Source organism: Jaculus jaculus, chromosome 7, assembly GCF_020740685.1.
Source record: "Jaculus jaculus isolate mJacJac1 chromosome 7, mJacJac1.mat.Y.cur, whole genome shotgun sequence".
Lineage (NCBI taxonomy): Eukaryota > Metazoa > Chordata > Mammalia > Rodentia > Dipodidae > Jaculus > Jaculus jaculus.
The window spans coordinates 118482145-119058860 of NC_059108.1; the positions used below are offsets into that span (position 1 = coordinate 118482145).

Below are 576716 nucleotides of genomic sequence, written 5' to 3' on the forward strand. Positions count from 1 at the left end.
TACTTGAATAACAGGCAAACTCAACAGCTAGGGTCACTTCTGCTGTTTCTCTTGGAGTGTAAGAGGTACACTTGGCACCTTAAACTCCCACCCTGAAGATATATATATATATAAAGTTGGATTTACATGGCTAAGAACACTACAGTTAATGAGAAATCCCAAGTACCAATTAACTCAAGATGCAAAAATCTCTACATTATAAAACAAGAAACACAAAAAATCAAGACAACAAAATTCCACCATAAATTACAAATCCATCAGAAATGATCTGAAGTGAGACTTTTTAGATGAAATGCCTAACAATGATTTTCAAATAATAATAATAATAATAAAATAAAAGGTTAGCTCTATACTGTAAGAAATAATAGAAGAAATCAAAGGAATCAAAGAAGAAAGCAAACTCCTAAAGGAATCCCAAGAGAACAAAGGATACCAAATTAATGAAATAAGGAGGTCAATACAAGACATGAATAAGAAAATGGAAATAATGAAAAAATACCAGTCAGAAATACTAGAAACATAAAACAGAGTAAGTCAAATAGAAAACTCTACAGAAAGTCTTACCAGTAGAATGGATCAACGAGAGGACAGAATATCTAAACTAGAAGACCAGGTGGCAGGTCTAATACAGTCCAAAAAAGAGAAAGACAAATTAATAAGAAAGCATGGAATGGGAATTTCAAGACATTGGGGACACTATGAAGAGATCAATCATAAGAATTCAGGGTATACTAGAAGGAGAAGAATTTCACTCCAAAGGCATAGTAGGTATTTTCAACAAAATCATAGAAGAAAATTTCCTCTAATAGGGGAAAGTGATGCCAATACAGATATAGGAAGACTTCAGAATGCCAAGCAGACAAAATCATCAGGAAAGAACCTCTCACCCCCATATTATAATTAAACCACAAAACACACAAACCAAAGAAAATATGTTGAAAGCAGTTAGAGAGAAAAATCAAGTCACATACAAAGGCAATCCTATCAGGATAACAACAGATTACTCAACACAAACTTTTTTTGTTGTTTGTTTTTTTGTTTTTCAAGGTAGAGTCTCACTCTAGCTCAGGCTGACCTGGAATTAACTATGTAGTCTCAGGGTGGCCTCGAACTCACGGCGATCCTCCTACCTCTGCCTCCCGAGTGCTGGGATTAAAGGCGTGCGCCACCACGCCCAGCACAACACAAACTTTAATAGCCAGAAGGGCTGTATTTCAAGTTCTGAGAGAAAACAACTGTCAACCAAGACTACTTTATCTATCAAAGCTATCCATCCAAATAGAGGGAGAAATGAGGACATTCCACAACAAAAACAAGCTAAAGGAATATATGAGCACTAAACTAGCTCTACTGAAAATACATGAAAGGATCCTCCATGTTAAAGAGAAAGAAAAGCACACAATATGGAAACAGAACAACAACAACAACAAAAATCCTCAAATAATGGTTAATACAAGAGAGTAAAGGAAAACCTGGAAGAACTACAAAACAAGACATTTTCCCAGCACCATTTGTTGAAGAGACTGTCTTTTCTCCACTGAGTAGTTTTGCAATTTTTCTCAAAGATCAGGTGGCTGTAGCTGCCTGGACTTACATCTGGGCCCTATATTCTACTTCATTGATCTACATGTCTGTTTTTGTGCCAATATCCTTCTGTTTTTGTTACTATGGGCCTGTAATATAGGTTAAAATCAGGTATGGTGATACCACAAGCCTTATTTTTATTGCTTAAAATTATTTTGGATATTTGAGTTTTTTTGTGGTCCCAAATGAATTTTAGGATTTTTTTTTTTCTATTTCAGTGAAGAATGCTATTGGAATTTTAATGGAGTTTGTATTAAATGTGTAGATTACTTTTGGTAAGAGTAACATTTTCACAATATTAATTCTTCCAATCCAAGAATATGGAATGCCTTTCCATTTCCTAGTGTCGTCTGTAATTTCTGTCTTGAGTGTTTTAAAGTTTTCATTGTAGAGGTTTATTCCAAGGTACCTTATTATTATTTTTTTGAGGCAATTATCAATGGAAGTAATTCTCTGATTTCATCCTCCACATGTTTGTTGTTAGTATCCAGGAAGGATACTGATTTCTGTGTGTTTTTTTTTGTATCCTGCTATGTTGATAAAAGTGTTTATCAGTTCTATCAGTTTGCTGGTAGAGTCTTTAGGGTCCTTTATGTATAGAATCATATCATCTACAAATAATGATAATTTGATGTCTTCCTTTTTAATTTATCTTTTTATGTATGTCTCTTGCCTTATTGCTATAGCTAAGCCTTCCAGTACTATATTAAATAAAAGTGAGGCCAGGCATGGTGGTGCCCACCTTTAATACCAGCACACGGGAGGAATAGGAGGATCACCATGAGTTCAAGGCCACCCTGAGACTCCATAGTGAATTCCAAGTCAGCCTGGGCTAGAGTGAGACCCTGCCTCAAAAAAAAAAAAAAAGTGGCGACAGTGGACACCCTTGTCTTTTTCTTGATTTTAGTGGAAAAGTTTCAAGATTTTTCCCATTTAGTATTATGTTGGCTGTAGGAATGTTTGTCCTAAATAGCCTTTATTATGTTGAGATATGTTCCTTCTACCCCCAGTCTCTGTAGGACTTTTACCATGAAGGGATGTTGGGTTTTGTCAAATCCCTTTTCTGCGTCTATTGAGAAGATCATGTGATTTTTGTCCTGTAGTCCATGTATATAGTGCATTATATGTATCAATTTGCATATGTTGAACCATCCTTGCATCTTTGGGATACTTTGTTGGGGTGAATGATCTTTTTGATATATGCTTGGGTTTTCTGGTTAGCTTCAGTATTCTTAGATGTGTAAATGTGACATTATATATCTTTCAGGTAGGACCTTAAGGTGCCAGGTGTGGCTCTTAAATGACTCTCAAGATAACAGCAAAAGTGACCCTAGGTGTTGGGTATTCTTGTAGGCTGGGTGAAATAAAAGATAGGCAAATTCTAAAATTCAACTGGACAACAAATACATTCAATCAAATCCAGCAAGGAGTATTTATACAAGAGTGGGTATTAAAACAAACAGACTCTCTGACAAAGTCAAGTTCCAAAGGCTGTGTACTGCCCCACACCCTTAATCATTGTCAACTGGGAGGCTGAGGTTTCTGGTCTATAAAGGGTTCCAGGTCAACATGTGGCAGAGTTAGACTCTGCCCCTCCACGAATGACAGAGGAAGTGACAAAGGCACTATAAATCAGGAAGCAACAAATGACAACCCCAAGATATAGCTTATTTAAGAATGGCAAATCCAACCATCCATCAGATTTAACACATAATTTGCCCTGACATGGAAGGTGCACATAGTACTTCCAATGCAGGCCTATATACTGGGCTTTTTTGGTGGGCAATGACCTAGTGTAAGCCCTGTTATCTTTTGGGATGGCTTTGGTCTCAGCTATGCTCTGTGCCTGCTTGCTGTGCTGTGTGCTCCAGGGGGCTGGCTGGGTCAGTGGGTGGCAGCTCTGATCACTGGTGCTATGTTCTATGTAGCTGAGTTTCCTTCCCCAGGTCTCTGGTGGTTGCCAGTTCTGGTGGTTGGAGGAGGGGAGGCCGTGGAGGGTGTCTGAAGTTGTGCCAGAGCCACATGGCTGGTCCCCACATTCCTTTTCCTCAGGAGCTACTCAGCTGGTCCCTGCCATCTTCCCCTTCAGGTTTCTTGAATTTGAGAGGAGGTTGTGAGAGTGGAAAATCCCTCCACCTGGTTTCTCCTGCAGCTCAGGCAGAGCCTGGCATCTACACAGACCCATACCACTACCAGAGCCCTTTCGTTTTATTTTAATATTCATTTGAGAAAGAAAAAGGGAGAGGGAGAAAGAGAATGGGCATGCCAGGGCCTTCAGCTGCTGCAAAGGAACTCCAGATACATGTGTCACTTTGTGCATCTGGCTTATGTGGGTATTGGGGAATTGAACCTGGGTCCTTTGGCTTTGCAGGCAAGTGCCCTAACTGCTAAGCCATCTCTCCAGCTTTAATTTTCTTTTCTTTTCTTTTAAATTGATTTATTTATTTGAGAGCAACAGAGAGAGAGAGAATGGGCATGCCAGGGCCTCCAGCCACTGCAGATGAACTCCAGATGCATGCGCCCCCTTGTCCATCTGGTTGATGTGGGTCCTGGGTAATTGAGCCTCGAACTGGGGTCCTCAGGCTTCACAGGCAAGTGCTTAACCGCTAAGCCATCTCTCCAGCCCACTAATTTTCTTTTTGTAAAAAAGTATTTAATTAATTTATTTGTTTGAGAGGGAGAGAAGAAAGAGGGAGAGAGAAGGAGAGAGAGAGAGAGAGAGAGAGAGAGAGAGAGAGAGAGAATGGGCACAGCAAGGTGTCTAGCTACTGCAACTGAACTCCAGATGTCTGCATCACCTTGTGCATCAGGCTTTACGTGGATACTGGAGACTTTAACTTGGGTCCTTTGGCTTTCCAGGGAAGCACCTTGTTCCAGTCAGGTTCACACTGCTGGCAGAAAACACCTGACCAAGAGCAGCTTGGTGGGGGGGGGGAGTTTATTTTGTCTTACAGACTCGAGGGGAAGCTCCATGATGGCAGGGGAAAATGACAGCATGAGCAGAGGGTGGACATCACCTCCTGGCCAACATCAGGCAGACAACATCAGCAGGAGAGTGTGCCAAACACTGGCAAGGGGACACTAGCTATAATACCCATAAGCCCACCCCCAACAATACACTGCCTCTAGGATGTATTAACTCCCAAATCTCCATCAGCTTGGAACCTAGCATTCAGAACACCTAAGTTTATGGGGGACACCTGAATCAAACCACCACATTCTGCCCCTGGCTGCTATAAACTGATAACCAAACACGATATAAAATGCAATGCATTCATTCAACTTTATTTTATTTTTTGGTTTTTTGAGGTAGGGTCTCACTCTGGTCCAGGCTGACCTGGAATTAACTATGTAATCTCAGGGTGGCCTCTCACTCATGGCAGTCCTCCTACCTCTGCCTCCCGAGTGCTGGGATTCCAGGCGTGTGCCACCATGTCTGGCTTCGTTCAACTTCAAATTCCCCATAGTTTAAAAAATATATTTTATTTTTACTTATTTATAGACAGAGAGGGAGGGAGGGAAGGAGGGGGAGAAAAGTAAAGAAAGCAAGAGAGGGAGAGACAATGGGCATACCAGGCCCTCTAGCCACTGCAAATGAACTCCAGATGCATGTGCCACCATCTGCATCTGGTTTACATGGGACCTGGAGAATAGAAGCTGGGTCCTTAGGCTTCACAGGCAAGCACCTTGAGCACTAAGTCATCTCTCCAGCCCCATCCACCTAGTTTTTAATCAATCCCAATGATGTTCAAACATTCCCATAGTCCAAAATCTTTTAATTGAGCCATAATACCAACCCCCTCCCAAAAAATACTCATAATGGTATAGAATAAACACTCACACTGCAAAAGATGGCATTGGGCATAGCAAAGAAATATTCAACCAATACAAGATTTAAACAGGGCAAACATCAAACTCTTTAGCTCCAAGTCTAACAACTCTAGTCAGTGACAAATCTCTAAGTCTGATAATTCTAACCAGCAACAAGACTTTGGAATTCCAATTCTGCCTTTCTAGCTAGGCAACTCACAGACCTGGAAAACTTCATCTGGGGCTTCTAGCTCTCCTTAGCAGTCGGTTTATGGTCCCAGCATCACCTCTGGGTCTCCACTGCAACCCACAGTCCATCTTCACAGCTCCATCGGATCTCCATGCAGGTAATCCTGCTTCACCCTGCCCATGGCCATTTCCAAAACACAAGACCATGCTGCAAATTCAAATTCTCTCTTTCCTGCACTTCTTATACCCCATAATACCAGGTGGGTTGCCAATTTGTTAATCCAGGGAGGAATAAAGCAGACTTTGAAGAACAGGACATTTCTTGAGTGCTCAGACCCCTTCAAAAGACTGCATTCTTTCTGTTGCTTCAATGCAGGTCAGCTGGCCCAAACTCAATGCTTGTAATCTCTCATACTATTGCTGATGAACAGGTAGCAGTTTTGGCCCAAAGATTTCATATTTTTTCTGTGCAATATCCCTCTGCTCACATAAGTCTGTTTCTATGCAAAGCAACCCTGCAGAAGTTCTCTGGACATGGGCATAACAGCAAGTTTTTCATATAAACTGCTTCTAGCCCAGTCCAGGCAAAGCTTTTTCTCACCCTTATAAGCCAAACCTCACAGTCCTTACTTTTTACTGCATTCAGGTCTTTCAACTCTGACCAGAATAGTCTATCAAGCTGTGCTTAAAGTACTGCAAGGCATCTCTTAGGCCAATTCTTCCACATTCTTCTTGAAAATCATCTCCAAAAGGCCAAAGCCACAAGCAATAATGACACCACTCTTTGGTACTAACTTTACTGTTGCAGTCAGGTTCACATTGCTGGAAGAAAACACCTGACCAAGAGCAGCTTGTGTGTGTGTGTGGTGGGGGGGAGAGGTTTATTTTGGCTTACAGACTCGAGGGGAAGCTCCATGATGGTAGGAGCAAACGATGGCATGAGCAGAGGGTGGCCATCACCTCCTGGCCAACATCAGGCAGACAACATCAGCAGGAGTGTGTGCCCAACACTGGCAAGGGGACACTAGCCATAATACCCATAAGCCCGTCCCCACCAACACACTGCCTCCAGGATGCATTCATTCCCAAATCTCCATCAGCTGGGAACCTAGCATTCAGAACACTTAAGTTTATGGGGGACACCTGAATCAAACCACCACACACCTTAACCGCTGAGCCATCTCTCCAGCTGTATTTTTTTTTTTTTTCATTTTCTTATTTTGGCTCTTGTTGTGTGGCCCAAGCTGATATCAAAATGATGGACTTGAGCAATCCTCCCACTTTAGCCTTAAATTGTTAGGACTACCCACATGTGCTAGCACACTCATTTCTGGCATTTTGTCTTCTTGATGATAGCCAGCTAGAAAACCAGAGCAATGTGCTATTTCAATGTCATTCTGTTTTGAACTTCCCTGATGACTAATGTGGTGGTTTGAATGTAAATTGTCCCCCATAGACTCTCTGTGTTTAAATGCTTAATCTTAAATTGATGGTGCTGTTGGGGAATCGTGGAACCTTTAGGAGGTGAAGCCTTGCTGGAGGAAGTGTGCCACTGAGGATAGACCTTGAGGTGTTAGATCCCAGGTCTGGTGGCTCTCTTGCTACTGCCTCCATGCTGATGTGAAGATGTGATGCTGGCTGTCTGCTCCTGCCATGCATTCCCCTCCATGAGGAACACTTCCCTCTGGAAATTTCAAGCTTAGATAAACTGTCTTATTCCATATGCATTTTCTGGTTTGCTATCTTGTTCCAGTTGTCAAATAGCAACTTAGGCGGGGGGCTGAAGAGATGGCTTAGTGGTTAAGGTGCTTGCCTGTAAAGCCAAATGACCCAGGTTCAACTCCCCAGGACCCACATAAGCCAGATGCACAATGTGGTGCATGCATCCGGAGTTAATTTGCAATGCCTATAGGCCCTGATGCACCCATTCTTTATCTGCCTCTCTCTCCCTCTCTCTCACTTTCTCTCTCAAATAAAATAAATAGATAATAAAATTAAAAAAAACATAACTGAGGGCTGGAGTGATGGCTCAATGATTAACTGGGTTTGATTCCCTAGTACCCATATAAAGCAAGATGCATCAAATCCTCTCTCTCTCTTCTTGCAAATAAATAAATGTTAGGGGGTGGAAAGAATGTCAGAGCCACATGTTGGGTCATGATATACAGAGACATTTATCATACCAATAACTGTGGGCTAACCCCACAATGCACGACCCATATACCTCAACAAGGAGGGGCCAATGGGGAGGGGGTAGGTCATGGATGAGCCTAGTAATGGTACCAAACTGCCTGTACTTGCAGAATAGAAAACTAATTTTAAAAAAAATTAAAAAATAATGTTAAAAATAGGGCTGGAGAAATAGCTTAGTGGTTAAAATGTTCACCTGCAAAGCGAATATAATTCAGACACATGTGTCACTCTGCATCTGGCTTTACCTGGGCAATGGAACCCAGGCCATCAGGCTTTATAGGCAAGCACCTTAACCTCTGAGCCATCTCTCTAGCCCATCTTAGAGTGATTTCATTAGATTATAGATAAAACTTAAAACACTTAAGAGAAGGAGAGAGGAGTGCAGAGAGCTCAAGGAACAGGGTAAAGCCCACCTAGAGACCCAGATTGGGGTCTTTTCTTGGGTCTGAATAGTGGCTGAGCTAACCAGCAACAATACCAGGCTCTGATATAATTCTTCCAGGAGTGTTAATTCTAGGAAAGATGAACCCTTTCTAGGGAGGGAACAGATCTAGAGAGAACTCTTTTAGGCAAGAAGAGAGGAGAAGCCAGACCCTTCTCTGACCTCTAGCAAGTGGATAGTACGAGGGCAGGAGCAGGAACATTCTTTTTCTTTTTCTTTTTTGGAGGGCCTGTTACCCCTAAACTGGCTCAATCCCCCTTCTGAAGAAGTAACCCTAACTGTCATTAGAGAAGTGGGGCAATGACTGGTCTGGCTTCTGTGAGCTGAGTGGGGTTACTGGGTGTGGCAGTTGAGGTCCCTCTCCAATGGGGCTATCTAAGGGACCCAAAAATCTCAGCACCGTTTATTGAAGATGCCTTTTCCCTAATACATACAGTTGGTTGTGCATGTAAGGGTCTACTGTTAGGTTCTCCATTCTGTTCATTGGTTTTCTTTTCTCTCTCTCTCTCTCTCTTTCTGTCTTTCTGTCTTTCTCTCGCTCTGTGTGTGTGTGTGTGTGTGTGTGTAGTACAACAAGTACAAGATTGTGACATTGTGTCCAATTTCAATTTGTCTAATCTTTTGTACTTTTCATTGTAGAGGTATTTTATTTTTTGGTTACATTTATTCTTAGATTTTTGTTGTTTAACTGTTGTAAAATTGCTTTCCTATCTTCTTCAGAAAATTCACTGCTGACAGATGGAAATGTTGCGGATACTCATCTGTTTATTTTGGGTTCTTCCATGTTGCCGGGGTCATGATCATTTCTTGGTAGAGTCTTGGAGCTTTCTGTATATAAGATCTTGTCATCTATAAAAAGTGTCAATTTATCTGGGCATGGTGGCGCACGCCTTTAATCCCAGCACTTAGGAGGCAGAGGTAGGAGGATCGCCGTGAGTTCGAGGCCACCCTGAGACTCCATAGTGAATTCCAGGTCAACCTGAGCTAGAGCGAGATCCTACCTAGAAAAACAACAAAAAAAAGTGTCAATTTATGCACAAAGGTGCGGCAAGCGCAAGGTCGCACATGCCCACTAGGTGGTGCAAGCGTCTGTAGTTCAATTGCAGTGGCTGAGGCCGGGCACACCACTTCTCTCTCTCTCCTCCCTGTCTCTCTCTCTCAAATGAATAAAAATAAAAAAGTGTCAATTTGGGGCTGGAGAGATGGCTTAGTGGTTAAACGCTTGCCTGTGAAGCCTAAGGACCCCGGTTCGAGGCTTGGTTCCCCAGGTCCCACGTTAGCCAGATGCACAAGGGGGCGCACGCGTCTGGAGCTCATTTGCAGAGGCTGGAAGCCCTGGCGCGCCCATTCTCTCTCTCTCCCTCTATCTGTCCTTCTCTCTGTGTCTGTCACTCTCAAATAAATAAATAAAAATTAAAAAAAGAAAAAAAATGTCAATTTTATCTCCTCCTTCCCAATTTATAGGGCCACTGCTACTTTCTCTTTCCTGACTGCTCTGACTGGGACTTCTGGGATAAAACTGATGAAAGTGGATATCATTGCATTGCTCCAGATCCTGAAGAGAACGCTTTCAGCTTTTTCCTGTACTGCGTCACTTAGCTGTGGACTTACCAGCGGCCTTTATTAGGCCGAAGTACATTTCCTTTATATCTAATTTGCTCCGTTTGCATCATAGTGGGATATTAAGGAGCAGGGAATGTAGCTCAGTGATGAAGCACTTGCCTAAAGTGCTTGAGGCTCTGAGTTAAATCCCCAACACATACACACACACACACACACATGAACACGCACACACGCACGCACACGTTTGTGTGTGCATTTTATCTTGAGAGAAGAGTCTCATTATGTAGCCCTAGCTGGTATGGAACTCAGTGTGCAGATCTGGCCAGAGCTGGAAGGATGGTTCAGAAGCGATGCGTTTCTCTGTGCAAGCATGAGGGCCCATGAGGCCTGAGACTGTTCAAATCTCTAGAACCCATGTTAAACAGCTGGGTGTGGCCATGGGCACCAGTAACCCCAGCCCTGTAGGGAAGCAGAGACACGGGAATCAATGGAACACACACACACACACACACACACACACACACGTGTGTGTATGTATGTGCACACAAAGTAGGATCCCAGATCAGTAAGAGAACAGGGCAGATAAGAATGAAATAGGCCGGGTGTGGTGGTACACGCCTTTAGTTCCAGTACTCAGGAGGCAGAGATAGGAGGAGTGCTGTGAGTTCAAGGCCACCTTGAGACTACATAGTGAGTTTCAGGTCAGCTTGGGTTAGAGCGAGACCCTACCTTGAAGAGACAAAAAAAGAATGAGACAGAAAGCCAGGTGTGGTAGCACACGCCTCTAATCCTACACTTGGGAGGCAGAGGCAGGACAATCCCTGAGTCTGAGGCCACCCTGAGACTCCATAGTGAATTCCAGGTCAGCCTGGGCTAGAGTGAGACCCAACCTTAGGGCAGAAAATAAACTAAGAGAGAAAGACAGAAAGAGAAAAGAAAAGAGAGAGAGAGAGAGAGAGAGAGAAAGAAAGAAAAGAGGGAAAGGAAGGAACTAAAAAAGAAAGGACGGAAGGAAGGGAGAAAGAAAGAACAAAAGAATGAGGCCGAAGAGTGATGGAACAGGACACCCAATGTTCTGCTTAGGCCACCACAGCCAACCATACCTCACTGCTGGCCAACACTAAGGGTGCCTAAAAGAAAGAAAGAAACTATATAGAAAGAACAAGAATTGAATAGAATGTGGGGAGCCAACACTCCTGGCAATTTATTTATTTATTTATTTATTTATTTATAGGTAGGGTCTCACTCTAGCCCAGGCTGACCTGGAATTCACTATGTAGTCTCAGGCTGGCTTCGAACTCACAATGATCCTCCTACCTTTGCCTCCTGAGTGCCGGGATCAAAGGCATGCACCACCATGCCCAGCAATGCACCACCTTGTGTGTCTGGCTTTTTGTGGGTACTGGGGAACCTAGCTGGGGTCATTAGGCTTTGCATACAGGCACCTAAACTGCTGAGCCATCATCTCTCCAGCTCCTGCATGCTTTTATTTTTCCTTGTATGCATTTTAAATTATTTTTATTTTATTTATTTGAGAGAAAAAGAGGGAGGGAAGGAGGGAGAGAGAGAGAGAATGGGTGCACCAGAGCCTCCAACTGTTGCATATGAGCCATCTTGTGCATCTGGCTTACATGGGTCCTGGGGAATCAAACCTGGGTCCTTTGGCTTTGCAGGCAAACACCTTAACCACTAAGCCATCTCTTTAGCCCCCTTGTATGCTTTATTTTATTTTATTTTGGATAGTCTTTAGTTTATTTTTTATTTTTTTATTTTTTGCCATTTTTTTAATTAGTTTTCTATTTTGCAAGTACAGGCAGTTTGGTACCATTATTAGGCTCATCCATGACCTACCCCCTCCCCATTGGCCCCTCCTTGTTGAGGTATATGGGTCGTGCATTGTGGGGTTAGCCCACAGTTATTGATACGATAAATGTCTCTGTATATCATGACCATGTGGCTCTGACATTCTTTCCACTCCCTCTTCCACAAAATTTCCCTGAGCCATGTTGGGTTCATTTTTGGTCTGCTTCAGTGATGAGGTGTTGGGGGCCTCTGAGGCTCTGGCTCTCTGATTTGGCAGGAGTTGATTTTTCTCTGTGTTGGTCTCCTTCCCCCTTGTGCTGGTATCCGGTTCATCAAGAAAACAGCACCCTTGCTTGTTTCGCCAATTTTGCTTAGTTTCAGCTGGAGCCCTTTTGAGGTATGATGGGGATCTGCATCTATCTGAAAAAGAGAAGCAGATTCTCCAATGGAGAGTAAGTTAGCACCAGGACAAATGAGATAGCCCTTACTTTTTTTTATAGAGAGTTTAATAGGTGTAGGTTCTCTTGTATCCCATGATTGATGGTAGCTTGATATTGGAGAGTGGGCTTATGTTTGGATATGGTTCTGACTTGTTTCCCAGATCCAGCTATGGGTCTTGTACCACTGAGGGGATCAATTAGCCAAATCAAGAGCAGTTGGATCCCCACCTTGGCTGTGTGCCTCTATTGCACTTGTGTGGGCATCACACCAGGTTATTTGCTGCTAAGTAGGTTGGACCATGAATTGCTTGGACAGATATTGGTCATTTTCCCCAGTCGCCCATGTAGCACCTTCTGGCACTAGACGCACTGACTGTCTGGGGACTGACTCTCTCCTGGCTTCCAGCCATGCCATTCCATTTTACGTGTCAGCTGTGTATGGTGTCTTCAGCAATAAGGTCTTACCACTAACCTTTGGTGGTTCATCAAGTACTCTGACAGAAGTCTGTCATTCTTTTAGAAAACCTTGTAGGTTTCTCTGATCAAAAGCTCATTGTGGGTGACAGCCTCATGCTGATACTGGGAGTTACAGGTCAGTGTCCCCTAAGAAAATGAGGAAAAAAGGTAACTAATATATAGGAGTTAGAAGGAGAGAGAGAGAGAGAGAGAGAGAGAGAGAGAGAGAGAGAGAGAGAGAGAGAGAGATGGAGAGGGAGGGAGGGAAGATGTAGAGGATTTAGGTTAGACTTGATCCTATCCTCTCCAGTGTCTTGTGCTTCAGGTGTTTCCTGTAAGGGCCTGGTGAAGGTTCAGCCATTTGGTCTGCCTTTTAGGAAGTAGAATTTTATGGTACCATTGCTGTTTGGGTCTAGATTAGTGTTTCCCACCCCTTCGATGCCCTCCCTTCCCTCCCCATCCATCCTAGTGTCTAGTCCATGAGATGCTTGCTGGGTATGTAAGGTATCTTGGGTAGATTCAGGTTAGGTGCTGTAGATGAGTGAGACTATGGTGATTTTTTTTCTGTGATTGGGTAAGTTCACTGAGAATGATCTCTTCCAGGTTCACCCATTTTTCCTCAAATTTCTTTGTGTCATTTTTTCTTACTGCTGTAAAGAATTCCATTGTGTAGGTATACCACATCTTAGTTATCCATTCTTCTAGTGATAGACATCTGGGTTGATTACAGCTCTTAGCTATTATGAATTGAGCCGCTACAAACATGGTTGAGCAAATCTCTCTGGCCTGTGGTTTGAAGGTTTTAGGGTAGATGCCCAGTAAGGGAATAACTGGGTCTGTTGGTATCTCAATAGTCAGCTTTTTCAGGAGTCTCCATATTGCTATTCAAAGTGGTTGTACCATCCTACATTCCCACCAACAGTGAATGAGTGTTCCTACTTCTCTACATCCTCGCCAGCATTTATTGTCATTTGATTTTTTGATGTTTGTTATCCTTATTGGGGTAAGGTGGAATCTCATAGTTGTTTTACTTTGCATTTCTCTGATGATTAGGGATGATGAACATTTTCTTAAGTGTGTGTTTGCCCTTTGTATTTCTTCCTCTGTGAACTGCCTGTTCATCTCTTTGCTTCATTTTGTGAGTGGGGTGTTTGACTTCTTACTGTTTAGAGTTTTGAGTTCTTTGTCGATTCTAGAGATTAGGCCTCTATCAGTTGGATAACCCGCAAATATTTTCTCCCATTCTGTGGGTAATCTATTGGCTTTGCTTGTTGTATGCTTGTCTATAAAGAAACTCTTCAGCTTCATGTGGTCCCATTGGTTGAGTGACTGTTTAAGATCGTGAGCTAGTGGGGTTTTTGTTCAGGAAGACTTTTTCCATTCCTATATCATGGAAAGTACTTCCTAAATTTTCTTCCAGTAGTATTCAAGTTTCTGGTCTTATATTGAAGTCTTTGATCCATTTGGATTTGAGTGTAGTGCATGGTGAAATGTGTGGATCAAGTTTCAGTTTCTTTTCTTTTCTTTTCTTTTTTTGTTTATTTTTATTTATTTATTTGATAGTGACAGAGAGAGAAAGAGGCAGATAGGGAGAGAAGAGAGAGAATGGGCGTGCCCAAGTTTCAGTTTCTTGCATGTGGTTATCCAGTTTGTCCAGCACCATTTGTTGAAGATGCTGTCTTTTTTCCAGCCTATATTGTTCGGGCCTTTGTCGAATATCAAGTAGCTATAGTTACTTGACCCAAAGTCTGGGTCCTCAAGTCTATTTCATTGGTCTATACTCCTGTTTTTATGCCAGTACCATGCTGTTTTTATTACTATGGCTTTGTAATATAGCTTTAGATCAGGTATAGTGATGCCATCAGAGGTATTTCTTTTGCTGAGGATATGTTTGGATATGTGAGGTCTTCTGCCTTTCCATATGAAATTTGCTTTATTTTATTTTAAATATTTTTTTGTTGATTTGAGAGAGAGAGAAGGGGTACACCAAGGCCTCCATCTGCTGCAAATGAGCTCCAGACACATATGTCACCTTGTGCATTTGGTTTACATGGGTCCTGGGGAATCAAACCTGGGTCCTTTGGCTTTGCAGGCAAGCGCCTTCACCACTAAGCCATCTCTCCAGCCCTGTATGCTTATTTTTAATGGTCAGAAATAGAAAGCGTTTGCTCATCTGCTTGGTAACATACCGGAGAACCCTCTGCACTAGATGTTACTCACAGTTGTCTTTTGAAAGTGAAAAGGTTCTCCTACTTCCGCGCGATGGTAACATTCTTCAACATCGGGAGAGCACCTTGTTTTTCTTTTTCTGATAGGAAACGTCACCATTGGTGCCAGTAGCCTCAGCACTCTTAAGGTGAAGGTGAAGGCAGGAGGACTGCAAGTTTGATGCCAGCCAGGGCTGCACAGTAAGACTCTGTGAAGAAGGAAACAATGAGGCCTGGTGTCTCATGCCTGTAGGCTGTTGTCTATACAATATTGGCTCATTGTAGAGTTCAAATGAATGGATGGACTCTTTAGTCATCAGATTACTGTCAGATATTAGAACCAATCATATCTGCTAAGAAGGGCAGGGTGATGTCTTAGCAAGACTCAACTTGACAGAGAACAAAGAACCATTCAAAACTTGCTCAATGGCTTTATTTATTTGTTTATTTCGTTCACTCTCAATTGCATATTAAACTCTGCTTCATGAACCTATTTTGTTGAGAGATCTTGCTTAAATGCTTTCTCTCATTCGGAGCTCAACCCTAGCTTCTAACAGGTATTATCTTAATATTTACTTAGTTTTCTTTTTCTTTTTTTTTTTTTTTTTTTTTTTTTTGCTTTTTCGAGGTAGGGTCTCACTGTGGCCCAGGCTGACCTGGAATTCACTATGGAGTCTCAGGGTGGCCTCAAACTCACAGTGATCTTCCTACCTCTGCCTCCCGAGTGTTGGGATTCAAGGCGTGCGCTACCACACCCGGCTAGTTTGCTTTTTCAAGGTAGGGTCTCACTCTAGCCCAGGCTGACCTGGAATTCACTATGTAGTCTCAGGGTGACCTTGAACTCATGGCAATCCTCCTACCACAGGCTCTCGAATGCTGGGATTTAAGGCATGTGCTGCCATACCCAGCTTAATATTTATTTTTATTATTATTATTATTTTCCTTTGAGACAGAATCTCACTCTAACCCAGGCTGACCTGGAACTTACCGTAGCCCAGGCTGAGCCTGAATACACCTCAGCCTCCTGAGTGCCTGGATTAAAGGCACAAGCCACCATACCCAGCTCTAGATATTATTTTATATTATCTCCAAGCACTTTTAATAAGTCTGATTGGGCCAGTTGTGGTGGCACACGCCATTAATCCCAGCACTCGGGAGGCAGAGGTAGGAGGATTGCTGTGAGTTCAAGGCCACCCTGAGACTCCATAGTGAATTCCAGGTCAGCCTGGGCTAGGGTGAGACCCTACCTCGAAAAACAATGACAACAAAAAGTCTGATTGGAGCCCATCTATTATTTCTATGGATACTGTCAAAATGCTTTAACAAAAACACATTATTTATTTACTTACTTACGTGTGTGTGTGTACACACTGGGGTCTCTTGCAGCTACAGAGGAATTCCTATCTGGCTTTATGTGGGTGGCTGGGGAATTGAACTTGGGCCAGCAGGTTTTGCAAGCAAGTCCCAGGGTCTCATGTTGCTCAAGCCTTGAACTAGCTATGTAGCTGAGATGACCTTGAACTCCTGAGACTCCTGTTTCCACCTCCTGAGTACTGGGTTGCAGATCCATGTCACTATATGAGTTTTAAAACATGTTTTTCCCCTGACAAATAGAAACATATTCACTTGTTCAATCATTTACTGAAGTATCCTTTCCACTAGATGTCACTATTGCACTTAAAAAATAAATATGATCCAAAATGCTATTTAGCCTTCTTTCTTTTTCTGCCAAAGAACCACCAGCCAGCCACGGTGGCACATGCCTGTAAGCCCAGTCTGCCAGAGGTGAAGGCAGGAGGACAGAGTTCAGGGGCAACCTTGACCACATGAGACATTCTCAAAAAAAAAAAAAAAGGAAAGAGAAGAAGAGAAAATACCATGACAATCAAGAATGATGGAACATGCCTATAACCACGTACACGGGCAGCAGAAGCAGGAGGATCCTGAGCTCAAGACCATAGTGACTTCTGGCACCAAGTCTGCCCCAAATAAGAATGTTAAATTAGGTGTTTGCCTGTGGAGCCTAAGGACCCTAGTTCAATTCCCCAGGACCCATGCAAGCCAGATGCACAAAGGGGAGCATGTGTTGGAGTTTCTGTGCAGTGGCTGAAGGCCCCGGCATACCCACTCTCTCTATCTACCTCTCTCGCTCTCTCAAATAAATAAATGAAAAAAAATTTTTTTTAAAAGAATGTTAACAGCACCTGGGAGGCAGAAGTAGGAGGATCACCATGAACTTGAGGCCACCCTAAGATTACATAGTTAATTTCAGGTCAGCCTGGGCCAGAGTGAAACACTACCTCAGAAAACAAAACAAACAAACAAAAAAAGAATGTTAAAATAACACTATCTAGGTTTAAGTCCTGAATGTCTATGATCCCTCATTTTCTGGGAATCTCACAAGCAAGACTTTTTTTTTGTTTTTTTTGTTTTTTTGAGGTAGGGTTTCACTTTAGTCCAGGCTGACCTGGAATTCTCTATGTAGTCTCAGGCTGGCCTTGAACTCATGGTGATCATCCTACCTCTGCCTCCCAAGTGCTGGGTTTAAAGGCGTGCGCCACCACGCCTGGTGAAGACTCTAAACTGATTACACTGCTTTGCTGTCTCAGCTCTCACCTCCACTGACCAATTTGACTCTGATCTGACCTGTTTCAATCCCAGAACCAGCTTTTTTTTTATTATTAAAGAAATTTTATTGATAACTTCCATAATTACAGACAAACCATGACAGTTCCCTGCTCCCTCACTTCCCCTTCACAACTATGCTGCCCACTATATCCAAGAACCAACTTGTTGATGATGGAAAGCAGTTAGCACACCTTTCCATAATTTTCTTTCTCTCACATTTGATGTGAGAATTTGAGATCTTTGAGATGATGGGGCCTTTTTTGGTTCTTGGTTGAGCTTTTTTTTTTTTTAAAGTTTTTATTTATTTATTAGAGACAGAAAGAGGGAGGAGAGAGAGAGAAATTGAGAGAAAGAATGGGCTCTCCAAGGTCTCTAGCTACTGCAAATGAAATCCAGACGCACACACCACCTTGTGCATCTGGCTTACATGGGCCCTGGAGAATCAAACCTGGGTCCTTAGGCTTTACAGGTAAGTGCCTTAACCACTAAGCCATCTCTCCAGCTCCTTGGTTGGGCTTAAAAATATATTTTATTTTTTCTGGGCATGGTAGCACACGCCTTTAATCCCAGCACTCGGGAGGCAGAAGTAGGAGGATCACCGTGAGTTTGAGGCCAGCCTGAGACTACATAGTGAATTCCATGTCATCTTAAGCTAGAGTGAGACCCTACCTCGAAAAACCAAAAAAAAAAAAAAAAAAAAAAATTTATATATTTATTTAGAGAGAAAAATAAGTAGGTGGGCAGGGAAGGGAGAGAGACGATGGGTGTGCCAGGGCCTTCGCTGCTGGAAACAAACTCCAGATAGTGCACCCCCTTTGTGCATCTGGCTTACATGGGTCCTGGGGAATAGAACCTGGGTCCTCTGGCTTTGCAGGCAAGTGCCTTAACCACTAAGCCATCCCTCCAGCACTTGGTTGGGCTTTTAACTCAGGAGTTAGGGTGTCAGATGCTCACAGCAGCACAAAACTTGCACTGAGCCAGAGGCCTCCCAGTTCTTGCCTTATAAATTAGACAAATAAAATCCACAGACTATATGGGATGAGGTTTAGAAAGATTTTATTGATTTAACTGATGTTTCTACATTTTCAATACCTGTAGACAACTACAGACCAAATATATATATATTTGGTTTTTCTTTTTTCTTCTTCTTTTTTTTTTAAGGTAGGGTCTCACTCTATCTAGCTCTGGCTGACCTGGACTTCACTATGCCATCTCAGGGTGGCCTTGATTTCACGGTGATCCTCCTACTTTTGCTTCCCGAGAGCTGGGATTAAAGGCATGGGCTACCACGCCCGGCTATTTTGGTTTTTCAAGGTAGGGTCTCACTGTAGCCCAGGCTGACCTGGGATTCACTATGGAGTCTCAGGGTGGCCTTGAACTCGTGGCAATCCTCCTACCTCTGCTTCCCAAGTGCTGGGATTAATGGCGTGCACCACCACACCTGGCCAGACCAAAAATAGTAAATGGGAAATTATAGGAAGAATGAGAATTCGTAAGTTGTTTTTTTTTTTTTTTTTTGCTTTGTTTTGTTTTTCGAGGTAAGGTCTCACTCTAGTCCAGGCTGACCTGGAATTAACTCTGTCATCTCGGGGTGGCCTCAAACTCATGGCAATCCTCCTACCTCTGCCTCCTGAGTGAAATTCGTAAGTTTTAAATGGCTTGCTAAAATATATTGTTATGGTTGTTCTATTTATTATTAGTTGTTAATCTCTTAGTGCACCTAATTTGTAAATGAAACTTTATAATAAATATGTCTGTACAGGTAAAAACAGAGAATTCACGCTGGGTGTGTGGTGGCACACGTTTTTAATCCCAGCACTCAGGAGGCAGAGGTAGGAGGATCACCATGAGTTCAAGGCCACCTTGAGACTACATAGTAAATTCCAGGTCAGCCTGGGCTAGAGTGAGACCCTATGTCAAAAAACAAAAACAAAGAGCTGGGCGTGGTGGCGCAGGACTTTAATCCCAGCACTCGGGAGGCAGAGGTAGGAGGATTGCCTTGAGTTCGAGGCCACCTGAGACTACATTAGTGAATTCCAGGTCAGCCTGAGCTAGACTGAGACCTTGCCTCGAAAAACAAAACAAAACAAACCCCAAAAAGCTCATGTTAAAATTATTACATGACAACCCTTCTTTACTCCAGAATTTATAAATAATAATTTAGTTTTTCTTTTCTTATTGTATTTATTAACACAATAGGGATGGGAACTTGTACTAGAATTGTGAGCTGCTAAATGATTCCCTATGCCTGAAATTATGTTGAAAAATAACAGACGGAGCACTGTAGGATTCCAGCAGAATTCCTGCCGGATATGACACGTGTGCCACAGAGAACAGTTTCTTATCTCAGTCAGAAGCCTACTAAAGGTTACCAAAAACAAACACATTAAAAAAAAAAAAAAACAAGAGAAAGACAAAAGGACAAACTGCCTTCAGCTATGTGCATAAACAAACTCTGAAGAAAAAAGATGCTTTAAAAAATCACCAAACATGGGCTGGAAAGATGGCTTAGTGGTTGAGCACTTGACTGTTAAAGCCTAAGGACCCCGGTTCAAGGCTCAATTCCCCAGTACCCAAATAAGCCAGGTGTACAAGGTGGTGCATGCAATCTGGAGTTCGTTTACAGTGGCTGGAGGCCCTGGTGTGCTCATCCTCTCTTTACCTGCCTCTTTCTCTCTCAAATAAATAAATAAAAAGAAATTTTTGTTGTTGTTGTTTTGTTTTGTTTTGCAAGGTAGGGTCTCACTCTAGCCCAGGCTCAATTAGAATTCACTCTGTCTTCTCAGGGTGACCTCGAACTCAACTACATTCCTCCTCCCTCTGCCTCCTGAGTGCTGGGATGGAAAGTGTGTGCCACCACGCCCAGCAGAAATATATGTATTTTTAAAATCACCAAACAGAGAGTGGGGTGAAGCCTAATTTGGATCTGGCCTGTAACCACCAGTAACAGAATTCAATTGCTACCCACATTAAGCTTTTTGTTTGTTTTGTTTTTTGTTTTTGAAGTACTATCTTGAGCTAGTTCAGGCTGACCTGGAATTCACTGTGTAGTCTCAGGCTGGCCTTGAACTCTCAGTGATCCTCCTACCTCTGCCTCCCAAGTGCTGGGTTTAAAGGCATGCACCACCTGGCCTGGCTCCCATTGAGCTGTTGATCAGAGAGACCTATGAGGTCCCCAAAACAAGACAGGCTTCTGTCAAAGCTCTTGATTACCTACCTGAACTAAAAGGTAAAACCCTGTTTCTAAAGACATTATATGCTGCTGACATAGAACACCGAGAGGCCTCACTGGAATCTGGAAGGCAGCCAGACCCCATATGGTCGCCTGTTGATTGCTGGAAAGCATTTAATGAGCTATAGGGGGAAAGTGGCCAACAATGATGTCACAAGCAGGGGTCAAAGCTATTCAGAAGCAACAGCCTGACAAGAAGTACACACCACTGCAATGGTTGCACACAGCCTTGGTGGGTAACCGGTCACTTTCTGATTGGCTAAGAGAGCCACTTAGTGGAAAGGAACCTATAGCTGGAACTGGGAACCAGGTCAGAATCCTATGAAGACCAAGATTATGGTTTCCAACAAGCTCCCACTAGTCTTTGGCTAAAAGAGGCGCTACCTCCATCAAAATCTCCCTAAAGTAACAATGTTTATCCCATTTAACCTATGCTGACTTCATTCCTCTTGGGAGAATCTGTGTTTCTTTCTCAGAAGGTAGGTAGTAAGACCCAAGGGGACAAACCACCCCTCGCACGTGAGCCAAGGCCCTGGTGAAACCACAGGAGAGCTGGGGAGATGAGCAAGAGAGCTGTTTCCGTGGTGAGCCTGACAGTCAGCACCAGCGTGAAGGAGACACACTCTGAGGACACTCAACACCTACCAAAGCAGAGATCCAGAGGTTCCTAAGAGCTCATCACTAAAATAGACTTAAAACTCACCCACCGCTGGCCAGGCGTGGTGGCGCGCACCTTTAATCCCAGCACTCGGAGACAGAGGTAGGAGGATCGCTGTGAGTTTGAGGCCACCCTGAGACCCCATAGTGAATTCTAGGTCAGCCTGGGCTAGAATGAAACCCTACCTTGAAAAACAAACAAACCAATAAATAAATAAACAAACCTCACCTACTACAACTCAGGGAATTTTGCTGAAGAAGGGGCAGAAAGATGGTAAGAGCCACAGGTTGAAACATCATGCTCAGAAGCATTGCCTCCCCCCAATAACTGACGACTGCTCCCACAACGCATAACCCACAACCCCGTGGGGAATACCAGAAACCCCACAAAAGAGGGCCCTCAGCGGAATTGGGGCAGGGAGAAGGAAAGTAACGGTACCAACACACGATGTGCCCATACAAAAAGTATACTCATAATAAAAAATTAAAAATTACAAACATGGGCTGGAGAGATGGCTTAGCGGTTATGCGCTTGCCTGTGAAGCCTAAGGACCCCGGTTCGAGGCTCAGTTCCCCAGGTCCCACGTTAGCCAGATGCACAAGGGGGCGCACGCGTCTGGAGTTCGTTTGTTTGCAGAGGCTGGAAGCCCTGGCGCGCCCATTCTCTCTCTCTCCCTCTATCTGTCTTTCTCTCTGTGTCTGTCACTCTCAAATAAATAAATAAATAAAAATTTAAAAAAAAATTACAAACATGTTAAAATTGAGCTAAATGTTATAGATAGAAGAAAATACAATGGAAGTATTAAACTATTATGAATAGAATATGTCAATACATGTATTTTTATTTATTTATTTGTTAGACAGAGAAATAGAGAGAGGGGGGGGAGAAAGGGGGCACCAGGGCCTCTAGCCACTGCAAACGAACTCCAGATGTGTTGTCCCCTTGTGCATCTGGCTAACGTGGGTTCTGGGGAATTGAACCTGGGTCCTTTGGCTTTGCAGGAAAATGCCTTAACTGCTAAGGAATCCCTCTAGCCCCCCCCCATATATATATATATATGATTTATTTTTGAAAAGGCTGGAGAGATGGCTTAGCAGCTAAGGTGTTTGCAAAGCCAAAGGACCCAGGTTCAACTCCCCAGGCCTACACAAGGTGGCGCATGTGTCTAGAATTCATTTGCAGCGACTGGAGATGTTCTCAATTGGTATTGTGTAGCATGCATTAAGCCCTGGGTTCCAATTGCAGTACTGCATAAAACAGAGTACAATGGTGTATGCCTATGACCCCAGCACTTGGGAGGTAGAAACTGGAAGATTAGAAGTCTAATGTCATTCTCATCTACATAAGGAGTTCAAGGATGGCCTCAGCTGATATTATTATTTTATTATTATTATTTTTTTAAAATATGGAACGCTTCACGAATTTGCGTGTCATCCTTGCGCAGGGGCCATGCTAATCTTCTCTGTATCGTTCCAATTTTAGTATATGTGCTGCCGAAGCGAGCACTTATTATTTTGTTGAAAAACAAAAATAAATCATCAATAGTTATGAAATGCTAAAATATTTTGTTTATTTATTGATTGAGAGAAGGAGAATAGACGCACCAGGGCCTCTAGCCATTGCAAATGAAGACTAGATGTATATACCACCTTGTGCATCTGGCTTTATGTGGGTACTGGGTAATGAAACCTGGGTCCTTTGGCTTTGCTGACAAGTGTCTTAACCACTAAGCCATCTCTCCAGCGCCTTCCACAAAAGTTTGATGAGCAGTCAAATGGTGTGTTTCATTCAGTAAAAGGGAAAAATAAGTTTATGCCATACACACTGTTTGGTGGTTTTTTTTTTTTCTTATTTCTTATTTATTTGTTTATTTCAGAGAGAAAAAAAGACAGAGGCCTTAAACTCACAGTGATCCTTCTACCTCTCAAGTGTCTGGGATCAAAGGCATGTGCCACCATGCCCTGTATTTTTTGCTTTTGTAATTTTTTTTTGTCTCGAACCCTTTGTGTTGCTAATATCTATGACTGACTTTGGTTTAGGTTTGTGCATTGAAAATCCAGATCATCTTTGGCTATTCTTTCATTGAAAATTTTTCAATAGACACATAATGTACATATCCCTGGAGTGCAGTGTGATCATTCGACATGCATACAAATATGCATTTCCCTGTTTTGTACTTTCGTCAGTGTGCACGCACGCTCACAGCCCACACCCAGTCCATCCGTGTGGGAGGTCAGCACTGAGCTCCTTTTTTATTGACAAATTTAAAGCTATATATATTTTTTGTAATCTCTGATGTGTTTTTTACTTACTCTGATACGTAATATTTCTTCTATTTTTTGAGGGTCTCACTCTAGCCCAGGCTGATGTGGAATTCACTATGTAGTCTCAGGCTGGCCTAAAACTCAGAGTGATCCTTCTACCTCTGCCTCCTGAGTACTGGGATTAATGGTATTATTTTTTTAAGTATTTATTTTAAAAATTTTTATTAGCATTGTCCATGATTATAAAAAAATATCCCATGGTAATTTCCTCCCTCCCCCCCACACTTTCCCCTTTGAAAAATATGGAACACTTCATGAATTTGTGTGTCATCCTTGCTCAGGGGCCATGCTAATCTTCTCTTTATCGTTCAAATTTTAGTATATGTGCTGCCGAAGCGAGTATGGATTAATGGTATTATATGTAACATTTCTATTGTCATTATTTAAGCTATCTTCTTTGTATTATATTTTCCATTTCATCCAGCAGTTATTTTCTATTTTTATTTTGTCATTATTATTATTATTATTATTATTATTATTATTGAAGTAGGGTCTTTCTCTAGTCCAGTCTGACCTGAAATTCACTATGTAGGTAGTCTCAGGCTAAAGCAATCCTCCTCTCTGCCTCCTGAGTGCTAGGATTAAAGGTTTGTATTACCACGCCTGGCTGTTTTTGTTTGTATGTTTGTTTGTTTGTTTGTTTTTTAAGGTAGGATTTCATTCTAGCTCAGGCTGACCTGGAATTCACTATGCAGTCTCAGGGTGGCCTCAAACTCACGGTGATCCTCCTACCTCTGCCTCCCAAGTGCTGGGGTTAAAGGCATGCGCCACAATGCCTGGCTTTTTAATTTATTTTTTATTTTTTATTTTTTGAGGTAGGGTTTCACTCTAGCCCATGCCTTCCAAGTGCTGAAATTAAAGGCCTGCACCACCATGCCTGGCACACTTCTTTGTTTTTATTAAGTTTTACTCATTTATTTGCATATGTAAGTGCATATTTGTATGCACATGTGCCAGGGCCAAGTCTTGCTGCTACAAATGAACACCAGATACTTGCATGGTGGCTTGGGAATTAAACCTCAGGCTATTGGGCTTTGCAATCAAGAGCCTTTAAATGCTGAACTCCCCGCCCCCACAGCAGTTCCTTCATAGAGCACTTTTTATGAGAGAGAGAGAATGAATTGATTCACCGGGGTCTCCATCCACTGCCATTAAACTCCACACATGTGCCACCGTGTGCACATGCGTGATTTTGCACTTGTTTCACCTTGTGCATCTGGTTTACGTGGGACCTGAGGAGTCCTTAGGATTCACTGGAAAGCACCTTCACTGTTAAGCCATCTCTCCAGCCTCATAGAGCACTTTTAAAGTTTTAGGAGGAGAGCATTATTTTATTTTTCTTTTTTGTGGGTAGGGAGAGTAGTTAAGACGTGTTCTTTTTTTTGGCGGCGGGGGAATTTTGAGGTAGGGCCTCACTCTAGCCTAGGCTGACCTGGAATTCGCTATGTACTCTCAGGCTAGTCTTGAACCCACAACAATCATCCCATCTCTACCTCCCGGGTGCTGGGATTAAAGGCGTGCACCACCACTCCAGTTTTAAGGCATGGTCTTTTTATGTGGCACTGGCATGCTGCTGTGTAGTGGTGGATGGCTTTGAACTTGTGATCCTCCTGCCTCTGTCTCTCACATGCTGGGATTACAGATGTGTCACCACGCATGGCTACTTTTTGTTTTATTTTAGAGAGAGAGAGAGGGAATTGGTGCTCCAGAGCCTCAGTCACGGCAATTGAACTCCAGACATCTGTGCCACCTAGTATGCATGCGTGACCTTGCCCTTGCTTCACTTTGTGCATCTGGCTTACATGGGAACTCGAGAGAGATCAAACATGGGTCCTTAGGCTTCATAGGCAAGTGTCTTAACTGTTAAGCCATCTCTCCAGCTCAGCTATTTTTTTATTGAATATTTTTGTTTATTTATTTGAGATATAGAGGGAAAGAATGGGCATGTTAGGGTCTCCAACTGCTGCAAATGAACTCCAGATGCTTGTGCCACCTTGTGTATCTGGCTTGATGTGGGTACTGGGATATCGAATTCATGTCATTAAGCTTTGTAGGCAAGGGCCTTAACCTCTCAGCCAACTCTCCAGTCCCTTAGCTTTTATTTTTTCACTTTTGCAAGGTAGAGTCTTACTCTAGCTCAGGCTGACCTGGAATTCACTGTGTAGTCTCTGGGTGGCCTCAAACTCACGGTGATCCTCCTACCTCTGCCTCCCGAGTGCTGGGATTGAAGGCGTCCTCCACCATGCCTAGCTAAGGTTTTGTTTTGTTTTGAGTTAGGGTCTCGCGCTAGCCCAGGCTGACCTGGAATTCACTATGTAGTCTTAGGGTAGTCTTGAACTCACACTGATGCTTCTACCTGTGCCTCTGGGGTGCTGTTATTAACGGTGTGCGCCACCGTGCCTGGCTCCCCCTGCCTATTTTTTATTACTATATTTTAAAACATTTATCTGCAAGAAGAGAGAGAGAATTGGCATAAGAGGACCTCTTGCCACCTGCAAATGAATACCAGATTCACGTGCCACTTTGTTCATTTGACTTATATGGGTGCTGGGGAATCAAACACAGCCTTTGTAAGCAAGCACCTTTAATTGCTGAGCCATCTCTCTAGCTCTTTATGACTTGTTTTTCTTTTCTTTACTTTTTCCTTTTTTTTTTTTTGAAGCAGGGTCTCCCTCTAGCTCAGGCTGACCTGGAATTTACTGTATAGTCTCAGGGTGGCCACAAACTCTTGGCAATCCTCCTACCTCTGCCTCCCAAGATTAAAGGCGTGTGCCACCATGCCTGGCTATTTTTATTTATTTTTTTAGACAGAGGGTGTATGCGCAGTGAGAGACAGAGAGAGAGAGAGAATTGGTATACCAGGGCCTCAACTATTACATTCAAACTCCAGATGCTTGTGTTGCCTAGTGGGCATGTGCAACCTTGCACTTGCCTCACCTCTGTGTGTCTGGCTAACGTGGGATCTAGAGAGTTGAACATGGATACTTAGGCTTCGCAGGCAAGCGCCTTGACTACTAAGCTATCTCTCCAGTCCTTCTTTACTTTTTTATTTTTATTTATTTTTTATTTGAGAGAGAGAGAGAGAGGTGACTGGTGCACCAGGACCTTAGCCACTGCAATTGAACTCCAGATGTTTTCACTACCTAGTGGGCATGTGCGACCTTGTGTTTGTGTCACCTTTGTGCATCTGGCTTATGTGGGATCTGGAGAGAGATTGAACATGGGTCCTTAGGCTTCACAGGCAAGTGTATTAACCACTAAGCCATCTTTCCACTCTAGTTTTTATTTTTTGAGGTGGGGTCTCAGGTTAGACCAGGTTGACTTGGAACTCACTATAGTCCCAGGTTGGTCTCGAGTTTATAGTGATCCTCCTACTTCTGTCTCCCAAGTGTTGGGGATTCAAGGTGTGTGCCAACACATCTGGCCCCTTATTGTTTGTTTGTTTTGTTTGTTGAGGTAGGGTCTTTCTCTAACCCAGGCTGACCTGGAATTCGCTATGTAGTCTTAGGGTGGCCTCGAACTCACAATGATCCTCCTACCTCTGCCTCCTGAGTGCTGGGATTAAAGGTGTGTGTCACTGTGTCCTGCCTTTTATTAATTTTTTTGCTTTTTTTGAGGTAGGGTCTTACTCTAGCTCAAGCTGACTTAGAATTCACTCTGTAGTGTAAGGGTAGCCTTAAATTCATGATGATTCTCCTGCCCCTGCTTTATTACTTAAAAAAATATTTATTTGGAAGAGAAAGAGAGAGAGGCAGATAGAGAGAATGGGCACACCGGGGCGCCTCTAGCCACTGCAAATGAACTCCAGACGCATGTGCTACCTTGTGTAACTGGCTTATGTGGGTACTGGGGAATTGAACCTGGGTCCTTTAGGCTTGACCAGTCTGTACTACAGAGTGAGTTTCAGGCCAGCCTGGTCTAGAGTGAGACCCTGCCTCAAAACAAACAACCAATAACAAAAAAGAAAGAGCCAGGCATGGTAGCACATGACTTTAATTCCAGCACTTGGGAGGCAGAGGTAGGAGGATTGCCATGAGTTTGAGGCCACCCTGAGACTACATAGTGGATTACCCGTCAGCCTGGGCTAGAGTGAGACCCTACCTAGAACAAAACAAAACAAAACAAGCCTGGGCTGGAATGAGACCCTACCTAAAAAAAACCCACAAAACTTGTTTAGCATTTTTAAGTGATTTTTTTTGAGGTAGAGTTTCGTTCTAGCCCAGGCTGACCTGGAATTCACTATGTAGTCTCAGTGCTGAGATTAAAGGCGTGCGCCACCACACCCGGCTCAGATGAATTTTTAAAATGGGACCCTATTATGTACCCCACATTGGCCTCAACTCTCAATCCTCCTGCCTCACCTCCTGAGAGCTGTGATTACACGGTTCGGTCAACACACGCAGCTTGCCTAGGCTCTAATTCAGGCACTGTAGCTACTAATTTTATGCCATTAGTAAACACGTTACTTGGAGGCCTCAACCTGACCCTGGTTATACAACTGAGGCTAGTTGTGGAGTTTAAAAGTATACGGTATTCTAATTTATCAATTCAGTAAAAGTGCTCTTTGAAATGAAACCTTTGAAAACCCCACAGCTACAGACTAAAATAATTGCAGTAAAGGCAGTTATTACTCGCATGCTCCTCTGCCTGTTAGCTCCGCACTTTTGGCACACTCCCTCTTTGTACCGTAGCATATTCTTGCTAACTTTTCTTCAGATTGCACAACGCTGGACTCTGATTCATTGTTTTGGCCATGCCTACTTGCACTTTGCTGTACACAGCTTTCTGCTTTTGTCCGAACAATGGATGGCACTGGTCGAGGGAGCAATTAACCACTGTTTATTTCTGTTCCTTTCTCGGGTGGCAGGAAGCAAGACCAGGAGGAGATAAGGAGTTCGGACCTTTACAGGGTGTGATCGGACTTTTTGACAAAGAATAACAGAGCTGTTTTTCTGGCCAACTATTTTTATTCCTGGTTTGTATATGTGCTCCCAAAGGGTTGAAAAATACCGTGGCAAAAGATTGTTCCTTGAGGTGAGCAGAGATGAGATACTGACAAGGGAGACTTAAGCGCTAAGCCAATTTCCTTTATCTTCTCCTTCTACGTCTCCCTCTCCCTCCTCTTCTCCTTCTTCTTTTTAGTTTTTCAAGGTTGGGTCTCGCTGTAGCCCAGGCTGACCTGGAAATCACTATGTAGTCTCAGGCAGGCCTTGGACTCCCGGGGATCCTCCTACCTCTGTCTCCTGAATGCTGAGATTAAAGGCCAGTGCCACCACACCCGGTTTCTTTTTGTTCTTACTGGTAACATAGAGGGACAGACAAGAAAATGTTTCATCTGCTGGGAAGCATGGATACTTGCCTCCAGAAAACAATTCTTTGTGTCGCTATTCAATACACTGTCCCTGTATCCAGTTCCATTGTTACCACTTAATAATGTTGGGGTTGATAGAGAGCTGACTCTACTGGTTACATTACTCCGTTAGGTGCCCACCACGGAGAATCACTTGCTCATTACTTTGTACTCATTCTTGCTAAATGTAGATGCAGTTCCACAGTAGTCTACATGGAACCCACATACAAGACTGGAATGAAATTCCTAGGAGAAAATCAATTGCTTTTCTTTTTTTTTTATTTCTATTTTTTTGAGGGTCTCATTCTAGCATAGGCTGGCCTTGAACTCACAGCCTCCCAAGTGCTGGGATTAAAGGAGGTGTGGACCATCATGCCCAGTCCAAATGCATTTTTGACTAATTAATTTATTTATTTGGTTTTTCCAGGTAAGGTCTCACACTAGCCCAGGCTGATCTGGAATTCACTATGTAGTCTCAGGGTGGCCTTGAACTCATGGTGATCCTCCTGCCTCTGCCTCCTGAGTGCTGGGATTAAAGGCGTGTGCGACCACACCTGGCTTTTTTTTTTTTTTTAACTTTTTATTTATTTATTTGAGAGAGACAAACACAGAGAGAAAGACAGATGGAGGGAGAGAGAGAGAATGGGCGCGCCAGGGCTTCCAGCCTCTGCAAACGAGCTCCAGATGCGTGCGCCCCCTTGTGCATCTGGCTAATGTGGGTCCTGGGGAACCGAGCCTCGAACCGGGGTGCTTAGGCTTCACAGGCAAGCGCTTAACCGCTAAGCCATCTCTCCAGCCCCACACCTGGCTTTATTATTATTATTTATTTATTTGACAGAAAGAGGGAGAGAGAGAGAATGGGCGTGCCAGGTCCTCTGGCCATTGCAGACAGACACCAGACTTGTGCGCCCCCTTGTGCATCTGGCTAATGTGGGTCCTGGGGAATCAAACTTGAATCCTTTGGCTTTGCAGGCAAACACCTTAACTGGTAAGCCATCCCTCCAGCCCTGAATTCTTTTTAAATTTTATTTATTTATTTATTTATTTGAAAGTGACAGAGAGAGAAAGGCAGAGAGAGAGAGAGAGAGAGAGAGAGAGAGAGAGAGAGAATGGGCGTGCCATGGCCTCAGCAGCTGCAAACGAACTCCAGACGCGTGTGCCCCCTTGTGCATCTGGCTATCGTGGGTCCTGGGGAATTGAGCCTCAAACGGGGGTCCTTAGGCTTCACAGGCAAGTGCTTAACTGCTAAGCCATCTCTCCAGCCCCCTGCATTTTTTAAAAAAAATATTTTGTTTTTAGCTGGGTGTGGTGGCACATGCCTGTAATCCTAGCACTTGGGAGGCAGAGGTAGGAGGATCACATAGAGTTCGCGGTCACCCTGAGACTACATAGTGAATTTCAGGTCAGCCTGAGCTAGAGTGAGACCCTACCTTGAAAAAAATTTTTTTATTTATTTATAGGGGGTGCAAGATGGGTGCTCCAAGGCCTCTGCCACTGCAAAGGAACTCCAGACACATGCACCTTGTGCATCTGGCTTATGTAGATTCCGAGGAGCCGAACCTGGGTCCTTAGGTTTTGCAGGCAAGTGAGTTAACCACTAAGCAGTCTCTTCAGACCCTGTATTCTTAAAAAAATTATTTATGAGGGCGGTGCTGGAGAGATGGCTTAGTGACTAAGGCACTTGTCTGCAAAGCCAAAGGATACAGGTTTGATTCCCCAGGACCACATAAGCCAGATGCATAAGGTGGCCATGCATCGGGAATTTGTCTGAGAGGCTGGAGGCCTTGGCATGACCATTCGCTCTGTCTCCCTCTCTGAAATAAATAAAAATTAAAAAATTTACAAAATTTATTGATGGAGCTGGAGAGATGGCCCAGTGGTTAAAAGTGCTTGCTTGCAAAGTCTGATGACCTGAGTTCAATTCCTCAGTAGTCATGTAAAGCCAGATGCACAAAGTGACACATGTATCCTGAGTTTGTTTGTAGTTGTAGTGGCAGAAGGCCCTGGCGTGCCCATGCTCACTCTGCCTTCCTCTTTCTCTCTTTCTCCAATAACTAACTAACTAACTAGATTTTGTATGTGTGTGTTCGTGTGTGCACATAGTCGTGTGCGCGCGCGCACATACAGCAGACGTGGAGGTCAGAAGACAACTTTTCGGTGGGCCTTCGCCCGTCCGCCTCAGGGGAAGCAGGGCTTCTCACGCCTGCTTTTGCTCTGCTCTTCCTTGCTGCACCCGCCAGGGGCTTCCCAGGAACTCTTCCATCTCTCCCTCCCATCTTGTCGTCCGCGTGGTGGAATTACAGAAGCCTGCCATGGCTTTTCCCAAAGGGGGTCCATGAGATGGCAGGATTGAACTCAGGTACTCCAGCTGGAACAGTGAGTGCTGGATCCACGGAGCCATCGCCTCAGCCCCCAGCGCCGTACTTAGGAACTTGCGACGCAGAGATGAGGATGTGCACGTTCTCAAGTAGCGTGAGACGCAGGGATGCAAACGGCTCTAGTTGAGCGTCACCTGTGCCCGGATCATAGCAGTTGCCGCTGAGTTTTTTTTAAGTTTATATTTTATTAATTTAATTTAATTATTTGAGAATGCCAGACAGACAGAAAGAGCAAGAGGCAGAGAGAGAGAGAGAGAGAGAGAGAGAGAGAGAGAGAGAGAGAGAGAGAATATGGGCACGCCAGGGCATCCAGCCACGGCAAACGAACTCCAAATGCATGCGCCCCTTGTGCATCTGGCTAACGTGGGTCCTGGGGAATCGAGCCTAGAACTGAGGTCCTTAGGCTTCACAGGCAAGTGCTTAACCTTAGCCACTAAGCGGTCTCTCCAGCCCCGCTACTGAGTTTTAACAGTGGTGAGTTGAGATCCTTTAATGGCATGAAGATCCCCAGCTCACTCAGGCTTTGTCACCTGCTAAGCCCACCAGCTGCTTGGTACAGTGTGCAAACATGAATGGAGCATCTACATCAGGGGTTCTCGCCTTCGAAGAACATGCATGTGTACCCAACCACAGACACATATTTTAGCTTTCCCCCAGTGGGCACTGAACCCAGGGCTTTGTGCATGCTAGGCAAGTTCTCTACCACTGAGCTATATCCCCCAGCCCCAGGTACAATTTCTCAGGTGGGCTGTTGCAACCCATGGGTCATTTTCTATAAACACAAAGGTTTTATTTTATTAAATAAAACATTTAAGGGCTAGAGAGATGGCTTAGTGGTTAAGGTGCTTGCCTGCAGAAGCCTAAGGACCCAGGTTCAATTCCCCAGGACACATGGGAGAAGGAAGGCCTGGCGAGGTTCATGGACCAGTTTTCCAGAGATGCAAGCATGTGAGCCATCTGTTTACAGGCTCCGTGTTGTGCATCACAAGATCTAGGTGTGTCTGTGTTTGGCTTAGCATCACATTTTTAATGTTCACTTCAAAGAGTCAAGGATCTGTTTCAATACTCCTGTCATTAGTTTTATGTGCTGATTTAAAAGTAGGTATTAATTTAACACCCAAACTGGCATGCCTAGGAGAAACCACAGGTAATTAGAAGGCTTTAATTGTAGACATCTGAGAACACTTTGAGACCCTGTATTCTGGACTCTTTTTAACTGCAGTAGACACAATGCACGGCAACAATCCTTCCACGTTGAGGGTGTGTAGCATAGATGCCTAGAAGGGAACAATAATTAGGAAATTAGTTCTAACATTTTCTCCAGAGAGTGCCGTCACAATGATCTGTAGTACGTATTGTAAAGAAAACAAGACACAGGAGGAAAATGAACAAAATGACTGGTGAAGACAAGGGTGGTCGAGAATGCTTTGTAGATGGCTCTACAAACCCCTGGAGTCTCACTTCTTGAAACCAACCCTGTGACTCACATGAATCCTATAAGCAAAACAGTTCTACTTACACACCCAGGGAACAAGAGAATCTTCTTGCTTTATAGACCTTTGATGTACACCAAGCATATATCTACCTATTCAAAAAAATTAAAGATAATTTACTTATTTATTTGAGCAAGAGAGAGAGGCAGATATATAGAGAGAGACAGAATGGGCACACCAGGGCCTCCAGCCACTGCAAACTCCAGACGCATGTGCCACCTTGTGCAGCTGTCTTACATGGTACTGGGGAAATTGAACTGGTGTCCTTAGGCTTTGCAGGCAAGCGCCTTAACTGCTAAGCCATCTCTCCAGCTCTAAGATTTTATTTATTTATTTGTGCACGCACACATGCATGCATGTATTTGCATAGCCGGTCTTCTACTACTGCAAATGGATACCAGATGCATATGCCACTTTGGGTCCAGTTTTATGTGAGTGTTGGAAAATTGAACCCCAGTTGGCAGGTTTTGCAAACAAGTGCCTTTAATCACTGATCCATCTTTCCAGCCCCTATTTATTTATTTTAAATAATATTTTTATGTGTGAGAGACAGAGAGAAAAAGAAAGAGAAAGAGAGAGAGGGGATGAACATATCATGACCTCTTACTGCTGCAAACAAATTCAGATGCATGTGCCACTTGATATACTTGGTTTTATGTGGTAACTGGGAATCACACCTGGGTGGAAGGCTTTGCAAGCAAGTGACTTTAACTGCTGAGCCATCTTCCCAGCTCCCTATTTATTTTTGAAACAGTCTTACATGTCACAGGCTGACTTTGAACTCAATATGTAATCAATGACCTTGGATTTCTGAGCCTCCCATCTCTACTTCTTGATTGTTGAGATTACAAATGTGTATCACTACAAATAAATTTATGGAGTGTTGGGCTGGAGCAATGGTTTATTGGGTAAGGTGCTTGCCTGGGAGGCCCAAGGACCCAGGTTCGATTCCCCAGTACTCATGTAAGCCAGATGCACAAGGTGCTACATGCATCTGGAGTTCGTTTGCAGTGGCTGGAGGCCCTGATGTGCCCATTCTCTATCTGCCACTCTGGTTCCTCCAATAAATAAATAAAATAATTTTTAACAAATGTATGGGGGGGCTGAGGACTGAACCTAGGGTTTCGTGCATGCCAATCAACTACTCTACCAACTGAGCCTGAGCCACATCCCCAGTCCCCCAAACCATTACTAGTACATGATGTAGGCACAGGTAGTGCAAGAAGTGAGGCCCTCAGAATGAACCCAGAGAGCCAGGAATGGCGTGGAGATGCTGCTGGGTGAAGACAGACAGACGAAACAGAGGTTTATTTAAGTCACCTCAGTACTCACAGAGGTAATTATTATTATTTTTTGTTTTGTTTTGTTTTTCGAGGTAGGGTCTCACTCTAGCTCAGGCTGACCTGGAATTCACTAAATTCACTATGTAGTCTCAGGGTGGCCTCAAACTTTCAGCGATCCTCCTACCTCTGCCTCCCAAGTGCTGGAACTAAAGGCCTGCGCCACCATGCTTGGCACGGTAAAAATTTTTTTTAAAAAAATAATTGTCCCAAATTGTTGGTACAATTCACCAATAATTTCCCCAGTAACACGTTAACTGAACACATTGTCAAATTTCTAATGTCTCTTCCTTACCATTTACTTTGGGCAGTAAGCACTGCACTTAACTAAGCACTCCAAGCAGCATTTTGCACCCACACCAGGTAATGAAGCTGGAAGTTTAAGTTAAACTGAGGCTGGGGTTTAAGAAGCTCAGTCGGTAGACTGCTTGTTTGCACAAAGCCCAATCCCCAGCCCCACCTAAACCAGGACTTGCCACACACGTGTGTAACCCTGGCATACAAGAGATAAAGGCAAGGAAGACCAAGATCATTCTAGTCTACATTGCAAGTTCGAGGCTAACCTGGGATACTTAAAAACCTGTGGTACAAACCCAGCAGCGAAGTCTTTTAAAAACACTGCTTCTTTGTGTAATAATAGCGAGGCGGTATCTTTTATGTAGAACTTTTAGCGCCTCAATAGTACTGTAATAACAGCGCAAGAGGTGAGTGAGAGTCGGTGACATCATCTTGAATCTTAGGGGTTGAGAATTTGCTGAAAAAAAAATCTGACACTTGCAAGATGGATTCTCAAGGATCCACTCCCCCCCCCCCCACCGTGAGTGTCAGTCGTAGAGACAGACCCTCGTCCCCCGATCTGGGGACCCGAGGAGGGAGGGGACACACTAATCCGCATTGTTAGCAAGCCCCTCCCCATCTCCCCAGGTGGTCCTAAGGTCTAGACCACTGCCCAGGTAACCTAAGGAGAGTCCTGCTTGCGCAAAGTGTCCACTAGGGCTCCATCGGGGTGTGGCAGCTGGTTTGCAGGGGATCACCAGACCTCCACTTCTGAGACCTAGAATCCACGCTCGGTGGACAAGTGAACTCGCTCTGAAAAGTGTGTATTCTTTTTTTTTTTTTTTTGGTGTGTGTGGGGGGGTCGGAGTTCCCTTTGTCCCCAGCCGTCCCCTACCTACGCCAAGGATGGTTAGCCTTCCGATCGGTGCTGGCACGTCCCTCAGCCCACCTGCGAGGCTCCCTAGGGCCGAGCGCGTCGCGGCGGGGCAGCGGGCTGGGCGGTGGACGGCGCTGCTCCGCCTCCGGCGCGGGCGGGCGCGCAGCACACTGGCCGCCGAGCGGCGAGCGCGGGACGGGCGGGCGGGCGCGGGGCGTGGTTTACCGCTGGCGAGCGCCGAGGAGCGGAGCGCGCGGTGCTGCGCCCGGAGCCTGCGGCCGGCCGGCCCGGGAAGCGAGCGCGATCGGGGACGAGCGAGCGGGTGGGACGAGCGACCCGGAGAGCCAGGCCGGCGGGACACGGGTGCCCGGAGCCTGCGATCCATGCGGACGGTGGGTGGTGCGTCCGGGCGCCCCGCTGTGGGTCCCGGGAGCCCGCGGGGGAAGAGGCTCCGGGAGCCGTGGTGGTGGTGGTGGTGGTGTTGAACCGGGGCGGTGGGGCGCGGGAACCGCCCCGTGCGCAGCTCCGAGCCGGGCGGCGGGAAACTTCGCCCCCACGGGCGCGCGGGGCGCTGCAAACTTGTCCACGGGCGCGCGGGCGGGCGGGCGGGGCGCCCCGGGGATGCGCGCGGGCGCCGGCGGGCGGCGTCGCTCTCCGAGGCTTCTTTGTGTCACCTCCGGGGCCCCGGCGCCCGGCTCCGAAAGGGGACTCGGCTCGGGGGCGGGGGGGGTGGAGGGCTGGAGCTGGGCCCGGGTCCTCGAGGACGTCCGCACCCACCCACCCACCCCCTCCGTCGCCACCCCCTCGGCGTCCCCACCGCCGCCCGCTCCAGGCCCCGGCGCTCGGGCTCCGCTGATTGTTTTCATCCCCCGCGTCACGCCTGGGCGGGAAAGATTTTTGAACGCCGCGTGACACGAGCGCTGGAGATGGCCAAGCTCCGGCGAGCCACCCCCTCCCCAACATCCTCCCGATCGCTGGGACCCGGGAATCTGCGGCCGGGGCGTACCCGGGATGGAGACCCCCCCCCATCCCGGGGCCATCCGGACGCGGAAGGGGGCGCTGGGAGCGCCGGGATTCTATAATTGCATCTTGATGGTTTGGGGACGGGGGTCTTTGTTGTCTGCAGTGGCCTTTAGGGTCTGACGGTCGCACCTTGTCCTCCCGCGGATGATGTTCCTGGTGGGCAGAACGGGGCGCGCCCAGAGGGGGCCCGTGCGCCACCAGCTGTAGCGGCCCCGATTGGAGGCTGCGAAGTGCCCGGGCACGTTTGCTTTTATGGACACACTTGCTATTTCCAAAAGTTGCTTTTTGTCCCTGTCCCCTAGTGGAAGGGAGCGTGGGAGCCGGACGCCAGCAGGCCAGGGGGCGTGCAAGCACCGGCAAGTTCCAGCCAAACCAGGAAGGGTCTCTGAGGTTGCTCAACACTTAAAAAAAAAAAGATTTTTTTAAAAAAAAGTTTACGTTGTGTGCTTTTCTAAGTTTCCATAGCGCCAAAGGCCTCGTGGCAGATGCGTGCTTCACTAGGATGGGTTCCACTGCTTTTCTGGGCTGGGATTACAGTCCAGCACATCCGACCATCCCACCACTTAGGTACCTGCCACCGAGACACTTCACGGGAGAGGGCAAATTCGGTTTTTATAGCATGGAAATGTTTGTTGTGTTTAAATGCGTGACTGCGTCCCTGGTTTTATTTCTGGAAAATGGTTGAGATTCCCAAGGGCTTTTTATTTTTTTGAGATAATTACAGTGTGCCCTCTCCAACAGCCCCCTGGGCGTGGGAACAGGTGCCGTCCTCCTGCAGCTTTCTTGGTGGAGATTTGAGATGTCAAAAGGAGTGAGAAGTGGAAGATATAGGTCTTTGTCCATATGTTTTGAGTTCAAAAGCTTCTGTTTTATTATTTTATTTATTTGAGAGGGGGAGGGAGAGAGAGAGAAAATGGGTGTGCCAGGGCCTCCAGCCACTGCAGACCAACTCCAGAGGCAGGTGCCACCTTGTGCATCTGGATTTTATGTGGATCTTGGGGGCTCGAACTTGGGCCCTTTGGCTTTGTAGGCCAAGTGCCTTAGCTGCTAAACCATCTTTCCAGCCCTGCTATATTACTTTTGAGACAGGGTTATATGTTGGCCTTGAACATGCTGTGTAACTGAGGCTAGCCTTGAACTCCAAGGTATTAAAAAAAGACCTTCATTTGAATAAAATATTCAAAAACAAACCAGTATGGAATAGTGTATTAGTTATTTTCTCACTGTTGGGCAAAATCCTGACCAAAATTATTTTAAGGGGGAGGGTTTATTTTAGATGACAATTCCAGGTTACAGTCCCTCATGGTGGCAGGTGCTTGAGGCAGCAGCTAGTTGCAGTTTTTTTTTTTTTTTTTGAGGCAGGGTCTCACTGTAGCCCAGGCTAACCTTGAACTCACTCTGGAGTCCCAGGTTGGCCTCAAACCTTGCAGTGATTAAAGGTGAGCGACGCTGCACCCAGTCTTCTTTCTCCTTTATATGCAGCCCAGGACCCCAGCTCCATAGGCCCACAAGAGTTCAGGTGGGTCTTCTCATTTCAATAAATTAGCCCAAATTATCCCACATAGGCATACCCAGAAGCTCACTTAATCTAGATAATTCCTCACTGGTGATTACAGGGCCTGTCAAGTTGACAGTCAATATAAATTATCACAGTCAGCTAGTCTTGTACATTTAGATTGTTTAAAAAGAAACATTCAAGTACCCAATTAGAAATTTTACTAGCGTTTTGGTGGGCTGGTGCTGATTGTGTTTCTGGGCACTGCAATACATTTAAAGAACTGAGTCATAAGGACTTTATTCTGGGTGGTACCCTCAGGAGCAGGAGGTGAGAGTTCAGTGGAAGGTTCAGAAATGAGATCACAGGAAGCCTGAAGTGGGAAGATCACCGTGAGTTCAAGGCCAGCCTGAGACTACATAGTGAATTCCAGGTCAGCCTGGGCTAGAATGAGACTCTACTTTGAAAAACAACAACAACAAATGAAATCAGTCCCATTTTAACAAATGAAGCAAATTTCAAGAGCAGTCTATTCATTTGTATCACCCTTCATCTATTTTAAATGTTGGTTTTCAGTAATTTCACAAAATCCGTTCATTTATTCAAATAAGCCCCTGTCATGTCCCCTGAGCTGACCTCTGAGGGATCCAAATAATACTAGTGTCATTTACCAAGTGCTTATTTTTCAAAAAAATTATTTATGTTGTTTTTCGACCCAGTGCTTACTTTGCCCCACAGATACTTTATGCAGATTGCCTTGTTTGTCTGTATTTACTGAGTACCCACAATGTCTTGTGCTAGGTACTAGAATTATAGAGGTGGGCAAGGCCCCTGTGATTATTCACATTAACTGAGAAAGATGAGTGGAAAATGAAGTTACTGTTAATCACAGGTTTTATATTTAATTACTTTTTTTTTTTTTTTTTTTGCAGTGTTGGGGATTAAACCTAGGGCCTCGTGCATCTATCCCAGAGCTAGAAACTCAACCCTATTTTAAAAAATATTTTATGTTTACTTGTGTGTGCGTGTGTGAGAGAGAGAGAGAGAGAATGGGCTTGCCAGGGTCTCCAGCCACTGCAAACAAACTCCAGATGCATGTGCCACTATGTGCATCTGGCTCTACGTGGGTTCTGGGGAATTGAACCTGGGTCTTTAAGCTTCACTGCTAAGCCATCTCTCTAGCCCAACTCAACCCCCTTTTTTTTGTATTAAAATATTTTTATTTATTTATTTGAGAAAGAGGGAGGGAGAGAGAGAGAGGAAGAAAGAGAGAGAAAGAATGAATATGAATGGGCGTGCCAGGGCCTCCAGCCACTGCAAACAAACTCCAGACGCATGTGTCACCTTGTGCATCTGGCTTACGTGGGCACTGGGGAATCGAACCTGGGTCCTTAGGTTTTACAGGCAAGCACCTTAACTGCTAAGCCATCTCTCTAGCCCTGGAAGACATGTTTTTAAAACCATTATAATAATAACATTTTTGAGGGAGATTCTGAGGCTGTGCAGCTATTTTGTTTCTCCTTAAAGTTCAACCCCTTTTAATTTTATTTGGAGACACAGTCTTGCTAAGAGGTCCAGGCTGGCTTTGAACTTAGGATCCACCTGCCTCAAATTCCCAAGTAGCTGGGGTTGCAGGAATGCTCCATGTGCCCAATTTAATCACAGGCACTGATGTAATGAGACCACATCACTCCCCTGTTCCAAACTGTCCAAATGGCCTCCCAGCTCCATCTCACATCTCCACACTGCCCAGTGGCTCCCAGAGCTGCAGCTTCTGGGTCCCTGCTCCTTTGTGCCATCACCTTCCTGGGTTCATCTGCTGCCCTCCTTGCTGAGGCATCTCAGTGAAGCCAGCTTTCTCGTTGCCTGAGGGCCTATGGGCTTTCAGGCTTTGTCTGAAATGACTTCCTCCCTGGCTGTCCTGTTCATTACTGTCTCTATCTTCCCGTCTTTGCTCCATGTCTTTGAGGCTTTTTTTTTTTTTAAAGATATTTTTATTTATTTATTTGAGAGAGAGAAATTGGCAGTGGGGGGGAGGGAGAGAGAGAGAGAGAGAATGAATGGGCACGCCAGGGCCTCCAGCCACTGCAAACGAACTCCAGATGCATGTATCCCTTGTGCATCTGGCTTATGTAGGTCCTGGGGAATAGAACCTGGGTCCTTTGGCTTTGCAGGCAAGCACTTTAACTGCCAGGCCATCTCTCTCCAGCCCTTGTTTTGTTTTTCAAAGCAGGGGTTCACTCTAGCCCAGGCAGACATGGAACTCACTCTGTAGCTCAGGGAGCGTAGGAAGACATGATATCAAGTATGGTGGTGCACATGTCATTCTAGCACTAGGGAGGTGGAGACAGGAGGATCACCTCAAGTTCAAGGCCATCCTGGGCATCGGGGAGATTGAATATCTTCTGAGGTTACGTAGTAGGGCAGATGGCAGAGCCTAGGATAGGCTCTTACGTTTGACCACTCTGCCCTGTCCTGATAGAGCTGCTGGTGTGGCGGAAAGACAGGCTGTGGTAGTGCCAGGAAAGATGAGCTTCCTGGGGGCTGTGCAAGGAGGGAAGCACCTAATTCTGCCCCTGAGTGGGGCACACCAAGTGGGGGGGGGGACCCAAACCCAGTTTTCCTATATTTACTATTATAGAATGTTTCAGTGTTGGGATGGGGGAGGTGGCTCAGAGGTTAAAGGCACTTGCTCACAGACTGCTGATGCTGGTTCAATTCCCCGTTACCCGTGTAAAGCCAGATACAAAGTGGCATGTGCATCTGTGAGCCCAGCATACTTCAGCAAGAGGAGGTAGAGCCAGGAGAATCCAAAGCTTGTGGACCAACTATTCCTTTGCCGCCTGGCAGTTGGTTTGTGGCAGCAAGAGAGCCTGTCTCAGAGAAGGTGGGGCACAGACACCTCAGAGTTTTCTTCTGACCTCCACATTCATGATATGGCATGTGTGCATGCACACACACACACACACACACACACACACACACACACTCACTCTAAAAAAGATTCTGGCTGGGCATGGTGGCACATGCCTTTAGTCCCAGCACTTGGGAGGCAGAGGTGGGAGGATCGCTGTGAGTTAGGGGCCAGTGTGACTGAGGCTACAGAGTGAGTTTTAGGTCAGCCTGGGCTAGAGCTAGATCCTACCTTAAAAGCAATCACTCCTCCCCTCGCAAAATAGAAAGATTCTGTTTTTGGTTACATATTTAAAAAATAAGAAGTATCTCAGTTCTTTCATATCTCACGTAAGAAACTGAGTTAATATTAAATAGAACAGCTGATTCTCCAAGATTTTGCTTGTTTGGTTAAAAATCAAACCAACAGCTGGGAGTGATGGTGCATGCTTGTAACCCCAGTTCCAAGGAGGCGCAGGCAGGAGGGTCAGGAGTTAAAGGTTAACCTTGACTGCTTAGTGAAGCCAGTCTGGGCTACAGAAGACCAAAGACCAAGCAAACAAAACAAAATAAAAACCAAAACAAAACAAAACCTCCCAAAACAGAAACAAAAAACCCAAGCAGGCTAGGAGGTGTGGCCCAGTAATAGAGCTCATGGGACCTAGTGTGGCTCAGTGGTAAGGCATGGTTTCGTATGTATGAGAGCTCCCCACTTCCAGTCAACCCCAAGCACCATAGCGTAGGGGTCCGGGGATTTGTTTCTCTGTGTACTGATGGCCTGTGTCAAGACCCTTTTCTACTTTTATCAAATCAAGGATTGTATCTGGAATACTGTGAGGTCACTTATGCTTAAAACCTGTAATTCTCCATGAGATTGCATGGTATGCTGTTGGTGGTGGTTATGTTAAATTGTCTTAAAAAAAAAAACAATTTATTTATTTATTAGAAAGACAGAGAGAGGTAGATAGAGAGAACGGGCGCACCAGGGCTTCTGCTATTGCAGACAGACTCCAGACGCATATGCCATCTTGCGCATCTGGCAGACATGGGTCCTGAGGAATTGAACCCATGTCCTTTGGCTTTCGCAGGCAAGCACCTTAACTGCTAAGCCATTTTTGTTGTTGAGATGGAGTTCTCACTGTGCTGCCCCAGCTGGTCTCAAATTCTGGGAGCGAGGGCTCCTCCTGGCTCAGCTTCCCGAGTCGCCGGGGCTCCGGGCCTGCTCCGCCATGCTGTCTTAGGAAGTTTTGAATGAGATATACAGCTGTGAAACCATCAACCAGTGATACCTTCCTGACCTAGAGGTTTGTTTGCAGTTTTCGAATGGACTTGCATGTGATGCTCTTCCTTGCCTGGCTTCTTTCTCTTAGCATCATTTTGAGACTTAGCTGTGTTACGGTGTCAGTAGTCCATTCCTTTTAACCGCCGAGCGATATTGCATTGTAACTCACATGCCCGAGTTCATTTATCTGTTCGCCCATTGGTAGGCATCTTGGGTTGTTTGGCTATGAACACTAAAGCTCCTAGGAACGTTGTGTGTAGTCTTTGTTTGAATATCTGCTTGCATTTCCCTGGGGTAGCTGCTGGCAGTAGAATGGCTGGATCCAAGGGTGGGTACGTATCTAACTTGTAAAGAAACAGCTGCACTTTTCCAGTGTGGTTGTGCTGTTGTGCATTCCCAGAGGCAAACGCGAGAGTGCCCGCTGCTCCCCTTCCTGGCCGTGCTTTGGTAGGGTCAGGCTTTTCCCGGTGTTCTGCAGGTTGGATCTCATTGGAGTTTAATTCAGGTTTCTGTTTCTCTGGTGACTCATGTCACTATATGGTTTTTCATAGACTTATTCACCAGCTATATATACATCTTTTTGCAGGTGACCAGATGTTTTGCAAGTCTTTTTTTTCCCCCTGTTGTGTTGTTTTCAGGATTCTTTGGGTATTCTTGCTACAAATCCTTCATCAGAGACACATTTTGCAACTATTTGCTTTCAGTCTTGTCTTAGTTCATTTTGTGCTGATGTAACAAAGTACCACAGACTGGGAATTAAAAAAAAAGATTAGAAAGATTATAGATAGATAGATAGATATAGAGAGAATGGGCACACCAGGGCCTCTAGCCACTGCATATGAACTCCATATACCTGCACCACCTTGTGCATTTGGCTTATGTGGGTACCAGGGAATTGAACCCTTGGCTTTGCTGGCAAGTGCCTTGACTCCTAAGCCACATCTCCAGCCCCAGACAGGGAAACTTTTGAAGGAGAAAATGTTTTAGAAGGCCAAGTCTTATGGTGGCCTTTGCTGTATCCCCCGCGATGGAAGAGGAATGGCAGCCAGGCCAGGCGCCCCTACGGCAGCAGTAATCCACGCACAGAGACCCAGCCTGCAAGGCGTCACGACCACTTAAAGGTCCTACGTCTTTTTTTAAAAAGTATTGATTTCTGGGCTGGAGAGATGGCTTAGCGATTTAGGTGCTTGCCTGCGGAGCCTAAGGACCAGGTCTGTTCCCCAGTACCCATGTAAAGCCAGATGTGTGCATCTGGAGTTGGTTTACAGTGGCTGGAGGCCCTGACACGCCAGTTCTCTCTCTCTCTCTCTCTCTCTCTCTCTGTGTGTGTGTCTTGTTCTCTCTCAAATAAATAAATAAAAATAAAAAACAGGTGTGTGTGTGTGTGTGTGTGTGTGTGTGTGCGCATAGGGTGGGTACATGTAGAAGTCAGAGATTAATGCTGGGCTGTATCTGGCTTTTATGTTGGACTCAGTGTATAGACCAGGATACTTTGAACTTATTATCCTCTAGCCTCTTCTCCTTCCCAGTCTGTGGTATTTTGTGGGTTGGTGTTGATATGATAAGCCTACTGCTACCATACTTGGATAAAAGTTCACTTTTTCTTAAACTTTTTAAACTTTAATTCATTTATGTGTGTGTACGCACATGTGTGTTTACACATGTGTGGGCATGCAAGGTCTCTTGCTGCTGCAAATGAAACTTTTTTATTTGGCTATACATGGGTGGCTGAGCTTTGTAAGCAAGTACCTTTAACCACTGAGTGATCTCCCCAGCCTCTTAGTTTATTTTCTTTCCTTTAAAAAAAATTATTTTAAGAGAGAGAGAAAGAGGTACAGAGAGAGAGAGAGAGGAAGAGAATGGGTGTTCCAGGGCCTTCAGCCACTGCAAATGAACTCCAAACACATGCGCTACCTTGTGCATCTGGCTTATATGAGTCCTGGGGAATTGAACCTGGGTCCTTTGCCTTTACAGGCAAGTACCTTAACCGCTAAGCCATCTCTCCAACTCGAAGTTCACTTTCTTAAACCAAGGTGACAGAATAATATTAGACAAACAAAACACCTGGACTGGGCTGCCGCAGACAGGAACTCCCCATGTGCTGGCTTCGTCTCTCCCTTAGGCAGCGATGGGAGGAGGGAGGTGGGTGGAGAGAAGGAATTCATGTGTGCTGACATTTTCCAGACCCTGAGAAGATTGGCTGTGTTTGAAAGCGTTTCTCTCTGTGGATGGTATGTGAGTTGACAGGCTCCTCAGGTGAGAGAAACACATTTTGCAGAAGTGAGACTCAAGTGTGTGCTTCTTGTGTCCACACTTAACTAGTTGTATTTATTTGCAAGCAGAGGAAGATAGAGATAGAGATAGATAGAGAGAGAGAGAGAGAGACAGAGGGAATGAATGGTCACACGAGGGCCTCTAGCCACTGTAAATGAACTCCAGATGCATGTGTCAACTAGTGCATGTGGCTTTACATGGGTCCTGAGTAATCGAACCTGGGTTAGGCTTTGTAGGCCAGTGTCTAACTCTGAGCAATCCTCCCTCCCAGTCCTCCTGTGTCCATGTTTGATGGGAAACTGCAATGCAACCTGGGATACCTCTGGAGTCCTCCATCTCTTCGCGGTTCTGTTCACGTCTGACTTTGCGTCGTCCTGTAGATATCGCCAGCATTCTCACTTTGTGCCTGCACGGAGCTCCCTTCGGTCTGAATATGTGATGGATGTGCCCCCACTCAGTGCAGCCAGTAGATGAAGTTCTTTGGTGTTGACTGATCTGGGCGCTGGCACCTGGATGAAAAGCAATGTCCTGTTTCCCCTAGCCTAGCTGTCTAGGAGGAGACAGTGCCCCAAGCAGAGGACCTTGCCTTTGCAGTGAGGTGAGCAGGCGCACCGCAGTGAGGCACGCTCACGGCAGAGCGGGGTCGCGTGGAGTCGTGGTCCTCGCAGTGCGGTGGGGCGAGCTGCGTGTGATGGCTCATGCCTCTGACCCCGGAGCTGAGGCAGGGGCCAGTGTGGTCTAGGTCTAGGTATCTCATTTATGCCAGCCAGGACACAGTAAGACCCTGTCTCAAAACCAACCAACCAACCAACCAACCAACCTATCAATCACACAGTGGTTTTGGAAATTAGTCTATACCTTCAAAACTGATGATGGAGCAGGGCTTGGTAAGAGTGTTGTGTGTTTCAGGCTGCCCTGGGCTAGAGAGAGACCCTATCTTGAAGAACAAAACAACAACAACAAACAAACAAAAAAACCCCTGATGAGCCGCCAGCAGTCTGCCTTTTTTTTTTTTTTTTTGGTTTTCAAGGTAGGGTCTCACTCTAGCCCAGGCTGACCTGGAATTCACTGTGTAGTCTCAGGATGGCCTTGAACTCACGGCGATCCTCCTACCTCTGCCTCCCTAGTGCTGGGATTAAAGATGTGTGCCGATACGCCCGGCCAACAGTCTGTCTTTAATAGCGTTGAGAGGGAGTTTTTTTTTTTTTTTTTTAAATGAGCAAGTAAGTGAGAGAGAGGGAGAATTGGTGAGCCAGGGCCTCTAGCCACTGTAATTGTACTCCAGATGTGTGCTCCACCTAGTGCACATGCACGGCCTTGCAGACTTTTGTCACCTTGCGTCTGGCTTATGTGGGATCTGGAGAGCTGAACATGGGTCCTTAGGCTTCACAGGCAAGTTCCTTAACCGCTCAGCCATCTCTCCAGCCCACAAAAAAGTTCTGATGCATGCTCCAGACTGAGTCACTGGCATGGGGGATTAGAGAATATCTACAATTGTCACAGCTCTTAAAAATCTGAGCATGGTCTAGAAATATGGTGTCTCCCCTTTTATTGTACATGGGGAACACTAGTTGGAACTGACAAAATATCGTCTAAAACATTAATTGTAAACCAGGTATGGTGGCTCATATCGATAATCTCAGCACTCAGGAAACTGAGGCAGAGAGCTTGCCATGAGATTAAGGCAATGTAGTGAGTTTCAGGTCAGCCTGGGCTACAGAGTGAGACTGTGTCAAAAAGAGAAGAAAAGACAAGCCAGCAAGTAAATGAACAGAGAAAACAATCCCCAAAGCAAAAACAAAAAAGGTAATTGCAATGTGGGTGAAATGGAAACTCAAAATGATAAAATTATGTTTGGTGCTGGGACAGTTGTAAATTGGGTTTTAAAATGCTTTTGTATTGAAGATTTTCAAATATATTCAGGAGCAGAGTTAACAGTAAAAGAAACCCCGAGCGACCATCACCCGGTGCTGGCAACAATCAGATCTTGCCAATCTTTTCCCTCACTTGTCCCCACCCTGTGCTGGATGATTTTGAGATACATTCCATGCATCATATCATTTCATTCACAAATGATTAGATTTTAAATTACTTGAGTTTATTAAGGTGCCAGAGACGAATTTGAAACTGGATCCCACAGGACTCATAAATGAAATATCTAGAGGTCATTTGTATAAAAGATGAGTCAAAGAAAACCAGTGTGGACAGGTATATACATATCTTCCTATTAGCATAAAATTCAAATGGGTGTGCTTGTTATTTACCACTGTGAATATGTTATTACAATACTTCATGTGCACTCACCAGTCTGTTAGCAATGTGAGTGTTGTATTTTCAGATCAGTTTTCAGAAAGAAATGCATGCTTCTGTCCTGCTGAAATTGAATTATTATGCTTGCAGGGGAAATTTTTAATTTGAAAGGAAAGATTTTGGGACTGATTTTTAAAAATTTTTTGTCCATTTTTATTTATTTATTAGAGAGTGACATAGAGAGGGAAAGAGGGGGAGAGAGAGAGAAAGAGAGAGAGAATGGGCATGCCAGGGCTTCCAGCCACTGCAAACGAACTCCAGATGTGTGCATCCTCTTGTATATCTGGCTAACGTGGGTCCTGGGGAACCGAGCCTCGAACCGGGGTCCTTAGGCTTCACAGGCAAGCGCTTAACCGCTAAGCCATCTCTCCAGCCCAGATTTTTTCTTTTTTACATGTAAGTTAAGAATTCTCATTCCTTATTTCAGCAGTTACGTTGCGTCATCTGGAAAGAAAAGGTATACCCTACCCCCCCCCCCCAACAGAATTCTTGGTGTGAAGTGGTAGCTCGGTGGTACAGCATGTACTGGTGGTGTGAGAGGCTGCGGGTCCCACCCCCAACACCGAGAGAAAAAAAATCCACTCATCGTCACCCTGCACTATGCAATGTGTCCTTCAAGGCTGGAGATGGTGGGTTCGCTGGGAGATCCGGCTGTGAGGTGTTGGGGTTGGAGGGAGAGGGTAGAACTGATGCGCACAGACACGCTACCTGTTTTTCTCACGCTTTGGAGCGAGAGTTGTGGTACCCGGAGGAGAAGTCGATTGTATCGCTCCTGACTAACATCTTTGTGCTCAGCCGCGTCGGGGTGATTCATTCATTAATGGATCATACCATAGGAGTTAGCTCATTTTCATTTAAAAATGCTAATCACTCAGCGGAAATTTTATCCGCAATTCCTGTGATTCACTTTCAGATTTCTCTGTAGTGCCTTAATTAACTTCAAATCATTTAAAATCCAATTGTTTGTGGTTGACATATGATGCTCGGAATTTATCTCAAAAATGGTTCTGGGTCATCCTCCAAGTCCTCCAAACACATACAACTCAACAGTCTGAGAGTTGTAGTCACCTGGGCAGGATTGTTGGATAGATGAATGCGTGCTGGGCTTTTAGTTCAAAAATTCAGAAAGGAAAGAGTGGAAAGGAAGGACTACTGTCAACTCCATCCATTAAAAACTTACACATGTGGAGCGTGGCAGCGCGCCTTTAATGCCAGCACTTGGGAGGCAGAGGTGAGAGGATCACCGAGAGGTTGAGGCCACTCTAGGACTACATAGTGAATTCCAGGCCCGCCTGGGCTAGTGCAAGACCCTACCTTGAAAAAACAAAACAAAACAAAAACAACATTAGAAAAAAAGTTAAACATGTGCTTTATTATTTGCACTTTCATGTTGGCAATGGAAATAAGTTACTAGCAAGCTCTTGTGCCAATACCTCTTCTAGTCACTCATTTGGTGACATTGAACAGTGATGTTTCCCCCGTTAATAGATCTTTGTTTAAAGGAAAGTGTGTTACCTTTGTAGTCTGGGCTTTTTCTTTCTTTCTTTTTTTCTTCATTGTAGGAAACTTCAACTCTAGGTAATAATTAATTTTATAAGAATGTGCTATCCAGCACTGATGCGATTCCCTTCTGGCCCAGATGAAAAGAGATTCCTGGATGTTTATAACCCTGAGTTGATGGTTTAGTTATGGAGGTTCTCTGTGGGATGGTGTTCCCGAGACTTGGAGGGTGAGCCTGCTGTTTGTGAGTCATCATGTTGTCTGGCAGTTGGCCATGTGTTTTCTTAGCAACTGCTGTGGATTTCAGGTCTGAGCAGGGAAAGCATGTTTTGCAATGACCCAGTGTATGGGTTACACATACCTGTTAAGCCTCATAAAACTTACTGGTAACATACATACCACAAAGAATGAAGGAGTGAATACTTTTCCTGACCCTGTCTTTTACATCAGTTTTCTTTGGGTTTGTTTTTTGGGGAAGTGGCTGGTGGGAAGTTAAGGTGGGAGAGGAGGGAAATAAATGTATCTGGGACACTGGAAATCTGCTTGTTGGTATTGCTGGATGAAATGTCATCTCTTGGGGTCTTCAGAGGGAGTGATGCTCCTCTGTCTTGCCATTGGTAAAGGAAGGGTGATTTCAGAAATGTCTGGTGTACTGAAGTGGTTGAGAACATTGCTTCTGAAGTCGCTTTGACCTTGGTTCAAATCCTGGCTTGAGCTTATACTAAGTGTATTGCTTGGAACACTCAGATAAACTCTGAGCTGTGAAACTATGGAAGCACCAGCTTTACGAATATTAATGAGGTCATGCAGGTTGTGGGCAGTGCAGTGTCTGTAGAGCACATGGTAATAGATATTACTCTGTGGACTAGTTACTTTGCCCATTGCTGTGACAAACTATCTGACTAAAGGAACTTGAAGGCTGGGGAGTTGGCTGGGCACGTAAAGATGTTTGTTTGCAAAGTCTGTTGGTCCCAGTTCAATTCCCCAGTACTCATGTGGTGCATGCACCTGGAGTTCCTTTGTCATGGCAAGAGGCCCTAGCCCACCCCTCTTTTCTCTCTCTCTCAAATAAATAAATTAAAGTTCAAAAAAAATTTTTTTTTGTTTGGTTTTCCAAGGGAGGGTCTCACTCTAGCCCAGGCTGACCTGGAATTCACTATGTTGTCTCAGGGTGGCCTTGAACTCACGGTGATCCTCCTACCTCTGCCTCCCGAGTGCTGGGATTAAAGGCGTGTGCTACCATGCCTGGCTAAGTTTAATTTTTAAAAATTGTTTATTTTTATTAATTTGAGAACAACAGACACACAGAGAGAAATAGGGAGACAGACAGAGAGAGAGAGAGAGAGAGAGAGAGGGAGAGAGAGAGAGAATGGGCGTGCTCTAGGGCCTCCAGCCACTACAAATGAACTCCAGACGCCTGCGTCCCCTTGTGCATCTGGCTAACATGGGTCCTGGGGATTCGAGCCTTGAACTGGGTTCATTATGCTTCACAGGCAAGTGCTTAGCTGCTAAGCCATCTCTCCAGCCCCCACCAAATGATTTTTATAGTTTAAAAAAAAAATAGAAACTCAGGCCTAATGTTTAGCCATTGACCTTTGTTTGCTTGTTTTTAGTTTTGAGACCAAGTCTCCCAGTGTTGCCCTGGCTGGCCTTGAATTCCTAGACTCAAGCCGTCCGCCCGCATCAGCCTCCCTGGTAGCTGGGACAAGTGTGCACCACCACAGCCCACTAAAACAGTGGCGGGTCTTGGAGCCCTCGTTTTTAGCTTTGTTCCAGTTGGGAAGAGTGGCAGGCGAGGGAATGCCAGCTGTGCCCTGGGCCCATTCACCAGCTGACCTGTTGGGCTCCCACTGCAGACTCTTGGCTGTGAGAAGCCCCTTCACAGGGGTGGTTATTCCTTTGTTATCTGAATGGTGTCCAGGGAATCCCATTCTCCATTTGACTTCTCACATTCCAGTGCTTTTCCTTTTAAAGCTTCCTGATGGTTGAAATGATCTGAGTCCCCCCCCCCCCGCCCTTCATTCTGATGAAATGAAAGCATTTGGGTAACAGGCTGATTTAATGAATGAGCTCTGTTCATACTTAAATTGGAGAGGCAAATGTGGCAGAGAGAATGTTACTTTTGTACTGGTGTCCCCTTAATTTTACTTATTTATTTAGCAGTACTGGGGAATTGAACCCAGGGCATCTGCATGCTAGGCAACTTCTTACTCAGCAACTGAGCTACACCCTTAGCCCTTTATTATTATTTGTTATTGTTATTTGTTTACTGGCTACTTTATTGTAGTAGGTCAAAGAGATACAAAATGTTTATTTATTTATTTATTTTTTATTTTATTATTTGAGAGCAACAGACACAGAGAGAAAGACAGATAGAGGGAGAGAGAGAGAATGGGCGCGCCAGGGCTTCCAGCCACTGCAAATGAACTCCAGATGCGTGCGCCCCCTTGTGCATCTGGCTAACGTGGGACCTGGGGAACCGAGCCTCGAACCGGGGTCCTTAGGCTTCACAGGCAAGCGCTTAACTGCTAAGCCATCTCTCCAGCCCCAAAATGTTTATTTTTAAAAATAGTTTTCAGGGCTATTTATATATTTTATTATTATTATTTTTGTTTTTTTCAAGGTAGGGTTTCACTCTAGCCCAGGCTGACCTGGAATTCACTATGGAGTCTCAGGGTGGCCTCGAACTCATGGCAAGCCTCCTACCTCTGCCTCCCAAGTGCTGGGGTATTTTATTTTTTTTAATTAAAATTTTATCAGTTTATAAAAAAGTGGGGGGCTTGGGGATGGCTCAGTGGTTAAGGCGCTTGCCTGCAAAGCCCGACAACCCGGGTTTGATTCCCCAGTACCACATAAAGCCAGGTGCACAAGTAACGCATCCATCTGGAGTTCATTTGCAGTGGCTAGATGCCCTGGTGCGCCCTTTCTCTCTCTCTCTGTCTTCCTCTGCTTGCAAATAATATAAACAAATAAACCACTGGAGAGGAGAAGGATGGGAGTCGGGGAGGGAATTATCATGGTTTATTGTCTGTACTTTTAAAAAATTTGTTTGAGAGTGAGAGGAAGGTGCAGAGAGGCAGAGAGAGAGAGAATGGGAGCACCAGGGCCTCCAGCCACTGCAAACGAACTCCAGACACATGCACCACCTTGTACATCTGACTTAAGTGGGTCCTGGGGAATCAAACCTGGGTCCTTTGGCTTTGTAGGCAAAAGCCTTAACCACTAAGCCATCTCCCCAGTCCTGTTGTCTATACTTATGGAAGCTGTCAATAAAAAGCTTTAAACATTTAAAAAATAAATAAAATTAAGAAATAAATTTTAAAAATAGGTTTTGCCAGGCATAGTGGTACACACCTTTCATCCCAGTACTTGGCAGGCAGCAAAATACATACGTACATAAATAAATATTGGGTTTCATTATGGTGTTTTCATACCTTTTTTGCTGCCTTCTCCTGCTCAGCTTCCCACTTACTGTTTTTATTTTAAGTTGGGGTTTTGTTAAGTGGCCCAGGTGAGCTTAAACTTGCCATCCTCAGCCTCAAGGATTATAGACATATGCCAACACACCTGGCTTGTTATCCCCATATTAGATGATGGGATGTGTGATCTTGTGGTACGATTCATGATTGCAGATAAAAACTAAGTCTAGCAAGGCTTTTTAAAAGTACCTTTTATTTTATGTATTTATTTACATTTATTTATGTAAGGGAGTGTACGGGTGCACCGGGGTCTCTTGCCACTGCAAACTCCAGACATGTACCACTTATTGTGTATCTGGCTTCACGCGCCTATTGAGGAATTGAACCCAGGCCAGCAGGCTTTGCAAGCAAGTACTTGTAACTGCCAAGCCAGCTCTCCAGTCCTAAAATTATATTTAAAATTTAATTTTGGTCAGACATGGTGGCACATGCCTTTAATCCAGACACTCAGGAGGCAGAGATAGGAGGATCACTGTGAGTTCAAGGCCAGCCTGAGACTGCATAATGAATTTCAGGTCAGCCTGGGCTAGATTGGGACCCTACCTCAGGAAAAAAAAATTAATTTGAGAGCTGGAGAAATGGCTCAGTGGTTCAAGGTACTTGCTTGTAAAGCGTGACATCTTGGGTTTGATTCCTCATTACCCACATAAAGCCAGATGCACAAAGTGGAACAGGCGTCTGGAGTTTGTTTGTGGTGTGAGGAGGCCCTGGCATGCCCTCTCTCTCAAATAAACACTGGAAAATATTTTTTAAAAATTTAATTTCCCTTACACAAATCCAACACCCACAATGAAGATGCATTTGCACACACGCAAAAACCCTTCCTCAAGTTACTTTCACTTTGCTGTCCCTAGAGATAATCTCCATGGACAGCGGTCAGGTTGCTCTCATTTGAATGTTTCCAAATACTTGGGGCCTTCGCAGTAGCTCATCCTAGTCTCTAGAATTTAAGCTTTCCCCTTTTCACCTAAATATTTGGTATCAGGGTTTGCGGTTGAAGTTTCATAAACGTTGGTTCTTGTTTTAGACTGTGCTTCCTGAGAGCCCGGCACACGGGGCTTAGCTTACATTCAATACTCTTGCCTCGCCATTGCAGTCAGTGACATACCCAGGGTTAGAATTTAGAGACCTTGAGCTTTTCATTTGTTGCTAAACCAGTTTTGTTAGTTAATTTATCACACAGATTTGCCAGTTAACTGCAACAGTGGGGCAGAAAACAAAACAAAACAATACCCACAAAAACCAAAAAAAACACAAAACAAACAAATAAAATGTTTCTTTTTCTTTCCCTCTCTTCCCTCCTCCCTTCCTCCCTCCCTCTTGTCTGAGGTATAGTGGAGGAGATATTATATTAGCGCAAGTCCAGAGTTGTTGGGATGGAGCTCAGCCACGCTGCCTGGCGGGCAGGAAGCCCTGGGTTGGATCCCCAGCGCTGCATAAAGCCAGCTGTGGCAGCAGACGCACGCTGTAACCTTGGGAAGTGGGAACGGGAGGCTGGAGGATCAGAAAGTCTGCTCTAATGCAAGTTCTAAGCCATCTTGAGCTATTCGAGACCATGGGTGGGAGGGAGAGGAGGAGAAAGAAAAGAAAAAGAAATTGACACAGACCCCATTTTAGTTTGGTTTCACTATTAGTCTGTAGATTTTTCTTTCTTTTTTTCTCTTTTGTCTTTCTCTCCCTCACACTTCCTTTCTTTCAACACTGTTTTGCTTTATAGCCCAGGCCAGCCTCAAGATTGCAATGCCCCTGCCTCAGCTTCTCTGAGTGCCCGGATCATAGGCATGCGCCACCACAGCTGGCTTTGCTTTATCTGTTTGTGTCATATGCTGAAAGCTCAGGTAATTAATATATGCTACAGTGAATTTCTCTACACAATCATGCATGACGCAAGTAAATTAGACACATGTTGCCCACTAGTAGGGCTGTTATTGGAGCGTTTAAGGACTTGGGCTTTGAAGCCTCAACTATCTGGGTTCAAGTTAATCTTGTTAGGGACTTGCCGTGTGGTTTTGAACAGGTTAGTTAACATCCCAGTTTCCCTCAGTGAGGCAGATGGCATCTATTTTATAGACTGGTAAGTGCCTGGCACAAATGAAGTAGTAAATAAATAGTAGCCATTCCATTGCTGTGTTATGATTGTTATCAGGCAGAGAAAGGTCATCACTGGTGGTTCTCTCCTGCAGGGTGGGTGGTTGTGCTGGTAGTGAGGAGCTTTTCTGACTAAGGTCAGTACTTCTCTTAGTCCTTGTTTTCTATAGAGCCGCATGCAGAGTCTCAGCGAGTTTCTTGCGTCTTAATGGTTCTGCCACTGCTCAGTAGTCTTCAGTGCTGTGGCCTGCACAAGACGTGTTTGGAGGCTTGATCAGATGTCTTAGTGATGGGGAGAAAACAACCTTGGTGTCTTCTGTTCCCCCTCTCCTTCCTCTCTTCTCTCTCTCTCTCTCTCTCTTTTTTCTCTCTCCCTTTCTTTCCTTCCTTTTTCTTCTTCTTCCCTTCCCTTCCCTTCCTTTTTTTTTTCTTTCTTTCTTTTTGTTTTTTGAGTCAGGGTCTCGCTCTAGCCCAGGCTGACCTGGAATTCACTATGTAGTCTCAGGGTGGCCTCGAACTCACAACGATCCTCCTACTTCTGCCTCCCAAGTGCTGGGATTAAAGGCGTGCACCACCACCATGCCCAGCTTCCCTCTCTTCCCTCCCTTCCTCACTCCCTTCCTTCCTTTGTTCCTTCCTTTCCTCCTCCCTCTTCTTCCTTCCTTCTCTCCCTCCCTCCCTCCCTCCCTGTCTGTCTTTCCTTTCCTTTCCTTTCCTTTCCTTTCCTTTCCTTTCCTTTCCTTTCCTTTCCTTTCCTTTCCTTTCCTTTCCTTTCCTTTCCTTTCCTTTCCTTTCCTTTCCTTTCCTTTCCTTTCCTTTCCTTTCCTTTCCTTTCCTTTCCTTTCCTTTCCTTTCCTTTCCTTTCCTTTCCTTTCCTTTCCTCCCTCCCTCCCTCCTTCTTTCCTTCCTTCCTTCCTTCCTTCCTTCCTTCCTTCCTTCCTTCCTTCCTTCTTTCTTTCTTTCTTTCTTTCTTTCTCCCTTTCCTTTCTCTTCTGTGCTGAGGATTAAACCTAGGACTCATACACACTCTGAGCTATTTCCCCAGCACCCCCACTACCAGGGTCTTTCTGTCTTAAAGTCTTTGCTGTGTGTTTTGGGAGTTGGAGATGGCATCACCTCTTTTGTGGGGAAGGTTTTGAGAGTGAGGAAAAAAAATCCTCAGAAACTTTAAGCTCAGTTTGAAATTCCATCAAAATAAAAATCTCACAATCATAGTCATTGGAGTTAAAAAATCAGGAGGAATATATGCATTATAGGAATATTCACAGGAAAGTGTGTAAGTTCTAAATATTTTAAGGCATTAGAAAATTTCCTGAAGATTTTTTTTCCCCCTGAGGTACAGTGTTACTCTAGCCCAGGCTAACCTGGCGCTATAGTCCCAGGCTGGCCTTGAACTCACAGGGATCTTCCTACCTTTGCTTCCCAAGTGCTGGAATTATAGGCATGCACCACTACACCCAGTTTTCCTGAAAGATTTTTTAACCTCATAAATAGAAACATTAAAAAACTATATAGGCCAGATAAATTTCTGATGGCGTCACTGTGCGTGCCTCAAGTAACCAAAAAAGATAACTTGGTACAGGCAGGCGCACCCTGTGCTCTTTTGTGAGCTCAAAGGACCAAGAATCAGATCTGAAAAGAGAGAAAGCCGGCAGAACTGGCAAACATGTATCTTTAGGGAACACTCAGACAAGTCTGGGTGTTTCTCTTTAGGTGAGAACATTCTGCCGTGTTTGAAGTTGAATGGGAACCAGTCTGTAAATGCTGGAGCCTCAGAAGTCCCACGGGAAGCAGGGCGGAAGGGGTCTCACAGTGGGAGCTTCTGCGAGTTCAGAACCGAATCTGTTTTTGAGATACCCTTGATTCCCACAGTTGCTTGATCCAGCTCCTCTTCAACAATCTGTCACAGAGCTGCCTTGCTGTCTGGCCCAGGGGAATAACAGCTTCTCACTCATACCATAGTCAGGTTTCTAGTGGTTTGTCCTGCTGACCAGCCGGGGTGCTGGGATCTGAGGCGTAGGTAAGGGTGGTGTCAAACGTTGAGTTAGAATTCCCATTGCTCATGCCCTTGCACAGAAATGGATGAGTCTTGAGAGACCAGATGCTAAGAGAAATACTAACTGAAAAGGAGAGAAGGGAGTTCTAGTTTGGAGGGATTTTCTTTCTCTTTTTTTCTTTTTTTTCTGAGTTAAGGTCTCACTCTAGCCCAGGCTGACCTGGAACTCACAGCAATCCTGCTATCTCTGCTTCCTGAGTGCTAGAATTAAAGGCATGAACTGGGCTGGAGAGATGGCTTAGCAGTTAAGGCACTTGCCTGCAAAGCCTAAGGACCCGGGTTTGAGTCCCCAATACCCACGTAAGCCAGATGCACAAGGTGCCTCATGCGTTTGGAGTTCCTTTGCAGTTGCTAGAGGCTCTAGCATGCCCATTCTCTGTCTACCTCTTTCTCTCTCTCAAATAAATAAACTATTAACAATAATAATAAAAAGGCATGTATCACCATGCCCTGCTAAAATATTTTACTTATTATTTGCAAGCAGAGAGAGAGAAAAAAAAAAAATGGGTGTGCCAGGGTCTCTTGCCTCTGCAAATAAACTCCAAATTTATGTACCACTTTGTATGTCTGGCTTTGCCTGGGTACTGGGGAATCGAACCCAAGCTGTCAGACTTGGAAGCAAGCGCCTCAACTGCTGAGCCATCTCTCCAGCCTTGGGGGAGGAATGTGATTTAAATTATTAAAAATCCCTCTGCAAGTATTTCTTTTGGGGGGGGGGCGGGATTGGCTTTCCAAGGTAGGGGTCTCATTCTAGCTCAGGCTGATCTGAATCTCATTCTGTAGTCTCGGGGTGACCTTGAACTCACGGTAATCCTCCTACCTCTCCTTCCTGAGTGCGGGGATTAAAGGTGTGTGCCACCATGCCCAGCCTGCAAGTATTTCTTTAAAATACTGGTATGAAAATCACTACCTAAAATAGTTTAATAGATGCCATTTATTTATTTATTTGTTTGGTTGCTTATTTTTATTTTTTTTTAAAGGATTTCCTTTTATTTTTTTATTTTTATTTATTTTTTGACAGAGAAAGAGGGAGAGAGAGAGAGAGAATAGGCACACCAGGACCTCCAGCCACTGCAAACAAATTCCAGACTCATGTGCCCCCTTGTGCATCTTGCTAATGTGGGTCCTTGGGAATTGAACCTGGGTCCTTTGGTTTTTTCAGGCAATGCCTTAACCGATAAGCCATCCCTCCAGCCCTGCTTATTTTTAATTTTTTAAAAATATTTTATTTTTCTTTATTTGAGAGGGAGAGAGAGAATGGGCACATCAGGGCATCCGGCCACTGCGGACTCCAAATGTGTTTGTCCCTTGTGCATCTGGCTTACGTGAGTCCTGGGGAATTGAACCTGGATCCTTTGGCTTTGCAGGCAAGCACCTTAACCACTAAGGCATTTCTCTAGCCATTATTATTATTATTATTATATTATTTTATTTTATGTTTTTGATTTTTCAAGGTATGGTCTCACTCTTGTTCAGTCTGACCTGGAATTCACTATGTAGTCTCAGGGTAGCCTCGAACTCAAGGTGATCCTCCTACCTCTGCCTCCCGAGTGCTGGGATTAAAGGTGTGCGCCACCACGTCCAGCCAGCACTTATTTTTTTTTTTTTTTAGGTTAGGGTTTCATCCTTCTAGTTCAGGCTTCCCCTGACACTCATGGTGATCCTCCTACTTTAGCCTCTTGAGTATAGAGATTAAAGGCATGTGCCACCATGCCCGTCTTGTTTCTTTATTTTTGGAGTTAGGGTCTCATGTATTTCAGGCTGGCTTCTAACTCATCTCCCAATTGCTGTGATTACAGGCATGCACCATCACACATGGTACATTTATTTATTTTTTTAAATCATAGCATCTTATTAAACTAAAACACAAGATTCACTTTATTGTTTATGGGGATTGATTGCATAATCAATGGAGTTGTAAGTTTGTTTTGGCAGATTGTTAAAAGTTGGAATACAGGGGCTGGAGAGATGGTTTTGTGGTTAAGGTGCTTGCCTGCAAAGCTGAAGGGCCCAGGTTCTATTCCCCAGTACCCACATAAGTCAGATGTACAAAGCCGTGCATGTGTCTGGAGTTCATTTGCAATGGCTCGAGGCCTTGGTGTGCCCTTTCTTACTTTCTCTCTGCCTCTTTTTTTTTTCATCTCTCTCAAGTAAATGAAAATAATTTTTTTTAAAGTTGGACTGGAGAGAGACTCTGTCTCTAAGAAGGGTCTGAGGATGTGAGAAGCAATAGTTTATAAGGGATTGAGCAGAAGCTGAGTCTGAAAAGTGTCTTTTCTGAGTTACCGGTTCTGAATTATAATCCTGGGTTTGTCGCAGACAGTTTTATGCTCTTGACTAAATGACTAGGATTAACAATTGCAGTTTCTCCTCGGGAATATCTTGGTACATAACATACTTCGTAAGTACAACTAAGAAAAAGCGATTTTGTCCTTGGCTCAGTGATAGTTACTCCTTTTTTTTTTTCCCTGACACTCATTACCCAGCCGGTCGCTCCCCTGGTGCTCCAGGGCTCCCCAAGGCTGGCGGAATGAAGAGAGAAAGGAAGTGGAAGGCCATTCCGTGGTGGGTGTGTGTGGGGGGCAGTGTGTGGGTTCAGAAGCCTTGTCCTGTGCCTCATTTATACCACGTGCGCTGCGGTGGGTTACAGTTAAGAGTAGAGGGTTGTTACCATCCACAGTGTACAATCTGACTCTGCTTAAGGTAAAGAAAGAGGTGCACATGTTAGTGTCTCGTGCAGTTATCTTTAATGTTCCGCCCTTGAAGTGCCTTGGCTTTTATGCATTAGTTGGGATTTCTGTTTCATGCTCTTGTCCATTCCATACAGTCCCTTGTTCCCACCCACCTCACTGGAAAAAGGGGCTCCTTCCTCCATGAGATTTTGTTGTTTTGTTGACGTCCATTATGCTTCACTATTAGCTTTCCAGCAGTTGTAGGGGGGTGATTTGTGTGAATTATTAAGACGTCTAGGACAAAACTTGTAAGATTAAAAATGAATCAAAAGTTTAAAACCCAACTGAGGAAATCAATTTGATAAGTAGTAAACAAACATCGATGATTTTTTTTCATGAACAATAAATTGCCTATTAATTAGTAAAAAAAAAAAAAAAAGAGTAGAGTGTTTACAACCCGCCACGTTGAGTTCAGTTCAGATGTCTAGAACTGAATGACACCTGAGGCCTCTTATCTCACAGTGAAGCATTCAAGGTCCTGAGGGTGACTGGTAGAACCAGAAGCAAAAACACCGACTCTAGGCGCACACAGACGCACCAACATAATGTACTTGTATATTCACACATATGAAGAATTAAGTAACACTTAAGACCTATAGGGTGCAGACGTGGCTTAGCTGTAACAGGCACTTGCTTGTAAAGCCTGATTTGATTCCCCACATACACAAAGTGGCGCATGTGTCTGGAGTTCCTTTGCAGCGGCAGGAGGTCTTCTTGTGCCCATACGCTTTCTCTCTTTGTCAAATAAATAAATAGAAATATTAAGAAAGACTTACAAGGATGGAGAGATAGCTTATCAGGTAAGGCACTTGCCTGTGAAGCTTAAGGACCCAGGTTTAATTTCCCAGAATCCACGTAAGCCTGGCTCACTTGGTGGTAAACATGCTTTCGGAGTTTGTTTGCAGTGGCTTAGAGGCCCTGGTTTACCTGTTTGCCCTTTCTTTCTGTATTTCAAATAAATAAATAAAATAAAGTAAAATGTTAAAAAAAGAAAAGACCTAGGAATAGGTATAACTAATCAGATTTAATAGTGTTTAATTGCTTTGTCATCATAGTTAAGAAATAAAACATTGCTTACATAGCTGTGATACATGCATTTCTTTATTGTACCTAAGAATGCTTTTTTTCTTTTTCTCCCTCTCGAGGTAGGGTCTCACTGTAGCCCAGGCTGACGTGGAATTCACTATGGAGTCTCAGGCTGGCCTTGAACTCATGGCGATCCTCCTACCTCTGCCTCCCAAGTGCTACGATTAAAGGCGTGTGCTACCACGGCCAGCTTTGTTTGCTTTTCTTCTGTTGAGTTGTTTGTCTTTGTGCTGTATAAGTGAACTGTTCTCATATTTTTAGAACTGTTGTTTCATAAACTATTAACATCCGCAGATGCTGTGTAAGGCCCATTTCTGTTTTGCCCTTCTGGTATTATGGGAGCTGCATATATTTACCTGCACTCAACAAGGCGTGTGTAGGTACCTGAGTTGGGCCGATGTGAGGTTCAGCAGTGGAACTGTCTGAGTGCTGATACACCTGTGACTGGAGATGGAAACATCGTACTTCTGCTTGGGACAGGGTCTTGCTTTGTGTTACCTCAGGCTGCCTGGAACTCACCGAACCTCCCGCCCCAGCTTCCTGAGTAATTGGGATTACGGGCATGCATGCCTGGCTTTTCAGGTTCCTGATTATAGGGCTGGGAAGATGGCTCAACTGTTAAAGACGCTTGCTTGCTTGCAAAGCTTGTTGCCTGGAGTTCAATTCCCCAGAACACTGGAAAGCCCGAAGCAAGGTGGTGCATGCATCTATGATCCCAACAATGTACCTGCAAGAATGGGAGGTGATATCAGGAGAACTGGAAGCAGGACACAACATACACACACACAAACAGACACACACACATGCACACATACACACACAGAGGAAATATATAAAAATTTTTAAATTATTGATTATAAAGGTTGGTTTAACTTCCCATTTTTATTTTATTTTTTTTGTTTTTAGCTTTAATATACTAACCTTAACATATGAGCATACTTCACATTGTTCATATTCCCATCTGGTCATCATCTTCTGTTGCCTCTATTCCCCCATTTAAATTTTTTTAAACATCTAATTTATTTATTTATGAGAGAGGAAGAGATAGAGAGAAAGAGAGAATGGGCACATGCCAGGGCCTGTAGCCACTACATATGAACTCCAGACACATGTGGCCTCTTATGCATCTGGCTTACATGGGTCCTGGGGAATCGAACCCAGGTCCTTAGGCTTCGTAGGCCAATGCCATAACTGCTAAGCCATTTCCCCAGTCTTATTCTCCCATTTTTACATGGTTGTGAAAATGAAGATGTTGTCTTAAAAGTATTTAAAAGCGAGAGCTGGGCTGGAGTGATGGCTTAGCGTTTAAAGCGTTTGTCTGCAAAGCTGAAGGACTGAGGTTCGATTCCCCAGGACCCATGTTAGCCAGATGCACAAGGGGGCACATGCATCTGGAGTTTGTTTGCAGTTGCTGGAGGCCCTGGTATGCCCATTCTCTCTCTCTCCCTGCTTGCAAATAAATAAATAAATAAATAAGTAAATAAATAAATATTTTTGTGCACCCATTCTTCCTCCTTCCCCTTCCCCCTCTCTATTTCTTCTTGTTTTTTCTTTTCACAATTTTTATTAACATTTTCCATGATTATAAAAAATATTCCCCCCCCCCAAAAAAATCCCATGGTAGTACCCTCCCTCCCCCCCAAAACTTCCCCTTTGAAATTCCATTCTCCATCATATTACCTCCCCATTTCAATCATTGTACTTCCATATATACAATACCAACTTATTAAGTACCAGACTGACCTGGAATTCACTATGTACTCTCAGATTGGCCTTGAACTCACAGCAAATATCCTATCTCAGGCTGGGATGAAAGGTGTGTGCCTCTATGCCCAGCTGGGAAATTATTAAAATCTCATTTTTCTCCTCTGCTGACTAATTCAGGATGATGGTTGGTGCCATCACTTCCTCACTGAGCCATGGAGGGCCTCAGACTATAAAGGAAGGTCGAAAGCGAACAGGAGGCTGGCCACTGCCCGGTTTCTTCCGAAGCTGCATTTGTTTACATCGTTGGAGTCCGTGGCCTTGGTTCTGTCTTTTCTCCAGTCAGTGTTGACTTGCTTTAAAAGGTGCACATGGGCTGGACAGATGGCGCAGTGGTTAAGCTGCTTGCTTTCAAAGCTAACGACCCAGGTTCAAGTCCCCGGTGTCCACTAGTAAGGCCAGATGCACAAAGTGGTACATGCATCTGGTGTTTGTTTGCAGTGGCTGGAGGCCCTGGTGCTCCCTTTCTCTCCCTCAATCTCTCTCTCTGCTTGCAAATAAATAAATAAAAATATTGAAATATGAAAAAGGTGCACGTGAGGTTGTTAGTTCTCTTGTTGGTTACTTGCATCTGCTTTCTGGAAGGACGTTCTTTTCCAGGATCTTAAGCTCCAGGATTAGGACGATTAAACCTATTGGCTTGGAACACGTAATCCTCCTGTTCACTCCCCCAGTTCTGTGCCTCCCTCTCACCCTGTGTCTCTTACTGCGCACACTCAGTATCTCAGAGGCAGCTTTCCTTTCATTTTAATTTTTTAGGCCTCCTTGTAGGTGCACAAGAGACATACACATTGCAAAATGCTTTCAGCGCTTGAGGTTGCCTTTTCCTAGCCGACAAAGTGCTCAAGTGCTGGGTGCTATGTGCAGAAGACAGGTCAGGAGACTGTCGTCTGTCACCTGCCTGAGCCCTCTTATCTTAAAAAAAAAAAGTGTCATTTAAATAGTCTCTTCTGTTTTGGGACTCGCAAGAACTGCAGTGTTAAGAATGTTTAAAAGAGATTGATTTATTTAGAGATAGAAAAGATTTGAAGCCTATTTGCTACAACTGCTCTTTTAAGAAGCAAAATCAGTGGTCTTTGTAAGTCGGCTCTCTCAAAGGGAAAACAAAAATCTTGCTAAAAGACTGCAGTATATGGACATTTTGAAAACAAGCTGAATTATTTTAGCCTTTTGTATTTGCTTAGTCAAAATTAGTATTACCTCAGTGGTTCTAAAACTCTTTTTTCCCCCCTTGCATTTCTTAGCATGTAACTTGATTCAATGACATAGATATTAGAAACCACTGAAAGGGAAAAGTACTTAAAAGTTTTTGTTAAACTGGGTGGTAGCACATGCCTATAATCTCAGCATTTGGGAGGTGGAGGCAGGAGGATCAAGAATTCAAGGTCAGGGCTGGAGAGATGGCTGTCTGAGAAGCCTTAATGATTCAGTATCCGTATAAGCCAGATGCACAAGGTGGTGCACGTGTCTGAAGTTTGTTTGCAGAGGCTGGAGGCCCTGGTGCATTCATTCTCTCTCTCTCTCTGCCTCTTTCTCTCCCTCTCATAGATAGACAAATAAATAAATAAATATTAAAAAAAAAAAAGAATTCAAAGTCAGGGCTGGAGAGATGGCTTTGTAGTTAAGGCACTTGTCTATGAAGCCTAGGGACCCAGGTTTAATTTTCCAGAACCCATGTAAGCCCCATGCACATGGTGGTACATGTGTCTGAAGTTCATTTGCAAGTGGCTGGAGGCCACAGCGTGCCCATTCTTTCTCTTTCTCTCTCAAATAAAATATATAAAAAGAAAAAAAAGAAATCAAGGTCATCTTATGCTACAAATCAAGTTTCAGACCAGCCTGGATGACATGAGATCTTGTCTCAAAAACCAAACCAAACCAAACCAAACCAAGCCAAACCAAACCAAACCAAACCAAACCAAACCAAACCAAACCAAACCAAACCAAACCAAACCAAACCAAACCAAACCAAACCAAACCAAACCTAAACAAACCAAAACAACACAACACCAAAAAACCGGTCCTGAGCTCTGCTTCCTTGGGCACAGCCAGTAGTGTGCAGCACCTCGGGGCTTACTCTTAGAGGCCAAGCAGACTGAACTCAGATCTTGACAGAAGCAGATGTTTCCCACCTTGGGAGATTCCTGCTGCTGTAAAGGAGATGTAGGAAGCCCAGGGTCAGTTACTGAAGAACGAGGAAGGCCAAGTGCCTTTGGCTAGACAAGAAAGATCTAGTCCACTCCCAAACAAGGATGCCTTGGAGGAAGAGCCGCCGCCTCATATCTAGAGGACACTTCTACTCACTACAGATGGTGACCATGTGGGCCATCCTGGGCCATGGAATAGCCATTGTGAACTCTCATTAGCTACCTCACTGGACTCAATGGGGCACCCACCTTGGACGGAAGAAACAGCCAAATTGACTCGAAGGCTAAACCCAAACTGCCTTGGTTTGGTCCAGAGCTACCATGGGTGATGAAAATTGTCTTCTCAGATTTTTTTTTTTTTTTTTTTGGTTTTACGAGGTAGGGTCTCTCTCTAGCCCAGGCTGACCTGGAATTCACTATGTAGTCTCAGGGTGGCCTCGAACTCAACAGTGATACTTCTAAGACCTCTGCCTCCCAAGTGCTGGGATTAAAGGCGTACGCCACCATGCCTGGCTGATTCGAGGATTTTTTGATACTGATGACATAGATTATGAGACGGGCCAACCACAGCCTAGCTGTTGTAGTTCCCTTTGTTTTATCCCACATCAACACTTTCTTCCACCCTCTTCCATTACATATGTCCTCCAATGCTCAAAAAGTTACAAAGTTTAAACATTTTTTGTTGTTATTTATTTTTATTTATTTATTTGAGAGCAACAGAGAGAGAGAGAGAGAGAGAGAGAGAGAGAGAGAGAGAGAGAGAGAATGGGCACACCAGGGCCTCCAGTCACTGCAAACAAACTCCATACACATGTGTCCCCTTGTGCATCTGGCTAACGTGGGTCCTGGGGAATCGAGCCTTGAACTGGGGTCCTTCAGCTTCACAGGCAAACGCTTAAGCGCTAAGCCATCTCTCCAGTCCAAAAAGTTAGAAAGTTGGGCTGGAGAGATGGCTTAGCGGTTAAGCGCTTGCCTGTGAAGCCTAAGGACCCTGGTTCGAGGCTCGGTTCCCCAGGTCCCACGTTAGCCAGATGCACAAGGGGGCGCAACGCGTCTGGAGTTCGTTTGCAGAGGCTGGAGGCCCTGGTGCGCCCATTCTCTCTCTCTCCCTCTATCTGTCTTTCTCTCTGTGTCTGTCACTCTCAAATAAATAAATAATTTAAAAAAAAATTAGAAAGTTTATATGCATAAACATATGAAGACACAAACAACAAAAACAAAAAGAAAAATTTGACAGTACAGGTCATGATGTTAACATCAGGAAGGACTGGAGAGGTGGATAAGTGCTGGGGTACCTGAGTTTGGAACCCCAGGTGCTGTGTAAAAGCCCGAGGCTGTGCTGGGCTTCTCTATTCCTGGCATGATGACGTTTAGGAGGAAGGCAGGCGGGTGGATTTCCCATAAGCTCATGGACCCGCTGACCAGGTGAACCCAGCAGTGAACAGTGAGCAACTCAAACAAGGCGGAAGGTGAGGACTAACCTCGGAAAGATGTCCTCTGACTGCCACACCAGTGCGGTGGCACACGCCCACCCAGTCCCCCCCCACGACACACAGACCAGTACACATAGACACACCGAACATCAAATAGAAAATAACACAAGAGATAGTAGGAAACAAGCATAGCTTCTTTTTTCTTTCGGTCTTTTTGAGGTAGGGTCTCACTCTAGCCCAGTCTGACCTAGAATTCACTATATGGTCTCAGGCTGTCCTTGAACTCACAGTGATTCTCCTACCTCTGCCTCCCAAGTGCTGGGACTAAAGGTGTGCACTACCATACCCAGCAGGGAAGTCTTTGGCTTTTAAATTAATTAATTATGTTGTTACTTTGTTTTTTTGTTGTTTTGAGGTAGGCTCTCACTCTAGCCCAGGACCTGGAATCCACTATGTAGTCTAAGGGTGGCCTTGAACTCATGGCAGTCCTCCTACCTCTGCCTCCCAAGTGCTGGGATTAAAGATGTGGGCCACCATGTCTGGTGGCTTTTTTATTTTTTAAAGTTATTTATTTATTTGATTTATTATTATTATTTTTTTGAGATAGGGTCTTACTCTAGCCCAGGCTGACCTGGAATCCACTTTGTAGTCTCAGGGTGGCCTCAAACTCACGGCGATCCTCCTACCTCTGCCTCCCGAGTGCTGGGATTAAAGGCGTGCGCCACCATGCCTGGCTTGAAATCACAGACTTTTATGAGACATTGAACATCGACATTGGTGAAGAATCAGTACTTAAGTTGAGACTAAGAGAGCGAAAGAGAGAGAAAGAGCAAATTAAGAAACATTGATTGGGGTGAGGGGATATCTTAGTGGGTAAAGTACTAGCATGAAGACCAGAGCTCGATCCCCAGAAGCCATGCAAAAATGCTGGGCATGATAATTTTAGCACTGGGCAGGTGGATTCAGGAGGGTCCCTGGAGCTCACTGGCCAGACAGTCTAGCTTAATTGGTGAGCCTCAGGCCAGTGAAAGACCCTGTCTCAAAAGTGGTAGATGGTGTTCCTCTGGCCACCACAAGTGCATTTGTACTCATATATACACAAGAATGTGCTTGCACACATTAAAAAAACAACACTTGGAGCTGAGGAGGTAGTGCTAATTAAAAGTGCTTGCTTTGCCAGGCGTGGTGGCGCATGCCTTTAATCCCAGCACTTGGGAGGCAGAGGTGGGAGGATCATCGAGAGTTCGAGGCCACCCTGAGACTACATAGTTAATTCCAGGTCAGCCTGGACCAAAGGGAGACCCTACCTCGAAAAAACAAAAACAAAAAAACAAAAAAAAAAACAACAAAAAACAAACAAAAAGTGCTTGCTTTGCAAGCCTGCCAACCATAATGTGGATCCTCGGAACCTACATGAAGTTGGACACAGAGTGGCGCGTCCGTAATCTCAGGGTGTTTTAGGCAGTGGGAGCCTGGGCCAGGAGAACCTTCGAGCTGGAAAACAGTAGCAGCAAGAGAGAGCCGGACAAGAGATTCAAATCTCTGGACTGGCTCCTGGGGCCCTGGAGTCCTGTGGACCTTGATGGCACCCTGATAAGAGAATCCCCAAAGCTCCATGTTATCGGCATCCAAGGGAGTGTAGCCTTGCTTGCATACTACTTTCAGGACCTGAGAAATGCACCTCATTTTCGTTTCTGCCACGACCTGTCGTTTTTTGCTGTCCCTCACTCCAGTATGTGGTAGGGCTGTGTCTTAAGCAGCCACAGGCATGGGTCTGGTGACCGTGGATAAAGTTGCTTAAAAACATATTTGATAATTTTAATGGTGGCTACCACTGGATTCCCTGATTAAAAAAAAAAAAAGCCAAGATACTTTTTTTAAAATTAAATTTAAAAAGTTTTTTTGGAAAGGGGGTTCTCATGGATCCTAGACTTGCTTGGTACTGGTTATGTAGGCAAGGATGACCTTGAATTTCTGATCCTCCTGCCGCCGTTTCCCAAGTGCTGGGATTACAGATTTCTGCCTGATTTTATTTATTTATTTTTATTTTTTTTGAGGTAGGGTCTCACTCTAGCTTAGGCTGAACTGACCTGGGATTCACTATGTAGTCTCAGGGTGACCTCAAACTCACGGCGATCCTACTACCTCTGTCTCCCAAGTGCTGGGATTAAAGGCACGCGCCACCATGCCCGGCTACATCACGCCTGATTTTATGCGGTGCTGGGTTTCAAACCTAGGGTTTTGTGAACACTAGGCAGACACTCTGCCCTTTGAGCTATGTTGCCAGCTCCCAAGATATATTCCTTTTTTTTTTTTTTTGACCTGTGTTGTCCACTGTATTTTCTGGTCAGAGAAATGAAACTACGATACAATGACTTGTTCAGAGCCTCCCAGTGAGTGGGTGACAAAATAACACTGCTCAGAAGGCGCTGTCCTTGGGTCCAGCAGGCCTGTTACATGGCATCCACTCTGAGCCAGAAATAGACCAATTGAGACCTAAATCAGTTTTGATCATTGGTCTCTAAGGATGAAAGGACGAGAGATCCATTAATTTGCTAGGCAATTGATTTTCCCTGAGGATAAGAGAAAAACAAAACCAAAGTTGTCAGTTATCAAAAATTGCATGGCCACATAGGCTGATAAATGACATTTGGGCTTGGAAAGCTTCCAGCTCTATAAATAGGTTATGGGAACCTTCAGGGAGGGACAGGGAAAGGTGCACATGATTGTTTTCATACAGGCCCATAGAAATTGGAGAGAAAAGTGAGGTCTCCAATCTAGTTCTGTAGTCAAAAGAGGAACCATGATTCATAGCTGAAACTTCACTTTGTCAGTTTAGTATTGCTCACTGCCACAAGTCGGTAAATTTAGAAAGAATGGGTTAAAAGTTTGGCAAGAGAATGTTTTGGGAATGATTTTCACAAACAAGGTTTCAGGGTATCTACATTTTTCCTGCTGTGACTGATTAGCTTGTTTCCCTACATTTGTATTCTGCTGTAGTGTGGATTAAGAACCATGTCCGCTGGGCGTGGTGACACACACTGTTAATCCCAGCACTTGGGAGGCAGAGGTGGGAGAATTGCCACAAGTTCGAGGCTACCCTGAGACTACATAGTGAATTCCAGGTCAGCCTGGGCTAGGGCTAGACCCTACCTTGGAACAAAAAACAAACAAACAACTCCAAAATCCTCCAAAAATCTCCACCTTTTACTCTTCCAATTAAAATAGAATCATTGAGCGCTTCTGAAGATAAACCTGGGGTTTATCCTAGTATTGTTAAAAGTCAATAAGCCTCCAGACATGGTGGATCACATCTGTAATCCTGGCGGTCAGGAGGTAAGCTACGAATTTAAGGCCAGCCTGGTTTGCAGTGTTCCAGGAGAAATCAGTAAATGAAACTAGGTGTGTGTGTGGAGGAAGGTAAAAAATTCCAAGGCTAGCCTGGACTATGTGAGACTCAGTCTCCCCCAAACAAAGTCATTACGTGAAAAGCTGGTTGTAATCATACATTTGTAATGTCTTCTCTCAGGAGGCTGAGGCAGGAGGATCACAAACTCCAGGTCAGCCTAGGCTACATTTTGAGAGCCTGTCTCATAAGCAAACAAAGAAAAGGGCTGGAGAGACGGCTGTGAGGCGTGGATGCTGTGGGTGGATGTTCGCTGAGATCTTGCCCTTTGAACCGTGCTCAGTTCTCCAGCACTGGGGCCTTTGGACTTATCTGCATTCCATGAGTTCCACTGTGTGTGAATCTTCCTGAGCAGGTTTTGGTAGTTGGAATGAGGATTATTATTTTGGGGGGGGGGGTATCCTATTACATTTCATAACAAAATCAAAATCAATCTTTCCTTTGCTTGTCTATGACATGCATGTATGTGTGTGTGTGAACATGCATGTAACATGTATGTAGTCCAGAATGTCTTCCTCAGTCACTGCCTACCTTAATTTTTAAAACTTAAATTTTCATATGTACAGTTTGTATTTTTTTTGTATATTTATTTATTTTGGACACAGTGAGAGAGAGAGAGAGAGAGAGAGAATGAGAATGGGCATGACAGGGCCTCCAGTCACTGCAAACTCCAAACTCATTTGCCACTTTGTGCATCTGGCTTTATGTGGGCACTGGGGAATTGAACCCGGGCCATCAGGCTTTGCAAGCAAGCACCTTTAACCACTGAGCTATCACTCCAGCCCTAGACTGCATTTTGCTCTTTTGTACCCTACATTGCCGTCTCTTGTCCCCCTCAGTCCCACAGTTAACCTTTTCAGTGCTTAGACAAAACACCTGAGCAGCAGCAGCTTATGGAAGGAAAGAGTTTCCCTCTGGCCAACAGTTTCCAGGGAAAAGTTCGATTGTGGTGGGGAAAGCATTGCATCAGGAGGGGGGGCTTAGAAAAGCAGTCTAGTGTCACAAGCAGAGCCCGTCTATAATGCCCTCAAGACCTAACTCCAGCGACACACCTCCTCCTGCAAGGCTCCAGCAGCTGGGGATTAAGTATGAAGCTTAACCACAAACTCACGAGGCTGTGGGGGACCACAGTACACCTCATTTCATGTATTAGCTCGTCAGGGAGGCGCGTCCTCTTAGCCTCCTCCCCTCATACCAAAATATTGACTGACTCCGTCATATGTAGGTCTTGTACACTTAATCACAAGTACCGTGAGTTCACGAGCGCAGTGGCCTTGTCATGTCCTGGTGACAGAGTTCCACGGTGCTCCTCCCCAGCCTCCAGCTCTTACGTTCTTTCCACCCCATCTTCTGTGACACTTCCCTGAGGCCTGGAGGGAATGATCTGTATGTCCTGTGTAGGGCCAGGCACTCAGCAGTCACTTTAATTTATTTTAATGATTTTGGTTTTTTGAGGTAGGGTCTCACTCTAGCTCAGGCTGACCTGGAATTCACTATGGAGTCTCAGGGTGGCCTCGAACTCACGGTGATCCTCCCACCTCTGCCTCCCGAGTGCTGGGATTAAAGGCGTGCGCCACCACGCCCGGCATCAGTCACTTCTTTTCAGCACTTAATTAGTTATGATTCTTTGCATTAACTTGCATCTCACTGCCCAAAAGAGAAAAAGCTTTTCTGACCAGGGCCGAGCCTACTTTGGTTTACGAGAAAGCGTATCTCACTGAACCCAGGGCTCATTGATTTCACGAGGCAGCAAGTTCTGGGGATCTTCTTGTGTCTGTTTCCCCAGTGCTGGGATCTGACTCCTCATGGTTTCGTGGTATAGTGGTTGATATTAACTTGGCAATACCTAGAATCACCTAGGCTAATTGAGGAGGGAAGACCCACCTTAACTGTGGGCAGCACCTTCCATAGGCTGGGGTCCTGGGCTGTGTGAAGAGGAGGGAGCTGGCTGAGGGCCTCCATTCACAGCACTCTGCCTCCTCCCTGTGAACTAAACGTGACCAGCTGCCTCACGCTCCGGCCGCCGTGCCTTGCTTGTCATTATGGATGGTAACCCAGAGCTATAAACTGAAATAAATCCTCCCTTTTCGTCAGGTATTTTGTCCCTGCAACAAGGAAGGTAACTAATACATATACATGGCAATTGCTTTACAGACTGAGCCATCTCTCCAACCTTGCCCCCACCCCTTGTTTGTGCAAAGGGTCTCACACAGCCCATAGTAGCTTTGGATTTAGGTAGCTGAGGCTGGTCTTGATCTCATGCCTCAGGCTCTTCCCTGTGCTGGGATTACAGGTTTGCACTGCCATACTAGGCTAGAACATATTTCTGAAACTGAAATGTTTGGCAGTAAATGACAGCCAAAAAAAAAAAAAAAAAAAAAATACATTGGCTGTTACAATGACAAGTTTGTTTCAGAAATGTACACTCCCAGGACCATCAGTATCTGGGCGTTCTAAAAGTTAAAACTGATGCGAGATTAACAAGAGAAAAAAGTTTTAATTGCCTGGATATGCACAGATGGGCTGGAGGAGGTCAGAAACTGGATGTCTGGCTCCTATCATAAAAGATGAAGTGTGGGCAGAGCCTGGAAAGGGGAAAGGGAGGATGTTGCAGAACACGAGAAGAAAATATGTCCTATACCAGGCAGGGAGGTAGTTAAAGTTCAGCCTTCTCCATTGTCAAGAGGCCACTTTCTGGTATAGGGAAGGCAGACATCTTTAGACCAAACGGTAATTTCCTTGTAAATGTGAATTTCCTTTTCTGAAGGGAAACTTACTGGTGTGTTTCCAGAGCTTTCCTTGCCATTTCTTAGCTGCTTTCTGCTCACTGTGTTATGTCACAGAGGATGGTTTTGTGGTGTCATGTTCTGGACCCTCTCACAATCATTTGCTGATAATTTTGGGCCACAGTGGGATGTGGTCATTATAAGACTAAATGAGCTCTTATCTGGAAAAGGTTGATTTTGCCTATTTCCTCTGCTAGGGAGCACAGTGAGAGAGAAAGAACGGGTCACGGGTTAGCAGCAGCTGGTGCTCATCAAAGCCCCGCCGTGTGAGGCCTTAATAGTAGTGCTGGCCAAAAGGAAAAACAACTCATTACTCTGCTTTTGCCTGTGTTTAATAGCAAGTTAATTTCTGAGTGTGAAGGCATCTCTGCGGCTGTCACTGAAATGGGCAAATATGCTTTCTAGAGAAATAGTACATTTCTGAAACAAACGTCTCCTTGTAACAGCCAACATATTTTTATTTTTTGGCTGTCATTTTCTGCCAAACATTTCAGTTTTAGAAATATTTATTTTAAATATCTTGGAGAGACTACTGCTTGGAATTTTAAAGATAACCAATTCTTCATCAGGAAGAAAGGTGTAAAACTGCTTGTGAATTTGTTTTACTTGGGGGGGGGGAAATTATGTTATAATCCCAGTGAGATTCTGTACATACTTATCCAAATATTTCTCCCATTTCTCCAGAATATTTCCAGTTGCACATGTTAGTTTCAGGGCTCTCTACCATCCCCCCTCTCATTCTCTCCTGCCAACCTGGGCCATGTTAACATTGGGACTCTGGGGTTATCTCCTGGTTTGGCAGTTGAGTAGACATCTGGGCTAAGAGAAGGGAAGGTGACCTTCCCCCACCCCTACCTCCGCACACCACCCGAGGCGATCCCTTCCTCCTGGGACAGTTTCTTGCTACTTCCCATGAAACCAGCCTCCTGGCCCGCCCTCACTCCATTTCGCTCTCCTTCTATAAGAGCATACCTCCCCCGCTTCTTTCTCCTTCTCTGGGGCGCACACCTCTTTCTCTCCCTTCCCTTCTTTCTCCCCCTCTCTCTTCCTGTCTCCTGTTATGATAAAGTATTGGATCCAAGAAATTGTCTGTCTTGGTCGTCTGTTGTGAACACCAAAAATCTGCTAATGCACACAGCTGTTTTGATCACAGCTCAGTAAGAGTAGCTTACCTTAGTCCCCCACCCCTCGCCCTGTAGCAGTGTGGGACCAGAGCTCTTGAGACTAAAACCCCAAGGGGGGGTTATTATAAGTAGCAATTGACATTTTATCTTAAAGTACATCCAGGAAGACATTTGAGGACAGAGCCACCCTCTCTCCCTCCTTCCCTCTCTTCCTCCCTTCTTCCCTTCTTTCCTATATGGGAATGTGGGGTGCCTTGAAGAATGATAGAGCTTTTCTCAGCTCTTGGTTGGGCTGTCATTAAGGAGTTAGGGTGCCAGATGTTCACACCACTCAACTTGTACTGAGTCAGTGGCCTCAAGGATCTTGTCTTAGGAATTTGGAAAAATGCAACCTTCTTTAGACCATATGGTGAAGTTTTTAAAGATTCTATTATAGAGTTTAAGAGCAGGAAAGAAACCAGAGCTCAGAAGGTGGTTCCCAGAGATGGGGATGCCCACTTGATGACCCTGATTGGGGTCCTTTATTTACTGGATGGGCAGGGGTCCACCGAGCTGGCCAGTCTAGACTCCATCCAAGGTGTTGAGGAGTCAGCAAGCTTCCAGGAAGAGAACAAACCCCTTTACATTCCTAGAAAAGGGGATAATCCAGCAAGAGACAGCTGTGAGGACTCCTTTAGGGTAAAAGAGATAAGGAAGGACGAGATTCCCCCTACAGACTCAAGGTTACTTCTTCCGTTATAGACTCAAGGTTATTTCTTCCCCTACAGACTCAAGGTCATTTGTTGCTTTTACTTTTGAGGCCCTGTTGCCCTTGAGCTTCGTTGCTTTCCTTCATTCCTTTTAATGCAAAACCCAGCTCTCATCTCAAAGGGAGCGAGAGATAATTTACTCTAAACCAAATATGAGTGACTATGGCCCAGAAACACAGGTTCAGGTTGTCCTGAATAGCATGTTCCTACATGGAAGTGCTTCTGCATACTGTCATAGTTGGAGAACAAAAGATGGTTATAAATCAAGACGTTTACTAGATACACTCGTGGACCCTCAGGTAGGAGGGATGTAGCAAAACGGGGAAAGCTGCTGTGAGATGCTATCCGATGACAGCTTTTGGCTTAGGGGAAGCTGAGGGTACATTCCAAAGGTTTTACTTGATAGTTAGAAGGGTGGTAAGTCAGATGCAGGAGTGGACACGGAATGGCTGTTGAGACTAAGAATAGTCCCAAGATAATTTTGACCCTGGGTCTGCAACACCTCAACTTCTCACAGTCACAGAGTTCAGAATCAGTCAATCAGCCTCATAGGATCTTCAACAGAGCTGTGGCTCCCCCCCTCCACCTGGGAATTTCAGTTTACACTCCTTTAATTTCCTTCATGCTTGGGCCCAGTGCCTCCAAGTAGCGCAGTGGTGGGCTGTATGCATGCTTTGCGCTGAGATCCCCTCTCAGACTTCAGTGCTCCCCTCCCCTCCCTTCCCCTCCCCTCCCCTCCCCTCCCCTCCCCTCCCCTCCCCTCCCCTCCCCTCCCCTCCCCTCCCCTCCTCTTCGCCTTCCCTTTTCCTTTCTCTCTCTCTCTCTCTCTTTCTTTCTTGGAGCAAATACTTTTAAATTATTTTTATTTAATTTGCACACATGTGGGTGTGTGCGCACGTGGATGTGCATATGCACCAGGTCCTCTTGCTACTGCAAGATGCTTGTATCACTTTTTTTGTTTTTTTTTTTCAATCTGGCTTTGTGTGGATGCCAAGGAGGAGCTGAACCTGGAATGGCAGGCTTTGCACGAAAATGTCTTTAAACAGATACTTCTTTCTTTCTTCCTTCCTCCCTCCCTCCCTCCCTCCCTCCCTCCCTCCCTCCCTCCCTCCCTCCCTCCCTTCCTTCCTTCCTTCCTTCCTTTCTTTTTTTTTTTGAGGTAGGGTCTCAGCCTAGCCCAGGCTGACCTGGAATTCACTCTGTAGTCTCAGGGTGGCCTCAAACTCTCAGTGACCCTCCTACCTCTGCCTCCTGAGTGCTGGGATTGAAGGTGTGTGCCACCACGCCTGGCTGGAACAAATACTTTTTAGTGAGTATAAAAGTTTACAAATACTAGAGAATCACACAGTGCTGCTTGCACTGGACACAGTCCTGAGCCACAAGTCTGCACACTCCTTTGTAACCTGTCCTGTTGTGGTGGAACCTTTCATCTTGTCCTAACTGTTCACTAAGACCCCTGCATTATCTTCACAATACAGAACCACCCATCCTTGTTATCAAATTACCTGCTGGATGAACCTCTTTCTTCTTCTCCTTTCCTTTCTTTTCTTTTCCTTTCTCTTCTCTTTTCTTCTTCTTCTCCTCCCTTCCCTGTTTTTTGAGGTAGGGTCTTGCCCTAGCTCAGGCTGACCTGGAATTCACTGTGTAGTCTCAGGGTGGCCTCGAACTCGTGGAGATCCTCTACCTCTGCCTCCTGAGTGCTGGGATTAAAGGCATGCACCACCTGCCTGTCTGGACCTTCTGTATTAGCTCTTTTTTGCCTGTCTTTATTAAATATTTTTATTTATTGATTCGTGTTTGTGTGTGTGTCTGTGTGTACATGAATGGATGTGCCAGAGCCTCTTACTGCTGCAAACCAATGCCAGATGTTTGTGCTACTTTTTACATCCAGCTTACCCACATATGTGCACAAAGTGGCACATGCATCTGGCCTTTGTTTGGCCACCGCCTTTTGCCACATTCATATTCTCTCTTGTTCACATAACTAATAAAAGTATTTTTAAAAAGTGGATAGGGAACAACAAGAAGAAAAACTCTATTGTGTTTCTCCAAGAAAATGAAGTATTTCCTAGCACTGAGTTACTATTATTTTTTTTCTTACTCTAGCCCAGGCTGACAAGGAATTCACAATATAATCTCAGGCTGGACTCGAGCTCACAGCCCCTCAAGAGCTGGAATTAAAGGCGTGTGCCCCCCCCCCACCTGGCTTAAATTCTTTTAAAAAAGAGAAAATTTCATTGAGACGAAGAGGGCTTCCTGCAAAGATGAATTAAAAATTGTAGAAATAATTTTTTTTTTTTTGGATAGTCTCAAGTATCCCAGGGTAGCTGAGAATGACAAATTTCTGATCTTTCTGCCTGCACTTTCCAAATGCTGAGATTTTAGGCCTACACTTCCACACTTGTCTTACCATGCTGGCCTTACAAAATCGCCTTAAACGTTTATTTATTTATGATTATTTGCATGTACGTGTGAAGCATGTGTGATGTGTGTGCCTCATGCAGAGGCCAGAGAGTGATGGGTATCTTCCCCTATCGCTCATCTGTGGGCCTGGAGTGGCTGTGGTCTCCTGCAAAGGCTGGGATCGGCGTAGTACTGAACCCACAGGACACGAGAGTGCCATGTAGGGCATGTCGAGCTCACACTTGGGTCCTTCAGTCTTGTTGTAGTTACCTTCTCTTGCTGGGATAAAGCACCCGACCAAAAGCAGCTGATGGGAGGAAAGGGTTGATTTTGGCTTACAGTCTCGAGGGAAAACTTCACGATGGCAGGGAAAGCAAGAGAGTGCGTCCAACTCTAGCAAAGGGGAGCTGGGTGTAACACCCCTTAACCCACCCTCAAGAACACACCTCCTCTAGCAAAGCTCCACCTCCCAAATTGCCACCAGCTGGGGACCAAGCATTCAGAATAAATGAGTTTATGGGGGAACATCTGATTCAAACTGCCATGAGTCTCAAAGTGCTCCAAGGGTGCCTGCAATATACCATACCTTCCAGTGACAACAAGGACCTGGCAAGTGTGCAGTGGGAGTCAGGGACCCAGCTAGCGTGGCTGAGACGCTCAGTTGTTACCCTTGGAGAGAGGTCATAGATCAGTCATCTGTTATTTACATGGTTACTTCACTGGGGAAGAAAACCAACTTACCTAGCAGGTGTGCCCAACCCTGATCCTAACCCTAATCCTAACCCTGTATGTATTTGTGTGTGGTGTGGGTGCATGCATATGTGTTCATACATGTGCTCATGTGAAGGCCAGAGGTTGACCTGGGGTGTCCTTCTGAGTTCCTGTCTTAACTTATTCATTGAGACAGGAGTTCTTATTGAATGTACAACTACCCTTTCAGTTCATCTGGCTGACAGGTGAGACCCAAGCATCACTTGCCTCCCATCTCCCTGGTGCTGGGATTTTAGGCCTGCACCACCATACCTTGCCTTTTACATAGGTGCTGGGCATTGAACTCAGGCCCTCACGTTTGCATGGCAAGCCCTTTACCTACTGAGCTATCTCCCCAGCCGCGTCCAACCTTTTGGCATTGAGACACAACACTGTCATTATTTCTCTACCAAGATCAGGCTTGAGAACTGTGGTGGTTTGATTCAGGTGTCCCCCATAAACTTAGGTGTTCTGAATACTAGGTTCCCAGCTGATGGAGCTTTGGGAACTAATACCTCCTGGAGGCGGTGTCTTGTTGGGGGTGGGCTTATGGGTGTTACAGCCAGCTCCCCCTTGCTTGTGTTTGGCACACTGTCCTGTTGCTGTTGTCCACCTTATGCTGGCCAGGAGTTGATGTCCACCCTCTGCTCATGCCATCATTTTCCCCTGCCATCATGGAGCTTCCCCTGGAGTCTGCAAGCCAAAATAAACCTCTTTTTTTCCCACAAGCTACTCTTGGTTGGGTGATTTCTACCAGCAATGTGAACCTGACTGCAACAGTAAAGTGATACCGGGAGTGGGGTTGCTGCTAGACAGCTGACTCTGGATTTGGCCTTTTGGAGCTGACTTTCAAGAGGAATGTGTGAGGATTTGAAACCTTGGCCTAAGAGATGCCTTGCAGTGCTGTAAGTACAGCTTGATGGACTATTCTGGTCTGAGTTAAAAGACCTGAATGCAGTAAGAACTACAGACTGTGAGGCTTGGCTTATGAGGATGAGAAAGAGCTTTGCTTGGACTGGGCTTGCAGTTTGTGTGAAAAGCTTGCTGTTATGCCCATGTCCTGAGAAGTTGTGCAAGTTTGCTTTGCACAGAAATGAACTGATGTGAGCAGAGGGATATGGCACAAAAAGAAAAATCTTTGGGTGAACTGCTGCCCATTCAGCTGCAATTGAGAGATAATAAACTTTGAGATTAGGCCAGCTGACCTGCACTGGGGCAACAGGAAGAATGTAGACTCTTTTGAAGGGCCTGAGTGCGCAAGGAGTGTCCTGTTCTTCAAAGTTTGCTTTATTCTCCTGGATTAATAAATTGGCACTCTACCTGGTGTTATGGGGTATAAGAAGTTCAGGAAAGAGGTCATTGAGTTTGCAGCACAGTCTTGTGTTTTGGAAATGGCCATGGGCAGTGTGAAGCAGGTTTGCTGGATGCCTGCATGGAGACCCCATGGGACCATGAGGATGAACCATGGGTTGCAGTAGAGACCCAGTGGAGATGTCAGGACCACGAGATGGCTTCCAAGGAGAGCTGCTGGCCCCAGATGATGTTTTCCAGGACTGTGAGTAGCTTAGCTGGAGGGGTGGAATTGAAATGCCAGAGACTTGTGGCTGGTTTGAATGATCAGACTTGGAGATTTGTCACTGGCTAGAGTTGTTGGACTTGGAGCTACAGAGTTTGATGCTTGCCTTGTTTAAATTTTATATTTATTGAATATTTCTTTGCTATGCCCAGTGCCATCTTTTGCAGTGTGAATGTTTATTCTGTGCCATTATGTTTTTTTTTTTGGGGGGGATTTTTTTTTTTGTTATTATGGCTCAGTTAAAAGACCTTGGATTATGGGGATGTATGAATATCATTGGAATTGATAAAAACTATGGGGACTTTTAAAGTTGGATGAATGTACTGCATTCTACATCATGTATGGTTATCAGTTATGGGGGCCAGGGGTATAATGTAGTGGTTTCATCGAGGTGTCCCCCATACACTTAGGTGTTCTGAATGCTAGGTTCCCAGCTGATGGATATTTGGGAATTAACGCCTCCTGAAGGCAGTGTATTGTTGGGGGCAGACTTATAGGTGTTATAGCCAGTTCCCCCTTACTGGCGTTTTGCACACTATGCTGTTGCTGTTGTCCACGTTATTTTGATCGGGGGGTGATGCCCACTCTGCTCATGCCATCATTTTCCCTGGCATCATGGAGCTTCCCCTTGAGTCTGTAAGCCAAAATAAACCTTTTTTCCCACATGCTGCTCTTGGTCAGGTGATTTATACCAGCAATACAAACCTGACTGCAACAAGAACCATGCAATCAATTAAGTTAGAAAAAAAGAAAAAGAAATCACAACAAGAAATCTCATAATGCTTATGATTTTTGTGTTCAAAAGTTTGGTATTCTGGGCCAAATGTGCCCTGTGGGGTTATAAGTTACACACACCTGACAAGAGTCAATTTCCTGAGTAAGAAGCTGACATACTTCTTTCTTTCTTTTTCTTTTCTTTTCTTTTCTTTTTTGTTTTTTTTGGTTTTTCGAGGTAGGGTCTCACTCTGGTCCAGGCTGACCTGGAATTAACTCTGTCATCTCAGGGTGGCCTTGAACTCATGGCAATCCTCCTAACTCTGCCTCTCGAGTGCTGGGATTAAAGGCGTGCGCCACCACACCCGGCTTCTTTCTACCATTTGGAAAGCATAAACTATTTATAAAAGACAAGATGATTTAACGCATTCTGAACACGGGTGAAGTAAGGTGGTTGTGCTTTAATGTGCTGACCTCTAATGTGAGGCAGTCCTGCCTCAGCCTCCTGAATGTGGGATTACAGGTGTGAGCCACCATGACCCATTCATTTTGTAATTTCAACATACTGCTTATATTACCTGATACTCACAAATAGTCTGGGAGGTAATTTGTTTATATCTCTTTTTAAAAAAATATTTTATTTAGTCATTTATTTGTGGGGGGGGGGGAGAGAAAGAGAGAGTAGTGAATGGGAGTGCCAGGGCCTCTAGCCACTGCATATGAACTTTAATTGCATGCGCCATCGTATGGATATGGCTTTGCTTTGGTCCTGGGGAATCAAACCTGGGTCATCTGGCTTTGCAGGCAAGCACCTTAACCAGTAAGCAATCTCTTTAGCCCTGTTAATGGCCTTTCTTATTCCAGAGAAAGTTTGAAGCCATTTATAGGGAAAAACATCAATATAATAAAAAAAAAAATAAAGACATTGGAATAGGGCTGGAGAGATGGCTTAGCAGTTAAGGCGTTTACCTGCAAAGCCAAAGGATCCCAGTTCGATTCTCCAGGACCCACATAAGCCAGATGCACAAGGGGTCGCGTCATTTGGATTTCATTTGCAGTGGCTGGAGGCCCTGGTGCATCCATTCTCTCTCTCTCTCTCTCTTTACTTTTCCTCTCAAATAAATAAACAAATAAATAAAATACTTAAAAAATTATGGAATAAATGAAAAATAAAGATAGAAGGATAGTAGTGGCATAGCCCCCGACTTTCCCCCGTCATTTGAAGTTTCTGGAAATGGGCAGTCACAGCCAAAAAGACAGGGGAACCTTATTTATAACAATAACATGGCTACGAGAGTAAAGGAATAGATGCCGAGGCTCGTGGTTTGCTTTGGAACCAGGACCCGAAAGTTTTCCACGGAGTGTTCTCATCAAAGGCCCGCAGTGTGGTTTCTGGGCTGTGTACACAGCGCAGGCTCCCGACCGTGGCCTGCAGTCCCCTGCAGGCAAGGCTTAGCCGGATCTCACTGAAACACACTTCTGTAGTCAGTTCTGAGAGGTCAACACTGCCCAGCGCAGGTCCAGCTCTGTGACGGCCGGGCAGGATGCACACAGCATCCAGGAGTGACCAACTTGAGTGCTCCAGGCATCCAAATCTCTTGTAATTCAGTGTCTTCAAATGTGCAGCAGCGAACTTTGGCTTAGACTCTTTGGCAGGGATCTGAAAGTTTATGAGTTAGCCAAGACAAACCATTATCCTCATTTTACAGATGAAAAAATGCAACCTCAAAGGCTGAGGATGGCCAAGGCCATGTGGTCAGGCGGCGGTAGAGGGGAACTAAAGTCCACAGGTTCCTGGTCTAGTCATGCTCCTTCAACCGTGCCATCGCCTCAAACTTATATGACAGGGGAAAAATAGAGAGGATGATAGATTCTGTTTTAATTCTAAAGTTAAAAAAATTTAAAAGTGTTACTAATGTCCATCAGGTACTCCCTGCGTAGACAGTAGGGAAATTAACTGCATATCTGAAGTTAAACCCTTCCGTTCCTTTGCCCTCAGCTCTCTGCAGCTGGGTATCATTTCCTCGTGTTGCTGTTCTGTTTATGAAGATGAGTGTTTACAATTTACATACAGTGTGTCATTGACCTAGTATATTTATGCTTTTGCCCTCAATTCGTCTCTAAGACTTTTTATTTTCAAGGTAGGGTCTTACTGTGGCCCAGGCTGACCTGGGATTCACTGTGTAGTCTCAGGGTGGTATAATTATGCTTTTGCCCTCAATTCGTCTCTAAGACTTTTTTTTTTTTTTTCAAGGTAGGGTCTTACTGTGGCCCAGGCTGACCTGGGATTCACTGTGTAGTCTCAGGGTGGCCTTGAACTCAGGGCGATCCTCTTACCTCTGCCTACTGAGTGCTGGGATTAAAGGCATGCACCACCACACCCGGCTTTACCCACTTTGGTTTTAAAAAAGATTTCATTTCTATATATTTATTAGAGACAGAGATAAAGAGACAGAGAGAGAGAGTGCATCAGGGCTTCTAGCCACTGCAAACAAACTCCAGATGCATGCACCACCATGTGTGTCTGGCTTACGTGGGACCTAGAAAATTGAACCTGGGTCCTTGGGCTTTGCAGGCAACCACCTTAACTACCAAGCCATCCGTCCAACCTTTCTGTCTATGATTTTGTACAAATATTTTATTTATTTATTTGAGAGAAAGGCAGATAGAGAAAATGGGCATTACAGAGCCTCTAGCAACTCACTGCAAATGAACTCCAGACTCATGTACCACTTTGTGCATCTGGCTTATGTGGGTCCTGGGAAATTGAACCTGGGTCTTAGGCTTCGCAGACAAGTATCTTAACCGCTAAGCCATCTCTCCAGCCCCCTCTATGACTTTAACATATTGCATATCCCTGTTGATGTGGAATAGTCTTCCCCAGTATTCATCCAGTTTATCCATTTATCACCATCAGGACTGCATTATGTCCACAGTCCTTCCATGACCTTCCCGAACCTTGAACACATGGATTTTAGAGCATCCTCCTCCGAAGCTGACAGAACATTACTGCAGACTGGGTGGATGTGAGTCTCCGTTCCCAGGGCGCCAGGACGAGTCTCGGGCTGAGGACGCGGACGGCCTCTTGGCGTCATGCTGCTCTGGCCGCGGCGGGCCTGCAGCTGTCTTCCAGTCCTGTTCGCAGCTCTGATTGTACCCCACTGTGGCCTGCTCTGAGTTCTGGATTCACCCCCACTCCCCCTTTCTCCCCAGCGGTGACTTTGGTTTTGATTTTTCTAAGAAAAATGAGGTTATTTGAAGACAAGCCCCTTGGCTCTTATCTCCTGCAAAAACTTCTCAGCATTTCCTCAAAGATCAGTGAACATACTTTTCAAGCTATAAATTCTTCTTGGAATGGAGGAATAAATATTGTAGGAATTTCTGAGAGGGGGTATAGCTCAGCTGGTCAAGTGTGTGCCTAGCATGCAGGAAGCCCTGGCTGCCATCCCCGGCACCCTGAGGTGTGGTGGTGCATTCCTGTGTTCCCAGAACTTGGAGGTGGAGGCAGGAGGCTTGGAAGGTCAAAGTCATCCTCAGTTATACAGAGAGTTTAAGGCCAGCCTGGGCTATGTGGAACTTTGTCTCAAAAAAAAGGTAGGGGGGGGGCTGGAGAGATGGCTTAGCGGTTAAGCGCTTGCCTGTGAAGCCTAAGGACCCCGGTTCGAGGCTCGGTTCCCCAGGTCCCACGTTAGCCAGATGCACAAGGGGGCGCACGCGTCTGGAGTTCGTTTGCAGAGGCTGGAAGCCCTGGCGTGCCCATTCTCTCTCTCCCTCTATCTGTCTTTCTCTCTGTGTCTGTCGCTCTCAAATAAATAAATTTAAAAAATTAAAAATATAAAAAAAGGTAGGGAGCTAGAGAGTTGGCTTAGTGGTTAAGATGTTTGCCTATGGAGCCTAAGGATCCAGGATTGATTCCCTAGTACCCACGTAAATCAGGTGCACACGAGGCCACATGCATTGTTTGCAGCGGCTGGAGGCCCTGGCATGCCCATTCAATCTCTCTCTCTCTCTCTCTCTCTATATATATGTGTGTGTGTGTGTGTGTGTGTGTGTGTGTGTGTGTGTGTGTGTGTGTACATATATATATGGTGTAATACGGTTTTCCAGACACAACACAAAGTGTGCATGGTATTCATGGCTTCACAGTAGCTGATGCTTCCAATACAAGACGTGCATAATAGGAGGGAAAAAATGGTAACATAAAAACACAAGAGAGACTATATAGTCTCATGTTGGCCTTGAATCCTCCATGATTCTCCTATCTCTGCCTCCCAGGTGCTGCTTTTTTTTTTTTTTAAATTTTTGTTTATTTATTTGAGAGCGACAGATACAGAGAGAGAAAGAGACAGATAGAGAGAGAGAGAATGGGCGTGGCAGGGCCTCCAGCCACTGCAAATGAACTCCAGACACGTGCGCCCCCTTGTGCATCTGGCTAATGTGGGTCCTGGGGAATCGAGCCTTGAACCGGGGTCCTTAGGCTTCACAGGCAAGCGCTTAACTGCTAAGCCATCTCTCCAGCCCTTTTTCTTTTTAGGAAAGATTTCCAAGAGTCTAAATTGGAACCTTGTCTTTGAACCGCACTGTCTTCCAAATCCGAGTCTCTGGCTGCGGCCCCTTCACGGGCTCCACCTCCATCCTGGCTGTTTCTTCCTCTCCCCAGCACCTTCCCCATCCTTCCCTGGGCTTCGTCAACTCATCTTGTCTTCCTTTCTCCTGAGCTTGAGGCCCAGTCCCTGTTTTTCTCATTCTTAGTGTTCTGTGTTGTTGGGTGGCTTCATTTCTCTCTCTCTCTCTTAAAATATATATATAATTTATTTATTTATTTGAGAGAGAGAAAGGGGCAGAGAGAAAAAGAGAGAGAATGGGTGCACCACGGCCTCCAGCTACTGCAGGCGGACTCCAGATGCATGTACCCCCTTGTGCATCTGGCTTATGTGAGTCCTGGGGAGTCAAACTTGGATCCTTTGGCTTTGCAGGCAAACGCCTTAACCGCTAAGCCATCTCTCCAGCCCCCCCTTTTCTCTTTGCTTTACTTTATTTTGTTGGAGTAACCCCCTCCAGTAGCTCTCTCACATTTTTGGAATCGAATCTGTCAAAATGGCTTTTTTCCCCATATTAATACTTGCTTCATAGTTTAGTTATAGATTGAAAAGCTTCACTTAGAACTTTAACATAAAATTTACCATCTTTTCTAAAAAAGATAGTCATTCATTGTTTATAAAAAAAAAATTGCACCAAAATACACAAAAATTTCCTGACCAAGTCACTTACAACCACTACTGCTACCCCCTCATGTCCACAGCAATATTCAGTGTAGATTGGTTTAATCTTGAAGTGTAATCCAATGAGACTGAACACTTCAGATCCTAGGTAATGTAATAAAATATTTGTAAACCTTCTGGGTCCTTGGATTGATTAACATCAATAAGGGAACCAATTTGTGATGTGGTGAAAGCAATGTGTTCGTCTCCAATGACGATTTCAAGCGCCTGTTGACTTACTCGGTCTGGAGGAGGCCATGAAGCATCAAGCATTGTCTTCTTTGGTAGTTTCACTGCCATCAAGTATTCTTGTTAGTTCTTCCATCACACTTTTGTATTTCTAAGCCTCTTTTCTGATCATGACACCATTTTTGTAATTGCTCTTTTTGGCACATCTCAATTTCCTGTCAGGTCGGAACTCAAACCCCAGGAGCTCCTGGCCACATTCACCCTGGTGAGCCTTGCAGTTACACAGATAAAAGTCACTCTCCAGGGCCTGCAAAATGCAATCAAGTCCTAACTTTTCCCATCAGGCCACGTTATCCGCTGGGTGCCCCATGCTCAGTTCACCATTTTAATTGTTTTAGTGTCTTGTTCAATGATAAACATGTTTACATTTGTGTGTAACTGTCACCTCCCAACATCTTTCAAACCTTTTTGTCTTATGAAACTGAATCTTATGCCTATTGAAGCAATAAAAAGTTTTTGAAATCGTTCATGCCCACTTCCCACTTCCACCAGCCACTGGAAGGCATTGTTTTGCTTTCTGATATGAATTTTGACTGTTTTTCTTTTATTTATTTGAGAGAGTGAGAGAAAGAGGGCTCTGGGGAGTCAAACCTGGGTTCTTAGGCTTTGCAGGCAAGCACCTTAACCACTAAGCCATCTCTCCACGACACACTTTTTTTTTTTTGACAAAGTCTTTCTTTGTAGGCTTGAACCCATGATCTTCCTGCCTTAGCCTCTTGAGTGCTGGGATTATATGTGTATACAACCACACCTAGATGCATAAACTGTATTCTATTTTCTAATATTTTATTTTATTTTTACTTATTTATTTGACAGAGAGAGAGAGAGAGAGAGGGAGGGAGGGAGGGGGAGAGAGAGAGAGAATGGCCGCGCCAGGGTCTCCAGCCACTGCACATGAATTCCAGATGCATGCGCCCCCTTGTGCATCTGTCTTACGTGGGTCCTGGGGAGTTGAACCTGGGTCCTTTGGCTTTGCAGGCAAGTGCCTGCATTCACTGCTAAGCCATCTCTCCAGCCCAAATTTTGACTATTTTTCATTACCTGGAATTATAGCATTTGGGAGGGCTTCTGGGATTGGTGTTGAAACCCATAAGTCCTTTCCCCCTTTATCCTTTGGTATTATGACTTTGAATCATCATTGCTGGTTTAAGAAATATTGCATGGGAGGCCCTGGGTTTAATCCCCAGCATCCAAAAAGAGGAAAGTAAATAAACCTTGTTTCATAGGTTATAGTAACAATCATTTGTGTACTGTACTATGCCCTGTGGTGAGCACTCCATAAATGCTGGTTGTTGTGTAGCTTTTGGTTTTATGTGATTTTTCACTGGATTTCAATAATCACTCTATAGGAAAAGTGTTATGTCCCTCCTCAGCAGTATTTACTGCAGTTCAGACTGTTTGGGCCTCAAGTCAAGGCAGTTAGGGAAGTGTCTGTACCCCCTCAGGATGCTCTAATCCTGGTCCTGTGGGTGGTGCCCTGGCACCGTTGGCATTGGCTGGTGAGTGTTGCTGCCTCATGGGCAACATCTCAACCTGAGAATTGGTACCTGTTTCTTTTCCAAGAATGCAGTGAATTGCTAGAGTTGACCACGTGGACTTTTGTGGTGGTCACCATAGAATAAAGGATCTTGCTGGGTGTGGTGGCACACGCCTTTAATCCCAGGACTTGGGAGGCAGAGGTAGGAGGATTGCCATGAGTTCGAGGCCACCCTGAGACTACAGAGTGATTTCCAGCCTGAGCTAGAGTGAGACCCTACCTTGAAAAAGCAAAAACATAAGTAAATAAATAAATAAATAGAGGATCTTACAAATCACCTGCTCTAGAAACTTGCTGCCAGCCGTTCCTGGTTAAATGATGACTACAGGGTAAATGACAGGAAATGCTAATGGGAACAAGATGAAGAGCGTTATTGCCAGTGTGTCACCAGCATTGTACTATGGGCTTGGAGGAGGGTCTAAGTTACTGTCAGTGGCTGGGAACAGCTTTGGCGCTTGACTGACAAAGGGAGATCCTTCAGAGTTGCTAGGGGACCAGAAACAAGGAGCTGCAGCCGGGGCATAGGAAAAAGAGTAAGGGACATGCCCCAGGGAAATGCTGACCTCCCAGCCACTGTTTAAAAGTGGGGGCGCCAGGCATGGTGGCGCACGCCTCGAATTCCAGCACCTGGAGGCGCAGGTAGGAGGATCACTGTGAGTTTGAGACCACCCTGAGACTAAAGGGTGAATTCCAGGTCAGCCTAGAATGAGACCCTACCTTAAAGAACAATACAATACAAAACAAAACAAAAAGTAGGGACTGTGCAGATGGCTCAGTGGCTAAAGATGTTTGCTTGCAGAGCCTACCAACCCAGGTTCAAGTTCCCATCACCCACATCAACCTGGATGCAAAGTTGTGCATGCATCCGCTATCCATTCACAGTGACAGGAGACCTTGACATCCACACGCACATACACACTATGAACAAATAAAGTTAAAAAAAAAACAAGTGGGGGCTCTTATCACCTACGTAAAGAAACAAAACATGGGCTGGGGAGATTGCCTAGTGGCTAAAGCACTTGCTGCGTATGTGTGAAGACCTGAACTTGGATCCCCAGCACCTGCATAAAATGCCACTCTGGCACGGCAGCCTGCTTGGAAGCCCAGCGCTCAGAGGCTGGGACAGGGGATCGCCTGGGTCAGGCTGGCTTAGGTGGCCTTGCCACACTGGTAATCTCTGGGCTCAAGTGAGCAAGTGTTTCATTCAGTGAGGTGGAGAGTGATGGAAGAAGAAAAACACCAGGGTCAACCTCTGGGCTGTACATGCTTGCACACACATGCGGGGCAGCACACAGAACACACCCCCAAAACAAAACAAAACAAAAAATCAAAGTGAATATGCCTCTTCATCCTGCTGTGATATTCCTTCTGACTTCCCTTGAAGACAGACCAGCTTCCTGCCAGTCGTGGACCCAGTGACTTTTCCACTGGGTTAGTCTGGCAGGGCTATTAGCCATCTAATATAGCAGCAGAAAAGAAAGTCGTGTCAGTTAACAGCAGTTCCTAGAAAGTTTTGACCAATTCTGACTTTTTTTTTCAAATACGTTGTCTATAACATGTGGATGGAAGAATGAATACTGAACTACAGAATTCACCCTCACTTGTTTCATTAAACAATTTTTTTTTTTTTTTTTTTGTCTTGGTGTTTCAAGGTAGGGTCTTTTTCTAGCCCATGGTTATCTGGAATTTACTATGTAGTCTCAGAGTGGCCTCAAAATCACAAAATCCTACCTCTGCCTGTGGCATACACCACCACACCTGACACATTATACAGTTAGAAAGATATTTTAGGGCTAGAGAGATGGCTTAGCAGTTAAGGCATTTGCCTGCGAAACCAAAGGTCTCAGGTTTGATTCCCCAGGACCCACAAGGTGGCACATGCATCTGGAGTTCGTTTGTAGTGGCTGAAGGCCCTGGTGAATCCATTCTCTCGCTCTTTCTCTCTCTCTGCGTCTTTCTCTCTCTCAAATAAATACAGCTGGGCGTGGTGGCACATGCCTTTAATCGCAGCACTTGGGAGGCAGAGGTATGAGGGTTGCCATGAGTTCAAGGCCACCCTGAGACTACATAGTAGTGAATTCCAGGTCAGCCTGGGCTAGAGTGAAACCCTTCCTTGAAAAACAAAACAAAACAAAAAAATATTTTAGAGACAGAGAAGAAAGAGAGAGAGATCACATTTTTTTTTTTTTTTAGTTGAAAACATTCTAGTCATAGTAACCCAGAGTCAAGGCCAACATTTCCTTTAAAAAGGGAAATTCTCTAGTGTTTTGAGGTTTTAGATACCACAGGCATGTTAAGATGTATTGCATAAGCAGAGCACAGTTGTTTCAAAATAGCTTCTGCCATTTATAAAGGCATGGATATTAATGTACAGGCATCTTCAAAACAGTTTCACATTATTTTATAAGTCTTAGAAGTTTTAATGCCACTTAACATAAAATTTTTCTCCAAACGTCTGTTGTTTCTGAAGAAGGTCTGTGATCCATTGTCACCCCCCACCTTCGTGTGTGCGCGCCCCCAAGGGCTCTCCCTGCTGCATGTGAGCGTCGGATGCTTGTCCTTCTTTCTGCATCTGGCTTATGGTGGCTGGGGAATTGAACCTGGGCCAACAGACTTTGCAAACAAGTGCCTTTAGTTGCCGAGCCATTGTTTTACACAATGAATGTCCAAACAAGGCACAGTGTAGGAAAGGAAGGGGTTTACCTCAAGCTTACAGATCTGGGGGACGTTCCAATCAGTGACAGAAGCTGCTTCGACACGTGCAGGCAGAGACCCTCACCAGCCGGCAGACACCAAAAGCAACGAGCACAAACCAGCAGCAAAAGGAGCCCAGAGCTCTGACCTCTCTGCTCGCCTTTGGGCTGGAATTCAGATGTGCCTCCAACACCGCCTAGGGCTGGACTCCAGGACCTGCTCCCAGTGACACCTCTTCCAGCCAGATGGCTGGAGATCCAGTTACGAGCGTTGATAAAACTCCTGAGCCAGGAGTGGTGGCGCACACCTTTAATCCCAGCACCCGTGAGGAGAGGGTAGGAGGATCGTTATGAGTTCGAGGCCAGCCTGAGACTACTTAGTGAATTCCAGGTCAACCTGGGCTAGAGTGAGACCCTACCTTAAAAAGCCATCAAATCCCTGAGTGTATGTGGGGTATACGTTCAAGCTACCAAAGCCATATTCCCAGGTCCTCTGTTATCACTTAAAAAAATTTTTTTTTTAAAAATTTTGTTTATTTATTTGAGAGTGACAGAGAGAGAGAGAGAGAGAGAATGGGCGGGCCAAGGCCTCCAGCCACTGCAAAGGAACTCCAGATGCGTGTGCCCCCTTGTGCATCTGGCTAACGTGGGACCCTGGGGAATGGAGTCTTGAACTGGGGTCCTTAGGCTTCACAGGCAAGTGCTTAACCGCTACGCTGTCTCTCCAGCCCCTCCGTTGTCCCTTTTAAGAAGTCTCATCTATTTTCAATCGAAACCCTGGATTTGTTACACAGCTGTGGTAACTTTCACTGGAGAAGGGAAACTGCAGCAGTGTGTGACGGCAGCTGAGGAGGCGGAACACAGCCCAGGGCTGGCGATGTGGGGGCCAGACTCCCTGCCCAGCCTTGGCAAACCCTCCCCTCTCCGTCTGCTCTCTCTGTCATAGCCTGTCTGGTTTCTCAACTCAGATCCCGAGGAACCTCCCAAGCTCTGCTTTTCTCCTCTGCCCCAGTTTTCCACGGGCCTTAGTTGACAGTAAATTTCCCTCTGGAAATGTTAAGTTTCTCACTGTTTGTCCAAACACAGTTAGTTGTTTTGAATGTCATCAGAAATGACCGTCATTCATTTCTTATGACCTCCATAGTGCGTCTTCATAAACAATTGTAGTGAAACAGTATTGGGATGGTAACCTACTACTTGCATTTGATTCAGTCATTTAAAAATATTAATTTATTTTAAAAATGCTCAGTTCTGTGGTATGTGTGTGCATGACGTGTTCATTAAAAATAGACCACTGGACCAGAGTGAGACCCTACCTTGAAAAACCAAAAAAAAAAAAAAAAAAAAAAAAAAAAAATAGACCTAAAGGCTGGAGATATGGCTTAGCAGCAAACGTGCTTGCTGGCAAAGCCAAAGGATCCAGGTTCTATTCTCCAGGACCCACATAAGCCAGAACCACAAGGTGTTATCAGGAGTTTGTTTGCAGTGGCTGGAAGCCCTGGCACACTCATTCTCTCCCTCACTTTCTCTCCATGCAAATAAAAAAATACATAATATTTAAAAAAATGGACATAAGGCCCTCTGGAGTTAAGTTGCAAGCCAGAGTCTATGAGGCCATACATTCTATTTCTTTTTGTTTCCTTTTTTTTTAGGCCATACATTCTAACCATTACACACTCTGAAACTTTCCGGTTGAAAAATGCACTTGGAAAATGGGTCAACATCCAAACAATGAAACAAAAAACCTACCTAAAAAAAAAAAAAATACTACTAGCTAATTGAAAGCAAAACGAAGGTCAAAGATATATCAGAGAATGCCACAGCTCAGCAGCAGGCAGATTTCACTATCAGAGAGAGAGAGAGCAATGATTCCAGGGTTTGAAGCACGCAGGAAAGACGGCTGCCCACGGACGTTTTTGCTTCCAACATCATCACACTCTTCTCTCTCACTCTTCTTGTCTCTTCTCTAAGCCTTTCCTAGCCATGTAGTCTCCTTATCATCTCTTCTGGGCTCAACTGTCTGAGGGGAGTGTCCTCTTTAGATCCCTGGCCCTGTCGAGCGGCATCATCCTCTGAGGCTTCCTGCTGCGTCCTTTGGTGTGTCTCCTCTCAGGACAGCTTGGTGCCATCTGTGTTGTGTGTATATATATTTGGTGGGTGTTGTGTGTGTGTGTGACGTGTGTGCAGGTGTGCATCTACAGAGGTCAGAGGACACCTTTGGGTGTTTGTTCTCGTCTTCCGTCTCCTTTGAAGTGGGCGTTCACATTGTTCACTGCTGCTTGTACACCCGGCTTGCTGGTCCCCAAGTTTCTGATGGATTCTCCTGCCTCTGTCTCCCTTCTTGCCCATTGGCACGACTGGGATTACAGAACTCTTTTGGGGTTCCAAATTAGGGTACCACGCTTGAATGGCAAGCCCTTCATCCAGCCCTAACCCTCCTTCAGTTTCTTCAGAAAACATTTTTCCATGTTGAAGAGTTTCATTTCCTTTCTGAATTTCTAAATTAGTGCTATCGGGCTCTAGGGATTTTCTCTTTCTTCTCTCATCTCAATTTCCGTCATGTCCAGAAGACCAAGAGGCCCGCCAGGACCCATGCTCCTGTTCTCCTGCACTAGAATGAAGCGGTCACAACGTGGCTTTCCTTTGATATATGCTGTGGAGGCACTAAGGTTCTCCAGGAAATAAAATATTTTCTTGATGTGTTTGCTAATAAATTTCTCAGACATCTGGGCTATATTAAAGACAGTCTTTTTATGTTTTGCCATTTTCACTATTTATTTTTTGACAACTTTAATGGATAATATAATGAATCCTACCTATCAGCCTAGGTCAGGAATATTTCTTGATTCACTGGTCGATAACTTGCCATTTTAAAGAATATAGTAAGAAAACATGGATTCTTTCTCCTACTTTTAATTGATTAATATTGAATGGCAGTGAGTGGCTCTCAGAGATATTCTTAGCAACTTCAAGCAATCATCGACGTAAGGCAAATGCTAATAAGGTTTTGGAGCGACATTCTGCCATCGTTCATTGAGGCTGCTGTGATGAGATACCATAAACCGTTCGGCTTACAAACAGAAATTGGTTTCATGGTTCTAGAGGCCTGGTGTCCAAGATCGGGCACGTGCTGGGTTGCTGTGGGGACACTCTCACGGAAGCTGTCTTCTTACTCTAATGTCACCTGATGGAAAAGACGAGAGTTCACCAGCTGACCCCATTCTTACCCCAGTGCTCAGTCACCACCTCCAACCCCACCTCCTCATGCCATCTTTTTCAGACTGATGATTTCAACCTATGAACTTTGAGGGACACATGAATTCAGGGCAATGACCTGACCGTTACATCTGCCTCAACCCTCACGTGACAGGGTGTACTTTCTTTGTCACCAGAGGACCCTCTGCACTCACCTTTTACAGGACTTTGCTTAATAGTGTGCTTATTTGCCACTCTCATACTGAATTTCCTTAAGATCACAGCCTCGTACGTAAAATTGTTGATGAATAAATGAATGCAAGAAAGGTCACGTGTGGTAGACGTTTAGCATGTTGTTGGAGGCACCTTCATATGTCAGCTTGAAGCATAGACTCATCGAGGTGGTGTATGCCTCTGAGTTCGTTTGCAGTGGCTAAAAGCCCTGGCGTGCCCATTCTTTCTCTCTCTCTATGTGCCTCTCTCTCAAAAAAAAAAAAATTAAAAAAAATAGTTGTGGGCTGGAGAGATTGCAAAGCCAAAGGACCTAGGGTCAATTCCCTAGGACCCATCTAAGCCAGATGCACAAGGTGGTGGATGCATTTGGAGTTTGTTTGCAGTGGCTGAAGGCCCTGGTGTGTCCATTCTGTCTCTCTCTAGATATCTGCCCCCCACCTCTCAAATAAATAAATAAATTAAAAAATAGTCCTGGCCTGGAACAGTGGGTAGCCTTAGGAAATTCATTCTGGAATTACACTTTTTTTCCTGTCAAAATGAAGTATCACTTTGTTTATGGACAGGGAGCCTGGGGGGGGGGTAGGAAAGAGGGAGTGGAGGTCTTCAGTATATGACAAGGCCCAGGACATCTGTGTCCTTCCTTCTCAGGGTCAAGGTTGTGGCTCTGTGAATAACCTTTCCTTTTTCATGGTATGATCAGCTCTGTAGAACAGCATTGTTACCTCAGGCTGGTTCTGATTGATCTAAACTGAGAGGGTAGAAACAAATGAATTATTACTAGGGTTTATTTGGTAGGTGAAATCTTTTAATACAGTAATCCATGAAAGAGGTAATGAGAGGCCAGGTTTGGATAATAACTACTGGGGAAGAAAGAATGGGAAGAGTTTTGAGCTAGTTAACGATTTTTACCCTTTGCATATTTTAGTCTGTTTAATATTTAATGTGATAGATTATATCTAGCTGTTAGCCTGGAGTTATTTTTTTAGCTTTTCCTCCATTATTTCCTTTTGAAAATTTTCTATATAAGTAGCAAAGTTAGAGGATTTTGCAGGGCACACCCATATGTTCAAGATCACTTCTTTCTTCCTTTCTTTTAAAAATATCTTTATTTATTTATGTGTGTGTGAGTGCATATGTGTGTGTATGTGTGTGTGTGTGTGTGTGTGAGAGAGAGAGAGAGAGAGAGAGAGAGATTGAGATAGATAAAGAGAAAGAGGAAGTATGGGCCTGTCAGGACCTCTTGCCACTGCATACTAGCTTTAGACATATGTGCCACTTTGTGTGTCTGGTTTTTCATGGGAACTGGGGAGTTGAACCTAGACCAGCAGGCTTTGCAGGTAAGCACCTTTGTTTACTGAGGATTGAACCCAGGGCCTCTTGCATGCTGAACAATTGCTCTGCCCCTGAGTTGCTTCCTCAGTCCCAACACATAGCCCCAGCGTTAACTTTTGCAATACTCAGCTTCAATTTTTGGTTTTATCTTATTATTTGATTACCCATACGAGACGGTTCGCTTTTTCATTCTCTGCTCCCAGAAGTGAGCCGTGGTATACACCCACAGGAAGTGATACTTTTAAAGAGTTGTGGACTAAGAATTGCTTTTATTGGAAGAATGGAAGAGTTCTTCCAATAAGTGATGAGGGTAGGGAATTAAGGACAGTGAAAGAAGACATGCTTAGCAAGCATGAGGCCCTGTGTTCAATCCTGAGCACTAAAAGAGGAGAAATATTCTGGCAGAGCGAGGGAGAGAAACCTGCGGATGGAAAAGTCCTTGGGAAAATAATACCACAGGTCATCAAAATATTCCCACTGATAATATTTGGTTATTTATTTATTATTTTGTTAGTTTCACTTTGCAGGTTGTGCTGGCTCAGCCCTTATTGTTTCCAGTAAGTGATAACATTTATGGAGCAGAAAAGGAATTGAGTTAAATAGAAACGTTAAAGAAAGCCCTTGCAAGTTGCAGGCCTCACTTGCCAGTTTGTGTTGGCTCCGCTTGCTCTAGCTGTGTTTCTGAATTTGAAGTGCGTGACTTTCCTTTTGGCACTTAGTATAGACTCCACAGGGCTAGTTCTTCTGGACTTGTGCCAGGACTTCCAAAGAGCATGAATAGGTCACAGGGCAAGATCTTGATTATGATTCAAAACGGAGGCGTGGTTTGTCTGCTGTGCATGAACTAAGGCAGCCCTCCGCGGAGGGCCATCGTTCTTCACAGGACAGTGTCTGGTGGCGGTAATGGTTGTTGACTGGACTCGCTGAGTTGCAGAGTCACTGAGGAAAGTTATCTTTTCACTTTCAGTTCACGTTCACTGAGATGGCATGATCGAATTGCCATAGAGAATGGCCGCGAGCCCCGTGCTTGGCCCGGAAGATGAGCAGGCTCCCTGGGACATTGACGATCTCCAAATCTCACTGCAAGGTAATGAAGACTGGACAGGTTGGGAGAAAACATAACCCTCTTCTAGTCCCAGGTCCTTTCGGTTTCTGGGTCTCCTATGGCTTTTAAAATATGTCTTTATTTTTCCAACTGCAGAAACTTCCAGCATGCCGTATTTGAATGATATTATTTCTCAGCTCTGGGCTCCTGGGGAATGTGAGGAATACCTGGAGGGAATTTGATATCTATGTTTTTTTGTTTTTCCTTTTTTTTTTTTTGGTTTCTTGAGGTAGGGTCTCACTCTGGTCCAGGCTGACATGGAATTAACTATGTAGTCTCAGGGTGGCCTTGAACTTATGGTGATCCTCCTACCTCTGCCTGCAGAGTGCTGGGATTAAAGATGTGCCACCATACCCTGCCCTGATATCTGTGGTTTGTTATTGTACATATGTGTATTTTAAAAAAATTTTTTGTTTATTTTTATTTATTTGAGAAAGACAGAGAGAGAAAGGGGGAGAGGGAGAGAGAGAGAGAGAGAGAGAGAGAGAGAGAGAGAGAGAGGGAGAGAATGGGTGCGCCAGGGCTTCCAGCCACTGCGAACGAACTCCAGACGCGTGCGCCCCCTTGTGCATCTGGCTAACGTGGGACCTGGGGAACCGAGCCTCGAACCGGGGTCCTTAGGCTTCACAGGCAAGCACTTAACCGCTAAGCCATCTCTCCAGCCCACATATGTGTATTTTTTTATAGCTTCTCTTTAAAAATTATTTATTTATTTATTTGAGAGCGGCAGACAGAGAAGAGACAGAGAGCATAGGCACGCCAGGGCCTCCAGCCACTGCAGATGAATTCCAGATGCGTGCGCCACCTTGTGCATATGGCTAACGTGGGTCCTGGAGATTTGAGCCTCAGACCGGGGTCCTTAGGCTTCACAGGCAAGTGCTTAACCACTAAGCCATCTCTCCAGCCCATGTGTATTTTTATTTGCAATGAAATTAAACAGTTAAACCAGTTTGCTTAGCATTAATTCCACTTATTTCATATCTTTTTGCACAGCAGCTTTTAAAAAATGTATATTTTATTTTATTTAGTTCTTTTAGAGAGAGAGAGAATATGGGCATGCCAAGACCTCCAGCCACTGGAAACGAACTCCAGACATATGTGCTATCATGTGCATCTGGCTTATGTGGGTTCTGTGGAATCGAACCTGGGTCCTTGGCCTTCATAGTCAAGCGCCTCAACTAAGCCATCTCTCCATCCTGTGTAGTGGCTTTTAAATGCGCATCCTTAGTTTGCATTGATAGATGGGAATTGTAGGAAATGATGAGTGATCTTTCAAGGATGTGAATCAAGTGTGTGCATGGCTTAAAGATGCTTGCTTGCAAAGCCTGCCAGCTTGGTTTCAATTCCCAGCCACCTAGGTAAAGACAGAGGAACATTTGTGTACAGCAGTGAGAGACCCTGGCACATGCACATCCTTACATGTGCATATGTGTGCACACTCATACACGTGTGTGCACACATGTAAAGAAACAAAATGTTTTTAAAAAGAAGGAAAAGTGCTTTTTATGAAGTTTAGCAGTATTTGTGTTACAATTTTTTTTGAGGTAAGCCCAACAAATTGACCTTTTTTTTAATGAGAGAGTGAGAGAGAGAACGAGCAAGACAGAGAGAGAGCATTGGTGTGCCAGGGGCTCTAGCCACTGTAATTGAACTCCAGACATGTACACCACCTCGTATGCATGGGAAGCCTGCGCGTGTGTCACCCTGTGCATCTGGCTTGTGTGGGATCTGGGGAGTCAAATGTGGATCTTTAGGTTTCGCAGGCAAGCGCCTTAACAGCTAAGCCTTCTCCCTAGCCCTGTGTTGCTTTTTGAACATTGACTTAGTCACTAGATTTTTACATCTTTAAAAATATATATTTACAGTAGAGAGAGAAAGAGAGAGGGGAGGGGGAGGGAAACAGGTTGAGAAAATGTGTGTGTGAGAGAGAGAGAGAGAGAGAGAGAGAGAGCAAATGGATGCACCAGGGCCTCTAGACCCTGCAGACGAAATTCAGACACATGTGTCACCTTGTGCATCTGACTTACGTGGGTAGCTGGAAATCAAACCTGGGTACTTAGGCTTCATAGGCAAGTACCTTAACCACTAAGCCATCTCTCCAGCCCCAGGTTTTACATCTTTGTTGATAAATCTTAGTGTTGCAGCTAAGTAGTGTAGAAGAAATTAGGCCATGGAAAGTCTTTAAAAATACTTACGAAATTTATTTAAAGTAATCTTAAAATTATGGGCAATATAATTCAACATTTAGGACATTTTATAAGAGTTATGTGTTTCTGAGTCACCTTGTGATAATTATTTTAAAATGACTTTCTAAAAAGATGAAGTAGCATTTGAGGTAAGAATTTAAAATTTTCAGTAACTACTTTTAAAGAAATATATTTATCTATGTGTTTATTCATTTATTTATTCATTTGAGAGAGAGAGTGAGAGAGAGAGAGAATAGGCGTGCCAGGGCCTCCAGCCACTGAAATTGAACTGCAGATGCATATGCCATCTTGCGCACATGTGTTTGGCTTATGTAAGACCTAGAGAGTCAAACAGACTTTGCAGGCAAGCACCTTAACCACTAAGCCATCATTCCAGCCCGACTGTTAGATTATTTAAAAAGTAGTTACTGGGGCTGGAGTTAAGGTATTTGCCTGCAAAGCCAAAGCGCCCACATTCAATTCCCCAGGACCCATGTAAGCCAGATACACAAGGGGGTGCATGCGGCTAGAGTTTGTTTGCAGTGGCTGGAGGCCCTGGCGTGCCCATTCTCTCCCTCTCTCTGATAAAAACAACAATTAAAAAAATGTAATAGTCAAGTAGTTGAAATAAAATTTAAAAAAAAAAACTTATTTTTTTCAAGGTAGGGTCTGTGTCTAGCTGAAGCTGATTTGGAATTTGCTAGGTAGTCTCAGGGTGGCCTTGAACTCACGGTGATCCTCCTACCTCTGCCTCTCAAGTGCCACTATGCCCAGCTAAAAAATATTTCTATTTATTTGAGAGGGGGGAGAGAGAGAGAACAAAGTAGGCATACTGGGGCCTCCTGCTACTGCAAGTGAACTCCAGATGCATATACCACTTTGCGCTGCTATTCTAGCTTTACATGGGTCCTGGAGAATCAGGCCATCAGGCAAGCAAGCTCCTTTCACCACTGAGCCATCTCTTAAGCCCTACATGTTTTTCTGTGGCATCTGGACTGCAGTAACTATTCTGCTGACTTTAATGTCTGATACTGGCTCTGCTGCTTAGTCCTGGATTTTAATTTCCTCATTTGTGTACTACAGATTTCCATTGCAGCCGTGTGGAGATGGATAGTAATGTAACACCAAGGGCTTGGGCGCAGTGCCTGCCACAGGGTACCAGCTCAATGATTATACCTTCTTTCTGTGTAGTTACAGTCAAATTCTTTTGTCTAGGAGCCCAGCTAGATTAGAAACTTCCTGGTATATAGGGGGAAGAAATAAACCAAGTCTCGGTTGTGCTATTTTATTTATTTGATTTTATTTTTTGTTACCACGTTTCTCTTCAGTGGCTTCCCATTGGCATAAATTCTCGGTGAGGCCCCCAGGTTCTCTTTGATCTGGTGCTCCTGTCCACCTCCCTGGGTTCCCTGTGCCCCACCTCATGTTTCCCCAAGGGGTGGTGATCCTCCCCACATTTTTTTTTTTTTTTTTTTTTTTTTATGAGGTAGTTTCTTGCTGCAGCTTGAGCTGACCTGGAATTCACTATGCAGTCTCAGGGTAGCCTCAGACTCAGCAATCCTCCTTACCTCTGTCTCCCAAGTGCTGGATTAAAGGCATGCACCACACCTCTGTACTTGGCCCTCCCCACTTTTGTGTGGGTTGTTCCCCGGGAGAAGAACACTTCCACCCTCCCAAGGCCAACCAGCCTCATCCTCCTCCATCAGTCAGCTCTATTGTTAGGCTGAAATAAGCATCCCTCACTCCCTCGCCCCCCCATTTTCCTCTGTATCCATTTGAGCACTTGGAGTCTTATATTTTACTACACTTACTATTTCTTCCCACCACAGAATGAGCTTACTGACTTTTATGTAGAACACTAGTTTGTTGCACTTTCCATACATTATGTCATTTGGTCCTCACAATGTTATTGCAAGGCAGATCTTTGTTTATTTATATATTTTTGAGGTAGGGTTGCACTCTAGCCCAGGCTGACCTGGATCTCACTCTGTGGTCCCAAATGGGCCCTCTAACTTAACTCAGATCCTCCTACCACTCCCTCCAGAGTGCGGGGATTAAAGGTGTGTGCCACCACACCCAGATAAGGTGGATCTTTCTATCTTTGATGAACCGAGAGTCTGTGGCCCAGAAAGACTGCACTTCCTCCCTGCATTCACACAGCTGGTGAGCAGCTGGCTTGGCTTGGAGTAAGGTTCTTTTTCTTCCCTGGACTGTACTCCTCTCGTATACTTAGTGGGGTTTCCCTACCAGCTTTCTCTGGAGTCTGTGCAATCTGAGCCATATTCTCTTATGTCTGTAGCAAACTTCCACATCTAGAATATGGGTGGGTGATCTCAGGCTCATAAGTTGCTCAAAATAATTAGTAATTTACCGAGGAATGTATAGTTTCTGTGCTGTGCATTTTGCGTTATAACTGTGCTATCTATTCTGCATGAGGTGAACTTTGCTACAGACATAAGAGAATATGGCTGAATGATTCACCTGCAGGGCATCCAGAGAGAGTGGGGGTGCTGGACGCATTGTCTGTGGGGGGAAGGGCTTTCCGTAATATCAGTTCGACACTGATTCAGACCTCTTCTCATGAATCAGTTATAGTCAAGATGTATCCATGATGCCAAGAAATTCCCCTGCAGAAGCACACCTGAGAGATGAATAGATTTCCCAAAGTTAAGTAGCATGGTTTTTGCAGACTTACAATGGTTCTTCTATCCCAAATCAAGGAAGATAAGGGGCTGGAGAGATGGCTTAGCAGTTAAGCGCTTGCCTGTGAAGCCTAAGGACCCCGGTTCAAGGCTCGATTCCCCAGCACCCACCTTAGACGCACAAGGGGGCGCACGTGTCTGGAGTTTGTCTGCAGTGGCTGGAGGCCCTGGCGCGCCCACTCTCCTCTCTCTCTGCCTCTTTCTCTCTCTGTTGCTCTCAAATAAATAAATAAAAATAAACAAACAAACAAAAAAGGAGGTAGGAGGGAAGGAAGGAACTTATGCATGTCTCAAGGTAACTTTGGTTTCACGGTAGGATTATTAATTATTTGGGCAAAAAAAATTATAGACACTCTCCTATATGAATCTGTGAAGTGAAGGTGGTTGCCAGTAGTGATTAAAAGCATTGTGTTTCATTTACTAGGCAACCAGACTACTATTTAGAATTTATTTTTTTTTAATTTTTATTTATTTATGAGAGAGAGAGAGAGGGAGAGAGAGAAAGGCATGCCAGGGCCTCCAGCCACTGCAAACAACCTCCAGAAGCATGTACCACCATGTGCATCTGGCTTATGTGGGTTCTACTTAGTCGAACCAGGGTTCTTAGGCATATTAGGCAAGCACTTTAGCCACTAAGCCATCTCTCCAGCTCAGTGTAAAAAGTCTAAATGTAAGTAGTGATCTTTGGGGTAACAAGAGGAAAGAGATTTGTTTGTAATGTCAGAGGCTCAGGGGTGCTACCTATAAGAAGTTGTTTATTTCCATTTCATTTCAGAATATCTTTTAGCTGTAGAGTGGAGTCAGTGGGATGGCCTAATTAAATTATAAAGCTGACTGCATTTGAGCAAAACCCTCCCTGAAGGTGAGGAAATTGTGGTCACACCCTGACTCAGAATAATTCACTTAAGAAGTAAACTAAAATAGCTGAACAGAAATGTGGTGACTCACCACTGATAAGCTGTGAACATAGGTACCCCACGTGTGCAGGGTCCCATAGGGATTCAGACCCCACGCTCAGAGGGAGCTCTCTTCCTTCCCTCTCTCTCTCTCTCTCTCTCTCTCTCTCTCTCTCTCTCTCTCTCTCTCTCTCTTTTCAAAAGGCCTTACTTTGTAGCTCTGGCTGGCCTGAACACACTATGTATACTCAGCTGGCCTTGCTTGAACTTGCAGCAGTCCTCCTGACTGCCTTCTGAGTGCTGGGACGGCAGGTGGGCATCCCTGCATCTGGCTTGACTTCTTTCTTTCTTGGTATTAATCTTTCATGTCATCTTTGAGAAAATATCTTTATGAAGGGTCTCTGAGATACTTTAAAAATTTTTTATTATTTATTTATTTATTTGACACAGAGAGAAATAGGGGCGCTCGCCAGGGCACTTGTACCCACTTGTGCATCTGGCTAACGTGGGACCTGGGGAATCGAACCTGGGTCCTTTGGCTTTGCAGGCAAATGCCTTACCTGCTAAGCCATCCCTCTAGCCCTCTGAGATACTTAAAAAAAAGTTTTTTTTTTCTTTTCTGTTTTTTTAGGTTTTTCGAGATATGGTCTCACTTTAGCCCAGACTGACCTGGAATTCACTATGTAGTCTCAGGGTGGGCACCACACCTGGCTTTGAGATATTTTTTTTTTTTGAGGTAGGGTCTCACTCTAGTCCAGCCTGATCTGGAATTTACTATGGAGTCTCAGGGTGGCCTTGAACTCATGGTGATCCTCCTACCTCTGCCTCCTGAGTACTGGGATTAAAGGTGTGTACCACCATGCCCAGCTCCAAGATGCTTTTTTATATGTAGATTTTAGGCTGTTCCTGACTAGTCAGGGGAATGACTTTGGACTGTTTAGATGGTTAGAAAAAGAAAGGAATGTTATGTACGAATTTTAGTAAATTGATAGAAAAGGGGACTCTTCGTTTAGGCATATATATTACTATGCACATTTTAAATAAATTTAAGATGTAGAAAGGCTATTAAACAAGTCCATTATAGAATCCTTGGATCTTTCCATTTGGGTTTCTTGGCAAAGTAACCAACACTTCTTTCCCATCTATCCTAAGATTGTAGCAGCTGTACATTGGGTCTGAAAACATTCACTACCAAGCCCTGCCAGTGGAAGAGGAATGTCCAGTGAGCACTGTGGCCAATTACATTGATCTATTATAAAAGTAGTGAGAGGTAGAGTTGGTTAAGCACCCCTGAATTTTAGCCTGGTGTGGCATGGAGGCACACGCCTTTAATCCCAATTCTTGGGAGGCAGAGGGAGGACGATTGCTGTGAGTTCGAGGCCAGCCTGAGCCTGCGTAGTGAATTCCAGGTCAGCCTGAGATTGAGCGAGACCCTACCTCGAAAACCAAACAAACAAAAAACAAACAAACAAAATCCCCGAATTTTTAAGTTGAAAGGGAGTTTCTTTGTCATTCAATAGAATTTAAGGCCAAAGTAGGAATTTAGTCTGAAGCACTCCAGAGATTATTAAGATCCTTCAGTGAGTTGGATGCAAACCCAGAAGTTTGCATTGTTGGCTTTCAGGAGGTGTAGAGTTAGATGTTGGGAATGATGTTCTCAAGGAAGAATTGTGTCCAAGGGAACAGTCTCACTTTGTTGGACAGGAAGGCCGGGAGTTTGCAACAAGGTAGAGTTTGAGATACTGTTTTTAGGCACGTGTAGATATCTATCTGGGTGCTGGGGAATGTTCTCTTGGACTAGGGTTTTCATGGTGAGTATGGAGGTCCAAGACAGATATGCAAACCGTTCACATGGAAGACTCGGTAGGACTTTGCAGCCGTGGGAGATGAAAACTGCGTTTTTGAAGACGAGCTGCTTGGCATAAAGCATTAGCCCATGATTTCTAAATTATTGACTTGACTGTGTCTTTATTTTTTTTTTATGGTGTCAACTACTACTATTGAATATTATTTTTATCAATGTGCTTCAGATAAATTATTATATATAAAAAGTAATGTCCAAAGAAACACTTGAGGCCAGGCGTGATCATACGTACTTGTAATCCCAGAATTTGGGAGGTTGAGTTTGAGGTGAGCCATGTGGTGGTGCGCGCCTACAAAGCACTTGGGAGGCTGAAGTCGGAGGATCACCATGAGTTTGAGGCCAGCTGGGCTTCACAGTGAGTTCTAGGTCAGTCCAAGTTAGAGTGAGATCCTGCTTCAAAAAACAAAACAAAACATAGACAAAAGAGGTTCGAGGCCAGTCTCAGCTACATAGCGATTTTGAGACCAGCCTGGGCTAAATGAGGCTCTCAAAACAACAGCCACTACCACCATCACAAAACACATTCACACAGAGAGCGTGCGTGTACACACACACACACACACACACACACACACACACACACACACACAGAGAGAGAGAGAGAGAGAAATAAAATAATAAAAAGAAACTCATGAACTGTCTTTGCAGTGGAAAAATTAAAAACATGGTCCAGATGAAGAACTGATTTATAAATGATAGTATGAGTAAAATTGGCTGCTAGGACTGACTCATCATGAGGACTCTTTTTTTTTTAATGAGAGAGAGAGAGAGGGAGAGGGAGAGGAAGGGAGGGAGAAAGAATGAGAATGAATTGGTATACCAGAGCCTCCAGCCGCTGCATTCGAACTCCAGATGTGTGTACCCCTTTGTGCGCATGTGCAGCCTTGTACACTTGGGTCACTGGGTGTCTGGCTTACGTGGGACCTGGAGAGTTGAATATAAGTCCTTAGGCTTTGCGGGCAAGTGTCTTACCCGCTTATGCTGTCTCTCTAGCCCCATCTTTTGCTTTAGGTAAGGGGGATAGACCGTAGGCCTTTGCATATGTTAAGCACATGTTCTACCATTGAGCTATAGGCAGCCCCTCATCTGGAGAAATTTCAAATGGAATGATAGGCAAGTTTGAACTTCTTTGAACATTTCCCTTACATATCTCAGATTTCAGTCCCTTTGCTGGTCACAGAGGGGCACGCTGTGTGCAGATCATGCCATTTTCACAAGTGATGCGGGCCAAAGCTTTCAAGAAAACATCCCGCTACAGGATGTTCGCCTTGGTTCGGCTGAGCAGTAGCGAGGTGGGGGTATTCTGTTACGCTTGCCACCACCTGAGGAGTTAGCTTTCATGCAGCCCTGCCAAGGTGGTGGGGACTGGTTAATGATCCACGTGGACCTGTATGAAAACACGTTCAGCCTGCTTACTAACTGTGGCATTTCAAACAATGCTCGCATGTTTTATTTAGAGCTAGTATCATCTAGACGGTATATTGTAAAAGATTAAAATACGCTCCTGCCTTCTGTGTAGTTAGGGCTCAGTTGTGAAATACGGCTTCTGTAGCAAGGTTATTACTTCATTTAATGCATTCATTATTTATCTATCCGAAGGGAGGCTTTCTGTTTATTTGGTACTTTCAATAACATGAAAACTTACATGTTAAGGATACATCATTATAGTTAGCTAAGAATAAATGTTGAGATTGTACATTGAATGGCTACAATTAAAGAGCATCTAGTCTTTCTTATTTATTTAATTAATTAATTAATTTTGAGACAGGGTGTCTCTGTAACCTAGGCTGGCCCTGAACTCTATGTAATCCAGGTTGGTCTTGAATTTACAATCCTCTTGCCTCAGCATCCTGAGTACTGGGATTTCCAGTGTGCATTACTCTGTCCATCTTACATATTGTATTCTTTTTAAAAAATATTTTAAGCTGGGCATGGTGGTGCATGCCTTTAATCCCAGCACTTGGGAGGCAGAGATAGGAGGATGGCTGTGAGTTCAAGGCCACCCTGAGGCTACATAGTGAATTCCAGGTCAGCCTGGGCTAGAATGAGACCCTACCTTGAAACCACCCCCCTAAAATTAATCTCTTTATTATTTATTTTAGACAGAGAAAGAGACAGAGCGTGCACTTGGGTGTACCGGGACCTCCTGGCACTGTAGTGAACCTCAGTCTCATGCACCACTTTGTGCATCTGGCTTGGCGTTAGGTATTCGTCAGTCAAACTCCAGGCTGTTAGGCTTTGCAAGCAAGTGCTTTTAACTGCTGAGCCACCTCTCTAGCAACTGTATTGTATTCTTGAAACATGTTAAGAAAGTGGATGTGGGCTGGAGGGAGCGCTTGTCTGCAATGCCTTAAAGGACCCAGGTTCCGTTCCCCAGTACCCACATAAAGCCAGATGCACAAAGTGGTGCACACGTCTGGAGTTTGTTTACAGCAGATAGAGGTCCTGGTGCACCCATTCTCTCTCTCTCTCTCTCTCTCTCTCTCTCCTTCTGGCTGTTTAATAAATATATAAAATATTTTTAAGAAAGTGTATGTTATGTGCTCTCACTACAAGATGATAACTGTGAGATATTGCATTTGTTCATTAGCTAAGTCTGGTGAGTCCATAGTGCATATGTATTTCAAACTGTCATGTACATGATATAAATCTATGCTGTTATCTTTTCTTGTCTTTTTAAAACTCTGATGTGGTGGCACATGCCTGTTGATTCTAGCACTTTGGAAGCTGAGACAAATGGATCAAGAGTTCAAGGCCAGCCTCAGCTCCATAGCAATACTATCTCAAAGCCAAAACAGTTTTGTTCCTTTGTGAGAAAAAAAAAAAAATCACTACTCATGTAGTGGTATAGGTTACAAGTAAGATAATGATATAGAGTGTTTATTTTTTAGAAAAAATTTTAATATTTTTATTTATTTATTTGAGAGAGGGAAAGAAAGAGAGAGAGAGAGAAAGAGAGAGAGAATGGCCACGCCAAGGGCTTCCAGCCACTGCAAACAAACTCCAGACTCATGCCCCCTTTGTGCATCTGGCTTATGTGGGTCCTGGGGAATTGAACCTAGGTCCTTTGGCTTCACAGGCAAGTGCCTTAACCGCTAAGCCATCTCTCCAGCCCAGAAAAATATTTTATTTGGGCTGGAGAGATGGCTTAGTGGTTAAGGTGCTTGTCTATGAAGCCTCAAAACTATAAATTAAAAAAAAATATGAATGTATGTATGTATATGTATGTATATATATATATTTCTAGGTAGGGTCTCACTCTAGCATAGGCTGACCTGGAATTCACTCTGTATTCTCAGGGTGGACTCGAACTCATGGTGATCCTCTTACCTCTGCCTCCCAAGTGCTGGGATTAAAGGCATGCATTACCACGTCTGGCAAATAAAATATTTTTATTATCTTATTTATTTATTTGAGAGAGAGAAAGAGGAAGGAGGGAGAGAATGGGCGAACCTGGGCCTCCAGCCACTGTACCTGAACTCCAGACGCATGCGCTACCTTGTGCATCTGGCTTACGTGGGTTCTGGGGAATTGAACTGGGGTCCTTAAGCTTCACAGGTGAGCAGCTTAACCACTAAGCCATCTCTCCAGCCCAGGGACTGTTTAATTTGAGGTAATTATTTGGCAGAATCCCAGAGCAGCCATGTGCAGAGGCTGGGTGACGAGCACATAGGGAGAACTAGACTAATCTTGTTCAGGGAACATGGCGTTTGGCATGCTTCTGCCAGTAGAGTGGAAGTGCCAGGGATGCAGATCTGATTATCCTCAGGAAACAAGATGAGGTCCTTAACCTGACACCGTCACAGTCCTCGTTTTGCTTACTGTCCTACGAGTTCAAAGGAAAGTAAGACTGGAAATATTGTCTGGTTATCTTTTGATGCTTCAGTTTTAGGGAGGTGAAGAATAAAAAAATCTAACTTATATAGTATTTGCAAGGTAAGTTATATATTCCTTTCACTGTGAAAAACATCAGTTTGGGCCAAGTGCAGTGGCACACATCTTTAGTCCCAGCACTCCGGAAGCAGAGGTAGGAGGAGCACTGTGAGTTCAAGGCCGGCCTGAGACTACTTGGCGAATTCCAGGTCAGCCTGGGCTGGAGTGAGACCCTACCTCGAAAAAGAAAAAAAAAAAAAAAATCAGTTTTGTCAGAGCTTCCTTGGGTGGTTGTCTTTTTTTTTTTTTTTTTTTTTTTATTTGAGAGTGACAGAGACAGAGAGAAAGACAGATAGAGGGAGAGAGAGAGAATGGGCGCGCCAGGGCTTCCAGCCTCTGCAAACGAACTCCAGACGCGTGTGCCCCCTTGTGCATCTGGCTAACGTGGGACCTGGGGAACCGAGCCTCGAACCAGGGTCCTTAGGCGTCACAGGCAAGCGCTTAACCACTAAGCCATCTCTCCAGCCCGGTGGTTGTCTTTTGACTGGGCCAACGTAACTACGCCTTTTGTGGGCTTCCCACTCGGCTTCCTTCAGTGACCTCTCCTAGTTCCTGCAGGTGGGTCTTAGCACCCTAGTACGCATATGATGTGTCACATCTTCATTCACCCAGTGAAGCTCCTGACTGGGTTAGGCCATCTCCAAACAAGTAACAGATAACTGAGAGGTCATTCCACTATCCAAACAAACACGCTTGCTTGCGAGACGTGAAGGCTCAGGTTTGATTCCCCGGTACCCATGAAAAGCCAGATGCACAAAGTCGTGTATGTGTCTGGTGTTCATTTGTCGCAGCAGGAGGCTCTGGCACGCCAGTACTCACTCTCTGCCCCCCCCACCCCCGCCCATGAACGCCACACACATGACTGCAGATGATCCTGAATTGGAAGAACCATCCTGTGTTTGTGAAAATGGTGAGGTAGGTTGGAAACATGGAGTGCCACTGGTGTTTACTGTCCTGATTCTGAGAGAGAATTTGTTCCACATTAGACTAAGTGAATGAATCCCTGTGGTGTCTTAGAAAGAGAAATGGGATTAATAAAAGGCTTGTGGGTAGAATTTATACTCCTTTGCAACAAAGTCCTTGGTGAGGAGTTTTAGTGGGAATGATAAATGAAGAGGAAGAAGACAAAACCTTGTATTAGCGGGTAATAACTTGACTGCCTAACCAGTTCATACTGTTTACTTACTACGTGTAAACGCAAGTCACCTCTGGGTCTGTTTTTGTTAACTGGATGCTTATTACAGCCAGAGAAAACATCAAGTTATAGTTCTCAACTGACTATCAATGTTGTACTGTAACAGCACAAAAGCTTCCAGAAAGATCCTGATAATCATAATCATAATGTTATTTGTCTTCTGTGTTTTCTTGGAATGTTTGCTTTGGCATTACAAAGCTTTGTAATATTAAAAATAGTTCAACTAAATGAAAAATAATAATAAAGGCTCTTTTACTGCTGGTGTTATACAGTGGTTTTCAGGGAAAAACATATTCCTTCCCCTTAGGTTGCATATGTAGCTTTTTGCTTCTGGGAACTTTGGTTCTGTTTCTATGAGGTGCTTGGAGATAAGCTTACATTATTCTGGGTCAGTTACATTTTGAAAACTAGGGCAAGATAAATCCAGGGTCATTTAGAATCCTGTTAAAGTGGGTTAACAAAGATCTCATTCATTACTTATAGAAATAAAAATCGTTTTTAATTAGTCCCACGAGAGATACAAAGTTCTCTGAGCTTTTGTATATGTGAGTGTGTTGGGCCAGGGTATAATATTCAGAGCTTGAAGTAGTGTGTCAGTGAAAAACAAAATTCAAAGTTTTACCTTGAAAATGGGAAGCTAAGAGCTCATTCAGTTAGTATATTTAGTTATATACAGTCAGTATGTGATTGAATACTCTGAAATGTCTGAAATGCTAAGGTCTCCTGTTTTTGAGACAGGATCTCACTCCAGCCCAGGTTAACCTAGAACTCACTCTGTAGCCCAGTGTGGCCTAGAACTCGTGGCCATTCTCCTACCTTAGCTTCCTGAGTGCTAGGATTATAGGCATGAGCCACCATGCCTGGCAAACATGTCTTTTCAATATTTTATTTTCCTCATCTGATTTCAACCCTAGTAATTACAATTCTAATGACTCCATTTTTCTTTTCTTTTCTTTTTTTTTTTTTTTGGTTTTTCGAGGTAGGGTTCCACTCTAGCCCAGGTTGACCTGGAATTCACTATGGAGTCTCAGGGTAGCCTCGATCTCATGGCAGTCCTCCTACTTCTGCCTCCGGAGTGCTGGGTGCGCCACTACGCCTGGCTGACTCTGTTTCTCTTTCTTTTTTTTGGTTTTGTTTGTTTTTTGTTTTTCGATGTAGGGTCTTACTCTAGCTCTGGCTGACCTGGAATTCACTATGGAGTCTCAGGCTGGCCTCGAACTCACGATGATCCTTCTACCTCCGCCTCCCGGAGTGCTGGGATTAAAGGCATGCGCCACCACGCCCGGCTCTGACTCGTTTTTCTAAGCCATCTAGGGGCAATTTGGTAAAGAGTAATCACATCTTTGGTTCCCAAGTGTGCATGAGAGCTGAAGTTTAACGCCACCTGATATTTTTATGGTCATTTGAATGTGTGGTAGGTGATAACAGCATGAGTGACTTATCAGAGTATTTTTTTTCCAAGTTCTGCCTTTGGAGGATTTAGATGAACAATCTCAGCTGGTTTTGAGGATCTGGGATTCATGTAGAATGAGCTCTGCAGAGGAACACTTCAGACACAATACCCACTTGTTCCTCTGCTTGCCTCACTGCTCACACACGGGTGTCCTCTGCCTGCAACGCATGGGGCGCTGGGGATGAACAGTGGCGTCATGGTGTCCTGTTACAAGTTGAAAGGCACCTGGCTCAAACGTGGAGCCCCACCCGCCCTTCTCAAATTTGAGAAGCATCTAACATCTTTCCAAAACACTGGGATGATTATCCTTTTCCTTAGTTCAGTAGAATCTCTAACAGTGGGAACTAGTTTTGCTCTTGGCCTCTGTCTGTGTGTTTCCGTGGCAGCATTTCTAGGGAGTTCAAGGTCTTCAAAACAAGATGTTTCAAAAGCAGAAGCGAAGGCGCCTTTACCACCAAAGCCAACAGCGCTAATAAACTTCATGAGCCTGTGGTGCTAGTTACCTGAAAACGAGACTCTGATAAGAAAAATATCAGCATATGGTTAAGAGCTGAGCAGATCGCCTGGGTGACTTCTTTGGTTCAGAGTAGGCCTCTCTGAGAGGGGTAGTTTAGGGCAGATCCAATAACACAGAGAGCTGCTATGCAAAGAGTGGGTCAGAGCTTTCTAGTCAGAGCAGTAGGTTAAGGGAAACTCTGAGGTCGAGCTTGATGAATTCATGCAGGGAAGGAAGCCTGGTGGGGCTGGATTGTGGTGGGTTCGTGTTGTCTGAGCTGGTATTAGAGAGATAGGTAAGGCGGAGATAGGTCAGACAGAGATTCCACAGCTCTCAGGTACAGTTATGCAGATAGAAACCACTGGTAGGGCTGGAGAGATGGCTGAGCGGTTAAGACTCTTGCCTGCAAAGCCTAAGGATCCAGGCTAGATTCTCCACGTCCCAGGTAAGCCAGATGCACATGGTGGTGCATGTGTCTGGCGTTTGCTTGCAGTGGCTAGAGGTCTTGGTGCGCCCATCCTTTCTCACTTTCTCTTACTCTCTCTCTGTCTCTAATCAATAAAATTTAAAAACACACTACTGGTAGGTCTGGTTTGAATTTTTTTTTAAAGTATTTTATTATTTTTTTATTTGCGAGAGAGAATGGGCTCACCAGGGCCTCCAGCCACTGCAACTGAACCCCAGACATATGCGTCCCCTTGTGCATCTGGCTTACATGGGTCCTGGGAAATCAAACCTGAGTCCTTTGGCTTTGCCGGCAAGCACCTTAACCAGTAAGTCATTTCTCCAGCCCTGGTTTGAATTTTTTTTTTAAATTTATTTGTTTGAGAGCGACAGACACAGAGAGAAAGACAGATAGAGGGAGAGAGAGAGAATGGGCGCGCCAGGGCTTCCAGCCTCTGCAAACGAACTCCAGACGCGTGCGCCCCCTTGTGCATCTGGCTAACGTGGGACCTGGGGAGCCGAGCCTCGAACCGGGGTCCTTAGGCTTCACAGGCGGGCGCTTAACTGCTAAGCCATCTCTCCAGCCCTGGTTTGAATTTTGAGATGGGTCTGGAGAGATGGCTCAGTGGTTAAAGGCACTCGCTTAATTTTTGAGATAGGCTCTTAGTGTATTGCCCAGGTTTTCCTGAAACATCTGGGCTGCAGTGGTCCTCTGGCTTTAGATTCCTGAGTGTTGGATTAAAGGTGGTCTATACCATCATTCCTCACTGGAAAGGACTAGTTAAAGGGGTAACATCATCTGGTTTTACATTAAAAAAATTTTTTTTTGTTTATTTTTATTTATTTAGTTGAGAGCAACAGACAGAGAGAGAAAGAGGCAGAGAGAGAGAGAGAGAGAGAGAGAGAGAGAGAGAGACAGAGAGGAGAGAATGGGCGCACCAGGGCCTCCAGCCACTGCAAACGAACTCCAGATGCGTGCGCCCTCTTGTTCATCTGGCTAACGTGGGTCCTGGGGAACTGAGCCTCGAACTGGGGTCCTTAGGCTTCACAGGCAAGCGCTTAACCGCTAAGCCATCTCTCCAGCCCTGGTTTTACATTTTGCAAAGGATCCTCTGGCTGCTGCAAGGGGAGAGACCTGGGAGTACACGGAGAGCCAGGTCGCATGCTTTTGTGGTGCTTTGGTGAGGTGTGATTTGGGGCGGGGTTGTGTGGAATGAGTGAAGAAGAGACCTCACAGTCAGGCGTGGTGGTGTACTCCGGTAATCCCAGCACTTGGGAGGCAGAGGTAGGAGGATTGCTGGGAATGTGAGGCCACCCTGAGACAACAATTTTCAAGACATTTGACGACACAGGGGAAGAGAGGGCTCAGGTACATAATGAAGGATTATGTAGGATTTTTTTTTTTTTTCTTCGAGGTAGGGTTTCTCTCTAGTCCAGGCTAACCTGGAATTCACTATGTAGTCTCAGGGTGGTCTCGAACTCATAGTGATCCTCCTACCTCTGCCTCCTGAGGGCTGGGACTAAAGGCATGTGCCCCCATGCCCGGCTAGGATTTGTTTTTTTTAATGGTAAGAAATACTACTCCTAGTTGGGTGTAGTGCTGGGATGAAAGGCTTGTGCCACCATGTCTAGCCCCAGACCTGATTTTATAATCCACCCCCTGAGCTGCAGTACGGGGTGTTGTCTTTATGGAAACGAGTGTGAAGGAAGAGACAAAGATCAGTTTAAGTCTGTCATGATGGTCCCATTGAGAGATAATGGTGTCCTGATCTGTAGGTGACAGTGGCAATGGAGAGGCAGTATTTGGGAGTTCTCATAGGCATGGGGGGATTTTGATTGATTGGCTAGGAAGGAGTCAGGGAGAAGGGACTATCAAAGATGGCTGAGATTTATTCTTGGGCGAATGAGTGGATGAGGGAACCATTCACTGAACAAAAATGCAGGAGAACAACTATGGGGAGGGAGGGAGATGATGACTCAGTTATGGAAATGTTGACTTATAATCAAGTAGAGATACCCTGATAACGGTGGGAAGACATGCACGAGGCGCAGGAGAGAGACACTTGTCTGGAGGTAAAGATTTGGTCACATACCATTGTAGTAGATGAACTATCTGGAAAGAGAAGGATGTACATAGAACATAACAGATATAGCAAAAGCAAAACAGCCCCACAGCAGACCCAGAGAAGACACCCAGGTGCATGTGGTGTCACAGAATGAAGAAGTATATATTTAAATTTTTTTTTCTTTATTTATTTGAGAGAGAGAAATAGGCAAGGGGAGGGAGGCAGAGAGAGAGAGAAGAAAGAAAATGGGTGCGCCAGGGCCTCCAGCCTCTGCAAACGTACTCCAGATGCGTGAGCTCCCTTGTGCACCTGGCTTGCTTGGGTCCTGGGGAATTGAACCTGTGTCCTTTGGCTTTGTAGGCAAGCGTCTTAACCACTAAGCCATTTCTCCAGCCCCAAAGAAGTGTGCTTTAAGAAGGGAGAATGTAGGTAACAGGGTCTGTTGGTACTCACTCAGTACTGAGAGATGTCCATTGATTCAGCTGTGAGGGTGCGACAGGTAACCTACTCTGTAATTAAATGGAGGGATGGAGGCAGCCCAGCTTACGGAGTTGAGAAGTGAGGCAAGGAAGTGAAGACAGGAAAACTTATCAAAGAGGTTTGGCTTGGAGCTGAGGATGTAGCTGAGTGAGTGGAGTGCTTGCTTAGAGTGCCTGAAGCCTTCGGTTTGATCCCTGGTCCTGCATAAACCCCGTGTGGTGACGTGTACCTGTGATCCTAGCATTTGGGAGATGGAGGCAGAAGGATCAAAGGTTCATGATCAACCCTGGCTATGAGTTCAAGGCCAGGAAAGAAAGAGAGAGAGGAGGCAGAGAGGAAGGTAGGTAGGTAGGTTGGATTTTTAGGGGAGAAGAGCTGGAATGTCCATGGATTTGAAATGAACATAAATTTTGAATCAGACACAGTTGGCTTTGAATCTTCCATGAAATGTGAAATCCAGGGCACGTCGTTGAAAACAATCATAAGCTTTCACCGAATGTCCTGTTGAATGAGTGAATAAAAGACCTTCATCTCGGAGAGCCACAGCGGACTTTCGTGGAATGTCGTCAGGGTTCCTCCGTTGAGTTCCTATGTACTCCTGTGGGTGGGGCTCCCGAAGACTTCTGAGCCCCTCCAGGTGTGTGTTAAGCCATCCGTATGCCTATACATATACATTAGATTAATAACCCAGTGCTAATTACTAACAGATCTTTCCTGTTCCTTTCTGTTTGTTGTCTCAATAATGTCACATACAAATCTATCAAAATTAAGTGAGGTGTTCCTCACAGTGAAACATGTGAACCCCTGAATCAGTCCCTGGAAGCCAGAACCCCAAAACCTTAAGCCCTAGTGCCTCGCTGTCTTTCCAGGGTGACAGTCTCGACCCAGCCCTCAGCACGGTCTGGTTCTTTTGCACTGAGAATCCTGGTGCCCCTGGACTCTGCCCTGAGAGAAGGCATTCACATGCCTTGGTTTTCTCAAGAGCAGTCACAGCCTTACGTGGTGATAAGAGATGTCTGTATGGAGTCTTGCATATGTCCCAAAAGGAACTAGTAATTTCTTGGTTTATTCATTCCACAGATATTTAATTGAGGTAAATCAGAGGAGGGTGAGAAAGGGGGGGCGGGTGAGACAAATAGCCCCAGATTCTAGGCCCTTAACCTGTGCTTTGGGCTCATTTTCAAGTACTAGAAATACAAGATTTGCTGACTCAGACTGCCAGGAGCTCTTTTCCAGTGAGGCTTTAAACAAAAGCCTCAGTGTACAAATCTCAGGTGTTTACACAGGGGTGTGGTTTACTCGTGTGGCAACATGAATGTGCTGGATTCCCAAAGCAGAACTCACTGGCAGTACCTCTTCCGAGCAAACCCAGTCCTTACAGCTCTGCAGCAGCTGGGGAGCGAGAAAGACCAACAGAGTTCCCCAGCCACTTAACCATGTGTCCAGAAATATTTCCTGAATCCACATTGGTGTGAAAAATCACTGTGGGAGGAGTCCAGGCAAAACCGGAAGCAAATTCAGACTAACACCTCTGTAGCTGAGGTGTTAGTCTGATAACCTCAGATCTTAGCTAATTTGGGGAGAACAGCTTTGTTAGATCTGACATAAAATTCATGGGCTAGAGGACCGCTCATCTAGCATGAGTGAGGACCCAAGTTCAATCCCCGCCACTGCAGAAAATTAAAATAATAAAAATTCGTGTAGCATATAATATACCTGTTTCAAGCATTCAACTAAATAGTTAAGGTATATCCCTAGAGTTGTGCAAATGATTACATTTGACTTTAGACCTTTTTGGGGGTGGGGGTCACCTCGAAAAGCACCATACACTTTTCCTACCCTCTCCTTCATTCCATTACTGCTCCCTGCCCCCCCCCCCCCCAGCCCTAGCCAATCACAAATCTACTTTCTATCTCTGTAGATTTCCCTATTCTGGGCACTTCATATAAATTGAATCATATAATTTCTGGTATTTTGTGACTGGCTTCTTTCACTTAGCATCAGGTTTTCAAGACTTATCCATATTTAACTAATAATCGCTTGTGTCAACTAGGCGTAGTTTAAACCAGGAATTTGCAAACACTTCTGTAAAGGAGCAGGAAGTAAATATGTTAATCTCTGAGCTCTCTCCATTGCCTGTCAACTACTGCTGTGTGTCATTTCAGCCTGAAAATAACCACAGGCAGTGTGTAAAAAAAATGTGACTATGTCTGTGTTCCAATAAGACTTTATTTACAAAAAACAGCAAGTCAAATTTGGCCAGTTTGCTGACCCTCTAACGTAGGTCAGTAGAGTACTTAGTTCACCTATCAACTCTGTGAAGTAGGCGTCACTGTGCCCATCTTACAGGTGAGGTGATGGGGGGCAGAGAAAAGTAGACTGGCTCCAGAACTGGTGTTTTAACCTTGATAATGATTCCAAATTAAGATCAGAGCTAACTCGTTGGGGAGTATGAAATCTCCCGTGATTCTATGACAGCAAATAAAAACTTGGCCTTGGGATTCCTTCAGGGCGGAGCTGTTTCCTGGCTGGAGTAGAGAGCAGCCTGGGCGGATGCCAAGCAGGACTGGCTGGGCGTGGAGAATTCCCACCCCAGCTGCTGAGAGATGGAGCAGGGATCCGGGGGAGCCATGTAGAGGAGATGGATGCCAGATCGGAGAAGAGGCACATTTGGCCGGACTTGGGGCCGACGAAGGATGAAGGAGCGATCGGATCCCCAGATTTTAGTCTTGGAATGCTGGGACTGACAGGCCCCGGGTGCTCTTTCCTCAGGGACAGCTTGCACTCTGCCCTGGGCGAGGGAGGGGGATGTGTGAGGTGGGCTGAGAAGTTCTTGCCCGTTAGTGCCCGTAAGTGCCCTCCTACACTCATTGCAAAGGCGTAGCAAGGCAGAGCTCAGCCTCAGAGCCGTTTGCTCTCCTTTCTTCTGTGTGTGCGTGCTCATGGTTGATTGCAAGAAAAGGTGTTGTAATTCTTCCCATCTTCCTTATCCATTTGCTAACATGCTGACCTTCTGTGGCTAAGTAGTAGGCTTTCCTCTGCTGATCCATCAGTTATGTTACTGTTTTCATGTTTTGGTTGCAAGTGCCACAGTGTTTTCATTCCTGCAGTTGGCTTCCTTATTTCTGTTTGTGGTCGTCTCCATGAGAAACAATAGAGGAGACAGACATATTTTTTAATTCCCTCTCTTTGTTTTGAGGCAGCGGCTCACTATGTAGCCCAGGCTGGCCTGGAGCTCAGGGCAATCTTTCTGTCTCAGCCTCTCAACTGCTGATGGCTGTTGGCACATGTGGCTATAACGTGCTGTGGTATTGTCCAAACATAATTGTCCTTACCGTGAGTGCCCCAGCTAACGGTGAGCTGGCAATATTGTTTTAGAGAATGGCAGCTGGGTCCCATTTGCTCATGCCCTGCGGCATCATAAGAAATACATACTTGGCTGGAGCTGGGGAGATGGCTCAGAAAAAGCACTCATTGGCAAAGACTCCTCAGCAACTACATAAAGCCAGACAGGTATTTATTTGGAGGGACACACCCATACACACACACAAAAAAAAAAAAAAAAAAAAAATAAGGCTGGAGAGATGGCTTAGTGGTTAAGGTATTTGCCTGCAAAGCCAAAGGACCCAGGTTCAGTTCCTCAGGACCCATGTAAGCCAGGCTGCACAAGGAGACACATGGGTGTGGAGTTTGTTTGCAGTGGTTGGAGGCCCTGGTGTGCCCATTCTCTATCTGTCTCCCTTCTCTCTCTGCCTGCAAATAAGTAAATAAAATTAAAGCTGGGCATGGTGGTGCACGCCTTTAATCCCAGCACTCGGGAGGCAGAGGTAGGAGGATCACTGTGAGTTTGAGGCCACCCTGAGACTCCATAGTGAATTGTAGGTCAGCCTGAGCTAGAGTGAGACCCTACCTCGAAAAACAAAACAAAACAAAACAAACCAAACAATTAAATTAAATTAAAATTTTTAAAAAGCCAGAAGCTGCCTGGCATGGTGTGGTGATCCTACATTGAAAAACAAAAAACAAAACAAACAAACAGAAAATACTTGGCTTCTGCCATGGTTCTGGGTACAGAGCTTCTCAACCTCTTGCAAGTTCCTAGGGATGCTAGGAGCAGTTTTTTTTTATTATTAATATTTGACCTTTGGTTCAGTCTTGACATGGAGCTCCCAAAGCTGTAGTCATTTCCTTGATGAAGGCGGCATCTTTTGTTCTGATGAGGTGACTTTTGATGAACTTCCAGTATCCTCAGGATGGGGCTGGTTATCAGAAATACCACCATGTGTATTAGGGCTCTGTTGAGGAACAGATCCGATTAGAAGGAATATATATTATGAAGGAGTTTATTCAGTTGGCTCACGCTGTACAGGTTGGACAATCCAGCAATGCTGTCTTTAGGTTAGAGAGCCAGAGAATCCCGTAGCTGCTCAGTCCATAAGGCTGGATGCCTCAAGGTCTGGAGAGTGGCTGGTCTCGAGTCTGCCTTGGGAGACTGAAGAGCAAGGGCAGCCAGACAAAAGCACTGCTTTTTCCTGGAATCTCTTGATAGATGGGCTGCCACCTAAAGGGCTGCCCATTCTGGGTGAAAGTAATCCTTCCCTGAAATGCCCTTCCAGACCAGAGGCATGTCTCTTCCTTAATTCCTGATCCAGACAGGTTGACAATCAAGATTAACCATCACAGCTTGATTAGAAATGTGCATCTCTCACCCCTCCCCCGTATTCAGTAGTGATTAGGAGCAGAAGACTGAATCATCATTTTATCTTTTTATTTTATTAAATTTCCATTTTTTTCCTAAAATTTTTTACTGACAATTTTGATACATCTACATAGTACGTTTTGATCATAATCCCCTCTGAACGATCAAATCATTTGCATTTGATGAGGTCTCCATCCAAATCTACAGAGTAGGGTTTGGAGATCTCTGCGTGCTAGGAAGGTGACCCACCCCAGCCTCACAGGGACAGAAGTTTCAGTCTTTGGACTTCTCTGGACTCTGTCTCTTCATCTGGCTATTAAGCTGTATTTTTTTTTTTTTTTGGTTTTTTTGAGGTAGGGTCTCACTCTGGTCCAGGCTGACCTGGAATTAACTCTGTAGTCTCAGGGTGGCCTCGAACTCATGGCGACCCTCCTACCTCTGCCTCCCAAGTGCTGGGATTAAAGGCGTGCGCCACCACGCCCGGCTAAACTGTGTTTTTTAAAGAATCACATCCTTTACTCTGGTAAATTAAAGTGTTTACAAGTTCTATGAGTTGTCATAGCAAGTTACTGAGCTGAGGAAGGCTCTTGTGACCCCCTGGCTTGTAGCCAGGAAGTGTGGGTGGGTAAGGGGAGCCCTGCTGCTGAGCTTGGTTGAAGTGGACAGTCTTGTAGTACCAAGCCCTTAACTTTTGGGATCTGTACTAAATCCAGATAGTTTGTGTCATAATAGAATTGGGGGACAGCCCGTTGGTGTCCACAGGGTTGGGACATTGCTTAATATGAGGGGAAAACCCAGATATTTGGTATCATGAGGGAGGTCTGGAGAGAAGTACAGAGAGTCTTGCTATGCTGGCCTCAAACTTTCAGTAATCTTGCCTCAGTCTCCAGAGAGTGCTGGGATTATAGGCACTGTGCCACCGTGTCCAAGAGTCATGACATTTTGCTTAAGGTATTTTATTAGTAGAAGAAATTGTCCAGGGTTATTAAAAACAAGATTAGAAAAAGCCATAGACTTGGTATAACTTGACAATAAATTCTTTCTCTTGTATACTGAGAGAAGTCAGTTTGATCCTTGATACTTTTGATAATTACCATGCCTTTGATTCAGCAAATGTTTGTCAAGGTTTAGTTAATGTTTACGTGGAGTAAGACAGAAACCACAAGTCTCAGGTACGTAATCACAGCACCTGAGCTGGAAGTGGTCAATTAACATAGCTAGTCACATGGTGTTTTGCCATATCCTTTAACATAAATAACATTGCAATATATATTATTTTACAGCTTGTTTTGTTTTCACTGAAGAAAATATACACACTTGCACGTACATATCTTTTTGTTCTCTTTTAAAAAAATATTTATTTACTAGAGAGAGAGGGAGAGAAGGAGGAAGAGGCAGATAGAAATTGGGCATTCCAGAGCCTCCACTCACTGCAAATGAACTCCAGACACATGTGCCACCTTGTGCATCTGGCTTACATGGGTACTGGTGACTTGAGTCTGGGTCCTTAGGTTTCGCAGACAAGTGCTTAAGGCACTAAGCCATTCACCAGCCCCATTTTTTTTTTTTTTATTGGCTAGATATATTTCTCTTTCTTTTATATTTCTGTATTTGGAAGAGTTAGGATTTGATTTTCCTCTCCTTTTTTTTTTCCTTTTGTTTTTTTCAAGGTAAGGTCTCACTCAAGTCCAGACTGACCTGGAATTCACTCTGTAGTCTCAGGCTGGCCTCGAACTCACAGTCATTCTCCTACCTCTGCCTCCTTCTGTTAGGATTAAAGGCGTGTACCACCATGCCCGACAAATTTCCCTCTTTTTTACAAATTTTTATTTCTTTTTTTAAAATATTTTATCTTTATTTATTTAAGAGAGAGAGATATACAGAAATAGGCAGGTACAGAGAGAGAGAGAGAGAAGGAGAGAGAGAGAGAATGGGCACGCCGGGGCCTCCAGCCACTGCAACCAAACTCCAGACACATGTGTCCCTTGTGCATCTGGCTTATGTGGGTCCTGGGGAGTCAAACCTGAGTTCTTTGGCTTTGAAAGCAAGCGCCTTAACCGCTAAGCCATCTCTCCAGCCCTAAAATTTTTATTTCTTTGAAAGCGAGAAAGTATGGGTATGTTGGGGCTTCTTGCTACTGCAAACAAATTCCAGATGCATGTGCCACTTTATGCATCTGGCTTACATGGGTCCTGGGGAATTGAACCCCTGCTGTCAAGCTTTGCAAGCAAGTGCCTGCAGCCACCAATCCACCGCTCCATCCCCTGATTTCTCTTTTGAAATGTTCTTTAGCAACTGCCTTTTTATTTTATTGTTGAGGTATGCTACACCTCAGTCTCTGCTTTTTGAATAATCACCCTAAAAAGTGAAGCTGCAGTACTATCCATTCATTTAATGTGCATTTGTGTATTCATTGAGTCCATAGGCACTGACTGATACTTACGTGGGTACTGGGGATTCAAATTTGGGCTGGCAGGCTTTGCAAGCAAGCACCTTTAACTACCGAGCCATCTCACCAGCTAGAATTTTGAAGTTTTGATTAAGAATTTGTAATTTGTAATAAGAAAAGATGTCCATTCTAGTTAATTTTGGTATAAAATTAACTAGAATGAAATTCACTGACCACATTCTCCTCACATACTGCCCCCCACCAAATAAAAGCCAAATGTGGTGGTAGGTTTGTAATCCCAGCACTCTACAGGCCAAGGCAGGAAGAATTACTTGAGTTCAGAGATGGAGACTAACCTGGACAACATAATGAGAGCCTGGTTCAGCAAAAGGGCAGGGATGCCCCCAAATCAGACAAGCCAGCAAAGACTCAGTGAAGTATTGTCAGGGGCTAAAGCCAGGAGAGATGATTTCTCTCTTATTTTAGGAAAGGGGACTTTTTTTAAAAAATAATATTTTTTAAGTTTTATTTATTTGCGAGAGTTAGAGAGAGAGGGCGAGCGAGCACGCCAGGGTCTCCAGCCATTGCAAATGAACTCCAGACTCATGCGCCACCTTGTGCTTCTGCCTTACATGGATCCCGGGGAATCGAACCAGGGTCCTTTGGCTTTGCAGGCAAGTGCCTTAACTGCTAAGCCATCCCTTCATTCCAGCAAAGAGTACTTTTGAACAGGGCACATCCTATTTTAACTGAGACCATCAAATGTCCACCTGTCCCAGGCATCCTGCCAAGTGAGTGCTGAGGTCTCTGGAGGGAGAAGGAAGTGGGGCGAATAGGCCGCGCCAGGGCAGCAGTGCAGAAGTTGGGGAACGTAAGTCAGGAATTGTCTGGCTGGAGAAGCTGTGGGGGATGAGTCAAGAGAAAGAAGACTGGAGACACACATCCCTAGTGGTGGAGAAGTCAGGCTGGGGATTTAGTTTATTCAGCCAGGGGTTGGGGAACAGTGAGTAGATGTGAATGAGGAGAATGGAGATGAAGTGATGAACCTGGGGTGGGTACAGTCAGCCTGGTGTCCCCAAGCCAGTCCCAGGTGGGGCGCCATATTTCAGTCTGCGCTTGCCTTTGCTGAGGTGTAAAGGTGTGCGGTGGTCCTCAGCCTTGGGGACCTGCTCTGGAGACTTAGTAAGGGGAGGGCTCCTGAAGTCAGCCTCAGAGGGACTTCTGGGAAACTTTGGGACCTTTCTGAGATTTGGTAGCCATGGTGATTCTATAATGAGCTACTTTTTAATGAACTTCAAATCCACATGCTTCAGTTTAACCCAATTTGCTATCAGTCCGGTTCCCTTCGAAGTTAAGGATGTGCGTGGCCAGCTCACGAAAGCCAGATCGAGTGAGAACGACTGAGGGATCAACTGGGTTTTCACAGTAATGACACCAAGAGAGAAATCGTTGCCTTCCTCCCATTCAGTCATGGTTTTCACGAATGATAATCTAGGATACCAAAATTAACTAGAATGAAATTCACTGACCACATTCTCCTCACATACAGTCAACATATATAGCACGCATATATTTATTTGCCCCCAAAACTAGGTTAAGTTCTTATTCTTCTATTTTTTAGCCTCTTTTTACAGAAATCCAGCATTATAATACACCATTCAATTATTCTCTTTATTTCTTGCTTCTTTTCCCTCACTCCTACCATCTGCTGATTAAAAGGTCCTATTGTCTACAAGCCATTCTAAGAAGAGTTTTATTAAGTTGCCTGGAGCACGTGGCTCTCAGTTATTTTATCCCCAGTGGGTCAGCCTGCAAAAGAACAAAAGGTTACTTATGCTGCCGTAGGGTGAGCTGTTTGGCTCTGGTCCCCGATGAATTAATTCCGCTCTTCAGAGACAGAACTGGGGGAAAATGTGCGAAAGCGTGTTAAGAAAGAAACGGCACCGCCCAGGAGACGATTTAATTGAGCTTGTACAGGGGTGTTTAATTGTCCAGGGATGTCTTTGTTTGTCAGGGAGTATGAGGGTCCTTTGTTACATGTCAAGGGTTCCAATTTCCAGGATGAAGAGAGATGCTTTCTTAAGTTTGGACTGGGTGTTTTACAAAGCCCCAGAGAGTCCTTCCCGACCCCTTCCCTGAAGGCTTCTTTGGCATGGAGCACCCCTGTGGGGGTTGCTGCTGCTTTTTTTCTTATTTCTGTTGGAGTTTCATCAAATCAGGGCAGGGGCAACTTCAGGTTTCCTTTCAAAGACTCTCGATGGTCTTCAGTTGAAGTTGGTGCATTGGTCAGGAGTTATTCCTCAGTGCAAATTCAGATTAGAGGGACTCCAGTTTCCAGCACCTAGTACGAGCCCTGTTTTTTGCTGCCTGTTTTCTCAGCCGGGGAAAACTCAGAAACCTCAATGTGCCCCCCATGCTGCGGTTAGTAATGTACTCACCTTCCTCTCCATCACTCAAGTCAGTGCACACTGTCCTCTGACTGTGGTAAATATGCCTGCTTACTTTCTTGCTTATGCTCTGTCACCAGAAAGAAAGTCTCCCCTGGTCCATTCAGGATAAAGAAGAGTTATTTTTATTTTTTTTTCATGTGTGTGTGTGTGAGAGACACACACACACACACACTCACATGGGGAGAGAGAGAGAGAAAGAGAGAGAGAAGGAGAAAATTGGCACACCAGTGTCTCCAGCCACTGCAGTCGAACTCCAGATGCGTGCGTTCCCTTGTGCGCATTTGTGACCTTACATGCTTGTGTCACTGTGCGTCTGGCTTACGTGGGACCGGGAGAATTGAACATGAGTCGTTAGGCTTTGCAGGCAAGTGCCTTAACTGCTGAGCCAGCTCTCCAGCCTGGAAGAGGGTTTTGTTATGATGATGTGCTTTATTTCAGCTTCTCCTTTGCACATAGCTCTTTCCCTGCATGGTTAATGCACAATATATGCATACAAGTTGATCTTGGAATCATAAAAACTTGTTCTCTAGTTTTTTTTTTTTTTCCTGTTGAGAAACAGATTACTTTCAATACATTTTTTTTGCAAGTGTTAGTGCAAGTTGTTTTATATCTATTGGTATGAGAGGAAAAACAATCAAAGCATATCTCAGAAATTCCAGGAGACTTAGTAACATTTTGACTTATAGGATGAAATTGTTTTATAATATGAAATTAATATAAAATGGCAAGCAAGAACTTGGGGTTAGAAAGATGGCTTAGAGATTCAAGGTGCATTCTTGCAAAGCCTACAAACCCTGCTTTGATTCCTCACGATTTACAAAATGCCAGATGCACAAAGTGGTACATCTGTCTAGAGTTTGTTTACAGTGGCAGCAGGCCGTGGCATGTTTACAAACAAAAATATGTAAACAAGCAAAAAAAAAACCCAATTCTTAAAAACCAACCATATCCAGTTGACTTGATGGAACCCATTTCGTTTTAGCTAATAATTATTGACCACTCTGTAAAGTTATTGAACTATACCTAACTTATACTGGTAGTCTATAAAAATGGAAATGAAAAAAAAAAAAAAAAAGGAAATAAAAGGAGAAAAGGGAGAAAAGAAAAAGAAGAGTAGAGGGCTGGAGAGATGGCTCAGTGGTTACGGTGCTTGTCTGTGAAGCCTAAGGACCCAGGTTCAAGTCTCCAGCACCCACATATGCCAGATACCACAATGTAGCACATGCATCTCGAATTCATTTGCAGTGGCTAGAGGCCCTAGTGTGCCCATTCTCTCTTTTTCTCTCTCTCTGTGTGTCTCTTGAATAGATAAATAATTAAAAATGAAAAAATAGCCAAAAAGGGGAAAAAAGAGAAATGGATTTAAAAAGGGTAAACATTGGACTGGGGAGGGGACTCAGTGGATAAATCACTTGCTGTGCAAGCCTGAGCACCTGGGATGCAGGATCTCCAGAACTTGTGTAAAGCAGGATGCTATGGTGCAAGCATCCGTAATGTCAGAGTGTCTGCATCAAGAAGGGAGGTCGAGACAGGAGTCTCTCCGAGAAGCTTGAAGGCCAGTTACCCTGGTGACCACAGTGGTGAACAATGAGAGACAAGGTGGAAGGTGGGGCCAATGTCCAGAGCTATCCTCCAGTGTCCACATGTGGGCCGTAGCTCTTGCATGCCCACACTCACTCGCAAGAACGTGCACAGCACACTAAGAGCATCACAGTGAGGCTAGGTGCATCCTTAATCAACGACAGTACTTACTGTCCAGTTATAACACTGTGTAGTTCCATTCCCTGGCTTCCCTTTGCTCTGTTTCACAACCGGAACACTCATCAAATTAAACACTTCTAGGCCCCCAATTTTTTAAAATTTTTTGTTCATTTTTATTTATTTATTTGAGAGTGACAGAGAGAGAGAAAGGGGCAGATAGAGAAAGAGAGAGAGAGATGAGCGTGCCAGGGCTTCCAGCCACTGCAAACGAACTCCAGATGTGTGCGCCCTCTTGTGCATCTGGCTAATGTGGGTCCTGGGGAATCGAGCCTTGAACTGGGGTCCTTAGGCTTCACAGGCAAGCGCTTAACCACTAAGCCATCTCTCCAGCTTAGGCCCCAAATTTGATGGTCTGCACCTACTCATACTGTAGGCCAAATACCAATCATTTTAACCCAGTGTGATTATTAATTAAAGATCAGTAGAGGACAGTGTGTCCAGTGAAAGAAGCCCAGAGTGTGAGAAGTTAGAACACAGATGACTAAAAGAAAGGAACATGAATTCATAAAGGCAGATTTGACCTCAGTACAGCAAACAAAATAGAACAATAGCTGTCATTGATAACATTGTTACTTCTTTTGGGCCAAGGTCTTATAGGTACAGGAGACACATTACAAAGAAAATGTCTGCCTTTGTGAGTCTTGGCATTTTATTGGGAGGAGGGTGAGTGGTTCCATAATACATTAAAAACTTGTATGGAAAGCTAGAGGGTGACAGTGCTATAGAAAAAGAAATAGAGCTGGCTGAGAGGGAGCAGGAACTGGGGGGTGTTCCAGTTTTAAATAGGACCGACAAGGTAGACCTGGTAGATGAGGCATCATCTAAACCAGGGTGTGGAGCAGCTGAGAGTCACTCCTGTGGAAGTCTTCAGGAAGAGCATTTCTGGACGACAGTGTAGTTACTGCAGAAGCCCTGAGCAGGGAATGGCCTTAGTGGAGGGGACAGGGCCTAACGTGCTGGAGTGGAGTGAGCAAGGGTGCACAAGTGGGGATGGGGGTGGGGCAGTGAAGTGAGGAGCTCCCACAGAGGTTTTATTTTGCTGGGAGGGGGGCTCGAGGTAGGGTCTTGACTCTAGCCCAGGCTGACCTGGAATTCACTATGGAGTCTCAGGGTGGCCTTGAACTCATGGTGATCCTCCCACCTCTGCCTCCCGAGTGCTGGGATTAAAGGTGTGCGCCACCATACCCGGTGGCTTTTTATATTACTTTAATTTATTTATTTGATAGAGAGAGAGAGAGAGAGAGAGAGAGACACTGAGAGAGAGAGAGACTCCAGCCACTGCAAACTAATTCCAGATGCTTTCGTGGGTCCTGGGGAATCGAACCAGGATCCTTTGGCTTTGCAGGCAAATGCCTTAACCACTAAGCAATCTCTCCAGCCTGGCTTTTTTATTTGTGATGGGAAAGGTAAAGCATACATTTCTCCTGATGGGACTCGATCAAGAGTGAGAGAAAAAAGATACATGGAAGAGAAAGGTACAAAATGTCCTTGATACCTAAAGGGATGGGATCTAGTGGATGAGAGGAAAGGTGACTTTGGATCTGAGCAAGGCTAGTTCATCTGTGCCAACTAAGTGGAGGAGAGCTCTTTGGAGGTGGGTAGAGGGTGGCCTGCTCACTGAGTGTCTTGGAAGGAAAGGTTTCATGGGCTGGGGATGCTGATCAGATGGTTGATTGTTTGGCTAGCATACATATAGCCCTGGGTTCAATGCCGAGTGCTCTATAAACCTGGGCCTGGGGGTGCACATCTGTAATCACGGTACTTGGGAGGTAGAGGCAAGGGCATGAAAAGTTGAAAGAGACCATCCTTAGCTACAGAGATACATGAAGTTGCCAAAAACCAACCAATGACAACAAAAAGTAAGAAAGGAAGGAAGGGAAAGAGACGTGAACTTGCCCTCTGTTGGTATCTATCAAGTATGACTGAGGCAGATGAAGGTCCTCTGGGAGTCCTGGTGAGACAGCTCCTGATTGATGAAGATTGTCCTAGCCTCACTCAGCAGCATCCCTGCAGGGTGAAAGGCACAGGGAATTGTCACAGGGTGCCAGGTGAATACAAGCCCACAGTGAGGCTCATAGGAGTGTTGAGCATCCGGTGTGGGGTGGGGGTAAGGTGGATTAGGATAAAGAAAGGCTATTAGAGGGCTGGAGAGATGGCTTAGCAGTTAAGCGCTTGCCTATGAAGCCTAAGACACTGGTTCGAGGCTTGATTCCCCAGAATCCAAGTCAGCCAGATGAACAAGGGGGCACACACATCTGGAATTCGTTTGCGGTGGCTGGAAGCCCTGGAGCACCCATTCTCTCTCTCTTTCTCTGCCTGTCACTCTCAAATAAATAAATAAAAATAAACAAAAAATAATTTTAAAAAAGAAAGGCTATTGAGAAGGTGAGGGACAATAAAAAGGTGGCAGAGTTGCTGGAGAGATGGCTTAGCAGTTAAGGCGCTTGCCTGCGAAGCCTAAGGGTCCAGGTTCGACTCCCCACAACCCACGTAAGCCAGATGCACAAGGTGACGCATATGCACATGGTCACGCATGAGCACAAGGTGGCACATGCGTCTGGAGTTCGATTGCTGTGGCTAGAGGCCCTGCATGTCAATTCTCTCTTTCTCATAAAAAAAAAAATTAAAAAAATAATCTGGCCATCAGTGGCTTGGCATTGTCAGTGGGTTTAAAGGCTTGTTGGAGTTGGGCACTAGAAGATGTGAACTCAGAGCTTAGGGAATGATGTCAGGAGAGGAGATGCCTCTAATGGACTCTACAGGAGTTGAACTCACTAGCAACAGTGTGCTGTGGTGTGACCATGACATTGAGTGAGGAGGCAGGGCAGAGGAGGAAGCCAAGAAGCTGAGTGCTCAGGAGGCTGTATGGGTTCTCAGTGTGTGTATTGACATTGCCACGGAGTAGACAGGAAATGTATCAGAAGGGACTAAAGTCCTGGAGAAGTGGTGGGAAATGACAGAGAGGTAGGTGACTTTAAAAGTGAGGGTAGATTCCAAGCTGGCCACGTCAGGGGCAGAGAGAGCATGGAGGACAATCTTTAGTGGGGAGCAAAGAGCCTGTGGGGCGCCATCTGCTGAGAGAGTGAGAAGGCAGCCGGGAAGCCGTGTTTCTGTTGGCGCAGGAAGACGAGGCCTCAGTGCCAGAGAAGGATCAGACGTGAAGGGGATCTTGCTGGGGGCTCACCACCCGTTTCCTAGTCATTGAACGGGTTTCAGGAGTTAAGGAGAGGTGGGAAATGAGGAAAAATTGGGGGCGCACAAGGCCTTAGAGGAATTAGAGTGAGAAAAATGAGAGTGACCTAAGGGTCTGGTATACATGTTTCTCTCTGTGTGTGTACATGTGTGCATTTTTTATTTATTTTTAAATATTTTTATTTATTTATGTATGAGAGAGAAAGAGGCAGAGAGAGAGAGAGGGAGGGAGCGAGATTGGGTGCACCAGGGCCTACGGCCACTGCAAACGAACTCCAGACTCATGCGCCACCTTGTGTATCTGGCTTATATGGGTCCTAGGGAATTGAACCAAGGTCCTCTGGCTTTGAAGGCAGGTACCTTAACCACTAAGCCATCTTTATAGCCCTATTTTTATTTATTTTTAAAATATAATTTATTTACTTATTTATCTGAGAGAGAGAGAGAGCGAGCAAGTGAGAATGGGTGCATTAGGGCTTCTAGCTACTGCAAATGAACTCCAGACACATGCGCCACCTTGTGTATCTGGCTAACGTGGGTCCTGGAGAATCGAACCTGGATCCTTTGGCTTTGCAGGCAAACACTGTAACTGCTAAGCCATCTCTCCAGCCCCTTCATTTTTTTTAGTGGGGGTGGAGAGAGAGAATTGGCATGCCAGGGCCTCAGCCTCTGCAATCGAATGCCAGATATTTGCGCCACCTAGTGGGCATGTGCAACCTTGCACTTGCCTCACCTTTGTACATCTGGCTTATGTGAGATCTAGAGAGTTGAACATGGATCCTTAGGCTTTGCAGGCAAGCGCCTTAACTGCTAAGCCACCTCTCCAGCCCACATGTATGCATTTGTATGTTCATGCATATGCATGTGTGCATCTGTACGTTGACTGGTACCAACAGGGATAAAGGACAGAGGGAGGAGAGATGCGATGGGCTGATAGTTCTCGGTGGCCGCAAGGTTGTGAACATCATTGGCATAGGCAGGAGTGCCATGTCTTTTCTTACCCCCTGTCCATCAGGTGAGGAAGGAGGTCTGAGGAAATGAGGCTCAGGGTCCTCGTGAAGGATCACAGAGTTGAGGAGGAGGATGTCAGCCAATGCTGATGGGGTGGAAGCTTGGTGGTCACGTGGGGCTATGCTTGCCCAGGGCAGAACTCCTGTCTGGTTAGTGAGAGTGTGTCTTATTTGCTGTGTGCTGGTCTGTGCATGCTAGGTGAGTCATTCCACTGAGCATCTAGAAGTGAGTGCTTGTCAACTCCCTATTATATGAAGACAGTGCTTGGGGCTGGAGAGGGGGCTCCGTGCTTGCCTGATGTCGCTGGTCAAGGTCGCACAGCCATTCAGTCACAGAAACGGGATTCAAACTCAGTTCTCTACAGTTAATCCAGTGGCAGTGCACTTTGTGTAATAAATTTTCTTGATAACTTGTCAAGGCTAAAGTGTTAGGGCTTTGTGAACCTTCTAGAACATCTTCAGATGTCCCAGATTATCTTCAGACCTTGGGTTAAGAGCTCTTCTCGTATTTCATACTTCATAGTGCCTTGAACAGTATTGTTAAGGCCGTAAAAGGACTTAATTAAAAATTATTTATTTATATGAGAGAGAGCGCACGCAATGAGTACACCAGGGCTTCTTGCCGCTCCAAAAAAACCAAAACCAAAAAACAAACAAACAAAAAACACCATCAGCAAAAAAACCTCCAGATGCATGTGCCACTTGGTGCATCTGGTTTTACATGGGTACTGGGGAATTCAACCCAGGCCAGCAAGCTTTTCAAGCAAGCACCTTTAACCCCTGAGCCATCTCCCCAGCCCGTCTTATTTCTTTTGTTAGTAAAAAGTGTTCAGAACCATCCTCTCCTGTCAGCTAACCTATGGCTTTCCAAAGCTCTAATATCATCAGCTATTTCTTAAAACCATCTGGATGAACATCTGAAATTTAGTCCAGGTCCGAGAAAGTCTGTGGGTCTGTGGCACATTTGCAGAGTGACAGACTTGAACCTTTGATAGCTTCAAAAGAAGTCTGGGGCTGGAGAGATGGCTTAGTGGTTAAGGTGCTTGCCTGTGAAGCCTAAGGATCCAGGTTCGAGTCCCCAGTACCCATGTAAGCCAGATGCATGTGTCTGAAGTTCATTTGCAGTTGCTTAGAGGTCCTGGTACACCCATTCTCTCCATCTGTCTCTCTCTGGCAAATAAATAAAAAATAATTAAAAAAAAAAAGAGTTTTGTCACTTCTCATTTGCAGCTGCTGTTGTTCTTTTCTTTTGTAGCGGAGCAGGAAGACACTCAGAAGAAAACCTTCACTTGCTGGGTGAACTCACAGTTGGCAAAGGTGAGGAAGAGACCAAAGTGAGCTCTAGACATTTGTGACCTCCCCGTTTTGCCACTTTGGGCTCTAAGGAGGCCATTGGAAAGAAGGTTTCACCTGGGCATGGTGGTCCAGCCCTGTGATCCCAGTAGAGGTGGAAGAAGGCCCAGGAGTTCAAAGTTGTCTTTGTCCACATAGCAAGTTCAAGGCTGGCCTGGGATACGTGAGACCCTGTTAAAAACAAACAGAAGTCTCCAAAAACCAACAGAAAACAAGATGTCGTTGAAGACACCTTGCCCTATAAAGGAATATGTTGAAAAGCACCTTGATCTCCTGGCATATTTGTTCTTTCCCAGCATATAGAAAAGGGGACTTTTAGTAAGCATTTGGAACAGTACAATAAAAATATTTAAGGTGATAACATTTCTTTCGTCAAATGACATAATAATAATGTGATTTGTCTGTATTAAGTGGTACATGCTAGATATGATCCCCAACTCTTTAATGTAATGATGAGAGTACTCATAACAAGCTGTCGTTAAACCACAGCTTAGCAGGGCATTGTACTACAGAGTACTGGTTCTTTCAGTTTCATTTCACTTGTTTTTATTTTTTGAGATGCAGTCTCACTATGTCACCCAGGCTAGCTTTAAAAAATATATTATTTTTTAAAAAAATATTTATTTATTATTTTCCTTTACTTCTCTTTTTTCAAATTTTTTTTTATTAACAACTTCCATGATTATAAAAAATATCCCATGGTAATACCCTCCTTCCCCCCACTTTCCCCTTTGAAACTCCATTCTCCCCATCTCAATCAGTTTCTCTTTTATTTTGATGTCATGATCTTTTCCTCCTATTATGATGGTCTTGTGTAGGTAGTGTCAGGCACTATGAGGTCATGGATATCCAGGCCATAAAAATTTACTTATTTTTAAACACGCACACACACACACACACACACACACACACACACACACACACACACGGTGGGGGGGAGAAAACACACACACATGGGGGTGGGGAGGAAGAATGGACATGCCAGGGCCTCTAGCTGCTGTAAACAAACTCCAGATGCATGTACCATTGTGTATCTGGCTTTATGTGGATTCTGAGGAATTAAACTTGGGTTATTAGGCTTTGCGGGCAAGTGTCTTAACCACTGAGCCATCTCTCTCCTACCCCAGGCTAGTTTTGAATTCCTAGATTGAAATCAAGGCTTCCAGCCCCTTAGCGTCTGGGACTATAGGAGGGCTACTGTATCCAGCCCACTTTTTTTTTCCCCACGTGGTGCTGAGCATGGAGCCTGGGTCCAAGGCATCCACCACAAATCATTGAGCTTTCCTCCAGCCCCTTATGATTTTTTTCCTTCCTTTTACAACTTCCATTCTTTTCACTTACTTTTTGACATAGTATCTAGCTTTGAAACCCTAGCTAGTCTAAAACTTGCTATGTGGGCCAGTCTGGCCTTGAACTTGCAACCATCCCTTGCCTCTGCCTCTCGAGTGCTGGGGTTGTGGTCATGTACCACAATGCCAGCCTGCTTCATGACTTCAGTGACTTCACCACAGTCCTGTGTGAGAGACAGTATGATTTCTATTAGACGTCGACAAAACTAGGGCATAGAGAAGTTGTGTGACGAGCCCATGGCCACACAGTTTGTTCGAGATAGTGTTGGGATACAAACCTAAGCAGGCTGACCCACAGGCCTGGGTCTTAGTTGCTGAGCCACCTTCATCTCAGTGATGCCAAGGGCTTCGAATGACCTGCGTGCACAGTGAATTAGTGCTGTGCACAATGTTCTCTATCTGTCCATCCTCACACAGTGCCTGTCATTCTAACACAGGGCAAACACATACCTGGTTACCTCAGAAATGCTGAATTCTGAGTGCCTTCAACATCACTTTCTGGGCCTAGGTTTTAAGCTCCCAAAAAGTTTCGCATAGAAAGAATGTTGTGTTGCTGGAATTTGCCAAGCAGATAAACTAAGCTCACGACCTTTCTTACCCTACTTTGAAACAGAACTTTGCATGTTCTATATCAAAAGAAAATTGTGGACTTATTTTTTTAAAAAAATTATTTATTTGAGAGAGAGAGAGAGAGAAAGAGAGCTAGAAGGAGAATGGGCATGTCAGGGCCTCCAGTCACTGCAAATGAACTCCAGATACATGTACCACCTTGTGCATCTGGCTTATGTGGGTCCTGGGGAATTGAACTGAGGCCCTTTGGCTTTGCAGGCAAGTGCCTTAATCGCTAAGCCATCTCTCCAGCCCCTTCTTTTTAAAAATATTTTATTTATTTATTTGCAAGCCAAGAGATATATAGAGAGAATGGGTGCACTGGGGCCTCTTGCCACTGCAGACAAACTCCAGACACATGTGCCACTTTGTGCATCTGGCTTTATGTGGGCACTGGAGAGTTGAACCCAGGTCGTTAGGTTTTGCAGGCAAACACCTTAACCACTGAGCAATCTCTCCAATCCTGAAAACTGTAGAATTCTTAAAGGTGTGATTTCTTTGGAGTGAAGTTTACATGATCATTTTTCTTGTGTCCCTTTGCAGCACACGCCCCCGTCAGTGATATCTGACTTATTCACAGACGTCAAAAAGGGCCACGTCCTCCTAGACCTGTTAGAAGTACTCTCGGGACAGCAGTTGGTAAGATTTCTAACTGGAACCAAGACACTTGGTTGATTTTTTTTTTTTTCAATGTACTTCCTGTTTCTGAGTAATGTTATTTGCTTGAATTCCATAGCCTCGGGATAAAGGCTCTAACACATTCCAGTGTAGAATTAACATAGAACATGCCCTGACATTCCTAAAACAACGATCAGTGAGTATAAATTACACCCCTAAAATTCTAAAAAATAGCCAAGTCAATGGAAAGTTTTCTCCTGTTAACCCATGTTTCTTCATTTCCAGATCAAGTTAATAAATATCCACGTTACTGATATTGTAGAGGGAAACCCTTCCATTATTCTTGGCCTGATTTGGACAATTATCCTGCACTTTCATGTAAGTAGTGTGGTGATAAGAAAATGACTTCTTCCCTCGTTCCCACTGTAGGAAGGTGATGCAGTAAGCGTGACACGCTGTCACGTCCACCCTGAGCTGCTTCTGTAAAATAGGGTGCTTTGGAAATCTTCAACATGTAGTAAGTGAGTACGGAGGCCAGTTTTGAAATCTACATCAGTGGTACCTCACATGTTGGTATCTGGTCACTCATCAGGAGTGACTTTATTTTTTTTAAATTATGAACTTTATTGTATGAGAAAAGTGTGTGTTGGTCTCATTGCCCTCATGCTATCCCTCTCCCCTGCTCCCATTCCATTGAGGGGCCCTTCTCAATGGACTTGTTCATATTCACCATGGGGTTATAAATGCATCTGTCAGTTGGAGGGGGGATAGTACCTCAGGAACTCCTTCCCCCACTGTGACTCTTACAGTCTTCCCACCCCCTCTTCCTCAATGTTCCCTAAACCTTGGCTTGTGTGTTACAAGTCTGCTTTAGTGTTGACTTCTCTGTATCCTCTGGATTTCTGCTTTGATGAGTTCTGAGTGTCCTCAGTGTTTGTTGCCATCTCCCTGGAGCAGGTTGTCAGGATAGTACTGAGAGCAGCATTCATGTTTAAAATGGCCACTTCCTCTGTGTTGTCTCCTGGGCTCTGGCAGATGTGCTAGATAGATGTGGCTCATGTCACTCTATCTTTTCTTGATATATTGATGGAACTGGTTTTCCCTGTCATCAGTTAAAAAAAAAAAAAAAAAAAAAAGCATGAAGAGCTGCACCTGTCCAGGATGCCTCCAGGCCTTCAGTGCTAGACTGGGACTGCTGAGGCCTCCAGCCTCGTGGTCTGAGCAGCTGCCAGGTTCCTTGACTCTCAGGCCTGCAACCTGCTATTGTTGGACTGCCTTAAGCTAATCAAATAAATTCCCTTTTAATCCAAAAAAAAAAAAAAAGCATGATTTGGGGGCTCCCACCTTTAATCCCAGCACTTAGGTGGCAGAAGTAGGAGAGCCTGAGACTACAGAGTTCCAGATCAGTCTGGGCTACAGTGAGGTTCTACCTTTGATCCATTTGGACTTGATTCTTATACATGGAGAGAGATAAGGATCTATCCTGTTTTGATTTTAATTAAACTCCAAATTTCATTTTTTTAGATTTTCCATTTTATTTATTTGAGAGAGAGAAAGAGAGAGAGAGAGAAAATGGATGCACCAGGGCCTCTAGCCACTGCAAAAGAACTTCAGACTCATGTGCCACCGTGTGCATCTGACTGATGTAAAATGAAGGTGCAGGTGGGCTGGAAAGATGGTTCAGTAGTCAAGGTGCTTGCCTGAAGGCCTGACAGCTCAAGTTCCAGTCTCCAGTGCCAACACAGAGCTGGATGTACAAAGTGGCGAACGCATCGGGAGTTTGTTTGCAGTGGCTAGAGGCCCTGATGCACTCATTCTCTCTGTCTCACTCTCTCTCTGCTTGCAAACAAATAAATTTAAAAAAAAAGTTAAAAACAAAGAAAAGAAAGGGAAGGAGGAAGGGAGGGAAGAGTAAGGTAGGCTGTTTGTCATCTTTTTATTTTATTTTATTTTTGAGGCAAGCCCATCAACTGATCCTTTTTTTTAAATGCAAGACAGTGAGAGCGAGAGAGAGAATGGGCACCTCAGGATCTCCAGCCATTGAAGTTGAACCCCATGTGTGCGTGCGCCCCCTTGGGCACACATGCAACCCTGTGGTTGCTTGTGTGTCACTGTGCACCTGGCTTATGTGGGACCTGGAGAGTTGAACATAAGTCCTTAGGCTTAGCAGACAAGCACCTTAACTAAGCTAAGCCATCTCTCCAGCCTTTTTGTTTTTTCGAGATAAGGTCTCACTCTAGCTCAGGCTGACCTGGGATTCACTATGTAGTCTCAGGGTGGCCTCGGATTCACGGCGATCCTCCTACCCCTGCCTCCAACCATGCCCGGCTCCTTTTTTGTTGTTGACTGGGAAGTTGAATGTCAGATACATGCTATCCTGAATCACCACAGAGCACCAGGCTGAACTGACCCCAGAATGTGTTTGCTATGATTGTTGGCAGAGAAGAGAGAAGGAAGCACCTAGAAAAACAAATGTTGAGATTGTACCCTTGAGGCTTTTCACACTCCCCAGTTTTAAGGGTTCTCATTCAATCAATGCTAAGTGACCCCAGCAATATCTGGCTCTGTCAGGACGTGGAAGTTCGTGCCATGTTTGAACACTTACTGTGTGCCTCCTGTCACTCCAGGACACGTAATGCAGTGACAGTCACGGTTCTGATTTTATGAAACAATGTTTTTTCAGGCCCAGAATGCTTACTTAACATAGGTTTTTCTGCATTATCTAAAAAAAGTACGTTTTTATAATTATTTTAAAAACAACTATAGCCAGGCATGGTAGCGCACACCTTCAATCCCAGCACTCGGGAGACAGAGGTAGGGAGATTGCCATGAGTTCGAGGCCACCCTGAGACTACATAGTGAATTCCAGGTCAGCCTGGGCTAGAGTGAGATCCTACCTCAAAAACCCAAAATCAGGGCTGGAGAGATGGCTTAGCAGTTAAGCTCTTGCCTGTGAAGCCTAAGGACCCTGGTTCGAGGCTTGATTCCCCAGGACCCACGTTAGCCAGATGCACAAGGGGGCGCATGCATCTGGAGTTCGTTTGCAGTGGCTGGAGGCCCTGATGCGCCCATTCTTGCTCTCTCTATATCTATCTGCCTCGTTCTCTGTCTGCCGCTCTCAAAAAAATAAATAAAAATAAACAAAAAAAATGAAAAAAAAAAAAACCAAAATCAACAACAACAACAAAACAACTATAAAATTTATGTGGGAAAGTGCTTATTTTAGAAAAGAACTATAATATAGCATTACTGATTGATAAAAACTATATATAATATTCTGGAGGCATGCCTTTGTAGCTAAAACAAAATAACATACATGGGTGATGAAATCTAAATTTAGGATTGTTTTCCTCTGGGAAAGGAGAGAAGGAACTGGAGAGAGAAGGGAACAGAGCCAAATATGGTAAAATGTTAAAATTTGGTAATTTGTTTATAGGCATGTATTAACCCTCCCCATACTTTTCTGGGCATTCTAAATATAATTGAACATTTCAATATAAGCAATAAAAATACATTTATGGTCCGCTACTCACAGATAACTACTGAAAATAATTTAGTATTCAATCTTTTGGTTTTTCGAGGGAGGGTCTCACCCTAGCCCAGGTTGACCTGGAATTCACTATGTAGTCTCAGGTTGTCCTTGAACTCATAGCGATCCTCCTACCTCTGCCTCCTGAGTGCTGGGATTAAAGGTGTGCGCCACCACGCCCAGCTCAGTATTCAGTCTTCTGTAGCAGGACTTAATGTGTGTTCATATGTGGGTATTGTGTCAGTGGAGTCAACCAACCAAGGAGTGGAAATACTTCTGAAAAAGTTGCCATTTGTACTAAACATGTATAGGCCCCCTTTTTTTTTTGTCACTTTCCTTTAAATAATGTAGTATGTGGACTATTTACATAGTACTTATATTAAGTATTTTAAGTAACCTAGAGGTGACTTTATGCAGAGGATATGCATAGGCTATATGCAAACAGTATGCCATGATATTAAGGTACTTTAGTATCCACTGTTGATAGTTTCTGAAGGTGGTCTTGGGACCAGTTCCCATGGGTACCCAGGGACAACTATATATCTTAGCCAAAAATGGGGTCATGTTACCCACTCCCACTGTTTTCAAGCTGTTCTGAGTATCCTAAATTCATTTATATGTTAACAGAAGCATGGTATTTGTGGCAAAGATAAAGTATTACATTAATAGACAGTCAATATGCTAACAGTTATTTCTGATTATAAGTAATTTAAATAATATCCTTAAAATGAAACCTTTGTGTTCAATCTTTATCATTTTCATGGGCCAAATCATAAGAAATGGAATTGTGCCATATGATTTGCAAACCTATGGATTTTTCATATGTTAATTTTTTTGTTTGTTTGGTTTTTCCTGGTAGGGTCTTGCACTAGCTCAGGTTGACCTGGAATTCACTATGTAGTTTCAGGATGACCTTAATCTCACAGCGATCCTCCTACCTCTGTCTCCTGAGCGTGGGATTAAAGGTGTGCGCCACCATGCCCAGCTTAGCCTAGCATATTTGCCTCTCTATGCGCTGCATGCACTGGTGTCTATTTCACCTGTCACGAGGTTCATGGTGTAGCACGTATGAAGCTGCCTTTCATTTTCTCTGAATGACTGCACCATTGTACGAGTATACCAAACTTACTTTTCCTTCCGTTGTTGATGCACATTTTGCTTGCTGCCAGGCTTTAGCTGTTATGATTCAAATTGCTGGGGACGTTTTTATATGATGTAGACCTTCCATTCCATGGGCGTACGTCTGGAAATGGAATTGCTGGTCTCAAGATGTTTCATCTTCAGTGTGAGTAGCGTCTTAGTCTATCTTGTGCTACTCTTGTAACAAAATGCCACCGATTGGGTCATTTAAAATAAACAGAATGGGGGCTGGAGAGATGGCTTAGCGGTTAAGCACTTGCCTGTGAAGCCTAAGGACCCCGCTTCGAGGCTCGGTTCCCCAGGTCCCACGTTAGCCAGATGCACAAGGGGGTGCATGCGTCTGGAGTTCGTTTGCAGTGGCTAGAGGCCCTGGCATGCCCACTCTCCTCTCTCTCTTTCTCTCTCTCTCTGCCTCTTTCTCTGTCACTGTCAAATAAATAAATAAAAATAAACAAAAAAATTTAAAATAAACAGAATGGCATTGGCTCATGGTTGTGAAGGTTGAGAAGTCTTAGATCAAGGGGCTTGGGGCTAGGGTTGGGGATGTAGTTCAGCGGTGGAGCATTTGAGTGAGGCATGAGTTCATTCCCTAGCATCACAAAAAGGAATGAATGAATGAATGATGCATGATGAATGAATGAGAATAGATAAAATCGAGAAGACAACTGCTGCTGGTCTTTTGCTGTGTCACATGGCAAAAGGATGACGTGAGGGAGAAGGAAAAGGAGAGTGGAGGAAAAGGGTCTAGACTCATCTTTTTATAACAGATCTTGCTCGAGAGCGGCATTAATCCAGTCATGATGGTTGTGTTTTCTAACAGTATACAACTATCTGGCTTCATAATTTCACCATTACTGGGAGACAATTTTTCACTATGTTGCATAGAAAATTCTTTCCTTTTGCTCTACACATTTAGATTTTTTGTATGTTTTTTTGAAGCAAGATCTCACTCTAGGCCAGGCTGACTTAGAACTTACTCTTATAGGTCAGGATGGCCTCAAATTTCTGGTGATCCTATCTAGCCTCCCAAGTGCTGGGTTTATAGGTGTGAGCCACCATGCCCAGCTTGGTTTTTTTTTTTTTTTTTAAATTGGTCATGGAATTATTTTATTTTATTTTTTGAGGCAAGCCCAATAAACTGGCCTATTTTATGAGAAAAAGAGAAAGGGAGAGGGAGAGAGAGAGAGAAAATTGGCACACCAGGGCCTCCAGCCACTATAATCAAACTCCAGACCTAGTGGGCATGTGTGATCTTGTGTGCTTGCCTCACCTTTGTGTGTCTGCCTTACGTGAGATCTGGAGAGTCAAACATGGGTCCTGAGGCTTCACAGGAAAGTGCCATAACCACTAAGTTATCTCTCCAGCTCTGGAATTATTATTATTATTTTTTTATGAACTTCATGGTGATTTTATTTTCACTCATGGAGTTTGTGTCACCTGTGCTTTCTATTCTTTTTCTTTTTTTTTTTTTTTCTGTATGCGCCTTTATTCTTAATGGTTTTTAGTCAGGCGTGCATTCCAGTTGACCCTGTCTCTAAACGCACTGTTCTTGGAGGTCAGCTTGGTTCAGCTCTGTTTCATCTGGCAGGTGGTAACCTCCATAAAAGTGCTCTGGAGGCAGAGGACACAGGCACGTTCATTCTCGTGTGATGCCACTTTAGTCCAAGCTGAAAGCCAAACTATAAACCCTAATGACAAGGAATTGTCCCAGAGTCCATTTCACCCAGCATCAGAAGGCTCTGTTATGGGATTGCTTTCAGGTCTTTCTTTTTGGCTGAGTTACCTCATTCTACATACGCTAACTATTGTTCTTTCCTTAGATTGAGGAGCTTGCCCGGACTCTTTCTTGCAATTACAATCAACCTTCCCTGGAGGGTGTGGGTGTGACTGAATCGACTCCTACCTCAAGTCTCCCAGCTAAGAAGTGCTCCAAAGCCCAAGCAAGATGGCAGTTGTCTGCAAAGAAGGCTCTTCTTCTGTGGGCTCAGGAGCAGTGTGCCACGTAAGTAGTTTGTTGGGATCCAAAAGTACCAACACAGGGCTGGAGAAGTGGCTCAGTGGTTAAGGTGCTTCCTCATAAAGCCTGACTGGGGTTTAACTCCCCAGTATCCATGTAAAGCCAGATGCACAAAATGGTGCATACATCTGGAATTTGTTTGTAGTGGCAGGAGGCCCTGGTGTGCCCATTCCCCCTCCACCTTGAAAATAATATAGCTATAGCTATAGCTATAGATATAGATATAGATATACACACACACATAAACATATACATATATGTGTGTGTGTGTGTGTGTGTGTGTGTGTGTGTGTGTGTGTGTGTATTTGAAAGAGGGGCTGGAGAGATGGCTTAGTGGTTAAGTGCTTACCTGTGAAACCTAATGACCCTGGTTCGGGGCTCAGTTCCCCAATATACACATAAGCCATATGTACAAAGTGGTGCGTGCATCTGGAATTTGTTTGCAATGGCTGTTGGCCCTGGTGCCCCCCATTCTCTCTGCCTCTTTCTCTCTCTGTCTATAGCTCTAAAAAAAAAAAAAAAAAAAAAAAAAGACCAGCGGGGCAGGTGAAGCCATCCACCCAACCTTGTGGGCTTCCAACTCTGAAAATTAGGCTGTCCAATGTTATACCCGCCTTGTTCCATAGTGAATTTCTCAAGCTCGCTGTGTGTGTGTGTGGTGGCTCACACCTTTAACCAGCACTAGTGGGGGTGAAGTAGGAGGATCACTGTGAATTTTGAGGCCAGCCTGTGCTACAGAGTGAGGTCCAAATCAGCCTGGGCTAGAGTGAGACTCTATCTCAAAAAACAAAACAAACAAACAAACCAAAAAGAACTTCACAGTGAGTCTCCCAGTGTGGACGCTTGTGAGCTGTCTGCTTGATGTTGCTTTGTTTACATGTCTTATTGGTGAGAGGAAATAACTGGAACTTAAATATCTTTAATACCTAACATCTTTAGGTATAGTTCTCCTGTAACTCTGGAAGGTAGCTTTGGATCTAAAGTTTTACTCACTTTGAGCTCTTTAAAAAAACAGTCAAGGCCATGTCTTAACTGCTGGTATGTCTCCAGGACCCAGCATCATGAAAGTTCATGTACTCGTGTGCTGAATGAAGATGTGAAGCAACAATGAATAACACTAAGTCCTCTCTTGGTGCTGTGACCACAGTCAGAGACCACAGTCCACTTATTGGGAAACAAAAAACCCAGAAAGGATGTATTTTTAAAGAAAACCCTTTTCTGGCTGGGTGTGGTGGCGCACGCCTTTAATCCCAGCACTCAGGAGGCAGAGGTAGGAGGATCACTGAGTTTGAGGCCACCCTGAGGCTACGTAGAGAATTCCAGGTCAGCCTGAGCTAAAGTGAGACCCTACCTTGAAAAACAAAACAACCAACCAAACAAACAAAAAACCGAAAGAAAACCCTTTTCTGTTTTAAGCCGTGCTTGGGATAGAGTGTAGGAAGAATAAGGGATTAAGCTTCAGATTTCCCCATTAGAAGAATTGATGAGTACAAAAGGCATTCATTCCTGGGCTGGTGAGATGGCTTAGTAATCAAAGCGCTTGCCTGCACTGCCTGAGGTTCCTCGTTTGATTTCTCAGTACCCACGTGCGCATGCTCCTGGAGTTTGCAGTGGCTGGAGGCCCAGGCATGCCCATTCTCTCTCTATCTGCCTCGCTCTCTCCTCCTTTCTCTAAAATAAATAAATGAATGAATACATACAGTCAGGCCTCCAGGAAATTCTGAATGGGAAGCTAAGAGAGAGAGGTTAATTTCTGCGTTCGGTGCCACTTTCTTTTTTTTTTTGCTCTGTGTGTGTGTGGTATGTGTGGTGTGTGATATGACATGTGGCACATGTATGCAGGTTTGTGTGCCCACATGTCTGTGTGAGGAGGCCAGAGGAAATCACTGGATGTCACCCTCTATTGCTCATCCACGTATTTTCTTGAGACAGAGTCTGTCAAGCAACCTGGAGCCGACGTTCAGCCAGCAAGCCCCAGGCATGCTCTGGTCACCCTCCACCGCGGGCCTGAGGTTACTCTTTATGCGGGTGCTGGGGAATTGACCGCCGGGGCATTCATGCTTGTGTGGCCAGGGCTCTTCCTCCCTGAGTCATCTCTGTAGCCCCAGTTTATCTTTTCTTTCTTTCTCTCTCTCTCTCTCTTTTTAATTTGTCTCCTTATTTTTGTACTGTACAACTGATGCTAAGATCAGCACCTCTAAAATAATTACCATAAATTTACCCCAGCTTTAGTCATCATTGTAGGTGCTATTAATTAACTTCTATTTCACTATTTTGTGATTATCTGGGATTTAGACCTAAGACTATGCTATGTAATATGTTATCTTTTTTTGTTGTTGTTGCTTTGTTTTGTTTTTTGAGATAGGGTTTCACTCTAGCCCAGACAGACCTGGAATTCACTATGTAGTCTCAGGGTGGCCTTGAACTCACAGTGATCCTCCTACCTCTGCCTCCCAAGTGCTGAGAATAAAGGTGTGCACCACCATGCTCAGTTTATGTTTTTTTTTTTTTAATTTTATAAACAGATGAATCAGGCTGCAATCTTCACTTCTTTTTTTTTTTAAATACTTTATTTATTTGTTAGAGAGAGAGAATGGGTGCACCAGGGCCTCTAGCCACTGCAAATGAACTCCAGATGAATGCACTACCATGTGTGTCTGGCTTATGTTCGATTCCTGGGGAATTGAACCTGGGACTTTAGGCTTCACAAGCAAGTGTCTTCACCGCTAAGCCATCTCTCCAGCCTTGCCATCTTCATTTTTAAGTGAGTCTAGAGCCTATCAGTCATTCCAGAGCCCAACTCCATCCTCTCTAAGGTCTAGCAGCCACACCTTGGTGGTAGGGAGGGGGCCCTGGAAATCCACACTGCAGACGCCTACTGCTCAGGAGGGGTGCTGCAGCTGGCCCAGGGACCACGTCTTGACGAGTAGTGTTCTGTGGTATTCCCAGCATCCTCAAGCTTCTCTTTATACTTTACTTTGACAAAAAGATTAGAATGACTTTTTTTTTCTTTCCTAGAATGACTTATGTCATGTGATTCTCAGGATTTTGTTCTAGTGACCATTGAATATAATAGAAGTATCCAGGGACAAGCTCAGTGGTTAAAGGTGCTCACTTGAATATAGCAGAAGTGTTTGAATGTGTTGTCTGAAATAGTGTGTTCTTTTGTGATAGGTACGAGTCAGTCAACGTGACAGATTTTAAGTCAAGCTGGAGAAATGGCATGGCGTTTTTGGCTGTCATTCACGCCTTGCGACCAGACCTCATCGACATGAAGAGTGTGAAGCACAGGTCCAACAAAGACAACCTGAAGGAGGCCTTCCGGATCGCGGAGCGGGAACTGAAAATCCCCAGACTGCTGGAACCGGAAGGTACAGAGTCTGCTTTCCTTTGAAGACCATTCTTCTTTTTGTTTTTTCAAGCTCAGGCTGACCTGGAATTCACTATGTAGCCTCAGGATGGCCTCGAACTCGTGATCCTCCTTCCCCTACCTCCCAAGTGCTGGAATTAAAGGCGTGCGCCACCACACCCTGCTGAAGACCATTCTTATGTTAGCATCCAGCATGATGAAATCGATGTGAAAAATAGCATGTCTTTATAAACAGACGTAGCAGCGTGGGTTAGCTCCAGAGGGTTTAGCCTGAACTTAGGGGTTCACGGCTCACTTCAGTAAGGGAGGGAGCAAAGCCTCAGCCGAGTGCAAGCTATGCTTTCACTGGGAGTAACCGGAGCCTTTGCCTTGGCTTTCTTTGCGTGCATTCTGTGTTGTGGTTTTGATTTTGTTCTTCCTGCCCTCCATCCTCAGAGCCTTGAATTCTGGTTGTTTCTCTAACTCTCTAGTGCTGTGCTTTCTCCCTAGTGAAAGTTGAAGGCCCAGGAGACTCAGAGCTGTTGCTTCCCTTCTCACCTTACAGAGTTAGCCACAGGGCCACGTGTTCTTGCTCAAGTCCCCGTGCTGCGTGTTAACCAAGTGGAAACATTTACTGCTGCACTCAGTATATTTGCCGAGATCATCACTGAACTCTAATTCGTTTTAGCCATGTAGGATTAAGATTAAAATAATCTGGGCTGGAGAAATGGCTTTAGTGGTTAAAGCTCTTGCCTGCAAAAGCCAAAGGACCCAGGTTCAACTCCCCAGGACCCGCATAAGCCAGCTGCACAAGGGCACGCATGCATCTGGAGTTCATTTGTGGTGGCTGGAGGCCCTGGTGCGCCCGTTCTCTCTTTCTCTGTCCCTGCCTATTTCTCTCTCTCAAATAAATAAAGATTAAAATAATTTATTTCTGAAAAAACACCTTACTTTGGATAGTGTTGTTTCACATTTTATTTATTCACAATGTAAATATGGGCTGGAGAGATGGCTTAGCAGTTAAGGCGCTTGCTTGAAAAGCCTAAGAACCTAGGTTTGATTCCCCAGGACCCACGTAAGCCAGATGTACAAGATGGTGCATGTATCTGGAGTTCATTTGCAGTGGCCAAAGGCCCTGGTGGATCTATTCTGTCTTTGCCTCTCTTTCTAATAAATTTTTAAAAAATACAAAAATTAACTCATGTGTGGTGGCGCATGTTCATAGTCCTAGCGCTGAGGAGGCTGAGGTGGGAGGATGGCTATGAATTTGAGGCCAGCTGAGGGCTGACTACAGAGCAAGCTTCAGGTCAGCCCGGGCTATAGTGAGATCCTGCCCCCTCAAAACAAACAAAAAAAGGAGGTATGTGAAATTAGTAAAAAAATAAAATAATCAAAAAAACCCCCCAAAAAATATATATTAAGCTAACAGATCAAGCAGTAAATTCTAGTTAAAATTGTCTAAACAGGAATATAGAAGAGCCAGGTGTGTGGCACATGCCTTTAGTCTCAGCACTTGGGAGGCAGAGGCAGGAAGATCACTGTGAGTTTGAGGCCCGCCTGAGACTACATAATAAATTCCAGGTCAGCCTGAGTTAGAGCGATACCCTACATTGAAAACAAATGAACAACAACAACAAAAATAAATAAAATAAAAAATAAACAGGAGTCTAGATTATAAATGTTGAGAGATGAGCTCTTAAAACAGTGTAAAACACATATCAACGTGTTTATCTTGAATTTGATCCTCCTGCCCTCCTATAAGGCATGTGTAGCATATAATTCATAACAAAGTGTGTGATAAAATTTATTATAAAATTCACATAGATGAAGGCTGGGCATGGTGGTGCACGTCTTTAATCCCAGCACATGGGAGGCAGAGCGGGGAGGATCACCATGAGCTTGTGGCTGCCCTGAGCCTCCATAATGAATTCCAGGTCAGCCTGGGCTAGAGCAAGATCCTACCTCAAAAAAAAAAAAAAAAAAAAAAAAAAATTCACATAGATCAAGAACATTCTTGCTGAAATTGAGCAAGCTCTTGTATTCATCTATGGGCTACAGTTACAGATGGTGAATGAATATAATGTACCATGAATGTTGGAGGGTGTGATAGACATGTCTCACTTGGTTCTGAGCACTCCATGGTCACTTCAGCATATTGATGCGTTCTGAGATGAGTGATTTCTTTGTGGAATCAAATATTGGAAGCATTTTTATGCTGATTGCAACTGAACAGTGCTAGGCGAGGCATATTTTAGTATGTATCTATGTTATTAACAGTTGCTCCACCAGCTTTTAGCACTTAGCAAAAGAACAAATCAAGCTGTCATTTGCATGGTTTTTGTGGTGTAAATATTACTAATGTGTCTGATTTCAGGCTGTGAATGCCAAATCACTGAGAACAGAATTGGGAGAAGAGGTAGTGTAGCATACCATTACATTTTACCTCCTTCCTGTCCATGTGTGGAAAGGCCTGATGTAAGACACCTGAAATACACCCCAGGTGGAGACAGGAGGATCAAAAGTTTGAGATCAGTGATGAGCAGACAGTTCAGTGAGTAAAGTGCTTGTCATACAACATGACAATGTGAGTTCAGATCCCCAAAGCCTATATAAAATGCTGGCATGGTGACGTGTGCTTAGAATCCCAGCACTAGGAAGGCAGAGACAGGAAACGGGGCTCACTGGCTAGCTAATCTAGCCGAAGCTGTGAGCTCCAGGTTCAGGGAGATATCCTGGCCCAACAAATAAGATGGTAAGCCGGAAGCCAAGAGAGGCTTCTGTCATCCCAGTCGGCCGAAGCTGATGTTGGTTGCGAGACGGGCGGCAGAGACGGGAGAGTTTCTCAGAGTCGCGTGGTGAGTGAGCCAGTGAGAGCAGGGCCAGCATCCAGACTCGAACTTGATTCTCCAGCACCCAAGTAAAAGCCAGATGCCCAAGTTGCACATGCGTCTAGAATTTATTTGCAGTCCTATACTCCCTGGCCCAGCCTTTCTCTCTGTTTGCAAATAAATAAAATAAAATAAAACAGAGAAACCCTGCCTCAAATAAAGGTGGACAGGTAAGGACCAACCTGAAAGTTGTCCCCCCCACCACCACATTGCATGCCCCATGGCATGTGTGCACCTGCCTTCCTCTCTGCCCCCTACACACATAAGTAAAAATAAGGTGGAGAGATTTTAAGGAAGATACCTGATGTTGGGCCTCCTTCATGACAAGGTATCTAGAGATCACTTGACATCCTTCCAGGCCAGAGATTTGCCTATTCCTCATTCATTCATTCATTCATTCATTCACTCATTCATTTGTTTATGTTAGTATGTGCTTCTCAATAATTTGCGCCTGCAGTTTTATTTTAGTGCTACTGGATTTAGCTCAAAGCACTGAGAGTGCTTTCCACTGGGCTAGTGTTCCTTTGACACATGCCTGTCCACGTGGAATTAACCCATCTGTCTTCTAGAACTTCTCGACCCTCTGTTCCCCCCGGGCTCATCTGTATGTCCCTGGCCACAGTCTCAGAATCCTAACATCTGCCAGCTCTCTGAGGAGCCTGCTGGCTTTCTAAACGAATGCCAGGGATGCGTTTTGCGTCTTTGCTACTAGTACTTAGCTTTCTTCCCCCTTTCTACTTTTTTTTGGCTTCCCCCCTTTTTTTGTTCCCATTTCTTCCCTTTTTTGCTTTTTATAGTATTTGCTCCTATTTTCTAATGCCTTGTTCTGCAGTACCTTCTTCTCCTTGTCTTAGTAGTTATCTTATATATCTTATATTGTGATCTTCCAAATATTCATGGTTAGTAAAAAAATTCATCCACCCTCCACCCAGGCAATCCTTGACTGTCTGATACAAAAGCCTGGACTTAGGCAGCCCTCCTGTCTCAGCCCATGAGTAGGTCATGTTTTCTGTTTTAGTATCTGCGAATAATTAGGCAGCTGATGAAACAGACAATATAACAAAATAAAACTACTATCATAATTCTTTTCTTTTCTTTTTTTGTTTTTTTGAGGTAGGGTCTCACTGTAGCCCAGGCTGACCTGGAATTCACTATGGAGTCTCAGGGTGGCCTCGAACTCACAATCCTCCCACCTCTGCCTCCCGAGTGCTGGGATGAAAGGCGTGCGCCACCACACCCGGCGATAATTCTTTATAAATAACTTAAAAGCTTAAAAGTTAAAATCCATCATGATTACTTATATGAATGAAATACTAGTAATATTGATATAGGGATCTGTCTTTTGACATAATTATGTTTAATTAATCATCATGTGTGGCTTCAGATAACAGAAGTTTTGAAGAGAACTATACGGTCAAGCCAGTATAGCTGTTTTGGGCATCTCTTGATATTTCCTCCTTTTCCCACTGAAGCTAGAATGAATCAACTCTTAAAAATATATTGACCTCCCAGCTTTTGATTGGTAGACTTTTTTTAAAAAAAGTTATTTTTATTTTATTTATTTATTTGAAAGAGGGAGAAGGAGAGGGAAAGAATGGGCATGCCAGGGTCTCCAGCCAGTGCAAATGAACTCCAGATGCGTGTTCCCCCTTGTGCATCTGGCTAATGAAAGTCCTGGGGAATCACACCTGGGTCCTTTGGCTTTGCAGGCAAATGCCTTAAAGGCTAAGCCATCCCTCCAGCCCTGATTGGTAGATTTTATATGCTTGCTGTCCTGAGTGATATTATTTGTATAGAGATTAAATTCACTTTGGACATTAGCTGACTTATTGTACTCTTTGAGCCCAGTGAATATAATGAATGTAATGTGTTAAATTGTTTATTTTTCTCATCACTGAGCACTCTGTTAGAGTCAAATAATGTCTTTGGACCTCTAGTGTCTACATGGTCATTGCATAAGGAGATGAAGCAGCAGGTTCCCAGCATATATTCTTTTTTTAAAAAAAATTTTTATTTATTTGAGAGCAACAGACAGAGAAAGAGGCAGAGAGAGAGAGGGAGAGAGGGAGGATGAAAATGGGCACACCAGGGCCTCTAGCCACTGCAAATGAACTCCAGATGCATGCGCCCACTTGTGTATCTGGCTAACGTGGGTCCTGGGGAATTGAACCTTGAACTGGGGTCCTTAGGCTTCGCAGGCAAGCGCTTAACCACCAAGCCATCTCTGCAGCCCTCCCAGCGTGTATTTTATAGTGCTTGCCTCTTCCTCACATTTGTGAGCTCTCTATAAATATTTATTGCATAGAGTTTATGTGCATTAATAAATGGAGGGTTTTCAACAACTTATATTAGTTGTTTTGGCACCATACAAAGACACATCCTTCAATTATTTTGTCTGTAACATATTGCATCTCCTTTGTGACTTTATGATCAACGTAATTTGTTATATGCCTGGAGAAAGTCTGCACTTAAAGAATTCAAAATATTTTAAACTTTGTGCAATTCTGCATTTTCCACATTACTTCACCACAGATTCTTTTAATGCAACACAAATACCAACCCACGAGTAAATAGACAAACTCTGAACGTCTTGAACAAATTTCTGTGCAATATGTGCTTCTGGGAATGACTTCCTGCTCCATTGTCTAGACCAGTGCCAGGAATCGACTCCAGTTGCTGTGTGCTCCTGCAGCCTGCAGAGATTGCTGTGCCCTGTCTTCAGAAAGAGGAACACTTGGAGTTTTTCTACTTACCTCTCTGACTTGTGTCCTCACATGCCCCCACAAAGACACCTTATTATCAGAACACGGAGGTTGTGCATGTACCAAGGCCAGGATCCCACCCAGATCTTTCTTTAAGCCTTTACAGCCTCCACAGTGTCTGAACCAGGGTGAGTGAGCGGAGCTTGCGCGGCGGGCCCACTACTTTGGTTAATTTCGAGAGCCTGTGAACCCAGTGGCGATGGCAGAGTTCCTTCTTGAATGTCAGTTGTAGGAGTTTATAGCTGATGGACAGTGTGCCATGTCTTCCAGATGTAGATGTCGTGAACCCTGATGAAAAGTCCATCATGACCTATGTCGCACAGTTCCTGCAGTATTCAAAGGATATGCCTGGACCTGGCGATGTGGCTCAGGTATGTCCTCACACATACAAATTCAGGTCATTTTCCTTGTAGATGACTAATGGTTCTTGGAACTTTGTAGTATGTAAACCATATGAAGAAATAAATCATGACATTATGATGTCAAAGTTTTGTTATATATAATGTTCTTTCCTGCTTCTTCTTATTCTGCTGTGAATCCCAGGTAATCAGTGTTCTTTTTCACTATAATTCATTTTGTCTAATTTTGTTAAGGTAAAAGCATTAGTTTATCAAGTTTTATTAATTATCTAAAACAACTTTTTGTTTTGTTTTTTTTTTAAGTTTTTTTTAAAATTTTTATTTATTTATTTGAGAGCGACAGACACAGAGAGAAAGACAGATAGAGGGAGAGAGAGAGAATGGGCGCGCCAGGGCTTCCAGCCTCTGCAAACGAACTCCAGACGCGAGCGCCCCCTTGTGCATCTGGCTAACGTGGGACCTGGGGAACCGAGCCTCGAACTGGGGTCCTTAGGCTTCACAGGCAAGCGCTTAACCGCTAAGCTATCTCTCCAGCCCTTTGCTTTTGCTTTTGATGTTGTTTTTGTTGTTGTTTTTTGAGGCAGGGTCTCAGTCTAGCTCAGGCTGACCTGGAATTCACTATGTAGTCTCAGGGTGGCCTCGAACTCATGGCAATCCTCCTACCTCTGCCTCCCGAGTGCTGGGATTAAAGGTGTGTGACACCACGCCCGGCTCTAAAACAACTTTTAGATAGGTTCTGTGTTAATTTTTTTTTTTAATATTTTTTGTACATTTTTTATTTATTTGAGAGCAACAGACACAGAGAGAAAGACAGATAGAGGGAGAGAGAGAGAATGGGCGCACCAGGGCTTCTAGCCACTGCAAACGAACTCCAGACGCGTGCGCCCCCTTGTGCATCTGGCTAACGTGGGACCTGGGGAACCGAGCCTCGAACCGGGGTCCATAGGCTTCACAGGCGAGCGCTTAACCGCTAAGCCATCTCTCCAGCCCCCTGTGTTAGTTTTGTGTGATGGTAATAACATGTAATAAGCAAATTATACAGAGAACAGATGCGTTTTAGCTCACAATTTCAGTGATTTTATTTATTTATAGCCCAGGCTGTCCTTGAACTCATGGCAATCTTCCTACCTCAGCCTCTTGGGTACTAAGGTTAAAAGTGTGTGCCCCCACGCCTGGCCAATTGCAGAGGTTTTAGTGCATGGCCTATGGTGAGGCAGCACATCATGGTGGGCAGCATGTCGGGGGAGCAGCCTGTTCACCCCATGGCTGGGAAGCAGACATGAGAGAGAGAAGGATCCTAGCTTCTGCACACTTCTTTGATGGTCTACCTCCAGTGACCCAATACGCCCTATTGGGCTCCACCTCTTGGTTTCTGCCACTGCCTCACAGAGCTGGGTTTAGGTGTTTAAGCCTGTCTTATATTGGTCTTAGTGACATTTAAGAGCCAAACTATAGCAGGTATTGTTTAAGACCAACTAAGTTAAGCTGGCTTTTAAACAATTTTAGAGATTTGATAATTTATTAGTTATTATCTGTTATGACTTTTACTTGGGGCTGGAGAGATGGCTCAGAGGCTAAGGGCACTTGCTTGCCCAGCCTGCCAGCCTAGGTTTGAGTCCCTGGTACCCACATAAAGCTGGATGTACAGTGGCACATGCATCTGGAGTTCATTTGTAGTGTCAAGAAGCCCTGGGGTGCCCATTCTCTCTCTCTCTTTCTCTTTTTCTCTGCTTCCAAATAAATAAATAAAAATATTATAAAAAGAAATGCAATTCATATACCATAAAATTCAACTGTTCAGGGGCTGGAAGGATTGCTTAGTGGTTGAGGTGCTTGACTGCAAAGCTAAAGGACCCAGGTTCGATTCCCTAGTACCCATGTAAGCCAGTTGCACAAGGGGCGCATGCGTCTGGAGTTTGTTTGCAGTAGCTGGAAGCCCTGGCATGCCCATTCTTTCTAAACTCTCTCTCTCTCTCTTTCTCTCTGCCTCTTTCCCTCCCTCAAATAAATAAATACATTTAAAAAAATTCAACTGTTGAAAGCACGCAGTTTGCTGGTTTTTCGTGTGGGTACACTATGCAACTGTTGCTGTCCTCTGATTTAGCACGTTTTCACTCTGCCTCACACTGGCAGACTCGAGCTCCTTTGGCTGGTAGCTTCAGGTAAATGGAATTGTTTAATTCATCCAGATGGAAGCATTGTGCTGTACTGTTGATCCTTACCTGTTGAGATACTCATGAATTCCTATCCAGTTGACATTTGATTACTAATTTTTTGCCCCTCACTTATAAAGTACACACAATGTGGATAGAGAAACTAGTCTGCTTCCATGAAGATGAATGGAGTATTGCAGATTTCGTAAAGTCAGTATGGTTTAAACATTTATCTAAACTACTTTCTGAGATATCTTTTTGTACATTCTGTTTGATGATGAGCTGGGCTGTTGGTCCAGCTGTTATGTTTGAGTTTGAAGCAATAAATTGCTGATTGTGGAAGCGACTCCCAAGCTGAGGCTAAGGTTATGACACCTCTTACTTACTCATGACCTGCTGAGGAACTTTTGATCCTCAAGTTAATGTTCATATAAAAATTAAATTAAGAGATGTTAGAATGGCTGAGTGGTGTAAGGTGCTAGACTTAAAAAGTCAAAATAAAAATTTGGGCTGGAGAGATGGCTTAGCAGTTAAGCTCTTGCCTGTGAAGCCTAAGGACCCCGGTTTGAGGCTTGATTCCTCAGGACCCACGTTAGCCAGATGCATAAGGGGGTGCACGCGTCTGGAGTTCGTTTGCAGTGGCTGGAAGCCCTGGCATGCCCATTCTCTCTCTTGCTCTCTGCCTCTTTCTGTCTGTCACTCTCAAATAAATAAATAAATAAATATTTAAAAAAGAACACTGTCTCTTTAAAAAAAAGTAAAAAATAAAAATTCAACTGTCCATGAAATTGGGTACAAAAATATTAGAAACACCCTTGCTTACTAGAAAAATAAATTTCCCAAAGGTTAAGGCATAGAAATATGATGCACCTTCCAGCTTTACCCTTCAACAGCACAGTCTGCTTCCAAATATAAGCAAGCTTGCCTCTGACACAAGAATCTAAGAGAAAAAGAATTGTCACTCATTTCTTGTTGCAGTCACCTTCTCCATGCTGGCACAAAGCACCCGACCAAAAGCAGCTGACAGGAGGAAAGGTTAATGTTGGCTTACTGTCTCAAGGGGAGCTTCATGAGGGCAGGGGAAAGCATGGCATGAGCAGAGGCTGGGCATCACCTCTGTCACAGAGGTGGAAACAGCAGCAGGAGAATGAGCCAAGTTCTGGCAAGGAGGATCTGGCTATAACACCCCCAATAACACACCTTCTCCAGCAAGGCCCCACCTCCCAAACTGCCACCAGCTGGGGACAAAATACACGATTTTATGGGCGATATCTCTCATTCAACCACCACGCTTCCATATAATAGTATAGCCAAGATCTTTAGTAGTGTTCTTTTAGGAGGATCTTTAAAGGATTTGGGATTTTTTTTTAAAGACAAATTCTTGCTATGTAGCCCGGGTTGGCTTAGCTTTGTTATGTACATCAGGTTGACCCCAAACTTGTGGACCATCCTCTCTCAAGTACTGGGATCACAGGCCTGCACCTCCATGTCTAACTTGAAGATTTTTTTTAACATTGTAAAATTATTTACTTAGTTGTTTGAGAGAGAGAGAGATAAAGAGAGAAAGAAGCAGATGAAAGAGAGAGAGAGAGAGAATGGGTACACCAGGGCTTCTAGCCACTGCAAACGAACTCCAGATGCATGTGTCACCTTGTGTATCTGGCTTACGTGGGTCCTGCAGGAATTGAACCTGGGTTCTTAGGCTTCACAGGCAAGTGCCTTAACCACTAGGCAATCTCTCCAGCCCCTTGGGGAATATATATATGTATATATATATCAGACAGAGTAGGCTTGTTTTAACCCGGGGTCCTGCCTGTATCTGACAGCATATTTGGTTTTTTTGAGGTACAGTTTCACTGTAGCCCAGGCCGACCTGTAATTCATTGTAGTCTCAGGGTGGCCTTGAACTCAGGGATCCTCCTTCCTCTACCTCCTGAGTACTGGGATTAAAGGCGTGAGTCACCACACCCAGCTTGAAAATATTTTTGATGCTAATGCTTTTGGGGAGGAGTGAACATGTTCTAAATTACTTGCTATTTTCATTTACTAGCAAGTGCTTTTATAAAATGCCTGCTATAAAATGATTTGGAATAATGTTCCTCAAAATTGAAGAACAATGAAAATGGGTAGGCAAAAATATAAAACAGTGGGGGCTGCTTGCTTTTTTGTTTTTTTTGGTTTTTTGAGGTAGGGTCTCACTCTAGCCCAGGCTGACCTGGAATTCACTATGGAGTGTCAGGGTGGCCTCGAACTCAGGGCAATTCTCCAACCTCTGCCTCCCGAGTTCTCGAATTAAAGGCGTGCGCCACCATGCCTGGCTTGCCTTTCTTTTTAAAAGCACGTTATATTCAGATTCTAGTGTCACTGTGTTTGAAGTTCAAGGTGGCATATAAACAAGCACAATTGCTCTTTGGCACAGTGAGTCATTGGTGTGAAAGGATGACATGATTTCTTTTTAAACATTTTTATTTATTTGTATGTGTGTGTAAGCGAGAGAGTGAGAGAGAGGACATGAGCACATGGCTGCGAAAGGACCTCTTGACACTGCAGACCAACTCCAACATGTGTGCTTGCCGTTCTGTGCATGTGGGTGCTGGGGAATTGAACCTGGGATGATGGGCATTGCAAGCAAGCTCCTTCAATCACTGAACCGCCACCTCTTTAGTCTGATGGTATTTCACCGTTATTTTAAGTGGTTAATTTTATATTGTTAAAAGTTACCAGATCTGTTTGGGAGATAATGTAAGTGTGTGTGCGTGCTCACACGTATGTGCGCGTGCTCACACGTATGTGCATGTGTGTGAATTACAGAGCAAGGTGAAGGATGCTGCGGCCTGGCTGACTCGGCAAGAGCAGCAGCTACGGCGGACGCGGCGGGGTTCGGAAAGCGAGACCCCGGGTCAGAAGTACCACGTGAGTACGCCCTCCCCGCCCAAGTAAAGTGCGCTCCTCCTCCTGAGCCTCAGCGCTCACTGGAAATCCTCCTTACACACAATATGCCCAGTGCGCAGTACCTTGCCCACACTTAAGTCTTTGATTTAGTAATGTGTTCTAAATTCGTGTTTCTTTTTTTTAAATTTAATTTTTATTAGCATTTTCCATGATTATAAAAAAATATGAAAATATCCCATGGTAATTCCCTCCCTCTAAATTTGTGTTTCTTAATGGTGTTTATGAAGTTATCAGAAAAATAAACTGTTTTTCTTCCTCCTCCCCCATACTATTCTCTTTTGAGCCCAGGTTCTTTCTGTAGTGTCTGGATGGGCTTTGAACTTCTGGATTCAAATGATGTTTTCAACTTCAGCCCCCTGAGTACCTGTGACTATGTATGTCTGTGGCACCACGTTCACCTCACATAAAGTTTTTTGTTGTTGTTGTTGTTTTTGTTTTTCTGAGGTAGAATCTCACTCTAGCCCAAGCTGACCTGGAACTTACTATGTAGTCTCAGGGTGGCCTTGAACTCATGGTGATCCTCCTGCCTCTGCCTCCTGAGTGCTGGGATTAAAGGCATGCGCCACCATGCCTGGCTTCACATAAAGTTTAATAAGGAATATTGTTGATAATGACACAGTGTTTTAAATAATGTTTATAGAGTCAGTCACTCTTAAACGCTAATACTGAATGTAAACTAAGAAAAACTTTGGTTGTGAAATGTTGAGGGCAAAGGGAGAGTGACTTCATTGTGTGCAGAAGGTACCTGGAAGAGTTGGAAGAATTCCAGTTCATCTTAAGTGCTTCCAAAATCAACTCTGGCAGCTGACGTCTGTAAGCCCAGTACTAGAAGTAGGAGGATCACTATGAGTTTGAGGCCATCCTTAGCTACTCAGTGAGTTCTAGGATAGCCTGGGCTACAGAGTGAGTGTGTGTGTGGGGGGGATGTAGCTCAGTTGATGGAGTGATTGCCTGACATGCATGAGGCCCTGAATTTATTCCCAGCACCCCAGAAGCCAGGCATGGCGGTGCCTAGCTGCAGTTCCAGTACTTAGCCGGTGGTGGCAGGAGGTCCAGAAGTTCAAGGCTAGCTTGGGCCACACTGTCTTAAGCAATAACAATAACCCCCCAAATATCATTTATGCCTAACATATGCTGTGATGTAGTAAATCCCTTGACTACTCTGCGCTGGACACGTGGAATCATGATCTGCCCTCCTCTTGGCCTCCCCGTGGCCTTGCCTCTCCATTCTAGAAAAACCCAGCGTTGCCGACACGAGTTACACGCCGAGACCTGTGTCGGTGTGCAGTTACTCAAGTCATCAGAGTTCACTGGAGAACAGAGCAGGGCCGGGGAGACGGTTCAACAGCTAAAGGCACTTGCCTGTAAACCTGCGGGCTGGTTCAGTTCCCCAGTACCCACGTAAAGCCAGATGCACAAAGTGGCTCATGTGTCTAGAGTTCGTTTGCAGGGGCAAGAGGCCCTGGCACACCCATTCTCACTCTCTCTTTGCAAATAAATTTAAAACAAACCAAACCAAAAGCAGGTCAGATGGAGGGTGGATTTGTGAGGGGGAAGAATGGGAGTAGAGGGAGAGAATTATCATGGTTTATTGTTTATACTTACGGAAACTGCCAGTAAAAAGTTGAAAAAATCAAAACAGCAAAATACCGTATTCAGGAATTTAAAAAAATAAATTGTTTAATTATTTATTTGTTAGAGAGAGAGAGAATGAGAATGGGTATGCTCGGGCCTTCAGCCACTGAAAACAAACTCCAGACACATATACCACCTTGTGCATCTGGCTTACATGGGTTCTGGGGAATCAAACCTGGGTCCTTTGGCTTTGTAGGCAAGTGCCTTAACTGCTAAGCCATCCCTCTAGTCCTCTTTTTTTTCTTTTATCAAGTCAAAATTTAAGCATAATCTTTAACCATAGACTGTAAAATAGCTGATTATACTTTATAAGTGGCATGAAAGTTTTCCGTCTTTACACTGCTCTTCTGGATTGGGGAGCTGGCTCAGCAGTGAAAGGCTCTTACTTGCAAAGCCTGCAGGGTTCAATTCCCCGGCACCCATGTAAAGCCAGATGCAAAAAGTGGTGTGTTGAATCAGTAAATAAGATGCTCTTCTGATCACAGAACCTGCTGTCCTTCATGGACTCACTCAGTGAACAAAAGGAGTGCTTCGCGGATGTGCTGTCTCTCAAAGGGCCTCAGCTGAGCGAAGACCAGGCACAACTGAGAGACGCCTGGACCCGCCTCACCCACCAGGTAACCGTGCTGTGTAGTTTCTCATAAGAGCGTTTCCACAGGGCCATTTTGTTTGGTTGGATGTGGACATTAGATGTTCCATAAGACAGAATAGAGGCTTCAGCGGAAACTAGATAGTGTTTTTATTTTTCCCCATGATGTCATTTTGATAGTAGTTGGAGTTAAAAAAAACAATAACATGGGCTGGAGAGATGGCTTAGTGGTTAAGGCATTTACCTGCAAAGCCAAAGGATCCCGGTTCAATTCTCCAGGACCCACGTAAGCCAGATGCACTAGGGGGCACATGCATCTGGAGTTGTTTGCAGTGTTTGGAGGCCCTGGCGTGCCCATTCTCTCTCTCTCTCTCAAATAAATAATATTTGTAAAAATAAATAAATAAATAGTCAATTTGCCAACTTACTAGTGAGGTTAAAAAAAAAAAACAAAAAACTTCTATAGCATTTTGCTTAAGCAAGATTTTCCAGAGTACAACTTGCCATCAAGTCTTGCTTTGTTCCTGTGGGTTGTGCCTTGTAGACGATCCGTATTTTGGGTGAGCTGCATGCACCCTCTTTCCTGCGGTGTGTCAGTGCCGTAGTTTAGAGGACCGGGGACAGTCCGGAAGCCAGGGTAAGGGTGAATATGTTCACATGTGTCATATGCCCTTTTAAGTTCATGAAGACTTGGTTTGGGCTGGGCTTATGCTCAGTGGTTGAACGCTCTTGTTTACAAAGCCTGGCAGCCTTCGTTCAGTTCCCCAAGACCGCTATGAAGTCAGATGTCCAGAGCGCTGCATGTGTCTGGAGTGCATTTGCAGTGGAAAGAGGCCCTGGAACACCTTTTCTCAACCAAGCAAACAAACAAAGTATTATGAGACTGGGTTTATGGCCCAGCATATGGTATGAATGTATAACCACATTTTATTTTTTTGTTTGTTTTGTTTTTGCATGGTAGGGTTTCACTCTAGTCCAAGTTGACCTGGAATTCACTGTGTAGTCTCAGGGTGGCCTTGAACTCATGGTGATCTTCCAACCTTGCCTCCTGAGTGCTGGGATTAAAGGCCTGTGCCACCACACCCAGCCCCACATTCTTTTGAAAGGAACTTGTACTCTACAATTATTGGATATAATATGTCAATATCAGTGTTATAGTGTATATAGTGTTGTTCAGAGTATCTATGTCTTTTTGGTTTTTTTAAAATTTTTTTATTTTTCGTTCTCAGAGTATCTATGACTTGATTGGCATTTTGTCTAGTTGTTCCATCAGCTGCTGAGAGGGGTTTAAAATGAGTGGAAATCTCTTTAAATTTTGTCAAAATTTGCTTATGTATTTTGAAACTTCATTTTAGATGTATACACTTAGATCTGTAATTGTTATGCCTTCCTGATGAATGAACACTTATGAGGTATCCCCGTTGTCTTTAGTAATATTATTTTGCTGGCTGTTTGCTTATCTGATATAAACATAGAAGGTCTTCTGATGCTGTTTGAATGGCACATGTTTTTCCTTCATCTACTTTTAGCCTCTTTGAGACTTTAGATTAATAGAGCATCTCTTAAAGACAGCACAGTATTGGCTCTTGCTTTCTTATTTACTGACAGTCTTTGCCATTTCTTTCTTTCTTTCTTTCTTTCTTTCTTTCTTTCTTTCTTTCTTTCTTTCTTTCTTTCTTTCTTTCTTTCTTCCTTCCTTCCTTCCTTCCTTCCTTCCTTCCTTCCTTCCTTCCTTCCTTCCTTCCTTTCTTTCTTTCTTTCTTTCTTTCTTTCTTTCTTTCTTTCTTTCTTTGAGAGCAACAGAGAGAGAGAGAGAGAGAGAGAGAGAGAGAGAGAGAGAGAGAGAGAATGGGCACGCCAGGGCTTCCAGCCACTGCAAATGAACTCCAGACGTGTGTGCCCCTTGTTCATCTGGCTAATGTGGGTCCTGGGGAATCGAACCTTGAACCAGGGTCCTTAGGCTTCACAGGCAAGCACTTAAACACTAAGCCATCTCTCCAGCCCAATCTTTGCCTTTTAATTGGAGTGTTCAGCCCATTTCTACTTAATACATTTGTGGCAGAGTTCAACTTAGGCATAATCTTTTACTTTTAATTTCATTCTGTTTTTATATCTCCGTCCTTGCTTCATTATTATTATATTTTTTGGTTTTAGAATTCAGTTTGTCAGTTAGCTTTTTGGTTGTGCCTCATTACGTTGTGTTTGTAATAGTAGCTTTAGGAATTATAATGTAAATTCTAAATATTTCATAGTTTATTCAGAGTTGCACAATTTCATATTTTTCAATTTCTGTTACCATGTAAAATTCTTATTTATTTATTTATTTAGGAGAAAGGAGAGAGAGAGAGAGAGAGAGAATGGGTGCACCAGGGCTTCCAGCCACTACAAATAAACTCCAGACACATGCACCATCTAATGCATCTGGCTTACATGGGTACTGGGGAATCAAACCTGGTTCTTAGGCTTTGCAGGCAAGTGCCTTAATTGCTAAGCCATCTCTCCAGCCCCTCTTTTTTTTGTTTTTAATTTTTACTAATTTTTTTTTGTGGTTTTTCAAGGTAGAGTTTCATTCTAGCCCAGGCTGACCTGGAATTCACCATGTAGTCTCAGGGTGGCTTGAACTCATGGCGATCCTCCTACCTCTGCCTCCTGAGTGCTGGGCTTAAAGGCGTGCGCCATTATACTCGGTTTATTTTTAGTATTTTTATTTGTTGATTTGTGAGGAGAGAGAGAAAGAGAATGAGCGCACCTGGGCCTCTTGCTGTGCCAGGTGCATGTGCTGCCTTGCACTTCTGTTTCTACAAGGGCACTAGGGGTTCAAACCTGGGCCAATAGGCTTTGCAAGCAAGTACCTTTAACTGCTCAGCCTTCTATCCAGCCCTTTTATTATTTTTAGTTGTTTTCTGTTTGCGTGTGTTTATGCATGTTGTGTGTGCCTGTGTGTATGCCCAGGTGGCACCTCATGCTCTTGCCCGCGTGGAGTAGGCTTGCCTATAGCGGCCGTGTGCATCTGGCTAATCTGGGTCCTGGGGAATCGAGCCTCGAACCAGGGTTGCCTCGTGGCCGGAGAGGACCGTCAGGAGTCCTGCTCCTTCCCTCTGCCGTCCCTCTCGGTGGAGCTGGAGCGTCTTACCGGTCTCGGTGTTCGCCATGTTGTTCATGGCTCCATTGATTCTCGGTTCTCTGCACCCCCATAGGACGGGGGTTACAGGTGCATGGCCACATGCAGCTGTCCTGAGCGTCAAACATCAGCCGTCTCTCATGCTTCTTAGGTTCTTGCTTAAGAAGCACTCTTAACACTGAGCCATCTCTCTAGATGAAAGTCTGGCAATCAGATTGTCTCATTTACCCCCATTCCTTTTTTTTTTTTAAGTAGGGTCTCATTCTAATCTAGGCTGATCCGGAATTCACTGTTATCTCAAGGTGGGCTTGAACTCATGACAGTCTTCCTACCGATGCCTCCTGGCTATACATATATGTTTTTATAAAACAAACATAGCATAAAGAATGGGAGGTTGCCAGGCATGGTGGCACATGCCTTTAATCCCCATTATAGGAAGGTCAGCCTGAGAATACATAGTGAATTCAAGGGCCAACCTGAGCTAGAGCAACACCCTACCTTAAAAACAAACAAACTTAGCTGGGCGTGGTGGCGCACGCCTTTAATCCCAGCACTTGGGAGGCAGAGGTAGGAGGATCGCTGTGAATTTGAGGCCACCCTGAGACTACATAGTGAATTGCAGGTCAGCCTGGGCTAGAGTGAGACCCTACCTCAAAAAACCAAAAAAAAAAAAAAAAAACCCAAAAAACAAACAAACAGCCTGGCACATTAGCTGTGAGTTCAAGGTCACCCTGAGACTACCTAGTGAATTCCAGGTCAGCCTGGACTAAAGTGAGATCCTACCTCGAAAAACCAAACCAAACAAACAAAATAAATATGTATGACATATGAACATTGTCTGAGATACTATATTTAAAGTCCTCACACCTATGCTCGCTTTGCTAGCATGTATACTAAACCTGGGATAATGTAGAGAAGATTAACATGGCCTCTGTGCAAGGTTGACACCCACATTTGTGAAATGTTCCATATTTAAAAATAAAGTCCCAGGTCTGGAGGGATGGCTTAGCGGTTAAGGCATTTGCCTGCAAATCCAAAGGATCCTGGTTCGATTCTCTAGGACTCACGTAAGCCAGATGCACAAGGGGGTGCATGCATCTGGAGTTCATTTGCAGTGTCTAGAGGCCCTGGTGTGACCATTCTCTCCCTCCCTCCCCTGCCTCTCGCTCTCTTTCTCAAATAAATAAATAGAAATAAAATATATTAAAAAAATAAAGTCCCAAAGCCATGTTATACTTTTTTGTTTGCTCTAAACAGCTTTCAAAAAGAAAAAGAAAAATTTAGTGTTTCATATTTATCTAGATTATTTACCATTTCTAATTCTTTATTTCATTTAAAAAATTTTTGTATTTTATTCATTTGAGAGTGAGAGAGAAGGAGACAGAGAGGAAGAGGAAGATAGATAGATAGATAGAGAGAGAGAGAGAGAGAGAGAGAGAGAGAGGCGGGGGAGAATGGCATGCCATGGCCACTGAAAATGAACTCCAGATGCATGTGCCACTTTGTGCATCTGGCTTACATGGGTTCTGGGGAATCAAACCTAGGTCCTCAGGCTTTGCAGGCAAGCACCTTAACTGCTAAGCCATCTCCCCAGCCCACCATTTGTAATTCTTTCTATAGATTTTAGTTTCCATTGAGCTAATTTCCTTTATGCTGAGAACTGCCTTTACTCAGTCTTATACCACAGTGACAGATTTGATTAGTTTCAAATATGTTTGTTTTGTCTTTTTGTTTGGTGCTTTTAATTTTTTTTCCCCCGAGGTAGGGTCTCACTCTAGCTCAGGCTGACCTGGAATTCAATATGTAGTCTCAGGGTGGCCTTGAACTCAGAGGAGTTCTCTTACTTCTGCCTCCCAAGTGCAGGGATTAAAGGCATGTGCCACCACGCCTGGCTTGTTTGGTGTTGTCTTTTTTTATTTCTTTTGGCAAGGTCTCACTCTAGCCCAGGCTGATGTGGAACTCACTCTGTAGGGAGGATGGTTTTGAACTTTGGTTCTCCTTCATCCACTTCCTGAGTGCTAGAATTATAGGCATGTGCCACCGCCTGCAATTTTGCTATGCTTGAGGTATAAGGTTCAACGCAGGACTTTATGCATGCTAGACAGGCATACTACCAACTAAACTTCATCCCCTATCCTTATTTTGTCTTTTTACTTTATTTATTTATTTATTTATTTTTGGTTTTTCAAGGTAGGGTCTTACTCTACCCCAGGCTGACCTGGAACTCACTATATAGTCTCAGGGTGGCCTCGAACTCACGGCGATCCTCCTACTTCTGCCTCCCTTGGGCTGGGATTAAAGGTGTGCGCCACCATGCCTGGCTTTGCCTTTATTTTTAAAATTTATTTATTTGATAGAGAGTGAGCGAGCTTAGGCATGCCAGAGTCTCTCGCCTACAAATGAACCCTGGATGCATGCCCTACTTTGTGTACCTGGGGAATTGAACCAGGACAGGCAGGCATGGTAAGCAAGTGCCTTTAACAACTGAGCAATATTCCCAGCCCTGCCTTTATAGGTTTCTTTTTTATTTGTGTGTGTGTGTGTGTGAGAGAGAGAGAATTGGCACACTGGGGCCTTAGCCACTGTAAACGAACTCCAGACTGTGTCATCTTATGTGCGTATGCATCACTTTGTACCTCTCCTGCCTTTATCTTTTAAACAATAATTTTATTGAGGTTCAATTTCCATATTGTAAAATTCATTCATTTAAAATAGATAAATAGAGAGAGAGAGAGGGAGATAATGGGCACTCCAGGGCCTCTGACCACTGCAAACGAACTCCAGATGCATGTGCCATTTTGTGCATCTGGCTTTATGTGGGTACTGGGGAATTGAACCTGGGTCCTTGGGCTTTGTAGGCAAGCACCTTACCTGGTAAGCTATCTCTCCAGCTCTGAGACAACTTGTTAAAACATTTTATTTATTTATTTGGAGAGAGAGAAAAAATAGGTACAGCACTACAAATGAATGCCTGATGCATGTGCCACTTTGTGCATCTGGTTTTACATGGGTACTGGAGAATCAAACCTGGGTCATTAGGTTTTGCAGGCAGGCGCCTTAACTGCTGAGCCATTTCTCCAGCCCTCAATGAAACGATTTTAAAAAATATTTCATTTATTAATTTAAAAGAGAGAGAAAGAGGTAGATAGAGAGAGAATGGGTCTGCCAGGACCTCTATCTATTGCAAATGAACTCCAGATGCATGAGCTACCTTGTGCATTTGGTTTACGTGAGTACTGGGGAATTGAACCTGGGTCCTTAGGCTTGGCAGACAAACGCTTTAACTGCTAAGCCATCTCTCCAGCCCAGTGAAATGATTTTTAATGAGTTAATAGAGTTTGCTAAAGGTGAAATCATTACAGAATCCATTTATTTTAATGAATTTAGAGCAAGACTGGATCGCCACAAAGTCCAAGTTTCTTACCGGGTCCTGCACAGGAAGCCTGTGGATCTCTGCTTGGCTGCCGTGGAGTGACAACCTGAGATTCTCAGATGGTTTATTAACTATGTGAAGTAGTTGTGCGGTGGCTTTCGGCAGCCAGCCACTCGTTCAAAGGACTAATTTTGAGGAACCAGCAAAGCTCAGGGCACCTTTCTGTTGAGTGACTGGTGCTTATGGCATAATCAACGCCTGCTGATTATCGCTTTGAACCCGGCTACGTTCTAAATAATGTAAAAAATCAATGAGGATGACATTGTCTGTGTAGCTCAGACTGTTCCAGGCCACCCAGATCTGGCCTGATTTTCCAGAATACAACTTAGAAAAATTGCCCAAAATAATAAGAAAAGCCACATTTTGCAAGATTAAAGTGTCACAAATTGATAGTGTCTTGGAAATCTGTTCTTTAGTAAGGTAGGTTGTAGTCCATTTCCTTGGTGTGTCAAAATGAGACATGCTGATTTTCAACTCACTGGGTACAACACAGTTAGTGCAATTTTTACTTTTTTTTTTTTTTTTTTTTTCAAGGTAGGGTATCACTCTGGCTCAGGCTGACCTGGAATTCACTATGTAGTCTCAGGGTGGCCTTGAACTCACGGCGATCCTCCTACCTCTGCCTCCCGAGTGCTGGGATTAAAGGTGTGTGCCACCACGCCCAGCAAGTTTTACACTGTTTGATACTGTAAGGATAGGACATCTTTTTATTTCATTTTTTGTTTATTATTATTATTTGTTTTAGCTTTTTGAGATAGGGTTTCACTCTAGCCTAGGCAGACGTTGGTCTCACTCTGTAGCTCAGGCTGGCCTTGAGCTCACAGTGATACTTCTGCCTTAGCCTTCTGAAGGGCTTGGATTGAAAACATGAGCCCCCTTGGCTAGCAGGTATCTTTGCAGAGATCTTCAAGTATCTTGCTGAATGGCTTCATTGTCAGCTTGCTGTACAAAATAATGACATTATCTGATTTTGACCTGACAAGCCTCTATATAAAATTTCAGCCAAAATAAAAACTTAATGGGAGCCTTTAGAGAAACAGTTTTCTGTATTCAGCAAGAAAGGAAAGGAATGAAGGTAAACATTGCCTCTATTTTTCTTCTGACCACTGCATAAATATTTTGAGTATGATCCTGAGTCAGAAAGCACAGGTTTGGCTTCATTCAAAATATAGCTTTCATGTCCTCAGAATTATAGGTGAATTAAGGCTCCTTAAACTTTTTCCCACTTGTTTTATATAACCCCAGATCGATAGGTATATCAAAGAGAAATACAAACCAAACACTTACTGATCATAAATTGTAAAGAAATTTATTTTAAAACAGGTTTTGGGTATACATATAGTTTTACTATTGAAGATGAAAACATATTTGCATACTAATGGTAGCTGGCTGTGCTTATCTTTACATGAAAACTTAAATCCTGGTGAGTGTTTAGTACAATTGTAGGATGTGAAGCATCTTCAACATCCAGACCGATTGACAGTTGATTTCATAGTCATCAGTGCTGAGAACTCTGCTTTTCCTCAATATGTAGTAAAAAATGGGAAAAAATGTTGAGAATCATTTCAGAAATGGTTGGGAATTCTCTCCTAATCCCAAACCAAGGGTTATTTAATGATTTTTTTCTATTTTCTTAAAAATATTTTTATTTATTTGCAATCAGAATGTGTGTGTGTGTGTGTGTGAGAGAGAGAGAGAGAGAGAGAGAGAGAGAGAGAGAGGGAGAGAATGGGCATGTTAGGATCTCCAGCCACTGCAAATAGACTCCAGATGCATGCACTGCTTTGTACATCTGGCTTTGCATGGATACTGTGGAATTGAACTTGGGTCATGAGGCTTTTTAAGCATGCTTCTAAACCACTAAGCCATCTCTCTCTAGCCTTTATTAATGAATTTAAAACAATATTTTTATTTATTTGACAGAGAAAGAGGGAGAAAGAGAATGGGTGTGTGAGGGTCTTCAGCCACTGCAAACAAACTCCAGATGTGTGCACCCCCTTGTGCATCTGGCTAATATGGGTCCTAGGGAATTGAACCTGGGTCCTTTGGCTTTGTAGGCAAATGCCTTTACTGCTAAGCCATCCCTCCAGTCCTGTTAATGATTTTTTTTTTCCTGGTATGTAAATTCTTTTTGAGGTTAGAGATCTCCTTTTACAGAATTTAGTATATAACATAATCAAAAACCAAACTTCTTGACCTCCCAATATTAAACAACTAAATGTGCAAAAGAATCACCATTAAACAGGACGTCAAAAGTTACACATTTTCTATGAAACAATATGTGCACAGATTTTCAAAGCTGTGAAAATGCAATAAAGAGCACAACACATTTTGGTCACTTTATTAAATGACATTAAATAGTTTAAATTTCAACTACTAAACAGCACTTTGAATGGTGAAAACACAGATAGTATATTGTCATACTTGAATGCTTTTCTTTAAAAACACAATTCCAGTCCTTATATATATTACAAACAGCCTTAAAGGAAGAAGTGACATGTTTTCTACAGTACTTAAGATACTCAATACAGAACTGAAAAGCAGTCTAACAGAAACAAAAGCAAGTCTTCACAGCTGTATGATTTCAGCAGCCAAAGCTGGATGACGGACTGAAACATTACTATAAACTGGGACAAAACATATACATTATCACAATACTAAGCAAAAACGCTTTACACCCAAAGAAATAAAACAGGTTACAAAATGTGGAGAATTTAGCAGGCAAAACTGTATTACAGGCAACAATTTAAATTGTCATTTTTAAGCCATTGCAACTATTTAAAACATCTAAAACAAATATAAAAACGAGCCTTTTAGTATCTTATTGATGTGACTTTTGTCTTTAAATATTTGTTAAAACATGATGTTATACTCAAAGTACATATTATGTAGCTAAAATATTAAGTGAGAAGAGTGTATGCAAAGTGGTCCAAGTTTTATTTCAAACTCTGATTTCCAATTACAAGTACTATTCTTTTTTTTTTTTTTAAATTTTATTTATTTATTTATTTGAGAGCGACAGACACAGAGAAAGACAGATAGAGGGAGAGAGAGAGAGAATGGGTGCGCCAGGGCTTCCAGCCTCTGCAAACGAACTCCAGACGCGTGCGCCCCCTTGTGCATCTGGCTAACGTGGGACCTGGGGAACCGAGCCTCGAACTGGGGTCCTTAGGCTTCACAGGCAAGCGCTTAACCGCTAAGCCATCTCTCCAGCCCCTACAAGTACTATTCTTAAATCAGTTTCATCCATGATGAAAAGGGATTAGAAGGTTGCCTAATTTTTTTTTTTTTTGCATCTATGTCTTTGAGTAAATAATTAGACCATGTTAAAAATTCCCAGGTCTAGTAAATCAGGTTTAAAGTATTCTGGACTTGCAGAAATACCAACTGATAACAGTTGGTCAGAGTGTACTGCCTTCAAATATTTCACATAAATCTTGTCTTTTTCATTTCTTCTAAAGTAAACACACATCTGCCCCCCTTAAACAAATTTGACTATATGGCTGGCACGATATCCAAATACATGGAATTCATTAGCAGTATGCTGCCACGGGAAGGTGGGGGTGGATCCACGAAACCTTACAAATTCTCTGTCATAAACCTAGTGTGCTTGGATATTTTGTCACTAGTTCTTTCAAGATAAAAATGGAAACCTTTGATTATCTAAACAACTCAAAACAGTTTAGCTCAAGTTAAAGTCAGTCGAATCCAGTGATACCTAAAGCAAATCCTTCACCCAGCTTTCTTTTCTTTCTTTCAGGAATTCAACAACTCAAACAGAATTTTTTTTTGTTTGTTTGTTTTTGTTTTTATTTTTCAAAGTGGATCTCACTCTAGTCTAGGCTGATCTGGAATTCACTATGTCATCTTAGGGTGGCCTCGAACTCATGGCGATTCTTCTACCTCTGCCTCTTGAGTGCTAGGACTAAAGGCGTGTACCACCATACCTGGCTTCATTCTTTTTTTAAAAAAATATTTCTATCTGGGCTGAGGAAATGGCTTAGCAATCAAGGTGCATGCCTGTGAAGGCTAAGGACCCCGGTTCTATTCCCCAGGACCCACATAAGCCAGATTGTTGCAGTCCGGGTTGCATTGCTGGTAGAAATCACCCAACAAAGAGCAGCTTCTGGGAAAAAGATTTATTTTGGCTCACAGGCTCAAGGGGAAGCTCCACAATGGCAGGGGGAAATGGTGGCATGAGCAGAGGGTGGACATCACCCCCTGGCCAACATAAGGTGGACCACAGCAACAGGAGGGTGTGCCAAACACTGGCATGGGGAAACTGGCTATAAATCCCATAAGCCTGCCCCCAACAATACACCCCCTCCAGGAGGCATTAATTCCCAAATATCCATCAGCTGGGAACCTAGCAATCAGAACACTTGAGTTTATGGGGGACAACTGTATCAAACCACCACACAGAGGCTTGGGGGGGTGCATGTGTATAGAGTTCATTTGCCGTGAGTGGCTGGAGGCCCTGGCATGCCCATTCTCTCTTTCTCTCTATCTGCCTCTTCCTCTCTCTCTCAAATAAATAAATAAAACACTTAAAAATATTTCTATTTATTTGCAAGCAGAGAGAGACAGAGAGAGAATGGGTATGCCAGGTCCTCTAGCCACTGCCAGTGAACTCCAGATGCATGTACCACTTTGTGCATCTGGCTTTACCTGGATACTGGGGCTTTGAGCTAAGGTCTTAAGGTCTTGCAAGCAAGCATCTTAACTGCAGAGCCATCTCTCTAGACCCACATTTGTTCTTACTGTGTTAGTGTGATTGTCAGGAAAGGAGCCTTGTACAAGAATTCTGATCATCAGTCTATAGTTCTTCCAAACCTTCTGCCCGGCTGTTACATCACTTACCACACGTTGATGTAACTGAAGCCTTCCCGCCTCTTGCAGTGGATGGTTCGGTCAAGGCTGCGGCTTCTGCTTATCTGCTTGACTTCCTGATGTATGAGCTTGTGATGAGTTTAACCCTTCCGTGCACACATGGGTCTGGGCTCTTGCTTGTATTCATCTGCTCATAATGGCTTTATTTCCTTTCATACCCATGCTTTCCATTCCCATTTTCTGTTTGAAGGTGTGGCTTTTTGTTTTATATGGCTTTGTAAATTTCATCTATCTATCTATCTATCTATCTCTATCTATCTATCTATCTATCTATCTCTATCTATCTATCTATCTATCTATCTATCTATCTATCTATCTATCTATCTATCTATCTATCTGTATTTAAATTATGAAGTTGAGATTATGCTTCTTTTATTTCTGAGCACAGTGTATTTTAGGCACCTCTATACTCTTTGGTGGTAGACCACAATGTGTCCCCTCTGCCCTAGAAGCAAGCTTTATCCCCAACCATAGGTTGTTTACAAATGTTTGCTCATGAGTGAATGAATGATTGTGTGACAGCTTTTTAAAAAATATTTTGCTAATTTATTCATTTATTTATTTATTTTAAATTTTTTATTTATTTATTTGAGAGCGACAGACACAGGGAGAAAGACAGATAGAGGGAGAGAGAGAGAATGGGCGCGCCAGGGCTTCCAGCCTCTGCAAACGAACTCCAGACGCGTGCGCCCCCTTGTGCATCTGGCTAACGTGGGACCTGGGGAACCGAGCCTCGAACCGGGGTCCTTAGGCTTCACAGGCAAGCGCTTAACCGCTAAGCCATCTCTCCAGCCCTTATTCATTTATTTATTTGAGAGAGAGAGAGAGAGCTAGAAAGGCAGAGAGAGGCAGATAGAGAATGGGCACATTAGGGCCTCTAGTCACTGTAATGAATGAACTCCAGACACGTGCGCCACTTAGTGAATCTGGCTTTACATGGGTACTGGGGAATTGAACCAGGGTCCTAAGGCTTTGCAGGCAAGCACCCTAACTGCTGAGTCATCTCTCTAGCCCACTTTTAAAAATTTTATTAAATCTAATATGATGGGGAATGGAAATTCAAAGGGGAAAGTGTGGGGGGAGGGAGGTAATTAACATGGGATAATTTTTTTTATAATCATGGAAAATGCTAATAAAAATTTAAAAAAAAATCAAAAATAAATAAAAATAAAATTTTTATTAAATCTGTGTGTGTGTGTGTGTTTGTGTGTGTGTGTGCACACGTGGCAATCTTGCTGTTATAATTGCTTTACATGGGTAGCTGGAGGATAGAACTTGGGCCAGTAAGCTTTTCAAGTGAGGACCGTCAGCTGACATCTTCCCAGCCCGATTGTGTGAGTTTTTTTTTTTTTTTTTTTTTCTTTTGAGTAAGTGAGGACACCATACTTTAATGAAGAGAAGCACTTTGACAATCTAGGTCTGATTCATTTAGGACATCTATTAAGCCATGAACTCATAGGGAATAGGCTCCAGCAGCTCTGGCTCTTTTCCATTAGTCCTCACAAAGTGCGTCTCTCTGGGCGGAGCGGGCTGCCGCTTCAGCTGCACCCAGGTCCCTTCTCTTTGGCCTTCTTCTTCTTCTGGTCATTTTCCTTCACCCGTTTCAGGAAGCTGTCTCGGCTCTTAGAGTGCGTAATATGCTCGATACGCACATTAATTCTCTTGGCAAGAATCTTGCCCTTGACTTGCTTGTTCACAACAATGCCAACAGCGTGCTGAGTGACGTTGTAGACTCTTCCAGTCTTCCCATGGTAGCGTTTATGAGGCATTCCTGTTTGGACAGTACCCATTCCCTTTATGTCTACAATGTCACCCTTCTTGTAGATTCGCATAGACGTGGCCAATGGGACAACTCCATGTTTTCTGAAAGGCCTAGAGAACATGTACCGGGTGCCTCTCCTCTTCCCCTTTGTGTTTGTCATCTTGGCAAATTACTGGAAGATGGCGGCTCCGGCCGAAAAGCCGATTGTGTGACTTTTGACAGTGCTTAGAACTAGGGAGGGCAATCCAGGAGAAGAGGCAATGGGAACAAAGGCTGAGAGGACAATGAACACTTAGGGAAAAAGCCATCGGGCAGAAGGCTGAGGAAAGAGGGGCGCGCCTGGATCATGACAGGCAGGGTTTGCTGAAGGATGGTCATCAGGCGATAAGGGAAGCTACCGAGTATTGACGTATGGGTAGGCTGGGGAGACAGCAGCCACGAGTCTGTGTGGACAGTGTAGTTACCGTGTCAAAGAACACAAGCAAATGACATTTCAGTCATTTCTTTTATGACTACCCGTGCTTAGAAGAAGGCTTCAAAATCTGTTCCCCATGTAACTAGTTATGAACTTTTAAAAGTATTTTATTTTTATTATTAGAGAGAGGGGGATATGTGGGTGCACCAGGGCCTCTAGCCACTGCACACGAACTCCAGATGCGTGCACCACCTTGTGCATCTGGCTCACTTAGGTTCTGGAGTGTCAAACCTAGGACCTTAGGCTCTGCAGGCAAGTGGCTTTCACCACTAAGCCATCCCTCCAGCCTGATTAGTTATGGGTTCATCCAAACTTTTCTTTGTCTTGTGCCTTCTTTTCCTATAGCTTTTAAAGAAATTGCCTTTCCCCTCTACAGATAGTAAAATGTTACTCAGAACTAAGATGCTTGTGATTCGATGAAGATTTCATGGATTGACAGATCACGTGGGTCGGTCCTGGCTCTCAGAGGCACCATGAAGCATTAGGCATGGCATAGGTGAAGGAGGGTGTGGCTGATGCCTCTTCCCTGGTTTCAGATTGCAGCGTGGAAAGCTGAGCTGGACAGCGCCCTGCCCTCCCCGCTCAAGGAAACTGAGGCGTGGCTCCAGGACGTGGAGGCGCTTATGGAGGAAGACCTGCCCACCTGCCAGGATTACGCCCAAGCCATGGCTCTGACCCGAGAGAAAGAAACGCTATTCAAGGTGGGAAAAGAGACATGGAGAAACCAACCCTGTGTTAGAGTCTGTTCTTCGGGAAGATTTTATCCTAGGAAGAAGAGGTTCAAATTGAGGGTGGTGCAGTGTGATGTCCCTGGAATTTGGGGGTTCAGAGATACTTTTGTTAAAGGCTAGGCATGGTGGTGTACCTCTGGTACTCCTCTACTTGGGAGATAGAGGGAGGAGGATCAGAAGTTCAAAGTCATCCTTGCTACATAGCAAATTCAGGGACAACCTGGGCTACATGAGACTGTGTCAAGACAAAACAAGGAACACAAAACGAACCTCAGGGCTGGGGAACTGGCTTAGCGGTTAAGGTGTTTGCCTGCAAAGCCAAAGAAGCCTGGTTTGATTCCCCAGGATCCATGTAAGCCTGATGCACAGGGGGCGCATGCGTCTGGAGTTCATTTGCAGTGGCTGGAGGCCCTGGAGCACCCATTCTTTCTTTCTGTCTACCTGCCCCTTCCTCTCTCTCTATCTCATAAATAAATAAATAAATAAGTAAAGAAAATAGCAAAGAAAAACAAACCTCAAATCAAAACAAGACAGCAGAGACGCTGCCACACCCATCACTGTGTGGGCATGTATGGTTGAAACAATAAGGAGAGAGACCAGTAAGTCCTCCCGCTATCATGAAGTCTGACCAAAACACCGACCAAAAGAAACCAAACGAGAGATGCTGGGGGAGGGTTTTCATAACACTGGTGTACGAGAACTTACTGTGTGAAACTGAAAAACACCCGAGCCCCCTCCAGAAGAATGGAGACACATAAGAAAATGAAAGATCTTGATAAAGACTTGACCACAGACACTCGTGTTCTCTGCTTTTCTTGGAAAATGTTCCAGTTTAAAATCGTTATGTTGAAATAGTTCTTCATAAAGACTTTAGTTAAAGAGGAAGAAATGCTCAGGTCTGTAGCACCAGTACTTGGGAGGTTAAGACAGAAGGATAGCTATGAATTTGAGGCCAGCCTGAGGCAAATGTGAGACCCTGTCTAGGAGCAAGAGAAGGGGAGGGGAGAGGAAGAAGCCCCTTCTCCATGACTCTTGAAAAAAGACCAATATGAGTGACATTTTAGCAAGAAACCTGACCTTTGTCTTGCTAAATTTCTTGCAGAGTCTGATGGATAGTTTTGACTATCATTTGAATATTCTCTTGACCTTTGAAAATCGAGATGAAAAACACCTGCCATTGGTGCCACCTAAGAAACTGGAGGAAATGAAAAGACGGTTTGTAATATTCCTATTTCACAACCACTGGGGCTCAGGTTTGAGCAATGATGCCACACCACAAAACTACATTTTGATCATTTTGACTTTGGTAATTTCTGACAAGTATTTGCTTGTAAGTCTTGATAGCAATTACTTCATGCTTTCTGTGATAATCACATATCATGCAAGCATCTTGTTTCATTGCCTGTGAGAAATCCTATGATGTGAGCTTTGCGTTTTTAAGATGGTTTTCTTCTTTTTAAGCATAGGATAGTGAGAGTTCCCATGTCCCTTTCTCACAAGAATACGAGATCAAGTGTGATGGAGTCTATGAATGTATGTTATCAACTGAAAAATATCATCAATATGGAGATTATTTAACCAATCGTTGTCCACACCACTTTTTTCTCCTTTACTCATAAGAAATTTAATACTAAGATATTAGGCATAATAATGAAAACTGTTTTAATATGCAAGTGTTTGCATTGTAGTATATAGAACTTTTCAAAGTTCATAAGCTATTTTGTAGGTTGGTGTTTTTTTGTAGCATTTCTTAATAAGGGAATAATTTAAAAATGTTCTGCTAGATGTTTGTTTTACATCAAGAGAGAAAGAGAGAATGAGGACTCTTGAAAATACAACTAAGTTCCGTGTGTTTGAATGAAAAAGTTAAAGCTCCCCCAGTTTTCTTAAAAATTCCAAACGGCTCTCTGACATTTGGTCAATTATACTAAGTTAAGTTCTAAAACCTACTTATTTTCTAGATTCAACAGCATTTTGGGGAGAAAATTCATCCCACTTCTAGAATTTCATTACTATAAGTGTTCAGTTCTTGGCTTGCTGGGAGAAGTGAAGTCAAAATTAAATGTCTGGAACATCAGATACGGGAACAAAGGATCCGTGGAGGCCTTACTGCAAGACTGGCATGTAAGCCTTTCTCATTGGTATCCTGGGCAGCTGGTCTCCATGGGTGCTGGACTGGCCTGTGTCCTGGGCACCATTTCCTGCGAACTTTTCAGATTTGGGGATGGGTTTTGTTGGTAGTGCTTGTTAGTGTTGGTATTGCCTGGGAAAAAAGAATTACCAATGAACACCTAGCAGGCATAGGGAAGGGGCAAAAGGAGAAAACAGCAAGGATGAGTTAGCCAGACCCATTAACACAGAAAAGATTACAGTGGGATTTTTTTCATTAAAATGTTCTTCTTTTGCCGGGCATGGTGGCGCACGCCTTTAGTCCCAGCACTCAGGAGGCAGAGGTAGGAGGATCTCTGTGAGTTTGAGCCCACTCTGAGACTACATAGTCAATCCCAGGTCAGCCTGGGCTAGAGCGAGATCCTACCTTAAAGAAAAAATTCTTTTTTCAACTTACTTGAAATTTTATTTAATAATTTTTTCTAGTTCATGCTTTCAATTCAACAATTATATTTTTTCTTTGTAAACTTTAGTCTTAGCCTCTCAAGTTTTAACAAGAAAAATACATTTTTAGTTTTGTCTTGAGATACTCTCTTTTTGAGCCTGAACTTGTCACATATCTAGGGAAAAAGTTTTTCAAGTGATTTAAATATAGGCATGATTTTGCAATAGTTAAAACTGAAGCCTCAGCCAGGTGTGGTGGCACACACCTTTAATCCCAGTACTTAGGAGGCAGGCATAGGAGGATTGCTGTGAGTTCAAGGCCAGCCTGAGACTACATAGTGAATTCCAGGTCAGCCTGGACTAGAGTGAGACCCTATCCTGAAAAACCAAAACAACAGCAACAAAAACAAAAAGCAAAAATCCCTACAAAATCTGAAGCCTCATAGCAATGTCACCTCCACTATTGGGTCTTATCTTTCTGTGTCTTTGTGTGTTTTAAAAAAATCTTTTATTTTTATTTATTCATTTGAGAGAGAGAGAGAGAGAGAGAGAGAGAGAGAGAATGGGCTCTCCAGCTGCTGCAAATGAATTCCAGATGCACGTGCCACCTTGTATATCTGGTCCTGGGGAGTCAAACCTGCGTCCTTTGGTTTTGTAGGCAAGGGTCTTAACCACTAAGCCACCTCCAGCCCTGTTTCTTTGTTTTTGAAAAGGGGGATGCGGGTGGGTGGTGGTGGTGGTGGTAAATTCAAATTCAAGATTGTAAAGTTCAGTGAAAAAAAATGAAAAACACAGTGAAGACGTATTTATTAAGATTTTAACCCTCTAGGTTCCCAAATAGAAAGTGTTATTCTAAACTAGACTTGATTTTGAATATATATGCATGGCCAGGCATGGTGATACATGCCTTTAATCCCAGAATTTGGGAAGCAGAGGTAAGAGGATTATTGTGAGTTTGGGGCCACCTTGAGACAACATAGTGAATTCTAGGTCAACCTGGGGTAGAGTGAGACTTTACCTCAAAAAGCCAAAAAAAAGGTAAATATAAATGTAGGTATGTATATATTATGTGTGTGTATGTATATTTGTGTATATTGGCTTTCTTTTAATTTCTAGTTTTCTGTTTTGGTTTTCTTTTTTCCTTTTGGTTGAGATAGGGGCCCATGTAGCCCAGGCTAACCTCCAGCTCTTTATGCTTTCACCTCCACCTCTCAAGTGCTGGAATTACGGGCATGTGCCACTATACCTGATTTTTTTCAAATTTGCCTTTTTCTTTTCTCTTATTTTTTTCAAGGCAGGGTCTCACTCTAGCTCAGGCTGACCTGGAATTCACTATGTATTCTCAGGGTAACCTCAAACTCACAGCCATCCTCCTATCTCTGCCTCCCAAGTGCTGGGATTAAAGGCATGTGCCACCACACCTGGCTAAATTTGCCTTTTTCTATTTAAGTAATCATAATCCTTCAATGGCATAAAATAAATGTACAATAAATAAGGAGTTTTGTATTAATTCCATATTTTTTCATAGCAAGTGTAGTTAATGGTAGTTTCCTAAATGTTTTTTTATTGTGCAGCTGATGATAGATATTGGCAAACTAATATAGCTAAAAAAGTTTTACCAATATTAATTGAACATGTGAAATATGAGCAGCTGATACAATTATGTAATATTAATAAAGCATGTGAAGTAGGAGATTTTCAAATTGCTATGAGTAGTTAACTTGCTTTTTCCCAACAAGAGCAAAAACATTGTAGAAGCCTATCACACACATGAAGATAAATTTTGCAGATTTAATTGTCATATATTATCTTACTTATCCTTATGTCTCTTGCATCTTAATTATCCTGCATGGACTGCCTTTCCTTTTTTCTACTCAAATGTGTAGTATTAAAGAGAGCTTGGTGCTGGTTGTCATGGCTCATGCCTATAATTCCAGCATTTAGGAGGTTGATATAGGAGGATTGGCAAGGCCAGCTTAGGCTAGAGTGAGACCCTGTCTTTAAAAAAAAAAAAAAAAGGAGGGAGGGCTGGAGAGATGTCTTAGGGGCTAAGGCACTTGCCTGAAAAACCTAATGACCCGAGTTTGATTCCTCAGTACCCACATGTAGCTAGATGCACAAAGTGGTGTATGCATCTGGAGTCCATTTTTAGCAGCTGGAGGCCCTGGCATGCCCATTCTCTCTGTCTGTTTCTCTTCTACCTCTGTTCACAAATAACAAATAAATATTTTTTAAAAGTTAAAAAATGAAAGAAAGAAAAGGGGGAAAAAAGGAAAATTTAGGAATTACATGCTTTGCCAATATCTACATATCAATATTTGGGTTTCTTGGTACATTTTTGGAAAATAAAACTAACAATATTTTTTTTCTTTACTTCACAGAAATTTATTGAAGAAAGAGACTTTCTAGCTCAGCTTGATACCTCTTTTCAAAAATGTGGTGAAATTTATAAGAATTTGGGTAAAGTAATCCTTTTAGATGAAATATTTTGCTTTCTTGTTACCTTAATGCTTTGGAAATTACTATACATGTCTACCTTGCACTACTTTTAATATTGTTAGGGAACATGTTTATTATGTTGGTGTCAATTAATGTGCAAATAACAATATTACTCATTAACAAAAGCTGTTTTCTAACATTAGTGGTTTTCTTTTGCCAATATTCCAGCTGGAGAACGTGAGCCTATTCATGAGCAGTACACGGCAATGGAACAAAGTGTTTTTGTGTACCGAGAATCCATAGACAATGCGAAGTCCACTCTGCAAAAAGCGCTGGCATGTTGGGGTACTTACGAGGAAAACCTCCCCCTACTGAAGGCTTCTTTTGAGGAGACAAAGAAGGAGAAAGTTAAAGAGGTATTTGCACTTCCATGACACCTTGTCCCTTTTGCTTTATTTCCTAGCTGCGATGGCATCTGCAGAAGAGTGAACATGTCCTTTAGAAAACTCAAGATCTTGAGCTAGGGCGGTTGCTCAGTGGTTAAATGTCCTTGCTTGCAAACCCTTCTGCCCTGGGTTCGTTTCCCCTGTACCCAAGTAAAGGCAGATCGCACAAAGTGCTGCATGCATCTGGAGTGCATTTGCCATGGCTAGGGGTCCTGGCGTGCCTACTCATTCCCTCTGTCTTTCTCTCTTTTCTAGCAAATAGAAAAAGAAAATATTTAAAATTAAAACAAATACGGAAAAGTCAAAACTTTCAAAAAAAACTAGTTTCTTCCTAATATAATTGCCAGAAAAAGTTTTCTGTGTATTGTACAGACACACACACACACGTTTCATTAGGGTTACTGTACATAAGTGGTACCGCTTTTAGAAGACATGTCAATGAGCTCTTCAGAGAGGAAATAGTAGACTTGAACTGGATAGCTAATAGACATATACATTTGTAATCAATTAGTAGGTGTCCTGGGTTCAATTCCCGTGCATCCATGTGTCATGGTTCCCTTTTCATTGCTGGGACAAGCACCTGACCAGAAGCAGCTTGTGGGAGGAAAGGGCTTATCTCAGCTTACAGATTCCAGGGGAAGACTCATCATGGTGGAAGAAGCTGGCCGACTTCATCTTACATGCATAGCAGGGAGACAGTAGCCTGCACAGGAAGCACAGGCTGAGTTTGAACACACAGAGCTGGACTCCACCTCAAGGTCCACCCGTGACACCTTCTCCAGCAGGGCGCCACCCCCCAAATGCCCCAAGCCGAGGACAAGGTGGAAACCTTAATCACAAACACATGAGACTGTGGGAACATTTTTATCCAAACCACCATACCATGGGAAATCCAGAGACATAATAAAATGGCACATGCATCTGGAGTTCCTTTATAGTGGCTAGTGGCCCTGGTGCCCCCATTCTCTCTGTCTCTATCTCTCTGTCTCTCTCTGTGTATGTGTGTCTCTCTTGCTCTGTCTCTCACAAATAAAATACACATATACGCATGTACATATACATCATACACGCACACACATCGCACGACTGGAAACAGCTGTCATTTCAAACCTGTACTTCTCAAACTTTGTTGAGATGCCTAGGGCTGCCAAAGACATCTTGCAGGATACTTGTGACTTGGCCACATTTGTCTCTTTGACAACATGAAGTTGTTGGCTGGATGGCTTAGAAAATGGGGAGTGCTAAATCATTCTGGGTGTGAGGAAGACATGAAGCAGTTACTGAGGCATTATGGCCTCTGTTGATGGAATGCATTTGGGTTCCTCTGCTCTGAGTTTATCAGGCACTTAGAAAGATAGAGAAGGCACTTTGAAGAGTCCAGGACCTGGTAAGAGAAGGAGGCTGGCACCTGCCAGACAGCAGTGGAGACAGCAAGCTTGATCACCAGGGATGTGAGCTCCCTGAGCGGAGGACACATCTCTACGCAGGCTTCACACTCGCTGTTGCCAAGACTTGCTAAAACTGTCTTACAGATAACAGACAGGTGCTGTACCATGACACATCTCTGTGGCTTATGTGTTATGCAGCTTCCCTTCGAGACAGCCTCCCAGCTGGATGCGCTCCATACGACTGTAAATGAGGTGGGAAGTTTCTTAATTGAAGTCAGCAATGATGAAGTTGGGGCGTCTATATCTAGAGAACTGAGAAGGCTGAATAAAAGATGGAGAAAGTTCATCACAAAGACTCCACGTGTAAGTTCCTGTTTTGGTTGACAGAGTTTTTGAGATGTCGTTCACTCATGTGTAGCTTGGTGGCTTTTATCCTAGTTACAGAATTGTGAAGCTACCTATCTGGTTAGAACAGGCCCTGTGCCTACCACTTCTGTTTCCCTTTCTTCTCAAACTGCTTAGTCCTAGGCAACTCCCAGTCAGCATTGTTTGTCTTTAGATTTGCATATTCTAGACTTTTCATATAAGCAGAATAATAATACGTAATCCCTGTGACTAGCCTATTTCTATTTCACTTGGCATAATGTTTTTAACGTTCATCCTGGTATAGCATGTAACGGTTTACATTTCATTCTTTTTTTTTTTTTTTTTCAGGGTAGGGTCTTGCCCTAGCCCAGGCTGAACTAGATCTCATTCTGTAGTTTCAGACTGACCTCAAACTCACAGTGATCCTCCTATCTCGGCCTTCCTAGTGCTGGAATTAAAGACTGGCATTTCATTCCTTTTTATTGGTTCATAACCGTCTATTTATGAACAGACTAAATTTAAATTTTTATTTGTGTATTCATCAGTTGATGGACCTTTCGGTTCTCTCCACTTTGGGGACTATTGTAAGCAGTGTGAACATGAACATATGCGCATGAGTATTTGTGTGAGTGTCTATGGTAATTTGTCTTGAGTACTTATCTAAGAGAGATTTTAGGTTTTGAAGCTTTTCTAACAATTAATCTTTCTAGTTGAAATTCAGTTACCATTAAAAAATAACATAACAGGCCAATGGGGTGGTGCATGCCTATAAGTGAGCACTTGGGAGGCTGAGGCAGGAGGATCTCTGTGAGTTTGAGGTCATGATAGGCTACAGAATAAATTCCAGGTCAGCCTGGGCTACAGTGTGACCCTGCCTCAAAAACCCAAACAAGCAAACAAACCAAAAACCCCCCAAAAGAATGTTATTGTAAGCAATGTTTTGCCTATTCAAGTGTAGAGACTATATTTGGTCTTATTTATCATAAAAGGTGACTTATCATTTTAATTTAATTAGCATTTTAATTTAAATTACTCTTGAGATTTAGATGTTTTCTATAAGTATATTTTAAAAACTTTTTATTGACAACCTTTGTACATACAGATAACGTATCATGATTATAATCTCCTCTTGCAACCCTCTATTTTCCTCCCCAAGTCCTCCCTCCACTGAATCCCTTCTTCTTTACAACTAGTTTTTCTTCTCTTTTGATGTCATCATTTCCCCCCCCCTCCTATAATGCAGGTTTTGTGTAGCCACTGTGAGGTCTTGAATATCACAGGTACTTTGGGTCTGGAAGACGGTACTACAAAGCACTCCTCCCCATCCTTTGGCTCTTACATTCTTTTTGGTTTTTAAATTTTTATTTATTTAAGTGAGCAAGAGAGAAAGAAGCAGAGAGAGAGAGGGAGAGAGGGAGAGAGTAAGCGAGGAATAGAATGGACACGGCAGGGCCTCTAGCTACTGTAAATGAGCTCTAGACGCATGCACCACCATATGCATCTACCTAGCTTATGTGGGTCCTGGGGAATTGAACTGAGGCCCTTTGGCTTTGTAGGCAAATGCCTTAACAACTAAGCCATCTCTCCAGCCCCCTTTTTGACATCTCTTCCACAATAGTACTTGAGCCTTGGAGGTGATAACTTTATTTTTTTTTTGAGAGAGTATCTCATGTAGAACAGGCTGTTCTTGAACTCCATATGCACCTGAGGATGACCTTGAACATCAGATCCTTCTGCCTTCACTTTCTGAGTCCTGGGATTACAGTCATGCTTAGCAAGAAACACACATGCATTGTAACATTGTGGATGAGCAATAAATACTAAAATCATACTTGACTATCTCATGCCCACTTATTATTTATAATATTATCAAAGAAGTAGAAATATGAGCATTAAACTTCATGAAATTAATTTTTATAGGAAATGAAACTACCTCTTACAAATCAAGAACAGCCCATTCTTGATAATGAAGCAAAAAGAACGGTTGATAATCAGACTACAAAGGTAAAGAAGGTGGTTTTACTTTTTACATTTTGTTTGTAGATGACAATTATAATTTAACTTTGTAGTTTTTTCTTTTAAAAAATACTGTTGGAGGCAGAGGTAGGAGGATTGTTGTGAGTTCGAGGCCAGCCTGGAACTACAAAGTGAGTTCCAGGTCAGCCTGGGCTGGAATGAAAAACAAAACAAAATATGGTTGGAACACTGTTAAACATATGCATTGCCAGATAACAGTTCATAATATGATCAGTAAACAAGGCAGTGCTGCTTAGGGATGGAGCTCAGTTGGTTGAGTGCTTGCCTAGCAGGTTCAAAGCTCTGAGTTCAATCCCCAGCACCACATAAAGTGGTGGCACACACCTGTAAGCCTAGCTAGGGAGGTGGAGGCAGGACGATCCGAAATTCACGATCATTCCCACTTACATGCTAAGTCTGATGCTAGCCCATATTTGGATCATTTCTGACTAGTGCTGAGAAATGATCAAGCTCAGACTGGGGAGATGGCTCACTGGTGAAAGGCACTTGCTTGCAAAGCCTACTGGCCTGGGTTCAGTTCTCCAGTACCCATGGAAAGCCAGAGCCTGTCTCAAAGAAGGTAGAGTAGAGTCACCTCAGAGTTGTCCTCTGACCTCCACACGTTAGCCGTGATGATGCGCACACATGCACGCACGCACATCAGTCGATAAAAGGCTCACCCGACCTCTTTATATGGTGCTTCTTTTCTGTGAAATAGTAGAAAGTATAACTGATCTTTTTTTTTTTTCTGTTGGTTAATTTGGATAATATTAAATTCAAGTAAGACAATGAAAAAGGAACAAAAATTAGTTAAGAATCATTAACACACAAGGTATAATAATACCCAGGGCTTCAGAAATGTCCCCTCCTATAGAAAACAGCTATTGTAGTAAGCTCTTCCTGAGTAGCTGCAGTGTGACGAGCTGTTATGATGGATGGAGTGGTCTTGTTTCCCGTCGTGGGAATTCCTAAGTGGCAGGGGAAGTGGGGGCAGGCAGCCCAGTGATGGAGTGGCTTCCTCGCATGGGGAAAGCCCTGGGTTCTATTCCCTAGCACCACAGAAGAAATAACAGTGCTGAGGAGATAGCTTAGTGGTTAAGGCATTTTGCCTGCAAAGCCTAAGGACACCAGTTCGATTCCCCACAGCCACCACAAACTCCACATGCATGTGCCACCTTTGGTCCTTTGGCTTTGTAGGCAAGTGCCTTAACTATAAGCCATCCCTCCAGACCTGTTTTTATTCTTTTGAGACAGGGTCTCACTCCATAACCCAGACTGGCCTGGAACTCACAATGCTCCTGTCTCGCCTGCTGAGGGCTAGGATAAGAGATGTGCGTCACCATTCCTGGCTCTGAATCTCTCCTTGATGGCATTTTGTCATTACTATTACGGATACCTGTAGTTGTATATGGGCTTAAGATGTGTTCATAAAGCCCGATTTTTAAAAGTTTTAGTGGTATGTACTAAATCGAGATAGCATTATATAACTGATTGGAACAATATTACTGTTAAAATCACATACATAAACCATCCTTTTATTTGTACAGTGATATATGCTGTCATTGTCATAGTGAAACTATTTCTTTTTTAAAAAATATTTTATTTATATATTTGAGAGAGAGAGAAAAAAAAAATGGGTGCACCAGGGCCTCTTGCCACTGCAGACAAACTCTAGACGCAATCTCCACTCTGTGTAGCTGGCTTTACGTGGGTACTGGGGAATTGAACCCGGCCCATCAGGTTTTGCAAGCAAGTGCCTTTCAACTGTTGAGCCATCTCTCCAGCCCCAAACCGTTTCTTATGTCATTAAAATACAGCCATGTACTGCCTAGATGTTTCAGTCAGCGACAGACCAAGTGTTACAGTGACTGTACCACGTAGCCTTCGCCTGTGTAAGAGCATTGTGTAAGAGCATTCTCTCAGCGATGCTCACACGGAGACAAGATCGACTAACGGGTGTGTCTTTGTACATATCCCTGTTGTTAAGCAAGAGACTTGACTGCGCCTTGAATTCACGCTTTCAGGAAGGCAATATAACTTTCTAACACTTTCACATCACATTGGCATGTTCTTAATTATACTTTTTTTATTTTATTAATTTTTTTTTAAATTTATTTATTTGAGAGCGACAGACACAGAGAGAAAGACAGATAGAGGGAGAGAGAGAGAATGGGCGCGCCAGGGCTTCCAGCCTCTGCAAACGAACTCCAGACGCGTGCGCCCCCTTGTGCATCTGGCTAACGTGGGACCTGGGGAACCGAGCCTCGAACCGGGGTCCTTAGGCTTCACAGGCAAGCACTTAACCGCTAGGTCATCTCTCCAGCCCTTAATTATACTTTTGAATGTTGTAGCCTGTGGGAGAGTATGAGAAAGACGATGGAGAGCCCACAGGAAAATTAAAAATGACGGAAGAAGTTGAAAACCTGATTGGTGAAGTGGAAACCTGGGATTCAGAAACCAAGTCCACCTTGGATCTTCTGGGACATCAAGACGATGTGGCCGGCTCTGTCGAGGGAAGCTTGCAGGTATGAATTTAAATGAGTTAAGAGGAGACAGGGCTGGGATGTAGCTCAGTTGGTAGACTGTTTGCCTAGCATGCATCACAAGATGTAGGTCCTATCTATCCTCAGCACCTTGTAGCACTGGCCCATCACATGATTGTTGGATTAGCACTGCTGAGGTAAAGGCAGGAAGATCAGGAGTTCAAGGCCATCTTTGGCTATGTAACAAGTTTGAAGCCTCCCTGCGCTACGTGAGGCTGTCTCAGAAAAAGGGAGGGGACAGTAATAAATCTGTGCTTTTAATTTTCTACTGGAAGTTTAAAAAACTGACATGGATTCTGATCCCTGAATCATCTGTAGTGATCTTGCTTGAAATAACTTTTAGATAAATTTTATTTATTGATTGATTTTTTAAAAATAAATTTCACTTGTGTGTGCACGCGTGCATACACACATGCGTGTAACCAGGGCTTCTTGCCAGTGCAAATGAATTCTCAACCTGGTGTTACGTGAGTGGGAGGGGAATTGAACCCCAGGCTGGCTGGCTTTGCAAGCAAGTGCTTTTAACTGCTGAGCCGTCTTCCCAGCCCCTGAAATCACTTTTGAGTGTAAGTTCTTGGCCTCATTCTTCTGGCTGTTGAATGGGTTGTAATATCCTGTTGCGCGAGTTCGGTTCTCCTGTGGCTTAGTGCGGCAGGACACGTGCCGTGGCGCAGTCCGCCTCTTCAGAGCTCTCTTCCCGAGCCGCTCACGTCCCCTCCTCATTGGTGCAGAGGGTGGTGGACGTGTCAGATCGTGTTCTGTCTGCAGTCTCAGGAAGTTGACTCAGTGACAAGCAATGAGGTGAGAGTGTGTTTCAGTCTTGGTTAGAATAACTGAGAATTTGACTGAGTTACAGCTCAGCCATAAGCCCTGTGTAGTGTTTTAAGTTACAAAATGGGAGGTTTGTAGAGTAAAGGAACACACACACATGCACACACGTATAAAATGCACACACACACACACATACACACAAACACACACACACATATATATGTATGTATACACATATATATTAAAATCTACAGTTCTGAAAAGTTGTATATTTCAGCCTTTGGTATTTTCATTATTTATGAGAGTGATAGCTTTGATTGTTTTGAAAATACTATAGTCATAAAAATAAGATTGAAAAGAACTTATTTTACTTACCATTTTTTTCTAATTTTGTTTTTAGTTTTTATTGAGACTATGTAGAATTTAGTTATTTGTTTTACAAAATATTTTATTTCTATTTACTTGAGAGAGAGAAAGAATGGGCACACCAGGGACTCCAGCAACTGCAAACTCCAGACACATGCATCACCTTGTGCATCTGGTTTATGTGGGTCCTGGGTAATCAAACCTGGGTCCTTTAGATTTGTAGGCAAGTGCCTTAACCACTAAGCAGTCTCTCTAGCCCTTATTTATTTTATTTATTTATTTTTAAAATATATTTTGTTTTATTTATTTGAGAGAGAGAGAGAATGGGTGCACTGGGTCATCCAGCCACTGCAAACGAACTCCAGACGCATGTGCCCCCCTGTGCATCTGGCTAACGTGGGTCCTGGATAATTGAACCGGGATCCTTTGGCTTTATAGGCAAACGCCTTAACCACTAAGCCATCTCTCCAGCCCTCATTTTTTTTTTTTTTTTGAGGTAAGGTTGTATTCTAGCCCAGGCTGACCTGTAACTTACTCTGTAGCCCAGGCTGGCCTTGAACTCTCAGAGGTACTCCTGCCTTAGCCTTGTGTGTGCTATGATTAGAGGTGTGAGTTACCCTACTACCCCTGGCTGAGTGTGTGGAGTTCATTTCAGTGAAAGAAATGAGGTAGATGTTTGCGTGTGTGTGGGTGTGTGTGTGTGCCAGGCCTCTTGCAGCTTGCAGACGAGCACCAGACATGTGCTATTTTTTTTTTTTTTTTGACATCTGGATTATGTGGCTGGCTTGGGAATTGAAACCAGGTTGGCAGGCTTTGTAATCAAGCACCTTTAACCTCTGAGCCCCCTTTCTAGTCCTCTTGAAAGTATAATTTTGATTTTTAAAAACATTTTAAAAACAACAGTCTTCATAAATACTGAAACTATAATCATGCTGAAATATACTTTGGTTAATAAAAGCTTAAATTGTCTCTATTGGATCAAAATAGTAGATCCAGATATATGTATACATATGAATATTTGTATGATTTAAAAAAATTGTTTTTATTTATTTGTTTATTTTATTTATGTTTTGAGACATGGCCTCATGTTGCCCAGGCTGGCCTCAAACTCCTGATCTTCCTGCCTCTGCCTCTTCAGTGTTGGGATTCCGGGCCTGCATCACCATGCCTGGCCTTAAGATCTATTTGAAGTAAGAAATGTGAATATTATGGACAATATATTTCTGGTTTGAGAGTTGTATTTTCATCGTTCATGCTTCAGTACCCCTGAAGTGATATTTGTAAGGTACAATAGAAAAGCACTGTACCTTTCTGTTTTGGTTCTGCGTTGTGCCCGCCGCCTGTCTCTCATGCCGTTTCTGGCACACAGTAGACATAAAATCACTATTTTAAAAATCAGTTCATGAATGACTATTTAAATGACTGCTGAGTGGGTGAAAGGAATTTTTTATTTATACATTATACCTTGGTTTTACATGAGCTTCTTTGTTACTTTTAAAATTAAATATAGGAAAAAATTAAAATGACAACAGATGGTCTAATGTCACAGAATTCAAGTGACCACCATTGCTACTCAAAGGTCAAGAAGGGCAACATGCACCTCACAGATGTTTTAGAATGTAACTTCTGCTTACTGTGGTACACAGCTCCACAACGCTGGGATGAACATCCAAACCAGATACAGTTTATGGAAGGAAAGGAAGGGGTTTGTTTCAGCTCACATATCCAGGGGAAGTTCCATCAATGGCAGAAGAAGCTGGCCCCCTTTCCCAAGTTGTGAGAAAAACTCACTGGTGTTTGCAGCAAGTAAACATCAAAAAGCAGAAGCCCCCAGAGCTCAGACTGTCTCTACACCTTTGGACTGGAATCGGTGATATCTCCAACTAGAGAGGCCCTGGTATACACATTCTCTGCCCCCCTCAAATAAATAAAAATAAATAAAAAATGTTTTTATTTTATATGTTTGTAAGCTGTGTGTGTGTGTGTGTGTGTGTGTGTGAGAGAGAGAGAGAAAGAGAGAGAGGGGGGTGGTGGGGGGAGAATGGTCATGCTAGAACCTCTTGCCACTGCAAACAAACGACAGATACATGCTACTTCTTTGGATGTGGGCATTGGGGAATCGAACCCAGCCTGTCAGGCTTTGTAAGCAAGTGCCTTTCATCACTGAGCCGTCTCTCCAGCCCCTTAATTGTTTGTTTCACTAACTTGAAAACCAGAAGGTGGCACCTCATTATTATCTTATTGTGTAGATTGAATTATCTGTCATATGCTATAGACATACTCTTTTGTGATTTGGAATTTCAGAATTTTCTTTGGGTTCTTGTTTTATTTGATGGTGGTAGTGAATACTGAACCTGGTCTCGCCTGTACTCTACCACTGAGCTATGTCCTCAGCCCTTTTTGTATTTTTAAATTTATTTGAAAATGGAGAAATGGGAGAGAGAGAGAAATGGGCATGCAAGGGCCTTAGCTGCTACAAATGAACTCCAGAAGCATGGGCCACTTTGTGCATCTGACTTTATGAGGGTACTGGGGAATTGAACCTAGGTTGTTAGGCTTTGCAGGCAAGGGCCATAACTACTTAACCATCTCTCCAGCCCCATTTTTGTATTTTTAGTGTTGAGACACCCTCACTAAGTTGCCTAAACTGATCTTGAGCTCACTCTGTATCCTAGGCAGGCCTCAGACTTGTCTTTCTTCTGCCTCAGGCTCCTGAGTAACTGGGACTGTAGGTGCCCCGAGGCTCAGGCTCTTAAAGTTCTGCTTGTTGAATTACACAAGTTCTTTAAATTGTGATCTACTTTTTTTTTTAAATATATTTTTATTTATTTATTTGAGAGCGACAGACACAGAGAGAAAGACAGGTAGAGGGAGAGAGAGAGAATGGGCGCGCCAGGGCTTCCAGCCTCTGCAAACGAACTCCAGATGCGTGCGCCCCCTTGTGCATCTGGCTAACGTGGGACCTGGGGAACCAAGCCTCGAACCGGGGTCCTTAGGCTTCACAGGCAAGCGCTTAACCGCTACGCCATCTCTCCAGCCCTTGTGATCTACTTTTATTTCTAGGCCACACATTGCTACTAAGTTGTTGAGCCTTCAATGGCTTGTTTTATTTTTCAGAGAAAGTTTCTACATTTATGTAGTCATGTCTTTCTCTACTCTTACACCTAAATCAAACTCTGCACCCAGGTAACACATTGGTTTTCGTGGAAGATTTATTCTTTATCCGTCTCCATATTTATACCTCACGTTCTGACATTTACTTTTGGTATGTTATGTAAAGCATTGTCTTAAAATGATTATTTTCTGGTTGCCATTTTCTCACATGTTTGACTTAGACTAGCTGGCCCGTCAGCTTCTGGGCTCTCCTGGCTCTGTCTCCCATGGCTGGAGATGTGTTGGGGTCACAGACACATGTGCCACTTCGTAGCCAGCTTTGCTTTGGTCATCAGGTTTGCAGGCGAGTGCCTTTAACTGCTGAGCCATCTTCCTTTCCCACCAAATGTGGTTTCTTAAACAATATTTTATTTATGAGAAAGAGAGAAATGGGCACATCAGGGCTTGTAGTCACTGCAAACAAACTTCTGATGCATGTGCCACCTGTATGTCTGGCTTACATGGGTACTGGGGAATCAAATATGGGTCCTTAGGCTTCTCAGGCAAGTGCCTTAACCACTGAGTGATCTCTCCATTCCCTCAAATGTATTTTTTTTTTAAAGAAAGATTTTTTTTGTTGAGTTTTGTTAGGTTGGTTTTTATCTTATTTTTATTTATTTATTTGACAGAGAAAGAGGGGGAGGGAGAGAGAGAGAGAGAGAATGGACATGCTAGGGTCTCCAGCCACTGCAAACAAACTTGAGATGTATGAGCGCCCTTGTGCATCTGGCTGACATGGGTCCTGGGGAATTGAACCTGGGTCTTTTGGCTTTGCAGGCAAATGCCTTACCCATTAAGCCATCTCTCTAGCCCCTTCAAATGTATTTTTAAAATACAAGTTTGGTTCCTTTTGGATTAATAATTAACATTTTGTAGTTTCCTGGTGCATTGTGAAGGTTAATGTGCAACATATAATCGGAGTGCTTACTGTGATCTCTTTCTAACTTGTTCTGACAGCATCTGACAGCTAAAGGCTCTGTGTATGAGGAGCTCCTGGCCAGAGCTGAAGAGACTCTACAGGTGGATGTTCAAAGTGTTTCAAGCCAGGAGTCCCTCCAGCACATTCTCAGAGCTGGGCTGCAGGCAAGGATTCAAGACGCTAAGGAGAAAGTTCAGGTCTCTAGTTAATATTTCCTGTTCAATGAATTTATTTTTCAGAACTGAGTGATGGATGGGTAGGTGAGGAGGAGAGCCTGGCCCCATAGGTTGGGAGTATTTTATAAGATATTAGCCTTATATATTATCTCTTGAGAAACAGAAACATTTTAAATCATATATTCTGATGCTTAGTTGGAAAACATAAATTGCTACTTAGAGAAAATATTTCCCAAGCATTTAGGTAGATGCTGGCCTCACTGTTGGCTTGGGCATTGTTTTGCTCTCATAGATCACCATGATAGAACTGGTCACAGCATTGAAGAACTCGGCTGACGAATCTCCAGGATTAGACGCAAGGCTGAAGGTGGAAGAGGCGCAGAAAAACCTGGAATCATGGTTCATGAGAGCCGAGCAGTTACTCGGGCAAAGAGAGCTCCCCAGTGGACTGTTCTCAGAATACAAGGTGAGCAGCTTTCAGCCGTTGCGTGGGGAGCGTTTATCATTAGCTTCTGAGCCTGCCTGACATCACTGTCATTGCATACAAGGTTGTGGAAGTGTCCAGAATTTCCCGATATTGGACATTGTTATCCCTGACACGATTTAAGATACACATTCAAGCGAAGAATATTTTAATTCAAGTTTCACTGTGGAGCTGCTGAATGCACTTAGTTGTACAGTGTAAAGAACACAGCCGATTCTAAGATTGAGCAAGAATTTTGTTTCTCTGGCTGTTTTGTATCTGAAACGAGCATGAAGAGCAGTCCTGCCCAGCTGCCAGACTGGTGGTGAGGCCTTAAATGGAAGTAAAGCTTGCGGAAGTCACTTCACGCACTTGAGTCTCTATGAATGTAGGAGAATGCATTTATTTGGTGTTATTTGTAGACCACATATTTATGTGTAACCCAAAGGCCAGGAGTGTTGCTTTGTGTGGAGATAGTATCTAGGAGTCCCCTTGTTCTCTAGACTTCACAACGTGGCGTGAACTGTAGTGAATCCAGAGACTCATGTTGTCTTGTTTTGTTTTTGAGACATGGTTTCTCTATGTAGCCCAAAGCTGGTCTGAAACTTTCAATATAGCCCAGGATAGCTTTGAACTTTTCATTTTTCTCTTTATGTTTTTTATCTCTTGTTTTATCCACCACCGCTCACCATCCCTATAGTTTTAGAAGGTGTCCATACCTCCTGTCTCCCTAGAAATTCAGAACCCGTCTGGCACAGGTTTTTGCATCTCATCCATGCATGCAGAATCAAGAAGCAGAGTTAGGTAAGGGGCTTGCCTAAGTTGAGAAAGGAGACAGGTGCCTGGACCATGTGGCTCCTTTAAAAAATATTTATTTATTTGTTTACTTATTATTTGAGAGTGAGAGAGAGAGGGGAAAAGGTAGATATATATATATGTATAGAGAAAGACAGAGAGAGAGCGCGCACACCAGGGCCTCTAGCCGTTGCAAATGAACGCCAGACACATGTGCTACCTTGTGCATGCAGCTTACATGGGCACTGGGAAATCGAACCTAGGTTCTTGGGCTTTGCAGGTAGGCACCTTAGCTGCTAAGCTATCTTTCCAGCTCTTACATAGCTTCTCTTAAATGTTCAATAAGAATCTTAAACGATGCTGGCATACTAGTGCACGTCTTTGATCTCAGCACTCAGCAGGTAGAAGTAGGAGGATCAACGTGAGTTTGAGGCCAACGTGGGACTACAGAATGAGTTCCAGGTTAGCCTGGGCTAGAGTGAGATCCTACCTCGAAACCAACCACAACCAACCAACAAAAACACAAACAAAAGCCAGGCATTCTGAGGGAGATGATGATGCCGCCAGGCGGCCCCCAGTCTTCGTAGGCAAGGCACTCCTCGTGGCTCCTGACTCCTCTGAGCCCGCCCTTGCTTTGGCTTCCTAGATTGTCAACCACACTTCGCCCTGCATCAGCCCCTCTAGCATTGCTTTCCCCACCAGGAGCCCTTGCCTGCCTGATCTTGCTGTGTGTGTGCACTTTGCCAGACACTGTTTTCACTACAAAGTCACTCAGCACTGAACTGACCCCAGGAGTCAATGTCATATATATATATACATATACACACATACATCGTTTCTTATTTACTTATTTATTTGACAGAGAAAGAGGGAGGGAGGGAGAAAGAGAGAGAGAGAGAGGGAGAAAATGGGCACACCAAGGCCTTCAGCCACTGCAAATGAACTCCAGACACGTGTGCCCCTTGTGCATCTGGCTAACATGGGTCCTGGGGAATTGAACCTGGGTCCTTTGGCTTTGCAGGCAAATGCCTTAACTGCTAAGCCATCCCTCCAGCCCCAGGAGTCAATGTTTTTAAAATAATTGTTACAGGCTGAGCATCGTGGCACATTCCTGTAAGCCTAGCACTTGGGAGGTGGAGGCAGGAGGATTAAGAGTTCAAGGTCTCCCACCCTTCACCACCACCTCCCACCACCATCGCCAGTTCATGCAAAGGTCTAGAGCCCGCAAGGACTGAAGACTCTGGCCATTTTGTGGGTAAGACTGAGGAGGAAGGAAGAGACGTTCCTAAGATCGCTTATGGTTACCAGCTTAGCCAGTGGGAGCTCAGGTAGCCACATGGTCCAGGTACCTACCTGTCTCCTTTCTCAACTTAGGCAAGCCCCTTACCTAACTCTGCTTCTTGATTCTTCATGCATGGATGAAATGCAAAGTCCCGTGCCAGATAGGTTCTGAGTTTCTAGGGAGACAGGAGGTGTAGACACCTTCTAAAACTATAGGGATGCAGGCTAGAGAGATGGCTTAGCAGTTAAGCGCTTGCCTTTGAAGCCTAAGGACCCTGGTTCGAGGCTCGATTCCCCAGGACCCACGTTAGCCAGATGCACAAGGGGGCGCATGCGTCTGGAGTTCATTTGCAGTGGCTGGAGGCCCTGGTGTGCCCATTCATGCTCTCTCTCCCCCCCCCCCTCTCTCTCTCTCTCTGCCTCTTTCTCTCTCTGTCTTTCGCTCGCAAATAAATAAATAAAAATAACAACAACAACAAAATTTAAAACTATAGGGATGGTGAGCGGTGGCCCACTGAAGCTCTGGCCTTTCTTTTGGAAATTTGCGGTGCCTTACTCCTGTAATTCTATGCAAGAAGACCAAGCTTGAGTCCATTATAGATTACATAATAAGACCCCATTTTCAGAAATCAAAACAAAACACTAAAAAGAAAGTTCAGCTTCAGATTCTGTTAGGAACATACATTGCAACTGTTTTTTCATATGTCTTGTTTATAAAATTGTTTATTATAGACAAGTTTGCAAGCAAAGGCAATTAAATGTATCCATCTTATCCTCTTTAAACATACAAGATAAAAAAGTACATGGTCATCCTTGGTTATATAGCAAACTAAAGGCCAGCTTGGGTTACATGAGATCCTGTCTCAAAAATAAATGAATTGCTGTGCATGGTGGCGCATGCCTCTAATCCTGGCACTTAGAGGCAGAGGTAAGGATCTCTGTGAGTTCAAGGCCAGCCTGGGACTACAGGGTAAGTTTCAGGTCATGCTGAGCTAGAGTGAGACCATACCTAAAAAAAAAAAAAAAAAAAAAAAAAGTAAAAAGATAAATAATTGCAAGGCTAGATTTCAGGAAAGTTAGTAAGTCATCTTGGAAAATCAAAAGATATCAAGGTCCCTAGGTCAGAGAAGAGTGTCAGATTTTGTCCCATTTTCCTTTCTCTGATGCTGTTCCTGTTGGGATCTGAGGCCAGAGGTTCTCTGTCTTTGACTGGGGCATTTTCATCTTAGAAGTTCGATCACATCCTGTGATCTTACACCAGCGTTTAGGGCTTAGTCGTGTTTCTAGCTTACACATCTATGAAAGAAGCCATGGCGCAGGGTTCTGGAGCGCCACATTGTGTTACATCTGCAGTAGGCGATTAATGGTGTAATGCAAGGGCAGAAAGTTCCGTCCTACTTAATGGCTTTCTCCAGAATTTTACTCTTCTGTGAGTTTTTGGCCCTTTCTGTAGATTTCCCAACCTGCTCATTGTTCTGTCATTCACTTGTTATGTGAGCCAGAATTTGCTCTCAGAGATGTCATGTGAGGAGCAGATAGATACACCTGTTAGGCTGTTTCCCCACCCTGTTCACTGTAGCTCTTTGCCTGGGCACATCTTGGAATTAATGACAGATGCCTCCTTGAAGCATAAGTGTTTATGCACAATGTTAAATATCTGCCATGTAAATCCTATACATTTTCCCCTTATTGCAATGATAGATTTATCATTTTCAATATCATATATCTGGTAGGTAAATAAAGGTTTTTTAATCTTTTCAAAAGAATTCAAGATACATAAGAGGGATCTCAGCCTCCACAGAGAAAGGAATGCCTCCTGCAAATCATCCAGCTGCCTTAGAGAGTTTCCCCTTTGTTTCTCTCTGTTAAAGACCTACCAAATTAGCTTCAAGGATATGGAAAGATAGTCAGATTCTCATGTCTTTTTTTAAATGTCTTTCAGGAGGCATTGGAACTTGCTAATACCAATAGCCTGGCCAAGTATTTGAAAGCCGTTGAAGAACTGAGGCATCGCGTACCAGAGGCCGTGACAGCAGCTCTGGAAGAGCAGAGTGGTACTGCCTGTGCCAAATGGGAGGTAAGAACTGCATGTGCCTCTGGGCCTCAACCCAATGGATCTGGTCCCATCTGGGCCTGTTTATCATCGGTCTTCCCCAGTGCTGTCCTGCCTGCTCCTTACTACAGATGGATGAGAGACGGACTGGCCCTTGGCAGGCCCCGGTCCCCGGCTCTCTGCCTCCGTTGCCGTCTGCCTTCAGCCAGTGATGACGCAGTTAGAAGTCCGAGGGCAAGTAGCGGGGCGGGACAGGGGGAACGTGGAGTATTTCTTCCTTTTTTTTTTTTTTTTTAATTTTTATTAGCATTTTCCATGATTATAAAAAAATATCCCATGGTATTTCCCTCCCTCCCCGCCCCCCACTTTCCCCTTTGAAATTCCATTCTCCATCATATTACCTCCCCATTACAATCATTGTACTTACATATATACAATATCAACCTATTAAGTACCCTCCTCTCTTCCTTTCTCTTTCCTTTATGTCTCCTTTTTACCTTACTGGCCTCTGCTACTAAGTGTTTTCACTCTCACGCAGAAGCCCAGTCATCTGTAGCTAGGATCCACATATGAGAGAGAACATGCGGCGCTTGGCTGAGTATTTCTTTCCCTCCCTCTCCCCAGCGATTCTGCAGCAACAGCTCCGAACACCATGGCTCCTCCTTCCCGGCTCCCACTGAAGTTCCTCCTCAGGGTGCACGAGCTCTCTGCTTGTGCCCGTCTCTGAATCCCCTTATCGTTCCCTCTTTGACGTCTCTGCTTCATCCCAGGTGTCATTGATTCCCTGCATTTAATCTTTCCAGAATTCAACATGTAGTGTTTTCTGCTTGGACCCCAACTGGGGCAATTGAATGACACATGTGCCTAAATAGGGATATAGGTAGAGGCTTTGGTGGCAGGTGAAGCTATGACCTTGGGCAGGTTATTAAACTTCTAGGAAACCCCTGATAAAAAAGGCAAATACATAATTCATTTTTTTTTTTGTTTTTATTTATTTATTTGAGAGTGACAGACAGAGGAAGAGGCAGATAGAGGGAGAGAGAGAGAATGGGTGCGCCAGGGCTTCCAGCCACTGCAAACAAACTCCAGGCGTGTGCGCCCCCTTGTGCATCTGGCTAACGTGGGTCCTGGGGAATCGAGCCTCGAACTGGGGTCCTTAGGCTTCACAGGCAAGCGCTTAACCGCTAAGCCATCTCTCCAGCCCATGCAAATACATAATTTAGTTGGAAGGCTTGGTACAGAGATTTATACAAGTCACACAGACTATGTTCAGTAAACGCTAATTTATTATGAATACACACATAGGTCAATCCACTCTACACGGTCAGCCCTCCATATCTTTGGGTTCAACCAAGAATGGATGAAAAATATCTGAGGAAAATAAATAATGCCTGTTCTGAACATGAGCAGCCTTTTTTCTTTTCATGACTCACTAGAGAGTATTATAAAACAACTGTTTTGATAGCATTAACATTTTATTGGGTATTAGGGAAGTGATTTAAAGTGTATTATGAGATATGGGTAGGTAATATGCCAATGCTTTGCCATTTTTCATAAGGAGACTTGAACATCCAGGGGAGAAGGGGTTTTGGATCCAATCTCCGAATGATACCAAGGAATGGCTGTATTTATATCTATGGAATTGAATTGAATTCTATTAAGATTTGAATTTTCCAAAGTTCATTTTAATATTTATTTATTTGAGTGAGAGACAGAGAGATTGAGAGCAAGTGCCAGAGAAGGAGAGAAAAAGAGGCAGATAGACAGAGAGAGAGAATGAGTACACACTCACACACAAACATACAAACTGTAAAAAGAACTTTTTGGGGGTGGGTGGGCTGGGAGATGGCATAGTGGTTAAAGGCACTTACTGACAATGTTACTGGCCCGGATTCAATTCTCTAGCCACTCACATAAAGCTGGGTGTAAAACGTGGAACACATACCTGGTGTTCGTTTGCAGTGGTAAGAGACTCTGGAGTGCTATTCCCACAGAAATAAAAAATATGTATATTTTTTAAAGTGGAATTGCCAAAACACGGTATTTAAGATATATTTATTTATCTATTTATTTGAGGGAAAGAGAGAAAAAAGTGAGAATTGGCATGTCAGGGCATCCAGCCACTGTGAATGAACTCCAGATGCCTGGGCCAGCACATGCACCTGGATTACATGGGTTCTAGGGAATGGGACCTGGGTTCTTAGGTTTCTCAGGCAAGTGCCTTAACTGCTAAGCCATCTCTCTAGCTCTAATATATCTTAAAAGGAATTATTGCAGGATGGATTTCTAATATAGAACTTTGTGGCAATTAATGGACCAATATGGGTACATTCATATTAACCACCAATATGGATACATTGATATTAACCAAAATTGGCCCTTTCTTCCCATGCAGTTTCCTTGCACCGCTCTTTTTGTCTACTGTAGGATCCCCTCCAGAACACATCACCCGTATTCGTTATCTGTCCTTGCCCTTTCCTCTCAGTCTGTGGCATGACTTTCATTTTCTCAACATTATTCATCACAGCCCAAACACACACTTTCAGTTGTTAGAAAGAAAAACATACATGTCTGTGGAGCTGGGATATTTTAAAACATTCTCCTCAACAAACGTGGATGAATCAGAACATTGCTTAAGCTCTATTCCTTTCTCTTTTTCAAAAAAATTTATTTATTTGAGAGGGAGAAAGAAGTAGAAAGAGAGTGTGTGTGAGAGAGAGAGCACGCCAGGGCCTCCAGCCACTGAAAATGAACTCTAGATGCATGTGCCCCTTTGTGCATCTGGCTTATGTGGGTCCTGGAGAGTTGAACCAGGATCCTCTGGCTTTGCAGGCAAGTGCCTTAACCACTAAGCCAACTCTCCAGCACCTGTTCCTTTCTTTTTGTCACTGCAAATATTTTTCTTGTAACTACAAAGTGTTTTTCAGTACATTTTATTCTCAGGGTTAATATGTTCGTTTGTTTCTTGCAGTCTCTTCATCATGAAATTTCTCTGTTTATCCAACAACTAAAAATAGACATTGAAAAAGGAAAGCTTAGTGACAATATTGCGAAACTTGAAAAGCAAATAAATAAAGAAAAGAAACTTATCCGTAGAGGAAGGACCAAGGGTCTCCTCAAGGAACACGAGGTAAGACCTACCCGTACCCTCTGCCATTGGCATCATTTCTGGGTGTGAGCATTGTGCAGGTTCTTGGCTGAGATGAAATCTGCTTTGAAGATTGCCTCAGTCCTCCTTCACCTGGGGATTGTCATGTCTGCGGTCCAGGCTCTGGCCGGGTCCTCTGTTTCTTTCTTTCTTTTTTTTTTTTGAGATAGGGTCTCACTCTAGCGCAGGCTGATTTGGAATTCATTCTGTAGTCTCAGAGTGGCCTAGAACTCACAGCAATCCTCCTACCTCTGTCCCCCGAGTGCTGGGATTAAAGGCGTGCCCCACCATGCCTGGCAAAAATATTTTATTTTTATTTATTGGTGAGAGAGAGAGGGAGAAAGAGGCAGATACAGAGAGGGGGAGGATGGGTGTGCCAGGGCCTCCAGCAGCTGTAAATGAACTTCAGACACACGTGCCACCTTGTGTGTCTGGCTTGCATGGGTCATGGGAATCGAACCTGGGTCCTTTGGCTTTGCAGGCAAGTGCTTTAACCGCTAAGCCATCTCTCAGCTGCTTCTTACTCTTTAGAAGAGAGCAGATTCAGCATTGAGTTACCATTTCATAGTCTCCCTTGCTGAGGCCCAGTGTGCCCCTTGTTCTGAGGCTGGTCATAACCATGTCAAGCACTGAAGTATGGACGTTTTGTCAGGACACAGTGTCCTCGGAAAGTCAGCTCTTTTGAAAACGAGTGAATAAGGACATAAAGGGTCTTGAGGACAGATCACACCATCTCTTTTTGGTCTCCAATTTACATGATTGCTTTTATGTATTTGATAGTACCATTGCCTTCTAATTATCACTACCATGACTGTCCCAATGTCAGTCTCTTGTGCAGCTAAACATACACACACAGAGAGAGAGAGAGAGAGAAAAGATATATATATATATATATATATTTTAATTTTTAATTTTTAATTTTTTTTTTTTTTGAGGTAGGGTCTCACTCTAGCCCAGGCTGACCTGGAATTCACTCTGTAGTCTCAGAGTGGCCTTGAACTCACAGCAGTCCTCCTACCTCTGCCTCCCGAGTGCTGGGATTAAAGGCGTGCACCACCATGCCCAGCTGAGAAGGTGTATTTTATACATACATTTAAAGCACAGGTCTTACGTGACCGGCTCCCAGTGACCCTCCCCTCACCTGCATGACCCCAGTCTCTTTCGAAGGTCACTGAAGTCCGGCCCCAGGACGCCTTCTCGTGTTCCTCTCCTGCGCTGGGCATTCCAGCAGTACCAGAAGGCCAGTGCTGTTCAGAAAGTTTGCTGCTTGTCATCCTGTTGTCCCTCCTGCTTCTGCTGGATGTGGCTCCTCCCATGCGTGGACAGAACTCTTCCTGATTCCTTCCACGCCCAGCTCCAGTGGCTCTCTCATACCCTGACACTGTGTGACACTATTTCTAAGTCTGTCGCCGACCTGGGCACCCTTTAGCGCTGACTTTTCCTCATCTTTTAAAAAAAAGTTTATTTATTTATTTGACAGCAACAGACAGAGAGAGAGAGAGAGGCAGCTAGAGAGAGAGAATGGGTGCGCCAGGGCTTCCAGCCACTGCAAACGAGCTCCAGACGCGTGCGCGCACTTGTGCATCTGGCTAACGTGGGTCCTGGGGAATCGAGCCTCGAACCGGGGTCCTTAGGCTTCACTGGCAATCGCTTAACCGCTAAGCCATCTCTCCAGCCCATCCTCACCTTTTCTTTTTTTTTTTTCTCACAAGAGCCTGTGCCGTACTCAGTCCATGGAAGACGGGCTGTAAAGAACGGGTTGTACGGGTCGCACAAATCTGTGCGTTTCTCATTGTTGCAGAACAGCCATGCACACTCAGCCCTTGCTGTATTCCATCCTGCAGGTGTGCTTTTCTCAGGAGAGCGTCAAGGGCTACCTCCTTCGCCACGTGGGTGTCCTGAGGGCGCTGTGCGAAGAGCTGACTTCTCCGGAGGGCCAGCAGCAATTGATGACTGCAATCCGAGATTATGAACAGAAGATAGAAAGGATTCTGACATGTGCTTCCGAGATTCACATGAGCCTGCAGCCCTCTCAGGGAGGCGCGGCAAAAGTCAGGTTAGGACTTCACCAGAATAGCCATATTTTAGGGCAAAACTAGATGAACCCTTTTGCATAACCACATGGTGTAAAGTGTGATTCATGCCCTTTTAGGTTCCATTTTTTCCCCCACTCCATTTCAGTGTGCCTTTTTTATTCCTTTGTAGGGGAACTGTGACCACCGAGAGTGGCGGAAGAGATGCCAACAGCGAGGCATCCCTGGAGAAATCGGATAACAAGCCATCGACTGGAAAGGTATTAAATGTGAATGACGCATTTTACAGCTAAACTCAATGTGTATAGTGATCCATGTCGCATAAGTTCTGAGGTTAATTATATATTTTAAAAATGCACCGGGCGTGGTGGCGCACGCCTTAAATCCCAGCACTCAGGAGGCAGAGGTAGGAGGATCTCCATGAATTCAAGGCCACCCTGAGACTGCGTAGTGAATTTCAGGTCAGCCTGGGCTAGAGTGGGGCCCTACCTTGGGAAAAACAAATGCAAGGAAGGTGGCTTCTCTGAGAATTAGGGTGGAGTGAACCAAGGCTGTAGAGAGTGTAGTTGTCTCCCGAGGAGACAAACACCTGTTTGAAGAAAAGCTACTGTGCGCCTCCGTGGAGACAGGTTCTCTGTGTCTGCTACTTTGACGGGGAAGAGGCTGGCCTTGGTCTGTGCAGGGGCTGCATCCAGTGAGCAGAGCTGGTTCATTTGTTCACTTGGGCATTGAATTTCCTCCATTCTTGAAGGCAGACAAGTTGGCATTCACTGTACAGCCTGGTGCAGCATTCCAGGCATCACGGGTAGGGAAAGAATGAGGGACAGTTGTTTTCAGAGGTCTGCTCTTGCCCGGTAGGCTTCTGCTTTTGACCAAAGGTCTGAGGTAGAAACCACTGTGGAGACTCGTGATGTTCTGCTCCCAATTGGCCTGATAATCACCCCTGTTCTATGGGAAGGCTTTGCTGTGAACTGAGGACTTTCAAAGACTTGTGTTCTCTCCTGGTTTGAGAGGTCAAGAATCAATGGTACATCTTTGAGCAGATAGCCTATAGCATTTCCAGACTATTAACTATGCTTAAGGTATTACGTTTACTATTTTGCATATTTACTTAGGCAATGGAACCCAGTAAGAAGTTTAGCCAGACATCAGGCTTAAAGCCCCAGCAAGAAGAAAGCATTGTGGAGAAGGATGGACAGCATCATGATGCATCTATAAACAGCTTAAAAGAGAGGTAACCTTTTATTTTTATTTTACTTTTTAAATATTTATTTATGGGCTGGAGACATGGTTAAGTAGTTAAGGTTCTTGCCTGCAAAGCCAAAGGACCCGAGTTTGCCCCTCCAGGTTCCACATAAGCCAGATGCAGGAAAGGTGACACAAGCCACACATGCGCACAAGGTGGCCACATGTGTCCAGTGCCAGTTACAGTGGCTGAGGCCCTGGCATGCCAATTCTCTCTCTCTCTCTCTCTCTCTCTCTCTCTCTCTCTCGCTCTCTTGCTCTCTTACATTTTTTTTTAAAGGCAGGCTGAAGGGATGGCTTAGTGGTTAAGGGCATTTGCCTTACAAAGCCAAAGGACCCAGGTTGATTCCCCAGGACCCACATTAGCCAGATGCACAAGGTGGCACATGCGCCTAGAGTTCATTTGCAGTTGCTGGAGGCCCTGGCATGCCCATTCTCCCTCCCTCCCTTCTGTCTGTCTCCCCCCTTTACTCTCTATCAAATAAATAAATAAAACTAAAAGAATTTTTTTTTTTTTTTAAAAAGGCCAGTCTGTTGGGCTTGTCTCAAAAATTAAAAAAAAAAAAAAAAAAAGGATTTATTTGGGAGAGGTGGGGGGCAGATAAAATGGGCATGCCAGGGCTTCCAGCCATTGCAAATGAACTACATACATATGCACCATGCTGTGCATCTGGCTTATGCGGGTCCTGGGAATGGAACTTGGGTCCTTAGGCTTCTCAGGCAAGCTCCTTAAACTCTAAGCCATATCCCCAGCCCCTGAGGTAACCTATTTTTGAACAACTAGAAAATCCACCAAAAATCTTCATCAGTGAGCATGTCTTTTAGTCAGTTTTGCCTTGTGGCCCTGTAACCTGAGCAGAAATTTCCTTACACATAATTGGTAGTCATTGTGTGTGTATACATATATAATATATACATATATATACATATATACATATATATACATATACATATATATATATAATATTTAATTTATTTATTTGAGAGAGAGAGAATGGGCATGCCAGGGCTTCTAGTCATTGCAAACACCAGAGGCATGTACCAAATCTTGTTCATTTGGCTTATGTAGGTCCTAGAGAATCAAACCTGGGTCCTTAGGCTTCATTGGCAAGTACCTTAATCACTAAGCCATCTCTCCAGCCCTAAAAATATTTTTTTTCCACGCCTGTGCCCCGTGCGCATGTGCGTGGAGCCGGGAGGAGAACGTCAGGTGTCCTCTTACCCCTCACCTGCTGTTTCTTCCCTTGAGACTTAGACTGATTCCCTCAACCCGGAGCTTCTGTCCATCAACGAGTCCCAGTAATTCTCCAGTGTTCATTACCTCCCTCCTTTCCCACCCTGCAGACTGGGGTTGCAGATGTATCCAGCCACACCCAGCTTTTTATATGGGTTTTGGGGAGTCAAACTTGGAAGTCTCCAGCCCAAGAAGGCCCAAGAAGCTTAGGCAGCAAGTGCTGTTAGCTACTGAGCCATCTCCCCCAACACATCTTCTTTTTAAAATGAATGTTTTAAAATTTGTTCATTTATTTATTTTTAGGTAGCAAAGAAATTATACCACCTTGGGCATCTGGCTTTACATGGGTTCTGGGGAATCGCACCTGGGTCCTTAGGTTTTTTTCATGCAAGTGCCTTAACCACTTAAGCCATCTCTCCAACCCTTATTTTGACATCTTCATAAATATTTATCATGATTGTTCTTATCTCCCCCTCCACTGCCCCCTTCTGCAACTTTTTAAAAAAAATGCTGTATTTAATTTTTCCCCCAGGTATGATAAACACAAGGAGAGTCTCGAACACCACCTGGAGCACAGTCACTCCAGGGCTACCGCGGACTACCCCAGTGACGAGCTCACGAGCAGCGCTTGTCTGCAGGACAAGCTGATAGAGCTGCAGGTAATCGTGGCCGCCTTAGAGCTGTTGTCACTGCTTGTTCGGAGATTCCACCACTGTGCGGGTGGTGCCCTTGCGTTGCTGAGGTCACGTATGTGGGATGTTTCCTAGTCTCTTTGTTGTAATATACTTTTCATGTCACCTTGTTCTAGAAAGTGATTTGTTTCCAAGTCCCACACCTAAGAAAGACTCATCCATAGTTCAGATATAGTCCTTAGAATCTAGTCTCCTACGCTAGATAGTATGACTGACTGAGTTCTTGATTGCGTTTGACGTTTCAGATAAACCAGTCACAAAAGCACCCTTGAAGGGAATCTCAGCCTGCCTCTGTGTGGTGCCGTACTAAGGAAGTCGTGTGGCACAGGCTTGTAATCCCAGCATGCAGGTGGCTCAGGCAGGGGATTGACTGCAAGCTCAAGGCTTGCCTGGGAAGAATAGTGAGATTCCACTCAGAGAAAAAATAATGAGCTAATAAACCAATGGCTGATTATTTGCTTCAGTAGTTTATTGTCTTGATCAAATTGGCATTGTGTCAGAAATTGCTATCGTACAGTGGACTATCTGGTGTTGGGCAGTGAAAGGTGGGCAATAGAGGGGGCTTTACTTCAGATGATAGTGCATGTTTCCAGAAAGACCTCAAAGAAAGTCACATTTGTCTCATGCACTACAGAAAAAAAAAAGATTGATTTGAGGTACACACAGTTTATAAGCTCTATGAATAAATACTATGATGATCTTGAAGACTGTCTCCATTGCCATGTGACATTTGTCCTGTGTGCTGTAAGGTCATTAGTGATCCCTCACAGGTGGAACTCAGCAAAAAGGAAGGTATAGAAAAAGCCTTTGTCCCATTCCGACAAGATCCTCACACGTTTTCTTCGTTTCTTTCACTTTATCATGACGGCTTTCAGTGACCTTCTGCCTTGTAGCAATGTTCTAGCTTTCATCTTGAGGAGCCAAACTTAATATGCTGAAATCCCAGATGATGAATGTGCCATGTTTTCATCACAGTTGAGAAACTGTCTGGATACTTTCTCCAGTGACCAAATAATGAGTTGGTTAGAAAGCTGTTTATCTGGGTGGGAGAAAGCTCAGTTGCTGAAGTGTTGCAAGAGTGAGAATCTGGGTTCACTCCCTAGTACCACAGAAATGCCTGGTGAGGCACACCTGAGGCTAGCTGCTAAGGCTGTACTCTGGTCTCCATAAGTGCACACACATGTGCCCACACAGGAACAGGCATACGTCTCCTCTCCACACATACACATGTACCAAAGTACAAAAAGAAGAGCTATGCTGGTCTTCAGGAAAAGTAAAGAACAAGTTATTCTGTTATCCCATAAGTAGGAGTTTTATGCAATACCTTAGAAAAAAAGAAAATATAAACCAAGGGGCTAGGAAGAGTGCTCGGTTGGTCAAGGCACTTGCTTGCCAAGTCTGCCAGCCCAGATTCGATTCCCACCATAACTGCCTGGTGTTCATTTGCAGTGGCAGGAGGCCCCGGCGCCCTCTAGAGAGCCACGGCCAGTGCATGCAGAAAAGCAGTCTGCAGCTGCCTCGTTCTTACATCTTCTGACCTCGCATCACCTCCCACCCCTCCACATTCCCATGCTTTGCAATATTTGATAACAGAAAGTTGTTGTCAAAGCTCTTCCGAGTGTGCTTAAAATAAACCAGCGCGGGTTAGGCGCTGCTGCAGTGGCTCCGTCAGAGCCCAGTCCCAGCGTTCCCGCTGTTACTTCTGTCTGTCCTTTCGTTCTAATCCTTGAGTCACCCCAGCGGGTCACAGCTGCACGGGTCACAGCAGTGCCCCCCACCTCCAACATGTATAAATAAGTAAATAATTACAAAAAAAAAAAAAACAGCCAGGTGTGATGGTACACGCCTTTAATCCCCACACTTGGGAGGCAGAGGTAGGAGGATCACCATGAGTTTGAGGCCACCCTGAGACTACATAGTGAATTCCAGGTCAGCCTGGGCTAGAGTGAAACTCTACCTCAAAAAATAAAAAAACAAAAACAAAAACAAAACAATCAAAAAAAAAAAAAAAAGACACTGGGTGTGGTGGTGCACACCTTTAATCCCAGCACTCGGGAGGCAGAGGTAGGGGGATTGCTGAGAGTTCAAGGCCACCCTGAGACTACATAGTGAATTCCAGGTAAGCCTGGACTAGAGTGAGGCCCTACCTCAAAACAAACAAAAAAAAAAAAAAAAGAAAAGAAAATTAATATAACTGTTTAATTATAACCCATAAATTAATTTCATTCACTTCGTATATAACAAAAAGTCACAGTTGGAAAGAATATTTGCACGTCTATATATGTTTTTCTAACTATAGTCTATGCGTCTGTCCTAGGAGAAGTGAATCTCCGAAAGCCATATTGCCAACTGGCTTCATTTCATTCAATGAGTTTTCTGAGAGTTAGGAATCACTGTGCCAATAGGCTAGTTCATTTTTAGGTGAAAAATACTTTAAAACATATTTTCATGTAGAACATTGTATTTGCTCCTGTAGTTGGTGACTGTTTTGTTCATAAGAATACAGCAGTTGTCCTTTGAGTTGATAAATTAACTTATTCATTTGGCTTAGGTTCTAAAAACTGAAACTGATGCCTGCTGGAGTGAGTTTCAGATGACCTCATTGAAAATGGAAGGCCTCGTGAGTGATACAGGGAAGCGTGCACTGGCTAAGGCAAGAGGCTTATTAAAGGAAAAAGAAAATGAGCTGCAGTTGCTTCTTAACACCAGGTATAGTTCTGAGGCTTACTAACCATGAATTTAATAGATTATTCTGCATTTTAAGTCATTTTAACTAACGGCTGTTTCAGTAACTGTGGTGCTTTATGTAGTTATCACAGCCATAAGAGAAGTGGACATTACTGTGTTGGCTTTCTGCTCTGTGACAAATACTGAGGTCAAGCAAGAGATAGGGAGAAGCTTTATTTTTGGCTCACAGTCTTAGAGGTTTCAAGCCCTGGTCCCTTGGCTGTCATGGTTCAGTGGATCTTGGTGGTTGCACATGGCAGTGGCGGCCCGTCCACCTCCTAGCAGCTGGGAAGCAAGCAGAGAACAGCAAGAGGGTGAGGTCCCCACAGGCCTTCACGCACACACTCCCCATAGCTCCCTGTGACTTAACATCTTTCTCCCAGGCCCCACTTTCTAAAGGTTCTCCCACCTCCCCATGGCACGAGGCAGAGGACCATGTTAACACACGGTTGAGGGGACATTCCAGGAACAAAACATGGCCATGTGATTTCTGCTGTACAAAAGGAAGCACACTCAGAGAGGTTAAGTAACTTAACCAAGCCACATCACTAGCCAGAGACTTGGGTGAACTTATGTTTTCTCCATTGCAAAGGCTCCATTTCACCTTGAGTGAGTGAATTTGGCTGGGTCACATAGCCTCTCACGGCCTTGACTTCCTCATTTCTAAGATGACAGTGCTGTTGTTATCCTGTGTGAAACCCAAGGGTGGGGAGTGTGTCCCCCACACAGAGGAAGCAGCTGAGGCTCAGAATCTGTGCATTACTTACCCGTGATCACGTTTCACATAATTCACATCTATTGAGTTCCATGTGTTTCTGTTTTTCTTACTGTGATTGGAATATGAACTGTTCCCCCATAGGGTCATGTGTTAAAAGGTTAGATCCTCAATTGCTGATGCTATTTGAGTAGGTTGTTGGAGTTTTAGAAGATGGAACCTTGCTGGAAGAAATGGGTCACTGGGAGTGGACCTTGAGGTTTTATATCTTGGCCCCACTTCCTGTTGCCCTCTGCTTCCTAAATGTGGATGTGAAGTGATGCGAGCAGCTGCCTGGCTCCCTTACTGCCGTGCCTGCCTTGCCGTGGTGGACCGTAAGCTGGGTGAACCCTTCCTTCCCTAAGCTGCTGTTTGACAGACATTTGGTCACCACAGTGAGACAGGAACTAATAATTTTTTGCTAAGTGATAATAACTGTAATATGAAAATATAGTTATCCCAAAACTGTAATGAAGCTGGGCATAGTGGCACACGCCTTTACTCTCAACACTTGGGAGGCAGAGATAGGAGGATCGCCATGAGTTCAAGGCCACCCTGAGACTACATAGTGAATTCCAGGTCATAACCAAAAACAGGCCAAAACTAATCGAGCAGCTTTGAGATTTCCCAAAATAATTTCATCATGATAAAGTTAAATCACACTCAATATTTTTACATTTCACAGAAGGAAATAGTTGCTTAACAACAATTTCTCATTTTATGAGGGACGCCATTTAGATTAGTTAGATTCCAAACTGCTTTTGCAAGTGGAAGAGGAATTATTGATAATAACATCAGAACAACAAAAGTGAGTTGTTATTGTCCTGGGCCTTTGGAATGCATAGGTACCTTAACTAACATGAATGTGTGTTGAATGAACAAATAAAAGGATGAATGGATGAATGGGGGGGGAAGAATCCTTGGATACAGCAGATAGCTCTGATATTTTATTTAAAAAATTTAATTTATTTTATTTGATCTTAGTGTTAGAGATTAAACCCAGAGCTTCCTGCTTGCTGAATGAGTTTATAGAGTGCTAGACCCCCAGACAACTTTTTTTTTGGGGGGGTGCATTTTTAGATATGTGATTTTTTGTTTGTTTGTTTGTTTGTTTTTCAAGGTGGGGTCTTGATCTATCCCCAGGTTGACCTGGAATTCACTATGTAGTCTCGGGCTGGCCTCAAACTCCTAGTGATCCTCCTACCTGTGCCTTCCAAGTGCTGGGATTAAAGCCACGTGCCTCTACACTTAGCTGGGCTTGTGTTTTGATGTGAGAATTTGTATCTCTCATGATATATGTTTTTATTGGGTAGCCATTTTCTGGTTTTGGCTACATGCCAGTGTTAACCTGTTTTAGGGGATAGCATTTGCTGTTTTCCCCTCATGCCTGGCTTGTTTTCCATCCAGGGTGGAGTCCTTAGAGACGGCGCTGAGGGCTGTGCTCCCCGTGGAGAAGCAGTGTTTCCTTCTGGGCAGGCTCTACCTGCCCCTCCAGGGACTGGCCACCCAGGACCTTCATCTCACCAATGCGAGCGGCATTCATCAAACCCTGAGGGTGAATAATTTCTCACAGTGTGTTGACAGCATCGTTTATTTTCCAGAGATGTACAGAGGTTTAAAGAGTTTTAGCATATTGTAGATTTAGGATGTAAGCCATGAAAGAAAACTGTTTTCTTCACTGATTCAGCCTTGTTACTCATTCCTGAGTTCTTCCATTCCTTGAGGCTTGGGGGTAGATACCCAGGAGTTAAAGTAACAGAATTTCTTTTTTCTTGTTTTAAATTGAAAATGAAGCTTTCTTTATGAATGCCTTCTTCAGTGACTGAATTTCTAAACCTCATACTAGAATCATAGACTTCAGTCGCCATATTCTGTTTACTTATTCCAGATTCCATTTAAAGTCATATACATGCATTTACACACACATATACATATGGATTCAGATTGCTTAACAGATCTCTTCACCCACTGTTGTTGTGGTGGACGTGTGTACTCTGCGTGATGTGGTATGTGTGTGCCCGTGCATGTGCCCTGTGAACACACGTACAGAGGCGGATGCTGGGTACCCTCCTCTGTTGCCCTTCCACTTTAGTTCTCTCGAGCCAGTCTCCAGGTGTGCTTGGGCCACACCCAGCTTTTTGCCTGGGTGCTGGGCACTGAACCCATGTCAGCTCAGGCACTCCTGCTTGGGTGTGGCACGCGCTCTTACCCACTGAGGCATCCCCTCAGCCCCTGATCATCTCTGCTTCCTTTGAACAAAAGATTTACGTACTTGCTTTCTTTTGGGAGTTGAAGCACAAGGAAAGGTGTCAGATAATTGACCGGCTGAACCATTTGTCACTAACGTGCTGCTGGATATGAAATTGTCAGCTTCGGTTAAACTCGGAAAGATTTTTTTTTTTTTCCTAGATCAGATCTAGTCATATAATTGAGGTCTGCTTCTGACATGCCACTTCTTTTCTGTGCCTCAGTCTTCACAATTTTGTTTTGTTTTCTTGTTTAGTTTTGTGGTGCTGGGGGTAAAACCCAGGCCCCCGCACAGGCTAGGCAGGCATTCTATCATTGAGCTACACCCCCAGCCTCTCTTTTCATTTTGTCCCCTTTTTCATTTTAGAATATCCAAAATTCCATAGCCAAACAAGTCAAAATATGTATCAATTTAGAGGAGTTAAGCAACTTTGCATCAAGGGAGTTGCACCCATTTGATCTCCGGGCAATGCAGGACATTGTGCGATCCTGCAGAGCAGAGCTGGACAGGACAAAGCAGGCGGTCCAGGCGAGAGAAGACGCCCTGGAAGCTGTCGAAGAGTTTTTGGCTTCTCTAAGAACAGCTCAGCCCTCCGTTGAGCTCCCCGCAGACCTTTCTGCCTCAGAGGCACCAGAAAGTACTCTGCCAGGGGCGAATGTCGAGGAAGGGATTGCTCTGATGAGAGAGAAGGCCCGACATTTGGATGAACACTTGAAGGTGCTTCATATCAGCTTGGATGATGCCAAACTAGGGGAAGATACCACCTGTGAGAAACTTCTCGACGCCTTGTCGGAAAAGTTAGCGGAGACCCGTGGCCTTGGTGGCCAGGAGGAATTTACTGCGGAAAAGAAATTATTAGAGGCCTGTAGTTCCAAAAATAATGAACTCTTTAAAAATATCCAGGACATCCAGAGTCAGATCAGTAAAACGGGCCTGAAAGATGCTACCGTTCCCGCTGTAAAGCACCGGTAAGAGCCGCGTAGTCCGTCCCTTTCCATCCACCGGGAAAACCAAAAGCCAAATGGTGTGAGCCAAATTCCTCTGTGTCTTCCTGCTTTCACCCCACCCTGCTCTCTCTGTTCAGTGTTTGTTATTCATTTCTGCAGATTTTTCAAGCAGTCTTCCTCTTGATGGATGTGATGGCTCCATGCAATGTTGCTGTCTTTCTCTCTGTGAAGCATGTCTTCTCATGGGCCAGGGAGTGGTGAAGGACATGTGTTTCCTTCAAGGACCTTTGTACTTCTCTCTGTGGTTACAGTGTTTGCTTAAGAACAGAAGACTGGCAGACTTTTCACACATTTGATATTAAAGGAACAGGTGGTGGGAGATCAAATGCACATCTTTTTTTTAAAAAAAATATTTCATTTACTTGAGTGAACAAAAGAAGAGAGAGAGAGAGAGAATGAATGGGCAAGCCAGGCCCTGTCGCCACTGCAAACAAACTCTAGACACATGTGCCACTTTGTGCATCTGGCTATACATAAGTACTGGGGGATTGAACCTGGGATGCCAGGATTTGCAAGCAAATGCCTTTAACCACCGAGCCATCTTTCAAGCCCTTCAAATTGCACTTCTCATACCTGGACTTCCTTAGTTCTTTGGTCTTCCCTCTTTCTAGCAGGCTTAGCGTGCTGAGTGGGATCACGGGGCTGAGTTTAGGACACAAGCTGAAACTGGTGTCTCTTCTGGAGACCAAGCAGAGTGGAGTCTCCTTGCATGACCTGTGGTTTTCATCCCAGCATTTAGAGTAGGGCCTCCAGGTCATGAAAGCTAAACTGTTAGCAGGAGTCACTTTTGTGGAACTTCCTACCTTTTTTCTAAATTTCTCCCATGCTAGATCTCTCTAGCTCCTCTGGCTTAGTGGTCTCAAGAGGTTTAAGCCGATCGAGTCTCCCAGTAGAGCAAAGTATGCTCTTCCCTCTCATACTTCCTCACTCAGTACCAATGAGACTTTCATTTCTAGAAGGTCCAATTAGTAATGAGGTGTTGAGCATTATTTTGCATATGTATGGTGTACGTGTGTGCCCGGATGTGCGTGGGTCCATATGCACGTGTGCACGTACATGTGTGTTGAAGTCAGTTGTCTTCCTCGATAGTGCTCTGTCTGCTCATTGAGACAGGTGAGGCTGTGCAGCAGTAAGGGGAAGGGACCGGCAGGGGGTGAGAGCTGTCGTGGGTGAGATGGGTGAGATGGGGCTTAGCTCATACGTGGATTTGTAAGTTGGATTTTCTCTTTGAGTGATATGGGACATCAGTGGAGGGTTCTGTGTGGAGGAAAATGATTTGGTTTAGCTGTGACTGATTCTTCCACCTAATATATTGAAAGTAGATGATAGGCATCAGGATTGCATCATCCAGATAGAGTGATGGTGGCATGAGCCAGTGGAGAGATGGTAATGCGTTGAGAGCCTGTATGTATTTTGAAGACGGAGTCTACAGGGTTTGTTGACATGTGGGCATGGCGCATGAAAGAAAGGCTGGAGGCAGAGTGACTCCAAGGTGTGACCTGAGCAGCTATAAGAATGGCATTACTATGAACAGGTAGGAAAGTCTGGCATTGGATGAGAGGTCTGTTGTGCTCATTTTTAGAAATGATAGCTTTGATGTTCCTACTTGACATTCCAGTTGTTATCTCAACGTGACTTTTAAAACTGAATGCCGCCGGGCGTGGTGGAGCACGCCCTTAATCCCAGCACTTGGGAGGCAGAGGTAGGAGGCTCATGGTGAGTTCAAGGCCACCCTGAGACTACATAGTGAATTCCAGGTCAGCCTGGGCTAGAATGAAACCCTTCCTTGAAAAACTAAACAACAACAACAAAAACTGACTGCTGTTGGGAGAAAGGTCTGCTAAAGGCATACATTTCAGAGTTTTAAATTGCTCTTTAAACCCATAAAGTTGAATGAAATTGCCTAGGAATTGATTTTTAGATCGACTAGAGGAGAGGTCCAAGCTGTGCATGTAAGGGCACTGGGTATTGGGAGATCAGGGCAGGACAAGGAGCCCGCTAAAGATAGATAGGGGGAGAAACATCAACAGAGACCTGGGAGCCTCACCAGGAGGAAGAGCCCACCTGTGTGCCACCTACTGCTGGCCAGTGAAGGTGGGTCAAGACAGTGGTGCCTGTATGTCCCACTGGAGCTCCTGACTGTCTTGGTGGAGCAGTAGGGAGTGAAGGTCTCATGGGAGTGACTTGAGAGGAAGCTGAGACAGTGTGGTTCAGTGATTTCATGTCAGGTGAATGGAGTTAGTCCTGCTAGGGTTATTTTTCATCAGGCTATTAACCATTAATTAAAAGGCTTCTTGGGGGGGGGGGTTGCTGGAAGGATGGTTTAGCAGTCAAGGCATATGCTTGCAAAGGCAAAGGACCCAGGTTCAATTCTCTAGGACCCACGTTAGCCATATGCACAAGGGGGCGCGTACATCTGGAGTTTGTTTGCAGTGGCTGGAGGCCCTGGTGCTCTTATTCTCTCTCTCTCTCTCCCTCTTTCTTTCTGTAAAATAGATAAAAATAAAAACAAAATATTAAAAGGCTCCTTTTTATTAATATACATATATTTTATTGACAACTTCTATACTTACAGACACCAAACCATATTTCCCTCCCCTCCCCCACAAAACTCTGCTCTCCATCATATCCTGTTCCCCTCTCCATTAGTCTCTCTTTTAATTTGATGTCATTATCTTTTTCTCCTATTATGAGGGTCTTGTGTGGGTATTGCTAGGCACTGCAAGGTCTTGGATATCGAGGCCAGTTTCTGTCTGGACAGCTGTATGTAAGGAGTGGTACCCTTCCTTTGGCAATTACATTCTTTCTGCCACCTCTTCCATAGTGGACCCTGAGCCTTGGAGGGTGTGAGATATTTCAGTGCTGGACACTTCCCTGTCCCTTCTTCTCAGCACTATGTTGAAAAAGGCTTCTTTTTGAAACGACAGATCTATTTTGTGCCGGGGTAGAAGTGCATCATTTACTGCTCTTTCTCCTTAGTCACCCACCCTTTCTCAGGAGACTCACGGTGTTCAAGCTTCCAGCTTTTTCCTTCTCACTTCATCTTCCCACTACTGTGCACACGCCTCCTCTATCTTCTCCCTTGTGTATTTACACACCTTTTACACATGTGTTTACCCCAGAAAAATGTAACTGCTTAGGGTTTTATATATGTGTTATATTCAATTAAAATACCAAACCAATATTTTGGAAATGCAAAGAGCCTCCTGAGCTCTTTAATGCAGGAACAAATTCCTATATAATGATAAATACATTTTCCTCTGAAATAGTGTGTTTAGTTGTGTTAGTAAACTTTCACTTGGCATTTGAGGACAAATGAAAGGTATTATACTCCCCAAACTCCCTATGTTTATGTTGAGCCAACTTGGCTAACAACTGGCCAATAAACTTTTCCCCATCCATAATCAAGGAAAAAATCGTTACTCAGACTGGATAAGGACCTTGATGGATATGCAGAAGAGAAGAAACACTTGGAAAAAATGGTTAATTCTCTCCCACAATTCAAAGATGGCCAAGAGAAAACTGTAAGACAACAGTGCCAAGATACAGTGAGCTTGTGGGAGAGTGCAAAGACATCTGTCACTGAGGGGTAAGGAAAGTTAATCCCTTTTGCCTTTGGAAACTTGTCTGTACACAGTTAACATTCCGAAGCATCTGTGACAAAGAGGGGCGACCACGCCACTTGACACTGTTCGTGGGGCCAGTGCCTGCAACACGTGCTTCTGGTACCTCTGACGGGGGTGCCTTCCTCCACGTCTCAGTGTACCCTATCCCCTTTTTCCTAGGGGAAGCACATGGCTTGTTTCCTGTGGGAAGTCCCAGAGCCTCCCTGTTGCGTTCCCTTAACTTTGTGGACTCCCCGTGGTAGTTTTTGCCCCTCTCTTCCATATCCCTTGGCTGTCCAGTTCCTGTGTGTTACAGGAAGCTGTGTGCACAGAAGCGACAATAAAACCCATCTGTGGCATTTGTTCTCATCTCTACTGTCACAGAGGAAATATTTAAGGTGTAGAACATAGTGACTTCCTCGAATTCCTAGTACTAATTAGTACACAGTTGTACTAGAAACCAGGTATTAGCTGTCATGTTTACTGAATGATTTATTTTCTAAAGTGGATTGAAATTCCAGAAAAAGTAGAATAGGCAGTCCCTTAAGCAGGCTATGACAATAATCTCCAGGAATAGTGCTGATGAGACCCTGTTTTCCAAGATGTCTGGTTAATGAAAGTGTATAGTTATGAATCCTGTGTTTCTCTCTAGAACTTATATGTGTCAACATTTCAATATGACCTGGTAACACTACTAATCCAGTGATTATTTATATCATCTATTTGCTAGAGAAACATAGATAGATAGATAGGTGATACATACACACATACACACATATATATACATATATATGTATATATATAATCATTCTTGGGTTCAGCTGATAAACCATGCTGAGAAAGAAAGTTCTTTTGTAACTAGTCATTCTTGTAGGATATGTATTGCTGTTTTCAGACATCTCTTTATCTCACACTTCTTTCTTCATAGTCTTGAACAATGTGGCAGAGTTTTGGAGCTCTTAAAGCAGTATCAGAGCTTTAAAGGTATCTTGACAACTTTGATTCAAAAGGAAGAAAATGTCATCTCCCAGCAGGCTTCATACATGGGAAAGGAGAACCTGAAGAAAAAGATAGCAGAGGTGAGTTCCTGTTCGGAAAGAAAAAAATTCTACATACTGACCTTGTTTATGAGCCCAGTGTGGCTATTATAAAAGATATCATTGTTTCTGAAACCTAGTTTAAAAGAAGTTATTCTGTTTTATCAGATGCCTAAGAGTCTACTGAATTTATCACCAGAGCTTGAAAGAAATCTGTTCCCAAATTGGTACTTTTGTTTGGATTTTGGTATTAGGGCTGTGGTTCTTTTAAATTCTAGAGTTCCTGACTGCTGCTACCTCTATAAGGTTAGAAGAGCCCTGACCCCAATTGTCTATGTAAAAGGGGCGTGAGACTTCCCTGCAGGCACGGGAGAATGAAGGTGTTAGGAAAATCTCATGTTGTTAACAGACAAGGGGAAAAAAATACATGTTTTTACTTACTTATTCTCTATGATGATATGTCCGGTAAAACCCATCTGCATTCATAGCCTCACCATCATTCATAGCCACAATACCATATACTAAGGAGAATAACATTTTTGGACACTAGATGTCATTATTTTCTATGATTTTGCATATAGTAGTCTTTAACTAGAGTAGCAAAGAATGGAATACTTAGAAAGGAATTATGGGGCTGGAGAAATGGCTTAGTGGTTAAAGCACTTGCCTGCAAAGCCAAAAGACCCAGGTTTGATTCCCTAGGATGCATGTAAGCCAGATGCACAAAGTGGCACGTGCATCGGGAGTTCATTTGCAGAAGATAGAGGTCCTGGTATGCCCATTCTCTCCCCTTTTCTCTCCCCCCACCCCTCTCCCTCTTTATCTGTCTCAAATAATTAATTACTTTTTTCTTTAAGAAAAAGAGGAATTGTGCCACACTATTCTCTGAGACCTTACACTGGCATGGTGCTTTTCCCATTGGTTCATGAGCATTAAACTCAAGGGCTGTCAAAGTGTCACAAGCATATATGACACGTAGTCCACTTGATACACCTAGATATTAGAAAGCAATTTTTTTTTTTAATTTTTAGAGAGAGAGAGAAGTGGCATGCCAGGGCCTCAGCCACTGATATCAAACTCCAGATGCTTGTAGTGGGCATGTGCAGCCTTGTGCTTACCTCTCCTTTATGTGTCTGGCTTACGTGGGATCTGGAGAGTTGAACATGGGTCCCTAGGCTTTGCAGGCAAATGCCTTAACTCCTAAGCCATCTCTCCATCCCTAGAAAGCAATTTTTATTAAGCCTTCTAGTTGCTGAGAGCAGCACAGCAAAAGTATCAATAGACCAGATTATTATGGATGACTTAGCCTATATATAGAACCATGAACCCCAAGCTCAAGTGATAACCCACAGTGTCAGGAGTAGCCCTTCTCCAAGACCTACTTTCTCAGACTGTTTCACAGAGCTTGACCAAACAGCAGGAGCCCTGTTTGTACATCCATTTTATAACAAGAGATTGTTTGACTGGTTTTCTATCAGACCTGATTGAAAGAGCCTGCCAAGATCAATAGCTGGCCATCAGTTGGAGTTGCTGATTACATGCAACGGGGCTTGTATTAGTCAGGGTTCTCTAGGGGAACAGAACCGATAAAATGAATTGTTTTAAAAGGGAATTTATTGGATTAGTTTACAGCAGTCCAACAATAGCAGGTTGCAGGCCTGAGAGTCAAGGAACCCTGGAGCTGTTCAGTCCACAAGGCGGGGTGCCTCAGTCGTCCCAATCTGGCTCTGATGGCCTGGAGGTGTCCTGGAGAGACATTTCTCTTCAATCCACGCTGTTCTTCAGTCCATGCTGGTGGGAGGAGGGGACACTTTCCTTCCCAGAGCTTCCTTAGATAAACCTCTGGGGGAAGGGCTCACCCTGGGGGAAGGATTCCTCCTTTAGCTAATCCTTCCTGGAAGTAATCTCAAAGACCTACTTATGAGGAATGTCTGTGGATACAAACTTAACCATCACAGAGGTGGTTTTGGGTTTGGCTGGTCCTGGGATCTAGAAGGATCTTGTTCTCACTCCATTGGATTTAAGGATCTCTGGTTTCCTTGGTTGTTCTCAGAGAATCCAGCTCGTTCAACCTCACAAGGCCCTCCCTGGCTTGCGTGCCAGTTCACACATGTCCCATCCTTGACTATGGCCTCAACACCAATCTCCTGCCTTGTATTTCAGTGTCAAGGTCTCTGCCTTATTCAACAGACTCTGAATCCTTGTCTTACGTAGATGCAGATACGGGGTCCATCTCGACCTTCCTGGGTCCGGGAGCTCAGCCTTAGCTCTGTTAGTGGGATCCTTTTCCAGCAGACAGCAGCTCTTTCCTGACCTGGTCAAGTAGCAGCTGTCAAGCTTCTAGCAGACGGGCCTGTTTAGTGCCCGAGACTTACCATAATTTCCAACGTACGGCCATCTGCAGGCTCTGTCTGGGCTCCTTCAATACTCTTCCATGACACCATGCCTGCACAGTCCTGTAGCTGTAAACCGTCCTTTCTGGAGAAGTCCTTTACCTGACTTCTAGTGAAACAGCCTCCCTTCACCTACAGGCAGGCAACCTCTCTCTGGGGAATTCTCCTTCAGCCTACTCTAGGCCCAATTCTTGGTCATTTTCTTTTCCCTGTCTCCTCTGTGGTTGTCATTACAGGAGCTCAGTCCCCAAGTACAGAGACTCTCCATGAAGTCAGTGCCCCGTCTCCTGACAGGGTTCAGTAGGACCTGAGAGTCTGCAGTGTCTCCCTTAAAAAATGTCACCTCATTTTCCTGTTTGTGCCTGCCTTCCTTCCTGGGTGCCCTGTGGTGATCTGTAGCCTGTTTGGAAATTCTGTGGCACAAATGAGCTTCTGGGTGATGTCTTTCCCCCACCTTTCTCCCAGCTGCCTCTCCCCTGGGCTAAGGCTTCAGCTTTCTCCTGGCTGTGAGGCTACTTGCTGCTCATTCGGAAGCTGGCTGGCATCCCAGATTCCCATCTCTCACTTTTCTCACTTTCTTTGTTCTCTGTCCTTACTTTTTTTTTTTTTTTAACCATTTTAATGATTTTTCTGTCATGCTAACAATTGGAGAGAGAACAGAGATAAATGTGTAGCCAGTCCACTCTGAAATTTGAAATCTACATTTTTTTTAGGCATTAGTGAAAATAAATAAGCTATAAGATGAACTCTTTAAAAATCCCTGTATACTAGATGTTCTATAATGATAACTATTTGTGTGCAGTTGTTCAATCCTTGGCTGTTACTTTAACATTATAAGCATTTTCTACATGTTTGTACATGGATGAAAAGGGAATTCTGTGCAGTATTTTAAAATATCTTAGTTATTAATCTATATATGAAAGGGGGAAATAACTTTCAGAAACAGTCTAACCTAGGAAAGAATTGTTCAATTCTGATGGGCAATTTTGGGGGGGGGGGGTTTCGAGGTAGGGTTTCACTTTGTTCCAGGCTGACCTGGAATTAACTATGTAGTCTCAGGGTGGCCTCGAACTCACGGTGATCCTCTTACCTCTGCCTCCCGAGTGCTGGGATTAAAGGCATGCTCCACATGCCTGGCCTGGCAGGCAATTTTAACAAGGCTGGTTATGTCCATTGGTAACATGATTCATGAGTAAGTTAGGGGCCAAAGTCAACCCCAAAATGGCAAATATACCAAATGTCACTAAATCTTAGCATCTATATTAGTTATAAGATATAGCTCAATTTCTGATGTAACAATGACACAAATGATTCAAAAGCTGTAGTATAACTATACCATGAATTATAAAGTATATGGATATGGTCTGGAGAGATAGCTTAGCAGCTAAGGTGTTTGCCTGTGAAGCCTAAGGACCCATGCCTGACTCCCAGATCCCATATAAGCCAGGTGCACAAAAGTGAGGTCGCACATGCCCACTAGGTGGCACAAGTGTCTGGAGTTTGATTACAATGGCTGAGGCTCTGATGCACCAATTCTATCTTCCTAAAATAAAAAATACATAGATATTATTCAGATTTCACTCAAAAAATTCACTGTGTGCCAACATATTATTTCTTACGATGTGCCATATATACACTATCTCAAGATTATATCTCAATCTATATTTCTTGCAAAAATTTGTTAAATGAACCCTCTAATATCACAAAATGGATTTTTTTTTAAGATAGGTCCTCACTCTAGCTCAAGCTGACCTGGAATTCACTATGTAGTCTCAGGTTGGCCTCAAACTCACAGCAATCTTACCTTTACCTCCTGAGTGCTGGAACTAAAGGTGTGTGCCACCATGCCTGGAATACCAGATTATTTAGTTAATAGACTTAAAATTTATTTATTTATTTGCAAGCAGTGAGAGAAGAGAAAAAAAGAGAGAAAGAATGGGCACTCCAGGACCACCAGCTGCTGCAAACTGCAGATGTATGTATTACTTTGTGCATCTGGCTTGACATGGGTTACTGGGGAATTGAGCCTGAGTCCTTAGGCTTTGCAGGCAGGCACCTCTCCAGCACTAGTTAATAGATTTAGACAAAAATCCAACTTCATAGTTGTGGAATATAGAATGAATATAGATTTAACTTAAAAACATGTTCGCTGGCACTGGGGCTGTAGGCTTAGTTGGTAAGAGTGCTTGCCTGGCATGTACAGCATCCTGGATACTGCCCCCAGTACCCCATAATCTCAGTCTGTTGGCCTACGCCTATAATCCCAGCACTCGGGAGGTGGAGGCAGAAAGATCAAACGTTGTAGGTCATCCTTGACTACATAGCAAGTTGGAAGCCAGCCTGAGTTATATGTGAGACCCTGTGTCAAAACAACAAAGTAATTGACATTTAAACATTTTCTCTGCCTTTTACCTTTGTTTTTATTTTTAAACATTTTTTATTATTTATTTATTTATTTGAGAGCGACAGACACAGAAAAAGACAGATAGAGGGAGAGAGAGAGAGGCTTCCAGCCTCTGCAAACGAACTCCAGACGCCTTTAACCTTTAACCACTGAGCTGTCTCTCCAGCCCTTATTATTTATTTATTTATTTTTTTAAATTTTTATTTATTTATTTGAGAGCAACAGACACAGAGAGAAAGACAGATAGAGGGAGAGAGAGAGAATGGGCGCGCCAGGGCTTCCAGCCTCTGCAAACGAACTCCAGACGCATGCGCCCCCTTGTGAATCTGGCTAACGTGGGACCTGGGGAACCGAGCCTCGAACCGGGGTCCTTAGGCTTCACAGGCAAGCGCTTAACCGCTAAGCCATCTCTCCAGCCCTCTTATTATTTATTTTTGAGATAGAGTCTTGCCATATAACCCTGGCTAGCCTGAAACTCATAGCAGTCCTCCTGTCTCTGACTCCTGATTGCTGGGATTATATGTGCCACCATGTTTGGCTTATCTCAACATGTGTGTGTGTGATGTATGCACATATATATGCCCATTAGGTACCCCATGTGCTCTCCTGCGGTGGCCAGGGGAATATGAGTGTCCCCTTCCATCACTTTCAGGTGAAAGTCTTTCTCAAGCCAGAGTCACTTGCTATTTATTGTCAGGCCCCAGTAATTCTTCAGTCTCTGCTCCCCACAGAAATGGGGTTACAGATGTGTGTGACCACACCCAGCTGTTTCTGTGGGTCCTCTCAGGCCCTCGTGCTTGTGCAGGAAGTGCCTTTAACCACTGAGCAATCATTCTAGCCCTCAGTTTGGGTGCTGCTATTGAATTTGTCAGGCTACCCTTTCAGAACCCTCCTGGACATTGTTCCTCAAGGTCCTTGAGAGCCCTTCTGCTATTTGATCACACATCTCTATCCTGGAAATGGATGCATCAAAAGGGTATAATCTTAAATATGAAAAACACTTCACACCAAACACATTCATTGTAGTACTTTATAAGTTTACCCATTTCTCTTTTCTTCTCTCTTAGAACTAACCAGACCACTTCCACTCCATTAAATAACTGACTTACTTCAGAGGCCAAAAAGACCCACCCAGAACTTTCAAAGATTGAATTCAAATAGGATTATCATATTGGCTTAAGATTTCAAATAACTTACCAGTGCTAGTAAATTACTGTAAATAATTAATATAAAGTACTATTATATGAATAATAATGTAATAATAATAGTGGTGACGATAGTAACATAGTGTTGATGGCTTGATCACTCTGTGCTGGGGTCTTACGTGCAGTGAATAGAAGGGAGAAGACAGTAAAGGGTTTTAGTCTCAAGGAGCTGTTACTTATCCGAGGAAGCAAAACAAAAAGCACTATATCCGTATGTTGGATTTTTTTTTTTCTTATGAGCACACCGATTCTGCTTACTCATAAATGTGGCTCAGTTTGCATTTTGTAATTTGGAGAGTGTTGCAGTCAGGTTCACATTGCTGGCAGAAATCACCCGACCAAGAGCAGCTTTTGGGAAAAAGGGGGTTTATTTTGCCTTATAGACTCCAGGGGAAGCTCCATGATGGCAGGGGAAAACGATGGCATAAGCAGATGGTGGGCATCGCCCTGCTGGCCAGCATAAGGTGAACAAAAACAACAGGAGAATGTGCCAAACACTGGCATGGGGACACTGGCTATAATACCCATAGCCCGCCCCCAACAATGCACCGCCTCCAGGCATTAATTCCTAAATATCCATCAGCTGGGAATTCAGCATTCAGAACACCTAAGTTTAGCGGGGACACCTGAATCAAACCACCACAGACAGGTATTGACAACTTGTTTTATCAGAAGAAAAAGGTGAGAATTGTTTAGGAATTTCCCCAAAGTTACATAGCTAATAACAGGTAGGGTCTTTGTAATGACGATCCCAGAAGATCTGATTGCAACATCATAATTCAAGCACTGTATAAAACTGCCTACAGTGAAAGCGTATTTGAAACATATGTATGGCTGGTGCAAAATTGACTAACTACTTGGCTTGAATTCTTTACTTAATTGTAAAGCATTGGACAAAGGTATTTAAAAGTCAGCCCACCTATGTTTATAGTTTAGAGATAGAGCATGTATCTAGAATTATTCATCCCTAGCACCCCTAAAAATAAAATGCAAGGGCTAGGGAAATAGCTCAAATGGTAAAGTGCTTGTCTTGCAAGCTTGAGGATCTGAGTTTGATCCTCAGAATTTGCAGGGAACAAAAAGCCTGGCATGGTGGCACATGCTTGTAACCTCAGTGTGAGACGGCAGCTTCTGGTGTATCTCTGGGGCTCAGTGGCTAGCTGGAATGTGAGTTCCAGGCTAATGAGAGCTCTTGACTCAAAGAAAAGTGAATAATGCCTGAGGAACGTCACTTAAAATAGTCCTCTGGCCTCCACATATACACGCGCACATGTGCACAGTGCGCATATACAAGGAATTCACAGAGGCAATATAGAGAAAATAAAATGTAAGAAATTACTAGAATAATTAAGCCTTAAGAAAGGCAGAGGCTTTACCCCATGGTAAAGCCTCTTTGTGCTTTCTTCTCTTTCCTTCCCTTAATCTAATAAAGTCTCTCTAAACCTTTAAAAAATAAGGTATCTTTTTTGGGGTGACTTGCTATTACATCATATCTACCATATGGACAATTTATAGATTTACTGAAATAATACTTTTTTATGAACAATCTAGAAGTTTTAGTTCATTGATGTTGAATTCTTTTTTAAATGTTTTTATTTACTTATTTTATTTATTTGAGAGAGAAAGTCAGAAATAGGCAGATAGAGAGAGGATGGGTGTGCCAGGGCCTCCAGCCACTGCATACGAACTTCAGATGCGTGCGCCACTTTGTGTATCTGGCTTACATGGGTCCTGGGGAATCAAAGCTGGGTCCTTGGGCTTTGCAGGCAAGTGCCTTAACCGCTAAGCCATCTCCCCAGCCCTGAGGTTGAATTCTTATCTCATTGTTTTGAAAACTGTCTTTGGAAAGGAAATTTCAGAACTGATCAGGAACGGATTTCTCAGTGACTTGGTGATGACTTAGGCTCCATCAGCATTGCCAGTTACCATGGCTTCCAGATGCCTCATGGATATATGAAGCCACGGGGAACGCTTTTTCATCAAAGCCACAGAGACCCAGAGGTTCATCTTCGATATGGTGCTCAATTTCCATCCTCTTTAATAAATGCCTGTGCTAAAGGAAGAGCGGAATGTTCGAGTACTAGGAATGTTCGGGAAGTGTCGGAGTGAGTGGGCCAGACTCCCTTGAGACTCCCTGTCAGTGTAGACAAAACCCTCGGTTCTCGTCAATGCTGACGCTGCCTTCTCTTGCCTTTACTTTCCTCTTCACTAAGTGGCAGCTTGTGCCGTTATTACAAGAACGGTTACATGTAGAAAAGAAGTGTATGTGTGTATATGTGTATTTACACGTGGGCATACGCGTGCAAGTATGTGTGTATGCGTGTGGGTGTGTGTGCACACATGCACATGAACATTTGCTGTGCCACATGCGGAGTCTTGAGACGAGAAAGAAGCCCTGGGTTTGGTTCTGAGGCTCGCCAGTGTATCAGCTTGCATCCAGAACACAGAAGTTTCCCTCCTTATTCTTTCCCCATTTTAAAGATCTTACTTAATTTCAGTTTCTTTTTAAAAATATTTTTATAATGAGGAGGGGGTAGGTCATGGATGAGCGTAATAATGGTACCAAACTGCCTGTACTTGCAGAATAGAAAACTAATAAAAAATATATATATATTTTTATAATTTATTTGCATAAGTATATGTGTGCGTATGCGTGGGCGTGTGTGCACAGTGCTGTGTGGAGGTCAGAAGACAGCCTTGAGAGGTTCCCCCCCTTCCACCATCTTGAGACCCAGTCATTCTTGGCACTGCTGCTTTTCTCGTGGCTCTGCCTCGCCTTGGGGAGGCATGTAGGAATTACAGACGTGTCTTTCACTGCATGCCTGACTTTACAGCTTTACATGGGTGCTGAGGATTGAACTCAGGTCGTCAGCATGATTGTAAGCAAGTGCCTTAAACCACTGAGCCATCTCCCTAGCCCTCTTTTGTTTGTTTGTTTGTTTCAGTGTGAGAGAGAAAGAGGGACAGATAGAGAACGGGCACACCAGAGCCTCTAGCCATTGCAAACAAACTTCATATGCATGTACCACCTTGTGCGTCTGACTTCACGTGGGTACTGGGGATTCAAACCTGGGTCCTTTGGCTTTGCAGGCAAGTGCCTTAACCACTAAGCCATCTCCCCAGCCCTCTTTTTTTTTTTTTTTTTTGAGACAAAAATCTCACTTTATCACCCACGTTGGCCTTAACTTGGCAATCCTCCTGCCTCAGTCTCCTGAGTGCTGGGATTACAGGCATGTGCTACCACACCTGGCTTTAAATTCAATTTTTAAACTTCCAATTTTGAGATTATGCTACACTCACATGCTGTTGTACAACATGATAAGCAGATCCTTTGTGCCCTTTACTGAGTGTCTCCAGTGGCAGTCTTACGAAGCTGGTACATGTCCCCAGTCATGACGCTGATGTCAGTGCAGGCAGAGGAAGCTTTACGTTGCCATATGGTTCCCACTTCCTGTCACCTGACACACTGTGCGCTTTCCTCTTAGCCCCCCTTCCTCAGATCTGAGAACACTTAGGTTCCTCACCATTAACACCTGAACTCCTGCTAGAGGAAGGGAGACACCATCCTTTTCAAAAATGCAGTTAGGTGGGTGCGCTTGGTTTTGCTTTCCTTGGTTTATGTAGAATCTTATTTCATAAGGACCAGACATATAGCTTTAGGCGATTACGAATATCTCATGATCCAATGCAGTGGCACATACCTGTACTCCTACCCACGAGGAGATTGAGGCAGGAGGAGGATCATGGATTCAAGGCTAGCCTGGGCTACATAACCAAACTGTATCTTTTTTTATTATAAATTTTGTTCTTTTATTATTTATTTATTTGCAAGCAGAGAGATACAGGGAGATAGAGAAATTATGGGCGCACTAGGGCCTGTAGCCACTACAGATGAACTCTGGATGCACATGCCACTTTGTGCATCTGGCTTATGTGGGTACTGGGGAATAGAATCTGTGTCCTTAGTGTTGCAGGCAAATGCCTTAGCTGTGGAGCCATCTCTCCAACCCCACTATGACATTTTTTAATTTTTATTAGCATTTTCCATGATTATAAAAAAATATCCCATGGTAATTCCCTCCCTCCCCCGCCACACACACTTTCCCCTTTGAAATTCCATTCTCCATCATATTACCTCCCCAAAATAAGTAAGGTCTGAAGATATAGCTCAGTCATGGAACACCTAGGTCTTGGAGTTAATCTCTAAATAAATAAATAAATAAATAAGTAAATAAATGCCTCATAAGGTAGAATGGATGAAATTGAGTATATGATTATAATTAAAATAACTGTAAGCTAGGCGTGGTGACAGTTTTGTAATCCTAGCACTTGGGAAATGGAGGCAGGAGGATCAGAAGTTCAAGACCAGCCTGGGCTATATGAGACCTTGTCTCAAAACAATAATAATAATAATAATAATAATAATAGTAATAACTAATAATAAATTCAAAAAAATTACCTTGAGAAAGTGATACAATAAATACTCATGATATGATACAGTATTTTAAGCTTAATAACAAAAAATAGAATGATTTTTAAAGTTGTCCATGTCACTATATCAAAATCATCTCTTTTCTGTATAGGTTGAAACTGTCAAGGAAGAGTTTAATGAGCATGTGGAAGTGGTAGACAAGATCAACCAAATCTGCAAAAATCTACAGTTTCATCTGAACAAAATGAAAAAGTTTGAAGAGCCCCCTTTTGAGAAAGAGGCGAATGTTATTGTGGATAGATGGCTTGATGTATGTGGTATATTAATTAACTGAACATTCTGCTCCCTAACAATTCAACTGATGTTGTTGTTGTATGTTTTTAGTATTCTCATCTAAGTGAAAACTAAAGCTCTGTTCTTTTTAAAAAATTTTAATTAATTTTTTATGAGAGAGTGTAAGAGAAGGAGCGAGAGAGAATTAGTGCACCACGGCCTTCAGCCACTGCAATAGAACTCCAGTCATGTGTGCCCCCTGTGCGCATGCTTGACCTTGTACATATGTCATCTTGTGCATCTGGCTTATGTGGATCTGAGCAGTTGAACATAAGTTCTTAAGCTTCACAGGCAAGCACCTTAGTTGCTAAGCCATCTCTCCAGTCCTTATACCGTATTCTTTAACAAAGAAGTTCAAATAATAGAGTTTATAATTTAGGAGTTAATTTAACCCCAGAGATAGGCATTACTAACTGGTGAGACTTAAACCTTCCAGATATAAAGTATATACTCAAGCTAGGCATGGTGGTATACACCTGTAATTCCAGCACTTGGGAGGTAGAAGCAGGAAGATGAAGAGTTTTAAGGCCAGCCTGGGCTACATAGGTAGTTTGAAGCTAACCTGGGCTACATAAACTCCTGTCTCAGAAAAATCAAGTAAGTAAATAAATAAATCACTTATACAACATAAATTAGTTAGCATATCCATTTTTACAGGATATTGGTATTCAGCTATATACTTAATTCATTTTAGTTGAACACTAATTTATATAGATTTTTAATTTTTAAAAAATTTTTTGTTTATTTTTATTTATTTATTTGAGAGTGACAGACAGTCAGACACAGAGAGAAAGAGGCAGAGAGAGAGAGAATGGGCACACCAGGTCCTCTAGCCATTGCAAATAAACTCCAGATGCATGTGCCACTTTGTGCATCTGGCTTACGTGAGTACTGGGGAATCGAGTCATGAACCAAGGTCCTTAGGCTTCACAGGCAAGCAGTTAACTGCTAAGCTATCTCTACAGTCCTAGATTTTTAATTTTTAAAATTATTTATTTATTTTACTTTTTTATTTTTTTGTGAGGCAAAGTTTTATTGGGTAAAAAAGAAAGAAAAAGAAGAAATCTGGTGCATCAGGCCTGCATCCCAGAGGTTGCCCAGAGTGTCAGCTTTTATTGGAAATAACCACATGATGTTTATAGTAAAAGCAGGATGGGAGTTAAATCACAAAGTTACATACTGTTAAACAAGGAGGGGCTATTACAAGAAGCCATAAGGTTACATAGGTCACATGGGTGATTAATTTTTTTAAATTATTTTAATTTTATTCATTAGAGAGAAAGAGACAGGGAGAGAGTGGGGGGGAGATAGAGAGAGGGGGAGAGAATGAGCACTCCATGGCCTCCAGCCCCTGCAAACAAACTCCAGACATATGCACCATTTTGTGCAGCTGGCTTACATGGGAACTGGGAAATTGAACCTGGGTCCTTAGGCTTCATAGGCAAGTGCCTTAGCTGCTAAGCTATCTCTCCAGCCTGATTTTGTTTTTTATTTTCATTTATTTATTTGCAAACAGAGAGAGAGGAAAGAGAGAAACAGAGAATGGGTGTGCCAGGACCTCTTGCCATTGCAAATGAACTCCAAATGCATTTACCACTATGTATTTGGATTTACATACTAGAGAATAAAACTCAGGTCCTTGGGCTTTGCAGGCAAGTACCTTAACCGCTGAGCCATTCCTCCCACTCACTAATTTATATATATATTTTAAAATATTGTTTCATTTTTATTTATTTATGAGAGAGGGAGGAGGAGGGAAAGAGAGAAAATGGGTGCACCAGGGCCTCTTGCCACTGCAAGTGAAGTCCAAATGCATGTGCCACCATGTGCATCTGGCTTACGTGAGTACTGGGGAATTGAACCTGGGTCCTTAGGCTTTGCAGGCAAACACTTTAACTGCTAATCAATCTCTCCAGCCTTTTATTTATATTTGTCTTTTTTTAATTTTTCTATGAGCCTATACTAATTATACACAATAATGTTTCATCATGACATTTTCACCCATGATATGCAAACAGTTATTTTTTGAGATGAGGTCCCAGTATGTACAAAGCCCAGGCTGGGCTTGAACTCACTATTATAGCCATAATAACCTCAGACTTGTCAGTGCTGGAATTATGAGTATATACTAGCTACCATGCCCAACTCTTTTCCTTTCTCTTCTCTCTTTTCTTTTCCTTTTTTCTGTTGACAGGGCCATATGTGGTTTAGCTGGCCTAAAACTTGTGATTCCCCTGTTCTCAGCCTCTCAAGTGCTAGGATTACTGGGATGCATTACCACTTCTGACTCAATAGTGTTGTATATATGCTGTAGCAAGAGAGTGAATTTTTTTTTTTCTTTTTGAGGTAAGGTCTCACTCTAGCTCAGGCTGACTTGAAATTCACTATGTAGTCTCAGGGTGGCCTCGAACTCACTGTGATCCTCCTACCTCTGCCTCCCAAGTGCTGGGATAAAAGGCAGGCACCACCACACCTAGCTTAAGTTGTTTTTGTTTTTAATGTATATCTTTAAAATATTAATCTATTTGCAAGCAGAGAGACAGAGAGAGAAGAGAGACAGACAGATAGAGTGAATGGGCACACCAGGGCCTCTAGCTGCTGCAAATAAACTCCAGATGCATGCGCCACTTTGTGCACTTGGCTTTATATGAGTACTGCGGAACTGAATCCCAGATTGTTAGGCTTTGCAGGCAAGCTGCTTAATTGCTGGGCCATCTCTCCAGCCTTTTAAAAATATTTTCATTAATTTATGTTCAAGCAGAGAGAGTAGAAGAGAGACAGACAGAGGAATGGGCATGACAGGGTCTTTAGCCACTGCAGTCAGACTCCAGATGTATACATCACCTTGTACATCTAGCTGTACATGGGGATTGGGGAATTGAACTTGGGTTGTTAGGCTTTTCAGGCAAGCACCTTAACCACTGAGCAATTTCTCCAACCCAAATATTTTCTTAAGCCGGGCGTGGTGGCGCACGCCTTTAATCCCAGCACTCGGGAGGCAGAGGTAGGAGGATCGCCGTGAGTTCGCGGCCACCCTGAGACTCCATAGTGAATTCCAGGTCAGCCTGGGCTAGAGTGAGACCCTACCTTAAAAAACCAAAATAAATAAATAAATAAAAACAAATATTTTCTTAAAATTTTATTTGTTTATTTGAATGAGTAAGAGAGGGAAAGAGGCAGACACACCTCCCTCACACACACACACACACCCACACACAAGGAGAGACAGAGACAGAGAATGGGTGCACCAGGGCCTCTAGCCACTGCAAACGAACTCCAGATCCATGCACCACCTTGTGCATCTGTCTTATGTGGATTCTGGGGTATTGAACCCAGGTCCTTTGGCTTTGCAGGCAAATGCCTTAACCACTAAGCCATCTCTCCAGCCCCAAAGACTTTTTTAAAAGAGAAAACTATGTGATATATAAAAGCATTTTGGGGAGAAATTACTTAGCTCACTTAGTCATAGTGAGCTCCAATTTTATTTGAAAAAAAGTGTTTGAAGCAGTGGTTTTCACATATATTTTCCTTCTGTTTTGAAATTGCTGTAGATAAACGAGAAGACAGAAGAGTACTGTGAGAATCTTGGTCGCGCTCTGGCTTTGTGGGACAAACTCTTCAATCTAAAAAACACCATTGACGAGTGGACTGAACAGATCCTTGGAAAAGTGGAAGCACAAGAGCTGCTGGGCGAGGAGAGAGAAAGACTGAAGGTAACACGAGCGCGATACAGCAGGGTCTGCGTGGAGAGGGCTGCGACATGCCAGCCAAATAAAGGGCTTCCTTCATCGTCCCTCGAAGAGGATCCGAACTCTCTCAGTCCCTCTGCACCATCCAGGAAGATGTTTGTGGAAATTGTTAATCTGGAATTCACAGACATCCAAGGGATCCAAGGGTACAAAGATCTTGGGAGGAGGAGAGGTTGCACCTTGATTTCCACAAATGTCTAACTGAAATGGAGCCCTTGTTTTAACTTGGAATGCAAGCAAAACCATGTACAGGGACGAGCAGTGTATGTGACTTGATCATCATAGATCTTTTTGAATCATGCCTCACTTGTCATAGCTGTTGTCCTTGTCACTGCTTTGAAAGTGTGGCATTTAGTAGACCCATCAGTAGATCTTGTAATTAGAGAAACATGAAATAATATGTATTGCAAAATGTTTTTATAACTGTGATGTCATGTAATTATAATCAATCCTACATATATATATATATATGCATATATATATATATATGTATGTATAATTTATTTATTTGAGAGTGACAGACACAGAGAGAAAGACAGATAGAGGGAGAGAGAGAGAATGGGCGCGCCAGGGCTTCCAGCCTCTGCAAACGAACTCCAGACGCGTATGCCCCCTTGTACATCTGGCTAACGTGGGACCTGGGGAACCGAGCCTCGAACTGGGGTCCTTAGGCTTCACAGGCCAGCGCTTAACCGCTAAGCCATCTCTCCAGCCCTTTTTTTATATTTTGCTTTTCAAATATTATTATGCAGAGAGGCCATAAAGTTTTCACAGATTGCCCAGGGAATATTCACTTATGGCTTATGTTGTCTATCCAAGCTCTCAACCCTATGTTTGTCACATAAAAACACACACAATACAGAAATTCTTGAGTTTTTAAAAAATATTTTTTTATTTACTTATTTGGGAGCAGAGAAAAAGGGAGAGAGAGAGAGCGAGAGTGAGAGAGGATGGACACACCAGGGCCTCTTGCCACTGCAAAAGAAACTCCACATGCATGTGCCCCATTGTGCATCTGGCTTTATGTGGATTCTGGGGAATTGAACCCAGGTCATTAGGTCATGTAAGTCCTTGGTTCAGTGTAATATAAAAAAAATATGTGTATATAAATTTAATGCTTCAAATCTCATTTTATCCTTAATTCATGCAATTTTATAATTCATGTATTTTTATATATTGGGGAAGTTTTCAAGATATGAGACGGTTTCCGGATTTCCTGAATAATTATGATAGCTATAAAGTAAAAGTATGATTTGCTAAGCATAAATGAATCATCTCTAAGAGTCCTTTAAATTTGTTAGAATTATAGGTTATTTTAAAACTTGATTTGAAGGATTATTAACTGCCAGCCTGTGGGCTAAATTCTCTGAAATTATGTTCCCAAGTATATGTGCATGCTCCTTCACAATGTATATGCACCCAGCTAAGAGATTTATAATATCTGTCAACAGTGTGCACAGCCTCGTGGCATGGACCTGGCCCTGCTTCACTGCCCTTAGACTAGAATATTGTACTTGGTTATCATTGCCTCTAAAGACACTTGGGTGTGTAACTCCAAGGGCTGATGGGGACTGACGGGTGTTCTCAAGTTTCTATACTTCCAACAATAATAATTATAAATACAAAAATTATATAAATCAAATATAATAAATTAAATATATATTCCTCTAAAATTATTTGTTTTAGGAAGAGTTACGAGCTCATGAAGAACAAGCTTCAGATTTTTCTAGACGAGTTGCTGACGTACAGTTGCTGCTTCAAAGTAGTGAAAAACCACTTGAATTGCAGGTATTGGAATTTTTATTTAAAAGTTTAAACTAAAGATTCTCTTTGTTATCTAAGAGAGTGTTCATCCACCATACATTCTAAATCATGAATGTAAAATAAAATTAGGATAACTATTTACCTGATTCCTACTGAATTTTTAACTGTCGGTACAAGGCTGGAGGGATGGCTTAGCAGTTAAGGCATTTGCCTGCAAAGCCAAAGGACCCACATTCTATTCCCCAGGACCCACATTAGCCAGATACACAAGGGGGCATACATGTCTGGAGTTCATTTGCAGTGGCTAGAAGCCCTGGAATGCCCATTCTCTCTCTCTGTCTCTGTCTCTCTCCCTCTTTGTCAAATAAATAAATAAATAAAAATAAAATATTTAATTGTCAGTACAGGTGATTGTATGTGTTCCGTTTAGCCTGATAAGACTTTTGCATTCTTTTTGCCTTTCACTTATTCACAAACCTCTTGTGTGGGTGGGCAATGTGTTTCCTTATAAAGTGACAGTGGTTTCCTTTGAGGAAGGAGAATGTGACTTAATTGATCCCAAATTCATTAATTGCTAAATGGAGGGAGATAGCGTCAAGTAAGATTTTTCTGTTGTGTGAAGAATTTTTTCCCAATTTTGTTTGGATCAAGACTGTGTAGGCAGGCTTTCTGGCTGACGTCCTGGCTGTACTCTCCACTAGTTTTGAGATCCTGGGAAAGTTACTTCATCTTTTTTGTACTGTATTTGTTTCTTTCTTCAAGGGTCTCACTGCAGCCAGGCTGATGTGGAACTCACTGTGCGGTCCCAGGCTGGCCTCAAACTCACAGGGATCCTCCTACCTCAGCCTCCCAAGTGCTGAGATGAAAGGCGTGTGCCACTATGTCTGGATATACTAGATTTTTATACAAAGTGCTTACCACATGTTGCATAACATAAAAAATAGTCAATGTTAGGTATGTGAGGTGGTACATGCCTATAATCCCAGCACTCAGGGAGGCTAGGGCAGGAGGATCAGGAATTTGAGGGCAACATGGGCTACATATTGAAATTCTGTCTCTAAACAAAAACAAAAATCAAGGCTATTTAATTTTTCTATGGGTTTTAAGATTTTTTTGTTTATTCTTATTTATTTATTTGAGAGCGGCAGACAGAGAAAGAGAGAGAGAGGGGGAAAGAGAATGGGCGCGCCACGCCAAGGCCTCCAACCACTGCAAACAAACTCCAGATGCGGGGCGCACGGCCCACCACCCGGGGCTGGTGCTGCCTAAGGTGGGGGCGCAAGCGTGTGAACTAGCAGCTGCGGCGGCCAGGAGGGGACCCCACGGCCGAGGCTCGGAAGGGGGCGCCCGGGCTTCCGGGCCACTGTCCTCTAGCTCTTCCTTGTAGCCAACACCGTCTGCCCGGGAGGCGTAGGCGCGATGGGGGCCAATGAGGACCAGGAGATGGAACTAGAAGCTTTACGTTCTATTTATGAAGGTGATGAAAGCTTCCGGGAATTAAGTCCAGTTTCATTTCAATACAGGGTGAAAATGGTGATCACAAACTCCAGATGCGTGTGCCCTCTTGTGCATCTGACTAACGTGGTCCTAGAGAATCAAGCCTTGAACTGGGGTCCTTAGGCTTCACTGGCAAGCACTTAACCCCTAAGCCATCTCTCCAGCCCTATTTTTCTATGTTTTTTTTTTTTTTTTTTTTTTTTTTCCCCGAGGTAGGGTCTCATTCTTGCCCAGCTGACCTGGAATTCACTATGTAATCTCAGAGTGGCCTTGAACTCACAGTGATCCACCTACCTTTGCCTCCCGAGTGCTGGGATTAAAGGCCTGCGCCACCACACCCGGCTTTTTTCTATGGTTTTTATTCTCGTCTCCATTTACTTTATCTCATGAGTGCAGTTTGCATGTTAAAATCTTAGGGGGGAAAAAAAAAGGCGCATGTCAAGTTCAGATTTTTTTATACAATTATTTCTTTCAAGATAGCCTTCCAATTGTCACACCATGCTGAAAAGCAGTGTAGACCAGTAAGAATTTCGTTCACACTGAAATGAGGCCTGTAGCAGTGCTCTTCTTGCTTTGAGATCCAATCTAATAGGAGCATTACGGTACGTCCCGTGCTTCTTGATTTCAGGTCATGGAGTCCTCTGTTTTGAGCAAGATGGAAGATGTAAGAAAGTGCCTAACAGGAGAATCCAGCCGCCGCCCGTCCAGCGGCAGCACAGCTGAGCTAAGGGAGGACCTGGATCAGGCTAAGACACAGATGGGGGTGACGGAGTCTCTCCTGAACGCCCTGTCTCCCTCCGACAGCCTGGAGATCTTCACCAAGCTCGAGGTGCTGTCAGCTGTCTGTGTCCTGGTGTTCACACCTGCTCTCACCTTCAGTGTCAGGGAGGGGATCCAGGGCCTGTGCGTGCCTTGTGCCCCTGAGCGCCACCCCAGCCTTTTAACACTCACTCTTTATTTTCCCTAACACTCGCTTTTTTTTTTTTTTTCTCGAGGTAGAGTCTCACTCTAGCCTAGGCTGACCTGGAATTCACTATGGAGTCTCGGGGTGGCCTTGAACTTACGGTGATCCTCTTACTGTGCCTCCCGAGTGCTGGGATTAAAGGCGTGCGCCACCATGCCTGGCTCCTTAACACTCACTCTTGATGATCTTGGCCTTTTGGGGTTAATAGAAACAGCAAAAAGCCAAAGTCATAGGAAAAAAAAAAAATCCCAACCCCCCCCCCGCATACCAACGTGTGCATAAATAAGCATTTTCATCCTTGAATCGTGGTGTAGACAATAATCCGTGTGTGCCACAGTGCACACGCATGTGGAGGTTAGAGGACACCTCAGAGTGTTGTTCTTGCCTTCACATCTTGTTTTAGACAGGGTATCTCGTTTTGCTGCTGCTGGGCATGCCAGTCTGGCTGGCATGCAAGCTTCCGATTTTTCCTGGCTGCACCTGCCATCGCCACCGGTGCACTGAGGTCATAGACATGCGCACTGCTTACATCCAGCTTCACACATGGGTTTCTGGGGATCACAACACCATCATCAGGTTTGCACAGCAAGCACTTATTTTTTTTGGTTTCTCGAGGTTGGGTCTCACTCTAGCCCAGACTGACCTGGAAGTCACTCTGTAGTCTCAGGGCAGCCTTGAACTCATGGCGATCCTTGTACCTGTGCCTCCTGAGTGCTGGGATTAAAGGTGTGCGCCACCACGCCCGGCTCCCAGCAAGCGCTTTTAACCACCGAGCCATCTCCGTAGCCCCGCAGTGGCACTGGGTGTTAAGTTGTGTTGTTCTGTACGTTTAGGAACACAGAGAAAGCTGGGCCTGCGGCACCACCGAGTGCTCACGAGCCTGGTGGGCGGCGGGCTCTTCCCTCCTGCAGGAGATACAGCAGCAGATTCTGCAGCAGAAGCGCAGCATGACCGTCCTCGAGAGCCAGATCGGCTGCCTCACTCCTGAGCTCTCTGACTTGAAAAGACAGTATGAAAGCGTCAGTGACTTATTTAACACCAAGAAAAGGGCATTGCAGGATCACTTTTCGGCACTGTTGAATGGTGAGTGTAGTGTCCCTTGGACATGAGGGAATATCTCAAAATATGAATGTAGTTTTCTGGACCCAGTCGTTTATCTAAGCCTGACTTATCAACAGCTTGCATAGGCTTTATTTGAAGGACTACTATTTACAGAAATCCTTTGGAGGGAAACCTCACCTTTGGCATAAATAGTATCTTTTTTTTTTCCCCCTAAGTGTCAAATCTCTACAAAGGTCCACCACCAAGGTCATGCTTGACCTACTCACTGTGGTTAATAGGTCTAGAGGCGTGAGATGAGAATTCTGCCCCTGTGTGTGCCTTTGGGTGTCCTGTAGACTTGCAAAGGAACCCCCTTGGTGTCAGAAATACACCACGTTGCTCTCTATGCTCAATTGGCTTCCAAAATTGGGCGATGTAACTGACCAAGTGGCATGGGGAACAAGGTCCAAAATCTCTCACAGCACATGCGTGTGCAGCTCTTCTTGAATGCATAAAGCTGTTTTCTTGTCTCCTGTAGATCAGTGTAAGAACTTCAGCGACTGGCTCGGCAACAGCAAAATGAACCTTCAGGAGTGTTTCGAATCATCCGAGACAAAAGCAGGCTTGGAACAAAAGCTACATAAACTTTCTGTAAGATATGCATATCAAAACTTACCAAAACCAAAATATTGACAACCTAGAACTATAATCAATAATTACTTTGACTTTTAACTTTTTTTACATAAGAATTTATATTCTCAAATGACCTTGGATTTGTTTTTCCCCCACATTTTTTTTTTTTTTTTTTTTTGGTTTTTCCAGGTAGGGTCTCACTCTGGCTCAGGCTGACCTGGAATTCACTATGTAGTCTCAGGGTGGCCTCGAACTCTCGGAGAGCCTCCTACCTCTGCCTCCCGAGTGCTGGGATTAAAGGCGTGCGCCACCACGCCCGGTTCTCCCCACATGTTTTGAAGGTGTGTGTTTGTTGGGCTAGTGTACAAGTAGTTAAATAAATCCTACTTTTTCTTTTTTTTTTTGGTTTTTCGAGGTAGGGTCTCACTCTGGTCCAGGCTGACCTGGAATTAACTCTGTAGTCTCAGGGTGGCCTTGAACTCATGGCGATCCTCCTATCTCTGCCTCCCGAGTGCTGGGATTAAAGGCGTGCGCCACCACGCCCGGCAAATCCTACTTTTTCTAAGCTGTTGTTTTAGTAAATTCTACTAGGTTAAAAAAATCATATTTGATTAAAAAAGCAATTTTACTTCATTTAGATCCAGGCATCAAACCCTGGGTGGTACATGCTAGGCTAATGTTCCAACACTGAGCTGCTGTCCCAGCCCTTGACTTTTTGTGTTTTCCCAGTTTCTAAAAATATTTTATTATTTATTTTCAAGGAGAGAGAGTGTGTGAATGTGCACGCAGGGCCTCCTACCAGTGCAAATGAACTCCAAATGCTTGTGCCACTTTGTGCATCTAATTTTACTTGGGTACTGGGGAATCAAACTCAGGCCCTCAGGCTTTGCAAGCAAGTGTGTTTAACCACTGAGCAATCTCTCCAGCTACCCCACCCAATTTTATTTCCTTTAAACATACATTGCTATCCAAAGTGAAGCTTCAACCAAAAGGCAGAGCATGGACTGCAGAGATGGTTTAGTGGTTAAGGTGCTTACTAGCAAAGCCAAAGAAACCAGGTTCAATTCCCCAGATAAGCCAGATGCACAAGGTGGTGCATGCATCTGGAGTTTGTTTATAGGGTCTGGAGGCCCTGGTGTGCCTATTCGCTCCCTCTGATTTTCTCTCCCAAATAAATAAAATATTTAGAAGGCAGATCACATGGGAACCTGTACCATGCCTTTGGTTCTTAAATCATCATTACTTTAGTACTGCAATTTTGTTTTCAGTCATTGTTTTGAGACAAGTTTCCCTATATTGCCAAAGTTTGAACTCCTGGGCTTAAGCAGATTTCCTACCTTGCTCCCTAACTCGAGTTATGTGGGGCTTCTGACTCTGGTGTGATAAGTCATGTTTTCTACCTTAGGACTGGCTTCAGGGACCCCCATGGGTACCAAGTCCCATGGCTACTGAAGTCCTTTCCGTAAAATAGCATGTGGTTTGCATACGCTTTAGGTACATTCTTCCATATACTTGTTGATGTTCTGTTTCATTCATCGTTCATTCATTGTTGGCTGATCAAATTTTGCTCGTTTCATGGGTCTCACAAGTTGATTTCCAGACCTTGAAACACAACACTGTGGGTGGGTGAGGGGGAGCTGGATTGGGCAAAGATAAATGAGGAGTGATCTGTTTAGTTTTACGTACTGTCTGGCGAGAAGAAGGAGACAGGGACAAGAGCAGAGGGTATTTAGAACTAAGACAATTTGGACAAGTGAATGAGCTCTCTGGGTCTTGCTCCCGTGGCCTTCCTTGTGGTACCACACTATCTTGCTTGATGTAGTTCCCAGGAGGTCAGATGCTAATGCTAAGGTACACACACTTGCTGGAACCACTTCGGGACCTCCACCGTTCCGTTCCGTTCCGTTCCGTAGCCCTTCCTTGGTAGGAGATGTTGGGTGCCAGGTTGTGGCAATGCCATGGGAGTGGCAGACACATTGAGTCTAGCCTGTGGACTGCAGCTGCCTTTGTGTGTTTCTTAAGGATTTCTTGACGCTGGAAGGAGGAAGCAGTAAGATACAGCAGGTGCAAACCATCCTGCAGCACGTGAGGAAGCACCTGCCCAAAGCTCGCGTGAAGGAGCTCAACAGCTGGCTTGGGAGCCAAGAGCTTGAGCTAGAAAACATGGAGTCCATATGCCAGGCCCGAGCAAAGGAACTGGATAGCTGCCTGCAGCAGCTACTGAGGTAGGAAAGTGAGGGCACATCTCCATAACACATCCCAGGGATATTTTTCTAGTGACTTGTAGTGTATTCTTTCTTAGTGCCATGGATATTGGAATACTCAGTACACACACATTTCACAGGTAAAATGGAATACACTCGTTTTTTGGTATCTGTGGGGAACTGCTTCTAGGGACCCTCATGGGTGCTCAAGGCCTTTATATAAAATGGCATGGTATTTAGGTATACTTTATGCACATTCTCACATGTACTTTAATCTTCTCTGTATCACTTATAATGCCTAGTGATGTGAATGCCATGTAAATATTTATGCTACAAAGTCAAGGAATGTGGACAAAGAAGAACAAAGTATGTACATTTCAGTACAGACACAATTAAAAAAATAATTTTCACCAGGCGTGGTGGCACATGCATTTAATCCCAGCACTCGGGAGACAGAGGTAGGAGGATCACCATGAGTTTGAGGCCACCCTGAGACTATCTAGTGAATTCCAGGTCAGCCTGAGCTAGAGTGAAACCCTACCTCAAAAAAACTAATAAGAATTTTCATTTGTTGTTAGTGGCCATGGATGTTAACTCACTGATGCATAAGGCCCACCATACTTTGTTAAAATATTATTTATTTATTAGAGAGAGAATGGGCATACCAGGGCCTCTAGCCACTGAAAATGAACTCCAGACGTGTGTATCACCATGTGCGTCTGGCTTATGTGGATTCTGGGGAAATAGAACCTAGGTCCTAAGGCTTCACAGGCCTTAACTGCTAAGCCATCTCTCCAGCCCCTCATCATACTTTTTAAAACAATACTTTTGATGTTGAGTATCACATCCAGAACCTCATGGCAATTGTCTTATCACTGATCTGCATCCCCCAATTTGGAGTGTACTTTTAAATTCAAATTTGGTGCTATAAATATGAAATACAGGGAAATCTTCAAGTTGTCTAAAGCATCAAAGTTTCAGAGTCCATTCTTGGTCTGTTTACTGGGTTTTTTAAAAACTGTTTGTTTATTTTTATTTATTTATTTGAAAGTGACAGAGAGAGAAAGACAGAGAGAATGGGTGCACCAGGGCCTCTAGCTACTGCAAACAAACTCCAGACACGTGCACCCCCTTGTGCATCTGACTAACGTGGCTTCTGGGGAATTGAGCCTCGATCCGGGATCTTTAGGCTTCACAGGCAAGTGCTTAACCACTAAGCCATCTCTCCGGCCCCTGTTTTTTTTTTTTTTTTTTTTTTTTTTGAGAAAAGACTGCAGGCTGGAGTGGTAGCTTAGTGGTTAAGGCACTTGCCTGTGAAGCCTAAGGACCCAGGTTTGATTCCCTACTAGCCACACAAGGCAGATATACAAGGCGGGGCATGCATCTGGAGTTCATTTGTACTGGCTACAAACCCTGGTGTATATCCATTCCTCCTCTCTCTCTCCCTCTCATAAGTAAATAAATGAAACATTTTTTTTAAATGTGCATGTGCACCTGGGGTGCACATATGTATGAAGGCACATGTAGAGACCACAGGTTGATATCGGTGTCTCCCTCAATTGCTCTGCACCTTATTTGTTGAGACAAAGTCTCTCACTTCAATCCAAAGTTTAACAATTTGCTAGTGTAGCTAGGCCAGCTTGCCCTGAGGATCCTCTGTTCCTGCCTCCTGAGTACTTGGATTATATATAGGTGGGCCATGGGTGGTGGGTTACTGAATTTGGGCTCTCAAACGTGTACAGCAAGTACTTTAATCCCTGAGCAGTCTCCTCAGCCCCTGCTTCCTGTTACTTTGTGTGTACGTGCACGGGCACAAGCACTTGGAGAGGCCAGAAGGCAACCCAGGTACTGTTCCTCAGGTACTGCCTTCGTTTTCTTCTTTGAGACACAGTATCTCACTGGCTTGGAACTTGCACAGTAGTCCTATTTCTACCTTGTCAGAGCTGGGATTACAAGTGCCTACCTCCATGCCCACTTTTATTTAAAAATAATTATTATGGTCCCTTTTTATTTTAATTTAATTTTATTTGAGAGAGAGAAAGAAAGAAGAAAGAAAGAAAGAACGAATGAAAGAAAGAGGGAAAGAAAGGCACCAAGGCCTTTAGCTGCTATAAACAAACTCCAGGTGCATGTGCCATCTTGTGCATCTGGCTTATGATGGGTCCTGGAGAATCAAACCTGGGTCCTTAGGCTTTGTAGGCAAGTGCCTTAACCGCTAAGCCATCTCTCCAGCCCAGCTTTTGTTGTTGTTGTTTTGTTTTTTTATGTGGGTTCTGGGGACTGAACTCAGTCCCTCATGTCTCTAAGGCAAATGCTTTACCAACTACACTATCTCTCCAGCCTTATCTTCTACTCTTTGTGATATAGTTGTCTGGCTCATTGCCTTAATGAATTCTACTTTAACATACACAGTGGTTATACAGAGATATTTGGATATGTTACAAGTTAATTTTTCTCTAAAAAAATAAGACAGAGGGCTGGAGAGATGGCAGTTAAGGTGCTTGCCTGAGAGAACCCAGGTTCAGTTCCCCAGGACCCATGTAAGCCATGTGCACAAGGTGGCGCATGTGTCTGGAGTTTGTTTGCAGTGTCTAGAAGCCCTGGCATTCCTATTCTCTTGCTCTCAAATAAATAAATAAAATATTAAAAAAATAAGACAGGGGCTGGAGAGATGGCTTAGCGGTTAAGCCCTTGCCTGAGAAGCCTAAGGACCCTGGTTCGAGGCTCAGTTCCCCAGGTCCCACGTTAGCCAGATGCACAAGGGGGCGCACGCGTCTGGAGTTCGTTTGCAGAGGCTGGAAGCCCTGGCACGCCCATTCTCTCTCTCTCCCTCTATCTGTCTTTCTCTCTGTCTGTTGCTCTCAAATAAATAAATTAATTAATTTTAAAAAATTAAAAAAAAAATAAGACAGTAAAGGCCTGTTTGACTCAAAAGCTTCTATCGCTGTCTTCGGGACAGTCAACTTTTATTTTATATTCCAATCTGTCACTTGTTCTTGCAGCCTGGAAGATGATTGCAGAAACCTGAAAAAATGGCTTACTAATCAAGAAGAGAAGTGGAAAGAAATGGAAGAATCAGGAGAGAACACTGAGCTATTTTGCCAAATGTTAGCTAGAAAGAGGTATTGTATGAAATGTATTACTTGGGAATATGACTTTTCCACCGGGCAGTAGTGACTCCTATAAACTTTCAATGAAATTTGGAAATTACAGGGAACAGTTTGAATCTGTGGCCCAGCTGAACAACTCTATGAAGGAACATGGGCTTACTGAAGAGGAAGTAATAACAGAATCAACACGTTTGGTTGATAGATATCAGAGTTTATTGAGGCAATTACATGCAATTGAAGAAGAGGATAAGTTACCACCTGCAGATGACCAGAGCCTTAATGATCTTGCACATGATGTCATTCATTGGATAAAGGAGATTAAAGAGTCCCTCATGGCCTTGAATTCATCAGAAGGCCAAATGCCACTTGAAGAAAGAATCCAGAAAATAAAGGTATAACTGTGGAAACTGAATTTGAGAGGTCAGAGTGAACTCTCATTTTGAAAAGACTCGGAGGAAAACGACAAAGATTTGTTTCTTAATAGAAAATAGGATCACGGTGGACTAGCTGAAGAAATTCAAATTGCTGAGCTTACAAAAGAGAAGGACTGTGATGGATCTAAAATTATTTTAATGCGTATGGAGGAGAGAGAGTATATCGTGTCTTTAAGAGGGCAATGGCCAGTTACTCATCTTCTCTGTAGAGAAGCCCAGGAAAAAAAAAAGGTGGCAGATGAGAGCCACTAGGTGGGAGGGAGTGAGGATAGGGAAGGATGTCAGTGAAGCCCAGGCGGGATGGAAAGGAGTCTTTCAAATGGGTAGCTGCGCTCATCAAGTGTTACTGGCTATGGAGTGAGTGTGGTGGGTGAGGGAGTTTCATGCTCCCTTGAGCGCTCTCTCTCGCTCTCTCTCTCTCTCTCTCTCTCTCTCACTCTCCACTAAACATTACAGGTTAAAAAGTACACAGACAATAGCGCATGTGTGTATTGAAATCACATGAGCTTAAGTATTATGATAGGAAGAAATGTGAGCTAGAAGGGTTTGGTAGGTTTACTGGTCAGAGTTATCTAGGATTATGTCTCTACATTTCCCAAGAGAATCTTAATTGTTTTTCCAGGAAGGCAAGAACTTAATTATGTGAACAAAGGAGAGAGAGAGAGAGAGAGAAAGAGAGAAAAGGAGTTGAAAATAGTCATGGTGTAGAGACAAGAGTTGACGCAAGGGACAGTTTCCTGGAGGAAGCATTAAGTGTCTTCTGAAATATATAAAAATGCTTCGTTCATGTTGACACTCAGCCCTTCCATCTGTAAATATTAGAAGTGGCAGGAAGAACAATTTGCTTGGGTTTTTTCCTGGGGAGGAGAGAAAGGGTAGGAAAGCAAAAAGGCAGTTGGAAACCAAGGATGAACAGGAATGCAGTCAGCCCAAACAAGCACATGTTTTACTGAGAACCACTGTGAATACTGTGATGGGGAAGATGTCTTTGTTTTGGGGGCATGTATAAAAATAAAAGGATTATTATGAAACTAACCCCGTAGTTAACATCTCAGTAAATCCTACAAATAAAAAGATTTCATGGCCTGGAGAGATGGCTTAGCCAGTTAAGATGCGTGCCTGCAAAGGCAAAGGACCCAGGTTCAATTCCCTAGTACCCATGTAAGCCAAATGCACAAGGTGGCACATGCATCTGGAGTTTGTTTGCAGTGGCTACAGGCCCTGGCACACATGTGCTCTCTATCTGCCTCTTTCTCTCCTCTCTTCCTCTTATACATAAATAAATTTTGTTTTGAAAAAAAGACTTCAGGTCCAATATCCCTAAATAATGCAGATGAAGTTGTAGGACCTTTTATTTATTTATTTATTTTTAATTTCAGGAAATCATTTTACTAAAGCCTGAAGGGGACGCTAAAATCCAGACCATAATGAGACAAGCCCAGCTTAGCAAGACCCCAGTGGTCCAGGAGACCCTTAGTGATATCAGCAACCAGTGGGACAGCACACTCCACTTAGCCAACACGTATCTAAGGTAAAGGCCTTCCTCCTGTTTGTTGCCCAGTGAATCTGTAACAAGTATGTTTTGTCTGCTGCCTGGCTTTGGATAAGATGTGTTATTAAGAGGAAGCCCTGTCTGGGTGTCCACAGAGGATGAGTTCTCCAGACGCCATAAGAAACAGCTCGGTGATGTCTCTGTGGCCGTGTTTTGTGTGACTGGCACATTGACCTGTTTGGTTCTTTTTTTTTTTTTTTTTTTGCTTGTTTGTTTGGAAAGATTTTATTATAGAGATTAGGAGAAAGAAATCAGGTAAAAACTCTTGCAAAACAGGAGGGGTTCTTGTCAACAAATTCACAGTCATGGCACCCTCACTTCCTGCTTCTATACCAAGCCTGTTCCCCCGTGGTGTCCTTCTGGGAACACTATAGACTAGCGAATCCTTTTAAACAGCTACTCTAACAAATTATGCAATGTGTAAGCAAACGTTGATCAATGTTGGCTGAATCCTATAGACATTTTTCTGGTGAAAATGCTTATTTCCTGTCATGTCTAAAATGGTACATTTTGTGTTTAAAAATGCTCAATCTTGGGTTTTCCAAAGGAGACAGATCAAAACAAATGTTTCAGCATAAACTAGTTAATTGTTTTATAGACTGAATGTTTTTTTTTTTAATTTTTTTTTTGTTGTTGTTCATTTTTTATTTATTTGAGAGCAACAGACATAGAGAGAAAGACAGATAGAGGGAGAGAGAGAGAATGGGCACGCCAGGGCTTCCAGCCTCTGCAAACGAACTCCAGACGCGTGCGCCCCCTTGTGCATCTGGCTAACGTGGGACCTGGGGAACCGAGCCTCGAACCGGGGTCCTTAGGCTTCACAGGCAAGCGCTTAACCGCTAAGCCATCTCTCCAGCCCTAGACTGAATGTTTTTATATAAATGTAAAATATAGGACATTATATTTTAATATAGTAAATACGTGTGGACTACAGTGAAGCCTAAACTCTTACTCTCTGATCAAATTATGTGGCAAAATTATTCTTTAGTAGCACTCAAATAATTTCCATCCTGATGTCTGAGTTAAACTGAGTGCTATTTAAATTGTCAAGGTGCCGAATGAGTCTCTGGGAATAATTTGTGTTTGTATTTGTTAGTACCCCTCTTTGTAATCTATATTGAATTAGAATATGTGAAATGGCTCTCCATTTCACTGTCATTTCATTTCTGAATCTTTTGGTGACATGTAGCCATCAAGAAAAGCTTCTGCTGGAAGGAGAAAAGTATTTGCAGAGCAAGGAGGACCTGAGGTCAATGCTCATAGAACTGAAGAAGAAACAGGAATCGGGCTTTGCTCTGCAACACGGGCTACCCGAGAAGCAAGCCCAGTTGAAAATTTATAAGAAATTCCTCCAGAAAGCCCAAGATTTGACCTCCTTATTAAAGGAGCTAAAATCTCAGGGAAATTACCTCTTGGAATGCACTAAAAATCCCAATTTCAGTGAAGAGCCTTGGCTGGAAATCAAACATCTTCATGAAAGTCTTCTTCAACAGCTCCAGGTGAAGTGGGGAATAAAATGATTCTTATTGTTGTGTGGGCTGCTGGTCTTGGTAAACTCAAAGCTTTCAAGCAATTCGTTTCTACAAGAAAGAAGGAATCTAACCAGTCCTTTTCGCTGATTTCCTCACTGAAATTTCTCCCTCCAGGAGTTATATAGGTTAAGGTTCTTTAGTAATCACTATGAAGATGCCAGTGTGAACATTATCCACTCTGTCCATCCACTGTCCATCTATCCATCCATATACACTTACCCACCCATCCACTAGCCCATCACTCACAGTAATAGGTTATACCAGTTGTCTTATGAGTGCCTTTCCACATCTTTCCACATGATCTGGAGTCAAAAATGTCATCTTCTTGTAAGGGACTATATTCTTTGAATAGAACTGTTTATAATTCTTTCCCCATCAAAAGCCAGAATCAGCATAAGGATTACCTGAGTAAGAAACTCTACTTATCCAGGTCTGAGGGGCCGGACACACAGTAACATATATCTGTTTGGCTGGATATTTGTCCCTTTACTACTCTTGCAGATTTTCTCATCAGGTGGGGTCATCTTCTCTTATCGCAGGGCGAGAATCTGAAGAACGGGTTGCTCTTGATTAAGGAATGCTTTCTTCCTAACACATATATGACTTTGATTAGTCCCAAGAACCTCATCTCATATAAGGCTCATTTCTAAATGTGAATTCTTTTCTTTTTTGTTTTTCTATTTTTTTTTTTATTCATTTGCAAGCAGAGAGGGAGAGAGGAAAAAAAAAAATGGGCACACCAGCCCCTCTAGCAGCTACAGATGAACTCCAGATGCATGTGCCACCCTGTGCATCTGGCTTTATATGGGTACTGGGAAATTGAACCTGGGGCATTAGGCTCTGCAGGCAAGCACCTTAACCATTGAGCAATCTCTCCAGCCCCCAATTCTTTTGTTTTAAAGCAGATCATTAAGGGACTTCATGTATTACAATTGTTTGTAATTTAGCTGGACGTGGTGGTACACTTCTTTAAAGGCAGAGTAGGAGAATATTGCCATGAGTTTGAGGCCACCCTGAGATTACATAGTGAATTCCAGGTCAGCCTGGGCTAGAGCAAGACTCTAACTTAAGAAACAATAAAAAAAAAATGGCCATGAATATATAATTAAATCACAAACAATTTTGAGTTTTTTGTTGTTTTTCTAGGTAGAGTCTTGTTCTAGCCCAGGCTAACCTGGAATTTACTATGTAATTTCAGGGTGAATTTACTATGTAATTTCAGGGTGGCATTGAACTCATGGCATCCTTCTACTTCTGCCTCCTGAGTGCTGGGATTATAGGCTTGCACCACTGTGTCCAGCCTCTGTTTTGTAATTCATTTGGTTAAGAAATGAAAGCATGTGAAAAGCAATTAAGAGTCATTCTAGGGAAATGGAGATTTTGTGGCACATCTTCAGCACTCACAACTCTGCCTAAGTTATGAGCATATTCTTGTTTCAGTGTAAGTGTGTATGGATGAATTATAGAATTACTTTTTGGATGAAAAATATAGAGAAAATAATCTGTAAACTATCAATGGCTCCACTTTTAGGATTCTGTACAAAAGCTGGAGGGTCATGTTCAAGAGCACAGCTCATACCAAGTATGCATCACAGACCTGAACGCCGCGTTGGACCACCTCGCTGAGGAACTTGCCAGTCTCTGTGATACACCTGCAATTCAAACAGCAGCTGAGGACAAACTGCAGAAGCTACAGGTATGCAGCAATGTCCAGGCAAAACAGACATTTTGAGGAAAAATTCAGTCTTTATTACAACCCAATAACTCAGCATCTTTGGTCAGCATATCAAATGCTATTTAGAAATGTCTCAGCAGTCTAAAGAAAATGGTAATATGATTCCTTTGTTTTGTTTTGTTTTGTTTTGTTTTTTGAGGTAGGCTCTCACTCTGGCCCAGGCTGACCTGGAACTCACTATGTAGTCTCAGGGTGGCCTCAAACTCCCAGCGATCCTCCTACCTCTGCCTCCCAAGTGCTGGGATTAAAGGTGTGCACCACCACGCCCGTTTTTTTTTTTTTTTTTTTTTTTTTTTGAGGCAGGGTCTCACTCTAGCCCAGGCTGATCTGGAACTCCTCACTCTGGCTTTGAACTCATGGTGATCCTTGTACCTCAACCACCACCCAAATGCTGGGATTAAAGGCGTGTGCCACTATGCCCAGCTGGAAACAACATGTTTCTTTAATGGTCAGAGACCATTTGCAATGTCAGTTGTTTGTCCAATGACTCAGTGGGACTTTAGTGGTATTTCTACCCATGAGCAGCCTCTATTTTCTGGATATCTTTTCTTTCCTTTTTCTTTCTTTCTCCTTTCCTTGTCCATTTTTTTTTTTTTTTTAAGTATGGCCTCACTTTAGGCAAGAGTTACCTGGAACTCACTCTGTAGTCCCAGGTTGCCTTAAGATTCACAGCAGTCCTTCTGCCTCTGCCTTCCAAGTGCTGGGATTAAAGGTGTGTGCCACCATGCCCGGCCCTTTTGGATATCTTTGTTTCAGAAGCAATGATTCCAGGGGATTCTCAGAGGCCCAAGAATGCAGGAAGCATGAGATGGTATTGCTGCACATGTTCTAGTTTAGCATTTTTCAACATCAGTGGGTGGCAATTGTGTGATTTTTTTTACCCTATTAGTTTCATTCTTGTAGACTCAGACCTCTCCCTAAAGGTAGGGCCCATAAGGTTCCCTCCCTCTCCTTCCACCCCCCATTTCTGCAGCAACTCGGCCTGTAACAATGAAGATCACAGCCTTTTACCTACATCCATACAACAGAGCCTTGTATTTTCATTGCTTGTACAACTAGCTCAGCAGGCCTGAGTAGCGCCCTCTGTAGGAAAGAACAGAGCATTTTCTCAGCTACTTCCTTCTGGTCTCTAGTCTAAGAGTGCCTGGGGTGACTGACACCTGGGATGTCACAGCACTGCTGCGTGAGCTGGGGGCCGCTCCTCTTCTCCACTTGGGGTCGTGGCAATCAGCCAGACTCCTGCACAGTAGCCTGATGTGGAAACTAGGCTGCCTCCCTGTTTCACAGTGGTAACCTGGTAAATGCTGGGCATTCACCCTACACTGGGTGATATGTGGATGCCAGGGAGAAAGAAGTATGAATCTCCAAGTCCTGTTAAAGAATTAAGGTCTGGCCTTTTGTTCTAGCTGGCAGGGGCCTCAGGAGCTGCCAAGTTCAGACTGCTTGTTTTACGCACAGAAACTTGGCTCCACCGAGCTGAGGAGCTCACAGGGCACGCCAGGCATGCCGGTCAGGGCCAGCAGCTCGGTCTTCTGATTTTGTTGTAGCAGGGCCTTTCTCTGACTCCCCAGTGGACATACATCTCTGCTTGAGTGTCTCACAGTTGCATTTGTAGTGCATTGTATCAACAACTTAAATAAACAAGGCTGGCTGGCTTAGTGGTTAAGGCACTTGGCTGCAAAGCCAAAGAACCAAGGTTCAGTTGCCATAGACACTTGAAAATACTGCATTTTACTCATTTAGAGCCCCCTCCAGCAATTGGCTGTTACATAAATGAATGAGTCAATATTTATGGTCCATTATGATCAATAAATCCTATGCAGTCCATCTAGAACTAGAAGATGATTCCATTTCAATAGTAACATGAAGGTATGAGTCTGGAGCTTTGAAGTTAGTTTCATTCTTTCTTGATTTAATATTGATTGACTTCCTACTGCGTTAACATAATTAATGTACCTGGCCAAGCTGGTGGCACCCATTCATAATTCTTACAAGCGTTTGTGAGGATGAGGATGAGGCTAGGACTGAGGCTGAGGCAGGAGGATCCAGAGTCTGAGGGCGCCCTCAGCTACATAGCAAGTTCCAGGAAAGATTTGACTATAGTATGATTCCATACACTACACAGATTAGTTTCTCATCACCCATAAAATTTTGCCTTTAATTTTAATATTACTACTAGATTCATCTGCACACATTCGAAGTGCCTCTTTACTTTCCATGCTACAGACTCTTATTTAGAGTTTGATTAGGGAAAAACCTAGATTTTCTTTTTATTTGGGGGGACATAGTGTCACTGTGGCCCAGGCTGGCCTCCATCTGGTGGTCTGCCTTTCTCTGTCTCCCAGTGCTGGAGCTAGAGGCACACTCCACACTTGCCTGAAAAGACCATGTCTTGAGTAGCTTGCTGATTGCCTCCCATGGTTTATGAGCATTTCCTGCTTGGCTTATTGCAAACCTTCTGGTAACTTCCAAAAAAAAAAAAAAAATCTATTAAATGGCTTGATGTGATATGTATGTTCCCTTGGTTTAAAATTTGCCCCAAAGTTTCTTCATTGAGGTAGGCAATGATGCATTCTTTTAGTAATATGTATTTTCTACTAGTGAAGCAGATTACTGTGTGATTTACAAAAGTCAATTAATTCTTCTGAGAACTGAAGGGGATACTTTTAAAAATTTTTTTTTTGTTGTTTATTTTCATTTATTTATTTGAGAGTGACAGTCAGAGAGAAAGAGGCAGAAAGAGAGAGAGAATGGGCACGCCAGGGCTTCCAGCCACTGCAAACGAACTCCAGACGCGTGCGCCCCCTTGTGCATCTGGCTAACGTGGGTCCTGGGGAATCGAGCCTCGAACTGGGGTCCTTAGGCTTCGTAGGCAAGCGCTCAACCGCTAAGCCATCTCTCCAGCCCGGGGATACTTTTTATAAGTCTCTTCTCTACTCATAGGGACTGAAGAGAAGACTCAGTATAGAAGATGGTGCATTAAAGAAGATTCTAGTGCTAGCAAAATCCATCAAGAAAAATACATCTTCAGTGGGACAGAAGATTATTAAAGACGATATAAAATCACTTAAGTGTAAACAAAAGCATTTGGAAGGCAGAATTGAATCTGCTAAGCAGGAGGCTGAAAACCATCTCAACAGCCTTCTTCAATCAGAATGCTCTACAGACGAACACGAGAAGTTTGCTCCGCCAGACGGAGAGACGCCGGCTGCTTGTGATGCGCCGGAGTCCACTCAGGAGTCTGCGATGGTGGCGAAGTTGGAGGGAGACTGGGAAATGGACAAGGTAAGCGTCGTGATTGCACTGAGACGTTGTGCCTGAGAGCCAAGAGAGTACGCCGCGCTGAAGAGAGCCGTGAATCAAGTGTTCTGATTTCATAATTAAATCCTCAAAGTGCTGCCTGGCTTTGAAGCTCACTTGTCAAAAAGAACCCTTAGAGACAGCCCGGATTTCACTGGTGAAATATAACTGTTCAGTCTGTTAAAATGTCAGTCATCGATTTAGGTTTGTTATTCTCACCGAAACATAATCAGATGCAATTTCTTGGGTCAAGGGCACAAAGGCAAATTAGAAAAGGCAGAAGAAAATGTGCTTTAGCCATTTCCTCAGGGGGGGAAAAAAAATCCAAGAGCTTAATTTTCCCTTCCTTTTGGTTGATTTGACACATGAAATCAGAGACTTTTGGATAGGAAAAGTTTCCTTTCTTTCTCTTCTTATGTTAACCCTATGCTGCACATACCTTTATTGGGTCACTTAGTGTAAGAATGTCAGAGTTCAGACGCCTACTTTTCTCTAGGGTGAAGGAAGAAGAACGTTTTCATGTAACCCAGTGGGGGCATTTTCTTGTGACTCTTAAAAGTTCTTGCCTAGGGCATGAAGATTTCAGGTGGAAATGGCAAAGGCACAGAGTGGGAAAAGGGGGGACAGGGAGGGAAGGAGGCAGGGATCCAGAGGACGAGGGAGGGTGGGCAAGAGGGCTTCACAGTGACCAGATTAGAAAGGGTCTCCCTGGCAGCACCCTCCCACAGCCTGGGTGTGTGGCAGAATAGCTAAGTTAGAGCATGCAACTATGATTCTTGTCAGGCTTTTATGGTGTAATTAACACGGGTGAAGAGAACAAGTGTTTTGATTGTTTGCTGTGGCCCCAAACCAAAAAAAAAAAAAAAAAAAAAAAAAAAAAAAAAAACCCTATTGTAATAGTGAATATAATCACTTAATTCATAAAAAAGTTATTGAGACCTATTTTGGGCTACTTATGGTAGATTATGGGGATACAGCCATTACAGCTTCTAACCTCACACTCTTTAAATGTTAATATTCATTTCATATGCCTTTTTGCAATCAAGAGGGACTTTTTAATCAGATTATGTTAAATAGCCTCCAGCTGAAGTTTAGAAAGACTCTTCTTCTTATTTATTTATTTATTTATTGCAGTGTTAGGGATCAAATCTTTTTCTTTAATAAATCCTTTAACCTGAGAATTTTGTTGAGGGTATGGTTTCACTTTTCAGAAATTGCCATACTAACATGTATATATTTAAATCTATGGCTGAGGAAGTGAGATGAAATTTCCATGATATTTTAGATCTGGACCCTTGATTGAATTTTTATTTTCTTTAAGATTGGAAACTGTAAGGCAGGTTTAGAGACCAAAGTTACAACCATTATTATAAAGGATGAAGGATGTGGGTGGTGATAATCCAATTGCATAATCAATCCAACTGTGTAATTTTACAAATGTAATTTTTTTTGTTCATTTTTATTTATTTATTTATTTATTTATTTATTTGAGAGCAACAGAGAAAGAGGCAGATAGAGAGAGAGAGAATGGGCGCGCCAGTGCCTCCAGCCATTGCAAATGAACTCCAGACGCATGCGTCCCCTGTGCATCTGGCTAACATGGGTCCTGGAGAATCGAGCCTCGAACTGGGGTCCTTAGGCCTCACAGACAAGTGTTTAACCGCTAAACCATCTCTCCAACCCACAAATGTAAATTTTTAAGAGTTTGGGGGCACAAGCACTGGCCTACTTTCCTTCTCCACCTGCCTATATAGGTGATGATATGATGAAGAGTGAGGATTGTCTCATCTCTTAGGATTTTATGTACCCACAAAAGGAAATGATAAAGAATAAAAAGAGAAAAAGTCATACATTTCCTAATTATCAATTTTCAAAAACAATCCTGAAACGAGAGCTCACCTTAACTCATATTTATTGATGGTTCTTGCCCCATTCTTTCCAGGCTATAATCTATGTGACATAATTGCTTTAAAATTCCCAAAGCCTGCCTGATGTTCCTCTTTTTTTTTTTTTTTTTTTTTTTTTTTTTTTTTTGAGGTAGAGTCTCACTCTGGCTCAGGCTGACCTGGAATTCATTATGTAGTCTCAGGGTGGCCTCGAACTCAAGGCGATCCTCCTACCTCTGCCTCCCAAGTGCTGAGATTAAAGGCATACACCACCATGCCCGGCAGACATCACTTCTTAATTAGTATTTAGTGTTTCTGACTTGTTTTCTTAGTCCTGTTCAAAATTTCCTGAGCACTTGTGGTGTGACGTTTAAAAAGCATCTGTAAAGGGAGACAAGTGACTGCACTCATAGGCAGAGTGTGCAGGGCTTCCGGTTGTGGGTGATCAGGAGCAAGGTTGGGGTCGGGCCAGTGCTAGAGAGGGACGAAGCCCACTTGCTGGGGAGACTTTTTAGTGCTGGAGTGATTGTGGTTTGTTTCTGCTGCTGTTTATTTTGGTAACTCAGTGTGTGTGGGGCACCAACTATATACTGGCACATACATATACATTTATGTTGCATATGCATATGTGTATATCACAGACACCATGGTTGGGCATATATCCCCTCTGTCTTCAGAACAAACTTCTCTGTTTTCTTCTGGCCAATTTTCAGGTCTTGCTTCTTGCTCTAGAGGTATTTTTCATAGTACAAGATTTATCCCTTTTCAGGATAACTGGCTTTCATAGTACACATGCAGCCATTGCCTGTAAGCAAAGTGCATTTGAGAAAACGTTCCAAGGGCCTAATATCTTGGGCTTGTATATTTAGAAAATACCCATGCTAACCCTATTTCAGGCAAGAGGATTGAAGTCCAGAAGACCTGTGACAGGAACCCAGGCATCCTATATGCCCAGTCTGATGCTCCAAACTCCACCCCACAATTTTATAAAAAGTGTTACTGAGGTGGAAAATTAGAGCCCAAACCAGGCATGGTGGTGCATGCCTCTAATCCCAGCATTTGGGAGGCATAGGTTGGAGGATTGTCATGAGTTCGAGGCCACCCTGAGACTACATAGTGAATTCCAGGTCAGCCTGAGCTAGAGGGAGACTCTACCTTGAAAAACTAAAGGAAAAAAAAAAAATTAGAGCCCAAATAAGTCCAATAAATATAAAATAGATTTTCTTCCTTATGTGATATTTTGCACTTTTACTACTTAATACATTAATGTACTCTCTGACCTTCATTGTATAGGTGTCTTCATGTACCTCCAACATTCTCTCAAACCTCTGTTCTGTTTTAGCTCCAAACACTATTTCTATCATTCCTAAACAATGTCAAATCAACCATTGCTAGGTTACTAGTTCCTCAGTTTCTTTCCATGCCACTTAATTATTCAGAGGTTATTAATGTTGGCAGTGGGAGGGAAAATGAAATATTATTTTTTTCATCTAGCTTGGATTCATTTATGAATCCAGTCAGTACAAGTTGATTGAATTAGAAACAAGGATTCAGACATAGACATGGGTGCCTGTTCTTACGGTGCTTTTAGTCTGTAAGCTGAGAGACACACCAGTTATAGACAGCAACACCATGTTGGGATGAGCGTTCAACCAGACAGTGTTTGTGGGAGGAAGGGATTTATTTCAAGCTCACAGATCCAGGGGAAGCTCCATCAATGGTGGAAGAAGCTGGTCCCCTTTCACAGATCCAAGCAGAGAGAAAACACTGCAGTAAACAAAACACCAATACCAGCACACACAAACCGCAGATCACAGACCGCTCTCTTATGCCTTTGGGCTGGAATTCAGATCCACCTCCAGTGACACCTCCTTCAGCCAGGTGGCTGGAGATCCAAGTTACAAGTTTAACACCTGATTCTATGGGGGACATACATTCAAAAGACCACACCGATCAACTAGTTACACCAATGAAAGTCTACTCACTGAAACTTAAGGAAGGAAACCAGCCCCATATTGGCCTTTAACAAAGCTGTGGGAGTCGGATGGTGGTTTGGGAAGCAGCATCTTGACTGCAACGCCCAGGCTGGTTGGAGTTAGCGGAGCTTGGCCTAGGTGTGGGGGGCTTGGTGTGGAAAGCCAGTTTTGCTGGAGGGGAAGGTAGGAGGAGTTTCAAAAGGTGATTAAGAACTCTATGGCTGGTGCACAGTGTGAAAGGCAGCAGAGAGTGACAGTGAGGCCTGAGAAGTGGAATGGCTGAGTCACTGCTGCCTCTCAGCACTATGCTTCAGGAATCCCAGCACACCTGCATTGAGACAGGAGACTGAGACAGGAGCGTTTCCAGGAAGCTCATAGACCAGCGAGTCTGGTGAATGGGATGAAGACTGACAATGAAAAGGAGAGACCCTGCCTCAAACAAGATGGAAGGCGAAGAGTGACACTGGAAAGTTAGTTGTCTTTTGACATCTACAAGCACACCAGGCCACATGTGTGTGCCCACACATGTGAACACATATGCACACATGTCATAGGACATTATGCACAAAAAAAAAGAAGAAAAGAAAGGAAATTAACCTGTACTATTGACAGGTCATGAATGGTAGATGTAGAATTTTGGCTGTCGTGGTTATCCATAGGCAGGGACTGTTGCCCCACTAGGAAAAGGGATACGGATGCTCTTACTGACTTGCCTCTTCTGACTGTTCACACTGGTCAGAATAGAAATTTTAATTCAGTAACCAGCTACTGGAAACCGAAGGGATCGTGCTTTGTAACTAGTAATACAGGGATTTTAGGATAATAGTTAGTTCTGATGAGGAAGAAATGAAAGGAGATGGGATTATTTATTTAGGCTACTTTAATATAGAAAGTTATATAGCTGTGTTTTCAATAATGTGTTTTTTGTTATTTTTGTTTATCATTAAGAAGATCTTGTGATTTAAGGTAAATTGTTATACCAGTAAAAAAGTAAGGCAAAGGGTGGTGAGCAAGGGAAGAGGGAGATGACAGAACTTTCCATGAGCCAATCAGGGCTTGAGCTGGGTTCCAACCTCCCTGGCATGAGCAAAGGAATGTTGCCTGTTAAATTTGAAATGTTCGTTTGAGGTATTCTGTTAGCTTCTCTACCATGAGCAAAGGTGGCTTGCGGAGTCAGGAAGTGAGTGATGTTTGGGGATGATTTGAGGAGTTTCAGCATACTTTTTCTGACCACTGAAGGCAGTTGTTGGGAATGTCGTCCATGTTTTCCTGTGTACCCGCAGAGTCCAGGTGCCGGCTCAGCAGGTAAGAGAGACCAGGCGCTCTGAATTCTTTGTAGATGGTGGCAATAGCCGACTCCCAGGCCTAGTCTGTAAGCCTGGAGCTCAGGCTCTCTTCCTCTGAGTGGATTTAACGGGTGGACAGGAGCTCAGAGGAGGCAGGCAGTGCTTGTATCCCTGTGACTCACTGGAAAACCCCTCTGAATCCTGCCTGCCCAGGACCCCTGAGGTGTGGCCCCTCTGTCTTCTTTCATTGCCTCCCTGGGTCTCCCCCCAAGATACTGTCCTCCATGGAGATCATCACCACAGTTTTTTTCTTTTTTAAAAAAAAAATTTTTATTTATTAACAGACACAGAGAGAAAGACAGATAGAGGGAGAGAGAGAGAATGGGCGCGCCAGGGCTTCCAGCCTCTGCAAACGAACTCCAGACGCGTGCGCCCCCTTGTGCATCTGGCTAACGTGGGACCTGGGGAACCGAGCCTCGAACCGGGGTTCTTAGGCTTCACAGGCAAGCGCTTAACCGCTAAGCCATCTCTCCAGCCCATCACCACAGTTTCTGTGAGCTGGCAGGAATGTGCGAAATCAATTTAGTCATTTATAACCTTTTCAGACCAGTGACTTGTGCTGGGTGTCATTTCAAATCCAGCAACCCTGAGTGGCCGAAGTTTTCTCACCAGTTAGGACTGGTGAAGCTCCAACGTTTGCTTTATCTGCATAAACTTTTTTTTTTTTTTTGAGGTAGGGTCACACTCTAGCCCAGGCTCACCTGGAATTCACTATGGAGTCTCAGGATGGCCTTGAACTCACGGCAGTCCTCCAACCTCTGCCTCCTGAGTGCTGGGATTAAAGGCGTGTGCCACCATGCCTGGCTCTGCATAAACTTTTAAGTTTAGAACTTCTGTAGATTTGCAGGAAAGTTCCCTTATTTTCCTGCATACATTGTTAATATCTTATAGTACTATACAGGAAGAATTTATTGTTTGTTCACATATTTATTGTTTTGAGGGTCTAGAGATTGAACTCAGAGCCCCGAACATGCGAGGCAAGTGTGCTCCACCCTTCCACCAGTGTTACTGACATGGCGCCTAGTATATGTAAGTGCTCTGAAAACACTTGCTGAAAATGAGTAAATGAACACAAATGCCCCATGTGTCCTGGTGAGAACCACAAGTTCTAAAAGCTTTCAAAAATGACATGGGCTGGAGTGATGGCTTGGTTAAGGCACTTGCCTGCAAAACCTAAGGGCCCAGGTTTGATTCTCTAGGACCCACATGAGCCAGATGCACAAGGTGGCACATGCATTTGGAGTTTGTTTGCAGTGGCTGGAGGTCCTGGCACACCCAAACTCTCTCTCTCTCTCTCTCTCTCTCTCACACACACACATACACACACACACACACACACACACATTGTCTTCATCTCTCTCTTTTTCTTTCTGTTTGCCTCTTTCTCAAATAAATAAAAAGCATTAAAAAAATGATCAAAGTACATGATGTATAACTCATTCTGCTTTACTTAGGTCTACTTATTACCAAGTGGTTTAAGGCATAATACATCCTCATTGTAACATAACCTTGCTGTTTATTAATGGTTTGCTTTAAGCTCTCAGTAGTAGCTGGACTGATGTCTCAGTGGATAAAGTACTTGCTTACGTACTACAGTATCTGGGTCCTGCTCCCCAGAACCCACACAAAGCTGGTTGCTGTAGCTCTAGGGTCTGCCTGCGGGGTGACGAAGGAGGCACGGCCTGGCAGTTCACAGACCAGACAGCTTAGTGTCCATAGTTGTGAACAACGCGAGGCCCTGCCGCCAGCGAGGTGGGAGGTGAGGCTCAACACGGAAGCTGCCCTTACACCTCCGCAGGTGTGCCACGGCACACACACTCACACGTGTGAACATGTTCACATGCATACGCCCAAGAGAAAGAGAGAGGAAAGAAAAGCCAAACTATAAGTAGATAAAAGAGCCCCCGTTACTTGCCTGGTCTTTCAAAAAAGTGAAAACTAAGTATAAATTTGGGAATCTCTGGCTTTTACCGTATCTGTTTTCTTTCTTTTAAGACCACATACTATGCATTGGTCTGTGAAGGAACAATTCTCTATTCTATAGTATCTGTCCAAAATGTTCCACTCTGGGGTACCAATGTTGGTATTAATTATTACAGGGAAAAATCATCTTTGGCGGTGCTCAGGTGTACTTCTCGAAAGTCTTTAATCTGAGTGAATAGAAGTAACTAGATTGTTTTTAATCAAGAAAAATAAAAATGAATCATTTGGAAGGCAAACTATTCAGCAATTAATCTTTTTATGTTTTCAGAATTCAGCTGTGGAAATGATTTTGTCAAAACAACTTCCTCTCAGTGCTCAGGAGAGCATGAAAAACACCGCAGATGAGCAGAAAGTCAACGAGCTGCAAAACCAACCTTTAGAATTAGACATTATGTTAAGAAATGAACAATTAAAAGAGATAGAGGTATGGAGACATGAAAAACACTGGCAGCGTGATTGCATCATTTATCCCGTGCAATAATGACCAAAACTGGTTTGTACGGAGTGAAAAGTCTCATTTAACCTTTGCCTGATGACCAATTTGGTAACTGTATAATCAGGTGCTAATCAGTAAGTTGTTTAAATCTTTCCACTGAAGAAGTCGGGAAGAGTTTAATGGACATTATAGTCTTCTTTCTTTTTCACAAAGTTCCTGAAACTTCTTTGGTATCAAAATTGGGAGATTCTGACTTGGCATCATTCCTGTGTATAGTTGTGTGTATTCTCCGGGTTCTGACCAATCTTTAATTTTTCCTAATGACCAATGTGATGGAGTTCTTTGTTCTTACAGCAGTATTGATAAGCAACATCAGTGTGCTTATGTATTTCTGGCTATGTAAAGTAAAATCCAATACATGGCCATGTTTATAAAAATGACCCATACTATTTTAGACAATTTTACGTATTAGTAAACATGTATCTATAACAGGAAAAGAGGTGATACATGTACATGATAAAAATGATAGCTGAGTGTGGTGAGTGTGGTGGTGCACTCCTTTAATCCCAGCACTGGGAAGACCGAGGTAGGGGGATCACTGAGTTCGAGGTCAGCCTCAAATTACAAAGTGAGTTCCAGGTCAGCCTAGGCTAGAATAAAACCCTACCTCAAAAAAAAAAAAAAAAAAAGATTAAATTTTCCTTTGGAAATTATAGAAACTTCTATGACAATGGGCTCATCTAACTGATAGTAAATGTGGGTCCAGTGGTGAATTTTGGTCTAAATTCTAACATTCTAGTGAAACCAAATTGTTTCAAAGTCATGGTCATGGTTTTCCTGTGGACAAGAGGACTATTTCACACATTGCCTTGGGATAGGATGTGCTCTCAGGAGGGAGGAGAAAAGGAATGCTCATGTTGGGGTGAGCTCGTGTCTACCTGCTGATTCCTGTGACTTGTTTTTAGGAGCTATCTACCCAGTTGGAAGCCAGGAGAGCAGCCATTGAGCCTCAGGAACAAGCTCACTTGGACAGACTGCTTCAGGCACTTACTGCTTCAAAGAAAAATAAAGAGAGCCAGTATAATCTCCTCCAAGGTTTCCAAGAACACCTGGCTGCAGCGGAGGCCTCACTGGGAGCCATCTGGACAGAAAAGGAAAGTCTAAAAGTGTAAGTGTGAGACTTGGGACTTGTGTCCATTGGTTCAGTCTTTACTCCCTTAGAGAAGTCCACAGTGCTCTGAGTTCATAGTGTGGAAAGATATCATAATCTTTTTTTGTTGTTTTATTTCCTTCCAGATTCCTGTGCTTGGTTTCTTTTAAAACATATTGAAAACTAAACTTTAAAACTGATTTTGTACATCACGAGTAATACTTAAACAGGGGGATCATATATCAAAGAAGAGTTGACTTTAAAAAATATGGAACGCTTCACACATTTGCATGTTACCCTTGCGCAGGGGCCTTGCTAATCTTTTTATTGTTCTAATCTTAGTCTGTGTGCTGCCAACATGAGCACAAGATACCATAATTTTATAATAACACTATGTAAACTAATTCCAGAAGAAGCTGGCTGGTTTGGGCTGCTACAACAAAATGCCAAAGACTGAGTAGCTTATAAAGCAAAAAAAAAAAAAAAAAAATATTTCTCACAGCTATGAGGTTGGGAAGTCTAAAATCTAGGATGCTAACATGTTTAGTGTCGGGTGAAGGTTCACTCTAGTGCACAGATGTCACCTGGCTTTATCCACTCAGAGTATAAGGAGCAGGGAAGGCCATTCTTATTTATAATAGCTCCATCTCCACCTTCTAATCACCTGATCACTTACTTCCTAATTCCGAAAGTGATCGGTGAGGTTTATACACACACATACACACAATGAGAGTTGGTTGGGAAAAGGGGAGAGGACACAAACATTGAGACCATGCAGAAACTATTTAAGAAAACTATGTTGGAAGCCAGACATGGTAGCTTATGCTTGTAATACCAGTACTTTGGAGGCTGAGGCAGGAGGATTGCCGTGAGTTCAAGACCAGCCTGGGTTCCAGTGTGAAACCCTGTCTCAAAAAGCCAAATCAAGCCAGGCAGGTTGGTGCATGCCTTTAATCACAGCACTTGGGAGGCACAGGTAGGGGGATCTTCGCGAGTTCAAGGCCACCCTGAGACTACATAGTTAATTCCAGGTCAGCCTGAGCTACAGTGAAACCCTACCTCAAAAAAAAAAAAAAAACAAAAAACAATTATCATCAGTGTTGGATTCATGGTAAATATATGTGTTACTAGTCCTATGTTTTACATGTGAACTTAGTAAACAATTCCTAGCATAAATGTCTGTAAAATAGATTTAAGTTATGTGGAATTCAATGTTATTTTTGATAAGAATTTATTCTAAACTGTGGGATGAGAGAAATGTATATAGTTTCTAGTACTGGTATAATTGGCTTAAATTAGTACATATTGGACTATCTATCTATACACATATACACATATTGGAATATATATATATATATATATATATATGGAATATATATATGTGTGTGTGTATATATACATACACATATTGGAATATATATATATATATATATAGATAGATATATATGTATATATATATATGTATATGTATATAGTTTGTTTGTTTTTGGTTTATCAAGATAGGGTCTCCAACAGAGAGTAAGTTAGCACCAAGAAAATTGAAACAACACTTACTTTTTTGATAGACAGATTGATAGGTGTAGGCCCTCTTGTTCCATGAAACAAGCAAGGGTGATGTTTTCCTGTGAACCAGATACCAGCACAAAGGGGAAGGAGAACAACGCAGAGAAAAATCAACTCCTACCAAATCAGAGAGCCAGAGCCTCAGATGCCCCCAACACCTCAGCGCTGAAGCAGACCAAAAATGAACCCAACATGGCTCAGGGAAATTTTGCGGAAGAGGGGGCAGAAAGAATGTCAGAGTCACATGTTGGGTCATGATTTGCAGAGACATTTAGCATACCAATAACTGGGGACTAACCCCACAGTGCACGACCCATTTACATCAACAAGGAGGGTCTAATGGGAGGGGGTAGATCATAGATGAGCCTAAACAATGGTACCAAACTGCCTGTATTTGATGAAAAGAAAACTAATAAATCAAATTAAAAAAAAAAAAAAAGATAGGGTCTCACTGTAGTTCAAGCTTTCCTGGAATTCACTTTGTAGGGTCAAAGTGGCCCTGAACTCACAGTGATCCTCCTACTTCTGCCTCACAAGTTCTGGAATTAAAGGTGTGAGCTACCACGCCCATCCATATACACACATACACACACACACTCACACACATAGTTTTTTTAATATATGCATTTCTTAGTGTTTTGACAGTGATGACAAATGGTAGATATAATCTTAATGTATTTTCTTATCTAAAAGGTATAAATAGGGTTTGGTTTCAATAATATCTCTTGAGAGGTAACTTTCTATTCTATTCACTGTGGTTAGTGTTGAAGAGATGGTAACAAAGGGGTTGGATATTGGGTGATTTCTCTCAATTGTGGACTAAAGTGATGAGAAGGGCTTTGTAGTTTCCATCGTATTTTCATAGGCACTCTTCTCCTCACTTCATTCCTTTATTTTTCGTTCTTCATTTTCACTTTCTCTAGAGGACCTCTGGACAGTGCGACCTACCTGGACAAAATCAAGAAGTTGCTGGGATCAATAGAAAAAGAAAAATCCTCTCTAAGTGAGCTTCAAGCGGAATGGGAGCCTCTGTCTGGCCTCTTGGGCACCATGGACCAGCAGCTCCTGGGAAGCCAGATGAGGCAGCTCGAAGATGACTGGGGGCAAGTGCACCAGCTGGCCCAGCGGAAGCTTTCTCAGCAGATGGAGGAAGAGGGGGAGCTCACCCACCTCACAGGGTGGATCCAGGGCCTCGAGCTTTCTCTGAAGCGGCTACAGCAGCAACTCCTGTTGTGTCTGGATTCTCCAGAGCACCAGGAAGGGAGCCCGAGCCTCCTTGCTTTGACCACCGAGCTCCAGGCCACTAGGCACAGATTTTCTGTTTTAAAAGGGCAGGCAGAGCTTCGGATAAAGAGGCTTTGGGGAGAAAAAGACAAGGAGGTTTTGGAAAGTGCAATAAATAATTTGAAGAGACAGCTGGAAGCCTTGGAGCCAATAAACCTAGAGGCAGAAAGCGAGATGAAGAAGTGTGACCTGAGGAACAAGATCCAGGAGACGCTGCTATGGGTGGAGAATCTGCTGGGCGAGCTCATGTCCCCTGTTTCCCTTCTGCCCCATGACATTCTTTCGCAGATCACAAAATGCAAGGTGACGCACGATGACATTCTGCAGAGGCGGCAGGTCCTAGACTCTTTGGTGGAGGAGGTCAGAGGCGTCACTCCCAGCCTGGCAGCAAACGACAGGGATGAATTAAATGACCTTCTGGAGGACTTACAGAACCAATACCAGACACTCATGTTAAGATCAACTCAGAGGTCACAGCAACTAGAGTCTAAGTTGGAAGAAAGGAGCAAACTTTTTGACATCCTCAGGAAGGCTCAGCTCACATTGCAACACAACGAAGCACTGGCCGTGCCCACGGTGGAGAGAAGCATTGCAGAGGCTGATCTGGAGCGTCGCAGGGCCACTCTGAAGGCATCCCAGCAGGAACTGCAAGATGTTGAGAGCGTGATCTCAACACCCCTTCAGGAACTGGCACACGTCTGTAAAGATGCAAATGTGTTTGAAAGATTATTTCTGGACGATCAGTTGTACAATCTCAAGACTAGAGCCAACAGAACGCAAAGATTGATTCAGAATAGCTGTGGTGACATTGAGCGTAAGCTGGATGCTTACAGAGAATTGCGTGACAAGACGTCTGTGCTTCAGAAGGAGGTTGACAGTCTGTGGCACCATGAGCCACCCCTGCCTAAGCGAGAGTTGAGCCAGGGAGCTAAAGACGAGCTCTGTCATCTTAAAGACAGGCTCGCCAGTATCCGAGGCAGCCTCTTGCAAGTGTTGAAACTTAAGGACCTGTTTGACCATCTAGGGCTAACCTGGGATGCGGCACAGCTTGACCAGTTGCAAATCCAACTGTCTGAAAAAGAAAAGGAGCTTGAAGAAGAAATGAGGCACCTGGACACATTTGTGGCAGAACGTGACAGATACCAAGCATCGCTAAGTCAGTTGAGGGCTCTGGACTTACAAATTAAGGAAAAGGCTGAATTACTCAACGTTCCTGATGTTTCCCCAGAAAGCACTCTGATCAATGCACAAATTTTGAGTCAGAGAACTGAGAAAGCCAAATGCCTGTATGATGAGGTAATAAAGAAGTTAAGTGAAAACGAGGCCCTTGATGACGCGTGGAGAGAAAAAGAAATGCTACAGCTGAGGCAGCGTGCCGCCGACAATGACACACTCCACGAGGCCCTGCACGCCGCGGTGCTGGAGTTCCACCCGCAAGAAGTGGACGCAAAGCACTTTCAGGATACGCTAGAAAATTCCCTACGTGTTTTAAATCAGGTCAGATCTCAGTTACGGCAGCCTTTGTGCGTGAATTTGGAACTTAAACATATTCAGAACGAGAAGGCTGCTTGCGTAGCATTTCAGGAGCAAGTTCAGACAGAAATGTGTAGGGTGAAAGCCCTGACTGTTCCTGAGGAGCAAGGAGGAGAGAGCTCTGAAACCAGCGATGCGCAGAGAAAATTGCGCGACATTGAAGATCTTCAGACGCAGCTTAGCGAAAGCATCGATTCACGCGCAGTAAGTTGTTGTTGCAATGCCATGTCTAGAGAGTCTGTTTTTGTCTGTGGTCATTTTGTACTAGTTAATGTCTGTACTTCTAAAGAAGTGACAGGGTCTATGGGAGGATTCTCTACAGGGTGATAGCTGTTTTCTAAAACACGATGCGCTACTTTATCATTGCTGCCTCATTCTCTATTCAAATCAGTGCCTTCTAAATTTGGAAAAATATAAACTTGACATCTTTATGTTTCTCTCATAGTCCCTATTGAACTCAGAAAAAAAGTTTTATCTTTAGAGGTAGTAAAATATGATAGAAGAAAAAGAACATCAAATAATAACCAATGTTTATTTAGAACTTAGAGTGTGCTAGGCATCAGCACTATATTTATTTTATGTCCATGTTGAATCTTATAGTAACCCTGTGCATATTGGTGGGACTACTACTATCCAGTATTATTTAATAGGAAATTGAGGGATGGGAGTTTAGCCCAGTGGTAAGAGTTCAAATTCCCAGCACTGTTAAAGAAAATTAAGAAAATTGAAATTCAGAAACATGGACATTTTTTTCAGCCTGTTGTAACAGTAACAGAACAGGATTCAAATTGGAGATTTGTCTGATTCTAGAATAGCCATCCTCACATTTAAGGCCTATGGGTCAAACTATTTATTATAGATAGATAGATAGATAGATAGATAGATAGATAGATAGATAGAGTTTTGTTTTGGGAGCTAGGATCTTGCTCTAGCCCAGGCTCACCTGGAATTCACTATGTAGTCTCAAGGTGGCCTCAAACTCACAGCAGTCCTCCTACCTGGGGAGCGGGGACTAAAGGCATGCACCACCACACATGACTATTATAAATAAAGTTTTATTGGTACACAGCCATATTCATTTGCTGATGTGAGGGCTGTGGCTGCTTTCTTGCTACATCAGCGGAGCTGAGCAATTGTGATCATTCACTGAGGTCTGTTGGAGAGCAGCGACAACCAACACACTCCCTCCTTCTCTTCTGATGGTAGTGCGTGTATCTTAACCACTGAGCCAGCTCCTTAGCCCAGGGCGCGTGTCTTAGCCACGGTCCCACTGTACTCCGTATCATGCCTTAAACACTATTGTCAAGCCTGTCACATTCAGTTTATAGGGTGGAGAAGTTAATTTCCTTCTGTAGTTCAAAGAGTTATTAGATAACGTATCTGGAATATTTTGACCGATGAAAATGCTACAGGAAAGTAAAATGATATGATGTATCTTAATATATTGCTTAAATAGGTTTGTGAGACATGTTGAGTGATCTCAGTATACATTCTGGTTTTAATAATTTCAAGGCACATTGTATTTAAATCTCCCAAATAATCTGATTAGAACCAGATAGGAAATGACCTTTAACATAATTTATTCTGTTTTTTGTTGTTGTTTTTGTTTTGTTTTAATGACAAGACTGAGGTCTGGAGACACTCAGTGATGTGCCTAAATTGAAGTTAGTGACAGAGCCATTAAGTTAAAATATGAGAGCGTGGGCTGGAGAAATGGCTTAGCGGTTAAGTGCTTGCCTATGAAGCCTAAGGATCCCAGTTCGAGGCTCAATTCCCCAGGACCCACGTTAACCAGATGCACAAGGGGACGCACACATCTGGAGTTCGTTTGTGGTGGCTGGAGGCCCTGACATGCTCATTCTCTCTCTCTCTCTCTCTATTTGCCTCTTTCTGTCTGTTGCTCTCAAATAAATCAATAAAAATTTAAAAAAAAATAAAAATATGAAAGGGTTTTGTTGTCTTCTTTTTATTCAAAGACATTAAGATTATATATGTTAAACATATTCTTTTATTTAATTCATAGTCTAGTGAAAGAAGTCCAGAACAGAAATCACTAGGCACGACTCATGAGTTATTATTTTAAATTCAGATTAGGTTTCCTAGAAAATATGGGCATACCTTTTCTTTTCTTTTCTTTTTTCTTTTCTTTTCCAGGCAGGGTCTCACTCTAGCTAGGGCCGACCTGGAACTCAGTCTATAGCCCCAGGCTGGCTTCAAACTTCCTGTGTTCTTTCTACTTCAGCCTCCCAAGTGCTGGGTGTAAAGGCATGCACCACCGTAGCTGGCTTGAAATACATGTTCTTAATACAAACAAAAAGTTATTTATTTTTAAGTATTAGTATAATACTGCCAGCCTGTAAATTAGAAGCTAACCCTTTTTAAGATTCAGAAACATTGAGGATGTACCACAAAAATTTAGAGAATGACAAAAATCCCCAAAGTTTGACAATTTTGTCGCAGCATTTGATCTCCTCCTATTCACCAGGCCATCCTGAATGATGCTTATGAAGACGTCACACAGTATCAGGAAGCACTCACCAGGGCGGCGGGGATCATCACTTCCCTAGAGGCCAGCCTTGTGTCCCATAGAGTAGACCTTCACCATCTGGAAGAACCGCTTGAGCTGCCGCGCCATCAGCTAGAGGAGTTGCAGTCCACAATAGCAGACATCGGGGTGCTCACGGAGAAGCTGGGCGCCATCGCCAGCCCAGAGGCCAAAGCGCAACTCCAGCGTAAGGTGCAGGAGCTCACGGCTCACGGCTCAGCCCTGAAGGCTGCGGTCGAAGCAGAAGGGGCCCAGGTGGAAAGGTAGGTCATTTCTCTAAGGGTAATGCTTTCAAGACAGAAAATACAAGGTATTATACTTTATAATTCATGTTTGCACCAGAGGTAATTTTAATAATATATAAAAGTAAGAAAAAAATAACTTGGCTGGGCATGGTAGCACACGCCTTTAATCCCAGTACTCTGGAGGCACAGGAAGGAGGATCACTGTGAGTTCGAGGCCACCCTGAGACTACATAGTGAATTCCAGGTCAGCGTGAGCTAGAGTAAAACCCTACCTCAAAAAAAGAACTAAAGGAGGCTATGGTAACATATTTTTTCTTGTTTAATGTTTGGTATATGCAATCGAGGTTTATAAAAGCATGTGTGGGATATGGGGATGATGTAAAACATACACCCCTTTGTACCCAGAGTTTCAAAGCGAAATCTCATTCTTTGGCATTCTCTAGGTTGTTCTTCTCTCTCCTCTCAGAAATAGCCATTATCCTTAAGTTTATGTTCATCATTTTCTTGCTTTTTGCTGTATTTTACTCTGTGCTTGTGTGTCCTAATGTAACAAACTCCTAGCGTGTGTGTTCTAACACCTTGTTTTTCAAACTCATCATTATGACCTTAAGGTTTAGTGACATTTAAAAAACACTATTTGCAAGCAAAGGGAGAGAGAGATTGAGAGGGAGAGCGACAGAGAAAGAGAGTAAGCATGCCAGGGTCTCTTGTCACTACAGACAAACTTCAGGTTCACGTGCCACTTTGTGCATCTGGCCTTATGTGGCTACTGGGGAATCAAACCCGAGCCATTAGGCTTTGCAAGCAAGTGTCTTAACCACTGAGCAATCTCTCCAGTCTCCACATTGATTGTAGTAACCTTCACACTCTCAGCTACTGAACGATTGGGATTGTTTGCACCTCTTTTTGCACTCACCAACAGTGCTTCTAAGAACATTTTGGAAAACAAGAGCCTCCCTTGGGCATGGAACGGTGTGATTGCCCAGATGAAAGGAATGCAGATCTTGAATTTTTAATGCTAATTTTCTAATTTGCTAATTTTTGCCACATGCAAATATCCATGTCACTGCCAACACTCACTATGTTTTGTTTTGTTTTGTTTTTAGGGGGGATTTCACTCTGTAGTCCGGGCTGGCTTGGAACTCACTTTGTAACTCAGGTTGGCCTCAAATTTGTGACAATCCTCCCATCTCAGCCTCCCAAGTGCTGGTGCTGGGATTCCCGGAGTGACCCGCCGTGCCTGGCTCACTGTGACATTAACGTTCCCTTCTGTTCTGCTGATGAGTTTGATTTCTGTTGAACTGGTCATTTATATTTTCTTTTCAGTCATGCTTTTTCAAGACTTTACCTGGCTTGTTGGGCTGTCCAGTCTTTTCCTTACCAGCCTTGCAGTAATTTCAATTTTAGAGACCTGCCTTTTATAATCGTATGCAAATGTCCTGATGGAGAGGTTTCCCCTTGAATGCCCATCCTGAGGCTGGCTCCAGGCATCACCATCTGTCCCCCACATTCTAGGAAGAAGCAAAGAAAGTGGAGTGCAAATGCCCTCAGATGTAAACAGGCTTCAGCTTTGTTTCTTTCTGAATAGTTCCATTTTGCAGTTTTGGGTCCTGGATTCTTTGTCAGTTCATTGAGAGTTTTGTCTTAATGTGTTGGTTACAGATTGGTTATTTATTTAGATACTGAGGATTGAATCCAGGATCTTGTACATATTAGCATCCTCTCTAGTATTGAACTCTAGCCCCTGATCACAGAATTTTTTTTATTGCTTTCAATGAGGGATTAAGGCAGTGTCTATCAGGTATATTCAATTTTATAGTTTTTTTTTTAATATAGCACAATAAAGTATGAAAATCCTACTGTTTGCTATACAATAATATTTTTAAAAACCATTAATTTTATCCAGGTATGGTGGCATACACCTTTAATCTCAGCACTTAGGAGGCAGATGTAGGAGAATCACTGTGACTTCGAGGCCACCCTGAGGCTACATAGTGAGTTCCAGATCAGCCTGGGCTACAGAGAGACCCTACCTTGAAAAACCAAAAACCAAACAAAACTTAATTTTATTTTTAACAATTTCATATGTGTGTGTGTGTGTGTGTGTGTGTGTGTGTGTGTGTGTAAGTATGTATGTAAGTTTTGCATTTTGACAGTACTCATAAGTCCCCATTACCTATTTTACTCCATTCCTATTAAACCCTTTCTTCTCCCCAATCATGTTCCCATTTTCATATCTTTTTGTTTTGTTTTATTTGTTGTTGTTCACGGTAGGGCTTTGCTATAGCTCAGGTTGATCTAGAATTCACTATGTCATCTCAGACTGGCCTTGAACTCACTCGGTCAACCTTTTCCACACTCTGCCTTTCCCCCACCCCCCACGCCATCCTTGCTTTAACCTTTCCCACCATTGCTCCCCTCTGCTCTCATATCACGTGTGTTCTATTAACTCCCCAAATACAAAATTAGTCCTTTCCCTCTTTGTAACAAGCATTTCATAAAGACAATTTCAGACTTAAAATTTTGTATAATGATTGATTATAATTCACTTAACTGTATATTTTGTGAGGCATCACTTTTGCTACTTTAATTAAATTCTGATTAGTAAAAATATTTTGCTCTACAAATGCTTTTATCATATTTCTGATAAATTCTTTGTATTTGAGATGAGTTCCTTGAAATATATTGCAGAATTGAATTGATGAGTCCAATCCTGGACATTTGTAAGACTAAGTGGCTTTCAACCCAAATTATATCCACTCACAGCTCATTAGCAGTGCTTAAATGCAGTTTCCTCTTTACTGAAGGGAAAAAAAACCAACGTTACAATTTTGGTATTCTCAAGGGCAGCTCTATCTTCCTGCTCAAGTTTGCATTTAAAGCCATCAACAGGTCCCTTTGGAGGATGTATAATCAATAAAAATGTTCAAATGCATTGAGTAGCCAAATTAGAAAGCTGTCATATTCATCTTAAAGAACTTAGTATCGAAGATTCATTCTAGACATTTCGAAATTTATTGTGTGGAATATAGCTGATATTTTTTTCTCACTATACCTCTTCAGGTGTCTGGAGAATTACAAGCGCTACGGGAAGATTAAAGAGGAAATTTGCACTCAGCTTGGGGAGATGGAGACAGCTCTTAGGCAGGCCATGTCCTTGCTCCCACAGTCATACAGAGAAGCCCTAGAGTGCCTGGAACAGAGCAAGGTAACACTGTCCGTCACCAGACGTCTGTGCAGAAACCTAACAGTGGGGACAGCAGAGAAGGTGGCTCTCTGACAACCTGCCTGACGTCTTCACTCATGCATGACAATTCCTCCAACCAGAAGCCTCTGGTGGGAGAAATGAAGCAATGGCCTGAGAGATTTGCTTAATCAGATGTATAGGACAGACCTCCCCAGTTCGTACCCTATTGTGATGACAACTTTTCATTTTTTAAAATACCTTTTATTATTTTTATTTACTTATGAGAGAGAGAGAGAGAAAGAGAAAACGGGCATGTCAAGGCCTCAACCTATTGCAAATGAACTCCGGATGCATGTGTGTGTACCTTGTGCATCTGGCTTACATTGGTCCTGGGGAATCGAACCTGGGTCCTTTGGCTTTGCAGGTTAAGCCATCTCTCCAGCCCAGTGATGCCTTTCTTTCTTTCCTTCCTTCTTTCTTTCTTTCTTTCTTTCTTTCTTTCTTTCTTTCTTTCTTTCTTTCTTTCTTTCTTTCTTTCTTTCCTTCCTTCCTTCCTTCCTTCTTTCCTTCTTTCTTTTCTTTCTTTTTCCAAGATAGGGTTTCACTGTATCTCAGGCTGACCTGGAATTCACTATGTACTCTCAGGGTGGCCTTGAACTCATGGTGATCCTCCTACCTCTGCCTCCCAAGTACTGGGATTAAAGGCGTGCGCCACCACGCTCGGCTTAAGCCTTTCTTTCCTGAGCATTTTGAGGCAGTTGCTGAGCCAATGCCAGAGCCCTGTTGCCTACTGAACAAGTACCACATCGGTCATCAACCCAGATACCAATCATCTTCTAAATCCTGTTCCGTTTATTGACTTTTGTGGTACTGGGGATTAAACCCAGGGCCTTACACACAGTTGTCCCTTCATTCTACTATTGGGCTACATCTTTAGCCCATTAAGCAATTTAAGTTGTTGCTTATTTTCATGTGTTAGAATCAATGGTGCTCTGTTATTATGACTTGAGTTTCATATTTATGTACTTTTTTTTGTTTTTCAAGGTAGAGTCTCACTCTAGGCCAGGCTGACCTGGAATTCACTATGTGGTCTCAGGGTGGCCTCGAACACACAGCAATCCTTCTACCTCTGCCTCCCAAGTGCTGGGAGTAAAGGTGTGCGCTACCACACCAGCTTTATGTGCTTATTTTTGAGACAGGGTGTAATCCAGGTTGGCCTTGGATTTAAAATCATCCTGCCTTAGCCTCCTGAGTGCTGGAAGGACAGGTGTGCACCCCCACACCTGGCTCGTCGTTACTATTTGGAGGAGGGCATTCATCCACCCAAACAAAAAATGAAACCAAATAAATCTAAACTTTATAAATACTGTGTTGATAGGTGATCTATAGTAAATATTGTACAATTGAACTATCTAGTAACATATGAGACTTTAGTGTACTTGTAGAAAATTGACTTTTGAGAATGTATTCTTAGAAAATTTGGTTTATAGATTATTTGTCCTCACAGTCCCAAAATTGATGCAGATTATAATGCACATGTAATTCTCACCTGGCCCAAGCTGTCTCACAAAAAGACAAAACAACAACAACAAAAGAGATCAATGTCATTCTTGACAAGAATTAAAGTCAGTAATTGTCCTAGATTTAAGGTAGTTTATGTTTCAGAAGAGATAATAGACATTATATCCCTATTTTTTTTTTTTTCTTTCCTCAGGCTTTGGTATCAAATCTCTTGTCAACCAAAGAAGACTTCGTGCGCCTCCGGCAGGTCCTCAGACACGTCACGTGCAGGTGTGCCGGCGGCGACGGCACGTGTGCTTCCAGGGTCGCCTCTGCCCTGTGGGAGACGTGGCTGCGCTTGCTGGAAACTGCCCGGGCCTGGGCCTCGTGGAGCGGAGAACTGAAGCGGGCGTGGAAGTTCCTCAGCGAGGAAGTGAGTCCTTCATTTCCCACGCAAACCCTGCAGCTCCCAGAGGGCCTCGCCTTCCGCTCCCTGCCTTCTGTTTCCTTTGTGTTCCTCACACGTGAGCTACACGTGAGCGTTTGCAGAGGTCAGGCCCACTCATAGAGCCCCCAAGAAGTTATTCAGCCTCTAACATAAGAGTGAGTTTTAAGAAATATTTTGTTTTTATTTATTTATTTGAGAGAGAGAAAGGGCAGGTGGAGAGAGACAGAGAGAATGAATGAGCGCACCAGGGCCTCCGGCTGCTGCAAAGGAACACCAGAGGCATGCGTCATCTCGTGCTCTGGCTTACGTGGGTACTAGAGAATCGTATCGGGGTCCTTTGGCTTTACAGACAAGCGCTGTAACTGCTGGGCCATCTCTCCAGCTTCCATAATAGTGACAGTTTTTTAAAAATCACATAATTCTTATTAAAAAAAAATCCTTATTGTAGAGGTCAAAATAACTCTCTCGGGGCTGGGGATGAAGCTTCGTTGGTAAAAGCCCTGGGTTTGCTCCTTCAGCATTATACCCCAGGTATGGTGGTACACACCTCTCATGCCAGCACTCAGGAGGTGGAGGCAGGAGTTCAGGGCCGTCCTTGACTACATATTGAATTTGAGGCCAGACCAACTAATGTGAGACACTTTCTCAAAAACGAAAGAAATGATAAAAAAGAAAAAAAAAAATCCCTAGGGCTGGAGGGATTGCTTAGTGGTTAAGACATTTGCCTGCAAAGCCAAAAGACCCAGGTTCGATTCCCCAGGGCTCCTGTTAGCCAGATGCACAAGGGGGTGCATACATCTGGAGTTCGTTTGCAGTGGCTGGAGGCCCTGGCACGCCCATTCTCTCCCTCTCTCAAAAATTAATAAATAAAAATAAAATATTTTTTTAAAAAGATGGCAGTGGCTGTTTTTTTCTTGGAGACAGTGTCACACAGCACGTGTCTCCATTCAAAGCTCAAGGCTGCTGGAACTCCCAATTTCCAGATAGGTGTTGTAATAAGTTATGTATTTCTGGTTTCTGTGCACAGCAGTGGCTGACAAACACAGGACTGGCTCAGTAATTCAGGCTTCTTCCTATCTAGAAGGTGCCAGGCTTGTTAGGATCTACCAGGATTAGTTTTATAGCATGATGCAGGGGACTGGAAGTAAAAGAAAGGAAACCAGCAGAAAAAATTCCACTTCCAACAGTAGCCCAACTGCTTATACTGGAAACAGTTTGGTAGGAACCATTCCAACTCCCTCACACGTATCTTGTGTGGATACTGCTTGATCCAATAGCAATCTGAAAGGGAAATAAAGCTTTTTAAATATCCAGTAGCATTTCCACCATAGCAACTCTTCGTCTTAACCACACACCTAAACGAGCAGTAGCTATGGGATCCCAAGGGTGGAGGACTAATATTTCCAGCTATAGGAGAACAAATACTGTAATGAACCAGGATTAAAATATTTGGAATCCTTCAAAGAGAAAAATACACACATTTTGTAGCTGCTGAGGTATATTTCAGGTCCCCTGATCCTCTGTCTCCCCTCTTCTCTCATTAGATTGAACGAGAAGCAATCATTTTAGACAGTCTACAAGAGGAACTCCCGGAAATTTCCAAAGCAAAAGAGGCAGCTTCCACTGCAGAACTCTCCCAGCTGCTGGATGCTTTACGCCAGTATGAGGAGAGTGTGGGAAAGCAGCTGCTGCTACTGGCCCTGCTTCTTCAGCGCATGAGGAGTGTCCAGAATGTTCCCGAAGGCACAGAGGCTGTGGAAACTGCCCCCGCGCTTCAGGAGATTAGGTCTATGCAGGAACGGTGCAACAGGTAAGATTTATGAGGAGCTGTTAAGGAAGAGTGCATGACAGTTTCTGCTCAAAGTTAAGAAAATAAAAAATTATAGAGGCGGGTGTGGTGGTGCGCATGCCTTTAATCCCAGCACTCGGGAGGCGGAGGTAGGAGGATTGCTGTGAGTTTGAGTCCACCCTGAGACTCAATAGTGAATTCCAGGTCAGCCTGGGCTAGAGTGAAACCCTACCTTGAAAAACAAACAAAAAAAGAAAAGAGAAGAGAAAAGAAGAAAAGAAAAGAAAAAAAGCTTTCAAACTCCCTTTCCCAAATGCGTTCCATTTTGCTGTTTTAGTAACACCTACTCCTTATAGGAAATTTGGAGAATGGAAAATTGTTATAAAGATTAATGTAAAAAACCACCTTTGATCACACCATGCAGGGAAAAAAAAATACTACCACTTTTTTTCTCACCCTTTTACAATGATTTTGTTTTAAAATAAATTGAGATTATACTGCTTACACTGTTGTATCAGCATAGTGTGTTCTTTTTCCTATGCTATCAAATGTTAGTTTTTTAAAAAGTCTTTTTTCAAAAAAATACTTTATTTATTTGCAAACAGAAAGAGACAGAGAGTGGGAGAATGGGCACACCAGGGTCCCTAGCTGCTGCAAACAAACTCCAGACGCATGTGCCACTTTGTGTATCTGGCCTTACATGGCTACTAGAGAATGGAACCTGGGTCATTAGGCTTTGCAGGCAAGTGCCTTAACCACTGACCCATCTCTCCAGCCCTGAATGTCAGTTTTATATATATAAATATAGGTTGTGCCTGTGATGCATGTGGGTATGCCATAACATATTTAACCAAGTCCCTTTAAAGAACTTTAAATTATATGTAATTTTGTTAGTTCATTTTATTTTTAAATTTATTTATCTATTTATTTTTTGAGAGAGTATATGAGTGTACCAGGGCCTCTTGCCACTGCATACAAGCTCCAAATGCATGTGCCATTATTGGGTGTCTGACTTTACATGGGTACTGGGGAATCAAACCAGGATTGGCAGGCTTTGTAAGCAAGTACCTCTAATCACTGAGCTACCTTTACAGCCCTCTGTTTGTTTATTTAAAAACAAAACAAAAAGAAAGAAACCACAACAAAAAACTACAGCAATGAATATTCTTATGCCAGAAAGAAAAACAACTGTTTTTCTCTATTTTTTAAACTTGTATGTGTGTGGTGTGTGCACATGCATGTGCCCGTGTAGTGCCCTGTGCCTTTGCCCATGGTGGCTGGAGCAGAACATCCCTTTCCCCATTCCATCCCTTCTCCTTCTTTTCAGTCTTACTGAGTCCCAGTCTCTTACTGGTCCTAAAGCTTGCCTTTTCTTTTTTCTGAAGCTCCTATGATTCTCGAGTCCCTGCCCATCTGCAGGACTTGTATTACAGCTGTGCATGGCCACACTCAGCTGTGTATGTGCGTCCTGAGAATCAGACTCAGACTCGGGCCTCCTTGGTCTCTCATGTTTGTGCAGGAAGTGCTCTTTGCCACTGACCCGTCTCTCCATCCCTCTCTCTATTCTTTTTTTTTTTTTAATTTTTAATTTATTTATTTGAGAGCGACAGACACAGAGAGAAAGACAGGTAGAGGGAGAGAGAGAATGGGCGCGCCAGGGCTTCCAGCCTCTGCAAACGAACTCCAGACGCGTGCGCCCCCTTGTGCATCTGGCTAACGTGGGACCTGGGGAACCAAGCCTCGAACCGGGGTCCTTAGGCTTCACAGGCAAGCGCTTAACCGCTAAGCCATCTCTCCAGCCCCCTCTCTCTATTCTTAAACAGTCACTTAATCCTTTCCATGCCTGGTGTGTAAAGGTTTCTTCCAAAGTGACATCCACTGGGTTGGATTTGAACACTTCAGTTCTGACACCACTTTCCTGGAGTTCCAAAGTCCCCATATAAAAAACAAAACAAAACAAAACATTTATTTATTTGCAAGCAAAGAGAGATAGAGAGAAGAGAGACAGGAAGAGAGAATGGGTACATCAGGACCTCCAGCCACTGCAAATGAAGCCCAGACGTGTGCATACACCACTTTGTTGTTGTTTTTTTTTAGTATTTATTTTTTAATTTTTATTTATTTATCTGAGAGCAACAGACAGAAGGAGGCAGAGAGAGAGAGAGAGAGAGAGAGAGAGAGAGAGGGAGAGCGCCAAGGCTTCCATCCACTGCAAATGAACTCCAGACGCATGCGCCTCCCTTGTGCATCTGGCTAACGTGGGTCCTGGGGAATCGAGCCTCGAACCGGGGTCCTTAGGCTTCACAGGCAAGCGCTTAACCACTAAGCCATCTCTCCAGCCCCATACACCACTTTGTGCATCTGGTGTTATGTGGGTGATGGGGAATCGAACCCAGATTGTTAGGCTTTGCAGAGAAGTGCCTTAACCACCGAGTCATTTCTCCAGCCTCCTCAGACTCCATTTGGAGGGTTCAGTCCCCCATATCAGATACCAGTTGCAAGTTGTGCATTGTCACCTATGTTTCTAACTGCCTGGTCATTTGGAATTCCTCTGAAATCCTCCCTGGCTTCAGTGAATATGTTAGAGGGGTTCACAGAACTGAGGTTTATTGGCTAATTAATAAAAGATAGAATACGGGACACAGATGAAAAGCCCCATGGAAGAGATGTGTAGGCCAAAAGGTATGAGCAGGACCTTCTGAGTATCCCTCCTGTTCAGTAATAACCCAGAAGCTCTGAACCTCATCCGTCTGGATGCTTACGGAGGCTGTAGCGTATATTTAACCATGATGGTTGCACCACTGGCCACTGGTGATGAACTCAGCCTTCAGTCCCTCTCCCCTCTCTAGGGGTTGGGATGGATGGGTAAGGTAGTACTGGTAGCTCTGGTCCTTGATATCACATAGAGGTCTCCTTCACCCTGGGGCTATCGAAGAGTCCACCAAGAACTGCCTCTTTCAAGCAAAAGATGTTCCTGTGACTCAGGAAATTGCAAGGGTTTTAAGAGCTCAGGAGTGGAGGTCAAAGGCCAAATCCTAGAACAAGTGATTCTCACTGCATTTCTCTCTGTAAGAAAATTGCGAGCCCTGGGATCCTAAGACAGAAACCAAATATATAACTGTATCGGCACATCACCACCACTTACCAAATAACTTGGAGGAAAGAATTTCCTGACTCAGTTGCCTCTTCTGCTCTGTGCTAATCCTCAGCAAATGTTTCAGCTGAAGAGGAAATGGCTGATAGGGTTGTCCGTCCATAGAGCCAAACCCTGATTTTGACGACACCTGTCACTTCATGAGAGATGGTGGATCAGGTGGAACAAATGGAGGGTAGAGACGACACTTAGAACACGAAGTGTGGAGAAGAAGTTATTTGGGGACAGAGTTTTGGAGGTTGAGAGATCAGATTTATGTATGTTTGACACTGGTACTTGCCTGTTGGGGAAAGGAAATCTTGTCTTTTGTAATCTATTCAAACATTTTGCAAATTGTTGAAATAAAAGCATTTTGCAGTGGAGAGAACCAGTTATACTTTGATGCTCTCTATTCCAGGCTTGTTCAGAATGCTCAAAAGAATAAGGACTTGGTACAGACTGAACTTGAAGACAGACAGTCCGTCACAAAGGAAATAATTGATTTGAAGCACTTATTTCAACAGACCTCAATTTCTTTCCAAAATATGGCATTAGAAGGCCATCCTGAAAGGGCAGAGCAATTTGAGGTAAGTGAGGGTAACTTGTGGAGTAGAGTTGGAGGAGCGGGCCCAGAAGAGATCCAGGGAGCGAGAGAGGGAGACCTGTGCAGAGGACTTGCAGTGTGGATGAGTGTGGCTGGAAACAGTGAAACCGGAGCCAGTCCGGGAGCTCAGCCAGTCTGAACCAAGCAGCCACACCATTCAACCATGTTGCACGTGTATTTGAAGATCAGGGGCTTTAGTGCACTCTTGGGTAGTGTAAGAGAAAAGCCAAAGAGAACACCCAACTTTATCTCCACAGACAGACTGCTTACTGAAACAGTTGGGGGCAGCAGGCTTCCCACGGGATGAAGGCTGCAGCCCTGAGCCAGGCTGGGGTTCAAACTTACAAGGAGGATCCTAAGAAACAGACTGGACCGGGTGCAGTTGATAAGAAAATTGTAGCTGTTTGTGTCCTTGTTCAGAATAGGCTTCTTCAGCCAGGATTGTCTAAGGGAGGAGACTCAGATGGTCTCTGGTCCTTCAAGGCCATCTGAGCTTAAGGGGAGTACATCAATCAGCGAAGGTATCGAACTTAATGAGGCTGAATACCTCTGTGACTTCTTTATTGCCTGCTAGTTTCAGGGATGGCTGTTAAACCTTTAGTTCCCTCTAGTTTGCAGGGAAGGCTATTAACCCTTCAGGTAGCATACTAGACTGCTCCCTTGGTAGGACCTGACACCTGAGCTCTGAGAGGAGCTGTGTATACACTGGGGGGGGGGGGGTCGTTTTCAGAATTCATTTCTTCAGAGTGACCTCTTGTCTCATTCTACTCCAAAATTGACTTTTGGCAGTTTATGCAAGAGTCTCATGCTATTACTGTAGAAAAGGGAAACTTAATGGCACTTGAGTACTTTTGGTGGGGAGGCCATCTTGGTGTACCTACGAATGCAGACCTGTCCTCGTGGCCTGGGCCAGATGAAATAGGACCTCAGACCTGCAGCCCCACCTGCGTCTTTCTTAGTGGCCTTGATCTTTAACTTTCCCTCCCTAAACGTGTTCGCTGCTGAGGGTTAAGAAAAGGAAATGGGTGATGGGTGACACATCCCACAGTCATTTAAAATCCTAACCACTCTTTGGGTCCAACTCTGTGCACTAACACAAAACAAGGGGGCTGAACAGCTACTGTAAAACCGAACTAACACAAAAACCACAGTCAAGTCAAGAAGGGTTTTTCCACTTGATCTTTGGGAAAGTTTCCCAAACAAATGAGTTTCTCCTTTATAATTACTGCAGGAGAACGCAGATCAGATTTTGTTTCTAGGCCACAGCCAATGGACCATTTGTTCAAGTTTCTTTTATCTCCTGAAACCTACATTCTTTGTGTGGAACTGGACTCCTCCCTTTTGAAAGGAAGGGAGCTCTGTTGGGCCATCTAATTACATGAAACAGACACTTTTGCTTCAAGCACAGGGCTTTTAGTGGCCTTGGTTCATTATGATGATAATGCAGGAAGAAGGAGAAATTGCAACAAGTTAATAACAATACTAAAAAAAAAAAAAAACTTCTTTGAAACTTTTGGCGACTTGTTGCTTTATAGATCAGGGCTGCTACTGAGATGCAATGAATGCTAGAGTTGCTTTCGAAGCAGGCAATGTTGTAATGTCTTTTTGTCACAATGCTCTGACACTAGGAAGAGCTATCAAATTCAGTTCTTCCAAATTAGACACCCACCATTTGACTGACCAAGCGCCAGTCAGGCTTCCTCAGCGTGTATCCATGGGGAGGTTCCATCCCGCAAATTCACGAAGACGTGATTGAAAAGTGCTTTCGCTTTTTAAAGCTAAACTTTCCCCATTGTGAGCCTTGAAACTGCTGGTGTTTTCAGGAGCTTCAAAGAGTTGTTAAGAAAGGGAAGCTAACTTTCGAGAACGTTATGGAAAAACTGCGAATCAAGTACTCTGAAATGTACAGCATCGTCCCTGCAGAGATCGAGGCCCAGCTGGGAGAATGCAGGCAAGCTCTGGAAGACACAGAGGAGAAGGTAATCGTGATGGCTGTGCCACACTGCCCTTGATGGGGCTGGAGGAGGAGACAGGAAAATAGCTTTAATGTCACCTCATTCTCCCAGCTCCAGAAATGACACTTGAGTATGTTGAATACTGAGACAAAGGTGCTTAATATACTTTTCATAGGTAAAATATTAGATCATTTTGGTTTTCCTTCCTCGCATTTTAAACAGTGAATGTTGTTATTATTATTATTATTACTAATTATTTGCTTTACAAGTGTTTAGAGGTTTTGGACATTATTAATAATAATTGTATTCCCTGGAACATTTTTAAGCAAGGCAAGGGCAGTTAATCATGCGAATTGCACAACTCTCTAGGATCACACTTCATGTATAGTATCTGCCTGGTGACGTTAATGGAATTCCCACAACATGGACTGGACAAACCTCTTCACCCAGAGTCCAGTACTGCAGAGAGGAGCTTGGCAAGATATTTTTGTTGTATTGTAAAAAGGCAACACAAATGAACAGAACAGAATTTTGTTTGCTCTCGTATCCACAGGAATGGGGGTTTTTTACATTGTGTCTTTTAGAAGTATAGAATACCAACAACTTGATCAATAAAGCAGACCTTCGGTGGCGTGTGCGCGCATGCGCACACACACACACACACATCAGATTTCCAACTCAGGTGGTAGCGCCAGATATGATGGCTCACATCTGTAGTCCCAGCATTCAGAAGGCTGAAGCAGATGGAGTGCCATAAGTTGGACCAGCCTGGACTACAGAGTACAACCCTTTCTCAAAAAAAAAAAAAAAAAAATCACACCCCCAGCTGGGCATGGTGGCACATGCCTTTAGTCTCAGTAATAGGGAAGCAGAGTTAAGAGGATTGCTGTGAGTCCAAGGCCAGCCTGAGATCTACATAGTGCATTCCAGGTCAGCATGGGCTAGAGCAAGACCCTCCCTTGAAAAACAAACAAACAAACAAACAAACAAACAAACAAACAAACAAAATCCGACCCTCATTCCCAAGAAACTTCAGTTGCTATACTCTGTCATTAACATTTATGACAAGTTTTCTAAAAAATGTCATCTGCTAATAAATTATTATAACAAACCTTTCTATTTAACACACAAGAGAACCTATTGGGGGCTTTCTCAGGGGTTATGTACTGCTGGTTTTAAGATATAATACATGTTTGAGAGAAACTACATGTTATTCTTATGAGTACTTTATGAGAAAATCCATACAATGTAAGTTAATAATAATAAGTACTATTTTGCATTTAAGCGTAAGAATTTTCATCATATACTTGCATATTTGTAATGGGCAAAACTGATTTTTAAAAAATATATTTACTTATTTATTTGAGAGAGAGAGACAATGGGCATGCCAGGGCCTCCAGCCTCTGTAAATGAACTCCAGATGCATGTGCCCCCTTGTGCATCTGGCTTACATGGGCCCTGGAGAATTGAACCAGGATTCCTTGGCTTTTGCAGGCAAAAGCCTTAACTGCTAAGCCATCTCTCCTGCCCAAAACTGATTTTTTGTTGTGTGATGGGTCTCAAGAAAATTTAAGGAACCAAGCAATAGACACTATCATTGTGTATAATTCAGACAGCTAATGACTCCTACATTATGATATTACCTAATGTTTCTTTTTTACTTTTTTAATTTTTATTTATGTTATGAGAGAGAGAGATATGGCACGCCAGGGCCTCTAGCCACTGCATCAAACTCCAGACGTGTGCGTCACTTTGTCCACATGCATGGCCTTGTGCACATGTGTCACCTTGTGTGTCTGTCCTATATGGGCTCTGGGGAGTTGAACCTGGGTCCTTAGGCTTCACAGGCAAGCACCTTAACCGCCAGGCCATCTCTCCAGCCCCTTACCTAATGTTTCTTTTTCTTTCTTTTTTTTTTTTTGGGTTTTCAAGGTAGGGTCTCACTCTGGTCCAAGCTGACCTGGAATTAACTCTGTCATCTCAGGGTGGCCTTGAACTCATGGCGATCCTCCTACCTCTGCCTCCCGAGTGCTGGGATTAAAGGCGTGCGCCACCACGCCCGGCTCCCTTACCTAATGTTTCTTAATTGTAGTATGCATTTCTACCAGGAGGATCACTCCCCAAAATATTAGAACACTTCATTTGTTGGGTAGTTACATAGCCAGTAAGAACAAAAAATAATACAGGATCAAAGTGAGTTTTTTTTTAAATAACAATCTTGTGACCTCTGAATAAAAACAGATCTAAAGGTATCAGCAGGCCCCTGTGAGTAGAGCCTGTGATAAAGTCTGGGGATTGGGTGGCTTCTCCAGTCAGGTTATACCATCACCTTCATGTGTGGTCTTAGCAGGAAGTTAGCCCAGGTTTCCACTTCTCTGTCTGTTTCTTTATCTGCTCTGGGGTGGCCTGAGAAGAGAGAGGGGACTAAATGAAATGATATAGTATTATTTGGATATTTAGTGTTTGCCTGGGGAAGTCTTATCAACAGTGGCTTAAACAGGAAGAACATGGACTAATAGAGCATGTAGGAAACTGATACATCCAACACTCTTTATCTTTCACTAGCATGTGTTATTTTCTGAAGAAACCCATTTAGATTTTAAAAAAATAATACACTGCTCAGTGGCTAGAATTCCTGCTGGAAAAACATACACTAGAAGCATTCACAGAGAAAAATAAGCTGTGTCCTCAAGAAATAGCTACTCAGAGTAAATTTTCCCACCCAAATAAATATTAAAGTGGAAATATTAAAGTGGAAATTGCATTTTTTTAAGTTAGCTTGAGACTAAGGTTGGTTTTGTTGAAAAACAGATCCACATGCAAGATTTTCACTTTATGAGATATTTTTCAAAGACCATTCACTGGTTTTGTCCAACAGAAAACAAAAATTTTATTTATTTATTTATTTATTTTTAAATTTTAATTTATTTATTTGCAAACAGAGAGCGGTAGAGAAGAAACAGACCGAGGGAAAGAATGGAATCCAGATGCACGCTCCACTTTGTGCATCTGGCTTTACATGGGTACTGGGGAATCGAACCTGGTTCTTTGGCTTTGCTGGCAAGCACCTTAACCCCTAAGACATCTCTCCAGCCCCAAATTTTATTTATTTTAATTGGATATCTAGATCATATATTCAAAGGCTCAGATAGACGCAGCTGCCATCTGATAGTCTAATCTGCCCTGTCACTAGTTATGCTGGTTTGAATATAAAGTGCCCCGCATAGCCTTATGTGCTTGTGACTAAGTCTCATACTCAATCCCCAGCTGGTGGAGCCCTGGAGAGATACGGCCTTACAGGAGGGGTATGTCACTGGAAGAGGCCCTTGAGGCATTGCAGCCAGCCCTTCTTGCCATCTCGCTGTCACTCCTTCCTCCCTGCTGTGATATGATGCAATGCCCAGCTGTCAGCTCCTTCTGTGCTTTCCCTGCCACAGTGAAACTTCCCCTCAAAACTGCCAGCCAGAAATAAGCCTTTCCTTCCTTATGCTTGGTTGAGTGTTTTGTCCCTGCAACAAGGAGAAAACTGCTACCCTAAGACATTAGCCAGTGTAGTATAGTATGAAAGGGTTCCCCCACCTAGACCTTTATTTTTATTTTTTTTTTATTTATTTATTTTTTTTTGAGGTAGGGTCTTGCTCTAGCCCAGGCTGACCTGGAATTCACTATGTAGTCTCAGGGTGGCCTTGAACTCAGCGATCCTCCTAAGTGCTGGGATTAAGGGCGTGTGCCACCACATCCAGCTCCTAATTTTTTTTATTTATTTATTTATTTATTTATTTATTTTTGGCTTTTTCGACATAAGGTCTCACTGTAGCTCAGACTGACCTGGAATTCACTCTGCATTTTCAGGCCTCAATCTCACTGAGATCCTCCTACCTCTGCCTCCCGAGCGCTGGGATTAAAGGTATGCGCCACCACACCCGGCGATTTTTTTTTTTAATAAAGGAAAAGAGTGAGCACCTTTTTTTTGTTGTTGTTATTTTAACCTGAGCATAGAAAGCAGAGCCCCTGCCTGAGCTCAATACAGTGTTATCTCTTTGAAGCAGGTGAGCAGTGAGGACTTAAAGAGCTCACCGCAGAGTATCATGAGCAGGAAAATAGAGGAAATTAACATTGGGCTCCAGGAAGTGGAACAGATGCTGCAGCAGAAAAGTTCCAGCATGGAGGAGGCTCAAGAAATCCAAAAGGTAACGTGCTCTTGTCACAGGCTTCAGCCACGGTACTTCTGTTCCCCCCCTCCTCCCCCCCCCCGCCCCCTGACATCACTCAGTCACCCCAGGGTGAGTGCTTTGGGTTAATCTGAAGCCCCAAGATCCTAAGCCAGATCCACCGAGGCCATATGCAGTGAGAGGTCACCCTCAGGGGAATGGAAGATGCACTGAGGCATCATTCTCCATTTTGGCCATGCGGCACTGGCCCTGGCTTCCGAGAGCCTCTGATTGGGAACTAGCATTTCCACAGTAAAGGACAGAAGGATCTTTCTGTGGGAAGACACGTGGAAAAGGAGCCTGTTGGATGTGAGAAGTACTAATCGTTTTTCTTTAGATTGCCAAGGTGACGAATCATAAAGGGAAAATAAAAATTTCAATTTTATTTCCCACGTAAAATTGCTTGGGAAGTAATGTTTTAGGTAAAACTGTACACACGCATATTACTCTATCTCCAAATTTCAAGTAAGCACATGCCTAAGAGTATTTGGTGCCATCTGCATTAGCAGGAAGTATGCAGATGTAATTGGGGACTTTTAAAAATGCGTCAGACTGCTTGCTCATTCTTAGTCTTGGTCCTAAAGCAGAGGAGCCTCCTCGAACAGGTCAGATTTCTCCATTTCCAAAGTTATGTCATTAAATAAATATTAGGTAAGATTTAAATATTTTACCTTTGAAATCTCCCTCTGCCCAGACAAGTTCAGCTGCAGCTTATTGGTTTCATGAGTCAAAAATAGTTGCTGGAGGCTGGAGAGATGGCATAGCGGTTAAGCTCTTGCCTGTGAAGCCTAAGGACTCCGGTTCAAGGCTCAATTCCCCAGGACCCACGTTAGCCAGATGCACAAGGGGGCACACGCATCTGGAGTTTGTTTGCAGTGGCTGGAGGCCCTGGCACGCCCATTCTCTCTCTCTCTGCCTCTTTCTCTGTCACTTTTAAATAAATAAATAAAAATAAATAAAAAATTTAAAAAATATATTTAAAAAATAGTTGCTGGGGGCTGGAGAGATGGCATGGCACTTAAGGTGCTGGCCTACAAAGCCCAATGACCCAGGTTCAACTCCCCAGGACCCATGTAAGCCAGATGTACAAGGGGGCACATGCATCTGGAGTTCATTTGCAGTGCCTGGAGGCCCTGGCACATCCTTTTTCTCTACCTGCACATTTCTATAGCTCTCTCCAATAAATAAATAAAAATAAAATATTTTTTTAAAAAAGAAAAATAAAAGTACTTGCTGGGTTGGAGAGATGACTCAGCAGATAAGGTGCTTGCCTGCAAAGCCTAATGAGCCAGGTTTGATTCCCCAGTGCCCACGTAAAACCAGATGCAAAAAGTGGCGCATGCATCTGGAGTTTGTTTGCAGCAGCTCGAGGCCCTGGCATGCACCCATCCTCTCTGTCTCTGTTCTATCTTACTCTGCTTGCAAATAAATAAATAAAACTAATGCATGTTCTGGAACTTTCTACCCTTATGTTAATTCCTAGGTAATATAAATCTTTTACAGCTGGTATTAGTTTTATTTATTTAGTGTGCTAGAGATTGAACCTAGTAACTTACATATACTAAAAGTATGCTCTACCACTGAGCTCTAAAGTTTCAGTGCTGCCCTTTTGTTGTGATGGAGTCCTGCCTTCCTTTCTTTCCTTCCTCCTTCCCTCTCTCTTCTTGCCTTCCTTCCTCCCTCTCTTTCTCACAGAAGGTCTCACCATGTGCTAGGCTATGCCAGAACTCATGATAATTCTCTTTCCCATTGCCAGTGCCTTTGAAAGAAAGAATATATAGACTGTAAATTGAGACTTTATATTCTGGAAACACTTTTTCCTGCATATCTGATCTGGTTGCTCTGTCCAGGGTCCCTGTGGTTCCTCCTCTCTATGCTTCTAGGTTGGGTGATGGAGGAGCATTTGTCCAGCTGTGTGAGGTGAAGTGTGGGTCTTGAGTCTTTAAAAAAAAACATTTTATTTATTTGAGAATGAAAGAAAGAGGAAAATAGAGAAAGAGAAAGAGAATGGGCATGCCCGGGCTTCTAGCCACTGCAAATGAACTCCAGATGCATGCGTCACCTTGTGCATCTGGCTTACATGGCTACTGGAGAATTGAACGTGGGTCCTTAGGCTTTGCAGGTAAGTGCCTTAGCTGCTAAGCCAAAAAGAGAGCTGGAGTCCCCCATTTTTTTTTTATTTTTACTAACAACCTCCATAAATATACACAATGTACCTTGATCATAATTGCCTTCTTCCACCCTCTTTGACCCCCGTCACATGTTTGTTTTCTGAGGCAGGGTCTTACTCTAGCCCCAGGCTGGACTTGAACTTATGGCAATCCTCCTCCCTTAGCCTCCTGAGTGCTGAGATTAAAGGCATGTGCCACCACACCCAACTTTGCTCTTGAAAGACTATGGCTATATCACCTTGTTTACTGACAGTAATCCCTAGACAATGTCTAGGTGTTTCTATACCCCTACAACTCATTTTTTTTTTTGTTTCCAATTTTTTTTTTTATTGACAACTTCCATAATTGTAGACAATAACTCATGGTAATTCTCTTCCTCCCACTTTCTCCTTTGCAACTCCACACTCCATACCCTTCCCCCTTTCAATCAGTCTCTTTTACTTATCTTGTCTTTGTTTTTGTCTTTTTTTTAATTGAAATCTTTGCCTGTGAGCTTCTTTTTTTTTTTAATTTTAAATTTTTATTAACATTTTCCATGATTATAAAAACGTCCCATGGTAATTCCCTCCCTCCCCACCCCGACACTTTCCCCTTTGAAATTCCATTCTCCATCATATGACCTCCCCATTACAATCATTGTACTTACATATATACAATATCAACCTATTAAGTACCCTCCTCCCTTCCTTTCTCTTCCCTTTATGTCTCCTTTTTAACTTACTGGCCTCTGCTACCAAGTATTTTCCTTCTCCCACAGAAGCCCAGTCATCTGTAGCTAGGATCCACATATGAGAGAGAACATGTGGCGCTTGGCTTTCTGGGCCTGGGTTACCTCACTTAGTATAATCCTTTCCAGGTCCATCCATTTTTCTGCAAATTTCATAACTTCATTCTTCTTTACCGCTGAGTAGAACTCCATTGTATAAATGTGCCACATCTTCATTATCCACTCATCTGTTGAGGGACATCTAGGCTGGTTCCATTTCCCAGCTATTATAAATTGAGCAGCAATAAACATGGTAGAGCATGTACTTCTAAGGAAATGAGATGAGTCCTTTGGATATATGCCTAGGAGTGCTATAGCTGGGTCATATGGTAGATCAATCTTTAGCTATTTTAGGAACCTCCACACTGATTTCCACAATGGCTGGACTAGATTGCATTCCCACCAGCAGTGTAGAAGGGTTCCTCGTTTTCCACATCCCCGCCAACATTTATGATCATTTGTTTTCATGATGGTGGCCAATCTGACAGGAGTGAGATGGAATCTCAATGTAGTTTTAATCTGCATTTCCCTGATGACTAGTGACGTAGAACACTTTTTTAGATGCTTATATGCCATTCGTATTTCTTCCTTTGAGAATGCTCTATTTAGCTCCATAGCCCATTTTTTGATTGGCTTGTTTGGTTCCTTATTATTTAACTTTTTGAGTTCTTTGTATATCCTAGATATTAATCCTCTATCAGATATATAGCTGGTGAAGATTTTTTCCCATTCTTTAGGTTGCCTCTTTGCTTTTTTCACTGTGTCCTTTGCAGTGCAAAATCTTTGTAATTTCATGAGGTCCCAGTGATTAATCTGTGGTTTTATTGCCTGAGCAATTGGGGTTGTATTCAGAAAGTCTTTGCCAAGACCAATATGTTGAAGGGTTTCCCCTACTTTTTCCTCTAGCAGTTTCAGAGTTTCAGGTCTGATGTTAAGGTCTTTAATCCATTTGGACTTAATTCTTGTGCATGGCGAGAGAGAAGAATCTATTTTCATCCTTCTGCAGATATATATCCACCCACAACTCATTTGTATAGAAGTGAGTATAGTTACAGGTTAGGTAACAAATGGTTGCTAGATCTAAATGAACAAGGATGCCTGTGGTGTTTTCTTGGTAGCCTTGCCAAATGCTGTGTCATTTCCCCCATGGCACCTTCATTCAAAATGGCTTACCATATTCTTCTTCAGAAAATGTGGGATGAGCTAGATCTCTGGCATTCCAAGCTAAATGAGTTGGATTCTGAAGTTCACGACATCGTGGAGCAGGACCCGGGACAGGCTCAAGAATGGATGGATCACCTGATGGTTCCTTTCCAGCAGTACCAGCAAGTATCGCAGAGAGCAGAATCCAGAACTTCACAGCTCAACAAGGTGGGGCCTTAACACGTAATAGCTGCATAGTGTGTGGTGGTACCAAATGAGTTTAAAACACAGTCAAAACAAAGAGAAAGGCAGCTAGTCCCCCCCCCACACACTTGTTCCCCAGTTGCCAGAATAGGATCTGACCCTTGAACTGCGTGGTGAGCTCACGTGGTCACTGAGAGGACGTAACTCCAGGGCAGAGGAGGCTACAGTTCTGGGCAGTCAGAACCAGTCACCCTAACGAAAGACCATACCAGCAGGCCAGCAGCTGTGGTGTCCCCTCCCCCGCCCCAAGCAAAGCAGACCAGCAATGCAAGTAGAGGTGAAGCTGTCTTTGGAATCTAAGGAGATAGCTGACCATGAGAAAGATGCCGTTTTGGAACAAGATCCTTTTCTGCCTCCATTCTTTTTTTATTTTCTTTTTGTTTATTTGAGAGAAAGTGAGAGAATAGGCATGCCAGGGCTTCCAGCCACTGCAAATGAACTCTAGATGTATGTGCCACTTGGTGCATCTAGCTTACATGGGTCCTGGGGAATCAACCCTTGGGTCATTTGGCTTTGCAGGCAAGCACCTTAACTGCTAAGGCGTTTCTCCAGCCCTCTACCTCCATCCTAAATAAGAGCCCTGGTGTGGTGAGTCCTAAGGGTAATTCAGCAAGGATGAGATCCCAGAGTAGGGGCTGGTCCTGAACAAGACAAGGAAGGCCAAGCCCAGATTTTAGAATGAAGCAGAATAGACCAGCAACAGGCTGACTGGGAGCCCTTGCTGAGCCCCACAACGTTAAAGTGCAGCTTCTTAAATCCCTTCCGTGGCTGGTAGGATCACTCTAGGAAATTGGAAGACTCTTAACCTAGAGTGGGTGAGCCAGTGGCTGCACCATGCAAAGAGACTTGCAAGGTATGGCGTACCCCTGGCCAATAGCAGCTAACTCTCCACTCAGGAGTCAGTCGGTGCTGGCAGGCTCTGAAAACCTGTACCCCGTTTCTTTCACAGGCCACGATTAAGATGGAGGAGTACAGTGATCTTCTGAAGAGTACAGAGGCATGGATAGAAAAGACAAGGTGTTTGCTGGCAAATCCTGCCCACTGTGACTCTTCAAGGACCCTGAGCCATCATGCCAGCACCCTCCAGGTGGGTGTCAGGTTTTCTGCAAGTGAGAGAATCAACCTAATGATTAATACGTTAGCTCATCAGGATCACCTGGGGTCTCCTCCTCCTCCTTCCCCTCCCCCCCTCTTCCCTCCTTCTTTTCTCTTCATTTCACCTAAAAACATCCTTATCATGCCAAGAGGAAGAAGTTTGGGATAGTTCTAGGAACTAAACAGGTCTTGTTCTTTTTGTGTTGTATTATGACTTTTTGGCTAATTGAGTGTTTATGTGGAACTCCATTTCCAGATTTGTGAGGTAAGATGGTCGTACCAGATGGCGTTGATAGTTACAGCTCATGGCCCCAATATTCTTATTCCTTAGTATATGTGATCTGTGTGATCCATGGTATTCTTATTCCTTGGTATACGTGATCTGTGTGGTCCACGGTAGTGTCATAAACAGAACTCACCTGTGTTAGGACTGAACCAGGGAACATATCAGAAATAAATTTGTTTTATTTTACATAACTACAGTTGTTGTGGTTAGTTACAAAGTCACAGAAATGGAATCCACAGGGGTGAGGAGATGGCTCAGTTTGTAAAGTACTTGCCTTAGAAGCATGAAGATATGAGTTTCATCCCCAGAAGTGGCATATGCTCTTGCTGGGAGGTGAATTTTAAAAAAGTCTTTAGGGGATGGAGGGATGACTTAGTGGTTAAGGAGCTTACCTGCAAAACCAAAGGGTCCAGATTGGATTCTCCAGGACCCACATAAGCCAGATGCACAGGTGGTGAATGCTTTTGGAGTTCTTTTGCAGTGGCTGAAGGCCCTGGCATGCCCATTCTCTCCCTTCCTCTCCCCACCCCCGCAACTCTCAAATAAATTAAATTTAAAAACTTTTTTTTTTTTTAAAGTCTTGGGCTAGAAAGATGTCTTAGCAGTTAAGGCGCTGGCCTGCAAAGCCTAAGACCCAACTCTCCAGGTCCCATGTAAGCCAGACGCACAGGATCACGCATGCACACAGGTGGCGCACATGTCTGAAGGTTGATTACAGTGGCTGGAGGCTCTGGCACACCAATTCTCCCTTGCAGTCTTGCTCTCTTTCTCACACGTTTAAAAAGGGGGGAGGCAATCTGTTGGGCTTGTCTCAAAAAGAAAAAACCTTTTAAAAATGTACTGATGGGAGCTGGATTTATTGACTCAGCAGTCAAGGCACTTGCTTGCAAAGCCTAACAACCTGGGTTCAGGTCCCCAGTGCCCATGTAAAGGCAGATGCATAGAGGGGCACACACGTCTGGAGCTCGTTTGCAGGAGCTGGAGGCCCTGGCGCACCTGTTGTCTCTCTCTTCTCTTCTTTCTCTCTTTCTCTGTGTTTTCAAGTAACCGAATAAAATAAAAATTAAAAAAGAAAAACATACTATGAGCTGGAGAAGATTGCTTAGCCATTAAGGCACTTGCCTGAAAAGTCAAAGGACCCCTGTTCGATTCCCCAGGACCCATGTAAGCCAGATGCACAAGGAGGCGCACGCATCTGGAGTTTGTTTGTAGTGGCTGAAGGCCCTGGCGCACCCATTCTCTCTCTCTCTCTCTCTCTCTCTCTCTCTCTCTCTGCCACTTTCTCTCTCTCAAATAAATAAATAAATAAATAAATAAATAAAATATATTAAACCAATTTTTTAAAAAAGAAAACATACTAACGTGAGCTCAAGAGAACCCAGGTAAACTTTTGCTACTTTGCACTGACCCATGTGGTAAGTGTGAAAGCGTTTCTCAGCTTGCTCCAAGACATTCGAAGTCGGTGGGCTTTGTCTATGAGCTAGGGCTGAGCAGAGGAAGTGGGACAGGGAATCTGTAGGGTTATTTACCACATTGTGGAGCCTAATAAATCTTCAAATGGGAGGTTCCAAAGAACTAGTCCTCTATGAAAATCCCATTTGGTCCTTATCATTTAAATAGTTGGTACTGCCTGGTCTTTTCTGGGGGGGGGCAGGGTCTCATATAATTCAAGCTGGACTTGAACTCCTGACCCTTCAGCCTCCAGGTGTGCACCATCATGCCCAACTATTTTGTTGATCTTTTGTTTCTGTTTTTTGTTGTCCTAATTGTTCTTCTCTTCTTCCTACCCACCTCCCCTGCCCCCAGCTTTTTAAAGTGTCTTAAAGAACTGTCAGAATTCTCCACTAAATCTGAAAAGGCATATTTTGCTGTGCATGGTGGCATACCACTGTGATCCCAGCAGTTAGAAGGCTGAGGTAGGAGAATTGCAAATTCAAGGCTGTGGTAAGCAGCAGACCCTTAACTATTTTTCAGTTTGTTGTAATTGCACTTCTACCTGGATTATATTTGTTCAAATATCCTTAAGACAATTTTATTTTATTTTTTATTTGTCTGTTTGTTTTTTAATATTTTTTATTTATTTATTTGACAGAGTAAGATGGGTGGAGAGAGAGAGAGAGAGAGAATGGGCTTGCCAGGGCCTCCAGCCACTGCATATGAACTCCAGACGCGTGCGCCCCCTTGTGCATTTGGTTAATGTGGGTCCTGGGGAATTGAATCTGGGTCCTTTGGCATTGTAGGCAAATACCTTGACCGCTAAGCCATCCCTCCAGCCCTATTTTATTTTATTTTATTTTATTTTTTATTTGTTATTTCTTTTGGTTTTTGAAGGTAGGGTCTTGCTCTAGCCCAGGCTGACCTGGAATTCACTATGTAGTCTCAGGGTGGCTTCAAACTGACGACCATCCTCCTACCTCTGCCCCCAAGTGCTGGGATTAAAGGTGTGCGCCACTATGCCCGGCTCTGGAGGCAATTTTAGAAATACTGTTGTTGAAAGGATCATTGAGACATAAATTGTCATTGTAGAGTGGTAAACTAACTTGTTTTTAACTTGACTTTATTGAGGTATCATTACATGTAGTAAAACACACCCATTTTAAGTGCACAGCTAGGTGCCTGATAAAAGTAGAGCTGAGTAACCCCAGTGATCATTCCGGGGAACAATTCCATCACTGTTTCCTCCTGCTGCTGTAGTCAGTCCTGATCCCTCATCCCCGGGCCTAGGTCATTGCTTCCTATTCTGTTGCTATAGCTCCACCTTGTGTGGATTGCTGTAGAGATAGAGCCGCCCAGGTGCTGTCTTCTATGGCTGACTCCTTTCACTTGACACGAGATGCTTGAGATTCGTCCAGGTCATTACATCTGTCAGTAGGACACTGCTAATTGCTGTGTAATGGTCCAGTTAGCAGACCTCTGGGTGGCTTCTGATTCTGCACTAAGTGTTAGTTATTATCGTGTAACAACTTCCTTGGAAAGTTGGAGGCTTAAGATAACAAATGTTTACTTATTTTTAATTTTTTTAAATTATTTTTTTAAAATACATTTTATTTATTTATTTGAAAGAGAGAGAAAGAGGCCTGGAGAGAATAGGCACACCTGGGCCTCCAGCCACTGCAAACGAACTCCAGATGCAGGGACCCCCTTGTGCGTCTGGCTTACGTGGGTCCTGGAGAATCGAACCAGGATCCTTTGGCTTTGCAGGCAAACGCCTTAACTGCTAAGCTATCTCTCCAGCCCCCTGTTTTTAATTCTTTTATAATCTATTTATTTATTTGAGAGAGAGAAAGAAGAGAGAAAGAGGCAGCTAGAGAGAAACAGAGAGAATGGGCACGCCAGGGCCTCCAGCCACTGCACACGAACTCCAGATGCATGCTCTCCACCTTGTGCATCTGGCTTATGTGAGTCCTAGGGAATTGAACCTGGGTCCTTTGGCTTTCCAGGAAAGTGCCTTAACCACTAAGCCATCTCTCTAGTCCAGCAAATGTCTTTTATCCTTCCTATACTTTCTGTGCCACTTTGTGCATCTGAATTTACATGGGTACTGGAGAATCAAACTGGGCTGTCAGCCTTTGCTGGCAGGCACCTTTGACCACTGAGCCATCTCTCCAATCCCATTGCCTTCTTTATTAACCCCTTCCTCAACCCCTACTACTGCCTTTATGTTTTTTTTTATTTTTTTAACTTCTCCATCATTTTGTTCTCACCAATTGTTTGTTCTTTCTTTCTTTCTTTATTTTTATTTTTTATTTATTTATTTGAGAGTGACAGACACAGAGAGAAAGACAGATAGAGGGAGAGAGAGAGAATGGGCGCGCCAGGGCTTCCAGCCTCTGCAAATGAACTCCAGACGTGTGCGCCCCCTTGTGCATCTGGCTAACGTGGGATCTGGGAACCGAGCCTCGAACTGGGGTCCTTAGGCTTCACAGGCAAGAGCTTAACCGCTAAACCATCTCTCCAGCCCGATTATTCTTTATTTTCAAGAACACTAAATTCTATTTGTCCTTTCAATTCTGCCCTGTTTTTTTTTTTTTTTTTTTTTTTTGGTTTTTCAATGTAGGGTCTCACTCTAGCCCAGGCTGACCTGGAATTCACTATGTAGTCTCTCAGGGTGGTCTGAAACTCACAGCGATCCTCTGCCTCTCAAGTGCTGGGATTAAAGGCGTGTGCCACCATGCCCAGCTCAATTCTGCCCTTTTGATGATGTGTAGTGTTATTTTGTTGTGGTTTAAATGACATTTCTCAAATGACTAATGATTTTAAGATTTGTTCCTGGCCTTATCACTACTATACTTCCATGTGTGTGTGTGTGCGCGCGCGCGCGCGCATGTGCATGTGCGTGCTACGGATCCAACCCAGGGCTTTGCACAAGCTGGACAAGTGCTCTACCACTGAGCTACAACCCTAGCCCTTCTTTCTATTTTTTTATTCCAGTCTTTTCAGAGAGCAGCTGTTACTGATTTGGTGAAGTCCAACTTATTGATATTTTCTTTCTTGGAGTATTCCTTTGTGCTGTGACTTAACCCACAGTGACGAAGATTTTTCTCCAATCATCTAGAAACTTAATGGTGCTAATGCTAACCTGTGTGTCTGTGACTCTATTTACTGTTACTTGTGTGAATCAAAGATTGAGGTTCAGTTTCCCCTATATGGTTGCCCAGTGGTTCGATTTATTGAAAAGTCTCTTACCATTGAACTTTGACAGCTCTTTCTAAAGGGAGGGAGGGAGAGAGAAAAGGAGAGTGGGAAGTCTTGAGTTTGAAAGTGTATATTGAAGGGGCTTAGAGTGCTTCACTAAAGATCATCTACTTACCTCTGCCGCTCAGGAAATCTCAAGGGTTTTAGAAACTCTCTGCTAAAAACTAGGAATGAAGACCAAATAAATGTATTTCCAGGGATGGAGAGATTGCCTAGTGGTAAAGGTGCTTGCCTTTGAAGCCTAAGGACCCAGGTTTGATTTTCCCCAGGATCCTTGTAAGCCAGATGTACAAGGTGGCACATGTGTCTGGCGTTTGTTTGCAGTGGCTGGAGGTCCTGGCGCCCATTCTCTAAAAATAAAAAAATTTTAAAGGATAAATATATTTCTTACTATGTAGAGTAAGCATTCCTAACTCAAAGGTCTAGACTCTAAAATGCTCCCAAATCTGAAATGTTTTTGAGTGCCCATCAGGATACCACAGGTGGGAAGTCCCCATATGATCTTGTATGGTAGTTCACAGTCAAAATGCGGCTGCATTTAAAATGTTGTATGATCCCTGTAGGCTACATGTAGAAAGTACCCATGAAACAAATCAATGCCATGTTTAAATTTGGCCTTGTCTCCCAGATATCATATGTATGTGAAAAATATCTGAGATCCCAAGTAGCTCTTGTCCCAGGCATTTCAGATAAGTCTGCTCCACCTGTGTGTCATGATAGCGCAACGCAGACACTAATGTCATCCTCCACTGACGACAGAGCGCGTTCAGCGACTTCATTCTAAAAGTGGAAGGGAGCCGGGCGTGGTAGTGCACGCCTTTAATCCCAGCACTCTGGAGGCAGAGGTAGGAGGATTGCCATGAGTTCAAGGCCACCCTGAGATGACAGAGTTAATTCCAGGTCAGCCTGGACCAGAATGAGACCCTACCTTGAAAAACCAAAAAAAATAAAAAATAAAAAAATAATAAAAGTGGAAGGAATCAGGAGTTTGAGATGTTGAGACAAGTTTAAATTCTTATGGCTTTGAACTTCATCAACTTATTTCAGGACTTTGGTATTTCTCTTCCCATCTAGATGGCTCTGGAAGATTCCGAACAGAAGCACAACCTTCTTCTCTCAATTTTCACGGATCTAGAAGATTTGTCAGTCATTTTTGAAACCGATGACTTAGTCCACTCCGTACAAGAGCTCAGCAGCCAAGTGGCAGCTTTACAGCAGGAAATCATGGAAAACCTGCCGCACATCCAGCGAGTGGCAGATGTGAGTTTGCACTGTAAAGATCTGATTTCCTGTTTCCAGTTTACATTTCACTTATGACTTGGAGTTGTGCCATGAATTATAGCCTAACTGTATAAAAACTCACCCTGCAGTTACTCTTTTCTTTAATTGATGTTATTTCTTGGATCATGTTGTACTTGACTTTGGCACCTATAGCACCGCTTTGGCAGGAAGTATGTCCTGAGCTGGGGAGGTGGCTCAGTGGGTAAAGCACCTGGTGCCCAAGTGCGACTCTCTGAGTCTGGGGCCAGCTGCTGCAGTGGGCATCTGTAATCCCAGCATGCCTCTGGTGAGAGGAGAAGCAGATAGGAGAATCTCCTGGAAGCTTGTGGGCTAGCTAGCCCCATGAACGCAGAGGAGAACAGGCCTGCCTGCTTCAAACAAGGTGTAAGAGGAGAACCAAGACCGGACATCAGAAGTTGTCCTCTGACCGTCACGAGCATGCCGTGGCACATGGGACCGCTCACGCCCAAACAAACAAACAAATGTGGACGCACTCCTGATAAATAAGCTTGTTTTCTCTGGGTCACAGAATATTGTTGATTTTAAAGCACCGGTTAAGAAAGAGGATTAAATCAGGGTCCCACTCAAGGCTTCATTCACCAGTAGAAAATGTTTGAGGGGCTTCTGTGTCAGATTCTAGACTGTTAAGTCATTTTATTTATTTTAATGCCAAATTTACTTTTATTTTTATTAGCTTTTTTAATCCTCTTTTAAGATTTGTTTTTATTTATTTATTTATTAGAGACAGAGCGGGGGTGGGGGGGAGAACAAACGAACTCCAGAAGCATGTGTCACCATGTATATCTAGCTTACATGGGACCTGGAGAATCAAACCTGGGTCTTTAGGTTTTTGTAGGCATAAGCCTTAACAGCTAAGCCATCTCTCCAGCCCTTATTTTTATTTTTGACTCTTTCATCCATGTACTATTCACACCCCCTTATGACCCTCCCTCTTCCATTAAAACCCTTCTGCCAATTAGCATCCTACTTTTATGCCTTTTTTTTCTTAATCTGCTGAGTTAAATTATGGCTGCTTACATATCATGGTGGGAGGTTATTTACAGGAGAATGGGCAATCCACCAGTGGTCCCACGACTGAAGAACATTACTCCCTCTCTCGAAGCAAGTATGAGGTGCCATTAGCTATTCAGGGAGGTGAGGGGTCTTATGAACCCTTCCCCAATCCATGATAAAATAGTGGGAGGCTCAGACTTGGGCAGGAAACCACAGCTGTTTTGAGTTCATGATTTGAGTTCATGGCTGTTTTGAGTGCAGCCATATGGTATCCAGAAGACAGTAGCCATTTTATTTTATTTTTTCAATTTTATTTTTTAAAGTATTACATGAAGTGTTTATTTAAAGAACCTAAATTGGCTTTACTACACAGTACTGTGTAGTAAAGCCAATTTAGGTTCTTTAATTATTTACCTTTTGTTTCTTGTGACATATTCTGTGCCACACTCATGTGACTTAAAGGAATGATCATTATTGGAGTGAATTCTTGGCTTCTACTTAGTTTGAAATTTTCAAGGGCTCCTACAATTTTTAAAAAGTATTTTTATTTATTTATTTGCAAGTAGAGAGATGGAGAGAGAGAGAGAAAAAAAAAAAGGAGGGAGTGGGCATGCCACGGTCTCTACCCACTCAAACAAACTCCAGACTCATGTGCCACTTTGTGCATCTGGAGAATTGAACCTGAGTTGGCAGGCTTTGCAAGCAAGCAAGCAAGCACCTTTAACCACTGAGCCAGTCTCCTCAGCCCTGCTTCCTCAGTTTTGTTTGTTTGTTTGTTTTTTATTAATTACGGACATACTTACTATGGATTCATCATGTGTTGATCCCATCCTTTCCCTCATCTCTGTCCCCATTCCACTGGGGGCCCTCCGCAGGGTGTTTGCAGGTTTTCCCCACAGGGTTGTAGTTTATGCGTTGTGGGAGCAGCAGTCACTTATTGGGGAGAGGCAGTGCCTCGGGGCACAATGTCCCAACTTGTGGCTCTAACAGTCTTTCTGCCCCCTCTTTGGCAAAATTCCCTGAGCCGTGGTGGGTATTAAGTCTACGTCAGTGCTGAGCTCTTAGGAGCGTCCGGATCTCTGCTTTGGTAAGCGTCGAGGGTCCTCAGGGTCTGTCTCCTTCACCCTGGTGCTGATTGTCAGGCATGGAAGCTGCATTATTGCTCATCCCCCCAATTCCTCTGTGGGTTCAACTAGGGCTTGGCTGAAGTGCAAGGAGGACTTTATCTCCTCTGGTGTCACTACCGTCTGAAAAAGAAAAGCAGATTCTCCAGTGGAGAGTGAAGTCAGCACAAGTTAATTTAGGAAGAATTTGAGACTTTTGGTGGGGGTGGGGTTTGAGGCAGAATCTTGCTGTAGCCCAAGCTGACCTGGAATTCACTACATAGTCTCAGGGTAGCCTCAAACTCAGGGCAATCTGATTAAAGGTATGCCCCACCATGCCTGGTCTTCTACAGTGTTTTGTTTTGTTTTTAGTAGAAATCACTCTTAAGATACAGTATATAATTTAGCATACCTTCTTAAATGGGAGATACTGAAAATAAGTTTCAATGACATTTAACTTCTCATAATTTGGCTATGTTCCTATAAAAAGTTCCCATACTTAGTGCTCTCTTCCTTTATCCTCATAAGGTTATTTTGTTTTCTTTATGGATTAACTCCAAACTGCTGTAATTTGAGACTTTCAGCCTGTTTCTATATCACTTTAAAACATCTCCTTTGTCAATATACCATTTTATTATGGTGCATCTCTATTGCTTGAGTTCAAGGTCTGAATGTCTCTCTAACCACTGTGTACATTTGAGTATTGTAGGTTTTACTCACATATTTAAACTTCTCTGGATAGCATTTTCACTTTAAATTCTTGGTACAGTTAAGGACATTGACAGAACAGTGCCCTATTGTTTAAATGAGTAGGTTATAAAGTAATTCAGTGACATTCTGCTTGGCAGTAGTGTTTGGGGGTGGGTGATGGGAAAATTTTCCAACTCTTATGCATTAGTTTCTCAAGGGTGACTTTATCATTTTACTTTAAGCAACAGGGATTTCTAACATGCCAGACCCACTTGTATTCAAGTGTTTAAACACATTCCAAAGATAAATGTAAAATAAAGTGTCTGTAGATAATTGGGAGTTTACTTAGAAAAAAGGTTTAGATATGTACTGCCTTTGTTCTCGAGTAACTGAAAATTGGCTCCATGATTAACTCTAGGTCACAACGCTTTCTAGTGTAGGATGCTGTTCAAATGCAACAATGGTCACAAAGTTATTCATCTGTGTACCACTTTTTGGTTTTATTTACATGCATTGTGCACGTGTGTGTATACATACATACACACCAAATGCAAACAAATGCCAGATGCTTGCACTGTGTTTTGCATCCTACTTTAGGCTGGTGGCTGGGACATTGAGGCTTTATCTACTGAGCCATCTCTCCAGAGTTATAAATGACGAACATTCTTTGATTAGATGTGAGAACAGAGTTAGCACCAGTGAAATGTTTTATAGATCATTAATGTGGAACACATTACATGGTGTGCTCTTGTCTCTCAACTTCTAGGATGTGGTTGCAATTCAATCTGAAGTAAAATCAATGGAGAAAAAAGTTGCCAAAATCAAAGCTATCCTGTTATCAAAAGAAATCTTTGATTTTTCACCTGAAGAACATCTTAAGCATGGGGAGGTAAGTGTAGATCATTCTCATAATACCTATTATGTCTGTTTAAAAATACGTAACCATAGCTGGCGAAGATGGCTCTGTGGTTAAAGGCACTTGCTTTACAAGCCTTCCCACCAGAGGTCAGCTACCTGCACCTATGTAAAGCTGGACACACAGTGGTCACAGATCTCTAATCTCCATGTGACTATAGTAATTGAGGTGCATCAGGAGCATGCTAAAGCTTGTGGCCAGTTGGCAAAAAAAAAAAAAAAAAAAAAAGAGAGACCCTGTCTTGAATAAAGTGGAAGGAGAAGAGCAATACCCAACGCTATCCTCTGACCTCCATACAAGTGCCAAGGCACATGTGGGCCTCCTCCCCACCCCCACACACAAGTAAATAAAGACATGTAATCAGGGTATGCTGTACAGTAGAAAACTTGTAATAAGGCTGGAAAAAAGCTATAAGTTTTTTTGTATTGTTTTTGTTTTTTTGTGGTAGGGTCTCACTCTATCCAGGCTGACCTGGAATTCACTATGGAGTCTCAGGGTGGCCTCTAACTCATGGTGATTCTCCTACCTCAGTCTCCCTAGTGCTGCGATTAAAGATGTGCGCCACCATACCTAGCTTAATTTTTTTTTATTATTATTATTTGTAAGCAGAGAGAGGGAGAATGAATGAGAATGGGTGTCCCAAGGCCACCTGGCTCTGCAAATGAACTCCAGGTGCACATGCCACTTTGTGCATCAGGCTTTACATTGAACCTAAGCCTTCATGCTTTGTAAGCAAGCACCTTAACCATTGAGCCATCTCTACAGTCCCTGAATGTAAACATTTTAAATCATGTTCACAGCACCTACCTATGTAAAGATAATTTTCCTCTAGGTTACCTTTCCACTTGAGTTTTGCCTTCCCAAGACCTAGGCGAGGTTGCGTTGGTTTCTGGCCCCAGTCACCCTGCTTTCTGGCCATGTGACTTTGAGTGTCCGTGCACCTTAGATTCTTGTTCATCCCCGTGTGTTGGTATTGACCCCATCGCCTTGGCCAGATACTCAGAGTGCAGAGCTGAGCACAGGGGCTGAAACTCACCCCACACCGCACACACTGCCATTCCTGCTTGGCCTCGTGATCCAGAGCAGGCTCTTTGGGACCAGGCAGATCTGGGTTCTATTCCTGCTCCTGCCTCCTCTAGTTTAACCTTACATGGATTTTCTAACTTCTGGGAAGCCAGTTTCCTTACCTGTGAAATGGATGTTAGTATAGTTCACTTTCAGAAGGGTGGTGAGGATGAAGTGAGATTTCCTTACGTGTGATGCAGACAGTAAAGTGAACAATCTCTTCTAATTACTGTGGATCACGTTCATTAAAGCAAAAGGCAGTTACCCTCCTGGGGCTCATGAAATTTGGCACCCCTTGTGCTGAATTCAGGGAACCCTGGGCAAGGTAGAGTTGTTCTGAATGTAAGATACAGGGCCTGCCCTTACTTGGCACACTGCCTGGTGACCATGTACCAAGGTAAATCACAGAAGCATAGGAAGAGGGTGGGGAGAGAAGGGAGAAAGCGTTGTCCAAATGTAAGGTAGTACTGGTACGTCACTCTTGTTCCTTGCTGTCCCAGGACCCTTTGCTGCCATATACCAATAGTTCTGCTCAAGCTTGTAATAAAAAGTTTTCGTTTTAAAGTGACAGCACATTAAAGACTAAGAATGAATTATACACTATTATAAATTTGACCAATTAGACTTATCAGTAGTCTTTTTTTTTTTTAAATTTATGTACCATGTTTCTCTTCTACCATGAAGGTCATACTTGAAAATATACGTCCCATGAAGAAAACCATTGCTGAGATCATGTCTTACCAAGTGGAACTAAAGTTACCCCTCTCAGGAATGAAACCTCTGCCCGTGTTTCAGAGAACAAGTCAGCTCTTACAAGATGTAAAATTATTGGAAAATGTGACACAGGAACAAAATGAGTTATTGAAGGTGAGCAGGCTATGAGGACAGCCAACTTACTCGGTGAAAATGTTGAGCAAAAGCTGGTTCTGTCCTCGTTTTTAATTGAAAGCAATTATTGAGGAGGTGGTATTTGATTTGATTGTTTGTTTGTTTTTTTTTCCTAAATAAGGCTCAGATTATTTTCCCTGGTTCTTAGCTTTGCTCCCACCACAGACATTAATGCATAGTTACAGCCTATTTAATTTCAGTTTACAGCTGTTATAGACGTATGTGGGTAAAATGCAGTAGAAAAGATTCAGACATTATGGAGGCATTTGTAGACTCTGGAGACCCAGATCTATAAACTCACACAAGGGTGCCCTAATCCAGCTTGGTGACTTCCTGTGGATCAGCTCAATGTATTCTCCAACATGGGACAGAGGTGGCATTGATATTTTACCCTCTCATGAAGACTAGTGTCCGGGGCTAAATGAAACACTATAGAGTTAACTGGGTCGAGATTAATTTGCATCCAAATAAGTCAAGAACCTCAGTTTTTGATCCTTGTATTATTTTTCCATTTTAAGGGTATCTTCCTTTTGATAACATTTTTTTTCCACCTCTTTCAGGAGGCCTTCCACCCTTAACTTTTTTTTTTTTTTTCAATATTACCAGTTTCGAGTCAGAAATCATCTTTCAGGGTTCGAGAGAGGCTCAGCAGTCAAGTGCGCTTACTGCACCAGCATGAGGGCCTGCAGAGGCCTGAGAATGCCCAGTTAGCCTCTGGAGCCCACAGAAAAAGAGACACAAGCATCTGATGTTCTGTTTGCAGTGGCAAGAGACCATGGCATGCCCTCACCAGCACACACACAAAAAAAATAATAATTTTTTTTTTTAATTTTGCAGGGATTACTCCTTCCTTTAGTTTGTAGCCCTTGACCAGCGGCCGCTAGTCACTCCCACAAGGACAGAAACTTGCTATAAACGAGCCTTGAATTCCTCAGAATGTCAAACCTGTGGGGGCCTACCCTGCCTTTGAAAACCCCTTTCTCTTACTCATTCTAAAATGTCTTCACATTTAGATGTGCACTGTTACCCCACTAAAGTTAGGGAGTCTCCTGTGCTTCTTGTTTTGAATCATACCTCACACAGTCCCCTGGCCCAGCTACTGATTAATAGTTGTCATTTCCTAACACCCACAGAGAGAAAAATGGCCTAGCACTCAGTGTACCATTTTTTTATAGTCTGTAAGTGAAGAAAAAAATATCAAATTTGATCTATTATTTTTAATCTTTTTGTGCCTTATTGGTCTCCCAGTCAGGAAAAGAAAATAATGGTCCTAAGTATGTTATCAAGTGGCCTCTTCACACGATGAAAGGGGGATGATTAAGAATGGTATTACTTTTTTTTTTTTTTGCCAAGTTTGGTATCAAACTGTGCTATTAAAATTTTCCATCATATTGTGTTGGTGAAAATCCCATGTTCTCTATATCTCAAACCCGAGTAAGCCAGTAGTACTGAAAATCACTAGAATGTGGAACACATTTCCTTTCTAGTATAGATACAGCAAGTATCCTTGTTTTGGAAAATAAGACAGTTTACTTTTGTGGGGAGTAATGGGATAGAGTTCATTTCTGAGAGCTGGGGTACAGGTCTGCAGAGAACATAAAACCCATTTGTAGCCTGTACCTAAAATTATGGTTAAATATTAAAAATATATTTTTAAAAAGATGCAAGGAAGAATTCTGTATTAGTCAGAAACTGTCATTTCAAGATATTTTGTTTCAGCATGAATCAAATCATACAAAAGAAGTAACGTGGGCTTGCCTTTCTTTTATTGTTGTTTTTTGTGTTCTGTTTTTTAAGGCAGGGTCTCATTCTAGCCTAGGCTGACCTGGAATTCACTATGTAGTCTCAAGCTGGCTTTGAATTCATAGCGATCCCCCTACCTTCACTTCCCAAGGGCTGGGATGAAAGGTGTGCACCACCATGCCTGGCTGGACTTGCTTTTGAAGTCCATGTTTGTTTTTTAAGTATATTTATTTATTTATTTATGTGAGAGGTAGATAGAGAGAAAGAGAATGGGCATGCCAGGGCCTCCAGCCACTGCAACAAACTCCAGATGCATGTGCCACCTTGTACATCTAGCTTTACATGGGTACTGGGGAATTGAACCTTGGTCCTTAGGCTTTGCACACAAGCGCCTTCACTGCCATCTTTTCCAGCCTCTCCTTTTTAAAATGTTTTGTTTATTTATTTATGAGAGAGAGAGAGAGAGAATGTGAAGTCTATTTCTTTTTATCTTTTGTCATACTTTTATCATAGCATCCCATTCAATTGTAGGCTCTCCTCTTCACGTTAGAATCTGCAGACTTTTCTTATTAGTTGTGCTTCACAAACTCAGCTTGCTCTTGAAGCTTTGGCTTTTATTCATGAAGTGTGCATTTCTGACCTGAAAGCATACCAGGTGAGGATGTATCTGTGCTTGGACAATTCATCACCTCTCAGATCACATATCCTGTCCATTCAGGACTCAGCCCTCGGTGTGGAAAGTTCCACATGGAATTTGTATTCTGATGGTGCATGACCTACCAGTAACTTTATAAGGTTTAGACACTTTATGCTAACATGCTATAAAATGCTCCCCAGAATAAGCCTGCTCTACTTGAAATACATAACAGCAAAGATGCATTTAATTAGATTTGCTCTTAAAGTCCTGCCCAAGATGCCCGAACATCTAGTAGAGCCAGAAGGTCATGTGTGAGGTTTGCAAACATTGCTCTCTATATTTAGGGTATAAATATAGGTAATATTTAGAATATAACATATTTTGAATACAAATATAGATTATAAAAATATTCCATCTTTCTTGTCAAGATCTATATGGACGCATTTTTTTTTTTTTTTTTTCTGAGATAGGGTTTCACTGTAACCCAGGCTGACCTGGAATTCACTATGGAGTCTCAAGGTGGCCTCAAACTCACAGCGATCCTCCTACCTCTGCCTCCCGAGTGCTGGGATTAAAGGCGTGCGCCACCACACCTGGCTTTATGGGTGCATATTTTACATTTGGTTGGAGCTTATGATGATTGCTCATTCATCTAGTCCTTAGGTCATGGCACTGACTCTCCTTTGGGGGGGGGTGTTATTTTTGCAGCTAGTCATAAAACAGACAAATGAATGTGATGAAGAAATAGAAAATTTGAAAGAGATCTTAAATAACTATCCAGCTGAGTTCTCCCTCGGACATACATCACCAGACCAAGCTGCCAGCCTGCCCGCGGTACAGGTAGGCCGCATTCCTTCTTATTTCTGTCAGTTCACACAGCTGTCCCTTTTTGTACCCTTAGTGTCTAGAATCCTTTGTCAATCTGCACTGGTGTGTGTAACAGCCGCTTTCCGATGGGCGTTATTCACTGTGAGCGCTTGCTTTCCACTCCTGCCTCATCAGTGGTCCACTTCTAACACCAGAAACTGGGCAGGGCTCCCCTCTGAGCTGCTTCACACGCTGGGGGCTTTTCAGGTGCCCATGTTCTCTGCTTGGTGCATTTTTGATCTGAATTTGCTGTCGTGCCTGAGTGTTGTAGCATGGGATATTTGGGAAGTCTGACTCGGGTCAGGCACTGGGGGCAGGCTGGGCTCTAGAGGTAACGCAACCGAGCGCTGTTATAATGAGGGACCTCATGCCAGGCTGCATTTCCATTTGCTGTAAAACCCTCTCCTGGAAGAGCTTTTTCAGCCTTTGTTTTTCAATTGGCATAAAATAATGTGATGCATACCGGGGATTATAAGAGCTGTATTTTTCCCCTCCGTCTGATTGACACTTGCAGTCAGTTCATGTGGTACTCAAAGCAGGCAGGGAAGCCAAGGGCAGCTTGCTTCACATGTAAAGTTCAAGGTGGCTGAGCCACTAATGCTGAATCAATAATGCTGACACAATGTTAAGACTCAATACTATGGAAAGGTCAAGTTTCTGTAAATGGTAAAAAACTGAGGATGGCTCAGACCTTTTGTCCATCAACATATACAGGAATAAAAGCTCAGAAATGTAAAGATATCCATTTAGCTTATTTTAAAGTTACAATGTAACCAAATTATATGGTAGCATAGAAAACATTTTTATTAAGTATATCTCTAAAGAAAAGTAGAAGAGTGACAATGTTTTACATTTTTACAGTTCTCTGTATTGTCTTAGTAGAAGTCAGCTAGACACTCATCTATACCTGCATTCTGTGTATTGTGCCCGATTTTTTTTTTTTTTTCTTTTGGTTTTTTGAGGTAGGGTCTCATTCTGGACCAGGCTGACCTGGAATTCACTATGTAGTCTCAGGGCAGCCTTGAGCTCACGGTGATCCTCCTACCTCTGCCTCCCGAGTGCTGGGATTAAAGGTGTGCACCACCATGCCTGGCTGTGCCTGATTTTTTTTTTTAATTTTTATTAACATTTTCCATGATTATAAAATATATCCCATGGTAATTCCCTCCCTCCCCACCCCCACACTTTCCCATTTGAAATTCCATTCTCCATCATATTACCTCCCCATTACAATCATTGTAATTACATATATACAATATCAACCTATTAAGTATCCTCCTCCCTTCCTTTCTCCACCCTTTATGTCTCCTTTTCAACTTACTGGCCTCTGCTACTAAGTATTTTCATTCTCACACAGAAGCCCAGTCATCTGTAGCTAGGATCCACATATGAGAGAGAACATGTGGCGCTTGGCTTTCTGGGCCTGGGTTACCTCACTTAGTATAATATTTTCCAGGTCCATCCATTTTTCTGCAAATTTCATAACTTCATTTTTCTTTACTGCTGAGTAGAACTCCATTGTATAAATGTGCCACATCTTCATTATCCACTCATCTGTTGAGGGACATCTAGGCTGGTTCCATTTCCCAGCTATTATAAATTGAGCAGCAATAAACATGGTTGAGCATGTACTTCTAAGGAAATGAGATGAGTCCTTTGGATATATGCCTAGGAGCGCTATAGCTGGGTCATATGGTAGATCAATCTCTAGCTGTTTTAGGAACCTCCACACTGCTTTCCATAATGGCTGGTTCAGATTGCATTCCCACCAGCAGTGCAGAAGGGTTCCTTTTTTTCCACATCCCCGTCAACATTTATGATTATTTGTTTTCATGATGGTGGCCAATCTGACAGGAGTGAGATGGAATCTCAATGTAGTTTTAATCTGCATTTCCCTGATGACTAGTGACGTAGAACATTTTTTTAGATGCTTATATGCCATTCGTATTTCTTCCTTTGAGAACTCTCTATTTAGCTCCATAGCCCATTTTTTGATTGGCTTGTTTGATTCCTTATTATTTAACTTTTTGAGTTCTTTGTACTGATATTTTCTTTAATTTTAAAATATTTTTATTTATTTGCAAGCAGAGACAGTGGGTGTACCAGGGCCTCTAGCCACTGCAAAGAAACTTCAGATGTATGTGCCATCTGGCTTTATGTAGGTACTGGCGAATCAAACTCAGGTCATTGGATTTTGCAGGCTTATACCTTTGGAGAAGAGAAGAACGCTTTAGTGGCCCTTCTGAAGAATTGTGGAGATTTTTAGAAACTATACTAAAACTGAACAAACGAGGTTCCAGGTTAATTATAAATAGGATCTGAAGCTCCATCAAAGAGCTTTTCATGGGCTGGAGAGATGGCTTAGCCATGAAGGTGCTTGCCAGCAAAGTCAAAGGACCCAGGCTCAATTCCCAGTACCCACATAAGCCAAATGCACTAGTTGGCACATTTATCTGGAGTGCGTTTGCAGTGGCTAGAGGCCCTGGTATGCCCGTTCTATCTGCTTCCCTCTCTCTTAAATAAATAAATAAAATGCTTAAAATGTTTTTTAAAGGATCTTTTCTAATATTCATTCCATCGGTATTTCTTGATGAGTGAGTCTCTTAACCACGTGTAACTTTATAGCATCATGGTGGATCATTTGGAAAATATCGATTGGCTGTGTTATGCACATCTTTCAAATGTCCACACACTTCAGTAGTCAATGTATAATACCTATATATTGAGAAAAATCTTGAAGCATAGCATTGAAGTATATAGGTATAGTTTACCTATAGTTGTTTTTTTTTTTTATTTTCATGGGAAAGTTGTGGAGGGTAGTTCAACTCATAGCACAAACATTCTTCAGCTGCTGTGCACATAACAAAATGTCTTATGCTGTGCACAGCTCCCATCCCATTCCGTCCCTAGAATATGATCTTTGGTGGAGGGGATGGTACCGAGGACTTGAATGGGCATTACTGATTCAGCTTGCCCACGCTAGGCAAGCAGTCAGCCCTAAAGTGTATGTCTTTAACAAATGACGCTGCCGTGTGTGTGTGTGTGTGTGTGTGTGTGTGTGTGTGTGTGTGTGTGTTTCCCTGCTGGAAGTACATCATAGTGCAGAGGGCAGTGACTACCAGTGTAGCTGGTGTCCCTACTGGCATATGTAAAGGATGCCAGTAGTTCCGCCCACTCTCATTTTTGTCAACACAGCAAAAAAGGCTGGTAATATTTTAACGACATTATGGAAATGATCTGAACCTCAAGGACTGCCCCCCCCCGCCACCCCCTGCCCAGAGGGCTGTGCACACCACTTGCTCGCTCCCTTCTGTGCCTCCATGATGTAGGCAGTTTTCAGCAGGCTGCTGTTTCCTTGAGTTTATTCTAATGGCTACAGCATTGGTTCTGGGGGGGGGGGGACAGCTTCCATCTGAAATGTGTTCTTTTGAAAATGGAGCACAAACCATAGTAAGCTTGATGTCACTCTGCTAGTCAGGAGCTCTCGAGCCAGACTCAGGGTGTCGGTGGAGAAACGTGTGCCCTAGCCTATGAGTCACACGGAATCCCAGGGCTATGTTCTTTAAACATTAGCTACGGCTTTGCAGAAATTGCCTTCTTGGCAAGGACTGATACCCAAAGATTGTCCCCTGACTTGCACGCATGTGCACATACACATGCACATGCACACTCCAAAAATGAGAAAAAGAAATTGCCTTTGTTCTCAAGACTTCAGAACCCTCACATGTATAACGCAATGTTACTTTTTTTTTTTTGTCTGTAAAAGCACCATGTATGGTGGCCCATGCCTTTAATCCCAGTACTCCAGAAGTTGAAGTAGGAGGATTGATGTGAGTTTGAGAGCAGCCTGGGCTATGGAGTGAGTTTCAGGTCAGCCTGGGCTAGAGTGAGACCCTCCCCCCCAAAAAAATTAATGACTCTGGATATTAAAGAGATAGAATAAAAGAAAGAAAGAGATAATACAAAGTTTAAGGGATATGTTAGGAATGTTTTGTATGTGTGTGCTTGACATGGAACCAAGGGTCTTGTACATGCTAAGCAAGCAAACATCCTACCACCAAGCTACATCTCAGCCCAGAATAAATGTTGGACATACACAGCTTTCCTGAAAAGTCACGGCTGCCTTCAGATCTGCAGGCACCGAGGGAATTCAGACAGAATTACAGTAAATACCACCTGTTATGCCTACCAAATTCTGTAATCCTTATAGGTAGACAGTGGGCTTTAACATACCTAGAAAAACATATTTGCACATTTAAATAATACCAATGCTAGAAGTGACAATAACATTAGGTAATTTGGACTCTTCTGGCCATAATTCCCATAGTAATTGTAATGCAAAATGCATTTGTTTTGTTTTCTCACTTTATGGGATGTGTGGGCTATTGAAAAAGTAAATGAGTTTAGTGATATCGAAGAAGTCTTCAAAAGGGCAACAAAAATGAGATGTCAGCTTTATTCTCTCTCAATAGTCCCCAAGCATTAGTTTGCTTAAGAATCTCCTGGGGAGGACTGGAGAGATGGCTTAGCGGTTAAGCACTTGCCTGTGAAGCCTAAGGACCCCAGTTCGAGGCTTGGCTCCCCAGGTCCCACGTTAGCCAGATGCACAAGGGGGCGCATGCGTCTGGAGTTCGTTTGCAGAGGCTAGAAGCCCTGGCGCGCCCATCCTCTCTCTCTTCCTCTATCTGTCTTTCTCTCTGTGTCTGTCGCTCTCACATAAATAAATAAAATTTAAAAAAAAAAAAAAAAAAGAATCTCCTGGGGAGCTCTGTGCTAGGGACAGCAGCTCAGTTGATTGTTTGCCTAACATGCACCAAGCCCCGGGTTTGATTGCCAGCCCCGGAGTTTTACAACCTCAGTACTAAGGATGTGGAGGCAGGATAATCAGAAGTTCAAGGTCATCCTCCTCTACATAGCAAGGCTAGCCTGGGCTACCTAAGGCTGTATCCAAACAAAAGAAAAAAAAAAACTCCTGGGGAGAAAAAACATGATACTATGTCTCCTGGAGTATGTATTTATATAATATTCTGTGCACAAAATGGCAAGTGTGAGTTCATTGGAGAGCAGAGTCTGCGGTCGCTGCCCTGGGATTCTGGTTCTGTGAGTCTTGTGGTTAGCCACTAAGACAACGGCTCCCCTCCCTGGCTGCACATGTGGGCCTTGTTGACCGTCTCCATGCTTCGGTTCAGCCCTCAGATGTTCCGATTTAAAGGTTCACGAAGAGGTTAAGGGAACCCACAGCTTTTAAGCCCTATATAAATGCTTCGGGGTGGAGAGGCCCTGCCAGAGCCTGGCTCCTGCTTTTGCAAACCAGCCTGGGGCAGCCATCATCCCCCGTCCAGAAGAAAGCCGGCTTCTGGCAGCATCCAAAGGCTCCTCCGCCAAACAGTGCCAACGCTTTCTCCACAGGGAGGGGTCGAAGGTATGGAAAAGCAGATTGTGAACTTAAACCAGAAAAAAGAAGACTTGGTGGTGGGCTTGAAGGCTGCCGTCCTGAGCCTTCACCAGCACTTGAAGCAGTCACAGCCCGAAGTAGAAGGAAACGCGCCGTCAGCTGTCACATCCGAGCAGGGTGGGGCAGCCGACGGGGATGCTCCGGCCTGGAAGGTAGGTGCGGCTGCAGGTGAACGTGGGGCCGCCTTCCACGAGACTATTAAGTGGGCGATATTTTTCACCTGAACAATCTGTGGCATTTCTGTCTTTGACCTATAGTAAAGGAATTTTTTTTTTTTTAAAGTGGTAAAACTCCACTTGCGGTTGTTGACTACTGACTCCAAATCCTCAGGGCGTGGCTGTTTTGGATTCAACCCAGAATTCTTCCAGGGGAGTTACTTAAGGGCATGCTTATGAAATACCACAGGCAGGTGGGTGGGAACCGCCTTTGAAATAGTCTTCCCTCAGAGGAGTCACTCCACTGCAGACGCCGAAGTGGTCCAGCGCCTCCCTTAAGTCCACTCCGCACCCCTTATCAATGAGAGGTGCTTGAGGAGGGGCAGCGGAGCAACTCGGGTCAATGAAGCCTGGCTTAGGCAGAGTCGAGAGATTCAGCGGGAAGAGCTGAAAGGCAGCGGGCCGGGGCCTCTGTGTATGGGAGGGCGCCTTGGACGGCGAGTAAAAAATTAGCTAAGTGAAAATGCAGCCCGGCCGGGATCGTGGCGGCGCGGAAGCTCGGCGTGACTGCAGAGTGGCCCGTGCTGTGTCTTTCAGCTGAACAGAAGGGACTCCATGTCTTTCTTGCCGGCAGTCCAGGAGGAGGTGGAAGAAAGCTCCGTGAAGAGTGAGGTAAGGAAGATGATTTTTTTTTTTTTTTTCATTAAAGTTGGCTAGGACCAGATCTCTGGACAAAGATCAAAGAAAAGTTTTTAAGTATTTCATTTATTTATTTGCATGAAGAGAGAGAGAGAGAGAGAGAGAGAAAGAGGCACCAGGAGGCCAGGCATGGTGGCACACGCCTTTAATCCCAGCATTCGGGAGGCAGAGGTAAGAAGATCACCTTGGGTTCAAGGCCACCCTGACACTACATAGTGAATTCCAGGTCAGGCTGGGCTAAAGTGAGACCTTACCTTGAAGAAAGTAAAGACCAGGGCTTCTAGCCACTGTAGATGGACTCCAGGTACATGTGCTACGTTGTGCATCTGGCTTTGTATGGGTACTGGGGAATCAAACCTGGGGCCTTAGGCTTTGCAGGCAAGTGGCATAAGGGAGAAGATGAAGTCCTCTGTGGTACTCTGACTTTTGAAGATCCTGTGAGGTTCTGAGAGGATGCTGTTTGGTGTGGTTTTTAGAACATCATATTTTCCTCATTTGAGTCACTTTTTTGACCTAAGCAGTATTGTCAAGGACATGCATCGTGTTGGGCAATGAACGTGGCTAATTCTCACTGCTTTGTTGTAACTGGTTGAACAAGATGTTCACACTTAACCTTGTGGATGTCCATTTCCAGTTCATACTTTAAAGTCATAGTGCATCTATGCTAACAGGAAGAAAACAGTAGTAATTTGTAGTCTTTGTTGTTGTTGTTGTTTTTTTTTTTTTTTTTTTTGGTTTTTCGAGGTAGGGTCTCACTCTGGCTCAGGCTGACCTGGAATTCACTATGTAGTCTCAGGGTGGCCTTGAACTCACGGCGATCCTCCTACCTCTGCCTCCCTAGTGCTGGGATTAAAGGCGTGCGCCACCACGCCCGGCGTAATTTGTAGTCTTTATGAGTCAGATAACCTCAGACATTTTTTTTTCTCAATTTTTATTATTATCTTCCATGATTATAAAAAAAAAAAATCCCATGGTTATACCCTCCCTCTCCCCACTTTCCCCTTTGAAACTCCACTCTCCATCATATCCCCTCCCCCTCTCAATCAGTCTCTTTTTATTTTGTTGTCATGATCTTTTCCTCCTATTATGATGGTCTTGTGTAGGTAGTGTCAGGCACTGTGAGGTCATGGATATCCAGGCCATTTTGTGTCTGGAAGAGCACATTGTAAGGAGTCCTACCCTTCCTTTGGCTCTTACATTCTTTCTGCCTCCTCTTCTGCATTAGACCCTGAGCCTGACTCAAGACACTTTTTACTCTTGTCTTGAAGATTGCTTCCTGCTCCCTTGCCACCCAGTGCAGATCTGTAGTGTGTCACTAGGACACAGGAACTGGGCTCGCAAATTTGGTAGAGGCCAGTTCTCTGTGCGCACACTGTGATTACGCCCCTGTAGGGTGGAGAGACCTGTGCGAAAGGAGGAAGCACCAGAGGTCAAAACAGAGGACACACTCCCGTGGTGTCAGCTGCATTTATTTGCTTCTAAGCTGATCTGCTTATGTAATTTTTCTTTGATGACAACAAAAAAATACATGTTCATCAAATGTAGGTTTTTTTGACAAGAGAAGATTATATGTCGTTATGATACATCTACATTGTAGACTCTTGTCATCAATCATAGTCCCCATGTTAATGATCTGCCTTGAACTCGACCCTCCTGTCTAATTGAAATTTTGCATCCTTTGACCAATGTCTTTCCCACCCCTTTCTGTCCATACAGTCCCTGGTCTCTGTTTCTACGAGTGCAACTTTACTACACTCCACGTTTAAGGGATATGATGCCATGTTTTTCTTCCTGTGCCTGCTTATTTAGTTCACTTAATGTCATGTCCTCCTGGCTCCTCCATGTTGACGTAAATGACGGAACACCCTGCTAGTTTATGACAAAAGAGTATTCCATTGGATAACCACTCCACGATTTCTTTATCCATTCATCTGTTGATGGACACTTAAGTTGATTCTGTATTTTATGGGTTTTTTTAAATTTTAATTTTTTGGGTTTTTTTGAGGTAGAGTCTCGCTTTAGCTCAAGCTGACCTGGAATTCACTATGTAGTCTCAGGGTGGCCTCGAACTCATGATGATCCTCCTACCTCTGCCTTCCGAGGGCTGGGATTAAAGATGTGCACCACCATGCCCAGTTGATTTTGTATTTTGGATAACGTGAATAATGCTGTATTGGAGTACAGAAATCTCTTCAAGATACCACTTTCATTGCCTATGGGTATCTATCTAAGTAGACTTGCTGACACATTTGGTGATTCTATTGTAATTTTCTGAGGAAACTCCCTACTGTTTTCCATAATGGCTGTGCTGATATATAACCTCCAACAGAATTCAAGAGTTCCATTTACTCTATATAGTCTCCATCACTTAGTAATTTTCATCCTTGTATTAGACCATTGTGATCACTGTTAAGTGATGTTTCCTTGTGGATTGATCGATTGATTGATTTTTACAATGCTGGGAATGGAGCCCAGGGCCCACATGCTAAGCTGCACCCTCAGATCCTCACAGTGGTTTTAATCTATATTTCTCTGATTGGTGGTTTTGAGCAGTTTCTTTTTTCTTATGCCCATCGGATTTTTATTTTAAAGATATTATTTAAGACTATAAATACCAAAACAGATTAAATGGCTGGTTTAAGATCCCTTTTGTAAGACATGTACTTGGCTCCCTGTTTTTTAAGTATATTTTTTAGGCTTCAGGAAAAGCACCCACCTTGAAAACATGATATAGGAGTGGAAATAACAAGGTTGGTTGAGTGTTGTATGAAAGAGATGAGGAACATTCTGGTTAAGATGGCAGGAAATGACTGCCTTTTTTTTTTTTTTTTTTTTTAATCCCTGCCTTAGAATGGACAGAAGCAAACAGAGCCACCTTCGGAGTCTGGGTCTCTACTCTGGAAGCATGACAAGGACCTGGAGGAAGAGGGGCCGTCCTCCTCCTCTGCCACAATTGTTCAGGTAATACTGGGCATGTCTAAACCTGCTTCCCTGCTCCCCTTTTCCTTCATTCTATTTTCAATCAGCACCTCCAAGCCTTCTAAGTACCAATCTGTGGCCTATGTGAAAAATAAAAATAAGAGACACTTTGGGCTGGAGGGATGGCTTAGTGGTTAAGGCACTTGCCTGTGAAGCCAAAGGACCCAGGTTCCATTCACAGGGACCCACTTAAGCCAGATGCACAGGGTGGCACATGTGTCTGGAGTTCGTTTGTGGTGGCTGGAGGCCCGGGTATGCCCACTGGGGATCTTTCTCAGTCACTTTCCATCTCATTTATCGAGATTCTCTCTTGAACCCAGAGCTCATTAATTCCACTAACTTGGCATCTGGGTGGGTGCTGGGGTTCCACCCTCGGGTTCTCATGCTTACATGCCAAGTGCTTTACCCTCTCGGCCATTTCCCCAGGCCCTGCCATGGAATTTCAAAATTTTTCACCATTACCTCGGACACAAACACAAAGCCAGCTTCAGGAAGTGCCCACTCATTATTTGTGTTTCTGTCATGCACTCGGTGATTATTGAAGAGCGCTTTCCCTGAGGAGACCTCTAAATATGAAAATCTACACCGACAAAGCAGATGGCTCAGAGCATCGCCTGCCTCAAAGGAACGCCACGTTATCTTGCCAGAGCCTTTCATCTGCCTCTGAGGTCTTTCTGTGTCCTTTGTAGGATATAGAGCCCAGGACCTTAGACTTCCTATTCAAGCCCTTACCACTGTGCCACCAAGCTGCCACCCCAGCCTCCTCCCTTGCCAACCCCTACACTTTATTTATTTATTTACTTGGTTTTTGAGGTAGGGTCTCACTGTAGCTCAGGCTGACTTGTAATTCACTATGTAGTGTCAGGCTGGCCTCGAACACATGACGATCCTCCTACCACTGCCTCCCAAGTGCTGGGATTAAAGGTGTGCGCTACCACACCCGGCTTACACTTTAAAAATAATAATAATAATAATGTATAAGATAAATCAATGCAGTAAATCTTGCTCCTAATTATATTTAAATCTTCTCAAATATTTCAAAGTAGAAGGCAGTGACTTTTGCTTTAGAAAACCATCATAAGCTTCCCAAGGAACTGTGTTCCCCCATTGCTTCTAAAGGAATGTCTGCATCACCATCAAGAACGCCCCCCCCCAAAACACACACACACACACACACACACACACACATACACTTCCTGCCTCCTGTCCAAGGCTCGCCCTTTCCACCTCCCATGCCATCCCTATGTGAACCCTTTGATAACTGTTGTATCTCCATCTTCAGTCTGTGTCCTTTGGTGCCTTTCCTCTGTCTATTTCAGAGGTGCTCGGGTTGGCCCACCCAGCAACTCCCTTTTTTGGCCCCAGCCCTCTGCACAAATTGTTTATCCCAGAACCCACTTTTTCTTAAAGTGAGTCCAGATAAAATGTCTAGGTAGTTGTTCCGAAATTGAGTAAGTTCATCATTCCTCTCATTATTTGAAATGTGACCCTTATCACAGAGTGTCACTTAAATTCTTATAATAATTTGGTTACATCCTTAATTCCAAGGATTCCTTATATGCTCATCAACTAGAGTGTTTTAGAGAATTTAAGACTCGAATTAAGACAAACCTAAGGAAGCTTTATTCATTTACTTTTAAAATACATTTGGGGCTGGAGAGTTGGCTAAGTGGTTAAGGCACTTGCCTGCAAAGCCTAAGGACCCATGTTTGACTCTCCAGGTCCCATGTAAGCCAGACACAAGGTGATGCGAATGCACAAGGTTGCACATGCGCACTAGGTGGTGCACTCATCTGGAGTTCAATTACAGTGGCTGGAGGCCCTAGCATGCCAGGTCTCTCTCTTTCTATTTCATTCTCACTTCCACCCACTTTCTCACATTTAAAAAAAAAATAGGGGCTGGAGAGATGGCTTAGCGGTTAAGCGCTTGCCTGTGAAGCCTAAGGACCCCGGTTCGAGGCTCGGTTCCCCAGGTCCCACGTTAGCCAGATGCACAAGGGGGTGCACGCGTCTGGAGTTCGTTTGCAGAGGCTGGAAGCCCTGGCGCGCCCATTCTCTCTCTCTCCCTCTATCTGTCTTTCTCTCTGTGTCTGTCGCTCTCAAATAAATAAATAATTAATTTAAAAAAATAGGCCAGTCTGGTGGGCTTGCCTCAAAAAAAAATATTTTGTATCATTTGCAATGACAGAGAGAAAGAAAGAAAAGTATGCTGTAGGGCCTCTCACCACTACAACCAAACAGCAGATGCATGCGCCATGTTGTGTATCTGGTTTTATGTGGTTACTGGGGAATTAAACCCAGGCCATCAGGCCTCGCAGGCAAGGCCCTTAACCACTGAACTGTCTATCTAGGCGTTTTCATTTCTATTTTTCAAGTACGGACTTCTCTCAAAATGCACCTGAGTTCTCCTGCAGCAGGTGACTTGTCAGTGAGCCAGCAGGGGAGAGGGGCTGGTGACAGGGCAGAGCCTGTCCTGCATCTCTGGTCCTCTTCTCCACAGGAGGCAGATGGGAGAATCAGCACCTGTGACAGGTCCATGGCACACATCCTGACCCCAGACTCGGGAAACACTGAGCCAGGCCCAGCACTGTCCCCGAGCCTCAGTCAGAGAGAAGAGGTAAGTCCCCGTGTTCCGACGGCGGCAAGCTGGCTGCTCACGTTCTGGACTCGCGCCCGCGCTGACCGCTCGCTGTTTTCCGTTGCACGTCAAGCCAAGCGCTCCTTGGGAAGGCCATTGCCCTGGTCCGTGCTGTTGGCTGTGATCATGAACATTTGCTGCTCATTCACCATTTATGACTGTGAAGTCGTCATTGCATAATGACTTTGTGTTTAATCTGACATGTAACATGTGGGGCCAGTGGAAGTGGAGAAGAATGGATATTGAGTATTGGTCTACTATATAAAATGCATTTATATTAATTAGTGTTTAAACATCAGATTGTACAGTGCAAGTCAATATCTACCATAAGCTTACAAAAGCGAGTAAAAACTACACATAGCAAATTAGAGTAGCCAAGCCTGGTATGGTGGCTTATGCCTATAATGCCAGAACTCAGCAGGCGGAGGTAGGAGGATTGCCATGAGTTTTGGAGGCCTGCCTGGGCTACTGAGTGAATTCTAAGTTAGTCTGGGCTAGAGTGAGACCCTGCTGGGAGGAGAGAGAGAGTGTGAGAACTGCCCCAGAATATTCCAGTTTGCCTTCCTAAAGTGAAGTCTGCCACCGTAGTTCTCAGGGAGGCCTCTGGGGGCTGTTTTCCTTCCTACCCAGGGCCATTCCCAGTTAATCATTGGCTCACCACCAGAAAGGGGAAGAAGGGCCTACAGAGATGGGCCACCATCTCATTGACTGTGTGTGTATCAGCTTTAGCCAACCTCTTGTTTTTGAGGTCAAGGTCATTGAGCCAGTGAGAACTACATGTGTGCGGCAAGGCATTGCCCTTCAGGCAGGTTCTTGTTTTTTGAGAAGTAGGGGAAATATGCATAGGTTTGTAGAACTGAGTAAAATATTAAGGGAAACGTTTAAAGAGCCATGATTATGCCATGAAAATTACTGACAGCTACAAAATTAATTTGTACTTCAAGTACAGTCTTGTTTAGATTAGAGGTTCTTGAACTTTTTTCCACTTATGACTCCTGTTTGCCTAAGAAGTTTTTAATGAGACTCCAGGTATATATAGTATAAAATAGGCATACAAATCAAACATTCACTGATACTAAGACAAAAAAGAAAAAAAATTAAAGAATTCTTTGGGGGCCAAGGAAATGGGTCAGTGCTTGTTGTGCCTTCCCTCACTCCCACATAATTGAAAAGCCAGGTGTGGCCATGAATACCTGTACCCCCAGCCCTGAAGAGGGCAGAGACAGGAGGATTACTGGAGCTCACTGGTCAGCCAGTCTAACCAAAGAAAAAGAAAACAAACATGGCAAGCTCCAGGTTCTATGAGAGACTCTGTCTCACAGAAATAAGGCAGAAGAACAGTAGAAGAAGACACCCAATGTCCTCTGGCCTCCTCACCCATGTGCATGCATCACCACACACATGCACACATGCCACATAATGCACATGCTACTCCCCAGACACACTCACGTACACGCACAAAATAAACACAAAGACAAGTCCAGGCATGGTGGCTCACACCTTTAATCCCAGCACTTGGAAGGCAGAGGTAAGAGGATCGCCATGTGTTCAAGGCCACCCTGAGACTGCATAGTGAATTCTAGGTCAGCTTGGGTTAGAGTGAGACCCTACCTTAAAAAAAAAAAAATCTTTTATATAAATCTGATTTTCCATTTATTAAAGACTAAAGAAACGTTGCACACTGATGAGATGGCTATGCTTGCTCATAGTCACATGAAGAATGAAATCTCAGGTAAATATTTAATACTGCCACACATAAAGCCTTTCAATGTTTTCCAGAGTTGATACTTTGATTTCCTAATAGTTAATGCTGAGAATGCCATATTATATAAATACATAGTGTGAAATGGCAGAAATATGTTTTGGAACATTTCAGAAATAATTCCAAGCCAAAATTCATTTAATGATTTTGTAAAAATGATTTTATTTATGTCTAAGACACAGAGAAAGAGCTGCCTCAGATAGGAGAGAGAGAGAGAGAGTGTGTGTTTGGTGGTGTTTGGACATGCCACGGCCCCCTGCCACTATAAATGAACTCCAGACACATGCGCCACTTTGTACATCTATCTGGCTTTATGTGGGTACTGAGGAACTGAACTCGGATCATCAGGCTTTGCAAGCAAGTGCCTTTAACCCCTGAGCCTTCTCTCCAGGCCCTTTTTGTTTGTAATTTTATTCTTATTTATTCATTTGAAAGAAGAGAGAAAGAGACAGAAGACAGAATGGATGTATCAGTGTCTCTAGCTGCTGCAAATGAACTACAGACCAATGCATCACCTTGAGTATCGATCTGGCTTATGTGGGTCCTGGAGAGTCAAACCTGGGTCCTTTGGCTTTGCAGGCAAACACCTTAACTGCTAAGCCACCTCTCCGGCCCCTGGGTGGGTGGGTAGGTTGGTTGGTTGGTTTCTTTCTTTCTTTCTTTAATGAAACTCAGCAACTCAAACATCAGTTTTTTGTTTTTTTTTTTTTGTTTGTTTGTTTTTGAGGTAGGGTCTCACTCTAGCTCAGGCTGACCTGAAATTCACAATTCAGATGTAGTCTCAGGGTGGCCTTGAAGTCACGGTGATCCTCCTACCTCTGCCTGCCAAGTGCTGGGATTAAAGGCATGTGCCACCACACCCAGCTCCTGAAACAGCAGTTTTTAAAATCAAATATTCTAGCACAATAGCACAATACAATCCAGAGTGTACTAACTTGATATATGCTAAGGAATGACTTTTTTTTTTTTTTTTAAATTTATTTATTTGAGAGCGACAGACACAGAGAGAAAGACAGATAGAGGGAGAGAGAGAGAATGGGCACGCCAGGGCTTCCAGCCTCTGCAAACGAACTCCAGACGCGTGCGCCCCCTTGTGCATCTGGCTAACGTGGGACCTGGGGAACCGAGCCTCGAACCGGGGTCCTTAGGCTTCACAGGCAAGCGCTTAACCGCTAAGCCATCTCTCCAGCCCCCATTATGTTTTTCTTTCTTCCTTTTTTTCCTTTCTTTCTTTCTTTTGGTTTTTGACTTTTGAGGTAGGGTCTCACTCTAGTTCAGGTTGCAGACTGACCTGGAATTCACTAGTTAGTCTCTGGCTGCCCTCGAACTCACAACAATCCTACCTCTGCCTCCTGAGTGCTGAGTTTAAAGGTAGGCATGCACTACCACACCCAGATTAATCCATTATGTTTCTATAAAAGCAGAAAACTGCAAATAAAAACAATAGTGTCAAATTTGAGCAGAAATTTTTAAAATATTTTATTTATTTGACAGAGAAAGAGAGAGAGAATGGATAGGCACACCTTTAACCCCTGAGTCTTCTCTCTAGACCCCCCCTTTTTTGTAATTTTATTCTTATTTATTCATTTGAAAGAAGAGAGCAAAAGAGGCAGATAGAAGAGAGAATGGTTGTATCAGGGTCTCTAGCTGCTGCAAACGAACTATAGACCAATGCATCACCTTGTGCATCTGGCTTACATGGGTCCTGAGGAATCGAACCTGGGTCCTTTGGCTTTGCAGGCAGACACCTTAACTGCTAAGCCATCCCTCCAGCCTATGCACAGAGATGTTTTATTCAGTGTTCTGCGCTCTCTGGTGTCCGTGATGGCGTGTGGCATGCATAATGTAGTGTGCCCACACTGTGCGTTCAAAAGCAAGGGCTCAGTGAGCTCACACAAAGCACTGCCAGAAATAACTCAAATTCATTATGTGTTTGATTTTGAATTAATTTTAATTTGCTGCCATTCAGAAACCTTTTACTGGTGCCAAACTTTTCACAATACCTACATTCGGTTGTATGAGTTCATAATGGGGTCACAACTCACAGGTTACATCACTGATATGTTTTGGGATTTTTTTGTTTGTTTTGTTTTGTTTTGAGGTAGGGTCTCGCTCTAACCCAGGCTGACCTGGAATTCAGTATGTAATCTCAGGGTGGCCTCAAACTCACAACCATCCTCCTACCTCTGCCTCCAGAGTGCTGGGATTAAAGGTGTGTGCCACCACACCCAGCCAGTCATATGTTGAAATAGGAATCTAGCTTGGATACTTGAGGGCTTGTGAAATCATGGGAAGAATGAGTCTACATATTGCAAGGAATAATGAAATGAATTGTGTTCTACTTGCTAGGTGTGTTACCATGGTCAATTAATTTTTTTTTTAAAATTTGAGAGAGAGGCAGTTAGAGAGAGAGAAAGAGAATGGTGTGGCCTCCAGCCATTGCAAATGGACTCCAGATGCATGCCCCACCTTGTGCTTCTGGTTTATGTGGGTCCTGGAGAATCAAACCTGGGTTCTTTGGCTTTGCAGGCAAACACCTTAACTGCTAAGCCATCTCTCCAGCTCCCCATTGTCAGTTGACATGGCTTCTCAAAGCTCGCCTGGTCATTTGAATACTGGGACTGATTGTGGTGTGAAATAATGAGGTGGTCTTGGCTTAATACAATGCCTGCCTTGTTATTAATATTAATAATATAGGTATCATTAGTTTCATTGTTAAATAGATGATATTCTTTTTTAATTTTATTTATTTGAGAGAGCAAAAGAGAAAAAGGCAGAGAGAGAAAGAAAGAGAATGGGCACTCCAGGGCCTTTAGCCACTGCAAATGAACTCCAGACTCATGCGCCACCCTGTGCATCTGGCTTATGTGGATCCTGGAAATCAAATCAAGGTCCTTTTGGCTTTGCAGGCAAATGCCTTAACTGTTAAGCCAACTCTTCAGTCCACGATATTTTTTAAATATTTTTTAAAATTTATTTGAGAAAGAGAGAGAATGAATGGGCATGCCAGGGCCTCTAGCCTCTGCCAACAAACTCCAGATGTATGTGCCACCTTGGGCATCTGGCTTACTTGAGTCCTGGATGGTCAAACCTGGGTCTTTTGGCTTTGCAGGAAAGCACCTTAAACACTAAGCCATCTCTCCAGCCCAAGATGATACTCTTATTTCATAAGTACTTGTAGCAACATTTATAGCTCCTCTCCCTAATATATGTTTTGTAAAGCATTCAGGAATGATTTCTGACTTCAGACTTTGGAGGTATCCTATAAAGAAGGTATTTTACAGGGATGCTATTGTGGAACATTACTGGGGCTCAAATTTGAGCATCACAGAGCTGTGTGACCTGGAGCAAAGTGGCCTTTGCCTGGGCCTGCACTACCTTGAAGCTTCTTGGTGGGGTGGTGGCCTGTGAACTGTTGACTGCCCAGGGGCTCAAGTGTCACTGACTGTAAAAAGAGGAGGAGGAGCAGCCTTCCCTGAGCTTCAAGGCCACTTTCAGCTGGTTTAAGGTTGCAAATAATTGTTTTTTTTTTTTTCCATCCCCTTTCTGATTCTTTCCAGTTTAAATAACTAGCAAATAAAGCCCAGATTAGTCACCATCTTGCTTATTTCCTCATTAGTCAGTGAGAAAGCAAAGAAACTTAATGCGTTCACTGAAAAATGTTTGTTTTGGTTTTTCGAGGTAGGGTCTCACTCTAACCGAGGCTAACCTCGAATTCACTATGTAGTCTCAGTGTGACCTTGAACTCACAGAGATCCTCCTACCTCTGCCTCCCAAGTGCTGGGAGGTGTGCGCCATCACACCTGGCTTCACTGAAAAATGTACATGCATATCAGAGGTGCTCCGATATGATATGATATGATAAATCAGTTATCATAGGTCATCAGTTACTCTTTTTTTAAAAAAAGTTATTTTTGTTTATTTTTATTTATTTATTTGAGAGCGACAGACAGAGGGAAAGAGGCAGATATATATAGAGAGAGAGAATGGGCTCTCCAGGGCCTCCAGCCACTGCAAATGAACTCCAGATGCGTTGCACCCCCTTGTGCATCTGGCTACCGTGAGTCCTGGGGAATTGAGCTTTGAACCAGGGTCCTTAGGCTTCACAGGCAAGCGCTTAACTGCTAAGCCATCTCTCCAGCCCCATCAGTTATTCTTAACAGATTCTGTCAGGTAGCAAAAAAGAGGACTCCAAGTTGTTACCACTAAGATGTAGTAACATCTGAAAACTAGACAATAACTATTCATATGACTAGAAATTATTGCGTGTTAGTAATATGACACAACTCTTACTATTTGTAAAATATCGAGATTAATAAAGATCATGAAAGCAAGTGAATCAAGTATAGACCTGACTCTCCATGAAGCCCAGAGGAAACAGCAAGGAAGGAAGACTTCCTTAAGATACTTCCTAAAGAAAGTTACAAAAGTAGATTACCGAGGAGGACGGGAAAACATTGTAGTGGTGGAGAGCTGGAGACCAAACTTAAGGTGTCTTCCATGCCAAACAAGCATGTGAGCGCTGAACCTCACCCTCAGTCCTAGAAGCAGGAATTTCCCAGGAAAGATCAAATGTGCATAAAGTTCACAGTAGGTAGGGAGAAAATACAACCCAGAGATCCTTCCACCAACCCAGCCCTTTCACACCCCTCCTGTTTCGTTGCCACCTACCAATTTTGTTCACTCTGTTGCACTGGAAATTGAATTTGAACGGAAGTTCACAAACACTGGGAAATGTACGTTTGTGTTGACAGGATGTACATTTGTGAGCAACTCCTGCTACAAGTTTGTTATTTGTCCCAAATTGTGTGCTTTATTGCATGCAAAAAAATGTTCAAAAAGCCTAGCAAAGAAAATATTATAACATAGTAGGATCATAACCAATACAATACAATACTTATTGAGAACAATACTTTTGTGGATCGAAACACAAATCTTTATTCCTAGAGGAATTTCTCTAAAAGGTTCGATTTACTCTATCAGTATTCAGGAGAAGGATAGGTAATACCGTGTAAAGCAAATCTATCTTTGTATCAAACCATCTTTTATCTCTAAGTTTAAATGATCTAGTATATAATTATCGAAATATATTTGATATTTGGGAGAAGTTTTGCTGTTGCATTGGTAAGAAGCTGAGTTATTTCAATACATTAAAAACCATTTCACACTTGTTTAAAGTATGCTTTTTATCATTTAGTAGACCTTCACTCAATAATAGTTGAATATCTAAAAGGTGAAAGGTATTTTAGGGATAATCTCTTAGGAATGGGAGAAAAACTCCCAGATTATTCCACTGAAGTTCTCTTTATTTTATTCAAACTATTTTTTTTAACTAGGAAGGATTTTATTTTATTGATTGTTTTTTTTTTTTTTTTTTTTTTTTTTTTTTTTTGAGGTAGGGTCTTACTCTATGTCAGGCTGATCTGAAATCTCAGGGTGGCCTCAAACTCACAGCAATCCTCTTACTACTGACTCCCGAGTGCTGGGATTAAAGGCTTCTGCCACCATGCCCAGCTCTAAAACAGATTTTAGATGAGTAAAGAAAAGCTAAAAGATTTTATACTCTGGCAATTTGGGAAGATGTAAACAGGTGGGGTGGATATCATTGTATCCCTGATGGTAAGTAAAGATTGTTTTTGTTTTTGGTTTTTGTCTGTTTGAATAGAGCATACAGCGTTGTAAGCATTGCTTAATCGAGTGTCATGCAACTTTAAGCACTGGCCAGTTCCCTGAAATGTTCGGGACGGACACACACACACACACACACACACACACACACCCTCACCTGTCTCCTGGGGCTCGCCATTTGTCTCCTCCGTGCCCAGGAATACTGTACCTGTGTACATGCACGCTGGCTGCCTGGAAACCTGGGCCACCGGGTCACGTGATTGTTGCTATGAGTGTGGAGGTACCTTTTTCTTTTCTGTCTTCCTTCCGCCCTTGTTGGGCTTCTTTCAACGGGGGCAAGTTCTGCAGGCTTGGGTCTTTGCATACCCGAGGGTGAGATCTGTGGGCTCCTGGAATTTTACGGCTGGATCGTCTCTGTTTTTATCTTAGGGTGTCACACCTCCCATCAAGGCCGCAGTTCTGGACTGTCCACACGAGGAGCGTGGAGCTGTCCAGGCCCCGGGGGAGACCACCGGGCCCCAGCCTGCCGAAGTTCTCCATGTCTGTAAGACCCAAGTGGCCGAGCTGGAGCAGTGGCTGCAACAAGCCAACGTGGCCTTTGAGCCGGAAACGTTAAACGCGGACATGCAGCAAGTGGTGGAACAGGAGCTGGCCGGGTGCCAGGTAAGACCAACGGGCAGAGTGCTCAGGTTGCCTCTTCGCCAATGGCTTGCCAACGCTGGGTGAGTGCCTCTTAAAGCAACAGTGTGCCTCTTCCTGTGGCTCTGACTCTCACGTTTCCCTTGGCCTCCTCTTGACTCCAAAGTGATTCTTTTGAGTTGCTTTATGTGAGTAGCACATTTGAAGGAACATGATGGATAACAGCTCGGAATCCAGAGTCCAAATCCAGCTCTTTTCATTAACTTGGAGAAGCTAACTTCTAACCCTCATTTTCCTCACATAGCGGCGTGGATTGACTCACAGAATTTTTATCAGGATTAAGATAATCAGAAAGCAGGGTCTAGTAAGAGAAGTATATAAACAGCATTCAGTAAATGCTGTTGTTTATATTCGTAATCATGAGTTTATGGATACTTTATCAGAAATGAAACTGAACGTCCTGATGTGTGCAAGATGGCAAATGCAGCATGAAAGGGATTTCTGGCCATTTTAGAAGGAACGCTCCCCATCTTGCTCCAGAGGCAGAGGCGGGAGGACAGCAACTTCCAGTCACTCAGTAACGCTGGCTGGCTCAGCCCAATCACTGGGATTTCTGTGTCCCACCAGGGAAGAGCTGGAATGACATCACAGCTCTATAATTGTCACCACAGCAGAGGCCTACTGGCTGCTTGAGACAACCTCTCATGAGCTCTACTCAGGAGACCAGCCTTGGCCTCCTGCCAAGGATGAGGACATCCCCCTACCTCAGTATCCCATGGCTTTCCTTCAGAATGCTGTTACGTTGTCAGGGTAGCCAGCCCTCCAACAGTGGTGTGCCCCTCCCCTTCTTGTTCCCAAGCCACAGTGTGACAATACCAGAACTACCTCCACGGATAGGGGTTAGGTGGACGGTTTGATCTTCTTAGAGCAGCTCGGCACCTCTGACCCTCGACAGTAAGTCTTTGTGACCAGTTCTAAAAAGTGTGTCCTTTCAGACACTCTGGTTGGCCTGGCTGGTGAAGGGATGGCTGTAGTCGAAGGCAGTCCAGTGCAGTACAGGGCTGGGCTACACTAAGCTGAGACCGAGGTGTTTTCAAGTTTAAGGCCATCCTGTCCATTTGCCAGCCAATGGCCACTGCTTGCTCACAACCAGAATCCCATACCCTAGCCACTGTCTCTATTCTGGGGATTTTAGGGCTGTGCAAAGAAAAGAGCTGGGGAGATGGTTCGATGGTTAAAGGCGCGTGCTTGCAAAGCCTGCTGGCCCAGGTTCAGTTCCCCAATACCAATGTAACGCCAGATGCACAAGGTGGTGCGTGCATCTGAAGCTCTCTGTCTCTTTCTCTCCTTTTGCCCCTCCCCTCTCTCTTTTCCCCTCTCCCCCTCCAAACTAATCTAGAAAGGGAGAGAGAAAGTATGCCCTCTAGATGGCAGCAACACACCACAAGCTTTCTGTGGGCCACACATAGGCAGGATTGTGTTTCTGAGGGCTCAGGAAATTTTTCCCAGCAGGGGACCTTCCAGGGGCTAAAGTGTGGCTTGGGGAGGGGGCGGGGTGGACACAGACTCCCAGAGGGCTTATGCATCTAGAAGATATCACTGCTGTATGATGGAGAATCTAGGTCAGCATGCTCCATAGAGCAGTAGAGGCCCAGGACTTTTTCTAGCTCCTGGACTTGTCTTGTAGATGGCTGGCAGATGTCAGGTACAGTTCCGAGGTTCTACATGATTAGATAGATGCTTGTTTGCACTATATTTTAAAAAACACAGAATATGTTAAAAAAAATTTTGAATTTCACACCAATGGGATTTGAACTAATGGTTCTGACCTGAAGTAGAGAAATAAACATAGGACAGATACATGAATTCAAAGAGCTGTTGTGTTGTTCCTATTTTATATTAGCAAAATTTATATCAAAACTCTAGAAAAGTAGACCCTGTCTAACAACTCTGTGTAATTGATTCAACATTTTGAAAAGTTAGCTGTGACCATATAAAATGTCCATCCTCTTGGTCCTAATGGTGCCATTATTTTCAATTTATTCTCAGAAAGTAATCCAAAGTGAGAAAAATGACCATATCAGCATTAATTACAAAATTAATTAAAATTAAAGCTGCTGGAAGCAGCTTTCAAAAGCAGTAACCAGGGGAGGCTGTAAGTCAACCACAGGATGTCAGTCTGGCTGGGTGTGGTGGTGTACACTTTTAATCTCAGCACTTGGGAGGCAGGGGTAAGAGGATCACCATAGTTTGAGGCCACCCTGAGACTACTTAGTGAATTCCAGGTCAGCCTGAATTTGAGTGAATGAGTGTGACCCTACCTCAAAAAAAAAAAAAAAAGCCAGTTTGACAGCAATTAAAATGATCCCATGAAGTATCTATACATAGATATGTGAAATATGTGTAAAATAGCTGAATGGGAAAACCACCTTCTGTTACCCTTCCCTCACAGCCACGAATGCATGTTACGTTCATGAGAATCTAAGCATGGCAGCCCACACCTGTAATCCCAGCACTGGGAAGCAGAGGCAGGAGTTTAAATTTTCAGGAGCTCAAGGTTATTCTTGGCTGCTTAGCAAGTTCTAGGCCAGTCTGGATTACATGAGACCCAAGTTCAAAAATTTTTTTTTGTTTTTTTATATTTTTTGTTCATTTTTTATTTATTTATTTGAGAGTGACAGACAGAGAGAAAGACAGATAGAGGGAGAGAGAGAGAATGGGCATGCCAGGGCTTCCAGCCATTGCAAACAAACTCCAGACGCCTGCACCCCCTTGTGTATCTGGCTAACGTGGGACCTGGGGAACCGAGCCTCGAACCGGGGTCCTTAGGCTTCACAGGCAAGCGCTTAACTGCTAAGCTCTCTCTCCAGCCCCCCCCCAATTTTTTTTATTAAACAAAAACGAAGAGGCTATCAACTTCTATAGAGTCGGTAGGATATGGGATATAAGTATTTAGCTTGAGTAAAAGGATAATGCGATATGTTATTTGAAAATGCGTGCTAAAGGAAGAGTTTTTCTCTAAGTTTCTTAGTCATAGGTTATTTTAATGCCAATGGTCTCAGTGCTGGAATGTGAGTGTGCATACTGCCTTTGACCCTGTGCCCAGCAAGTTGGCATGACTGCACACACTCCTGAGCCAGGGCTCTGTTGGAGAGGAATGTTAAGAACTTAACTTAATGGGACCACGCTTCATCCAGTGGCTTTATTTTTAGACCTGTGCATAGATGGGCCAGTCGTATCAATGACTCAGCATTTCATGTTCTTTCTCTAGTGTTCTGATCTTTTGAAGACTTGTTTGGCTTGAGAAAGAGAAGGAAAAGAGCAAGGGAAAGAGTTTTCGAGTACTTGTGTAGAATTCTTAATTATTTGCAAGCAGAGAGAGACAGCAGAGAGGCAGAGAATGGGCACACCAGGGCTACAGAAGAACTCGAGATGCATGTGCTACTATGTGCATCTGGCTGTATGTGGGTTCTGGGGAATATGTGGGTTCAGGTCATTAGGCTTTGCAGGCCAAGTGCCTTAGCTACTGAGCTCTCTCGCTCCAGCTCTCCTCCTCCTTCTTTTTTTTAATTCTATTTGGCTCTTGGATACAACAGCAAAGATTAGTAAGGTGGGGAGAGTGAGAATGGTCAGGGCTGATAAGTGCAGAGCCTGATATCCTGGGTCCGTGCCTCAGCACCCACGTAAAGTGGCATATGCAGCTCGTGTTTGTTGCAGTGACAAGAGACCCTGCCCCCCCCACACACACATAGGGAGAGAGAGAGAAATAACTTTTTTTTTAAAATTTTTTTTATTTATTTATTTGAGAGCGACAGACACAGAGAGAAAGACAGATAGAGGGAGAGGGAGAGAATGAACTCCAGACGCGTGTGCCCCCTTGTGCATCTGGCTAACGTGGGACCTGGGGAACCGAGCCTCGAACCGGGGTCCTTAGGCTTCACAGGCAAGCGCTTAACCACTAAGCCATCTCTCCAGCCCGAGAAATAACTTTTTTAAAGTCAGTAATAGTCAATTTTCAATTAGCTTTGTGCTTAACACTTTCCATTTAAAATTTTTTTTTTTGGTTCATTTCTTTAATTTCTTTATTTGAGTGCGACAGACACAGAGAGAAAGACAGATAGAGGGAGGGAGAGAATGGGTGCGCCAGGGCTTCCAGCCTCTGCAAACGAACTCCAGACGCATGCGCCCCCTTGTGCATCTGGCTAACGTGGGACCTGGGGAACCAAGCCTTGAACCGGGGTCCTTAGGCTTCACAGGCAAGCGCTTAACCGCTAAGCCATCTCTCCAGCCCATTTGCTTAACACTTTCTAAGCACAGAGTACATGATTGTTAGCTCATTAAATCCAAAACATATGGATTAAGGTGAAAATGCATGGATTTAATTCGTGAATTCTCACAATGACAGTAGGTGGTAAATTCTTTTTTATTTTTCTTTTTTCTTTTTTATTTTATTTTATTTTTTTTTTGAGGCAGGCTCTCATACTGCCCAGGCTGACCTGGAATTTACTATGTAGTCTCAAGCTGTCCTCCAACTCACAGCGATCCTCCCACCTTTGCCTCCTGAGTGCTAGGATTCAAGGCATGCGCCACCACACCAGGCTTAGGTTGTAAATTCTAATCATTTCCCCTATTTTAAAGGTTACTTGAGGCATACACGGTCTGTGTGAACACAGCTACTAAGTGGCAAGGCTGGGATTCAAACCTAGATAGGCTAGTTCTAGCATCTGTTGTTACCTGTCATGGACACAGTATGCGGTGCTTTCTGAGGTGCTGGGAAAATCACTTATTGTAGATTGTTCTAGAATGCAGCACGTGCAATCAGGATCAGTTTGGCTACACAGAAATTATGTGGAAGTTTTTAAGTTCCCAAGGTCCTTTCCATCCTGTTTTTCTGTGACATCTCATATGCCCTTAGCTAAAGGAAACAAGCCTCACTTATTCAGAGGAACACTATTTCTTGACACTAACACATGAAGTGGGGTACAGCTCGTGCTTGTCATAGACAGAGGTTTTGTGTTCAATTCTCATCTCCTACTCCTTGTAAAAAAAAAAAAAAAAAAAAAAAAAAAAAAAAACAACCTGGACTGGAGAGATGGCTTAGCGGTTAAGGCATTTGCCTATAAAGCCAAAGAACCTCAGTTCGATTCCCCAGGACCCACATAAGTCAGATGCTCAAGAGGACACAGGTACCTGGAGTTCGTTTGCAGTGGCTGGAGGCTTTGGCATGCTCATTCTCTCTTTCATGAATAAAAATAAATAAATAAACAAAAAAACAACCCGGGCTAAGAGAGATGGCTTAGCAGTTAAGGCGCTGGCCTGCAAAGCCTAAGGACCCATGCTGGACTCTCCAGATCCATGTAAGCCAGATGCACAAAGTTGAGGCAAGCACAAGGTCGCACATGCCCACTAGGTGGCAAAAGCATCTGGAGTTGGATTGCAGTGGCTGAGGCCCCAGCGCGCCAATTCTCATTCTCTCTCTCTCTCTCAAACAGAAAATTAAAAATAAATAAATAAATAAAACAGTCCTGAGTGATTAAACAATGCTCTTTCCTAGGCTATGCTGACTGAGATTGAACGCAAGGTTGCCTCTCTGCTAGACACTTGTGCAGATTGGGGCCTGGGGGACAGCGGGGCCACTCAGCGTGAGGCCGAGGCACTTTCCCTGAAACTCAGAACTGTGAAGTGTAATTTGGAAAAGGTGCAGATGATGCTTCAGGAGAAACACGGCGAGGAGCCGGTAAGCTGCCAGGGATGGGCACGCTGGAGTCTGATTTTTATTTCCTGTCACGGACAGGTTTCTGGGCTGAGGTGGTGGTGGCCACAGGATGGTTTGGGGTTGGTCTAATGAGTTTGCATGTTCCTGCTGATCTTGAGCTCCGGTGTAAGGCTTCTTCATACAGGAAGGATTTAGGTTGAAGGGCTTCTGTGATTCCACTTAACTAGAAAATGCAGCCTTTATAGATAAAATTATTTAAATTTGACATCAGGTACACAAAACTTGTTTCCAGGGTGCTTTTTAATTTTTATATACAAATATTTATATATACTAGCTAGAGTATCACGTAGCTAAAGTATCCTCATGATTTTTGAAAGCATTCTGTTAAGTACAAACATTCATCTTACAAATCAGCTTTTACTTAAGATTTGCATGCAGCTGGGCATGGTGGCATATACCTTTAATCCCAGCACTCAGAAGGCTGAGGTAGGAGGATTGTTGTGAGTTCAAGGCCACCCTAAGACTTTATAGTGAATTCCAGGTCAGCGTGGGCTGGAGTGAGACTACCTTGAAAAACAAAAACCAAAAAAAAAAAAAAAAAGATTGGCTTGGATACTTATGAGTAATTGCTACTTGGAGACTTAAATACACAGAAATGAGTTTGGCTATATATACAACCTAATAGTTTATCTAAATTAAATATATATAAAGTAAACATAAGGAATAGTTGAGGTGATAAGCATAGTTATATCCCTTTCCCTTTCAGATATTTTTTTTTTTTGCAAGACTACAAATACACTTCTATTTATTTACTTTTCTTAAATCCTTGAAGGATACAGTATCACATAGATTGTGTGTCCAAAGGAAGGTTGCTTCCAAATTCCACTGTTTCCCTGGGCCCAAGTTACCTTTCCCCAGATTACTCTCATTTTATTAGGTTTGCTGACAAGAGTACTGTGTTGTTTTTGCTTTGTACATATAAGCACATCTGTTAACCAAGTAGTTTGTTTTCATCTCGGGAATAAACACCTTCAGTTTTAAAAACAGCTGTGTGTTCCCTTTGGTTGTGGACACCCTTGTGCCAGAGCCTTCCAGACATATTTGTCTGGTAGAAGTCCTGTTCCCAGCAGGCATCCACAGGACCCAAGATGGCAGAAACAGCTCAAATATTCTTTTTCACTTTATTATTATTATTATTATTTTGGTTTTTCAAGGTAGAGACTCACTTCTAGTCCAGGCTGGCCTTGAATTCATGGTGATCCTCCCACCTCTGCCTCCTGAGTACTGGGATTAAAGGCTTGCACCACCACGCCTGGCTTATTATTATTATTTTTAATGGCATTGAATTTTCTGACTTTTTAAATTCTTTGGACAAATGTTGAAGAAATGATGTGACCATCTCACTACATCAAGTGGTTTTTTAAATTGTTTTGAAATAAGTACATTATGTAATAGTAAATAGCAAAGGACTGTTGCTTACTTTATATTATTGCAGAGAGAGAGAGAGAATGGGCAGGCTAGGGCCTTCAGCCACTGTAAATAACTCCAGCTTCATGTGCCACCTTGTGTATTGGGCTAACATGGGTCCTGGGGAATTGAACCTGGTTCCTTTGGCATTGCAGGAAAGCGCCTTAACCACTGAGCCATCTCTCTAGCCCTGTTGCTTACTTTATAGAACACCTTTCTGTGATGTACTTCCATTATTAGATTTAAGGTGGGACTTGTTTTTTTTTAATTAACTAATTTATTTGACAGAGAAAGTGGGGGGAGAGAATGGGCACACCAGGGCCTCCAGCCACTGCATATGAACTCCAGATGCATGTGCCTCCTTGTGCATCTGGCTAATGTGGGTCCTGGGGAATCGAACCTGGGTCCTTTGGCTTTGTAGGCAAGTGCCTTAACCACTAAGCCATTCCTCCAGCCTGGGACTTGCTTTTGAAATAGTCTGCCATCATGACTTTTTTTTTTTTTTTTTTTTTTTTTCAGCATCCTCCTATTCTAAAGAGCCCTTTAGAGTACCAGACAGTCCTCGAGCCAGTGAGCTTCCCCGAGCTGAAATCTCTTGGGACTGAAAAGCCCCAATTCAGCAGGCAAAAAGACCTTCCGCTGCAACAGGTAATTTCCACCCCCACCCCCACTCCCTCATTTGTACAGACAAGAAGGAAACTTTCTAGAGTTTCCCTTTGGATAAAGACTGAGCTACCATTGGAGGCCTACTGTTGGGACTGGATGGAAAGTATGATGTGTGGGCATTGGCACGTGATGTGTGGGCATTGGCGTGTGTGCAGCTAGCTGAGTTCTGAGCTCTCACTATGTGGCTGCATGGCTTCCCTTGGGGATATTACCCTTGCTCCTTTATTACTGTGCACCTTACATCAGTATAAATAAACAAGCACACCTAGGGTAAGCTCAGTCCTATGACTTCAATTTTGCTTTGCTTGTTGTTTCAAAATGCTTTATATATGTATCCACTATAGCTTAAATAGCACTTAGTTACTATGTGGATATTTTGTTTCATTTTTTGGTTGTGTCTTTGGTACTTTATGTATTTGTTTTATTTATTTGTTTTGGAGTGCTTAGAGCAGAACCTAAGACCTAGCACATATGAAGCACTAGCTCTACCACTGAGCCATGGCTCCAGCCCTTGAATGGGTTTTTTTTTTAAAGAAATAGATGTTAACAAGAATCAGCAAGCAAGAAAAATGGTCAACGATGATATGAGAAGTGGTTCAAAATTAGATTATCTGAACAGAAGAAGTTCTAGGGTTCTAATTAAACAACTGAATCAGTCAAGCCATTTGGACTTTACTCACTTACAGATTCTGGAGTTAAAACCATTGGAACAGAAAGATTTAATCAAGTTCATAGAACTTAACGCTCAGAAGATGGAACGCCAATATTGCCAACAGGATAAAGACGGGCCTCAGGAGTCGTCTGTGAGGTAAAGCGTTTTAAGACCACTAGGCATTTATAGATCCATGACTGGGAGAATTGTTTCTTCTAAAATCATTTATGAAACATTGTCCAAATATAATATAGGATTTTTCAATGTCAGTTTTTCTTTCTGCCTCTCCCTCCCCTTCTTCAAAAGCAGCAAGGCCTCTAGCCCTGGAAGTGAAGCACCACACTCAGACGTGTCCCTCCAGGGCCACGGTGGTGACAAGTGGCAGTATCTCCATCGTGAACTGTCATGGCGAGTAACCCTTCCTGTGCCCCAGCCTGTGGAGCCTCAGGTCAGTGCCCCCCTCCCCAGGGACTGCTGTTTTTGGAACCCGGGAGCATTCATTGAACACCATGTGTTCTGCATAACAATCAATTTCTTTTCAGAACGCAAAGGAACCTTGGGGTGGGGGTGGTCCTTCACTTGGCCAGTATTTTTCCCTTCATCCAGTAAATCGGCACCTCCACCCTTCCTTCATGCTCCTGTAGCAGCTGGCTCCTCTGGTCACAGTGCTTGCCACACTGTGTACCTGTTCATTTGTCTTTGTGTCAGATTTTTTTCATCAAGGTGACAAAATACCTGACAGAGGATCTTAAAGGAGGAAGAATTCCTTGGGCTCCTGGTTTTGGATCATCGGTCGTCCTGACTGGATGCAGCTCTGGGGGAGCTCTCTTCCGGGTGGTGGGAGCTTGGGGCATGGCTTGTTCACATTTTGGTGGATCAGGAAGAGAAAAAGAACTAGAAGTGGGGCCATGCTATGATCCTCAAAGCCCACTTCCTGGGGACCTCCATCTACAAACTAGACCCCGTGTTCTGCAGCTTCCACAACCTTCCAAGACAGTAACAGCTTGGGACTAAGTGGTCAAACATGTGGACCTATGGGTGGGGGGGGGGAGAGATGTTCCCAATTCAAACTTCAGGTCTGTATTCCCTGCTAGAAGGTCTGGGAAGAAAGACCATGTCTGTATGGTTCATATTTGAGTGGCTAGTCTGGTACCAGCGAGGGTCATGGAGTCTCAGTTACTATCTATTGAATGAATAAAGGAACGAATAGTATATGTTACTTTCTCTGTACATGCCATTCTCCCCAAAAGATCCTTTAAGGCTGGGCCTGGTGGCACACACCTTTAGTCCTAGCACCTGAGAGGTGGAGCCTGGGGCTACAGAGTGATTTTCAAGTCATCCTGAGCTAGAGTGAGACCCTGCCTCAAAAAGGGGGGGGGGGGGGAAGAAAGCAAAAAGATTTTCAGGATGTACCATGTGCCAACCCCTGTGCCTATGGCACCTGGCAGCCATTAGTATTTCCTCTCACAGGTTTTATTCAGGCTGGTGTACTATGCCCGCTCCTTCTGGCTTTCTCCCCAAACAGGGAGCGGGTGCGTAGGGTAACTGCTGCTGCCCATAGCAGCCACCATGAGCTCAGACTGCCTGGGTAAGGCTTCCCACTGATTTCCAAACCCCACGCAGTGGGGACGTCTTTGCAACTGAGAACCTCATTTGGCCGTCAAGTTGTTTCTCCTTGTTAATCCACAACTATAAAACATGTATATGGGTTTCTTTCAAAGAACAGAATGCTAATCCATGAGTTCTTTCCCCAAAGAGAGTTCTGTGCTGCCTTACCCAGAGTTTTTGTTTCATAGACATAGTAACATAATATGGAACTAAGTCCTAGGGTTGCAAATCGGACTTTTCTTGCTTGCCAACTCTGTGGTGCTAGGAATTGAACCCAGGACCTGGCACATTCTAGGCAAGTACTATGCCACTGAGCTACATCAGTGACCCCTTGCCATACATGTATGTATACATATCAATTTATATGCGTACATATATGTGTGTGTGTTCCAGTTTGAGAAATTTATGCTGAATCATTCTCACTTCTGAAATATGGCTAATTTTCAATGCTTTTTTGGCTTCTCATATCAAATCAAGATGCAAATCTATCTCTAGCTCTGATTTGTATTTCAACCTAAGAGTTTTCCATACCAGGAAGCCACTAGTAAACGAACTGCTAAATAAATAGTGAATGGATTAATAAAAACAAAAGTAGTTAACCTTTAAGGCTGAAGATATAGCTCAGTGGTAAAGTGCTTGCCTGATATACATAAGCCCCTGGGTTCTGTCCTTAGCAGTGCCAAAAAAGAAATACTAAATGGAAAGATTAATGATCTTATTTTATTATTGTAGTCATAGTTTGTTTCTCCTCACGTTGATATGTAATTGAACCCTGTTGTCTAAGTTTAACTTGCCATGCTTTATCAAAGCACTCTAAAATATTTTTTTTCTTCTCAATGATGAGGTAAAAATTCTCGCCAAGCAAATAACTCAGGAGACTATGCATTACTGCACTTTTTTTTTTCATGCTACCATCAGTAGGTTCTCAAACTTTCTCTAATTAGGTCTCTCTCTTTTTTTTCTCCGAACAGGTGGCCATAAATATGAGTATGCTACCCAGTGTGAGTGTATATAACTTTAAGTATCCTACAACTGAAGAGCTGAAAGTGTATACCACCCAACTTGAAGATCTACGCCAAGAAGCAAGTAACCTTCAGGCACAGGTAGAAATGGTGTGCTATATATACACTTCCTCATTGAAATAACGTGCATAAATGAAGGCAGGCAGGATACCACCATTGTACATAATTTTCTTCACTTGACATGTAATGGACTTGGGTCTTAGAGTTGCAAATGGGATTTTCATTGCTTGCCAGCTCTGTGGCGCTAGGAATTGAACCCCAGGGCCTCACACATTCTCGGCAAGTGCTGTGCCACTGAGCTATACCCACAGCCCCTTGCCAACTCTGGTGAATGTGGCAGTGGCTTCCCAGAGTGCTGTATGCAAAGGCTTCTGCATCTGTATCCAGGATCAGTAGCGGAAGGAAGATGTGATTGATTAGTGATGTCTGCATGGGTGCCCTAGGACTGGAAGGGTGAACAAGGCCAGTAAGGGAGAAGCATAGGGAGGCTTCCAACCTTGAGTAAGCTTGTGCCCAATGGTGTGCCAGTGCTGTTAGGTGTCCATCAGAGAAGACAGTAGAGTCCAAGGTGGGGTGATTGTAAGTGGGCTAGTAAGTAACAGTGTGCTCCCAAAATTCTTATAAGTAATTGAGGACCCGAGGTGGTCCTGACAGCCTCTGCTAAGACACATCTGTGGCTCCTTGTCTCCCAGGCACACCATGACCAGCCCCAGGAGCCACCTTGGAGATGTACCTCCATGGTAGCGGAGAGGAGGCGGGAGTCAGTGGGGAGAGGGAGAGTGTGACTTACCTGGGTCTGCGGTGTTGCCTGAATAGCCCTGTTTAGGAAGCTCTTTATCACATGATTCACCTTTTAATTCCATCCAATATTCAAACAATTGCCTAGCATACCTCAACTTGTTGGGTTTTTTTTTTCCATTTTATTTGTTGTTTATTCTGCAATCTAATTCACAGAACAAACAGTTCACTCATTAGTAAAAACACTCATTAATCTATCACCTGGGGATCATTGGTTGAAGTGACATCTTTAATTTTTAAAGTGTAAGATACAATTATACACTTTAATGGAAACCATGAAAAATGTACATAGAGGACGGCAAGGAAGCCTAATTTTTTTTTTTTTTTCTGTTTAGGAGGACATGACAGAAGAAACATATAGCAGTCTGGATAAAAGATTATTTGAACTCTTGCTGGGCCTCAGTCGGTGCCTTGGCAGTGTGGGGGAGCTGCTGCGGAACCCCAGGCTGCTCAGGGAGGACGCCCCTGCCCAGCAGGTGCACTGTGAGGTCGGTCTCCTTACAAGCCCATGTGTTGGTCCCTACGGCAGTTGCTTGTCAGGCCAGCGCTCACTCTCTCTCCCTCCTCCTCTTTTACCTTGCAGAAACTAGCTCTTGAGCTGAAGAAACTTTACTTAACTCTGGGTGACAAGAAGGGTGACCTTTTGAAAGCCATGTCTTGCTCTGGCAAGAGCAGCCCGTCGCTACCTGAATGCTTTGCTACCCTCCACGTCTGCCTGGAGCAAGCCCAGGCCAGGGCTGCCTCCAGAAGCAAGTCCCTGAAAGCCGGCCTCGACTACAGCCGCAGCTACCAGGTATGCTTCCCAGCACGCAGCTGCCGCCTTTGTGCCTGGCACACCCGGGCTTCCCCTGCTTCCCGGAGGGAAGGCTGAGGGAGACGGGAGGACTCCCTTCCCGTGCTCATGGGCGTTGAAGGTGCGCTGGCATGTGTTTCTTCTTACTGCTTTTGTCGGTGCTTGTCACATGGAGACGTGTTTAAATGTCTAGGCAAGAGGAAACTGAGTAAAGGAATGAAAGTCAGTGTATGTTTCAGGCACATCCAACTGGCAGGTGTCTCTGTGGATCTGATGATCTCTGAGGCAGGCTACTTCGGAAGCTACGAAAATTGCCTAATTAAAAAAAAAAAAAAGACATGAAACAGAATACTACTTATGAAGGAGTCTGGCCTATAAAAATCGCACCTGAACCCAGTGTCAAGCTTCTGGAATCCAAGAGAAACATACATAAAGGAAGAACATGGTAGCATCTGAGGGTGTAGTCATCTAGATCCAGAATAAATGCCTCGTGCCTTTATACACATACCAAGCTAAGAAACAGAACAGAAAGAAAACAGGCAGAGCCAGCAGATTAAGAGAGACTTTAGAGGAGGGAGCCGATGACTCGGTGGGGAAAGCGCCTGCCACCCACACATGAGGACCTTTATCAGGATCCACAAAACCCATGTAAAAGCCAGGGGTGGAGGATGGAGAGATGGTTTAGCAGTTAAGGCACTTGCCTACAAAGCCTAAAGACCCAGGTTCGATTCCTTAGTACCCATATAAAGCCAGATGCACAAGGTGGCACGTGTGTCTGGAGTTTGTTTGCAGTGGGTAGAGGCCCTGGCATCACCATTCTCCCTCCCTCCCTCCCTCCCTTCCTCTCTCTCTCTCTCTCTCTCTCTCTCATAAATAAATAAAATATATTTTTTAAAAAGCCAAGTATGGTAGCACACAGCTGTAATCTCAGCACCAGGAAGGCAGGGACTGGAGGATCCATAGGGCTCGCTGGTGAGCCAGCCTAGCCAGATCAGTGAGCTCTAGGTTCAGCGAGATCCTCTGTCTCAAAAAATAACATGGGAAGTGATTGAAGAAGACTTAGGATGTTGACCTCTGGCCTTCACACACACACACACACACACACACACACATCCTAACTGCACATGCACAAATGTATATACTACACGCTCCAAAAAAAGTAAGTAAAAATAAATGGCTGGTGTGGCGGTGCCTGCATGTAATCCCAGTATGCAAAACTCAAAGACATCACCAGTGCCAGCTGGATAGCTAGATTAGCCAAACTGGTGTGCTGTGGGTTCAGGGTGAGACCCTGTCTCAATAAAATTAGGTAGAGAATGATTAAGGAAGATACCTGACAGTGACCTCTGGCCTCCATGCACACAGGTGTGTGCCCACATTCACGCACACACACACATTTATGCCCACACTCATGTCAATACCCATACACGTGACAAACAAAATAAATAAAAATAAGAGTCACATTGATCTATTGTGACATAAGGACATAAGGATATCACTAGATATCCCAGTTGAAATAAATCCAAAAGAAAAGTTACAGGCAGTCACAAAAACATGGACGTGTCTGGGTAGTTAATCATACTAAGGAATCATTGCTGATTCGGGGGAGAGTATTATGGTCTTTTAAGGGGAAAGGTCTTTATCTTTTGGGCATAGTCCCTATAATATAGGAAAAATGAATGATATCTAGTCATTGCTTCTGAATAATCTGAAGAGAAGGGATGTTAGATATAACCCAAAGCTGGGAGGCAGGGCAAAAGAAGAGAGGGCCAATGGTTGATGGAATGTGTGAATGTCTCTTTGTGTTTGAAATTACTAGAAAAAAGTCAGCTAAATATTAAAAAGGTAATGAAGTGGGGCCTGGAGAGATGACTCAATAGTTTAAAAAAAAAAAAAGTGCTTGCTCACAAAGTTTGGTAGACCAGGTTCAATTCCCCAGCCATTCACGTAAAGCCAGACAGGCATTCATTTACAGCAGGAAGAGACCCTGGTATACACACAAACACACACACACACGTGTGTGTGTGTAAGAAAATAAATAAATACTTTTTAAAGGTAATGAAGTAGAACTTTATTAAGTAAGACTGCTCAGTTTCCTACATTCATCTTTTATACAGAATGAAATAAAGCGATTATATGATCAACTCATCAAGAAGAAGACAGCTTTACAACAGTCTCTGAATGAAGTCAGCGGCCAGAGTGTTGGCGACCAGCTTCAGGTGATCAGCACAGTAATGGGAAGAGCGTTCTGGGCGTGGGCACGGCATTCCTCTGGGGGCCGTGGCAAGGCTTAAGGCAGTCAGTCAAGTGAAAGCCGCATAGACCTTCACACACAACGCTCAAGTAGTTCTTCCTGGAGCACATCCTGGCACAATCCGAGTCCATTTCTACCTATTAGCCAGGCAAAACCAAGTGTGTCCAGGGATGGTGAAGCTATGGAACATGAGCCCCCCATCCCTCCAAATTGGAGCGCTAATTAATTAGTCCAGCTTCTTGGGACCATTTGGCTGTGTGTCAAGGTTCTCAGCATAAATACTTTCACATTCAGCAGCTGTTTGGCTTCCTTTATTGAGCAGATATTGAGAGGCTGCTGTGTTCAGCTTCTGCAGTAGGGTATGGGCCGGCGTTCTCCCTGAAGGGGGAAGAGGAGCGCAGGAAGCTGAGCATCTGACTGCTCTTGGCTGAGCCTGGCAGCCCTGCTTAAGCTGAACCGCAAACAGTACCCCAGTGCCCTGGAGCTACATCAAATTAAATGTCCCCCAAATCCAGTAAGACCTACCTGCGACTAAAGCAAGGTGCACCCCCACAGCGACATACTTTGTATCTGCTTGCAAGGAGCCAGAGGGCCAGGAGGGTGCCTCAGAGGTAGGGTGGTGCACTGGCTCAGCATGCGTGAGGCCCTGGGTTCGATCCCCAGCATCACGAAACTGTGTAAGTCAGTCAGTACCTCTCTCCCTCCACCTCCTCTTTCCTTCCCTCCCTTTCCTCCTCCTTTCATTTGTTCTTTTGAGATAAATTCTTGTCTTAGTCTCCCAAGTACTTGTCTGGATAATTAATTTTTTGGGGGATAATTAGCTTTAAAATTCATTTGTCCCAATCAAGATCACAATCTTGCCATGTGTAACTACTAGATTTTAATAGGCTTTTTCAAAATAAAAATTTTAAGTAAAAAATTTAAAAGGCATTTGTCTAGTGATTTGAGGAAAAGCGGAGGCAATGACAGGCGAGGAATGTTGAGCCACAGGAAGCACACTGAGAGAGAGGGAGTGTGTGTGTGTGTGTGTGTGTGTGTGTGTGTGTGTGTGGAGAGAGAGAGAGAAAGAGACTTTCCCAGTATGCCCATACCCTCCGTGGTGCCTAGAACACAGTAGGCACACACTGTTGACTCTGAGACTCGTAAGGAGATTGTGGCTGGAGGTGAGGGAGGGCCAGGCAGGACTCCATCTTTGCTGTGCGTTTCTGTTCTGCGTGGTTCTCTCTGTAATGGCTGGCTGAAGGGTTTCCTTTCTCGTGTGTTTTCCCGCTCAGAAAGCCGACGCTTGTTCAGCAGATCTGCGGAACTCGGAGAGCCAGGTGGCCAAACTCAGAGACGAAGGGGAAAGGCTTCACTTCCCTTACGCTTTGCTCCAGGAGGTTTACAAATTAGAGGTATGCCTGCTCCGAAAGCCTCCTACAGCACCCAAAGGGTGGCAAGGAAGGCTTCGGCCTTCTACCAAGAGCTTAGATGGACTCTTTGTTTGCTCTGTGTTCCTGGTTGGCTGAAAAATGCTTGTGCACACATCTCTCCTTCAGGACGTGCTTGACAGCATGTGGGGAATCCTGCGAGCCAGGTGTGCGGAGCTCAGCCCTCCGTTCCTCAGCGACGGCCAGCAGGACGCCTTACTGCAGGGCTTAGTGGAACTAGTCGGCATCGGGAAGGACAAGCTTGCCCGAGGCTACTTACAGCACGCCAAAAGTAAAGGGGCTCTGGAGGCTCAACTACGAGACCACAAGGTAAGGCTCACGGCTCTGTCCCCTCTCCCGGGTTTTCCAGAGTGCGCATAAACTGCCCATACCCTTCCTTGATGAGTCTTTAAGCCCATCTGCAATTAAAATTGGCATTCACTCTATGACAGTATAAAAGGAGAGCCTGACTTAGGGAAGATCAGAAAGACTTTACTTAATACGGGAAGCAATGTATGTATGTGTATGTGTTCATATATATATATAAATTAGTCCAGCTTCTTGGGACCATTTGGCTGTGTGTCAGGGTCCTCAGCATAAATACGTTCACATTCAGCAGCTGTTTGGCTTCCTTTATTGAGCAGATATTGAGATATATAATGCTATAAAAATCCTTTCATTTTTCCATTCCATTCAACAAAGCCCCTTAATCCCCAGCTAAAGATATAGCCTGTACTTCAGTGGGCTTATGGTCTAAGGCCTTGGTAAGTAGACCTGACTCTAAGAAAATTTGAAAGGTAAACATTGTACAAGGCACAAGGGAAGAGAAGACAATAGTACCCTCCACTGTGTGCCAGGCTGCTGGCCATGATGTTTCACAAATTTATGTCTTTGTCCACTTCCAGGAGGAGAAGGGGTTCGCATGATCACGGGGTTGCTGGGAATAGCTGGAGGGACACCCTGTGAAGTAGGCCCCTCCTCTCTCCAAAGATGCTTGAAGTACAGATATGCTCTAGTTTGGGGACCAGGAACCCCGTCAGCCCCCTCAGCAAACCCCCTTTCTGTAGCTGCTTTATTGAGGAGCTGTGGGAGCCCGGCTATCGGAGGGGCGGCTGCTCAGGTTTGCACCAGTGCGCGTCCTCTGGAGGCGCACGGGCGTCCTTCATCAGCCTGCTGCGGACATTCTCAACATCAGAACAGCTGATGTAGAAAGATCTAGCTGGAAATTGAAATCCATTGATGATAATGGTTGCTGCTTAAAACAAGTTATTTTGCCAGGTGTAGTCACACACACACACCCACACACACCCTTTAATCCCAGCAGTTGGGAGGTAGAGCTAGGAGGATCACTCTGAGTTCAAGGCCAGTTGGAGAATACACATAGTGAATTCCAGGTCACCCTGGGCTAGAGTGAGACCCTACCTAAAAAAATAAAATAGGTTAGTTTATAAAAACATCACTTAAGAACAGTGTTCCTTTCTTAAAATTCCACTTACTTTTAAAAAGAAAACTGAGAGATCCACTTTGATTTTTATTTTATTTATTTATTTATTTTGGTTTTTCGAGTTAGGGTTTCACTTTGGCTCAGGCTGTCCTGAAATTAACTAGGTAGTCTCAGGGTGGCCTCAACTCACAGTAGTTCTCCTACCTCTGCCTCCCGAGTGCTGGGATTAAAGGCGTGTGCCACCACACCCAGCCTGGTTTATTTTTTTCATTTGCGTACACATTTAACTATGCTAACCTCTTGAGATTTGGGATTAAATTAAAGGCACAGGCCTATAATTCCAGCTACTTAGGAAGCTAAAGCAGGAGGATCCATAAGTTCAAGCCTGCCTATGCAATTTAGGAAGACCCTGTCTCAAAAGTAAAAAGGGGAGTGGGATATAACTCAGTGGAGAAACATTTGCCTAGCATATCTGAGACCCTAGGTTTAATCCTCAGTACCTGGAAAAGAAAAGGTAGTAATAATAATAAAATTAAAAGCCTGAGCCAGGCATGGTAGTGCACGCCTTTAATCCCAGCACTCTGGAGGCAGAGGTAGAAGGATTGCCATGAATTCAAGGCCACCCTGAGATGACAGAGTTAATTCCAGGTTAGCCTGGACCAGTGTAAGACCCTACCTCAAAAAAACAAAAAACAAAGCAACAAAAAAAAAAAAAACTTGGATAATAAATTAAAGTTACGTGGCTTTTATGGTTTTTCAGAATTCAAAAATAATAAGTACTTTAAAAAGCCTTTTAAAATGATGAGATGGAGAAACGGCTCAGTGGTTAAAGACACTTGATTGCAAAATCTGCAGGCCTGGGTTTGATTTCCCAGTGCCCAACAAAAGCCAGATGCAAAAAGTGACACATGCATCTGGAGTTTTTTTGTTTGTTTGTTTTGGTTTTTAGAGGTAGGGTCTCACTCTGGTCTAGGCTGACCTTGGATTCACTATGTAGTCTCAGGGTGGTCTCGAACTCCCAACAATCCACCCACCCCTACCTCCTGAGTGCTGGGATTAAAGGCATGCACTACCATGCCTGGCTTGTTTTTTTTTTTTTTTCTTTAATCTTTTGTTTTTTAAAAAAATGTTTATTTATTTGAAAGCAGAGAGAGAGAGAGAGAATGGACACACCAGGGCCTCTAGTCACTGCAAACAAACAACAGATGCATGTGCCACTTTGTGCATCTGGCTTTACATGGGGAATCAAACTCTGGTTGTTAGCCTTTGCAGGCAAGTACCTTAATGGCTAAGCCATGTCTCCAGCCCTTTTCTTTCTTTCCTTTTTTTTTTTTTTTTGGTAGGGTCTCACTCTAGCCCAGGATGACCTAGAATTCACTATGTAGTGTCAGGAAGGCCCCAAACTCATGGTGATCCTCCTTCCTCTGCCTCCTGAATGCTGGGATTAAAGGCATGTGCCACCACACCTGGCTTGTCTCCAGCCTGTTTCTTTTCTTTTCTTTTTACATCTGGAGTTTGTTTGCAGAGGCAGGAGGCCCTGGCATACCCATTCATATCCTCTCTCTTTCTCTCTCTCTCATTAAATAAATAAATAAATACTTTTTCACGTTACAGGAATTTTTCCAGAAGCTGGCTGCTAGCATGTTGTTCATCCAAACATACTTGGCAAAATCGTTTCCTTCTTCATTACAAAAGAGAGAGACATTCTGGGCAGAACAAGTGACAGAAGTGAAATTGCTAGAAGAAAAAGCATGGCAGTGTGGCACGAGGCTGCAGAGTTTGTTACAGGTATTGTCTTATATAAACTCTGTCCTTAGCTAGGATTTGAACTCACCACCGCCAGGTGTGGAAATCAGGCGTGTTGTGATTACGTTGTGGTTAATGAGAACCTAGCAGTGACCAAAGTAGACCCAGGTCCAGCTGTGGCTCCTGCTCCCCTGTGTGCAAGGCTAGCTGGGCCTTCTCATGGGTGAGAGAGAAAATGAATATGGGTGCACCAGGGTCTCTAGCCACTGCAAACAAACTCCAGATGCATGCATCGCCTTGTGTATCTGGCTTTACGTGGTTACTGGGGAATCAAACCCAGGTCCTTAATCTTTGTGGGCAAGCGCCTTAATCACTGAGCCTTCTCTCTAGCCGCTGCCCATGGTTTGAAGTTAGTTCTTTGCAAATGAGACAAAGGCTTTCTTGCATTGTGAGATCTTTACAGGGGTGATAAAATATCACTTTGACTTAATAGATGATCCCTAAAATATTGTGACCCAGCCTGACAGTGCAAGCATAACACACTAGTTCCTCTGCAGTATCTCCGTCACACCTTCCACGGCTCAGGGTCCATTGTGGAAGAGGTGGTGGAAAGAATGTAAGAGCCCAAGGAAGGGGAGGACTCCTTACAACGTGCTCCCCCCAGACACAAAATGGTCTGGATATCCATGACCTCACAGTGCCTGACACTGCCTACACAAGACCATCATAAGAGGAGGAAAAGATCATGACTTCAAAATAAAAGAGAGACTGATTGAGATGGGGAGGGGATATGATGGAGAGTGGAGTTTTAAAGGGGAAAGTGGGGGGAGGGAATTACCATGGGATATTGTTTACAATCATGGAAGTTGTTAATAAAAAAATAAAAATAAAACACTAGTGGCCGGCTGAAGATGTAGCTCAATGGTAGAGCACTTGCCTAGCATTTGTGGGGTCCTGGGTTCAATCCCCAAAACTGTAAATACACACACACACACACCCCAAAAAACAAACTGCCAGTGCCAGTGGGATTTTTAAAAAATATTTATTTACTTATCCGGGAAATAGAGAGAGGAAAAAAAACAGATGTGCCAGGGCCTCTAGCCACTGCAAACAAACTCCAGATGGGTGCGCTGCCTTGTGCATCTGGCTAACGTGGGTCATGGGGAATTGAACCTGGGTCCTTTGGCTTTGCAGGCAAATGCTTTAACTGCTAAGCCATCCCTCCAGCCCTGCCGGTGGGATTTTCAATCCCTCAAACTCAGTGGAATTCTTCTCCAGTAGACTCCAAGCCACACTCGTAGTGTGCATCTCGGGTCAACCTGGGAGCCTTGCGGGATCTGGGTTTCCGGTTTGTGTGTCTGCAGTGCGTATTTTTGCCTTTATGATTGTCATTGTCTGGAACTGATTTCCTGTTTTGATACTCTATAGAAATGGGAAGAATTTGATGAAAACTCTGCATCTCTTGAGAAGGACCTAGAAGTTTTTGTGTCTACACTACCCTCTGTGAGCTTGGTGGAAGAGACAGAGGAAAGATTAGTGGAGAGGATTTCATTTTACCAGGTACCTGGCTTCCATATTGACCCTAGGCATGGTCCTTAGCACTGTGTATGGTATTTTTAAAAACTATTTTGTTTGTTTATTTGAGAGAAAGAAGCAGACAAAGAGAGTGAGCATGGGCACACTGGGGCCTCCCACCACTGAAGATGAACTCCAGATGCATACACCAATTTTTGCATCCCATCTGGTTTTACATGGATATTGGGGAATTGAACTTGAGCCATCAGGCTTTGCAAGCAAGTGCCTTTAACCACCGAGCAATCTCTCCAACCCCTCATATGGTGTTTTGACTAAGTCACTTGGTTCTGAAGCTGAGTGATTTGAATAGAAATGAGATATGATTTAATCCCACCACTCACTGTTAGGTGTGTGCAGGGTGACTGCAGATGTGACCATGGGTTCCTCGGTATTTTCATCAGTTTGGCTTGGTGTTGAAGAATTTGGTTCAAGTCCCAGTTCTATCAGTTACTAATTCTGTGATCTCACTGTGAATAAGCCCATTTTCTTCATCTGCTGAGTACAGATAATCCAACTTATTCTCCCTATCTCGGGAAATGTATATCAGTGCCCTGTTCATGTAGAAACAAGCTGAGAATGGAGAGAATTTTGTAAACCCCGAGCCTCTAAATACATACTTACATTTATTGCTGCATGTATCCCTGATTAGAATTAGCCCATAAGAGAAATGAAATCTCACCCACCTCCAGAGTTATAAAAAGCCTCAAATCAGGCTTGGTGACACACACCTATAATCCCAGCACTGCAGAGGTTGAGGCAGGAGGATTATGAGTTCTGAGCTACATGGTGAAATCCAATCTTCAAACTTTGAAATTTTTCTTGTGTCATCTTTAGCCTTGTTATTTTCACTATCACTCTCTGATGTCTATGTTATAGAAAAGATAAAATCTCAATGTGGTTTTCCATTGCATTGTGAACATGATTAAGACAAAAACAAGTTCTAGCCTGGTGTAGTGGCACACACTTTAATCCCAGCACTTAGGAGGTCCCAAGGTAGGATGATCGCCATGAGTTCAAGACCAGCCTGAGACTACATAATGAATTCCAGATCAGCCTGGGCTAGAGCAAGACCCTACCTCGAAAAATAAGACAAAAAAAAAAAAAAAAAAGAGCTATATCATCTCAACAGAAATTTAAAATATGTATTTTTAACATGGAAATATATATCAGGCAGAATCTGGTTTGTGTAGCCCGAGTAGCTGCCAAAGACCAAGTTTAAACCTTCAAAAACAAGGCCAGGCATGGTGGTACATGCCTATAATCTCAGCTTTCAGAGATGTAAGCAAGAGGGTCAGGTAATCCTTGGCTACATAGTAAATTTTAAAAAATGGACAGTAATATATTCACCTGTAATACATATATATAAACACATAGAAAAAAAACTATAGGGGAGGAACCTCTCAGAAATATTCTGATGAGTGCTGGAGAGATGGCTTAGCAGCTAAGGCACTGGCTGGCAAAGCCTAAGGACCCAGGTTCAATTCCTCAGAACCCAGATAAGCCAGATGGACATGATGGTGCACATGTCTAGAGTTCATTTGCAGTGGCTACAGGCCCTGGCATGCCCATTTTCTCTTTCTCTCTCTCTCTCTCTCATAAATGTATAAAAATAAAGTATTTTTTAAAAATATTCTGATGAAGAATGTCTAACATTTAAGGCTTAGGAAATTAGAACTTGATTTTGAATTGTCATTAGACATAGGTTCAGGCAGAGAGGGGAAATGATTTAAAATGAAAATGATGAGAAGAGAGCTCAAATTGGAAAAATTTTTGGTAATCTTTTTTAACAGTCTTAATTGGAAAATAGCAAAAGTTCTATTTTGATAATTTATTTGTAAAGATTAAACAGCTGCCAGGCTAAGTGGCATCAGCTGAGCCGAGCTGTGGACGATAATTGCTGTTTGGCAGACTTCTCTTCAGGGAGTCATTGGTTTGCAGTTTTGAAAGAATTTTACTTTTTTTCATGATGTTGGTTTAATGATGTGCTGTTTAAATTTATCCTAAAGTTCTTCCTTCCCTGTTGATCCTTCTATTCGGAAGAATCTAGATTTTTTTTTTTTTTTAAGCTGGTGTCTGAGACTTGCAGGTAATGGATAAATATCTTTTTTTATCCCCTTCATTTCGAAGTTTCAATCCACAGCTCTTCTGTATTTAGGAGTAGTAGAGGCTGCTGTGGGAGAGAACGGGCCCTTCTACACAGTGCCAGGCCTGGGGGATGTAGCTCAGTTGAGGAGAGTTCAAGAGAGTACTTGCCTAGCATGCATGAAGCCCTGGCTTCTATCCCCAGCACCGCAATAAAACCAGATGTGGTGGCACAAGCCTGTAATCCTAGTTCTCTAGAGGTTCAGGAAAGAGAATCAGAAGTTCAAGGTTCTCCTCAGCCATATGCATAGTCTGGGTTAAATGAGACCCTTTTTCACAAAATAGTATAAGAAAGACAAAGAAAGCCGTGTCAGCTCTTTACCAGGCTGTGCCCATAGGATACAGATCCACACCTGGTTGGTCTACTTTTCCTAGAAGCACCAGAAATCCTGATTTCTATATTTTATGCAATTTGAATATAAAACGTCTGACTTTCAAAATAATCTAGGTCAGAAGCTGTGTGAAACCTGGAAAATACTGTAAGACAGAAAAGAAGGGAGGAAGGAAAGGAGGGAGGGAGAGAGGAAGGCAGGAAAGGAGGGAGGGAAGAAAAGAGGGAGGGAAGGGAGGACCTATCTCTGTAAGATGAATCTGGCCTATAAACTGTCAGCTTGCATTTGTAGTTTTGTTTTTGGATGTTGGAATTCATGATCAGATCTAAAGCTCTGAATTTTGGGTTTTTTCTCTTATATACCCTAAATATGTAAACTTGAATCAGTTCTATAGAAATGCATTAATCAGACTATCTCATGACAGGCATCTGTACATCATTTGTCATGCCTATTCAGCCTGAATACAGACAGACCAATGTGTGGAGAAACTGTTGATATTTCTTCTATAATACATTATAATACATTTTTACTTACTACTTAGTTATTTATCTATTCATTTTCATTTGAGGTCGAGAGTATAGGCATGCCAGAGCCTCCAGCCACTGCAAACAAACTCCAGACACATGTGTTATTTTGTGTATCTGGCTTGATGTGGGCCCTGGAGAATCAAACTGAGGCAGTCAGACTTCATAAGCAAGTGCCTTCAACCACTGAGCCATCTCCCGGTCTCCTGTAACATATATTTTTAAAGAAAGTTTTTTTTGTGTGGCTATATTGTGGTGGTCCATACCTGTAACCTCCGCATTTGGAAGGCTGAGGCAGAAGGGCTACAAGTTCAAGGCCAGCCCTGAGAACTTGTCTTAGAAAAAAAGAGAAGGAAAAGTTTGACTAGACTGGCATATTTTAGTTGTTTTGAAGCAGTTCATCCTGTGACTTTATTTACCAGCAAATAAAAAGAAACACTGATGGAAAGCATGCCCAGCTTTGCCAGACTCTCAAGGAAGGCAAAGAGCTGGTGGCCTCCGTGAGCTGTCCTGAGCTAGAGGGCCAGATTGCGGCTCTCGAAGAGCAGTGGTTGTCTCTCAACAAGAAAATCGATCATGAGCTCCACAGGCTGCAAACACTCCTCAAGCACCTCATCAGGTATGTTTCCCTAGAGTTGATCAACGTCAAACCTTGCCGTAGAGAAAGATTTCAGAATAATTCTTCAGTAGCTAACTGTTACACTTGTTCCAACACCACACCGTGTTCCATGATCATCTAAAGCAGGTAGGGTGTCCCTTTCTGGGCTAAAGGGGACCCGGTACTGGTCTCTGATTTTTTTGGTTTGCTAGTCTTGTATGTTACTTCGGTACCATCGTTGCCATTTTCATCCCCTCTTACTAAAATCTAAAAAGTTTTAAATACATAGTGGTTTGAAAAGGGCTTCTGGGTTCTTCAGAGGATTTGTATTGCCGAGGTGGCAAACCTTGAACCATTCAAGGATAGTGGAAGAGGAGAAGGCTTAAGCCTCATTCTCATCTCTGCCGCTCAGAGGAAGGGCTGCCTGACCCAAACAAGTTTAAAAGTTACGAGAGGGGGCTGCAGAAATGGCTTAATGGTTAAGGTGCTTGCCTGTGAAGCCTAAGGACCCAGGTTCAATTGCCCAGTTCCTACACAAGCTAGATTCACATTTGGAGTTCATTGGCAGCAGCTAAAGCTCCTGGTGCTCCCATTTTCTCTCTCTTTATCTCTCTCTCTCTCTCCAATAAATAAGTAAATTTTTTTAAAATTATGAGAGGGATGGCATTTGAACATTTTCATTATTAAAGATAATTTGTTAGCATACAGTAAATGGCATTATGCTATTATACAATTTATACAAATGCTATTTTTTTTCTGGAAACATATTGATGGAAAATATCTAATAGACAAAAATAACCTGTCCTGACTCTTGGATATATAGTTTTATGTAGTTGTAATGAAAAATTTAAATATGCTATTTTTATTATTTGCAAGGGAAGAAAAATTGGCCTTTTGCCACTGCAAGTGAACTCCAGATGGAATGCACCATTTTGTTCATCTGGCTCTATGTGGCTACAGGGGAATCAAATCTGGGACATCAAGCTTCATAAGCAAGCATCTTTAACCACTGAGCAATCCCTCTTGCCCCTGTAATGAAAAATTTTAAAAGAATGTTTTTACACAGTGAATTCCAGGTCAGCTTGGGCTAGAATGAGATTACCTTTAAAACACACACACACAGAGAGAGAGAGAGAAGGAGAAAGATTGTCTTATACTTTAAAATGCTTTTAAAAAAAATTATCCCTAATGAAGAGACTTCTAGAAAACAACAAAACTTGGGTCATGTTATTAAACCTAATAGCATACTAGTCAATATGAGTTTCTGCATAATAATACCAGTCAGAAAAATATGAATAAAGTACAATTAAACACTGGTGCATATGTCATCATCAGAGCACATTTCTAATTTCCTTTCTCACTTTGCTTGTGCTAGTTATAACAGAGATTCAGATGAGCTAACCAAGTGGTTGGAATCATCTCAACAAACTTTGAACTACTGGAAAGAACAGTCCCTCAATGTATCTCAAGACCTGGACACAATCAGAAGCAACATAAACAAGTTTTTTGTAAGTGGAAAAATAGAATTATTGGTCAGAAATAAATATTGAGAGAGAAGAGTGGCAGGGTTGCTGTGATAGTTTCTATCTTCATTTGTGGGTAAAGGATAAGACTCGGGCAAATAGCTCCAGGGTCCTTCAAACAGAACTGTTTTCTTATGCTGTAATTGACCCTATGGTGTGTATATAAAATAGGGCGTATTTTATAATGAAAATTGCCACCCCCAAAACTACCTTATAGGAATATTAATTTATACAGTAAGTAAATGCAGGGTTTTAAATTGTTGTCAACAGAATTTTCTTTATTTTATATTGTTATTTATTTGCAAGGAGAGAGTGAAAGTGTGTATGGGTGTGCCACTGCAAACAGACTGCAGATGCATGGGCCACTTTGTGAGTCGGCCTTTACATGGGTACAAGGGAGTTGAACACAGGTCAGCAGACTTTGTTAGCAAGCGCTTTTAACCACTGAGCCATCTCCCAGCCCCAGAGTTTCTATAGAGGTTCTTTTTCTTTTTTTTTTTTTAAAAAACATTACTTGTGTAATATAAAGTGAAATCATAGGCTAGGGATGTAGCTCAGTGGCAAGGCACTTGCCAGCATGCACGTGGACACTAGATTCAATTCCTGGCAAAGCAAAATAATAGTAATAATAATTTTAAAATACATATATGTTAAAAGCTCATATGAAATGTTTCTTAGTCTTTTCTATTTTATAACATGGTTATGGTTATTCATGGTAGTATTAAAATTTATTATAGCTGGCGTTGAGGCGCACGCCTTTAATCCCAGCACTTGGAAGGCAGAGGTATGACGATTGCCATGAGTTCAAGGCCACCCTGAGACTCCATAGTGAATTCCAGGTCAGCCTGGGCCAGAGTGAGACCCTACCTCAAAAAATCAAAAAAAAAAAAAATTCATTATAGATGTTTTAGGTTTTCTTTTAATGAAAGACAGAATTGGTGCACCAGGGCCTCTAGCCACTGCAGTGGAACAATCGAACTCCAGATGTGTGCCACCTTGTACACATGTGTGATCTTCTGTGCTTGTGTCGCCTTGTGTGTCTAGTTTATGTGGGACCTGGAGAGTCGAACATGAGTCCTTAGGCTTCACAAGCAAGTGCCTTAACCACTAAGCCATCTCTCCAGCCCACATTTTTTTGTTTGTTTGTTTTTTATTTGTTTTTGAGTCAGAGTCTCACTCTAATCCAGGCTGACCTGAAACTCACTCTGTAGGCCCAGGCTGGCCTCAAACTCACAGCAGTTCTCTTACCTTAGCCTCCCAAAGTGCTGGGATTAAAGGCATGCACCATCACACATGGAAAATACAGAATATATATATCTGTATGTATGTATATGGTTTTTCAAGGTAAGGTCTCACTCTGGCTCAGATTGACCTGAATAGTCTCAGGGTGGCCTCGAACTCACGCCAATCCTCCTACCTCTGCCTCCCAAGTGCTAGGATTAAAGGCATGCGCCACCACGCCCAGTTTCAGATCTATTTTTTAATATTCTATTTATTTAGTTGACAGTGAGAAAGAGGGAGGAAAGAATGGGCATGCCAGAGCCTCCAGCCACTGCAAACAAACTCCAGAGGCATGCATCCCCTTGTGCATCTGACCAATGTGGGTCATGGAAAATCAAACCTGGGTCCTTTGACTTTGCAGGCAAATACCTTAACTGATAAGGCATCCCTCCAGCCCCAGAAAACAGATATTTTTAAGTGTACTCGAAAGAAGCTATACATAGAAACAAGCTCAGATATTTTAATTTTTTATTCAACTAATTTTAATTAATATTTAATTAAAAGTTTGTCATGGGGCTGGAGAGATGGCTTAGTTGTTAAGCCATTTGCCTGTGAAGCCAAAGGACCCAGTTTCAATTCCCCAGGAACCATGTAAGCCAGATGCACAAGGTGGTGGTGGCATATGCGTCTGGAGTTTGTTTACAGTAGCTGAACGCCTTGGCATGCCCCTTCTCTCCCTCTCTCCCTCTCTCTCTCTCTCTCTCTCTCTCTCTCTCTCTCTCTCATACACACACAAACACACACACACACACACTATCTCCCTCTTTCTATGTCTCTCTTCCTCTCAAATAAAATAATTTTTTTAAAGTTTGTCATGGGCTAGGAATATAGTTCTGTTGGTGGAGTACTTGTCTAGTTTACATGAAGTGCTGGATTTGATCCTGAGAATTACGGTAACCAGGTATGTTAATGCACTCATGGAATCCCAGAACTCAGCACATAGAGGCAGAAAAATCAAGTTCAAAGTCATCATCAGCTCCAAAGAGTTCAAGACAAACCTTGACTACATGCAACCCCGTATCAAAATAAATAGCTACATGCATACATACATAAACTTTGGTTGTAACTAACTTATTTAATAGGGATCATAATTTCTTGTAAAATTTGCTATTGAAATGACTTTGTTTGTTTTTTCGAGGCTGACCTGGAATTAGCTATGTAGTCTCAGGGTAGCCTCGAACTCATGGTGATCCTCCTACTTCTGCCTCCCGAGTGCTAGGATTGAAGGTGTGCACCACCACGGCTGACTTGACTTGTCTCTCTTTAAAACAATGAACCCATTCATTTATAAAGGACAAGAATTCCATCTGTTTTGTTCTCCAGTGTAGATAAAAAGTCAGGGGTAGTGTTTGGCACTTGGTGGACAAAGGGTGTGTGTGCAAACAGATTTACTGTTTGGTTTTGCACTGACCAGTTATTCTAACCGTAGTTAAATTTTAAGTTTCTGATCTTCAGAATTGCTTCCCCTAGGAGTTCTCTAAGGAAGTCGATGAGAAGTCCTCGCTGAAGTCTGCAGTTCTGAGCACTGGGAACCAGCTTCTGCACCTGAAAGAGGCAGATACGGCCACACTGAGAGCTTCCTTAGCACAGTTCGAGCAGAAATGGACAGTGCTTATTACTCAGCTTCCAGACATTCAAGACAAACTTCACCAGGTAAGAGTTTAAAGACCCGGCGTTTGAATCAGCATCCACTTGTTAGCTCCCAGCTCTTTTAAAATTGTTTTCTCTGACTATGTAATTTTCTTTGACACTACATACTTTCCTCAGGCATCACTGAATATAGGTCTTAATTACTGGACTGTTCGCCAATGAGATCTTTCTTAGGAGAGAAATCAGCCGTAATTACTTTATTTCTCAGGGTCTCTGTGCCACTGTGTTAGCTTATGTGGTCTTTATCATTGTTTGGGGGGGGTCACGTATTCTAAGCTTGAATGTTGGGCTTGTTTTTTGTGGGGTAACCTAAGTAATCACATGGCAAGACCTTTTATCAAACCAGATACCATCTTTAGCACTGCCCTGCTTCATTTGGATAACTGCAGGTAATTAAATGGAAATCATTTTGTCCTTGCAGCTTCAGATGGAGAAGTTGCCCTCTCGTAAGGCCATCGCAGAGATGATCAGCTGGATGGACAATGTGGAGGAGCGACTTGCGGGTGGAGGCCCCGAGCACTCGCCAAGTTCTGCGTCTCAAGTGAAAAATCTTCAGACGCTCAAGGTAATGACCCAGGAGGGGCTGAAATCTGATCGTTGAATAAGAAAGCAAATCACTTAGGGGGAAAGGCTGAACCAGAGCACATGGGATATAAATTAGACTAAGTTTTAGAAGTGGTTCTGGAGGCAGGGGAGGTAGGGTGATGATTCTAGAGAGATGAATTAGTGTACTTGTTTTTATTCTACTAACTCTGCTTTAGTAACCCCCCTCGCTGGAGGAAGGTCCAAGTACGCTCGCTCTCTCTCTCTCTCTCTCTCTACCTCTATCTCACTCTCTCTCTCTACCTCTCTCTCTCTCTCTCTCTCCATATATATATACACACACACACACACACAATTTAAATTTATTTATTTTAGAATGACAGAGAGAGAGAGAGAGAGAATGGGTGCATCAGGACCTCCAGCCAATGCAAACAAACTCCAGGTGCATGCACCACCTTGTGCATCTGGCTTACGTGGGTCCTTAGGCTTCACAGGCAAGTGCTTAACCACTAAGCCATCTCTCCAGCCCTGAAGATCCAAGCTTTTAATGGACTTGGGCTCAGCTCAACCAACCCAGTGTCATCTTTTCACTCCCTGCATGAACATTAGACCCAGGTTTGACCCCTCACCTGCTTCTGGTCTTTTCTTCCTCTTACTCAAATGCATGCTGCACCTTTTACCTGCAGCACCACCACCCACTTGGGAAACCCCCCCACCCCCGAGTCACCCTTTAAGAATCTGCTCAAATACCTCTTCTAGCTGGATTACATGACTTCACTACATTTGATGTCCCCCAAGGCTCTATCTCTAGTGCCGGTCACACAGTGTTACTATCATGAATTTATTTGCCTGTCTCCTTCACCTGAACTAAACTTCTCACCCACTGAAAATAGCACAGTTGGCCAGTAGCTGGAGAGTGGGTATCAGTGGAGGTTCTTGAGTAAGAGAATGAGGAAGGAAACTATGAGCGCCTTCTACGATAGATATTAATATGACCTTCCCATGATGCTCAGTTTTGAACAGATTTAATTCAGATGTAACAAGGTGCAGATGTTTGTTATGCACCTGGTGGTGATCTAGCCAGACAAATGGAAGCCTGCCTGGCCATTACTTTGAAAGACTCATCAGGGTCAAAATACTGGTGTCTGAGAGGCCAAAGATGAATGGCATGATGACCTACTATGATATTAAAGATTTTGATTTTATAAATGATCGTGTCCTAACTCAAGTGCATGTTAGAGTCTCGGAAAGGTCTACACAGGCCACAGTTACCTAGCACTTAACACATGATTCCCGCCTTGGATATCTCCATTAGAAGTCCTAGAACTGGGCTGAAGGGATGGCTTAGCAGCTAAGGCATTTGCTTCCAAAGACAAAGGACCCAGGTTCAATTCCCCAGGACCCACATAAGCCAGATGCACAAGGGGGCACATGCATGCATCTGGAGTTTGCAGTGGCTGCAGGCCCTGATATGCCTGCTCATTCTCTCTCTCCTCTCTCTCTCTCTTTCTACTTCTATCTCTCTTTCAAATAAAAAACTTTAAAAAATAAAAGAAGTAGTGTTAGAACTTTATAACTGACAGGCTTGACAGAAACATGGTTAGCCTGGGGAGGGTTTGGCTCACTGTAGAACTTAAAGCCATCCAGATTGCCCTGCAAGGCCTCTGGCCCCCAAGGAACAGAGCAACTGTCTAAATGGGTAAAGTCCCATAAAGACGACCTGAGTTTCATGACAGACTCTTATCTGCTATTTTCCATGAGCTCAGAATTCCATAGAGATCTCGGGCAGCCTCTTATTGGACCCTCAGGTCAGACTGGAGTCCTGATAGTCCCTCCGGTGACAGCAGCTAGCATTCTGAAGTGCGCCCTTGGACTTTCCCCTGGTGTTTGAAGCCAGTGAATCATGCTGTTCCCAGGAATATGGAATTCCCAGAAAGAATGTCCATTCAAGTAAAGCAATGGCCTGATTAGGGGAGGGGAAAAGGCAAGGTAACTCCTCAGAATGGGATTAATGGGTGATAGCTTGGCGACCCCTAGAGTCCATCCAAGGGAAAATCTAGTTTAGCGAATGGATGTCCATTCCAACTTGAGTGGTTAATCTCCGTGTCCGTCCGTGTGTTACAGGAGTTCAGAATGGAAATGGACTATAAACAGTGGGTCGTTGACTTTGTTAACCAGTCATTACTTCAGCTAAGCACCTGTGACGTAGAAAGCAAGCGCTACGAGCGGACGGAGTTTGCAGAGCACCTCGGGGAGATGAACCGCCAATGGCACCGAGTTCATGGAACCCTGAATAGAAAGGTGGGTCCGGAGGTCACAGTTGGATGCAAAATACCACTTACCCAAAAACCACAGAAGATGTTTAGGTTGGTTGATTACCGGTTAAGCCCAATGCACCGTCGTCTCAATTTGTAAATCCTGTGTTTTGGAAATTCTCCATGGGGGACATATAACAGAGTATGAAAGTACTTCCTGTTTTTCTGTTGTGATTTCTTTGGGAAATTCAGTTAGTTGAATGAGAAGACAGTTTAGTTAAGATGTCAAATATCAGTCTTTTTTTGGTCTTTTAATCAGAATCAATTGCAGGATGTCAAATCTCACAGCAGGCCTAAAAAGTCAGAGATTTTGACTTTCCTTTTGTGAAAGATGATGTTCAAAAAGGACAAAGGTATTTCAGCTATGAGGAGACTGAAAAGAAAAAAATGCACGTGGCTTTTTGGTTGGTTTTGCTCTAGCTAGTTCTTGAGAAGATGAAGGAAAATGTGAAAACAATTAATATTCAGTATTTGTGGTGACAAATGCTTGGTCTTTTCTCTGTGTGGAGAAAGTAAACAAATGGCTTATTCTATTAAGAGTCAAGTAGAGGTGTTCATGCACATCAGTGGACACAGATCATGAGCGGGACAGTCCCAAGAGAAAGAAACATGGACCTCTGTCATTTTCAACCCCTAGATATACAAAAGGAATAACATATATAGCATGTGCTCCGAGTTAGAAAAAATATTAGCAAAGGAATAAACCCCAAAGCTATCACCTTCCTACATTGCTGCTGCTGCTGTAAGGATTTAAATGCTCTTTAAAAAACCATGGCAACGTTTAAAGAGCCCAAGATTTCATTGTATCTTGGCCCAATAGTCCAGCCCCTACACATTTATTTATTCAAAACAGACAAGGTGTTTCCAAACTGCTCAGTATTATTTACTTGTAAAATTGTAGACTGAGCCAAGTGTGGTGGGGCATGCCTTTGATCCTAATACTCTAGAGGCAGAGGTAGGAGGATCACCATGAGTTCAAGGCCACCCTGAGACTACATAGTGGATTCCAGGCCAGCCTGGGCTAGAGTGAGCTCCTGCCTCAAAACACCAAAGGGGGGGGGGAGGAACTGTAGCCTTTCTTAATTTTCAACTTTAGGGGAATAATTGATCAAATGATAGTACATCCTTTTGATATAATATTGGGCAGCCCTTTAAAACTAATATTAGCATGTCATGTACACAGAGTTTGTGGGATATCAGAAAAGAATACACAAAACTTTTATATATTATGGTTATGGGCTGGAGAGATGGCTTAGTGGTTAAGCACTTGGCTGTGAAGCCTAAGGACCCCAGTTTGAGGCTCGATTCCCCAGGACCCACGTTAGCCAGATGCACAAATGGGCACATGCATCTGAAGTTTGTTTGCAGTGGCTAGAGGCCCTGGCATGCCCACTCTCTCTCTCTCTGCCTCCTTCTCTGTCTGCCACTTTCAAATAAATAAATAAACATAAAACAAAAAAAAATTATATATTATGGTTATTACCTAATGAAATTATGTTAAAAATAAGAATCATGGAATTAAGAATTGATTATTTTATTTGTGATATTGTTGGCATTGATAGAGACTATTAAGCAACCCTAGTGAAAAGAATCTGAAGAAAATTTTCGTAAGCCACCCAAGGATACAATGGAATATTAGAAAACTGAATATTAGAAGAATGATTTTGTCTTGTATACCTGTTACAAAACTCCAAAACAGCCAGCTGTCTCAACAGATTAGCTTTTACTTCCAACATAAGATTGTGGTTTTTTTGCTTGTGTGTGTGTGTGTGTGTTGGGGGGGTGCTCATTTGGTATCCCCTGCACTGGCCTGTGGTGGCCAGAGAGAAGGTGTCTATGCCTTCACTCTGCCAGTCATTCTTATTAAAGCTGGTGCCTCTTACTGATCCCAGAGCTTGTCTTTTTTGGGGGGAGCTCCACCAACTTCAGGTTTGTGCTCCCCTATGAGACTGGGCTTACACGTGGGCGTGGCTACACCCAGCTCTTCTTGTGGGTCCTGGGCTCAAACTCCAAGCAGCCTCTCAGGCCTCCTCGGGTCCTTGTGCTTGCCCAAGAAATGCTTTCAACCACTGAGCCTCTCTCCAGCCCTAAGTGTAAGGCTTTTTTTAAAAGAAGGATTTAAGTACTGTTTCCTAACTTAAACACTATTCCAAAATTATTGGTACATTTTATTATGGAAAATATTAGAAATCTGGGAAGAAACAATTCTCTTTTTGTTTCAAAAATGATACATTTGTGGCAAAAATTCTACATTGTTCCGTTTATGTATTTTTTAATTTATTTGAGAAACTATGGGCACAATGGGGCCTCTTATCTCTGTGAACAAACTCCAGATGCATGCTCCACTTCATGCGTCTAACTTTGTCAAGGTACTGGGGAATCAAACCTGGGCTGGCAGGCTTTGCAAGCAATTATCTCTAATTACTGAGCCATTCCCCCAGTTCTATGATTGCATTTTTTTAAATATTTAATTAATTTATTTATTCGAGAAAAAGAGAATCATATAGAGAGAGACAATGAGTGTACCAGGGCCGCTAGCCCTGCAGACAAACTCCAGATGCATGCATCCCCTTGTATATGTGGCTTATGGAGGTCCTGAGGAATCAAACCTGGGTTCTTTGGCTTTGCTAGCAAGTGCCTTAACTGCTAAAGCCATCTTTGCAGCCCTCTTGGATTACATTTTTAAGCACATGGTGGAAAATAAGATTTTCTTTATGCCATTTTTTTCCCCATCACTTATAGATACAACAGTTAGAACAACTTTTGGAAGGTGTCACTGAGAATGAAAACAAAATCCAGAATTTGAACAGCTGGCTGGAGGCCCAAGGAGAAAGGCTAAGAACTCTACAGAAACCTGAGAGTGTTGTCTCTGTTGAGAAGCTTCTCCCGGACTGCCAGGTGAGGAGCTGGGTGGTGTCCTGCCGCTGTGTGCTTGGGCTCCACAGTGCCCCTCGCTAGCCTTGAGGAGGTGGACAGTTGGTTTAGTTTCTGAATTCTCCTACCCATCTCCCCCTGTGCTTAACATTGTATGTTCCTTAGTAACAAGGATAGGCTGTGTTGATAGGTGTATTTGGACTAGATGTACAAACCTTGATGGGATAGGTATATATGGCTCACTTCATGTATGTGGTACATGACTAAATAAACTGCTCATGAACCTTAGATCCTTGACCATGGGCTTACCTGCAAGGTGCCTTTTTTTTTTTTTTTTTGTTGTTGTTGTTCATTTTTTATTTATTTATTTGAGAGTGACAGACATAGAGAGAAAGACAGATAGAGGGAGAGAGAGAGAATGGGCGCGCCAGGGCTTCCAGCCTCTGCAAACTAACTCCAGATGCGTGCGCCCCCTTGTGCATCTGGCTAACGTGGGACCTGGGGAACCGAGCCTCGAACCGGGGTCCTTAGGCTTCACAGGCAAGCGCTTAACCGCTAAGCCATCTCTCCAGCCCCCATTTTTTTTTTTTTTTGGAAGAATTGTTTAAGTTTTTTAAATTTATTTAGAGAGAGAGAAAAAAACGGATATGCCGGAACCTCTAGCTACCATCAACAAACTCCAGATATATGTGCCTCGTGCCTCTGGCTTAACATGGGTACTGGGGAATCAAACCTGGGTCATTAGGCTTTGCAGGCAAGCGCCTTAATTGCTGAGCCATCTCTTCAGCCCTAAAGTGCCATTTTAGAAGTCATATATTTTTGTGGCCATTATTCTTTTAAGGGGTTTGGCTATTACTGGAAAGGAAAATTCTTAGAAAAGAAATGTTCACAAGGAATTTTGTCTTAGGTTATTTCCATCCTTGCTTTTTTATTCTTTTGCCCAATATCGATAAGACTACTGAGTTTTACATTATTCTTGGTATTTCATTCTATATCTCCCCAGAAGATTGTCTTCCACCTATTGTTTTCCAAGGACCGCTTGTCCCTTGGAAGGAACATCTGAGTCACACACACATGGGTGTTGAGTGTTATCCACCTCAGTCCTTGAAACACCCTCTCCCCAAAATGTATTTGTCTTCCTTTTTGGAGGTTTTTTTTTTTTTGGTATTTTCATTCATTTATTTGAGAGTAACAGACAGAGAGAAAGGGGGGGGGAGAGAGAGAGAGAAAGAGACAGAGGGAGAGAAAGAGAAAGAGAGGAGAGAGAGAATGGGCGCACCAGGGCCTCCAGCCACTGTAAACGAACTCCAGACACGTGCGCCCCCTTGTGCATCTGGCTAACGTGGGACCTGGGGAGTCAAGCCTTGAACCGGGGTCCTTAGGTTTCACAGGCAAGCGCTTAACCGCTAAGCCATCTCTCCAGCCCACATTTGTCTTCCTTAAGGGGCGCAGGCTGGTCCTGTCCCGCCATGTCAGTTGTTTCCGTGCCTGCAGAGGGCGCCGTGTTGCTTCCGCCCAGCTGTGGAAAGCATTCTTTGGCAGGCATGGGAAGTGAGTCAGACCCCAGTACTATTGAGGTTACAGGACAGCAAGGTCACGAAGTGACAGTAGGAACACCTAAATGGTCTTGTCAGATGATTGTTTCCTGTTCCCAACTCCCCGCTGTCCAACTCCACTTCAGACCACCTTAGCTTCAGCACTCTTGTGCTTGGGAAGCTTGCGTTCCCCACCTCACTGCTGCTCTTTTCCATCCCCACCTCCTCCTCCACGAGGGAGTAGGTGCTCTCAGTTTGCACATCCTGACCCTTTAGTTCTCCTGGGTCTAAACTGGCAGGACCCCTCTCCACCCAGGTCTGCCCTCCACAGCAGCCCTCACTCGGCCTCCAGCCTCATCTCTATCTCCCTTTTCCATTCTCTACACTGGCTCTGAATGAGGCTTCTGAAATTCAGAAGGTCACAGCCGCGCCTTGCTGACAAACATCTTCACTACCTCTATACTGCTCATAGCAAGAAGCTCCAATGTTTCAGGTCAGCCTCTGGGTCCTCTCCTACCTTTCTCCCACCTATGAAGAGTTGCTGGTAGTCTGACCTAAGCAAGTGTTTCATAACTTTACTGGTAGTTTTGGTTTGCTAGCACTAGCCTCTAAACAAGTTTGAGGTTAAGTTTAGCTGTCCCCCACCCACCTCCACCTAGCCCTGGGTTCTTTCCTCAGCACCTCCCCCTGTGCCCCCCCCAATATCCCATCTGTAGGAACATTTATTATCAAACATTAATGCAGTATGGTGCATTCAATTATCAAAGACAGTATAGTTGGCTAGAAGGGGGATGTGTGAAGTGAGGTGATTAGACCAGTTAGGTACTCTACACTCTAAGCAATCACTGCTAACAGAAGTACATCCAAGGTCATTTCAGGAGAATTGAGATGTTTAAATAATATTTATGTCTAATTCTCACAGAATAGGTGAAAGGAAGAAAGTAGTTACTGATTCTAATAAATCTCCATCATTGGAAGAATAAGCTTTTATTTAATCCAATTTTATATGCAGCAAATCGGGATTTAAAGAAAGATGAACTAATTCCCCAGTGAGGTGAGAGCTGGGAAAGTAAGCCTCAGTGTGTCAAGCCAGACTGTAGGACCACCAGGCCAAGTGTCTAGATTTCTGAGGATAAGAAGAAATAAGAATAGCTCTCTTTCGTAAGGATAGTTTATATGCTATTCTTGTCAAAGCTATTGTTTTTTTTTTTCCAAAGTTGTGTTTATGTTTGGTGGTGGCAGTCATATATCTAGATAGATGGATGGATGGATACATTATTTTTGTTGTTGTTGTTGAAAACAATTTTCCTTACTCTAAAGGAAATAGGTATTTCTTGGTAAATTAATATTTTTAGAAATTTTTGTTTAGAACTGGAGAAATGGCTCAGTGGTCAAAAGCATTTGCTTGTAAAGTGTGGTGACCCAGGTTTGATTTCCCCAGTACCCACGTAAAGCTAGATACACTAAGTGGTACATGTGTCTGGAGTTCGTTTGCAGTGACAGGAGGCCCTGGGGTGCTCATGTACACACACATACTCTCTCCCCACACTTCTCTCAAATAATAAATCAATATTTAAATATTTAAAAAAGAAGTTTTATTTAAATGTGCTTCTGTGAAAGAGTATTAGAAGTTTGAAGGAGGACAGTGATTCAATATTTGGTTATTTATGGGCTTTTTTTTCCTTTCTTCCCGCCTTGTTTTTCAAGGTAGGGTTTCACTCTAGCTCAGGCTGACGTGGAATTCACTATGTAGTCTCAGGGTGGCCTTGAACTTGTTATGATGCTCCTACCTCTGCCTCCCGAATGGTGGGATTAAAGGTGTGCGCCACCACACCTGCCTGTTATTTATATTTTTTAAAGATGTATTTTTATGTATTTATTAGAGACCGAGAGAGGGAGAGAAAGAGTGAGAATGGGTGCTCCAGGGCCTCTAGTCACTGCAAACGAACTCCAGATGCGTGTGCCACCATATGAATCTGGCTTACGTGGGACATGGAGAATCAAACCTGAGTCCTTAGGCTTTTCAGGCAAATGCCTTAATCGCTAAGCCATCTCTCTAGCCCCTGTTATTTCTGTTTTGAGGCAGGGTCTCACTCTAGTCCAGGCTGACCTAAAACTCACTCTATAGCCCAGGCTGGCCTCAAACTCACAGTGATCCTGTTACCTCAGCCTCCCAAGTTCTGGGATTAAAAAACATGAGCCATCATGCCTGGCTTTATGCGATATTTTAAAGTGTTTCAAGCTGTCACACTTTTTTAAAGAATGTATTTACCTATTTGAAGGGTGTGGAGAAGAGCACCCCAGGGCCTCTTGCCACTGAAGACAAACTCCAGATGAGAAATTGGGAACTTTGGAGTTTGATGCCTTGAGCCCGGCCAGAGAGCTAGCACAGGGCAGATGGGTGATAGTAACCACTGTTGCCCAAAGCACAGAGCCTGGACTATACAGTTGAGTTAAGAATATACTTCATGCAGCTAGGTGCGGTTGTATGCATGTATAATCCCAGCACTCAAGAGGCTGAGGCAGGAAGATCATGGGTTCAAGCCTACATAGGAAGACTTTGTTTTAAAAAAAAAAATTGTATCATGGAGAGATTGCTTAGTGGTTAAGGTGCTTGCCTACAAAGCTGACCCAGGTTCGATTCCCCAGAACCCACATAAGGCAGTTGTACAAGGTGGCACATGCATTTGGAGATCATTTATAGTGGCTAGAGGCCCTGGTGCACCCATTCTCTCTATCTATCTGCCTCTTTATTTCTCAAAAACATAAAATATTTCTAAAATGTATTATGATTAGAATATCTTTTCTATAACACAGTATATATAATTAATTGCTACAGCAATTATTTTTACTCGGAAAGAGTAAGCACCATATCTTATAACTTACTAATTGCCGCATATATATATATATTCATTTAAAGTCTGTCTTGCTCTTCTAGGATATAGAAAATCAGCTTGCTGTGAAATCCAAAGCACTGGATGAGCTGAGAAATAGTTCCCTGACTCTGGAGAATGGAGCCCTGCCATTGTTAGAAGACACAGCATCCAAAATTGATGAGTTGGTTAAAAAGAAGACTGATGTCATCAACCAGGTACTAGAATTCACTTCAATTATGCTATCTCCTACCACAATCTTTTATTTGTTATCATTCTTTAAAAAAAAAAAAATCTTAGGGGCTGGAGAGATTGGCTTAACAGTTAAGGCATTTGCCTACAAAGCTGAAGGATCTGTTTCAATTCTCCAGGACCCACGTAAGCCAGATGCACAAGGGGCCACATGCATCTGGAGTTCGTTTGCAGTGGCTGGAGGTCCTAGCACATCCATTCTCTTTCTTTCTCTCTTTCTCTTTCTTTCTCTCTGCCTCTTTCTCTCTCTCAAATAAATATTTTAGAAAATTTTACTTATTTGGGAGAGGGGCGGGGGCAGAATGGGCCTGCCAGGGCCACCAGCCACTACAAACTCCAGATGCATGTGTCACCTTGTGCCTCTGGCTTACATGGGTACTACAGTTGTTATTACTATTTTATCATGGAGATCTGCTCTGTGTCAAAAAATGAAATGTGAGCAAGGTGTGGTGGCGCATGCCTTTAATCCCAACACTCAGGAGTTCAAAGCCATCCTGAGACTACATAGTGAATTCCAGGTAGCCTGGGCTAGAGTGAGACCCTACCTCAAAACCTCCACCCCCGCCCCCCCACAAAAAAAAAAAAAAAAGGAAAAGCTCCTGAGAAAAAGATTGAAGTAAAGAGAAGTATTTCAAATCTCGTTTTATGTACTGAGTTAATTCAGGGCAAAGCCACTGCTCTGGACACCACGGCCAGGCCGGAAATACACTTGGCTGCATTTGTTGTGTTTGATGTACTCATGCAGACATAAGTGTCTCCATCCCCCAAGCCCACAGAGCATCTGGCATTATGTCCGGGTCACAGGATACACAGGAGCACCTATGAGGCGGTTCAGGAGCCCTCCCCCAGGCAGGGGCACCGGGGCGGAAATGCTGTGTGTCTCATGGGCTCTGTAAGCCAGGAGCAGGGTCAGCTCAGGGAGAACTGCAGCGGTGAAAAGAAACAGCTGCACGATGGACAGAGTGGAGAAAGGAAGGGTGTGCCAGATGGCTGGTGAGGTGAACGTTTCCAGGCAGAGAGGAGTGGGCATCTGCAGAGATAGCGGCCAGCATTTCCCTGCCACAGAGGGAAGAAGCTCTATATGTGAACCAGTTTTTTCGCGTCTGTATTTCCTCCAGGATCCTCACTGGGAGGTAGTGGCCATCCACTAAAGTCTGCTCCCAACCTTGTGTTCCAAGAGGGAATTGGAAACAAGCTGTGTGGATGAGACCCTCAGGCATCCTGTGGCCCTATTCCTTCCTGGGACTCCAGGAAAAGCGCTGGGCAGTCATCTGTTAGTCATATCTTATGTGTGTGTGTCCACACCACCAGGACTAAGATGAACCAGGATCAAGTGACGCCTACCCTCAAGGAGCCCACAGGCTGTGGGGGACATGTGCATGAGGAGAAAAACCACAATCAAATAGATTATATTTTGATAAAAGATAGAGAGGGGAGGGACTGGAGAGGTGGGATGGTGGTTAAGGCGTGTGCCTGCGAAGCACAAGGACCCAGGTTCGATTCTCCAGGTCTCATGTAAGCCAGATGCACATGGTGGTGCATACGTCTGGAGTTCATTTGCAGTGGCTAGAGACCTTGGCATGCCCATTCTCTCGCTCTGTCTTTCTTTTTCTCTGTCTCTAATAAATAAGTTAATTAATTAAATCTTTAAAAAATAGAGAGGGGAATTAGAGGTAGTGCACATAAAACCTGGAGAAAGTAATGTCACAAGGGTAGACACACAGATCAATTACCAGTGGTCAGTTGAGTTTGCGAGGATGGCCAGATGACGTGCTGTGGGGGAGGGGCAGAGGATTGTTCATAACATGGTGTTGAGACAACTGGACAGCCACATGATAAAGATTCATGCCATGCATAACATTTAACCTGAAATGAGTTGAAGTTACAAATGTAAGTGTTAACATTATGAAGCTCTCAAAAGAAGGCAACCACCTCAATCCTCTTGCCTGGTCTCTTAGGATGCTGCAAGTAAGGCAGCCAGAGGAAGGAGAGAGAACTGGGGCTGGCCTCACTGACACTAAGTCCTCCACTCTTTTCAGAGTCCACCAGAGATGTGCTGGAATGCAAGGAAATATTTGCAGGTCATGCGTTTTGATAAGGGCTTTATATGAGCAATACCATACAAAACAATAACTCAATAATGAAAGGACAGATAACCAAATACAAACAATGGGGAGATTAACTAGACGTTTCTCGAAAGAATCTAATTCAAATAGTCAATAGGCACATGAAGACATGCTCAGGGTTGATGGTCACCGGGAAAATGAATCAAAGCTACAATGAAATGTCACCCATGCCTGTGAGGATGGCCATATAGTAAAGGCAGATAATTTCAAGTGTGAGAGAGGTATGGAAACTAATCTTCATACCCTGCTGGTAGGGAAGGTAAGATGGTCCAGCTGCATTGGAAAGCCGTGTGCAGTTTTCTGAAAGGTTAAACAGAGTTACCACGTGACGCGTCAGTTCTGCCCCTAACTTGTACTTGAGTGCTCACGGCAGTTTCAGCCTGTGACTGTGTAAGGAAAAGGTTGGTAGGCATATCTATATAATGGAATCTTCTAAGGCTATGAAGAATGGAATGGGGGCATAGGGGGCTGGCTCAGTGGATGAAGCACTTGCCACTCAAATCTCTGTATACCCTTGTTCAATCCTCGCACTGCACATGAGAATCCGGAAGCCGTGACGGGCTTCTGTAATCCCGATCTTCTGGGGATCAAATAACACACAACCAGAAGGTTAAATAATTTGCACAAGGAAAGCGGAGAAAGTGATTCCATTTCACTATGTAGGCTCAGGGTGGCCTCGAACTCAAAGTGATCCTCCTAGCTCTGCCTCCCGAGTGCTGGGATTAAAGGCGTGAGCCACCACGCCCGGCTATTTCTTGAGCCTCTTTCTTGCCCGGCGCTCTGTCCCTGAGCGTGCTCTCATGATCCTCCTGATCTAGGGCTCTTTTCTACTTCCCTGACCCAAGCCAGCCTCCACTGCGATGTGTGCTCCTCCTCCTGCCCTTTCCCTTTCCAACTTCAGTAACTCACTGAAGATCCCTCAGTGCTTTTGAGCTAATGCGCCTGAGCTGGGTACAGCATTAGGATCCTTGGAAGGTGAGGCATGTGTCATCGTCAGGATTTTCTCACTCGCTGTGTTCCCACTGTGCACATAGGTTAATCAGCTAAAAGCCTCCATGCAGTCGGTGCTGCAGGACTGGAAGACCTACAACAGGCTCTACGACGAGGTGACTCTGACGGCAGTCCGATTCGCGTACCGCATGGAGCACAGCAAGCCTGCCGTCTTATCACTGGAGGCCTTGGACTACCATGTGCAGAACCTTCAGGTAAATCCGTCAGAGTGTGGCAAAGGCCAGATAGGCTGGAAATTGCCAGTGGAGGGTTGGAGGGATGGCTTAGAGGTCAAGGCACTTGCCTGTGAAGTCTAAGGACCCTGATCTGATTCTCTAGATCCCATGTAATCCAGGTGCAAAAGGTGGTGCATGCATCTGGAGTTTGCAGTGGCTAGAGGCCCTGGCGCACCCATTCTGTCTCTCTTTAGTAAATAAATATAAAAACTTTAAAAAATAATAGATCAATTAAAAAATACAGGTATTTAAAAAATAAAAAATAAGAGATTAAAATTTCAGTTAGTCATGTGAGACAAATAAAACTTTGCGGGCTGGAGAGATGGCTTAGCGGTTAAAGCGCTTGCCTGTGAAGCCTAAGGACCCCGGTTCGAGGCTCGGTTCCCCAGGTCCCACGTTAGCCAGATGCACAAGGGGGCGCACGTGTCTGGAGTTCGTTTAAATAACTTTGCTAAGTGCGCGTTGCATTTTCCATTTCCGTTTTATTTCATAGCTTATACATTTCACATGTGAGTGTGTGTGTTGACAGTTGAGAATTTCAGCCTCATGGAAGGAGTGTCTTGCCAGTTGCTTTCTTCTTTTCATTCTTGGTCATTTGTCTCATCCTGTGAGGTCCGTCTGTCTGTGTCAGTGTTGTGTAGCAGCAAGGTCTTCCATGGGAAATGGCCAGGCCATCTGAGCCTGACCTTCTGTTCTGTTCTGTTAGTCCCTTCAGGACGAAGCTGAAAGTCATGAAGGGTGTTGGGAGAAGCTCCGGGAGGTGATTAGCAGGCTAAAGGATTCCTGCCCCTCGATTGCTGCAATCATTGAACAGAAGTGCCAGGATGCTCACTCAAGGTACCTTACCCTGACCTTGGGCCTTGAAAAGTCTTCTTAATCCTCCAAGATGGCTGTGTTTATGTTCTTGTGGCATCACTTGAAAACTTTGGAAGCCGTAGTTACTGTGCGGCTCAGTGTCCTGAGGTTACTGTGAGCCTCATATAGTATTCTGGATAATGAGTGTAGAGATGCCGTAACCGCAGCCCCAGCACAGCCACTTGCAGAATGCCAGGCACCCTCTGCCACCCTGGAATCTGCCACAGAGGTGGGCAGTCTCTGGAGGCGCTCAAGCATCTTCAGAAGCATTATAAGGTGAATGGGGAAGAGGTTTAACTATCTCTTGCGGAGGTTGGAAAGAATTTTTCTTATGAGCTGCTGCTGGTGGTGGGATTTGAAAGGTCCTTCTAAGGAGTGTGGCTCAAGTTAATCGATGTTAAAGGCAGTTATTTTGCTCAATGGAATATGCAAGTGGCCTAGAACCAGTTAGTCCGAGACAATGATGGAGAAGTCAAGCTTCCTCCACCCTTCCTCCATGCAGACTTAGCTGCTGCAATAGCCAACTTGAAACAAGCGTTGGACATGAGACCAAATCATATGCCCTGCGGTGGTGTCCTTGGGTCGTGATCCAGTCTTGGTTGGAAGAGATGGAGGGAGGGCGCAAAGGCATATAGCGGTGGCTCCCCACCCAGTATGGGGAGGGGTTGCCACCTGTAGGCGGCGCTGTTGCTGCTCAGAGAATTCAGGGCATCACTGCACACACAAGTTCATCCCTTTTCTTTCTCTGTGTTGTTTGTGGCATTGTTGTAGGTTAAACCCAGGCTTTGTGTATGCCAGACAGGCGCTGCCCCAGTGAGCTAAATCTGAGCCCTGCACATGAAAATTCAACAGATGATTTGTAGGCTGTTTTGTACAGCCATTGAAAATTGGGTCTCCTCTCCTCCCCTCTCCCTTCTTCCTTGTTTCATTTTGTTTGCTCATTTGTTTTGGTTTTGAGTCAGGGTCTCATTCTGTAGTCTGGACTAACCTGGAACCAGGTTAGCCTCAAACTTGCAGTGATCCTCCTGCCTCAGCATCCCAAGGGCTAGACTTACAGACATGAGCCACTACACCTTGCTGGGTTTTCTTTTTTTCTTTTTTAATTAGTAACGTGGGGGGGGGGGAAATAAGTAATAAGGAAAGAAAGCAAAATAGAATCTGTATATGGAATAAAAGTTTCTTTCATTTTTGTTTGAAAACAAGGAACATTTTGTTTCTCTCGTTGCACAATAAATTTATTTGGCATGAACGCAGCTTAAGTCAGACCACTTTGCGCATGCCCTCTGTGAGGAGTGAGGGGCATCTTCACTGGGTTCACAATTCAGTGATTTCTCCAGTTTGATCTAAGAGACATTCAAAATAGAGATTTCCTTCCAAACACAAATTTTATTATTTTTGTTAAATGTCACAACATCATCTAAGTGGCCTCATTTGGATTCCAATGTGTCCATGGGTGCTGCCAACCGTTTTGGAAGCGTCTGCCGTGACAGTCCCGGCAGAGTGTGTGCGCCCTGCAGTTTTGCCTGAAACTGAGAGTCCTGCTGTTCACATGGCACTGACAGGTGGACCCAGGTAAACCGGGACCTTGCAGACCAGTTGCAGAAGGCTGGGGGTCTGCTGCCACTCTGGAAGGCTTATCGGGGTGCCCACGCAGAAGCAGCAGCAAGGCTGGGGCAGCAGGAAGCAAAGCTGCGGCAGCTCGCAGACATCAGCACGTCTGGAAACAACCTGGCCGAGAGCCTGCCGCTGGCTCTGCAGGACATCAAGGTGGGTGCAAAGCCCTTGAGAGCCAGAGCCAGGTGAGCCCAACAGACAGGGCCAGTGAAGGGCGGTCATGACCTTGGGACAAGACAGACCACAGGGGCAGAGAAGGGATTAGTCGAGCCATGTGTCCTGTGTAGGCTGTGTAGGACACAGGTGAGACGGGATGTGAGGACCAGGTGGCAGCTGGGTCCCGGGAATTGATAGCACTTCGTTTCGAGTTTGTATTGCATTCAAATTGCAGGAAATTCTCTAAGCAAAAGCCTCATACAAAGCCTGCAATGCAAGCAAAAGTATCTCACCTGAGTGTGATCATCTAAGAACAAGAACTATGAGTGTCTTGCTTTAAGAATCATGAGGGCTGGAGCAATGGCTTAGCAGTTAAGGTGCTTACCTCCAAAGCCTAAGGACCCAGGTTCCATTCCCCAGGACACGCATAAGCCAAATGCGCGTGGGGCGCATGTGTCTGGAGTTTGAAATGGCATGCCCTTTCTCTCTATTTGCCCCTCTATCTCTCTTTCTCTTTCTCTTTCTAATAAATAAAATATTTTTTAAAATAAAAAAAAATTTTAAATCGTCATGAGGGGCTGGGGAGATGGTTCAATAGTTAAAGGCTTGCCCAGCACCCGTGCAAAGCCCGATGCAAGGTGACTAACATGACTGTGACCAGGGTGCCCACGGCAGCAGGGGAGGGTGAAGCCTGGGGAATCTGGAAGCTTTCAGCCCAGATAGACTGGCACCCACAGTGGCAAAACAAGAGGACCCTATCTCAAAGGAAGGTGAAAGGAGAGGACAAACCCCCTGACATTGTCCTCTGACCGCCACATATACACTGTGGTGTGAGTGTGTGCACACACGTGTGAACACACACCTACAGATACATACACACATAAATTGGGAAAAAAAAAAAATCACATCCCTACGGTGTTAGATGATTAGACAAATGAAGCCCATGGTTGTACCCAGTTGGTTTCCAGCTTCTGTAAACTGGAAGCCTCGACTTTATTGGGCAGTGGTCAATTTCAGCTCTAAATTGCCGGAGCTTAGCCCATATGATGAACATCATTTGAAGAAAACTTAGTTTTTTCAGCTGTCTAAAATAAACAGAGTGAAATCAGCAATAACAAAGCCATTCACCGAAGCCCAGGTTCAGGCCAAAGTTTTCCCTACATGTTGTTGGAGTGACGGGGCAGGGATTGCAGTGAGGAAACAATGAGCATCTTGTGGTTCTTCCCCAGGAGCTGCAGCGTGATGTGCAGAAGACAAAAGAGGCCTTTCTCCAAAATTCCACCTTCTTAGACCGGCTCCCACAACCGGCCGAGTACAGCGCCCCTGGGATCCATTCTGAGCAACTGCACTCCCTCCAGAGGGCCGACTACCTGGAAAAGATACTGCTGGTGAAATCAAGTGAATTTGAGGTTCGTCTGACTATTCCGCTCAAGTTGTAGCCTTGGACATTTGCACAAGACCTTCTATCCCTTGTATCCTGTGAAGGAAGGAATTGTGCTTTATGGGCGGTGCCATAAAGTACAAAGTGAGGTCACCCCAAATATGATTCTGCTTCAAGAATCATGCGGGCAGTGGGCAGGTCTTATTGAACTCTAGCTCAGGCTGACCTGGAATTCACTATGTAGTCTCAGGGTGGCCTCAAACTCACAGCAATCCTCCTACCTCTGTCTCCCCAGTGCTGGGACTAAAGCCATAAGGCATTATGCCTGGCTTCTATTGAATATGTTTAACAAGTGACGTGTGGGTTGGAGAGATGGCTTAGCAGTTAAGGTGCTTGCCTGCGAAGCCTAAGGACCCAGATTCAATTCTCCAGGTCCCACGTAAGCCAGAAGCATAAAGTGAAAAGTGAAGCATGCGTCTGGAGTTCATTTGCAGTGGCTAGAGGTTCTGGTGCACGCATTCTTTGTCTCTCTCTCTCTTGTCTCAAATAAAATTTTTAAAAAGTGATGTATTTCATACCCTGTTCAGATCTCACAGTTGGATTTCTGAGTAGGGTAATTAAGGCATAGAAGAGGCTGCTTGAGGGCTGGAGGGATGGCTTGGGGTTTAAGGTGTTTGTCTGCAAGGCCAAAGGACCTAGGTTTGATTCTCCAGGACCCACGTTAGCCAGATGCACAACGAGGCACACATGTCTGGAGTTCGTTTGTAGTGGCTGGAGGTCCTGGATCACCCATTCTCTCTCTCCCTCTCTTTCTATAGCAAATAAATAAATAAATAAATAATATTCTTTAAAAAAGAAGTGGCTGCTTGAAGCATGGCCATTGGTTGTATTATTTATGTACCTTTAAAAATACTTTATTTTCATTTGAGAGAGAGAAAAAAAAATGGGTGTACCAGGGCCTCTAGCCACTTCAAACAAACCCCAGACCTACGTGCCACCATATGCATCTGGCTTTCGTGGGCTCTAGGGAATCAGATCTGGGCCCTTAGGTATCACAGGCTAGCACCTTAACTTCTAAGCCATCTCTCCAGCCCCTTTATGCGCTTTTTGAAAAGCTTATAGTGTCTGGGCTGCCCAGAGGCTCCCGTGTCGTGTCAGTGTCAACAGAAGGACAAAGAACTAACCCCCAGGGCTGAGGGAGCGGGGCACTCACAGATGCCCTGGGCAGCCCCTGCGAACGCGACTGTGCATCTGGGCAGCTCAGGGGCAGAGGGAGATGCGGGTCCTGCAGTGGGGAAGAGGTAGTCATGAGCTGCTGTGAGTTGAAGACGGCTGGAAGTCTTGTGTACCCACCAAGGTCATGCTTCATTCTGTTACGTACGTTCATGGAAATGACTTCTAATGAAAACGTCTCTTTCTTAGAGTGTTCTGGCACAGTTCAAGGATTTTGGGGACCGCCTGGAATCTTTAAAAGGTCTTATCACGCGTGAGGAAGAGAATTTGGACAAACTGTACCATCAAGAAAAAGAAGATCCTGACTTGCTCCTGGTATTGTCAATATTTCTTTCCTAAGGACTTGGAGTCACCATAGGATTAAAAACCAAGCTAATTCTATTACATGAATCTATCTGCATACTAATTAGCTCACAAGCGCAAGACAGTTAATTGACTTTCATCCTTGCCCCATTTTCCCAAGGTGTAGAAATGTAGAGATCTATTTCAATAATAAGGTAATTTATTTATAATGTTTATGTCTATGACTAATAGTAATATTTATTATCAGATAGATTTTTATTATAGATTTTTTTTACCTTGGCATTTTTACAGATTAACTTCTGTAAATCCAACTAGTAATTGGCTACTGTGATTAATTTCTGATTAGTTGAAGATCAAATACAAAATATTCAATTAAGAATATATAATTGGGCTGGAGAGATGGCTTAGCGGTTAAGCGCTTGCCTGTGAAGCCTAAGGACCCCGGTTTGAGGCTTGGTTGCCCAGGTCCCACGTTAGCCAGATGCACAAGGGGGCACACACGTCTGGAGTTCGTTTGCAGAGGCTGGAAGCCCTGGCGCACCCATTCTCTCTCTCTCCCTCTATCTGTCTTTCTGTCTGTGTCTGTCGCTCTCAAAAAATAAATAAATAAATAAATAATTAAAAAAAAGAAAGCATGATTTAAAAAAAAAAAGATTATATAATTATCCTTCTTAATACCTTTGTGAGTTTTGTGTAGTTGACATAAAAAAAGAGTTAAAGAGTTCTGGATCTTACAACTCCCAAGGATCACATTGAACCTCCACCAGACATCAGCAAGTTATGGCAAGCTGTCCAAATGTAAATAATTTCTAATTTTGAAAACAAAATGTACTCAAACACAGCCATTCCCTTCCATTTATACATTATCTGTGAGAGATGTAGATGCGAAGGCTCCTACATGGCCGTCTGCAGAAAACGTTGGCCCTGACCTAGAATACCACAGCACAGTTGTAGAGATACCGGAGGATGTTCGTGGAATGTATTTTTGACCTGGAGGCTGTCCTTGCAATAGCTTTTTAAAAACAAATCGCTGATGAGCTTGCTCTCTTATGACTTCACATTCTGCCAACACACAGGAAAACTATTTTCTTAAAATATGTTCAAGTACCATTCTTGGCTAGGGTTTTATTTAGGATCAAAGCATCATTTAATGTGCAGACACATTGTGTGAACAAGTTTGTTGGCAGACTAAATAGAACTTAAAGTCAAGAATTTATTTATTTACTTATATTTTTTATTTTTTTGGTTTTTCGAGGTAGGGTCTCACTCTAGCCCAGGCTGACCTGGAATAGTCTCAGGGTGGTCTTGCACTCACAGTGATCCTCCTACCTCTGCCTCCTGAGTGGTGATATTAAAGGCATGTGCCACCATGCCTGGCTGATTTTTCTTTTTTTTTTTTTTAAGTTTCAGGGCTGGAGTGATGGCTCAGTGGTTAAAGCACTTGCCTGCAAAGCCTAACAACCTGAGTTAGATTTCCCAGGACCCAAGTAAAACCAAATGCCTAAGGTGGCACATGCATCTATAGTTCATTTGCAGCAATTAGAGGTCCTGGTGTGCCCATTCTCTCTGTTCCTCTTTCTCTCTCTCTTTCTCTCCTTGCGAAATAAGTTTTTTAAAGGTTCATTTTTAAGCTGGGCATGGTGGTGCACACCTTTAATCACAGCACTTGGGAGACAGTGGTAGGAGGACCACCATGATTTGGAGGCCACTCTGAGACTACATAGTAAATTCCAGACCCTAGGCTAGAGTGAAACCCTACCCTGGGGGGGGGGGGGGCGGCATCAATTTTGATCTGGCTCAAAGACAAAACCTAGTAACCCTTTCTACTACTTCCTGGGCTATTGTTATAGTCAGGTTCACATGGCTGGCAAAAATCACCTGACCAAGAGCAGCTTTGGGAGAAAAAAGGGTTTATTTTGGCTTACAGACTCCAGGAGAAGCTCCGTGATGTCAGGGGGAAATGATGGCATGAGCAAAGGATGGACATCACCCCCATGCACCACCCCCTGGCCAACATAAGGTGGACAATAGCAACAGGAGAGTGTGTCAAACACTGGCTATAACACCCATAAGCTCGCCCCCAACAATGCACCGCCTCCAGGAGGCGTCAGTTCCCAAATCTCCATCAGCTGGCAACCTAGCATTCCGAACACCTACGTTTATGGGGGACACCTGACTTAAACCACCACGGTCATGTATGTTGCTTTTCTCCTTGCTGTGACAAAATATCTGAGGAAGCAACTTAAGGAAGGACAGTTTGAGGGGCCAGTCCACCAGGACAGGGAAGGGGTGACAGCAGGAGCAGGGGCGGCTGCTCACACCGCGTCTGTAGTCAGAAAGAGAGACGGAAGCCGGTGCTCAGCTGGCTTTCTTCCCCCCACGTTCAAGATGAGTCTTCCCCCTCAGCACAACCTTTCTGGAAATGCCTTCAAAGGCACACCCAAAGGTGTGTCTCCTAGGTGATTGCAGATCATACCAAGTCAACAGTGAAGACTAACCGACATGCCACATGTACAGGCTGGTACACCCAAACGGGCATTCTACTCACAGAGCTGAGATCAGGCCCAATCCTAATGTTAACTTGGTGTTTGACTGTGTGTAAATCATTCCCCACTCAGGCACTAGGTTTCCCTCATCTTTGAAGTGAGGAGACCTTTCGTCATTAAGGTATCTTATTGGCACCCTAAAATGTGGACTCCCCGCTCCCCAGGACCATGTGCTAGCACTGACAGCACAATCACCTGACATTGAGCGCGTGAACGAAGAGAGCCTGAAGCTCCCCCTCAGTGACATGGCTGTGAAGACGCTGCAGGATGTGAACCGGCAGTGGATCCGGGCCACGGCCACAGCGCTGGACCATCTCAGGTCAGAGTCCGCCTCTCTGCCCTTGTTTCAGGATAAGAGAAGAGACAATATCGCATCATAAGCCTGCTGTGTTTTCTTTCCAAACCTTTGTAGTGAGCTGCAGGGACGTGGACTGAGTGGAAATTTTCTTCATTGCTGTGAAAAGTGGGTCCAGCTCTTGGACAAAATAAAAGAAACCCTTAAAATAAACACAGCCCATAGCCTTCCAGCTCTCCTGGAACAGCAGAAAACCTTTGAGGTAAGCCCGCGCCCTGCCTCCGTGGGGCCACTCACCTTGGGGCGGGGAAAGGTAGGATCAAAATACAATCAAAATATAAGTGGCGCACACTTTTAATCCCAGCGCTTGGGAGGAAGAGGTAAGAGGATCACCGTGAGTTCGAGGCCAGCCTGAGACTGCATAGTGAATTCCAGGTCAGCCTAGGCTAGAGTAAAACCCTACCTCAAAAAAACAAATTATTATATATATGCATATGTGTGTAGTATATATGTGTGTGTGTGTGTGTGTGTGTATGTATGTATACATATATATATATATGTATATATATACAAGCACACACAAATGTATGTATACATATATACGTGTGTGTGTGTGTGTGTGTGGTGACTATATCACCCTCTCACTATGGAATGCACATCTTTAAGCAAGTTGAGTTATCAGTGATAAATCGGAAAGTTTCCCACCCATTTCATAAATGCCATCATTTTGTTTAACTGCTATATTTACTTAAGGACAGCACTTCCAGGGTTCCATGGTCCTTGGAAGCTTCCAGTACAGTGCAGCCTCCACAGAAGGCAAGCGTTATCACCATCCTTCCAGGGGCGCGTTAGCATACTTCTTCCCATCTTTGCGTGGTCACTGGCTTACCACAGTGACCAAATACCTGGTGTCATGGCAACTGCAGCATTAGCAATTTCAAGGGGGCTCTGGCCCATGCCTATGCTGATGTATACTCAAAAGTATTTCCACTGGCTGTAGGTGTGCCCTTCGCCCCAGGAGCATGCATGCTTACTTCAGTGCAATGCTTTAATGTAATGGATGTAAGTCTACATTGTTAACATGAAGATCATTTAGTGAAACCAGGAACAGGGACTCTACCTGTAATTTCAGTTATTTGGAAGGCAGGATGACCCTAAGTCTGAGGCAAGCTTAGGCTACACAGACCCTATCTCAAAAAGGAAAACTGGTTAGGCTGGAGAGATGGCTTAGCGGTTAAGGCGCTTGCCTATGAAACCTGAGGACCAAGGTTCAATTCCCCAGTACCTGCATAAGCCAGACATACTAGGTGGTGTATGCATCTGGAGTTTGTTTGCAGTAGCTAGAGGCCCCGATCTCTCTCTCCCTTTTTCTCAAATAAATAATAAAAACAATTTTTACAGTACTTGGGAGGCAGAGGTAGGAGGATTGCCGTGAGTTCGAGGCCACCCTGAGACTCCATAGTGAATTCCAGGTCAGCCTGGGCTAGAGTGAGACTCTATCTCATTAAAAAAAAAAAAAAAAAAAGTTTTAAAAAAATTTTTTAAAAAGAAAAAAATGAGCATTTTGGTAAAGTTGCTACTGTTAGACCAGTTTGCTTTCACTGTTCTATTCCTAGGTGAGGTTAGTAATGATGGCTGAGCTTTTTTTTTTTTTTTACAGTTCAGATACCTTGAAGATGAGTTATTTCATATATCCTGTGAGAACTTAGATTTTAATAGGATGTATAAGTCCCAGATTGACTAAAATGAATCCCACTAGCAGGTGGTTTGTTTGTGACTCATCTGCAGATGTTGGAAGCTGAAGTTTCTATTCACCAGACGATCGCCGATGCTTATGTCACCCAATCCTTACAGCTCCTGGACACCACAGACATAGAGAAGAGGTAAACTGTGCGGGATGACAGAACTGACGCAGTCGGTGGGGACAGGCCAGCTGACATGTGACCGTCTGCTTGGGCTCGTACTTACGGAGTGCTCTGTGGTACTTCAATACAGTGTGACAATATAGACTACTCACATCAGAGGAATCAGCCTCTTTGTATGTCCTTATCCTGTCTTTGGATTTGTAGCCTCCAACTTGTAGTTCTTCATAAAATATGTAGTAGGTTATTGTGAAGTACAGGGCTGTGGAATACTAGAACCTCGTCCTTCTAACTGCCAGCGTGTAAACCTTGGCCCCGTCCATGTCCTTCAGTCCTGCTAGTTGATAGGTCACCAGGGGGCCCATCTTTTGCATATTCATTAGGACATGGTCTTGCCATAAAAAATATCATTGGCCCTCTCCCCTGTGGAAGGTTAATAGCATATAAGCTTGGTGTTTCTTTGGTTTTTTTGTTTGTTTTTGGTTTTCCAAGGTAGGGGTTCACTCTAGCCCAGGCTGACCTGGAATCCACTATGTAGTCTCAGGGTGGCCACCAACTCACAGCGATCCTCCTACCTCTGCCTCCCAAGTGCTGGGATTAAAGGCGTGCGCCACCATGCCCAGACTTAACAGCACAGAAGCTTTGGAAAACACCCACCCCCAGATATAGTAACCCATTCTTTAGCCAGAATGCATTTATTTTCCTTTCTACTCTTGTGCTCATAATTATTATTTCAAAATAAATCATAAAGTACCACTGTCCCCAGCAGGAAGCTATAGCCTAGTCATGAAAGGAGGGAGGTCCTGCCAGGCTGCGAGCATGGGATTGGGGTTGGTTGGCATCTAGGTTGAGCACAGCCCCTGCTGCCATCCTGTTGACCAGCAGAGGTAGCCCAGTAGCTTAAATCCTTCAAAGTGTCCTAGTAGGTATGACTTCCCATTCCGCCCCCCACCCCACTCTCACCACCTGTGAATCTTCTGTCTATATAACTAAGAAATTCAAAGCCCACGTCTCCCTAACTCTGAAGAATGATGAGTTCAGGCCACTTCCAGGATAACAAGCTAGCTTTGATTTGATCTTCACAACTTAGCATGATTGCTCAGAATAAATAAAAGGCCTTGGTTCTCACTTGAAAGGTGTTCTTTCCCTGGAGAGAAGTAGTTGAGCTGTTGCAATGGCACGTGCTGTCTGTTGTTGCAGCTACATAAACTCCCTCTGGCAGCCCATGGCACTGAAAGGTGCCCACCGACTCATGCATTCCCCGTGGGTCCCGTTTCTAGACTTCTGCACACCATTTGGCATAATGTATGCCAAGACAGCTTCGGTGTGTTTAAGGGAATGGTTTCCACGTGTGTTGCGAATGCAGGGTGTGTGCAATTAAGATGTGGTTTGTAGCTGGATGTGGTGGCGCACGCCTTTAATCCCAGCACTCAGGAGGCAGAGGTAGGAGGATCGCCTGTGAGTTTGAAGCCACCCTGAGACTACATAGTGAATTCCAGGTCAGTCTGGGCTACAGTGAGACCCTACCCTGGGGAAAAAAAAAAGAAGAAGAAGTGGTTTGTTTCATGTAAGTTGCACATGCAAACAAGGTCTCGGCTTCCTGCTAGTTATTTCTTCTACATGTGAGGGATCTCACCCTGCGTTCTTCACAGATCAGAGTTTGTGTCAGAATTCTCAAAGCTGGCAGACCAGTGGCAGAGTGCTGCCCAGGACGTTGGGCAGAGGAAGTGTGACATCGACGGGCTGGTGAGGCGGTGGCGGTGCTTCACCAGCTCCGTGGAGGACCTGCTTCGCTTCCTTACTGACACCGGCCACCTGCTGTCCGCGGTGAAGGGTCAGGACTGCTTCAGCCTCTACCAGGCCAGGCGCCTGATCCGCGAGCTGAAGGTAAGACAGCACACGCAGCGTGAGAAGCACAGGGTGGCCTTTGTTTGCGAGACATTTGCTTTTCTGTGGGGTTGTGATTCAAGTGTGTCCTGTGCAGTGAGAGGCCAGCTTGTTGGAGTCACCCACAGCCTGGTCCCTAGCCTTGTGGGATGTGAGACCCCATCTCCCCAGTCTCATAAAAGCAGAGAAGCTAGCCGGGCGTGGTGGCGCACGCCTTTAATCCCAGCACTCGGGAGGCAGAGGTAGGAGGATCGCCGTGAGTTCGAGGCCACCCTGAGACTACAGAGTGATTTCCAGGTCAGCCTGAGCTAGAGTGAGACCCTACCTCGAGAAAGGGAAAAAAAAAAAAAAAAAAAGCTAGGGACTAGCGATTTAGCTCAGTGGGTGAGGGCTTGCCTAGAAAGTCCAAGGCCTTGGTCTTCATCCTCAGAACCTTATAAAAAAAAAAATCACAGAAAGACTCTGCCCCTCAAAAAAAAAACCCCACAAAACCAAAGCTGTTCTTTTAGTGAGTCTATTGATAAACATATTTCTGTGCCCATCATAAGCTTGAGCACATACTTTTTGTATTTTATCCATTTTCCTTTATTTCTCTCCTCTTTCTTTCTCTCTCTGTCCCCTTTCTTTCTTATTTTCTCAGTATAATGTGTTCACTTTACTCTTCTGGGTTACCATGGTGATAATGAGTACAAATGATGATTTCATGTCTGAGACTTCATTTTTCTTAATACTCTGGGATCCACATTACCTTGTAGGTTTTTAGTCTGTAAGTATATATTTTAATTTCACTAAGCTTTCAGTCATTACACTAAGAACCTTGATCACTTACCAAAAGAAATCCTTAGAAATTATTTTAAGAACAGCTCATTTGAGAGTATATTGTCAACAGGCAGTAAAATGTTAACCTTTGATGTTAATGCATACATTCTGTACAGATATCTAGCTTATATCTGTCACATTTAAGAAACTCTCTGAAGGAGATACTTACAAACATACGATCATATTTTCATCACATCAGAGGCTTAAACAAATCTCTTTTTTCATTTTAGAATAAAGAGATCCACTTCCAGAGGTGGCGAACCACCTACACGCTGGCCTTGGAAGCTGGAGAGAAGTTATTGAACATACCCAACCTGGAAACTAAAGAGTTCATTGGCAGAAAATCCAGTCAGCTTCAGGACACCTGGAAGGACACAGAACTCCAACTGCAAGAGGCGATTAAACAGTTCCAGAGCACTGTGGAGGTAAAACACCACCGCTTTTCCATTCATGATGTTAAAAAAAAATAAACAAACATAAGATTATTTGTTGCATAAGAATGGGAGAGATGCTTTGAAATCTTGTGTTTCATTGTTTCCAATGGAAGTCAAGGCTTACTAACCTATGAGCCATGCCAATTAATAAAAACAGCATGGAAAAGAGCTCAGTGACAGGCATATAAATACCTGAAGTGTTGTGAAGGTACTGACTTCTGTGAAACTTCTGCGCAATAGATACGGAGTGTCCAAAGCTAATATTCACCTGTGTTCCCACTTGAGGTAGAATATATGAAAGTAAGCATGGTGATTCTGCATTTTTCTGTCACCAAAGAAGGCACTCTGCCACACAAGTAAATTTTCTAGAGAATTTATGACTGTGTACTTGAGAACTAAAATATTTTTGAGTCATTAGCAGGAGAACCATTCTTGTTTTGCTTTGTCGCATGCCAGCTTGTTCTCAAGGAGTCAGCTGTTTTCAACCCAAGACTCAGCACACTGCTGCGTTTGGAGTCCTGATGCAACATGTTATTTTTCTTTCTTCTGAATATCATGCTCTCTATTTTTAGTTTTTATTTCTTCTGAGCTTATCATTCCTCTCTCTAATCTGTTGTATGTACCAATAACAAATAACCAAGCTAGTCAAGGATTTTAACCCCAAACTAAGAGCACATGTGTTGGACGGGGGCACTTAAAGGCACTTGCTTACGAAGCCTGACAAGCAGGGTTCGATTCCCCAGTACTCACACAGAGCCAGATGCACAGCATGGTGTGTGTGTCTGGAGTTCGTTTGTAGCAGCAATAGGCTCTGGTGTGCCCATTTCATATTCTCCACACACACACACACACACACACACACACAAATAAATAATTATTTTAAAGTACATTTATGCTGAGTCAGTGCCTGGCCATCTGTCCCGTGAGTCAAGACTGAGTTTTATTTGACATGTATTTGACATACAGGCTATACGAAGACCATGAGCGAGCAAACCCTGGCTGAGCATTTGCCCCGGGAAAGCGTAATGTGAGACTAAAGGCTCAGGAGGAGAGGTTAAGGCTCGACAGTTTCGCTCCTCTCTGTGCTTCCTTCCTACTTGGTCCGGGGCTTCCCTCAAGCGGAGTGTCACCGCAGATTGGGGACCCCAAGCATTTCTTTCTATCATTTGTGCTAAGCATCAGAATGATCTTTCATAGTATGTTTATGTGCTCTTACTAACCCCCCAAGTAGAGATTTATCCTAAAGAATCAAATGTAAGCACCACAGACTTAAAACTGTGGTTCCTGTCTGCTCTGTCATGGGCGATTAAAGAATAAGAGGTGGAAGCCGGGCGGGCGTGGTGGCGCACGCCTTTAATCGCAGCCCTCAGGAGGCAGAGGTAGGAAGATCGCCATGAGTTTGACGCCATCCTAAGACTACATAGTGAATTCCAGGTCAGCCTGTGCTACAGAGAGACCCTACCTTGAAAAACAAAAAGAAAAAAATAAAGAATAAGAGATGGTCATCTCCAATTTAATCCTTTGACCTCCTATCTGTGGGCTGGTCCGTGTTCTCGTTTTAAATGTGTAAGTACTTAAGTCCTTACCTGTCTGTCTCCTACGGTTTTGATAATTGCAATGAGTAATAATGAGTAATAAGGTTCGAAACACTTTGCAAACCACAAGGCTTTTTTAATTTTTATGTTTTTGGTTTTCGAGGTAGGGTTTCACTCTGGTGCAGGCTAATCTGGAATTAAGTATGTCTCAGGGTGGCCTCAAACTCACGGTGATCCTCCTACCTCTGCCTCTTGAGTGCTGGGATTAAAGGTGTGCGTCACCACGCTCAGCTCCACAAAGTACTTAAAAAATATATATTTTATTGGGCTGGAGAGATGGCTTAGCCGCTAAGCGCTTGCCTGTGAAGCTTAAGGACTCCGGGTCGAGACTCGATTTCCCAGGACCCAAGTTAGCCAGATGCACAGGGGGGCGCACGCGTCTGGAGTTCGTTTGCAGTGGCTGCAGGCCCTAGCATGCCCATTCTCTCCCTCTCTCTCTCCCTCTCTCTCTCTCTCTCTCTCTCTCTCTGTCACTTTCAAATAAATAAGTAAAAATGAACAAAAAATTTTTTTAAGTATTTATTTGAGAGGAAGAGAAGCAGGTCAGAGAGAGAGACAGAGACTGGGCACAGCAGGGCTTCCAGCCACAAGCAGAAGAGGCAGCACGGCAGTGGAACTGGGAGACAGCAGTGCATTATGGAAGGCTGCCCGAGCCAAGGCATCAGGAGAGGTGACCCCATCAGGAAGGATGGGGCGCTGAGTGCTTTGCCTGATGGTGCTGTTACTACTGTCCACAGCTGCACACCTAAGATGTCGAGCTTGCAGTAGCCTATTAGATGTGAGCTTCCCCACCACAACAGAAGACTAGAACTCAATAGTGGGAGGAAGTGGTAGTTCCAACCCAGTGGTTGAAACAAGCCACAGGGGACGCTGCAAAGACCCCCCAAGTCGTATCCATGGCCCACGCATGTTCCCTTAAGATCAGTCTGCATGAGACAAGGAACCGGTGTGGTTGTGCCTCCCGAAAACACACTTAAAAGAAAGACTATGTGGATTAAATGACTGTTCTATTTCTACAATTCATTCTTTTTTGTTTTGGTTATTTGGGGTTGTGTTTGTTTGTTTGTTTGTTTTTTCAAGGTGGGGGTCTCACTCTAGCCCCAGACTGACCTGGAACTCCTTCTGTAATCCCAGGGTGGCCTCAAACTCACAGCGATCCTCCTACCACTGCCTCTGAGTACTGGGATTAAAGGCGTGCACCACCATTTATTTTTGTAGTTAGTTTAGTTAGTTAGTCAGTTATGAGAGAGAGAGACTGAGATAGAGTATGGACATGCCAGGGGCCTCTGCTGCTACAAACCAACCCCAGACACATGCACCAGTTTGTGCATCTGGCTTTCCGTGGGCACTGTAAACGTGAACCTAGGATGTTAGACTTTACAAGCAGGTGCTTTTAAGCACTGAGCCATCTCCCCAGCCCTGCAGTCCATTCTTGACAGCCACATACTTAACAGTTTTAATACTGTTTTCACTTAGACCTGGGACCAGTGTGAAAAGAAAATCAAGTTGCTGAAAAGCAGGCTGGAAGTTTTGAAAGCACAAAGTGAAGATCCTCTCCCGGAGCTGCATGAGGACCTCCACAGAGAAAAGGAGCTGATTAAGGTACTGATGCCTGAACCCCGTGGTCAGGATAATCACACAGCTGCCTTCCCAACGCCTGCAGGGCTGGCCCCCCTCCCTGGTTCTCGGTTCAAGCTGAGCCCTCTGTTGAGCTGGAAGAGCTTTTCCTTCCCTTCTAACATTACACCCGGCTCCCCTCAGTGCTTTGTATGTTCCTTGTATGAAGCTGAGAAATGCTTTGGCGAAATTGCACTTCTGAGGGTGTTGGGGCTGTTTCCCTTCAGGTCCTCTTTGTTTCTGTTCCTTCTCTGTAACATAAGTTCTGGCCTCTGAGATTACTTTAAAAGCTAGTTATTCCCTTACAAAATAATCTTGGCTTTGAAGTGAGAATGAGCTATGACTAAAAAAATCATTTATAACACCAGAACTGTTTTTTGTTGTTGTTGTTGTTGTTGTTGTTGTTGTTTAACTTGATTATAAAACTTCCAAATCATGTCCTAATTGGCTAACTTCCTCTGAATATTGCAGATCTTTACAGAAAACAAGGCAAACTTGTAGGTAGGAATTAGGCCCATAAATTTGCGTTCAGGAACTTCCTAAATCTCTCATCTTCAAGTTTAGCATTTGAGAACTTTTGAAAGTCTGTTATAATGGTCACTTCATTTGTTTTTTCATGCTGCGACCTTAGGGATAGAATTGAAAAAAAAATAGGAATAAATTAGTAGTTTCATACTGGAAGCCTTACCAAAAAATAGTGTGCTTTCCTTATACCTCTTTGTTGTAAAATTTTCTAAGGTAGCCAGGAATGGTGGTGCATACCTTTAATCCTAGAACTCAGGTCACCCTGAGGCTACATAGTGAATTCCAGGTCAGCCTGGAGATGCCACCTTGAAAAACCAAAGCCAAAATTCTAATGTACTTAAAAAAGCATAACACGAAGCCGGGCGTGGTGGTGCACACCTTTAATCCCAGCACTGGGGAGGCAGAGGTAGGAGGATCGCCGTGAGTTCGAGGCCACCCTGAGACTACATAGTGAATTCCAGGTCAGCCTGAGCCAGAGTGAGACCCTGCCTCGAAAAACCAAAAAATAAAAAGCGTAACACGATGGAGGACCAGGGACATAGCTGAGTTGGGAGAGGGCATGTCTAGCACACACAAGGCTCTGGGTTCCAAGCCCAGCATCCCAGGAAAACAAACATGCCAAGCTGTGATCACGCAGGCAAAGAAGTAGAACATGACTCACGCCCGTGGCACTCGCTCTTCCCGGGGTTGACCTCAGCCCCGGCTCTGCTGATGGGCGTCCCGTGCGCCTGTGTGCCGTTTCAGCTCATGGCTACGTGGTTCTCAGTGCAATACGGGAGTGCTGCTTTCTGGCCCCGGCCCTCCTAAGAGCAGTCTCTCACCGCACAGCCCATGCTGCCGCAACTCCCTCGCGGTGTTGAGTGAGCAGCATCGACGCTCCTGGCTCCGTCATCCTCACTGCCACGCAGTGTGCACTGTGGGAACGCGACGTGTGCGTCCGTCTCCAGTCCCTGTGTACTGTGGGTAGTTTTTAACTTTCGCTGGTCGGATAGGTGCCAGGTAGTATCTCTCAGTGGTTATCAGCGGAGCATTTTTTCATGTCTTTTGCCCCATCCTATCTGCCCTTTTGTGAAGTGCCTATTTATATTTTTTTCATCCACTTTTGTGTTGGGCTATCTCTTGATCTAAATACGGCTCTGTTGAGTGCATTGTCTGCTCTTATCAAAGAGCACATCTTTCTACTTTTTCTTGGTGGTGCTGGATGGGCAGAAGAGTTTGCAGGGCTTTTGTTTTGTTTAGGGTTTGTGGTGTTCACTTTTTATTTATTTATTTTTATTTTAGGCATAGTTTCACTGTATATCCCACTTGATCCTCCTGCTTCTACCTCCCAGTGCTAGGATTATAAGTGTGTGCCACCATCCCTATCTATTTAGTGTTCTACTGTGGATGAATCTATTCATATTTCCTTTTATATTTTGTTCTCTTTTGCTTTTGGAAATCTCTATACTTAACTCGTTTTTTTTTTTTTATTAAGAATATACTTTGCATGGATACATCATGTGTCAGTACCATCTTTTCCCTCCTTCTGAAAGTTTTCAGGACTTGATTTTTAAATTTACCTCTTTGCCGGGTGTGGTGGCGCACACCTTTAATCCCAGCACTCGGGAGGCAGAGGTAGGAGGATGGCCGTGAATTCGAGGCAAGCCTGAGAATACAGAGTGAATTCCAGGTCAGCCTGGGCTAGAGTGAGACCCTACCTCAAGAAACCAAAAATAAATAAGTAAATAAATTTACCTCTTGATTTATTGAGGAATTGATTTTTGCATATGTTTTAAGTAAAAACTCATTTTTATTTCATTCATATAGATAACCAATTTCCCTCATACTTAATTGTTGAATAGGCCTGTGATGAATATCAAGTTTCTATACATGCAGTATTTCTTAGTTTTCTATCTTGTTTCATAGGTTTGCTTTAAAGAAAACAGTTGAATATCAAGCTATCTTAAGCTAAGCATGGTAGTGCATGCCTGTTATTTTGGTGTTTGGGAGATGGAAGCAGGAGGACCAATTCAAGGCCAGTCTTAGCTACAGGAGACTTTGACTCAAAGAGAAAAAAAATATCAAACCATCTTGATTCCTGTTTATTAAAATAAATCTTCATTTGAGGTGTGGTGTGAATCCACAACCATCTTCCCACATTCCTTGAACTTTTTTTTTTCTTTTTTGGTTTTTTGAGGTAGGGTCTTGCCCAGGCTGACCTAGAATTCACTATGTAGTCTCAGGGTGGCCTTGAACTCATAGTAATCCTCCTACCTCTTGCCTCCTGAGTGCTGGGACTAAAGGTGTATGCCACCATACCCGGCTCTTCCCACATTCCTGTGGCTCTCCTTGGGTCTTGACTTTTATATCCATTTCATTAATGTGCTGAGGACAAACCTATGAATAGTGACAAACTGGCTAGGCAGGGTGGCGCATGCCTTTAATCCCAGCACTCGGGAGGCAGAGGTAGGAGGATCCCTGTGAGTTCGAGGCCACCCTGAGACTAAGTGAATTCCAGGTCAACTTAGGCTAGAGTGAGACCCTACCTTGAAAAACGGGAAAAAAAAGGAAAAAAAATAGCAATTTTTTTTAGCCACTTAGTTATCTCCCTAGTCTTTGTTCCTTCCTTTTAATTCTTATACTGGTTAACCATTTTATTTCTACTGCCTCTTAGTAATGCTGAGCAAAAGCACCTATGGGGTTCCTGGCTGGAGTGTAAGTAGAATTTGATACTCTTGGAAGTATTGATAGCTGACTCCTCCATGTCATTCCTGATATTGAGAGATGACTCTAAGATTTCTGTGTCAAGTATGACATGTGCTGGTGATGGTTACTTGGTGCCTGTGTTAAGTTAGAAAGGCTCCCATCTATCCATGGTCCTCCATGTTTTTTCTACGTTAAGTTTAGATCAAGCTGGCAGTAACTAGTGAGAGAAGGCATCACCATCCTTCGATACCACAGGAATTTCCTCCCATAAAGTCTAGAAACCCGTGCAGGTGAAATGGAAACCTTCCAAGAGTCACAGTTTTTCCAAGTATCACACATACCAGTTTCCAGCGGAATTGTTTCGGCTACTGTAGGATCGTTATCCTGCTTATCATTGGAAAGTATCAGAGGGGCAAAGAGCGTTGAGTTCATGCAAGCCATGACCACATTCCAGAAGAATTCCAAGTAACCTGAAGCCTGTGGCAGACAGTGTGTGTCGTCCCCCACTCTCCTGGGGGAGCGTGCCAGACATTCAGCCAGTCTCTCTTTCCTTTCATCCCCATGATAGCCAAGGTGATGTAGGGAATAAGAACACACACACACACACACACACACACACACACATACACACACACACGGGGGGGGGGAAGAGGCTGATTTTCAGCACTCCTGCATTCCTACTCTTAAAAATTCACAATGCTCCAAATTTTTAAAAAATTTTTTGTTCACTTTTATTTATTTATTTGAGAGTGACCAAGAAAGAGGCAGGTAGAGAGAGAGAGAGAGAGAGACAGAAAATGGACATTCCAGGGCCTCCAGCCACTGCAAACGAACTCCAGATGCATGCGCCCCCTTGTGCATCTGGCTAATGTGGGCCCTGGGGAACCGAGCCTCGAACCGGGATCCTTAGGCTTTACAGGCCAGCACGCTTAACCGTTAAGCCATCTCTCCAGCCCTGCTCCAAATATTAAAACTTTTTGGTTACCATGTTGGTGGCTTTTGCAGCATTTCATGTTTCAGATTTGCAGGTTAGGGTTGAATGTTCAACCAGTAAAGCTTGCGTGTCTTCCAAAATGAAAACAAACTTCAGAACTCTAAAACCACCTCTAGTCCCAAGCATTTTGGATAAAGGATATTTAACTGCTGTGTAATTCCTTTAGAAACAGTTTTTCATATATTCTAACTGTACTACTATGAAAATCACCATATCTGAGACTTGTTGAAAAGTTGACTCATTGGGACAGTCTTAATTTTTTAATAAGTTTTGAATCATTTGCTTACATGGCTCAAAATTATGTAGGTTCATAAAGCCTACATAAAAAATTCCTCCTATCAGCTCCTGTCCACAAAAGCAGTGTTAACAATTTGTTGTATGTTCTTCCAAAGATATTCTGTACATGTACAAGCAGGAGTGTGTGTGTAATCTATCTGTTATTTCTCTTTTTAACCAAATGGTAGCATAGGAAAATGACAATCCCACTAGGAGTGAAGGCCGTAGGCAAAGGCTTACACTGTCCTGCTTTGTAGACTGACTTGTTCTCTTTTGCAATCAGTTCGCTAGTAAATCTGGGGCATTTTAACTTAAAGATAGAAGCACTGTTTCATTGGTTGGTTGGTTGGTTTTTTCTCAGGGGTGGAACCAAGAGCCTGGTGTGTGCTAGATAAGCCCTATGCCCAGAGTGAAGCTGCCGCGGCAAATTCCCTGTGTATTGTTTGATTCCTTGGTGGTGGTGGTTTTTTTCGCTTAATATTTATGAGCATTTTGTTTTATTTTTAATTTTTATTTATTTATTTTGGTTTCTCGAGGTAGGGTCTCACTCTAGCTCAGGCTGACCTGGAATCCACTATGTAGTCTCAGGGTGGCCTCGAACTCATGGTGATCCTTGTGTGTACATTTTAAAGCTCTTAGTCAGGTGGCATAGTGCACATACCCTGTAATACCACCACTTGAGAGGCTTATAACACTGGAGGACTACAGCCAATTTCAGGCCAGCCTGGGCTACATGGTGAATACCAGGCCAGCCAGGACTATGTAGCAAGATCCTGTGCCCTCAAGAAACATAGTTTCTTTTTTGTTGTTGTTGTTTTGTTTCTTGAGGTAAGGTCTCACTCTAGCCCAGGCTGACCTGGAATTCGCTATGGATTCTCAGGGTGGCCTCGAACTCACGGCAATCCTCCTACCTCTGCCTCCCCAGTGCTGGGATTAAAGGCGTGCGCCACCACGCCCAACAAGAAACATAGTTTCTTAGGCTGAGGCTGTACCTCAGTGGTAAAGTGCTGGCCTGGCATGTCTGAGGCTCTGTGTGTTAATCCCAAATCCTCTAAAACCAAACTGAAGAACAAAAAAATAAAGCTCTTGATATACACTGACAGACTTTTCTTTCAATAATATATCTTTTAATTTCTGTTTTTAGCTGTTTATTTTTATTTATTTCAGAGAGAGAAAGAGGCAGAGAGAGGGAGAGAGAGAATGGGTTTTTATTTTTTTTTATTTATTTGAGAGAGAGAGAGAGAGAGAGAGAGAATGGGCGTGCCAGGGTCTCCAGCCACTGCAAACAAACTCTAGATACATGCGCCCCCTTGTGCATCTGGCTTACGTGGGTCCTGGGGAATCAAACCAGGGTCCTTTGGCTTTGCAGGCAAATGCCTTAAGTGCTAAGCCATGTCTTCAGCCCTCATTCATATGTTTTTGATAGAGGACTACTCTGTGCCTGACATGGTGCAGGTACTGGTGAGTACATTCATGAGCAGTGTTGCCATGGTTCTTACCATACGGACAGCACAGTCTCCTGGAGTGACACGTGCTAGCCCAAGAGCTGCACTGCATGCATATGATGCGCGTGCGTACATTTAACATGAGGGCACTGGGAGCATTCCAGGCTAGTGATTCGCAAATGCAAATGCGAAGAAGAACTGGTTCTCATTCCACATACCTCATTTGTTCCCATGTATATACTTAACTTGATATATATACACATACATACACACACATACATACAAACATACATACATACATACATACATACATACATACATACATATTCAATATATGGGGCTGGAGAGATGGCTTAGTGGTCAAGGCACTTGCCTGTGAAGCCCAAGGACCCAAGTTCGATTCCCCAGGACCCACATAAGCCAGATGTACAAGGTGGCACATGCATCTGGAGTTTGTTTGCAGGTGATGCACCCATTCTCTCCCTCCCTCCACCACCACCACCCCCACCTTTCTCCCTCACAAAATAAATAAAAATAAAAAATAAGTAGATGGATAGGGGATGTCAATCCTTTGAGGACACAGTTTGGTAGTACTTATTAAAAGTCATAGAAATGTCCATATTCAAAACTGCACCTTTGAGCCAGGTGCGGTGGTGCACGCCTTTAGTCCCAGCACTTGGGAGGCAAAGGTGGGAAGATCACTGTGAGTTTGAGGCCAGCCTGAGATTACACTAGTGAATTCCAGGTCAGCTTGAGCTACGGGGAGACCCCACCTCGGCGGGGGCGAGGGGAGGGGACCTACACCTTTGATTGGATATATTGCAAATATTAATGTAAGTCTGGCTGGAGCTTCCGTCCCTGCCTCCTGCACAGGCGCCAGAGCCGCCCGCCCGCCAGGTAGTGAGCAGGATGCTGGGCCTGTAGGTTTTCCTGCACAGGCTGTGTATTCATTGCAGAATTTGTTCTCATCCACCACACTGGAATCATGACATTGGGGCAAATTAACAAAAAAATTAAAGTCGAGATTTCTCTCTTAACAAAGGTGTTCTTACTCTCTGTTCAACCTTCAAAAAGATTTATCTGGGTCATTTTATGAAACATTAAGTTGTTTTGAAATCATACCACTGTAGCTTTGAGAACACTGGGGGAAAAAAAATCCTAATTAGCACATTTTTCTTGCGGCCATCCTTCAGACTGAATTCTGGTATGAATGGCAGAGTGGCATCCTTCAGATCTCTGTTAAAGCTTACAAACAAAGACCCTTCAAACGCGCCGAGCACGAGAAACCAGGAGCACAGCGAACCCCGCAGGGCTCTTGACTGGGCACTTCCTTTTACCCCCTCTGCTAACAGGAGTTGTCTTGATTAAATCATAGAATTCAGTGTTTCCATTTGAAAAAACGTTTGTTTCATTTTAACCTTTTTAAAAATTATTTACTTATTTGTGTGTGTATGTGTGTGTGTGTGTTTATGTTCATTATGCCAGCTTCTTTGCTGCTAAAATCCTTTACATGGGGTGTCTGGGGAATTGAACCCTGGCTGGCAGACTTTGTAAGCAAGCAGCTTTAACCACTGGTGCATCTCTCCCTCCTAACTCCAAAACACATTATGAAAGCCAGTCAGGGCTGGGAGTTTGGCTCAGCAGCAGAATGTTTGTCTAGCTCGTGTGGGTCCATGGGTTGGCCTCCCCAGCGTTGTAGCAAATAAAAACAAAACAAAAGAATGAATTAACTACTTAATTAAATCTCTTTGACCAGAAGAAATTAACTAATCTTTGCCAATTATTTATTAGCAAACACTTCGTTTTTTTCTTTCATTATATTCATTTGATTAGAAAGTAAAAAAAAAAAAAAAAATTCCTTTTGAATAGAAATTTTGTTGCCCGGTGTGGTGATAGGCACCTTTAATCCCAGCATTAGGGAGGCAGAAGTAGGAGGATTGCTATGAGTTCGAGGCCACCCTGAGACTACATAGTGAATTCCAGGTCAGTCTGAACTATAGCAAGACTCCACCTCAAAAACAAACAAAACAAAATAAAAAAAAAATGTCATTGCACGATAGTCACAGTAGCAGCAATACATTTCTCTTTTTTGTTTATTTTTATTTTGTTTTGTTTTTGAGACAGGGTCTCATTCTAGTGGAGGCTGACCTAGTACTCACTATGTAGCCCAGGGTGGCCTCGAACTCAGAGAGATCCTACCTCTGCCTCCATAGTGCTGGGATCAGAGATGCATGCCACCACATCTGGCTAATTTCTTCGGTCACAGAAAGTATAATTTTTCCATTTGAAAATACCTATCTCATACACAGTTTATGAATTTAAGAGGAGTGTGTGAAGTTGTTTTTTTTAAATATTTTATTTATTTATTGGAGAGAGAGAGAGAGAGAATGGGCACGGTTAAGTTGTTTTTATTAGAATTCCACTTACACTGTCCCGACAATGAAAGCGCAGACTTACGTGACTTTTAAAAGCCACCTGAGGGAACGGAAAAGAAGGGAACGAATGTTCTTTGAGATCGGGACGGGGCTGGGCGGCTGTTTCTCATCGCGAAGGCCCTCCCCTTCCCCGCCTCCCCTCCCCCAGAGCTCATCCCAGCATCGGCCTCAGGTTGGGAAACAGCGGCGGCTGGAGGTGAAGGCATTCCCCGGTGCTGTGTTTCCATGCAGGAGCTGGAGACGTCTCTGGCTGGCTGGACGCAGAACTTGCAAGAAGTTCAGGCACTGAAGGCCGAGCTGGGCCGGTGCGTCCTGGCGGAGGACGTGCTGCTGCTGCAGGAGCAGACGGAGCACTTGCACAGACAATGGGAGGACCTCTGCCGAAGGGTGAGTCAACTGCAGGCGCCGAGTGTCCCAAGCAGAAAGGAGAGCACGTTGGGTGAGCCAATGCCCTGTGCAGCAGAACCACCGGCCACCTTGTTCCTTGAGCGGGCAGCGGTCCTGTTGAACAGATCTGACCCCTTTGTTTCAGCAGCGCGGAGCTGAGGCATCCTTGCACACTTCTAATGAGCCCTGCTAAAGGTCAACTTAAGTGGGGAGAAAAATTGCAGTGGCCAGGCGGATGAGCAGATCCTGCGCTGTGGCTTGAGTATGACAAGTGCTAAGCAGAAGAGAGATCTGAAGAGAGCTCCCGGCCCTCTGAGGCTCTTCTGGGCCTAACCTCGGAGTCCTGCTGCCTGCAGGCATGGGTGTATTTAGGAGAACTCTGCACACGGAAGTTTATTTCATGCAGTTGGCTTTTTTTTTTTTTTTAACTTGAAAGGAGGCGATTCATTAAAGCTCTGATGATCTCTGCAGATCATTTCTACTTCCTAAGGATGGAATTGTGTTTAGATAGAATACTACACATTTCGAATTGGTGACAGGATCAGGAGGACTTAAGGTCCATCATGAACCTTAAAGATCTTTGTTTCAACAGTGCAGAATGTTAAGGAAAAACCATCAACCCCATTTTGTGTGTGTGTGTGTGTGTGTGTGTGTGTAGAGTTAACACATGGATTTAAAATGTCGAGATTCAGACACAACTTCAAATGAAAAATCATATCAGAAACATGATCTTAGTAGTTAATAAACACAATTTGCCCTCCATTTTCAATATCCTTTAATTTCTTACCCAAGTTTTATGTAAAAGAAAATGCTTATATGTGAAAAGTTAAGCCAGACTCAAAAGACTGGAGCCCAGATGGTCCTAATTGTTCCATTGTGGAATCAATCAGGGGCCCAAAATACCAGGAGTTGTAAAAGCTAAGATAAATAGATGCCAGGGAATGAAAGCAAATGCTTATTTTTTCTAGGATAGAGTTCCAGGACTTTGTAACACATTTGGCTGGGTAGTATGTAGAGCCATTTGCTGTTTTTTAACTTCACTCTGAGAAAAATAGAGATTTTTTACACACATACACACAGAGCAAGAAAATCTCGGGGCATCCAGCCTTGTCTTCCCCTTCGTGAACTTGGCTGAAGCTGCTGGGAGACCTCTTAGCTCAAGATTTTCAAGATTTTTTTTTTGTTGTTTTTTGTTTTTCGAGGTAGGGTCTCACTCTAGCCCAGGCTGACCTGGAATTCACTATGGAGTCTCAGGGTGGCCTCGAACTCATGGCAGTCCTCTCCCTCTGCCTCCCGAGTGCTGGGATTAAAGGCCTGTGCCACCACGCCCGGCTAAGATTTTCAAGACTTTTAAAACCTGAAAATATGGCTGATTTGTGTTATTTAAATGTCAACTTATTTAAGTAATAAATTGTACTCCTTTTACTAAGGAGGAGGACCCTTGGCTGGTGTCAGCCTTGGAGTTTGCTTATGTGGAATGGAGTGCAGGGTACTTAGAGGGTCAGTCTGATTGCAGCACACAAGTTTTTGGTGACATTTCCACGATTTCCAGCGCAAAGTTGCAGTGAGTGATGGGAAGGTAGATAGCATGTGGGATGAGCATTACTTTGGTTCTCTTTTGTTTAAGCACTCAAATGTTTATATGACTTTAGTTTCCCAGGTCCATTTGCATTACACATGTTTGATTTACAGTGTGATTTGGATTGTAGTTTTTTCTCATTAAGTTAGGACATTGGCCTTATGAACATAAGGACTTGGTCAATTTTTTAATATATTTTATTCATTTGTGAGACAGAGAGACAGAGAATGGGCATTCTAGGCCTCTAGCCACTGCAAACAAACTCCATATACCCACTCCACCTTGTGCATCTGGGTTACATGGGTACTGAGGAGTCAAACCTGGATCCTTAGGCTTCTCAGGCAAGCACCCTAAACACTAAGCCATCTCTGCAGCCCTTGGTCAATTTTATTTTATTTATTTTTTTCTTTTCTCCTTGATCAATTTTTGAAAGGTAAAGATTAGGGTCCCAGAGTTAGAAGTTAGTGTGTCGTAAGCAGGCAGTAAATACACGTTGAAAGAGCAAGGAATAGGAGGAAGTTGGGTGATACTTGATATACTTAACCTTTTTAGTTTCTGAAGTTTCAAAAAATATTTTTGTTGATTTGCAAGTGGATGGGGGAGTGAAGGGAGAGAAAGAATGAGAACGGGTCTGCCAGGGCCTCTTACCTCTGCAGATGAACTCCAGATGTGACACCTGGCGCATCTGGCTGTACGTTGGTATTGGGGAATAGAACCTGGGCCATCAGGCTTTGCAGGCAAGTATCACAATAGCTGAGCCATCTCTCTGGCCCCTGTTTCTGATTTCTTTTACTTTTCTAATGAGAGAGAGAGAATTGGCATTCCAGGGCCTCCAGCCATTGCAGTCAAACTCCAGATGTATGCACATGCACAACCTTATGTCTGTGTCGCCTTGTGCATCTGTCTTATGTGGAATCTGGGGAGTCGAACATGGGTCCTTAGGCTTCACAGGCAAGCACTTTAAGTGCTAAACCATCTCTCAAGCCCCTGTTTCTGATTTTTTAATAGAGCCTGATAGTAGTAGATACACTTTGGATAAAAGTCTTTTCAGTCAGGTATTCTATTTTGTTACTTTTTAAGGCAGTTACCAAAGGTATGAACAACTATGGATGCCAAATCCTAGGGTTTTTAAAAAATATTTTATCAACTTGACAGAGAGAATGGGAGCGCCAAGGCCTCTAACCACTGCAAACCAACTCCAGATACTTGTGCACCCTTGTGTATCTGGCTTACGTGGGTACTGGGGAATCTAACCTGGGTCCCTAGGCTTCGCAGGCAAGCACCTTAACCGCTAAGCCACCTCTCCAGCCCTAAATCCTAGGTTTTTAAGAGGAAGGAAAGAGGTTGAAGATAGAGACACTGACTAAAGGTAATGAAATTCAAAGCCCTTTGACTTCCCAGCCCTCGTCAGCTGCCAAATGCATTTCCTTCCCAGGTGTCTATCCGCAAGCAGGAGATTGAAGACAGACTCAACTCATGGGCCGTGTTCAATGAAAAAAATAAAGAGCTGTGTGCATGGCTCGTGCAGATGGAAAACAAGCTTTTACAGACAGCAGACATCAGCATTGAAGAAATGATTGAAAAGTTACAGAAGGTAAAGCCGGGGTTCCCAGGTAGTCCAGGCCTGGGCTTCTCCACTCCCCTACTACCCACTCAGAGTTGTAACACCAAGGTGTTTCTGGGGCAGTTTAGTCATTTCAAGGGGCTTTTTGTACTGTTTCTAGGTTGTTGTGGGGTTTTTTCTTCTTTTTGGGTGGGGGGAGTCTTTCTGAGTCAGGGTGTAACTCTATCCCAGTTCTACCTGGAATTCATTCTGTAGCCAGGCTGGACTTGAACTCACAGTGATTCTCCTACCTCAGCCTCCTGACTGCTGGGATTGAAGCTATGAGCCACCACACCTGACTCTATTTCTAGTTCTAGAGAGATGGGAAGTGTGAGCCCATCAGGTGGTCACGGTGCTAAGGGCAGTGCTGTCCTTCAGTTGAGGTGAGCCAGTGAAGGGGCTCACATTCCCTCAAGCATCTCCAAGAACCAAGCAATGATGGTTTCTCTACCTACTGGGACCCCTTGTCACGGGAGAGGCCCCCAGCAGCGAGGCTCATGACATTGAATTATTCACCAGGCCCCAGGTGGCAAGGCACTAAGAGCATTCTCATAAAGTCACCAGAACACCTCTCCGTCAACCCGAGGAACACTTTGACAGGAGGCTGACTCATCTCTGTCCAGTTGTTCTCAGCTCTGGAGTAGGTTAGGTGAGAAGATATTTCTGAGAGGAAGCAGGAGGACTCTTGCATTAATTAACAAAGTACGTGCCCAAGTTGGGCATACGGCCCACTTGGTACTTGTTTGCTTTCCTGAGGTCATGAGTTCAAGTCTCAGCACTGCAAGGAAAAAGAAAAAAAAAAAAGTAGTACTTCCAGCTGGGCAAGATGGCACATGCCAATACCTGGACTCAGGAGGCAGAGACCAGAGTTCTAGGCCTTGGCAGCAAAATAAGAGATGAGAATCAGTCTCTCTCTCTCTCTCTCTCTCTCTGTGTGTGTGTGTGTGTGTGTGTGTGTGTGTGTGTGTGTGTGTGTGTGTGAGAGAGAGAGAGAGAGAGAGAGAGAGAGAGAGAGAGAGAGCGCGCAACCCAGGTAACCACTGCCTTACCCATTTTACATTAGCCAGCATTGCTTGACATTTTAGCCACTCATTGAGTTGTTGTAACAAGCCTAACAATTTCTTTAATGAATAATTTTAAAACAATTAACTGTGGGTAGTCCAGGCCTGTGAATACAGCATTTAGAAGGTGGAAGCAGGAGGATCATAAGTGCATGGTCATCCTTGGCTACATAGCAAACAAAATTTCACCCAGCATTGGGGAGGCTGAGGCAGGAGTATTGCCCCAAGTGTAAAGTCAGCCTGGGCTGCACTGAGACCCTGACTGAATGGGGGCGGGGAGAACTTAGGCATCTGTGCTCGTGGCTAGAGAAAGAAGGAATGAGGGTTAGTGATTCGAGTATTGTGTTCGGTGCTCATCAGGACTGCATGGAAGAAATCAACCTGTTCAGTGAAAACGAGCTGCAGCTGCGGCAGATGGGTGACCATCTGATCAGAGCCAGCAGCAAGGCCAGGGCTGCGGAGATCAACGACAAGCTCAGCAAAATCAACGACCGCTGGCAGCATCTCTTCGATGTCATTGGGTCAAGGTAAGGAACGGATGGACATTCCCTCTTACTTCAGAAGCTGACTTCACAGAGCTGGTAAACTGTGCCCAGTCTTCCTCTTGAAGCTTTTAAAATATTTTTATTTATTTATGAGAGTGAGAATAAGAATGGGTATTCCAGCCACTACAAATGAACACCAGACGCATGCACCACCATATGCATCTGGCTTACATGGGATCTGGAAAGTCAAACCTGAGTCCTTAGGCTTTGCAGGCAAGTGCCTTACCTGTCAGCCATCTCTCCAGCCCCCTTCTGGTAGTTTTATAAATGAGCATATTCCAGGAATATGTAGACATTCTGATTTCAGCCATTAAGGAAGATGATATATTAGCAAAATGTCACCCTGAATTCATTTCTTGGGTTTTTGTTTTGTTTTGTCTCATTTGTGGTATTGGGAATGAAACTCAGAACCTCACAATGCTAGACAAGCCTTCCATCATTGAGGTACACCCCCGCCTTATTTCTTTTGCTGTTGTTTTTGAGTCTGGGTCTCACTATGTTATTGGATTCAAGTGGTTTTCCGTCCCTAGCCTCCTACTTAAGTAGCTGGGACTACAGGTGCCTGCCACCACACCCCGCTATTTTGAATGAAAGTGGGAAACTTAATTTGAGAAGAGATCCTTGGGAAGTTAGAGCTGTGGCTCAGTGGGTAGAGTGCCTGCCTAGTGTGAGCTAAGCCCTGAGTTTAGTCCCCAGCACCATGATTTCCAGCATCACATAAACAAGGCATAGTGGCACACATCTATAATCTCAACGCTGGGTGAGAGGGTGGAGGCAGGAGGATCAGGAGTCTAGGGTTATCCATGCCTGCACAGGGAGTTTGAAGTCTGTCTGGATTACTTGAGGCTGTGTCTCAAAAAGAGAGCTCCGTGAGGAGGTGGTGTTTGGAATTCTCACCTTGGACCAGCATTTGTGTGCACCAGCTAAAATTATGCCTGTTTCTGCTTCTGTGTGGCAAATGCCAGGCATCAGGGTACATGCCTGATTTCTAAAAGCTGCATTGGGAACCCTTAGCCATTCTGTAGACTTAGTGGACACCTGAGGCAAGAATCTTCTATAAGCCTTCCAGGTCCCTGATGGGCATCTTGTCAGGCACCAGATGGGCACCATTGGAAAACACAGCGTTGAGTTGGGGTCAGCATCCTGTCATCAGGTGTGACCACAGATCGCTGCTGATTCCCCATTGCAGTTTTATCACACATGGAGCTAATGAGTTCATCTCCCATCACTAAATAATGGTCGTGTCCAAAGTTTTGAAATGTCGTGTTTGCAAATTCTCTCTGTAAAGACTGACCCTAACTGAATGACTTTTTCTTTTTTAAAATTTTTTGTTGTTTTTTCAAGGTAGGATCTTGCCCTAGCCCAGGTTGACCTGGAATTCACTATGTAGTCTCATGGTGGCCTCAAACACACATCGACCCTCCTACCTCTGCCTCCCAAGTGCTGGGATTTAAGGCATGTGCCACCAGGGCCTCTAGCTGCTACAGACTCCAGATGCATGCACCACTTTGTGCATCTGTCTTTACATGGGTACTGGGGAATCAAACTCAGTCATTAAGCTTCACAAGCAAGTGCCTTAACTGCCCTCCAGCCTCTTGAATGTTTCTTTGTATCGCAACCTGCCCTAGTACCAAATACTTCGCCTTGGTCATACAACTCACACAACCTTACATTCCCACTGGCCCAGCGGGTGTCTTACATGACCGTGTGCTCAGCTTTTGTGAGCTTGCATATAATCTAGAATGCAGGGGAGAAATGAGAAGGTGCTTAAAGATTTGGAGAGCAATGATCCCAGGGTTCTGCTGATGGGAGTGCAGATCCTTCATCTTACCGCTTACTGGAAACCGAGTGGGTGACTGGCAGAGACATCCTGTAAGTGGTCTGAGAATTATAGGCAGGAAATAAGACGAGTCACTTACATTAATGGGAGTGGCTATCAAAGCAGTGGTGTGCCTTCACCACACTCCTGAAGGCAATGAGAAGGGGAAAACAGGGACATGGGTGGAACGGAAAAAAAAAAAGTCCAATGGCTCTTGGGTAGGACATGAAGCCAGAAAGACAGATTGAGGCTTTCAATCTCAGCTAAAGACTCGGCCTCCCGAGTAAAGTTTGAGCTCTTTGTGGTTCTTTCACAGTGGCATGGTTCCTAAAACGAAAATCCAGGTGGACTGGCTGGAGAATAGACTTCACCTCCTCTCCACAGCCAGTTGGAAAAGAAACCTACAGAAACCTAGGGCAGTAACCTAACTCAGGCTCCTATTTCCAAAACCTCACCTTGGAAAAGAGTGTGTGATTTAGCTTGTGATTAAAGGTGTGCGCCACCATGCCCAACTGATTAAACTCTCTGAAGCCTCACATTGCAGACCAGCAAAATGTATGCAGCCCTGCATCAGAGGCTGCTGTCCTCTGTGTGCATAGATGGTATGTGTTGCACATCTGATTGGAAGCACCCAAGCATTTATAAGGCAATGCTTTATTTTCCTTTTTTAAAATATATCTATTGGAGAGAACTTATGAACACACCAGGGCCTCCTGCCAGTGTAAACGAACTCCAGATACATGTGCTACTGGGTGCATCTGGCATTATATGAGTGTTGGGGAATCGAATCCAGGCTGGCAGGCACCTTTCACCTCTGAGCCATCTTCTCGGCCCGTGAATGAATGGTCCAGTGCACGAGAATAAGATTGTCTCTGTTCAGTAAATTACTACGTTTCTGGTGTCAGCATCTTTATGTCCTAAGTCCTTGGGCACCTGACATTCATCCAGAGTGCGATGGCATTATGCCTGTATACGGCTCATTCAGGCACAAGGTCTGCCGTGTGCTTCTGCAGGGCGAAGGGAAATCCGTCCTTTCTCATGGTCCATCACTTTATAGTTTGTTGACTTTCCTCCCTGCCTCGCTGGCCGCCTATCTTCGGCTGGTTCCTTGGTGGGAAGGAGATAAGATGGCAGCTGAAATTTCATCTTTCTTGGAGGCAGTAGCTGGCAGAGGAGGAGCTGGAAAGCACAGCAGCTATCTTGACCGCCAGCTGTGTTCTTAGGCCTGCTCTCGCTTTATCATCAGTGTCATTCTGAAAGATCATTTCTATTAGCCCATTTTAAAGATAAGGGGATTGAGATCCCAAGTTAGTCTTGCCCATAGTTCTATCACCTGCTCATGGTACAACCAGGGTCTCCGCTTGGGCAGTCATGTCACCTACCTGCCACCCAGACCCTTCTAGTCAGAACTATCAGAACGAATAGAACATAGATTTTAATTTTCTTTGCCATGTGTATGTATGTGTGGTGTGCATGCATGTTCATATGTGTGTGCAGGTGAGCATGCGTGCGCATGTGTATGAGGGTCAGAAGTCAACGTCACCTGTATTCCTCAATTGCTGTCTTCCTTAGGGCTTGAGACAGGGTCTCTCACTGAAACTTGAGCTAACTGATGCAGCAAGACAAGCTAGCCAACAAGCCTCAGGGGTCCTCCTGCCTCTGCCTTTCTGTCACTAGGACTACAAGTACACACCACCATGCCCAGCCTTTTATTTAAAAAAAAAAAAAGTATATATATTTTTTATTTATTTGCAAGCAGAGCGAGAGAGGAGAGGAGACAGAATAGGCATGCCAGGGCCTTCCACCACTGCAAACAAACTCCAAACGCATGCACCATTGTGCACCTGGCTTTACGTGGGTCCTGGGGAATTGGGCTTGTGTTGTTAGGCTGGGCACACAAGTGCCTTAACTGCTGAGCCATCTCTCCAGCCTCAGGCCCAGCTTTTATATGGAATCTAACTCAGGTCCTCATGATTGCACAGCAAGCACTCTACTGGCTAAGCTCTCTCCCCAGCCTCACAGGTTGTTAACTTTAAGGGATTTTGTTTTGTTTTTAATGTTTTTATTTATTTGCAAGAGAGAGAGAATGTGTGCACCAGGGCCTCTGCAGATGAACTCAACACATACACCCACTTCATGCATCTTGTTTCATGTGGGTACTGGGGAATTGAACCTGGGCCGGCAGGCTTTCCAAATAAGCACCCGCCTTTAACTGCTGAGTGATCTCGCCAGCCTGACTTTAAAATTTGACATGTTTAGAAGTCTAAAACCTCTTTTCATTCACTTGTTTTAAAAAGATGAAAAACAAAAGTGTTCTATTTTTATTCTCAGAAGTGTCAAACTAGGGCTGGAGAGATGACTTAGGCTTCACAGGTAGGCACCTTAACCACTAAGGACCCATGTTTCATCTCTCTCCAGATCCCACTCAAGCCAGACACACAAAGGTGAGGCAAACACAAGGTCACAAAGGCCCACTAGGTGGCGCAAGTGTTTGGAGTTGGAGTCAGTGGATGAGGCCCTGGCACACCAATTGTCTCTCACTATCTCTCTCTGTCTCTCTAAAAAATAAAATAAAATAAAACATGAGAGGGTCCTTCAATGCACCTTACATTTCTGATTATTTCAGTCATTGGGCTTCTCTATGGAATGGATAGGGAAGAAAGCCTATGTGGTCTGTTTCTTAGTGCCAAGCTCTTCACATCAACTATTTCATTTTAATTCTTGAAGCAACATTGCCAAGTCAATCTGAGCCTTTGTTTACAGCAAGGGAAACTGCAGCTCAAGGGAGAGAAATAGCTTTACTGGCAAAATGCTGCTCAAGGCAGAACTGAGAACCACAGTCTTGTGTGTCCCACTGCATGTAGCATTGAGCACAGCTGTGTCCTGTGAGACGCTGGCTTTCAAAAGCAGTTCATTAAAACTTGGCTGAAACCTAGAACACAATGCAGGATAATGTTTAGTAGAAGGCATCGGTTCTTCAACTTGAACATGCATCGAAACCTGCCACAGGATCCCACTTCCAGAGCTCTTCAGGCCACCAGTCTGGATGGGGTCATGACAGGATTTTTAAAAACTTTCTGACAATTTTTATACTTGTGTATAGTGTAATTTGTTGTTGTTGTTTTTGTTTTGTTGTTTTTTGAGGCAAGGTATTGCTCTACCCCAGACTGACCTGTAATTCACAATGTAGTCTCAGGATGGCCTTGAACTCAAAACGATCCTTCCACCTTTGCCTTCCAAGTGCTGGGATTAAATGTGCGCCACCACGCCCGGCATGTATAGTATATTTTAATCACATCCATCCCCATCCCCCTGAACCCAGTTTTCTTCCCAACTAGTCCCATGTCTACCTTGATGCCTGTGTGTGTGTGAGTGTGTGTGTGTGTCTGTGTGTGTGTCTGTGTGTGTGAGTGTGTGTGTGTCCCACTCAGTTTAATGAGGGTTGCTTGCATGACCACCAGTGGGAATTATTTGCTGGATCATGGGCAGCCTACCAGTGGCTGTACTGCTGAAGAAAACAACATGGGCATTTCTTAAAATTTTATTTATTTGCAAGGAGGGAGGCAGAGAGAATGGGCACACCAGAGCCTCTGTCCACTGCAAAGTCCAGATGCATGGGCCTCTTTGTGCATCTGGCTTTACCTGGATGCTGAGGAATCAACTGCAGGTTATTAGGCTTTGTAGGCAAGCACCTTAACCCCTGAGCCATCTCTCCAGCCCCAAGATGGGCATTGCTAACAAGCACCCAGGTATGTTGCCCTTGGTGCTGATCTGGGGAACAGTTTGAGAACCTGGAGCAGAATGAGTAGTGAAGTAATTTAGTGGTCACCATGAGTCAGAAATCCTGGATCTGACTAAGTCTTATGAATTCTTTTTTGTTATTTTTAATATTTTATTTTTCTTTATTTATTTGAGAGAGAATGAGAATAGGTGCCCCAGGGTCTCTAGCCACTGCAAACAAACTCCAGATGCATGTGCCCCCTTGTGCATCTGGCTTACACGGGTCCTGGAGAATCAAACCTGGGTCCTTAGGCTTTGAAGGCAAGCGCCTTCAACCACTAAGCCATTTCTCTAGCCCTCATAGGGATTTTTAATCTTCCATTCCTGTGCTAATACACGGTGCACCAGCCCTCCTTCCTGCTTTCCCGGCAGGGTGCATTTGAAGTCCAGTATGAGATAGCAGCGGACACTCCTAAGTCCATCCATCCGCACCCCCCCGCCATGACTGTCATGGGAAGCTTTTCCCCCGGGGAGACACGGACACACATCTTCACCCCAGGTAGTGCTCAGGTGGCAGCCCGAAGTTCGATTACACCAACAGCAGTTCAGTGAACCAGTGAGTTTATTGGGGGGGTCACTTACAGTGCATATAGGAACACGGGGCCCCCAAAGCAGACACTTGCCTGTGTCAAAATTACAGCCATCTCCTCCTTGGATGCTCCTCCCTCAGTCTTGGGGTGAGGGCTTACTTACAGAACATGAGACCCCAAAGCAACACTACAGTGGGGTTCACTACACTGGGATTACCCCCAAGGATGCTCCTCCCTCAGCCAGAGGGCGAGGGCTTACTTATAGAGCATGGAGACTCCAGAAAGACCACCTTAATGGAGCTCACTGGAGCTCCTCGTTCCTAGATCTCTCCCTGTCCTCTATCTCCCTCCTGAGGTCACGAGATGTATACAGCTGGCGCTGGGGGACACCTAAATCTCAGGTGGGGGTCTGGTGACCCTCCCCACACCTTTGCCGGTGAGTGGACCCAGCTACTTTTGATAAAGCCTACAATAATTGCTTACACCTTCCAGTGCGAAGGAAATTTGCCATACAACAATGACATTCACATTGACAGTCGGCAGGAGAAGGGGGACTTAGCCCCAGCACTGTCTTTCCTCCATTCTTACAGTGCTCAGTATCTGTAACATCCTTAAAGCAAAGAAGCTGAAGGGCACATCTCCAGAAATAAGTTTATCAAAGGATGGAGGATCCCCACCTGCCTTAAGATTCCCTAGGTCCTGGGCCATGAACATAGTTACTAAAACCCAGTCAGACTTACGAGAGGAATGTTAGTTATAGGAAATGACTTCTTTTAACCTCCGTTTTGATCTTTCTCTTCCTCATGCTTCTTAGATGATCTCTTCAAAAGGTGAGTCAGCAGCACCTGGATGCAGGAAGCAGTTTTTCAGGGCCACCAGGCTGTGCAGTCCTCTGTCCCAGAGGAAGCTGGATTATCTCAGACCCAGCTGCCAGGAGAGTGCACAAAAGATAGGAAGCGAATGTCCTTCAGCCAGGGGAAGGGGGGACCCCAGCCCCACGAGAGCCTCCTTGGATTTTATCTGAAGGCAGAGACGGAGTTGGCCTGCTGCATCATCTCACCTGTGTCTATTTGAGAGAACGTGGGGGAGGGAGATGGAGGAACACCTCCAAAGTCCATCCGCTGTGTTTCCCAGAGAGCCCTTCCCAGTTCATTGATGCAGACCTTCGCCATGCTGTCTTTGAAGCGGGAACACTGTGGCCATAGGGCACCCTGCGTCTCCAGTCACTCTGGCTGCCCTTGCACCGTGGCTGGGCCTCTCTGGGCGACTACAGTGGGAGTGGGACTCTTTCAAATACGCACTGGGTGATCCTCTGAAGATTTCCTGAAATAGCTTCTCCCAGGAGATGTACATCAGCAGTCTCCCTTGCGTTTGAATCATTAGTGATTTTAATTTTCCTTTTGTTTGTCTGCATTTTCTAAGGAGATTGTTAAGAGTCCTTAATGTCTCTTCAGAGGTGACATCATTAACGGGCTGCCATCCTTAAGTCACTGTTACGCAGGAGGGACTGCATGTGACCAAAAGACTGCTCCCTTCCTAGTCACACTGGATTCCTCTCTTGCTTTCAGAAGGATCAAATCCATCAAGACACTAAAATAACCTACCAGTGTGACAATCCCACCTCGTCTGTAATGATGGCAATGAAGATGCTACTTAAATTGGGTACTTATTGCTGTGGCAACCATGTGTTAGGATTAGTTTTCATTCCTTGCAGGATGGGAGAACTCCTTTCAGTGCTATCCTTCCGTCTGCGTTTTCTCAAGGTTGGTACAGAAGGCCAAACAGTGTTGCTAGTCAGGACATTGGCTTGCTCTGGCCGCAAGAGCTTGCCTGAAAGGACTTAGAGGTTCTTTTGGCACAGAGAGGGCCCTATGAGGTTGGCCTCCTCTTCCATTTTCCTTTCCACCAGCCCCTCGTCCCGTCTCTGGGGCAGGAGACTAATGCTCCCACCCCCTGCAGAAATGGCTTCCGGGTGTGTGTGTGTGGTCTGGGGGGGTGGGGCAGGGGTCTCCCACAGCCGGGGAGAGCAGCCATCAGTGGGATGAGAAACAGGTGGCCTGATGTGCAGCATCTGCCAGGATCTTGGGACTGAGCCTCAGGGGTTCCTACTTAGGAGTCAGGCATGTGGGCTCGGGTGCATCAGAGCTGCATTTGAAGTGAACCGATGCCAGGTTTGCACGCCTAGGTCCACTGGTCTGGAACAGTGGCTGTGTCTCCAAGGTGGGGGTGCAGTGGTGAGTAAATGGTAGGCTGTAGGAACACAGGAGAGAGGATAGGGATCAAGTCTCAAAATAAGGACAGAGGTGAGCCTAGCACAGTCCCAGCAGTGGCCTGTCACCCAGCTCCTCCAAGGAGGGCGTGGTGGTTCATGCCTATAATCCTGGAGACTGAGGTAGGAGGACCAAAGTGAGCTCAAGGCCAGCGTGAGCTGGAGTGTGACCCTGCCGAGACACAAAAAACAGCTGCTCCAGATCATTTAGAGAAAGCAAGACTCTGGAGAAGGGATTTCTAGGTACCCTGGACACAAGAGCTAGCCAGACTGCAGCCTCTTCCCCTGTCGTTTTAGCACCACGTAGACTGCAAGATGGAGTTCTGCCACAGGCAATGGAAGGTATTCGCTGAACTCTGGTCTTCCTAAACTGGGATACCCAGGACCAAGAAGGCAGGCAGAAACCCCTCCTCCCACCCTGGGGGAACGGCTTCTTTAGGCAGACTGGAGGAGGGCATCTGTCCCAGGTGGCTCAGGCTCCAGACCTCACTGCTGCTTGTAAACTTGAAACAGAGAAATTAATTTTTTTAAATATTTATTTATTTATTTATTTGACAGAGAAAGAGGGAGAGAGAGAGAATGAGCATGCCAGGGCCTCCAGCCACTGAAAATGAACTCCAGACACATGTGCCCCCCACCTTGTGCATCTGGCTAATGTGGGTCCTAGAGACTCGAACCTGGGTCCTTTGGCTTTGCAGGCAAGTGCCTTAATGGCTAAGCCATCCCTTCAGCCCAGAGAAATTAATTTGAGAACAGAAAACCTTGTTGCTTTTTTCATATCCCCGATCTAAATGTTTCTCCCCTGGGTTTATGACACTTCATAAATAACCCAGAGCCGAGATAACACTGTGACTTTCTGCCCCAGCCTTGCAGTCCCCGTAGCGTCAGAACAAAGACTGTGTGTGTGTTGCGGGAAGAGCCGGAGAGAGATGTTTTGTTTATTGCAAGGGGGGAAAACGAGATTAAAAACTGCAGTGAGCGGAGGAGTCTTCCTTCCTTGCTGGCATTACGGTGTGCCCAGGAGGAGCCTTGGGGAGGGCTGCGTGCGAGATGCTGAACCAGTGAATGAAGAGGGCACGCTGGGCAGGGGGAGGGGCCGCCGGCCAGGAGGAGGTGGAGGTGCAGCCGGGAACTTGGAGCTTCCGCGAAACCTAAGGAATGATTTTTTCTCATAAACAGTAAGTGCCATTTTAAGTCATCGGCTGTGCCCGTCGCCAGGGTGGGCAGCCGCTGGTCCTGTGTGTCTTGCTGTCTGGCTCGCTGATTTTGGTTACAATAGAAACCACCCGTGCGATGGTGGCTGCGGAGTCTGTGCACTCAGCCATCGGGGGATGGGTTCTCTCCGGCGTCAGCATGCCTTGTGTCTGCAGCCTGCCTCTGACAAGCAGGACCGAGGTGCAGCTTTGCTGTGTGGAAAATGGAAGTCCTCTGGCGACAATTTTTTTTTTTTTTTTTTAATGCTTTAAGGAGCTTTTAGCTCCAAAATGTACTGTGATATCCATGCCCTCCCATCAGGGCTTGTCGACGTTGGTCATTGGTATTTCACTATGAAGATATCTTGCCCTTTAAAAGATAACAGCTAGACAAGCTTGGTTAGCAATTGACAACCGCCCACAGGTTTGTTAATTTCAGCCCAGATTCAGATACGTTTCACCATCTTGATTTCCCTTCACAGTTTTGTGATGCTGTCCACATAGGCATAAGGATTTTTTTTTTTTAACTTATAATGGCCCAGGCTTTTGTAATTTAACCATAGCTTGCTTAGTACGAGGAGAGCATGATTGGACGGTAAATTATTCCAAAGCATGAATAAGAATTGTTACAAATGTATATGCATTTGATATTTAAAGCCTGTCCACCATACATTGTGTGCTTGACATACAGACTGTCAACCCACCTTCATTTTGCTTGTTCTAGGAGAACTGGCTTCACCAGCATGACATTCTGATCCTTTTCCAGTTGAGATGGAAGAAAAATTCCATTCACTTTGATACTTTTCTGCACTCCTGTTTCATAGTTGCTATCAAAGAAGTCTGCATTTTCCAAAATGTCTATTCAGGTGGACAACTTCTCTGCACCTAAAAATGTCATTGTTCTGGTTGTCAGACCTGGAATTCATGCTCCCGCACCCCCCACCCCATAAATGTTATCTGCTGAGAGAAACAGATGAGAAACGTTACCTGGGTGAAGATGTGGTCAGGTGCAGAGGCGGGAACCACGTCAACGTCTGCCTGCAGGGTGGACGTGATGCAGCGCTGTGCCAGCGGCTGGTGTCTGACTAGCTTTTCTTGCCTCCCCACATTGACTGGAGGTTTTGATATTTCTGCGAGCGGTATTGACGAGACTATTAACGAGGCCTGGTGTGGAGGTCAGTCTCCAAGAGGAGCACACGGCATGTCCTTTCTGACCTGGGGAAGGCCAGAGGAGGGTTACGGTTCTTGGAGGGAGGACCACGGCGATGTGATTCGCGCGCGCATGTTTGGGATGTCATGCCTGCAGACAGGGTGAGGCGTGTTAGGTTCGGGCAGGCGAAGCTTTGTAGCTTCCTGACTGGCTTGCCTCCCCTGTACTCTTCCTTCCTCTGCTTCGCCTGAGTGTGTGTCTGAAACATGCACTCGTGTCTGTCAGTCCTTCACATGGAAACCGGGGCTTCAGAGCACCCGCAGCCCCCACTAGCCAGGTGTTGCTCTGGTCTTTACCTCTTTTCTTTAAAATAAGACATCTAGGGCTGGAGAGATGGCTTAGCGGTTAAGCGCTTGCCTGTGAAGCCTAAGGAACCCGGTTCGAGGCTCGGTTCCCCAGGTCCCACGTTAGCCAGATGCACAAGGGGGCGCACGCGTCTGGAGTTCGTTCGCAGTGGCTGGAGGCCCTGGCGCGCCCATTCTCCCTCTCTGCTTCTTTCTCTCTCTGTCTGTTGCTCTCAAATAAATAAATAGAACTAAACAACAAAAAAAAATTGTTAATTTAAAAAAATAAGACACCTCTTATTTTTATGGAAAAGACAGATAAGGCCTTCTGCCTTCTCATCCACTAGGTACTATCTGAGCACTTCCTGTTGTATTTCATACAATGTACAAATTTCAAGGCCATGAGTTCTCTGGGACTGAGACCTGGCTTCCGTTTATCTTTGAATCTGTACCATGTGCACAGGGCCTAAGACAAAACAGTTCAATGAATATTGAAAGAAAAACATGGGGGTGGGGGCGACAAGGGCAGCATATCTTAAGACTTTCAGCCTCCACCCATGTACCAGCCAATAGCCACAAATTACAGCACCCAGTGGATTGATTTCCCCCCCACCCCCGCCCACATCGTTCCCTGGAGTTGTAAGACCGTGTTCTGGTCTCATTCCCTGGCAACAGCAAAAAACCAGGCATAGACAGACAGACAGACAGACAGACACACACACACACACACACACACACATATATATACATATACATATACATGTTTGTGATGAGCCGTAAGATAGCAGCTCGGGACCAGACTGTCAGTTAGACTCCTGCCCCTGCTCTCAATGGCCATGTGACTCAGTCTCCTCAGCCGTCAATTAAGAATGGTAACGCTGGCCCCTTCCTCTAACGTTGTTGGGAGGACTGAATGAGTTACAAGCGTGTGAAGCAGAGCAGGCCTGGCCGACGTCAGCAGGGGAGACTGATGCTAGCAGGTTCCATGGAGGGGTGTTCTGGTGGTGCCCAAAGCGTTGTGAAGCGTATCCAGTCTAAAAGAACAACTTCAACGTGCACAGTCAGATACAGGTTGAGCACCCCTTCTCTGAAATACTTGATAACAGAACTATTTTGGAATACTTGCGTATGCATAATGAGATATTTTGGGAAAGGGACCTAAGTCTCCACAAAACTCACTAATGTTTCTTCTACATGTAGCCTAATAGTAATTTTGTATAATATTTTTAGTGTATCTATGGGAGAAGTTTTCTTTGTTTTTGCTTTCCAAGGCAGGGTCTTACTGTAGCCCAGGCTGACCAGGAATTCACTATGTAGTCCCAGGCTGGCCTCAAACTCAAGCGACCCTCCTACCTCTGCCTCCCCAAGTGCTGGGATTTAAAGGCCTGCGCCATCACACCCAGACCATACCTGTGTTTTGACTACAGCCAGCCCTTGAGGTCTGGTGTAAAACTTCCCACTTGTAATCATGGTGGAATTGAAGAAGTTTGGGATTTTTGAGTATTTCAGATTTAAAATTTTTGGCTAGGGCTGCTCAGCCAGCCTTTTATTCCCATAGTCCAATGGTTTGACTCGAGTATTCAATTTTTTTGTTTGATACTACAGTCCTGGGGAGGCTAAGCAAATTATTTCTCTCCCTTGCTCAGTCTGTCTTGTGGCTTTCTAGCTCTCTTCATATAAGAACTTATGTTCTCAAGTCTCTCTTTTTAAAATGAAGAGGAACCGGGCATGGTGGCACAAGCCTTTAATCCCAGCACTTAGGAGGCAGAGGTAGGAGGATCACTAAGTTCAGACCACCCTGAGATGGCATAGCAAATTCTAGGTTAGCCTGGACTAGAGTGAGATCTTTCCTTGAAGAAGAAAAAAGAAGGAAGTAAGGAAAGAAAGGAAGAAAGAGGCTATGATTCCTACGGTGGAACAGGGTCAGGTGCTGAATGGAGGCCAGGTGAGCTGCTGTGCCGGGACGAGGGGAAGGGCGGGCAGGAGGTCTGTAGGAGGTCCTGAAGGCTAGTCCCCCCATGGGAAGTCCTCACAGACTTATAGGAGGGCAGTCCACGCCCAGGGGTGACTTCTGGACCCTGGACAGAGCAGCAGACTACTGAGGCGGGGAGAACAAGGCATGAAAGCGGTGGGAATGGAGAAGGGACCTGGGTTACAGCTGTATCCAGGCCTGGCCAGGATTCTGTGACTTGCTCTTCAATAAATCATCTCATGGCTTTGAAAGCAACTTCTCTGCGGCAAGAACGCAACGTAGGCAACATGCCTCCTTGAAATTGATCATGCCCACAGTCCCTGGGCACTTGTCCATGTCAGGAATCGGCCCAAATGTCTTTCATGCGTGACGGCTCCCGCCATCCTCTCCACTACCCCTCAGAGAAGGATGTTACTGCCAGTCCATTTTACAAGTGAGACCAATATCAAGGCAGGACTTCAACCCCGACCCTTAACCACAGCCGGCGTGGCCTAACTCTGAGCTTGCCCACTTCAGGGTTCCGCTGAGGAAAGGACTGTGAGGGCCCGTGCAGGGTGGATAAGGCATTCTTGTGGCATCGTGAGTCACAGGCAGCTGAGAAGAGTTATCTTATTGAATGCTTATCGTATGCCAGTGGCTATACGTCTTGGTTTGGTTTTACATCTCCTGTGAGATGCTTCATTTATATAATAAATATAGATAATTACTAAACTATGTTAAAGATAGATAATAAAGAAGCTGGGAGTCAGAGGTCTGATACCTTGTAGGGGCGCAACCCTCATGGTAGTGTAGATGATGGGGGAATGGGACTTGGACCCTGATTCTTGTGTCTCAGAGCTCCGGCCTTCACCTCACCTGCTGCTGCCGTTTCCATGAGGGGAGGGGGCTGAGGTGAAATGATGTCGCTGCTAACAGAGCTGGAACTGGAAGGTAGTCCCTGTGGTTGACTCAGTTGATTATAAATTGTAAGGGACACACAGAGGACTCTGTGGTCCACTGAAACTGTAGCCTGTAGGGGAAATGCTTATGTCTGTTCATTCACTCAACAAATGTTTGTGGCCGCCTCCTGTTCGCAGCCATGCGGGAGGAGCTGCCTGGCTGCCTCTCTGTCCTCATGGGTAGACTGTCTCCCATCACGAGATTAAACTGGTTTGTCAGGGTAGAGTGAGGACTGTTGGAAAGTTCCGAGCGTGGATCAGACTTGCTGTGGGGAAAGTGCGCTTCAGCTGTGGGAGGAGAGGTGGGTCGGAGGCGAAGAGGGTCGAAGGAAGTTGCTCAGTAAGAGATGATGGTAGCCTGGTGGGCAGGGTGTTTCTTGTCGGCCAGGGCCAGCACCCCAGTTTCTCTTTCTACTGTTGTCAGCTGTGGGATGCCTCTTCCAATCTGCTAAGTAGAATTTCTGAATTGTAGTCATTTAAGCTTCTGAGATTAACATCTGTGGATCACCCAGGCAAGTGCTCTCTCGCTTTACATGAGGACGTTCGCAAAAGCCGGACGTAGTGGCGCACGCCTGTAATCCCAGCACTTAGGAGGCAGAGGTAGGAGGAGCGCTGTGAGTTCAAGGCCACCCTGAGACTACATAATGAATTCCAGGTCAGTCTGGGCTAGAGTGAGACCCTACCTTGAAAATCAAACAACAACAACAACAACAACAAAAAGATGGTTAGCTTGGCATAGTGCCACACACCTATAATCTCAGTATTCAAGAGCATCTGAGTTTCAAGCCATCCTGGGCTAGTGAGAAAGACCCTGTCTCAAGACACGAAGGTGGGTTTTCCCTCATCAGCGCTTTCCTTGCACGCTGAAGAGCACAAGCTATCCTGATGCCATGTAAGTTCCTTCAGACATGCCACGTGCTGAGTCAGGCTGGAGGGGAACTGAGGCAGGCTGTGAGGGAGATTGCAGACAGAACTGTGCTGGGATGCAAATTACTTCCATCCCTTCCCTCTCTAACTCATGGAGGTGCTTCATAATGTCCCCACAACGGCTAGTTCAGTGGACCCCTAACCCTCACCCTGAAGTGTATTCTGCCACGTGTTCTGTCCTTGCTCAGAGAGAGGTCCCAGGAGGAGCAACATGGGCCAGGTGCCACATGAACCAGGTCTGTCACATCTTCAGCTATTCAGGGAAGGCCACTGCTGATTGTCACTGTCTCGGGCATACCCACAAAAGAAACTGGAAACAAGTAGATGGAGTGCTGATTTTGGAGCAAGGGACATGACATCTCCCCTTGCCTCTGGGGTCCTGGAAAGGTGGCCCAGAGTATCAGGGAATCCCACCCTGGGAATGGCAGGACTTACGTGTAAACTGCATCCTAAAGGGGAGGGGGACTGGAGAAATGGCTTAACGGTTAAGGTGCTTGCCTGCAAGCCTAAGGACCCAGGTTCGATACTCCAGATCCCACATAAGACAGATGTGCATGGTGGCGTATGCATCTGGAGTTTGTTTGCAGTGGCTAGAGACCCTGGCATGCCCATTCTCTTTTTTTTTTTCTCTCTCTCTCTCTCTCTCTCTCTCTGTCCTCTCTGTCTCAAGTAAATAAATAAATTTTTAAAAATCGGGGCTGGTTATGTGGTTAAGGTGCCCACCTACAAAACCTAACTACCCCAGTTAGATTCCCTGGCACCCATGTACAGTGAGATGAACAAGGTGGCACATGCATCTGGAATTTATTTGCAAAGGCTGAAGACCCTGGCTCACCCACTCTGTCTCTTTTCTCTCTCTCTAAATAAAGATAGTTTAAGAACCTTTTTTTTAAATCACCTGAGCCAACAGTCTTTCAGAGTGTCAACTACTGTGTTCAAACTTCTACCTGGGGATGGGAGAGTGGTTCCTTCTATGATGTCAAAATAACATGGATGCCTTTTACCCTCACCCCCCCCCCCCGAGATACCTGCTCTGGTCTGTGCTTCTCCCTGCTAAGCATTGTGATTTTGTTTTGTTTTCTGTTCCTGTGTGTAGGGTGAAGAAGCTGAAGGAGACGTTTGCATTCATTCAGCAGTTAGACAAAAACATGAGTAACCTCCGCACCTGGCTGGCGCGAATCGAGTCGGAGCTCTCCAAGCCCGTTGTGTATGACGTGTGCAATAACCAGGAGATCCAGAAGAGGCTTGCCGAACAGCAGGTGGGTGCCGGGAAGGAGCCCTGGAGGGCTGGGAGAGAGGTGGCACACCTGCCATGTCTGCCTGTTTTTTCTCCCTCCCACCACCATAATTTTTTTTTTTCAGCTTTTCGAGGTAGGGTCTCACTCTAGCCCAGGCTGACCTGGAACTCACTATGTAGTCTCAGTGTGGCCTCGAACTCATGACAATCCTCCTACCTCTGCCTCCCAAGTGCTGGGATTAAAGGTGTGTGCCACCACACCCGGCCAATTTTTTTTTTTTTTTTTTTTGAGGTAGGGTCTCACTCTAGCTCAGGCTGACCTGGAATCGACTGTGTAGTCTCAGGGTGGCCTCAAACTCACAGCAATCCTTCTACCTTTGCCTCCCAAGTGCTGGGATTAAAGGCATGTACCACCGCACCTGGTTTGTGGTACATAATTTTAATCTAGTTGATTGGAAGGTTTCCTCTTGGTCAAGCCCATGATTACCATAATAGAATTCCTATCACTTTAAAGAAATTTATTTTACTTCATATATGTTATAACAGCTTATACCCCGTTATTCCCTCACTCCTGATCCTGTTTCCCTGGGGACTGTCCTCAATGGAGTTGTGATATTCACTGTGGGATCATGAAGGCCTCAGTCCCTGTTGGGGTAGCAGGGTGGGGTGGGGGGGACTATGCCTCAGGGCATTCTATTCACTCTGTGCCTTTTACAGTCTTTCCACCCCTCTTCTGCAATGTTCTCTGGGCCATGGCAGGTCTGTTGGCAGTCTGATTTAGTGCTGAGTTCTCTGTGTCCTGGATTTCTGCTTTGATTGATCACTGTGTCTGTCATCATCACCTGGAGCTGGTTGTCAGGCTAGCAGTAAGAGCAGTATTCATGCTGCTGCAAATTTTCATGGGCCCTGGCAGACATAGAGGTGGCATGTCTCATGGTGAGCAGTCAGCAATCTTCTTATTGGTGGATCCTGAGCCTCCTCCATTTTCTCTGCCATCTGCCCCTGGTTTTCTGTCTTCCAGGCAGCCTCCATAGAATCTCCTATCATGTTGTGTTGTTGTTGTTGTTTTGGGTGTTTCTGGTTTTTTTTGTTGTTGTTTTTTTTTGGGGGGGTTTCATAGACCAGACTGACCTGGAATTCACTATGTAGTCTCAGGGTGGCCTTGAACTCACAGTGATCCTTCTATCTCTGCCTCCCAAGTGCTGGAATTAAAGGCATGTGCCACCATGCCTAGCTATTCCTATCATTTTTGATTACCAAAAAAAGAAAAAAGTTACAAAGTTGGTCCTTAGGACTACCTACGTAAAGAAATGTAATGTATTGATTTGCTATTGCTTTTGGTAACAAATTTCCACAACTTTAGCAGTTTACAAACACACTTTCTGGGTGTGGTGGCACACACTTGTAATTATAGCCCTCAGGTGGTGAAGGCAGGAGGATCGGGAGTTCAAAACTAGCCTGGGCTACATGGAAAGCAACATTATATTTACTTATTTGAGAGAGGAAGAGGCACATAGAGAATGGTTGCCCCAGACCCTCTAGCTGCTGCAAATGAACTCCAGATGCATGCACCACCTTATGATTTTGGCCTACGAGGGTACTAGGGAATCAAACCTTGGTCCTTAGACTTTGCAGGTAAGCTCCTGAACCACTAAGCCATCTCCCATGCGCTTTAGTGTCCGTTCTACAAGCAAGTACCTTTAACTGCTGAGCCATGTCCCCAGCAGTGCTTCAGTTCTAGTTCTTGCTGAAGACTCAGTTTTCTAAAGAAAAGCTAGCAGGTTCCACATGTGCCCGGAGGCTGTAAGGCAGAGCCTCGCCTCAGCGGTACCCACCACCTGTCAGGGTGTGACAGGTGTCCCTGCCGTCCCCACCACTTTTATAGTTTAGTCCCATGGTTGCCTGTGTGCACACTTTGGGTCAAATGCCCATGACACAAGGATGCACAAAGACAGTGGGCTGAGTCTGTTTGGATCCCAACATTCCCATGCTTCTTGGGATGCGTCCCTGGCTTAGGAGGGGGAAGAGAGGATGATCAGGGCCTTTGATGCCTCTCTTCCTTCCATCAACACCATCTCAAAGGCTTCCACACTGTCTTGCAATCGCAGGACCTGCAGCGAGACATTGAACAACACAGTGCCGGGGTGGAGTCCGTGTTCAACATCTGCGATGTCCTCTTGCATGATTCTGACGCCTGTGCCAACGAGACCGAGTGTGACTCGATCCAGCAGACCACCAGGAGCCTGGACAGACGCTGGAGGAACATTTGCGCTATGTCCATGGAGCGGCGCATGAAGTAAGGAGCGAGCTGGCCCCGAACATCATGACTGAGGCCAGCGAGGCCAGCACGCCCTTCTGTCTGCAGCCACAGTAGCTGGGCTCCGTCCATGTTGTTTAGGAATTGGCAGAGAAGGCCCAGTCTGGTGGCTCGTGTTTACCAAAGCAGTCATTGAGGAGAAACATAGTGGGGCGCTGTCTGTTCCCAGTCATGAAAGCAGTGCAGGCAGCCCCAACTCCTATTTTTAAGTAGGAGTTCTGGGGTACCCAGCTCCCCCTGAAGGAAGATGTGCAGACCAAGAACTGCCATCCTTAGTCATTCCATAGACGGATTAACACGGTCTCCTCCACAAACCATGCCAGTAGAAGGTGGTCGGGGATGGGCACGGGCGGGGGTGGACTCTTCTGAGTCTCATTCCTCCTGTCAGGATTGAGGAAACGTGGCGCCTGTGGCAGAAGTTTTTAGACGATTATTCCCGCTTCGAGGACTGGCTCAAGTCGGCCGAGCGGACGGCAGCCTGCCCCCATTCCTCCGAGGTGCTGTACACGACTGCCAAAGAGGAGCTGAAGAGGTTTGAGGTAAGCCCTTTCCCCGTCCCATCCCTCTGCCCACTATGGGAAGTAAGCTGCTGGATGAGCTCCTGTAAGTGGCCAGCTTCTGCTCCCCCTGCCAGGGACCCGTGCCCCCGAGTGCCACGGCTGCTCAGAATGGCCAGCGCACACCGTGCGCTGCACAGCCGCTGTGCGGTGACCCCCGAAGGCCCAGGCTTCAGCTCGCGTCCCAGACCTGAGGACGTGGCCTTCTGCTGCCCTACAGCCTGGGGGGGGGGGGGGCGTTGACAGCCACGTGACGCAGACCGTTTGGGGTCAGGGGAAGGGGTGTCCCGGCGCGTCGCCTGCCTGGCGCTGACCCCTCTGTGCGCCACAGGCCTTCCAGCGGCAGATTCACGAGCGGCTCACACAGCTGGAGCTGATCAACAAGCAGTACCGGCGGCTGGCCCGGGAGAACCGCACAGACACGGCCAGCAAGCTGAAGCAGATGGTACACGAGGGCAACCAGCGCTGGGACAACCTGCAGAAGCGGGTCACGGCCATCCTGCGGAGACTCCGAGTAACCTCCCCTGCAGCCCCCGGGGGTGGGGCGGTGGGCAGGGGTGGGTTTGCAGGGAGAAATGACATGGTCTATGCAGAGACAGGCTTGTGACACCACTCAGGTAGATTTCACTGAAGGCCTGAGCTGCCTTGAAAATTCTTCCCACGCAGAGGAGCCCACGGCCGCCCATGTTCATTCTTAGAGATCTGCGCAGGGCCTCGTAAGCAGAACCTGTTTGTGTGACTTGTGTTCCCAACACACGTCTCGTTTTACAACTTCTGTAACCCGATGGCATGGGCGTGCTCACGTGGACTGTCCAGGGGGTCAGGGCACTGCATCCTGGGTCAGTGAAGGCAGCATGAAGGTCCATGGGAGGACCCTGCTTTGCCCATCTCTGTTTTAGGGGCCCTTACCAGGAATATGGATAAAACACATCAGTTCATTTGCCTCCTTTGCTTTGTGGAATGTGGGGACAGTGATTATCCTCAGATGGTTACAGCCCACCCACTAACCTCAGAGCATTCTAGCAAAATGAAAACCTAGGCTTTTGTTTTTCTTTTCTTTTCTTTTTTAAACCCTTTCAGGAGGATATTGGCAGCCATGTTCAGTAATCTAGATAATTTCTTTGTATTATCTCCAGCTGACCTTCACTTGGCCCTGAGTGCCACATTTATCTGGAAATCAGCTGCCTAGCTATGAAATAATAGCTGGAGGAGTTCCTCTATTGAAGAGTCCAAAACTGGGTCTATAACATGTTCAGAATTATAGGAAGGCAAAAAGACAGACTTAAAATTAGTCCCTTTTCTCTTTCCTTCCTTCCTCCTTTCCCTCCTGTTCTCCCTTCCTCCTCTCTTTCCTTCTTTTCCTTCCTTCCTTCTTCCCTCCCTCCCTTCCTTCCTTTCTGAAACAGATTTTTACTGTGTAGCCCAAAGTAGCAGCTTCAAGTTCATGATCCTCCTGCCTCAGCTGCCAGAGTGCTAAGATGGCAGGCTGTCAGCATGTCCAGCTAGACGAGTGCTTTTGCATCTTGAGGCTGCTAAGTCTTCTCTCCCAGAAAAGCTACTGCAGAAGACTGGGAAGACAAGCAAAGGGGAGCCTGGCCCAGCCCTCCAGAGGGTCCTAAGAGAGCATAACCCACCTGCCCACCCCCACCCTCATCTGCTGCCCTGGAAGGGCAGTGGGGTGGGGGGGGTGGGGTTGTTAGCTGTCACAATGCCAAGACCAGACCCAGGCTCTAGCTGCAATGTTCTGAGACACCCCAGATGGAGGCAGGGTTCTGGACACTCAGGGCACCTTGTCCTTTGGGCCAAAAGTGACCGTGCAAACATGATTCTCTTCCCATTTCTCACAGTATTTCACCAACCAGAGGGAAGAATTTGAAGGCACCAGGGAGAGCATCCTGGTGTGGCTCACAGAGATGGACCTGCAGCTGACCAACGTGGAACACTTCTCGGAGAGCGATGCCGACGACAAGATGCGCCAACTCAATGTAAGGGTCGCCTCCTCTGCTTCCTCTTGAACAGCACCTTTGCAGAAGAGAAATGGCCAAGTGCAGATTTCATCCCAGAGCCTCCAGCCTCGTTCAGGGAGCAAGCTATACCCCACCTGTTGTGTTTCTGAACCACTGCAAGCAAGGACACTGATCCTCACAGTCATTTGAATAGGGCCATCTTTCTCCTGGCCACGTACCGTCGTGTCGGGAGAACGCACGTTAGGTCCCACACAGCGTTTCGTAAGATGCTCTTTCCCTGGCGCTTGTGTCTGGGGACAGCAGGCTGGACGTAACAGCAGAAAAACTGTACACTTGCGAGGGCAAGAAGAGACTTCTTTCATTTGTTTGTTTGTTTGTTTGTTTGTTTTGTTTTTTCTTTTGCCCTTTTTCTGCCACGTATGTCTGTATTTCAGTTGATTTTTGTTGGTTTGGTTTGGTTTCTTGAGATAGGGTCTAAGTGTAGGTCAGGCTGGCCTCCAACTCGACACACTCTTCCTGCCTCAGCCTCCCACATGTGCTGGGGTATATAGGCACCTGCTGCCACGCCTGTTCTTGTATTAGTTGCATCGTAGTTATTTTCCCCCTGGGTAGACTTCGGAAGATGTTTAAAAATTAAAATTTGCACCTGGGCATGGTGGCGCACGCCTTTAATCCCAGCACTCGGGAGGCAGAGGTAGGAGGATCGCTGTGAGTTCGAGGCCACCCTGAGACTACATAGTGAATTCCAGGTCAGCCTGGGCTAGAGTGAGACCCTACCTCAGAAACGCCCCCCCACAAAGAAAAGGAACAGTGGCACTTATCAACCTTAGTATTGTTTCCCTCAAAGCAGAAGCCCATTGGTGGCTTCGTTAGGAAATGCTCTCTTGCCACCAAGTGTCGATGAGATGAGCCCTCTCTCCCTTATACCTGATAATGGTAAATGACCATCTGTGTTAAACTTAGAAGATTTTTAGTTGTGGGGGGGAAAGAATTTTTTAAAAAAGACAATCATTTAAAATCACCAAATTGTCATTGTGACTTAGTTTAAAATTGAAGCTGCAATGCTAATTACAAAAGAGAAATGAAAAGGGAACTCAAGACTTGGCGTGGTGGTGGTGCATGCCTTTAATCCCAGCGCTTGGGAGGCAGAGGTAGGAGGATTGCCATGAGTTCGAGGCCACCCTGAGACTACATAGTGAATTCCAGGTCAGCCTGGGCCAGAGTGAGACCCTACCTCAAAAAGCCAAAAAAAAAAAAGGAACTCAAACATAGTGACATTTGATTTTTTTTTTTTTCTATGATGCTATACTAACAGAAATACTCTTCCTCTGAAGGCCATGCTTTCTCCTCTTCCAAACAGGGTTTCCAACAGGAGATTACCTTAAACACCAACAAGATTGACCAGCTCATTGTGTTTGGGGAGCAGCTGATTCAGAAGAGCGAGCCGCTGGACGCGGTGCTGATCGAGGACGAGCTGGAGGAGCTGCATCGGTACTGTCAGGAGGTGTTCGGCAGGGTGTCCCGCTTCCACCGGAGGCTGACCTCCCGCACTCCGGTAAGGGGGGGGGCACCTTCCCAGGGCTCTGAGCTGCTCAACGAGCACATCTGACTGGAGGGTTGAAGAATTAGGAAAGTTCTCTTGTAGTGATGTCATGACTTTAGTTTTACCATTCGTCCTTTAAACAATCTCGAGCTACAGTTATTTACTACTACCCTGTGGGGAGGAATGGTTACTTCTCCTACTAGCCCCTGGGAAAGATGGTACCTCTGCTGCCCTGTGGGGAGGATGGTGCCTCTGTCCTCGAAGCGCTCCTCGGGACAGAGCCCTTCTGGCCTGTGTCAGTTGCCCCTGAACGTCACTGAAAACTGTTCTGGTTTTGATCACTTACATGACCAACTTGGGAATGTGACTGACCTTTCCTCTCGTAGTGTCTGCAAGTGTTTGTCCCCCCCCCCCCACTGGTGCTGTGTCCACCCCTTCGAAGTGTCAAATGACCCAGCTTTCACAAGGAACTCTGCCGTTTCCCTGGATACGAGGGCGGCTGGGAGGTTCAGGTGGAGTTAAGGCCATTGTCGAAAGCTCGCTGCTTACTGGGCAGCTCTAGCAGGCGTCGCTGACCGGCACGACTAGATGTTATTTCTTTTGTGTGTCTCTTCGACTGGCAGACTCCAAACGTAGCTATGTTTTCACCAGACCGAGCCTCAGAAATTCCACTTCCAGTCGTCATTTGTAAACAGTGCACGTAGCAGTCATTTTCCTTAGACTTAAAGCACCGTAACATAAACTGAACCTGGCTGCTAAACCATGAGCTTGGAGAGGAAGAACAAACCTGGGGAGATATGGTCCTTGGAAATATGAATCTTGTCCAGAACTGCTCTACTATCTGTTTTTAAGTTTGATTATTTTATTTTTATATATTTGAGAGAGAGAAAGAGACAGAGAGAACGAGCGCAACAGGGCCTCCCGTTGCTGTAAACGAACTTCAGATGCATGCACCACCTTGTGCATCTGACTTACATGGGTCCTGCCTGGGGAACCAAACCTGGGTTTTCTGGCTTTGCAGGCAAGTGCCTTAACCGCTAAGCCATCTCTCCAGCCCTATTATCTTTTTTGAGAATGTTCTGATTCTTTTTTTTTAAATTTTTTTTTTTTTTGAGAGAGAGAGAGAGAATGGGCATGCCAGGGCCTCCAGCCACTGTAAACGAACTCTAGACATATGCGCCCCCTTGTACATCTGGCTTACGTGGGTTCTGGAGAGTCGAACTGGGATCCTTTGGTTTTGCAGGCAAATGCCTTAACTGCTAAGCCATCTCTCCAGCCCTGTCCTGATTCTTGAGGAACTTGTGGCTAACCATCCCATTTCCTACGCTGGTCTCAAACTTATTATGTAGCCAAAAATAACCTTGATCTGATCTTCCTATCTCCACCTCTCAAGTACTAGGATTACAGGCATAAGCCACCACACCCAGTTTATGTGGTGCCAGGGATCAAACCCCATGTTTCATGCATGTTAGGCAAACACTCTGTCAACTGAGCTACATCCCCAGCCGGAGTAGCCTTTGAATGAGTGAATTTTAAAAGCTGGCTACTCCACTGTAGGGCTTGGAAGATGAAAAGGAGGCTTCTGAGAATGAAACAGACATGGAAGACCCCAGAGAGCTCCAGACTGACTCGTGGCGTAAAAGGGGAGAGAGTGAGGAGCCGCCGTCTCCCCAGGCCCTGTGTCACCTCGTGCCCCCAGCTCCGGGACATGAGCGTTCCGGCTGTGAGACCCCCGTCAGTGTGGACTCCATCCCTCTCGAGTGGGATCACACAGGCGACGTGGGGGGCTCCTCCTCCCATGAAGAGGACGAGGAAGGCCCATACTACAGTGCACTGTCAGGTAATGACTGGCTTCCTGGAGCCCGTGAAGCTGACCCTTTGAGTTCTGTTTCTGGCACCTTAGCGACCACAGCCAGCTCCCAGTGACCAGGACAGCTTGTGGCTGAAGCAGGCTTGTGGTTTCCTGGGCTCTGTCCTGCCCACCTCATGACTCACCTGAGAATTGGCTCCCATGACAGGACAAGTAAAATCCACCTTCAGCCGCTCCCCGATGGCTCTGGCCGACGGGAGGCTCCTTGGTTAACTTTCCTGCGCAGTTGATCAGCATGTAGGTAGATTGAATGTGGCCGTTCGCACCCCACGTCCTCTCTGCCCACCACTGCTGCAGACAGGAGTTGACCGAAGGGGGGAACAAAAGTCCTTCTGGTTTTCAAAATTGTATAAATAAAAAAGGGAAGTTAGCTTCTCCTCCTGGCTGTCGGCACCTCTAGCGTGTTAACTTTCTACTTGGGCATTACTCCGCAGGCACCTTCAGTGAGGACAATGACATTATTCTTTTTCAGATGTAGAAATCCCTGAAAATCCTGAGGCATATCTTAAAATGACCACAAAATCTTTGAAAGCGTCTTCTGGTAGGCCCCTGCCCGTGCATGTGTCTCAACACGGCAGCACCCGTGGCGCACTGCATCCTAAACCTCGCTCCCGTGTTGTGTCTGACCCATGCCTTCCGTGGACACCATGCGCCTTGGTCTCTGTGTCATGGTGTATTTACACTGCCATACTCACCCATACCTGCGTGCTCCTTACAAGACCCCTCCTACACCAGAGTGGTCTCGACACCCTTCACCCCCCCCTCCCTCCCCTCCCTTCCCAGCAGGCCTTGCAGAAGGAATTTTTTATGGTGCCTTTATTACTTTTCCTCCAACTAACTGAAGTCTTTTGGCATGGGCCAAGCTTTCTTCATGGTGGCTTAGTGTGAAACTACTTCCTTGCTTCTGGCAATTTCCTGGCACAGAGCGGGTGGGTGGGTGGGTGGCTGGGGGTGGAAACAACCCTCCTACCCTCCGCCACAGGAGGAGAAGACTCCTTTCTTGACTTGCAGTTCTGGTCTTGATCCTGCACCCAATCCCCATCGGCTGTTGGGGGGGAGAGGACCACGCGGGGCTGACCGCTTCCCCAGCCCATCTTCACGGTCACTCTTGCCCCTCACTCTGCAGAGGCCTCCTGTCTTCTTGGCCTCCACTCCTGGCCTTGTTGCCCAGTGTCCTCACCACTCGAGATGCCAGCTCCATCCAAAACGCCACTCATCCCGCAGCAAATCATGTGTTTGTTGTGTGCCACTGTGGTCCCCATCTAGTGAGAGCACAATGTCGCTCAGTTGCATGACTCATTTCATTCCCTTCCGAGACATACTGACATGTTGCAAACATGCATGCTTTGCAAGGAGAGCTGCAGAACTCGTTTTGATGCTATAACTCGGCGCCATGTTACCATGACCGTTCTACGAGTGACTTAAGTATGCATCATTTGGTGGAAGAATAGACCGTAACTTGTGACATTGTGTTTCAGGTAAATCCATTTCTGATGGCCACTCGTGGCATGTTACTGACAGCCCTTCCTGTCCCAAGCACAACTACAAACAAATGGAAGGTGATAGGAATGTGCCACCCATTCCCTCAGACTCCAGCACCCCTTATAAGCCAGCCTATGTAAGTATTAGATCCTGAGAATATAACCTAAGTGCATAGCAGTTGAAAATATTTGAGAAAAGACTGGAGAGATGGTTCAGCAGTTAAGCCACTTGATTGCAAAGCCTAAAAGGCCCAGGTTCATTTCCCCAGTACCCACATTAAGCCAGATGCACAAAATGACACATGCATCTGAAATTCTTTTGCAGTGGCTGGGGACCCTGGCCTGCATGTGTATGTGTGTGTGCACGCTCGTGCTCGCTCTCTCTTTCTGCCTCTCTCTCTCTCTCTCTCGCTCTGCTTGTAAATAAATTTTTTTAAAAAATATTTAAGAGAGACAATGGCATGTGATCATTTTCTTATGGTGATGAGCTCTTTGCTATGGGACTGGGGCTGTAGCTTAGTGGCAAAGCTTTCCTAGAATGCTCAAGGCCCTGGGTTCGAGCCCCAGCACCACCAGAAACACAAACAACAACATCTGCTGAGGCATCCATGCTTCCATTAGAGCCAGCAAACTGTCCAGATTTATAGAAAGGCTCCCATTCCAAAGCTGTCTTTGTGTATGCTGATGTGATCTGACGATAACTGTCACTTGTCAATAACTATCAATTGCTGGAGACACTGCTGTCCATGTACATAGTGAGGAGACAGCAGGCTAGCCTTCTTGAACTGCTCCTGTGCTGTGCTCCAAAAGATCTTTGTTATATTTGCTTTTTTGGCAGGGGGTTGAGGTAGTGTCCCACTCTTGCCCAGGCTGATCTGGAATTCATTATGTAGTCTCAGGGGGGCCTCAAACTCATGGTGATCCTACTACCTCTGCCTCCTGAGAGCTGGGATTAAAGTTCACTCCCACACCCAGCAATATTTACTTTTTGACCACATGTCTTCTTCAAAAAGCCAGGACTCCTGATTGGTGGTGTGCTCTGGGAGACATAGGCCTGGCTCCTAGGTCATTTCTATGGGGGTATCAAGCACACTGTGAGCCTTGCTCACCCGAAAGCGAATCTCTCTTGCAGTCAGTGTCAGGAGTAATGTGTGTGCAGGTAAAAGAAGGCCCTCCCCATCTCCCCCCCCAAAAAAAAACTAAGCTGGATGTGGTGGCACACACCTTTAATCCCAGCACTCGGGGGGGCAGAGGTAGGAGGATGGCTGTGAGTTTGAGGCCACCCTGAGACTACATAGTGAATTCCAGGTCAGCCTGGGCTAGAGCGAGACCCTACCTCAAAAAAAACAAACCAAACCAAACAAAAAAATGGCTCTCACTTATTAACATAGTATCGTGCTTATTCCAAAAACAGTTCCTCCTCAGTTGCATGAGCTCTTGGTGAGCTGCGTGCTGTGGTGAGGCAGGAACCGGGGGAAGCCCAAGGTTGAATGTTGGCCCCCAGATCAGTGCTGGTACAGAGAATTAGTGAGATGTAAGCGTGGCCTGCACTTACTTCCATCTGTTAAAGAAACCAACAGCAGTGTAAGCATCAGTAGACTTAGTCACAGTGCCTTGTGTCTATGAGTGACTGTTTGCTACACAGCTGGGGACAGTTATGCCTTTCCTTACATGGTCAGATTTGACAGAGGTGGCTATGCCCAATTCAGAAACTCTGCCTGTCACTTAGCAAACAGCCAAGCACCTGACGCCTCTTGTACCCTGTGCCTGTGTGGTTTGGCTTCTCCCAGGCTTTCTGCGTATATTTTTCACCTGGCCGGGTTTCAAAAGCTCAACCCTTTTACTCTATATGAAATCGTGCGTATTGCCACAAATCGGAAGGAACTCCCCCCCCCCCCCCCCCCCCCGTCTATAGAAGTAAGCCATGTGGACACAATCCAAAGAAAGCACAGCTTTTCTTAAAAGGATACATTTATTTTTGGAAGGCAAGAGATAATAGTCCAGTCAGCTGTGTGATAACAGAGGGGTGGCAGTGGGCACTGAAGGATGAATGCCCAGTAATGAACGACCCATGGAGGCAGCGCATCCTGTGTTTCCAACCCGTGGTCATGAAAATGCCAGTCACCCGAATGGATGACACACAGGGGTGAACCCTGTAAAAATGCTAGCGCAAGAGCCACCTAGTGAGCCCGCTGATGGCCTGTACCTGCTTTGATGTGGCTTGCATGGGCAGTGTCAGGAAGCACGGGAGTTAAACGGGCCGTCTGATTTCCGTCACTGACATCCACCTTCCCCGGGCCATTGCTGAAGCTTGCCTTCTGCCCTCCACTCTGTGTGCTTACAAATACCTCCTGCTTGCAAAAATACCTCTATCACTAGTAATCTACCCTTTGAAGGAAAGGGCCTACATTCTTATTTCTTGTCTGTTAATGCCAGGCCAGTTGTTCTTTAGATAACCTTTTAAATTTACCATTGATAACCTAGACATTGGCTCATTCCAGGTAAAGCTGCTGTTACATCCGGGACCTGATGGCAAAGAAGGTCCGGACGCCTCAAATGTCAGCCCTCAGCAGGGAGACGAGCAGCTGGCCACCTTAACAGGGCAGCAGTCAGGTACTACTGAATGGGCAGCCTTGAGGAGAGGTGGAGCTCGGCATTTGGGCCTAGCTGGGGGTTTTACTGTAAGCCATTGCTGGACAGAACGTTAATTGACCAGCTACATAATTTACTAAAACTGCTGAACGTACCCTACAGTGGCCAGTCATTTTTTCAGAGGTATTTATGAATGAATCTCTAGGCTTTTCGCTCATAAATTGGAAACTGTTCTTTCTCATGACGTTAGGGATTGAACCCAGTACCTTAGGCTTACTAGACAGGTCTCCTGCCATTGAGCTATGTCCACAGCCCTTTGGAAATTATTCTTTAAATTTTGACCAGATAAACGATGTGAGGCTCATGTTTTAATGACCACAAGTATGTAAAAAAGAGACATGAAAGTGATCATCAGGACATTGCCTCAGGGTCTCCTCACGAGACCAGTCCCATAACTGAAAGTAACCGCTAACCTAGATCCAAAGTAGAGCTAATCCTTGTCCTAGTCATTCGTGTCCCGAAGGAAAAGTCACCCCAGCAGCATGACCTGAAATGCTGAGCTTGAGGCCAGAGCTGTCCTTACCCCCCCCCTTCCCTCCTCCATGTGGCCTTCGTGAGAGTGGAGTGGCACGGTCCTTAGACCCGAACTGGAGGACATGCTGCATGTCTTCTCGAAAATGCCTCAGGCCAGCTCCTCCCACAGAGGATCCTCTCCTCACTTTCACCACCCCGAACCCTGAGAGCTGCAAGCAGAGTGGTCTCCCTGCATGATGGCTTGTTTTAATGGGTGGCCTTTTTGATTCCAGGTGCCTTTGACAGATGGGAGCTGATCCAAGCTCAAGAGCTTCACAGTAAACTCAGAATGAAGCAAAATGTGCAGCAGCTGAACTCTGACATAAGCGACATCAGTGGTTGGCTGGAGAAAACTGAAGCAGAGCTGGAAACGTTAAAGACGGCAGCACCTCCCTCCAACATCCAGGAACTGGCACTCCAGGCAAAGCGACTGCGGGTGAGTTGGCAAAGCGCATCATGGCGCGGGGCGAGCGCGTCAGATCTGTTCCTAGTACAACGGGAAGCTTGCAGGTAGGGCGTAGAAGTCAGTTAGTCTCTTCCATTTCATTTCTGTCACTGGCAAAACAATCCAGATGTAGCTTTCTGTGTTCACATGGAAGAGTAGCTACAAATGACCCCAAAGCCTACAGCAGTATTGGGGCAGAGGGATATATTAATTACTTCTCTCACTATGACAAAATACCTGACAAAAGCTATGGATGGATGGGAGGAAAGGAGGGTTTATTTTGGCCCACAGTTCATGTATGCACTCTACCATGTTGGGGAAGTCAGGTGGCAGGTGCCTATGGCAACTAGCACAAGAGCCACCTAGTCAGGAAACAGATGAATGCTGCTGCTCAGCTCGCTTTCTCCCTTTTATTCAACCCTGCACCCCAGCCCACAGAACGGCTCCACCCACATTTAGGGTGAATCTTCCCATATCATTTAACCCAGTTTAGAAATTCCCTCATAGCCAGGCCAAGAGGTGTGTCTCCTAGATGAGTCTAGCTCTTGTATATTAGTCATCTCAGGAGATGTGATTCAGATCCTCGGGGCTGGACATAAACCTGACTTTTAGATTCTTACGGAAGTGTTGCTGACCACTGTCGGGCAGGATAAAGCCACCCTCGAAAGCTATCTGTAGTAGTGCCACACAAGACTAACGATGGAGCCTCCCTGGGAGGGGCCCGGGCGGGGAGGACCGGCTCACCAACTGATGATCTGGTTACTATGGGATGCACGTAGGACCTGTCGCCCAGTAATCGGCACAAGCTCCAGGGCTCTCAGCCTAGGGAGCATCAGAGAGGCATTTAGGGAGTAGCCTGAGCTCCTGACACCTAGGGCGGAGGTCTTAGTGTCCAGGTACTCTTCATACCTGTGTGTTTCACTCTGTGCGTTAACATGTAAGAGGCTGCCGCTCCCCCTGAGGAATGACATCCCGGCATATCTATGGGACGAATGTAGAAAAGCTACTTCTTCTTTACCTGGAAGACTTTTGATCTGTTCCAGAAATGACTTTTAATCTTCTTTGCCTGGAAGACTTTTAATCTGTTCCACTGCTAAGCCAGCGGCAGATAGGAGGCTGTGGGGTTACGCGGGGTCTTTTCATGCCTCCGGTCAAGCCTGTCAGCCGGGAAGCAGCCGGCCAAGCTGGCAAACCTTGTAAGGCAGTGCCCTCACCTGATGCTTCCCAGCCACTCACAGGCGAGGGTGCTGTCAGCTTTGGGCCTACAGCTTGGAGAAGTTTGTAGAAGAGCAGGAGGTTCAAAATGAGCTCCTCTTCATTGGCGCCAGAATGCCTAACCTGATCTTCTCCCTCTGTGGCAGGAGATCTTACAAGCCTTTGATGCCTACAAGGCCTTAATGGTCTCCGTCAGCGTGGGAAGCAAGGAGTCTCTGCCCACTGAGGGCGCCGAATCCTCAGAGCTCCAAAGCCGGCTCCGTCAGCTGAGCCTGCGCTGGGAAGCAGTCCAGGGCGTGGTGGACAGCTGGAAAGGGGACTTACGACAGTCGCTCATGCAGTGCCAGGTATGCTGACTCAGGCCAGGGCCCTGTCCTCTGTAGCAGCCAGGCCCGTGTGGTGAGACCAGTAGATATTTTTACTGTCCTCAGGGGGCTTTAGTGAAGCCAAATGTGGCTTGAGTTAGGGACCACAAAATCACCCTCATAACATCTAATGACGACCCAGGGCTCGCTGGAGATCTCCTGGCCTGTTTCCAGGACCCAGCCCACCCTGGGAGTAAGGATTGCTGCAAACATGCCCACAGGTTGAGAACACTGCCCCTTGCTGTCCTTTTAAGATTTATTTTTATTTAGTTATTACAGAGAGAGGGAGAGAAAGAAAGAGGGAAAGAGGGAGAATGGGTATGCCAGGGCCTCTAGCCACTGCTAATGAACTCCAGACGCATGCGCCCCCCCCACGTGAGTCTGGCTTACGTGGGACCTGGAGAATCGAACCTGGGTCCTTAGGCTTCACAGGCAAGCGCCCTAACCACTAAACCATCTCTCCAGCCCCTTTGCCATACCTTACTTGGAGTGATCCAGAGTGCTGGCCCCAGAACAAAGGAGCGCTGGAACGTTTGGGACAAATTGCTAAACCTTCCAGACCTTAGTGTTCCTATCTGAAACATGGGAATCGTTGGAATACCTGACTCCCAGGGTCCGTTTTAGAACTAACCAAGGTGTTGTGGGTGATGCTGCCCCGAGCCTGACCCACATGCGTGCCCAGCACACGTTAGCTGTGAGTCTGGTCTCGGAAACACAAGCCCTCCACCACCTGTCTTTTGGTCCCTTAACGACCAACTCCAGCAAATGGGTCAAGTAGCGTGTATGGTCTTCGCATGTGAAATCGGTGGGAGCAACCTGAAACCCCTCATTTCTTTTTTGTAAAACTTTTTTTTTTTTTAATTTGAGAGAGTGAGAAAGAGGAAGAGAGAGAGAATGGGGGCACCAGGGCCTCCAACCGTTGCAAACAAACTCCAGACGCATGTGCCACCTTGTGCAGCTGGCTTATGTGGATTCTGGGGAATCAAATCTGAGTCCTTTGGCCTTGCAGGCAGGCACCTTCACCACTAAGCCAACCCTCCCCCCCCCGCAAGCCCTGAAACCCCTCCTTTCTATAGCAGTTTACATCTGATGCCTACCAGGCCTCTGCCAATCACACTCGCTCTCCTTCCCGCATTCTTTCCTTTGCCGTCAAAATCTGCTTCTTGTACTCAGTAGCTAACATGAGAAGGGTGTCTGTGGTGCATCCGAAGCAGCAAGCCACCCCGCAGCAGCCCAAGAGCGATGCTCTGACGCACATTGTTTTTGAAGGACTTCCACCGGTGCTGTCAGGACCTGCTCCTGTGGCTAGTGGGCGCTGAGAACCGGAGGCGGAAGGCGCACGTCGCCCACCCGGAAGCAGACCGCCAGGCCCTCCTGAAGTGTCAGAGGGAACTAATGGTAAGTCTCCTCCTGGCTTCTGGCCACTGTGGGCTTCTCAGCAGCTTCGCCAGTGTTCTGGGTACTTGCGGGAAGTGGGGGTGTCGGTGCTTACGGTAACCTGGGATGCTCAAAGCCTTGAAGTGCTTTTCCCTCGTGAATTTCCCTTGTGAGTACAGTCATCCCCGGCTATCCGTGAAAGATTAGCTCCAGAGTCCTGCATACCCCCCCCCCTGCATATTTTTGGATGCTCAGGTCCCTTAGGTAAAATGCACATGTTTGCATACAGCCTACCCAAATCTGCTGTGGAAACAGCCATTGTAGCATTATTTCTAGAGAATAACACAAAGTCTTTGCATTCAGAGCAGCTGGAATTTGTCATCCTGAATATTTCTGACCTGTGGATGCAAGATACAGAGGACCAACTATACTGATCCTTTACGGGCTGGGGTTAGGGTATGTGCTACATGTTTTCTGCAGTCACAATAGAAACATCTTACTCCTGGAAGCAAGTTTTGTTCGCATCTATTTATCTCGCTAGGCAGCCAAGGCAAGACCTGTATATTCACATTTGTATTCAGGGTGACGTTTTTGTTCCTAAATTTATATGAGTTGATTTTCAGTATTTTTAAATTGCTGGACCATCCATTGCTTTCAAAAAGAAAAAAAGAAAAAAATCACACTGAAACCTTTATAAAGCTTTGCTTCCTACAAGGCAGTGCCCATTAAAACTTTCTGCAGTGACGGGATGATTGTTTTGTCTCTGCACTGTCCAGTAGGACAGCCACAAACCACAGGTAGCTATTAAGTACTTGAAATATGACCGACCGAAACCAAACTTCCCATTATGATTTAAATTGAAACATTCACATGTGTCTTATGGCTCCTATATTGTCCAGCAAGGTAGCTGCCCTTGACAGTTAAAGGTGAGGCCTGACTGTCCTCTGAAAGGCTAGGCAGAATGCTTAAGCCACTGCTTCTTGGCGTCCCCTAGTGGAGGAGGACTGCTCTCCCCACACCACCCCTCGCCTCTTTCCTCTGATTCTTCCACCATCGTTATTATCTTCAGGTGGGGAGCATCCTGTTTCCTTTCTGAACAGGGCCACATTGATCATGGCAGCACTGGGCCATGGAAGGTTCTGGAGTGGAGTGGCATGCAGCATTCATCTCAGAACTAAGAAGGCCCCATCCAGCCACACTAACTTCCCTCTGGACAATTGTTTGACACCCCACACACACACTTTTTTTTTTTTTTTTTTAACTTCCAGCAACTGGAAAAGGAGCTGGTGGACCACCAGCCCCAGGTCACCTCCTTGAAGGAGATTTCCTCCAGCCTTCTCGTTAAGGGGCATGGGGAAGACTACATCGAGGCTGAAGAGAAGGTCCACGTGATCGAGAAGAAACTCAAGCAGTTACGTGAGCAAGTGGCTCAAGACTTGAGGGCCTTGCAGGGCAGCCAGGTGAGTCCACTTGAGGCTTTTCTGGGTCGAGAGGTCACAGTAGTGGCAAACAGGAAGACAGAGTCCCAGCCTTGCTGTGACAGAAGGGACTGTGAAGCAAGGGGCAGGTGGCCTGTGTGGACCTTTTCTGTGCAGCTCTACAAAATGAGTCACATAAGCTTTCTAATGTATTCTGTCTTTTGAAGAAGAGAGGTTATAAGAGTACCTACTGATTTACTATGTTGGGGTGATGCAGAACAAGTTGAACTGTCCTGTCATTTCTGCCTCCCCTCTGTGCGAGCCTTCTCATGACACAGTTCACGTTCTCTTCACTGTCCTGTCCCTCCCCTGACCACTCTTGCCTTTCTACTCTTGTAAATGCAAGGCAATGCAGAACAAAGGCAATTCCAGACTGAGGCTTCCCTCAGCTGGGCGGGGACCCTTCATTCCAGAGCTGGCATTTCCTCCCGTACTCTCAGGCTAGCTAATCTTGATAGCCCCACAGCCCATCACTGACGTGTGCCGAGCTCACTGTGCAGTGGAGTTATGGGTTTCTACTAGTACAGGTGGTTGGCCTTTCCATGACTAATTTGCTTTTTGTCCAAGGGAGGGAGCAGTCAGATCCCCACCTTCCAGAAAGATGTAAGGTAGTGGAGAGGTGAATTGCTCCTGGACTCTATGAAACACGTTTCTGTTCTCCTGAGACTACCTAGAACCTCTGTTGAACTGTTGGGGGTGTGCCTTTCAGAACCCAGATCCGTCTCTGCTCAGCTTCAGTGACGAAGACTCAGGGGAACAGCCTCTAGTAGCCTCCAGGCCAGTGGCCCATATGAAGGTGAGAACCATTGCTTTCTATGATATTCACACGGGGTACTTGTAAAAGTCACTAAGATGGAAGGAAACTTGGGACTCCAAGACCCTGTTCTTCAACCTGTGGATCAAGGGAGACTCTTACTCCAGAAATAAATGTTCTTTAAAGACTTAACTCGGAGCCAGGTGTGGTGGCACACGCCTTTAATCCCAGCACTTGGGAGGCCAGAGGTAGGAGGATTGCCATGAGTTCGAGGCCACCCTGAGACTCCATAGTGAAGTCCAGGCCAGCCTGGGCCAGAGTGAAATCCTACCTTGAAAAAACAAACAAACAAAGACTTGACTAGGAGCCGGGTGAGGTGGTGCATGCCTTTAATCCCAGCAGCACTCGGGAGGCAGAGGTAGAAAGATGCAAAGCCACCCTGAGACTTCATAGTGAATTCCAGGTCCGCCTCAGCTAGAGCGAGACCCTACCTCAAAAAAACAAAAAAGAGGGCTGGAGGGATGGCTTAGCGGTTAGGGCGTTTGCCTGTAAAGCCCAAGGACCCAGGTTGGATTCCCTAGGACTTACGTCAGCCAGATGCACAAGGGGGGTACATGCATCTGGAGTTCATTTGCAGTGGCTGGAGGCCCTGTTCTCTCTTTCTCTGGCAAATAAATAAAAATAAAAAAGGCTTTCTCTTGTCAGGTACTTGTGAAAATGAGGACCTCTATTAAAGGGATTTCCTGGTTTCTCAATTAATTCAGATCAACAAACTGGGATAGGAAACACCTGGTGGTTGAACAAACCCAGTTGTTTCCTACCTTATCACACACGTGTAACTCTAATCCCAGAAGTGCGGCAGGTGGGCAGCTAACCTGGGGAAGGGCACGTTTCATCCCTGGCTTCTTTCTTGCAGCAGTTTGGAGCAGAGAGAACTACAGACGATGAGAACGAGACAGACAGCAGGTAATGGCGTTATAGTCACCACAGTAACCGCTCCCCCCCCCCCCGCACCGTGTCCCAGTATTATTACATCAGCCTTGCCCCTGCTATGAGGGTCTCTTGTCTTTCACCTGGGAAAGGTGGGGGCTCCTCTTCCAAACGTGAACCCCAACTTTCAGCACCATTCGAATCTGAGGCACCCACATTCCTGGATTTCTTATATATAAATACATTTTTTAATATTTTTACTTATTTGAAAGAGAGAGCGTGGATGCTCCAGGGCCTCCAGCTGCTACAAATGAACTCCAGACGCACACACCCTCCCTTGTGCATCTATCTGGCTTACGTGGGTCCTAGGGAATCGAGCCTGGGTCCTTTGGTTTCACAGGCAAGCGCCTTACCCGCCTAGCCACCTCTCCAGCTCCAGAATCCTGATTGCTTTCTTGCCATAGCCAATGGCCAGGTCATATGTGGGTGAGTGTGGCCTCTAAACCCTCCTGATGGGCTCTCCACCCCGTCTGTTGGCAGGGCGCCCAGCACTGGCAGCTCGCAGCCCCGGCCCCGGCGCTCCTTCCTCTCACGGGTGTTCAGGGCAGCGTTGCCCCTCCAGCTGCTCCTGCTCCTGCTGCTACTCCTGGCCTGCCTGCTGCCCTCCTCCGAAGAGGACTACAGCTGTACCCAGGCCAACAACTTCGCCCGCTCCTTCTACCCCATGCTGCGATACACCAACGGTCCGCCCCCCACCTAGACGGCTCTGTCAGCCCCATGCCACCAGCCCCGTGATCACGAGTGCCCAGCTCGCGGTGCCACACCCCATCTGTGAGCGACTCTTGGCCTTGACAAGGTCCAGGGGCCTACCACAGATGACCTCCCTCGGGTCCTTGTCCAGATGGACTCCAGGGGCCCAGGACAACTCTCAAAAGAAGTTCTTCCTGTGGGAACAGGAAGCAGGTACAGCCACTGCCTCGCCTCTAGACAAAGCTAGCAGACTGGTTGAAAGAACTCTGGGAAGGGGAGCTTCCTGAAGAGCCACGCACTTTGTGAATTCTGACTTAATTGTGAAACAGCGTTATTGCCATGTCGACAACACTGTCCACCAGCAGTGGTGTTCAGCACATATACTGAGACGCAAGAGGAGTCCCACCTTAGAAACGGTTCGGAAACTCACTCACACCCCGAGCTGATGGAGCAAGACAGACATTTGGCCGTCTAGAATGAGTTTTCCTCTGGTCAGCTAGCTAGCTGAGCTCCCAGTTACAAACCAAATGTTCTGTTCAGTACCTAGGTCAGCTCTTTTATATTGCTTTACATTTTTAAAGAAATTTTATTGCATGGATGTGGGTATTTGTGCATATTTTTTAACAACGCTGAATCTGTATGAATAATGTAAACTTTTGATTTTTTCATTTAAAAAAAAAAAAGGATTTTAGCTCAAGCTTTTGACTAATGTACAGTAAATGCCAAACTACAGACTTGATGGGGATGTTTTTGTAAGTTAATTTTATAAGATTTTTTCACACTTAAAGAGATGTTTCAGGTCTGGTTGAACTGTTTGGCCACCAGGGTTTGGTACAGAAACTTGAAGCTGTTTGTGGTATGTGCAACTCAGATGTTTCTCATTAAAAAGAAAAAAAATTGGCAAACTCTTATCCTGGATTCTGTTAGAAGCAGGTCAGCAGCACACTTAGGCTTTCATAGAACAAAAAGCATTTTAAAGTATACTTTGGAGAGAGAGCTTAGCGGTTAAGACACTTGCCTGTGAAGCCTAAGGATCCATGTTTGACTCTCCAGATCCCACATGAGCCAGATGCACAAGATGATGCAAGTGCACAGGGTTGTACATGCACACAAGGTGGCGCACACATCTGGAGGTCATTTGCAGTGGCTGGAGGCCCTGGCATGCCAAGTTTCTTGCACACTCACGCTCTCTCTCTCTCTCTCTCTCTCTCTCTCTCTCTGTCTCTTTTTCATAAAAAATTATTAAATAATACTTTGGGGGTGGCTGGGGAGATGGCTCAGTGGGAAAGGGCACTTTCTGTGTAAGCATGGGACTTGAATTCAGTCCCCAGCACACGCACAAAACAGGCATGGCCATGCATTCCAGTAACCCCAGCACTGAAGGAGGCAGAGCTGAAGGTTCCCTGGGGTTCCCTGGTCAGCCAATCTAAGTGAAAAGCAGGACGCTTCAGGGTCAATGAGAGACTCTGTCTCAGGGAAGTAAGATGGAAGACCAACAGAGATGCCCAACATTGTCTTCGGGGCTCACGTGTACATAGAGTGCATCTACACACACACACATACTAAACACGTTTCTTTGGGGGGGGGGGTCCTAGTTTCATATTCCACTTAATTAGTGCAAGAATACTTATGAGATCTAGGAACCCCCAACCTACCCGGAGCGAGGACCCTTTCCTGTGTGTAAATGATTCAGCGTGTGACCCTCGGGGACTATTTATGACATCGTGGGACAGTGCTACAAAGAAGGGGAGCACAGAGGAAGGACTCTCTCAGCCAGTGTTTGGTAGTCCCAGCTCTTTCTGGAATTAGTTACAGGTTGCCCCTCTCATTCAAAGTGCTCAGGAATATTTGTGCTTCAGATTGGAGACTTTTTTTTGATCTCGGGACTATTTACGTACATGATGGTATATGTAGGGGATGGAACTCAAGTCTGAACAAGAAATTCACATGACAAAGGTTCATGGTATAAAACTTCCCAGTTGTGTCATTTTGATACTCTAAAAAGTTTTGGGTATGGAAAATGTTGATAAAAACTGTGAAAATAAAAAATAAAAAGTTTTGGGACGAGATGTGTTGACACTAAGCAATCAGGAGGCTGAAGCAGGAGGCTTGGAAGGTGAGACCAGACTGGATTGTAGCAAGACACTGTCTGAAAATATACATACATACATATACATATATATGTGTATATGTGTGTGTGTGTGTGTGTGTGTGTGTGTTTCGAAGCATTTGGGATTTTTGAATGATGGATACTCAGCCTGTGACAGTTCATGGGAATGCCCAACAAATATCAGAGGCAAAGCCTGGGATCTCACGTACATTCCTATCACCATGGTCTACCTTCCACCAAAACGGGGACGGTCAAATTCGGCATTTCTCCTACCTTGATCCACATTACTGACCCAGTTCCTCACCTGCATCCCCAGTACCTGGAGGGGACTGACTGGCCTACCATCTCAGCACACTCCTGGAACAGGCCAATGAAACCCATCCGTGTATTTGAACCCTGGGACCTCTCATGGTCCAATAGTCACAAGACCGAGGCAGTTACAACAGCTTATCAGGGATCATTTGAAAAGAATCTATCTCCACCTTACCCTCAGTTACCAAATTATGAAATTGAGAGGGAGTAAAGGATAGATTTTAGTGCATAACTACAAATTAATTTCACTCATTAAAGTCATCTCTTTTGTACATTACAATAATCTAAGAGAAATTTTAAGTGAAAATGTGGATAACTTTTTCCTTAAGCCACTAAATCGCTGGGAGGATTCCCTACTCCATCATCACCTGAGGCAAAGAGCAGACTCTCTGTCTCCCTAGGCATCATCTATTCCAAAGGTGAGTCTTCCAGAGGCCTTTTCTGTCCGGAAGGAAGGGAGACCCAGGTAAGTCAGGGTGTCAGTTGCACTTTAAAGCCTAGTTATGTGCATTGTTTGTAGACATTTCCTCAAGATAAAGGCCTCTGGGTCTTGAGTTTATGATGCACTCCCCCCCACATTCCCGCCCCCAGGAATGCCATGGCTGCCTTCCTCAACTCAGCTTTCCCAAAACACTTGTTAAGATCATTCATGGTTTACACCATCAGGGTGACAGAAATGTTTGCATCTTTCCTTTCCCACTTACAGGGGGAAAGTTCAAATGACTACTGGCACATACCTTCTGTATAAATGACTTTTTACCCCCATCTGCCAGAGGTGTAATGTGAGTGGGCTTAGATGAGATAATTATAGAAAATTTTCCCAAAGAATTGATTCATGGCATACCAGAACTTTTACATTTTATGAGCCATGTTTTACTCATACACACAGTTCCTGATGTCATAAGTCATGAGCGATTAAAGACTAAATTATTCCTGTCTAGGGACCCTCAGGATAAGGCGGGGTCAGCACTTTTGAAATGCAATGCAAGAGTTTGTGCTCAGGTTTTCCTGGGAAGACTATCCAGAGCCCACGACAAATTCCCAGACAACCCAAACCTCAATAGAAGTCACAAGAGAGAAATCAGACAGTTTAACCCAGTTACTGTAAGTTCTTATGCTCAGCTCCCAACAAATACAGTTTTAAACCAAAATTATGAAAAACACTTTATTTCTGTCACATTAAATTTCATAGACATGAAAGGGACATAGGAAAAAGTACTGTCCGGAGCAATGGAAAGCAAGGATCGTCACTTTCACATGATGCCAAACATTCATTTCTTTTTCTTGTTTTTTTGTTTTTTTTTGTTTGTTTGTTTGTTTTTGGCTTTTTATTACAGTCTCACCCCATAACCCAGGCCAGCATCAAACTTGCAGTTACCCTCCTGCCTCAGCTTCCCCAGTGGGAAGTGCATGTGTGAGCTGAAATAACACATATGAGTCACCACACCTGGTGGTGAAAAAACATTCATTTCCTTAAAAAGGCCTACATTTTGCCAAGTGTGGCGGCACACACTTTTAATCCCAACACTTGGGAGGCAGAGGTAGGAGAACTGCTATGAGTTTTAAGGCCAGCCTGGGACGACAGAGTTTGTTCCAGGTCAGCCTGGACTAGAGTGAGACTCTACCTTGGGGTGGGGGTGGGGTGTAAAAAAAAAGGCCTACATTTTAAAACTTGTAGTCAACAAATTAGTCCAATGATATAAGTCATCCATCTGGGAAAAAAAAAAGGTGGCAAATTATGCCCAACCATCAGGCTAGAAAATACACAAGACCATTAAATAATGAAGATGTAGGCCAAATATTCATGGCATTTAGGATCACAGGAAAATAAAATGAATATTAACAGTATAGTTACCAGGCACTGTACTGGGCTGGTAAACTTTTGCCCATCACATAGAGAAAACCCATGGTCGAGTAACTGGCTGGCCCTACAAGGGAACAGGAACCTTAAGTTAAGAACCCTGACTGATAAAGATGAAGACCATTTATACAGAGACAAAGCAGAAACCTAGAGCTGCTGCTGGAGCCCAGGCATTGCAGGGGGTTTGAGAGGCTCTGGAGCGCAGATCCATGTATTTTCACACTGCAGTACACCAGACTTCACAGGGAAGCATCAGCGCTTAAGAGACAAGGGTTTTTACAGGGGTGAGTTTCAAGTGCGGTGCAGCTGAAGAAAGCCATATATGGAGGTGACAGCATTACCCACTGGCTTAAAAACCCAAGAAGGGAGGATAGAAATAAAGTGATTCGTTCCAGTTTTCTTGCCCATCCTTGTTTCTGGCCTGCAAAGTTGGTGCAGAACCCTGCAAGCCGAAAAGGTGGGTTGAAAAGATAGCACATGGCCCCCATGACCAAAACCGACTCGCGTGCAGCAGCAAGGCCGGCCAGGCAATCGACTTGAACCCCATCCAACCTTTGCTTAGTAGATTTCTGACCTTGAACAAGTCAGCTGGGCCCTCTGGACTTTAATCTGCACATATATAAAAGATAGGCTTGAACGTCTGTGTTTGTAAGCTATTTGAGATCTACAGAGGTGTCCTGGTTAGGTATGTGGGGTTTTACAGGTAGGCTCTATTTAAGCCTCAACAGATAGAATTTGATAAGTGGACCTGAGTTTTAAAATATATATTTTTTTCTTAGTTGGGTATAGTGGTTCACTCATTTAGTCCCAGCCCTCGGGAGGCTGAAATAGGAGACTCCCTGTGAATCTGAGGCCAGCCTGGTGTTCCACAGTGAATTACAGGTCAGTCTAGACGAGCAGGAGACTCTACCTCAAATATATATATATATATGAAAAATATTTCTCTTATGCTGGGGAAGTAACTCAGTGGTGGAGAACAAAAAAAAAAATTAACACTATTTTTTTCTCACTGCTAGGGATTGAACCCATGTTAGACAGGAACTCTTGCCACTGAACCTGCACACCCAATCCTTCAATATTGTTTCAACTGTTGAAGTGCTTGATCACTTTCAGCACTGTGTTCAGAACCCTCGCTTGATCTGTGTGACCTTCAGTAAGTTTCTTGGTCTTCTAGCTTCCACAGCTGGAAAATTAGGATAAAGCTACACTGAGCATTACAAAGATTCGATGAAAAGTGTGATGCACTGTGAACGATCTGGCACATAGCAAGTGTTCCACAAATAATACTTTAAGTATTAGCTAATACATTTTCATCATTTATATAACCTTCACTGTGCTTTTAAGAAGATTTCCTAGGGCTGAAGAGATGGCTTAGTGGTTAAGGTGTTTGCCTGCAAAGCCAAAGGACACAGGTTCAATTCCCCAGGACCCATGTAAGCCAGATGCACAGGGTGGTGCATGCATCTGGAGTTCATTTGTGGTGGCTAGAGGCCCTGGCATGCCCATTTAAAAAAAGATTTCTTAGCAGCATAAAGAAATGTATTAAGAATTATTAAATATTAAAGTGCTGGGCATGGTGGCACACGCCTTTAATCCCAGCACTTGGGAGGGAGAAGTAGGAGGATCGCCATGAGTTCAAGGCCACCCTGAGACTCCATAGTGAATTCCAGGTCAGCCTGAGCTAGAGTGAGACCCTACCTCAAAAAAACAAACAAGCACCGGGCATGGTGGCACATGCCTTTAATCCCACCACTCAGGGGGCAGAAGTGGGAGGATCGCTCTAAATTCGAGGCCACCCTGAGACTACCTAGCGGAATCCAGGTCAGCCTGGGCTAGAGTGAAACCCTATCTTGAAAAACCACAAAAACAAAAAGCCAAAAAAGAATTATCAAATAAAGGGGTGGGTGGGGAAATGGCTTAATGGTTAAGGCTCTTGCCTGCCTGCAAAGCCTAACAAGCAGGTTTGATTCCCCAGGACCCCCAAAAGCCAGATGCATATTGCATATGCATCTGGAGTTCATTTGCAGTGGCTAGAGGCCCCAGCATGCTCAACCTCTTTTTCCCTCTCTCTCTCTCTCTCTCTCACTCCCTTTTGCAAATTCTCTTTCTCTCCTCGTAAATAAATAAAAAGAATACAATTAAAAATAAGAATTATTAAACAAAAGCACTTTGTTTCAAAATAGAGCTAGAAACCAAAGGTTTACCTTGACTTTGAAAAAAGTATCAACCTATGCAAGAAGATGTAGACAGGATCGAAGTCCTATTTTTACATGCTAGAAAATTCTAGAAATGCTTCAACTTATACACACACACACATGCACACACACGCACATATTTGTTTTCTTGTTCAGTTCCAAAACAACCAGCCTTCCAGCTGAGTTAGCAGGTGAAGTAATCCATCTAGAGTGTCTCTCTGCAAAGCTTGGGTTTGGCAGTTTTGTTTTTGATATGGTTCAGGCTCCCCAGATTTAATATCTGTCTTGTGTTGTTACCTCAATTTTCCAAGAAAGAGCTCTCCCGAGTTTGAGGTTAATCCTCAGTCCCAGTGAGTGACAGGATACACACAGTGAGCACAGGTAGATTTGGTTAGAACACACCCACTGTGAAAAGTCACTGCAAGGTTCTGCTAGGACTGCCCATGCCAGCCCTCCTTAGGGACAGCCAGCTCGTGCCCAAGAATCTGAGAGAATTCTCTGTCTTAAGGATAGTCTACAGTAATCATTTTACTAAAATTTGTCTCTATGGCCTCATATTAAGCATTCATGATTTTGGAGTTTAGCCCAAATCTCACTCATTTAAAGCAATTTCTCTTACTAAAGATCACTTACAGATTAAAACAGAGGAAAGGAATCTTGCCATACCAGTCTAAGGCAGAGCTGAGGCTCACTACTCTGGAATATATACAGTGTAATATATCAAAAACAAATAAACGGTTTTTCTTTGTTCTAGTTCCCATTTACAGCTGTCAGACCCTATTCATGCTGTTAACACCTTTAAAAAAACAAACCTGAATTTGAAAACACTTAGCTATAAGAAACTCCCTAGCTGCAGATGATTGGGCTTCTGTGTGAGAAGGAAAAAACTCAGTAGCAGAGGCCAGTAAGTTAAGAAAGGAGATATAAAGGGAAGAGAAAGGAAGGAAGGAGGGTACTTAATAGGTTGGTATTGTATATATGTAAGTAGAATGATTGAGATGGGGAGGGGATATGATGGAGAATGGAATTTCAAAGGGGAAAGTGTGGGGGAGGAAGATACCATGGGATATTATTTATAATCGTGGAAAATGTTTTAAAAAATTGAGATAAAAAAAAAGAAAAAAGAAACTTCTCAATTTTTCTAAAGGAAACCAAGTATTTGAAGGTATGGGTACCACCAAAAAGAAGGCCTTTAAAGAAAACTGCTTCTTCCTTAAAGAGGTGTGACTAACCTTTAGCATTGAGGATTTGCTCAACACAGAAAAGTAGTGCACACTTACACACAGAAATATCACATCACTCCTAAAGGACATGTTTGGAGCAGATGGGCACTTCATTAGAAAGGGGCAAAGGGCCCTAAGATGCTCAAAGCAACAAGCATCTTTAAAGTACAGAATACAGGTCATATGATGGCAGCTTCCTATCCACCCCAGACCCTTGCCAAAAATAGGCCTGCACCTAAGGAACCTCAGGTTGGATGTGGTGGTTTGATTCAGGTGACCCCCATAACTTTAGGTGTTCCCAACTGATGGAGATTTGGAAATTAATGCCTCCTGAAGGCGGTATATTGCTGGGGACAGGCTTATGGGTGTTATAGCCAGTGACACACTCTCCTGTTGCTATTGTCCACCTTATGGTGGCCACAGGGTGATGTCCTCCCTCTGTTCATGCCATCACTTTGTCCCCCCAAAGCTGCTCTTGGGTGATTTCTGCCAGCAGTGTGAATTTTACTGTAACAGTAAAGTTGGTACCAAGGAGTAGGATTGCTGCTAGATACCTGAATGTGTGGCTTTAGCCTTTCAGAGTCGATTTTCAAAAGAAATGTGGAAGGATTTGAAATCTTGGCCTACGAGACACCTTGTAGTGCTGTAAGTACAGCTTGATGGACTATTCTAGTCACAGTTGAAAGACTGAATGCAATAAGAACTATGGACTGAAAGAGCTTTGCCTGGATGGGGCTAGAAGCAGTTTGTGTGAGAGGCTTGCTGTTATGCCCATCTCCTGAGAATTTGTGCAGGGTTGCATTGCATAGAAATGGACTGGTATGAGCAGAGGGATATGACACAGAAAGATTAGATCTTTGGGCCAAAACTTCTGCCCCTCCAGCAGCAATTATATGAGATTACAACCTTTGAGATTGGGCCAGCTCTGACCTGTATTGGAGCAACAGGAAGAATATAGACTCTTTTGAAGGGGCCTAAATGCTCAAGGACTGTCCTGTTCTTCAAAGTCTGCTTTATTCTACCCTGGATTATCAAAGTGGCACTCCAAAATTGTGGAGTATAAGAAATGCAGGAAACAGAGGGTCATTGAATTTGTAACACGGTCTTGTGTTTTGGAAATGGCCATGGGCAGTGTGAAGCAGGAGACCAGATGGAGCTGTGAGGATGGACAGTGGGTTGCAGGGGAGACCCAGTGGAGATGCCGGGACCACGAGATGGCTGCCAAGGAGAGCTGCTGACCCTGGATGATGTTTTCTAGGATTTTGAGTAGCCTAGCTGTAAAGGTAGAATTGGAACACTTATTGCTCCAGAGACTTGTTGTTGGGCTTGGAAACTTGTCACTGGCTAGAGTTGTTGGGCTTGGAGCTACAGACTTTGATGTTTGCCCCATTTAAATCTTGTATTGGTTGAATATTTCCTTCCTGTGCCCAATGCCATCATTTGCAGTGTGTTTATATAGTGCCATTATACGTTTTGGGGGATTTATTTTTTGTATTATGGCTCAGTTAAAAGACCTTGGATTATGGGGATGTTTGAACATCATTAGGATTAATTAAAAAAACGATATGGGGACTTTTAAAGTTGGACCGAATGCATTGGATTTTATATCATGAATGGTTATCAGTTTATGGAGGCAAGGAGCAGAATGTGGTGGTTTGATTCAGGTGTCCCCCATGGACTTTCTGAATGCCAGGTTCCCAGCTGATGGAGATTTGGGAATTAATGCCTCTTGGAAGCAGTGTATTGTTGGGGGCAGGCTTATGGGTGTTATAGCCAGTTTCCCCTTGCCAGTATTTGGCACACACTCCTGTTGCTATTGTCCACCTTATGTTGGCCACAGGGTTATTCCACCCTCTGCTCAAGCCATTGTTTTCCCTGCCATCATGGAGCTTCTCCTCCAATCTGTAAGCCAAAATAAATCTTTTTTTCCCAAAAGCTGCTCTTGGTCAGGTGATTTCTACCAGCAATGTGAACCTGACTACAACATTGGGCTAATCTCTGTCCCTAGCATACCCAGGTGACACATGAGCCAAAAAGAAATGACCCCCTCCCAGAGGATCACCACCTCCCAAGCTAAATGCAAATACAGTGAAAAAAGTAGCCCAAGAGGCAGGGGGAGAATTTATGAAAAGAAAAAGAAAATCTACTAAGGCCGGGTACAGCAGCATACACTTGTAATCTCAGTACCTCGGAGGCTGAGGCTGAAGAAGCAAAAGTTCAAGGCCAGCCTAGACTACAGAATGAGACCTTTTCTCAAGAAAAATCCAACTAATGGCCATTGGAACAAGCATTTATATCAGGTCTTGGCACAGAGGGATGTCACCTGAGTTCAAACCAAAAATCCTTCACTCCACACTGTACTAATTAGCCAGTGACTTGGAACTCACTCTAGTTTTTTTTTTTTTTTCCTTCTTATCAAGGAGTCTCTTTAAAAAAACAAAATACAACTAAGAGCTTGAGAGATAGCTTAGCAGTTAAGGCATTGCCTGCAAAGCCAAAGGACCCAGGTTCAATTCCCCAGTACCTACATAAAGCCAGATGCACAAGGTGGCACATGTGTCTGGAGTTCATTTGCAGTGGCTGGAGGCCCTGGTGTGCCCATTCTAATCTCTCTCTCCCTCTCTCTTTCCCTCTTTCTCCCTCAAATAAATAAATAAATAAATAAATAAAATATTTTTAAAAATACAGCATGCCTTTAATCCCAGCACTCAAGCGGCAGAAATAGGAGGATCACTGTGAGTTTAAGGCCATACTGGGATTAGAGAGTGAGTTCTAGGTCAGCCTGAGCTAGAGTGAGACCCTACCTCAAAAAAAAAAAAAATAAATAAAGTACAAGAATTTTTGTGGCAAATTAATTTTTCAAGGCTGTTGTCTTTGCCTCCCACATCTGGCCTCTGTTTATAGTGGGAGGGTCTTGGCTGGCCAGAGAGAAAGAGAGCTGACCTCCGGCCACCTCTCATTCCTGCCCCATGTGCTCACTGCTGTGACGCTCAGCAGCCATAGCCCCGAGCCCCCCACTTGGAATCATGTCAGATGGCTCCAGAGCCCCAGCATCTGCGTGTTCTCTAGGCGACAGCCGAGTGTGTCTGAGACAGCTAAGCTCAACTCTAACAAACTTCACAATATCAAAATTAAGAAGCATTCAAGTTCTCTCTTGCAGAAAGTAACCTTGATCATGTTCAATTACCTAGTGATTATTACATTACGGAGTCTAAGGACTCAGCAAATACAGGATGTGCTGATCAAAGTAAGCCTATTTTCAAAAAGAAAATGTACTGAATATCTTATTACCAAGTGTCTTTTAAAAACATTGATGGAAAGAAAATCAACATGGCTATTTAATGGCTTATTTCCAAAGGATAGCCAGTCCCCATTTTATGTATTTGCTATGTTCCTAAAACCGTCGTCTTCTAAAATGTGAATTAAAATTGTCACTTTGGAATTGTCTTTTTGCCCTATTTATGTTCATTCCACTTGGAATAAGAACTAATATTTTTACTAAGTTTCTACTTCTCTTGTATAAATGTTCTGATAAGAAAATATTTTAGGAGATTCAAAGGCTATAAAAGAATTCTTTTTTTGCTATAAATAATTATCCTTAAAGATTTTTCTTTTGAAGGGGTCCAGAAACTCTGTCTTGTTCAAGTGACCATCCAATCCATACAATACGGACTTGTTGCTGAGGGGGGTGTGGGGGTGTGTGGGGCGTGTGTGCACGTGCACACATGCACGAATTCCACAAAATAGCTTACTGTTCATATCTCACAGCCCAAGGCACTCCTGTGTCTCTGGGTGGCCCGTGTACCGTCATGACCGCTACCTCTTCTGCACAAGATGGAAACTGTATTCACGAGGCTGAGGGAAACTCTGTGCTGTGACCCACACTGCAAGATAAATTGCATTTCTGCAGATGGGAGGCCTTTCTGCAACACATACACACTGGTGTTCCAGAGACCCAATCCAATTCCAGGAGAGAGGTTTAAATCTCCCTCTGAATGTGGACACACACACACACACCAGTAATACACAGCTCTATGAATGCAGGTGGAGAGAGATGGGTCTGCACATAGCAATAAGCTCTGCAAGGGAGTGCATGCACACACCCCAGCCTGACCACCGGCTGGCCTTGGACAAATAAGAAATAACATGACATGGCTCCTCACAGGCCTGTGAGGGAAGTGTGTGAAATTAGTTGATTGTCACTGTGGTTTTCAATCCTACAATCAAATGGTCCAAAAGAGAGCATTCAAAGGTCGATTCTAGGGTCATACAGGAAGATTAGCCCACTTCCTATGAATGTCACATTCTCTCTCCTATCTAATTGCAACACTGTCCAAGTCACATTCCCACCATTCATTCCAAACATATTTTTAAGATATTTTCCAAGGGGGTGAAAGAGAGATGGAAAGTAAGAAAAGAGCCGCACTGACATCTTTATAAGGCTATACAAGTTGGAGCTCTGCCTTCGGATACCCCCCTGGGCACAAGGGTAACTATGACCCTCCCTCCCTGACTCCTGGGAAGTGGGGACGTAAGGGGCGCATGGCTACGGCCGCCGTAACCAAAGGAAGGACGGCTCAGCGGAAGATGACGTGGCCTCCATCCCGACCTGCTGGAGTTCACGGCTTCACCTTCGACCTCCTCTGTGGGCGGTTCACCTCAGAGCTGGGCATCACTGAGCCTGGGGGTTCGGGGCGCCCTCTTTGCTCTTAATGTCCTCTGCTGAGCTGCACTCGGAGCCGGACTTGTACCCTCGGAGCGTGTGAGCGTTCAGCATCTCCAGCAGCAGGTCATACACCGGGACCACATTTCTGCACTTCATGCTGAGCAGATGTTCCATGCCCTTGTTACTATGGGAACAAAAGCATGCTGAGACTCCTTCCCTCCAGGTAGACATGGGACCGTTGAAATAGTTCCCCGGGTCTCCTGCGCAGAGCCACCCCACACCTCCCGGCCGCCACCACCACATTCCCTGTACTTCCCTTACCCCACTCAGCTACAGTTCACATAGCCAGCTTCCCCAGCAATGGATATTCAGGAGCAAAGACAATATCCTCTTGACCTCTGTGTCTGACCCCCACCCACCCACAATGGTTTGTCATGGCATCTGACACCCCTATACAATCAGTTCTCAATACACACAGTAGTTATGTTCCATAAAGTCACTGCAAACGCTGAGCTCATACCCAAGCTCTCCCAAGCCTCTGGTCACACCATTTTCATAAGCGATCAAACATAACACCTTTTCTTATTTCACACCTAGTAGATTCGTTAACATTGAACTCACAGCCAACAGCATTTGAAATCATGGATGAGTGGATCTTATCAAAATATATTATTTCCTATAAATACACAGCAGCTTTCAATGAGAGCACTTCAGCCCCACACCGAAACAATTGGGCCACTCATAAAAAGCACAAAACTGTAACAACTTGGCTCTTGATGGTGTAAGGAATGCTTGTTTACCATGTGGAGCTGAAACTGGAAAGCAAAACATCTGTCCTTACCCGACCTCAGCTGAGAAAGTGCCCATCAAACAGCTCACATTTTTGGCCATTCTGGACATGACCTTGAAAAGTGTCACAAGTACTGATTTGGGGGTTCAGAATAAGTTTCAGCAATGAGATGAATTCACAAATGTGAAGGACTGGGCTGGAGAGATGGCACAGCAGTTAAAGGTGCTTGATCGTACGCCTGCCAGTCCAGGTTCAATTCCCCAGCACCCACGTAAAGCCAGACAGGCAAATGCTAAGGAGCAAGTCTATCTGTTCTGCAAAGTGATCACTAACGAAGAAATGGGAAGAGATCTTTAAAAAAAAAAAAAAAAATTCCTCCATGTTAAACCCTTGAGGTCCCTATACCTTCTTATTGGCATAAGCATTACCTTCCATCCTCATCTCCTTTCTTCCAGCCCAGGGCAGGGTCACCATCCTGGGCAACAGCACGTACTGAGTATCACAGGGGGCTCACAGCACACCGCCCCCTCCGCATACAACATTGTATCCAGATCTGGAACGTGCTCCACCCACAACTCTGCTGTTGGGACGTTCTCTCACATCTCATCCACAGCAAAAGAAAAAGATAACTTTGTGACACTCCCAAGTCTCCAGCCCAAGGGTGGCCAGAACTAGTCTTCATGAAATGCCTCAAGGCCTCAGCTCTGTGTGGCATAAAAAAAGGGTGCCGCTCACTGTGGAGAAGGAACTGGCCCTTTTGGGACTCCAGACACAAACTTTAAGCCCTAGCAACCACAGCCAGGTGAGTCCTCACAGGATGCCGAGGAAACTTCTGAGGTGCCACATGGCATCCATTCAATGCCCAGCATGTGCCAGTCTTCCGTTCCAGGTGGATGAGCTAATGAAGCATACACCCCTTTCAAAAGTTCATTTCCCTTGAAAATATTTTTTATTTGTTTGGTTGTTGGGGGGAGAGAGAGAGAGAAAGGGAGAGAGAGAGGGAATGGGCACACCAAGGCCTCTGGCCACTGCAAACAACTCCACATGCATGTGCCACCTTGTGCATGTGGCTTACGTGGGTCCTGGGGAATTGAACCTGGCTCCTTAGGCTTTACAGGCAAGTGCCTTAACCGCTAAGCTGTCTCTCCAGCCCTCATTTCCCTTTAAAGTCGACAGTTCTACGGTACCCACTTCCTCCTTGGAAACACTGTCTGGCACATCCGCCGCCCGCACGGCAGAGGCTCGGTTCCGTGGGGCCGTACCTGATGTGCCTGACGTGAGACAGGAGCATCAGCAGGTTGGCCAGGCGGATGGACTGCTGCTGCGATGAGATGCCGCTCTTGGCAATCACCCACACCAGAGCGTCCGTCACGGCGTTCAGCAGGTGAGTCAGCTTCCGGCTGCTCTCAGCCTCCTGGCTTGCTGTAGCCAAAGGGTACATGCCTGGAGAAAGAACGAGAACCCCAAGGCAGCTGCTCAGAGGAAAGGAAGCTGACATCATGTGCCCAACTGTTAAGCATGTCCACATTCCCCAGGGCGAAGACCCCAGAGTCCTGGGCTGTCCTGACTTGCACATGCGTGCTGAAACCCTAAGCACGTGGACACCTGCAGGGGGGGTTCCCTCATAGCCAGCAAAGAAGCCTGGTTGGACACAGGGCAAATAAACGACCTTCCAAAGTGCCCACCAGGTAGATCTATGGCCTTGCCATAGTGGCAGATATATGTAGTCACTTTGAACCAGGTAGACATAGAGATGCCAGAAAGTAAGATTGGTTCTACTCTTATGCAAGCAAACCTAATTAAAGTTCTCTCCTCTCCCCCGCCTCTCTGACACACACACATACCATCAAAGGAGAAGAGGAGAGGCTATGCTAATTGGGAAGCAGAAGAGGGGTTCAGTGGGAAGGGGACAAGGGAACATAATGAGAACAACTGTAATCCAAATATAATACATTCATTACAAAATTGTCAGTAATGTTTTCAAGTCTACTTAAGTCCTAAGGAGGCTCCCCACCTGAACAGCACTTAAGAAACATAAAACTTGGGGCTAGAGAGATGGCTTAGCAGTTAAGGCACTTGCCTGTCAAACCTAAGGACCCAGGTTCAACTCCCCAGTACCCACATAAGCCCGATGCACAAAGTGGCGCATGCATCTGGAGTTCGTTGGCAGTGGCTAGAGGTCCTGATGTGCCCATTCTCTCTCTCTCTTTCTCTTTCTCTTTCTCTCTCAGATAAAAATAAATAAATAAAATAGTCGGGCGTGGTGGCGCATGCCTTTAATCCCAGCACTCGGAAGGCAGAGGTAGGGGGATTGCCATGAGTTCAAGGCCACCCTGAGACTACAGAGTTAATTCCAGGTCAGAGTGAGACCCTGCCTCTAAAATCCAACAATAAATAAATAAACAAAGCCCAAACAAGAAAGAAGGAAAGAAAGAAAGAAAGAAAGAAAGAAAGAAAGAAAGAAAGAAAGAAAGAAAGAAAGAAAGGTGAACTCACAGTCCATACTCTAAAGTCTCCCCTGCCTTCCCAGTTATTTGTACCATGCGCCTCGGATAGACACAGAAGGGCCCCACTGCCACCTCTGTCCAGATCCAAAGCAACTCACCTTTGGGGCACCCGGCTTGGGCATGAAGACCACCAATTTGGACAGAGTCGTACCTACTTTCCCCACCCCTACTTCTAGCTCTCCAGCCTGCAGGAACGTTGCTCCACGGGTCTTAAAACCAGGAGGTGGGCTTCTTCCCCTCCCTGCCTTGCCCTGGATTGCATTTCTTTCTGACTCTAGAATCTGAGGTGCTCGCAATGGTTGCCCAGTGACAAGAGAGAGGCTCAGGTAGGCCTCTCCCCCGCCCCCTTTGCAACCCCAACTCCCTGAAACAATAAGCTTTCCATCCAGGATTTCAATTCCCAAGTCAGAATAAAAAATAAGTGTGAGATCAACAAGGGAGCTGCAGAACTGACTGTAAGAGAACGAAGGGTGGCTGACACGTTATCATCCACAGAATTTGTTTTTGCAGTTGCTACTTTTTCAGGTGTTATTGTCATTTTCAGCTCAATTAAAGCAGCTCATTCAAGTCAGTGACAGCAAAAGACAGGCAGAAGCACATCCCATGGGGGCCTTCCAGAGTGCCTGATGATATAGATTTAAAACACCTACCTCTCACCTGGGAGGCAGAGACCACAGGATCACAAGTTCAAGGCCAGCCTGGACTACACAGGGGGACTGTGAATGGAAATTCCCAGGCCTGGGTGTGGGGATTGAGGGAGAGCATATCTATGTTGAAGATTCCACAAGCTGACTGGTTAGAATTTTATGGCTATTGCAAAATGAGACGTTTCATTCAGAGCCAAACTTATCTGGGCAATCATTAGTCTCTTTAACAATCACAGCTACCTTCCATATCGGTCCTAACATCCTGTGACTATCAGATAAACTCTTTGGAATGTATTCCCAATGCAACACTAGCTTCCACAAATACACACACAAAAAAAGGTATCATCAGATAGAATCTGAAACCTATAGCAGACTTTTCTCCACTTTACCAGAAATTATCCACCTTGTGTTCTCACCAATGTACCTGCTAAATGCCTTGACTTATGACTCTCTTTTGCTCTGTACAACTACAGAAAATCCATGAACCCACTTCCACATTGAAGTATGTTAGTCTGGGCAACCTGAATCTGTGTTCCAAGTCTATGGTCAGTCATACTTGGCTAATATAAACTAACTTTTATTCCCTTTGAGGTAAGGGTTGTGGGGTTTTTTTGTTTTGTTTTGTTTTTGTTTTTTTTTGTTTTTTCGAGTTAAGGTCTCACTCTGGCTCAGGCTGACCTGGAATTCACTATGTAGTCTCAGGGTGGCCTCGAACTCTCAGCGATCCTCCTACCTCTGCCTCCCGAGTGCTGGAATTAAAGGCGTGAGCCACCACGCCCGGCTGGTTGTGGGATTTTTTAAGGTTACTTATTCATTCATTTCTTTATTAATTTGCAAGCACAGAGGAAGAGAGAGGCATGCCAGGGCCTCTTTCCACTGAAAACAAACTCCAGATGCATACAATACTTTGTACATCTGGATTTACATGGGTGGTAGGGCCTTGCAACCTTTGCAAGCTATTGCTTAGCTATCTCTCCAGCCCAGAGTCATGATACGATGCTATTTCAAAAAAAAAAAAAAATCCCAGACTGGAGAGATGGCTTAGCAGTTAAAGCACTTGCCTGCAAAGCCTAAGGACTCAGGTTCAATTCCCCAGAACCCATATAAACCAGATGCACAAGGTGGTGCATGCATCTGAAGTTCATTTGCAAAGGCTGGAGGCCCATGCATATCCACTTTATCTGCCTCGCTCTCCAACAAATAAAAATAAATTAAATAATGATTCTTAAATTAAAAAAAAAAAGTCCAAGCCGGGCATGCTGGCACACACTTTTAATCCTAGCACTAGGGAGGCAGAGGTAGGAAAAGCGTCATGAGTTTGAGGCCAGCCAGAAACAACAGAATGAATTCTAGGTCAACCTGGGCTACAGCGAGACCCTACCTCAAAACGAACAAACAAACAAAAATCCCAAGGGACAGGGATGGAACCCAGCGCTAGAGAGCCTATCATGGACAAGGCTCAGGATTCAAGCCCCCAGTATCTCAATAAATACATAAATAAAATATCCCTCAGATCTAATAGCCCTGTAGCTGCTGTCCCAGGCCTCCTGTTCACTTCTTCCTCCACAGTGACTTTTGCATGTTTCCGGACCCCATCACCATCCACAGCAATGCTCTGCCCTCCTGATACAGAGGGAACAAGACCACACACACACACACACACACACACACACACACACACACACACACGGCCCTTGAATGTACCTGAACACAGAGAGCCCCGAGTCATTGTTTGGACAAAAGGAAGCTGAGATCATGAGTCTAACCATTAAGCAAGCCCACTTTCCCCAAGGGGGACCAACTTGACCTGGACTTCTGACTCGGGCCTGTGTGATGCCATCCTAAGCAAATGGGTGGTTTTAGGAGGCTCTTCTCCCAGTGAACAGCAAGGAAAGCTTTGCATTCCTGTGACCAAAATGCAGATCTATCTTGTTTTGAGACAAGGTCTCAACCTAGAGCCCAGGCTGGCTTGGAACTTCCCATATAGTTCACCCTGGCCTCAATTCTCCTTCCTCGGCCTTCAGAGTGCTGGGTTTATAGATGTACACTTCCACACCCAGCTTAAACTTTAGACTTTATTTAAAATATTTATATGTTTGTTTGCAAGGAGGGAGGGAGAAAAACAGGAAGTGAGGGAGGGAGAGAGAAAGAAGGAGAGAGAGGAAGGGGAAAGAGAGAGGGAGAATGGGCATGCCAAGGCTTACAGCTACTGCAAATGAACTCCAAATGTGTGTACCACTTTGTGCATCAGGCTTTATGTGTGTACTGGGGAATCAAACCCTGGTTGTTAGGCTTTGCAGGCAAGCACCTTAACTGCTGAGCCATCTCTCCAGCCCTCTAAGTTTTATACTTTTAAGGGGATGCCTTTGCTACTGACTCTCACCAGTCTGGAGTACTGCACTTTGGGCATCCACCTGTCTGCCCAATCACCCAATGCATGGGTGCAGACTGCTTGCTACCTGACAGACCTCAGTAGGGGCAAAGGATAAGACACAAAGCCGGTCAGCCAGATGCACAGGAAGCAACAAAAATTAATGCTCCCCTACCTCTAAAGAATAGAAACATGCCTTTAATCCCAGCACTCGGGAGGCAGAGGTAGGAGGATCAGCACGAGTTCAAGGCCACCCTGAGGCTATATAGTGAATCCCAGGTCAGCCTGAGCTAGAGTGAGACCCTACCTCAAACAAACAACAACAACAACAAAAAAAAAAAGAATAGAAACATTTGGGGATTATTGTAGAACAAAATGAAATTACTTTTCAGGAAACAACAGAGATCTAGTAAAAACAAGACACTCTTGGCACCGTGCCTCAGATACTAAAGACAGAAAAGTCAAGGACACACTCTCCTCCCCTTGTCTCCGCATGTCAGGTGGGCTAGGGAGAAACATGCCTAGCTGTGCTCAGGAATTTATATAACACTAACATTTGGGCTGGGGCTGTCACTTAGTTGGTAGAATGCTTGTCAAGCAAGCACAGGTCTTGCATAGGATTCCAGCACCACATAAACTAAGGATGGTAGGGCGGCCTTATAATCCCAGTCAGCACGCTGGAGATAGGAGCCAGGAGGATAAGAAATTCAAGGTCATCCTCAGCTAAATGAAATTCTGTCTCAAAAAAAAAAAAAAAAGAGGGCTGGAGAGCTTAGCGGTTAAGGCGTTTGCCTGCAAAGCCAAAGGATCCCAGATCGATTCTCCAGGACCCACCTAAGCCAGATGTATAAGGTGGTACATGTATCTGGAGTTCGTTTGCAGTGGCTGGAGGCCCCAGCATGCCCATTTTCTCTCTCTCTCAAATAAATAAAATATATATACTTTTTTAAGTTTTTTTTTTTTTTAAAGAAAGAAAGAAATGTTCGAACAGGTTATTGAATATATCATTTCCTGTTGTTGCCTCTGCATTTCAAGGACATATCAGAGGCTGACTATCGTACAGTTCCCCCGCACATGCTGTTTGTGTGCAGAGGAAGAGACACAGTTAGAGTGCTGGCCCTGCCCTGCCTCCCCGGAGAAAGCCCAGCAAGGAGCAGAGCTTGACTTAAGTGTGTGCCCCCAGCCCAAACCAGAGGCACTACATCTTGTTTTCATGTTGGTATCCTTAGTGTTTTGACATCATTGTGTCAGCAACTGAGAGTTGAAATTCCACTGGATGATATGACTTATTTCCGACCCATACTGTACTCATTCATACAGATACACAATCCCAAATACCCAGTTATTTAAAACATAAAACTTTCAAAAATTAGGATCTGGCCACCTGGCATGCTGCCCTGACTGAATGGCATCCCCCAACCTCTGCACTGCATTCATGCAGGAACACGGAGGCCAAGCTCTGCAGAGAGAACCTCAGACAAGTGGCATACAATAACCTGCATATACTTAATGTGTACACTTTGTCATGTCTCAACATACTGTACACCAGTGAAACCATCACCACAATCAAGATGATGGGCACACTCATCACCCCTGAGGTCCTTGTGTCCCTCTTAAATCTATTCCTCCCGCCTCCCCATTCTCCCATCCCATTCCTAGGCAATAACTGATCTTTTGTTTCTCTAGTTGAGCTTGCCTTTTGTAAAATTTTAAAATAAATGATAGGGGGGATTCACCCCCCTCTTGCCTCCCTTGTGCTGGGATCTCTCTGTACTCCTTCCTCTTTCCTTCTCTTAATCTAATGAAGTCTCTATATACCTTAAAATATAGATAAATAAATGATAGAGCTGGAAAGATTGCTCAATGGTTAAGGCACTTGCCTACAAAATCTAAGGATCGTGGTTTGCTTCCCCAGGACCCATGTAAAAAAAATCTGCACAAAGTGACGCATGTTTCTAGAGTGGCTAGAGGCCCTGAAATACCCATTCTCTCTCTCTCTCTCTCTCTCTCTCTCATAAAATTAACTAATTAAAAAATAAATAATATATTATGTCTGCTTTTGTGACTGGTTTCTTTCATTTAGCACCATTATTTTAAGATTCATCCGTACTGTTTCTGGACTCTGATCCATCTCTCTGTCTAGCTTGATATTAACACCACATTGTTCTGATGACTCCAGCTTCATTATGAGACTTGAAGTAAAGCAGTATTAAGTCCTCTAAATGTGTGTTCTTTTTCAAAGTTGTTTTGACTCTTCTGGACAATGCCACTAAGGAGGACCCTCAGTAGAATGGGGGAGGGAGGAGGGAAATGATACCAACATATGATGCATCCATACAAAGTTTCTACTTAAAAAAAACAAAAAAGAATCAGCTATTCGATTTTTAAATTTTTTTTGTTTTTATTTTTACTTATTTATTTGAAAGTGACAGAGAGAGAAAGAGGTAGAGAGAGAGAAAAAGAGAGAGAAAGAATGGGCACGCCAGGTCCTCCAGCCACTGCAAACGAACTCCAGATGTGTGCGCCCCCTTGTGCATCCGGCTAATGTGGGTCCTGGGGAAACGAGCCTCGAACCAGGGTCCTTAGGCTTCATAGACAAGCACTTAACCGCTAAGCCATCTCTCCAGCCCAGCTATTCGATTTTTACAAGAAAAAAAAAAAATCTGCTGGGATGGTGTGGAATCTGAAAATCATTTTGACAATACTGAATCTTCTGCTCCATTAACATAGCTATCCATTTATTTAAGATTTACTTATTTCCTTCAGCAATATTCTCGCAGTTTTTTAGTATGCATTTCACATATTTTATCAATTTGTTTCTAAGCGTGGAGATGGTGATTAGGGCCATCATTCAGTCACTTGGGTGTGGCTTAGCATGCAAAGGCCTCATTACCACAGGAACGGCTTTCTGAGTACTGTGCCCAAATCTCCAGGGTATTTCAATGTTTTTCCCCCTGGCTGTGTCCTTCAACCTGTGTGAAGCGTAGCCATTCTATTCTGGGGGTTCGTTCCGTGCCCTCACTTGATATCCTTGTGGCCACAAGCAGATCTGTGCTCAACCCAAGCCTCCAAGAGAGGCCACCAGCAAGATCTCATGCGTAGCCCTTTGCCCCCATTCAATCCTAGACACCTTGGCTGTCCTCATTCATGTTCCTGTCTCAGTTCTGGGGCACCAGCTGATTTCTGCTCGGATTAGCCCTCGTGATGGCTGATTCTAGGAGTCGATTTAACCCAAGTAAGGGATGCCTAGAGCCAGCTAGGTAAGTAGTATTGTTGGGTATATCTGTGAGCATGTTTGTGCAAGAGGCTGGTGTTGAATCAGTGGGCTGAGCAAGGAAGGAGGGCAGATGCCATCCAGAGGGCAGAGAGCCCAGATAAGACGGAAAGGCATATTCTCCCCTACCTTCTCCCTCTTTGTCTCCATCTCCTGGGCCTGGGACACCCATCTTCTCCTGTTCTTCAGGTTCTTGGGACCTGTACCAGATGTCTCATTGCTTAGGCCTTGTGCCTTGGATTGAGAATTGCACCGTCAACTCCTGTGATTTTTAGGCTTTCAGACTTTCACTGACTCAGGCTTCTCTGGGTCTCCAGCGTGTAGATGGCATGTGACGGGACCTTGCCATAACTGCTTGATGCACTCTTCCTAATAACCCTACACACACACACACACACACACACACACACACACACACATATATACACACTCAGTATCTATCTCTTCATACATCACATCTTGTTTCTCTGTAGAAACCAGACTAACATACCTTTCCTTGCATTGCAACCTAGAAACTGACCACAGACAGCAAACTGAACAAAGTCTCTCTGGAAGATCACAGTCCTATGTGTTTGTCCAATGTTCATTTTATGAGTTCTGTCAGATTTTTTAAACGTTTAGATTTATTTATTTGCAAGCAGGGAGAAAGACCAAATGAGCATGCCAAGGCCTATTGCCACTTCTAAAGAATTCAGGATGCATTCACCACTTTGTGCATCTGGCACATGCCCTCTGTCAAGGTTTTGTTTGTTTATTTAATTGTGGTGGTACTGGGGATTGAATCCAGGGCTGAGTCAAGTAATCTACCAGTGAACTATATCCCCAGACCTCTTTTATTTTTTTTTTTTCGATTTTTAAATTTTGTTCTAAAATTAATTGCTACAAATAATCCAGAAGAAAAAAGGCCTTTACTTGCAAATTCTTAAAATCCAACATAAGGGGCCTGGAGAGAAGCTTAGCGGTTAAGGCACTTGCCTGCAAAGCCTAAGGACCCAGGTTCAACTCCCCAGAACCCACATAAGCCAGATGCACAAGATGCAAGAGCCTTAACCGCTGCCTCTCCAGCCCTGTAAAGATGTTTTTAAATTTGCATTCACCTTAAACAAAATTTAATCACTTCCTGGCACAAGTGGTCATTAGGTCACATGCCCTCTCCCCTTCCGTAGGCCTCCAGCTGTTTTATCAGCCGTACTGGAGTAAGGCTGGAGCCTTGTCGTTCCCATTTGTACAGATGCTGCTTTTAGCTCTGACCACACGACATCACGTCTCAGAGGCCCAAATGGCTATGAAGAGCTTTGCCAAACAGAAGGCTTTCTACTGCAAAGTGTGATGACAACAAACTGCTTTCCAAGGAGCACCCGGAGACACAGACCGGGTTCTAAAACTAAGATGAGCTTCGTCAGCTGACATGTGATGGCCTCCACTGATGAGCTGCGACTGCACTTTTCAAGAAAACCCCCCTTTAATAAGAGAAAAGCAGCAACACCCATGTGTGGCCACCATCGGCAGGCAGGTTGGAAATGTCCAGACATTTCCTGTGGATACATTGTCCGAATCACCGATGCGAGCAGGCCCTTTCACTGCTTTGTAAAAGGTGAATGGCAACAGGGGCTGGGGAGGTGGCTCAATGGATACAGTCCTTGCCACACAAGTGTGGGGACTTAGTTCAGTCCCCAGTGCCCATGTGACAGTGCACGCCTGTAATTCCAGAGCTGGGAAAGTGGACACTGCGGGGCCTTAGGGCTGCTGACTAGCTAGTCCAGCTGAATCAGTGACTCTCATTCTTTTTTAAAAAAAAAAAATTTATATGAGACAGAAAGAGGCAGAGTGAGAGAGAGAGAGAGAATATGGGTGCACCAGAGCTTCCAGCCTCTGCAAACAAACTCCAAAAACATGCACCACCATGGGCATCTGGATTACATGGATACTGGGGTATCGAACCTGTGTCCTTAGGCTTCACAGGCAAGCGCTTTGACCACTAAGCCATCTCCCCAACCCAGTGACTGTCTTTCTTGATGGTTTTTTTTATTAGCATCCATGAATGATTTTCCTCTGTTTAAATGCTCCCAATTGTCAGGTATTGCTTATGTAAGAAAAACCAGCAGAGTCGAATTGTCTACCCATCTCTGCCAATGTCCTCATGTGCCCTGAAGTTCACCTGATGTCCCTGATACCACCACGCCAAATTTGTTCAGGTCCCATCATCCTAACAGGACCCTTGTTCAGTCTCTCCCATCTCCACTCAGTCCTCCACGGGGGAGCAGGTGCCCTCTGGCGCTAACACGCACCTGAACAAGGCACTCCCTGTCTGCACGCTGCTCCACTACCGCAGCCCCCCCACCGCCGCCTCTGTCCCTCTTTGAAAACTCACCCAGCGCCTCTCCCGCACCTCTGCTCCCCCGCGGTGGTCTGTGCACACTTCCTTCAGCACAGCACGGAGAACATGGCTTTTCAGGCTTTATTCTCCAGCTGCCCTCCCTACACGCTAACATGTTTGAGGGCATGGCTATCCTGAGTGTCTTTACTGAACAAACTAACAAATGAATTTGTAAGGACAACCTAAAATATAACAGATATAGGTGAATCATGCAAAATGTCTGTGCATGGGTTTTTAAAAGCCTGAAGGATGGGCTGGAGAAATGACTTAGCGGTTAAGCGCTTGCCTGTGAAGCCTAAGGACCCCGGTTCAAGGCTCTATTTTTCAGGACCTACGTTAGCCAGATGCACAAGGGGGTGCACTCATCTGGAGTTCATTTGCAGTGGCTGGAGGCCCTGGGGCACCCAATTTCTCCTTCTCTCTCTCTGTCTTTCTCTCTGTCACTCTCAAATAAACAAAAAGTGAACAAAAAAAAGTTTTAAAAGCCTGAAGGATAGATACTTTAAAGTTGTTTTGTTTTGTTTTTTAATCTTTTCCAGAAAATAGCCTGAGCCCTTTTTTGTTTTGTGGGGTTTTGTTTTGTTTTGTTTTTCATGGTAGGATTTCACTCTAGCCCAGGCTGACTTGGAATTCACTATGTAGTCTCAGACTGGCTTTGAACTCACAGCGATCCTCCTACTTCTGCCTCCTGAGTGCCGGTATTAAAGGCATGCGCCTGGCTCTGACAGCCACTTTTTAGCCTGACTGCCAGCAGACCACCCAATCACTCCAGTCACCAAACATCCTTAACTACAGTTTAAACCCTACAAAAATAAAATTGAGACATCAGAAAGGAAGCCATTATCCTCTTTTTGAATAATAATTCAATAGTTCAACACACTTCTTAACAACACCGCGCCAGGTCTACAAAGAGTCTCTCTCCCCAAGCAAACACAGCCCCGCTGCGTGGTTACTTACTGGAGTTGAGAAGGATCATGGCCTTGACACACAGATACTCCTTGTGCTGGAGTTTTAACTCACGAAACCTTGAAGTTGTTGCCAGGAGCATGTCAAAGATTTCCAGAATTCCTTCTACGCATTTCCCCTCATCCCTACAAAAGTTCATTTGGGAATTTAAGGAACACACAGCATTAGGCAACCATCAAAAGCAAAAAGGAATATTTTCTATTTCATCTCAAATTCCCTCTCGTATAGTCTTCAATTGCAATAAGGGGTTAGTGAGACCACAGCTAGCAATGTGAATTCACTAGAAAAACCTTCACCTAGGGAAGGCAAGGTGTGCCAGGTGTGGGCTCAGTGGTAGAGCATTTGCCCAGCCTATGTGGGCTCCTGGATTCAATCCTTGATGTCAAAAAAAAAAAAAGGAATTTTTGTTTTTTAAAAAGACATTTCTTATAAATTCTTAAGGCGAGCATCTGGAGGAATACTTTTTTAAAGTATGCATTGGACAGAGACATTGCCTCTCCCCCAAAACTGATGGCCACCCCCACAATACAACACCCACAATCCTCATGGGGGAAGGCTAACGATGGTACATACCATCATGGCTGTATATGCACTATATACATAACTAATAAAAAAAAAAGTGCATTTGGGCTTCGTTATTCCTCCTACCAAACGATCTCTTAAAGGAACGCTGCTCCTATTGATTATTTTCCGTCTTAAGCCATTATAGTCAAGCAGCCCCAGCTGGCTGACCTGTGAGAGGGAGGGTCCTTGCCTTATCAGGAAGTTGACGAGGAAAACAGTGTTACAGGAGCAACTGTCCCAAGAAAAACAACCCTTTATTGTAGTGCTTAATTCTCATTTTCTGGTGGTCGTTTAGGAACTGGTATAGGGACCAAAAGACATTTAAATGTCATTTGAAAGCAGAATATGACAGAGAGAGAAACCACAATCGAAGTTGGATTAGAGTCAGAGGAAGAAGATGAAAGTAAAGCCGTGGGAAATCTTTACTTTGATGAAATTTTTGTTGTTGTTTGTTGGGGTGTTAACACAGGGTGTCATTAGGTAACCGAGGCTAGCTTTGAACTAGAGAATTGTAGCGACAACTGACCTTGAACTCCTGATCTTCCTGCATTTACTTCCAAAGTGCTGGCATTAAAGGAGTGTTCTCCACACTGGGCCTGATGTTTTTTCTTTTTTCTTTTTTTTTTTTTTGCATGGGCAGTGTTTACTGTGATGGTGGTGGTGGTGGTGTGTGTTTGTGGTATATCTCATGTATGTGCAAATGCCTGTGTGTGCATAGAGAACACTGTGTCTTTCCACTATTGCTCTTCTGTGTAGTTCCGTAAGCTGGAGTCTCTCTCTAAACCTGGAGCTGTGGTTTTCCTCCGCCCCAGTGACTCTGCTCTCCGCTCCCCACAGGTCTGGGGTTACAGACTGCTTGGCCATGCCCAGCTGTTTCCATGGCCCTGGAGAATGAAACTCAGGAGATCTCAAGCCTGCATGCTTGAGGCAACTGCTCTTACCATGGAGCCATCCCCCTCCAGTTCCTAAAGACTATTTCTTTCAAGGTAGGGTCTCATTATGTAGTCTCAGGGCAGCCTCAAACTCGCAGCGGTCTTCCTACCTAAGCCCCCTGAGTGCTGAGACTAAAGGCATGCACCACCACACCCAACTCAGAAAGACTATTAAGCAAAGGTTGTAGACGTATTTTGACTATATAGTCAACATTCTTTTAAGCATTCCTTATAGAAATGATGTATTTCTTGAGGTAGGGTCTCACTTTAGCCCAGGCTGACCTGGAATTCACTATATAATCTCAGGGTGGCCTCGAACTCACCGTGATCCTCCTACCTCTGCTGCCCAAGTGCTGGGATCAAAGACGTGCGCCACCATGCCCGACTTAGAAATGAATTTTTAAATGTACTTTGGGGACAAATTATTATTTTTTTAAATTTTTGTTTATTTTTATTTATTTATTTATTTGAGAGCTACAGACAGAGACAAAGAGGCAGAGAGAGAGAGAATGGGCACGCCAGGGCTTCCAGCCACTGCAAACAAACTCCAGATGCATGCGCCCCCTTGTGCATCTGGCTAACGTGGGTCCTGGGGAATCAAGCCTCGAACCAGGGTCCTTAGGCTTCACAGGCAAGCGCTTAACCACTAAGCCACCTCACCAGCCCGGGGGCAAATTATTATCCTTCATCCTGAACATACCTGTTTCTATTCACATTAGCCAGACACACATGATTCTAACTCCCTGCTGTCAAAATGGCCTGTTGCAGAGCTACTGGCGGTCCTTGATAATTTTGCCACAAAATCCTCCTTCTCTCTCTCTCTCTCTCCCTCTCCCTCTTTCTCTCTCCTAAATAAATAAATAAATAAATAAATAAATAAATATTTTTAAAATCCTCATGGCTCCTGAAAGCTGCAGCCCCACACCATGAAGGACATCTACAGTAACAGGGTTTCTGTGGGTTTTGCTTTGGGTCTCATGCCTGTTCCTGAATGAAGCTCAAGGTCCTGGGAGAACTGGCTGCTCCCCTTCTCCTCCTCCCAACCCCAAGCCAAACTGTTCCTCATGACCATGGTATTGTGAGGGGAAGGGGAGAACATTGCTAGAATTCAAAAAACTGATACCACAGGGCACCACCAATCCTGGGCAAGCTCACCTAAGTGTTTAACTAAGACAGCAACTCACCAGGATCCTGCATCCCACACTGTTGGCACCCCACAGACTCAACCCCACAGAACTGCATGTGTGCAAACTGCCTGTGTTAGCCAATCAACAGGGTGGCTTCTACAAACACCCGCATCCTTCTGCAAGTGCACGGGCTAAGTGACAAAACACCAATGCTCCTAGAAGTCACTCACAAGAAAAGACTACGTTGAAGAACTATACAGAACCCTTAATCCTGACACTCTGTCTTCACCCCTCCTCAGCTCTGGGTTCCATTAAGGACAACAGAAGCCCTGAACATAGCAAGTATACACAGCCCCTGAATGCTCTTCATGCAGATCATCTAGTCACTCTGCCTGAGCTCAATCACTGGACATGTGGTGCCCAGAAAAGATCATCTTAAAATAGCACACAGGGGGTGGGGGGTGAGCAGTGGAAAGATGGGTCAGCAGTTAAGGCATTTGCCCAAGAAGTCTAAGGACCCAGGTTTGACTCCCCAGTACATACGTGTGTGTGTGTGTGTGTGTGTGTGTGTGTGTGTGTGTGTGTGTGTGTTTGGTTTTTCAAGGTAGGGTCTTGCTCTAGCCCAGTCTGACCTAGAATTCAGTGGCCTTGAACTCATGGTAATCCACCTACCTCTGCCTCCTGAGTGCTGGAATGAAAGGTGTGTGCCACTATGCCCAGCATAAAATATTTTTGTTTTTAAATCACAAAGGTGGCTGGAGAGATTGCTTACTGGTTAAGGCCCTTGCTTGCGAAGCCTAAGGACCCGGGCTTGATTCCCCAGTACCCACATAAACCAGATGTACAAAGTGGAACATGCATCTACAGTCTGCAGTGGCTGAAGGTCCCGGTGCACCCACTTTTTTCTCTCTTTCTCTCTCTCAAATAAATAAATTAAATATTTTTTAAATTAAAAAAACATACCACATAGGGGGATGGAGAGATAGCTTAGCGGTTAAGGCACTTGTCTACAAAGCCTAACAACCTTGGTTCAGTTCCCCAGTACCCATGTAAAGCCAGATTCATAAAGTGGCACATGCATCTGGAGTTCATTTGCAGCAGCTGGAGGCCCTGGTATATCCATTCTCTTTGTCTGTATCTCTTCTCTCTCTGCTTACAAATTAGTTAATTAATTAAAAATGATACCACATAGGGGGCAAATCCCACTAACTCTTGCACCGATATTTTGTTTGTTTGCTTGGCTAGTTTTTTTTTTTTTTTTCAGTTATGTAGCTCTCAGAGTTGTGATCCTCTGATCTCCACCTCCCCAGTGTTGGAATTACTGGCATTCATTAATGGCTTAATATTTTGACACTTTATTCTGTAAAGTTAAAAGTCAAAGGTGGGTTATGCACATGTGTGCATATGCACAAAACACACGCGTCCCCCAAAGTGTAAGAAGACTCAGCCAGCTGGGCATGGGGGCGCACGCCTTTAATCCCAGCACTTGGGAGGCAGAAGTAGGTGGATCTCCATGAGTTTGAGGCCATCCTGAGACTACATAGTGAATTCCAGGCCATTCTGGGCTAGAGCAAGACCATACCTTGAAAAGCCAAAAAAAAAAAAAAAAAAAAAGAGAGAGAGGGCTGGAGAGATGGCTTAGCGGTTAAGCGCTTGCCTGTGAAGCCTAAGGACCTGGTTCGAGGCTTGATTCCCCAGGTCCCACGTTAGCCAGATGCACAAGGGGGCGCACGCGTCTGGAGTTCGTTTGCAGAGGCTGGAAGCCCTGGCGCGCCCATTCTCTCTCTCTCCCTCTATCTGTCTTTCTCTCTGTGTCTGTCACTCTCAAATAAATAAATAAATAAATAAATTTTAAAAAGAGAGAGAGAGAGAGAGAGAACTGTGATACTTTTGTGCACACTTGGTCCACCTGATATACAAGGTGTCACATGCATCTGGAATTTATTTATAGCAGCTAGAGGGCCTGGCGTGCCCATTCTCTCTTTTCTGTCTGTCTTTTTCTCCCTAATAAATAAATAAAATATTTTTAAAAAATTAAATTAGAAATTATACATGGGATAACCTATTACTTTATTATCTCTCCTTTTGTGCATGTGCATAACATGTGTGATGTGATGTGTATGTGTGTGTGTGTGCACACACGCAGATACACATCTTGTGTGTGCCCACATGAAGGCTAGAAGAGATTGTTGGGGTCCTCCTCCATCAATCATCATGTGTTACTTTGAAACAGTCTCTCTCTCTGATTCTAGAGCCCGCAGTTTTCACAAGTCCTCTGGCCTCTGCTCCCCACAGAACTGGAGTTCCAGACTTGCATCTCATGCCCCGCTGTTTACTCGGGTGCTGAGGAATCAAACTCTGGCAGTCTCAGGTCCCCCTAGGGCCTCATGCTTGTGCAGGAAGAGCTCTTACCTATCCATCCATCTCCCAGCCCCACCAATCACTCATATATATGATCTCCCATCTGATACCATCATAAAATGTTCAGTGAATAGGATAGACTTTTGCAATGGCTAATTATGTCTTCTGGTTTATAAACAAGTTTAACTCCATATATGTGGCAATCAAACAGGACGTAAGGTAAAGGGACAAATGTAAGGCTTAGCATATGACATATGGTACAAAAACTAAATTAAAATTTAAGAGTAGCTGGGCGTGGTGGCGCACACTTTTAATACCAGCACTTGGGAGGCAGAGGTAGGAGGATTGCTAAGAGTTCGAGGCCACCCTGAGACGACATAGTAAATTCCAGTCAACCTGAGCTCGAGCGAGACCCTACCTTGAAAAGCAAAACAAAACAAAGTTAGGAGTGAAGGAGCTGGAGAGATGGCTCAGCAGTTAAGGGGCTTGCCTCCAGAGCCTAACAACTCCAGGTTCAATTCCCCAGTATCCACGTAAACGAGCTATGCAAAGTGGCACATGAATCTGGAGTTTATTTGCAGTAGCTAGAGGCCCTGGTGGGCCCATTTTCTCCTTCTCCCTCTCCCTTTCTCTCTCTCTCTCCTTGCAAAAAAAGTAAATAAAATATTTTTTAAAAAAATTTAGGAGTAAAAAATCTATACTCAGCATACAAATAACTAATGTTAATGAAACCCAGTAAGAACATTCACAATCATATGACTTCAACCAACCCTGGTAGACTCTCCATAATAGCTCCAGCCTAGGTCCAAACTTCACCTGACCACTTTGGTAACAGCTTCCTCTTGATGCTAAGGACACAAAAAGTCAAGGAATGTATGAGTTGTTGAGTGAAAGCTGCTCAAGTTTGGCAGTAGACCTTAATGTGAATTTATGAGTCTAGCGGACGCTGAAAGTTGTACAACGGCTGATACACTTGTAACGCCACTGGAGTAAACTTTGGTAGGACAATCCCTTGAGAGTTATTTTTCAAGTATGTGAAGATTAGTTATTGACTTTGCAAAAAAAGATTTCTAACAGAATCCTCTTGTGGAGTGTGATCCCTGGAGTTTTGAATGATGAACTCCTTCAACAACGTGGTGTGAGGGGCAAGTGTGGGTGTGAGAAGCGTGAGTCTTGATTCTAGGGTTCCATGCCTTCAGCCATACTCGAAGTGTGAACATGTCACCATCAATTTGCACTTTTACATAAGGGTGGGAACACTATTTCTTCCCTAAACTTGCACTGGTTTTTGTGTTGATACATATTTATTTATACATATACATATACATATACATATACATACATATATATATATATATATATATATATATATATATACACACACACATATATATATATATCATTTTCAGCCCTTACAGTTATTAAATATTCATTAAAATTGTGTAATTTCATCTCAAAAAACATACCTATTGGGCTGGAGAGATGGCTTAGCGGTTAAGCGCTTGCCTGTGAAGCCTAAGGACCCTGGTTCGAGGCTCGATTCCCCAGGTCCCACGTTAGCCAGATGCACAAGGGGGCGCACGCGTCTGGAGTTCGTTTGCAGTGGCCGGAAGCCCTGGTGTGCCCATTCTCTCTCTCTCTCCCTCTATCTGTCTTTCGCTCTGTGTCTGTCACTCTCAAATAAATAAATTAATTAATATTAAAAAAAAATACCTATTATATAAGCATATGTATGTATGTATGAATATGTATGTATGTGTGTGTGCATGTGTGTGTGTGTATATATATATATATATATATATATATATATATATATATATATATATATATATGTTTTGTTGTGTGTGTGTATACATATGTAAGGTATCTTTTTTATTTTTTTGGTTTTTCAAGGTAGGGTCTCGCTCTGGCCCAGGCTGACCTGGATTTCACTATGTAGTCTCAGGGTGGCCTTGAACTCATGGCAATCCTCCTACTTCTGCCTCCCAAGTGCTGGGATTAAAGGCGTGCGCCACCACACCTGGCTTCATATATAAGGTATCTTTTTTGAGACAGTATCTCATATAGCTAAGACTACTCTGAAATCTGAAGCTGACCTTAAAACTTCTGACCTCCTACCTCTGCCTCCCAAGTGCTGGAATTACAGATGTGTGCCATCACGTATTAAAAGTATATTTATCTTATTTATATTTATATTTATGATTAAGAGTACATTTATCTATATAAGAGATGTATTACCTCTTAATTTGGCATTCTAGACTCACAAAGGTAATGTGCTAAAAAAAAAATAATTCTGGGCTGGAGAGATGTCTTAGCAGTTAAGGCATTTGCCTACAAAGCCAAAGGACCCACATTCTAGTCCCCAGGACCCACATTAGCCATATGCACAAGGGGGCACACACGTCTGGAGTTTGTTTGCAGTGGCTAGAGGCCCTGGCACACCCATTCTCTTTCCCTCTCCACCCCCTCTTTCTATCTGTCAAATAAATAAATAATATTTTAAAAATAATTAATTTTAAATTTTGTTTTGTTTTGCTTTTGTGGTGCTGGGGTTTGAGCCCAGAGCCTCATGCTTGTTAGCCAAGAACGCTATCAGTGAGCTGTGCTTATCACCCTGGAAGTAACATTAGGAACAGCAACAACAACAAAAATAAATACCAGTGGGCATTCCAAAAAAAAAAAATCTGTTCAGCCGGGCGTGGTGGTGCACACCTCTAATCCCAGCACTCAGGAGGCAGAGGTAGGAAGATTGCTGTGAGTTCGAGGCCACCCTGAGACTACATAGTTAATTCCAGGTCAGCCTGGACCAGAGTCAGACCCTACCTTGAAAAAGCAAAAAAAAAAAGTCTGTTCAATATAAGTGTGTTTATAATTTTCAAACACTCTTCTTGGATACTCAAGGAAATATACTAAATTTGTGGGGTATGAACTGTGTAAATATTTATAAAGAGTAATGTAAGTCCACAAAAGTAATTTTTTGTTGTTTTTTGAGGTAGGGTTTCACTCTAGCCCAGGCTAACCTGGAATTCTACAAAAGTAATTTTTAAGAAAAATAACTTTTCTTGAGATAGAATTTCGATATGTACCGCAAGATGGCTTTGAACTCATGGCTCTCCTGCCTCAGCCTCTCCAGGGCTAGGATTAAAGGTATGTACCACTACACCCACCTCTTTTTTGTTTCTTCTACCACCAAACCAAAAGATAAAAATATTATCCAGGATTGATATCCATTTCCAGTCATTTGTACACATACATAGGAATTAAAGAACCCATTCAGAAAAAGGAGATGGTTAATTGTAGTAAAGACCATGACTAAAACAGCCACTGAAAAAAGATACTACATTTGGCATCCACTTAGTAACTGAAACAAAATAAATAAATAAATAAATGAGAGAGAGAATTGGCATGCCAGGGCCTCCAGCCACTACAATCGAACTCCAGATGTGTGGGCCACCACCTTATGCCTGTGCCTTCATGGGATCTGAGAAGTCAAACACGGGTCCTTAGCCTTCGCAGGCAAGTGCTTTAGCTGCGAAGCCATCTCTCCAGCCCAAAAGTAAAGTAATATTAAACCCATGGAATAGCTTCCTACCACTAACTTGTAGTAGAACTGTGTGTATATGCTTATACACCTGTGTATGTCATGGGCCAAGTTGTATGTGGCTTGTACTAACCACTGAGTGGAAGGGAATGAACGAAAGAAGCAATGGCGTGCCCAGGTGCTCAGCTTTTCAGCTCGCCTTAGGACACGGCCCCCTGACATAACAGGAAGAGAAGGTTCCTGAAGGGCAGGAGTAGAATAAGGCATAGGGCTGTTCCAAGATGAAAGAATAAATCAGGAAATGAGTCTGCCTCTTGTTTCCTCTTCCCCCTTCCGATTCCATTGATCTCAGAGGCATGGAGCTCTTGTCCCCAAGAATGTGGGCTTCCAAGCCAGATCCCCAAGGCCAACTTCATCACACACCACCCTGCGAAAACTATAGGCAACTTGCTGCACCTCCCATTTCCATATCTGAATGGTTGGGATGATAATGATGCTTACCCCCAAAGGGCTGTTGTTAAAGATTAAATACATCAACTTAAGGTGGAGCCCGGCCCCATACACGCCAGCCAGGAAGCTATTTCCATCGCCACTGGAGGGTCTGATGCCCCAAGCTGCTCTGGGCTTCCAGAGCCTCCCTGGACAGTTCACCACCTGGGCTTGTTCCCGCTCAAGCCACATCCCATGCGCCAGCTCTTCCCACAGGCTTTGTTCTCCACCAAAACACCTCCATTACTCAGAACAGTGCTCTCTGTCAGTGCCTTCCATGACAACAGGCAGAATGGATGCTGATACCTTGGGGCAGCACTCTTCGTCTGCGCAACGTGCCAGTGAGGGTCTTCGGACGACCTAAAGTGGTGACAGGGTTATGATGCAAGAGTTGGGGTGGGCACTGTGGCTTCACAGCACCAGGCATCCTCTTACTCTGTCCCCAAAGTCAAGGTGCCTGAACATTCAACTCTGGGGCTTCTTCAACAGAAGCGGGGAGTGGGAATCAATCTCCATGGAGATTTTTCAAACGTGTACCAAGAGGCTTTTTATTTTTCTTTTCCCTACAAAAAAAGCTTGAATGTTGCAGTATATTTCAGTTTTCCCTCCATAAACAGTTTGACAAAGCCAATTAAAAGTGGGTTCTGGAGGGCTGGAAAGATGCCTTAGTGGTTAAGGCACTTTTCTGCAAATCCTAAGGACCCAGGTTTGATTTTCCAGTACCCATGTAAGCCAGATGCATATGGTGGCACCTGCATCTGGAGTTCCTTTGCAATAGTTAGATGCCCTGGCACACACATTCTCTCTCTCTCCGCCCCCTGCTCCACCTCTCTCTCTGTAGTAAAATAAACAAAGATTTTTTTTTAAATGAGTCCTTCTCTATGCCATTTCTAAAAGAAACCTAAATGTAGCCAAGTTGTGACATAAGCACTTCCATGTTCCAATTTCTGTTTAATTTCAACTAGTTTTGATAACTAGCCCTTCTACCACTGTGTCCAAAAACTAGAAGCTAAGCCCATGGAAATAAATTTGGAAGATTCATTATCATCTGTCCAGACAGCTAGAGATGCCATTGGTCACCATACCATGGGCAATTTGAGATTAAAATCTGGGAGTGGAATTTTTAATACAGAAAAATCAGTGTTGACTGTACGTTTAAGGGCCAGTTCCCTGCAGGGTATGATCCCCTGCTGTGGGCCCGGCCTGGGAACCCTGTTAGACCACTGAGTAGAAATGAATCATGGGATACTGAATCCCTACATGTTTGCTGTCCTCTTCTTGGGCTCTTGACCCAGTGAAGGAGCCGATGACATACCCATCTTTTATTTTGTTATTATTTTTTTAGCCTTTTGAGGTAGGGTCTCACTCTAGTCCAGGCTGACCTGCATTTATTTCACTCTGTAGTCTCAGGGTGGCCTCGAACTCATGGCAATCCTCCTACCTCTGCCTCCCGAGTGCTGGGATTAAAGGCGTGCGCCACCACGCCCGGCTATGCCCATCTTTTAATTACCCTTTCAGGTGTGCACATTTAATTGTTGTTCCTAGGACTTTGTTCCCACTCCCTCCACGTAGTCAAACACAGTGGAGAAGAAACACAGCATTTATTTTCTCACCTGTCCAGAACGAGGTCTGGAGCAAAGATGAGCTTGCCGGGATGGTCGATTGAGCGCCACATCAGGCCCACCATCAACACCTCCATCCAGCAGCTCTCCAAGAGCCGCACCTGGTCCAACAGGCTGAGCTCCACGAAGCCTGGGGAAAGCAAGAGGCCGTGAGACACCCGCCCTCCTCTTCCTCAACAACCTGCTTCTGCAAACACAGAACAGCGAGCTTTGAAAAGCTAAGAAAACACAGACGATAAAGGGAATTCGTCAATCGGTGTTTCAAATCAATCAGTGTTTAAAAGACGTGACTTTAGTGCTGCTTAAAGCAAATTCAGCTGGGCAACGTGCAGTTTCCAGTCTTGGGCCCTTTCTAGAGACAAATAAACTTCATTATAAAGAGCCATGACCTGAGATGCTCAATAAGAGCTGATCCTTGTTAGCTATGCTATCCTCATAGTTTCTGGGTGGTGTCTTTTGGCTTCGTGGGCAAGCGCCTTAACCACTAAGTCATCTCTCCAGCCCGGAAGTGAGAGTTTTTAACATAAGCAAAGCTAGCGGGACTTCTTCCACAAGCCATGATACAAATACAGTAGCCAAAGGCACTGCCCAACATCAGCTCAGTCTTTTCCTAAACTACTGAACATATTGTGCTAAGGGTCAAACCCAGGGCCTTGAGCAAGCTGGGCAAGTGCTCCACCACTTAGCTATAAGCTCAGCCCCCTAAGTAGTAATTTCATGTCCTATTAAATTGGTGCTGCATGTGTCTGAAGTTGGTTTGCAGTTGCTAGAGGCTCTGGTGTACCTATCCTCTCTTCTTCTGTCTGTGTCTTTCTCTCTCTCAAATAAATAAAATACTTTTTTTAAAAAATATGTTTTTCTGGGCTGGAGAGATGGCTTATCAGTTAAGTGCTTGCCTGTGAAGCCTAAGGACCCCAGTTCGAGGCTCAATTCCCCAGGACCCATGTTAGCCAGATGCACAAGGGAGCACACACATCTAGAGTTTGTTTGCAGTGGCTGGAAGCCCTGGCGTGCCCATTCTCTCTCTTTCTCTCTATCTGCCTCTTTTTCTGTCACTCTCAAATAAATAAATAAAACTGAACAAAAAAAATTTTGTTTAAATCTGTTTCTTGGACAGGAGAAATGAGGCAATCTTGCATATCTTAAGAATTTCCCATAGGATCTCTTACTATATACGTTTTACCAATGGGGAAACTATGACACAAAAACTGTCACGGTTCACATATCTGAGCAATTATACTGCAAATGCACATAAAGGAGAGCCTACAGGAGTATAAACGGAAAGAAAGAGAACAAATCCTTTCCAAAGCCACATGCTAATGGTCTCTCAGGTCTCTGATATGTGTACACATTCCAATCTCACCCACAATCATAGACACGGCACGCATAGACACAATATCTCCCCAAGACAGATCAAGCTGTTTACTTCTTAGATATCCAACAAGAACAAGGCCAGATGATATATTAATATTGTTTTAGTTTGGAAAACAACTATGTCAGCTGGGGCCAGGATCATACCCTAATACTATGCATAAATGTTCTGAAAAAAACGTCTCAAAACCCTAGGTTTGAAGGCACATTAATCAGCTGATGGGTTCAGTTTTGTGAAAGCACCAAGGAGCCGGCCAGCCTTCAGCAACAAGCCGGCTCGTCACCATTCTCTGTGAGTGACCCTGCAAAATAGTGTTGGAAAGACATTCTCATCTGGGAATGAGGAGACAGAACAAGATAATTCGTGCAAAGATGAAGACACTAGACAAAACAAACCAAAGCTGGGAGTGGGAGCTTCTCAGACCGCTTGGGAGGAATGGGGCCTGGCCAGCAAGCGGCCTCAGGAGACTGGGGCCTGGGCTCCCATTGCTCTTCACCCCAACTGCCTTGCACTCCACCCCGTCTTGACAGTTCGTCCCACACCATGGCAACATCAGCTGGCTCAGAATCTTGAAACTTCATTTTTCTTAGGTAACTATAAAGAAGTGGGAGGCCAGGTCTGGTGGGCCATATCTGTAATCCTAGCATTCAGGAGGCTGAGGTAGGAGGATCACAAATTTTAGGCCAGACTAGACAAGATAGCAAGTTCCAGACAAGCCTGAGCTACGTACCAATACCCTGTCACAAAGATCAAAGAGAGAGGGTTGGAGAGATGGCTTAGCAGATAAGGCACTTACCTGCAAAGCCTAAGGACCTAGTTTCAACTCCCCAGTACCCATATCAGCCAGATGCTCATGGTGGCACATTGAGTCTGGAGTTCACTTGCAGTGGCTAGAGGTCCTGGCATGCCCATTTGATATCTCTCTCTCTCTCTTTCTCTCAATAAATAAATAAAAATAAGATTAAAAAAAATATCAAAGAGAGAAACAGAAAAATAGAAGAGTACCAGTGATGAGTTGAATACTGCCCCAGTCTGATCACTGTGAGGAAAGGTATTTTCTGAGTTGTGAGCTCACCTTGTATCCATGAATTCTACAGGAAGTTTTAAAGGCCAGCAAGTGGTGTCTGTAAAATGTCCCAATTCAGTTTATACGAATGTGCACCCAGGGGTTTTTGAGAGCACTGATTCCTGTTCTGTTTTGTAGGAACTTAACTCACTGTCTTTGGTCTACTTAAGTTTGATTACAGCTGAAGGATCTGAGGCAAGAACAATATGCATTTAGATGGTCCCGTACTACCTCTTGATGATCAACCAAAATAAGGAGTCAAGTCATCCCAGCAAACGAAAATAGGAATTTTGAGATCCTACAACTAAGATAAAATGGTCATTTACTTTCCTAATAAAGCTACTGCTCTAAAAAACAAAAAAAAAAAAAAAAACCTTAAAGAAATAGAAGAGGGCCGGGCGTGGTGGCGCACACCTTTAATCCCAGCCCTTGGGAGGCAGAGGTAGGAGGAGTGCTGAGAGTTCAAGGCCACCCTGAGACTACATAGTTAATTTCAAGTCAGCCTGGGCCAAAGTGAGACCCTACCTTGAAAAACCAAAAACAAACAAACAAAAAAAGAAATAGAAGAGGAAAAAAAGAAATGTGGGCTAGGGAGATGGCTCAATTGTTAAAGGTACTTGTTTGCAAAGCCTATTGGCTGGGTTTAATTCTCCAGCCACCCACAAACAGCCAGATACACAAAGCAGCACACACGTGTCTAGAGCTCATCTGCAGTGGCAAGAGGCCCCCTCATAAATACATAAATAAATGATTTTTTAAAAAATGTTAGGGCTGGAGAGATGGCTTAATGGTAAGGCACTTGTCTGCAAAGCCTAAGGACCCAGATTCAATTCCTCAGTATCCATGTAAACCAGATGCACAAGGTGGCACACGCATCTGGAGTTCATTTGCAGTGGCTGGAGGCCCTGGTGTGCCCATTATCTCTTCTCTCTCTCTCAATCTCTCCAATAAATAAATAAATAAAATATTTTTTTAATTTTAAAAAGGAAAAAAACGGATGTAAGGGCTCTCTCGGGGTTGGGTTGATGAAGAGCTGCTATTCTGGGTTGGAATCCAGGTTCACCTCTTGACAGAAATACCAGTTCAAATGATGATTGGTTGTCAACTGACAATTTTGGCGCAGGACAGCACTATAGCACTTCCATTACAGCCACCCCGTGTCTTACAGTAGGGTTACAGTCAGAGAGACCATAGTAAGGTGAAAATATTGTAAGTAAAAATGCATTTACTGGCTGGGAAGATGGCTTAGCAGTCAAGGCTCATGCCTACGAAGCCTAAGGACCCATGCTCAACTCTCTAGATCCCACATAAGCCAGATGCACCAGGTGAAGCAAGCTCAAGATCGTATATGCCCACTAGATGGCACAAATGTCTTGAGGTAGATTGCAGTGGCTGAAGCCCTGGCATGCCAATTCTCTCTCTCTCTCAATAAATAAATAAAATATATATTTTTTAAAAATGCATTTACAAGGCAGGGAGATAGCATACACTTGGCAGTCCCAGCTACTGAGGAGGTTGAGGCAGGAAGATTATTTGAGCCCTAGCCTGAGTAATGTAGTGAGACCTTCATCTCGGAAAAAAAAAAAAAAGTTTAATAAACCTAACCCACCAAACATCATAGTTTAACCTAGCCTATCTTAAACAGGCCTAAAACACTTTGATTAGCCTACAGTTAGACTTTTAAAAAAAAATTTAACACAACAATAATAATAAACTTTGAACTAGCTCGTGTGACTTATTGAATACTATATGAAGGAAAAGCAGAACACTTGTACGTGTATATTTTTGTGTCATCACGCTAATGTTGAAGAAAAACAAAATCATCACCAGGTTAACACATTAACACTATGTGCACAAGCAGGCCTGGAAAAATGACCACTTCATAGGATGAAAAAATGCAGGCTCTAAGTGACAATTCATAAATGACTTATTTTGCTAGCATGCTGGGTTCACTGGCCCACTGACGTGTGCACTTCAACCACTGATTTACTCAATTTGTATAGAATATTGATTCTTTCTCTGTTGGAATGATAATTCGTAACTTCTGATTGAGCATCTGACAAACCTGTTACTTTTTTAAATTTTTTTTTTGTTTTATGTTTATTTATTTGAAAGTGACAGACAAAGAGGCAGAGAGAGAGAGAATGGGCACGCCAGGGCCTCCAGCCACTGCAAACGAACTCCAGATGCATGTGCCCCCTTGTGCATCTGGCTAACGTGGGTCCTGGGGAATCGAGCCTCGAACCGGGGTCCTTAGGCTTTATAGGCAAGTGCTTAACCTCTAAGCCATCTCTCCAGCCCAAACCTGTTACTTTTATGCTCATCCTACCGGCTCTATTTGCCCCAACCTGACCACACCCTTCCTCTCGAATGGAGAAGTCCACGGCTAAGACATTGGTCAATGTGGTGCCCATGCTCCAGGTCCCAAGATTCTAGAACTTTTTGCTCAAATGGTCACAAGCCCAATTCCAGAGCTTATGTGAGTCTCTTCTCTGATTCCATCTTTCCAGAACACATGTAGGCATGAGAGTAGCCAGAGGCAGTATCTATGGGAATATGTACATAAAGTATGGGCGCATACAAGGAAATATGGGATGGATCGAGAAGCGGGAACAGAAGAGAGTCCAGTATAGAAACTGCTAGGGTATCAAGCCTTCCTGAGCTCTGATATCTGGTTTAGAACTCAGAGAAGTCCAAGAATTCTGAGTCTACCTCCTCAGACATGGTCATGTTATATCTGTCATGAAAGAAGGAAAAATGGGCTGAAGATATGGCTTAGTGGTCAAGACACTTCCCTGTGAAGCCTAAGGACCCAGGTTTGATTCCCCAATACCCACGTAAGCCAGATGCACATGGTAGCACATGCATGTGAAGTTCATTGGCAGTGCATGGAGGTCCTGGTACCCATTCTCTCTCTCTCTCTCTCTCTCTCTCTCTCTCTCTCTCTCTCTCTCTCTCTGTGTGTGTGTCTCTCTATTTAGTAGATAAATAAAATAGTAAGTACATACCCATTTAAAAAAAGAAAGGTGGAAAAGACATATTTTCTTTAAAAGTTACTAAGCAAGGTGTCATATCTATGTACATATCTAGACAGCATGCATGGCCCCCAGAACGTGAGGTGTAGGCCCTGTGCAATAACTGAAACCAGAGAGTCCTACCCGGAATTTTCTTGGCCCAGCCGATCATGTGCACCAGTTCCTTGTCAGCCAGCTTGGTGAGGGACATCATCATCGAGGCCTCAGTGAAGGGCGAGCTGGGGCGGCTCACTAACACGTTGGGGGGCTCCGCTTCCAGGAGGGAGAGCACGAGCTGCTCTGGGCTCAGGGTGCTCAGCAACAGCTCCTTCACCCGGGGCACGTGCCCACCCGCCTTCTTGCCTTTGCTGAGGCAGAGCAGCTGCTCGCCGGAACTCCGCTGTCTCCGCACCACGCGGTAGCCACATCGCTCTCTCCGGGAGCCTAAGGGACAGGGCAGGTAGTGGGACAGTGGTTTCTCTGAGGCAGATTCCAGCTCAGTGAGAGATCAGGATAAAAAAAAGAAGTGAAATGAGGGCTGGAGGGATGGCTCAGCACCTAAGGACACCTGCTTGCAAAGCCTGATGGCTGGGATTCAATTGCCCAGTATCTGCACATGCATCTGGAGTTTTGTTGGAAGCAACCAGAAGCCCTGGTGTGCCCATGTTCTCTCTTTCACTCTCTCAAATAAAAATAATAAGGAGGGCTGGAGAGGTGGCTTAGCGGTTAAGCGCTTGCCTGTGAAGCCTAAGGACCCTGGTTCGAGGCTCGGTTCCCCAGGTCCCACGTTAGCCAGATGCACAAGGGGGCGCACGCGTCTGGAGTTCGTTTGCAGAGGCTGGAGGCCCTGGCGCGCCCATTCTCTCTCTCTCCCTCTATCTGTCTTTCTCTCTGTGTCTGTAGCTCTCAAATAAATAAATAAATAATTGGGAAAAAATATAAAATAATAATAATAATAATAATAAGGAAATTTAAGCCAGGCGTGGTGGCGCACGCCTTTAATCCCAGCACTCGGGAAGTGGAGGTAGGAGGATCGCCATGAGTTCGAGGCCACCCTGAGACTCCATAGTGAATTCCAGGTCAGCCTGGGCTAGAGTGAGACCCACCCTCGAAAAACGAAAAAAAAAAAAAAGAAAGAAAGAAATTTAAAAATGAAATGATCAGGCAGCTGACAGGCGGCTGTGGTTTCGCTTCATGGCCGCTGTCGCGTCCGGCCTGGGCTGTGCGAGTGGACCGAGGCCGGAACGGGCGGGCGGACCGAGGTCGGTGCACCGCGCGTGTGAAGAGAAGACTCAGGGCGAGCCTTGTGTGGCCGAGGAATCCACTGAACGTCTTCTATGGAGAACCCCAGGAAGAGGTTCTAGAGGTGGACCTGAAGCACTTGATACAAGACGAATATTAGAAGAATTTGTAAACCATACTCCAGAACTCCAGATAATGGATGAAAGAATTCAAAGGAAAGTAGAGAAATTAGAGCCACAGGGTCAGGAGGAAGCCAGGGAACTTGCTGAGGAAGGTTCAAGAGCTCCAGAAGAGCAACCAACACGTCCAAGAACCGGATGAGCATATTAGCTATGTAGCAACAAAAGTCTGTCACCTTGGAGACCAGTTGGAGGGGTAAACACACCTCAACAACGGGCAGTGGAGGCTCAGAAATGGATGAAATACTTCAATGACTTTCTACATGGAGAATTGAAATCTGATGTTTTTACAAATTCTGAGAAGATAAAGGAGGCAGCAGACATTATTCACAAGTTGCACCTAATTGCCCAGGAGTTACCTTTCAAAAGGTTTTCAGAAGTAAACTACAAAATTGCAAGCAAATATCATTATTTGAAATGCCAAGTGATTCAGGAGTTTATCGGTGCTCAAAGAGGAGGTGAAATCTCCGAATGAGGGAAGCAGCAGCAGTTTACTTCATTTTAAGGGTCATTCCCATGTGTTGATGTTTTTTTCCAAAGCAGTATCAGGAGGGTGCCTACTTGAGAAATGATATATTTGAAGATGCAGCAATGCTCTGTGTACGAGTTAACAAGCAAGTTGGAGATATCTTTAGTAACCCAGAAACAGTACTGGCTAAACTTATTCAGAATGTAGTTGAAGTCAAACCACAGAGTTTTGTGGAAAATCAGTTAGAAGAATGTCAGAAATCAGATGCAGAGAAGTACCTCAAAAATCTCTATGACCCAGAGCTGGAGAGATGGCCTAGGGGTTAAGGCATTTGCCTGCAAGGCCAAAGGACCCATGTTTGATTCTCCTAGACCCACGTATGCCAGATGCACAGGTGGTGCATGCATCTGGAGTTCATCTGCAGTGGCTGGAGGCTCTGGCATGCCCATTCTCTCTCTCACGCTTGCTCTGCCTCTTTCTCTCTCTCAAATAAATAAATAATATATATATATATATATTTAAATCTCTATGACATATATACAAGAACCACCCATCTTTCCAGCAAGTTGATGGAATTTAACTTAGGTATTGATAAACAGACCTTCCTGTCTAAACTTATCAAATCCATTTTCATTTCCTATTTGGAGAACTATATTGAGGTGCACATTGGGTATCTGAAAAGCAGAAGTGCTATGATCCTACAGTGCTATTATGATTCAAAAAACATTAAAAGAGATCCATTGGCACAGGAGGTCTTCAAGATTTGAAAGAGAGAATTAGACAATGGACCAACTTACCAATGGGGCCAAGTATTGATACACATGGGGAAACTTTCCTGTCCCAAGAAGTGGTGGTTAATCTTTTACAAGAAACCAAACAAGCTTTCTGATCTTTCTGATTTACCAAGGAATACCTTTAGAATTCTTACCATTCTTGTGGAATTTTTATGTATTGAGCCTATCGATTATGCTTTGGAAACAGGACTTGCTGGAATTCCATCTTCAGATTCTAGGAATGCAAATCTCCATTATTTTGGATGTTGTACAACAAGCTAATACTATTTTTCATCTTTTTGACAAACAGTTTAATGATCACCTTATGCCACTAATAAGCTCTTTTCCCAAGTTAACTGAATGTCTTCAGAACGAAAAAGAGAGAATTGAATAAATGGAGATGAAGTTGGATACGGGCATTGACAGGACATTAAACTGTAGGATTAGGCAGATGAAACATATCTTGGCTGCAGAACAAAAGAAAACAAATTGTAAGCCAGAGGATGAAAATAAGGTTTTGAGTCAATATACTAATGCCTGTGTAAAAGTCTGTAAGGAAACAAGTTAAGAAGATTAAAAACTCCATGGATGGGAAAAACATGGACACAGTTCCAATGGACCTTGGAATGCGTTTTCATTGGCTTATTTATGAGCATCTTCAACAATATTCCGATAGCTGTATGGGTGGCATGCTAGCAATCTGTGATGTAGCTGAATACAGGAATTGTGCCAAAGACTTCAAGATTCCAATGGCATTACATGTTTTTGACACTCCGCATGCACTTTGCAAACTTCTGGTAGTCGCCCCAGATAATTTAAGGCAAGTCTGCTCAGGAGAATAACTGGCCAATCTGGACAAGAACATACTTCACTCCTTCGTACAACTTCGTGCTGACTATAGATCTGCCCGTCTTGCTCGGCATTTCAGCTGAGGGTGAATTTACAAAGGAAATGCATTGTGTTTCAGAAAACCCCAGTTGATAGAAAGCACAGGAGATTCCCTAAGACACAGCCAACATTTTATGAGGAAAATAATGACTGGAAGAAAACAGCAGCTGTACCTGCCCTTGGGTTACATTTGAAATTTGGACACTACTAGCTATATTTTGCTTTTGTTTTCCCTGCTAAGTTGAATTTTATGCTTTAATTTATAAATTTAAAATTCTGTAAAATTACATGCCACTGTTTTCATTCTCAGAGATGTTGGTGTCGGAAGGCAAATGGTATTTTACCAATGTTCTATTCTTGGTCTTTAATATATTCCATCTGGAAATTTTATCATTCTGTTTTGCAATAATAATAAGTGGAATACAGTAAAACTACAATAGTTATTTATCAATTTTTAGTGAATTTTTGCAGCACTGGTAATTGTTAATCAAGTTGTTTTAGGTTTTCCTAAAGAACTTTTTTTTTTTTAATTTAATTTATTAGTTTTCATTTCAGTGAATACAGGCAGTTTGGTACCATTATTTAGGCTCATCTGTGATCTACCCCCTCCCATTAGACCCTCCTTGTTAATGAAAATGGGTCGTGCATTGTGGAGTTAGCCCCCAGTTATTAGTATGATAAATGTCTCTGCAAATCATGACCCAACATGTGACTCTGACATTCTTTCCGCCCCCTCTTCCGCAAGATTTCCCTGAGCCATGTTGGGTTCATTTTTGGTCTGCTTCAGTGCTGAGGTGTTGGGGGCCTCTAAAGAACTTTTTACCTGTTTCAAAAAATTAATAGTTGAATGGAATTTATGTAGTTGATTGACTGGACTTTTTCTGAGGTACAACAGTGCTACTCCAAGAAAAATGGTCTAAACGAAACTAAAATAATGAAATGTTTATGTAGACATTAGGAGCAGATAAGAATATATCTGCTTTCTGGGTGAAACTTAAAGTTTACTATTTCTTTTTGGTAAATAGATTTTAAACCAATTCTAGCAAGAAATTAATGAGTTACTTTATTTTATGTTTCATTTAAGGTAGAGGACCTTAGCTAAAGGACTCTGTTGTTTTAATATTACAAGGGAGGTGCAAAGGTGAAGCACAGTCTAAAATGGTGCGAACAGGAAACAGCATGTTCGCAGCAGTGCTGTCCTTCAAGATTGTCATTGTCATGCTAACCTGAACAAGATGGGATGGCTCAACATGTGGAGAGTTTGGGTACATAATATCATGTATTTTTTTTTTAAAAGACAGTCGGGTGTGGTGGCACACGACTTTTTTAAAAAAAATTTTATTTATTTATTTGACAGCGACAGACACAGAGAGAAAGACAGATAGAGGGAGAGAGAGAGAATGGGCGCGCCAGGGCTTCCAGCCTCTGCAAACAAACTCCAGACGCGTGTGCCCCCTTGTGCATCTGGCTAACGTGGGACCTGGGGAACCGAGCCTCGAACCGGGGTCCTTAGGCTTCACAGGCAAGCGCTTAACCGCTAAGCCATCTCTCCAGCCCATAATATCATATATATTAAGTTTGGAAAGAAGCTGTGCAGAAATTACCTTTTAGATTTATGGATTCTTTGTCCTTTTCCAGGTATTTCTTGGATATGATTAATTGAATTGGCTTAATATAGTGACATAATAAATCACAAAATTTTAAACATCAAGTGAAAACTTAGAAAAGCCATTGTTCTATAAGCCCTATAAACTTACTCTATAAGAATACATTCTAAGCTACATGTAGTGGTTTGGCTTCCATTGTTTTGTTCATAGTCTTCTAGAAAACAGGTAAACTTGAATGTTCAATTCATTAGTAGCAGCTTTTCCCTTTAATGTAGGCTTTTTGGCCTAATTTTGAAAAACTGTTTTTTTTTTCTAAGAACCTGATTCTGAATGACCATCAACCTTACCAAACCTTTCAGGTCCAGACCTAACCTACTGCTTTAGTAACTGTTCATTGAATTTTCCTTTTCTGTTTAGCCCAGTGTTATCAAGATAACAAGGGCAATGAGTTTGCCAACGTTTCAGTGCATTGTAGGACATTGTGGCAGCTTTAGAAGGCTTTCCAGATTTCTGTGTCTCAGACAGGAGAGCCAGAACCAGTTTTGGATACAAGAGTCATATGCTTGTACTGTTGCCATTTTAGAAAGCTCTGGTGTGAATTCAAATCATACCTCTGTTACTTAAGCCAACAATAAAGCAGTAGTTTTACTGGCCATTTGAACTTTTTGTACAGTGTCAATTTGGAAAGAAAGAAAGAAAGAGAGAGAGAGGGAGAGAAAGAAAGAAAGAAAGAAAGAGAGAGAGAGAGGGAGGGAGGGAGGGAGGGAGGGAGGGAGGGAGGGAAGAAAGAAAATACAAATTTAAAAAAATAAAAATAAAAATAAATCTCAGATAAAACAAGAGATAAAATTTTAAGACTTCCAAATCAGGAAAGCACTTCTAATTATTTTGTTTGGATTAGTTTTTTTTTTTTTCTTTTTACATACTTATACAAGCAAGCATCTTTCAAATAGTTTAATTTAAAAACTGAAAAACATAAAAGAGAATATATTTTGGCATAAATTCTCCCTTTTATCTTTTATGCTTTTTCATAATTTTAAGAAATTATTAATTTGTGTGGGGTGGATGGCTGCATGTGCCTCAGCATGTATGTGGAGGTCAGAGGACCACTGTGAGGTGTTTGTGGTCCACCTTCTTTGAGACAGACTCTCTATCACTACAAATCAACTGCCAGACTGCAAGGAAACATCAGACTAGCTGGTGTCAACCTTTGGATTCTCCTGGCTCTGCCTCTCACTGAAATCACAGACGCAAGTGCCACTCTGTATCAGTTTTATGTGGGGGCTGGGGAATTGAACCTGGGCTTGCAAGGTTTGCTAACAAGTGCCTTTAACCATTGAGCCCTCTCTCTAGCCCACTTTTTCATATATTTTTAAAACATTTTATTTATTTATTTATTTATTTATTTATTTATTTATTTATTTGAAAAAGAGAGAGAGAGAGGTGCCACTTTGTGCATCTGGCTGACTTGGTTAACTAGGTAATCAAACCTGGGTCCTTAGGCTTTATAGATAAGTGCCCTGGTGTGCCCGCTCTCCCCCCTCTCTCTCTCTCTCTCTCTCTCTCTCTCTCTCTCTGTGTGTGTCTCTCAAATAAATAAGTAAAAATATATTTTTAAAATATGTCACAATCTGAGAAAGCAGCTTATTTGTAAAATCTTTGCCTCATCAGCATGGGGACCTGAGTTTGATCCCCAGAACTCTCAGAAAAATGCCAGGAATGGAGTCTGGGGTGATAGCTCAGTGGGTAAGAGCTTTTGCTGCACAGACATAAGGGCTGGATTCGTCTTGGATTTGATTTCCTAGCACTCACATAAACAACTGGGCACTGCCACATTTGTCTGTAATGCCAGTCCTATGGGGAGCAAAGCCCAGGAAATCATTGGGGCTTATTGGTCAATCTGACTGAAAACAGCAGTTTCAGGCTCAGCAAGACTCCATCGCAGAAAACACAGCATTTCCCTACTTGTAAGTGGCCTATTTGCTTATTTCTCTCCTTCTCTCCCCTAAAACTTATAAGTGTAGCTATGACAAATAATTTTGTTATATAATTGCATTTTCTTTTCTTTTTTGAGGCAGAGTCTCACTCTAGCCCAGACCCGATGCTCACAATGTAGTCCAGGCTGGTCTTGAACTCATTGCACTTAGTGGTGACTACTGGGGAGACTCAAAACTCATCAAAATGTGCAGAACGTGACTATAAAGTGCTCAGTGCTAAATAAAACATCTATGTCACCCCCTCCAACACTGCAGGGACAAGGTTGGAGAGATGGCTCAGCAGATAGGACACTTGCCTGCAAAGCCTAACGGCCCGGGTTTGAGTCCCCAGTACCCACCAAGTGGCACATGCATCTAGAGTTCGTTTGTAGTGGTGGGAAGCCCTGTATTCATTCTCTCTCTCTCTCCTTCTCTATCTCTATCTCTATCTCTATCTCTCTGCTTGCAAAAATATATATAAATATTGTTTTTTTAAAGTGAGGACAAGGAGCTGGAGAGATGGCTTAGCGGTTAAGCGCTTGCCTGTGAAGCCTAAGGACCCCGGTTCGAGGCTCGGTTCCCCAGGTCCCACGTTAGCCAGATGCACAAGGGGGCACACGCGTCTGGAGTTCGTTTGCAGAGGCTGGAAGCCCTGGCGCACCCATTCTCTCTCTCTCCCTCTATCTGTCTTTCTCTCTGTGTCTGTTGTTCTCAAATAAATAAATAAAATTTAAAAAAAAATAAAATAAAGTGAGGACAAGTTAAGGATAGTTTCCACTAAACAAAGACTGGGAAGCCATCTTACTCATGTGTGCTGGGGGTAGAGAAAAATAAACAAAAGGAAACACAGAAAATCAAGAAGTAATGCTAAGAAAAGAAACTTGAAAATATATAAGCCTTGAAAAGGCACTGATTAAGGAAGTGCTGGGCTGTAGTTCAATGCTAAGTGATAGAGCACTCGTCCAGCATGCTTCAGGCCCTGGCCTTGATCCCCAGTATCCCTTCTAAAAGAAAAAGGAGGGCTGGAGAGATGGCTTAGCGGTTAAGCGCTTGCCTGTGAAGCCTAAGGACCCTGGTTCGAGGCTCAGTTCCTCAGGACCCATGTTAGCCAGATGCACAAAGGGGCGCACGCATCTGGAGTTCATTTGCAGTGGCTGGAAACCCTGGAGTGCCCATTCTCTATCTGCCTTTCTTTCTCTCTCTCTTTCTCTCTGTCACTCTCAAATAAATAAATAAAAATGAACCAAAAATATATTTTAAAAAAAGATGTTAAAAAAAAAGAAAGAAAGAAAAAGGAGGGCTGGAGAGATGGCTTAGCGGTTAAGCGCTTGCTTGTGAAGCCTAAGGACCCTGATTCAAGGCCCGATTCCCCAGGACCCACATTAGCCAGATGCACAAGGGGGCACATGCATTTGGAGTATGTTTGCAGTGGCTGTAAGCCCTGGTGCACCCATTGTCTCTCTGTGTGTCTCTTTCTCTCCCTCTCCCTCTCCCTCTCTCTCTCTTTCTCTCTCTCTCTGTCATGCTCAAATAAATAAATAAAAATGAACAAAAGAAAAAGGAATAAATGAACAAAATGATAATAACATAGTTTCTGGGGATGAACAAAGAAGCACACTAAAAAGCCAAACAAGTACTGGAAAGATGGCTTAGCCATTAAGGCACTTGCCTGCTAAGCCTAAGGAGCCAGGTTCTATTCCCCAGTACCCATGTTAAGCCCGATGCACAAAGTGGTATATGTATCTGGAGTTCATTTGCAGAGGCTAGAGGTCCTAAAGTGCCCATTCTCTCTCTATGCTTGTAAGTAAGTAAAATATCTTTTTTTAAAAAGCCAGACAGTATCATGTAAGATCAGAGGAATGATTTTGACTAGAACTCTCTCTAAGTTTCTTTAGGAAGAAAGAGGCTGAAATTCTCAAGTTAATAAAAAAAAAAATGTGTTAAATAAAAATGGACTGGAGAAATTACTTAATGGTTAACGCACTTGCCTGCAAAGCCTAAGGACCCAGGTTCAATCCCCCAGGTCCCATGTAAACCAGATGTACAAGGAGGTGGCACATAATTTTGGAGTTTGTTTGCAGTGGCTGGAGGCCCTGGTATGCCCATTTTCTCTCTCTCTCTCTGCGTATAGATAGATAGATAGATAGATAGATAGATAGATAGATAGATAGATAGATGTGTGTGTGTATATATATATATATACACATACATATATATAGCTGCCTTTTTATTTCTCTCAAATAAATGAAGAAATATTTTTTAAATGTCACTAAAGGAATTAAAATAGATGTATGACTTCCAAACTAGGAGAAGAGGATAAAGAAAAACACGGAGTTATGAGAAAAACTTAAATTTTTGGCTTCCAAGCAAATTTATCAGACTTCCCTCTTATTCTTGGTTTACTGCAAAAAAAAAAAAAAAAAGGCTCTATTCATTCAAGGACAGTTAAATAAAATTTATTACTAAAAGGATTTAAAACTGAAAACATACGGCATCTTATAAATAGTCTGAATGCTATAGATATCGGTAAAATGAAACAAAATATATGCCTTCAGAAAGGACTTCTCTGAACACATGTTAATCTTTTGTAGATGGTAAGAAGATAAGAAACTTAAAGAACAGATGCGCATACCCAAAGTGAAAGGTCTTTTAATCTGTCTATCTAAGTTTCCCTGACCAGCTGTCACTGACAACATCCTCTGACAGACTCTGCAGTCAGGTCTTGGGATTCTAGGCTCAGCCAAGTCCAGCCCTTGAGGAAGAACTTGTGTTTCTCTACACTCTCTAGTGTTTACATCAAACATTTCTAGTGTTGTGGCTTTGACATGGTGACCTCGGCAGCTGCCTCAGAATGAGCTGAAGGAGAAAGTACCAGATAGAGGTATTCCAGATTAGGCAGCAGCAAACATCCCCAGCTAAAGACGCCGATGATGATAGTTGTGGTGATGTTTGATAAATGTTAATAAGGCCATCTACCATCTCCCAGAACCTTCTACCTACCAGGACCACATATGGCACACAGATTACCAAACGCTGACAGTTGCCCTAGAGGATATATGCTATTTCTGTCACCGACAAACAGGCAGAACTGGGCATAAAAAGGCTGAAATCGTTTGTCTGAGGTAGAAAACTAGAAAATACCAGCCAACCGAATCAGAAGTCTGAACCAAGAGTGGGCACATAGAACAACCATCTTACAACATTCACCTATCAAGACCCTTTCAAATGTTTTATTTGTTTGAGAAAGAGAGAAAGGGGGGAGAGAGAGAGAGAGAATAGAAGGGCCAGGGCCTCCAGCTGCTGCAAAGAAACTCCAGATGCGTGTACCACCTTGTGCATCTGGATTACATGGGTCCTGGGGAATTGAACCTGGGTCCTTTGGATTTGCAGGCTAGTTGGTAGAATATTTGCCTAGTATGCACAAACTTCTGGGTTTGATCCCCAGCACCACATAAAACCAGGCATGGAAGAATACACCAGTATATACCAGTAATATTAGCACTCGGGCAGTAGAAGCATGAAGATCCTCAGCTACATAACAAGTTCAAGGCTAGCCTGGGCTACATGAGACCCTGTCAGAAAGAAAGGAGGGAGTGGGGGAGAAGAAAAGAAAGGAGAGGGAAAGGGAAAGCAAATGAAAGGGAAAAGAAAGATCAAAAGTACAGAAGAAAAGTTAAGGACACGGAACATGACCTGTGAATCAAAAGGGAAGTACGTGGCACAGGAAGGTTCAGACTGTGGGTAGACTCCCCAGTCCTCCAAGACTGGATGGAAGGAAGAAAATGGACAGAGGCTTTGGAGGAAGGCAAAAGAGTACCAGGAAAGAAGAGAGGGATGGTTAAAAAAAAAATGTTCTAAGCCAGGCGTAGTGGTGCACGTCTTTAATCACAGTGCTTGGGAGGCAAAGATAGGAGGATCGCCATGAGTTCGAGGCCACCCTGAGACTACATAGTGAATTCCAGGTCAGCCTGGGCTAGAGTGAGACCCTACCTCGAGAAACCAAAGAAAAGTTCTTTTTATGGTTTGGATGTGAGATTCACCCCTGACCACCACCAAAGACTCCTATATGGAAGTTTTAGTTGGCAACTGGTGGTGACCTTGTTCAGTGGATTCATGTCTTGGTGGAGTTATGCTATCATGATGGCATTATTGGGAGGGGGAGAAAGTAGGAGGTGAGCGTCCTTGTCCCCCGGCTCCTTACATTGCTCTTGGCCTCCCGGCTGCTCTGAGATGAGCAGCTTTCTTCCACTGTGCCCTTCCTCCGTGATATTTCTACCTCGCGTGTACCTAAAAGTAATGGAGCCACGTGACCACGGTCTGCAGCCTCTAAAGAAGCCCAGACAGAGCCCTGTGAGCCTTTCCGTGGTCAAAGTTCTCCAGCCCGTGCAGTGGCCCATTCTGTTGCTTGACAACTTAAGCTAGGTAAGGTTCTTACCTAACAGACCCAGACCTTCCTCCTATCACTCATTTCCACTTTCTCTAGCTCTGTCTGCAGCTGCAGGGAATAAATCGATGTAACTGGGTGCACATGAATACTTCAAAATAATTTCCACGCTCCTGTCCCCCGGGCACAGGCTCCCAGTTGCTCAGAAAGCGCAGCCGTCAGCGGCAAGCCCAGCACAGCTCGAGGCGGGGAGCGCTCACCGCACTTGACCATTCCTACTTCGTAGCACTTCCGGAGACGGCAAGCCTGGCAGCTTTTACGCCGGTTCTTATCGATGGTACACTGGTTCGTAGCTGGACAGATATAATCATTGTGACCTAGGACAGAGCAAAAACAAAGGGGCATGATATTATTACAACCTTTTGGCTAACAACACTGAGGACACCATCTAGCTGACAGATGGGGAAGGCGTGAGTAGAAACATCAAGGCTAATGCACACTGCCCCCCTTGGTAATGCAGAAGACACCTAGGAATTGGTTTAACGTCCTACGTGAGGCTAAGAGGTCTTTCCCTCCATGTTCCTGGAATTCCCAAGAGATACACTTAGAACTATTCTCATTTAGTAGTCCCAGCAGTCAGGAGACTAACTCAGGAGAATCATCATTTGGAGACCAGCTTGTTTAAGAAAGGGGGAAGGGAAGGTAGCCACACGAAATTAGTTCCAAATCACAGAATTTCCTTAAGAACTGTGAGCAGGATGTGGTGCACGCCTTTAATCCCAGCACTCTGGAGGCAGAGGTAGGAGGATCACCGTGAGTTCAAGACTACCCTGAGACTACATAGTGAATTCTAGGTCACCCTGGGATAGAACGAGACCCTACCTCAAAAAAAAAAAAAAATTGTGGATCAAGTTGCCAAGGTCAATGGCTTATATTCTTTTGCATATATCCCTCTTAGGGATTTAATATAATATTTCTATGGAAAGTCATAATCAAATAAGAGAACCAAGTCAAAAGGATCAAGGAGTGGGGTTCAGTTGACAGAGTGTCTGCCTAGCAGCATTGGGTTCAATCCCCAGCATGGCAGCAACCCAGGTGGCTTATTCCTGTAATCTCAACATTTAAGAGGTAGAGGCAGGAGACATTGCCTCTTACCTATAAGTGCTGGCTAACCCCACAATGCATGACCCATATTCCCCAACGAGGAGGGTCCCTGCAGAGGATGGAGGGCAGGGAGAAGGCTAACGATGGTGCCAGCATGACTGTATCCACTGTGCACATAACTAATAAAAAAACGAAAGAAAGAAACAAGTGGCAAGAAAAACAAAACGGCAGTGCTGAGGGATGTACTCACGGGTGGTGCCCACCACAGCAAGGAAGGCAGAAGCTGAGAGCATCTTCCATGTGCAGTGAAGGGGAGGAGCTATGATTGCAAGACCTGCCCATGGGGGTAGGGGGGAAAATGCTGCGATCCTACCTCCTGACCTGAACACTGACTGTGCACAGACTTGCTTTCTCTGGCATATTATACATAGACGTCTACAAATACGCACATCATGAAAAGGTAATATAAAAATGAATCCCTGGGGCTGGAGAGATGACTTAGCAGTTAAGCGCTTGCCTGTGAAGCCTGAGGACCCCAGTTTGAGGCTTGATTCCCCAGGACCCATGTAAGCCAGATGCACAAGATGGCACATGCATCTGGAGTTCATTTCCAGTGGCTGGAGGCCCTGGTGCACCCATTCTCTCTCTCTCTCTCTCTCTCTCTCTCTCTCTCCCTCTTTCTCACTTTGTCTGTTACTCTCAAATAAATAAATAAAAATAAACAAAAAATAAAAATAACAAATGAATCCCAGGGGCTGGAGAGATGGTTTAGCAGTTAAGGTGTTTGCCTGCAAAGCCAAAGGACCTTGGTTCAACTCCCCAGAACCCACATAAGCCAGATGCACAAGGTGGTACATGCATCTGGAGTTTGTTTGCAGTGGTTAGAGGCCCTGGCATGCCCATTCTCTCTCTCTCTCTCTTTCTGTGTGTCTATCTGCCTCTTTCCCTCTCTCAAATAAATAAATAAAATTTTAGGGCTAGAGAGATGGCTTAGCGGTTAAGCGCTTGCCTGTGAAGCCTAAGGGCCCCGGTTCGAGGCTTGGTTCCCCAGGTCCAACGTTAGCCAGATGCACAAGGGGGCGCACGCGTCTGGGGTTCGCTTGCAGAGGCTGGAAGCCCTGGCGCGCCCATTCTCTCTCTCTCCCTCTATCTGTCTTTCTCTCTGTGTCTGTTGCTCTCAAATAAATAAATAAATAAAAATTTTAAAAAATATTAAAATTTTTAAAAATGAATCCCAATCTTATGACTTTCTTTACAATCTTTTGCATCTGTATATGTTTCTCATTTAGTAAACAAAATACATGTGAAGTAAAAGTGTTTTTCAAGCTTTTCTTGGACTTTCTTCTATTATACTTGGACTATAATTAATCTTTTATTTATTTCAAAGGAGTGCATCTCCAATATGGCCTCATTTTTGTTGAAGCATTTTTGATTTTTATATCAAAGACATTGGGACTTTAATATATATGTAGAGGTGCTGGAGGGATGGCTTAGCAGTTAAGGTGTTTGCCTGCAAAACCAAAGGACCCAGATTCAATACCCCAGGACCCACAGTAGTCAGATGCACAAGGGGGCGCACGTGTCTGGAGTTCATTTGCAGTGGCTGGAGGCCCTGTCATGCCCATTCACTCTCTCCCTCTTTCTCTGTAAAATAAAAAGTTTTTTTAAAAAAATATGTATGTAGAGAGACATGGGGACATTATATATATATATACATATATATATATATTCCCTAACTCCATTCCCTGAGAGGACCTGGGAACAGGGACATTCCAAGAACACTGAGAAGGGCTCAGATCATGAATCATCAATGCCATTCTCCTCTAAGAGGAAACTGCGTTCCAGGAAGAAACAGCTTATTACACAACTCGGGCAGGTAACATACAAGGTAAATCAGAAACGCTTTGTGCCAAAAGTGCTCAGGAGATTACAGGAGCATGTTAAAAAGACAGAAGCCAGTTTAAGATCTCCTACTGGCCAAATCTGAAATAATGTGAACATCAAAATACCAAGTAATGATACTAACACTAACAGCTCAGTACAGGAAATAGGAAAGCCTAAATTGCACTGGTATACTTTAACCCATGAAAAGTTTAATGAGGAATAAAAGATTTATATAGTCTCCAAGAATTTCCCAACAAAAAACATTCATTACAAAGGGAAAAAGAGTAATTTTGCAAAACAGAAGCCTGGCAGACATCACCTTAATCAAATAATCAAATGAGCATCACTTGTAATAGAACAAATTAAAATCATGCATCACATGAAAGGAGATAATGAAAACACAGCATCATTTCTGTGATATTCTTGCCAATAATGTATAAGCTGAGTGTAACGATAAAACACCAGGTTGACCCAAAGTGAAGGACATTCTGCAAAATGGCTTGGTCTTTGAAATTATGATGATTACAGAAATCCAGTGAGCACTGAGAACTTCTCCGGACAGAGACTAAAGATATCACTCCTACACACTAAGTCTATTTCTGAACTGGACCCTTGTCCTCGGGAGGACATTGATGGGAAACTTGACAAAACTCCAAGCCCATGGGTTACATGGTAGTAATGTAGCCATGTTAATCTTCCAGTTTGAACATTCGTATTTTAGCTTTGTAGGGAATACATGTTAAACTATATGTGGTGACAGCTCTTTTCCAAACATTCCAGGAACAAGATTCTTTATATCATAAATGCACATTTCCTTGAAGTTTGATATTTATTAAAAACAAATGTTTTGATGCCAGGTGTGGTGGTTACAAATATAATATATTCCTATAATCCTAGCCCTCAGGAGGCTGAAACAAGAGCATTGAAAGCTCCAGAACAAATTGGGTTACATAGCAAGATTCTCCCAAAAACAACTGTTTCAATTAGTTTTCTAAGCTATACAGCTAATTACTCATTAAAATATAGATGTATGCACATACATAATAGAATTTGGATAAACTGGAATTTTACATTTCTTAAATATTTTTATTTATTTATGTGAGAGGCAGAGAGAAAGATGCACACAGAGAGAAAATATGGGTGAACAGGACCTCCTGCCACTGCAAACAAACTCCAGACGCATTTGCCACTTGGTGCATCTGGTTTTATGTGGGTACTGGCAAATCGAACCCAGGTCATCAGGCTTTGAAAGAAAATGCCTTTAACCATTAAGCCATCTCTCCGGTCCACATTTCATTTTTGTTCTGATCTCTCAGCAAGCTGGAATCCGTGTCAAAGGGAGAGGGGGAGGGGGAGAAGGAGGGAGAGGAGAGAAGAAAGGGAAGAAGAAGAAGGGAAAAAAACTGAGGAAAATGCTCTCAGCAAAACCATCTCTCAAATATTTCTTTAGTTTCTTTTAAAATATTTATTTTATTTTATTTTATTTTATTTAACACAGAGAGAGATAGAGGCAGAGAGAGAATGGGCATGCCAGGGCCTCCAGCCACTGTGAATAAACTAGCCGCATGCACCACCACCTTGTGTGCCTGGGCTATGAGGGTCCTGGGGAATGGAACCTGGATCCTTGGGCTTTTCAGGCAAGCACCTTAACCACTAAGTCCTATTTCTTTAATTTCTATGCTGTAAAACTTAGCAGCTTCAAACATAATACGTATCCATTGCATGGCTCATAAAGTAGGCACATAACTGAACTGACTACTGTGGGCCAAACACGGGTGTGATCAGGGTGTGGGTAAGGGTTGGACTTGAATTTGAAACTCACAGTCTTTCACACTCATTAGAGTTGACAGCAGAATCAGTCCCTTACAGTTGTAGAACTGCGCCCCCATTTCCTGCTAGCTCTTACTCATTTGAGAGAGAGAATGTGTGTGTGTTAGGGGTGCACCAGGGCCTCCTGACACTGAAAATGAACTCCAGACACATGTACCACTTTGTGTATCTGGCTTTACTCGGGTACTGGAAAGTTGAACCCTAGCCACCAGTCTTTATAAGTGCTTTTAATTGCTGAGCCATCTCTCCAGCCCCCGGCTCATATTTTAAATAAATTTAAAATGAATGATTTTATTCAATAAAATGATATGGGACAGAGAACTGAATAGGAAGTTCTCAGAGGAAGAAATACAAATGGCTAACACACACCTAAGGAAATGTTCAACATTCTTAACCACCAAGGAAATGCATATTAAAACAACCATGAGAGTCCACTGCACTCCAGTCAGTATGGCAAACATTAAAAAATCAAATGAAAGCCCAGGCGTGGTGGTGCACGCCTTTAATCCCAGCACTTGGGAGGCAGAGGTAGGAGGATCACCATGAATTCGAGGCCACCCTAAGAGACTACATAGTGCATTCCAGGTCAGCCTGAGCTAGAACAAGACCCTACCTGAAAAACGAAAAAACAAAAAAAAACTATATGGAAAAATCTATTTACAGATGAACTGATTCTTATTTCATTCAATATGCCCAAGTGAATTCCTTTTCAATTAAATAATGAAATATACGTATGAGTTTATATAATCTCTCAATGCCAAAGAACATTTCTAAGTTTAAAATTATGTAAAAGACTATCAAAGTTGACAGTATTTGACTGTGACTAGATAGGCAACATTTTTATTTGGTATATACAACTTTGAAAACTGTGCTATGATGAGGTTATTTACTTATAAAGTATGCTTGCTTGTGGCACCATACTAAAGCAGGTCTAATGAACTTATCAAGTGAAGAAAAAAAGTTTCTACATGTAAAATCAGAGACAACTTGTATGTTAGAAGCAGGAAGACCACGGATTTGAAGCCAGCCTGAGCTACAGAGCAAGACTCTGTCTCAAGCGAAAGAAAGAATTAGAGCCAACGTGATAAGACTCAATAACACTAAGAATTTAGTAAGATCAACACTCATAAAATGCTGGCAGAAAGAAAAAGAATTGTGTGCATTTCCAAGAAAGCTGAAACTACCTCTCAAGAATTTTAAACATTAAGGGCTGGAGAGATGGCTCAGCAGTTAAGCGCTCGCCTGTGAAGCCCGAGGACCCCGGTTCGAGGCTCGGTTCCCCAGGTCCCACGTTAGCCAGATGCACAAGGGGGCGCACACGTCTGGAGTTCGTTTGCAGAGGCTGGAAGCCCTGGCGCGCCCATTCTCTCTCTCTCCCTCTCTGTCTGTCTTTCTCTCCATGTCTGTCGCTCTCAAATAAATAAATTTAAAAAAAAGAATTTTAAACATTAAGCTGTGCATGGTGGCCCATGCCTGAAATCCCAGCACTTGAGAGGTAGAATCCAGGAGGATCAGAAGCTCAAGGCAGACCTCAGCTACACAGGAAGTTGAAGCCATTCTGGGCTACATTAAATCCTGTATATGAGAGAGAGAGAGAGAGGAGGACGAGGAGAAATAGGAAGAAAAACTTTAAACATTAACAACACGCATAGTTTGATAAAGGATTGACTAGTTGGAAAAGGAAGGAGATGAGCAGAAGTGGAAGGGAATAAAAGAGAGGAATGGGGGGCAGATATGATCCAAATGCATCACACATGTGCACGGAAATGTCAAAATAAGACTCATTATCGTGTGTACATGCTAATAAAAGAAAACTAAACAAAAAGACACTCCTTGACCCTATCAACTTGCTCCAAAACTTCATCCAGAAGGACTGTTATTTCTCAAAGCTTCATAAATAACATTATTTGAAATAGAAACAACTGCTATCTTCAGCAGCAAAGAGACAAACACATTAATCCAGAAGTTTGAATATTGCACAGTTGTCAGAAAGGTTTCTGGAGATTTAACAACATGAAGAAATGCTTGGCAAACAGCTTTATATGAAAAAGAATTTTTAAAAACTCTATGCATTGTACGAGACCAACAATTTTTTAAATATCTATTTGTTTATTTAAGAGAAGGAGCCATAGAGAAAGACAATGGGCACACCAGGGCCTCCAGCCACTGCAAACGAACTCCAGATGCACACACCACCTTGTGCATCTGGCTTTATGTGGGTACTGGGGCATTGAACCTGGGTCCTTTGGCTTTGCAGGCAAACACCTTAACCACTAAGGCATCTCTCCAGCCCAAGCCAACAATGTTTTACATATCATCTTTCAAAGAGTTGTTCAGTCAGCAGTGAACACAGTATAACTCACCGCTTTGCTCACCTCTGTTCCCATACAGCTGAGTACACAGTTCACTAAGCCAGCAATGCTAGTCACAGTAGGGCACCCAGTGTCACCTAGCTCCCAGTGCTCTTGTGTAGTAAAGGGAGCAGGAGGGTAAGAGATGGTCAAATAACCTACCAATCAAGTTGGCAAGACAAGCTTAAAGTTGTGAAAACAGGACTGGAGAGATGGCTTAGTGGTTGAGGCACTTGCCTGCAAAGTCGAAGAACTCAGGTTGGATTCCCCAGTGCCCATTCAAGGCCAGATGGACAAGGGGGAGCACGCATTTGGAGTTTGTTTGCAGTGGATAGAGGCCCTCACGTGCCCATTCTCTCTTTCTCTCTCTCTCTCTTTCTCTCTCAAATAAATAAATAAAATATTTTTTAATTATGAAAATAGGGCTGGAGAGATGGCTTAGTGGTTAAGGTGTTTGCCTGCAAAGCCAAAGGATCCTGGTTCTTCTCTCCAGGACACACATAAGCCAGATGCACGAGGGGGCGCATGTGTCTGGAGTTCGTTTGCAGTGGCTGAAGGCCCTGGCACGTCCATTCTCTCCCTGTTGCCCTCTTTCTCTCAAATAAATAGATAAATAAAATATATAAATAAAAAAGAGCTGGCCAATAATTTTTTTAAAAAAAATTATGAAAACAGGGGCTGGGGATGTAGCTCAGTTGGTAGAATGCTTATTGAGCACATTGAAGATCCCAGGTTCCATCCCTACCTCTGCAGAAAACCAAGTGTGGTGTGGGGAGGGAGGATCAGGGGTTCAAAGGTCATCCTTGGCCATGCAGACAGTCTGAGGCCAGCCTAGAGAACTTGTTTCAAAATAATATAATCATAATAATAGTATTCCAAGACAATAAATAATAAATCCGCCAAAAACTCTGGGAAAGGCTGCAGAAATAGTCTCACCCTAGAGTAGAAAACAAGGAATTGTAGAAGAGGTTCCATGAGTCCAGCAAGGACATATCACCAGAGCATCTCTCCAAGTCCACAACAGTTGAATTTCTGATTCCTGACCATTTCCTTACATGTATTTTTTCTCCCCAGAGCCAGCCACCATCATGATTCAAGATTAACTTAAATTAAATACTAAGTCAAACTAAAAATCAATCCTTTTTTTGTTTTGTTTTTTTCTTCTTGAGGTAGGGTCTTCTTGTAGCCCAGGCTGACCTAGAATTCCCTGTGGAGTCTCAAGCTGGCCTCAAACTCACGGCGATCCTCCTATCTCTGCCTTCCAAGTGCTGGGATTAAAGACATGCGCCACCATGAAACTCCTAATGGTCACACTTTTTTTTCCCTCCAAGTACTATTTTCACAATATTGTAACCAGACATCTTCTAGACACCACGCCACTCCAGTGGGTGAAAGTAATTTTGGGGTTCCGGAATAATTATATGTAGTGAAAGAGTCCACATTCTCCCCTCAACTCAACCCACCTTGAAGCATACATGCTCCTCAAGTACAGAACGTATACCATCAGCGGGGCTGCAGAGATTGTCTACCCACTAAAGGCACTTATTTGTAAAACCTGACAGCTTGGGTTCACTCCCCAGTACCCATGTAAAGCCAGATGCACAAGACGGTGCATGCACTGGAATTCATTTACAGTGGCAAGAGACCCTGAAGCTCCCCTTCCTTTCTCCCTCCCTTCCTTCCTTCCTTCCGTCTTTCCTTTCTTCTTTCTTTCTTTCTTGCCCCCTCCCTCTGTCTCTCTCTCCTTGCAAGTAAATAAAAATAAAAAACAAAAGGCAGTGTACCATCTAGGTCACTGGTGACATTTCTATTGAAAGCAGAAGCAAAAACCCAAGGAAGCCATTGTCTTGTACCTTGAATGCTTCTTTTAAAAAAGGCCTTACATCCTTCACACGACCAGACTCCATAGTGATATCCAGACGCATAATCGCTGCAGACGGCGCAGAAGTGAGCGTCCCTCTTTGAACTTGGACTAGTAACAGGGCTGGCACAACTGCTCCCGCTAACCTTCCTTTTCAGCGTCTCTCTGTGGGGTCAGAGAAAATAGCCATTGTAAAAGAACATGAAAGAGAGGGGAAGGGCTTTGCAGAATATATATATATATATATATATATGTATGTATGTATGTATATGAATTTTCCCTGATTTAATCTAATCTTTTTGCCTTCTAGAGCTCCCAATAAATATATCCCAGGAAATATAATTGAGCAAAACTTTTGTTCAGTGACATTAATGGAGAAAGAGCTCCGCTGTGGGATAACTGGTGCTAACATGTAGTTGAAGAGTCCTGAGAAGGCCGTAAAGAAGGCAGACCCTGGGAACCCGGCAGGCACCAGAGGTTCCATGGAGGGAGGGAGAGCCCGCAGAGCAGCGCTAGGGGGCGCCAAAACACATCTAGCCAGCTGCTAAATAAATGTTAGGGCATATTTCTTTTGGAAAGGGAAATGAGTTATTATTGATTTCTAAATGAAAGTTCAACTATTAGCAGGGCTTTGATTAGAATTCAAGTTCAAAGGCAAAAACATTTCTTCCATTAAAAGAGATGAAAGTATAAAACATTAATCTTTTTTTAAATTACCTACAATTTTTATATCTGCTTCTTGAGCTTATGAATAAAATTTTTTTTTTTCAAGAAAGAAAAGTAAAATTTTTTGTGGAATGTTTTCCCAAAGGTTATTTTCTTTTGGCTAGGCTTGGTGTTTTAGTGCTAGGGGTTGGACCCAGGGCCTCATGTGTACTAAGCACACATTCTACCTCAGAGCTAGACATTCCAGCCCTTGTTTTCTCAAAGTTTGGGGCTGACATTTGAAAGTAATGAATTTTAGGATTCAATATGCTCTGTGTTAGAACTCTGGCTCTGTTCTTCCTCCCATGTCTCCCTAGACCTTCCTTTCTCTCATCAGCTAGAGATGTCATTAAAAGCCTTACAAATAAGGGTCAAGAGAGGTAGCTTAGCAGTTAATGCACTTGCCTACAAAGCCTAAGGACCTATGTTTGACTCTCCAGGTCCCACATAAGCCAGATGCACAAGGTGACGCAGGCGTACAATGTCACACATGTGCACAAGGTGGCACAAACATCTGGAGTTCAATTTCAGTGGCTGGAGGTCCTGGCATGCTCATATTCTCTCTCTCTCTCTCTCTCTCTCTCTCTCTATCTATCTTCTTCCCTTCTTCCACACACCCATCATTAAAAAAAAAAAAAACTTATAAATTAGAAAACAATCTAGCTGGGCATGGTGGTGCACGCCTTGAATTTTAGCACTCGGGAGGCAGAAGTAGGAGGATTGTCATGAGTTCAAGGTTACCCTGAGATTCCATAGTGAATTCCAGGTCAGCCTGGGCTACAGTGAGACCCTACCTCGAAAAACCAGAAAAAAAAAATTAGAAAACAATCTGTCATGTTACCTTGTATTTAAAGAGTTCAAATATTCTTTTTAACCTTAGAAAAAGTTCAACGGAATCCTACATTTAAATAATTTCTCATTGAGCAGGGCATGGTGGCACATACCTTTAATCCCAGCACTCATGAGGCAGAGGTAGGAGGATGGCTGTGAGTTCAAGGCCAGCCTGGGACTACAAAGTGAGTTCCAGGTCAGACTGGACTAGGGTAATACCCTACCTTGAAAAAAAAAGTAGCTTCTCATTGATTCTTACAAAATGTTACTTTATTGCTTTGTTCAAAGCATCTACCAGCTAACTCACCAGGCTCCTCATGTAAGTCACAGTATTGTCACAGTTACTTTTATCCTGGAAGTGACCTGTCATGATCACTCACCTGTCATTTCACAGGAAGATCCTAACTTGACAGCAAAAATTTTTCAACCACTAATACCTTGCAGCAAATTGATGCAAGTTCAATCTTAACTATATAAAGACAGTATTGATGACAGTGAATTCTCCCCACAATATTTATCAATAAGCACAGCTTTTTAATGAGTATTAGAATATAAGAATAGACCAGAGCGTCACATCTGAGGTGTGCAAAGTGATGTAGGAAACAAAATAAAGACTTTGTAGCACACGTACTTTTCTTCTTTCTAAATCATAACATGAGAACAACGCTCGTCAACTACGATTCACAATAAAAAACGGACTTTACCTGCTTACAGGTAAGGTGTGTTCTAGTGATCTTGCTTCACACCAAGGACTCTTTTGAGGCTCTGCATACAGAAGGGATGACTGGCAATGGATGGCTAAAGGAGAAAGGTGTCCTGGGGTTGGCCATAGCACATTTGGGCTTGCAGTCTGTCGACCAGGCCCACCCTCCGAGTTACTGGCTCCACTGGGAATAGCGTAATTCATCACAGCCGGACCGTAGAAGGTCATGGCCGAATACTCGTGGCGGCTCTCTACATAAGAAGAAGGGATATATATGGGGCCATGCTCCAGGGGTAGGACAGACTGATTACAGTTGTAGGAAGCAGGAGAGTTAAGGCTAGATGGTGAATTTTTGATATCCATATCTTGAACAGGTAGCCACTGAGCAAAGTCCTTTGAGAAGAGGCACAAATGGATATTATAACGTTCTCAAAGATTCACGCACAGGTGCAACACCTATAAAGAAAAACAAAAGACAGTTCTAAATTAGTCGGAACTATAGGATTAACTAATAAGAAAGTTCATTTTAAAGTTGTGTGTGGTGGCGCACGCCTTCAATCCCAGCACTCAGGAGGCAGAGGTAGGAGGATCACCACAAGTTCAAGGCCACCCTGAGACTACATAGTGAATTCCAGGTCAGCCTGGGCTAGAGCGAGACCCTACCTCGAAAAAACCAAAAACAAAAAAAAAAAAAAAAAAGAGAGAGAGAGAGAGAGAGAGAAAGAAAGTTCATTTTAGCTGGGGCCAGTGGTATTTACCCACGATCTCAGCACTTGAGGCAGGAGGATTTTGTGTGCTAGGCTGCTTGGGCTATACAATAAGACACAATTTCAAAAAAAAAAAAAAAAAAGGAACTAGGATGTAGCTCAGTTGGTAGACTGCTTGCCAACCATGCGCAAAGCACTGGGTTCCATCCCCAGCACACAGAGACCGGGCATGATGGCACGTGCCTATAATCCCAGCACTCAGGAGGCAGAGGAAAAAAGATGAAGAGTTCAAGGCTGGCCTGGAGACATGGCTTAGCGGTTACAGCACTTGCCGGCAAAGCCAAAGGATCCTGGTTCGACTCTCCAGGACCCACATAAGCCAGATGCACAAGGTGGCACATGCATCTGGAGTTCATTTACAGTGGCTGGAGGCCCTGGTGTGCCCATTCTCACTCTCTCTCCTCTTTCTCTCTCTCAAATAAATAAAGAAATAAAATATATTTTTAAAGAAAAAAGAGCTCAAGGCCACCCTCATCTACGTAGTAAGCCTGGACTACATGGGACACAATCTCAAAAAGAAAATATTCATTTGTATTGAAAATACACACATTTGTATGGTTTTACAAATATTCTGAAAGATATATGTGAAAATATTAACTACAGAGGGGCAGAAATGTGAAGAAAGGAACACTTGCTTCCTATTATGTTCCTTTATTTATCCCTCTGCTGTTAATGATGTTACTGCAATTTTTTATAAATTACTTATGTATGTATGTATGTCTATATGTACATGTGTGAGTGTGTGTGTGTCAGGGCCTTTTGCCACCACAAACAAACACCAGATGTTTGTACCACTTTTTGCATCTGGCTTACATGGATGGCTTGGAAATTGAATCCTGGTTAGCAGACCTTGCAAGCAAATGCCTTTAACCACTGAGTCGTTATTTTCCCCGCCCTAAGAATCTTTTGAGAGACAGTCTCATCTATCCCAACCTGGCCTTGAACTCAATATGTAGCTGAGGATGACCTTGAGCTTCTGATCCTCCTGCCTCCTGGGATTACAGGTATTTGCCACAATGCCTCAGCCTCCCGAGTTCTGGGACAACCCATTTAGCCAAATCACCAGCCCAGGACTGTTTAAGTACAATAACATCATAATATACTTGTTAAACTTAAAATCACAGGAATATATAAAAAATGTTTTCCCCTAGAACTATATAAAGGTTAACTATAAAATCGTATTGAAAAATAGTCAAGCCAGGTGTGGTGGTGCATGCCTTTAATCCCAACACTTGGGAGGCATTAGTAGGAGGGTTGCCATGAGTTCGAGGCCATCCTGAGACTACATAGTGAATTCCAGGTCAGCCTGAACGAGAGTGAAACCCTACCTCAAAAAAAAGAGAGAAAGAAAAATAGTCAAGAATAACCAGGTAAATCCTAAAAGGGAATATCAGTGAGCAAGACTAGTCTTAACATGCTTGAATACACTATAAATTTCCAATAATAATTTAAAAAATGAGTTTTAACATATAGACTGACCATGGTAAGTTATCAGTCTGTTGCCCCTTAGCCATAAAAGCACCCTTCAATACAGACTCTATGACAAATAATGAAATTCTTATAAGACCAAGGTGAGCTCAATGTTAAACTCGGTAGAGGGTCCCGGAGGGACACTGTGGGAGCCAGGGCTGTGCTGTGACTTCTGGCCCTAGCAGCAGTTAGTAATGTGAATGAGGGGATCCAGAGTGGAGTTCTGGTCCAGAATGAAGTCCCCTGCAACCTGCAATCTCCACATGGTGATATTCTTTTCACAGTCACCTGCCTGTGTGACCCGGAATATCCAACACTTCAGAGTCATTCATTACATAAGACTTCTTGCCCCCGTGGCTTGCATGCTCTGAAGGCCTGTGGCCCTTGAAGGGAACCATATCCCCACTTTGCATTCACACCCCCAGTTTCCAATAGCCATCTGCTGGCTTGCGTTTTGTAGGGGGCTGTTACTTGCTTAGCAACCTCAGATCTGCTAACCCAACCCACGTGGCCCCGAGTTAATGGCTAAATCTCACCTTTTCCAGTGAGCTTTAAGCCCTTTCCAGATTTTCCTTGGATCCTATGGTGGTTTGAATGAAATATGTCCCCACAGGTTGAACACTTGGCCCCCGCTGGTAATTTGGGAAAGTTGGGGGGCCTTTGGGAGGAGGTGTGTAATTGGGGGTGGACCTTGACTTTACTTGCCCAGCCCACTGGGTGTTCAGAGCTAACTCACTAGGACTATTTCCCTCCCCTCCTGCTGTGACAAGATGTGATACTCAGTTGTCAGCCAAGCTTTCCCCACCATCATGAATCTCCCCCCGCCCCCTGAAATTACAAACTGAAATAAACCCTTTCCTCCTATCTGCTGCTTCGGGTTGGGTACTTTGTCCCAGAAATGAGATGGTAACCGCAACAGATAATCTCTTTCTCAGCCTTCAGGTGTCAAAAAAAACCCAACTTATATTTTATTTTTGGGGTTTTTTTGAGGTAGAGTTTCACTCTAGCTCAGGCTGGCCTGGAATTCACTATGGAGTCTCAGGGTGGCCTTGAACTCATGGCGATCCTCCTACCTCTGCCTCCCGAGTGCTGGGATTAAAGGCATGCACCACCACACCAGGCATATCTTACACATATCTCATTCTACTTAGCATTTCTTGGTGTTAAAGTTCCCCTCTTGAAGATACTGTGTAATTCTACCTCCTGACTTGACTCATTGTTAAACCAACAGAGTAGAAAAATCCAAAAACACAAGGGCTTGGAAAACTTGGTATATTATAAAGGGAGATTGTTTCAAATCAACATTTGGATGTTTCTATGGGCAAGCATTGGAAAAATGGATCTATAGTTCACCCTACTAGCTATAACAGACTCCAGAGGTCAAGGAGTTAAAAGAAGCAGACACGGGGGCACATGCCTGAAATCCCAGCAATCGGGAAGCTAAAGTAGGAGAGTTGCTGTGAGTTTGAGGCCAGCCTAGGCTACAGAGTGAGTTCCAGGTCAGCATGAGCTAAAGTGAGAATCTGCCTGAAAATATACCCCTCAAGTCCCCCCAAAGTTACAAACACACATACATGAATGCTCCAAACATGTAAACACCCATACGTACATGGACACCACACATACACATGTTAAATAAATATCCTTTAAAGGACTGCAATTTTTATTTTTCAGGCTATTAGCTTTGATAAAAATTCAAATGCTTAACTACCAAAAACTTCAAATGTTTAACAATAAAGGTCCTAGCAGAGCTGAAAAAAAAAAATCAGCAACTCTCTGGGCATGGTGGTGCATGCCTTTCACCCCAGCACTCGGGAGGCAGAGGTAGGAGAATCTCTGAGAGTTCAAGGCCAGCCTCAGACTCTACATAGTGAATTCTTTAAATAAAATATTTAAAATAAGAAAAATAAGCATGAGGACCTGAATTTGACATCCCAGTGTCCATGTGAAAATGTACCCACGTGGAAAAAAAAAGTCATGCATTGCAGCGCGTGCCTGTATTCCCAGCACAGGGGAGATGGAAACAGGTAGACGCTTGGGGCGTGGTGTTCAGCCAGTCTAGCTAACTGAGCTCCAGGACACTGAGATTCTGTCTCAAGGATGTAAACAGCATTCTTGAGGATGACACCCAAGGTTGTTCTGTGGCCTCCACACACATGTTAAAAAAAGAAAAAGAAAACCCGCTGTGTCCCTAGCAGTATGCAAAACACATGAAGGAGGAGTTCATCTTTTATGGGTCAACATGTTTTCCACTTGTAAACACTTAACATTTAAATCAAGTCTCCTTATTGTCTCAGAATTGCATTGATTTCTTCTTGCAAACAGAAGTTGATAGGAGGGTGAGAAGTAAAATCAGATTTTAAGCTCCCTGAAGGCACATGCTATTTCTCAGCTACCTTTCACTACAGCTTAAGACGTATTTGGTGTGGAGAAAGAATGTGAGAAGTTGTGTTTTAAAATGTGAGATTTTGAGCTGGAGAGATGGCTCAGTGATTAAGGCACTTGCCTGCAAAGCCTAATGACCTGGGCTCAATTCTCCCGTACCCATGTAAAGCCAGATGCACAATAATGCATGCATCTGGAATTCATTTGCAGCAGCTGGAGGCCCTGGCACACCCATTCTTTCCTCTCCCTGCCCCTCCTTGCAAATAAATAAATAAAAGTATTTTTTAATGTAAGATTTCACTAAGTCAAAACTATAAGCACCTTTGCTGGGCATAGAATTGTTCTGGAGAAAAAGGGGTCCAGTAAGTCTGCCTCTGGAAGCTAACAGACCAGCCTCTGGAGAGACATGCCTTTTGAAGAGTAGTGGACATCTGCCCAGCCTCTGGACAGACCTGCCTTCTAGAGCTTAGTGGACAGCTGCCTGGCCCCTGGAAAGGACTGCATATGACAATGCTAAGGAAAGGTCAAACTTCTAGATCTGGTGTACATTTTCTACTGAATGTGAAATGGTTCCAAACCACAGCAAGTTGAAAATGGTCAAGTCCAACCAGTGCAAGTCAGAAGTGGCCTCTACCTAAAGTCAATCTGATTCCTAACAGAAGACATGCAAGACGTGGCATATGTTGCTGATTATGGTTAAAACTAGCAGTTTCTGCAGGAGTGGATTAATATCCCAATACTCAGGAGGCTGACACAGGAGGATTGCTGTGAGTCTGAGGCCATCCTGGGCTACAGTGAGACCTTATCTCAAGAAAAACAGCCAGGTGTGGTGACACACACCTTTAATCCCAGCACTGAGGAGGCACAGGTAGGTGGATTGTCATGCGTTTGAGGCCACCCTGAGACTACATAGTGAATTCCAGGTCAGTCTGATCTAGATACTGTACCTAAAAACAAACAAACAAAAACAGAACTTCACACGGTGGCGCACACCTTTAATCCCAGCACTTGGGAGGCAGAGGTAGGAGGATTGCAGTGAGTTTGAGGCCACCCTGAGACCACATACATAGTCAATTCCAGGTCAGCCTGGGCTATGGCAAGATCCTACCTCCAAAAAACAAATGTATACATGCACAACAAAAACCTAGCAACTTTCAATTTTTATCAGTTTGTTTGTTGCTTTTTCCTTTCTTTTCTTTTAATATTTTATATTTACTTATTTATTGGCAGAGAAAGAGGGAGAGAGAATGGGCACTCCAGGGCCTCTAGCCCCTGCAAATGAATTCCAGACACATGCACCCCCTTGTGCATCTGGCTAACGTGGGTCCTGGGGAAATCCAACCAGAGTCCTTTGGCTTTGCAGGCAAACACCTTAAGTGCTCTGCCATCCCTCCAGCCCTGTTTGTTGCTTTTTGACATGGAGTCTTATTTTGCCCAGGCTGGCTTCGAGCTTTCTGAATAGCCAAGGATGACCTTGAACTCTTGATCCTCCTGCCTCCACCTTCCGAGCTGGGGTTATAGGCATGTGCCATCACACCTAGCTCAGATGTTACCATCTCAGTCATCTCTCGGGGTCCAGTTCTGTAGTACTGAAGGGTGATCAGCTCCAGTGCTTCATTCACTTTACAAAACTAAAAGTGTGTTCCCGTAAACAACGCATCCTCCATGTCTCCTTCAGCCCCTGGAAACTACCATCTATATTCTGTCTTTTTAGATCTGACTATTCTAAATACTTCATGTAAATACAGTTAATCCCAGCACTCGAGAGGCAGAGGTAGGAGGATTGCTGTGAATTCAAGGGCACCCTGAGTCTTCATAGTGAATTCGAGGTCATTCTGGGCTAAAGTGAGACCCTACCTTGAAAAAAACAACAAAAAACAGTTAACATTTTATTTATTTATTTGAAAGAGAGAGTAACTATTCCACACACAAAATAGCCCAGATATCCATGACCTCACAATGCCTGACACTACCTATACAAGACAATAATAGGAGGAAAAGATGATGACATCAAAATGAAAGAGAGGCTGATTGATAGGGGAGGGGATATGATGGAGAATGGAGTTGCAAAGGGGAAAGTGGGGGAGGGAATTACCAGGGTTTATTGACTATAATTATAGAAGCTGTCAACAAAAAAAGAAAGAAAGAAATGGGGAGGTAATATGATGGAGACTGGAATTTCAAATGGGAAAGTGTGGGGGTGGGGAGGGAGGGAATTACCATGGGATATATTTTATAATCATGGAAAATGTTAATAAAAATTAAAAAAAAAAGAAAGAAAGAAAAGAAAAAAGAAAGAGGGAGGCAGATAGAAAGAGAGAATGGATGCATCCGAGCCTCTAGCTACTACAAAGTCCAGACGCATACTCCACCTTGTGCATCTGGCTTTATGTGGGTACTGAGGAATCAAACCAAGGTCCTTAGACTTTATAGGCAAGTGCCTTAACCACTGAGCTATCTCTCCAGCCCTCTTTGTCCTTTTTGGTAAGCATATTTCACATGGCATAAAGTCCCCTCCGTGTTGTGTCGGAATTTCCTTTGTTTTAAAAAGTCTCATGCTCTGAGCTAGCCAGGCTGCTTCCTTTGTTTGTAAAGATAAATAAAATTCCAACCAATTTTTCTTTTTAATCAAAGAACAGGTTGTTTTTTCTTTTTTTCTTTTTTTTTATTTTCTCTTTTCTTGCATGTGTATGTGGTTTGCATGTTTGTATGTGAATGTTGGGGGGAATATGGTGGCCAGAGCCAGATACCAGGAACCTTCCTTGATTGATCTCCTTTTTATGTTTTTTTTTTGAGGTAGGGTCTCACTCTAGCTCAGGCTGACCTGGAATTCACTCTGTAGTCTCAGGGTGGCCTCGAACTCACAGCAATCCTCCTACCTATACCTCCCAAGTGCTGGGATCAAAGGTATGCGCCACCATGCCCGGCTCTTTCTACTTACTAAGACTGGATCTATCATTCAAACCCAGAGCTCATCAATTAAGCTAGTCTAGCTAACCATCTTGACCTGGGGATGCCTGGTCTTTGCATCCCGAGCACTGGAATTAGAGGTGGGCCACCAGACCCACCTGGCATTTTACATGGGTGTCGGGGATCCGAACTCAGATCCATCCACTTGGCAAGTACTTTACCCACTGAGCCAGCCCCCAAAGCCCTCAAAGACAGTTTTAAACAGAGATTCTTTTTTAAATGTGTGTGTGTGTGTGTGTGTGTGTGTGTATGCGTGTGTGTGTGTGTTTTATTTACTTAAAGAAAGAGAGAGGTAGAGAGAGACAATGGGCACACCAGGGCCTCCAGCCACTACAAACGAACTCCAGATGCTTGTGCCACCCTGTGCAGCTGGCTTGCGTGGGTCCTGGGGAATCAAACTGGGGTCCTTTGGCTTTGCATGATAATGCCTAAAATGCTAAGATGTATTCTCCAGCCCCTTGAACAGGGATTCTTAATCACACTCAGAGATCCATGGAGATGACCTGCACTCCAGTGAGCTGAACATCAGTGAGCACGGGGAGTCACTGGTACCCTTCAGACGGCATCTCCAGAACTGTTAAGCGCACTTGCCCCCCATCTGTCCTGAAACCCATTCTCCCACCCAGTGCACCCACATATACACCTGCTCCCTGGGCTTCCGTTTTCAGCATTTCACCTCCATGATCATATATGGTAGTGCACTGCTTTTGCTATTTACTCTGAGAATATCTGACATCTTGAGTGTTTAACCAAAGCACATTTGAAGTGCTTTGACAAGCTGAGCTTGGTGGTGTATGCCTTTAATCTCAGCACTCAGGAGACGGACAGAGGATGGTTATCATGAGTTTGAGGCCAGCCTGAGCTACAGAGTGAGTTGCAGGTCAGCCGGGGCTAGAGTAAGACCCTTCCTCAATAAAATAAAATTAGCTGGCGTGGTGGCACACGCCTTTAATCCCAGCACTTGGGAGGCAGATGTAGGAGGATCACTGTGAGTTCAAAGCCACCCTGAGACTATGTAGTGAATTTCAGGTCAGCCTGGGCTAGAGTGAAACCCTACCTCAAAACAAAACAAAAAAAAAAAAAAAAAAACGGGCGTGGTGGCACATGCCTTTAATCCCAGCACTTGGGAGGCAGAGGTAGGAGGATCACCGTGAGTTCAAGGCCACCCTGAGACTACAGAGTTAATTCCAGGTCAGCCTGAGCTAGAGTGAGACCCTACCTCGAAAAAAAAAAAAGAAAGAAAAAGAAAAAGAAAATTAAAATTAAGTACTTTGACAATAGAATTTCAATAGTACACATTATAACAACTGAGAGCAAAATACAAGATAATATGTATAACAAATTGTATTTATGTATAACCTGTTATCTGGAAGCAATGATTACATTTTATATTTCTTGAACTTTAAGTATAAGAAAATGCCCAACTGCCAGGCGTGTTGGCACATACCTTTAATCTCAGCACTCGGGAGACAGAGGTAGGAGGACCACCGTGAGTTCGAGGCCACCCTGAGACTCCATAGTGAATTCCAGGCCAGCCTGGGCTAGAGTGAGTGAGACCCTACCTCGAAAAAACAACAACAAAAATAATAATAAAGTACATCTAAAGATGGATGGGTCCAAATGCCTTTCCTAGACAAAGTATTGCTGCTATAAATTTACAAGATGATACAATACTCTCAATCACCATGTGAAGATTAAACTACACTTGGGAAATTATCACAGAGCAGAAAGACAGTAACTATTAGATAAAATTTTTTTAGATAAATTTGATCAACAGACATACAGTTAATTCTAAATTAATAAGAGCCAGCATGATGGTACATGCCTTTAATACCAGCACTTGGAAGGCAGAGGTAAGTGGATCACTATGAGTTCGAGGCCAGCCTGAGACTACATAGTGAATCCAGGTCAGCCTGGGCTAGAGTGAGACCCTACCTTGAAAAACAAACAAACCAACAACAACAAAAACATAAATTAATGAGAAAATGTAATTAAATGATTTGACAAAAAACAACACATTTTTGGACCATTGTGCTCAACCAATGTTTTCCTGACTGTCATGCTATCTTTCCATCTCCCAAAAGGAACATGGTGAGCACTTAGCATGCAGAGCCAGCACATCAAACCATCAGAAAAGCCACTGCTATACGCTCCTTTCATCAGGCCTCTCAAAAAGATAAAACAAGAAAAATGTCCCATGGAAACTCATACACTTGAAATAATGCTTCACAAATGTAAAGAGACCATGTATGTCATCTCCCTCCAGAACAGAGATTCAGTTCCATCAAGTGTCTCCATCTACAACCAAAATGCTCATCCTCTAGCCAGCAACTAAAATGACCTGTCTGGCGGGTACACACCACCAATTGGCAAGTGCCAATATGCATCCAGAATTCAGTCAGGTGCCACATTGATTTTTGCCTGGCAAACCCAGATCTCAGATACTGGCATGTCTATACATCCCCGGCGCAGTCATTGCTGTCTAAGCACTAACCCTGCATGGGCGGGCATTGTCACTGGGGTTGCTTTTTGGTTGAAGAGCTGTTGCATGAATCCAGATTCATTTGTCAGTCAGTGGAATCTTGGATAATTCACAACTTGGAGGCAAGGCAAACAGGTTTTTTCCAAAGCCAAGTCAATACAGGATGATGAGTTAACCCAGTGCAGTAGACAAAATTGGGTTGCAAAAGGCTGCCTTTTCCATCAGGGGTCTATGACACAGAATGGGCAAACCCAATCTTGTTTTCTGAGCAGTCTTACTCTAAAACTGAGATATACAGTGGTTGAAGGAGCCCCAAATATTGTGTCTTCAACACTGTAGGCCAGGATACTCCTAACACATCATTTAAAGGCCCGATCATGGTCTTAGTCACCACAATATCTGATATAATTAATAGAGAAAAATAATCTCTAAAGAGTTTAATTGCTGGGCCTAACAAACATGCAATTTTTACTGATCAACTCAAGAACATGAACTTGGACATCCTGATTCTAATTACTCCTTGTTTTGCACATTGGTTTTCTTTAATCACCACAATCTAAAGCCATCACACCACATCCTTTAGGAAAACAGCTCCTGTATCTGTCCGGAGACTTGTCTCTCCTGTAGAATACACCTGTATTTGGCCCTCTCAGGTCACACCGTGTTCCACGGAAAAGCCTTTGTACACATGGGATTTGGGGTGGTGTTCTAAGGCACTGGCTGGGAAACATCTTATGGCTCTTAAACCCAAAAAATAAATAAAATTTTAAATTCCCAAATATTGACGGTAATTTTATGGAGGAGAAAAAAAAGGTTGGCCCTGCACACAATAAAACATCCCCAAAAGAGTAGATTGACCTATAAATCCAGCTAAAGAATAGAAAAATCAGTCACCAGTCAGCCTACGTGTGTGTGTGTGTGTGTGTGTGTGTGTGTACCCAAAACAGTGGTGCCTGAAAGCCAGAGCAGCTGGACAAATCACATAAAGTCCTTGAGCCTCTCGTGAGCATCATCCTGAGTAGAAATGGAATAAAATTATAGGATGCATCTTTCACAGTGCCCCAAAGAGGGAAGGAAACGTCACATGTAAGAACGTTCTGCAGAGTATCAGCACAGAGCTAAGGAGGTGACACCAGTCTACTTGTGTGCTACTGGGAACATCTGTAGTGCTGGTCAGGATTTCCAGATAATTTAAGAGAAAATGAATTTTACTTTCTTAACTTGTGTTTGATGGCAGTCCATCGCTACCAGTCCAAATAGCTGGGCTGCAGGTAGCCCACCGGCTGTGTATGTATGAACAAAATGCCACCTGGTATGGATGCCATATTCTTAACCTGCAGATGTGGAGGACTTTAATAGCTCATCTGCCTCTACCTGTCCATCACACTCCCCTAAGCATTGTGGTCAAATACCTCACACCTGTGTGCCCTTTGGAAGTACAAAAAAAAAAAAAAAAAAAAAACACCTCTAAACACTAGGAAAAGTTTCATGGAAAGAATACATATGTATATATTTCTTAAGAATGAAGCATTCTTAATATTCTTGTATAAATATCTGTTTGGTAACAACTAGCTTCACATGTATCTTTTCCAAAGCAAAAATATTAAGGCCCTCAACAAACTTCACATTAATTAAGAATTTTAAAATTCTAAAATTAAACCAGGCATGGAGGTAAATGTCTATAATCCCAGTACTTGGGAAGTGGAGGCAGGAGGATCCGAAGTTCAAGGTCATCCTTAGGTACATAGCCCATTCAAAAACAGCATGGATATATGAAACCCTGTTTCACAAAAAGAAAAAAAAGCAAAAGAAAGAAAGAAATAGAGAATGAAAACTCTGAAGTAAGAGTAGAACTGATGATTTACAATTGACTTACATGCAACTCTTCATGAGTATATTTATCTTTCAAGGTGAGAAAAACTGAATTCCCTCTGTCATCAGAACAGCACAACTTAAAAAAAAAACTAAATGTAACTGTATGTGAATAATACTGCAATAAGCCTAATTTTTTTAAATGTCTATAAGTGCTGTCACTGAATTATGAACCCCAATATTTAAATTTCTACAGTACTAGACACTGATTTATGAACCCCAATCTTTATGTTGACAGGACTAGCTGAATTATGAACCCCGATATTTAATGTCTACAGTACTAGACACTGAAGCATGAAGTCCAAAGTTTGAACACATAGCTTCGAACTCTATATGTAATCAGCACAAACTCATGAGCAAATGATGTGTCCATCCCTCAGCTCTTGTTGTCTTATAGATTCCATAAAATGCTCAAAACATCTACTAAAATGAGCCCTAAATGTATTTTCAATCATTGCTTGTTGAACAGTTCTAGAAAATGAGTCTGTTTCTCTTCTCCATTTATTGAAGATCACAGTGTTTTATTCTTAAGAAGAGACATGCTATCTGTTGAAAGCTAATTATACTTTAAGGATTGAATTTACTACTGTTTCACCTTTTCATATTACAAATAAATTGTGAGAAATGTAAAAGGTGATTAGGTTCATTTGGATCCCTCAGAACCATTGTGACTACAATCGGCTTCTTATTGGTTCAAAGGCTTGTGTCCTAAGCAAGTCTCACAAAAAAAAAACCTGCTTTTGAAATAAGAATGTTTCAAATTCATCTAAAAAATGCTTGAATAAAAGACAGAACCCTAAAATTTATGCTCCCCCACCTATTGATTAGCAAATCCTTACATTTTACCTTCAACATGTATGTAGAAACACATTCCTCTGGGGGAAACGTGAGCCGGTCTGTGGTGTGCTTTCAGTCATACCAGATTCTCTTTCCACAAAACTCACCAGTACAAAGCGTTCCTTTCACTTTTTAAACAACATCTACACCAGGAAAATATCCAGCGTGAGTTTAGCAATTTATATAGCAAAAGTAAACTTTTCGAATGGAATGGACATGTAAATGCTGGAAATACAGCAAGACAAACATTTTTTTTTTCCTCCAAAGTGCTGTGTGGCAGGCACCCTATCGTAGATCCTGCTTTACAGAGGTAAAAATGTCGACCGGGTTACTTTCCTGCACAGAGATCTTTACGCAAACTCAAAGTTTGATTTTACACACACACACACACACACAAAAGTACTCACTTGACCCAATTTTTTACTTCCACTCTACACCAGTAGCACAAGAAAGGCTTGAGGAGGCAACAGTTGGCTCCTTCCACAAACGAAAGAGATCAGATGTTACCTAGCTCAGCCCGCCCCCGCCCCCCGGGAAAGGGGTGCACCCATTTCTGCTACGACCTAAGTAAGGAGTGCGGTCACAGTGTATTTTCCATCTGCCTAAAAAAGACTCGCACATCCTCCCTGTCACAAAACTCAGCGTCGCGTTCACCTCCATGGGCATCATTTCAACCACTGTCGGGAAATCCAGAGGAGGAAAGCCACAGGAATTTTCTCCTTTTCTTTAAAAAATTAAAAAAAATAAATAAATAAATAAAAAAGACATTTGTTTTTAGTGCCACCAGCTCGGACATCACGGGCACACACCGAATGACTTAGCCTGTCCCCTCTCTTAAATGAAGATATTGACTTGGAAGCATGAAATTTCCGTTTCCAGGGGTGTTCAAGACAGTTTGGATGATGATGAGCATCACCATCATCCTTTCAGTGTTCTCAGCGGTGCTGGCTTCCGTTACTGCAGGATTGCCCACAGAACGTCAGGAAACCCCGCTCTGAGCTCTGGGGCGCCTACCTGGCCCGTGATCCCGCGGGCTTCTGCATCCTCCCGGCGCGGGCACGTGCTTTCCTCGGCCGGGCCGGGGCTCCCCGCGCCCCGCTCCGGCTCCAGCTGTCGCTCAGCCCCGCCGCCGCGGACGGACGCCGGAGGTGCCCGAGGTGCCAATCACGCTCGGCTCCCGGCGCCCGCCGCTCCCACCACCTCCTCCGAGCCCAGGAAGTTTCCAGAGCTGGTTCTGGAAGCCTCTGCGGAGGCAGGGACAGGGATGAGGGGGGGGGTGCGCGCGTCCAAAGAGCCAGCCACTGGAGAGACTGCAGAGATCACCAAGGACCTCGGGATGCTGGCGCTTCCTCCTTTTAAAGACAGGGAAGAAGGTGTGTGGGGGGGGGAGGGGGGAAGTAGTTTATGAGCCCACGTGATCACGAACCCGGAGATCTCCCGAGCAGTCACCCACCTGGGCTGTGAAGCACAGTCAGGCTCCCCTCCGCCCCCTCCCCAAATCTCTGCCCCAGAAGGAGCACCTCTAACCCTGTCTCCAATGATGCTGAAAAGAGGCTGCGGGATCTGGAAGGATCCTGTCCCGGGACCTCGACCCACACGGGAGTCATTTAACACACCAGCGTGACCAAGCTCTTAAGGAATCAAGGAGAGTGCCCTCCGCAGCAGACGAGGCCCGAGTGGGTGTGTGTGTGGGGGGGTCCCCAACACCCAAAGAAGCAGTGATTACGCGGCGTTGAAACCAGATCCCGTGCAAGAGTGGACCTGAGCGCCTGGGAAGGAAGAGCCGGGTTAGGGGTGGAGGTGTGAGCTACGGGAGGATGGCCGGGAAGGCATCGCGTTAGGTCCGCGGTCCCTGTTGCTTCCTTGCCCCGGGAGCCTGTGCCGGGGGTGGGCGCTCGGGGGCTCAGTCCGCCGGCGAGGGCCTCTGGCGCCCCCGGGTGGCTCCATGGCGCCAATCTCCTCTGTCTCCCTGCCCGAGGTGCAAAGAGCAAAAGGCAGCTCGCGAGGAGCAATTGGCTTTAAGGAAGCCCTTGATGGCAAAACTTAAAAGGAAAGTAAATATGCCAACGACAGTCCAGTGTCATATTTGTGTCTAATTAATCATAAAGCCAACCACACATGGCATAGGGAATTAGTTTTTTTTTTGTTTTTTTTTTGCTCATTATTATTTATTTATTTGAGAGCGACAGGCAGAGAAAGAGGCAGAGAGAGAGAGAAAATGGGCGCGCCAGGGTCTTCAGCCACTGCAAACGAGCTCCAGACGCGTGCGCCCCCTTGTGCATCTGGCTAACGTGGGTCCTGGGGAATCAAGGCTTGAACTGCAGTCCACAGGCTTCACAGGCAAGCGCTTAACCGCTAAGCCATCTCTCCAGCCTGGACATATTTTTGGTTGTTGTTGTTAATTACTTATTTATTTGCAAAAGAGAGAGAAAGAGACTGAGAGAAGAGAGAATGGGCACACCAGGACCTCCAGCCGCTGCAAACGAACTCCAGATGCAATACACTACTTTGTGCATCTGGCTTTATGTGGGTGCTGGGGAATGAACCCAGGTTCTTAGGCTTTGCAGGCAAGCTACCTAACCGTTAAGCCGTCTCTGGGTTTTTTTAAACTTTATTTATAATGTTTTATTAGCATAATTAATTATGCACAGTAATGGGCTTCATTGTGACATTTCCATACACATATATATGTATTCCGGTCATATCACCCCCTTGCCCTCTCTAACTCCCCTTCCAAGCCTGTTAATCCCCTTCTCTTTCCAACTAGCTGCTCCTCCTCTTTCATGTCGTTTTCCTTATTTCCGGGACCTGGTAAGTTTCATTAGAGTTGTTCACAGGAGCATGGGTGCCTTACCATTGGCTACCCCACTGAAGAAAGTGTCTTTCCTCACCCTCCACATCAACCAGCCATTAACTAAGTATAAATCCTCGAGGAGGGCGGGCCCTCTGAGCCCCTCTCACTTCAGTGACAGGGTGCTCACAACCCCCTCCCCCTTACTGCCAGTTCCAGAGTGCAGTGGCCTGGAAATCAGGGTTCCACCCTGCTCCCCACACTACCGTTGGCTCCTACATGGTTTCCACCCCCTCTTCTATGGTGTTCCCTAAGCCCGAGACCAGGGACCCACATGGCCCTAAATGAGGGCTGAGCATTCATCCAACAGTTACTTGTTTGCAGCACGTTGCAGTCACCACTGAGCGCGTCTCTGGCCAGAGCGAGACACAAACACTGATCTGTGGGCATAGATGGCCATTTAGAACGCAATTTGAGGGACACATCTTTTTTTAAGAAGACAGCAGCAGTAGTTTCCCCACTAAGGCCTGTGACCTCCCAGGCCATGGGGTTTTGACTGGGTCTATAGTACTAGGCATGAATTCCTCCTGGAGCAGCAGGTATCAAATCCAACCAGAAAGCAGTTGATTACCCCTATACCACACTTGCCACTCTTGCCCCGCTGGGCTCATCTCGCCTGGCTGGTCAGCACTGTTGCACACAGTCCACAGCTGAGTTAAGACTGCAGCCTACATAGCATCTTCCAGAACTATGAGGGCAAGGGAGGAAGCATGCCAGCTTGATTTCCCTAGAGACATATTTTTTCCTTGAGAAAGTTCCATATTCATGTTTCTTTTCATTTTAAAAAATATTTTCTTTTTATTTATTTGACAGAGAAAGAGGGAGAGAGAGGGAGAGAATGGGCACACCAGGGCCTCCAGCCACTGCAAATGAACTCCAGGCACGTGGGCCTCCCTTGTGCATCTGGCTAAGTGGGTCCTGGGGGATTGAATCTGGGTCCTTTGGCTTTGCAGGCAAACACCTTAACTGCTAAGCCATCCCTCCGGCCCATCTTTTTTTTTTTTTTTTTACTTTTTAAAACTATTTTATTTATTTGTTCATTTGAGAGAGTCAGAAAGACAGAGAGAATGGGCAAGCCAGGGCCTCTAGCCACTGTAAATAAACTCCAGATGCATGCACCCCCTTGTGTATCTGGCTTATGTGGATACCTGAGAACTAAATCTGGGTCCTTAGGCTTCATAGGCAAGCACCTTAACTGCTAAGCAATCTCTCCTTCCCATATTCATGTTTATTTTCTATGTATCAGAATTTTGCTATGTGTTGGTACCATTCTGCTGAGCACCCTCCTCAGTAGGATTGCAGGTATTTCCCGTGGGGTTGTGGGTTATGTGTTGTGGGAGCAACAGTCACTTACTGGGGGGAGGCAGTGCCTCTGGGCATGACATCCCAACCTGTGGCCCCTTCTTCCATAAAATTCCCTGAGCCGTGTTTGGGTGAATTTTAAGTCTATTTCAGTGATGAGCTCTTAGGAGTGTCTGGGTCTCTGCTTTGGTAGATATTGAGTGTCCTCAGCATCTGTCTCCTTCACCCTGGCTCTGCTGGTCAGGCTCACCATGGAAGCAGCACTCTTGCTCGTCTCCCCACTTCCTCTGTGGTTCCTCCTGGGCCTTGGCTGCAGTATGAGGTGTGTCTTTGGCTCACATACACCCTCCAGTTCAGGGGAAGCCGGGAGCAGGGACATGGTTGCTGATGGGCCATGAGCTACCCATCGGATGGAGAAAGACCAAGGAGGAACTTGGAGAGAAACTTTTACAATGCCTGTCTCAACAATTTAGGGTGTAACTAAAATGCATGCAGGGATTCTCCGTGCTTTGAGTTTATAAGAGGCCCACAGGTGTTGAAAACAGGACCCGCATATGGAGAAGTATTTCCTTTATAAACCTTTTCATTATCAAAACTTCTGCTGCACACACACACACACACACACACACACACACACAATTTTCATTTCAGTCAAAAGTCCTGGTTTCTCTCTACTTGTAAGGTGAAGTTTCCTAATAGTTGAAGGTTCAGAAAGTTAGGTTAGACAGGACAGTGGGTAGCTGCTTGAGGCTGGGTTTATCTTTCCCAATCTCCTCTTCCCTTTTCTGGGGTCTCTCAAAGGACTTGGTACCATGCGTTCCTTCTCCTTCCCACCTTAAGGAGAAAACTTTACATGATGGTTGTAAATAAATCTGTTCCATTTGGTGGTGCTTTCCTATTTACACGCTGTATCTGAAATGGAAACTCTTATGAGGAATTTCAATCCTGAGCCAAGAGGCAGGTAAAGATGGTGTGGAAGTAAAGAAAACTGGCATCACCACGGATATGCAGCATGCCAGACGGTGTGCCATGCATCTCATCTAATCCTCACACCAGTTCTGAGAAACGGGTAACACTGACTCCACTTTGCAGATGAGGAAGCTGAGACTACCAGAAGTTATACAGGAAGACAGCAGCCGGGGGCTGGAGTGATGGCTCAGCAGTTAAGGCACCTCCCTAAAAAGCCTAATGACCCAGGTTTGATTCCCCAGGACCCACATAAAGCCAGATGCACAATGTGGCACATGCATCTGGAGTTTGTTTGCAGCAGCTAGAAGCCCTGGTACAACCATTCTTGCTCCCTCCCCTCTATCTCTCTCATTTCTCTCTACTTGTAAATAAATAAATATATCTTTTTTAAATTTATTTTTTATTTATTTATTTGAGAGCAACAGACAGAGAGAGAAAGAAGCAGAGAGAGAGAATGGGCGCGCCAGGGCTTCCAGCCACTACAAACGAACTCCAGACACATGTGCCTCCTTGTGCATCTGGCTAACGTGGGTCCTGGGGAATCGAGCCTTGAACCCGGGTCCTTAGGCTTCACAGGCAAGCACTTAACCGCTAAGCCATCTCTCCAGCCCAATAAATATATCTTTTTAAAGAGAAAGAAACCAATAGCAACAGTGGCTCTGTACATAGCCAACACTTGTTGGATCTTCAGCCATGTCTCACTCTACATACATACATATATAATCTCTTTCTCTTATACCCAAGAAGTCTATGGGATGAATTATTTTCCTTTCCTTTATTTTTTCTTTTCTTTATTTATTTTATTATTTTTATTTATTATTTATTTTTATTTTTATTTTGTTTTTTCGTGGTAGATTGAGATCTAGCCTAGGCTGACCTGGAATTCATTATGTAGTCTCAGGCTGGCCTTGAATTTACAGTGATCCTCCTACCTCTGCCTCCTGAGCGCTGGGATTAAAGGTTTGTGCCTCCACTCCTGGGTCTTTTTTCTTTATTCCTTTATTATTCATTTGCAAGAGGTGGGGGTGAGGAGAGAGAGGCAGAGAATGAACATACCAGGGTTTCTTGCCACTGTAAATGAACTCCAGACACATACGCCACTCTGTGGTTTTACGTGAGTACTGGAAATTTGAACCTGGGCCACCAGGCTTTGCAAGCAAGAGCCTTTAACCCTTGAGCCATTTCTCCAGCACCCCCCCCCCCGTTTTTTGGCAGAGTCTTGTTTTAAAGCCAAGACTAGCCTCGAACTCATTACATTAGCCCAGATTGACCACAAGTCAAAATTGGCAATCATCTTGCCTTTACCTCCTCAGTGCCTATGAGGCAAATCCCATCATTAATTATTCCAATGTTATGATTGAGAAATACGACAGTTCAAGAAGGTTGAATGATCTTCCTGAGGTCACATGGCTTGTGAGTGGTTGAGAAGAATTTGAACCTAGGTCAGAGGCCAAGGCCCTGTTTTCTTTTTCTTTTTTTTTTAATTTTTCTTTATTTTTTATTTATTTGAAAGAGAAAGAAAGAATGGGGGCGCCAGGGCCTCTGGCCACTGCAAACTCCAGATGTGTGCACCTCCTTGTGCATCTGGCTCACATGGGTCTTGGCGAATCGAACCGGGGTCCTTTGGCTTTGCAGGAAAACACATTAACCACTAAGCCATCTTCTCCAGCTCCCCCCATTTACTTTTATACCTACATTAGTTACTTTATTGTTGTGGAGACAAAAATACCCGACCAAAAGCAGCTGAGGAAAGGAATGAGTTGATTTTGGCTTACACTGCCATAGGACAGAGTCCCATCATGTTGGGAAGAGCACGGCAGGAGCAGGAAACCAGCGTCACATCATCACATAAGCAGGGGAAAGTAGAGAGAAAGAGCAGTAAGCAGGGATGGGCTGTGGCACCTCAAGGCCTGTGACTCACTTTCTTCAGCCAGGCTCCATCTCCTAAAGGTCCCACGTGCTTCCTAAACAGCACCATCAACTGGGGATTGCATATTCAAACACATGAGGTGGGGGGGGCATCATATTTTATACTCAAACTGCTACAGTGCCAGACCTGCCATGGGCCAGAAACAAAGATGACTTGCATGTCTGCCGGATGCAGAGCATCACACCTCCTCCAGACAAGCCCTACCTCAATAGCTCTGGCCACCGTGAGACAAGCTTCTGCTCAGTCCCAAAAGCAGAGCTCAGTCCACCGCGATGTTTCCTTCAGAAAGCATTCTGCTCATGGGGACAGTGTGTTCTCTCTTTCAAGACCCTCAGACACCCACAGTTTACTGTTTATTACACACACACACACACAAAAAATATATGACTGCAGGCAAATTTAAGCAAAAAGAATGAATGGGGATGAGTAAGTTTCTTTTCTGACTCACCCTGTCCTTTAAGAAAGATAATGGTGCCCAGATGGAAGCTTTGTCTGATTTCATATACAGTGTGGGTGGGTGGGGAGGGTAATGATTCCAAGCCTAGATGAACCATAACCAAAACCAAGAAAAGATTCTTGAAACAGTTAATGCCAATGGTTAGATCAAGGCACACCCTAAAACCTAGTGTTAAGTAAGGTTGGTGCCTCTGATTAGTGGAGTTCCAGACTCATTTCTTTTTGTAAAGCATTTTAAAAATATTTTATTTTTATTTATTTATTTGACAGAGAAAGAGGGGGAGAGAGACAGAGAGAGAGAGAGAGAGAATAGGCACACCAGGGTCTCCAGCCACTGCAAACGAACTCCAGATGTGTGCTCCCCCTTGTGCATGGGGCTAATGTGGATCCTGGGGAATTGAACCTCGATCCTTTGGCTTTGCAGGCAAACGCCTTAACCGCTAAGCCATCCCTTCAGCCCTCTTTTTTTTTTTTTTAATTCATTTATTTGAGATTGAGAGGGAGCAAAATAGGGAGAGAGAGAGGAAGGGAGAGAGAGAGAGCCCAAGAAAGAGCATTCCAGGGCTTTCAACCACTGCAAACGAACTCCAGACATACAAGCCACCCCGTGCAGCTGGCTTACATGGGTTCTGGGGAATCGAACCTGCAACCTTAGGTTTCACAGGCATGCACCTTCACCACTAGGCCATCTCTCCAGCCCTCCACTCTCATTTCTATCTCCTGAATAACAAAATACCCACGTGATGTAACAGAAAGATCTACCTCTCCCCTAAAGCAGCCTTCAACAGGGGCTGAACTCCTCACTGGTCAGCCATTTTTGGAGGCTAACACATTCAACTTTTTGTTTTGTTTTGTTTTACAAGGTAGGGTCTCATCACTCTACCCCAGGCTGATCTGGAATTCACTATGGACTCCCAGGGTGGCCTCAAACTCACGGCAATCCTCCTATCTCTGCCTCCAGAGTGCTGGGATTAAAGGCGTGTGCCACCACGCCCGGCTTACCCATTCAACTTTTAATACTCAATCATCTTATAATGTTAGCAATATCAATTAACTAGCTGGTTGTTGTTGTTGTTGGTGGTGGTGGTGGTGGTGGTGGCGTGTGTGTGTGTGTGTGTGTACACTCATGTGTATTTATGAGTGCAGGTATGTGGTGGCTGGAGGACAACATTCGGGTGGTGGTCCTCATCCTCCACCTCACTTGAGGCAGGGTCTCTTGGTCTTCTGTCGTTTGCCACTGTATTCGCTAGACTCGATGGCTCAAGAGCTTCCAGGAGATTCTTCTGTCCCCACCTGCCGCCTCACCATCTGCTTGCTGAAGTCACACAGCCTGCCATGGCTTCCATACTCAGGTACTCATGGCAACGACTTTGCCCATCGAACCGTCCTCTCAGCCCCCACTAGCTGGTTTTTTATTTTTCTTTTTGCAGTGCAGGGGATTGAGCCCAAGACCTTGAGTTCAATCCCCAGTACCCTTTTTTTTTTTTAAAAAAAATCATAGAAAACTGAATTTCTCTGGGCTGGAGAGATTGCTTAGCAGTTAAGGTGCTTGCCTAAAAAGCCAAAGGACCTAGGGCCCACAAAATCCAGATGTGCATGGTAGTGCATGTGTCTGGAGTTTGTTTGCAGTAGCTGAAGGCCCTGGCCTGCCCATTCTCTCTCTATCTGCTTATTTCTTTCTCTCTCACTCTCTCTCTTTCAGATAAATAAAATAAATGAGTTAATTAAAAATAAATAAGTAAAAAGCTGGGCATGGTGGCACACGCCTTTAATCCCAGCACTCGGGAGGCAGAGGTAGGAGGATTGTCGTGAGTTCGAGGCCACCCTGAGACTCCATAGTGAATTCCAGGTCAGCTTGGGCTAGGGTGAGACCCTACCTCGGAAAACCAAAAATAAATAAATAAATAAGTAAAACAGAATCGCTCAATAGTTAAAGGTGCTTGCTTGCAAGCCTGCTGACCTGAGTTCAATCTTCCACAGTGCCCACGTAAAGCATGGCACAAAGAGGGCATATGTCTGTCACCTCAATACGACTGTGACAATGAAAGGCCACGCCAGGAGAAGCTGGGACCTCACAAGCCGCAGTGACAAGCGAAATTCTGTCTCAAAAGGAGAAGCGTATAAGACAAACACCCTGAGCCTGTTCTCGGCCACCACATGCACTCCGTGGCAAACATGTGTTCATATACACATACCCCATACATCCCCACACATACAAGCACACACAAGTAACAAATTTACCAACGAATCTAATATTTTTTGAGCATCCTTTCAGCTCAAGCATCACAATAGGCAGGCTTACACAGGTTAGCTCATCCTTCTAGACTCCCTCAGACTGTCTCCCTTTTCACAAATGGGGAAACTGAGGCTCAGAGAGATCAGAAGAAATGTACTCAACATGCATATGACAAAGCAAAAATTGTACCCCAACTACGCTCACCTGCAATTCCTGGGCTTTCGTATTTGTTTGGATGGGATGCTTTTGCTTATTTGCTATATAAATGGGGAGACACTTCTGTCCCGTAGAGCTGAATAGCTTTGCATGAAAATTTGTCAAGTTCTGTTCTAGACCTGACCACCTGTGAGAATATTTATGTAGCTTTATTTATTTATTTATTTATTTATTTTTACTGATCGGTGTTTGATCAGAACCCTCAGCAAAATAATCAAGGACATAAAAGTTCAAGGTAGATCTAATCCAATACCTGGGTATGCAGCCACAAGACAACACTCTTCTGACATTCACATGGAATGAATAACCTGGGCGGCCAGCTTATGCAGCCAGCTCTTCATAAACCATCCTTGTTTGCCTCAGTCTTTTTTTTTTTTTTGTCTTGCTCCTTGAAGGTACCTAAATGCACCCAGATCTCTCACATGGCTGGAGTCGCTAATGTTCTGTCCCTGTGAAACTAACAAGAAGAGTATCCATCCCTGTTGTCACCACAAGCTCTGATGGAAGCAATTCTCTCACATGACCTGGAAGAGACACGAGCCCCCGGAGGTGATTGGCACGAATGGGAACGCCTGATCGAGAAAGAAAACATGAAAGAACTGTGGGAAATGGCAGCAGATTGTAAGATCCAATTTCACAAATGACCTGAAGGCAATTCAGGTACGGCAGCCTTCCCTACCTCTCCTGGTTCAGAATAAAATAGTACTAATCACAGACCAGACAGTGTAATCGTCTCAAAAATGAGGTCAAAAAAGGAGAAGGGGTATAGACAGACACAATTTAAGAGGACATAGATTCTAATAAAACTGTCTGGTTCCATAGCTTAGTAGTTTTTAAAATTGATGAGGTTTTCCTACTTTTAATGTATTTAACATTTTCAAGTTCTTCCCATATCATGAAAAGATATTAGAGTTGTCTCATATTTTCTGTTAGACCCATACCAATGAACTCTGTAAGGATTGACATGACTTAAGTGGAATCTATACACACCCAGAGCTGGAGAGGATGCAAGGTGATGTTATAGGATACAAGACTATGGTTGTAGAGGAACAATAAGTTCTAGTGTTCTACCACAGAGCAGGGCGACTAGAGGTGGCAATCATTTCCTGTGTATTTAAAAGAGCTAGAAGACAATTTGAGCATTTTCAACACACACACATACACACACACACACACACACAAATGTTGAGGTGATTATCCTGACTTGACCATCACATATCATATGCATGTCTTCAAATATCCATTTCACCCTGTATATATGCACAAATTATGTCTCTTTTTAAAAGAAGAAAAAAATCAAGACTACCTTTTTTTTTAAAAAAAAAAAAAAAAAAGAAGCCAGGGCTGAAAGGATTGCTTAGTGGTTAAGGTGTTTGCCTGCAAAGCCTAAGGACCCAGGTTTGATTCCCCAGGACCCACATTAGCCAGATGCACAAGGGGTACACGCATCTGGAGTTCCTTTGCAGTGGCTGGAGGCCCTAGCATGCCCATTCTCTCTTCCTCTTTCTCTATCAAATAAATTAATGAAATATTTTTTTAAAAACCAGAGGCAGTGGTGCACACATTTAATCCCAGCACTTGTGTGAGCTTGAGGCCAGCCTGGGACTACAGTGTAAGTTTCAGGTCATCCAGCGCTAGATTGAAAGCCTATCTTGAAAAAGAAAAAAACAAACCTGTTCTTTTGTGACTAGAGAGAAGGGCTTCTTTCACATATGCTATTGCCTGATCTGGACCCGCCAAGCCAGAGGAAGGAATTATTTTCTTCTCCGTTACTCAGTCTCCTCCTTTTCTGGGAATCACAGCTAGTAAATGAACGTCTCCAAGTAGCTCGTGTGGCTTCTTAGGGAGAGGCCATGCTGTCTGATGTACTAGGGTCTCGATGTTCTCGCCTCATAGCTTTCTTATGTTGCGACTTTCTTCTGTCTATCCAGGCAGACTTGTTTCCCTTGATGGTCCTGCTATGGTCTAGCCATGTGCTTCCGTAGCCTTCTCCCACGTCTTTCTCTCTATTTTGTGCATTTACTTCTTTGCAAGCAGAGAGACAGAGACATAGAGAGAATGGTCGCACCAGGACCTCTTGCCACTAAAAACGAAGTCCAGATGCATGCACCCCTTAGTGCATCTGGCTTTATGTGGGTACTAGGGAGTCAAACCTGGACCACTTGGTTTTGCAAACAAATGCCTTTAACCACTTTAACATCCTTCCCCAGTCTCTGTAACACTGATGGGATAAGCAGATAATGAAGCTTGAATGAATTCTCAAAATTTATACTAAGGAACGGGGATCGTATAACTTGGCTGCAGATACATACCCGCTTCCTCAACAGAAGGTTCCATTCCTGCATCGCTCTTGTCCACCACCGCCGAAGCTAGTATCTCATGGGCTCAAAAGCCTGACTCCACCTTTCCTTCCCTGCCCACCACTCCTTCTCACCCACCACACTCTAAAATGCCATTCTAGGGAAAAATTTCTTGACAGCTTCTGTAGTTATTTTCAAGTTAAAATTTTTCTGACACTGAACATTATATTTGTTCTTTCACCAAACCCTCTTCTCTGAGAATGCTGCTTGCCCTCTTGCATTGATCGTTTTGCAAGTACGCCTTCCTGACGCTGAAAAGGTGCTGTAAGAGGCGGACTCAGCAGGGAACATGGGACATGGACATATTTTCTTTTGGACAAGGAGAAGGACAGAGCTGCCATTCCTTATTTATGCTTATGAAATCCTTATTTCACTTAATCTTTGTCTCAGTCACTTTTCATTACTATAACAAAAAATACCCCAAATAATCAATTTAAAAGAGGAAACAGATAGCTGGGTTGAATGTTCTGTGCCTGAAAACCCAGCACTTGGGCAGCAGAAAGATTTTGAGCTCAAGGCCAGTCTTGTCTACATAAAGACCCCCTCCTCAAAAACAGAGGTGGGGGAGGGAGTTTATTTTGGCTTACAGTTTCAGAGGTTTCAGTCAATGACCTATTGACCTCACTGCTTTGGGGCCTGTGGCAAGACAGCATGCCAAAGCCAGAGCAGATGAAGGGGAAGTGTCTCAACTTGTCGGGTGTGGTGGCACACCCCTTTAATCCCAGCACTTGAGAGGCAGAGGTAGGAGGATCGCTGTGAGTTTGAGGCCACCCTAAGACTACATAGCGAATTCCAGGTCAGCCTGGACTAGAGTGAAACCCTACCTTGAAAAACCAGAAAAAAAAAAAAAAGAAAGAAAGAAACAAAGAAAGTGTCCCAACTTATGGACTTATGGTAGGGAGGAAGAAAAGGAGAGTAAGAGAAGAGGCAAGAGTCCCAGTGTTCCATCCAATCGCATTCCCCAACTTCCTTCCACCAGGCCCCACACACTAAAGCCCCCGCTGCCTGCTGCTGGTCCCATGGGCTGGAGACCAAGCCTTCAACATGTGACCCTTTGAGGAGAGTCAAGATCCAAACTATAGTGATCATCAGAACAATCAGACAAGAAAGGAATCACTTAGGTACTGTGGCAGTCAGGTTTGCATTGCTGGTAGAAATCACCTGACCAAGAGCAGCTGTGGGAAGCCGAGGTTTATTTTGGCTTACAGGCTCAAAGGGACACTCCATGAAGGCAGGGGGAAATGATGGCATGAGAAGAGGGTGGACATCACCCCCTGGCCAACGTAAGGGGGACCATAGCAACAGGAGACTATGCCAGACACTGTCAAGGGGACACGGGCTGTAACACCCATAAGCCCAACAATACACTCCCTCCAGAAGGCGTTAATTCCCAAATCTCCATCAGCTGGGAACCTAGCATTCAGAACACCTAAGTTGATGGGGGACACCTGAACCAAACCACCACATGTACCCCATCACAAAAGACCAAGATTCAGAGAATCTGTATATCTTGCCCAACATAACATAGCTCCTAAATAGCAGAGGGTTCAAACCAGACCTGCCTCACCCTACAGCCCGTCCTCTCTGCGCTGTGTCCTCCTTATGGCTTTGTATTTTAAGTGTGGAAAAAGGGCAAAATCCATAGTAAGACTTACTTGCCTGATAGAAATAAGTGAGAAATGAATGGAGATAGGGATTTTGTGGGCTTTCCAGGGAGATAGGGGGGAGAAGTCATTTCTGTGTTCTTGGATTCCTATTAGAAAGATTTGTGGAAACTCCCAGAGCTCCAAGCCTGAGCTGATTGGATTGCAGATCTGGAGGGTGCTGATCATCCCTGAGGTCTCATCTGAATTCTCCAGCAGTGAGGCCTAGCCTTGCAGCTTTCCTTGGAGTTCCTCATTCTTCCTCTCCATGCTCTGGGAAAGAAACCACCTCCATTTTGCTCTGTCCTGACCTCACCGCGTGGTTAGAAGAAAGCACAGGACGTCTATGGACAGGACAGCAAGCACAGGGCACCCAGAAAAGACGGGTCAGGATCACCACAGCAGGGTTGGAATCTGGGGTCTGGGGTGGGTTTTAAGCCAACGACTATTTAGCAGCTGCGTGTGTGTGGACACTTGCCTAAATGTAAATGTTAGTAATGTAAAAGGTTAGTACAGGAATCTGTTTCATAGAAGAAATGATGAGTGAATTATGCCTTTCCTACCCCCATACTAGGGACTGAACTCAGGGCCTCATACATACTCTCTGACAGATACCTTCTAATTGCTGAGACAAAGCACCCAATCAGAAATAGCTTATGGGGCTGGAGAGATGGCATAGCAGTTAAGGCACTTGCCTGCAAAGCCTAAGGACCCATATTCTGGCTCTCCAGATCCAACATAGGCCAGATGCACAAAGGTGAGGCAAGTGCAAAGTTGCACATGCCCACTAGGCGGCACAAGCATCTGGCATTCAATCATCATGGATGAGGCCCCTCTAGCATGCCAGTTCTTTCCCCCTCTTTGTCTCTCTTGCGTGCTCTCTCTAAAAAATAAAAATAAATTAAAAGAAGTAGCTTATAGAAGGAAAGAACTTATTTCTGGCTGACAGTTTTGAGAGAATGCTTCATCATGGTAGGGAAAGCCTGGAAAGAGCAGACAGCTGAGCATCACATCTCCAAAGCAGCATGGACGAAGTAGAGAGAGAGAGAGAGCTGAGTGCAAGCAGGGCCGGGCTATAAAATTCCAAGACCCCTAGCATGGTATGGTGGTGCACGCCTTTAATCCCAGCTCTCAGGAGGCAGATGTAGGAGGATCGCTGTGAGTTCAAGGCCATCCTGAGACCTCACAGTGAATTCCAGGTCATCCTGGGCTAGAGCAAGACCCCACCTCAAAACAACAACAACAACAACAAATTCCAAGACCCATCCCCAATGACATACTTCCTCCAGCGAGGCCCTGCCTCCCAAAGGCTCCACCAGCTTATTCATGAATAGATGAGGCGAAGGGAACACATTTTACATAGAAACCACCACCACATACTCTGTAACTGACATATACCCTCAGCCCACTTCTACTTTTGGGTTTCTGTGTGTGTTTTGTTTTGTTTTGTTTTTTCAAGGTAGGGTCTCACTCTGGTCCAGGCTGACCTGGAATTTACTCTGTAGTCACAGGGTGGCCTTGAACTCACAGCAATCCTCCTACCTTTGCCTCCTGAGTGCTGGGATTAAAGGCCTGTGCCACCACGCCCAGCTTTGCTTTTTATTTTGATATAGGGTCTCATTAAGTTGCACAGACTAGCACTGAACTTGCTCTGTAGCTAAGGCAAGCTTTGAACTTTCAATCTTCCTGCCCCAGCCTCTTTAGTAGCTTGGATTACAGGCCTGCATCACAAGGCTCAGCTGAAAAGAAATTGCAATGTGCAGTCTCCATAAATGGTAGTTTGTAAAACATTCCAAGAGATCTTGGGGGGGGGGGGGCTTTTTAGATCTAAGAAAACTTTGGTTTGTGAGGGACAAGGAGTGGGCTTTCTGGTTAAGAAAGTTTGGGCTCTGAAGGCAGAGGAGGTAACAGGAGAATGACAGGGCCTCCTGGAGAGAGTTTTAGTAGCCCGGACACACCTTAGTGAGTCTGAGATGGGCTCATTGAGACCAGATTATCAGGATTTAGAACAGGGTTCCCCACATCCCTGGATCACAAGTCACCTGCAGCACTTATTTTATAGTACAGGTTCCCAGAGGTTCTTAATTAGCAGGAGCTCTTAGAAATGTCACTGCATGCCCGATTACTCCTGTGTCTATGGTATAGTGGAATTTACATAGTGAACAAAGTTCTCAGGCCCATTTCACAGAAGTAACTAAAGTCCAACAAGGGTCAGTGGTGTGCAGGAGCCTGCTCATACTTGCTCGTAGCTAAGGGATTTTACTTGGTTACTGAACTTTGGGTGGCTTGAAATCAGCCACTGTGGAGGTTGGGGACTCTAAGATTTCTTCCGTCTGGAGGACCTCAGGGGTACTGGAGTCTGTTTCCTTTGGAGAACACAGGGCATCAAATGAGTTGAACTTCTTGGCTGTTCTCATCCCCTAAGGCAGCTACGTTCTCCCCCCTTTACCCTCTTTTACCGTCCCAAGCACCTTCAGGCCTGCGTATTGACCCAGGCCTCAAAATCTACAAAGGTTCATAGATTACATAGAGAGTTGTCTAGTTGGAGAGCAATGGATGATTTCCACAGCAGGTTCGTGGCGCCCTCTAGCGGCTGGAATCAATCGAATACAACTAGCTAGATGTCTTTTTCAGTCGGTGAGCTTGTGGTTGGTCCAATCTTTTGTAGCTTATTCAGGCAAATCTCCAAGAGCAGTACAAACGGAAGGGAAGGAAATTAGCCAGGAACGGCTTCTTCCCAGAGCAAAAGAAGACACCCTGCATGCTATGGTCACCCAAAGAGTTGCAGAGGGCTACCAAGTCTTCAGGGCCAAGGAGCTCACAGTCCAGGCTGAGAGCAGAGGCCCAGGGACAATGTTTCCCAGTCCTGAGGACTGCATGGGGCGGGGAGGGCGCCACGTGGGCTTGCGTGCACCTCGGGGCCTGAGCCTGTGTCTACCCTACGGGAGGGGAACGAGAGGCTCATCCGGCCTTAATCCCCGGCTCCCAGACTAGTGGCCACGTCTAAAGAGCAAAGGGACCTTTAGTCCATTGGTGGTGGCATTTTCAGTTGAAAGTAATAGAAAAATCTTAACTCCAGAGAAGTCAACACAGGGAAATGTGACATCTCACTTAGGAAGCCTCGTAGCTCTGTCACCAATCTGTTCTTTCTGGCCTCTGTTCGCCCTTGGTGTGTTCTGCTGTGTCCTCACAGCAGCTCATCGATGATTCCAGATGCTGACCCACAAGACATTCTAGCACCATATTCTGTAGGAAACGATGAACTCTTCCCGTGTCTTTAGAAGCAAGAAAGACATTCTCAGAAGCTCTCTAGCAGTATTTCTGTGTTAGGCGAAACTCAGCCATCCCTACTCCTCTAAACCAGCCACAGGCAAAGGGGACCCGACTGGCTCAAGCAGCACTTCTCTTCTCTGAGCAGAGGACCACAAAACAAAGAGTGGAACCCAAGAAACCCTGTGTCCGAAACAAGCTGGTAAGATAGCTCAGTGGTTAAAGACACTTGTTTGTAAAGCCTGATGGCATGGGTTCAACTCCTCAGTAACTACATAAAACTAGATGCACAAAAGTGGTGCATTCGTTGGGAATTCATTTGCAGTGGCAGAAGGCCCTGACGAGCGCACACACGCACAAATAATTTATCTGACAGAGAGAGTGAGAACGGTATGCCAGGGCCTCCAGCCACTGCAAATGAACTCCAGCATTGACCACCTTGTGCATCTGGCTAACATGGGTCTTGGGGAATTGAACCTGGGTCCTTTGGCTTTGCAGGCAAACGCCTTAGCTGCTAAGCCATCCCTCCAGCCCAAATAATGTTTTTTAGCATTTTATTTTTATTTATTTGAGAGAGGGTAAGAAGGCAGAGAGAGAGAGAGAGAGAATGAGTGCACCAGGGCTTCCAACCACTACAAACGAACTCCAGATGCATGCGCGCCACCTTGTACATCTGGCTTACTTGGGTCCTGGGGAATCAAACTGATGTCCTTTGGCTTTGCAGGCAAATGCCTTAATTGCTAAGCCATCTCTCCAGCCCCAAATACTTTTTTTTTTTTTTTTTAAGAAAAGCAATCACAACCAAGCACAGGAGCCCAGGTGTATGTAGGCATGTAGCTCAATAGTGGAACATTTGTCTAGCATATGCAAAGCCTTGTTCCATCCCTTGCATCTCAAAAAAAAAATTTTTTTAAATTTTTTATTTATTTATTTGAGAGCGACAGACACAGAGAGAAAGACAGATAGAGGGAGAGAGAGAGAATGGGCGCGCCAGGGCTTCCAGCCTCTGCAGACGAACTCCAGACGTGTGCGCCCCCTGTGCATCTGGCTAACGTGGGACCTGGGGAACCGAGCCTCGAACTGGGGTCCTTAGGCTTCACAGGCAAGCGCTTAACCGCTAAGCCATCTCTCCAGCCCCCCAAAAAAAATTTTTTAAAGGAATCCCGCCAAACAAGGGCTGTAGAAAGGAGGAAAAGAAAGGGAAGCAGCTGTTGATAAGGAACTGAGTGTCCACTACTGTTAGCATAGCTCTTTGAGATCCAATCAGGACCGCAGAGGCAGGAGGACTGATGCAAATTCACCGCTCATGACCAGATGACGCTGTATAGTAAGTTTCAGGCCAGTCCAGGCTACCTATGAGAACTGGCCTCAAAAAAATAAAATAGGCAGGGCTGGAGAGATGGCTTAGCAGTTAAGGCACTTGCCTGCAAAGCCAAAGGACCTAGGTTCAACTCCCCAGGACCCATGTAAGCCAGATGCTCAAGGGGATGCATGTGTCTGGAGTTCACGTACAGTGGCTGGAGGCCCTGATGTACCCATTCTCTATCTACCTCTTTCTCCTTCTCTATCTCAAATAAATAAATGAAAAAATAAGCTGGGTGTGGTGGTACACACGCCTTTAATCGCAGCACTGGGAGGCAGAGGTCGTAGGGTCACCATGAGTTCGAGGCCACACTGAGATTACATAGTGAATTCCAAATCAGCCTGGACTAAAGTGAAACTCTACCTTGAGGGGGGGGGAACAGAAAGGAAAATAGGCAGCCATATGTGGTGGTGCCTCGGGAAGGAGGTGGAGGTAGGAGGATGGCTGTGGGTTTGAAGCCAGCCTGAGACTATAGAGTGAATGCCAAGTCAGCCTGGTCTACAGCAAGACCCTACCTTGAAAAACAAAAGCAAGGGCTGGAGAGATGGCTTAGCGGTTAAGCGCTTGCCTGTGAAGCCTAAGGACCCTGGTTCGAGGCTCAATTCCCCAGGACCCAGATGCTAGCCAGATGCACACGAAGGCGCATGCATCTGGAGTTCATTTGCAGTGGCTGGAAGCTCTGGCACGCCTATTTCTGTCTCTCTCTATCTGCCTCTTTCTCTGTCTGTCACTCTCAAATAAATAAATAAAAAATTAAAAAGAAAAAGAAAAACAAAAGCAAAACAACAAAGCTGGCAGAGTAGGAAGTATATGCTTGTAATCCCAGCACCTGAGAGGTTGAGGCAGAAGGAGCAGGTGGTTCGGGGCTGGCTTTGGGCTACATGGCAAGCTTGAGGCCAGCTGTGGCTACATAAGACCCTGTCTCAAAAAGTAAAACTAAAGCCAGGCGTGATGGTGCACGCCTTTAATCCCAGCACTTGGGAGGCAGAGGTAGGAGATCGCTGTGAGTTTGAGGCCACCCTGAGACTACGTAGTGAATTCCAGGTCAGCCTGAGCTACAGTGAGTCTCTACCTGGAAAAATCAAAAAAATAAAAATAAAAAAAGAGAAAGTTAAAGAAGGGAGAAACAGAGAGAAGGACTCCCACCTACAAGTACAGCATAATAAAGGACAGGTAGGGTAATTCCTGAACACTCACTGAAACTCCAAAATGGTAAGACAAGATATTCCAAGTTGAAAACAAATGCCACATGTATGGCAGTGCAAGAGGTAATTTCCTATTGTATTTTAACAGGTTGTACTTTTTTAAACCCTTGTCCCTGCTCCTGTTTCCCTGTAGCCCTCTTCAGTGGGGTTAGGGTATTCACTGCGGGGTCATGAAGGCCTCAGTCAGCCCATGTGGAGTAGTGGGGGGCCAGGGTGTGCACCATGCCTCAGGGTATTCCTATCCACTCCGTGACTTACAATCTTTCCACCCCACTAGGATTTTTAAGAGTGTTGTCTTTTGGGCTGGAGAGATGGCTTAGCTGTTAAGCGCTTGCCTATGAAGCCTAAGGACCCCGGTTCGAGGCTCGGTTCCCCAGGTCCCACGTTAGCCAGATGCACAAGGGGGCGCACATGTCTGGAGTTCGTTTGCAGAGGCTGGAAGCCTTGGCACGCCCATTTTCTCTCTCTCCCTCTATCTGTCTTTCTATGTCTGTCGCTCTCAAATAAATTAAAAAAAAAAAAAAAGAGTGCTGTCTTTTTATGAAGCTACTCCAGGGAACTCTTATATCCAACACTTTCATTTGACTCAGCAGGGCAGATACCACAATATTCCATCTTTTCCTCATGCCAGTGTCCTCAAAAGTCCTTAGTAGATATAACAAAATGGCATATTGATTTCAAAATCTCATTTACAGTGCATTCAAAATCCTGAATAATTCAATCTGTCCGACCTTCTCCTACTTCAATGTTCCTGGTCATTCTCCTTCAATTACCTCATTTGCCCTTCCCTGCAAAATGAAGTCATTTTGTTTTCCTTTCTTCTGTTTTTGCTCATAGTTCTCTAAAATCATTTCTACTCACAGCTGTACATAGGAGACATAAGAATTCTAAAATTACAGAGAAAGGATATTAACTTGCAGGTTGATTTCAAAATGATATGGAGGCTCATCAGCTTAGGGAGAGGTAATGAGACTAATAAAAATTATATTAAAATATCATAGGAGGGGGCTGGGGAAATTGCTCGGTGGTTAAAGACACTTGCTTGCAAAGCCTGGTGGCAGGGGTTCAATTTCCCAGCTACCCATTTAAAGCCAGACAGGCATTTGTTTGTAGCAGCAGGAAACCCTGGCACACCCATACACACACACTCACGTGCACGTGCAAGCAAATAGTTTTTAATGCCACAGGAGGGTTGGGAAAATGGTTCAGTAGTTAAAGGTGCTTGGTGCTTGTTTGCAAAGCCTGCCAACCAGTACCCATGGAAAGCTGGATGAAGAAAAAATATATGGCACGGGCAGCCAGACGTGGTGGCACACACCTTTAACCCCAGCACTCAGGAGGCAGAGGTAGGAGGATCGCTCTGACTTCCAGGCCGCCCTAAGACTACATAGTGAATTCCAGGTCAGCCTGGGCTACAGTGAGGCCTTACCTCAAAAAACAAACAAAAAAACACACTGTTTGCATGTGGTGGTGCAGGACCTTAATCCCAGTACTTGGGATGCAGAGGTAGGAGGTTCACCATAAATTTGAGGCCAGCCTGGGTTACAAAACGAGCTCCAGGTCAGCCTGGACTAGAGTAAGACCCTGCTTAAAGAAAACAAAAAAATTCATGGCTAGGAAACTTTGATTTCTATTTCAATAGCCTACAACATGTTTTCCTGCCATCTACTTTCTTTTTTTTTTTTAATTTTTATTTATTTATTTATTTATTTGAGAGAGACAGACACAGAGAGAAAGACAGATAGAGGGAGAGAGAGACAATGGGCGCGCCAGGGCTTCCAGCCTCTGCAAACGAACTCCAGACGCGTGCGCCCCCTTGTGCATCTGGCTAACGTGGGACCTGGGGAACCGAGCCTCGAACCGGGGTCCTTAGGCTTCACAGGCAAGCGCTTAACCGCTAAGCCATCTCTCCAGCCCCCATCTACTTTCTCTAAGCCACTGTACAATGACAGTCAATAAATATCAACACAGGAGGCTGAAGTGTCATACCTGTTCTGTGAAGCAAATACCAACTGCACATTACTGACGAAAATACCATTATTAAAGTATGTGGATACAGAAGGAAAATATTGTTAGAAAAATAGAACATGGAGTGTATCTAGGGCTGAACAGTTATTCTATGATATCAATTCATGCTATGGTCCTTCTCTCTAACTAAACAAAAAAGATTTTAAGACACAAGCCCAGTATGATTATAGATACATCTGGACATAAGACTTCCTTTCTAATTTACCTTTTTTTTTTTTTTTTTTTTTGGTTTTGGTTTTCTGGAAGCAGGATCTCATTCTAGCTAAGGCTGACCTGGAACTAACTCTTCAGCCCAGGCTGTCCTCAGATTCACAGCGATCCTCCTACCTCTGCCTCCCACACGCTGGGATTAAAGGTGTGTGCCACCACTCTGGGTTTTAATTTAACTTAGATGATTGTAGTGCCTGGGGTCGATCCTCAGAATGTGCGCTTGCTGGGAAAACTGTGTTACTGAGCTCTATCCCAGTCCTCCCTCGACAAACCATGGCCCGTCTTTGAGACAATCTTGCTGCAATCCCATGTAGCCTTCACTGCTACATAAATCTTGCTCTGGGGCTCAGGCTGGTTTAGAAGCCTCCTTCCTGCCTCAGCCTCCAGGACCCTGAGATGACAGGTGTCTGCTGCCATGCCTGCCTCCATTTGGCAAGTCTTGACCACACTGTGTTGTGAGATGCTTGGTGATCGCAATTTATAAAGGTATAAAAGCAATGTAATTTACATACAGCAAGCCACTTCTAGAGTAGCAAAATATTTGTTCTAATTTCATTTTGTAAGTAGATATTTGCACATGTTAACTTGGCAAACAATATGTGGTAGTTGAATTCCCTAGTGGCATCTTAAATAGACAGGCCTACCTTTTGAGTAACTACAGATATCTCAACCTTTTGTTTTGAGATCAAGGACGCATTACAAGCAAGGAAGTATGCGTCTAACATGCATGGAGCCCTGGGTTCAATTCCTAGCACCAACAAAATAAACAATAAATAGTAAAACTATAGACCAATAAACCTTATGAATATACACCAATATTGATAACAGCTCAGTGAGAGTGCTTACCTAACACATACAAGGCCCAGGGTTCGATACCCAGCACTTAAAAATTGTAGTGGAAATGGTATCTACGTATCATTCAATGAGCTCATTTTACACTGCAACCTCTTCCTTCAAATTTGGGGTGCTCCTGTAACAGTAAAAACTATTCTGAAATAAAAGACATCTCCTAAAAAAAAAAAAAAAAATGAAATAAAATCACATAGTAAAGCGTGGGATAGCTAAACTCAGGTAAACAATGCAAAACCCTAATTTAGGGGAAAAACTGTGTGTTACAGCTCATAAACTAGGTATATGTCTTTAAATCTCTACAGGGCGTGCAGCTCAGTGGCAGCGTGCTTGTCTAGCAGTACGACAGTCAGTCTCGGGTCCCATCCCTGACCCTGGGAATCCGAACCAGCCCCCAGAGCGCAGAACCAGCAGCGGAGGACACAACGGGCACCAGGGCCACCCAAGCTGCGCGTGTGCACCCAGCGCGGCACCGCCCTCCACACGCACCCCCTCGAGCCTGCTGTGAGATCCTGCCTCGGATGCGTCCCGCAAACCTGCTCGCGCGAGACCTCCCCACCCCGCGAGACCTCCTCATCCCGCGAGACCTCCCCGCCCCCCGCCTCGCCCCATGGCTCCGCCCCTCAGAGCGCTGATTGGCTGGAGTCGGGGCGGGTTCCGTGGTTAGCTTCAACTCCGTCTTTCCACCAGCCAATCACCGCGGTCCCCAGCAGTCAGCTCCGACGTCCTTCACGTTTCCTCGGCGCCCGCCCCTGCGGCGTCGGCTGGAGCCGCTGCCCGCCCTCTGCGGCTTCCGTGTCGCGTCCAGGGCCAGAGGCCCTACGCACGCGCAGCGCGTCCCGCGGGCGCCTCCCGGGAGCGCTTGGGCTCGGGCCTGGTCACCTCCCCGTCTGCGGACTGCCGCTAGGTTATTTGAACGCGAAACGACGACGCCGAGTCGGGTGCACGGATACCGATGGCGCCTCTTTGCCGACAGTGACGTTTGTCGGGGAGGGTGGAGCGAGGCCCGGGAGGAGAGCGATGCAGGTCTCGGGCTGCCACGCCCGACCCGTGCTTTGGCCGCAGAGTGATGGAACCCGGGTAGAATATGACCGGTGGCTCTGCCCTCTGGCTCTGGTCTTTCTGGACCAATAACCCCTTTTTAACTGACCAGGAAAAAAAAAAAAAGATATCGCCAGAGCAGTGGGGGCTTCCAGAAATCCGGGCCAAGTTTCTTCTTAAAATTTGTGACAAGAGTATTCAAACCGGGACTGTTGGCGAGCACTCAGGCAGGGGCAGGAGGATCCCTGTGGGTCCGAGGCCAGCCTGAGACTACATACTGAATTCCAGGTCAGCTTGGACTCGTGCCCTACCTCAAAAACAAAATAAGACAAAGTATTCACGTCCAGAGAAGGGTTACAGTACAAGGCTGTTTAGTGACAGGTGTTCAGAAAATAACAAGGTTTCCTTTAGCTCGCTGCTTTCCCCACCTTTCTGGGGGGGGGGGGGGGAGGGTGCTATAACTGTACCCATTTCCTTCATTCTAACTCCAGTTCTGGCCATAGAGCCATTTCCTCTCATTTGGCTGCTGAGAAATTCTGCGTCCCATTTCAGTTCTCAAAGATCTAAACTCACTAATGGAGCCGGCCGCCATGCTTAGGTTACAAGTAGTCAGGTGCATAGTTTGCACTTTGGGACAATCATGAACAGTGTTACCTTAAAGAAATCTATGAAGTATCATTTTGTGTGTATGGACACACATTTGTTGTATATGTAGGTATGGAGTTTCCTGTTCAGAAAGCATACGTGTGTTCAATTTTAGCAGCTACAAAGTATCGTAGGCAGAATCATTGTAAGCAGACGCAGTGGGTTCCCACCCATCACTGGGGACTGCAAAGCCAAAATTAAGACAACCAAGACATCAAAGATTCATTACGTGCAGCAGACAAGGAACAAAGAAACAAAAGTAATGAGTGTATTCAAAGGGAATTTTTTTTGGGGGGGTGGGGCTTGAAGTAGGGTCTCCTAGCCCAGACTAACCTGGAATCCACTGTGTAGTCCCAGGCTGGCCTCAAACTCGTGGTGATCCTCCTTTCTCTGCCTCCCAAGTGCTGGGATTAAAGGCATGTGTCAGCATTTTATCTTAATTACAACAGTTGGGTTTCCTTGATAAGTGACTACTAACTGCTGAGATTTCCTTAGCAAAAATTTATAAGTCCTTAGAAGTCCTGGGCTGTTTATATCACCAAGATGTCAACAAAATAATGAAGTGTCATTGAATGCTGAAATTATAAACTCTTTGGAGCTAGTATTTGTGCACTTTGCTGACAGGTGTCAAATATTAGTGTTTCTCCCTTTAAAATTTGAAATATGGGGCTGGGTAGATGGCTTAGTGATTAAAGGTACTTGCTTGCAAAGCCTGCCAGCGCAGGTTCAGTTACTTAGTATACATGTAGAGCCAGATACACAATGTGGCACAGTTATCTGTAGCTCATTTGCAGAAGCAAGAGATCCTGGTATACCCATTCTATCAGTCACTCAGTCTGCCAGAATCTACGTACCTATTTATCTCCCCCCAACTCTCCCTTCCCCCCCCCACAAATAAATGAATAAAACAAATTTTTTAAGAAAAAATAGAGCTGGGTGTGTTGGTGCATGCCTTTAATCCCAGCACTTGGCAGACAGAGGTAGGAATATTGCCATGAGTCTGAGGCTACCCTGAGATTACATAGTGAATTCCAGGTCAGCCTGAGGAAGAGTGAAACCCTACCTCAGAAAAAAAACGGAGAGAGAGGGAGGGAGGAAAGGAGGAAGGAAGGGAGGGAGGGAGGGAGGGAAAGGAGGAAAGAAAAAATAATAAATTCAAATTTTTCCATGGCATGCTAAAATTCCTACAGCACACCAGGGCACATTTGGGAGCCGTGGTTGCAGCCATGTAGAAGGCATGTCTTTTTTTTGTTTTTGTTTTGTTTTTTTAAGGTAGAGTCTCACTGTAGCCCAGGCTGACCTGGAGTTCACTCTGTAGTCTCAGGGTGGCCTTGGACTTATGGTGATCATCCTACTACTGCCTCCTGAGTGCTGGGCTTAAAGGCGTGCACCACCATGTCCGGCTTCCTTTTTTCCTTGAATGAGTATTGTCCATCATTTTCGTCCAGCATGCTACTTCTTGAAGGCCCACTGCAACCCCATCCCTCGTCCATGTGGATGCACTTTCTAAAACTAAGCCTGACAGGAAACCTTTTAAATGACCACAACCAGCAAGCAGTGAGTCCAATAGACCAGTCCAGGTTCTGACCTGTTTCCACGGAAGGCAAATCTAAAACTACCTTGGGAAAGTGATGAGGATGTGGCTCTGAATAGAGTGCTTGCCTACCTACTATCCTTGAGGTTCAATTTCCAGCACCACAAGTCAAAACCACAAAAAGGAGGCTGGGGAAATGGCTTAACAGTTAAGGCGTTTGCCTGGGAAGCTTAAGGACCCTGGTTCGATTCCCCAGGACCCACCTAAACCAGATGCACAATGGATGCATGCATCTGGAGTTTGTTTGCAGTAACTGGAGGCCCTGGCATGCCCATTCTCTCTTTCTATTTGCCTCTTCCCCCCTCTTTCAAATACATAAGATAAAATATTTTTTAAGCCAAAAAAATACACATATAGAACACTAAGCTGGATGCAGTGTCACACACTTTAATTCCAGCACTCAGGAAGCGGAGGGAGGAGGATCACATAGCCTGGGGCTACAGAGTGAGCTACAGGTCAGCTGGATTAGAGTGAGGCCCTACCTCGGAAAAAAGGAGGGGCTGGAGAGATGGCTTAGCAGTTAAAGAGTTTGCCTGCAAAGCTTAAAGATCCAGGCTCGATTCCTCAGGACCCACATAAGCGAGATGCACAAGGGGCACATGTTCTTGGAGTTCATTTACAGTGGCTTTAGGCCCTATCATGCCCCACTTTCTCTGAAATAAAGTTAAAAAAAAAAAAAACTACATCAGAAGGTAACAATTTAGTATTCTAAGTAAAATGTAAAATAAATTACACTATTTTCAAAGCAAAGCCAGGCACTTGCTTACAAAGTCTAAAAACCACAGTTTTATTCCCCAGTACCCATGTGAAGCCAGATGCACAAAGTGACGCAGGCATCTGGTATTCGTTTGCAGTGGTAGGAGGCCCTGGCATGCCCATACTTACTCTATTATTCTGCTTCTTCCCGCCCCCCCCATAAATAAATAAATAAATTTTTTAAAGGCTGGATGTAGTAGCAAACACCTTTAATCCCAGCACTTGGGAGGCTGAGGTAGGAGGATTCATTGCGTTCAAGGCCAGCCTAGGCTAGACAGAGACTCTGATTCAAAATTTAAAAAAAAAAAAAAGCCACCAGTGGTAGTTCACATCTATAATCTCAGCACTTGGGCAGCTGAAATATGGAGATTACTGTGGATTCAAGGCCAGTCTGAGCTAAAGAGTGAGTTCTGGGTCAACCTTATCTATAGTGAGACACTGGATCCAAAAATACGTAATCCAAAGCCTGGCATGGTAGTTATAAACCCAGCACTCAAAAGGCTGAAGCAGGGTATTGCTTTTCGTTTCAGGCTAACCTGGATCCATCAGTGAGTTCCAGGCTGGCACAGAGTGAGACCCTGTGTGGGAAGAAGAGGTAGGAGGATCACCATGAGTTTGAGACCACCCTGAGAATATAGAGTGAATTCCAGGTCAGCCTGGGCTAGAGTGAGACCCTACCTCAAAAAAACAAAACAAGAAAACCCTGACAGCCTAGGTTCGATTCCCCAGTGCTCATGTAAAGCCAGATGTACAGAATGGTACATGCATCTGATTTCATCTGTGGCAGCAATTCATTCTCATTCTCATTCATTCTCTCTCTCTCTCTCCCTCTCTGTCTTCCTTTGCTTGCTACAAATAAGTGAATATTTTTTAAATAACCAACCAAATATAGGGCAGGGGGATGACTTAGCAGGTAAGAGCACTTGTTGCAATATAAGGGTCTGAGACCACTTGAGTTCAGTTTGCCAGGATCAATAAAACAGCAAGGCCTGGCTAGGCATGTCTGTAATCCCAGTCCTGTGAGGAACAGAGACCCAAGACTCACTGGGGCTCATGAAAATACCAACTTTGGGGCTGGAGGGGTGGCTTAGCGGTTACAGTGTTTGCCTGCAAAACCAAAGGAGCCAGGTTCCATTCCCCAGGACCCACATTAGCCAGATGCACAAGGTGGCACACACATCTGCAGTTCGTTTGCAGTGGCTGGAGGCCCTGGCAAGCCCATTCTCCCCCCACCCTCTCTCTCTGTCAAATAAATAAATAAAAATAAAATATTTTCAAAAAAGAAAACAGCAACTTCATGTTCCAAGAGAAACTCTGTCTCAAGGAAACAGGCAGACGCGTAGTAGAGGAAAGACAGCCTACATCCCCTTCTGGCCTCTGTGTCGGCACATGCGCAGTGCTACACCACACATATTACACACAAAAAGTGTCGAAAGGAAACAGGAGAAGCTCATTAGCTTGAAGACCAGCCTGCCATTAGTGAAACACACTGGTTGATACTATTAAATACTGGGACAATAAGACTCACAGTATACCTTATTGCCTATTTACAGGAATTTTCAATGGCCTTCCTACCCCTCAGTACCTCATATCTGATACCCGTATGCTCAATGAATAAAATAGTTAAATTAAGCTGGGTGTGACGGTGCACACCTTTAATCCCAGCACTCAGGAGGCAGAGATAAAAGGATCACTGTGAGTTCAAGGCCACCCTGAGACTACATAGTGAATTCCAGGGGCTAGAGTGAGACCATACCTCAAAAAATCAAACAACAACAAAAAAAAAAAAATAAGCAAGATACTCAGGCATGGTGGCACATGCCTTTAATCCCAGCACTTTGGAGCTGAGGTAGAAAGATTGTCATGAGTTCCAGGCCACCCTGGACTACACAGTGAGTAGGCTAGAATGAGACCCTGTCTAAAAACAAAGGAAAAAGAAAACAAAGATAGACTCAAATTCCAGAATATAACTTTACCTGGCTTTCTGTGGGTTATGAAAGTTGTCAATTCTCAAAACTATGGATATAACTACAACTTGTCCAAATGTCTGACTCATGTCTTGGTTACAATACTGTTATCAATAAAGGTAACTGGATAGCTATGGATAGCTATTATATATTACAAGTAACAATACAAATAAGACCAGAAATAAACGTATAGAACAAGATAATAACAAAGAAAAGTTAAAAATAACAAACATGGGGGCTGGAGAAGACGGCTTACCAGTTAAGGTGCTTGCCTGCAAAAGCCAAAAGACCCAGGTTCGATTCCCCAGTACCCACCCAGATGCACAAGGTGGCACATGCATCTGGAGTTCATTTGTAGTAGCTGGAAGCCCTGGTGTACCCATTCTTTCTGTCTCCTCCTCCTCCTCCTCTCTCTCTCTCTCAAAATAAATAAAATTTCTTTAAAATAAAAAATATTAATGTTAAAAAAAAATAGGTTGATATTGTATATATGTAAGTACAATGATTGTGATGGGGAGGTAATATGATCGAGAATGGAATTTCAAAGGGGAAAGTGGGGGGGAGGGAATTACCATGGGATATTTTTTTTATAATCATGGAAAATGCTAATAAAAATTTAAAAAAATAAAAAGATCCTAGGACAGAACAAGTTTAAGGAAAAAAAACTCTAGTGCCTTTTATTCATAATGTAACCAGAGTCGAGACGCCATAGGAGGCGACCACATCTGCCAAGTTCTGGACAACAGTGAGGACAGCTTCCTCAGGTCTCTTGTTGAGTCTCACCTCCAGAAGAAAGCTTGCATTTGCTTGCTATCTCATACACTTGAATGACGAGCTTTAGCTGATTGATGATTTCCTTGTCTGCTGTTTTCATGTGGAATCCCAGCATCTTCATAATAGTGTCTCGGAAGTCAGCAGGCTGCAAGGGACCACCACACACACCAAGATACAGCATTAGTTTGAGTCACCCACTAATTATGCATAATGAAATTGGTACTAGAAATTTAGTCTTGTAAAGTTTATTCATTAGAAGATAGCCTACTTTGGGGGCAGGTATTGCGTTGTTGTTTTTGAGCTGTTCTTGCATTGCAGGCTGGCTTTGAATCCATCATCCTCCTGCCTCCCTCTCCTAAGTGCAATGCTGGACTTACAGGCAAACTTCACTAGCCCAGCTCAAATTTTTTTTCTTGTATTTTTTTTTTGTATTGTTTTGTTTTTTTAATCAGGCTCTCACTCTAACCTAGGCTGAGCTGACCTGGAACTCACCCTGTAGCCCAGGCTGGCCTTGAACTCATCATGATGCTCCTACCTGAGCCTCCCAAGTGCTGGGACTAAATACATGAGCACCACTTTCAGCTCAAATAGTTTTTTTGTTGTTGTTGTTGTTTTTTTTTTTTTTTTTTTGGTTTTGCGAGGTAGGGTCTCACTCTAGCCCAGGCTGACCTGGAATTCACTATGGAGTCTCAGGGTGGCCTTGAACTCACGACAATCCTCCTACCTCCGCCTCCCAAGTGCTGGGATTAAAGGCATGCTCAAATAATTTTTTTTAAGTTAATAAAATGGTCTGTTATATTACAAAAGTTCTTTTAAAATTTCCTTTGTCGGGGCTGGAAAAGTAGCTTAGCGGTTAAGGTGCTTGCTTGCCTGCAAAGCCAAAGGACCCAGGTTCGATTCTTCAGGGCCCACGTAAAATCAGATGCACATGGTAGCATAGGCATCTGGAGTTGATTTGCAGCAGCTGGAGGCCCTGGCGTACCCATTCTCTTTCTGTGTCTATCTGCCTTTCTCTCTCTCTCTCTCTCAAATAAATAAATATGTTTAAAAGTTCCTTTGCACTGGGGTTGGTAGCACACACCTCTAAGAAAACTTCCTCTGCATTTTAATCTTTTTTTTCTTATTTTTACACTTCTGTATACCAAATCTAATTCTATACTGCTTTCTATTTTTCACTCATAAAGCAATTACTGTATTTTATTTTGGGGGATGGGGGTTCAAAGTAAGGTATTGCTTTAATCCAGGCTGATCTGGAATTCACTATGTAGCCTCAGGCTGGCCTTTAACTCACAGTGATCCTCCTACCTCAGCCTTCCAAGTACTGGGATTAAAGGTGTATGTCACTTTGCCTGGCCCAGTTACTGTATTTTATTTGCATTTTTTGTTTGTTTTGAAATGAGATATTACTATGTTGCCCAGGCTGGCCTTTAAAGGTTCAGGACTAGGGATGTAGGGATGTAGTTGTTAAGAGTGCTTGACTAGCTTGCACAAGGCCCTGGGTTCAGTCCTCAGCATTTCATAAGGCTGGGTGTGGAAGCACATTTGGGAAGTGGAGGCAGCAGGATCAGGAATTCAAGGCCATTTATCCTGGGCTACAACATAGGGATTCTGAGGACAGCTACATAAGGCCCTGTCTCAGGAAAAATCAAAACAAACAAACAAACACCAGGGTTATACTGATCATCCTGCCTCAGTCTCCTAAGATGAATGGGAGCATAGGCATGTGCTACTAGATCAGGCATATGCTACTACTAGACCTGGCAAGAGCCTTTTGGGGTTTTGATCTGCTATATGATAAAGGCAGTACTCAATACATACCTCTCAACCCATCCTCCAAAGGCCATAAATCATATTTGGGTTTTTTGGTTTGGTTTGGTTTTTTTAGTTTTTTGACACAGAGTCTCACTTTAGCCCAGCCTGACCTGGAATTCACTATGTAGTCTCAGGGCGATCCTCCTACCTCTGCCTCCCGAGTGCTGGGATTAAAGATGTGCACAACCACACCCAGCTTTTTTTTCTTTTTCGGATCATAAATTATATTTGAAGAATGTTATAGCCTTCCATTGGCATGTGGTTGAGGAAATGGATAATGGATATCCCGAGCCTGCAGTGGCAACTCTAGAGGAGAGAGACGCCAGTTTCCACAAGCGTAGAACACAGACAATCTTCCCACCCAGAAACGTGACAGTTCCCCGTGTTGAGAACAAGTTGGCGAACTGGGGAGTCAGCACATTGGCTGGTGGGGAAGGACAGAAAGAGGCTTGGCAGCACACAAACCCAGGAATGGCAGCTCTATATGGCAAGGTTTCTGCGGGGAGGCTGCAGGGTGTCCTTTAGTGGTGGTAGTGAAGGTACAGACAAGGAGTGGAAAAAGGGAATTGTTCAAAAAGGAAGGGCTCACAGAACTAGACATCATCCTCCATCCCCACGACAAGACTTCCAGCAAACTAGAAACCAAACTCACACCTGCAAGCCAGCTCAAGACAGCTGAAAGTTCAAGACTTGCCTGGGGTACAGAATGAACCCAAGGCCAATATGGGCAATTTAGTGAGTCCTTGTCTCAAAAAAAGTTATTTTTTTTGAATATTTTATTTATTTATTTAAGAGTAAGACACAGAGAGAGAGAGAGAGAGAGAGAGACAGAATGGGTACACTAGGGCCTCTTGTCACTGCAAACAAACTCCTGACACATGCACCACTTTGTGTGTGTGGCTTTACGTGAGTACTGGGGGAATTGAACCTAGGCTTTGCAAGCAAGTACTTTTTGTTTTTGTTTCTCGAGGTAGAGTCTCACTCTAGCCCAGGCTGACCTGGAATTCACTATGGAGTCTCAGGATGGCCTCAAACTCATGGCAATCCTCCTACATCTGCCTCCCGAGTGCTGGGATTAAAGGCGTGCGCCACCATGCCCAGCTTGCAAGCAAGTACTTTTAACCACTGAACCATCTCCCCAGCACTGCTCCAAATAAATTAAAAGCTGTTTTTATAGCTTAGTGATAGAGCACTAGTCTAGCAAACTCAAAGCCCTAGGTTCAATCCCTAGTACCTCAAACAAGCAAACCAACAAAAAAAAAAAAAATCTACATTCGCTGTTACAACAGAAGAGGGCAATAGTGAGCTGCAAAAATCATATCTTTTTAGAAATCCATTAAGTAAACCTAACCAGCAGCTACTCTAAGCTGAAAATATACAATGACCAGGGCAACTAAAATGATTTTGAAATGAACAGGCAAAAGGCAAATAACTTGGTATTATTTTAAGCAGAAAATAGCAATAGCAAGGCAGTACCATCTAGACAGACCAGGTGATGAAAATAACCCCCCTCAACACACACACACACACAGGTATGGAGCACAGGAACCACGTTTGTACAGCTGTGGAGGAAGGCTCAGAAGTTAAAGGCATTTGCTTACACACCTGACTGCCCAAGTTTGATTCCCCAGTACCCACGCAAAGCCAGACACACAAAATGGTGCATTATGTCTGGAATTCATCTGCAACAGCAAGAGGTCCTGGTGCACCCATATACAAGCCCTCTCACTGACTCTCTCTCTTGAATAAGTAAATAAATAGTTGTTGTTTTTTTTTAAGAACTCATCAATTCAACCAGCATTTACAGACATGGAAGATCCCTTGCTTTAAATCAGAAATATAACAGTACACAATGTAAATGGTCAGAAGCTACATCCACATGTCTACTGGACAAAGATGTGATCACTGGAATCAGGCAAGATAGGCAGAAAATTGTCTCTAAAACGAAGAGTGAGCTGCTGTTTGTCCAAAGGAGATTTGGCTGAAAACCAATGGACAATGAGAGAGACAAGAACGAGGAAGAAAATGAACACTCAGAGAAAAGAGATGGAAACTGAGAAGAAACAATGGCTGTAGCCTTGTTTTGTTTTGTTTTGTTTTGTTTTGTTTTGTTTTGTTTTGTTTTGTTTTGTTTTGTTTTGTTTGTGGTGCTGGTGATTGGACACACGCACATGCTAGGCAAGTACTCTAGGGCTGAGTCTCATCCCTACTCCCAGAAAAAGAAAATGACCACAGGATTTTGTTCTAAGTGTATCCTAAAGAAACCAGTTGGGCCGGACATGGTGGCGCACACCTTTAATCCCAACACTCAGGAACAGAGATAGGAGGATCACTGTGAGTTCCAGGCCAACCTGAGACTACATAGTGAATTCCGGTCAGCCTGGGCCAGAGTGAGACCCTACCTCGAACACAAACAAAAAAAAAATTGGTTTCAAATTTCTTAAGAATCCAGTATGTCCCTCCTGCCCTCCTCCCTCCCTCCTTCTTTCTCTCATAAATAAATAAATAAATTTAAGAGTCCAGTGGTGGCGCACGCCTTTAATCCCAGCATTCAGAAGGCAGAGGTAGGAGGATCACCGTGAGTTCGAGGCTACCCTAACACTCCATGGTGAATTCCACATCAGCCGGGGCTACAGTGAAAACCTACCTCAAAAAAAATAAAATAAAAGAATCCCGGATGGAGATGTGACATTATAGCCCTGGGTTTGAGCCCCAGCACCACCAGAAAAGGAACAGTGTTCTATAAGTACAGTGAAAATCTAAGCAATCTTAAAAGAGCCATCTAGATTGTCACACAGAATCCAAGACACACAGTTTCCTTGGAATTTATATTCGTTCATATGATTCTACCTGCCAGTTAGTCAGAGATTGTGTGCACAAACCTAAGCTAAAAGAATCACATCTCTCATGCCCACACGGTGGATTCATGGCGAGATGCACTGGGCCTAACTCGGGCCAAAAAGACCTTTTCCTGGGATTCTTTCTCCCATCACAGAAACCAAATATGAAACTTCCCAGCCATCAGTGGTCATGCTTCCTGTCACATGGGAAAAGCCACTGGCATTCAGACTACCTGTTACATAGGTGCCAAGAAGAAATGGGAGAAAGTCTTTTAAGGTGCCAGGTGTGCATCCTGAAGCCCAGGTCTACCTTTGCCCTTCTAAGAGGGTAGCGTCTTTAACTTATTTTTTTTATTTAATTAATTATTTATTTATTTATTTGAGAGTGACAGACACAGAGAGAAAGACAGATAGAGGGAGAGAGAGAGAATGGGCGAGCCAGGGCTTCCAGCAATTGCAAACGAACTCCAGATGTATGAGCCCCCTTGTGCATCTGGCTAACATGGGACCTGGGGAACCGAGCCTCGAACCGGGGTCCTTAGGCTTCACAGGCAAGCGCTTAACTGCTAAGCCATCTCTCCAGCCCTTTAACTTATTTTTGACCCCATAAGCCAATACATTCCCTTTTAAGAATCTGAGTTAGTTAGAGTCTAAGTTGAGGTGGCTGTTGATCATTTCAATGAAATTAATTTTAAACATGTTAATAAAAGAAAGACCTCTTTGGGCACAGTTAAAGGGGAGTGTTTTCAAATCCTGCTGGCCCAGGTTCAATTCCCTAATATCCCACATAAAGCCATATGCACAAAGTGGTACATGCTTCTAGAGTTCATTTGCAGTGGCAAGAGGCCCTAGTGTATCCATAGTCCCTCTGTTTCTTTCTCTCTCTCTCTTTGCAAATAAATAAACATTTTTTAAAAATGACCAGTTCTCTAGGTTCAATTCTCCAGAACCCACGGAGAGCCAGATGCACAAGTCAGCACATTCATCTGGAGTTCACTCCTTGCAGTAGCTAGAGGCTCTGGCTTGCTCATTCTCTTTATAAATAATAAACAATAAAATATTTTAAAATAAAAAAAAATGACCAGTTCTGGAGAGATGGCTTAGCAGTTAAGATGCTTGCCTGTGACACCTAAGGACTCAGGTTCGATTCCCCAGAACCCATGTAAACCAGATGCACAAGATGGCGCATGCATCTGCGGTTCATTTGCAGTGGCTTGAGGCCCTGGCATGCCCATTTTTTCTCTCTCTCAAATAAATGAATAAAATAAAAGTTTTATTTGAAAAATAGACCTCTTGTTCTTGTCCCAAGACTCCTTTCGGCGTGCTGTTCATAGTGGGGTGTTCAGGAGTAACACCAGCTGGCATCTGACTGGCCCTCACTTTGTCCGATGTCTCCTCTTGCTCTCCAGAGTCTAATGTAGTTTTCAAATTGTCTGTTTGTGGAACTGCCTTCTCTTTCATCATTTCAACTTTCACTAAGGACTGCCTGAGCTTTTCAATGGTTTTGTCCTGTAAGGATGAATGTGGATGAAAGAAAGATGACTTTGATTAGATCTCCTGTAAATAACAGACAGACGTGGTGGAGCATGGTTCCCCACACATATGCCTTTTTAAATTTTTTTAAATTTCTTAAAATTTTATTTATTTGTTTTTCTGAGGTAGTATCTCACTCTAGTCCTGGCTGACCTAGAACTCATTTTGTAGTCCCAGGCTGGCCTCAAACTCGCAGTTTTCCTCCTACCTCTGCCTCCCTAGTGTTGGGAGTAAAGGCCTTCACCACCACCTCCTGCAGTTTATTATTTAGTACTTATTTTTGGTTTTATCCTGGAAGGGTCTCATTCTAGGTCTGACTTGGAACTCACTCTGAAGCTCCAGGCTAGCTTTGAATTCTCGACAATCCTCCGGCCACTGCCTCTTAAGTGCTGGGATTAAAGGCGTGTGCCACCACACCAGGCTTAAATTGTATTCTTTCTACTATTCAGGGATTTATCAATCTTCATTAATATATACCACCACTCCCAGCAGTGCCTTTTTTTAAAGATAGAGATATATGAGCTGGGCGTGGTGGCGCACATCTTTGATCCCAGCACTCAGGAGGCAGAGGTAGGAGGATTACCATGAGTTCGAGGCCACCCTGAGACTACATAGTGAATTCCAGGTCAGCCTGAGCTAGCGTGAGACCCTACCTTGAAAAATAAAATAAATAAATAAATAAATAAAAGATATAGATATATGAAAAAGAAAAAAGTTTCATACTTTCTAAATTAAAAGGATACTTTTCAGGCTTGGTAGTTAAGCATATGCCTGTCAAGCCTAAGGACCCCGGTTCGAGGCTCGATTCCCCAGAATCCATGTTAGCCAGATGCACAAGGGGCGCACACATCTGAAGTTCGTTTGCAGTGGCTAGAGGCCCTGGCATGCCCATTCTCTATCTATCTATCTGCTTATTTCTCTCTCTGTCCATAGCTCTCAAATAAATAAATAAATAACAAAAAAGTTTTAAAAAATAAATAAATAAGGGATACTTTTCCTTTTTTTTTTTTTTCCTTGGTTTTTCGAGGTAGGGTCTCACTCTAGCCCAGGTTGACCTGGAATTCACTATGGAGTCTCAGGGTGGCCTCGAACTCATGGCAATCCTCCTACCTCTGCCTCCCGAGTGCTGGGATTAAAGGCGTGCGCCACCACGCCCGGCTAGGGATACTTTTCTACCATGATACTCTATATTAAACATTTTTAAAGTTCATTGAGAGACATACAGCAAATATAGGAATGGAGCAAACTTAAGTGACTTTGCAAAGCCTCACTTCCTTTACTTACTTTAAGGACATTGATTCTTGTCAGTTGAGTTTTCATATTTTTATTTGACAATTTCAAATCACTGAGCTGTTTCTGAAGTTTCTGAATTTTCTCCTCCATTCTCGGTGTCTTCAAATTCTGCTGAGCGTTCAACAGTGTCTCTAACTGTTTGGACTTCTTGTGTTTATCAACCTGGGAATTCTGAGTCCTGAAGTTTTCCTTTGTAGAAATGAACAGAATTGAAATGTGCTTTAGCATGCCGTCCCGCACCGCCACAACCCACAACTCCATACTAATGAGCTGCAGGCTTAATCATACTTGCACAAGTAAATATTTTCACCATAAATATAAATTATTCATCAGGAAAGTCAAAGTAATGACTCAATGGCACCAAGGGCACAGTTAAACAGTCTATTTTATAAGAGCTAAACCACAGCATTGATGATGTCATCTATTCCAGGAAAGTACTATAAGGACATAATAAATCCCTGCCTACAGAATTACCACGCTATTTAAAACATTAAAAGAAAAGTAATGCAAAGATCAAATAAGTGAGGCTGGAGAGATGGATCAACAGTTAAAGGTGCTTGTTTGTAAAGCCTGGCATACTGGGTTCAATTCCCAGCACCCACAGAAAGCCAGATACACCAAAGTGTCACATGCAACTGGAGTTTGTTTACAGCCAGGAGAGACCCTGGAACATTCATACCCTCTCTGGTATTTGGTTTTTGTTTGTTTGTTTGTTTGTTTGTTTGTTTTGTTTTTATCTTCTTGAGGTAGGGTCTCACTCTAGCTCAGGCTGCCCTGGAATTCACTATGTAGTCTCAGGGTGGCCTCGAACTCATGGTGATCCTCCTACCTCTGCCTCCCGAGTGCTGGGATTAAAGGCATATGCCACCACACCTGGCTTAAATTGTATTCTTTCTACTATTCAGGGACTTATCAATATCCATTAATATACATGGAGTAACTTAACTATGTGCAAAATTACCTTAAATGGTGTGACAAAAATGTTATGACAATTTTTTTAAACATTTTAATTTATCTATTTGAGAGAGAGTATGTATGGGCACTCCAGGGTCCCTGCCACTGCAAATGAATTTGAGACTCATGTGCCATTTAAAAAAAATTTTCTTTGTTTATTTTTATTTATTTATTTATTTGAGAGCCACAAATGAGAAAGAGGCAGAGAGAGAGAGAGAATGGGTGCATCAGGGCCTCTAGCCACTGCAAACGAACTCCAGATGCATGCGCCACCTTGTGCATCTGGCTTACGTGGGTGCTGGGGAATTGAGCCTCAAACCAGGGTCCTTAGGCTTCACAGGCAAGTGCTTAACCACTAAGCCATCTCTCCAGCCCCTCATGTGCCATTTTGTACATCTGGCTTTACATAGGTATTGAGAAATGAAAACAAGCTGTTGTGTTTTATTAATATTTTTATGTATATATTTTCAAGCAGAAAGACATACAGAGAGAGATGGAAAGGTAGAGAGAGAGAGAGAGAGAGAGAGAGAGAGAGAGAGAGAGAATGGGCCTTTAGCCACTGCAAACAAACACCAGATGCGTGTGCATCTGTCTTTACATGGGTACTAGGGAATCAAATCTGGGTCACTAGTCTTTGTAGGAAAATGCCTTAACCATTGAGCAGTATTTCCAGCCCCAGCTGTCAGGCTTTTCAAATAAGACTCTAGTCATTGAGCTACTCCCCCAAAAGATGAATGTTTTTAAATATATATTTAAATTTTTATTTATTTGTTTATACATTTATGTATGTATATATGCATACCAGGGTCTCTTGCTACTGCAGACTAACACCCATCTGTCTTTACAGATGCTAGAGAATTGAACCCAGGTCATAAGGCTTTGTAAGCAAGTGCCTTTAGCCATTGAGCCATCTCCCCAGCCCAACAAATGTTTATTTAATTTTTTTAAAAATATACTTTATTTATTTGAGAGGGAGAAAGAGGGAAAGGGGTAGAGAGAGAGAGAGAGAGATTGAAAATGGGCACACCAGGGCCTCCGGCCACTACAAACAAGCTCCAGATACATGAGCCCCCTTTTGCATCTGGCTTACGTGGATCCTGGAGAATCAAATCTCGATCCTTTGGCTTTGCAGGCAAACGCCTTAACCACTAAGCCCCCCTTTTTTTTATTTGAGAGAGAGGAAAAGAGGCAGATAGAGAGAGAGAAAGAATGGGCACACCAGGGCCTCTAACCACTGCAAACAAACTCCAGATGCATCTGGCTTACATGGATACTAGGGAATCAAACCTGGGTTTTTAAGCTTTGCAAGCAACTGCTAAGCCAGCTCTACAGCCCCCCAACAAATATTAAATTCACTTGGTAGACTCAGGGTGGCCTTGAACTCACAGTGATGTGTATATATATATTAGATAGATAGATGGATAGATAGATAGATAGATAGATAGATAGATAGATAGATAGATAGATAGAGATAGAGATATATACATACATGTATATATGTATAAGCTGGGTCCAATGGCACAAGCCTATAATCCCAGCACTTGGGAGGCTGAGGCAGGACTGCCACAAACTTGAGTCCAGCCAGTGTTGCATAGCTATATAGCAAAAGCCTGTCTCAAAACAAAAAACAAAACAAACAAACAAAAAAGCGGGGGGGGGGACAGAGAGAAGAAAATTATATGTACATATGAAGTCTTTTACATACACACACATACATACATACGTATATACATACATACATATAATACAGCTTTAGTGATGTAAGCTATTGATAAAATATGATCAATTTTGTTCCTTAAGAAATGTCTATCCTTCCTGAAGTTCTTACTTTGTTCCTTCCTGAGTCTAATCTCCCTGGAGAAAAGTCATTGATGGCAATGTCTTCTTCTGGATGTTTCAAGGGCCTTTTTTGATCCCTACAGTTTTCTTCTGGTTGGAGGGATTCTCGAGCTTCTTCATGCAGACGATGCAGCTGCTCCAGGCGCTTTGTGAGCTTCTCGATCTCCTGCTGCAGGCCTTCCGTTCTCTGCAAGAAAAGATCCATGTATAGAAACACTCCCTAAGCTCCATGCCTTCTACACTGCTTCAACCTGTGAGCAAGTCCTGTTTCTATTAATATCGAGGTGACATTGAGCTACTGAGCAGATGACAAGATTGGACAAACAGAGGAGTTTTTGTTGTTTGTTTATTTTGGGGTTTTTGAGATAGTCTGTCCCTTAGGTTGACCTAACACACAGCAATTCTCCTACCTCAGCTTCCCAAGTGCTGGGATTACAAGTATAAACCACTACACCCAGCTGTAGCAGTACGTTTTTTTTTTTGTTTGCTTGTTTGTCTGTTTTGACTTTTTTACCCAGGCTGTCCTATAACTCACTATGTGGACCAGACTAGCCTCAAACTTGCTATGATCCTACTGTCTCTGCCTCCCAGTGCTCTGACATATAAGGATAAGGGTTTTTTTAGAACTAAGAAACAAAGTTGCATAATAATTTTTAACTTTTTTATTTTTATTTTTATTTATTTGAAAGTGATGGACAGAGAGAGAGAGAGAGAGAAAGAGATTGAGAGACAGAATGGGCGCAGCAGGGCCTCCAGCCACTACAAACAAATTCTGGACGTGTGTGCCCCCTTGTGCATCTGGCTAACATGGGTCCTTGGGGAATCGAGCCTCGAACCGGGCTCCTTAGGCTTCACAGGCAAGCGCTTAACCGCTAAGCCATCTCTCCAGCCCCAATTTTTAACTTTTTATGTATTTGATTGTTTATATGTTTTTTGGTTCTTATAGACAGGGTCCTGCTATGTAGCTCAGGCTAGCCTGGAACTCACGGTCCTCTTTGCCCCTGCCTCCCAAATTCAAGGATCATAGGCTTGTGCTGCCATGCCCAGCTCATGTGGAACTGTTTCTAAGTTAGAATTACTGAATTTACACTGCACTATACCAAGAATTTGTCATGTAGTGACCTATTTAATCTTTGCAGCCATATTGTGAGGTCAGAACTGCACCCCTTCACCCCATTTCCCAGATGAAACTGAGGCAGGAACGGATGAGCACCCTGCCCAAGAGCAGACAGCTGACAAATGCTCGTGCTGGGTCTCCCAGCTCTGTCCTCTCTCCATACTTCGTCCAACACAGCAAAGACACCCATTCCTGTCTATTACTGTAGTAATGAAAAAGGCCATTGAAACTAGGACTCAGTGCTGCCTCCAGAACATTACAGGCTATTGCCAAGTCCCTTAGTTTCCCTTGAGAAACAGACGGTAAGACCCTATTGCTGAAGACTTCACATGCCTGAGCAGCAAAGTCACTGAGAAATCAAGCTGGTGCTGAGCAGAAAACCTTCTCCCTATAGACCAGCCGACTGAAAGCTGGAAAAAGCTGTACTGTATGCTGCCCTATGGGAGACAGAAGTCATCAGCGGTGAAAACAATGGACACTGGAAGCCTCAAATTTGGCCACACAGGCCAAATGACTGAATGAGTGCAATAGTGGCATGTCTGCTCTGGGGAAAACCAACTGCTCTATAATTGGACTGAAGGCCCTCTCTAAGGTAGGGAATACATGCCTGGTAATGAAAACCTAATCAAAAGCAGGGGAGGTCATGAGCCTTAGGGGTATAAAGTCTGCTCTTGTCTGGATAAATGTATATATTATTCTCACCAAACTGCCCTGAAAGCACTACACTTAATGTTCATATTCATATATTAATGCAACTCTCACTTCTGGTTAGAGAAGCTTCTCTTTTCAGATGGTGATAACCACTGGGATGACCCAAAAGGTAACAGAGTGCTGAGAAGAAGTGACAGGAGTGTCCAGCACTGAAACATCTCCTTCACACTCTCCAAGGCTCAGGGTCCATTGCAGAAGAGGTGGCAGAAAGAATGTAAGAGCCCATGGAAAGGTAGGACTCCTTACAATACAGCTGTCCAGACAGAAATTGGCCTTGATATCCATGACCTTGCAATGCCTAGCAATTCTTACACAAGACCCTCAAAATTAGAGAAAAAGATGATGACATCAAATTAAAAGAGAGACTGATGGAGAGAGGGAGGGGATATAAGGACAGCAGAGTTGTGAAGGGGAGAGTGGAGGAAGGGAGGGAAATATGGTTTATTGTCTGTAAGTATAGAAGTTGTCAATAAAAAATAAAAATTAACAAAAGCTACAACCTAGGGCCACAATGTTAGCTAAACTGGCTAATGTCAAAATCAACATCTCAAACAGAATCAAGTTGGAAAGAATGGCTTTTCTGTCTCACTTACCAATTTCCATGACCGTTCGCTGGTGCCAATTTCCTGTATCCTCTCTTCCACGGCGTCCTCTGTGGCCGGAATGGGGCCAATGCTGTCACTCAGAAGAGTAGCCAAGTGGCTGAGGAAGTTCTGGTGCTGGGATCGCTCAGCTGTGGGTCCCCGACTGCCCTCATCTGGAGGCCCATCCAGCTCAGACGCTTGGTTCTCCTGATGGATCAGATCCTGTAGATAATCGTCCCAAATCTGCTGCCCATCATTCAGTCCTTCAGAGTAAAATGTTTTCTCTCTCTCAAGGTTGTTGGCCAGGATAGCTTCACCCTCATCCTAAATATACCGACACACAGGGTAAACTTCCACTTACCACTGAATACAGAGCAGAGACATCTTTGTCCCTGCTTTTGAACTGTGTAGATAATAATAGCACAAAACTTCAGGGGGAAATAAATTTAATAATTGGAAGAGAACCAGGACATGGTGGTGCACACCTTTAATCCCAGCACTCGGAACGCAGAGGTAGGAGGATCGCTGTGAATTCGAGGCCAACCTGAGACTACATAGGTGAATTCCAGATCAGCTCCAGCTAGAGAGTGAGACCCTACCTCAAAAAAACAAAAAACAAACATAAAAAAGAAAGGAAGGAAGGAGCGGGAAGAAGGAAAGAAAGGAAAGAAGGAAAGGAAAAAAGAAGGAGAGGAAGGAAAGGAAGGAAGGAAGAGAAAGAAGGAGAGAAAGGAAAGGAAGGAAGGAAGAGAAAGAAAGAGAGAAAGGAAAGGGAGAAAGAAAAGTCAGCGGAGTGGATGTTTTCACAAAACATTATGTTTATTTGATATAATAACTTTGATAATAAAAGAGTAGAAATGAAAGAAGTTACATTTCTACCCACCCCTCGCCTGCTTCTATTGTATAAACATAACAAGAAAAAAAAAAAAAAGGCAGATCATGTGATACTTATTTGCCCCACTTCCATGGGAGAATTCCACCTTTACAAATTCAGCAAGGTGTTCTCCCCCACCTGGGCACCGCTGCCAGTTTTGAAATTGGAGTTAGCAAATTCAGTTGCTCTAGGTTTTGTCATGGGAAATTGAGAAATGGGAAAGGAGCAAGAATTACGTAAGTGATGACAGGTTTGTATCACTAAAATCCTAGAGGGGACAAGGACAGAGGAAGAAAGGTCAGAGCCGCATGGACTCTGACTCTTGGAGAATATTGCAAAGAATTTTTATTTATTTACTTATTTGCCAGCAGAGAGTGAAAAGGGAGGGGGGAGGGAGAAAGTAGTGGCATGCCAGGGACTCTAGCTGCTACAAACAAATTTAGGCCAGGCATGGTGGTGCACGCCTTTAACCCCAGCACTTGAGAGGCAGAAGTAAGAGGATTGCTGAGAATCTGAGGCCACCCTGGGACTACATAGTAAATTCCAGGTCAGCCTGAGCTAGAACGAGACCACATCTCAGAAAAAAAAAAAAAAATTATAGACACATATGCCACCTTGTGCACATGGTTTATATGGGTATCGGGGAATCGAACCTGGGTCCTTCACAGGCAAGTACCTTAACCGCTGAGCCATCTCTCCAGCACCTGATTTTTTAATGGAACACCTCACATTAATCAAATCATGTAGGTCCTTGTTTTATAGTCAAGTTATGTAATAAACTGTTACAATGTAAGGATTTCGCAGAAAGCTTTCATCACTTCCTCGACTACAGTCTGTCTTCTCTCCTGCTCTTTCAGACTTCTGTAGCGTCTTCTACTCACCCTATCAATCACTGGCTACCAGAGCCCAAATTCATTTCCTTCCTAAAGCAAATCCATGCCATAATGCTAGAGGTCAGTGGCCAGTGTCCACAACCCACTGACGACTTAGCTTGGTGATTCCTGGGCCCCAGCTGGAATACTTTTCACTTTCTCAGTGCCTCTCTGACCACTTGTATCCAGACCCACAGCCCCTGGTTTTGTCAGCGATGGAAACTAATCCTTACCAGAAATCTAGAGCTCCAGCATCCCTCTCTCACCGTACCTCTCTCCTCCCCATGGTCTCACGGCCCCATTCCCTCCAAACTTTTTGGCAAAATCAGGGACGTTCAATCCTCCTTGCACATATTTTCCACATACTGGAAAGGCTTCCAGGGGCCGGGGTGATGGCTCAGCTTGTAAGGTGTGTGTCTTGCAAGCACGAGAACCTGAGCGATCTCCAGAACCCATGTGAAAATGGGAGGCCTGCTGATGCACCCCTGTAGTCACAGCATGGGGGAGGCAAGACAAGCAGATCCCTGGGGCTCACTAGCCATCCAGGCCGGCCTCCTTGGTGAGTTCTGGGCCAGTGAGAGACCTTGTCTCAATAAGAGGTTGGTGGTGCCTGAGGAATAATACCTAAGGATGTCCTCTGACCAGCACACTCACAGGCACACACATGCACCCACACTTGGTTACACATACACATGTACATATAGGAAGGAGGGAAGGACTTCCAGTCCACCATGCTGTTTCCTCAGGACCTCCATTAAGAAGACCAACATTGGGCCGGAGAGAATGCTTAGCAGTTAAGGCACTTGCCTTGCGTAGCCTAAGCAGCCATGTTCGACTTCCCAGATCCCACATAAGCGAGACACACAAGGTGATGCATGCAGAAGGTTGCATGTGCGCACAAGGTGGCACATGCATCTGGAGTTTGATTATAGTGGCTGCAGGCCCTAGCATGCCCATGGTCTCTCTTCTCTCTCCCTCTTTCTCTCTTGCTCTCACTCATAAAAAAAAATAAATAAATAAAAAATAAAAGCCAGTCTGTTGGGCTTGCCTCAAAAAAATGAAAATAAAAGGTCAACATTTACCCTTATCTCATGGAGTAATACAAGGTAGTACAAATCTTGTTTCTTCAACAGTCAGTCGAACCTTCACTCACCTTCACTGGGAACATGTCCAAGGAATCTTCTTGTCCTCTCAGATTCACATGAGGTGGGATCCTGCTAGGGCATGACAGCTTTTCCTCTGAGAGAACTGCTTTTTGCTCTGTCTTTTCTCTTTCCACCAGATGTACTCTATGTAAGATATTACTAGGTAACAAAAGAATGAAACCAACACAATAAATTTCCAAATTAAGTAAAACTAATGAAAAATCTTCCAGCTAAAATGTATTAAATAGGGCTGGAGAGGTGGCTTAGCAGTTAAGGTGCTTGCCTGAAAAGACAAAGGACCCACATAAGCCAAATGCACAAGGGAGCGCATGTGTCTGGAGTTCGTTTGCAGTAGTTGTAGGGTCCTGCTGTGCCCATTTTCTCTCTCCCTCTTTCTTTCTCTCTCTCTTTCAAATGAATTTTAAAAACCTATAAAGTATTTTTTAAAATGTATTAAGTAAGCATACCAAGCAAAATATACTTCTTGTGAAAAGAACTATGTCACCATTCACTATTTCTAGGGCAAGACTGGTCATGGCTCAAAAAAATTAGAAAGGAAAGCAACCCAGTGTTAAGTCTTGTACTTGTTCTGCTTTCTGCTGGGAAATTCAATGTTGAAACCAACTTTGTCAAGGTGACATTTGGATATGAACATTCATGCCAGTGTGGTCCTGGTATGATGATCACAGGTTCCATATAGAAAAAAATAGTCCTATTTAAAAATACCTAAATGTGTTCCTCAGCGGGGATTCTATAAGCAAGAAAGGAATTACAAGAATAGAGAATAGATACGTCAAAAATCATGCTTGGTCATGAGATACACAAAAGTTCCGATGTCTCCTCTCTGTGGTCGGCCCAGCTCAAGGCGACATGGCCTAGCGCACCAAGAAGGTCGGCATCGTCGGTAAGTATGGGACCCGCTATGGGGCCTCTCTCCGGAAAATGGTGAAGAAAATTGAGATCAGCCAGCACGCCAAGTACACTTGCTCCTTCTGTGGCAAAACCAAGATGAAACAACGGGCTGTAGGCATCTGGCATTGCGGTTCCTGCATGAAAACGGTGGCCGGCAGGGCCTGGACCTACAACACAACTTCTGCTGTCACAGTCAAGTCTGCCATCAGAAGACTGAAGGAACTGAAGGACCAGTAGAACCCTGTCATTTGAGACATCCCTGGCCTGCAATAAATGGGTTAATTTATGTAAAAAAAAAAAAAGTTCCGATGTGAGCAGCTAATAATTTGGTTCTTGTTTTTGTTTCTGGTTGTGTGGTATTGGGGAATATTTTCAATCTATTTTTCATATTCTTATGCCCTCTTCTATCCAAGAATTGCATCCTATAAAAAAAGTCACTGAATTTATGTCAGGTTAAAAGAAATTACCATTGGGGGTGGTGGTGCACACCTTTAATCCCAGCACTCAGGAGGCAGAGGTAGGAGGATCACCGTGAGTTTGAGGCCACCCTAAAACTACATTGTGAATTTCAGGTCAGCCTGGGCTAGAGCGAGACCCTACCTTGAAAAACAAAAACAAACAAGCAAACAAACAAAAAGAAATTACCATTGGGTATGGTGGTACACACTTTTAATCCCAGCACTCAGGAGGTAGAGGTAAAAGGATTGAAATGAGTTTGAGGCCAGCCTGAGTCTACATAGTGAATTCCAGTTTAGCCTGGGCTAGAGTGAGAACGTACCTTGAAAAAAAGAAAGAAAGAAAAGAAAAAGAAAAAAATTACCCATCTAGGCATTTGCCACCACCTGGGAGGTTGAGGCAGGAAGATCATGATTTTGAGATCAGTCTATGCAACAAAATAAGACCCTATTTTTAAATATATATATATTTTATTTATTTATTTGAGACAGAGAGCATCAGACTTGAGAGAATGGGCATATCAGGGCCACTAGCCACTGCAAACAAACTCCAGATGCATGTGCCACTTTGTGCACCTAGTTTTACATGGGTTTCTAGAAAATCAAACCTGGGTTCTTAGGCTTTACAAGCAAGCAAGCACCTTAACTTCTAAGCCATCTCTTCAGCCCAGACCTTGTTTTTTTTTTTTTTTTTGGTCCATTTTTTATTTATTTATTTATTTGAGAGCGACAGACACAGAGAGAAAGACCGATAGAGGGAGAGAGAGAGAATGGGCGTGCCAGGGCTTCCAGCCTCTGCAAACAAACTCCAGACGGGTGCGCCCCCTTGTGCATCTGGCTAACGTGGGACCTGGGGAACCGAGCCACGAACCGGGGTCCTTAGGCTTCACAGGCAAGCGCTTAACCGCTAAGCCATCTCTCCAGCCCTTTTTTTTTAATTTATTTATTTGAGAGGGAAAGAGAGAGAGAGCACGTGAGAGAGAAGAAGAATGGGCGGGTGCTTCAGGTCCTCTTGCCACTGCAAACTCCAGATGCATGCGCTACTTTATGCATCTGACTTTACATGGGAACTGGGGAATCAAACCCAGGCCTCCAAGCTTTGCAAACAAAGGCACATCCATCTCTCCAGTCCAAGACACTGTTTTTCTAAAAAGGTAGCTGGGTATGGTGGTGCATGCCTTTAATCCCATCACTTGGAAGGCAGAAATAGGAGGATTGCCATGAGTTTGAGGCCACCTGAGAGTACATAGTGAATTCCAGGTCAGCCTGGGTTAGAGTGAGACCCTGTCTCGAAAAACCAAAAACAATAAACCAATAAATCAATAAAATAAAAATAAATAAAAAAATAGCCGGGTGTGGGGGTGCACACCTTCAATCCTAGCACTTGGGAGGCAGAGGCAGGAGGATCACCGTGAGTTTGAGGCCACATTGAGACTACATAGTGAATTCCAGGTCAGTCTGGACTACAGTGAAATCCTACCTTGAAAAAGAAAAAACAATAATAATAAAAAGTTAAAAAAAATAAAGCAGAAAGGAAAAAATAGGGAGGCTAAATACTGGGTATGGTGGTGCACGTCTTTAATCCTAGCACTTGGAAGGCAGAGGTAGGAGGACTTCTGTGAGTTCAAGGCCACCCTGAGACTACATAGTGAATTCCAGATCAGCCTGGGCTAGAGTGAAACCCTGCCTCAAAAAAAAGAGGAGGCTGGGGAGAAGATGATTTAGTGGTTAAAAATGCTTGTTGTAGGGCTGGAGAGATGGCTTAATTGCCTATGAAGCCTAAGAACCCATATTCAACTCCCCAGATCCCACATTAGCCAGCCAAGCAAAAGTGAGGTAAGCACAAGGTTGCACACGCCCACTAGGTGGTGGAAGCATCTGGAGTTCAATTTCAGTAGCTGAGGCCCTGGCATGCCAGTTCTCTCCTTCTCTCTCTCTAAAAAATAAAAAACTAAGCTGGGCGTGGTGGCACAGCTTTTAGTCCCAGCATTCAGTAGGCATAGGTAGGAGGATCGCCATGAGTTCAAGGCCACCCTAACAATCCAGAGTGAATTCCATTCCAGGTCAGCCTGGGCTAGAGTGAGACCCTACCTCGAAAAAACCAAAAAACTAAAAAATATGGAGCTGGAGGGATGGCTTAGCAGTTAAGGTGCTTGCTTGCAAAGCCAAAGGACTCAAGTTCGATTCCCCAGGACCCATGTAAACCAGATGCACAAGGCGGAGCATGTGTCTGGAGTTTGTTGAGGCAGCTGGAGGCCCTGGCATGCCCATTCTGTCTGTCTCTCTTTCCCTCTTTCTCTCTGTCAAATAAACAAAAATAAACTATATTTAAAGAAAGAAATAAATTAAAAAAAAAAAGAAAATACTTGTTTTACAAGTTTAATGACCAGAGTTTGGACCTACAGAGCTTGCACAAAGCAGAATGCAGAGCCCATATGTCTGTGATCCCAACATGCCTCAGACAACAGGAGGCAGTCAGGAGAACCCTGACACTCATGGGAAACTCTCTTGTTCACAGTGGCAAGCAAGAAAGACCATGTCTCAAACAAGGTGACAACCAACACCTGAGGTTCCACCCACATGATGAGGAATGTGCATACTGAGAGAGGGAGGGAGGGAGGAAAATATCCAGACTGAATTGTCTAAAGCTAAAATTTTAATTTACTGGCCATGGTGGCACATGCCTTTAATCCCAGCATTTGGGAGGCTAAGGTAGGAGGATTGGCATGAGTTGGAGGCTACAGGGTGTTTCAGGTTAGCCTGGGCTAACCTGAGATCATACCTTGAAAAATACTTCCTATTTTTTTTTTCATTTAGAAAGATTATATTACAGCATATGCAACACACTCCAAACTTCTAACAAACTTACAATTTCAGCTCTTTTTTTTTTTTCCAAGGTCGGGTCTCACTCTAGCTGAGGCTGACCTGGAATTCACTATGTATTCTCAGGGTGGCCTCGAACTCACAGTGATCCTCCTACCTCTGCCTCCCGAGTGCTGGGATTAAAGGCATGCTCCAGCACAACTGGCTTTAATTTCGGCTCTAGATGGAGAGAAGAAACAGAAAAGGGAAATGTGAAAAAACAACAACTAAGAATTTTATAAACTCAATAAAAGACATGAGTTAGTAGATTTAATAAGTCTTTCATATCCCAAACAGGACTAAGGTACGTCACGGTCCAGAATAGAAAGCCGCTACAGGAAAAATGCACAATAGCTTCAAAGACACAACAGTAAGACTGATGGCTGACTTTTCAACAGAAATTATACATGTCAGAATAGCTAAGTGACATCTTCAAGCACTGAAGCAAAGCACAGACAACCCACCTCTACTCAGGGAAATTAACCTTCCAAATGGGAGACGAGGAAAACGTGGTTTCAGAAAGGGAAAAATAGAATAGAACAAGAGCACAAAGGCAAAAGAATTAGAAAAGGAGTTAATTTTTTTTGTAAGGTTTTATTTGACAGGATGTCATAAAAGTATTGCTTTTGGGGGTGGTGCTGGAGAGATTGCTCAGCGGTGAAGGTCCTTGCCTGCAAGGTCTAACGGCCTGGGTTTGGCTCCCCAGGACCCACGTAAGTCAGATGCACGAAGTGGTGCACGGATCTGGAGTTCGCGCGCAGAGGCCAGAGGCCCTGGTGTGCCTGAACTCACTCACGCTCTCTCTGTACCTCTCTGCTTACAAATAAATTAAAAAAAAAATTTTTTTTAAAGTATTGCTGAGCATGGTGGCCTTTCATCCTAGCACTTGGGAGGCAGTGTTAAGAAGATTGCCATGATTCAAGGCCACCCTGAGACTACATAGTGAATTCCAGGCCAGCCTGGGTTAGAGTGAGACCCGACCTCAAAACAACAACAACAACAAAAATGGCTGGAGGGATGGCTTAGCAGTTAAGGTGCTTGCCTGCAAAGCCAAAGAACCTATTTTTGATTCCCCAGGACCCATGTAAGCCAGTTATATAAGGTGGTACATGTGTCTGGAGTTTGTTTACAGTAGCTGGAGGCCCTGGCATGCCCATTCCCTTTCTCTCTTTCTCTCTCCCTCAAAAAAAAAAAAAAAAAAAAATGCTGGGTGTGGTGGCGCACGCCTTTAATCCCAGTACTGGGGAAGCAGAGGTAGGAGGATTGCCGTGAGTTCGAGGCCACCCTGAGACTCCATAGTGAATTCCAGGTCAGCCTGGGCTAGAGAGAGACCCTGTCTTGAAAAACTAAAAATAATAATAATAATAATAATAATATAATAATAACTAACCCAGGCATGACAGCACACATCTTTAGTCCCAGCACTCAGAAGAATGAGGTAGGAGGATCACCATGAGTTTGAGACAAGCCTGGACTACAGAGTGAATTCCAGGTCAGCCTGGGCTAGAGTGAAACACTACCTTAAACAAAAATTATTTGAGAGAGAGAGAAAAAGGCAGATAGAGAGAATGGCACGCCAGGGCCTTCAGCCACTGCAAACGCAATTCAGACGCATGCACTACCTTGTGCAGCTGGCTTAAGTGGGTCCTGGGGAATCAAACTTTGGTCCTTTGGCTTTGTAGGCAAGCTCCTTAACTAAGCCATCTCTCCAGCCCCATCCAAGATATCTATATCTATATCTATATCTATATCTATATCTATATCTATATCTATATCTATATCTATATCTATATCTATATATTTGGTTTTCGAGGGAGGGTCTCATTCTAGCCCAGGCTGACCTGGAATTCACTATGGAGTCTCAGGGTGGCCTCCAGCTCATGGCGATCCTCCTACCTCTGCCTCCTGAGTGCTGGGATTAAAGGCGTGCGCCACCATGCCCAGCTCCAAGATGTTTTTTAATGTAATATTGTTGACTCAGGAATGAAGAGGAAATTCTATTAGATTTAAATTCTGTGATTAATTGGGATTATAGAGTTCATACACTACTTATAAGCACAGGATAAAAAGACTTGTTTTGAGGGGCTGGAGAGATAGCGTAGTGGTTAAGCGCTTGCCTGTGAAGCCACAGGACCCACTTGTTTGAGGACTAGGGAGGTAGCTTAGCAGTTAAGGCTCTTGCCTGCAAAGCCTAAGGACCTACGTTCAATTCCCCAGGATACACATACGCCAGATGCACAAGGTGGCACATGCGTCTGGAGTTCATTTGCAGTGGCTGAAGGCCCTGGTACACCCATTCTCTCTCTCTGCTTCTCTCACAAACAAATAAATATAAATACAAAAAAAGACTTGTTTGAAAACTAAACAGAAATTTCCTTACCTTAGATGGTTTTCTATTTCTATAACTCGAGCAGTCAGATCCCAGTTGCCTCTCCCACGACTCTGACCACTGGTGTTTTTCAAAGTCTTTGTTCTCACTAGAGAAGCAGTGAGGTCCTGAAGGTCCTTGATGTCATTTCTTAGGGACATTATCTGTAATGACTGCCGCACATTGCTTTCTTTGTAACTTTCTAACTCGTTCTTCATGTCTTGCAAAGAAGTTTCTTTTAGCAAAAGCTTGCTTTGAAGATTTCTTAGCTGAAAAAAAGGGGACAGTGTTACTTAAATAATTTACACTCTCGCTTTAAACATTCATGACGCTAAATCATTGTGGATATTTAAGTTAAGAGGCAGTAGTGGTTTTAGTCCCAGCAGTTTCCTGACCTCAGGATCTCATCGACAGTGATGTGTCTTTCTTTTTTTTTTTTTTTTAGTTAAAAGAGAAAGAGAACTGGAGAGATGGCCTAGCGGTTAAGGCACTTGCCTGCAAAGTCAAAGGATCCAGGTTCGATTTCCCCACATAATTGAATTCTCTCTCTCTCACTCTGTCTCTTTTCCTCTCTCAAATAAATAAGTAAATAAATAAAACATTTAGAGAGAGAGAGAGAGAAGCAGATAGAGAGAGAATGGGTGCACCAGGACCTCCAGCCTCTGCAAACAAGTTCCAGATACATGCACCACCTTGTGCATCTGGCTTTACATGGGTTCTAAGGAATCAAACCTGAGTCCTTTGGCTTTGCCAGCAAGTGCCTTAATCGCTAAGCCATCTCTCCAGCCTGATGTGTCTTTCTTTAAAAGATTTTTTTTGGTTTTTCAAGGTAGGGTCTCACTGTAGCCCAGGCTGACCTGGAATTCACTTTGTATTCTCAGGGTGGCCTCGAACTCACGGTGATCCTCCTACCTCTGCCTCCTGAGTGCTGGGATTAAAGGCATGCTCCACCACGGCCGGCTAAAAGATATTTTTTTTTTATAATTTTTATTTATTTATTTATTTGAGAGCAACAGACACAGAGAGAAAGACAGATAGAGGGAGAGAGAGAGAATGGGCGCGCCAGGGCTTCCAGCCTCTGCAAACAAACTCCAGACGCGTGCGCCCCCTTGTGCATCTGGCTAACGTGGGACCTGGGGAACCAAGCCTCGAACCGGGGTCCTTAGGCTTCACAGGCAAGCGCTTAACCGCTAAGCCAACTCTCCAGCCCTAAAAGATATTTTTTGTTGTTGTTTCATTTCTTTTTGGAGGTAGGGTTTCACTCTAGTCCAGGCTAACCTGAAATTCACTATGCAATTTCAGGCTGGCCTTGAACTCATGGTGAACCTCTTACCTCTGCCTCCCAAGTGCTGAAATTAAAGGCGTGCACCACCACGCCCAGCTTAGAAGATATTTTTATTGGGTTGGAGAAATGGCTCAGTGGCTAAGGTCACTTGCTTACAAAGGCTGATGGCCTTGGGTTCAGTTCTCCAGTAGCCACATAAGGCCAAATGCAGTTTCATTTGCATCCGGAATTTTGGAGTTGTTTTTGTTTGCAGTTAGACACCTTGCTGTTCCCCTCCCTCCGTCACTCTCTCTTACTCTCTCCCCGCCCCTTGCAAATAAATAATAAAAATGCTTAAAAATATTTTTGTTTATGAGAGAGTGAGTGTGTATGGGCACACCGGGGCCTCTTGCCACTGTCAGCAGACTCCAGACACATGCACCACTTTGTGTATCTAGCTTTCCACTGTAGCGGAATTACACCTGGGCCAGCAAGTTTTCCAAGCAAGTGCTTGAACACTGCTTGGGCAGCCTCCCCAGGCCTTCAGTGGTGTGCCTTGAATGCACTTGCCACTCAGTGCTGGCCCCAACTCCCACACACAGACCTTCTAATCACTCCGTCTACACATGCCTTCCTGTACTAAACCAAACCCTGGCTGATTTTAGCACCATTTCTATTTCTTTTATTTAAAATATACTTTATTTATTTATTAATGAGAGAGAGGCAGACACACAGAGAGAATAGGTGCGCCAGGGCCTCTAGCCATTGCAAATGAACTCCAGACGCATGCAACCCTTTGTGCATCTGGCTTACATGGGTCCTGGGGCATAGAACCTGGGTCCTTTGGCTTTGTGGGCAAACCCTTAACCGCTAAGCCATCTTCTCCAGCCCACCGTTTCTATTTCGACAGCAAATCCCAGACTGACTACCCATCTGTCTTAGTTTTCCTTTGAGTTTCATTAAACTGGCTGCCATCTTTTTCTCTTCTTCCCTCATGTCTTTTTTTGTTTCTTTTGGATCAAGGTCTTGTGCAATCCAGCTGGCTTCACACTAACTATGAAGCTCAGGCTGGCTTTGAGCTTATGGAAGATTTCCTGCCTCCCTCCCAAGTGCTGGGATTATGGGCATGAACCACCACATTGGTTCATTGTTTCTTTAGAGACTTTTGTTATGGTTATTTTTCCTGTTGCACATAGCCAATACCAATAAAAGACTGGGTCAATCCAACAATGGCCCTATGGGTCAAAATTGTGCAATTTAAACATTATTTTGAACATACCTATTACTGCTTGATGGTTCAGATCATGATTTGTAAGTTAATGAATTTTATTTTAGCCTCAAAATCGAGTAAATAGAAAAGGAGCTGGGCAGCTCTTGGGAGGCAGAGGTAGGTGGATCATTGTGAGTTCAAGGCCACCCTGAGACTCCACAGTGAATTCCGGGTCAGTTTGGGCTGGAGAGTGAAACCCTACCTCGAAAAACCAAAATAAAAAAATAAAAATAAAAATAAATAAGGGCTGGAGAGATGGCTTAGCAGTTAAAGCATTTGCCTGCAAAGCCAAAGGACCCTAGTTCAACTCCCAGAACCCACTGTAGCCCAGGCTGACCTGGAATTTACCAAGTAGTTTCAGGGTGGCCTCAAACTCACAGTGATCCTCCTACCTCTGCTTCCCGAGTGCTGGGGTTAAAGGCGTGCGCCACCACGCCCATCTTATTTTTTATTTATTTTTGTTTTTTTAAGGTAGGGTCTCACTCTGGTCCAGGCAGACCTGGAATTCACTATGTAGTCTCAGGGTAGCCTGGAACTCTTGGCAATCCTCTTACCTCTGTCTCCCAAGTGCTGGGATTAAAGGCGTGTGCCACCATGCCTGGCCTTTAGTTTTAATTTTTTATCAGTGCATATTAATTATACAAAATAACTGATTCATTATATTTTCACATATGCACATAGTGACAAATTAGTCAGTTGAATATACTTCTGAGACAAAGTGCTTGAGTGATCCAGAAGATTTACTATGAAACTCTTTTAGGGGTTGAGACAAGGCTTCTCTCTGTAGCCTCTTGCCTCAATGTCTCAAGTGCATGACCACAACTGCTTAATTTGGACTCTATTTTTTAAAATCTTGACTCACAAGCAATTCTTCTAAATTAATAACATCCTTCTTATCATAGAGAAAATAAAAATGGTAAATAAGTTACAATTTGTAGTTGGTTTAAAAAAATATTCTAGGAACAAATATTGTTTTAATTTTTATTTTTGTAGTGCTGGGAATTACACCCAGAACTTTCCACATGCTAGGCAAATGCTCTAACACTGAGCTACAATCCAATCCTGGCCATGGAAAGTCACTTTTATAGCCTGATGCTCTTTAAAAATTTACAGCATCATTACACTAAAACTGTTAGAATGGAATGCAATCACTAGTGAAATAAATTAAGCAGCTGGGTGTAGTGGCATATATCATGTGGAAGGACAAGGCAGGATGATCAAGAGTTCAAGGCCAGCCTCAGGTATACAACAAGTTCCAAGCCAGCCTAGGCTACACAGTGACACATTGTTTCGAACAATAAATAGGGCTGCTAGTGACACCTGAGCTGAGTGTGTACGTGCTGCTGTGAAGTGAGTGTTTTTGATTCCAAATGATATGTTTAAGGGCATTGATTTTACAGCCGCCCAATCTGGCCAGGACCTCAGGGCTGAAAGCTGTTCTATTTTTCTTTCCAAACAAAACCAGATAAATATTTGTTTTGTATTACATTTCACCAGTTCACATGTTTAAATTCTGGAACAAATCCACTTGCGTCTTTCCAGGGCTCCTCCCCTGGCCAACCACGGCACATGTCGCTAAAGACTCCTAGACCTCCAAGGCCTGAGAGGCTCGCTAGGGTCTGGAACCATAGCCAACTCAGAAGACAGCCACAGTTCATCCTTAGTGGCACCAGACACTGGGCTATTTCCTGAAGCATCTATCCTATTTCACAGGACAGCATGGCTATGATAAGGAGCCACCAGTTCATGATCAATGTGACCATTGCAGACCTGTCCACCCAGTTGGTCAGAGCCCCCAAGCTGGCTTCCTCTGGTCAGTGCATGAGCAAGGGCTTCCTGCCTTTTTGCTTTTATATTTGTCATCCAGGTCTGGCTTCAAAGGGCTCTGAAACAGCCTTGCCACATCTTGGCATGGTTCCCGCTGCGTTTGGACAGACTAAGTAATGTGTCTGTCATTGTTTCTTTGTATTTGTCTTCAATAGTTGCTTGACCCATCATCTTTGAATCTGCCATTAAATAAAACACACATTTCAGTAAGGCCTATAATGGATGATTAGGCATTCTGTAAAATTGTACATTGAGGCAGGGTCGATATTGTGGAAGAATTAAGAGTCTTTGCAACCAATCATAGTTTATAGTGGAGAGATAGTGTTGCAGTCAGGTTCGCATTGCTGGTAGAAATCACCCAACCAAAAGCAGCTTGTGGGAAAAGAGGTTTACTTTGGCTTACAGGCTTGAGGGTAATCTCCACAATAACAGGGAAAAACAATGGCATGCGCAGAGGGTGGACATCACCCCCTGGCCAACATAAGGTGGACAATAGCAACAAGAGAGTGTGCCAAACACTGGCAAGGGGACACTGGCTATAACACCCATAAGCCCGCCCCCAACAATACACTACACTGCCTCCAGAAAGCGTTAATTCCCAAATCTCCATTGGCTGGGAACTTAGCATCCAGAACACCGAAGTTTATGGGGGACACCTGAATCAAACCACCACAGATAGATAGATAGATAGATAGATAGATAGATAGATAGATAGATAGATAGATTTTTGAGGAGGGAGAGTGGAAGAATGGGTCTACACAGAGCTCTTGCCACTGCAAAAGAACTCCAGATGTTTTCACCACTTTATACATCTGACTTTACATGGACACTGGAAATCAAACCCCAGACCAGCCAAGCTTTGTAATCAAACAAGTATCTTTAACCTTAAGCTGAGCCATCTCCCCAGGCCAGTAGCTGGCTTCTATCGCCCATCTGAGAGTCACGCGGAACATGCCATTTTATCCCTCGTGCGGCATGTTGCTTTGGCTGGGGAAAGGGGACACACACTAGCACTGGTGGTGGATTCACAATGGCTCTGGAGGAATTCCACCCGCATCCTAGGTTTGTTTCAAAAACAAACATGAGCTGGGCGTGGTGGCGCACACCTTTAACCCCAGCACTCGGGAGGCAGAGGTAGGAAGATCACCGTGAGTTTGAGGCCACCCTGAGACATGTGAATTCCAGGTCAGCCTGGGCTACAGCAAGACCCTATCTCAAAAAATAAAAATAAAAAAGCAAACATGTTAAAAGAAGGAGACAGCTTCCTTTGAGACCCAGACCCACTTTCTGCTGGAATTCACTATGTAGTCTCAGGGTGACTTCAAACTCATTGTGATTCTCCTATCTCTGCGTTGAATGCTAGGATTAAAGGCATGCGCCACATCTGGCTTCAGATTAGTTTGTTTGTTGTTGCTGTTTTTTTAATTTTAGAGGGAGAGAGAAAGAGAGAGAATTGGCATGCCAGGGTCTCAGCCACTGTAATCAAACTCGGGACACTTGTGCCACCTAGTGGGCATGTACACCCTTGTGCTTGCCTCACCTTTGTCTGGTTAACATGGGGTCTAGAGAGTCGAACATGGGTCCTCAAGCTTTGCAGGCAAGCACCTTAACCACTAAGCCATCTCTCCAGCCCCAGCTAACAGTTTTAATAGGAAATTTCATCATGGCAGAGAAGGCATGGAAGGCCAGAAGGGAAAGCTTATGTCACATAGCAGCACAGCCAGGAAGCTGAGAGAGAACTACCCAGGAGCCTGAGACTGACTGTAAACACCTCAGGACCCGCCCCCAGGGACACACTTCCTCCAGCCAGGTTCTTCCTCCTAAAGGTTCCACAACCCTCCTCAATAGTGCCACCTGCGTGTGCGCCTGGCGGGTGTGTGTGTGGGGGGGGTGTCGTGTTTTACATTCAAACCAGCTATAAAGATCTGCGCTCCCCTACAGGAACCATGACTGCATTTAGCATCTCTGAGAAGAATCAAAGACGTAAATGAAAAAGTAAGGAACAAGGGCTGGAGAGATGGCTTAGCAGTTAAGCGCATGCCTGTGAAGCCCGAGGACCCCAGTTTGAGGCTCGACTCCCCAGGACCCACGTTAGCCAGATGCACAAGGGGGTGCCCGCGTCTGGAGTTCGTTTGCAGTGGCTGGAGGCCCTGGTGTGCTCATTCTCTTGCTGTTTCCCCAGAAGTTCGATGCGGATAGTCACTGTTCAGATGCGAACACTCAGAACATTTCAAAAGGTCAAGCAGTCAACAGCTCTGAGGAGGTCAGCTGTCATTCCTCCGTAGTCATGGGTTGAGAAGTCAGTGCCCAGCACAAGCCAGCTGCCACAGAACAATAAATTACACGGGCATACACTGAGCTCTGGGCCCCGGAGGACACAGCAGAGGGCTTGACAGCAGCAGCAGCAGAGAGCAATCCAGGCAGGGAAAAAAACCTAAACTTCAGTTCCACAAAGCAAACAGCTGCCCGCCCCTGGGGACTGGCTTGGAGCTGGCATGAGTGAATAATGAGTGATGAAGTGTGACAGGTCCATTCTCCTCTGCGTCCCATGGCTTGGCTGAGTTGTTGTGGCAGAGTGGAGGTCTGCAGAGATCTCCAGCTGAAGTGGGAAAGAGCCTGGCGACGCCTGCACAATAGCCGGCCACACTATATTCACGCTGTGTTTCTGAGTGCCTTGCTAAATGGGGACCCAGGAGAGTGAAGCCAGCGCACGTGAGGTGGGGCTTCTCTCACCAATCCAGAGTAAATGGGCTTTTTTCCTTTGTCTGAAAAATGTGTATGTTGCCTTTTATCCTAGCACTGGGAAGGTAGGAGGATCGCTTAGAGTTTGAGGCCACCTTGAGACTAGATAGTGAATTCCTAGGCTGAGCAAAACAAAACAAAAAAGTGGGTATTTATATCTGCATCTAAAGCTAAATATAATTTTATTTCATTAATGGCTTCTTCCCCTAACTTCTTGCACCAGGTTCCAAAGGAGACTGTATAAAACTTTATCAGTAAAATCCAAAGATTTAGTGAATTCTTTCTTGAGCAATGAAAAATTAGCTAAGGGAACTCAATGATAGTGAAATGCCTTTAAGTAGTTTAACTTGGGGCAGGAGAGATGGCTCAGCAGTTAAGGCACTTTCCTGTAAGGCCTAATGACCTGGGTTCAATTCCCCAGTACCCACCAAAATCCAGATGCACAAGGTGGTACATGCATTTGGTGTTTGCTTGCAGTGGCTAGAGACCCTGGTGTGCCCATTCCCTCTCTCCCTCTCTTTCTCTCTCGCACAGTCTCAAATAAAATAATAAGTAGGCCGGATGTGGTGGCGCATGCCTTTAATCCCAGCACTCAGGAGGCAGGGGTAGGAGGATTGCCGTGAGTTCTAGGCCATTCTGAGACTGCATTGTGAATTCCAGGTCAGCCTGAGCTAGAGTGAGACCCTACCTCGTAAAGCCAAAATAAATAAATAAATATAAATAAACAACAATTTTAATTTGTGCTACACGCTTGGGTTGGATATTTTTCCTTTTTCTTCCTTTGTTCTTTCTTTCCTTCTTCCCTCCCTCCCTCCCGTCTGTCTGTCTGCCTTCCTTTCTTTCCTTCTCTTTCTTTCTTTCTTTCTTTCTTTCTTTCTTTCTTTCTTTCTTTCTTTCTCTCTCTCTCTCTCTCTCTCTCTGTCTCTCTCTCTCTCTTTCTTTCTTTCTTTCTTCCTGGCAAGGTCTTACTCTAGCCCAGGCTAACCAGAACTGACTCTGTGCCCCAGGCTGGCCTCTAACACACGGTGACCCTGAGTACTGGGCTGCCGGCACTCTTCTTACCCTTTTATGCAAATGAAGCTGGTGTGGTGTGCGGGTGTGCACGCATGCGTGTGTAGGACAAAGGATAGATTTGGGTACAATCTTTAGGTACGCTGTCGACCTCTTTTGGAGACCAGATCTCTCACTAAACCCGGAACCCACTGCTTAGGTTAGACTGTCTAGCCAGCAAGCACCAGGCTTCCTCCTGGCTCCGCCTCCCCGGGCCAGACCACAGGTGCACACCGCCCTGCTTAGTTTATGTAGTACTAATACTCAAACCGGGCGCAAAGCTAATCAAGCACTACCAACTGTGCTTTATTCCGGGACCTAAAATAATTTACTTAAGAAAAATGGTTTAAATATCCTATTAAAGATTTGATTTAAAAACACTTTTTTAAGCTGGGCATGATGGCGCATACCTTTCATCCCAGCACTCAGGAGGCAGAGGAGGATTGACACAAGTTGGAGACCACCCTGAGACTGCATAGTGAATTCCAGGTCAGCCTGGGCTAGAGTGAGACCCTACCTTGAAAACCCAGAAAAAAAAAAAAAGAAAGAAAGAAAGAAAGAAAGAAGGAAAGAAAGAAAGAAAATAATGCTCAATAGTTAAAGGTACTTACTTACAAAAGAGATGGCTGGGATATGACTCAATGACAGAGCCTTTATGTAACACATGAAAGACAGCCTAGATTCAGTCACCAGCACTGAAAAAAAAAAATCATGACAACAAACAAAACTGCTCTATTAGGTAATGTGTATTAAGTAATCTAGAGGTAGGCAGGGTGTGGAGGTGCACGTCTTTACTCAGCCCTTGGGAGGCCAAGGTAGGAGGATCGCTGTGAGGGTGAGGTCAGCCTGGACTACAGTGAGACCCAACCTCAAAAAAAAAAGAGGTAATCTACAGGTGACTTAAAGTAAGCTGTCCCTTGGGTTTCTGCTGGAAAATGGTTCCATGCTCCCACAGACAGCAAAATCTGCCAATGTCCAAGTTCTTTATATAGCACAGCCTCCTGTAACTTTAAGCTACATAGCAACAGGTTTTTTGTTTATATATTTCAAGGTTAGGGTTTCACTCGAGCCCATGCTGACCTGGAACACACTGTATTTCCTCACTCTTACCTCTGCCTCCCAAGTGCTATGATTAAAGGTGCGGGCTGCCACGTCAGGCTCATAGCAACATTTTGGAAATAAGGAGATATGTATGGTTGCACAGGGCTGGAGGTGGGAAGAAGTAGGGAGCAACAATGAGTATTGTGGTGTGAGAACCATTTGGTGTATTGAGTTGGGATGTAGCTTGGTTGGTAGAGTGATTGCCTGGCATGCATGAGGCCTTCAGTTGATCCTTAGCATAACATAAACCAGGTAGTGGCACTTAACACACAAATGACTGTAACTAAGAGTGAGGAAATATGAATAGGACTGGGAGATTGTAGCAAAGTCTATAAGCAAATAGTTACATCACACTAGTTCTATAAAATGTTACCAGCGCAAGCAACATGGCACAGCGAAAAGAGATTGCTTCTCCAGTTTGTCTGTTTGTTTGTTTTTTTAACTTTTTAAAAAATTTTATTTGCGAGCCAGACGTGGTGGTGCACGCATTTAACCCCAGCACTCAGGAGGCAGAGGTAGGAGGACCGCCGAGAGTTCGAGGCCACCCTGAGAGTACATAGTTAATTCCAGGTCAGCCTGGACCAGAGTGAGTCCCTACCTTGAAAAACAAAAAACAAAAACAAAACAAAAAATATTATTTTCAAGGAAAGAGGAGAAAGACAGAGTATGAGAATGGGTATGTCAGGGCCTCTAGCTGCTACAAACGAACTCCAGATGTATGCACCACTTTGTGCATCTGGCTTTATATAGGTACTAGGGAATCAAACCTGGGTCACGAGGCTTTGCAGACAAGTGCCTTAAACACTGAGCAATCTTGCCAGCTCTTTTTTTTTGTTGTTGTTGTTGTTGTTTGAGGTAGGGTCTCACTCTGGCTCAGGCTGACCTGGAATTCACTATGTAGTCTCAGGGTGCCTCAAACTCATGGCAATCCACCTACCTCTGAGTAGGCACTTAGTGATGAGATTAAAGGTGTGCACCACCATGCCCAGCTCCAGCTCTGGTTTTTTTGGATTTTTTTGAGGCAGGGTCTCACTATGTAGCCCAGGTTATCCCAGAACTCACTTACAGAAAGAGGCTAACCTTGAATTTGCTTTAGCTTCCTATTCTACACCCAGTTAGTTGTCTGTTATTTTAACGACTGCAAATGAATCTATATTGTCACAGTAAAACATTCTGAACAGCAGTAACAACTGGTTCTCATGTAGGCTTTCTAGCTGAAAAGATTTTATCACTGCCCTTTGCCCCTTCTAGAGCTGGCTGCACCTACCAGGTTGCTACTATTTCTCGTATTCCTATTGGCTGGTGAGAACAATGTCTAATTTGCATATGCAATCATATTTTCTAAAAAAAATTCTGTGAAATAAAACTAACAGGTACTTGCAAAGTATGTTAAATTTTTCTTAACTTTAGGACAATAAGACTGTACAAAGAGCTTGCTCAGTAGTTAAAGGTGCTTGCTTGCAAAACCTAACAGCCTGGGTTTGATTCCCCAGTACCCACATAAAGCTAGGTACACAAAGTGACATATACATCTGGAGTTCATTTGCATAGACAGGAGGTCCTGGCCCATACTTACTCTCTTTCTCTCCTTCTCTCTGTCTCTTTCATAAATAAAACGCTAAAGAAAATCTGGCCAGGGGTGGTGGCACATGCCTCTAATCCCAGCACTCCAAAGGCCAAGGTAGGAGACTCGCTGTGAGTCCAAGGCCAGCATGAGACTACATAGTGAATTCCAGGTCAGCCTGGGCTAGAGTTAGATCCTGCCTCAAAAAAAAAAAAAAAAAAAAAAAAAAAAGGAGAAGGAGAAGGAAGAGGAAGAGGAATAGCTGGAGAGATGGCTTGGCGGTTAAGCCATTTGCCTGCAAAACCAGAGGCTCCCGGTTCAATTCTCCAGAACCCACGTTAGCCAGATGCACAAGGGGGCACAAGTGTCTGGAGTTCGTTTGTAGTGGCTGGAAGCCCTGGCACGCCCAGTCTCTCTTTCCCTCTTTCTCTGTCAAATAAATTTTTTAAAAAAGAAGAAAATCTTCTCCTTTAAAAAAAAAAAAAAAAAAAAAACAAAACTAAGAGCCAGGCATGGTGGTGCATGTCTTTAATCCCAGCACTTGGAAGGCAGAGGCAGAAGGATTGCCATGAGTTTAAGATCAGCCTGGGACTACATAGTGAACTCCAGGCCAGCCTAGGCTAAAGTGAGACCCTACCCTGAAAAATCAAAACAAAAGATTGCACAGCCAGGTATATGGTGGCACAAGCCTTTAATTACAGAAGTTGGGAGACAGAGGTAGAAGGATTGCTGTGAGTTCAAGGCCAGCCTGGACTACAGAGTAAGTTCCAGGTCAGCCTAGGCTAGAGTGAGACCCTACCTCAAAAACCAATAAAAAATAGGTGTATGTGTGTGTGAGAGAGAGAGAGAAAAAAAAAACTTTTTAAAAACTCATTAATAGTGCAGCCCATTCAGGACTATTCAAGAGTTTTAGCTCAGTTTCCTACTGCCTAAACTAGACCACACAATCACCAACTGAATAGACTAATACTTATTCTTCCTGTATCTCCATATCTGGCCTTACCCAAATATAGTCTCTTGCACCTGCCTTTCTATTATTGGACAGAAACACATGATAATTATCTTTGTATGTCTCACAAAAGAGATAAAGTCAATTTTAACAAAATTGCTAATGAATGCAGTAAAGAGAAATACTACCTTATAGAGACAATTGTGCTCCTGTGGGATTAAATAATAGGTTGTTGGAAAAGGCAAAGATGACTCATGCCAAAGCTTAGGTATTCTGTTGAAATCACTAAACTTTCTTTTTTGAAATAATTTTAACACCAACAAATTATACAATGATCACTATTTTTTGGTTTCTTTTTTTGTAATAGGGTCCCACTAGATAGGCCGGGCTGACCTTCAACTCCACATCCTTCTGACTCAACCTCCCAAGCGCTGGAATTTAGTTGAATAGAAGTCAGTCAGGTAGGAGCAGTTGCAGATCAGTGAAGCGTATGTTACACATGTTCATAAGTGAATAGATGCATGTGCTACCATTCCTGGCTTGATGACTTTTATCAAATTTAGAAAATTTGTAGCTGGGCGTGGTGGCTCACACCTTTCATCCCAGCACTCGGGAGGCAGAGGTAGGAGGATCGCTGTGAGTTTGAAGCCAGCCTGAGACTTACGTAGTGAATCCCAGGTCAGCCTGATAGGGATTGCATTAAATGTGTAGATTGCTTTAGGTAAGATTGCCATTTTCACGATATTGATTCTTCCAAGCCAGGAACAAGGGATGTTTCTCCACTTTCTAGTTTCTGCCTCTCTCTTTCTCAAATAAATAAATAATTTTTTTTTTTAAAGTTTAGGATAGGGCTGGAAAGATGCCTTAGCAGTTAAGGTGCTTGCCTGTGAAGCCTAAGGACCCAGATTCAATTCCCTGGTACCCATGTAAGCCAGATGCATGAGGTGGCACATGGATCTGGAGTTCATTTGCAGTGGTTAGGGGCCTGGACATGCCCATTCTCTTTCTCTATCTGCTTCTTTCTCTCTCAAATTAAAAAAAAAAAAAAAAAATATATATATATATATATATATATATATATATATATATATTCACTATGTAGTCTCAGGATGGCCTTGAACTCACGGTGATCCTCCTACCTCTGCCTCTCAAGTGCTGGGATTAACGGCGTGCACCACCACATCCAGCCTTTATTTTATTCATTTATTTTTTTGAAGGTAGGGTCTCACTCTAGCTCAGGATGACTGGAATTCATTATGTAGTCTCAGGGTGGTCTCGAACTCTGGGTGACCTTCTTACCTCTGCCTACTGAGTGCTGATTCAAGGGATTCAAGGGCTGTGTTACCATGCCCGGCCCGACCTTTATTTTTTTAAAAAATATTTTGTTTATTTATTTAATTGCGAGAGAGAGGGAGGGAGAGAGAGAAAGAGAGAATGGGTGCACCAGGGCCTCTAGCCATTGCAAATGAACTCCAGACACATGCACTACCTTAGGCATCTGGCTTTACATGGGTACTGGGGAATCCAACCTGGGTCCTTTGGCTTTGCAGGCAAGTACCTTAACTGATAAGTCATCTCTCCAGCCCTCTATTTTTTTTTTTTTTTTAAAGCAAAAAGTTGGAAACAACTGTGATGGTTAATTTCTGTTGTCAACTTGACACCTTCTGGGCAAATCTAAGGGTGTTTCCAGGAAGGATTAACTGAAGGAGGACGGTCTTCCAGTGGAAGCCTATGCATAAGACCTTGCAGGAGAAGGTGGTGCCTTTGCCTGGCTGCCCTTGCTGCCTGCTTGTAGGCACATGTGCCCTGCCACTGCCATCCTTTGTGAACATCAGAACCCAGCTTCCTCAGCTTTCCAGCATGGACTGAAGACCAGCAGCTCTCAAGTGATCCTCTGGGTCTTCAGTGTCAGATTAGAACTACTGAGGCATCCAGTCTCACGGACTCAACAACCACCAGGTCCTCTGCCTCTACAGCTTGCAGACAGCCATCACAGGTGGGCCAGCCTGTACTGTGTAGGCCAATCTAATAAAATCCCTGTACAATACTGTTGCAGGCAGCTCCAACTTTGCTGGGATGAACTTCCAAACCAGGCACAAGTTATGGGAGGAAGGACTTTATTGAAGCTTACAGATCCAGGGGAAGTTTTGTAATGGCAAAAGAAGTTGGCCCCCTTTCACAGGTCCACAGAGAGAAATACTACCATTAGCAAGCACAGTCCTAGCTCCAGGTAGAGCTCAAGCACTCTGCATACCTCGGGCTGGAATTCAGATGCACCCCCAAACACACCTTAGGGCTGGACCTTAGCATCCACCCACAGTGACGTCAAGTTATAAGCTTGAATAAAACTCCTGAATCTTTTGGGGGATGTCCATTCAAACTACTACAAATATATATTCATTCTGTCCGTTCTGTTCCTGTACAGGATCCTGACTCATACAACAACCAACAAGTCAAATAGGAATTTAATGGTTACATAACATGTCAGTGGAATATTACAAAGTAATGAAAATTATATAAAATTGTTCATACATCAAAACAGATTTCACTAGACAAAAGAACTGAGTCACAAATTAAATTTTAGTGCCAGAGATTGAACCCAGGACCTCACACACTGTTAAGCAATCATTTTACCACTTGCTGAATCTTTCTCCTGTGGTGACAAGATCTCACTACATTCAAAATACAGCCATGAACTCATGAGCTCAAGTGACCCTTCTGCTGACCCAACCTCCCAAACAGCTGGGATAGTAAGTACATACCACCATGCTTGGCAGTGTGTTATTTCTAAATCCCTGTTGTAAATTCAAGTTATGTGTTATAATTAAATTAAAATTAAGTTCACAGTTATTGAAGATTAATTAAAGTGACATTGCAATTATTTTATTATCATTCATTTTATAATTTTATAATGTATAAATGCTTTCTATAGTTCTAGTCATTTTGCAGATGCAAAATGTCAAAGTAATTTTTGATACTTTTTCTTGCAAGCAGAGAGAGGGTGAGAAGATGGGGGCACCAGGGCTTCTTGCTGTTGCAAGTGAGCTCCACATGTATGTACCACTTCGTGCATTTGGCTTTACATGGGTGCTGGTGCTGGGGAATTAGACCTGAGCTGGCAGTCTTGGCAAGCAAGTACTTTTAACTGCTGCGCCATCTTCCCAGCCCCCCAATTTTTTCTTTTATTTCCTGGAAATATTCAGCATTATATACTTGAAAGTAGTTCATTTACTAAAGATCAAAGACCAATGTTCTTTTTTTTAAAAAAAAAAATTATTTATTTATTTATTTATTTATTTGAGAGCTACAGACACAGAGAGAAAGACAGATAGAGGGAGAGAGAGACAATGGGCGCGCCAGGGCTTCCAGCCTCTGCAAACGAACTCCAGACGCGTGCGCCCCCTTGTGCATCTGGCTAACGTGGGACCTGGAGAACTGAGCCTCGAACCGGAGTCCTTAGGCTTCACAGGCAAGCGCTTAACCGCTAAGCCATCTCTCTAGCCCCCAATGTTCTTTTGTATCATTTACTTGAAACTTTTTTTAGAGTACAGAATAGTGAGGTTCAGAATGACATTTTCATACATGTATATAACATACTTTTATTCATTATTCATAGTATTTACTTTAAAATTATTTTTAATTTTTACTTATTTATTTGAGAGCAACAGACAGAGAGAGAAAGAGAGAGAGAATGGGTGTGCCAGGGCCTCCAACCACTGCAAATGAACTCCAGATGCGTGCGCCCCTTGTGCATCTGGCTAACATGGGTTCTGGGGAATCAAGCCTTGAACTGGGATCCTTAGGCTTTACAGGCAAGCGCTTAATGGCTAAGCCATCTCTCCAGCCCAGTAATTACTTTTTTTTAGTTTAGGTTTTCTTGGGATTTTTTTGTTTGTTTGTTTTTGTTTTTTTTTTGGGGGGGGGTAGAATCTTGATCTAGCCCAGGCTGACCTAGAACTCACTTTGTAGCCTCAGGGTGGCGTTGAACTCATGGCAATCCTTCTACTTCTGCCCCCAAGTGCTGGGATTACAGGTGTGTGCCACCACACCCAGCAGTATTTACTTTAAATGTAAGTATTTTCTTTCCTACTAAAGAAACTGAGTATGGGTATGATGGCTAGCATTCCATAGCAAAGAAATGGGAAGAACGCTAGCAAGGGCAATGTAAACCTTCCCTTTCTTAGTCTAGTTCTCAACGGACCACCAAACCATGTTGATTTCCTTCTGAGAGTGGGGGCAAATACCAGGGTAGCACTTACCACTGGGCAATTTTTCCAGGGCGATAGATGTGACAGATGCCTGGCCTCTGATGGTTTAGCCTTGCGGGGCCCTGTATTTGGGCCATTAGCCAGCCTTCCGGGATCCGAGTGGTTTAAAGACTGGAGGCGGCTTGCCATGCTGGAAACTCGAGAAGCAGGAAACGCATGGAGCACTGGTGAGCCACGGCCTTTCAAGAGGAGCTTCCTGCAGCACTCAGGAACAGATGTGGAGCTCTGTCCAGTGCCAACAGCAAAGTCTTCCAAGAAGGTTCCTCAAGAGAATCTCAGTGCTTAGCTAAACCTTAGAAGGATCTGTCTGCTAAACCTGTTGCTTGGAGACTAGGTCAATCTGGTTCCTAAAGATATCAAAACATGGTTTAGCTCTTAAGTGCTTGAAGTATGTTTTATATATGTGTATATGTGTAATATATATATATTATATATACTAGGGATACAGAGGCAGGAGGATGGCCACAAGTAAAATGTATATAATATTAATTTATATAATAATATATAAAATATTATACTATATATATATATGTATGTGTATATATATACATATATATATATATATATATACACACACACACACACACACACACACACACACACACACACACACACACTGGTTTTTCAAAGTTGGTTCTCACTCTAGTCCAGGGTGACCTGGAATTTACTATGTAGTCTCAGACTGGCCTTGAATTCAGAGCAATCTTCCTACCTCTGCCTCCCAAGTGCTGGGATTAAAGGCTTGTGCCAGCATGCCCTGCTTAATTTATATTCTTGATGATTATCTCATTCAGTATTGCATTGTGTAAAGCTTTCATTAAAGGTACTTAATGGCAGCATTTTTTTTTTTCTGTATTATCCTGATCATTCTATACTAGGCCATATATATATACATATAGACTGAAGCTGGGCATGGTGGTGCATCCCTTTAATCCTAGCACTCAGGAGGCAGAGGTAAGAGGATTGCTGTGAGTTCAAGGTCAGCCTGGGCTAGAGTGAGGACCTACCTGGAAAAACAACAACAAATATATATATATGTTTAGTCAGGCGTGGTGACACACACCTTTAATCCCAGCACTCAGGAGGCAGAGGTAGGTGGATTGCTGTGAGTTCAAGGCCACCCTGAAACTGCATAGTGAGTTCCAGGTCAGCCTGGACTAAAGTGAGACCCTACCTCTAAAAATAAAAAAATAAATAAAAACCAGAGAGAGAAAAAGAAAGAGAGAGACAGAGAGGTGGGGAAATGGCTCAGTGGATTAAAGACACTTGCTTGCAGAGCCTGCCAGCCTGGGTTCAATTCCCAGCAACTGTGTAAAGCCAACTGAAAAATAATACATGCAACTGTGGTCCCACTGTGCCCGTAGAATCTAAAGCTCATCAATGTTCATCTGCAGTCTGGCAGTTGGCTTGTGGGGACAAGAGACCCTGTCTCAAAGAAGGCGGAGCACAAGCACCCTGAAGGTGACTTCTGACCTCCACGTGTGCACTGTGGCCCAGGCACCCATATACACACAGACACATAAATATTTTAGTTAAGCACAACAGACTGCCTTTTTTGTTTTTTGAGGTAGGGTCTCACTCTAGCCCAGGCTGACCTGGAATTCACTATGTAGTCTCAGGTGACCTTGAACTCATGGTGATCCTCCTACCTCTGCCTCCTGAGTGCTGGGATTAAAGGTGTGTACCACCATGCCTGGCTTTGGTTTTTGAGGTAGGGTCTTGCTCTAGCCCAGGCTGGCCTGGAATTCACTATGTAGTCTCAGGGTGGCCTCAAACTCATGGTAATCCACCTAACTCTGCCTCCCAAGTGCTGGGATTAAAGGCATGCACCACCATGCCTGGTTAGACTATCTTTTTTTTTTTTTTAATTTGAGAGTAAGAGAGCGAGAGATTAAGTGTGTGTGTGTGTGTGTGTGAGAGAGAGAGAGAGAAAGAGAGAGAGAGAGAGAGAGAGAGAGAGAGAGAGAGGAAGAGAGTGGGTGTGCCAGGGCCACCAGCCACTGCAATTGAACTCCAGACATGTGCGCCCCCTTGTGCCCATGTGCAACCTTGTAGGCTTGTGTAATTGTGCATCTGGCTCCCATGGGACCTGGAGATTCGAACATGAGTCTTTAGGCTTGGCAGGCAAGCACCTTAACCACTAAGACATCTCTCCAGCTTAACAAATAAAATTGGGGGGGGGGTTTGAGATAGGGTCTCACTCTAGCCCAGGCTGACCTGGAACTCATTATGTAGTCTCAGGGCGGCCTCGAACTCATGGTGATCCACCTACCTCTGCCTTCCCAGTGCTGGGATTAAAGGCTTGTGCCACCATGCCCTGCTTCAACAAATAAAATTTTTTAAAATTAAAAATATATTGAATAACTAAAGTCATCAACAGGAAAAACCTTAACATAAATTTAACTTATACAGATGTTAATACTGTTCTCCCAATCTTAGAAGAATAATAAAAATGAACTAAATGACTAAAGTAAGTATGAATAAAATATAGCAATGTGACATGATAATTCTGTAATTCTAGGTTTATACATGACTATTGTATGTTTTGTTTTGAGACAGGGTCTCACTCTATAGGCCAGACTGTTCTAAACTTGCTACGTAGACTAGGCTGGCCTTGACAATCCACCTATCGTACTTTTTACACACTTGTAAGATAGAGCCTGCTCTACTTAATTTAGTGGAAAGTAAAAAGCATAATCTTTACCATATCAAGAACAAAAGAAACTCCTAAATCCAAGATCAATTCCCGGAAGACACGTAATGAGGGAGCTTTCTGAGTAATCTGCCAAAAGAATGTTTGCACCTCACAGAAGCTGCTGCTAAGTGGACGCATCATAGAGGTCCAAGGAAGGGAAAGAGGCCTCTTAAAGTGATGGGAGACATCCCCAAGCATCAGTACACTTAAAAAAAGAAAATCTCAAGAAGCGATCCTACCAAAAGTGGATCCTTGTGCTAAGCTTCGGCAGCATATATACTAAAAAACTGGAACGATAGAGATTAGCATGGCCCCTGCACAAGGATGACACGCAAACTCGTGAAGCGTTCCATATTAAAAAAAAAAAGTGGATCCTCTAGCATGCACGGGTATCTTATTTAATTTAATTAATGAATTTATTTATTCTGGTTTTTCGAGGTAGGGTCTCACTCTACCCTTGGCTGACCTGGAATTCACTCTGTAGTCTCAGGGTGGCCTTGAACTCATGGTGATCCTCCTGCCTCTGCCTCCTGAGTGCTGGGATTAAGGGCATGTGCCACCACGCCTGGCGAATCTTATTTTAAGGCTTTTCTCTTGTGAAATTCTTGGAATAGGTCCAGTGCTTGTCCTCCAGTGCACACACCTTACCTTGGGAGAAGTACTCTGAGAAGATGGGAGCCGACAATTCTACCTATTGTTCTTAAAGGAAAAGATTTGTCTCAATTCCCTAGATACCTTCATACAGCCAGACACAAAACGTGAGACAAAAATCTGTTGTTCCACAATGGCAAAAGGCCCTGGCATGTCTCTGTACACACACGTACATATAGCAAATAAAATAAAATGAAATGAAATAAAATCATTGGCTTGAAGCCAGGGGTAGTGGCATAGGCCTTTAATTCCAGCACTGGGGAGGCAGAGGTAAAGTAGGGTTGCTGTGAATTTGAGGCCACTCTGAGACTGCATAGTGAATTCCAGGTCAGCCTGGGCTAGAGTGAGGCCCTACCTCTAAAAAACAAAAACAAAGAAACAAACAACAACAACAACAAAAAATCACTAGCTTGTGCTCCTAGAAGTGGACAATTTTGATGGTATATACATTATGTTGCAATAAAACCACCAAAGAAAAAACAGATTTTTCTCATTTCATCTGTAATAGTGTCAGATTTAGACAAAAGTCCACACACTAGAACAAGAAACAAAGTTCAAGATCAACAGAAACTCTGTGAGGTCCTGGATTGCCTCCCAGTCAGGGGAAGAAAGCCAGAGCCCGGCCATTTGTTGATAGGGGGCATTCTGAGAAGCGGTTGATAAAACCATCTGGTGGAGTTAGTTCCACGCAGTCTTTGGGACTTATCTCGAGAATGAACCATCAGGGAAAAGAGTGCATCCAGGTCAGTTAAGAGCCCAGTCTGGTGCCGCTGCACGAAGCAAACTCAAGAGGCCTCCCCGGAGCCCGAAAACAGTTCTGACGCGGGGTGGCCGATCGTGGGAATGGACGTGCTCCCTGTAGGCCATCCAGCTACCGGGAAAGGGTCCTGACAGAGCGGGAGCGCCCCGCTCCGGTTCCGAGGTCCCAGCCGTGCACGGGGCATCCCGGGCGGGTGGGCAGGAGGACTCCGCGGAGCGTGGCGCGAAACTAGCATGCCAAGGCCAGGACTGAGCTCCAGTACTGATCTCCCTCCAGGACTGATCTCCAGTACCGCACCGCTACGCGAGCTGTCCCCAGACGCCCCGACCCACAGTGACAGAGCGGGAAGCCCCGCACCCCCGCCCTTCAGGTGGCCAGAACTCTCCACGGCA

General features: G+C 44.2%; 3 protein-coding genes, 6 non-coding genes and 2 pseudogenes across 17 annotated transcripts; 5 read left to right on the top strand and 6 right to left on the bottom strand.

The window, feature by feature from the left end:
* Positions 1 to 22604: 22604 nt before the first annotated feature.
* On the bottom strand, positions 22605 to 22711 carry LOC123462415. The gene has a single exon (XR_006638237.1). It is a non-coding gene; the product is annotated as a U6 spliceosomal RNA (small nuclear RNA).
* A 1054-nt stretch (positions 22712 to 23765) lies between these two features.
* Positions 23766 to 23872, bottom strand: LOC123462458. Its single transcript, XR_006638280.1, has one exon. It is a non-coding gene; the product is annotated as a U6 spliceosomal RNA (small nuclear RNA).
* An 11652-nt stretch (positions 23873 to 35524) lies between these two features.
* Syne2 (spectrin repeat containing nuclear envelope protein 2) lies at positions 35525 to 428295 on the top strand. 7 transcript variants are annotated; one of them, XM_045155524.1, is made up of 116 exons: positions 35525 to 35635; positions 93781 to 93900; positions 128390 to 128451; positions 130989 to 131084; positions 131182 to 131259; positions 131349 to 131441; positions 137553 to 137734; positions 140924 to 141120; positions 147019 to 147119; positions 152072 to 152173; positions 154333 to 154464; positions 168654 to 168818; positions 169951 to 170063; positions 170810 to 170972; positions 173783 to 173861; positions 174069 to 174256; positions 175873 to 176037; positions 177961 to 178044; positions 180408 to 180581; positions 185847 to 186005; positions 186277 to 186450; positions 190466 to 190600; positions 193548 to 193706; positions 195569 to 195780; positions 195930 to 196017; positions 196873 to 196991; positions 198769 to 198895; positions 201480 to 201637; positions 203817 to 203964; positions 205024 to 205625; positions 209074 to 209253; positions 210198 to 210348; positions 220892 to 221050; positions 224625 to 224786; positions 226509 to 226610; positions 228712 to 228912; positions 229959 to 230130; positions 230627 to 230739; positions 232744 to 232946; positions 235928 to 236047; positions 236139 to 236427; positions 237849 to 238000; positions 239211 to 239520; positions 241085 to 241249; positions 244232 to 244573; positions 252048 to 252203; positions 253181 to 253383; positions 255852 to 257949; positions 260231 to 260553; positions 263599 to 263743; positions 265437 to 265655; positions 267215 to 267480; positions 271011 to 271179; positions 273020 to 273175; positions 277198 to 277341; positions 281488 to 281670; positions 282656 to 282793; positions 288857 to 289042; positions 292637 to 292759; positions 294536 to 294718; positions 297828 to 297959; positions 303396 to 303593; positions 304194 to 304268; positions 307146 to 307256; positions 309775 to 309891; positions 317732 to 317965; positions 323496 to 323678; positions 325644 to 325772; positions 326477 to 326598; positions 326752 to 326890; positions 329022 to 329153; positions 330206 to 330358; positions 330454 to 330663; positions 332781 to 332882; positions 334192 to 334311; positions 334456 to 334656; positions 337385 to 337558; positions 338945 to 339076; positions 342512 to 342708; positions 344063 to 344195; positions 346962 to 347144; positions 347563 to 347706; positions 349809 to 349985; positions 352742 to 352897; positions 357347 to 357499; positions 360694 to 360864; positions 361592 to 361722; positions 363303 to 363507; positions 364740 to 364919; positions 366314 to 366439; positions 369138 to 369292; positions 369386 to 369530; positions 371057 to 371151; positions 372783 to 373017; positions 374067 to 374261; positions 377342 to 377467; positions 386074 to 386229; positions 389244 to 389402; positions 390833 to 390999; positions 407036 to 407198; positions 409285 to 409472; positions 409882 to 410032; positions 410382 to 410564; positions 411898 to 412035; positions 413378 to 413572; positions 415118 to 415400; positions 415903 to 415971; positions 416909 to 417048; positions 419413 to 419524; positions 420310 to 420512; positions 421883 to 422083; positions 423371 to 423499; positions 424747 to 424938; positions 425666 to 425752; positions 426627 to 426676; positions 427181 to 428295. In XM_045155524.1, exons 2-116 carry the CDS (start codon positions 93822 to 93824, stop codon positions 427398 to 427400), a joined length of 20604 nt encoding a protein of 6867 aa, XP_045011459.1. In that variant the 5' UTR covers positions 35525 to 35635; positions 93781 to 93821; the 3' UTR covers positions 427401 to 428295. The 7 variants fall into 7 exon arrangements, with proteins under 7 accessions (XP_045011459.1, XP_045011461.1, XP_045011460.1 ...); XM_045155526.1 differs by having other exon boundaries at positions 426630 to 426676; XM_045155525.1 differs by having other exon boundaries at positions 277201 to 277341.
* On the top strand, positions 158427 to 158533 carry LOC123462519. The gene has a single exon (XR_006638333.1). It is a non-coding gene; the product is annotated as a U6 spliceosomal RNA (small nuclear RNA).
* Positions 167299 to 167802, bottom strand: LOC123462285 (annotated as a pseudogene).
* Positions 253628 to 253731, bottom strand: LOC123462522. Its single transcript, XR_006638335.1, has one exon. It is a non-coding gene; the product is annotated as a U6 spliceosomal RNA (small nuclear RNA).
* An 11149-nt stretch (positions 428296 to 439444) lies between the features above and the next one.
* Positions 439445 to 491942, bottom strand: Esr2 (estrogen receptor 2). Of its 3 annotated transcripts, XM_045154722.1 has the most exons (9): positions 491566 to 491942; positions 489318 to 489490; positions 480556 to 480672; positions 468922 to 469221; positions 463317 to 463455; positions 462010 to 462063; positions 452681 to 452814; positions 441810 to 441990; positions 439445 to 439941 (listed from the first exon to the last, which is right to left on the bottom strand). In XM_045154722.1, exons 1-9 carry the CDS (start codon positions 491925 to 491927, stop codon positions 439764 to 439766), a joined length of 1638 nt encoding a protein of 545 aa, XP_045010657.1. In that variant the 5' UTR covers positions 491928 to 491942; the 3' UTR covers positions 439445 to 439763. The 3 variants fall into 3 exon arrangements, with proteins under 3 accessions (XP_045010657.1, XP_045010658.1, XP_045010656.1); XM_045154723.1 differs by lacking the exon at positions 462010 to 462063; XM_045154721.1 differs by lacking the exons at positions 452681 to 452814; positions 462010 to 462063; positions 463317 to 463455 and having other exon boundaries at positions 491566 to 491927.
* Positions 465698 to 465765, top strand: LOC123462577. The gene has a single exon (XR_006638375.1). It is a non-coding gene; the product is annotated as a small nucleolar RNA SNORD31 (small nucleolar RNA).
* Positions 491943 to 528138: 36196 nt separating the features above from the next.
* On the bottom strand, positions 528139 to 572347 carry LOC101617647. The gene is made up of 9 exons (XM_045155583.1): positions 572210 to 572347; positions 556196 to 556452; positions 549595 to 549730; positions 546705 to 547019; positions 544273 to 544470; positions 541482 to 541679; positions 539955 to 540173; positions 534022 to 534157; positions 528139 to 528380 (listed from the first exon to the last, which is right to left on the bottom strand). The coding sequence occupies exons 1-9, from the start codon at positions 572345 to 572347 to the stop codon at positions 528139 to 528141; spliced, it is 1839 nt and encodes a 612-aa protein (XP_045011518.1).
* LOC101618036 lies at positions 550457 to 550809 on the top strand (annotated as a pseudogene).
* A 2820-nt stretch (positions 572348 to 575167) lies between the features above and the next one.
* Positions 575168 to 575272, top strand: LOC123462523. The gene has a single exon (XR_006638336.1). It is a non-coding gene; the product is annotated as a U6 spliceosomal RNA (small nuclear RNA).
* The last annotated feature ends 1444 nt before the right edge of the window (positions 575273 to 576716 follow it).

What these genes read in the sequence shown, in the direction of transcription:
- LOC101617647 (XM_045155583.1), bottom strand. Translation starts at nt 572,347, where the DNA reads ATGGCAAGCCGCCTCCAGTCTTTAAACCACTCGGATCCCGGAAGGCTG. An exon ending in TGGACATGTTCCCAGTGAAG is followed by an intron (nt 547,020 to 549,594) that starts GTGAGTGAAGGT and finishes CGGTATATTTAG; the next exon opens with GATGAGGGTGAAGCTATCCT. An exon ending in ATGCAAGCTTTCTTCTGGAG is followed by an intron (nt 528,381 to 534,021) that starts GTGAGACTCAAC and finishes TTTCCTGGTCAG; the next exon opens with TTAAAAAGGGGTTATTGGTC.
- Syne2 (XM_045155524.1), top strand. Translation starts at nt 93,822, where the DNA reads ATGGCCGCGAGCCCCGTGCTTGGCCCGGAAGATGAGCAGGCTCCCTGG. An exon ending in CCTTACTGCAAGACTGGCAT is followed by an intron (nt 170,973 to 173,782) that starts GTAAGCCTTTCT and finishes TTTACTTCACAG; the next exon opens with AAATTTATTGAAGAAAGAGA. An exon ending in AGGAGAGAGAAAGACTGAAG is followed by an intron (nt 224,787 to 226,508) that starts GTAACACGAGCG and finishes TATTTGTTTTAG; the next exon opens with GAAGAGTTACGAGCTCATGA.
- Esr2 (XM_045154722.1), bottom strand. Translation starts at nt 491,927, where the DNA reads ATGGATATCAAAAATTCACCATCTAGCCTTAACTCTCCTGCTTCCTAC. An exon ending in CACACCTTACCTGTAAGCAG is followed by an intron (nt 489,491 to 491,565) that starts GTAAAGTCCGTT and finishes CTGACCCCACAG; the next exon opens with AGAGACGCTGAAAAGGAAGG. An exon ending in AGTAGGAATGGTCAAGTGCG is followed by an intron (nt 469,222 to 480,555) that starts GTGAGCGCTCCC and finishes CCTGTCCCTTAG; the next exon opens with GCTCCCGGAGAGAGCGATGT.